The sequence below is a fragment of the Anas acuta genome, chromosome 3, assembly GCF_963932015.1.
Source record: "Anas acuta chromosome 3, bAnaAcu1.1, whole genome shotgun sequence".
NCBI lineage: Eukaryota > Metazoa > Chordata > Aves > Anseriformes > Anatidae > Anas > Anas acuta.
Window position 1 is genome coordinate 79,807,182 of NC_088981.1, and position 547,993 is coordinate 80,355,174.

General features: G+C 43.2%; 9 protein-coding genes and 1 long non-coding RNA gene across 37 annotated transcripts; 7 read left to right on the forward strand and 3 right to left on the reverse strand.

The window, feature by feature from the left end:
- The first annotated feature begins 14,336 nt into the window (after positions 1–14,336).
- LOC137854483 (uncharacterized) lies at positions 14,337–20,178 on the forward strand. 2 transcript variants are annotated; one of them, XR_011095191.1, is made up of 3 exons: positions 14,570–15,008; positions 15,878–16,154; positions 19,870–20,178. It is a non-coding gene; the product is annotated as an uncharacterized lncRNA (long non-coding RNA). The 2 variants fall into 2 exon arrangements; XR_011095190.1 differs by lacking the exon at positions 19,870–20,178 and having other exon boundaries at positions 14,337–15,008; positions 15,878–19,357.
- A 17,531-nt stretch (positions 20,179–37,709) lies between these two features.
- BACH2 (BTB domain and CNC homolog 2) lies at positions 37,710–226,126 on the forward strand. Of its 13 annotated transcripts, none has more exons than XM_068677942.1 (8): positions 37,710–37,732; positions 79,257–79,343; positions 122,570–122,678; positions 141,314–141,465; positions 178,073–178,327; positions 205,761–207,305; positions 215,068–215,274; positions 219,184–226,126. In XM_068677942.1, exons 5-8 carry the CDS (start codon positions 178,085–178,087, stop codon positions 219,664–219,666), a joined length of 2,478 nt encoding a protein of 825 aa, XP_068534043.1. In that variant the 5' UTR covers positions 37,710–37,732; positions 79,257–79,343; positions 122,570–122,678; positions 141,314–141,465; positions 178,073–178,084; the 3' UTR covers positions 219,667–226,126. The 13 variants fall into 13 exon arrangements, with proteins under 13 accessions (XP_068534043.1, XP_068534041.1, XP_068534045.1 ...); XM_068677940.1 differs by lacking the exon at positions 37,710–37,732 and adding an exon at positions 37,880–38,602; XM_068677944.1 differs by lacking the exon at positions 37,710–37,732 and adding an exon at positions 37,880–38,602 and having other exon boundaries at positions 122,570–122,674.
- A 6,373-nt stretch (positions 226,127–232,499) lies between these two features.
- On the reverse strand, positions 232,500–233,952 carry GJA10 (gap junction protein alpha 10). The gene has a single exon (XM_068677951.1). The coding sequence runs from the start codon at positions 233,950–233,952 to the stop codon at positions 232,615–232,617; it is 1,338 nt and encodes a 445-aa protein (XP_068534052.1). The 3' UTR covers positions 232,500–232,614.
- A 7,078-nt stretch (positions 233,953–241,030) lies between these two features.
- Positions 241,031–262,213, reverse strand: CASP8AP2 (caspase 8 associated protein 2). The gene is made up of 9 exons (XM_068677952.1): positions 261,941–262,213; positions 261,596–261,676; positions 259,644–259,744; positions 258,412–258,486; positions 257,155–257,270; positions 252,201–254,725; positions 246,799–249,757; positions 245,034–245,133; positions 241,031–244,010 (listed from the first exon to the last, which is right to left on the reverse strand). The coding sequence occupies exons 1-9, from the start codon at positions 261,978–261,980 to the stop codon at positions 243,954–243,956; spliced, it is 6,054 nt and encodes a 2,017-aa protein (XP_068534053.1). The 5' UTR covers positions 261,981–262,213; the 3' UTR covers positions 241,031–243,953.
- Positions 262,214–262,484: 271 nt separating this feature from the next.
- Positions 262,485–354,045, forward strand: MDN1 (midasin AAA ATPase 1). Its single transcript, XM_068677968.1, has 102 exons — positions 262,485–262,719; positions 266,166–266,392; positions 267,366–267,590; positions 268,704–268,811; positions 268,897–269,092; positions 270,950–271,159; positions 272,441–272,572; positions 274,062–274,165; positions 274,728–274,842; positions 275,554–275,747; positions 276,802–276,883; positions 278,983–279,078; positions 279,828–279,940; positions 280,485–280,633; positions 280,749–280,809; positions 281,334–281,542; positions 282,998–283,101; positions 284,092–284,236; positions 284,971–285,067; positions 285,955–286,068; positions 286,714–286,861; positions 287,046–287,156; positions 287,992–288,143; positions 288,803–288,981; positions 289,332–289,540; positions 290,071–290,217; positions 291,036–291,177; positions 291,309–291,443; positions 291,525–291,663; positions 292,598–292,736; positions 292,830–292,960; positions 294,505–294,649; positions 295,686–295,815; positions 296,373–296,606; positions 297,334–297,531; positions 298,907–299,115; positions 299,631–299,753; positions 300,772–300,969; positions 301,061–301,168; positions 302,381–302,569; positions 303,387–303,476; positions 303,586–303,846; positions 303,995–304,265; positions 304,621–304,780; positions 305,048–305,164; positions 306,276–306,484; positions 307,116–307,261; positions 309,007–309,209; positions 309,471–309,691; positions 310,667–310,780; positions 311,366–311,498; positions 312,492–312,601; positions 313,128–313,261; positions 313,972–314,132; positions 314,494–314,614; positions 315,723–315,933; positions 316,075–316,306; positions 316,973–317,099; positions 318,030–318,200; positions 318,334–318,548; positions 318,643–319,024; positions 319,165–319,274; positions 319,472–320,168; positions 320,662–320,823; positions 321,671–321,944; positions 323,001–323,236; positions 323,882–323,977; positions 324,227–324,321; positions 324,935–325,059; positions 326,161–326,307; positions 326,592–326,701; positions 327,128–327,201; positions 327,433–327,628; positions 328,789–328,948; positions 329,112–329,258; positions 329,817–329,943; positions 330,844–330,949; positions 332,124–332,239; positions 333,450–333,935; positions 334,393–334,619; positions 334,987–335,133; positions 335,347–335,519; positions 335,897–336,058; positions 336,201–336,342; positions 337,312–337,449; positions 338,340–338,515; positions 338,742–338,885; positions 339,568–339,706; positions 340,290–340,621; positions 340,849–341,010; positions 341,362–341,463; positions 341,660–341,861; positions 342,506–342,676; positions 343,908–344,065; positions 345,846–345,935; positions 346,942–347,057; positions 347,635–347,809; positions 348,463–348,536; positions 348,624–348,738; positions 349,691–349,754; positions 351,491–351,633; positions 353,070–354,045. Exons 1-102 carry the CDS (start codon positions 262,621–262,623, stop codon positions 353,256–353,258), a joined length of 16,740 nt encoding a protein of 5,579 aa, XP_068534069.1. The 5' UTR covers positions 262,485–262,620; the 3' UTR covers positions 353,259–354,045.
- A 1,041-nt stretch (positions 354,046–355,086) lies between these two features.
- Positions 355,087–356,947, forward strand: LYRM2 (LYR motif containing 2). Its single transcript, XM_068677967.1, has 3 exons — positions 355,087–355,243; positions 355,481–355,621; positions 356,554–356,947. Exons 1-3 carry the CDS (start codon positions 355,199–355,201, stop codon positions 356,632–356,634), a joined length of 267 nt encoding a protein of 88 aa, XP_068534068.1. The 5' UTR covers positions 355,087–355,198; the 3' UTR covers positions 356,635–356,947.
- Positions 356,948–358,928: 1,981 nt separating this feature from the next.
- Positions 358,929–458,698, reverse strand: ANKRD6 (ankyrin repeat domain 6). 12 transcript variants are annotated; one of them, XM_068677957.1, is made up of 18 exons: positions 458,552–458,697; positions 400,212–400,367; positions 396,504–396,678; positions 389,166–389,438; positions 381,716–381,814; positions 373,678–373,776; positions 373,070–373,168; positions 370,600–370,698; positions 369,586–369,684; positions 368,017–368,115; positions 367,731–367,808; positions 367,329–367,433; positions 366,928–367,065; positions 366,391–366,567; positions 364,704–364,856; positions 364,013–364,126; positions 361,969–362,308; positions 358,929–361,107 (listed from the first exon to the last, which is right to left on the reverse strand). In XM_068677957.1, the coding sequence occupies exons 4-18, from the start codon at positions 389,283–389,285 to the stop codon at positions 360,548–360,550; spliced, it is 2,379 nt and encodes a 792-aa protein (XP_068534058.1). In that variant the 5' UTR covers positions 389,286–389,438; positions 396,504–396,678; positions 400,212–400,367; positions 458,552–458,697; the 3' UTR covers positions 358,929–360,547. The 12 variants fall into 12 exon arrangements, with proteins under 12 accessions (XP_068534058.1, XP_068534056.1, XP_068534057.1 ...); XM_068677955.1 differs by lacking the exons at positions 389,166–389,438; positions 396,504–396,678 and adding an exon at positions 378,973–379,312 and having other exon boundaries at positions 361,984–362,308; positions 458,552–458,698; XM_068677956.1 differs by lacking the exon at positions 396,504–396,678.
- A 2,648-nt stretch (positions 458,699–461,346) lies between these two features.
- Positions 461,347–480,514, forward strand: RRAGD (Ras related GTP binding D). Its single transcript, XM_068677974.1, has 7 exons — positions 461,347–461,615; positions 466,463–466,758; positions 467,181–467,380; positions 468,400–468,514; positions 473,413–473,555; positions 475,196–475,344; positions 477,192–480,514. The coding sequence occupies exons 1-7, from the start codon at positions 461,441–461,443 to the stop codon at positions 477,341–477,343; spliced, it is 1,230 nt and encodes a 409-aa protein (XP_068534075.1). The 5' UTR covers positions 461,347–461,440; the 3' UTR covers positions 477,344–480,514.
- Positions 480,515–489,452: 8,938 nt separating this feature from the next.
- Positions 489,453–514,224, forward strand: UBE2J1 (ubiquitin conjugating enzyme E2 J1). The gene is made up of 8 exons (XM_068677973.1): positions 489,453–489,604; positions 498,261–498,334; positions 499,449–499,580; positions 500,258–500,342; positions 501,164–501,269; positions 503,550–503,679; positions 507,716–507,847; positions 512,655–514,224. Exons 1-8 carry the CDS (start codon positions 489,574–489,576, stop codon positions 512,922–512,924), a joined length of 960 nt encoding a protein of 319 aa, XP_068534074.1. The 5' UTR covers positions 489,453–489,573; the 3' UTR covers positions 512,925–514,224.
- Positions 514,225–515,302: 1,078 nt separating this feature from the next.
- Positions 515,303–541,605, forward strand: LOC137854491 (gamma-aminobutyric acid receptor subunit rho-2). Of its 4 annotated transcripts, XM_068677969.1 has the most exons (9): positions 515,303–515,890; positions 519,877–519,983; positions 527,279–527,346; positions 529,952–530,175; positions 532,296–532,378; positions 533,860–534,000; positions 534,281–534,433; positions 535,961–536,157; positions 537,923–541,605. In XM_068677969.1, exons 1-9 carry the CDS (start codon positions 515,706–515,708, stop codon positions 538,229–538,231), a joined length of 1,467 nt encoding a protein of 488 aa, XP_068534070.1. In that variant the 5' UTR covers positions 515,303–515,705; the 3' UTR covers positions 538,232–541,605. The 4 variants fall into 4 exon arrangements, with proteins under 4 accessions (XP_068534070.1, XP_068534072.1, XP_068534071.1 ...); XM_068677971.1 differs by lacking the exon at positions 527,279–527,346 and having other exon boundaries at positions 515,750–515,890; XM_068677970.1 differs by lacking the exons at positions 515,303–515,890; positions 519,877–519,983 and adding an exon at positions 526,740–527,177.
- The last annotated feature ends 6,388 nt before the right edge of the window (positions 541,606–547,993 follow it).

The following is a 547,993-nucleotide window of genomic DNA, read 5'->3' on the forward strand; positions in this document are numbered from 1 at the left end:
GGAGCTCTCCTGGGCTACATTCATCCAGAGGCATCGTATGGCACAGTTTTGCTTGCTCCTACGGTGAGTCACATAGCCCATCGACCTAAAAAGTTTGGGCACGGGTGTTTTACACAAGAAAGAGAAATCATAATCTCATCTGGCAGTTTCCCTCACAACACAAGCTGAGGCATCCAAAAGGGGTATGTGGCTGTTCCGATGTGATCTAGTTAAACATTCGGGTAGGCAAATAAATACCCGAATGAAAAACAAGCTTTTGTGACAGGTTTGGGATCTTTCAGTTATTTTTCCGTAGTTCGGGTATCTGAAATGAGTCAATGCAAAGTCACTGTTGCTTAATGCTAGGAGATTGATGGCAAAAAAAAAAAAAAACCTACAACAACAAAAAACAGTTGAGAGCTCTTCTGTTAGTCAGCATTTCCTTCCTGATCCCACGACAGGAACTGAGGTGTGTGTGACAGCACTGGGCTCAGCCCTCCCTGTGCACACTTACCTCCTGCCCACCAGGGAAGGAGAGGAGGAGAAAGCCTTCTTCACACCACCTGTACCTACGAGTGCTGCCCCCCAGCCATGGAAATGTCCTGACACTCTTCGTCTCTTCACAACATGCTCGGGCTTGCAGGATCCATCTCGCCTTTTCTTACCTCAGCTCTAAACCTGGTGTTGAATCAGAGGCTCAAGTACGGCAGTGTTTGTTGTTCAAAGCAAGATTAAAACACTACACAGGAAAAAAAAAAAAAAAAAAAAAAAGATCACTTCCATTTCCTCTTTTTTTTTTTTTTTTTTTTTCCCCATGCTGATCCCCTTTTACCAAGCTAATAATTTTGTTTGAGGGCATTCTTTGTTCTCTTTTATTTCACCTTCAACTTCAGACATCTGTATCCTTGTCAAGCACAAACATGACTGAACTCATGCATCACAGCACCACAGCTTTGCTCCACAGGGAACTATTAAGCCTGATGTAAGCCGCGCTGTTGTTTTCATTTAGCTTATAGGTGAGATATCGAGCAGATTGTGATCAGGGTGAATACATTTGGTCACTGAACCTGGGGTAGATTTTTTGTACATGGGTATTCTTTAGAGGACTTGAGCTCCTACAGGTACAGCAAGGCCAGTGTGTGTAGATAGCCACATCCTAAATCAGCCCAGAGATCTTCCCTGATACAATTAAACTGGTGGAGGTGTGGGTGTGGACAAACTCCCTCACTTCTAGCACAGTGCAGCTGACCTCTAGCAACAGCTTTTCCACAGAGTTAAGATCTGCATTGATAGGAACTATTTTCTAGAAAGAAGGAGCGTGGCTGCCCCAGCGAGCACTTCACAGACACTTTTGGGTTACACTTCACAGAATTCAGCTGGATGGCTGGGTCTCCTGAGCTCTTGGCCACAAGCATGTAGCAACAGTGACTGACAGGACCGAGGTCCATGTGGTGACCAAGGCGAGCAGGCCTCGTGACAGGGAAACCAAGGGTGAAGCTGCAGAGCACTTCACCCACCGTGTGGTGCTGTCATCTGGGCTACCTCTGTCACCTCTGCACCCTTGTCATGCCTGACTCACCCACCCCTCTTTGGGACGTTACCCTCCTCAGTTAGGAGTCGTGTATCATGACAGTGATTTTCTGATATCACAGAAGGCAGTCTCATAAGGGCAAAGATGTCCAAGGGCAAGGTACACCACCCTTGCTGTTACATGCAGTCTGAGCCTCTCTTAAACAGATGTAAATTATTCCAAATTCTAGATTAATTGCACGGCATAGGAGAACTGCCTGTGCTTATGACGAATTCACTTCTTTCATCCTTTTTCTCTTTGTTTCCCTCTGCCTTCCTGTACCTGTGACCTACTTCAGTAGGGAATGCAGCTCCTGTAAAATACAGCCCCTCACAATTCCTTTATCTGCCAGAGGGAGATAAACTAGAGCCACCTCCATCCTGCCATGGCCTCTGCATCCAACATCCAACTGCTTTAGCATCCCCAGAGACCCCTCACTTTTTTCTCTGATAGGAGATGTGGTGACTACCTGGGGCTAGCCAGTGGAGCAGGAGGAGTTCTTCTCCTGGGACGCTGTCTGCAAAAGCCAAAGGGCCATTTGCAGTAGCTCACAGAGGACCAAACGCACTAACTTTTGGAGTAAGCAGGTCTAAAACCTGCAGGAGGAGACCTAATGTCACCAGCAAGGCATGCTCATGCCTACTGATGAGGTGAAGTTACCTGGAGCTCCACATGCCAGGCACATCAGCTGAGTTTGCTGAGGGAAAAAGGCAAACAATAAAAACAAAAGCTGCAAACCACACACAGCAGATATTTTTATTTGCAAAAGACACTGGAGTGTTCAGGAAGGTGGATGAGTGTCTGCTTATCATCTAATATTTATACTTATTTTATTTGTATTTGTATTTATTTCATTCTTACAGGGTATCAGTTTATCAGAAGGATTTTGTTTAAATCATTCTATGGATGGGAATAATCAGACTTGTTCTTTTCTTGTGCTGAAGCAATTCTGTTTTTTTCTTAGCTTACTGTAAACTAGTTCCAGGACTGTACTGCTCTCCTTTTGTATTTAACCTTCCAGTCACTCTGGTTTTACCATGGTGGGGCTGAAAATCACCCACTTACAAGCCAACTGCAGAATGTCTGTTGTGCAATGTCCCTTGATTTTATTATTTAATCTTCTTCTCATCTTCCTCATGTACAATATCTATGGCTACATAAATTCAGCGCTGTTATGAAATATCATATCCCTCACTCTGCTTCCTGGGAAGAGGAGGAGAAAGGCAAGGGGAGATTTCATCTCTATCCCTTGGTATCATGCTCTGAATGTTATTCACTGTGCTAATAACTGTATCAGCATGTTTATAAGCTGATGTGCTTTTAATTGTTTCACTCACTCTCTCATACACATGAAGTAAGCACTCTAATGGGTTCTGTACCTTTCATCCTTTATTTTATTGCTAATGGTATCTCCAGTAATATAAAATGACAGATGAGTGCCGTCTGAGAAAAAACGAAAAATCAATGCATGTCCAGACTCTGTATTAGAGTGGGTGAGGAGCCGAGGCTGCCAGGCACTGCGATTCCTCCTGGGCCACACTGCAAGCACAGGACAGGAGCGAGGAGGAGGGCAAAGAAGGGCGCATTGGAGAGATGGCTCCTCCCGTGCCCACGGGCAATGGTGGAGGACAGCAGTGCTGCGGGCATTGCGCACCCTCTGCCCTGTGAGCCCACCTCCCATCGGAGCTGAGCCCCCGTTGCAAGGAGCCCCAGTTTCAAAGGTGGCTTTACCACGTGTCACCTACCGAAACACGCACAGAGCAGCTGCCAAACGTGTGGGCGTAGGATGTTTCCACCCTGCTCATGAGCACAGCACCCAAGCCACAGCTGGGGTCATGCACAATTTGGGCAGCGCGTGGGTGGAGTCCTCCAAGCGCAAAGCCACCCAGCAAGCTGGGTCATCTTCTTCCCAGGCTCTGCTCGTTGGGATCCAAAAGAGCCTTAAGCCATGATAGGAGCAATGGCAAGCTCCTTCCTTGACCCCAGAAACACCGGCGTCCACGTGCACGCGGGTGGTGGCCAGCAGCAGGTGTGGGCAGAGCCACGTGTGTGTGAGCAGCGCCACGTGTGTGTGAGCAGCTGTGTCTGGAGGCATGTGATGGGGTCAGATGGCATCAAGCACAGCAGCAGAGCAGCTCTCCCTGTCTTGTGAGGAACACCTGAGAGACCTCTTCGTGGCTAGAGGAGCGTGTTACACGCATTCCCCAAGAGCACAACACCCCTGTGGCTAAAATCACGTAGAGCCACTGGCCAACAATACTGTTAATAATGCACAGGAGCAGCTACTTGCCATTTCCAGTTCTCTAGATATCTTTGTTTTTTCCTACAGCAAAATATAGCTTCATCTTTAGCCATGAGGAAAAAAAAAAAAAAAAAAAACTTTGAAAAACTCATGACAATTAATACCTTCTTTTTAAAGCAACAGGAACTCAAAAAAAAGTATTAAGTACCTGCATTTTTTAATGCTTTTAGGGGAAGGAACCCAAAAGCAAGAAGTATTGTTTGTTTTAAAACAACCACCCCCCCCTTCACATCAGGGTCTAGCCTGATATCACAGTGCCAAGTTGCAGGAGCCTGTAATGGAAATGCTGACAGGCCTTCAGCACCACTGCAGTCACAGTTGCTCTATAAATAGCCTTTGCAAAATGCCTGGCATGCGAGATGGGTTCAAGTAGCCACTTGACAGAACCTGGCAATTTAACCAATGATCATTTCAGAGAATAATCACCGATGAGATCTGTTTGTCTGTGTACTCACTCCTGCAGGTGGTTCGGGTGCGTATCTACCTTTTTTCCAGTGCCATATACCACGCGTTAGGGATGCTGTTCTGGCAGGTACAATGCTGCTTCCCAAACAAAGCTGTAATATGACCTACTTTGCTCAGTCTAGTACTATTCAATAATAAGTGGCCTCTATTGGGCTTCTACATGTAGACAACATCAAACACATTTCACTGAAGCGTTTAGATATTGATTTTACTCAGCCTGGAAACTTCAAAGTGGGCTCTTTCCATGTCATCTTGAAAATACATCCTCTTGCTCCCGAGGTATAGGCTCTCTGTTACAGCACGTGCACATATGACTCCCGCAGCTGCTAGGCATCCCTCTGCTATTTGTTTCTAAATTAAGGGCAATTGTTGTGTCCCTTTGTCCCCTAATGGTAATAACTATTGTGTATAGCAATGTAGGAGCTGTCTCCATTGCTTGGCTTCTGTAATGTCACCCAGCCGTGCCTAGAAACACAGCTTTTAACCAGATTGTGAAATAAAGCACCGATCTCAGGTAGAAGCACTGAGGACGCTGGAGGATTGTTTAAAATTTGTGAGCCTGCTGCTGCAGATCCAGGGTGTGCATCGAGTTTTTGCCATCACATCGTGTGTTCTGGGGATCCGTCTCTAGCTAACAGCTTCATGGAGATTTTTTGCTCTTCCTCCACCTGTTTGGGATGGTTTTGTTTTGCTGGTTTGTTTTGCTTTCTGTTCTCCTGTTTTGGGGAGCAGATCGGAAGTTAAGTTAGAGATCCAAATGGAACAGGCATTTTGTTAAGAGTTAACGAGGAACTAAAAGAATGGCACCAGCACCCTTACAGTAGGTGGTTTAAATGCAGTCAGATTTCCAAGCACAAAGTAAGACTTTTTCCTTGAGTTGCCCCAGTAGGAACTCTGCGTTCAGGTGGGGGCAGGTGTCCCTTCCCTGTCTCAGTTTGTTACATGACCTTTCCACACATCCTGACATTGCTCCTACAGTTCAGTCCAAAGCCAGCTGCATCCACGGGGAGCCTCACACTAGAAGTGGCTTAGGACTCTCAGTCTTGAAATATGGGTGTTTAAATGGGCTGTCTGCATCCTACATAACTCTACAGCAGGAAGGGCAACAAGCATCAGAGGCAATCCCTGACACCAAGCCCTATCCATGTTCTTACTGTGCAAGTGGGGCAAAAAAAAAAAAAAAAAAAAGTCATTGCCTGCCCAGAGTGACAAGGAGCTGGCATCCTCTGTACCCTGCCAGAGGGGCACAGAGCCAGGCCCTTGAGGTGGACCAGCATCTGTCCTTCATGCCTGTGGACCAACGCATAGGCCCCTGCCTCACACCTGCATTCAGAGAACCCCACTTAGAAGTTGAGTGCATGGTACATCATCAGGGAAAAACAAAAAAAAAAAAAAAAAAAAAAAAGAGTAAGTTTAATGTGATTTTTAGGGTCTCTTCTGATAGTCTTCATGCAATGCATTATTCCGGTGTGATGGATTTTTTGTCGTTATTATGTCTAGACCAGCACCACTATGTTGAATGGCAGCTATTTCCTTGTAGAAAATAATGAGTTAAGAGCTCCACAGCAGATGAAAACCAACAAGCACCTGAAGCAAATGAGCAGTAACACTATGTTGCAGAAGGTCAGCTCTCTTTCAAGCATGGCACTTCTGCTGTTTTGTTTGCACAAATGAGTGCTCTTGACCAAGTAGCCCTTCCTGATTGTTCACTCATCTCTCTTTCTAAAAAAATTTAAGGCAGATAGCACATCATTTTTATTCATAGCAATTATTTTCTGCAAATGTTTTTTTTTTATTTGAAAGGCAGAATACAGAAGCCGATGTGATATCCTTGTAATACTTGAGGAGATTTAAACGAAAGCAAGACTAATCGCATAGGGCACCCCACAGTGAGGAAAATGTTTCATCTGCAAAGCCCGGCCGAGGCTGACAGTGGTGGTGATGCTCATGAGAGCTCATTTGCAGCATGTATAGTTCAGGTGCTTCTGCTCAGCCTGTGGTACACAGTGTGGGATGCTGATCTTTCCAGGGATGTTGTTTTTGGTATTTCCATGCTTTGGTATAGCCAGACACTGCCTGCTCAGTGACCCCTGTGGCCACACATTCATTTCTTCACCAGGACTTTGCTGGCAGGAGATGGTTAATCAGCAAATAATGACAAAGGCAGAAAGGATAAGATCATTGTTTTAAGTAGGAATCTTTATGGGGGCTGTTAGAGCACTTTCAGCATGTATTACTAAAATAATAAAAATAGAGACGATAGGTAAATCAGCAAAATTTGATACTGCCAAAGTGAAAAGCTCCAGCTATTACATTACTGTATGCATAGTGTACACCAAATAACAATTGCATCTTTTTTTCTAAGGGGCACACTTGATCCACTGTGGTTTAAAGAACATGGAGAAAACTCTGATAGAGAATAATGATGAGATACAAAACATATAGTAAAAGGAATGCCTTAGTAGAGATTGCTCTTCCGCATCCTTCCTGCTTTCCCTGGAGATAAGAACAGTGCTGCACTTCACTCAGACACAGACCCTGCTCATTTTTTTTCAAGGTCCATCATCTTCAGTTTGATTCTTTGTATATTGCAATTGGGATTCTGTCCTGTGTGCTAAAATGTGGATATCAGCAAGCAGAATGATTCCCTTCCTGAGCATTGAGATAAAGTGATGGAGTCGGTCTACTTGATGAACGCTAAAAGGGAATGTGCAATGTACGGAAAACACTCAACTGACCTGCAAGGTTTGAAACTTGCCTATAAAGCTCCCATTTAGATGAGATGCTTTCAGAGTGGGTAGGCCAAACTATACTCTTCCTAAGTATCTGCTAATTACCTTAATGGAATGCAAAAGCAGGGAGAGGCACCAAAAGGGATTTGAAATTTGGGAGAGTGGGATGGGCAGGAATGCTGTTCTGTGTACAAGATCACACACACCGAATCCCACAGTCACTGAGGTAGGGACCTGTGGAGATAGATAGTCTCGTCCATATCTCAAAATGAAACACTTGAATCTGCACGTTCCCATATACTCAAAATGGCCCTAACAGGCACTAACAACCTAACAACATCCTTATCATTTGACCAAACCTCCTGAAGGAGCATTGTCAGGAAAAGAAGAGGTTGCAGTCATAGGGTGAGATGTGCAAACATGCCTAAGGGCGTTGGAGCACCCAGGGCTAAATCTCGAGGGTGACTCAGTTGCTCCATGACTTAGGGGTTCAGATCAGTAGGAAACATAGCCCCAGGGAAGAAACCCGCATTCTCCACAAGCTGCCTGCAGAGGATCAGAAGCTGAACAGTAGCATCTTGGAAATCTGGCAGTGAGAGGCGAGCGAGCTCCTGGCCATGTGAAATGGGGTTACCATCAGAGCTGAGAGCAGACTAGGCAAAGCCCCTCCAAAACAGCTAAGTCCTTTTGGGCTTCTTGCCTGGAGCTGGCTGCCAAAACTTGCCCAGGCATTTCTTACATGAGGCAAAGAGTTTTCCTGCTCCATCCCAGCTTTGTACACCCATTAGCATGTAAACAGTGCACCAGCTGGGGAGAGCAGCTGTGCTCACAGCCCCGCAGATCTGATGGGAGCAGCTTATGCATCCAGGACTCCCACTATGTACAGAGGCTGTCCTCGTTGCCAAACTATGACCACCTTGGATGAGTCTCTCTTAATCTCTTCCATTAGGGGTATTCCAGTTGTTGTGGCCCACAGGGAGGGGACTCTGGGGGATGCAAGCATTCAAAGTGATTTCTCCAAGTGAAGCAGCAATAGTAAAGCTTGGGCTGTGTGTGCCATGGTGAAATACTCTGAACTTGGTGGAACATGAACTTACAGCGCTGCTCCAAGAGTTTTGTCTGCACTGTTTACAGAGATATTAAGGTAGCAGTTTCTTTTGCCAGGGCTGGTGGGAATTTGGCACTGCAGCTCCTTTAGGGGGCTTGAGAAACCCCACCCAGAAAAAAAAAAGAGTACACCCAAAGGTCACAGTGAAGCCAAATAATGAATACAGAGGGTGAGACATGACCAAGGATATCCCAGAGGATTTGGAGCATGACAATTGCTGCCAGAATCTTCTGAGGGAGCAGGACTCTTCTGGTGTCTCAATAGTACTTGGGTGGAGGGAGAAGCAAAAAAAAAAAAATTGCATTTGGCTACAAAAACACCTTTGCTTGAGCACAGCCAAGCTTTGCAAAGGCAGAGAACAAAAGGCTGACTGGCAAAAAGGGGAAGAACGTGCTGGAAAGGAATTTATTTCTACAGGAAGATCAATGTCTTGCTGTAAAACAGACTACATTCTGTTAAATTCTGTTGTTTCCACGTTAAATCCTAAAAAGGGGCTGCTCCAGCAAGCAGCAGATCTTCTGGTGCAGAAACAGTGGTTTGAAAAGAACGAAAGGCAACTTGAGCTTCCCAGCTGGATTGGTAGTAAAAAACAAATAAATAAAAAATAACCAAGAGCAAGCTTTTTCCTTTTCTTCTCCTCCTTCCAGAAATTCTCTGGTTTCATCTTTTTGAGTCTTAGACATTCATATAATCCCAGGCTTGCTTTTAAGAAAAAAGAAAATGTGTATAAGGCCTTCTACGCCCCAAATCTATAGCAACAGTTCCAATTTTCATTACCAGAAATAGCAAGAGGAAATGAAAAGCAGGTGTGGGAAGGCTTTTCTGAATGATGCCAGGGCTGTGCTTTAACCTTTACTGGAGGGAAATACACATCTGTGCATGCCAGGCTATTGCCTTTCTGCATAGCTCCCTTCCAGCCACAGAAACCTGACAAAGGTAACTAAATATTCTCAAGATCTTCTAAGCATTTTTGCTGGCAGCCTGTGCCACTGGAATATTTCACTGACCTTCAACAAAGTCAGTAAGGGTGGCTTGCTAGGAAACAAAACAAACAAAAAAAAACAAAACCAAAATGAAAACAAAAATGGGGCATTGAAGATCTCAGAATTAAGCAAGTAAAAGTAAAGTAAAGTAAACAGTCATGTAAAAACAACTTGGGAGGCCAGTGGGAACAAAACCAAGCATCTTGTTTGTCTAACAATGACACTGTGTCCTTCCTGCTTTTTGCATACATTAGTAGCACTTTCTCTGAGTTATTCAAGATGACTGTGGTGAAGAAACTAGAAAGCAAGACTTATGTGGAGTGACTGAGGGAGCTGGGGTTGCTTACTCTGGAGGAGAGAAAGCTGAGGGGGAAACCTTATTGCTCTCTACCACTAGCCGGGTGTCATTTTCTCAAGTGGCAAGTGATAGAATACACAAGGAAATGTTCTCAAGTTGTGCCAGGCTGGGTATTAGGAGGAATTTCTTACAGAGAGAGTGGTCAAGCATTGTAACGGGCTGCTCAGGACAGTGGTGGAGTCACCATCCCTGGAGGTATTTAAGAGATGTGCGGACATGGCACTAAGGGGCATGGTTTAGTGATGGGACTCTGTAGGTCAGGCTGACGGTTGGACTTGATGATCCTGAAGGTCTTTTCCAGCCTAGATGATTTTGTGGTCCTGTGATCCTGCCAGCTGCTGAGTGACAGCCACTGCCAGACCCAGCAGTGCGGGAGCCTACGTCCAGCCCAGCGCAAACCCACACAAGCCAAGTCACTCTGTTTGTTTGCTCCATTTCTGGGGCCAAACTGCCAGATCCTGGAATTCACTCTTTCTCCTCCTACCCACCCTTCAACCAAGCAGGAATGAGTGCCCCGGAGCTAGCTGCACACTGCCAGCCTGAGCCTTTAAAACACCACAAAGTCCCAGCCCGGCCTGGACAGGGAAACGTAGGCCTGGGCCTGGCCCCATGGAGAGCAGCTGCTGGAAGGGTCCCGGGGCTGCTCCAGCCCAGCATTACCCGCGCACACAGGGACGGTGTATTTTCTTTATTGTCACTTCAGTGGAAAAGGGCGGAAAAATAATTCATTTGCGTATGCAGCCGTTTAGGCCCAGTCATGATTCCTTTAAAGCCCGTGCCAATGGATTTTAGTCATTCTCTGGCAAAGGTTTCTCTTTTAACCGCAAACGCTGAATAGTTATTGGGTGAGTCACCGCCTTAAGTAATCTAATTCCTTGACCAGTACATGCTTGCTTCCTGCACTTCAGAGTGGCTTTCTGCAGTCAGATATCTCACTGTACGCCTCCCCTGCTGCGTTTTTCTGTCCTGCAGTGTCCAGTGCAGCAGAGCCGCAGTGTCCATTTCTCAAGGTGATTCCCAATGCAAAACCCTGGTTGTTATGGGGCTGGGAAAGGTCCACTGCCCTCCCTCAGCTCAAAGCCAGTGTGTGCTGTCCTTGGGGAAGCAGCAAGCTCAGGGTTAGAAGGTAATTTTTCAGACAGCAAGCCTTTACTCAGCAAGTCCAGTCATATCTAGAGGGGAAGTGCGGATGTGCCACTTTACCAGCAAGTTGTAAAACAGCCAGACCTGCAATATTTGCCATGCAACAGCAGCTGAAGGGAAAGAAGTCTCCCAGCCAGCCCTTCGGAGAGGAGCAGCTGGTGCCCAAGAGCTGTGTTGGCCGCCTCCAGAAAGGCAGCACTAGCAGCCACCACCCACCAGCAGCACGGGACAGTGGCAAACCGCACCAAAACCCAGCCGTACCTGCTTTAGCAAGGCAATAGGACTAATCTCCCTTTTTCATATACTTGCTGTACAAGACAATGTACTGCTGAAAAATGATGGGGCTTAGAAGCACTAGAGAAGAATGATATTTTTTTTCCCTTTAGAATATGTATGTTTCAGGAACACTTAATCGTTTGAGGATTAAATGGTGGTGAACACTCAAAAACACCTTTTGAAGAATGTTATTAAAGTCTTTCATAGCCCCTTCTTTCATGATTGCAGCTTTCTGTTTCATTTCCTATTTATGGGGAACTGTGTTTTCCTTGAGGCATCTTCTGCCCACCACCTACTGCAAGCTCCTTTTCTTCAGGGGAAGAACAGAAAAAGAGAGGTAGCAAGTGGGGAGGGTTAAATTATACTCTGATATTTTCAAGCCAAGAAAAACAGACTATAATAAAAGTACTCTAATATAAATTTATGATCCTGATAGAAAAAATGTCTTTGTGCATTTACGTATATAGGTACTGCTGACAAACAAAGCAGATCCAACTGTGGATATGTCTAATAGCCTATATGGCTGATAGCAATTTTGGGTCCTCTCTTGACCTCATCTATATGCGCACCTATGATCAAAACACACACACACTTTGAACAGAGGAAAAAAATGTTTTATATGAATTGTTCAAAGAGGTGACCAATTCTGAAGTTGGTTACTGAGCAAATAGAGTGTTATTGTTAATTTTAATGCCTATTTTAATGCTTTTTGAATGATTATACCATGATGAAGTGTTTAGAAAACAAGTCTTACAAGGAGCGGCTGAAGGAATTGGGGTTGTTTAGCCTGGAGAAAAGGAAGCTCAGGGGAGACATTATCCCACTCTACAATTACCTTAAAGGAGGTTGTAGCGGGGTGGGGATTTGGCTCTTCTCCTAAGCACCCAGTGATAAGACAAGGGGAAATGGCCTCAAGTTGCGTCAGGGGAGATTTAGGTTGGGTATTAGGAGAAATTTCCTTACTGAAAGGGCTGTGCGGCCTTGGAATAGGTTGCCCAGGAAAGTGGTTGAGTCACCATTCCTGGAGGTATTCAAGAAATGTGTAGATTTGGAACTTTAGTAGCATGGTTTAGTGATGGATCTTAGTACTAAGTTAAAGGTTGGACTAGATGATCTTAGAGGTCCTTTCCAATCTGAATAATTCTATGATTCTATGATGCTTGTATGCAGTAATTCAAGTTTCTAATACTTGCCTTTTCTTTTCTAAAATTTGGTGTCGATAATTTAGCTATCTCAGGGACCTGCAAACAGGTAAGCACCTAAGGGCAAGGTGGGCAGTTCTGCATTTCTGCCACTGGTCCATGAAGGGCTTTGTAAAAGGTGGGCCTCGGGATCCTCATTCCTAAAGCCAGAAGTGGTCATATCTCCATTGGCTTTCTGACAGTAGTGGGATAAAGGCATATCACTCAGAAAGGCAACTGATTTCATCCTAAAGACACAAAGCAATGTCAAGCCCACCAGCACGCACTCATTTACCAGCACTGCCAGGAAGTTGGTTTTCTTTCAAGGTTGAATTCATTTAACTTGAGCTAATAGGTGTAAGATCTTGTTATGTTCTTATACATGACATTAAAACATTGCCCCAGATACCCTTCTTTTGGGTAAATATCTATAAACACAGATCAGGTCACCTCTCAGCCTGTGTAAGCCTTCTCTTTGGGGTTTGCTTTCCAGCTCTTGGGTCATTTTTGTAGCTCTCCTTTGAGTTCTCTGCAGTATTTCACATCTTTCTTGAAGCATGAAAGTGAGAAGTGGACAAAGTATCATAATAGCAGTCATTAATTCAAAATCACTTTCCTTCTTTTACTTCATATTCCCTTATTATTCTTCTATGTGTTGCATTGGCCAGTTTTTCCCACAGCATTGCATTAAGTGCTTGTGGTTGGGTAATTATTTGCAATGACCCCTGTGTCCTTCTGTTCAGTACCACTTTCGAAGAGTGTTCCTCATTCTGTGCAAATTTTTCAATCAAAAGGTAATGTGTTATTAAGTCAAATGGCTTTGAGAAGTGTAAGTGCATATATCGCTGCAGACCTGCAAGCAAGTAATCCTGTCAAAAAAAGGCAACAGGGTTGTGCGATGGGATGTACCATCCCTGAAACAACGCTGACTGACATTTCTTATAATTTTAGCTGTAGCTAGAGCTTAGTTTAGTCTTCATTGAGTCCTGAATTCAATGTTCTACTGTTGACCAAGATCTCCACCAGGGTCTTATACTTCCCTGAATTACACCATTCACTCTTTGACTAAGTATCCAAGATTGTTAAAGATCTGAGCACCCTGACTCTCTCCTTTCAGACTCTTGGCTATGAATAATCTGAATAGGTTCATTTGAAATTTCTGATCTTTTGCAGATGCTGCATTGTGCACATTTTTCTGTACATGAGGGGTTTCTGCTTCTGGTTATAACTTCATCTAAGCTAGCTGTATCCTCCTGCTCCACTCCACCAACTGCACAGAAATCCCTGAAAATGGCTGCCTTTTCTAGATCCTATTTACACATTTACCTTCTGAAAACAGCAGTGGGCCCTTACCTGACCAAGGACTTTTTGGTTTCTGTTATGACAAAAATACCTTCTTACTGCCTTTAGCTGTTAAATCCAAAGCTGTGTGAATGATTTCTCTTTAGCTCTCCACATCCCTGTACATTATTTGCAGTTGTTAGCTTCACTATCCTTCCATTCTTTTAGCCTGGAAATTTTTCCAGCAGCTCAACTTTTCCATGTGACTGCAGAAGCCAGGCTGAGGCACACCGGTAGGATAGCATTGAACAGTTCTCAGTTTGATGTAATGCTTCCCACATTACAAATCAGTTATGTCAGCAAAAAGATTGAGGTTTTGGAAAATTCTCCCTTTTGAAGTTCCAAATGCACACGATAGATGTTGGTACTTTCTTCACAAGGTCAGTGAAACTAGGCTGATTTCCCTGGTGTAGGGGCAGCTGCCAATTTTTAGGTCAGTGATGATCTCATCTTTGACAAGCAGAATGCGAACCAGTATGCGGAGTTGTCATATGTTCTACTGATACCCACACAGCTACTGCAGCATGGAGGTCAATACTAATTTAATCTGCTTTTGTGACTGCAGTAAAGCCACAGCACTTCTGCATTAAGAAATCATCCGTCATTTCTGGAAACTCGGGAAATGTTGCCATTGGCCAGAGAAGTCTAGCCAGTGCATCCCGAGAGAAAGGTGTACATGATAATAGAGTTTTACAGCACGTTGTATAGGAAGATTAAGGGCAAGTAAGATAAGATGCACTTTAACAAATGCTTGCCAACACCAACACCTCTTTAAGGCACCACTTGAAAGTGTAACCTATAACCTTTCAGAGAGCCTCATAATGATCTATAACTGCCTAGAAAGTAGCAATGCTCTTAATGTACAGTGCCTCGGGTGAAACTGATGTCATCAGCGTAGATCTCCACCAAATACGCCAGTCTGGGCTCCCGCACATGAGCGTCCTTATTTTCGATGCCCTTCAGCCCTGCTTCTGGAAAGCAGAGAACTGCTATAGGATCCACCGGTGCCTCCAAGAGCCTGATGCATTGCAGGCCCTTCCTGGTTGGCATTGCAGAGAGGACCATCTGCATCGTCTGTCTTGATGTGGACCAGCTGGGAGGCCCTTATGGGCTTTTCTGAGGTTTGCCTGGTTTTAGACGAGCTGCATTTCTCAGTTTCCTACTCCGCCACCTGTGCGTCTTCTCTTCCAGTTGGTTCTTGCAGGTTCCTTACTTCAGATGTCTGATTCAGCACCTGGTGGTGATTTGATACCTCCAGATGTGAAGATAACACTCCGGTTCTTCTACTTCTGGTCATGACAAATTGCCAGCCTCTTCCTTTGTTTCTCATGTTCCCTCAGCAACTTAACTCCACTGCCAAAGCTCAAAAGATCGGCCATAATGCTGGCAAATTAAGGAAATCTTTCACAAGAGCTTTCTTATTTGTGGCCTTTTAGAAGACAGTCAGCTTTCACTTAAGATGTTTGACTACCTTTGGTAAGAATTGTGGTGCTCCCGCCTCATGGAGACTCTCTGCGCTTTCCTTCAGCTAAGAAGCAAATACGGCGTGTGGTACAGGTCAAGGTAACTGGTAAGGCTCTTCCCATCCCAACTGCTGCATTTCTTGATGAGAGCTCTCAAACTTCCAGAAAAAAAAAATCTCCTGTATGAGATGTCTATGTGCAAACGTTATCCTTTTTCAAGAGTTATCAATTCAAATAATAAAACTAACTAAAGAGCTCTACTTTTCTAGGACAAGTGCTTCCACTTCTAAAAGATACACAAAACGACTTAACAGTGTTTGACAATGATATGGATACAGTGAGAAATTGATACTGTTAAGGTCCTAGTCCAACAAAGTTTTAAAAAGGATTAAATTATAATCAGCAGATAATTATAATAAGGATTAAGGGAAAAAATACTGGAATATTTTTTCTATGTTTTTATTCAGTGCTTAACTGTCCAGGAAAGAAGAAGGAGAAAAAAAAAAAAAAAGAGAGACAGAAAAAGAAAGAAAGAAATCTGACAAAAGATATTTATACTGCATATAAGCTTAGCTACGAAAAATATGCCTACCTTATTTTCATGGTATTTCATCTTTTGTTCTGTGGCTTTCAGTTTATTTTTTTAACTACAAAGACAAGCTTTCTATTGTTGTTTAGATGATTGTGGCTGAATGCTAGGACTTAAAATATACTCTAATTTATGTTGTTACAATCCACAAACTCAGATATTATTAGAGAATTGACAAAGCTGGGTCTTTGTCAGGAGCGTCACACTGTACAATAATTAGAAACTGTTGTGAGCATTGTTCTACCATTATGGTTTCATCAGTGCAGTAATAAGACCCAGCTCTGCTCCCATTCAATTCAACAGGATTTTTGTTATTGACTTTTATGAGAGTAGGATCATATTATATATTGCGTGGAATTAAATACCTGACAGATTTTTTTCTTAAAGGGCTAACTTCACACAGACTTGCTGGGAGCTGCAATGAACCAGGGGATGAGCTTCTTCAACCCTTCCTGGCTGTGCAACCTCTTTGATCTGGATTACCAAGGACCACTGAACAAGAACGGACCTTGAGGCTTGAAAACTAGCCCCAGAGTGGCCGTGAGCATTTCTTGCCCCACATCCCACCCACTTTCAGTCCATACAGCTGCCTGGCAAATAGCTTGCCCCTGGCCTGTTTGCATGCACCTGGGAGCATCCTAACCTACGAAGCAAGCTCAGGCAAGTGTGGTCCCTGCAGCTGCTGTTGCAGAGAGACAGGGGCTGCATTTACTTGCAGTATGGAAAGCAGTCAAGTCTGCTCTTGAGGGTGATGTTGGCATAGTTGATATTTATTCTCTCTAGAGATTTCTGGGGATCTCTGAACGCTCTCTGTGACCTGAATTTGTCTCTGTTGCACCATTGTTTGCCCCTAGCATTACCCTGATGTGGGTGGAAAGAAAAACATGTTGTCTGCCAGGTACAGCTGTGGGAAAGGGCTAGGTCCTCCTTGCGCTGAGCAGAGCATGCCCACATGCTCACAGGAGAAGCCATAAGGAGGAGAGCAGAGCTGGGGTGTGCAGAAATGAAGGGCAGAATCCACAGCTAGTGCAGATCAACAACACTAGAGATGCTAGCAACACTATCCTCACTTGTGCCTGCTGAGGATCTGGCTGATAGCATCCTTCTTGGCCATCAGAAAAGCACAAAATGCAAGGTAGCCACAAGCAAAAGAAGAATAACAAAGCACTTTGCTAGCAGCAAGGGTTAGAGAGCTGTATCAGTTTCTTCAATCGCTGCCGGAGTCCCTGCTGCTGGCCTCATCACCTGCCTGTTTCAGGCAATCTCTTCTCTAGGCTGCCTCAGCCATCTGGTAGGATTACAGACAGAACAAAGCAGCAGAAAAGGAGAAGCAGGAGTTAGGGGAGGAAAGCTTGTTCATCCTGCCCCCCCCTGCGCCTCCCTTTCATCCCCAGCATGTGTAAATCCTGGCTGTGGCCTGGCTCCGAACAAGCGTGTGTGCAGAGGTAGCCAAGGCCATTTGATTCAGCGCCATTGGAAATCTGATTTCTTGTTGGTCTTACACAAAGGTCTATTAATTAGGGCTGATAGAGCTTAGTAAAAAAATCTGCTTGGCTAGCAAGGGCAGTCTCGCTTGCTCACTCTTTTCTTAGATCTTGCCAAGATCTCAAAAAATAGAAGGAGCTTAATTACACTCAGTGGATTAATCTCCAAGGGAAAGAAATTGTAATTAGCTCTTTGTAATGTGCCACTTTTTTCTCTGCGCTTTCAGAGTTTGTCAGTGTGTCTGTCTGTCCTTCTATGTGACTAGAACAAATGTAATTCTGCACAGCTTTTATGCTTGCTTTTCATCCCAAGCCAGAGACGCAAATGGCAGCTTGACTTCATAAACATTTCCAGTTGATCTTGGAGGGACTGTTTTTTTCCTCAGTTTCTCTCTTAAACCCTGCTTGCTCACCACTTACTGTAGGGATATTCTTTTTAGCTTCACTCACCCATGATCCCACAGCCAAGTCTGCTCAGGCCTTCTGGTACCTCTCCAAACTCTTTTAGTCCTCCTGTTCATGGGACTAGCAAGTAAAATTTGGGGTCTGACAGTACCATTTTGAGCTCTTCACATAATGGCACGAGCTGAAACAGCTCATCAGTGGTCAACAGGAATGCGGTAAACCAAGTTCCATACCATATAGCATTTAGGTTTATGGTCAAATAAGTTTGAAGGTGAGCAGGAGTGTTAGGAAGAAAATCTAAAGCCAGAATGAGCCATTGCGAGAGATTTCAGTGAATTCCCATTTCTCACAAATGGGAGTTAGGCACAGGTTTAAAAATCACCTTGATAAATGAGAGTGTGTCCAGCAAAGACACACCGAGCGCTCTGATTTATAGCAGTCATTGGATGAAGTCATGTCCCTGATACATAGCACCTTTGCAGCTGAGTTTGCATATGCACTAGCTAATTTTGCAGGGATGTACACTGGGGTGCATCGCAGAGGGGCAGGCAAGATCAAGCCCTTCACGTGTACATCACGGCAGTGTATCAAGGAGAAGAATAAAAAAGAGGAAATGAAATACTCTCCTATGGGGGAGTGAGCATGGAGGGAGCCTTCAAGATGTATATCCCTTAATCCTTCTGTCTAGTATATCATCATTCCTCAACAGTGCAGTAAAGCTATCGCTTCATTAAGACTCTCAGTCCTAGGAAAGGTGACCCAAACTCCCCTTCCATCCATTTGAATCTTGCTCTGACAGCCAGTGACTTGTTAATTATTAATATGAAATATTTGATGGTAGATAGAGCAGCTGAACCCAGTTTAATGTATGCTCAGGGCGACTCTCTGAAGATGAAATCAGCCATTCCGATGCTTTGGATTTTTCTACTGAAGTTTTCCCTTTTGCTCCCTCTTTTACTTCCCTGCCTTTCTTTCTTGTGGCTTTGTGCCTTCATGCTGAGTGTCTTCTTTCATCTCGGCGATGAACTTACAGGTCTGCATTTCGATTCTCTTCCTTTACTGACTGTTCAGGCTTAATGGGAAAATAAGAAACAGGATACAACCCAACCCCTGGTTTCACCAGCCCTGGAAGCCCTATTTCATTCTCCCTTTGGAAAGGGTTAGTCTGTCCAGTGCCACACACTTTTAAACGCGGCTCATCCCTGCGTACCCCTGAAGTTTGAGCTGTGGCATTAGCTTCAACTGTAAGAGGAATCACATCACCCAGAGTTAAACATGTGCTACATGTGGTAAATACAGGCTTTGGAAGACTTATCTTCTGGCTTAGGGCACGCTTTTAAGATGCAAATCTCCTCTTGAGAATGATTTGCTTGCTATGAGATTATCATTTGCTACCTGCATGCTTTATCGACGCACACATACGTTATTGAGGCTTTAACCACCCCTTCACCCTGGGCACAGCCACTGTTACTTACGGAATCTGCTGCTTTACATTTGAAACAAAGGGATATCATTTGTTTCACTCCGAGCAAGTCCTTTAGCACTGGTATTCACAAGCACTTTTCCTGTCTGTGCAGGACGCATTTGGCGACAGCACCTTTTATTTGCAGAGCATCTCCTGGGCTGATCAAGAGAATCCACTGTAGTTAGCCCCCCATTTGCAGCTTCCTATTTTTGTTCACCTTGTTGCGTCTCACCCTTTGGAGAGCCATGTGCCGTGGTAATACCCAGGGGCTGTGCCAACATGGTCCCAGAATCCCAGCTTAGTCGCGGAGAAAATCTCCCAGCTGATTGGCAGGAGAGAGCCCCAAAGCACCCATGCTGTCATCTCCCAGGGGACACGAGAGCCAGCTCAGTTAAAGCCTCTTTGAAAACCTGGTCATCGGGCCATTCAGCAAAATCTGAAACAGCACGGCTATTTCTGCACGGGGCTAATATCAAGCACGGCAAAGATGCCAGGCTTTGGAAATTCCTGATTGTCTACTCTTGCTTGCTCACTGCCTTTACTCATTTTATGATCACCAGAGCATGCATGGTAGCGACATGCTACTTGTCATATATGTCCACCCCTCTCTAGGGAAATATGTGAGCACGTTTGACCAATTTTCTGTGGTGCTCTGTAACGCTTACACGTGAGGGACCTATCAAGCAATGCACAGCAGAAGCAACAAGCCCCATTCCCTGTTTCTCCCTGCTCATGTAACAGCTGCACTGACTTTCACTCGTTATGTTTTTCCTGAAGAATCTCTCTAAGCAGCTTCCATAAAACAGCAGTATTTGCAATGCGGAGGCAACCTTTGTTCTACTTAGCAGAAAGTAATACTCAGTATCTGTGCGTAAATGCAGAAGGGGAGGTGATTGGGAAAGCACTTTGGAGGAGTTTAGAAAGCAGGATTGAGATTTTATTATTATTATTATTGGAAATTTGAACATTTTCTATCACATTAACTGACTTTACAGCAATTTATTTTGCTGCTATCATAAAGGGAGGTAATGAACCATGAAGTTTCTTCAGGAAATTGTCAGCATCTGCCTGCAAATAATTTTCAACCACATGTGAGCCATGAAGGAAGAACACTGATTCAAAGGAAACTGCTTGTCCTTATCCTAAAGGAAGAGTGTCACTGGGGTTTGACACATTCTGGAGAAGGGCCTGTGTTAAAGACCTGTCACTAATACGCGACAATGGAAAATTTAGATGCATGCTACTCATCTCGCGGATAAGATTAACTTTTTTTTTGAAAGCATATGTTCCTGCAGATGGATAATCGTAATGAAAGGATAATCAATAAAATGAGATGAAATTCAACAACCTGCTTTTTATTCTCTAAGGGATTCCACTTTTTAAAACAATTATCTCCCTGCTCTCTGTGACACCTCCTTTGTTCCTCACAGTAGGTGCCTAACACTAAATCAAAATCAAAACCCATATCTAATCAAAGATAATAGAAAATTTAAAAGATTTCCTTATCAGTTCCAAACACATACAGCATCTCATAGGAGTTATCTGGGATTAGGAAGCTTTCTGGGTGTGATTCACTGATAGCATTTACATCATATCTCCATAGCTTTGGTGACGAACGTTGTACCAAAGAACAGAGCAACATCCTCAGGTTGGGATATGCTGGAAATGTATGAAAAAGGGACTCTCCATGCCTACTGCCTTGTGTGGCTGTTTATACAGGTGCAAGGGGACTGTAAAGTGCAACCAGCAAAATGTGAAGCATTTTATTCTCACTGTTCATGGGTGCAATTTACTGTGCAAGGTACATGGCAGTAAAAAGTCAAGCTCATACATGTTTTAATCTTTAAAAGTTTCCCAGTGATAGAAAAGCTGTACATTTCCTCTATCCAGGCTTTCATTTTCTGCAGTTAGGACATCTATCATTCCCTCTCTTGGGTCTTTTCTTCCTTGATGTAATAAGAAAAAAGGCTTTCTCATCTTTTTTTTTCTTTTTCCTTTTTTTTTTTTTTTTTTTTTTCTTTTTTTTTTTTAACGGACATATTATCATTAAAAGTGTCTCAGACCTCATTACAGCTCCCCACAAAACACTGGTCACTGATGTTTCTCTGACTAGGGGAAAGCCAGTGTTTGTCTTCATACCAGGTTCACTGGCCAGAGAAATGACTTGCTAAACTCATTGCAGGCAGAGAGTTAGAATTCATTGATTTACTCATTTTCCCCTGTGCTCATCACTCTAACAGCTGAGCATTTCATAACTTCTGAATGGATTTATCTCTGAAGTAGATCAGTGAAGTAAAGAAATTTTATTTACTTCCATTTTACTGGTGAAGAACTGAGGCAATGAGAGATTAAGTGACTTGTCACAGGTTGCAAAGGAATCCAATAATGCACCCAGGAATAAAGGCCAGATCTCTTTAGTATCAGACCAGTGCCTTAGCCACAAGAACATCTTTTTTCTCCTTCTGCCTTAATAACCTCTAACTCATTTCTTCCCTGGATTCTGTGTCTTGCAGCAGTCTCTGTCTCTGCTCACAGCTTGTTTGCTTTTACCGTAATCCCATCAAACTCTCCATCCTTATGGTGCCTTCAGAAACATTTTAGATTTGTTTCTGATATCAATACAAACAAATGATCGCAGTATTCTCAAAGTAGCATTACAGCAAACCCCACATGAAACAGATGGAGGAAATAAAATGAGGAGATGATGTGCCACTATAACAATAGCGAGAAGACAATATATTGCTAACAACACTCCCAGTCTGCTGCTTCTCCTCCGTGTGTGCAAAAAGCTTTGTTAACAGAAATCAGAGCTTGTTATTTACAAGTATTATGGTTAAGGTTTTCTTCTACTTGGTTTTCAATTGGGACAGGGACATAGCAATTATTCCCTGAGTACGTACCTGTAGCATAAAAATAGCAGAAATACCTGGTTTCAGTTTTGCATTCTGGCGGTATTTCCTTGGCTGGGAAGAAGAAAAGAGTGAGAGCTTGTGGTGCTTAGACAAGGAGGAGAAACACCGTGTTTTGGATACAGCTTTATAGACACCTATCCCATTTTTTACTCTCCCTACAAAAAGTAATAAAGCATAGTAGCCAGTGGGGTAAAAGGGGGGTGTCAGCCTGTCTGGGGTCAGTAAGTCTCAGGTGCAGTCACAACTCCCAAGTGAAATGGATGTAGCAGGGTCTCCAGTGGGCTGCTCCAAGTCAAGGCATTTCCCTGGTACATGGCTGGGACAAATCATTCGCATTTCAAAAATGACTTACACCCAATTTGCACTGGTATCTGTGAGTAAACCATGTGAAAAGCCATAAAGAATTCACCCCAAGAAAGTTAATCTTATCCAACTGAAGGCAGTATTTCTCCCTAACCGAACTGAGAGATTTTCAACCTGGTAGCCATAGGTCAGGAAAATGATCTGTCCTCTATCTAAGCTGGCCAGTTCTGGCTACCTCCCTAGAATCCTTACCGTGCTTATATTCAATTTGAATTTAGGTTGCTGAAGCTTACAAGTTCTGCATACCCTTCTAATAGCAGCCTTGGGGCCTTCCTAAGACACACCGTGCATCTTCTAATGCACCCAGCTCTGAGACTCAGCTTTGCTGCAGGGGCTCCTGGTTCAGGGAGAGGCTGCTGCATCATGCACAAAGATCAAGGATGTTCTCCTCACCAGGGCCAGTGCAGCCCTGAGCAGGCTCAGAAGAGGACCTTCACTTTGTGAAGTTCACAAGTGCACCCCTTCACTTTGGGTGGTTTCTATCTCACCATGACTTTCAGGGCAAATATCATGGTTCTTCAGCAAAATTTGCCCTCAACAGTAGCCTCCAGGACCCCGTTGAAATAAGGTACGGACTCATCTGGGCTATTTAGGATGAAATGGTTCTCACTTACCTTGCCTAGATTTACTGCACATGCCACGTTTCATTAAGTTTCAAATCAACCCGAGGTAAATTTTCGTTGTTGGTGTTCTAGCCTACACCTGTAACTTGTGTCTCAGCAGAGAGCATTTCAGTGCCTGCCCCCCAAAAGTTGCTGAAGGCAGTTTCATTCAGCTCCTTCAGCCCTACCCATGTAATTCCAGCAGGGCAAGGAATGGAGTAAGAAAATCTCCAGGATTTACAGAAGTGATTACTTGCCAGCTCAGTCGACCATTTTCATCCACACCTGGCATCCAGCAGGAATCAGCACAGGGAATGGGAAAGACAGACAAACTGCGGGAAGTACTGAAATGTCAGCCTTTTGTACCTGGCAGAAGGAGTCTCAAGGACCTCCAAATGACAGAAAATCCTAGAGCAAACACATTTTCTCCAGCCTTTTTCATGACAGATAAGTGGGTCCAGGACCAACAGTGGCAGCCACAGAAAGGATGAGCACCCCAGCAGCTCTGCAGCCACAACCACATCACAGGGCATGGGAGGGTGCTCGCACAGTGCCTCTGGAGGAGCAGCCAAGCTGGCAAGCCACCTCTCTTGGATGCTCTGTCAAAACCTCCAGGAGAAAACACGGTCCTTGACTTTGGAGAATGTATTTCCAGAGAATATTAGTTTCCTTGTTTCCAGAGAAAACGAATTTGCTCATTTGTCAGTCTGAGTTAGGAAACACTGGACAGTTACCCAAATACTCTGGTAAAGTCTGCTTTCAGTAAGTGCCTTAGGATTTTACAAGAAAAGTCTAGAAACAATAACCAAAATAAAATAAAATAAAAAATCCCACACAATTAGAAACCCTAGCATTGGGAGTGATTTTTCTTCCTCGTTATGCTATAAAACAGAGATACTCGCCTTTACATGAATTTCCAGTAACCTCTGCTTTTCTGTTTTATACATGCTGTCCTCATAATATTTTTATAGAATGCGACAAAGAAACTATTTCAATAAAGCTTTTCTTTCTTCATGTACTGAGGAGCTATAACTTTTCATTTAGCCTTGTAAGATATGACACATCTTTTGACACTTTCTGACTCCCAGTACAAGGCAGAGGCAACTTCTGAGCTTGTTGTTTTGGTTTTCTTTTTCTTTTTGATCTGTTCAGCTGAGCTCTTGTCAGCTGGGAGAGAATTTTTAACTCATACATCTCTGGATGCTGAAAAAATTACTTCTGCGTGCCACCAGATCATGAGGCATGTTCTTGCTTTTTTTTTTTTTATTAATTCAGTGCCTTTGCAAGATCCCACTTTCCTTTCTACATGGCTGATCCATGGAGGTGAAGAGCTCTGCTGCTGGGACTGTACTGCTTCATGGCCCTGAGAAAGCTGAGGTTACTTTCTCTTTGCTAGAAAACCCCCTTTTCATTAGGAGAAGTCTGTAACCACACAAACCTTCTCTTGAGCAGGGCAGTCCCTGCCCTGCCCCTGCCCACAAGGAGGGATAAGAGTGCAACTGGCCCTGCTGGAGACAGGGAAGGGAGGTGCTGGGTGTGATGGGACACCCTGAGGCTGTGGACACCTTCTTGGCGGCCTGGAGGACACTACATTAAGAGAGACAATCGGCATGGGACACAGGATGGCAAGCTAAACCCACATGGTTTCCATCCAGTGGGATGGTCTAGGAGAGGAAATCCCCAATGCAAAGTCTCAGTGATGTCTCACAACAGAGCCTACCTTCCCAGACAGACTTTTTTGGAGACAGAGAAAGGCAGGGAGACACTTTGCCCAGGACAACCCAGTTTTGTAGTCATTTTGGACAGCAATTCAGGCAAACAGAGCAGAGATGGCTAGGGCAGAGCTCTCTTCCACTACACAGGACTGTATTTTCTTTATCCTTTAGTCTTTCCTAGATATGTCCATAATGACCCACTTATCGAAGTTTTCCTATGATAAGCTCCCTTTAATAACTTTGTTATTTATCACTTTTTATGACCCCAGCTACTGGCATTAATCAATAGTATAATCTTTTCTGCACCAAAGATATCACTAGCTGCATAGTTAAATATAAATTTACTATTCATTCCTTCATTGGCCCTTTGTTACTCGCCTATCTACTTTAGAGCAAAACCCACAAACACCCATCGTTATTTTTTTTTCTCTGCTAACATTTCCATTGGCTATTTTGGATCTTGAAAACTGAAATACTGAAATTAAATTATCGTCATTTTTCATATGAATATGCTCCAGTAAAGGCTAGTAAGGAGTAGGCTAATTTGCATACTCAGCTAAGCAAATGAAGAATGAATCCTCACATGGATTTACAATAACACACACAACACTTTCTGCAATTAAGTCGGATTTCGATAGGTTCGTTTTTCCTTCTGGTTAACATCGAGACAACATTTTGCCCAGTCACGCCCACATTCATTTACAGAATTTAGCCCTAAGCCAATTCAGATATAATTATTATTATTTCCTCCTACTTCCCTTTAAAGTACTGTAGGCATAGTTTGCTTTGAAATGAGGTGGCTAATATTTTCCCATGAAGTACGTAAAATAATCCAGTACTTACAGCACTTACTTCTTTTTCTCTCTATTTTACACAGCACATGTGGTTCTTACGATGAGAGAAAAGAAGAGATTACTTTTCTCTCCTTTTTAATTAATCCATTTTGTACCAAGGCAATAAAAAGAAGACAAAGATAACCTCGTCAAAAGGTTTTTTCTCTCATGACTTCCTCTATGACAAGTTAAAATTAAAATTGCTTGGAATCAGAGGCTTGGTAAGATAGCGAACCAGTCTTGAACCTTTATGAGTTTGGCTCAGTTCTAGTTCACATCACACATATAAATTGATCTTCTGGTCTTGTTCTGATCCTCATTATTTGTACAAATCACAAGCTGCATGCTACAAGTTCCCGAAATGGGCAGCTGAGAGAGGCTGCTGGGTGTGGGTGCCTCGTTTGGGCTCTAGTCCTTGGGTCGGCAGGCCCTGGGTTGCCTGCAAACTCTTCACTGATGAAGGCTCTCACCTCCTCCTCACCTCCCAGCCAATATCCTAAATCCCCTGCTGCCCTTCTTAAAAAAAAATAAAGTAAAACAAAAACAATTTTTATAGATGAGCTTGACACAGTTCGTAAAAGAAACCATGTGCAATGGCTAAAACTGGGCATGGTATCTGACAACCCTAAGTTGCTCTCCTGGCTAATATCTTTGTTAATATTTAAAAAACACATGCCTCTGTGAATTGGAAGGTGTATTATTACGTTGGACTGAAGCAAGGGGAGCCTTTGTATGAAATTCCAGAGCCTTAAAGGATCTTGCAAGGCAGGAGTTTCTGTACTGACAGAAGAGCGCGGCGCTGTGAACTTCAGAGACATTGCCTCCAGGACAACACCAGAGGAGCTTTCACACAGACATGTTAGAAATTCTGCCCAAACCAGCTCCGCACAGGACGCGAGTAAACCGTAAATATATAGTAATTCAGAGGGAGGAGAGAGAGCAAATAGCCAAAGATATTAAGATAAACAATCCATAATTATTCAAATAGACTAAACATAAATAAAGCTGCGTGTGTGTCTCTGTAGGCCCTCCAGGTCACTAAGGAATTAAGGAGGCAATTAACAAGGATTAAGACATTTTCAAGAAGCTGAATTTATTATTTGCATTTGTCTTCACTGTAGTGGGGGATTTGGAAGTTTATGGAAATTATGAGTGTAATATTATAAAGATAAACATTTCTGAAGAAGAGGTATTGGAGAAAGTTGAGAAAACTGAGTTCATGAAGTTGAAAGAATCCCAGGGGTGTTCAGAAAAAGCTGAACTTCAGAACAGACCTACTGGCAAGAGCATGCAACACAACTGTAAAAAACAAGGGTGTTTCCCAAGACAAGAGAACTTCCCTGTTCCAAAATAGGAGTCAGAAATGAACGCAGGTAATGCAGACCTCAGGGCTGAGGATACACACTGTGTGCAACCAAGGACAAGTTAATCTTGGTGTGCAGAATCGAGCCAACGGGGCTCTGCAGCTGTGCTGCAGCTCTTTCCCCATAAACCTGCAAAAAGTCCCAGCAAATTAAGGAAGTGGTAAGTGTCAGTGGGTTTTCAAAGTGCTTTTGAGAAAGCTCCTGGTAGCAGAGCAATAGGTCAAATTACAAGTTGTGGATTAGTATCCTGTGTTATAAGTGGATTAAGCAATAGGAAACAAATAATCTCAGTACAGGGCTACATGACAAGGGTAAATGCTAAACCCCTGGCGAATTAAAGGTTAACCCTCATGCTTCCCCATTGCCATTATATCTGTTTGCTCACAGTGTGGCTTTGAAAAAAAAAAAAAAAAAGCTGCCTGAACAAAAGGGGGAACGTTTGCCTCCAGGAAAGCTGGGTTCTCCTGGATGCCACCACCCCCAGGACGCTACCACTGGGTTGAAAAGCTGTGCCAACTGCCAGCACGTTTCCTATTCTAATTTCTTGCTGGGAAGGATGGTCCTTCACACCTTGCTGACTGTGATTTCTCTTCTGCCATGTCATCCTGCCACCTGAGAGCCTGCTCTCTCAGCAGCAGAGCAGGTGAGATGCAGAATGCCCCAGGTCCAGAACTGCTCTTTGGGTGATCTTTCACAGTGATTTAGAGAGGAGTGACAATGCGCTGCTGAAGTTTATGCACGCTGCTAAGACTGAAGGGCAGCATAAATTATGGAAGATGGCAAGTGATTTGAGTAGATCATACGCATACACCCCAGGCATGTAAAATGTAGTCTGAGGAGTACAACATACCACGTGTGTGTAGGCAAAATCACTGCTTCTTCATATGAAATTGGCATTCTCTTCACGTAGTTGTTCCAAGAAAATTCATCGTTTTCATTGAAATAAAATTCGTTGAAGACATCCCTCTCACTATCCCAGTGGATGACACTTAGGCAAATAAAATAACATGAGCCACTCTAGATAATCAGATGGACACACTGCTCTGTCTCAGAGCTTTGTATTTGGCAGGCTCTGTCCTCTGTGCAGAGGTCACTGCAAAACAATGCCTCTCATTTGGGTTTTTGCTCTGTTGCTTGACACAGCTAGGGCTACAGTTGAAGAGATCCTGAGAAAGCTGATGCAAATAGAGGGATGAGTGACATTAGGTATGGTGAAAGTGTGAAAGGAAGCAGGCTGGTTCCAGTAAAACCTGCGTAAATGCCCATCCTTATTTCTCGCACAGGCTGCTTGCTCCCAGCCCTCGCTGTGCTCACAGCTCACTTGGTGCCTCTGCCTTGCACAGAAGGGGCTCACGGATCTCAAGATCTTCCTGTGGTGAACCACCAGACTCATCATTTCTTCTTCCAAGTCTGAGTGTGGCACACAGACCCCTTACCCTGCATCCTCCCTTCTCCACTCCACCCACCTGCTGCTCTTCCCCAAACCTGAAGCTTGACTCTTGCTAAAACACCCTGATGCTGCCGGCTCTCTGCCCCTCACCTGATGCTGGTGAGCCTCTGCTCTGAGGAACATCTAATGTGGAGAGCACCTTGTTGTGGGGTATCAGGCCAAGGAGTGCCTCCTGGCTGGACTCTTGAGGCTGTGGGTCCCTGCAAGTCCCAGTTGCCCTGCCCCATCCCCAGCCTTTTGTTCCCACTCCTTCCTCAGTACTAAACCTCGTCTCCTCTGATCTCCAGGGTCAGCTGGTTCAGGAAGTTAAGCTGGTAGAAAACTAATCCTACAAAGAAACGTGCAGCCTCTTTAGCTCCTGAACCAGCTTACTGCAAGGTCAAACAAACGCCAGTGCCTGCCCAAGGGGGGAGAGGCAGAAAAACACAGCCAGAGGTGAGGACGGGATTGCAGCAGGGCTGTTTTGAGCTGTCTTGGAAGCACACCCTTAGGCACCAGTCTGCTCAGCGCCGCCAAAACTGAGGCTGGTCTACACATGCACGCCAATGACAACATCTGGCCGCAAAGGAGAAGCTTGGAGATGAAAATCTCTCAGTCCTGTTGAGTTTGGGCACCTCTTTATTTAGGAGGCAACTCTGTTTAGGAGCCCAGGGTCACATCTTTAGGCCTAAACACTTAAGCCCATGGGGAGTATTTAAACCATTTTTTTGGATCTGCCCATCTGGTACTGCTGGTGAGGCCCTGTGCTGGACCTAAATAACCATTTTGAGATGTACACGGGAGAAACACATGCGCAGTGGGGAGAGCACAGAGAGGATTACCACTCCACTGCTATGGAGCCAGGATCAGCTGGCAGTGCCAAGCTCAAGGTCATGCAAGGTCTTCAAAGGGCAGATTTGGAAACGCCACCTGCATTCTGGCCTGGGACATCAGAAAATGCAGAGCAGGCTGTGAAGGAGAGGGAGTTTTATGGGCGTTGCATGTCTCCACACAGTGACCCAAATGGACCTGTGGCTACTTCATGAGGTAAAGGTGGAGGAGCAGAAACAAGGGGCTGGCGTTGCGGCTGCCTCCCTTGAGCTTCAAGGCCTGGCTCCTTGGCCTGTCCCAGCTGGGGGAGGCAGCAGGGCCAGGCCACAGCCTCTGCCCCCAGGCAGACCTCTCCTGCACCGAGGGGGGGATGCACAACCTGCCCAAAGCCTCTGGGACAGAAAGTGGGAGCCGCTTCCCCGTGCCGGTGAAGGAAACCCACCCAAAGGCTTGGCTTTGCAGGTGGGGGCCGGGGAAGAATGAACTGATTCAGTTATGGAGAACTCAAGGGGAAGGGAGTGGTAGCTCGGGTATTTTCATCGAGACAATTAGGGCTGATCCTCGGGGCTCTGGGTGTTAGGCCAAGGCTGGAAAACTTTCCTTAAAGTAGCAAAGCAAAAGGCTTCCATGCTCGGTGCGCTCAGCCCGAAGAACTTCCTGGTAACTCAGGTTATGGCGGCAGATTGTTGATTAGGATCCAAGAGAGGATTAGAAACTCTTTTAAGCATAAATCGTATTTGCAACTGTGTGAGTTAAGCAAACGGATACAAGGGAAATCAAACCTCACGCTTCGGGGCATAAACTGCTCTCTTGTGAGTCAGGATCAACCTTTTTTCCTCTACGCATAGCATCTCATAATTAGCTAGGTGCTTGCTGTGGTTTTGATTTGCTCTGAAGCATCAGTTACTGGACGCTGCCAGAGGCGGGATGCTGGACTAGATAGAGCCGTGATGTGTTTCTGTAGGGCAGCCCTTTTGTTCCCATATTGGCAAAGCTTTGTGGGAAAGCTTTAGTGATTCATGCCTTCTGCAGCTCCTGGTCTTGCTGAACATTTGCCTCTCATTTCCATAAGCACCAAAGTCACTCTGAATCGCTACAGAAATAAAAAGGGAAAGTTGCACGAAGTGTTATTTATTATCTACGTGGTGCAGACGGCATTTATTTACTACATGTAAAGATGCTCTTAGCATCTGCATGGGTCATTTTTGCTAGTAAGAAACTAATTATTCTCCGTATTCCACTTCAGTTGTGGAGAAATCACACAACTTCCAGAGGGTTTTGTATTTTGAAAAATATATATTACTACGTGCGAGTGTGTGTGTACACATCTATATGAATGTATATATATAAATATAAGTTGGTCCAATAAAAGGTTTTGAATTACTAGCATTTCCTTACAAATTAAAGGCAGGCAAGGACCAGTAATGCAGGTGACAGAGCATGCACTAACAAAGTCTGCCTCTCCATGCTGCTTCTTTGATGTACCTCATCTTTGCCCTGAAGGAATTTCATTATCCTATGGTGAGCCAGTAATGAAATCTGTACTCAGAATCAAGCCTTCACAGAAAACGATATCTTGACTCTTTGTTCTGCACAGACTAGCTGTGTGTGGTAGGAATATGTTTCTATTTGTGTGTGATCTGAGTGTACTTTGAATACTGATCTCAAGATAAAAAGGATAGAGATCTAATTTGACAAAATATTAAATTCCTCTATCTTGCTTTATCTAACAAAATTCTGATGCTTATTATTGTACTGAACGTTTTGGGTGATACTTGTAGTGTTAAGAACGTGTGAGAAAAATCTCTCCATGGAGAATCGAATGGAGTGTCAGAGACCCTGATTTATAAAGAGTGCAGAGGGCTCTTGACTACTATTTTTAGAATAATGCCGCAACAGATTTACACACAGAGAAAAAACCCTACTCTACAGTCACTTAGGAGCAAAGTAGCATTTCGCTGCATAATAATGAGGAATTAATTGCTCTTTGTCATCACTTTTTATGCAAATTGCCATAGAACATTTGCCCAATGTGCATTTTACCTTTTAACAAAGAAAGTAGTCATGACAAACTAGACCAAATTTCATAAGCTAAAGACAAAAGTAGGCTGTACCACACATAAATTGCAGCTAGCAAGTCTATTCCTTTGAGGAGCTCCGTCAACTTCCCATGAAAGTCCATAAAAAAAAAGAAAAAAGGTTTCTTGGCCTGTGCATCTAGTTAAATTAAATTGAGTTCAACTATTAGACAATTGAAATTTCTTCTCCTGGAATTTGCTTGTCACTCTTTGCAACTTTTGTTTGCTTTTTTTTTTCTTTTCTCTTGAGATAATCACCAAATATCACAATTTTGTTTGTTTGTTTGTTTCTGTGCAGACTGCCTTCAAGTTTTTACTGAAATCATTATCTGAATTTCAGACGTTGCAGGTTGCCATCTTTTATTTTTTTTTTAGGTAAAAAAAAAATATATATTATCAACCTTTGATGTATTTTCACAAGATTTAAATTTAGACTAAGCTGATAATTCTTCAAAGAACAGAACACCAGAACTTCAACAGCTGTGGACTATAATATTTCCTTACAGTGTATGAATGAGAAATATATAATAAATCATCTTTGTTCTCCATGGGGCTTTAATGTTTTAGTCATTCTGCAACTGACACTGAAAATTTGATGCAGAAATTACCTTGATGGAAGACTGGGTCAAAATGTAGACATCCTAATGGACTGCATTGTGTCAAAGCATTTTCTCCAGAAATATCTCAACATTTTTTTCTTCTTTTCTTTTTCCTTTTTTTTTTTTTGTTTTTTTTTGAGACATAGGAAGGGTATCAGTGTGCAAGTAGTTTCAGACTTGTCTGTGCAGTGAATTCAGTGAACTTGTGGGTCTTTTCAATCTCTGGTTTCTAGAAACTTAAACATAATAGAGAGTTCCAGCAGAGTCCCTTTTCTATTCACAGGCTATTCACAGCAGACCTTTGGAGTTCACAACTTCAAGTTAATACAGCAAAGAGCAGTTTTAAATCACTCACATAATCAGGGGTCGCAATTATTTTCCTCAGCTACAAAAAAAAAAAATCGCAGATACACTGCAAGCCGACGCACTCTGCATTCACCTCCAAGACAGAAAAATAACCGGGACTTGACCCCTGCCTTAAGTGCTAACACTTCAGCAACACTGTCCATTAATCAAAAAACATATGAATACAGCTTATAAATCCTTCTGCATGTAAAAAGCCATCTCCATCCTGTCAGAAATATATTTTCTGCCTCAGTCCTGTGCTTAAAGTGCAAGGATATCCCACAGACTTTTTTTGAAAACAGGCAAAAGCACTTGATGTGCCCCTGCTTCCCTGGTCCACCACAGCCCACCATGAGCGCTCCCAACCCCTCCATCAGTCCCGCTCACATTTCAGCATCATCATGGCTTGGCATTTTCTGCCATCTGCTCCATCCTGTGTGACTCATCACCAGGGCACAACAGGGACCCCTCCTCGTGCCAAGGCTTGCTCGGCAGAAAACCTCTCCTTCAACAGTTCAGGGAGCACAGAGCTGCCCCAAAGGTACCAAGGACCACAGGAGGAATCACAAGGGGCAGCAGGGCACCTAGTCAGGTGTTTCAATGCCCTTTCCAGTTCCGAAGAAACTCCTCGTGACATCCTTACGACGATGGCAACATGTCCTGCATTGTGGCTGCACAGTACAGCCTGAAAGGAAAGGAATTTATTTACATGGAGCCTCTGTTACAGTTATCCAGTGAAAGCAGAACTACACATGCTAAGGATTCAGTGCTGTTACTACTCCAATGTTTTTGTTTGTGAGCAACAATTACCTCAAGGCTTTTACTCTAATTAATGGATTCAGGTCTTCTCAGCCGCTGGTGCATGTGCATAAACTCTCATTGATGTTCAAAACTATGTAAAGTAAAAAACTCCTTAAAAATCATAATTTCTCACCAGGGATTTTTTTTTTTTTCTTACCCATTTTCTGTTCCTTCACAAAATCGTGACTTTGAATTAAGTCTTGCCAGACTACTGGTGTCTTGTGACATGTCACAGTTGGCACTGAGATTGATCAGAAATATCTCTGTGCTCTTGAATGAGGATCTGAACAAAAAAAGTCTCCTGCTTCATATTTGGTGTCAAGAGCACAAATGCAATTCTATCACATCTGGATAACCTCTGCATATCCTCCTCGTTCTCCAGTCCTAGAAGTTTTCCCTCTCTGAGTAGTGCTCAACAGAGAGGACCTTCTTCCCAGCCCTCTTGTGCATCCATTCCTTCATTTGCAACATGGTGGACTTGCCCCAGTCTGTGCTCTCAAGGTTTTCCTGCAGATCTTTTCATTTACTTTTCTGGATAATTATTAAGAAAGAGGAAACGTTGTTGGGAAGAAAAATAAATAAATAAATAAATAAATAAAATGTTTTTTAAGCCTTTTGAGCAAGTTCAGCTAAAACAAGGTTGAGCTTTGTCCACAATTGCTCTCAAATGGCTTTTGGAGCTGATTCACTGGTGTCAGTTCTTAGGTTTAAATGAACTGAGGTTTAAATATGTCATTACAGATGCCCCTGTTCTTAGAAGTAGACTCTGGGATCATCCAAACCTGCACAATCAGGGCATTTAAAAGGTTGGACCTCTGGAATGCTAAAATACAATGCGGTTTTATATTTGAAGATACAATCATAAAGGTAGATTATGAAATATCACAAAGAAACTAGGTAAAAAAAAAAAAAAGAGAGAGAGAGAGAGAGGAAAAAAAAAAGCAGTGTTAGGTCTAATAAAAATCTCAGAAGGCAGCACTGATTCAAAGATAAAATGGAAAAGGTTAAGCCTTAACCCCACTGGCTATCTCCAGGACTCACTGTGGGCTGTATTTGGACAGCTGATCACAGCATTTCAACCCAAGACAACAGAAGGCTGTTAGCATTGTGCTGCTCTGCAGCCGACAAATTCTGATCTCCTTTTGAAACAATAAAAGGAAGAATCTTTAAGCCGGTCATCCCATTTGTCTAACATAGATGTTGCAATTACTTTTCCCAAAAGTCTGGCAATTGTAGCAAGGAGGTGATCTGAGGTGTTTACTGCTCTTTTTTGATTAAGGAAAACACGAGAGAAGACCCTAACATTTGACTTAGTGGCCATACAAAGGGTTTTGGACATAACGCATCAACCTGAATGATTCTTGACCCTCAATTTCTTGACATGCGAAGTCACCAGCTCCTTAAAAGTCCCTTTATATTATGTTATCCACATCTATTTTTTAAAGGTCAGCGCCTGTCTTTTTTTCCTGCCTTGCCTCCTGACACTGAAATTTTAGTCTTGGCAACAATGCTTTGTTAATACTTCAATATATTTCAAATACGATATCTCACTGGCTCCTCCAAATATCAGACCAGAGATCTGATGCTCTGTGCATGGCAAATGTTCTTTTGTGGCGCTTTTGATGTTATGTCAAGCCATGCTGTGGAGACATTACATTGTGAATCTTTGATATCATGCACCACGACAATGTCTCCTTCTTAGCTGTCACAGCCACTGACTCAGTGTGTGCTGTTCGTACCGTCAGTGCTCCTGGAAATGCAATCTACCTGGGGTGTGTTAGAATCTGGTTGCGAAAAGACATATGGTGCCTGTAGCATAATCAGTAATCAACTGTGAATTTCTTAATCACCGCAAAGAGAATGATGCAATTTCATGAATTCTACCTGCATAACCCAGGAGAATATGTGCATAATTATGAATAATGACTTAGATCTGTGTGCAGGACCTGGGCTTATCCAGGAAAGCTCATCTTTTTCACCCAACTGCTGCAGGGTGATACACACTGTGGAAGGAAATGACAATTTCCTCAATTAAAAACCACAAAATCCGTCCTTATTTTCCTTTCTCACTCTTTCATTACCACTATAAAGATGGAGTTGCATAAGATTTTGAGCCTACTAATGTGTTGCTCATTCATAGAGTCTTCGGGTCACTGTGGTTGAAGATGAGACTGCAACAAAAGTTGTTCTGCGCTGCATCTTCATCTCTTCCTGTAGCACTTTAAATTAAGAATTACTTGTTACCAAGAAAAAGCAATTTCTTTTAAAAAACGTGATTGAAATATCTTGCAATACACAGAGCTCTCCAACAAGTGGCACTATTAAGACTACTCAAGTTACAAGACTGATATGCAAATGAGATCTCAGAAAGGGATGTTGGGACATGTTTTACAATATTGTATTCATTTAAAATCTTTTAAATAGACATATGAAACATGACTGAAATAGGCATCCATAATTTAAATATTCTGGAAAGTTTCGTGTTATCCACAAAGAAAATACTGGAAAGTAGGTCAAGTGCCACAAGCTCAGCCAGGCAGTCCTCTCTAAAGGGATGAGGTCATGGAGCTGTGGGGAAACCGCCTAATTAAGACATTGGTAAAGGTAATACATAGTAAGGAACTACATCCATAAAGCTGAGCTGAAGCCGGCTGTAAAATGTATCAAGGCAGCCTTTTCTTGAGGACGGCATTACGGCATTCTGGGTGAATTTTCCCTGAAGTCTTCCTGGGATAACTTCTACGTTGCACTTCTCCACATTTACTCTCACCTCATTTTGTCATCATTGCTCAACAAATTGGTGATCATTTTGAGAGATCATATAAGACATCTCTTCAAAAAACTCGTATTTGTCTGGAATATGTTTGGCTGTACTTCAAGAAAAATGGTCCAGAAATAGTTACATATACAAAAATTGAGGTGTGAAGATAGTTGATTGCAACTGAAACACGATCAGACTGGATGTGCTACTGGAATATAAGCAGTTTGGGGGTGTATTAGGAAGCAAATGCATGAAAACGTAACATGCAGGATATAAGAACAGCATTTTAAAATGGTAGGTCTTGCTCAGTTAGTGTAAAGTTCCTTTTATCTTTGAAAATCAACTCTGTCAGTACTACCTCAGTTCTCTCATGTAAAACCTACAGACCCAACAGACTGTATAATAAAATCATGATCTGAATGATGTACAGGAATCTGAACGGTGTCTTCCATTAAGAAATGGTCACAAAATTATTAACAGTGTTTATGTACCAAAAGCTAGTTACAGGTGCTTGGTGAGATTTCAAAATGCTGATCTGCCCAATTCCTATTTGGCTCTGGTTTTGATTCCTCTGTGCCGATTTCCATCCTGTAGCAGCCTGATCTGGTTCACACTGAAAACACTGGAAATTGTATCACAGAGTAAAAAGAACTGGAAGATCTAAAAGGGACAAGTTTCCACTTTAAGCTCATTTTAAGTCAAACAGTAACATTCATTTCAAAATGACAGCCGGGAAGATGAATGGCAATTACCGTGCTTTTCAGGAATGTGTGCTATGGGCAGAGGTTTATGCAATTTTTATTTATTTTTTGCTGAGTTTTCTGTTTGACCAGCTTTGACATACCTGGGGCTGGATCCTGTGTAGCGTGTTGTAAATACCAGAGCGTGTGCACTTTGAGTGCGGTGACATAATGGGCATGTAAAGCACTAGCTAAAGCATTACAAATGCTGCATGACTTATTTTTATCTGAGCCTTTCTGAATATAGTATTTTTATCTCTCATGCCAATACAAAGCTATTTTCGTGTCTCTAGGAAAAACAAGGCAACAAGGAGACTCAGACTTGCTAGTGCTCAAACACACGACAAGTACACTGTGGGGCTTTTCACGTGTCTCAACACTACATATGTCTGCAGAACCAGAACCGAAGTGGCTCTTGCGAGCAACGCTTTATACGAACGTCACTTGGAAGAGGACATTTATGTTTATGAGTCAAAGTCTGCAGCGGGGTGCTACTCTCCAGCCATGGGTAGCTATGAAAAGTGGGGGTAAAATGCTACCAAACGAGAAGGCTTTTCACTTTACACAAGCGGGCAGCCACATAAAGTGCAAGCCGGGGGAGACCTGTGCTTTTGAAAAGTGGCGATGTGTTTGACGGGACATATGAAGAGTTGATTTTGTGTTGACGCAGTCTTTGCATACTTTTGTGTAATTAGGCAGACTTTGAAGAACGCAGGTAGTCTTGGGCAGGTAGCTGCAATTTCAGGAGGCACTGGCACAACAAATGCCACAGGAACTGCTCCTCCCTCGGAGAGGATACAGAAAACATTCCGTGTCACCTGCCTGTGTATGAAAGGGGGGAATGGGATGCAAACACACGGCGAGAGCTGACACAAACACGGGAGAAAATAAGGTGTGCGGGTGTCAATTCCTGAGCAGCTCTCCATCACCCTTCACTGGCTGCAACTGCTGCTGCTTCTTCAAGACCCAGGCTAACGCAACCGTTCCGTTGCCCGACACCCTTTAAGGACAGATGTCTCCAGAGATGTTTTTTGTTGTGCACCACTTGTTTTTTGTTTGTTTGTTTGTTTTTAACCTCGCTGTTTAGCAGCAGCCCCCAGGGCTCCCTGCCCACCTCAGGCTCGGGGTGTCCCAGATCATTTTACACTGGGGGTCCTGCGGGCCCTGCTGCTGGGTAGGGGCTGTGGGGGGCACCCCAGACTGGCCGGGGTGGGTTTCGTGCCTTTTGGGCTTCGTTTCCCACCATGGGATTGCCCCTGAGAGGGGAGGGGGCCTCGCCAGACATGGCGGCGGACTACAACTCCCAGAGCCCCCCGCGGCAGCCCCCCGCGCGGGGTCCGGCGGCACACACACACACACACACACACACACACACACTGACAGGCAATGGGGGGGGGCAGAGCGCACCGCGCATGCGCCGCCGCACGGAGGAGGAGGCGGGGAGGGGAGGGGGGGGTGTTGAGGCGGGGCGTCCCCGCCGGCCGCTATTCGCGGAGCTCCCGCGCGCAGCCCGCGGTGCGTAGCGGCGGGGCAAGGAGCGGGGCGGGGCGGGGCGGGCGCTGCGCCGTTGGCGTAAGCCCCCTTGTTGTGAATGGGAGCAGCCGCGGCGGGGCGGGGCGGGGCGGCGGTGACGTCAGCCCGCGAATGTCAACAATGCGGCGATTGAGAGGGGCCGGGGCCGGGGCGGGGGCGGCGCCGGGACGGGGACGGGGACGGGGACGGGGAGCGCGCGGCGGCGGCGGCGGCGGCGGCAGCGGCAGCGGCGGGGCGCGGGCAGAGCGGGGCGGCAGCAGCAGCAGCGCCGCCTTCCTCCACCTCCTCCTCCTCCTCTTCATCCTCCTCCTCCTCCTCCTCACCGACAGCCTCCGCGCTGCCGCCGGTGCCTCTCCGGCAGCCGCTGCCGCCGCCGCCGCTGCTGCTCCCCCCCCTCCCCTCCCTCTCCTTCCCCTTCCCTCCCTCTCTCCCCCCCCCCCTTTTTTATTTTTCTCCGCACGGCTCCGCGAGCAGCTGGTTCAAAGCAATCGCCATGTGATGAGCGCCTGGCTCGGGGATTTTTTTTTTTTTTTTTTTTTTGCTCCCCCCTCCTTTTATTTTATTTTTATTTTATTTTATTTTATTTTTTTTGGGGGGTGGGAGGGAGGGAGGGTGGGGGGGGTTAGGCTGTAGCTCGGTGAGCGCACGGCAATATTAACCACAACCCCCGAAACGACAACAACAACAGCTGCAACAAACCCCCCCCTCCTTCCCCAGCCCGCCCCCCCAGCCACGACAGCCCCCTCTTTTCCTAAAACCCCCCTCCCCCTTTCCCTAAAATCCTCCTCCCCCCCCAAAATCACAAACCCGGCTGCGGCGAGCGGGGACCCCCGAAAGTTGCGCGGAGGCGAGGTGAGTGCGCCCGTCCCCGCCTGAAGGGAAAGGGGGGGGGAGGAAAGGGAGAAGGGGGTAAATTTGGGGGCAGGCTGCAAAAAGGGGGAGCAGGGGGGGCTGTGCGTGTGCCCCCCTCCCTTGGCTCTTCCTCCCCCCTTGCTCCTGGGGGGCTGCGGGGTGGGGAGCGCTGGGGTTGGGGAGAGGGGAAGGCGCGTTGCGTAACGGGCGGTACATGAGCGTGTGTGTGTTTGTGTGTGTGATCTGTGGGTATAGAGGTGCCTGGGTACGTATAGATGTGTGTGGGTACGTATATACACCTGTGGGTACCCGTGGGTGTCTTGTATGTGCGGGACACCCAGCCCCGTGGCTCCCTCCACCTGCAGCGCGGGGCACACGCGGAGCTGGGAGCGTGCCCCCCCCCCCCTCTTTTCCCCCCTTTTCCCCTTTTATTTTGTATTTTTTTTATAGGTTCAGGGAGAGAGATGTGAACTCCGCTAGCAGTTTCTTGGATCATTAAAGGCGTAGCGTGTAGGCAAGGCGGCGAGCTGCGAAGACGCTGGCTGTCGTGAGCGAGGCTAAGTGTGAAATCATGCCTCGCCTTTTGTGGAGCAGGCTATTTTTGTAAGGCGGCGGGTGCCGGGCTTCAGGCGCCGCCGGAGCGCTCTGCCCTTGCTGCCGGAGCTCCCGGAGTAAAGCCGCGTCTCTCCTCCTCCCAGGTGGCGATAAGAAACGTGGGGCAGGAGCCACATCGTATTAGAATTGCACTTCGGGATGTCGGGAAGGGTTGCGAAACTGCAGCGCTGCCGCCGTTGGCTCTAGTTGAAGATGTGTCGGTGTTTTCACGGCGAAATCCCGTTTTGCTGAGACTTTGGGACTGCCGCTGCGCTCGTGCGTGTTTTCATCCGGCGTTCGGAGCCTCGAGTGAGGGATTTTTTTTTCGGGCTGAGGTTCTGCCATCGCGGTGGCATGCTCGGCAGCTGGGAGAGGGTGGTGGTGCTCAGGGACGGGGGCTGCTCCAGGTACGCGAGTGCTGGAGTTTGAGGTGATTGTGATGGACGTGGTGGCTAGAGTGAAATGATAAGGTTGTGTGTTCAGCTGCTGTCTGCGGGGCTGTCGTGGCAACAGCCTTAAAGCAGTGCAGTACGAGCCTTGACATCTGACAGACAGAAATAAAATTCCCCCTCTGACACCCTCATGCACCCGCCTGGGGTCCGGGTGCTGGAGTAGGGAAGGGGACCGGCGCTCAGCCCCCTCATTTTTGGCCGTCCAGCTTCAGAGGCTGTTGGGAGGGCGCTCCGAGGCAAGAGGTGGAAGGAAAGCTGCAGGAGGACCAGCTGGGAGGACTGAAAATCGGGATTGCGGGTCTGGTTTCCCCGCGAGCAGGCGTGCTCAAAGAGAGGGCAGCCGTCGGGGTGGATGGTCGGAGCTGCCAGGCAGAAAGGCTGCACGGAGGGCGATGCTGGGCAGCTCGGCTGTGCGGCTGGTGCTCAGGCAGCCGCCTTTCGTGGAAACTTTCACGGTGGGGAGGGTCAGGTGGGAGAGGTGCAGGCAGCAGCTGCACGAGTGATGCACGCGTGCTGACGGATCCCGACGGGTCCATCAGCAGGTACCTCACGTCGGGATGGGAGTGCTGGGACAGGTATTGGCAGTCCTTTCTGGCCCGGAGGCACATCTGGAACATCTGTTGGCGTTAATGCCACGCAGGCTTGCAGGATGATGCGCTGGCGATGTGGGTGGGACGCCCTCCTCTCCTCCCTGCTTCGCTTTCGGGAGGTCGTTTTGCAGGATGAGGATCGGCAGCTCTCCCTCCTGAGCTGGGCACGGAGCGGGGCTAGCGATAGCACACGGGTGGCCAGCTCGGAGTGACAGCCCCAGCCCCGAGCAGTAGGTGCTGACCGCAGGCTCCCTGCGTGAGGAAGTTCTGGTAAGTCTTCGGCATCAAGAAGGCATCGGAGACTCACTGGAATTGATGAATTTAACAAAATCCCCATGCCGTCTAGGAATCTGGTGTATTGCTTTCTGTGTGCGTGCAATTAGCGACAAGGAGAGCTGAAAATAAAACTCCACATGGATGGTGTGTATTGCAGAGTGTGTGACAGAGCTTGCTCTGGTGTATTTTAAAACTTTCATTGTGTGATTTTTTCTGTTGTGAAGTGCAGAAGCTGTCTTACTTAGCAAGGCTGCAGTCTGATTGCCTGTTATTTTCCTGAAGGTGTTCTCTAGAAATAATTGCCAGCCATGGGGGAAAAAAATAAAAATCAACAATCGCATCTTTTTCATGGGAATTCTTGAAAGGTGTTTCCTCATTGTGCGCCTCGATGTCCTTTTTGGACAGGACTTTACACACGCTTAGATTAAATGAAAGAGACATCTCAGAGTGTAGCTAGTGAATGTCTGTGGCACGAAGCTGAAAAATGAGATGTGTAACCAGCATATGCAAAGGAATAATTTGGGTGCTAATGGCATTTTTGTGTAACAGGCAATATATTGGTGTAAGCTGAGTAGCATTTATTGCGTGACTTGTGAACAGCCCCTTGCAATCTCAGTTTTGGTCGTGTGAGCACAGGATTTATACTCAAATGAAAACCGATGTGCTTTTTTACTCCAAAGCTGAATGGCTTCTTAGTTTACAAGTGGCATGAACATACCTGCAGTGTTCAGCAGACCTGACTTAGGTTTGAAGGCATGCACGCTGCCCATCTTTCACCTCTGGGTCTGAATTTCCATCTCTGCTCGTTTGGGGTGCGATGGCTCTTTATTAGTGGTTTCTGGGCGGAAGCACGTTGGGAGAAATACACCAGTTGTTCCATTAATGTGTTGAAGGAGATCTGAATTCAAGCTGAAATCTCAGCTGTCAGTCCAGGTTACTCCTGCTGCTTTCAGGGCTCCTCCTGACTACAAACGCTTTAAGGGAATGTGGAGCAGAGCCTTTGTAGTGTCTGTCATTGTCCTTCTTTACTGACGTTTGAAGAGGCTCCTAAATGGTTTTGTTGTAGCGGCTGAATGGACAGTAGATTTCCACCCCCAATAATTTCCAAAGGTTTTCCAGAATAGCGCTCAAAATGCTTACTCGGCTCTTTACAAAAAAAATGGTCATCGTTTCTTTAAATTCAGCCAAAAGACATTAACCTTGGCAGCTGCCTGAATATTACGCATTCATTTGAAGCTCGCATCAAGAAGATGTAAAATGTATGAATACAGCCAGCTGAGTTGCAATGTGTTCATTTTGCTTTATAGTTAGGCAGAAACATCTTTGTAGTGTATTGAAAAGAGTGCTACTTACTGTGCCTCTGCTGGGCTATGAATTATAATTTTAAAGCAGGCAGGCAGTGGAATGCATACAAATTTCTTTGTGGCCGCTGATGGACTCGAAGCTCCCGAGTTAGCAGAAGTAATAATATTGATCAAAGAACAGCCGCGTGTCCAGAACAGGTAAATAAAAAGGATCAAGGGAATAAGTTCTGGAAAACCTTTGTGCTGTGAGTTTACATGCATGGCAGAACTTCCACCCGGCAAAAATCGGGCTTGGAAGCTGCTCGCATTGATCGTCGTGTGAGGAGAGACAGAGGCAGCCTGAAGAAGACCTGCTGTGCTGTCCTGGGGTCTCAGCTGATGATGTTAAGGGGATGGGGAGGGAGATGGTGGCAAGAGTCACCAGGACTCGAGGAGCGCTTTTCTTGGTCACCTTTCACAGGGAAAGGGTCAGCTCCTCTGAGGTTTGCTTCCAGAATTAGCCTAAAGCTTGAATGATAACCTTCCCTGCTGTTATGTCAACAGAAAAGATGCTCGAGGAGCTGGCGGGGACAGAAAAACTTGGGAATTTGCCCGTTTGCCCCTCGTGGGAGTTAAAACAGGAGCTGGAAGCTTGCTTTTTGGTCCTGAGGTTTGGAAACACGCAGGCAGGCTGGGATGGGCGGGTGGGTTTTGGTGCATGGGTTCAGGAGTCTCCCCTCTCAGAAGAACAGGAGCTGTTTGCTGCCTGTCACCGTGCGCTTCTTCCAGGCTGTAGGGCAGCAATTTTCCTTTCTGAAAAGAGACGAAGCAGTTATGTCTATTTAAATAAAAGCAGCTAAAGCAAAATGACCCCTGAGACTTCATCACTGCTACTTATTATAGCTGATACCATTGCGTGTTGTTGTTTTTTTTCCCCTCCTTCATTAGTGATGGCTTCAAAATTTAAGCCTGGACTAGGAAAACAGGAACTGTAAGTGTGGAGGTGTTCCTTTACCCCGATTTGCATGCAGCCTGTTTTTTATTTAGTGGGTAGGTGTGCTCAGTGTATGTGAGAGCAATTCAACATGTCAGCAGTTTCCTACGAGCTGCTCTTGCTGACTCACGTGTCTGGTGCAGCTTGGCGCTCCCCTCGCTGTAAACTATCCACAATAGGAGGCGCGGGCATGCAGGATGTCAGCGCCGATCCGTTGTTCAGAGGTTATTTTCAGTTCTCTGGTCACTGCTTTTGCTGTGGTTTCTTCCCCCGTAACACCAAAGCACGCCGGCAGTCGGGCAGGCTGCTGGTTTGCTGGGTGCACGCCATGGGGTGGAAACGCGTTGCGCCTCTGCGGAGGTTGCTCTTGAAGCCTGTCTGGGTGCTACCTGTGTTCAGCAGGACCGAACCTCTGGGTTTTGTTTCTTTTTTGGGGGAATGGGACATCTGATCTACCAAAAATAAAAAAAATCCCCTGGAACATTGTTCCCAGTTTTGATACATTGGATACAGTGAGTCCTGTACGCAAGTAGTATTCTCCCTTGGGATTTACTAGCCATGCAGTCTCCTGCCCTCCACCCCTTTTTGCGGCAGAAATCTTTAAATCCAGCAAAGAATTCTGATTAGACTTTAGAAACCTGATTTTAGCTGTCTGTAATTTGCAGAATTTTGCCGTGTCTCAGAGTCTAGCGCGTACCCCGTGCAGCAGTAACCCTGGCCACTAGCATGAAAGGATTCCTTCATTTGCATGGAGATGAAAACTTGCACTCTTGTACAACTGTTTCTTTATTTACAGACTCTGTTCCGATTACTCATAAGGATCCGAAAACGATAGCTTCTGCTGACTGAGGATTTTTAACTGATCTTCTTGTTGTGCTTTTTTTTTTTTTTCCTTCCCTCCTTTCTTTTCCTTTCTCAGTCTTATCACAAAAGCCCTTACAGAAGCGGAGCGAATTATCCTCCTGCAGTTCTGGATTTACTGAGTTTAAATCCTCAGTCATCGTTTGTGTTTTTCTTTTTTTTTTTTTTTTTTTAAGCAGGGCAAAATATAAGTGACTCTAAAAGTGTGATAAACAAAATCAGCTGGTACAAAGCAGGCTTTAATAGCAAAAAGGTGAGTTCTTGTCACTTGTTTTGTTTTTAGTCAACTGCTTTGACCAGTAATGAATAGAAAACCGCATTGAGAGCTTTTGTATCACATGAAGAAAATGGGTGTTCTTGGTTTCCGCCAATACAAATGACTCATCAGAATCAGTAGGGTTTCTACTTCTAATAATAAAAGTGTGGAAGACCTTTAAAACGTGTGGTTTTGGCCCCTGCTCTTAGTGAAAGGTTGGAAAATATTACCTCAAGCTTTTTTTAAAATAAAAAAAAATATGGAAGCTTTAATGATTTGCTGCACCACAGAAAGTGATCTCGTCCCCTCCAAAAAAACAAAAACCAAAAAACTAGCCGTACCACTGATTACGATGCGAAAATCTTCCCCTCTCCTGTCTCAGTGCTCTGCCTTCCACTGCGGTCGGTACCGCTGACATTTAGCCTCGATGTCAGAGATGTGCATCTGGAGAATATGATCTGTTCTTGTTGAGAGGGGGGCAGGCTTGGCACGGTACCTCGTCCTGCCGAGCTGTTGGTCTCCACCTCTCTTCATCAGGGTGGGATAGAGGATGGTAATACTGCTGGGTGACCCATGTTGCTGGTTAAACTGGGGTTACAGCATCTGGAGGGGAAGGTAAATAGAAAATAAGAGTTGAAGGATCAACAGTAACCTGCAGGATGCGCGCGTGTCATTACCTAGGAGGAAACACACATCTTCCAGTACTGAAAGTGATACTGAAAAAAGGGCGAATCAGAAAGTGATCTATTAAATTCTTCTTTTTTTTTTTTCCCCCCCCAAGTGATAGTTTTCATATGTGCTGGCATCCTTTTAGCTGTTTACCTGGAAGGCTGAAATCTTTTATGCTGCCTGTCCAGCGCAAAAAAGCAACCCCCTGCTGCACGTTGCACTTTGTTTGAAACTGGAGCTTGTAGAATGGCAGGTCAGTTTGTTCTCATACAAGGAGAGTGTGCCCTCCCTGCTGCTACGCTATATTAAATTTTGAATCTTTTATGCAAGGTATTCTACTTCTAGTTGTAGTCCGGTCGCTGTGTTCTGACCTGCTGCGTTAATTTATAGTGATGCTGCCTGCTTTCAAGTCATCTGCGTTGTTGCAAGATTTACAGATTGTGAGGGAGAGCTCACCTCTTCTTCCATATTAGTGAGAATTCCTGCATTTGTGAAAGCTCTATGTTTACTTTGTCTTCTGGTGCAATATTTATACTAGTAAGTTATTCCTTAAAAGGATGGGATGGTTCTTCATTTCTCACTCTATTTGAAAAGCAGGGCAAGCTTTTTAAAAAAAAATCCATGCTGGGGCAGATCCTCAGGAAATCTAGAGCTACCCCAGCTCCCACAGCATTGGCGGGCAGCTTTTACTACTTAATGTTTAAATACATTTATATACTTAACCTGGATTTTGCTGAAATGCCTCGGGTATGGTTGTTAGTTTCTTGTATAACCGGGGCTGAGATGGAGAATCTTTGGTTGCTTCTTACTGGGAAAAGCACACTAAAAATAGAGGTGCAGAAGCCTGTGGAAATATAACTTTGAAATATGTGAAAATCCAGTTGTTTGTTACATGGCAACAATAAGAGAGAGATTTTACTATTTTCAGATCAGTATAGAAGAAAAGGCCAACTTCCAACTTAAGGAGTTTATTTATGGACAGCTCTTACTGAAGTTCCCAGAATAACATTCTGTTAGGACTGCAAAATACGGTGTCGGTGGTTATTCAGAGTTCAAAAGGGCATTGATTTGGTGAACTGCTTTCAGAGTATCTTCAGAAAACCTTGCCATCAGACATGTTGTGAGGGTAGGGTTGTGGTGAATGAATAGTCCTTCTAAATCATGTCCATGTTCTCTACTTGGCTGACTTGGAAATGGGACCTGCATCTGAAATCAGTGATGGCTGGACCTGCAAAGGGGGGCAGATGCTGCCACTACCTGTATGTTGCAGCTGTGATTGTGCTCTGCATCATCTCCTCCTCTCCTTGTGCTCAGCCTGGCTCCTACCTCATCCTTCAGCGGGTCAGCTATATTAAGAGCTAAATTGGCAGAAGATTATTCATTTTGTGCATAGAATTAGTTTTCTGCTGGTTGAGTTTACTGTAGGGTCTGGCAGGGACATGAGGAAGGGAGGGAGTGGGACAGTTCCAAAAGAAACCCAAATCTGTTCAGCAGTCCTAGGGCTGCAGCAGAGTGCGCCGAGCATCGCAGTGTCATGTCCTGTCTCCTGAAGGTCACTGCTGTCGTGTTTTCGCAGTGTGTTGGTACTGCAGGAAACTGTGAGCCGCCTGTTCCCCATCTACCCTGCAGCTTGGTGGTAAGGGCTTGCTGCCAGGGCATGAGAGGCTTGGGTTCAGGCTCGGGCTGTTTAATTTTGGCTTTGCAACAGACAATTGCAAGGAATGTTAGATGAAAACAAAACTCAAGCAAGCCTTCCTCTCCCTTCTGCGTTAACAAAATGCAAAAGTGTACCACCTTTCACAAACACACACCTGACTTGTAACTGTCCCCTGATTCTGGTCCCTCCTGGCCTGATGTGGCCTGGTCGTGTCACCTGTCTGTGACAAGCTCTTGGGAATTCAGATTTTAAACTCAGGAGGTGAGAGGGGGCCTGGTGGCTGTTGGGATTGCTTGTTGGACCAAGTGGCTGCAACCCACCCCGAGCCCAGCTCCCTCAGGTCTTCCTAAAACCTGTCTACCACTGTGGGCACGATGGCAAGTGTGTGCCCTTGGAGGCATTGAGGAAGGGGTCCAAGAGATGATCAAAGCAGCCCTGGTTGGTTTCTGTTCCCTCAGGTGAAGGAGGGAGTCAAACCCCATCCTTCATGGCGAGATGGTGCAGTCAGCAGCTGGGTAAGGCCCGGGGAGCAGGGCTGCGGCCTTTGGAGAGCAGCGATCAGCCTGGCTCTGCTCAAGCATGTGGCCTGGCCGTCGGTCGGCTGCCATCCCTGTGTCCTTGAACAAAAGCAGTGGTGGCTGTTTGAAAATCTGGGTGCTGCCCGTGAGCATTAGGTAAATGTACTCTGAGAGCTCCACGAGTAAAACTGCAAGTGCATGCAGACCTTGGGGCAGGTTCTGCACTCGAACTGCAAAACCTAAATTGTGTTTCGGCTCAGCTGCAGGCATCTGAGGTACGCATTGAGCCTGTAACCCAACAAGAGCTTCTGGCTCCACCTGGGGGTTCAACTTCACTCCCAAGCCCCTCATTGATTCCCACAGCTGTTCCTATACGTGGTGCTCGGTGCCTCATGTGGAAACCCCGGTGAGCTGACAGCACGAAGCGGTGGTGGAAGACGTCAGTGAGCTCACCTGAGTGTAAAACTGGTGGTAAATGATAAAATTGTTACGCAGTTTGTCATAGCTGGAAGTTCACAGGCGGTGCAAATATAAGCACTAGGCAAGGAAATTTTTTGTTTGTCTTTTTCCCCTTCTTGTTCCTCTTCATTTGTCTTATTATTAGGCTAAAAGTAGAGTCGGTGATTCATTCAGTAATCTGTTTCTTGGACAGTTAGTCATCTGCCAATTTGTGTTAACTTTCCACTTTGTTCATAAAGTGAGTAATGCTTAATGCACTAACCACCAAATTCCAAGCTTAAAAAGCTGTGAACATCATTCAAATCATCTCCAAACTTTCTCTTTAACATTTTTTTCTTTTTACTATTCTGTAAGATCAAAGCGAGGAAGACCTGGCGTGCTGTGTGGTGTAGCTACAGCCTTATTTTTGTGTCTAGCCCTGCTTGTTAAAGTAAAACTGAAGGTTGCAAATGTACTGGGCCAGTTCTGTTGTACACCAGCCTGTGTATGACTTCAGTTTCTTAATCAGTGTTTTTCTTCTTGTTTTCCTTTGCAGCTCCTACTTTCAGCAGATAAATAATGCCTCTGTATTTCCCTCCTCCACTGACTGCCCCGACTCTCTTAATTTATGTTGTTCCCTGCCTCAACAAACTGTGATGCTATCAAGGCTAATTTAGTGACAGTAGCTTGGTCTTGCAAGGAAGACTGGGACTGGTATTAGCTGTCTGCTGCAAATATTTCTGTTGCTTTTCATCTTCCTTTTTTGTGTGGAGAAAAATGATGGTGCTGTTGAAATGTTAACTATACAGAACTCGAAGCTATAAAGCCTTCCTATAGAGATCGGGTAGATATTTTGATCTCAAGGTGATGTCAGTCATTTCTGAAGATGAACACAGTACTTGTTTGAATCACTTGCAGAATTTAACTATTTTTTTTTTCTCTTTCTCATGGAAACTGGAGTAGTGTAAAGAGTAACAAGGTCAGTAACGTCACAGGAGAACTTTATAGGAACAAAGTCTTTACAGTCTGCTCTAAAATAACATGAAAGGTCCGGCTGCAGCGCTTAGCAGCAGAGGGATTCAAAGCGAAGGAGACTTTCATCCCGCGGGGGAGCGGCGTGAGCTGGGGGTGGTAAACACTGATACCAGAGGTGCTCTGCCTGGCCAGACACTTCCTTTGTTTCTTTGGCAGGCACCTATTTATTCCCCACCCAACTTCACTCCATTTCTGGCAGGGATGTCATCCGTCTGTGTGACGTCTTCATACCCCTCAATAATCACTGGGTGGTGCAGCCCTTTGGTGTGATGTCCCCGCTTTTTGACGATGCAGTCCTGTAAGGAGAGGATGCAGAAGCAGGCAGGTAGTAAGGAGAGGATGCAGAAGCAGGATGTAAGGAGCAGCCTTTCTTTGCAGGCTCTGGTGAGCCCTTGCCACCTTCTGTCTTGGGTTGGTGGTGTCACAGCAGAAATACGTTGTGCTCTGTTGCTGCCGCAGTAAGCAGAAAACAGATTTGGTCTCGAGGGAAGGGTAGGGAAAGATGCATTTCCTCACTTCTAGACTCAAATTCCAGCTTGTGTAAACACCTGAAACATCTGGATACCCACCTTCACTTGCAGCGTGAAGGATCACAGCTTTTGAAAGATTTCCTTTCCGTCTGACATTGCGCACCAGTGAGTTTGAGTAGCTCGGTTAAGCTTTGGGCAAACAGCCATTTTGGGGATGCTTATTTGAACACCAGCCATGGAGATCCTGACCATCCTGATTACCTGCAGATTTTCCAGCAGCGGTGGTGGTGTTTAATGCACTTGTCTCTCTAGACTGATTGCAAGTATCATGTTTCAAAAGTAACTCGTTTCTGGTTCAGGCTTCTTTTCAGCTTTACTTTTGCTGGAGCTTTACTTTTCAGGGCTGATGCTGGGCTAGAATTTGGACCTTTTTTGACTGCCTGTTTCCTTCTGAGCTGCATTTGTCGGAAAGGCATACAGGAGCCAACCTGCACGGGTGCCTTATTTCAGACAAAAAAATGGGATGGGATTGCACATGGAGGGACCCAAAAGCTGTACCAGAACTGCCCAAGAATCCCCATAGGATGAGAAATTAATGAATTTGCTGGCAGCTGTGCTTCAGCCCATGCAGAGGGCAGAGCAGGGAGGGAAGGGAGCTGCAGTGGGCGCTCTGTTGCCAAATCCCACACCAGCCTTGCTTTTAGGTTTCTGATTTAAACCTTCAGGGCATTACTCAGAAACTTGTCTTTGCTATTTTGGGGTGGGGGACATGAACAAAGGCTGATGTCTGTGCTGCAGCTATCAGTTTGATTCAGCATGCTCTGTGTGTGACTCAGGTGATGGTTGATTCACCACCATAATTTAGCTTTTTTTTTTTCTCATTAAGGCGGTAATTTGTAATTTTGAGAAGTTTGTGTCATTTCATTGGATTATGAACCAGAGCACAATAAAACTGCGAGGAACACCTTTGTTTCCAGTCCTTTCCTTGTGAGCCTCAGTGGTTTGCGCTGGGTTAGGGAATAGAAATGGGGGTGTGAGACACTTTTTGCGGGAGCATACGGTGCTTTGAGGATTGCTTTATTTCCATCTCCAGCACTGCTGCTCTCAGGTCACCCAGAGGTGGCAGGGTGGCCGTGTGGCTTACAGCACGGGTATGTGCTTGGTCAAGAGGCTGTGGGGTAAGCTGGTGGTGACCAAGCACCTAAGACCTTGCATTTGTTGAAACTGTCGAAATACCAAGGTAAGGGCAGTGACTGAGCGGCAGCTGTTGTAAGGCTGAAATCATACTCAACGCGTTCTCCTGGAGGAAGAAAAATACATTCTCTCCACCCCCTACCTTCCATTTGCTCCCACACCCTGAAATTTGGGACATTCATTCCTGTGAGGATGAGTACATCAGCATCCTCCTCCCGAGGCGATCGAGCAGGGGCAGCCTTGCGAGGGCTCTCCCCTGTATTTATAGAGCAGGTGTCTCCCTCACTGGCTTGCTCTGCAGGTGCACTCCCTGTTCGGTTGAAGAAACCACGAGTTGAAGCGAGGCAGTTTACAAATAGCTTTTCAGTGTTTGTTTTTATTTTTAACTCTTTCCCCACCCACAGGCCCCTCCCCCTTGAAGCAGCTCAGGGAGGGGAAAATCGTTGTTGCAGAAGATGCAAATCAGGCAAATAGTTTCCAGAGGACCCTCAGAAAGTTGCCTGCAGCGTGACAGTGGTGATCCCTTGCCTGAGCTCCAGCAAATAAATGTTCCCTGCAACTTTTTTTTTTTCAATAATTTGGGATTTATCCCAATTATTTTGTCTGTGGCTGCTGTTTTCGGAGGGTTTCGCTGTTTTTTAAGGGCTGATGCAGTGATGTACCTAAAGGCTGCAGAGGTGAGGTGTCCTCCTGATGTCCAAGGAGAGCACCTGTACCAGGTCCAGCTGCTGGCAACCCCCCTGGTGGGCACCTCCAGCCCTTGATGTATGGCCTTTTCCCCAGGGTTTAGTTTATCGCAGAGAAGTTATCTCAGCCGTACTGTGCCATCTGAGCACGAGAGGAAACACAGACATTTCTCTTTTTATTTATTTCCCCCCCCCCCCCCTAACTCGTGTTCAATCACTAATGGAAAATTCTGGTCGAAAGGGCAAAACTTCTTTTGCTACGTGTTCAATCTCAAAACCACAGCTCCCGGCGCCCAGGACGCCGCCGCGGCGATGCCCTGCTTACGGGCTTTTTCCAGCGCTGCGTGGGTGCAGTAGGGGCGCACGCGTGGGGGAGAAAGGGAAAGGGCAGGGGAAAGGACAGGACAGAGGTGTGTGTTCTCTCTTTAAATTAAAAACGAGAGAAAAAGAAAGCCCAGCCAGCTTCAAAGTAGGTTAATCGTTGCCAAAAGTCTCGACGCCGGTACTCCGCACGCACGGATGTATTTTTACACATGCCGCAAGCCCAGGGTAGCTGGAAAGTATGTGGGAGCCCCTCGGCTTCCTCTGAGACACCTACAGGTGGTCAGACACAGGAGGGGGATGGAGGAGGAGAGGCGGGGGGCGAGGTGGGACGCCCACTTCCTCGGGCGGATATATCGCGTGGTGCCGGGACCCGCTGCTGGCGGCGGTGGCGTGCGCGCGGCCGCTCGCCCCGGCCCTCGCTGATTTGCTGCTGCGAGGTTTATGACTAAGGTTGTGGTTTAATATGCCCTTTTTAGGCGTTGCAAAGTGTTTTAAAATTATCTAGTGTTGCATTTCTTCCCTTTTTTTTTTTTTTTTTCTTTTCTCCTGCCATTGCCTGTTCTACCTTTTAGAAATTTCCGCGGCTTTTAGAAGCCTAGAAGTATAACGTTATTTAAAAAGAAAGAAGATGTTTTCCCTGGTCTTTATTGGTCAGCTACAATTAGGGATTGTTTGCCTCTGAGAGAGTTTGAGATTAAAAAACAACCCTTAAGGTTTAAATATCCAATGCAAAGTGTCGGTGAACCTTGAAGCTAAATAAAAAGGAAGCTTAAATACCCAAGCGTTGTGCAGAGCCTGTCTTTTTTTCCAGATGAGATGCCTTTCTTCTGCAGCTGTACCCCAAGAAGCTTCGTGTTAGCGTTTGCAAGTACGGATTTGTTTCCTTGCCATTTTTCAGCCTTTACTTGAGCGCCTGTAATTTGTCTTAACTCTTCCCGTGCTGTTTAATGCCTCGGATATTTGTTGGGTGTACTGCACGTGTGCTCGTGTTCAAGTACACTTCAGATGAAGTGTTACAGCCTCATGGGCCATGCTGCTGTTGTGTTAATGATGAAGAAAAACTTGCACATGCCAGCTTGAGGAGGAGGTGGGAGGGAAGGGAGTGGACATATGGCTATGCATAGATCTGATTGTTGTAATACCCATCCTTTGCAGCAGGTTGTACAGCTTTGGTTCCTATTGGTGATGTTTTCTTTTGGTTCATGTCTTCTTCTGCTTAAAAACAGTGTAGAATTGGCCTGCTCCTCTTCCTGGGAAAGAAGAGGGTGTTTTCACCACGATAAAGGAGCCTTGAATACCTGGCGTCAGCTCATGGTGGACACCAGTTCCGAATGCTCTGCTTCAGGGGATCCCATGCAAGTTGAGCTGTCAAACGTAGTTATTGAGCACAGAGCAGAGGTGTAGAGTGTTCCTTCTGATACTTTTTCCACCTTTGTCTTGGAATTAATTGGGACTTCAAGAAAAGGGCCCACCAGTCCTGCTGGATAGTGTGTTTGACACTTGAAAATGCTGACATGCAACTATTGTGGAATTGTTAAAGCATGATACACACTTCAAAAAGGAATAACTGCAGGGAAGTCTAATGCCCCACGAAGATGTAGCAAGATATGCTAATCATTAGCAGAGTAATATGGAATTAAAGTAATTTAATTGGGGAAATGGTGTTGAAAGTCTTGCAGCTCTTTGGCTCGAGTTCATCTGCAGAAAGACTGCCTTGCTTTTATTTCTCATGCATCATTTGCTCTTGACCTGAGGTGGCCAGTCCTCAACCTGCAAGCCCTGCAGCTTGCTCTCCAAAATCCTCCTCTAGGTTTGATCTTCCAGGTGCTCCTCCTTGAGTGCCACAGCTCGAGCCTCTCCCCTGAGGCTGTCTATGGGAACTACTGTGAATTGCTCAGGAAACAAAGACTGGCCACCCTCTGGTTTAATGACTGTTTGGAGGAAAAAAAAAAAAAAAAGAAAAAGATGGGGTGCAGCTGAAATAACCGTAAATGTTCCGTGCAGCTGCCAAATTTGAGTCGTTGGATGGGAAAACGAGGGAGAAGGTGGTGCAAAGCCAAGAAGTAGCAGGGAAAAAATCAGAAATTACACAAAGAGAAAAAAATGGGAAGAAAATCAAAGCCCTGTCCTCTGTGACATTGGAAAGGGGGAACATGTAATTAAAACTCCTATGTCGAAGTAGGTGATGTAAGAATTAAAACACATACCTGCTCCAAGTTGCTGCTTTCTCTGCAGCCTCATTTCAAAATTAACTCTACCCCAAAAAAGAGCTGCTTGCATACAGGAAACTATGTTTTTGACAAGAACATACAGTAAAAAGACAGGGTGGGGCATACGTGTCCTTTACTGTATGAAAGCAAAAAGAGAGGGGATGCTGCAGGGGATCGTAAGTGAATATGTGTTACTCCTCTCCTTTTTTTCGAAATGGGTTCAGAAGGTATCGTGCTCCCCAGGTATGACAGTGAGGCTTGGGTAGTTGGTATGACAGCTACAGCGTGCCATTTAAACTCTGCCATTTTGCCATCCATTTGTTTAAAAGAAAGCAGAAAAAGGACCTAATGGTGGTAGGAAGTTGTAAAACATGTAAATCCCCAAAGCACCGCACGTATTTAGTCCAGCACACGGAACTTGCATTTGGATCAGAGGCACATAGCAAATACGCTTCTAATTTATTTGTTTTGTGTTTTAGAGACCCTACTTGTAGACATAAATTAAGCAGATCGAGATCTCACCGTGGTTGCAAGCTGTGGCAGAAAAATTAGCACCACACTTTCCAGTGGAAGCAGAACAAAAATGTAAAGTCTGCCAATTAAATTGGAAACAGCTTTTAATTTCCCCTCTCCTCCTCCCCCGAAGGATGAATGGCTTACTCTTCTGGATGGAACTTTGTGTAATGACTCATAGTTTTATATGGATTAGTGTGAATATGTAGGTGAGGGAGACACTGGTATCTGAGAAACTATATATAGTGTCTAGGAGAAGTGTCCTGGAACACAGAATATATGAATGTTTGATCTATTTCTCTTGATGAATTAATGGAAACATAAATGCAGAATATCTTCCTCTCTTTACTTCCTCCCCGCCCAGTTGGGCTGGGCAAATACAGAGCTCTATGATACATGTACATCATGTACGTATCAATAACCAAGGTAGTCACTGAAATAATAGTTAACCCCTTTGCCCTGCCTGACACAGGGTGCCTCAAGCCAGAAGCATAACAGCTCAGACATATGCAGCGAGCAAGCAGTTTCCATGTTACCATTCACTAGGTCATTATTGGGTGGTGATGATGCTTGCTGGATTGCGGGGTCTGAGCTCTCCTGGCAGCTTAGGATCTTTGCCTCTTTGGTCAGGCAAAGCTGGTCCCAGCCTTACTGTGGGCAGCAGCCAGGGGTACAAGCATCATATGCCCTGCTCTTCTAGTGACACCTTTATATGCCTTGTGTTGGTGGGTCCTTGTTGTACTTGCTACTGCCGTGGGAAGGGCAGTCGTGTTTGTGCTGGATAAACCAAAATCTAATGGCTCTGCAGTTACCTGTATCTGGTAACTTAAGCTGAGAGTGTGGGTTGGTGTGGGACTTCTGCAGTAGACTGAGATGTTTTCCACTTCCAGGCTCTTGTTTCATCCTCTCCTCTCTGCAGCCATTTACGATGCATTGACTTGCACCAGCATAGCCGTTAATGAAACCCCTATCAAGGAAACTGGTTTAAAAAAAGAAACCTTTTTTAAAACTTGTTTCAGACTTAGTCATTTCACTGTGTTGCTCCTAAGAAAGTCCACAGAGATTTCAAGTGGAAAAACTAAAGGGTCAGTAAATTGTGGTGGAGGATAAATGGGATCAAGCAAGGGAAAATGGAGATGTGCTGAAGTGGTATTGCTGCAGGTAGATCCAGTAGGGCCTGTACCCGTAGGTGTTGTTTTCTCTTTCTAGACCACAGCACCTGATGAAAATAGTCTTCTACATGGAGTCTCCATTAAGGAGAAAAGCAAGAGGGAAAATCTTTTAATGTCCTTTTTTGATGGTTGTACCTTAAAGTTAGGCTTTAGGTAAGGATCTGCCCACCTTGAGCAGTCAGCCAAAAACCTTAGATAGTTAGGGCCTCCTTTTTAGATTTTTATCACAGCTTTAGCTTTTAATTGTATGGACCTTATTTTTTGTATCTCAGGCTTGCAGATCTTTATTGTACTTGCACAGAAGTTGTTATTAGGTAGGAGGGCTGAAAATCCTGAGGTCGGTCCTGAGCTGCTAGGGTCTGTGCTTCCCTGGGAGCATGTTGCTGATCTTCCCTGGGACCCTGGCAGTAGATTCTCCTCCTCCTCAGTTCCCTTTAGGAACTTTTTTTTTTTTTTTTCCATTCAAGCAAGGCTTACTCTCAGGGTGTCGTGATACCCTGGGAACATTTTCTGGAGAAGGGGAAATGCATTTACATTAAAAACACAACCAACAACAACAACAACAAGAAGCAGCCGCTTCTCATATAAGTTGGAGGGGGGGAATCCCACAGCGTCTTCAGAGAAATAGACTTATTTGGAAATGTGCATGTCTCTCAGACCTCCCACCATCTGATGTTGAGGAGGGCTGACTTCCATTTTAAAACCAGTACCTGGCATAGGATAGAGTTATAATAAAGTCTTATTGCCTGGAAACCCAAACATGGAGAAATCAAGAATTCATGTCGTTTGGTTTAATTTCTTGAAAATAGATTAAAACTCCAGTGTTTATCTTGGATCCCCAATGCAAGGAGCTGGAGGGAGCAGTGAGGGTATTTTATGATTAATGAGCCTTTCTGCATATGTTTTTCATGCCTCTTGGCATTTAGTAGTCTCAGTGACCTAGCTTTGTATTTCATTTTTCTCTCATTGGCATTCTCATTAGTTGTCTCCTGAGATGCAAGAACTCATCCTCAACCAGGAGATCTCGGCCGTGAGGGTGTGAGCTGGTTTCTGTCCCTTTGACCCTGCCAGCCAAGTAGGGTTTCTGTCCTGTTTCCACCAGCGGATCTTTTTGTCCTCTGCTTTGGCGCAGAACAGTTCCTACAACACATAAAACCGTCATCCTCACCTTGAAAACAGGACCAGCTGAAGATGGGGAGCAGTATTACCCTGAAATGGCCAGCCTGACTGAAAACAGGTTACTTTGGGTACAGTAGGAGTGGAGTCACAGTGCCTGTAGCTTGGTGCAAATCAGGTTTGCAACCTCTGCTGGCTCCCGTGCTGGGTTCTCTGGTGGTCCTGGCTACCGAGGCTGCCCTGACAGCAGTGCAGATGTAGCCAAAGGAAAAATCAGGGCCATAGGAAGTGCTCCTCAGCCTTCTTTCTTCATTCTCAAAAAAAGAAAAAAAAAAAAAAAAAAGAAACCCAAGATTAGAACAAATGGTTCCTGGCACGCACCACATGTATGTGGAAGGCAGCAAGTGGGGGAAGAGTGCTGTAGGGAACCCAGGGGATCCCAGCATTGCCATCAGAGGGTTTTCTTCTCCTTTTGAACTGGTTTTATGGATCTGAGTGATTTTTATGGATAGGGCGGGGTTTGCCTTAGCACATGGGACCGATCCTTCATCCAGAACAAGGAGAGGAACATCTGATACTGAAGATAAGCGTTTTATCCCCTCAGATGGGAGCTGTCTCCACTGGTGGCAGGCCCTGTATGGCACATCAATAGATCTGCCTCCCTTGGGGTTTCTCCCCGCAGCTGCAGGCCATGTGCTCCTGTGTGCGCACTCACTGAGCGGGCAGAGGGGAGCAGTTAACCAGCTGCGAATCAGTGAATTGGTGTGGGGGAAAATATTTCCCTTGGGCAGAGAAACGCCATGCTAGAGCAGAGGCTTAGCTTGGCAGGCCCTCTGGCACGTCAGGGACGGTAGGGACTTGTGCCACGACTCTGCGGTCACCCACCTGAGCTGAAAGAGGGACGGACTCCCAGTTGGCAAGTCCTAATGTAGAAGTTTTAGGCGCTTTATGACTTTATTCACATCGCTACACAACCAGCTGTGCTGTGTCCTCTGCCACTTCGAACAGGGTGTGAAACGGTTGGGGAAGAAACATGGGGACAGAGAGTTGGAGCATGACCCAGTGTCTTTGCAGACCAACAGGGGGATTGGGAACAACTGGAAAACAGCGGTGTGCTGCAGATGGGCACAGCTAGCTGGGAGCTGGAGCGTGAGTAGGGCATGCTTTTGGCAGTAGGGCTTATGCCTCCTTGCCTGCCTCTCCCCTTACTTGGAGAATAGTCAAAACAGAGAGAAAAACAGAAGTCATCTGATCCACCTGCTGGAGGCCCTTCTTTGTACTTTCGCCTTGCTGAAGAGGCAACCGTAGAAGTTTTCCCATTCATTCCTAACTTGTTCGTTTTGTCTTTTGATGCCCGAGCAAGTTCAGTCTATACCAGTTTGTTTTCCTCATGTGCAGGCAGCCTATCTCTGCAGTAAATATTTTTTGTCTTTCTCTAACCCCTGGTTACAACACACCTGTTTTCTACAGTGATGCATGTCATTTAACTAATTGTGCTTCAATGGAGGAAGTCAGTGAGTAGATGGAGGGTTTTATTTCACTGAAGACGTTCAGGAAAAGCAGCTGCATCTGTGTTCTGCATACGTCCTTATTCCACCCCACGCTTGACTGGTTTGTGGAGCGCTGTGATGAGCACCTGACGTGGTGAGTTTCTCACGTGTGTGAGCGGCTAGGTGCTCATCACAGGGTCTGCAGAATGAAGCATGCCCTAACGTGGGGCATAGAAAGCAGCTCTGCTTAATTTTTGTGGAAAAAGCCTCAAAGGTTTGCATGAGCCTTGGCTAGTAACCCAAAGGAATGGGGCCTGCTAGAACCGAAGTTACTGGAGAAGGTCAATGACAGCCCTGTTGGCCATAAGCGACCTCCTAAAAAGTTGGTTTCCAGTAGTGAGGGGAGCAGAAAAGACAGCGTGGGGTAAGTTTTCCTCTGTTGGAACAGTATTAGATATTTTGTGCCCTACCCTGAAGCCTCTGTATAGCTCTGCTGCCTGAAGCTGATGATGGGGTGAACCGCAAGTGTGATCTGGAAAGGCATTTTCTTGTGTACAGAAAAAACCACCATCATGCAGTTGCAATTAAAAGTTGCCAGTGTTTCCTCTGGGTGATATATTTGGAAGTGATATAGAAAAGCATGTAAATCAAAGTGCCACTTTGTGGGGAGCGCTTATCTTCTACAGAAATCAAAATTAGCAAAACTAAAGGCGGGATATTACAACCAGCAGGCCACTAGGCTGCATGAAGTGAAATCAGAAAGGGGCTTGCCATCAAGGTGGTCGTGGATATACTGCATTGACCTATGCAGATTTGAAGACCCATCTTCTCCAAACAGATTAGGAGAGCTACAATAAACGTTAGCATAAAAGCTAACATATGGGAAAGCTAGGACCATGCTCTCAAACTCTGAACCAACTTCTGAAACAATTTTCAATGCATTTTTTCATAATTATTTTCCTTGCATGGGAACGGCGCTGTTTAAAAAACAGTTGCTCGTAAGTATGTAGTGAGGTCTTGGTGCTCTGAACAGCGTCGTACTGCTCTGAAAAACTTAAGGCAAAGTTGTTCCAGGACTGGATCCTGAATATGAGAAATAACAGGTAGAATGACATATCGGATGTAATGCTGTTGGTGAAAAGAAAGAGATAATTGGCCTAGCAATGTCAATGTAGAAAAATCAGCCATTCGGTGTAATGCTTTTTATAGGTCAAGGGGAAGGCAGAGAGATGGGGGCAGATCATAAGATGGAAGTGAAGTGTGAAAGTGGCCATTAGCTGTTGAATACAGCAAGGATTATACCATATGTTGTTTAGATGTGTGTTGTTTATATACATACTCTACTTTTCATTTCTCCCAGAAAAGATGTACTATTTTTAATGTACTGGACTTTTGTTTAGTACCTTTACTTAGGACCCTCTTATCTTTAGGGGAAAACCTGTACCTAATAGGATTATTTTAGTGGGCACAAATCCCTACTTGGGTTACAAGCACGTGTTTTGGACAGGACATGTGTTGGGCACTGTGCATGGAATTTTACATGGCAATTGTCTTCTTTGCTTTTGTGGGTAAATTTTCTAGCGCTAAAATATGGAGCTGCAAACACTGTGCTTCATTGTTAGACTCGCTGACCTTTGCCTTTAGTTGGAAAGGGGGCAGGAAATCTGTGTTTCCTAAAAGCTGCCTGAAGTCACAGAAGAAAGCCCTATCCCTTATACATGCAGAGTATGAAATGACCTCTCAGTGCAACCAGAAATAACTGTGGCCACATGAAAGCCGTACGGAGGCTCGGCTGTTGGAAGTCAGCGGTGATGAGAAGCAAATAAACAACAGGGAACAAGATGTTAATGTTGGTCGTGTCAGATACGTAAACTCGTGTGGATTGTAGTAGTTCTGCTGGTCGGGATCCACGACTCATTCCTTACCAGAGTAAGCATGAGCCCATGGAGCAGATGGGTACGCATTGTTTCAGAGGCCAGATCCAACGTGGACAAAAGAGAGTCTGGGACAAAATACATAGAAGGGAAATTGAAGCCGTTGCCTTTTCTCTGACTCTTGGACTCTGTTAGAAAACAAAAAGCAATCCAGAGTGGTGAACGTGAAACATCTCAGCCTGTCTTGCCAGTTGGAGAACTGCTAATAATGTTTATAGTCTTGGAACAAAAGGCAACAAAACAAGTTACTTAAGAAAAGAATCCATCATTCTGACAAAAATAGAGCTTTCAGCTATTTTTTTGTAGGAGCCTCTGTTTCTCCAGCCAATCAATCCTGTTACTGAATAAAACTCTGGAAATCAACTTAACAAGATTAATGTCTGTAAATATTTGTAAAACCTATGTGTTACACAGTCTCTTTAAATGAGATTATCTCGTGTTTATAATACTTACTCATATTTTGTGCCCAGTCTGGTCTAAAATTGAATAGTTTTGATTAATTTTTCTTGCTTGTTTAATTTCATGCTTAAACCAATAACTTACAAATCCGCATGACTGCCCACTTATTGTTACACTCAGAATAATTGCGTTGAGTCACTGTTCATGGACTCGGATTGCCATAGGGTGTTAATACTTGATATTTAAGCAGGCATGTTTATCTGAAAGCTGGCTCGTCAGCCTGCAGAATGCAGTGTGTACAACGGGAAGTTCAGCCTCGGATGACTATAGATAGGAAATACATTATGTGATCATTAATAATGTCTAGAATTCTTGTCTTTTCAAGGATGTTATGGAAATTATCTGCTAAATGTGAGAAAATGAATGCAGGCAAATGGATTTGCAAGTATGTTAGCAACTTTTGAGCTATCTGTAAAAAATAACATTGTATGGCATTTTCTAGGAAATATCATACCATAGTAGTCAGGCTTTGAGAAAAGGGTTTATATGTGCATTTAATACAGTCTCTTTAAAAGCTTCCTTTTTCTTTCTTTTGCTTCTTTGTCCCAGTATGTGTCTGTTTTTTGTCTATGTTCTGTCTTGAATGTCTTGTTTAACCAGAGGAGAATTTGGGAGTACACAAGCCAATAATCAATTCCCTTCATACACTGGAAGATTCGCTTTTTCCTGTCCAAGTTTATTTCCACTGTTTAGTCCAAGTGTTTAGTTCCAAACACTGAAGTGGAGTATTATTTTTTACATAGTGAAGTTTTCCTCTGTGGCAGAAGTAACCCCAGGGAAACTGACATTTTGAAATGGCATTTCACCTCCACTTATTATGCTGGTGTGTTTCCAGATTGTTAAAATGCTGAGAAATTTAGCGGCAGCATCACCTGCTAGAGTATGTTTTACAGAAGGAAAGCAAATAATGAAGGAGGGCGGTAGCTGTTAGTTTGTTTGCACCTTCTGCTGAAGGGTCCTTCATCACTACTAATGGAAGCAACTGATGCACTGCAAATCCACAGCACAGGTGAGAGCAGATTCCCTTTCTCAGCAGGTGGGAGGCTGCTCTGGTGTGTCTGCTGGGTAGAGCCTGCAGAGCTTTCTTTCTGAAGAAAAGGTGTGTGTTTTCATGTAGGGCTTTGTCAGAACTGATATTAAGGTTATAGCAGGAAAGCATAATTTCCTAAACTGCAGAGGGTCTGCAGTTCTCGCTTTTGGGATTACTAGCTACCTGTCAACAGCGAGCTGGATTTCATTTTTCACGGGAGACGCATCTGCACAGTTCTGCAGACCATGGTAAAGCAAACTTCAGATTGGAAATCAGATTAGTTTGTCAGACAGAATAAGTGTATTTTGGAGCTACAGCAAAGGAGTCAGATGGCACTTCGTTCTTTGCCAAAAACAAGAGAGAAAATTTCTATAAAGTGCCACTCTTTCATTGTCATATTATTTATTGCCTTTGAGCACAGTTGCTACCGAACAAGGTGATTTTGTTTGGTTAGCTTCCTGTTACTGCAGTTACTGGGAATACCCAGAGGAATCACTGTTACTCGGAGTCCAGATATAGCAGTTTAATAGTTTGTGTTTCAGGTGGTATTTGTGTGTCCATGTATCATATTTATAAGCAATGTTTGTTTCCTTTTTCAGCATATGTATTGCAATAAGAATACAGGGAAAAGAACTAGTTATAAATGTGCTTTCATTTATATTCTCATTTGATGATCTCTTGTTGATCTTTTACTATATATCCAAAGAATGTTTTATTAAACAATACCAATTTTATAAAGAATGTAGAGGAATGAGTATATGTCCAACAGAGGCTTACAGCTTTTTTTCCGAATGCATTAGACTTTTTTTTTTTTTAAGATTTTAAGTACTTCACATTATTCTGAACAGGGATAATTTATTGCGCATACTGAGATATATTATACACATATCGTTTGTTCTTGGGCACCAGGATAACATACGTGGGTGTCTACTGCATATCGCTGTGGTTTTTAACCAATTTATGATAGTTTTGTTCTGATGCGAAGCTTAAGTGTGCTAGAACCAGGATTGCCACCCACTTTCAATGTTGTTGTTAGCAGATAGCATTTATTTCAGTCACTTCAGAATCTTAGCATTCTGAAGTAGTTTTAAAAGGTTTGTGTCTTTTTAAAGTAACTTTTATATTCCATCTGGATAATATCTACTAGTGTTGGTACTGGAGATTATTCTCCTGCAACAGCAATGCGGGTGTAGTCAGCAATGTGTTAATTAATCGATTCCACTGAGCTGTCGGACCTCCTAGAAGTGCAGGGTCATCCCTGTTAAGCACCCAAACAGGATGTGGCCAAACGAGCAACAGCGTTCAGTCAAAGCTCTTGCTGATCCTCTGGATTAAGTCCAGGGAGCCCATCATTTCTAGGAATACACGTGTTGGATCATATGAGCTTACATAATGACCACGCGTGTTAAAAGCCCCAAGGGCAAGTAATCCATGGGATGTCCAGCGGTGACGCTGGCGATGGACTAGGGAGCTCGTGCCCAGGAGAGGTCTGGGCAAGGCAGTAGGGCTCTGCAGCCAGCTGCCTCTTGGCCACAAATGGTGTTCTCAAGCTTCTCTTCTCCTGCATTTTTTGTGTAGCAGTAAGGCTGAGAGGCTGTGAAGTGCGGCCCCATACGGTCCATGCAAACATTTCTAAAGGAAGCTAACAAGGCTGCATGTATTGCTTCTCTTGCCTCCAGTCAGTTCTTTGAAATGAATTTGGAGATTAGAGAATACAGCCACAAGCGTGCACACGCAAGCGTGCAGAGCAATGAACATACCAAGAGATATTGCCCAGAGTACATTTTTTGTGTGTCACATAAACAAATACATCATAAACATTCAGTGCCTGCTTGCTAGGTTTATTTGGTAGCTTACCCTGTATTGCCCAAGAGCATATGCAAAATGCTCACCAATGCTGGGCGCAATCTTTTGGGATCTCCTGAAAGAAACGGGCTGAACTTCTTTACCCCTTCTGTACGTGTGAATTGAGGATACAGGCCTTCCCGGGGCTTAGAAAGGTGTAGTTAGTTACCTGAAGGGCCAGGAGGGCCTGCGTGGGGCTGTGGAGGTGGAGGGAAGCCCAGCAGCAGCCACAGTGGCACAGGAGGCAGCGGGGTCTGTCTGGCTCTTTTGAGGCAGTTGCAGCCTGCTCCTAAAGGCACACAGAGCAAAACAGGCAGAGGTGAGGTACCCAGGGCATCTCAGTAAATGCGGGCAGTAACCTGTGGGCTTTAATCAGCTTACAAGAAATGAACTGCATCTGCGATCTGCACATGTCAGGCTTGCAGGGCGAGCACTGGTGTGGGTATACACACGGCTTCGTGTCCTCCCTTCAGTGCCCTGGTGGCACGGGCATCTTCTGAAAAGCCTGCCAGGAAGGGAAAGCCTCTCTGCTTAGTGTGATCAGCCCAAATTTTGTTAGTGCCTGCTTCTGGGTGAGTTCAAAACCTTGTTTGGGACAGATTATCATCACCTTGCAGAATTAGTAACATAAATGCTCCCCTGCCTCTTTCCACTTTGCTGAGCACATTTCTTTCCTCAAGGGCTTAGTTACCTTCCTGTTAGTCCTGGTCGCCTGCTTATTTTTTTATTTTTTTGACATTCCTCATCCCTCCAAAGAAGACGAAAGGCTGTAATATTAAAATATAATTTTGTAAGTCCAGGGAGAATACACTTTTTCTTTGTGCAAATTAAAATAATGTTCTGTAATAACTAGCATGTGGGAATTGATTTTCTACAAGTAACAAATTTGTGGGCTAGATATAATAAAATAATAGAGCTGTGCATGTTGTGTATAACCCGTGCGGTATTTCAGGGCTGCAATAGAAAAAGCCTTTATCATGCAAGAACAGCAATCACATTCCAACATTTTCAGGTCTCAAAGTGTGAATATCAAACACAAGAACAACGAAAGAAAAATGTGAAATTCATCAGCCACTTTCACTGGAGTTTGCCAGGTCCCCACACTAAGTGTGGAAGTACTTCAAAGCCCATGACAATTCATTAAAAAAAATAAATATAATTCTCTTGAAATATTAACATAGGAGAAAAACAAAGGAATAGGCTCTCAGCATCTACATCTGTGATGGTGCGGATGATGTCTTTGTCCCCTTGAAGCTGCACCTAAAGTTGAGACACAAAATCCTGGCATTTCATTATCATCAGGCTTCTTACTGTCTCCTTTGAAAGTGCTTGGCAAACTCCCTACTTTTTCCCCTTTTAGCAAAAACAGGGAATTTTCTCTCACTGTCTTTGAGAAGAGGCAGGGTTCTGGCCAGGGCACAGCTCTACTGGAAGAAGGTTGATGCCTTACAGCTAGGTAGACAACTGGGAGTTACTGTGAGGCTGCTAGGTCCAAGGATGTCGTAGCAGGGTCCTTGCTGATGGAAAGGACCCTTTTAACTGGAAGTCCTTTTGGGGAGAGAGTATTGGAAGCCAGGGTGACTGTATGTGTCTATAGGGAGTAATGCTGTTTCCTTCAGATGAATCAGAGCTGATGCACCTTTTAAGCTACCAATTTGGAGATAGTCTGGGAGAATGTGTCAGCAATTGGGTGAATCCAGAGAGGGACTGTGGGTGTGCTTCTGTAGCAAACAGGCTCCTTCAGGCCCAGGGCCTTGTTGCGGTGAGAAGTAGGGTGTGACGGTCAGGCAGCAATCCCTAGTGTAGAAGATAACCTCAGTTTTTCTGGACTGCTGGTGTCCAAGAGTTCCTACCATATCCTGGTCTGCATCAACTGAAAGGACAGAGTGTGTAGGCAACTGCTGTTTTGTCTGGCTACACATGTGTCTGGTACTTCCCCAAGTAAATTTTGGTTTCTAGAGCCCACATAAAACCTATCCATCCATCTGATTTGTTCCTGCATGCCGTGGTAGAAGTAACCTGGTGGACCTGGAATTCGGGCTGAATTCTGGCTGTGGGTGTGCCTTCTGGGAGCCTGAGAGGATGGTGCCAGTCTGGGGACAGAAGGGGACTGGACCACGATGCCCCATTTTGAAGTGTGCCAGATAGGAGGGTGACCTCGGGTTGCCAGGAGGAAGGCCGACGTTGGTGCCCACTTGGGACAAACCAAGCCTAAAGGGGTGAAGTTAGCTCCTCAGCACAACCGGGGTTTCCTGGTGAGCACTGGTGAGGCACTGGGATGCTGCTGGTCATGCAGATTGTGGCCCTCCTGGTTTTACCAAGAGGTGTTTCTTCAGGGGTGTTCCTTTAGGTGTCTGAAATAAGCCTGTTAGTACCAAGGCCCTAAGTACCCATCAGGCTGGCAGCAAGCAGATGTTCTTGCCTCCTGGTGAGATTCAAGGCCTGTGTGTAGCTGTTACCTCCTCTCCTGGTGGTGCAGGTGATGCACGGGCACCTGTGCCCTGTCCCCCCCATCTACACCAGCAGTGCTGCCGCTCTGCAAGCAGCTCCTCACAATACGGCGTTTCCAGCCTCCAGTGCTTGGATGTCTGAGTTTGAAATATCTTGTTGCTGATCATGCAAAATACCAGCTTTTCATCACCACATCCTTTTGTGTGAACTCTGTGTTGAATTTTCAGTATGGATTTAATTTATTTTTTTTTAATATTATATGTTAAGTGATTCCAATTTTCTCTTGGCCACTTTAGCTTAATTACTGTTATAGCTGCCCTTTTCTGAAATGTGTTGGGCCTGTTCTTATTTGTCTTCTCAGTTTCATTTAAATGCCTGGTAGCTTAAGTAAACCTTCTAGCCTTATATATTTTGCTTAGAACAACAGATTCCCATAAAATCAAATACAGGAGTTCGTTTAGCTTATAGGAAGACTGTACAGCACTACTCAGTGGAAAACATACTGTATTATAGCCCACAGCATTACACTGAGAATGCTTTATTTCTTGTTGTTTATTATATATATCAGGTTCTCAAAAATATTTATTATTACTCTTTATGCAGCATTTTCTCACAGCAGATGACCTGCCCCATTCCCCTCGATCTTAGCCTTTGCAGAGGGGAAAAAAATCCTCTGTTTACTCAAGACGAATGAGGAGGTGCCCTTCAAAAGGCTAGTGAGTAAACCTGGAGCTCAGCAAGAAAAATGCATCGAGGTGATGAATTGCTTAAACCCAGACTCTGAAGTTTATGCAGACCTTCCTTCAGTGGAGCAGGAGGAGCTGATGGAGTCCTTCTGAAACACAGTGCTGGGTGTCCTTGTGTTCAAAAGAAAGCTCCTTCTGGAGGACAGAAGGGGAGTGACCCGTGAAAATTTAGAAGTTTTGAGGTCCTGGGAGGTTGGAGTGACAAGCATGAGGAGGCTGCATGGATGGCAGTGCATTGGGTCTAAGCCTTCAAAAAGAGCTTAAACCCCCCTGGGCTGTGTGAGTGACACCATGATGTTTCTTCTGGTCTCATCCTTCAGGAAGCAGAGGGTTGGAAAATTCTGCCTAGGAGGTGTGGGAGCCAGAGCAGGTGAAAGAAAAGATGGGAAGTGTCTCTGCTGAATTGTTGGCTGCTTGTTTTGGTTTTGAATAAGAAGTTTGTGCTCAAATAGAAGCGTACAGATGCTTCCACACAGCCTCAGACTACTTGTTCCCCGATTTGCTTTCTGTGAGAATCCAGATCCTGCTCTTTACCTTCCACGGGCGGTACTTGGCCATCGTGGGGATGATCCTATATAAAGCCTCGTGTGAGGAAACGTCAGATTTGTCAAAGATAGCACAAAGTTGGTTTTAAGGAGTCTTCAGTGCAGTATTTCATAATAGACCTTTGGAAAAGTATGAGAAGTATTTGCCTGGGTATCTTAACCACCTTCTGTGGGGAGGGAGCAGGCTCCTGCCCTGTGTCACACTGGGGACTTGGGCTCCACCAGAAGTCAGCTCCTCCAGCAACTTCCAGCCACCCGTACCCCTGGGTACGCATCTTGTGCGTGGCCCTGGAGGTTTTGTGTTTACCACTGGGGATGGGATGGTGTCTCTTGTAAATCATTGTTTTGAAAGGAAATGAACGGGCTTCGCTGGATACCCATGAATTGATCCAGGTGCTTGTTTCTAATGCAGACAATAGCTCATTCATGAGCGTAACCCAAAGAGGATGTAGTCAGTTGTATCTTTTTTTTTTTTTTTTAACCGAAAAAAGTATTTTTGTAAGTGATTTAAAAATGGCATCAAGTAAAAAAAAAAAAATCAAGCAGGTGTTATGTTAAAACGTGAAGTGCTTTTACAGCTTCACAGCATATCTTTTTTTTCCCTATGTATTATCATTCTCCACAATAGCAAATGGATTGAAGACACCAAGCAAACGGCTGATCATAATAGAGTTTCAGGTGCTGCATTATTGCTTGGGTTTGTGCTGCTTTGAGGTGGCTGTTGGTTGTGTGTCAACAGCAAAAGAATTTGATTATCTTAGTGACTGCCGAACAAAGACACGTAGGACTAGAAGCATGGGACACTGTTGAAATACTGTGTCCTAAAAACTGAATATAAATATCCAAAAAAAGTCTGAAATTTCCCTTCCTGTTTATCACTTCTTAAAATAAATGAAAACAGCCAACATTTTTAGAAATGTCTCGAAAACTCTGCAGTACCAGGATATGAGCATGACACTACCAGCCTACTGAGAGACCACATATAGAAGTGTTCCGCTGAGCGAAGAGACCAGTTTCTTTTGTTTTAGATTATAGGATATTATTTACAACTGGTCGCAGCTTGTTGTTTTAAAGCCAGTGATTTCCAGCCTCTGCACACACAGGGGCCACGAGGAGGGGAAGCGGAGAGCTGAGCTTCGGGGTGCGCATGCTGCGCTGCCGTGCCTCCTGCACTCCAGATGGTCCAGCCCTGCAGCTCGGGCACTGCTTATTCTCTCCCGTTTCCTAAATCTTGCTAATTTTCTCTTCCATAAATCAGCAGTTCCATTTCCTAGCAATTAATCATTTTGCTTATTTTTTCCTTCTATATTTAATCCTTCCCATTCATCAACTCTCTTGCATTTTAATCTTCCGATAATAGAAAAGTTGTACGTATTGCTATGCCGTTCAGATTCCTGCCCACATACCACAATTTCGTGTCTTTATTTTGGTGACCAGCAAAGAGATGCTCCAGAGGAAAGAGCAGTATTCCTGCCCCACCTTGAAGGGCAAATACAACATCCTTACAGTCTGTGGTGGTCTTGGCTTTCTCCCTTAATTATTGGGTGAAGCGTGAGGTGTTTTATGTTCTCTTCCAAAATTTTGCTGAGGTAGGAAACTCTAATCCAGGCCCTTTTTGAAGCCAACCGAACTCTTGGCCTCCGTGATAGAAAGTGGAATGTGTTACTAGTGGGTAATTTGCATGTTGTGTAGAAAGTATTTTCTTTTATGCACGTTGAATTTTTATTTGGTTTAGATTAATGTTCTGCCTGTGTTGTCACGAGACAGAAAAGCAGAATGTTTTTATCCTCCCCATGCATTTCCTAAAGCATACATTTTAAGGAGACCAACTAGAGCCCTGAGAATTCGAGAGGCACACACATGCTCAGGTGTTACCCAAAACTGGAGTGCACCATCCTCATGCTCAGGACCACCGATGCAAGGGGTTTGCTGCCTGCCCCTCATTTTTGGGACCCAGAGTTGGAGCTGGTTAGGAACAAGCCTGTCATCACAGGAGGGCAACCAAAGCCATCTGCACCAGTGGTGCAAGCTGTCACTCAAGTCAGCGAGGCTCTTGTCAAATGATTTAAAAGCCATCACTCTGTGCATGCGTTTCTTGTTTTTTGACAAAGCACCGGAGAGGTATCTATCAGATGAGCGATCTGATTGAATGATAGCTCCTTTGTTCCAAGATATACCTACAATGCATATGTATCATCGTTGCTGCTTTATTTTACTTTTATATATTAATTCTACAGAAAACTTTACAAAAGCTGCATTGTGTTTCTTAACTGATTCTTCAGACCAAACCCTGAGTTAAAAACACTTGGTGAGAATGCTGAGGGGGGATGTGTATTGTTGACACCTGCGATAGGAATGGAAAATGAGTCTTGTGGTACCGTTCACTAAGTGACAAAGCTGGCCCAGGGAGCCTACAAGAGGGGTCCAGCATCCAGGGGGTCCGTAGGTCTGCATTTGCATGGATGTATTACATGCCATCTCTTTGACAGCATCTGCTGCATGCATCTCCTGTCATTCCAGGACTTGCTCAGACATCTGAAGAACTTCCCACCTCTCAACTGCATGTTGATAGCGGTGCCCTTTGTGGACCCGTGTTGGTAAATTCGCTATAGTACATAACGCTGCTCTGCATTTAACATGTGTACGTAACTGCTCAGATAAAATAAATTCATTGTACCTCGCCGCAGCTGTCAGGGAAAGGAAATTGCGCGTTTTTCCCTTGAGTGTTGGGATAGTTTTTTTTCCAGTCTTTCTTTCTTTGAAAGCTCCAGTCGTCTGCTTCTTTTTAGATCTCTCTCTTTCTTCACAGAAGAAAAATCTCTTTCTGCTTTTCTTGTATTCAGAATTATGCAAAACAGTTGCAGAACATAAACATGCAACAGTAAATACCATAGAAATGTATTCTAAAAAGATTCCACCGTTAACCACACCAAAGAAAACAAAAATGCAAGGTTCTTCAAATCAATGTAACATGCAGGAAGTGACATTTAAATTCTTACTCATTTGAAATTAAGATGTTTTACCATTTTCCTCTAAGTGTTGAAGATTTTCCATTAGTTAAAGGGGTTGTCTTGCAACCCTTCAAGAATAAGTTTTTCCATTTTTTTAAGAGGCTTAAGCTATTGGGCTTTTTTAAGATGATGGTGTGCACTTGAGTAGAAAAGCTTAATGAGCACTGCATACATTTAATTGGCTATTTGAGAACCTGTGCGAGAGGGCTGACCTCAGAAGCATTAGGAAATGGTAGTCCCAGTGCTTATCTTTACACTTCATAAAAACCATTGTTTAATTCTTGGAAGAAGAGGGTGTTTCAGTCTCGCTCAGCTTTCTTCTTTGTTCTGGTTTGCTTTGCTTCTGTTGGTGTTTTTCCTGGTTCCCTTCAGTGCAGGAATATAGTATTGAAACAACTGTGTGGTTTATGGCTTTTACTCGCATGTTTTTCATTTTTTTTCCTCATGTGGAAGCCTCGTGTCGAGCCTCCAGTAAACAGATTTTCTCGAATCCAAACCGAAAGTGAGAGCTGCTACAGGGAACCGCTTCTGGCTGCAAAATCAGGGTCAGTGTCACCCATGCACATCCAGTCCCAGAGGCTCTGAGCTCGGGCTTGCACGAGTGTTGGTCTTCTGAGCTCACGGCCAAACTCGTGGCAGTCAGGAGTCATCGGGGCAGCAGGCTGAGCTGTCAGTCCGCAGCACCACCTGAGTTGTCTGAACACAAGTTTTCTCCTTCCCCTTTGAAGGAGCGTGCTTGAGCAAACATCTGTACCCCCTTTTGGTGTGAATTTGCTGATCTTTCGCGTGCCGGGGACTCTGAAATGAATAAAACTGTTGATACTCTTTTGAAGCATGAAAGGACAATGCATGTGTTTCGTTTCTCAGGCATCTGCCAGAAGTGCTTGATATCGTTGAAGTGTCAAGATGTTATCTCGATCACTTAAATTCCACATGTTAGCATTTCTCTATTGGTTGGGCTTAAAAATAAATGAAAAAAACTTGAGGTATGAACTGTTTTTCAAATGGAATATAACATTTAATGTATTTTTAGCTAGTAAAATTATCGGAGTTGCTAATTGGTATAATTTTTATCATTATTCTTGAATCTTCTTTATTAGAATACAATTCTGTTTCTTTTATCTACAACTTCTGCACAGCATCGTAGTAAAATAAGTCCTTATTCCCTGTGCATCTCCTGTATATTATTCTGTCAACCAGAAGTGTCTCTGGTATTCTGGAAGTACTGGAAGATTTTAAAATACAGTCTATTAAGGAAAAAAAAAAGATATTCTTAAAAAAAAAAGAAAACCACACTAAAACCCTGATAAATAATTAAGATGCTTTGGGTTTTATCAGGATTGACAGTGTTCTTGCCATAATATACATATGCAAAAACTGTAAGAAGTTTAATATTTTATAGCAAGGATAACTCCAAAACCTAAATCTGCTGGCTTGTTTCTATGGTAACAAATATTGAAATATGTCTAGCCAACACTGTGGGTCCCCCCCACCCCCATTTAATTCCCGTCTATGGGTTCTAGGAATTCATTAAAACTATAGAATCCTTTTTAAATTGGTATGTTCTGTTGTAAAATTCCTTAAGATTAATGTTGAACATAACTTTAAATTTTAACATAAACATTTCTTTGAGAGATTCCTTCACAAGTGACAGATTAGAGTTATATTTCTAGGACTGTGTGCACATTGATCTGGTATTTTTGTTCTTCATTGGTGAGTTGTTGTTTTTTTTTCCTTGCATGACTATACTTAAAAAATGGAGTTTCAGTCTATGGATTCTGCTGGAAATATTAAAGACGTCTTAGCTGGAACGGGCTGGCTGGAAGATAACAATGGCATGAAGTCAGTGCCTGCATGATTAAATTCAGTGGCCAGGACTTCTTGGTCAGGGCTATTTCTTAGAGAGCTTGCTCTTAAGATTAAAAAGGTAATTATTATTATTTCATTTTATTTTTTACTGGGGAGCAGCCTTTATTTCAATTAATTTCACTTAATTCTTTGCTTAGTACAGAGTGTTTTCTTGGTGTCCAATTTAAGCCATTTCTTGTCTACGTCTTCTTCTGGTTGTTTTTCTTTTGAGGGCAGCCCAGCAGAGTTGGGAAGCAATCTCAGGTGTTGGCTGTGAGTTTCTATTTCCCCAGTGGTAATCCAAACCACAAGCACCTAGTCCTAGAAGTAAGAGAAAATTGTTGAGACTTTGAAGTGAAATGTCAGGTCGGTGCAACATCTTGCATCTGGTTGACTAGCCAGCGTTAAATGCAGCTGGAAGCGTGAAGACTACACCTGTGGGGACTCCGGTTTCTACTGGGATGTAGTGAAGATCATGAGGCAACAAAAGGAAAATTTCAGAAACTGAGATTTGTGCCTAACAGCTGTGTTTCAGGAGCCCTTGCGTATGGACTAAATGCATGTTTTCTCATAGGGCTAATAGCATCCAAACATTTGTCCTTGAAGACACTGATAGCCGGGGACTTGGAGATCAGACCCAGCAGTCTTAACTGATGGCTCAAAGGGAAGGGAGGTGCAGCTGGACCAGTGACTGAAGGACTCGTAGGAGGCAGGAGGTGGTACTTGGAAGATGTGAGGTCCATGGGTTGGTGTCCTCCCAGAGCAGTAAGGAAGAAAGCGTGTGCTTAATGGCAAAGGATGATTTTTCACGGTCCCATGCAGGAGTGCCTAATGTCGGTGCAGATCTTGAGACTGGCTGAAAGAAGGGTGTGCACAAGTAAATGCTTAAAATAAAAAGATATAAATACTAGTCAACCGGATTGTGAGCTACATGTCCTGTCACCTTTCATGCCCCAGTTAAATCTCCAAGTTTTCCTTTTATGATTGAAAATGCTATGTAGAAAAAGAAGTGAGTCAACGCTCAGTGAAGAACTTGCTTCAGGTTGGATGTGGGAGACGTGCGAGACACGAGCTCTCGGCTTGCTCCTCCGGAGTGTGGATGTACTTGTCCCTGGCCCGGGATGCTCCTTTTCCTTTCACGCGCATCCCGTGGTGTTCTTTGAACCAGCATGGCTTATGGAAATAGGAGCTAAAGTGTCGTGAACAGGATCGTTACCAAAGTCTTGCTCCTCCTTACACGGTTCCTATCGCTGCAGGGTCTGAAAGCTCCCATGGGTGTATGCCATCAGACGGGGCTGTGTGGCTAATGCAGGCGTCCTCCCTTCATGCACCCACATGCCCCGATGTCAGGGACATCAGTGTCCACCTTTTGCAATATTTTGAACTCTCCAGAGTTCATCCAGAGGCCATGGAAAGACTTCAGCTCTCTGTGTCGAGCTTCACCCAAGGGGCCACAGTAACAGATACATGCATATTCCTGTTCCTGAGAAACAGCACTGTTCTTATTTATTTTTTTTCTTTATGATAACTTTGGCCTTTTTTTTTTCTTTAAGAAAAGCAAACAATCTCCAGTCTCCAGTATTGTAATGACAAGATGAAAATTGGCTTTTCAAGACAGAGATCTGACGTCTTCATATGTACTTGTACTGCAGGGAAGGCAGTGACTGAGGGCTCTGTGAGCTGAGGTGAAAGCTGCTTTTTTCTTAATCCAAACACAAATTCTGAAAAAAAATAAAATCTGAATGAAACTGACTCAAGACTTGCTACGAAAACAACTGAAAAAATGCTTTCATTTCCTTGGTTCAGTGTGGAACTTGGTAAAACCACAGATCAGCTCCAGCCCAAACTTGCTTCTTTAAAATAATCCATTTGTCTTAAATAGTCCCAAGAATATAGTTAATGAAATGGGCTCTGTTTTGAGGATTTCTCGCATCATACAGACAGAGCTGTCAAATTTATTTTCGGGAAAACCGAGCAGGATTGAGAGCAGGATTATATGTCTGCATAAAAGCTGTGACTATTCCCGTTCCATTAGGCTTTTAATCTTTCATAGGCAAAGCTAGGCTGCGCGCTAAGGCACAGCCAGTTGGTAGCTGTCAGGAAGCTTTCACCATGGACAAATGTGTCCGCACCAGTTTTTCCACCTTACTTTAAAACATCTGGTATATATCAGGGTCCTGCACACCCTCTTTGACTCTAGGAGCTGTGAAATGAAAAAGCAACTTGTATGCTTGTCTGATCAGCTCTCACATTCTCATATGGTGTCTGTATAATCAGATGCATCAAATAATACTTTGATTTACTCCTACGGCTCGAAAAATATGTACAGTCGGTTTTAGATTAATTGCTTAAATCCTGCAGAGAGTGAGAGCAAGTTTAGGGGACGGGTGTGAGGGCTGGGAAAGGCAGCAGTTACACTGTCTGCTCCGCGCAAGGCAAAGGTTCAAGCCACAGTCGCTGCTATTACCCCGTCGTGGTGTTTTTGCAGAATACGAGTCGGTGTTTTCCTTAACGTGAGCAATCCCATAGGAAGATGCATGCCAGATGATTAAAATATAATGGGCGGTGTGAGTGCATGCATAGAAAATGAGCTGCGATATGGGAGCGACCGCTTCCTTTTCAGAGGAGAGACCAGGATTTGTAGAGCTGGATTTGTTTTAAATCTCAGGGAGCGCTGCTTCTGGCAGTGGGGGAAGTTTTGTTGTGGTAGCTTTTTTGGGACCTGCGGCGTGGAGTACAGGTTGGATGGTACGGCTCCACGGTGACTTGTGAGGGATGTTCCCAACCATAGCTACTGACAGCCAGCTGCCGTGCCCCAGTTCCCCACTGCTTCACTTTCTCATATTTGAGTCTTCTGGAGGCGAAATTTGGAGGGGTCAGGAGTGGCACCACTGCAGCTTCTTGTCAGTCCTCAATTCCCCACCCTTATGGCAGGGAGTTTTCCTTTCCTCTCTGTAGGCTCTCCTGCCCTGGCGTTTAAAGACAGAAAACATACTGTCGTGTTCCTTAGCCCCGCGGCAGCTCAAAACTTGTGCCGGATTAATTAAAAAGCAGAGCTGTGCCCTCTGCAGAGGCAGAGCAGCGCAGGGCGGGAGCGACGGGAGGCGAGCCGTGTGCTTGGGGCAGGAGGACTCATCCTGCCTCTCATCCTGCCTGCAAAAAGGGCTGAAAACTCCTGACGTCAGTGGGAGATGTGAGGGGAGCGGGTATCAACAGCGAGATCTGCACGGCTCTGCGAGCCAAGTGCTGCCCGAAGCGCTCCTGTTACAAGGGAGCCATCCCACCTCTGGAGTGTGTTATTTTCTAAAGGGCTGTCAGGCCCCTTTTCCATCCTGAATGTTTTGCAAAAATTAAAAAAAAAAAAAGCCTTTTGGAGGAGCGGATAGGTGGCGAAGCTGAATTTCTCCTCCATGTCATGTGCTTTGTACAATTTAAAAGCCTCGTTCTGCCTTTCATCTTGTGAACTGTTTTCTGCAGATATTTCCTAACTTTTCCCATGACGTTTCAGCCTGTTTCTTTAGAAGATTGTATGGACTGAAAGAGACTATTGTTTCTGCAAGAGTGCAAGCATGTGCACATTTGCTGATCTGGTTGGTACAGGATTTCAAGAGTGGGTGTTTGACTGAGGAGCAGGATTTGGACGTGTGTGTGTGTACGAATTCTTGCTAGCGGCGGGCTCTCTGATTTCGTAAATAATATCACATTTCACTTTCTAGGTTCTTCAGTTGTCTTGCTCCAAAAGCTGAACTCTGGTATCATGAGACATAAACAAGGAAACGGCATAAAGATTACAGATCACAGAAACTTCAGTTAGCAGAGATTTGAAGGCTGTTTTGGTTTTCAGTTCTGTTCCTGGATAGGTATCAACTACCAGATTGCGTAGAGGCTCAGCACAGCTATTGTTCGCAAATATCATAGGCTTAAAAACTAATAACTCATTGTCATTCATGCTTGCTTTCTTGTTCCGTGTCTGGGTTTTCATTGTTGAAGCAGGGGATAGGCCAACAAGTACTTGCAGCCTGGCATTCAGGAGGTAGACTTTGGCAGCTGAGCTGGACTTCCCAGCTCTTCAGAGGCTGCAACCTGAGTATTTACAACAAACTCTTCTCGCAAAGTGGTTTACATCGTGCAGGGTGTTTTTCAGTCGGATGATATCGCCAGGGAGCAAAGAAACCGCCAGGGGTTGTTTTCGTTTCACACCCAGGATCTCATCGGAGGCAACCTCGCCGCAGATTTGCTTCCCCTTTTGGGAACGTTACCTCGAAGATCGTGCTGGGATAACTCCAGCTTCCTCGTCTACGGCGGGGTGACCCAGATCTCTGCTGGCGCCGAGATCGCATCTCCTTTGGGTACGGAGTGAGAACAGCGGCAGCCCCGATGGCTGCTCTGCGGGCAGGTTGCCCTGCCGCGCTCCTGTCTTGGCAGCGAGGTGGCCCGCAGGGGTCTTGCTCCATGTTTTGTTTCGTGCCTTTCTCATCAGAGGGTGCGAGGGAACTGTAGGGTCTTATTTACGTTCTGTTTGCTGCACATGTGAAAAAAAAAATCCCTAAAAGTTGCTGTAGCAACAACAGTTACTGCCCCATTTTAATAGGGTTTCACTCAGGAATAGTTGCTGTTGGTGAATGAGTCCTTGGTAGTAGTGGATGAAGGCTGGGACTTGCTCGTGATTTAAGAGTTGGTGAGGACTGGTCCCATAGATTGTTGATGGAGTTTGCCCACCTGAAATGCTTTTTGGTGTATGAATGCACAGAAATTCCCAGGTGTTGACAAAAGCAGTTGACGATGGCCAATTTTGTATGAGGACGGGGAGGAGAGGCTGTGGAGTGAGGAGGAGTTGGGGGTTTGTCTGGTATCTTTAACCTAATTAATACCAAATTTAGCAAAGAGCTTACAGCCTCACCCTTAGTCACCTGTGTTTTTAGCACCTCTAGACCAAACTGCTATGTTGGCTATCCTTGCAGGGCTTTTTTGGTGCTTCAGTGGGATAGTAGCACGGGTCAACTACGTGGCTTCGCAGGCCACCTCACTGCTTGCCCGAGCGATGGTTCTTAACTCGCACCTCCTTTTCTCCAGTTCTCGGACACACTACAGAGCACGGAAACCGATCTGCGTAGCCGCCTTTTCCCAGCCGAGATTCCTTTTGTTTGAGAGCGAGCGAGCCCTTGTTGCTACAGCCAGGAATATTTGAGGCATGTGTTTGCTGACGGTGTCTGCTCTGCACTCCCGAGGATTGCATGTAGGGCAGTTCGGAGGGCTCCGAGCAGTGCAGCTCCCTGTTTGCAGTCGGCAAGTTCATTAGAGCCCTAAATTATTTACCTTAAAGAATTCAAGCCCTGAATTATTTACCTTTAAGAACTGTCCTCCTGCATTGTGCATTGGGTTGACTGTAGAGCTACAGGCTGTGAATGCCTAACCCAGCATAATATCTAGGGCCACTTCGGCTATCTGCTGTGCATTTTATTTTCATACACAAACACATGGAAATATTACAAGTAAGGTCACGGTGTGAATCACCCAGATATAAAAATGATTTGCGCGGCCCTGGTGCATGCCTCGGGAACGCACGGTCAGCCTGTGACTTTGTGATCACGTCCCTCTCTCCTTGCTGAACGCGGAGCTCTCGGCACGCAGCGAGCGAGCTCTTCAGCGTCGTGGCTTCTTCCTGCTGTTCCGCCTTTGGCCCCTGGCTTTATTTATTGCACACCACTCCAATCCTACTGAAGGAGTTAGTAATTTCCTCACCAACTTTCCCGTTTATCGCTGTCACGCTCGAGGGTTTGACAAATGGCTTGGGAAGCGTTGCTGCTATTTTTTTTTTTACGGGAAGAGCTAAAATAGAGGACAAAGGATCTTGAGGATCTCACAGCCTGGCCACGGAGACGTCTGAGTGCCACATAATATTTCACATACTGGAAATACACTTCACTTTTGCTTTTGCTGTGAGAGTTCATTAGTTTTACTTGAGAGAAGCCAGGGTTTCAGGTTGGTTAGGAGCTCGCCATTAGCGGCCACTTGGGAGATGCTGGGTTGAGATGACTCGAGTGCCCTGCACTGCGGCCACGTGGCAGCTCTCTGGGGCTCAGCTCATCTGCCCAAGCAGGCAGAGGGACAGCAGGGAGCTGAGGGGTGGCTGCCACATTCAGTCCCAGCAAATGCCAGCATTTTCCTGTGCTTTTATACCACGGCACTGATGCACGGCTCAGGTACATCCAGTGCACCGAGCACGGCAGGGGATGCACGAAGGGAGATGCTGCAAGCAGCAGCAACCCATAACACTTCTTTTCAGTGCTTCCACCCATCAGTGTTTCTTCTCACAACCTACCTTTGCTACACCAAAGAAAAACCACAAGAAGCAAACACGAGTGGCAAATGGCATCAGTTGGCATTGTATCGACGCAAACAGGATTCATAGCCACCGCATGACATCCTGCAGCCCTCTGCACCTAACCAGCTTGTCGCTCTCTCCCCATCCAACCTCCAATTTCCCATCCCTGTCCAGTGAAGTTTCTTGCTCTGGTGTATTTTTCTCCTCCTTCCCCTGGCCCAGCTTTTGGCTGCTCTGCCTTTAGCTTCAGTGGCTCCAGGCTGCCGGGGCCGTGGCAGGGAGGTCGCCTGGAGCGAGCACAGGGGTCAGCCCTGACCTCGCTCGGGAAGTTGCAAATCTTTTCACACTTACGGTTGTTCCTTTTTTTGTTTGTTTGCTTTGTTTTTTGCTTTCTTTTGTTTTTTGGAAAGCTTGCAAATTGGCCAGATTCAGGCAGATTTTTGTCGTGGACACTAAAGTTCACTTTCCATGGAAAAGCCCAGTTCCTCTCAGTGCTAGTCCCAGGGTTAAAATCTCTGTTGCAGCGGTTGCCAGAACGTGTTGAGTTTTTCCAGACACTGTGCTTTGTTTTTTTTTTGAAATGGCTCAATCGGACCGCTGTGACCAAAACCTTGCAACAAAGCTCTCTCTGGCAGACATCCATGTCGCCCATGGACAGAATATGCCAAACACTCGAGCCCCCCGATATGGCAGGAGGGGTATCACAACTGTATCCTGCCTGTGCTGTGTGGCTGTGTCTACTTCATTTGTCCTTGTGGAGGTAGGCAAGGGATCAAGTGCAGATGGTTGAGTTGCATTTCCTGAAGTGAAGGCATTTGTTTTGTTTGCTTTCAGAGAAAGCAATGAAATATTGACGTTAATGGCATTTCCAGCACCGAAAATCCAGTCGCATTTTTTCTTCACGTATGATGTGTCTTCAGGCGACTCAGAGAGGCCGGTAGTTTTTTTATGAGGCTGTATCTTGCTTTGGGTTTCTACCATATGGCCTTTTTTCTCCCTTGTTTAAGCATGGAAATTTCTTAAGTGTCCATTACGGTTCATCGGTGTATTGGTGGGAGGGTTTGACGCTGAAACACAAAGCTAGTAATCTGTGAAGCAGGGAGCAAGCACAGGCACAAAAAGACCCTTTTGAGAATTTTAAGCCAAGTCACTACCTAGATAATGTTGTAGGTGCACAGTTCAGGGAAACCGTACAGTTAAGTAATTTACTGTTGATGTAATTTTGCAAGTAGTATTTTTACTTTGCTGCTGTGGTTATTAGTGGCATGTATTTACTGCTGAAACTGAAAGAAATGTAGAAGCAGCTCCCTCTTCCCCCATATGTCTGCTTTTGGTGGTACCGAGTGTCTGCTGGGCTTTCATCCTGGGGTGCAGGATTCAGGCTCAGGGAGCTGAGTTCCCTTGCACAGCTCTGCAAGCAATCTGCTGGCCTTTCTAGGCTGCCCCCTCCAAGCTGCTCTCTGCTGCTGGTCGGTCAATGAGGAATTTTGGAGAAAGGACTTTTTCTTGTTTAATGTCTTCATGACACTCAGCAGGAAAAAAAAAAAAAAAAAAAAAGAGAGAGACCTAAATGTCTGCTGGGAAGTCTAACTGCTTTAATACAAATAATAGATGATCTTCTGCAGTTAATCAATTTTCTCTTTTGTGTTGGTTTTCACACAGAGCGATGAGGCAAGAGAGAAGTTTTTAAAAACAGGAAAATGTGATTGCAGAAACATCATTGTTGGCTGGAGGACTCGGTGGATTCAGGTAATAACATGACACCGCTTTTTATTATGCTTTAAAAACTGGCTAGATTTCAGGTTGACAGTGGCCCTTTGTCAGAGACTGAACGGTACAGGAAGGTGACGAGGTATAGCGAGACCCGGTGGCCCGCTCCTAAATTAATTCCGACCACGCAAGCGCGTACGAGTGTTCTGGCAGCAAGGGTGATTGGTGAATAGGACGGTGTTGCTGGGGCATCTTCCTTCGTTATGTCAGGCTGTTAAAACTGAGCTTGTTCTTTTTATTTTTCTGTGTTAGTATTTTGCTTTGTTTTGGTTTGTTTTTTTTTTTTTTTTTTACCCTGAGAGAGAGGCTCTTATTCAGCCACTTACAACTGCGTGGAAGTAGAAGGGAAGCTCCAGGCCTGTATTTATGGAAGAAGGTCAAATGATTATCTGTCCCTTCAGACTGTAAAATGTTGAATCTATGACTGTCCCCTTTGAATTCCCCATTTTAAAAGGTTTCGGGATCAGAGCAGATCGTTACCTGCTGAAGTACCCATACCTAGATCATTGCTATAGAGGACTACCACTATTTATTTTGTGTGAATGGAGACAATTTCTTGTTGAAGAATTGTAGGAATCCCAATGTGTGATGTTTAAATAACGCTACTGATACATTCAGACCTGGTTTTATCAAAAATGTAAGTTGCTGGCTAAAATGCATCTTATGTTTTTAATCACGTAATTATTTTCCTAAGGGACAGGGGAAGCTGGAGAGGGGGGCATTTACAGTGCTGATTGCGATGGAGTTGATGACTGGGGCCAGATCAGAAAATCACAGAAATCATAGGGGTTGGAAGGGACCTCTGGAGATCGAGTCCAAACCCCTGCTAAAAGCAGGTTCCCTACAGTAGGCTGAGCAGGAAAGCATCCAGGCGGATCCTACTCTCACACTTCTTAGGCAGTCCTGGTGAAGTCATCAGCCTTTTCACAAGCAGAAGGGTTTTCCCCATGTGTATTTGATTCCAGGATAAGGGTTTACAGTGGCTCTTTCATGCACTGATTTCTCACAGGTATGAGGAGATGGAAAACCATGCATCTGTGTTGATGTAGGCTTTTAGTTTTCAGCACAAACTGAAGAAGTGCTGCACTATTTTATCAAGGAGCAGGTCAGCAGAGGTGGTTGCCTTATACTGAACTATTTTTAACTGATGATTCCTTTTTCTTCGTTAGGTGCTAGGTGGGAAAGAAATGCAATTGCGGCTTTGCGTTGCCGTATTTGTGACCAAGACATTTAAATAGTGTGTGAATGGGTGTGGATTTGATATTTCCTCGAGCCAGCTTCTTTTTAATATTAAATTGCATACTCCAGGAAGATAGTTGCTGTATCAACATCAGTATAATGACACATTATTGAAAAATCAATATCCAGTCATAGAAATGAGTCCTGGCGTAAGCAGTTGTGTGCTTACAGCTGCGATGTGTATGTGTTCGCAAATGTAATGGACTTTTTTTCTCCTGTAGCACTGGTTACTTGGATAAACACTGTATGTGTGACTCATTGCAGAGTATAAACTTATTTTAAAGGAGCAAGTGTGGGATTTGCTGAATATCCTATTGCTTGCATCCCTGAATGCTTGCATTAGGTCATGATTAATCTTAAATTGGCCAACCTGGGAGGAAAATTACTGCTGATCTCCCATAGGTGACTTCAGAAATAAACAGAAGGATGGAAGTGCTTTAAAAACATAAATAGTAGTTAGAATTCATAGAATCATAAAGCAAACATATGGTACAAGGTCCTCTAAAACACAACACTTGAAAGCTTTTTTATAGTTAGAGAAAAAGCTTGTTTAGTTACCAGAGGGAAAGTAAATATTTTCATTCCTTTTTCTTCAGTTCTTTCTCATTCCATTCCTTTCTTTTTTTTTTCATTTTTTCTTTTTTTTTCTGGATTTGGTGGGCTGGGGGACCGAAACCAGATGGGCCTAGAAAGCCGTATTTCGGGGCAAGAGACAGGTTGCTAATGTCCTCTACTCTATGGGCTCACTCTTGATGTCCACCTGCAGTGTTGGGTTAAGGTCGATGTCGCCCAAACTGAGCGGTGTGTGCATGCGAGATGCGATGAGCGCCATGCTCCAGGGTGTGCCATTTTGTAACATGGCACATCAGGCGTCAACGCTGGGCGATGCCATCCCAGTGTGTGTGCTTGGGGCACACGTAGGGCCGTACGCTGTGGTGTTCCCACTCTTCGGATGCATTTTTGATGGGGCCATGTGTGGTTTAGAGCGCCCGGGCCAGGGTGGCATGGCGGGAGGCGAGGCTGACGCTGAGATGGGCAAAGGAGGAAGATGGGGAGCGGGGGGCCTGGTGGAGAGGGAGGAGGGAGAGGGGCAGCCGGGAGGAACATGCGGCTCCGGGGGGAAATGCTGTGTGCTTTGCAGTTGCCTGTGTGGATAGAAACCAGATGGTGCGCTGGAACACCCGCTCGCTCGGGTGGCGGCGGAGCCAAACATATGGTTAATGGTTAGGAGGAATAGCTCGCAGAGCCAGGGCTTTGCTGACTGCCTCGCATTACAGATTGTTACAGTGTGTCATTACATTGCCAAACTAAGTGCTTAATACCCACTGCGGGCGCTGGGCACGCATCCGCGCAGATGACTTTCCGCGCGGCGCTGGCGCGGCCGGCAGGCTGACATCATACGTGGCTCCGCCGCGTCCCCCCACCACAGCCCCCAGACCCCGCTCGCCGTGGAAACGCCGTAAATCTGGCATTTTACAAGCCTAAAACCTACAGCAGGCAGCTTTCCTGTTCTGCGTGCGTGCCTTTAATCCAGTTATTTCCAGCGGCGTACGGTTGGGTTTTGCTTTTCTCCCCGCAGCGGCCAAGTTCACCTCAGCTGCGGCCCTGCGCTTACATGCCCGGCATTTGAAGTTCCTGCGCCGGGAGCTTTGGGCAACACCGGGCCCATGTTATCTAAGGAACTGCTGAGCTCATTCATCTCCTTTTCACGGCCCGCTTCCTTTTATTTTTAGCCAAATCCGTCAGGCCTGACAGGCGGGTAATTTGAGCCAGAGAAAGGGCAAAGCTCCAGGTCCTTTCCACAAAGCAATTCTTCTCCTCCCTCCTGGGAAGGCTCCAAACTCGGCCTGCTCCAGGCAGATGGATTTGTTGAGTCATGTGAGATCATTTACACAAAAACACAGTGAGGCGGTGAAGAAAAAAAAAAAAAAAAAAAAGGGAAAGAAAAAGAAAACGACAGAGGGGGAAGGGGTGGGGGAGCGTGTGCTGCTGTTGGTTGGGCTGCGAGGGTAGGAAATGTGCTGCACGGCAGCGAGACGGAGGAATGCAGCGGATTCATTCTTGTATAAGGTAATGTCTAGTTTACAGTGCAGGGTGGAGCCAGCGTGGAGAAATCACTCGAAAACAGATTACTCATTTAAAACTCGAATTCTCCTTGAAATAAAACAACCAAGACCCAAAACAACCAGCAAGCCGTGCGCGCACACAACAAAGGGCACGCTGTTGACAGCGCTGGGCTGCAGGATCGGGGGGCTCCCAGCGGGGGGGTTGCTGGAAAAACAGTTTGCCCCCCGCTACCACAGGCGCTGGCCCTGCCAGGGGACCCGGTGACAGCACCAGTGCGTGTCCCCTGGCCTGCCCAGGGACATTTTGTGGTGCTGGGGGGGGGACACAGCGGGCAGGCTGCCTCCTGGCATGGTGCATGGCCGCAGCAGGGGGCTGTGGCATGATCTGCGCTGCACTGGGGAGTAAACTGCTTGTAGGCCCAGGGACTGAATGCCGATCTTGTTGCCGTTTGCAACCTAAACTAACCCCAGCGTGTTTTGGTTTGTTTTGTTTATTCAAGTGGGTGGTAAGAGAGAACATCAGGCTTAGGGTTGTTTAGATCTTCTTGCATCCCAGGGAATTAGGTTGGGTTAATTTATGCCGTTTTCTAATGATATGTATTCAAACTTTAAATAGGCATGTACTGCATTTAAATATTATTAATATGACTTCCAGTTACTCTAGATTTCTTAACAAGGCAATATCTAAGTGCCAGTGTATTGTTCTGGTGATGACTTCTACCGGGAGCAGAAACTGCAATGGGAAATGGGTAGAGCAAATATGCAATAGTATGCAATAACTTGCAAAAAGCAACTTTAACACAAAGCTTCTTCTTAAATTCTTAGCTGCAGTGAAGAAATTCGTAGGACTGTGCAAGTGCGTGGTTTTGTATTTTAACTTGACCCTCTCTCCCACAGAGCAGCATCTTCTGCAGGCTGCACAGTGGCGTCCGTCAAGGTGCTTTCCTTTTGGGAGGGGATTGTTTGCTTGCAGCCTGCCCTGGTCTGCTTGACCTTTTCTTCCCTTTTTCTCCTCCCACTTCTTTTTTTCTTCTTTTTTTTTTCCCACTTTTGTCTGAAAGAACACTGGATCTGACAGTCTGCTCCCTGTGCCGCGATGTGCCATTGAGCACGTTTGGCGTGGGGAGAGCCTTCTCGGCTAGACTGGCTTTCTGCTTAAGAGTTTTCTCGCTTGGAGGAAACCCTTTGTCTTCTGTCTCTTTATCGGCCTCCCTCGTTAATTATGGAGAAGGAGCACTTGGCAGCACCCTGAGTCCCGTCTGGGTCCCACACTGGCTGCTGCACAAACCCACAACAGGGTCCTTGCCCCTCAGCTGAGGTCTGGGATGAAAAGCAGCAAGGGGATAAGACTGTAAGGCATAGATGTGCGGTCAGATTGCAGACCCGGGCTGTGTGATAAGCCATGGCCACATAATGAGGAATGGCTGTATACTGAGCTGAGATCCTCCAGAAGGTCCCAGAGAAGGACAGCATTGTTAGTTATTCTGTTTACATAGTTTCTGTAATGTTCTTTTACCCCCTTCCCAAAATACTTCATTATCCTACATCTTCTCTTGCTGTGAGCAACATTTCCCATAGCTTACACAGAGCTGCAATTCCCGTTAAATTCCCACTTTATAAAGTCAAACTTGTACCAGTGACAGTAAGACATCCAACACAAACGAAGGTTGCGAAAAAACAAGGTTTTTTTGTTTTGTTTTTAAGATTTTGTCTGAGTTAACAGACAAAATTATGGAGAGATTGTTGCCTTTTCAAATTCATTGTTCGTTGAAAGGTCTATAACTTCATCTCTATTTATTGCACTTAGAAGACTTGTAGGTTGTTTTTTTAGTACCCTGTTCCTCAATATCTTCTCTTGTCAATGCTCTGAGGTTGCCACATGTTTTTTTGCTTCTGATATCGGACATCCAGCCAGACTAGACAGGTTCTGGGAACTGTTCATGACCTGACTATCAGGAAAATCAGCCTTACTCTTCCTTCCCTCTCTTTCACAGCTGTTCAACTTCCCCTCTTTCTTCTAAAAATTGTGTTGTCTGTAAGATGCTATCAGCTCCATGATTCTTTTATCTCGCTTCTCATATCACTTCCATTCTTCTGGTCATACTGTTGCTTCCTCTATCTCACGATTAGACCAGGAATTTCTCTGCTGCTGGCATCTTCCCTTGTTGCACGTACCGTGGCGCTGCCTCCTTTGGGATCCAAGGAAGGATTCATTTGGAGTGCTTACGTGTTATGTCATGTCCCGCACTTGGCCTCAGTTTGCGCAGTGTGCATCAGGTAGAGGGCATCTCAAGTAATTTTTCTTTCATTGCAACCAGCTCTCTTCTCAGAGTTGAGCTGCCAGTGCTAGCACTTCAGAAGGTAAATTCCTTGGCAGGTGTGTGTTGGGTCTTAAAGAATCGGCTGTTGCGGCAGCCTCTCTCTAAGTTATTTTCTGCCCGCACTGTTCGCCTCCCACCTACAGCCACTTGCGTTAGATTGTCTCTTCTGTTTCTCAAGTTATTTCCACCCAGGGATTCTATGTTATTTTCTTTATTGCTGTCTTTTCCGACAGCAGCTGAATACAGAAAGCCTCCAAAGCTGAGAGCTGCAACTGCTCTCATACCTGTAAGAGACAGACTCGTTTCCCAGCTCCAAAGCTAGGTCCTAACTGGGATTAGGAAGGGCTGCCACCGCACCTATCCAGGTCAGAGGATGAGCAGGATCCTTGGTGCCTCACTACCCAGAGCAGCAAGGTATGTGGGTCTTGCTCTGAGGTTTGACCTAGTTGCTCTTTGCAAAGTGGCACAACTCGTAGCTGGTTCCTGGAATTCACCCTGCCAAGGCACACCAAAGCACTTGTTATTTCAGAAGAGAGGCAGTTTTTCTTTCTTTTCTTCAGGCTTGAGAGAACTTCATTTCCTTCCAAAGACCTTATTCTGTGCCGTAATTGTATAACCTTCCTCAATCTGAAGTTGTGCCAAGGAGAGCTGCTCTCCCTGTGAGCAAGGTAACCCTGTACTTTGAGCTCCAATTATACCCCTAGAAAGGATCAAATAGCAATTCCCTCCCACAGAAAACTTGAGCAAACTTTATAATCCTCTGTGGAGGGATCAGCGGGCTGATGAGAGGTGATTTCTAAGATGAGTGGGGCAGTGACCTCCTCATATCTCAGTGTTCATTTACGGCGTTTACAAGCATGCATCTACCTTAAATAAATCTCTGGACTGACAGGTTCTCCCTACAGAAAATCACGGAAACTATGGTGTAGTGCTGGCAAATTCACCTTGGCAATGAGGAGACATTTCTTCTCAGAAAGAGCAGTCAGGCATTGAAACAGGTTGCCCAGGATGGTGGTGGTGTCACCGTCCCTGGGGGTGTTTAAGGAAAGGTTGGACGTGGTGCTTAGGGACATGGTCAGTGGGTGACATTGGTGGTAGGGGGATGGTTGGACCAGATAGTTTTGGAGGTCTCTTCCAGCCTTAATGATTCTATGATGTTCCTCTATTTAATGTGTGCATCTACAGGGCAAACCAGAGATGAGGCAAGATTTTTCTAATCATGCATTAATCTAAATTTCCATGGAGCTTTTTAAGACATTAAATATACACAGATTTTTCTCATCCAGCAATGAACTGGTGCAATGGGGAAGTGCAAGAGTGTTCATAATGTATTCTGAAACGTAGCTGTTTCTGGTTGTGGCCAAATCCCATTAACTGTGATTTCCCTGCTTCCTCTTCCTCCTGTTGAGCCTTCTGGATACTGGCTTTTCTGAACAGCTTGCATGGAGAATCTGCTCTGAAAATCTCCCAACCACTTCATTCCTCTCAGAGCAAGCAAAACTCTGGGAGCAGCTTATCACCCACTCATCAGCAAACTTCAACCAACTCCTGCTAGAAAGCCTCCGTCCGCTGTAGACCAAACAAGCTTATATTTCTTTCCCTTCCATTTGGTTGAGCACAGCAGAGGTAGAAGTCCTTCCAGAGATTTAACATTGCCTGTTGGCTTAGTGAGATATCAGTCCCAACAGGCAGCACAGGATGTATAAAATTGGCTTACTTATTCCCTTGTAGCATCCTTGGAGATATTTTAGAATTTATTAGGAGTTTCTAGTGAGGGTAGAATCACCCCCTGATACTGCCACTGTAGCGATGAGCTTTTATTTTTATTTTTTTGCCTTAATCCCATTATAAATTAAATTGGTGTCAGCAAATGCTGTTTCTGATCATGCACTGTAAAGAGATCCCTTTTTACCTACGTTGCAGGCCTCTCACTTGTTTGCAGCCATTGTGTAATTAACGGGAACGTGCTATTACTCCCTGATACATTTATTCATGTATAATAGATATTTGTGGGCCATATTTGGCATTAAGTGGATGTATCACTGCTCTTGAGGCATTTGGGTGGCTAAATAGCTGGTATTATACCCTCTGGTTACTCATTTTGATAGTTTCCCTGTGTCCATACAAAAGTGTGTGTGCTACACAAATACTTTTAGTTGTAGCCTTGTCAGATTTGTTTTAGGAACCGAAATGGCCTCATTTTTCAAAGATGCTTATCTGTGAGTGAGTGGAATTATATTAATTTTTTTTTTCTCAGTTGATCAAATTCTAAGTGCTGAGATGAAAGGCCCACTATTACGTTAGTACTCCTCTTGCAAAAGCAAGACTGTTTGCAGGAGCAGACCAATTTATCTTCTGTATCCGCTTCTCTCGTTGCAGCCTGAAAAGACCCTAAAGCATCCTGCTAGTAAAAGATCTCTTTTTGCAGACCAGTGTAAAATCAGGTTTAAAATGCATTTTAACTGGTGCTCAGTTCCACATTAACTACTTCTTGATTACTGTGGTCACAGCATAAATAAATGAATTTGATAGCTTGCTTGATCATGCTAATGTTGAATGTCTTTCTCCTTCATCAAAATATTCCTTTCATCAAAGATAGCTGCTGTCACATAGCTCCAAAGACGTTGCTTGTTGATTAACTAAAAGGGAGCATCATATATGGAAAATAAACCAGCACTTGCAAGTTTTCTTCTTACTCAAAAATAATGAGAATATTTTATGAATTGCAACTTGTTATTTTCTTTTTGAATACTTCCCCGAAATAAATAATGAAGTGCTAGAAAGTGAAATTGTCATGCCATCGCCTTCTGGGAGGATGGCATAAATAATTAACAAGGGCTATCTGTTTAGTCATTTTGGGGTTGATTACTTATTGGTTTCCACATCATACTGTGGATGGGTTTGAAGCTCCTGCAGAGTGCTTGGACTGTGCTGGACCAGCTCAAACTTGTTGCTGCCCTTCTCTATGTTGCCTACTTTGATTACTTGCTTCAAAGTTTGGATTGATGTCAGAACCCAGATGGTAATGATCAAGTAGCCTTTTTTCCCTTGGATGTACCACTTGGGTGCAAGCAGCGGTGTGATTTTGAAGCCCCTTCTGTAGTCCATGGAATCAGAGCCAGAGGGACCGTGTAGAGGCCATCTCACACGGGTCGCATGGTGCTGCAGTAGGCTGGCAAGGCACAGCCGAGCTTGCTCAGATGAGCATTTAGAAAGAGAAAAGGTAAAAGGCCAGCATAAACCATGGACTGAAGCAGACTCTTGCACCTGATGGTTCTGTTCATGGGTGACACTGATTTGGTTCTGCAGCTCAAGTGCGTAACCATGAGTTTCAACCCTAACCACGGGCTACCAGTCACACACCCAATGGGAAGTTGTTTTTCTGCTGGGTTTTGCACCTTGTGAGTGTTGTCATTGGAAATAACTGCAAGTAAAGGGCCAGAGGTTTACGGGGTATTGTTCGATGTCACTATTTAAAATAAATCTGTGATTAATACTTTGTGGGTTAAAGAGGAAAATAGTTCATAACCTAAACTGTGGTGAAATTGTAGTTACTAACAGTAATTTTAACCATGAAGCATCAATGAGTTAGGTATCATTCAAAACACTTCACTTGGCCTTCATCAAGAAGTACTGACAGCATTACTGCAGCCGCTGCTTCAGCAGGGGCTTCCCACATGCAAACAGTGGTACTTCTAGAAGAACTAAGGTTGGTATTTCCAAACAGAAGTGGAGACACAACGCGAGTTGGTGACACATATTTTGATTTTCAGTACAGTAGGTGGCAGGAGAGACAAAGTGACAGCTCGGCTGAGGTAGCCATAATGAATGCCGCAATAATTAGCGAAGGCCGCACCATGTCTATACCCAGTACGCTGAAAATAAAGAGTGAAGTTGCATGGCCAGGTGATGTCTGTCACCTGGTGTGATAGACACAGAGACATAAGATGGGAACAGTAGGGACGTGTATTGCGATGCCCATGTTAAATACAGCGCTGCACACAGTATCTTGTATTTCTGTAATGTCTTCTGGTAGGCATCAGGGACTAAAGGGCAGCCTAAGGCGGTCCCAGGTACAGCTGCGGCCACTTGTCCTCTTTGTCTCTCCACTGTGTCCTTTGCCCAGACTTCCTCCCCTCCTTGCACGAGCATTGACTCTTACGAGGCCATGCCATGAACTGCCCCATGGGATGAATCCAGCCAACAGGTGACTGAACTAAGGACGTGGATGGTTTTGGGGCAGCTCAGTAGGGCCATCTTGTGAAACTAGTTTTGAGGCAAAGGAGCAAGAGATAAGAGCAAGACCTTGGTGGCTTCAGGTTGTAGAAGAACTGACCCCTTGGCTTACCACCTCGTCAAACAGGATAGAAGAGGAACTTCTCTAATGGATAGTAAAATGGGTGCTGGATACTCTTCTATTCCAACATCTGATATGCTTGGACTTTTGATCTGCACTGGGATAAAATAACCTTTAAAGCCTGAAAAACATGTCCTTTCTATAAGCATACAGGAGTCTTTCCTAACATAGAGACAACCTGAAGAAGTGAAATTAATAGTGTTCTTCCTTTTATCTCCTTTTTAAAGGTGAAAGGGTTGCTCTTCCTCTCATTTCACTTAGGGTGAACAGATTGTTTCCTTTCTTGTTTATGGGAGATTTGGCCTCATTGCAAACAAGGACAAAATGTGGTGCATGTGTAACTCTAGAAAAGTCAGTGAGGTTGTTTCATTTGTAAAACAGCAAAGGTAATTTGGCCCAGGCTTTGTAACTGGAGAAAGGAAACACTTTTGTCCATCAATTTATAAGGAATTAGCATGTGGCTAAAATAGGTCCACCTGTTTGCTCTGTTTGTTTTTTTTTTCCAAGGTTTGTTCTCTGGAGGACTTTTGCTTGTGATGGAAGCTGTTTTATTGTCTAGGCCTGCCGGAGGGCACTGAATTTACCTTAGAGCCAAAAAATGGGCTGTATTTGTTTCATACTTGTCAGAGGATCTCATACTGTGTGAACTGGCTAACAGTGATGATGTTTGTCCTCCATTTATCCGTATTTGCACATAAACTTTGGATTCTGGCAAAGCAAAACAAGTCAGTCATACGATGGCCTAAATTCTACATATTCATTTGATGAGTAGTGCTGTTGAGCAACGCCTCTTTATTACTTATTTTCTGTTTTTGAGCCCATTGGTTTCATAAAATTGTCTGCATTTTTCAGATATATTAGTGTTGTTTTTGCAGTTGAAGTTAACTGAGAATTGAATTGGTGTTGGAGTTATAAAACTGTCGGTATGATGTAGTGGCAAGGACAAGACATCTGTTTAGGTGCTTGCTCAGTTGTCTTTGCTGAAGAGCCTGACTGCCCCATAGATAGAGCCTGAGCGCTTCTGGGCATTTAAAAGAGGATGAAATATCACCCTCATACTGGTGAGAAATGGAGGCAGGGACGTGGTGATTTATTGAAGGTCACGGAGGAAATCTGAAAGGTTGGGATCGAGGTCTCCACCATCCCTCCCCAGGAACTTAATCCTGTAACTTCTAGTACGATGAAGTTTGCTTCCTCTGCCCTGAGAAACACGAGACTCTTCCAATTGGAACAATGTCTGTGCCCATCACAGGAGAAGCAGGAACAGTTCTAAAATTTTGGAATCAAGTTTAAGGCTCCTTGCCGTGAAAACTGGCACATTTAGAGAGTAGCTGTAGCTTGTGGTATTTCAAGGGGAAGTGGTCTGAGGGGCTCAAAACAAAAGTTAGTAGCTGTTCTGTTGTTGCTTTACCTACAATTCAGACTCTGGTAGCTGGAACAGAGTAGAGACCCAGGTGTATGTTGAGTTGGAGCAGCTTTGAGGTCACTCCATCCATGAAGCCTTATTGTCTCACCCAATGACAGGTGTTTCCTCATAGGAAAGCCATTTATAAAGAATGGGACCTAATCTGCCTTAAAAAGCCTGTTATCTTTCAGGTGTTAACACAGTGAAATAAATTGTATGGCTGCAAATAGTTAATTGTTTTTGTAACTAGGTTTACCTGTGGAGTGCTGTGCTTGGTGAAGAAGATTGGGAAGAGCTCCCGGCATGTAAAAGCAGAACCTGTCTGATGCTAATTATGAAAAACAGGTCGAAATAGTCATTTTGTAGTGAATTTCCATAAGGAGCTTGTAGAAAGGCTTATGATGTCGGGAAGAACAGCGTCTGACTGCACTTTAAAGTAGATACCTGGTCTGGTGATTAGGAAAAGATTGTTAAACAACTGGAATTTAAATACCGGTACAGCTTCATTGTAATAATTTCCCAAAAGGCACGCTGGTAATTCTGCTAAATAGAGAGTTTAATAGACTTTAGTACTGTGTACTTTGGAGACCCTATACACAAAGGAATTATGCATAAAACATTCATTATGGTAAACTGCTACCTTTTCCTGTAAGTAGGAATCTGTTGAAACAAAACCGGCGCGTTCTGTGAGGCAACATGTTGTTGGGTGTTAACAGAATTATCACCACCTTGCCTGTCACTTCACCCGCTTTGATTAAAGTTCAACCCTCGTTATTTTACCCAGCAATAAACGCACTTGCGGACACAGATGCCGGTTCGTTTTTGAGGAATTCTTTGTCCGCGGGAGCGTTGTTAACACGGAGCGCAGCTGTTGCTCGATCACGCTTCCCTAACTAGAACCAGCGCTTGGCTTTGTTTGCCTTTGATGTGTCCGTTCAGTGTGGTAAGAAGAAATAAATACCTGGTACGAAACAAGGAGCAACCCGGTTCTTTTTTAAAGCGATAATAAAGAAAGAAAGCAATAACAAAACAAACAAAAAAAGCAATGCTAGGAAGCCGCTCTAAGCAAATTTTGCATCGGATTTGGATTTGATTTCAATATGCTTCTGCAGAGGGCCCTGCTGGAGAACAGGCGAGAAAGAGGAAGGAGCAGATGCTTTTGGTAGAACAGTAGGGCATTTATCTCTTTTAATGAGGTAACATCATTAGTGCTGACAAAGTGCTGCAAATCAATACATGTAATGGACTGCTGCTGTCTTTCAATAGCGCGCAGATTGCTGTTACCTCTGAGCATTCGAATCTGCTGAATCACAGGTTAGGCGTTATCTCGAGTGCGATGCTTTCTTTAAAAAAAATCGTTTTTGTTTTTTTTTTCCCTTCCCTAATCTTTGCCTTTGATCTGAGAGAACTGGAGCACACCACAAGGATATGTGTCAGGGCAGGAGAGGTGCCCTGATTTTACGAGCAGGGCAGCGCATCTAAACACCGCGTACGCCTGTTGTGGAGCGAGGACCTTCTTTTTAACCGGGAAACGTGAGGTTGCAAATGTCTCTTTGAGCCCGATTCCTTCTGCCTAAAATGGCTGCAGGTTCAGTTGTTGTTGTTTTTTGTCCCCTGCCCTCTGCCTGCTTCCTTCAGAGCAGTGGTGCGATGTCGGCGGCACTAATCATGTCAGCCGCTGACACCGCTGACCCTGACGCGCAGCAACAAAGAGCTGCAGGGGAGCGGCGAGCACAGGGTGGCCAGGGCGATGGACGAGGAAGAGCAGTGGGTAGGGGGAAAGATGCGGCTCAGAGCATTCCTCCATGCAAAATCATAGGTGGAGGTGTAAAAATCATAGACACCGGTGTGTGCAAGGTGACCGAGGGAAAAAAAAAAGGAGTTGGATTTCAATGGAGATCTTCCCTTTATTCCTCACTTTTCAGATCGTAAACAGCAGCGCGTGACTGTAATAGTATCAAAATAATAATCGTAAAACACAAAATGAACCTAAATTTGAAAAACGCACAGAGATTTTAATTATATCTCTGTTAAAAATGATTTGGTTCCCCCAGAACTGCCACCAAAATCGTGTCATCCGTCACCAAAACCAGGTAATGTAACCCAAACGTGTGAGGTGCGCGGCCAGCTGATCAGAGGGCTGGCGGGTGATACCAGGGCATCAGCGCTGATTCCAGGAAAAGGGGCTGTCGGTAAGAAAGATTCATCTGAACAGATCACACATGTAAAAAAAAAAAAAAAAAAAAAGTGGTTCCTCTTTCTTTTTTTATCTGCATGCCCCTCCCAGCCTGGGCTTCCCAACACCTGCTTGTGGTGAAAGAATATAAACAGAATCACAAGATTCCTCAACGTTAACTGTTGCCTGGCAGCTCAGGCGAAGCAGTGCAAGGCCATCCAGTTTTGCTTTTTTAATTGGTCTTCCTTGCTCCCTGCCACACGTCTGGCAAGCCTGTGACCCCTCCCAAGGTGGTGCCATTGCCATCGCTGGCAGAAAATCTTGCCACGTCTTTGCCCTGCCGTGATCGGGAAGGTGGAAATGGAGCAGAGAGGTCTGGGGTTGGGATTACAGTAACCTTACGCACATCTGCCCCTCCTCTCACTGCAGGCAGTCCAGTCCAATAAATAAATACTTGGCTGAGTTTTCTTGCCCTTTACCCAGTTAACTAGAAACAAATGCCTTCTACTTTGTTAAAGACAAGTCATGCCTACTTCTGTTGCTCCAGCCAGCAACATTTCTCAACCAGCTTGGCCTCCGAGGGACCAATTCCCTTTTACTGATTCCAAAACAGTTACCAAAACTTTCTGTGATCAACCTATGAAAAAAAATAACATGGAAGTGAGCTCTAAGGGGAGGAAATAGCAGGTCATAGCCTTTCCCAAGACTAAGGCTTACCCAACTTTGCTCTCCTCCAGTAAAGCGGAGGCAAAAGTATTGTGATGGAGGGCAAAGGGACAGGGGATGAAAGGGTCTGAGAAGTGAAGAGCTGCTCATATTGCAGAATGTTCCTGTGTTAAGCTTGCCCACTTTTTTTTTTATCACGGAGGGGTTATTCACTCTATTTTAGCACCGTACCCGTGCTTGGGATCACTTTGTCGAGAAGAAAACGCGGCACTGCTCGTTCACGTTGTTTCAGAGCCCGTGCAGCCCGCTGGCAGGTTCGGAGGTGAGCCCTGGCTGCAGCCTGGGCCAGCCATAAGGTTACGTCTCATAGCAAATGTAATGTAAAGTGTTGATGGAGAAGGGCTGCTAGCAGGAGATTGCAACACTGGTGGGCCAAGGCGTGTTTGCCTTACTTTCCTGGGTGGTCGCCTGGCTTTTACGCAGCACATGGAAATAGATCTGCTGGAATGCGAAACCGTGCCTTGTACGTTTCTCCCACAAGTATTTTATAGTTTTGACTGGCATGCGCTAAGGAAATAGAGAATAATAGAAGAAAAAAAAAAAAAAAGAGTATAAACCTTCAGCTGTGCTTCCTTTCCATACCAAGGTCTTGCATTTAAAGTAAAAAGACCGATCTGTGTCACTGTGCTAGTCATTCTTTAAAGTTTAGCGATGAGGTTTTTGGCACATGAGTGAAGGAGTATTTTTTTAAACTCTTCTTCAGTTTAAGTAGTGGATTTCTTTACTCAGGGAAACAGAATTGATGTGGGTTTAGTGACTGGGTGAACTGATTCATCAAAATTCAAAAGATCTCTCAGTCCAAGATAGATTTATTTGATTCCTGGTTCTACAGAAACATCTGTTGAAGGGAGTTTGAGTGTTTGGGATTTTTGTTGTTCTTTTTAAAATGATGATGTCATAAGCCATTAAGAATTCAAGTTTTTGTAAGTCTCATATGTGAGTGCTGTATGTGAGACAGAGAGAAGAAGGTATGACCAGCATATCTTTCCTTGTTTTCTCAATGGGGGTGCCATGTACTCATTAGCTCTGCGATCGCGGTCCTTACATTTGGTGTCAGATAGAAGCAGTGCAGCTTTTCAGTCCCTTCCCAGAGAGAAAAGACCCTTCTTTGCCAGCAGAACGCCTTTCTTCTACAGGTTCAGCTGCACAGCATGGAAAAGGCAGCCCACACATGTAAGGAGTTGTCCTTCAGAGCATCTGGAGGGGACCCAGCTTTGGTCCATTTGTGAATCAGCCACTTGAGGCTCAGTATCCCTGGCACCAGCAGAAAAGCTGCCACCCCACGGCAGTAGGATCTTTGCCTGGAAGGAGAGAACTTGAAAAAAGACACATTTAGAAGGTGCATTGCAGCTATGATGGTACATGGATTTACAGCAATACAGAAGTATAGGAGAGTAGGGGGGTGATGGGCAGTTTGAATGGGTGTGTGCCAGTGAGAAAGAAAATGCGTGCTTTTCCCCCAGCTCTGTCCTTGGAGGTAGCCTCATTTCCCAGGGACATGGTCCTGGTTTTGTGAGGGATTCCTGAGTGCTCAAGTCACTTAGTTTCTGTGCTTTGCAGATTTGGAGATAATTGTTTCACTGTTTGCAGGGTGCCTAGCAGACCTCTACTGGGAACATGTAAAAAGCATCCTTGTAAAAAGTACCACTGACTTTGCAGCGGCTTTCAAACTAAATATATTTTGTTTCGTTAACACGAAGGCTCCCTAGCCTGCTTTGTCAGCAGCTTGCTGAGATGCTTCCCAGTGGTTTACAGCTCTTGGTTTCATCTGGTGAGAGCAATCTGTAATCCAGAAGTGTACAGGTAAGGGAGCTCTTCAAAGGCTTACAGAAGAGTAATGATGCATTCGTCTTGATACTTACAGAAGGTGAATATTCTGACAGTTTCCCACTGTGTCGCGCTATTCAGTTTCGAAAATTGCGGATTGCATTTATCCTTTCAGTAGCAAGAGGCACTCCTCTCAGGCTGCTGGAGGAGACCAAGAAGTGTACACTTAATTGCTTTGTGAGTGATGTGAAGTCTTGGAATGCAATCTAGCCATTGCTCATTAACTAGCTGAACCTATTAAACCTGGACAGCAAGCAGGACTGAGTCAGCCGCCCTTGATTGCAGGCAGCTAATGGAGCTCTGGGAGCAAGCTGTGACTGCAGAGTGGAATTGGCAGTAGACTCCCATCAACCTTCTCTGTTTTGAACTCACTGTACACTCCATTTAGACTTCTGGCTTGAAGACAGATGATTTCAGAGCAGCGAGAAGGGGGGAAGGCGGAGGGAAGAAAGCATTGTCTTCCCAGCTCTGTTAGCTTTGATCTGAAGTTAAAAGCAAACCAGGATTCTAATGGCACTGGTAATTTGACATTTAAACCTACAGAAGCAGAGAGATTTGTCATCTGGCTGGGGCTCGTTTTGAGTATCGATTGGGTTTTGTGCAGATGGTTCCGCTACACAGTGCTAAAACAAAAAGAAATGCCCAAATAATATGCCTTGGCATCTCCTTGGTGTTTTTTTTGTCTCTGAGGGAATCAGCTGCTCTTACAAAGCACACACATATAGGTGTTTTGCTACCAATAAAGGGTGTCCTGTCTTGCAAAAGAGCATGGAAGCACTCTCTTACGTCTTCGTGCCTCACTAGCAGCATGGATGAAAACAGAAGTCTCTAAATGCTAACTGAATTATTGAGGTTAATTTTTTTTTTTCAGTGGCTTGAGGGAAAAACAGCAGAATTGGAATTTGCCCAGGAAACTGGAAGTGTTTAACCTTTTTAATATGAGGGCCTCAACTGGAGGTAGATACAGCTCTGGCTACGTAGCATTTACCTCCGGAGTACTCTTGGCATCGTGCTGGAGCATTGTTTGAGAGCAGTGTGTGCTGCCTGCTGAATTGCCAACATCTCATCCTTCAGCGTTCTCATGCCTCCCATCCAGTTGCGCTTTGTGCCCAACCTTATTTACCTTATGGGCTTTGCCAGGATCACAGCTTGGTTGTGTGGCTTCGGGCCCAATCTGACAGTCTGTCAAGGAGAAGGGGAGAAACAGTGCTTTTGACATGCTGCCTAAAGAAGGGGATGCCCAAATATGCTTTGAAATCTTTGTTCCACTTTCTTATTCAAGAGTTTTAAGCTGCTGCACATCATTATTTTTTTTCCTGTTGTTTTGCTTTAATTTCACTATTGTGGAGAGATCGTTTCACTTCTAGTCTGGATTCCTACATTTTGTTTGTGCTGCTGGCAGATCCTATCAACACCCACTTTTCTGTGATATTTAAACTTTAAAAGATAAAATAAAAATCTTTGGTGTCACAGAACACTGACTTGCTTGTAAAATAGTTTCATATACCAGAGATGCTATTTAAAAATATTGTAGGAGTCTAGTAATACATTAGCATTTTATGCATTTCTCTCTGAGCAGTCTCAAAGTACTAAAAGTGCAGTGCATGTGTGCGGTACCACTGAGGTACAGTCCCTCGGACGGAGGCTGTAAAACCAGTGTAGCATTTACTGAGGGTGTGAGGAACGATGGATGCAAGCAGCCTGAAACAAAGAGGCCAGAGCAGATTGCCTTCTGGAGGAAAAACGCTGTGAACATCCTCAGCCTTAACGTCCGGCAGCCAGGGCTCTGCTGACATCCCATGGAAACATGGGCATCCTCAAGAAATCCGTAACAGGGCTTTCCTTTCAGCATGATGGCAAACAGTGACACATTTTGCATTACCGGGAGCTCAGGTTGGGGTTCATCTCACGATGTATTAGGAGGTGCCCACCTTGGTATCATTAAGCCATGTGTGGATGCTCATCGTGCGCCCCCAGCCTGAGCTGCCCAGGGCTTTGCTGCAGCTGGGATCCCTACGGTCCCTACCTGCACTTGTCTGTGGGGAGGTGGCCATTGAATGAGTGTCTTTGGGCTCTGTGATAGTAGCTTGTTGTCCTCAGTAGCATGCGTTAGAAGCGAGTGGCCCTGCTTTAGCTGCAGGCTAGGCTGAGCTGAGCTGGCTCGCAGTGGCTGTGCACCCAGGGCAGCGTGTTACAGGACTGCAGCGGGGCTGTGTGCTGACACATGCAAAGCGTCTGTCTCTGCATCATCCTAGGGATCCTTCAGCCCACTTTGTATTTGTGTCCCTTAAAACCAAACCCACGTAGGAGTTGCTCTCAGATCAGCCATTTCATAAGTGTCTCAGTGTGGGGGGATGCAGAGCTTTAGCACGAGGATAACAGAACTGCTTTTATTCATATTACTTCATTCTGGGAAATTCAGCATTACAGCACCTAATGTAAAACTAAAATTCAAGTTTTTATAATGTTTAGCAGAACTAATACCACAGTGTGTTTTTTCATTATCATTTCAAAACCTCGGTGACATTTTATCTGAGTGTTCCCATACAGCGTTAAAAATACAGACGCTGTTGTTGTTCATGTGTGAGAATCTCAGGAGCAGTTAGGTGGAAGAAAAACCCACCAACCTCACTGGTTATAATGGGACTTCATCTCCTAGGAATTATGTCATGGTCAGCCGCAGTGGCATAGCTCAGTGCTCAGTGAGCCGGGAGATCTCTCCTATTCCTGTTTTTCTATCCAAGCAGCATGGCGGCCTCTGCTCCTTTTTCACTCTTTTAAAGAAAATGAGGTGCTTAATTCTTTCAGTTTTAAAATATATCATGACTTCAAGAGAAGGAAATAAAAAGAGAACTATTTTATTTTCATTTGACATGACTCTGTTAGGCAGAAAGAGTCTTCCGATACATTGAGTTAGGAAGTAATTAGTGTTGGGAGTGTGAGATGGGTCATAATCTTAATGTCATTTTACCATTACTAAAATAGGCTAATTTTGTCGTTAGTTAATCCATGCAAATCCCATTGATTTAACAGTTTTATATGGATGGAAATAAGAAATGCAGCTGGCCTATATTTTGGTGTCTTCATGTCTATTGTAAAAGCTTACAGAACATGTTGTTCAGTGAAGTGGTCCTCCCTCCTGTGTGTTGGAGCACTGCTATCAAAATGCTAGCACAAGCTGGTGGATTATGTGTTGTGTGCAACTGTTGATGTTATAGAGCTAACAGGTGAAGCACAAAACCTTTCTTTTCTCTATATGCTAAGAGCAGAAAGCATTTCTAGAGGTTCTGAAATCTGCTTTAAATGAAATGCAAGGCTTTAAAAGCTTACACAGATCTTCGAAACACAAAGCACTGGCCTGAATGTTGCCCTTTCAGTCAAATTTAGAACCTTCACCTACTTAAACAGGATCACATTTAGGTCAATGCTTTGTGCTTTGCAAAATTGTCTCTCCCTAATCTCCTTCAGAGCGTTTATGACTATGATTTCAGTGAAGGGGGAGGGAGATGTTTCCAGCCTGAGACTTGTTACTAGGTTGGCATACGGAGTTAATTTGCTGAAAGACTTAAGTTTTGTACATAGATGTGCATCAGATTCTGAAACCTGCTCTTTATCGGCAAATGTACTTGCACGTAGGTGCTAACTATTTGAAAGCATTTTACCATGGTGTCCAGAAAGTTTTGGTTTTAAACCATTTCCCTAAAATGTGGAAGAAAATCATAGTTACCTGGGTTGATCTTGTTTTGCTTGTGCATTTCAGCAAGATTGAGAGGGGTTGTGTCATATAATCTTTTATATGTGCAGTTTCTCACATTCATCAAATAAGTGGAGCAGAAATAAACTTTCCTCCTTTCTCCACCCACTTTTTTATTTAATGAAATGGGAAACGCTGAAGCTACTGGAAACCTTGATGTGACATTTCTTGATGCATTGATGCTGTCTCTTAGACTAGGGTCCTGAAAGCAACTTGAAGACATCAAAAGCTCCTGTATCTCTGGTGTTCTTAGTGCTGTTGTTTTATGAAGTTGGTAAGAAAAAAGTAATCAGGCTAAAATATCAGACTAATACATATTTTAAAAGATGTAATGAAAGTACTTCCTTAGCAGATGATAGTAGTGGTAAAACAGTTGGTAGAGCTCTCCATTAGCATGATGGATCCTGAATTTGATTTTGTAGTCAGAGGACTTGAGGTGCAGTTGGGATTTAGGATATATTTAACCAGCATCCTGCCAGCACAGGCTCCAACAAGATTGTTTCTGGTGCAGTTGTGATTGCAGAGTGAATGTGGGTGTCACACAAGTGAGACTGAGCCTCCTGGGAATGAACATTGGTGCTCTGTCTTCCACAAAACCTGCATGTGCTCACCCACATCAGTATATATGGCTGTCGCCCACCCAGTGATGAAGAATGAAATAAAAATGTTCTGCAAGCAAATCTTCACTTGGCATTCATCCCCCAAGTGTTTCTTGTTCTGTCTGCACAGTTCCACAGCTCTTCTCCTCAGGACTGGGTCTCTGCCTCTCTTTAACAGAGTATGAGGCACTTCGTGAACAGCTGGTAGTTCTGTACATCCTGATGCAAGCTTTTGTGCCTGTGTGGTGGTGATGCACGTGCTGTAATGGCAGGTGACAAAGCTGCAAAAGTGGACCAGTTAAAGTATCTCAAGTGATTGCTTTTGTGAGCAGGGATTGGGGCCAAGTCCTATCTGGGCAGATGCTTCTTGCCCTTCAGTGTCTGCACACTTTTTCTCAAGCAATAAAATCAAAAGCTGTGACAACAAATATGATCTTTATGGAGCATTTCAGTGATATCCCAACTTATCTGGACATACAGATAATATTAAACATTTCTCTGTCAAAGAGGGCTAGCTGTCAAGATGTAAAAACGAAACTGCTGCAGAGTTATGTACAGATTTGTTGTCTAGCCATTATGAGGCCAAGCAAAGAAAGGTAGGTATCACAAAATTAAAATTCATAATCAAAGCAAATGAAGCAGTATTGTAATTACTTTGAGTAAGAGAAGCTAAATGTTCTCTTGTGAATCCGAAATAGTCATTTCAGTCTTCCTTAAACTTCCTCTTTTCTTAATTTGAGACTTAATAGCTACAGATTTTTTTGACACCTGTATTTACTCAGACACCTGCTCTTTGCCAGAAAAAAAAAAGTACATCGAAAGCTCTCTCATTGAGTCTTCATAGGGAGTTAGCACAGACAGGTATCAGCTGTAGTGTGTATCCTCTTGCTAATCTCTCTTTCTCAATGGCAAGTAACTCCATAAAGCAATGATCCATGCTTCAGAAAATCTAAGAGGTTGCTTATGGCATTTTAAAGTCTTGATATGAATCAGTAGATTCACCGGTGTGTTTCAGTTTCAGAAACAGAGGGTGCATTTTATGCTCTTTGTACATAGCTGTATTTTCTAGGGAGGAATGGTAGATCCAAAAACCACAAATGGCAAAATTACATAAGTCTTCTCAGAGTTTTACCTGTACAATACTTTGACCACCAAATTTTAGTTAGGTTTATCTTACAGACACCTGTTTCACAACTTCTACATGTGTGTAAACTAAGGCACAAAGAAGTTGTGCAGGATTATACAAGTGGGTATTGAGGATTTTAACACAACCCAGGTCCCTTGTTTTTTTTTAGCCTTTACATGAATATTCGTGTGTTAACAAGATGAGTTGAAATTAGGATGGTTTGGCTTTTTTAAGGCAAGCTGCACATTGGCTACACCTGCTCAGTCTGTAGTTGTGCTGCTAAAGAGCTGGCTACCCATGAACCCATGAATACCATTCAGTCATCTCAATTTTTGTGTTCTCCTGAATGTCTCCTCTTTGCCTTCCATGTTTGTATCTTCTGTATTGATTTGATGAGATTAAAAGGGTGACAATTATTTCAGAATCTCTCAGGTAATAGCACTTTGTATCTAATTTTTTTAACTAGAAGACCCTTTTTTAACTCTGAACTCTAATTTTTCCTTCTTCCCTCTTCCCACCTTGTCTCCTACCCCATTCAGTGATTTGACCGGTGGCAAGGATCACAACCCCAGTGTAGATAATGCCGCACCTTTTGTTTTCAAATCCTTGTTCCTATTAGCGTTTATTTTGGCTATAGAGGTGGAATCACAGAACCATAGAGTATCCTGAGATGGAAGAGACCCCCAAGGACTATTAAGTCCAACCCCTGGCTCCACACAGGGCCACCCAAAAAGCAGACCACATGGCTGAGAGCATTGTCCAAACGCTTCTTGAACTCCATCAGGCTCGGTGCTGTGCCCACTGCCCTGGGGAGCCTGTCCCAGTGCCCGACCACCCTCTGGGTGCAGCACCTTACCCTAACCCCCAGCCCGACCCTCCCCTGTCCCAGCTCCATGCCGTTCCCTCGGGTCCTGTCGCTGTCCCCAGAGAGCAGAGCTCAGCGCCTGCCCCTCTGCTCCCCTCCTGAGGGAGCTGCAGGCCGCCATCAGGCCTCCCCTCAGCCTGCTCTGCTCGGGGCTGAACAAACCAAGGGACCTCAGCTGCTCCTCATGCATCTTCCCTCCATACCCTTCACTGTCTTTGTAGCCCTCCTTTGGACACTCTCTAATAGTTGTATGTCCTTATACTGTGGTGCCCAAATCTGCACACAGTGCTCAAGGTGAGGTGCAGCAGTGTAGAGCAGAGCTGGACAGTCCTTCCCCCGACCTGCTAGCAATGCCATGCTGGATGCACCCAGGGTACGGTTGCCCCTTTTGGCTGCCAGGGCACACTGATGGCTCATATTCCACTTGATTTCAGCCAGATCCCCCCAGGTCCCTTTCTGCAGGGCTGCTCTCCAACCTCTTGTCCCACAGTTCATACATATAGCCAGGGTTGCCCTTTCCCAGGTGCAGAATCTGGCACTTGCTCTTGTTAAATTTCATGCAGGTGGAGATTGCCCAGCTCTCTAATTTGTCAAGATCTCTCTGCCCTCAAGGGAGTCAACAGCTCCTCCCAGATCAGGTATCTTCTGCAGATTTACTTAGAGTGCATTCAAGTCCAGCATCCATGTAATTTATTAAAACATTGAAGAGAACTGGCCCTAGAAGGGAGCCCTGCAGAACCCCACTAGTTACTGGTCGCCAGCCTGATGTTAACCCCATTTGCTGTAACCCTTTTGAGCCTGATCCGCCAGCCAACTGTTCACCCATTGTATCGTGTACTTGCCTAGCTGTATGCTGGGCGTTTTGTCCAGAAGGACACTGTGACAGACAGTGGAGCCTGTGCCAGTTCAGTTCCTCTGACTAATACAGTAGAAGGAGTGAGCTGCAGGAGTTCTTTGCTCTGTAAAAATGTTTTGAACAGAAGCCAGAAGGATGGCTTGTTTGTACCCCCAAATTTTCACTTGTCACACGGACTGGACTGGATTTTTCAAGCACTGACCTAGTCTGTTGGCTATCCTGCAGATTTACATAGCAGTTCATTACCATCCTAATTTGGTCTAGCTCCTAAATCTCATTTGGTCAATCTGTACCCTCCACCATTTTATTCCAAAAAAGCAAGTTAAAAAGTACTGGTAGTCTGGGTTAAATTTCTCCCCTCTATGGAGTCTGTCTCTCTAAAGGACTGGTCTTTTTGCACCGAGGAACTACTATGCTTTTCACCACTGCTAGCCCATTTGAGCTCCTTCTTGAACACTGATATTTGAATGTTAATACTTCAGGTCTCTGTTTTGACCATCCCGTGCAAAGTCTGCTCTTCTCTTACATTTTATCCACCGTCAAGTTCAGAACAACTTTGTCACATGGGACCTAAGCATAGATAACATCTTTCACGTGAGGTAGTATAAATTTTTGGCAAAAGGGACCTTCCTTTTCATTCTCCATCTGCTGAACCAAATAACACCATAAGTATAGAAGAATATGAGCTAGTTCAGTAGCCAAAAAAAATGTCTTAATTTTTTCTCCCAGCTCTGGCAGGTGTTAAGTTTCTGTGTTTCGTTTTATTTAGGGAGTCCTAATGTGAACCTGCATAAAATTTGAGTGATAATAACTACTAACTTGTTAGTGTGGAAGGAACAAGGGAGGGACACATACAAAATGTCGTGCTGAAGAATACACAAAAAATACACAGCAGCTCTGGAAACAGAACGCAGCTGTTTTGAGATATAAGATGTGGTTTCTTTTTTAAGCCAGGTACTGAAATGGCTGCTGTTACTACTGTAAAATGTGAGTACTCTGCAGTCTTCTGATCTTGCAGCATTCTTATCAACTAGTATGTAGGTGACAGGAAAACTGCTGTGTTTCCTTAGCAGTTGGCAGTGCATGGGTATTACCTAAACCAAGGTTGCAACCTAACCCAGTAGGGTGAGGTTGCGTAGCCTCATGACCCAAACCAAACTGGCCAAATGACATGGTTGAGATGAAAATCAATAATAGACATTCTGTGTTTGGGGTTCAGCTACAGGCAAAAATCTGTCGTTGGAAAACAGGCAAATTATAGGAAGATGGCAAGATAGCTGTTCCAGCAAAGCATGTGCCAGGGAAGTAACAGATTCTGTCTCGGGTGAAATGAAACGACCTGCTTTGGTGAAAACTGTGAGCCAGGCAAGCATCTGAGAGGTTCTTCAGGGAAAGTTTAAAAAAAAAAAAAAAAAAGGAAAGAAAGTAGGTTTCTGGAACACTAGAACAAAAGCCGCAGCAACAAATGAGGTGCAGGTGAAAGAGATGGCCGAATACATTAAGTAAAATCCTTTGAGTAAGCGAAATGTCTGTGACCAGGAATTGATAAAGAGCAATCTAAGAATGAAAACAAAGCTATAATATATTCATGAAGCAAGATGATTATAACTCAGAGGGAGTAGCATTAATTATGACTTCCAAGGCAGAAAAATAGCTTATAGACTGGGAACCAATTAGCAGTCGATTGCTCTGAACTAGATTTCAAACACAGTACATGAAATGACAATTATACAGTGTTACCAACAGACAACTACTATGATGAGATAAGAGCTGTCAGCAGATTTGGACCAAATTCCTCAGCCTGACATCTGCTTACTAATGGGGAGACTTCCTCGTCGGGGTTAGGGATGATGATAGAACGGAGGAATTGATGGCCAAGCATCATCTTCTGTCTCTAAAGCAATAAAATGGGATCTGGCAGAACTCTGCCTGCTATCAAGGCTCTTCTTGGTGCGTGGGCATTGCTATGTACAGATGTCCCTAAAGCAATCGGTGGAATTGTTGTGGTTTGAATGTATTAGAGGAAAACTTGGCTCATATCTTCAGCAGATCTGAGCATGCAGTAGAAGTGATTGTTATTTTTTTGACAGGACCAAAAAGAAAAAAAAAATCATTTTCTTTTGTTGTTACTACCAAGTGAACAAAGCTTAGATTGCTAAAAATGTAACTGGTTTTCCGCTAAGCAAACCCAAATAGTGAATAAGCAAGTGTATTTCAAAGGGTGGGAATGTCAAAGCCAACAGCAGGCGTTTGAATACAGCCAGCAAAAGCAGCAGGAAAGTCAATTTCGGAACAAGAATAGAGGGCCACAAGAGAAATAAAACGGATAGCCTTGCCCAAGAAGCTGACCTAGTTGCTGAAAAAGCTGTCTCCTTCATTGTTGTCTGCGTGAGCTCAACAGGTAAGTTGCCACCACCCAATGGGCCTGTCTGAGGTTAACAAGGAGAAACTCTTTAGCGACAGCAAAAAAGGGACAACGACAGAAGGAGTGCCCGTGACTGCTAAAGGAACTGAAAATGCAGAATTAGAGATGCACACAGTGTACCGACAGATAGGAGAAACAGAAAATTTGGAGGAGCTGCAGGTAGAGGCCAGCTTACAGAAAAACGATTGAAGGAGTAGCTGCTGAATTCTTCAAGAAATGTGGGAATATGGAAAAAAGAAAAGATGGTAAAATTGCATTCCAGTTAAAAAAAGAAGGGTGTCATAAGCAATTTCAACAGTTGAAGAGAAGTTCTGTTGCTTTCAGTGGTACCGTCGTGGAAAAAAAAAAAATCTAATTTTTTCTCTTTTAGCTTCAGCTCAGCCATTTCAATCCAGGAGATAAAAGAATGGCCACATTTCTCCAGTTATTTGGCTTGTGGCAGGTTATCTGCCAGTATGATGCAGTTGTTTGTGGTCTTTTTTTAGGGGTGGTGGTGCCCATATTTTTATCACCTTTTTCAGGAGATCAATCTACTCTTTTCAAGTATGCATTTATAATAATTGCTAAGTCTTGACAAACTCAACCATTGAAATAAGTGGAGAGCCAGTGAATCATTCGTTTTGGATAACACAATGTAAAAAAGATAAAACATGTAAAAAAGATACACAGTCTGTCACCTCTTTACGATTGTTGTTGACTTGGTGTTGACATGACCAAGTCACCATGAAAAAACACACAGCTAGATGTAATACAGTGAAGTTGGTTAGATACAGCAACCTGAGCATGTCATGCTTAAGTGGCAATTCAGAAAACATGTAAATAAAGACCAAAAGACTGTCTAGCATTGCAGGACTAGTAATTACTTACAAAAACAAATCTCAGGAGAACTTCTGCAAATCCCAACTGAAGCATATATAAAAAGGCAAAAGAATACAAGGAATGAGTCGATTTACATGACTTGGCAGAAGCACGCGAACCAGTGGGGAAGTCCAAAAGGAAATGTCACCAACTGGCAAGGCAACAGCTGCGTTTACCAACTTAAACAAAATTAGTCATTGAAAATATAAATTTAAAGACCAAACTATGAGTCTTCAACTCAGATGTTATTTCCATTTTAACATGTGGATGTGAGCGTTGGAAACTCACCAAAGGAAGGCAGACACCTCGTGCCTCCAGGAGTAAATACCTGGGCAAAATCCTGGGTAGCAGACAGAGCGGATTTGTCACAGATCTGTCATTTCAGCAGCACTGTGCTCCCCGAGCTCCCCAGGGTAAGCGATGGAAACACTTGGGTCATGTGCTGAGCACGAAGCCAGGAAGCCTGTCCGAGCAGATGGGCTCTTGAGCAGCTGGAGGAACACACAAATGGTCAGACCAGATATTCCTTGGAGTGTGAAAACTTACTGGCAGCCAGTGATACAGAAAAACTGCGGACTGGCTAAAGATAGGCACAGGCGGAGGAGCCGTCTTTGGTTCCAGAGCAACATCTGCAGCTGCAAGGATTTGGAAAAAAGTTACTCCTGGTTCACTTGAGCGGACAGGACTTATGTGGTGTTTTCTGCTTTGCAAATGTAGAGTGTTTAATGTTACTGGAGCTTCCCAGTGACTGCTTTCCTGGCCACAGTGGCAGTGTGCTGCATCGCACGCACCAGCCAGAAGATCCGTCATCTCTGGGCTCTTGTGCTTTTCGTCTGCCCTTGAGCAAATTACATGACCCCACTGATTCTCTGGACCTCTCTGACCACAAGACTGTGGGATTTTAATTAGGAACAGTGGACAGCACACTACTTCTTCTGGTTTCACAGCTGTCTGCAGGGACTAGGAGGTGAAGCAAGTTGCTGTGGAAATAGGAAGAAAGCCCGTGCTCCACGGGCTGCCGTGGGAGCAAAGCAGTTGCTTGTAGCTTTATTTAAAGGTGACCTTAGATGATGTGGCTGTAGCTACAGACCGTCTTCGGACGTGAAAGCTAAACCTTATCTTCCTCAGTTATGGGGCGCTTGCGTGTTCGACAAGGCAGTTTTGTGTTTTTTAGCTTGGTGTTTCAAGTGCTGGCAGTTACTACAGTAACAAAACACGGTCTAGGTTAGCGAGTTTTAGATTGCTTTGTAGAACGTGGGGATGAAAATAAAACGCTCTTATTTAGACTTTCTTCATTTGTACAAATAGCACTTCAGCTGTTCAACCTTTTTAACTGTTTCTTTTATGTAAGCTCTGCTTTCATAGAAATGCTACCAGCCCCTGTTTGCTCTCTGTGCTTCTGTCAGTGCAGCTCTGCACCTTGTGGTGTATCACAACCAAAGTGGTTTGCACTCCTCTTTCCGGGCCAATTGTGCAAGCTCACCCCTGCTGCTCTTCCTTTGACACCTACGCTAGTGTACAAGCAGCCATAATTTCCATTCCTACTGGCAGTGTCGCTGGCTTGCTGGATGACGAGCAGATTTTTCCAGGTGAGAAATTTAAGACAGAGAAGGTTCATTTAATTTTCTGCTTGTGCTCTGCCCACCAGCCTTTTCACCCAGCCTGGTTTTCCAGGGTTGAGGTGAGGCGATCCCAGCCCCAGTCCAGTGCCTAAACCCGACTTCCCTGGCATGGGGTTGTTCCCAGTAAGAATCCCAACATCTTCCTGCTGAATTTCATCCTCCTGGCCTAGTTGCACATGCCTCAAGGGCATTTACGACCACTCACACCTGGTCTGTGGCATAGCCCTCCTTGTTCTCCAGGGGTCTTTCTCTGTAGCCCTGTGACTTCTGGTCTGTGCAGAGCAGCCCCACGCAATTAACCTGTAGCCATCCTTCATGCCTAGAGCTGCCGGGTGGCAAAGTAAGCTCTTTTCTTTGTCAGCCAAGATCTGAGTTCAAGGTTATGCGTTTTCCCTGCAAGAAGCGATAAGCATCACGAGCAGCTAAATAAAAGCGCAGCATTTTCCTGCGTCGTCATAGGTGTGAGTTACGCTGCCTTCCCTCGCAAGGGGAGTTCAGAAACCAGAGTACGAGCTTGGGAGTGTGATAAGGGAGTCCCTTTCCAACCACAGTGAAGAGCAGTCTTATCTAAAACGATTCTGCGCTCTCTTTAAACTCGCCTGCTGAACGGGGCTTCAGATAGTCAGGGCAGCCGCTGCACACATTACCCATGCCAAGGAGCTCATCTGGATTGCATTTAGGAGGGAGTTTGGGATGAGAAGAGGAACACAGGAGCTGACATCAGATCAGGGGTTGGTGCTGAGCCCTGCAGGTAGGGAGGGATACGGCACAGGCCTGCTGCAAGACCCCAGGGCTTGCTCGGAGGCTGCTCCAGATGCCTGGGGGCTTCCCCGGCTCCACAGAGGCACAGCAGCATCTGGCGAGGCGGCTTCTGCAGGGAGCTCGGCTTGCAGGATCCCAGCTGGAAGCCCTGTTAGCTGGTAGCCAGCCGCCTCGAGACCGCTGCTGGCCCCCGTGACCCGGCACAGAGGCAAGCGGCTCTGCCGGCACCGCTCGGCTCAGTCACGTCACTCGGGCCCTTCGCAGAAGCGGTTTCAGATACATCCCCGAAACCACACCATAATGTAAATTGATGGTGGCAGCAGGGATGGAGTTCAGCAGGAGTTAGCCTTTGGGGTGTTTTGTCAAATTTCTGAAGCATGAACTATTGGTAAACCAGAGCTAGCAGGGCAGATTCGTAATGTGTGCCGATAAGCAGTGTGAAGCGGTGTTAGATTTCTGCTGGCCTTCCCCTGCAGGCTGGCTGCTGCCGCCACCATCCTGCCCTGGGGCTCAGGGTGCACCAAGAAGCCTGCTCCAGCTGGAGCTGGCCAAGCTGCTGAACCACTGTTGTGGGCAACCAGGATTCAGGAGACCGAACCCAACTCTACTCTCTCCTTCCCTCGCTTCACCCCACACTGCTGTAGCACTAGAGCGGGATTTATCCAGGTACACGCAGCCCCAGCACAGCAGTTCAGCCTTTCTGTAGGCAGGGAAGGGGTTCGTTCCCCTCCTCTAAGATGGGCACCTGAAATGGCTGTGAAGTGTGCCCTGGAAGGGACTGTCACTTCGCATCGCCTGTGAAGGAGATCTGGAGAGATGGTTGTCTTGGCCGTAAGTCACTGCATCACCGCATCTGAATCACATGAGATTAATCCTGTCGGAAACTGCTGGAGCGACAGGGTCACCGAATTAGCTAGATAAGTAGTGAATGGCTAATTATCTAATATTTTAGGTTACTCTGCAAAATGCACTGTGTATGTGAGTATACTGATGAGCTGAAGCAGAGAGATGGGGTGAAAGGCACAGTAATCCTGAGAGTCTTTTCTCTTTAAGTTGTGGTGCTTGATAATATTTTTTTATTAACCAGCAGCAGATTTAAGTATTCTATGATAGTCTTGCACATTTTGACAGGAAAAAAGTTTTAAAAATAAACATGTATGTTTTCTAAAAATACATTAATTTCTGCAGGAGCACCTTCAGTAGCTTTCTGTTTGTACCAAGCTGTTTTCAGGATTGGATCAACAATAACTGGTATCCTCCATTTGGCCCCAAGTCCAGACTTTTTTAATTTGAAGACAGCTTTTATAAACCTAAAACAAAGGGGTTTATCTCCTTTTTCTTCTCTTAAATCTTGCGGGAAATGTTTTTAAACAAAAATAATACAAGTAGCCATTGCAGCATTTCAGAGCACTGGTGTGATTTTCATACATCGGTTTGCTTATTTCTTGTGTTCTTCTTGATCAGGACAGGAGAAAGAGCTTGAAGATATTTTCATTCATATTAAGTGGTATCTCTGTTACAGATAAGATTGTAAGCACTTCTCGGTTTCATTTGACTTCCACGTTCTTCAAAATCCTCCAGCTCCACGTGTCTTTTTGGATTGTCTCAAAGTGATTAGATGCAAAATTAAAAGTTTAGTTTGCAATTACAAGAAGTACTGAAAACTGTCAAATTCTTTGACTGCGTTGCTTTCAGGAGGCAGTGGGTGGGAAAGAATAAAAGCATACCTTAATTATACAGTCTATCTGTTTATTTTCACAGCTGTAGCACTGCTGAAATGTGCAGCAGACATCATAATTCCACAGAACATGGTCCCTGGGTGCTGCACCTGCCAGTCCCGCCATCTCAGTGCCAGTTGGGGATGTATGTGTGTTGGAACAATGCGGGAAGACTACAAGAGGTTTATCCCATTAGAAATAAATTACAGTGTAGTGTAGCATGAAAATGATGTGTCAGTGAATACAGAACACAGGATTACCTTCTGTCTCTTTTCTTTATCATAGATAACAGGAGCAGTATGGGAAAGAGATTTATATTGCACTCATTTGAAGCTGACCAAGCAATTTAGATGAGATGAAATACGGATTTTATTTCTGGAGAGAAGAATGTGTTCCTGCTAAAATGCCATTAATTGCTTTATTATTTAAGGCACAAATTATATCCAGCAATTTGTTGGTCTCCTATTTTTTCCAGTGGAAATAATTCACTGTGGAAAGATTATTCTGTCAGAAAATGATGCTGAACCTGCTAACAAATTTATTTGAAAGAAGCTGAACTTTCATTTCATGTTCTTTTTTACTCCCTCTCTCCAAGCACCGTGTGCGTGCGTGTGAATTTCATTAAAACCAGTAGTGGCTTTGCTAGGTGTGAAAATCTTAACAAGGATCATGGCAAATACCCCTACAACAGCAGAAATATGGGCATCCTTTTAGGGGTTGGCTGTCACACCATGGTTGTGGTGGCTCCATGCACCTGCTGCAAGCAGAGCGATGTTTTCCTGGGTGCAAATAGAGAAGCTCCTGGGCTCTCCTGGAGGCTAACAGAGGCGCTCACTGGACTTTGCTTTAAAATGTCCAAATACTCTGTAGTATGAGTGAGCTTCCTCTGCGAGCACTCTCCATCTGCCACGCTTCCCCCCTTTTGCTTTTGCTTTTTCTTTTTAATCAGTCTCTGCTAACTGTCTTTGTTCTTGTTGGTGCATTTTTGCTTTCCTTTCTGAGGTTGCCTGTCACCCTGCCACCAGTGCAATGCTTTTCTACTAAAAGCAGGGCCCGGTTATAAGCAAATATGGAAGCATCCATCCTTATCTTTAATGTCCTACTTAGAGAACTTTTTTTCAAGGGATGTGTAAATTGTACTTTGTTTGTTGCTACCCTCTTCTTTCTACTACTGCTAGCTGAGCAGTGGTCATGGTAAATTAGATCTGCCCTCTCTTAATGGACTCCAAGTGTTTTTTTTCTGGAAAGAGGTGATAATTATGTTTTGCTTTCGGAAATAATAGTTGTTCCATGGGGCAAGAGCTTTGAGGTTACCTCTTGTATTTTTCAATTCTTCAGAAATAGAAATGATTCCAAGAATAACAGCTTTATATTAAGAAAAAAAAATATGAAAGAAAAAGCGAAAAGTTCCATTATTGCTGTTTTCCTTGTGAGACAGAGCATTACTCTCTGTCTTGGTCGGTGTTTAAAGCTGCAGCAAGACCCCCGAATTGCTGGTGACTCTATATCATTTGTGTCACCATTGATAGGGAAGAAGAATAGCTTTTAGAAAAACTATTTTTGTTACAGATGTGTAGATGTGAATTTATAGCTTCAATCACGCATCCAGGAGAGGATCTGCAAAAGTGAGATAGTCAGAAAGCTGCATGAAAAAGCTGGCAGAAGGAGTAAAACGTAGGGAGGGTCGACAGAAGGGAATAATACCTGCAAAAAATCCATCAGAAGCAGAGAAGCTGAGGGAAGCGTTCAGCCATTAAACCTGACCGGTCCGTGACCAACTGCTGGCTTCTTGCCTGCTCTTTTAGGTTTTGATTCAGCATTGCCTGGTGTATTTATTCCCACCCTTATTTACAGCAAGCATTTTTATGAGCCTTGGAAGTCGGCGCTTTTTCCAATTCTCTGCTTTTCATGCGTGCTGGAACATCTGTACGCACATACTTCTCATTTCCCTGTCTAAAGATAGCTTTAGTTATTGTGCCCAAAATACAGCATCAGGGTTCAGTTTGTTGTTGTCTTAGTAAGCACAGAAATATTTTTGAACATTATGTCACTCTGGTTATGTATCTCAGCTGCTGCAGTCTGTCTGTGTCCGGTTTGCGTGGAGCAGCCTCGCTTCCTGGGATTTGTTGTTTTCCATAAGCTCAGCCCAGGGTCGCGTAGGCTGACCAAGCGAGTGTGTTGCTCTTTCTCTGTAGGACAGCCACTCTTGCCCTGGGTGATAGTGCAGGCAGAAGTTTTCTTAGGAAGGACATGACCTCCACCTCATCTTCTGCCAGCAAAGCTATGTGAGCAGTGTTCCTGCCCGTCCCCCTCACCCCCCTGCACGTGGCTGTCCCCAGAGGCCTTGCTGTGGTTGTGCAAAACAAAACCTCTTCCCCTCCTCCTGCAGTGCCATCTCCACATAAAATTCTCCTGCTTTTTGTTTCCAAGTTGTGTTACTTGACCTCCTTCCCTCCCTCCCTCCAACGCAGATGCACTACACCACTCCTTTCTCATGATGTTCCTGTGGTGCGCATTGGAAAAATGGAATTTAATTCTTGCAGACCTCTCCTTAAACACTAAGTTTAATGCATTCTAGCCTGTGCTGTGTGGTATGAGGCTTCACCTTGTCCTCCGACCACACATCCTCAGGTAGGAAGCTGAGATGGGAGCTTTGTGTTGCCTCAGGGCCTTCTCAATGGCAAGTTGTGCTCCCACAAAATTTGGGGTGTGCTGGCATTTGTGTCTCTGGGGGCTGGTGCAGAAGTGGCCAGGATCAGAAAATGGTAGCAAATGGATATCACAGTCCACATGCCTGGGTTGGGATGTTCATTTTTGTTGAAAAATGGAAAAATACGCAAGATGTTTTTATACTTCAGAAGGGTCATGATTACGTGCAGTTGTAAAAGCTGTTTTACCGCCTGAAGTTTGGAAAGGTGAAGTGACAAAGTGGATGAGTTACGGGGGGCCACCTCAAGCGAGCGCCTATGAAAAAGGACTTTGCAGCTCATTACTAGGTATTCTCTAACACTCGTTTTAAGGAAGGGGAACTTCTTGAACTTGGAAGAGTCTAGGTTTTATCGGTGATACTCTTCCTCTGTCCGAGGAGCTGTGTGGACGGGCTCTGGGCCTCAGGAACCCCGTGCACGTTGTCTGGGTGGCGGAGGAGGTGTCGGCACCTCCCTTACAGAGCCAGCAGCTGTCCCGACATGCTGCTGGCCAGCAGTTGCTTTCAGAAAAACGCTGGAAGGCATCCTGGTTACAGCTTTTGGTAGCTGCCAAAATTAGTTTAAAATAGCTTTTACTCATAGAGCGATGTTACAGATCCTTGTTTGAGCTGCCTGGACTTCACCAGGGGTTGGAAAATGAGATTCTAAGCAGCGCAGCTTGCTGGGTTTCTTTTTGCTACAGACTTTCGTGTCACGCAGTTTTTGTCACACAAATTTCTGTTTTGAGCTGTGGGCCACCAGGTGTTCAGCCTAAAGCATGCTGTTGTTCCAGGACTGAGTGTTTGCCCTTCTTTGGCATTTGGGTTATCGCCCTTCGCATTGCAGCGTTGCCCAGAGGCCGAGTGGGCCGTGCTGCCTCAACGTAGGGCGACGGCCCCTACCCACAGAGCCAGTGGCCTCCTTCGCTGCTGGGAGTCAAAGCAGCAGGAGTGTCGGCCACCAGGCCACAGCTTTCTGGGGATGGGTGAAGCAGGAAGAAGTCCCATCCCCATCCCTGAAGGTGCTCAAGGCCAAGCTGGATGGGGCTCTGAGCAACCTGTTCTGGTGGGAGGTGTCCCTGCCCATGGCGGGGGAGTTGGATTTAGATAGCCTGTAAGGTCCCTTCCAACCCAAACCATTTTGGGATTCTATGAAGTCAGGGGAAGCAGCCAAATGTGCATTGTAAATGGAGTTTATAGTGAGGACATCAGCACCACCTTCACCTGAGTCAGCAGATTCCTATTGTTATGTATTGCAAAGCCTTATAATAAATGCTCCTCAAGCGTACTGGACTGCTTCACTTACCCTTGCCCTACTGTAACACCAATTGTGGTAGGACCAGTGTGAAAGCAAGGTGTTAAAACACCAAATAGAGAGATGTGCCCAATTTGGCACCCCTCAGGCGTGTCCTTCCTGGTCTTGGTGCACAGCAGCCCTGGGTGCGGGACAGGGAATGGGGACCCTGGTTCAGCAAGGAAGTTGAGCCGTAGTGGGGAAGTGCTGGAAAAATTTTCCATATTTATAGTATATCTTTGAGGTGTGTGCAGATGGACTTCTTTGTGGTTGCAAGTTTGAAAAGAAAATGCAAGAAAATGACTGAAAATTCTCAAGTATGTGTCAAAGCTGACTGGGTGTTACTGGTAACATAATAAATGACACTCTGGTATGGTTCCTATGGCATGTGGTTCCAATGACCTAGATGAAACAGTTGTGCCCTTGCCACTTCTGACAAGTTGCAGTCTTTGTGAGCTCATGTAGGTAAAGCCCGATATCCCACCTCACCAGGTAGTTCTCCGAAGTCGTGTGTGTGCTGTGTGCAGCACCAGTGTGGGTACAAGCTGAAGGAAAACTTCATTATGTTTGACAGTGCCTTTTTAGCTAAAGTACTACCATGATTTGCATGACAGCAGTGAATCCCAAAATTGGTTGATTGCCAAGAGAGACTTTAAACTGTGGAGGCAGACATGAGAGAGAAAAAAGAATTAAATGCTTAATTAATGAATTTATACTTCCTGTTTCTTGGAGCATGACTATTTTTCTCTCTCTTCCCTTTTGTTTATTTTCTGGTGCCATGCGTTCAACTGGAATCTGTATAGAAATTTAGTAAAGAAACCTGCACAGGAAGATGAAGAGGGTTCTGAATCAAATGACGTCTTAGTCAAATATTGGACCTTTTTAATAGGAAAATGTTTTGAGGTACCAACCTATAGAAGTTATTTGGCCAATGTTCTGAATCCCAGTGATGGTGTCTATACAGTCATGCAATTGCTCTTTCACCTAGGGACTAAAATGAATCTGTTGCCTTAGCTTTAACTTTTCTTGGGAGAGTCTCCTCCACTTTCATGGATTTCTTACAACATTTTTCCTTAGAATTATAGTTGTGAACTTCGACATTTCTCTGGTATCTCCTTCTGTTAGTTCCTTGCTTCCCACTTGCTGTTTTATGTGAAGAGCTTAGTGAGTTGCTTCAGAGGAGTAAAACTCTTCATGGTAATGGAGATGCTAACGTGTGACAGTTCTTATCCACCCAAAATGGCAGCAATTGACTTGTAGTTCTTCATATAAACTGATCTTTCACTCAGAAAAGTTTTCACTTAAAGAAGGTAGCTATTAATTACTTATCTCTCCATGTTTCAATATGCCACCGTCTCGTTAAATAGCTCCCTTGTCTATTTCTTTCTGAAACTATAAAGTACTCTTTTCCGCAGAACAAGCTCGATGACATCTTGACACTTCCCTAATGTTTTCAAATCCTGGTGGGTTTGAGTGAATTATTGGATTTATTTGAACTTCAGATTTGGGGCTTGTAAATATGCAGAGATGAAAGCTAAAAAGGTTGACAGAAATGCACTTGAAGTTGGAGGTGCTAGTTTTAGCATAGTTATCTTTGGCAACATCAGCCTCATCAAGTCCAAAAACTCGAGTGATCATAAATCTGTTTTGATACTAGCAATTGTCTGGTAGTCAGTACTACCTCCCTTATTGTTATATTGGACCCTGGGGAAATGTAAAGTGCAAGTCTCTACCCTAGTGTCTCAGCACTAACCAAGCCAAGCATTTGGGGGAGATCCTTATCTTCACATTGCAGGTGGAAGATGGAGAAGTATGAGAACAGGTTGCCTGAGAGGCCTGATGCAGGTGTTAGTTGTAATGCCATCAGATCTGTGTCCGTGTAGCCATTAAGCAAATCATGCAGGTAGATGCCACCTCTTTTGCTCCTACTTCTGCCACTTCACTTTCTGAGTATAATGCTGTCGTGTAAGAGCTCCTGACGGACCACTGTCTCCCAGTGAGTGCAGATGTTTGCTGTGTGGCTCTGTGCAGGGGATGATCGGATCAACAGGTATTTAGTTTATAAGTTTCGCCTACTCATTTTGTTTCCTATTAATAACCTTGTGTTTTAATCCTATAAATATGCCATGTCATGCATCTGTCTATTTGGGGAGCTAATCCTGTTGCAGTAGGCATCTATTTCAGGAGCAGCCCGGACAAAGAACAGCATTATTTGAGTGCCGTCCTCCGTTATTGTCTGTAATAGGTTATATCGCAATCATTTGAGTATTAGTGTAGTGTAAGAGTTCAAAAAGGACAGACATTATTTGTTGTGTCAACTCATTAAAAATATTCTGTATGGATTTTTCCAAAAGGATAAGCAGACCAAGCATAGTGGGCCCTATGCCAGGGAGCATAATGTCCTTGCACGCCATTAGGTGAAGCTCCAAGCTGGTTTAAAAAGCAACTTCTAAATAATTTGTTGAGTATCCCTTTAAAAAAAAAAAAAAAAAAAGGTTTGTGTACAGAAGTAGCAAATTAATTCAGTTCTATCAGAAAGTAGGTCAGTGACTGACCTCCCGATAGCATGAGGCAGCAGTTTCTAGCAGAAGTGACAGCTCAGCAGCATGAACCCTCACTGTCTCCAGGAAACTTGTTTTGACAAATGTAAACACATTATATCCTGTATTCCTCTTACTTATTTATTTTCTTGCTGCTGCATTAGAAACCACAGACTGTCACTCTCCATCCCCTTTCTTCACCCTTTCTGGTCCCCAAAGGGAAATGCCTTGTAACATAGCTAATAATTTTTGCAAGGCTGCGTAATGAGTAAGGCGTTCCAGCAGGGGTTTTTTTTTAACAGCTGAATTTGAGAACTGTAAACCAGACTTGACTAAAATCCAAACCAAAGCATTTCTGATGGTGAGGGAAGCCATTGGGAAGACAGGAACTGGAGTGATTTAGGATTGAGTGAAACCTTCACATATACCCACACGCCTCTTCAACATTTGTTGTTGAACACGAGCAGCCGTGTTGCTGGTCTGACAGTACGTTGAACATGTCCTCACTGCAGGCCAGCAACTCCTGAAATTGGGATTCTTTTGTATTTCGGGGTAAGTGCCAGAGGTTTTCCCTGCAGTGTCCCACCACTTTGCTCCTTGAGCACACCTGAGAGGACATGGGGCATATGCTCTTCTTTTCATTGAGTTGTCTTTATCAGCAGGGGTAGAAGATGAATCATATGCTACCAGTTAACTTCTTTGGTAGCTTTCCTGCAATGTTTTCTCCTGTGGGAGTCGCTGGGGATGGAAAGGTCAGGAAAAGCTTCCAGCTGCAGAGCTGTATTTTGGCAGGTGAGACCAATCTCTGATCTCTGGAGTTGGTTCCTTCTCTTGGCTCGTAATCAGGTTGCATATGCAAGGCAGCACCACATGACGTAGATCTGAGGATTTCAGTATGTACTAACCAAAATGGTCTGATTTAAACACTTTTGCTAAAGGTCTCACAAAACCCTATATCTCTAGGTTTTCTTTGTTATCTAGTTATTTTTCTGGCATGAGGTGGCTCAAAAACATCCAGAGAATCCTACTGTCAGTTCTACAAAAGCAGTACAAAGAGTGATGTTTGCTCCTGTGATAGCTAAGCCTCCAGAGTCCCTCAGCTGAGTGTTGTCATTTAACTGAATTTTAAAGTTCATTTGTTTGTAAGCATTGCGTTACAATAAAAGTTGTATGACATTGTCTAAGCCAGAAGCAGAGTCTTGACTTGGGAGCAGCCATGGGAATATATTCGTTAGAAACAAAATGCTTCTAGCTTTGGTAAAGGTTTGATCACAGTAGATTCAAGTCAAGCAGGGAAGCAGATGGATTTATTTAACATAGCCAAAAATGGCTATGAGGAGTTGGGGAAGAAGAGAGTCCTATTTCAATGAATTACATGTTTTGCTTCTTTGCTAATGCTATAGATAATGCTGGCATTGATTGTTACGCAGCATACAACAGATGTAATGCTAAGAAAGTTGTGAAAAAATACAGTAATGTATGCAGTTAGAAAAAGGCTTAAAGTGAGAGGGAGAGGAGAGGGAGGCCCGTGTGCATGTGTCTGGGTACATTTCTGTGCAGGGGGCAGACAGTTCCCACTCGGCCTCCCGAGGGGTGCTTGCCTCTTTGATGGAGCCCACAAAAGGGGAACCGTGGATGCTGGTTTTCCCGTGATTAAACTCTTCACAGAGCCACCAGGTTCCTTCTGCTTGAGAGGTCTGGAAGCTTAAGGTGTGCTCCAGAGAGGCACGAAGGAAGATCTGATCCTGTTCCCCACCACTTCATGCTTACAGAGCTGTCGCTTCCCAGAGCTCCCTCTCCCACACTGGGAGGGAGAGTCAGAAAGGGAATGATGTCTCTGGGCTTTGCTGAGCAGAGCTGGTGTAGGCTGAGATCCTTTCAGTTCAAGGTAATTTGAGCATCTCAGTCCCTTCTTAAGAACTGGAGCTATTTTTGAAGCCCCCACACTGTAGAAAGCTGCAAGGTTTTTTCCCCTTCACCCAAGTGCTTGCAGGAGGTCCTGCCAGGCTGCCCAGATAAGCTGCTTCCCTGCCTGCTGGTGGGCGGCAGGCCTCGGTGTAACAGATATGACGCGGTGACCTTTGCAGCGATGTACAGATGGGTGCAGAGCAGAGACAGGAAAATTACCCACGTCGTAGTCACTGACATCTCTTGCTTTGGGAGAGGAGGGGCCGTCTTAAACCCCAGCATTGCCCTCGCTGGCTGGAACAGTGGTGCCCAGGGAACAAGGCAGCTGCACCTCTCCTTTTTTTCCTTTCTAGGCAGAGATGTGGTGTCACTCAGTCTGCACCACATGCAGGCAGTGCCAATACAACTCAGTTCTCAGTTTATTTATTGCACTTTTTTTTTTTTATTGCACCCCTTCGGCAACATTTGTGCATCATTGAGTCATAGAGTCATTTAGGTTGGAAAAGACCTCTAAGATCATCAAGTCCAACCATTACTCATCAAGAGAGCAGGACAGATTCATATGTTCCCTTCTACTTTAGAAATCTTGGTGAGGGCTTGCGGGGCTGAACGTCATCTTTGTGGCTTTCTTCTAACACCATGCAAATAGCAATGGGTTGTAGACTGACCAAGACACTGCCATCCATTCTCCCTGTGCCAAAACCTGAAGGGCAGCACAAAGGTGTGGATTAGGGGGGCCACAAGAGTGTCCCTGTCTGCATCGCCCAGTTGCTGAACCCTTCTTGATTTTCTTGCACTGGCCCTGCCTTGGTTAAAGCAGGCATGTGCTCCTGCATGAGATTTTGCAAGATTTTATCGATGGGGGACAGGAGGTGCCTCTTGATTGCTTTTCTAAATGTACATCAATCTAAGCTAATTAATCATGGATGATATCATTCCAATCAGCAGCACGAGATAATGTCCATCCTGAGTGCAATGACGTAAATGTCTCTGCTTCCATTAGATGTACCAGAGAGCAATCTGTGTCGTTTTTCAGAGTAACATCTCAGGTCATAAAGAAACTCTGTACTGGGACATGTGCTGCTTTTCTGCTAGCCCGAGTAGGTCCATGGGGAGCTACCAGTTTTCTACATGTGTGTTGTGCAAAAATCGCTGTGTTAGTCCACCGCTAACACGAAACCAAGGTCTCAAAAGCAAGTTCACACAGTATTGGTTTCACTGGCAATAAAGCCAGTCGAATAGTGCGGTGTGAGATTTCTGCATTTTAGCAGAAAAAAAAAAAAGTTCAGAGAAGGTGTGTGAGGTGTGAGCAAGCGAGGAGTCTGTATGAAATTTCATCCGCTTAATGTATTGCAGGAGCTCCTTTTGGTTGAGATTATGCACCTCAGGTTTTGTGGAGAAATTACAGGCATCGCTGCTTGCACTGCTGCAGGCGCAGGCTAGGGTGAGTGGATCACCTCCGCCAAGGTACAGAGTTGCCTTTCTTCAGGGGTCAGGAACCACTCAAAGCATCTCCCCTTTGTATGAATGTTGTGGGGAGGGGGGTGAGGAAAATGAATTCCTTGTATTGCAAAGTTAATTTCCTGAATGAATTTCCTTCGCATTCTTGCTCAGTGTGGGCTCCAGAAGGTGGTGGAGTTGAATGAGAGCTGTCAGTGTTGGAAGGATAGATTGCTGGTGGAAAACGTGGCTCTTCGGTGCTCCCCATGAAGCCCACTTGACTGACAGTCTTTCTCTGTGCTGTGTCGTGCTGCCCGAAATATTTCTAGTGTTCCAACTCCTGCCTGATGTAGGGCCCAGCTTATCTCCCTTTCTTCTTTCTTCCACTGGCAGTCTTCACGTCCTGCTCGTTACTGACGTCGGAGTACGTCAGCTTGGCTTCACATGGATGGCTCTCAGAAGTGCCGGGCAGCTTAAAGATAAACTCTAGGAGAAAAGAAAGATGAAGATAACTTCAGGTCATTTTACCTTGACCAAGTGGATGCCTGGCTTATCTCCCGTTGCTTTGGTTCTCCCCAGCCGTAGCCTTGTTTCTGAGCCGTGATTTAGTCCAGGGTGCGGCTAACATTTTACGTTAGCACGGTACTATTGAAACACTTCTCCTTTCAGCCAAAACTGCCTTTGTGTCCATTACCGATTCTGCTGTGTAAACAAGACAGGTTATTTATCCTGCCCTGACCAAGAAAAGGAGGAGTTAAAATTTAAGAGCCGCCGCGGGCACAAGTGCTGACTAATGGTTACTATCTTGAGTACACGGAAATCGAATTGGACCTCGTCTGATGAACACCACTGCTCTTTTTTTTTTTTCTTATAGAGCAATACAGAAGAATTGAGAAATAAATGCGTTCACTTAAGATAACATTGTGTGACAGCTGAGAACAATTAAAACTCTTACTTGCAGCTATATATTTTTTTTCCTTTCTACAGTAGGTGGGTGGTGTCTGCAGCTCTGAGTAGCTGGGTATTTGTCACGGGTCTGATCTTATCATTCACATGGGAAGAACAACTATCGTGCAGGGTTATTTATTTTACAGCCTTTTCTCCTGGTTTTGCACAACACACAGATCTTGGTAGATGAGAAAGGATATTTTTTTTTCTTACTAGAGTCTTTTTAGCAACAAACACACGCCTAACTGTAAGAGAAAAAAGTTTCACAACCTAGCTTGTTTTGTGAAGCCCAAACATTTGTGAAGCTTACAAACCCTCAAACTTTGCATAATGTGCCCATCCCTGATCTCAAACATGAGGTGGCAGAAGAGGGAAGTGTTACTTTTTTTAACCAACAACTTATGACTGTGTCAACACATGACAATTTGTCAAAGCTTTCTGTAGTGGTGCTGTAAATTAATTTTTAGCATCAGTTGTGAGTGGTAAACACTTTGTGCGGTGTGAACAGCTCTTAGTACAGTGTGAGTTGTCAGCAGCTTGCTATCTACCCTGAAAGAAAAAAAAAATGAAGGAGGGAAGGATGAAAACTCATTTACTAGTACAAAATGGATCTGAGTCTGCAAAAATTAGACATGTCGTGGTATTTTTTTCTTCTTCCATACCAGTCAGCTCAACCTTGAAATTTGGTGCTTGCTTTTTCCACTGATAAGAACCTGCCTTCCAGTCTATGGTTTGGGAAATCACAACTTTCCATCCTGTGCACGGAAATAGTGCCTGATAGTGAACAGGTTCCTCTGTTCACTAGGTAGCTGGATGAAGTCAAGCCCTCTCTTTGCTGTTGGGTTTTGCTCTTGGTTGCTTGCTCTGAAAGTAGAACATGGCCTGCAAATGTGAGTGTGCTCCTTTGTCGAGAAGTCTCATATAAGCGACATAAAATGCTTGGAGAAAAGAAGATGGCAGCCCAAAGAGAAGGAACAGGGGCTGAGCTCCATCTCTTCCTCGGCTGTCCCTGTGGTGTTTCTCCTTGCCCATCCCAGCCGTTGTGGCGGAGTTCACAGTGATGGTTCACACAATAGGGGTTGACGTGATGGAAGAAAATGATTTGGTACAAAAAGTCAGGGAATATGTATTGTGGAAAACAACTTTTCAGATACAAACCTATTTTAATCTGTCACTGTAACAGAACAAGCAGTAATAACCTCCCAGCCTAACAATGACTGTTAAGTTGAACATTAATTCGTTCAGTCATTGAATTGCTAACATGTCTAAAACTTACAAGTGAACACCCACTCAAGAGAGAAAAAGAAGTTGGTGCCTGGAGTTCTTGGCCCTGCTGAAATCACCTAGGTTTCTGACACTAACGCCAGTATTTCATTTTGCGTTTCCTGAGAATGCTTCAAGTAGAACTAGATGAGAAAAACAGCTGCGCCAGGTTGTTCGCTGCTTTGATACGTTCAGCATGTTTTTGTTCTCAAAGCACGGTTGCTCTCAGCTCCAGCCTCCTAGGTCGGCTTTGACTGTGCTTCAGTGCTTGTTCCTGTAAATGGACAACACACTTGAAGCTTGGCATGAGAATTACATATAGTCCTGCTAAAGCTGGTTTTAACCTGATTATGGTTTTAGAAAGAAAAATGACTTTATTTGCGTATTTGCTCACAAAGAATTTTGGTTTTATTTCCTTTTCCAGATATAACTGTAGGTGCTTCTTATATGAAAGAGCTGAGCCACACCATCCAGTAAACTGTCTAAAGCAGCAGTTGGCTTGCTTGGAAATCACTTCCAGAACTGTGTTGTAAGTAAGTATTTTTTCAAAAGCAGCATAAAATGGTTTCATTATTTTAGGGGCATTTTCTGGATGTTTTGACTGTTCCTTATAATTTCATAGTTTTACTAATATCTACTAGACAGTAGCAGTGCCCATGAGAACATGAGCTTCAGACTGCCATGTCTGAAGCATTTAGCGAAAATCCTTTAAAGGCTTTTTGGTGACTTACTTAAAAACTGCACAGCACAGTACCTAAACATTTCCAAGAATAGACAGCTACTTACAAGTCTAGAAACAAATCTGGCAAAGTACATATTGATCTATTTTGTCATTTGCCGGTGCAGTATTTCACTCTGTGACATACATGGGTTTTTTAGTGTTCATCCCTGCCTGCGTTTGTGTGCTTCAGCATTTTAGCTTTGGGGCATAAACTGTGATCTGCCTATCTGAATTCAAAATACGTCATGGATAGGTGCCCTAACTGATCTGAAAAGAGCACTGGGTTGTGTCTACCAACATGCTGTCGGTATGGGTAGGGAACTTCAGTGTACAGGGAATGGCAGAAAATTTGGTCAGCTGTCTGTCTCCATAATGAGCGTATGTCAATGAACAAGACCCAGTTTCAGATTAAGAACCACTTGCATTGAGTGCATCTACATGGCATTGGGAACATGGTTACTCAAAGTTAGTAACATCGTCCTAGAAAACTTCAAGAAGTACACCAAGAAAACCTCATCATGCCATTTTATACAGTTACTTTTGAAAGTATAATCTATTTAGGTGTGTTTGTGACATGAAATTTTACACCATTTTATTTCTTTTTATATTGCCTTTGTTTTTCTGCTGCTGATGAGGCAGGTTATCCTGATACGAGAGGTATTTACGACTTAAGTGTATTTCCCTTGAAATGGCCCCTGATAATACAGGCACTTCAGAGAAAAAGGGCAGGAGCATGAATGATTCAGGGCTCAAGTCACTTACAGTTAGGGACATTATACAGGTTGCTCAAACTGCTTAGCACCTTGCAAAATATTCCCTACAGGTTACATTTGCTTTACATAAACCTGTTTAAAAAGAAAGAAAAAAAAAAGTGCTAATTCCAACATTGAGTCCTTGAAACCAAATGGTAAAGCAATTGAGAGCTTTTTAGCAATTGAGAGCTTTTTTTGGAATAGGTTTTATTTCTGGATTTCTGTTCAGTGTAGTCAACTGGCACACCTGGATCCTTCCCAGGTGAGGTTGTGTGTGACAAAAATTCTTGACTCAGTTCTGCCAGGTGCCCTGACTGCCATTTCATCATCGCTCTATACCTACCAGGCAACTGCTCGGCTTGATTCAACATGGGTGGACGTGAACAAGAGTTAGAAAGGGCATGGTTGCTGCCAGGGGTGCGACGCCTCAGATGTGGCTAGTGGACACTTAGTCAGGGAGTTGCTTGGGGAAAATTCTGCGGAAATTTGGTTTTGGCTGGCATTCTGCCTGCACATGGTCTGTCTGCTTCTGCAATGTAAGCCCCAACCCAAGCTGGTGGTGTTTCCAGCAGGGGAGGCAGGTGCCTGGCACCTCTGGGTGTCACAAGAGCTTCTGGTCTTCTGGAAGCTTCTGGAAACCCCACTGTGACCAGGCCCCGTTGTCAGCGATGTGGCCATTTTGAGGGGAGCCTCATTTTATTGCTGTTACCACTGTGTTTTCTTTCATCGTGTGTCACGGTGTTTGAATCCCTGTGGCACCGGGAGCTGGAGCTCTGCATTTATTTAATTTACCCTGAGGTAGTCATAGGCTGGGTTCAGACCTGGTGTCCCAGGGTGCATGCTACTGAGGTAGTTGTGCAGTCTCAGTTATACCAAGTCCCTGAAGGATTCCCTACTCCACTGTGGCTTTCTGCTTCACATCCCTCAAATTCAACCGCTTTAGTCTGTTTCGTGGTGCCAGAAAGCCACATATTGTCTCTCTGTGAAGCCTCAAACAGCAGATGCATGCTTTTAAACGGTTAAAAAAAATGTTAATTATGATTCAGGAATAGTTTTTCCCCATCTATTAAGTAATATCAAGCACTGAATTTTTCAATCAGTAATTGTTTTTCCAGCTGCTGAGTGGGACTAAGTATTAAATATTTTTAGAGGGTTATTTTTGCAGCTGCTAAGCTGCTTTAAGTATAAAAGTCTTAGGTTATTTTGTAGGGTTTGACAGAGTTGGGTGCATAATGGGCAAAAGGTAATGACACTGTGGTGGAAGTGGAATGATGACATTCTTCTGATGCACCTTGGTTAGTTGTAGATAGTTTGGGCTGCATCCACATGAGCTGAAAATAGCATTCTGGGCACTTTTGAAAGTTCGTGGTTTTGCAGCATTTTCTCACAAATGTCTGTCGTCTTTTTTTCTTTCTTACTATGTTGGTTATTACACACAAGTGGAAATTTGATATTTTTTTCTTCTCCATGTCTTGAAACTTCTTGTGTTTCACCCAGTGTGAATTATTTCATGAAATAATGGTTTGACTTGTTGCAAATACTGTAATACCACAGAATTTTGTCTTCGAAATGTATGTTACCTGCCTTTCACTGGAAGATCTTTAGAGGTTTTCAAATATCAATTAAACCACAGATCACGATGACAATGGAAGAGACACTGTTCTCACCCATCAGAGAGACTAGTTAGCTGCAGTACCCTGACTGTAAGAACATTGCTCACATGTACACAGTGATTCATTAGCCTAACTGCTAAAACATTCTAGGCAGTCTCATGCGTTGGCTTACTGGTAGCTTTTCTTCAGCTGATTGCTCATTTCGATGTAACTCCTAGCAGCATTGGAGCATTTACTTTGGAACTTACCTTTTTTGTGCATCTCCTTGCTCTGGTTTTCCCACCAGGTCTGGTCTGTTGCCTCACAACACTGCTGTTCGCAGTAAGCATTTGCTGTAATTCTTTGAAACTGTGAATAAGAAACCACCTTTCGAAAATCACTGATACATTTTGATCAAGCCATAATTATGAGCACAGGGTGCACAAACAAAGGACACTGAATACTGAGACCTAGAGAGAGACCGATGTTGGTGGGGAGAAAACCAAATAGTGAAGTTTAAATTCTGTTTAATTTTCACTTGTGGGTTTTTTAAAGGCAAAATAAAAAAGAAGCAGAATAAAAAACTTCCACAAAGCAGAAGTGTGAGTGAAATGAAACGTAGTGGCTAGACAAATGACACATTAATTAAAAAACACACCAAACTTAAATTTCAAAGCCCCGGTAGAAAAGGTGGTCTGTTGGCCACCCAGCTTGGACGGGGCACCCAACTGGAACTCATGGTCTGGGTTCAGTTCCCCGCCTCAGTCACAGGTTTCCTGTGTGTTCTCAGGCAACCTCTTTCATCTGCCCCATGACCAACTTCCTCATTTTTAAAACAGAGATCATCCTCCTCCCTTCCAGAGGTGTGTCAGGAAGGTGAAGCCGACTGGTGCTTCTGAAAGACGTGGATGTTGCAATGGGGAGGGCCAGCCTGGGGACTTGCGTGAGTGGGATGAGCTTCCTGACAGAGAAGAATTACCCATGCTTTTTGCATTTTGTTTGTTTCGGAGTAGAGAAAGTGATTTCCATATCTAGGAAGGTGTTGTTTGCTTTTTTCCCCTTTTTTTGGGTCTTTCAGACATGTTTCTCATGGATTTTGGCTCTCCCTGTGCAGCGGCAGGCAGTTGGAATATTCCCTGTCTCTCGCCTTTCTCCTCACGGTCTGCCTCTTCATAGTTTGAGTCATTCCTATCTACTTGACACACACGACCCACACAAACCCAACTGGATCATAAACGCAGCTTCTGTCATCTCCTGAATTACACAGAGATCTCTTGACATTTAAATATAGTTGTGTGTAAGAAAGAAACTGGAGAACACTTGAGCCTGTTCAGGAGGTTGCCGGAGGAGACCCTGCGCAGTTGAGGAAGGCAGTGCAAGGGAGCTGGCCATCACCTTCTTGGCCACCTTGCAAGGTTTATGTTGTATCTGCTGAGGGTGTCCCATGAGCCCAGCACTACAGCTGGCCTTCAGTCTCTCTGTTCCTCCACTCAGCCCCTGATAGGCAATATTCATTTAAGAGATTTTGATATGAATCTCACATGGTGCCGATACTAATTCTGAGTAAGGAATCAGAAATGACAAGTCACATGCCTTTTGATGTGTCCTTTTTATCTCTTGTGGGTTGATAGTTAAACTTTTCTCAGCATTTACAGGAATTATTTTTCTCTGGGAAGAGGGCGTGGAGCCCTGTACACTGTTTTTCTTCTCCTCTTACTAATGCTCTTCTCCAGCCGTTGATGAGATCTTGAAAGTACACATTCAGACCATATTCACTTTTTGTTTTCTCTTTACAGCTCTTTATGTTTCCTGTGCTCCCATCTTCTTACTGCCTTCCCATTTTTTTTGTCCCTGTTTTCTTAAATCCTCCTTTGACTTGATCCTCGCCTTTCTCTGAGTTGCCAGGGTTAATAAGAGATCCTTCTCATTGGGACCTGCGTTGTCCTCCCATCCCTGCCATATTTCAGTCCTTCTGTGGCCACAGAAACATCTCCCCAGCCTTCCTGTCAGACCCATACTCACCCAGATGTCTTTCTGCTACCAGTTTTCTCTATCCTGGTCCTTTCATGAGATGTCATGACTCTGTCATGACTCGCATCTGGTAGGATGCAGAAGTGGCCCAATGTGCACTCTTCCCTCCTCCGTCTCCCAGGTCCGCCCTTCTCCATTTGTTCCTTACTCCGGAACGGCAGTCAGTCTTTGTCTTGGGCAGGTGGCCTTTTCTTCAGGTGTCATCACCTTGCTTTCCTGTTTGTTTTCCCCACCATTTCACTGCCTCTAGTTTTCCCCGTCTTGTGGAGTGATCCATGAGCAACCCTGTTGATTTTGGTCGAGGTACTCCCATTTTAGATGAATAAAGAACCAGCTCAGGGTTGGCTGCTGCATCTAACCTAAGCCTCTGAGTGTGAGGATCTTCAATTACAGAAAAAGTGATGTCTTGTCCCTTCTCAGACTGGTCAGCTCAGAGTCCCCAACCCCAAGAGAACACGGCCATGTTTGAGACGTGGTGGTGCTGTCAGTGGATGTCCCCTCTCTGCTTGTCATGCTTATCCCTTCTCCAGCTGGTAAGCCCAGGGATTTGGTCTGCTCACAGCTCGGGATGCCGGAAAGCGTGGCAAACTGCTTGGTTGTCCACTGCTGTTTCAACACCATGCCCAAGCGGCATGTAACTAGTTGCTGAACTAACATGATCTTATACCGAAGAAGCGATTTCCCGAAGAAGCAAATCAGGAAGCCTGCCATTTAACATGCTGTAATTGACTTCAGCTGTAAGATTCAATATACTTATCTAGGATTACGGTTCAATAAAATCTGATTGTGCCTAGAGCAAAAGGACTTGTAGAAACACCTAGGGACTGTCGTCTGCCTTTCCTGCAGACGAGCTGAATCTCACATCTTCTGATCTTTCTGGTTTGGGTTACGCTGCTGCTTGACCTGCTCAGCCTGGTGGCGCGTTGGCAGGAGCAGCTTCCAGTGGCACCGTTTCAGGCGGGGATGGAGCCAAGTGGCTGACATGTTGCATAGCGTTCTTAGCTCAGTTTTACATGACTAACTCTCAATTCAGCGTGCCGTCCCGGTGTCGGGGTGGGGGAACGGGAAGTAAACTCTGTCTGGTTTCATTATGATGGTGGTGATCATACAATCCACAATGTATGTGAGATTAAAAGCCCTGTAACCTTACAGACCAAACTGTGCACAAAGAGCAAAATCTGAAATGAGTTCAGCGTATAAACATCCTTTTGTCTTGTCTCGCCCAGTGTAGAAATAAATACGGGAAAACAAATATTTATTCAGAACTTCCTCTCACTACCAAGTAGGAAGCTTTGTTGGGCCAGTTTCTGCAGAGAAATATTCACCAGCCATCATACATTGGCTTTTATGACCGTGTGCTATAATTGCAGAGAGAGAGCCTTTTGCCCAAGTATTCATTAATGAATTTTTCATTAGCCACTCTGAACAAATGGGAAAGCATTTGATTTAATTTTTCTCTCGCAGATCTTCAGGGAAAAGCAGACTTTTTCAGTGTGACAAGGACACTGGCACAGGTAATTAGTAATTTGGGATGATGGCCGAACAGATAGTATGCCAAGTACCCTTGTCACACGCTGAGAACACGAGCATTGTTATTCTCTCTTCCCGGAGATGTGTCCCACAGCACAGCACTTGATCCAAACATGATCTTACGTTATTAGGAGTTCTTGCCTACCGCCATGCTCCTTTTCTCAGTTATTTCTGCCAAGATTACACTGTTGCAAGCAGGAGAGGAAAAATATGCTTTCAGACCCAAATAATTGATTTTGTTGGTTCTGGCATACCAACTTTGTATGCAATAAAATATATAACATTGCTCAGTGCAGCATTTGCTGTACTAGTCATTCTTTATGCAACTGCCTATTTTCAACAAAATTTCAAACAAATGCCAGGGCTACAGATAGTAATAAAATAAGATAATCAAGGCAGAATGGGCAAGCTTTGTGATATGAGTCAAAAAAAAAATATCTCCCAAAGCCATGAGAATTGGAGAGAGGGGCTCTTTTACATGGCAAAGTTAAGTTATAGTTGCTGGGAGCAGAGAACATTTTCATTACAGGAATGAGCTGTGAGTGTGGCTCATGCCCAAGATCCCTGGAGCAGATATAGCTGGAGTTGAAGAGCAGAGAAGGGAGCTTGGAGCTTGCAAAAAGAATTATTCTGTGTAGTGGTTATGGAATTGGCTTTGATTCTGGATTAGCGCATGTTGGTTCGTACTGCTTCTTGGAGTGATAAGACTTAACTGGGATGGTGAATATACTGATATATACTAAGCTTTCATTTTCAGAGGGCATGAAACTGGAGAAAAAAATAAATGTAGTGTCCAAGTTTTCTGTTTGAGTTAAGCTGATAGAGAGAACTAGACAGATACTTAACATACGGTATTTGCTAATTTAGTTACCTTTCTTTTCGAAGCTCTGACTTCTGTTCTGCCTTGTCTCCCCCTGCCTTTTTTTTTTTTATCCTGACATTCAGGAGATGGTGCAAAATGAACTGAAAAGCTACCATGGCAGATACAAGTGGCGCTTCAAACTTTGCCCATTTAGCTTGTGTCAAAACACTAGTGCAGGTTTGTACGCTACCTACTGGCATGTAGTGCCAGACGACAAATGTTTTGTTAGTATTGGCAGTGCTCTCCTGAAGCTAAATAGGATTCTTTCCCTGGCTTGCTTGAGAGTGCAAAGTGCTTTTAATTCCCATTCAGTCTTTCACTGCTTCCTCCGAGTATTGCCACCCTTGTACCTTGGAATGATAAAACTTCAAAGAGTTGATAAAAGTTGTGGTTGAAAGCATGTGTAATTCTAGGTCAGACAGATAAAAAACAGTGCTAGCTAAGTGCAGTCTTCTCAAATCTTGCCAAAATAGTATGTCTCCTCACGTTTTGGGAGTGTGTGTTTCTATTTCTTTCTGAAGTAGCTGACGCAGGTGAAAGTGTTGTTCAGAAAGATACGAGATTCTCCAAATATGTTGCAAGGTTGATGATACTCCTTGGTCTCTGTACTGAATACGGCTAAAACTATATGCTTATCAACATCATTTCTAAATCACAGTTGATACTGTGTCTTGTTTAGCATTCTCATAGTTTTGTTTCATAAATGTAGCTATGTAGTAATTTCTTAGCTCAGAAGAGCTGTGCAAATTGCTTGCATTAAGATTATTTTGTCATTGAAAAGCAAGACTTTTATTTAAATCCACTTCTGCCCCATCCTCATTCAAAGGAGAGAGAGTACAATATTTTGCAAATTTTGTTAGTTTCAAGTCCAACTGTATCCCACAATTAAGGAAATAAAACCTAACGTCATCTCCAGCCAGTAAATCACTTTCCTTTCCCTTTTTATCAATTTGTTTAATCATTTTCCTCCAGCACAACTTTGGATTTTTCCATCTTCTTCTTTTAAAATCTGCCATTGTATTATTCTCAATACTCTTTGTTTAGATGGATCCTCCGTCTTCTCCAAAGTGTATTGAGGTTCTCCCATCTCCATGCCTTGTTTTTCAGAATTAGTAGCATGCTTTGTAATCCATGAGATACTGGGTTGGCCCATATCAGCTTTTATAGCTAATAAAAGCTGAAAGTCGTGCTCTAGCAGTGCTGTTGATGTGATCCAGCTGCTGTTGGGCACTCAGTCTACTGCACCAGGCTGGAATTACTTCAGGGCAAAGCACAAAAATTGGGCATCACATCAGCTCCATAGTACTGGTGGTTTCAGTCTACAAAGGCTAATATAGACATGGCCATCCATTTATCACCTATCCAAGGATATATTTCTAATAAGATCATAAGATCATGCATCTGCTGTTAAATTTTTCAAATAAAGCAGTCCCCATAATCTAAAATTACTGGCCCATATAACAGCGGTCTGTGTTTAGTCCCATCTGTAACACCTGAGTGGTACCCAGTGAGCCTCCAGCCCTTGTTGTTTCTTCTCCATTTTCATGCTGATGGTGTAGCCTAATCCTGTGTTTTGTGTTTTTTTTTTTGTTGTTTGTTTGTTTGTTTGTGTGTGTCTCACTCCTCTTTCTCCATTTGTTTACTTTGTTGTTTTTTGTTGCTGTTTCTAATGATTTTGCTGTTCCAGGGCAGATTAAATGGCAGTGACACACAGTATGGCTGTCTGGCATCATGTGTATCCAGGTAGAAGCACCCACCCTGTTTTATGTCACCTTTTCTTTAGAAAACACCACTAGAGGCAGTTGCGCTCTCATTTGATCTTTGCCCGTTTAGAAGATGCAAAAATAAATAATAATTAATGGACTATTTGGGGGAGGTGTGATCTGAGGAATGCAGACACACGACAGCATTTGTTGGAAGCATCAGAAGGGGAATCACCCTGTTATCCAGGTACCCGTGTCAGAAGGTGGGAAATCAGCATGCTCTGAAACTTCATTGCACTTTGATTCTTCTCGTATCTGTCTCTTCCTATATGATACTGCCTTTCAGAAAAGTGCAGGGAGAAGGGAAAAGAGAAGCTCTTAAATTCCCAGGACTTTCTTTTGGGGGAGAAATCCCACAGGGAAAGGAAGGAACTATTCTAATCATCTTCGCAGCATTTAATGCCAAAAAAATGCAGTAAAATCGGTGCTTCCACTGAGAGTTGGCAGCCTATTCTTTCCGTAACAAGACCTGTTTTTGGTTTCTTTGTAGTACAGTCTGTTTCAGACTGTACTGAGTTGACTGGAGAGAGTGAAATCTGTTTTTGACAGATGTTTCCCGTGATCTGGCACACGTAAACACTTCTGCAAAATGACAGGCAGCTTGTTTACATAGGAAATCTATTAAAAAAAAAAAGAAAACAAAAACAACAACAACAAAAAAACACACACAAACACAGAGCAACATTCGGATCAGTCATTCTGATCAAGGCAGTGTCAATTATTAGGCTATAAAGGGAACTGATGACTCAACTTAGGCACAGCACTGCAGCGGTCTCCGATTTTCGGTTTCGTAACAGATTCTTTTCAGGAATGATTTTCATTCATACCTGATCTTCAGGCATGTTTCTGGAAGCGTGTGTCATTCTGCGATCGCAATCCCGGGGACCAGCGTCAACGTGTGCCGAGTGCTCGTGCGGAGCGGGGAACACGTCCCCGTGCCCCCGGTGGGATGTCGGGCGCCCGCTGAGAGAGGGCTTCCCTGAGCGATCGCGGTGTGCGCCCGGACCGTAGCCACACGCCACCAGGTTGTCACTCACCACGTTACGTTCGTAGATCCGCGCGCATCAGTAGAATTGAAAAGAACTTTGATTCAGAAAGCAAAATATTTTGATCAGATCCCGTGCTTAGTAATTCCAGCAAGCGCACTTGTTAAAGCGGGTGACTCAGAAATTGAAATGCAAAGCGTTTCTCTGAACGGTGGCCGGAAATTAGCTCTGAAAACTGAAACAAAGCCCAGACCGCAGTTTTATCTATTTACTTATTAATTTTAGATATGCGAAAATCCCTTTGTCTTTGGGAGACATTTTGATTCCTTTCTTGTAGTGTCTGCCAGCGGGATCCTTAGGCTGTATGATCAACCATGTCAGGACTGCCTGACATGTCTAATTTTTGGTTTAAAACACTGAGTTCCCCGTGAATGGTTTCATTGCCTGTAGTGCTGTCTGATTCTGTCACGGCATTCAGTAGAAGTTGGTAGGAGTATTAGGTAGGACAGGATGTTGGAATATTTGAGGCCATGTATTATTGAGGAAGAAATGCACACTCGTGGAATTGGATGGAGCAACTCAGCTTCTTATTGCCTAATGCATAAGTTATATATAAAGGATTCGGGCATATCTCCCCTCTCCAACATGAATAAAGCAAAATGTTTCCATCAGTCAAATGCTGCCCTGTCTTCTCACAGCTGGTTGCATTTTGATGCTGGATACTTACCCTATTAGAGGCTGCGGTGCTGCCAGCCCCTCAGTTTTCCAGGACATACTCCCTCTGTACCTCTCCACAGACAGTGCGGAGGGGTCACTGTCAGCATTTTGGTGTTAATAAAGGTTGCCATGCTGAAAAAAAAAAAAAACAAAAAAAAAACAAACATTAAAAATCAGTGTATTGGGTTATGGATATCCCAAGAGTGTGACGAAGGGAGAGCTGTGGTTATACCGTAGGAAGGACGGAGCCTGTATCTGCATTCTTGTTCTCATTCTGCACCTCAAATGCTGCTGCTTTCTTCTCTGCCAGCATCTGGGCACCTGCTGCTCATCCTTGAGAGTGAGTCTGGATGCTCTGGACGCACTGCATGGCCTTAGATAACGTAGGGGCTGTTTCCCTGGCTGCTGTTATGTGTTCTGAGACTCTCAAATGAAAATCACAGCGGAGGAGGACAAAGTGATATATGTGTTTAAGGGACTTGCAATTCCCATGGCAAGGCTGGGGAAGCAGTGTTCATTTCTAAGAGAAGACAGTCTGGGTGATTTTTCTTAATTACTGTTTACCTAAATAAATAAATAATGCATATTCATGGCTTCAGCTAAAGTAACTTGTGTTGAATTGTTTACCTCTCCAGAGGATAATTATTAGGGTGGGGCGGGGGGTGTAGCAATTAATAATAAAACATTTAGACAAGATTACAGAATGTTCTGATTAGAATAGTAAACATTATGCTAGAAATAAAAGCAAATACATGCAACTGTCTTGAATTGAGGAAAAAAAAAAACACACCACACTGTTAACCAAAGAAACCTGCTGAGCAGCAGCAGTTCAATTGAAGGGGCTGTTGTCTTGGAGCTATTCTACATCACAAGGAGGTTGTTTCAATGTAAAGTTAGATTCATTGGGAGATTTTCCCTCAATTCCCATCTGGAAAAAAAATGACACGAATACTGGCATTCACACAGATTTGTGTGGCAGCTGTAATACCCATCAGCAGTGCTTTGAGTGCGCTGTGCGTTGATCCTTAAACCCAGTGACAGAGAGTGTTTCAGCTGTTTATATCAGTAGTAAACAAAACCTTTGTTTGTGTTGTGAGCCTCCCCCTTCCCCCTTTGTACAGTTCTTTGAATGAAATTCTTTGCTCAGCTGAGAGTTTTAAATTTGGACCCATCTTTTCATGGCTTTTGGCTATGGTTCCTTATCTAAATAATCAGCTCAAAGAGAGCCAGTGATATGTTGAAAGAAAACCGTGGCAGCTGCATACCATTAGGCTGAGGGATTAAAAGAAAAAAAAAAAAAAAAAGATAATTGTAGTTTAACGCAGTAAATACAGACCGGTCTGCTGGTTTAACATACGGTAGCAAGAGAACCAAGCCTTGTACAGGAGAGCTGTTAATCAGTCCCATGCAGATGAAGCTTGTGGGGTGGTGGAGCTGTTCTGCCCCATAGCCTTACTGGTCTCCAGCTCTTCTGAACCAGCAGAGAAGCGTGACCAAGCAGTGTGCTGTATCTGCAAAGGGCGTGGGGGAAAAATGAGTGAAGAAGATAGGCAGGAAAATCTGATCATGATGCAGAAGGGGTGGGTTGTCCCTGCTCTGATGTGTGTCTCACAGCCAGTCTTAGAGGAGCAAGTTGCTGTCCTCTGTGTTCCCTTCTCTAACGTGGGCCCCACAGGGATGTCCCTTGAGGATGGATGCTCCCAGACCTCCTCTAGACCAAGCTGGTTCCTTCAGAGGTAGTGTCAGGAGTGCCTGGGGTGCTCGCCGGCAAGTAGCTGCTGGCACATCTTCTCATCTAGAAACTGAAAAGAGGCTCTTCTTCAACTGGAAGTAGGGCCTGACTGTGAGAAGTGGTGGAGTTTTCTCTCATGTCTGCCATTAGTGGAAGTGCCTGGCTATACTCTGAGAAGCAGAACGAGATATCGAGGAACGAAAGCTGGTGGAGGGGCGTGACGGGCTGCCTCATCCCCACCAGAGGTGGCGCGAAGGCCTTGGTGACTTCAGTCCTTGTGAGACCCCTCCACGCCTTCTTCTGGCTCACGAATTTCCTCATGCATGCCTGATTTTTCTGCTGTGGTGGGTTAACCTTTACCCTGACCAACCTGCCTGCTCCACAGTGTCCATGACCATGCCAACCCCAGAGACCAGGATGTCAATGGTGGGGTGAGGTCCTCTGTCTGCATCCTCTTAATCCACATCCTACATGGCAGAGCGGCCAGCATTGTAAGTGTAGGTCATTTTCCCTGCAGAAAACCCATTTCTGTGTCCCCCACAAAACAATTTTTGTGGAGCAGAAATACCCACCTTCACTGAGCCTTGTTTTTTTTTTTAACATGGCTGGGAGTTTTGGGCGTGTGTCTCCTGGCAAAGCCAGCAGCAGCCAAAACCTCAGGCGGTGCTTTGGGCACTGAGGAGGTGGCGTGCTGCTGGTGCTACGTGTGCCATGTGCGTGGCACAGTAAACCTGATATCAACTTGCAACCAATTATCTGGGTATAAAAATTCCCCTGCTCATCATTTTGCCGTTAGAGACTCGCTGGTAAGATTTATGACTCTGGCGAACATGAAATACCATTTCCTTTTTCTCAGCATTACTGTGCGTGGCCTTGCTGGCTTTTCTTGTTAAACAGACTTGAGTTCACACGAGAGGGAATGTATTTTTGAACCTCTTTCCCATATGATTCTGCCTTTCTCCTTTCTGTTTGTAACGGCAAGTGAAAATAACCCACAAAACATTTTAATTCCTCTCGACTTTCCCCTGCTTGATGTGAACATGAAGATGGGGAAGCTAAGAGGCAGGCCCTTGACATGAGGCACCACATTGTCCTGTGCTTCATCTAATGTCTTCCACAGGCTCACGGAGATTTGCCTTCATCAGCACAGGGGTGTGTGAAGTGCTTGTGGCCCACTCTGCATGCTGCAGCCCCTTTTGCTTCTGGTTGCCTCTACAGGAGAGAGAAAAGCAGTATTTGCCCTCTGCTTGGTGGGGTTGGTGACCAGAAAGGGAGTCTTTTGGCTTTTTGTAGCACCTGTCTGCTCACATGAAGTGGTCACTGCTGGAGCTTGAAAACTGGGCACCTTCTACCTGACAGTTTGATGTGCAGTTGTTTTGTTCAGCATTTCCATGAGCTAAAATATAACCCCTTCACTCCAAACAAGCCTGTGGGGGACCACATGTACATCTTGGAGAAAGGCTCTCCTTATTTCTCCTGACCTCACATTAAGTACATCTGTCTTCATTTCACTCCCTAATGGGTTCAGACCACTGCCTGAACTTTCTGAGTTGACATATGCTCCTCCGGCTTCACCTGAAAATCAGTTTGCCTGAAGTTGTGAGATGGTGTTTTTTTTTTCCTGAGTACAAAGAGGAAAGGAAGCAATGTTGAGCTGCTGCCATGTTTCCCAGTCACAGTCAGACATGGTTATTTTTGTATTAGAGCTCAGAGGAAAACCGGTGGAGATGCCAGATAAACCTTCCCAAAAAAAACATTTGTGTTAATACTTAAATATTGTTCATCTTTCACAGCGTTTACTTATCTGTTTCCCACATGGTGAACCTTATGGGGAGTTTTTGTGGTTGACTGTGGCCCGTTCTTTCATTCTGCATGTTAACTGTTTTCTCATTTTGCATTTTTAAAAAGAAATTAGCAGTAAAAGTCTGACTGTGAAAATTGTTCAGAGCACGGAGCGGGAGCATCCTTTCAGCAGGGCAGGCATAAATTCTTGTGGTTCACGTGCTTTGGGGCATAAATCCAGTGAACTGCGTCATTTACTGCTGCCACAGGAAGCATCCTTACCCGAGAGACTCAGCACTGGCACATCCAGTATCATTTTCAGAGATTCCAGCCTCCGTGACAGCAATTTTATTCTCATGGCTGAACTCTCCCATTTTATCATCCAGTTTGCGTGTTTGCTAGCCAAACTCTTTAAGGAGAAATATGCCAGATACCCACATTTTCATCAGATTTGATCAAAAGCTGACTTTTATTATGTGTTGGTTTACTTTATGTTTGTTTGGTTTTTTAGTACTTTGCTGTGTGAGGCATAAATAATCAGCTTGTGCCATTTGGTAACGCGTTTATTGTTTGCGGGAGGCCTCACAGAATACATTAACTTCCTTTTACATCTAGCTGGGTCATACTCCCCAGGTGACATGTTTTCAATCGTGGCTTTATTTTAAGTCAAGTATATTCCAGCGATGAAGTCAGACAGATTTTACATAAAAAGGCTTAAAAGTTCGTGCTTTGCCACCCGTGAACCACCGTCTCCCACCTCTCCTAGCGCAGCCTGGCTGATGTGTCACAGAGATAACAGCAACCAGAAGACAGGAGGGGGTGGAAAATTTCCCCCCCACACACATCCCCCAGGCCCTCTGAGGGTTTTCCATTTAAGCCCAGTTGGTGCTGCTAAGTGCAGCTGGGGAAAACCAGCCTGCAGAGTGTGGAGGGATTCCTTACCGTGTGGGGTAGCAGAAGCTGCCTTCACCTTCATCCAGTCAGCAGCAATTGTCGTGCTGCGCCTTCTGACGAGTTCGGTCGTGGTTTCTTGCCAGCCTGACTTCTGCAGTTTTGCCGTTGTCTGAACAAACAACTCGATCCTGTCTCCACTGACTGGTGACACAGGCAGCCCAGGTTTGGGGACAGCACGCTCGGTGGGTGCCTGCCCGCTCCCACCACTTCGGTCAGCGTTGTGCATGTGAAGCGATGGATGAGCATGCTGCTTCTCTCTGGAAGAACCACCTGGGCTGTGAGGAAATCAAATGCACTGATAGGTGAAGCAGGTTGTGTGTCTTCCCTGACATAGGTATTAAGATCATCGTGGGTTTAATTTACAGATTACAGGGGAGATCCTGCGCTCGATGTCAGGAGGCCTGCGAGTGCCTTCTTGGCCTCAGGCAATCCTTCAAGCAGTTGCAAACTACAAACGTTGCGATGAAGCTGTCTCAACCAGAAAGAAACATCCTTCAGCTTCACTTGAAAACACACAAAATGTGAAGAAAGCATGTTTGCTAATCTCTCGTAGCACTGTGTGTAAGACCAGGCTCCTTGCTTGACGTTACTGGAACTGATTTCCACACGCTTTTGTGTAGCAAACATTGCGCCCCATCAAGTGCGGCATAACTTTAGAAAACACGGGCTCTGTTTACACATTTGTGCTTTCTTCTTCCTGTTCTCTGGTGTGCAGCCTTCCTTAAATACTTTTTTCTCCTGCCTGTAAGAAGCACACCAGCACATCTTGTCACGTGGGTTCACTTCGCTTAGCCCTAATTTTATCCTGTGTTGTGAGCGTGCGTGTGTGCGCTAACCCAGCTGTGTGTTTGGTGCTCCCCTCCCTCGTTGTCTGCCCAACTTTGCTGGCTTTCGTGAGAGTGATTGCATTATTTTCTGGGTTTGAAAAAACTTTCCTGCTAACCAGAGTAATAACCCAGGTACATTCATCTCATTCTTCTCAAATCATCTTTCTTGGTTTGCTTATTGCAAACCAAAGAACTTATCAGTTTTCTTCCTCCTAAGCATCAAAGCTCTTGTTATTTTACATTAACAACAACCTCTCTTTGAAACACACCCCCTGTATAAGACAAATCCAGGCTGGACAGTGTTTTCTTGCAGTAAAGAGTCCTTCAGCCTCCTGCATCCTTCTGCCAGCCGTGGTTGTCTGGTGCATCTTGCTTTACGTTTGCATTCTTCGGTGCTAACTTGAGTCCCCAGGCCCTCAAAAAAGAAAGGGGGAAAAAAGGTGACAATGTTCAAAAATATGCAAGAGGTTGTTATAAAAAAAAAAAAAAAAAGTCTGGTTTGAGTGTAGAGTGCATCTTTGTCCCTGAGCAGCATCTATCTCTTCCTGTGCTGCGTGCCTGGCCAGCCAGCAACTGAAAATGCTGAAACCTCCCTTCGTTGGATGCACTGCTGGCTCTTCATTCCATATAAGCTTGGTTTTCATGTATTCTTTTTATGCTTTTAGTAATTGGCTTGTTTCAGAAAGGAAATGCTTTTATGAAATGGAAAGCATGAAGCAGCCTTCATGTCGAGCGTAGGCAGGGGCTTAGGTTTCATTCTACCCTAAGCTGACCCCTCGGCCGAGAGATTCCTGCTTTCATGTTTTAGATCATGTGTAAAACCTGATGCTGTCTGGATCATCCTGTGCAGGGCAAGGATATCTGGGGAGCATGGGGAGAGATACGGAGCGAGACATTTGCAGAGGGGAATGAAATGTTTGGGATGCAGCCTCATGCTTTCTTACAGCAGTGGACATCAATCACACCTTCTCAGAAAAGCGTGGCACTGAATCTTCCTCCTCCCCTCCTTTTATTTTGTTTCCCTCTTCCCCACTTCTCTTTATTCTCCTGCTCTTCTAATACACCACAGCAAGCGCAATTTTAGCTCAGAAAATAACTTGTCCTTGAAAAAGCAGACACTTGCCTGGTTTTATTCCTTTGGCTATTGAGTAAACAGCAGTTATTTTTGTTCTAGGAGTGATTTATGACTGAACAGATTTGCAGTTTATATTTTTAGTTTTATAGGCAATTTAGATAATGTATATTTGTGACAGTAAATATTTTGTCCTCTTACAGTCTGTCAATGAATGTTATGCCCAGTTATATATAAACAGAAAAGATGCAAGCGTTGTTTTCGTAGAGTAGCCTTATGATTCTTTTCAAGTGCCCTTACAGGTGATGCTTAAATGTAGCACAATTTTGAGCATCTGCTGTAAATCACCTAGAGGGGTGCCATCCAGAAGAAATAACCTGCTTTTCCTAAGAGATCCAGTCCTCTACAAGGCTTGGAGTAGAATGCTGTCACATCAGCATTCAGAAAGTATTGAAGTTTTTTATCAAGAACTGTATACTTAGAAAAAAACAAACCCTTTAATTTTGCAGTTTGTGTTATTTTTTGACTTGATTGTGGAGTCAGTAAATATTCAAGAAACTAGAAGTCTTTACTGAAAAGTTCATTTTGCAAATTGCAGAAAAAATGGTAGTAGTTTAATAAAAAGTCTAAGCCATTTTTTTTTTTATTTGTTTTCTCCTCACCTCCTCCCCCTTTTATCTAGCCAGAGTTGGTGGTAATTCTGCAGATACAGCCCTTAGGGTGATCTTGGGAAGATGCATACATGCCACTGCTTGTTCTGCTACTGTCCCCTTCTGTTCAAAAGCAAATTGTCTTCCTTTTCACTCCCAGTCAGCACCTTCAGTCAAATAAATACTATTTGAGCATTCCAGCATTTTTTTCCAAGAAAGCAGCAAAGCGTTGGGCACCGTCGCTGGTGCAACTTCAGCTTGAAAATCCCTGTAACTTAAAACCAATTACTTCTCCTTCCACAAGTATTTCCTTCCCAGCCTCCTCCCCAACCACTTCAGAGCACGACCGCTTCCTTGGTAAACGAGGGAAGCCTTTTGTGGAGCGTTTGGGATTGGGCGGTGCGTGGGATTTGGGCTGGGCGCCGATGCTGAGGCTCGGGCACTGGGTGCTTGCACCTCTTCCAGCCCCAGCGCTGCTCCCTGCGGGCCTCCCCAAACACGAGGGCTTCTTCCCCGGGGTCTGAGCCCTTGTGCATTGGCAACAGCACGCTGAATTGCCTGCAGGAATGTGAACCTTGTTCTCCCTCTCCACTTGTTTTGATGCTGCCTTGCAGTAGCATTCCCACAGGGTGGCTGGAGGAACACGGCACGCGTTGCATTAACCTGGGGGTGCCAAACTGCACCGGTGGCGTTTCTTTTCTGAAGATACCCACTATAAAGTAGAAACCGAGAGACAATTGCGATGTTAATGACTTAAATTCCTTGATAAAACCAAAGCTTTGACAAAAGCCAGTATTAGTCTGAAGTCTGTTAGATCATCTTGCTCGTTTTGTTGGAACTCCATGCTGGTGTGATGTGCAGAGCTTTGGTAGTTTGTGTGCACAAGCATGCGCATACCTATGGTACAATCTGCTAGATTAATCTCAGAAGTATCTATTTTATAATTCTCGGGGGGCTCATTTGGCTTGGTGCTACACCAACGCAAGAAAAACAAAGTCTCTGTTATAAGGCATCTGCAGCCTAAAGGTAAGAGGTACATTATGGGCGTAATGTAATTGTCATCTTTGACATAAAGACCTTCTATGTTAAAAAAATGCCCCCACACTAACTGTGTTTAGAACTGGAAGGAAAAACCAGAGGAGTTTTGTGAGGAGTCAATGCTTGAATTTTTTAATGGGTGCCTTTATTTTATTTTAGGTTGATACCGACTGAGTTTCCAGAACATTGCCCTGCAAAGCTTTGGAGGGCCACTTCTTAATGGATTGCTGTAGCCTCTTAATTTCTCCATTGATCCTGTTCCCTGCATCGTGAGAACATTTTAGCCAGCGCCGAACCTAGAAAAGTTACATGTAAGTCATGACTCAAATTCCTTTCTATTTAAAGAAGAAAAAAAAGAGTTTTGGGAGGCAAGGTGGAGGCAGTAAACATCATACTTCAGAAAAAATACTGTAAAAGCTGTAATTCAACAGCAAACATTAGCTGGTGAATAAATTGTTATTGAAGTAGTTCCTTGCTTTTTTAACTTACATGGTGATTGTCATTTTGAAGGCTTTTCTAAGTGTTCTGCTGCCATAGTAAGCCTTAGCAAAAAGTACTTAAAATAGCTTCTCTTCACCCCATCCCCCTAATTACGTGTAGGTTTTCTCCACAACTGGATACGTTTGTGTGCATTTACTTTGCTGCGTTGGGCTGAAGGCACACGTGCTCCGTGTGAGTTTGGATGCCATCAGCGGGACTGTAGGCATCCCTGTATTTTTCCCATCATAAAATCGGTATCATCCTCTTTGCTGGGGTTTCCAGAACGGTTCCTTTGGAGGAGCCCTGGCTCTGTGCTGCTTCTCCTTTCAGACTGCTGCCCTGAAAGGCTCTGTACGCATCAGTAGTGTCTGCACTGCCAACTCCAGCTCCTTGCAGCGAGCTGCTTGTGTGGGGCACAGAGCTGGCTGCCCCGCCAAAAGCCAGGGCTGACACACAGCAGCAACAGACATCAAAAATGCTGCCCTGGTGGGGTGGTCATCCCGTCCAGGAGTGTTGTTTGGGAACCTGCAGGTTTGTTAGCAATTGTTGGTGAAATCCCACTGCCTGCCTTGCATGCTCATCACTCAGGAGGGGCAGGGCATGGACACGGCATGTTTGTACCTGCTTCTGAATGCAGACAGAAAATGTGACTGATGCAGGAAGAACTGTGCTTGGCTGCACAGGCTGTGGTGGGGTGGAGGAAGCTGTGCACGGATTTACTAGGGACAAAAGGGGGCTGAAGACCCCTTCCAACCTGCCCTGTGTGGGTATTTCCTGGTGTGTGTTATGTGCGTGGATGTTTCCTCCCAGGATGAGGAGCGGCTGTGGTGCCATGCACGCATTTACCCTCAGCGTGGTTAAATCTTCCTCTGAGGCTGCATGTAGTGTCCTTCTGGGAAGGGGTCAGTGGGCTGCTCTAGAGGGGAGCAATTGGCTTCACCCTTTTTTAAGCAGTCCTGGAGAGGGATCCATGGGGTGGAAGGAGCCTCTGGAGCATTGTGAGGATGGCATGGATGTGGTGGGCTGTGCAGTCCAGAGGATGGGACACCCCAGAGCCACCGAGCTGGGAAAAAGGCTGAAGTACAACTTCAATTTTATATATTTATATATAAATAAAAAGCAAATCCCATTGTGGCTGGGAGTTTTTTGTTTTCTGGCTGGTGGCATAGAGCAGCTTGGCAAAACACCATCTGAACCAGAGATGATTCAGAATTGTGGTTCACAGTGCTGTGCTGGCTAGCAGTTGCCAGCATCAGTTGTGTCGTAATCCAGGACTCTAAACAGAAGAGAAAACATGGAAGGGAGGAGAAATCGGACACAAAACCCATCACCCAGCTTCAGAGCCGGGGCTGCTCAGCTCACACCACACTGCCTTTCAGCAGCAGCGATGCTCCTTAATCTCGATGCATCTGAATCCTGCGTCGCCCGAGCTCTGCACTCCCGCCTGCCCGGGCAGAGGTGACAGCCGGCAGCTGGTTGGATAACGCCACCAGAAAAACCACAGGGGAATCCGGGGAATGAGCAGTCACGCTGGTGCGAGGCGCAGGACTCACCCCAGCCTCTATAAGGACATCTGCCGTCCAGTGACCGCGCAGATCTTAAATCTTGTCACGCTGCCTGTGGGGTCTGGATGTTTCTGAGCCGCAGCTACCGAGCGGCAACAGGACAGAAGTGGGAATTTCTTTAAAAACACTGGAAGATGGGGGAGGATACGGGGGATTGCAACTGGAAGTAAAAGAAGGAATGTTTTCTTCTTTTCATTTTTCTCCTGAAATAAGCACTGACGTGCTGGTCAGCAAGGCTGGCATCCTGCCCTTGTTTTTTCACCGCAGTAATAAATTCATGCTCTGCAGCTTAATGACTAATCGGGGCAGGAGAGTGAAGTCAACCACTCATTCTGGCCAGTTTTGCTTGAGTGCTTGCTGACACCATTCTTAATCTTAGGAACTAATTTGTAATATTGCTTCTCAAAAAAAGTTGTATTTTAGAAGCAAAGAATTTATGTTAGAAGTTTACCTCATGTGAGGTACTTTGTTTGCTTTTGTGACACTACAAGCAGCACTCAAAACTAAAACGAAATTCTATTGCAAAAGGAGTGCTGGATTTTTTAATGCTTATGGGAAGTTGATTTTTAAAGAGAATAGACAACATTTTCTGGTGTTATCAGCAGAAATAACAATGAAACTGTAGGCAGTGGAGAAAGGGAATTTGCTGTCAAAGAGACCTTAGAAGGTGTTGTGTTGATTTTGTTTGCTGGAAAAGGGAGAGTCTTGCCATTTCATTATGGGCTTGTCAGTAAATGGTGCAGCTATTAGACAAACCCCCAATAGCAGGCATCGTCTGACTGTGTGAGAATTTTGGATCTCACTTGAAACGTGTTTCTAGTGCCTGTCTTAAGGGAAGGAAACTTAAAAATACGAGTTGTAGCAGCTAGGCAGGCAGAAACAACCCTTTGTTCATTAGCCCTACTTAGCAGCATTGTCATGGGACTTGGAAGCCTTATTCACAATTTCGCAGGCTTTTCTCATGGATTCTGAAAAGCCTGTAATGAGGCATCTTGCAAATTCACTAATAAAAACCCTTTCAGAGGAACTAACCAAAAAAATGGCATCCTTCTTAGCAGATGTGAAGAAGCAGACAGAAACTGGGTAGTCATAAATGGAGAAAAACACCCGTTCCCTGTCCACAGCCAAAGCAAGCTGGTAGAAGTGCATAGGAAGTTTTGTCCTGCTGTTTCTCGTGCCGTGAATAATCGGAAATCTCCGTTTCCAAGAGTAAAGCCATGGCCGAGGACCAAATCAAGTTGAAAAGCAGAAGGATTTAGAAGCTGTCATAAGCTTTGTGCCTTCCTTATATATTTTTATTGTGTCTGCGCTCGAGATACACCAAACCTTTGGAACATGCCACGTGCTCTGACTCCTGGAGGTGCAGGTGTCACCTTGTAGGTCATCGGCTGGGGTTGCAGTGGTTGCACGAGCAGACCTGTGCTGGGGGAGCTGGGCGCAGGGCAAGCCGTCAGGTGCTCCCTTGGTTTCTCAGTGTTATTCACAAGCCCTCCGTCTGGCTTTTTGATAACAAATGCTGCTTGTAGCAATTACCTTGTTACAGCAATTCCAACAGAAAAAAAAAAAACACTGAATTTTCCCTTGTTAATTAGCCCTGTTGGAGAGAGCTTGACCTAGCTGTAACAGTCATATTGTTCTTGCTTTTCCCAGGGTGCAGTGTATTTAGTAAGCACGTACACCTTTCCCCTCTTCCATTGATTATTCCATTTTTATAATGCTAGTAGGATTCTGTTTGATGTGATCTCTGTAAAAATAATATCTCTTGATGTTTTAATTTGAAGCAGAAGTCTTCTCCCTTGTTCTGACAGAGCAGATTGCTAAACGCCGTTACAGTACGTGTGCGAAGATAAGAAAAAAAAAACACATTTCTCTTGGTCCCCTGGGAGTTAATCACGGCGAGGTTAGACCGTACGCATAATGAGGGAGTGCAGGAATTAAGGAGAAGCTGTGCTCTTGGCTGAGACACGGCTCCTGGGTCATGGTCGTGAGCGATCGCCAGCGGCACCGCACGTGCAGGGCCCTGCTCGGCTGCTCGGGCACTCGCGGTGCCTTCCTGCAGATGTGCAGAGCTGCTCACAGCGATTTCAACGCTACCCTCGCACTTCTCGCTTTGTTTTACCCAGCTTTCTTTTCCTTTACAAGCGGCAAAAATAACATACCAATCAATGGCATTCTGAGCGTAATAAATTGTCCTAATTGGGACTACTTACGCCGTGCTGAGAATTCAGTGAGGGCCTTTAAGTGCTTTGTTCAAAAAAAAAATCACAAACCCTAAACTCAAACTCAGAAAATCTCTACATGAAATTCACATTTGCTAGGTATGAGCTCTTCAGAATATTTCAATTTTTTTAAAAAAGATTTCTTGAAATTTGTCCTGCGACCATCTGTAGGCAGATGTAAATAATGTGAAGTTTGAAGATGCAGATTTTGGTGTCATCCGCCTACCACCAGGGACTGGGAAAATATGTTATCTTTTTTTAAATCCGCGCTAAAAGGTCAGGTAACTTTATTGAAATAAAAAGGAAATCAAATTTCTGAAGATGATGTCACATACTTGTGAAAGCCTACTCACCAAACAGTCGTAACTCTGGTTACCAAATCCCACCCAGCTGTTCCCAGGCAGAATGGCTGTGGCCGAGGACAGAGGTTTTCTTATCTTACTGAGCAGTCACCACCGGACTTTGGTGTGAGATGTGGTCATATCAGCCACAAAATGTCCTTTATAAAATAAAGGTCCCCTCTCCGCTGGTGTTTGTGTTTTTGTGTGGTAGCACGGAGCTTGGGCTTTCGTGGTCACTTTTTTGGGAGTGCCTACATCTGACTTGGAGCATAATGGAGATGGGGATGAGAGACACTCACTCAGTGCTGAACCTGGGCACTGCTGGTGTTCCCACACCACATCCAAGATCATTTTGGAAATGGGGCCTTTGTCCTGGCAGGGGCTGCCACACGTCCACGGGTTCATCTGTACGGATGGGCAGCTCCTCTTTGTGCTGAGCTCTGCTGCCGATGTCTTGAGGATTTTCCTGTTGACACGTGTCACTGTCGCACCAGGATGCTTTCTGTGCCACACTGGTGGCAGCAGTGATGTTACTACATGGGCATTGTGATTTTTATAGTCTGTTTTCTTGTTGGGGATTGGAATCTGCCTGTGGGCTTTCTGAGGGCTGGTTATGAAGTCCAAGAGTTGACACCAGTCAGCAAGAAATGCCATTTTTATGGCGGAGAAGGAGCTTTCTTACCTGTTTGATGGTGCTGGCATGGCAGGTGGTGGGTGGTGGGCTGTGCCTGCCAGCCCTGAGGCAGGGCTGGGTGCTGCCAGCACCGTCACTGGTGCAGGCACTGGGCACATCCCACCACAGGGGCCTCCACAGCCTCCCCAGCAACACCCTTGGGCTCTGTGCTCACAGCCAACAAAAAGCGTTTCCACAAAAGCACACAGAGTAGTGTGGGTTGGAAGGGACCTCAAAGATACCTAATTCCAACTCCCCTGCCATGGGCAGGGATATCTCCCACTAGACCAGGTCACCCAAAGCCCCATCCAGCCTGGCCTTGAGCACCTCCAGGGATGGGGCATCGACAGCTTCTCTGGGTAACCTGTGCCAGGGCCTCACCGCCCTCAGTGAAGAATTTCTTCCTAATATCTAATCTACATCTACCCTCTTTTAGCTTAAAACGTCATCCCTTGTCCTATCCTGACACCCCCTGACAAAGAGTCCCTCCCCAGCTTTCCTGTAGGCCCCCATTAGGTACTGGAGGGCCCCTATGAGGTCTCCCCGGAACTTTATCTTCTCCTGACTGAAAAACCCACAACTCCCTCAGCCTGTCTTCATAGGAGAGGTGCTCCAGCCCTCTGGACATACCTGTAGCCCTCCTCTGGATTCACTCCAACAGCCCATGTCCTTCTTGTGCTGGGGGCCCCAGAGCTGAACGCAGTGCTCCAGGGGGGTCACACGAATGCAGAGGAGAGGGGGAGAATCGCCTCCCTCACCCTGCTGGCCACCTGCTTTTGATTCAGCCCAAGGTACAGTTGGTTTTCCAGGCTGCAGGTGCACACTGACGGCTCATGTTCAGTTTTTCATCCTCCAACACCCCCAGGTCCTTTTCTGTGAGCCTGTTCTCCATCCATTCATCACTCACCCAGTGCTGCCATCCAGGAGAAAACTTCTTCTCAACTAATTAATCTGATTAATTAACCAGATTCTCCCGCTGCCTGCCTTTGAGAATGTGTAAAGCTGGTGACTGCTGCCACCACTGCGGCTGTCCCTTGGTGCAGCCAGATGCTCCTTGGCACTGCCAGCATCACTGGACCTGAGGCAGCCTGGACGTCCCACCTGGCCGACCAGAGGCTGCTTTTGATAAGCATTTGCTGCTAATACATCAGTTAATTTTCTATATATATAAAAAATTTATCTCCATATGCCGTCAGAAGATGAATTATTTTGGTGCTTGTCCCCGTTTGGCCCTCGATCACTTGCTGGTTGGTGGCTCCGGAGGTGGATGCGCCGTGTGGGCGTGCGGTGCCCTCCGCCTGTTGACTCGGCGTTGCGGCACGGTGGGGCCGGCTTTGTGCCGCCGCAGGTGACAGGCTGCGTGTGCGTGTACATTTGTGTGTACGTCTGGAGGTTTGTGTGTGTGTGTGTCAGCCCGAGGCACTGAGTCACAGCCCGCTGGCCCGGCACTTCCTCCTGCCGCAGGGGACACGACCCGCGGCCCCGGGGGCGGGCGGCAGCACCCTGCCTGCTCTCCTGCCACCCGCAGGACACCTCACCTGCCGCCGCCGAGCTTTTTTAATATAAAACACTGCGAGAGGGTGACGGTGAGCTCAACTTTCTCTCTAACCCAAACCGGTGAAAAGTAAAATCCATCTCACCGCATCAGTTTTGTTTTCACTGCTGTTTAAATCTCTCCTTTCCCTCTGGCAGAGCTCTGCACAGTCATTACGCGCCCGGCTTGGGGGTGGTGTGGTTGTTAGCTCAGTGGTGTATGACCCATTTATTTTCATAATACTTAGATACCTGCGCTTCTACGGCGCCCATCTCGCGTTCCTGCGCCCCGCGTCGTCGCCAGAAAGGCATTCACCTGATTTCGGCAGCGCCGCGTAAAGTGCCGGGCGCCCAGAGCCGCCGGCTGCCTGCGTGGCTCGGTGTCGGCCGCTGGAGGATGGTGGGCTGGAAGACATCCCTAGCTGGCCATCGGTGAGCAGGTGAAGGGCAGGTGAAGGGCAGGTGAAGGTGCGTTTCCCTGCAGCTGACACATTGCCTTAAAATACGAGGTTAAGTGCGTATTGCGAGCTCATGGGACGGGTTTCCTGTTGTCATTTGCAAAGAGCTCCGAAGCGCGAGTGTGGCAGTGTGGCTTTCCCGGCCACATCGCCGTGCATTTCCAGGGGCAGCGAGGTAATTAATGACAGCAGACTGTCAGCTCGCCCCATCTCCAGACGTGGCCTCACCAATGCTTGTATTTAGTCTGGTCTTAAGACAGACCTTTTCTCTTTATTTCTTTTTTACTCAGCTAATTGGGTTGGCTTTCTGCAGGTTTTCAGACGATAATTAGGTTCATACTTGTGTCGCCTTGCGGAGCTGGGTAAATGGAAGGAGTCAGGCATAGGAGAGGAGGGTAAACCAGCATTGTAGTGGATACAGGAGTTTCATGGATAAAATTAAAAAGTAATATGCAAAGCAACTTGAAGTAAAGTGGATTTAAACATAATGAAATCATCCTTGACAGCAATTTGTTTGAAGTTCTTCTACTATTATGAGTGTAAAGGGATTTTTTTTTTAATTGCCGGTTTCTGGGTAGAGTATTGAGCATAATTTCTCACAGGTAAGCGAAGCATTAACTCCTTGTGCATCATTAATTTGGGGCTGGGGTGTGGGGAGAAACTGAGAGTTCGAGAGAGGCATCTTCTCTATTTCCTCATTTGAAAATTGATTAGTGGTTAGCTAACTTCGAGAGGAACTCCATCGGATCACTGAGAGAAAGCAATTAATTACAAGCATGAAAATCCCATAGGATCCCTGACGTAGGAGATAGACGCTGTGTGTGAATATCTGCCGGTGATGGTTAACAGAATATCATGACACTCTACATACAAATTGGAAAAAAAGTAACAGCAATTAGCTAGTTTGCATCCCTTGTTCAGATGAGCCGTGAGTTCTGGGTTTTTTGCTTTTATATACTTTTGCTGTAGGTGTTGGAAGTGTGGGTGGCCAAGAAGAAGCAGTGGTTACAATAAGATTTTCCATTTATTGCCCTTTGTGTACAACTAAAAATAAGATTCAAATGCTTCAGAACTTGTAGAGCAAGCATAATCGTTCTGTTAGCTCTGATGACTGGCTTGCATGCAGCTTCATCTCTGTCTGGTGAGTCCTGTGCTTGAATACTTGTAAATGTGTCTGTTGGAATGAGAGAGGGAGTTTATTTGCAGTGTTGTCTAGCTGTGTTAATTCATCAGCTTCTTGTTTTTTTATTTAAAAAAAAAAAAAAAAGAGGAGTTGGGCTTAGTGCATAAGTAAGAGGTGGTGATGAAAGAATTTTGGAAGCGGAATTGTGCTGTGATCTGGAAAAAACAGCTTTAGAGAGGACTGAAAGATCTTTAAAATCAGCCCTCCAACACTTCTCTGGCGTAACTTGAACTGCTGATCCAGAACTTCATCTTCTGGGAAAAAAATAGAAAATAAAAAGGAAATCTGTACAAATCTGCTGAGCACCAAGAAACAAATTCTCAGTGTTAGCTTTTGACACGTAAAATCCTTTTGGTTTGGTTTTAGGGTGATGGTACTGAAATCTGCTGTCTCAGTGGCTTTTCCAGGTAGTTGCACCGGTTAGGAATTCGCTAAATTAGTTGAAATATATTGAGCTACTAAATCTGTTATGACCACATTAATTGATATGTCAGCTTGTGGCCAAGAGAAACATTAAAGGGAGACGTTGTCAGCATCTGCAGGGAAATTCATAACTTGGCGGTGTAAGGTTGGGTGCTGTCCCTGCCTCACTCGTTAAGCAGTTGTGGCATTTCCAGAGAATGAGTGTGCCTGTGCATCTCGGGCTTCTCGGTTTGATGTAATTCGTGTAATGGACGAGTAGAGAGAGCATCTACTCAAGAGCTACGGAACCGAAGGTAACGGAGGGAGGCTCAAAACTCGTTTTCAGTTGTGTGTCAGCCCGAGCATCGCAGCTTTCGTGGCGCTTCATGACGGTTCCAGGTTTTTCGGGCTTCACGGCGTGGCAGAAGTGTTCCTGTTTGACTTGAGAACTGGGCTAAATAAGACAATAGGTTTTCGCTCTGAGTAACGCCGCCTTGCACAGAGGATGTGGTGCGCTGGAGGCACTTAGAGGCACACGCGCTTGTTCCATGGAATATTGATGCTGTCGCTGGTGAGTCTTTTATTATGCAATACGAAATCCCTCTGAATTACCTTACCGCGAGCCTCCCCCCTCTCCTGAGCAGAGCAGGAGAGCGCCGTGCGTGTGGCGCGGCTGCTGCCTGCTCGCTGAAATGCGCCTCGCTCCTCTCGCGGCGGCGTGCGCCCGCCCGCTGGACCGGCTCCTGCCTTGATGCCAAGCACAAAAGGCACGAGAGCTCACGCGGTAATCAAGGGTTTAAATCTTTAATTCGGGGGGGGAGAGGGGGGAGTGGGGAAAAACTTGAGAAATAATGAGTTTCCGTGGTGGTGCTTTCTGCAGGGAATCACGTTACATCTGGTACCATTATCTGCACATCTCAATCCCGTAGGTGACCAGCTGCCGGCGAGTGGCGTAAGCGTTTGTTGTCATTTTTTCTGTGGAATTTTCCCTTTTTGACACAGATGTAGGGGTGGTTCCTTCCCCCCCCCCCCCCCCCCCCCCCCTACACACACATACACACACAGACAGACTCTGCTGCGATGAGCTCAGCTGTGATCGCTTGCGAAGATAAGGCCAGGAGAGTGTGTGTCATGCAGCCACGGCGCTCGTGCTCCGCTCCTTCGCTGCTTCGGCACTTTCCAGCGGGATGAGGCAGGCAGGGCTCGCCTCGGGGAGGCAGGGGGGGGATCGCCACGAGGCCTATTTTTAGCGGTGGCACCCGGGACGCCTCGTGCAACCATCAGCAGGCGCCGCGGGGCTGGTGATTTTTTCCCTTGTATGGCGTTGAGATGTTTTAAGGTGTTTACCTTTCTGCGAAGGAGACGGAGCGCGCCCTTTCTGACCGCGTCCAACCCAGCTGCGCGTCCGTGCTCTCCCTGTGGGCACGGGGTAGGGTTGGTGGCTGGTGGAGATCTCCAGCCGGGGAGCTCTCGCAACCTGTTGGCTTGCACGGCAGAGTGTCCTCCTCCTACCTCGGGAACCCCCGAGCTTGTTTTGCTCTTAACTTTCCCACAGCAGCCAGCCTGCCCTCAGCCTCCCCTGCCGCCGTCGCAAGCCCTTTGTAGGGCTGTGGCACGGCGTGCCCCGCTCTCCCAGCGCACAAAGGCTGCCTCGAAGCAGCCACCCCGGCTCCGCTTCACCCCATGACGTGCGGGCACGGGCAACAGCCTGGGTAACAAGACAAAAAAAAACAAAACATGCTGGCGAGGGAGATTTACCATAATGGCGCTTTTTAAGTGCATCTCCGCAACGCCGGTTTCACTTTTAATGTGCTCGGTTGAAGGAATGCCGGGGAGGTTGCTGCTAATGGATGGATCCTCCGGAAAAAGTGGGATTTTCAAAAAAAAAAAAAAAAAAAAAAAGATTGACGTTTGGAGCGAGGAATACAAATCTAATGAGAGCGCTTCAGCAGAGGTTTGTAATTAGGAATGAATGGAGTAAATTTGTGCGCGCAGTCTGCAAAAGGGCACAATGGAAGGTGAAATTGCACGCTCCGCGCTGAATGAGGGATGAAAGCCAATGTGTCAGTGTCATGGCATGACAGTGTAGAGTATAAATGATACTGTCACTGAGTGCTGCAGAAGGTACCGAGGGAATTCCACTCCAGTAAATTACATTACTTAGACAGACCTGAAGGCATTGTGTCTGAATGATTGGAGGGAAAAAAGGTTGTCAGCACAAAGCAGGAGATATTACAGAACAACTGGCTGCAGGGTTGGAAGGCAGTGTTTTTCTGATGTTTACCATGCAAAGCTCTTCAGCTGCTTTTTAAATTTTGTGGTTGAATTACAAATGTATTGATGAAGCAATAGTATTTGTCTAGCTGTTGTTCGGAGCAGATGCCAGCCTGCAGCAAGGAGTCAGCACATGCGGCTCCTGCTGTTGGGGCAGGAATTGGGACTCTTCCAGACCTGGGAAAAAGCTAGTCATGTATTCCTAGCTCAGGCAGTGATCTCCCTGCATTTCTTCATTTGGCAGAGGACTTGCTTTCTGAGCTGCAGTTTGGTTATGAGGTAACTTTGGCACAGGTTTGTGGAGGGAGGAAGGTTGTTCCCATCCTCACTAGCAGTGCCAGGGGCTCTGCAGCTCCAGCTGGATTGTGGTGGGCAGCAACAGCTCACAGGATGCAAGCTTTATGGTCTCATTTAGAGGCACTCGGACACACAGCAAGGTCAGTGATGCCAACAGCTAGGAACACAACGTCACGGTGACAGCAGCAATCCAGAGACATCATCCATGTCGGCCTGCGCGCCCATGCGCTGGTGGTCATACACGTGTGTTCCTCACTCTGTTTTGTTCGTCACGCACCCTTTCCCACGTGAAACCCACCGTGAACACCACCTTGCTTCCCCCAGATGTTGGGTGGAATTGTTATTGCTCACTTTTTTATTTTGCAGTGACCTCGCAAGGGCAGTAGCCCGGAGATCAGGCTTACCTGCTCCTTACGCTGCTGACCTTACACGCAGACATTACCTAAAAGTTCCTGTCATTCTGTAGTTTTATCATGGATGAGACAGTGCAGCTCCCATGGTCTCTAAAAATGCCACTTCTTTTGGGGACTCAATGATAAAACAGCTTCTATCTAAAGAGGCTACATTTCATTCCTGCAGCACAAAATAATCCCTGCCTGCCTCGGGGCTTCTTGTAAAGTGCAGCAGACTTTGTACTGCTTGAAAGCTTCCTTTTCCACTTAGCTATTCATGAAAACTACCACTGAATGTGCATGATAATGGAGCATGCTTCCTTTCTCCTCTCCAAAACTCTTAGGAGCAGAGAGCTTCTGATTTGCAGCAAACCCTGCAGATGGCAGGATGAAGGACAAGCAGTCCAGCTCAACTTGCAGGCAACAGTGTAGGCTTTCTCACCTGTAAATATTGTTTCAAGATGTGTTGACCAAGAAATATGGTCAAACTAAAGTGTACATCCCCTGGGAAGGCTGCAGTTCACACAGGAACCTTGGGAAAAAGTAATAGGTGTTCAGTTTAATTGTGTCCTTTCTTTGAGTGGTACAGAAATGGCTGTAGAGTAGTTTATAACCTGGTCCAAATGAGAATTCATGATTGGGAAAGAAAAAAAAAAAAAGAAAAAACAACCAGAGATTCCACAGGTTGTCTGTCCTAGCATTATTTAACCATTTGATGTATAAACAGCCTAAGGAGCAAGTTCACCATCTGTATTCCAGTAACCTGCATTAGCATCCATGGAAGTGGCCCATCTTCCTTAGGGTATGGGATCCAGTCTTTGCAGCCTATATCTAGAAACCATGGCATCGAGTGTATGGGCAGTGTGAAAAAGCAGTGAGGCATCCATGGAAAAGAAGGTGCCCTATGTGGGATGGGATTCAGCTGCAGAGCAATTCCTCGGTGGGCCCTGATCATAGCAAAAGATGAGTGGGAGGAGGCAAAGTGTAATTCGTGCCTGGAGTGAGTACTTCCCACATTAGAACTGGGCTGGGGTGGCGTAGGGTGCAGCACTACGTCTGTCTGTCTGTCTGGACAGAAAGTATTCAGATTGAAGAGGTGTAATTTGTCATGCCTGTGTCCCCAGACCGTCATTGCCATGGGATATTCTGCGCCTGGTGAAGCACCCATCCATAGTGCTTGTAGCCAGGCAGGCTGCTTCTTTCTGCATTGGTCCATGTGTATTTTTTTAAAAAAATTGCCATTGCTCACTTCTGCTGTGGTATCTTAACTCCAACAAGCACCTCTGAAGTCTCTGGGGTCGCTCGTGAGCAGCGGGTGCAGGACTGGACTTCAGACACTGCTGTTGCAAGGATGGGGTGGAAGAAAGAAAGCCCAACCTCTGCACCTTGGGGAAAACTTGAGAAAGCAGCTAGCCAGTGTTGCTCTAACAGAGGGAGATATTGAGCATGTTCAGACAGATCTGTATCCCCTGGCAAATTTATTTTGCTCTGTAAATGGCTCCCTGCTGTCCCAGAAGGCTATCGCTATCTCCTCCTATCTTGCACAATGGATTTCTAAATAATCAATCTTTGTGCTAGGAAGTTGTGGTTCAGTAACCCCAGCTTGGTAAGAAGTCAATAGTTTAGTCTTAATGCTCGTTGCTAACACTTGATAACACAAGACTGTAAAGTTTGGCATAGCAGAGACTCCTCTGCAAACTCTGATTTGCGTGCCAAAAAGCCAGCCCATTACCGTTAATTCCCCTCTTATCATTAGTGTTATTAAACTGACGATTGATGTGTAAAAACTGCCATTTGCATGAAGTTCCCAAAACTGCAGTAAAAGAGACTTTTGTTCTGACTTGGGGGGGGGGGGGGGGGAGAACGCAAAATAACACTACTTCTAACAGCAGAGATGTTCATATAAAGACATGTTCTGAACAATAAGGTCATTTATCCACGTATGACATAAATACATAGGAATTTAAATAATGAGAGATCTTGTGAAATGCAGCAAAATGCACGCCACTGGCATTGTGAAGTTTTTTCCCTTCTCTAAAGCCCTATTCTCGAGGAAAAGCAGCTTTACTCCTGCTTTGAAAATCCATTATCATAAGCCATTTTTTAAAACACTTGTCTGCAATATTAAAGCAATTTTATACCCTAAGAGCAGCTCTTTCGTAAGGTAAAGTGCAGTCTCGTGTGTGTGTGTGTAATTGCGGTTTATAATACTTCTCACAATCATAATTTCCCCAAAATTAAGAAAACCACTCACTCTTTCAGGCTTCCCTTTTCCTAATTATTTTTTTCCTCTCTATGTTTTTCTTCCCCAAAAAAAACCTCCTATAAAAATCCCTTTTTAGCCAAAAAAAAAAAAAAGAAAGAAAAAATAATAAAAAAAAAAAGCACAGAACACTTTCTGGATTCATTGCAAAACACTGTTTGAAGGAAACATTTTAAGAGTTTAGGTTAAAAAGTTTCTGCCTTCTTCAATGCATGGGTGACATTACTATTTTGGGAGGCAGTGCCATCTGCTTGTGCAACCAAAAAGCGGGGAAGATATTCCTAGTTCTAGCAGAGCTTTTTGGGCTGTTTCCACGTAAAACTCCCGACTGATCTCGGCTTGTGCTTGCCACCTACCTCGGCGCTCCCAGGGGACAGCGTCCCCGTCACGGGACGCCATGCAAGAGTAGCCGAGGTTGTTGGCCACGGGCACGGGCTGCTGTGGGGTGTGACGGACACAACTCTTCCCCAGGGGTGTTCACGGTCCTAAGAGGAGAAAAACAGAGCGTGGTAGAGCCCAACGCCTGACCTGCTGCAGGGGGAGAAGGAGAGAGGGTGTGAGGGAGTGGTTGGTGGGGGCTTTGGTTGTTGAGTTTCGGTGGAGGAGTGAGGGGTTTAGGGGTTTGCTTGCTTTTGAATGAGGGAGGACAAGGTCTGTGGGGTTTTGCTTGCTTCTATTTTTTCATTTTAAAATCAAGGTTTCCAGCTCGATCAGGTAGAAGGACCAAGGGACAATAAGAATAGGTGAGGAGGGCTTGTAGGGACTGCAGGGGCACTGGGGGAGGAGGTCAGGCTGCTGAAAATGGGGGCAGCAAGGTGTGTGGTGGGTGCTGTGAGCCCCTGGAAGTAGTGCAGGGGAGCCTGGCCATGCGAGGGGAGGTGCCTGCAGCCCACTGTAAGGGGTGAAGACTTTTCTCCGAGGTACCAGAGATGTTCGCCCGTGTTATCGTGCTGTAAGTATTTGCAAATACATATGTATCATCGTTACAGTCTCTTCATGACTGAAGAAATGTTTCACCCCATCTCTGTTGACAGAAAAGATTGCCTACTGATAATTGCTTTGCTTAAGTGTCTGATAATATGCCAGGAATGAGAGCATTCCATGTTAGGTCAGCTTTAATTATGCATGTACCACCTGTCAGCTTTAAATCTGGCAAAGAAGAGCTTTCTCATTGGATTCGGAGTAGGGAAAAGAAGAGATCTTTCAACGGGAATAGGCTGTTGCAAACAGCGTGCCTATGGGGGAGTTTCAGAAGCATTCTCCTAATCTTCCCTAGTCATGAATAACACTATTGGCACACGCGGAAATAGTTGAAATATTGCCTAATCTAGCTGCAGCCACGATGGTTTTCGGAGGAAGAGGATGTCAGGCCATCTGTTGCGTTTCCTAGTTTTCCTTTTCGCCATCTCAAAGGCAGAGGGAGCGTTGTGGTGGGGAAGGACACGTGGAAGGTGGCTGCCTTGGCAGAGCTGGGGAAATCCACCCCGAAACCCTCGTGGCCGGGCTCTTTGCTGACCACCAGTTACAGCACGCAACGAAACCAGCCAGTCCGACGAAGGCACGCCTATCTGAAAGGAAATCAAGGGCTCGAAAGTCTGAAAAATGATGTGGGTGCTTTGTGGAAAACCTCAACAGGGAGAGATGGTAAAGGTCTCTGGGGATATAAAATTAACGGGGTTGCCATTACGAGACCGACTTAGGATTTGTAAAATTACCTTGGAGAGGAAATTTATCTTTGTATGGGGAGGGGAGACTAATTCTTTGGGAACAGTGGAAGAGCTTTTCAGTTCATGGGAGAACATTAGCTGTTTATTTGGTACAGAAATAGATTTTAGGGATCTCCTGGGCTTTATGGTCGTGTTTGCTCTGAGGCCAGTCTGGAGAGCAGGGAAAGGATGGCTGAAACACACCACTTGTACTTGAAAACAAAAATGGTCTTTGTTACGAGCAGCCAAACTCCTCATCTGCTTTTGGAAGAAGCGAACATTGCTTTCGCTGTCAAATATTTGTCCTGCTGCTTGTTGCCGCTGTATCTGAGTGGGCTTTCACGCTGGAGATGGGGCTTTCCAGCACGCGCTGCTGTCAGTGGCCTGCATGCAGCTTTCACAGTCAAATCCAGGCTTCCCCCTCCCTGGGATTTTGCTTTTCCAGCTTCTGTGATCACGCCATTAGACTCCTGGAAATAATTCCTCAGTGACACCGAGTAGCTGGCGCCGATCGTTGTTCCTGGTACTACCTTCAGCCTTCGGAAATCTGCAATTTGGAACAGTAGGTCAGGTTGGGAAACAACACGAACGAGCAAACACGGACAGATGGCCTCAGATGTGAGAGCATCTTTCTGTGCATCTCACACTTGGCTTTTTCTGATGCTTCATCGTTGCACAAGCATTCGAGGCTGCCATTTGACATAGGGTAGGTGCCCGTTGCTCCTTTGCTGCACATTTTGGCTGATGCCGGTGTGTGTCCTGCCTCCATACCCATAGGCTACCAGGCAGCTCCCTCCCCAGAAGCTGGCAGTGTTTACCCCCTGAGGGCACAGGAAGGTTTTGTGAGACCAGTGGGAAACTACGATTTTGTCGTGTTATGGCTAAGAAATCTGGCTGTGTTTTTCCTGACCTTTCCTCCCAGTGACTGTGCTGGATCATTCCTCTGCTCAGAAGGAGGCTGCCAGCCTCACCTTTCTTTGTTATTCCTGTGGTAAATGCGGTGACTTGTCCTTTCTGTGTTGTGCCGTGGGACTTTGCTCGATTCGTGGACAGGAGCTGGTTGATTCCTACTTGACTGATTCTCTGTCTGACTGGGGCTTCCAGTAGCATCACCTGGATGTGGCTGACCTTTACTCATCTCAGATGGAAAAGTGTGGGGGCGTTCCGCAGCTTTTCTGCTCCCTCATGATTCATTCAGCTGTTCTTTCCACCATCCTATCTCATGCTGAAGGATTTTCCAGCCCAACAGTGGTCACTGGAAGACATTTCTTTCCTACAGACTGCGTTGTTAAATACAAGAGCACATGCATCTCAGTGGCCCTGTGTTGCTGCTGAGCTCTCCAGCAACCCTGGGCACTGCTGGAGACGTCCCGGCCTCCAGTGGGAAGGGCAAATACACTTAAGCAAACGGAGTACTGTTGTCTCTGAAAAACTGGGCACACAGATGAGCTTTAAGGATACATTTAAGGATTAAAGAAATATTTCCTAAAAACAGACTTGAAATAATGAAGCAAAAGAAAAAAACAAGTCTTTCGTGCCCTCTATGTTACACATAGTTGCTGAAGAAATGGAGCAGTTGTTTTAGAAAGCCTCTCTGTTCTCTAACCCAAGGTGGCATCAACTTCCTTGTCCTCTCTTACAGTCACCAGTCCCTTTTCTCTCTGTGTCCCTTCATTGGAGATTGCCCACTGTCTAGATCATAGGGGGAGATGAAGCTATTTTCTCCATTTCCTTGTGGAGACACTAGTTTGACATTTTTACTGGTGTGTTTCTGGTTTTAGGCTTTATGCTCTTTCTCTCCCATCTCACTCTCTCAAAAACACTGCAACAAAACGTGTCAGATTTAATGTCTGTCATAGCAGAGGATTCTTACAGGAGTCAAACTTCTTCCATAGTGAGGCAAAGGGCTAAGCAAAGCCAGGAGTGAAGCCGGTGAAATTCAGAGCGATGTGTTTACAGTGAGCTATCCTACTGTTTACATTGCTAATTTTAAGAGGAAGGGGAACCCTTCTTGGGGTAATTAGTTTTGCCATATTTATAGATACGACCTCTTGCTAAAGCATGTTTTTCCTGACTCCAAGCCGGCTGCTGACAGCCGGTATTACAAGAGTTCATTATGAGTTTCATGGTCCATGTGTGCTTATGTATACATAGCACAGGCAAGATGAAGCCAGGGAGAGATAACGAAGGCAGCGATGATAAACCCTGTGTGAGGGGCCAGTAGAGTGAGGCATTTGAACAATCAGCCTGGGCCAAATTCCAGCTCCTGTCTCGGCCATAACCATAATGAAAATTGCCGTGTCCTTTAACTGATTGCACCAGTTCTCTACTCCACACGTTATTTGTCACTCGAGAGAATCTTTAGAAATGGTAAAACTACGTATTTACATTTTTATGCTAGTAGTTTCAAGTGATTTTATGCTTATGGAAACTGACGCTTTAAAAATAAATAGCTGGGCTTATCCTTCCCCTCCGTTTCTCACAATTTTTCAGAGTGGGGATTGCCTCATTGGAAATCTTGACTTGTAGCCAGGAGCAGATTGCAGGCCAAGGTAGCCCGCTCCCTATTACCAGCAGCTCTGGCAGTGGCAGCACAAGCCCCTAAATCAGGTATTTTGGGTACAGCCCCCAGGCTTGTCTGCAAAATGGGGGTAACGCCGTGCCTCCCGATGTGCCCTGCTGGGGCTGAGCCGCTTGTCGTCTCCTCGCAGCAAGTCAGCTGTCGCCGCGGTGCTGCAGATCGATGGTAAATAAATGCAACCTTCTCGAAAAGTTCAAGTGGGCAATCAGAGCTGGAAAAGTGGCTTCTTTTACACTTGGGTTGCAGTGCGTTTGTGGAGGGATTTCAAGGAAACCTCTCAGGAGCAGGAAGCTGCTGATGGGCAGGCGGCGCGGTTGTGCTCAGCGCCTGGAGCCCCCAAAACCCCGGCTGCTCACCGGGTACCTGAGTGTGGCCCTTGCCAGCCCTCCTCAGCTTCTGTCGCCTGCACTGAGGTGCTGGTATTTCACCCTGCACCTCCTGAGAAGAGAAAGCTGGATATGACTTGTTCGCCTTCCCTTAAGTAGGCCTGAGATGGCCTTAAGTAGGCCTGAAGATGGCCAACAGCACTCCAAGGCAGCGACAGCAGACATTTGATTGAAGGTGGCCGGAGCCTCCCCTGAGACGTCATGTCAGGGTGTTCACACCAAAAATAACTTGCCTTTGCCCACCCGTTTGCAGAACAGACATCGCTACCCCAAACCCTGCTTTAGCAAGCTGCAGTTACACATGCACGCATGTGGAGAAAGACTTCTTTGACTCAGCACCACAGAGCGGCTTGGGTTGGAAGGGGCCTTAAAGATCTCCAAGTCAGCCCCTTACATGGCCCCAGGGGCCGCACGGCTCAAGGGTGTCCCTCTGACCACCCCAGCGTTGGGCCAGGTCAACCATGAGGTATCTGCTGCGCTGCACAGGAGCACCAGAGGGCTTTGTGCACTCCGGGAGCTTCAATCCCTCTGGGCTGCTGCGATGAATATTACAGAAACCTCGCAGGGCGGTGGGAGGCGTCGTGCCTGCACGTGCGAGCAGTTGCCAGTCTGAATCACGTCTGCTGCGCTGCAGAGGTGACTGCTGCTCCGCTTGCAGCGAGTTAGGGGAGTGCTAGCAAGTCGCATTTGTAAGGGTCCCGGGCTTCAGTCTCATCCGATCTGTCACCAGGAGAAGGAATCGACTCTGACAAATTCTGCAAGTGCCGTTTTCACTCTGCTGTTGTCATTGTTCCACAGCCATGCCCTTTGTTTCTGAAATGCTGTTTGTGTACCACAGTTCTTTATTTTTTTATTTTTTGTGCAAATCGATTAGCTTTAATTTCTTTCTCAACTACCTGATTTTTACCACATTGCTTCAACGGCATCCTGTTGTTAATTCACATGATCTATGATAATGTGATGTGATATCCCTCCCTAGTTAGCAAAATGTTAGAAAAGCTGTTGGCAGCTTCTGGAAGAATAATTAGCAAGTGGAATGACTCAAAGATGTGCACGCTAGCCTAAGTAGGCATTTTCCAGCTGTCTGCAAGTTCAAAAACTGGTAGGGACTTTTCAGACTCACGCAAGATTAATTACTTGCTACTAGAAAATAACATCTACAAAAACACTCACCGTGCAGTCAGGGTGCTGTGTTTTGTTTCTTAATCTGGAAATCAGCTTCTTTGTTACAAATAACGTAATTTTTGTGTTATTCGGTAGGTATTTTCCTAAGGAGGTGAGCTTTTTTGTTACAAGGGGATGTCGAACTTAAACTCGTTGAAGAAAGCTCTTAGGGCTTCTTTTGCATCTGTCCTCACAGTGCTGGGTGTAGCGGTGCCTTGTGTGGGGATAATACAGTGCAGATGCCCCTGTGCTGGCTGATAGAGCGAGGACCCTGAGCTCCTTGTCAAGCCCAGGACATTGCCATTTCCCTCCAGCGATGTGCAGGAGTTGCTGTCCATGCTGCTTTCTCTAGAAAGCCATTTGCAGCGCTGTGCCGCTGCTCTGCCTGGAGAAGCCGCCATCCATCACACACAGCCACGCAGCTGTGCTAAAAGCTTCCTTTTTGTCCACGGACAGCTATTGTCGGCTAGCTCTTCTCTCCCCTCTTCCCTGGGCTGCTGGATCTCTTCGTGCCCTGTGTAACACCGCCTGTCCCCGCTAGCACAGCAGAGAGGGAGCAGGCAGAGGGGACGCGAGCTGCCTGCACGCTCAGGCTGCTCGGCTGTCAGCTCTGCTTTACACTTAGGCTCTTACTGCCACCTCCGTAGCCTCTTCTGCTCTCTGCCTTTCGCTTGACATCTCTTGTGCCTAATTCTCTAATCAGCAGGATTATCATCTCTTGGCACGGCGTCCTCACCCACTCTTCAGCCTCTCACCGGCAAATTACCTCTCCCCTCTCATCATTTCTCTGACACGTTCCCTCTTCGCCTCTCTCAGTGCCTGAGGTTTCCCTTCCCCTCCCCTCCCTTGTCCCGTATCCCTCTGGAGGAGAGGAAATTTCCAGCAATGTTCTTCTCCGTCTCGTTCCCATCCCCACCTCTCTTTCAACCCCCTTGGCAGCCGTTCCCCCTGTTCTGGGCAGCGCGGCCTCTCTCCGGCCTGCCCTTTTCTGCTTCCTCCCAGCATCCGTACGTACTCACTGTAGCATGCATTATCTTTATCTCCGGCCTCTTGAGTTTCTTTCTGCTCAGTGAAAACACTGAAAATAGCTGCCCTTTCCCACGGTCTGCTCCACTCTCCATCCTCACCTCTGCCCCTCCGGCCTCCCGGCGGCAGCGGGGCAGGACTGGGCTCCTGCCATCCTCAGCCCCTGCTGCCCTCCCTTCTCCCTTGAAACGTCTCCAGCCAGCCCTTCTCCACGTTTCCTTCGGTGAAAGCCCCCAGTCTCCCCTCCCTCTGAGGCAGACTTGCTTCTTTTCCTTTCTTCTCTCTCGGACCCTTCCACTCCTCCATAATAACACAGTTTTTAGCATCCTGGTGGATGTTGCTCCTGGCTCTTCCCCATCCCTTCAGCTTCTAATTGCCTCTGGACTAGTCCTAATCAGAAGCTTTTTTCACACACCTCTTCCCCTTTATTATTACTGAAAACATTCACACAAGTATCTCTTTCAAGATTTTAATTTCTCCTCTGGCTTATGCTCCTTTTGGAAAAATTCTTGCCACATGCAGAGGAGAGGAGCGCGTGTGCATATGTACTTCAGGCAACAAATGCCGTAACAGCTACAAAAAATAATGAGCCACCTAATTTGCACAGAGTCTAAGGAGTATTTCCTAATGGTATGAATCTGGGTAGCTGGCCCAAGGACCCTTTTAGTAGAGCTAATTTCGTTTGTTAATGCTTGGAAAGTTCATACCAGACAAAATGAACTTTACTAGAAACACTCAGTGACAATAATACACATTATCTGAGAGATATTAGTTAAATACAGGGCTTAGGTGTGCACGTGGATGCACACATGTGCCTGTATAAACACACACAAGTATATGCACATGTACATACACATCTGTTTTTATGACACTGTACTGGAGCTCAGTATGCAGTGATGAAAAAGCATCATATCATTCATAACAAAGTAGTGGTTATCCCAAATTTCATCAAGCAGCAAGTATTTTATTTGAAAAAGTGCTCTTCCTTTGGGTATATAACTGAGGTATGTCTTTCTGGGACTTAAATTCTTCCAAGTAATGGCATGAATCTATAGATACACCTACCCAATCTTGACTTCTGATAGTTATAAATGAACTGACCCAGTTTCTACGAAACTTGAATTGTGCTAATGGCAAAATTTTCATTTAGTCTGACCGTGGAAAATTATCTCATTCTTTCATGAAGTTACATCACCCATGTGGTCAAGTTCATCTATAAATATTGGATTTGGTCCCGCCTAACAGTGTTTTCATTCTTCTGACAGCCCAAGAAACACAGTACGTGGATGTAGTTGGAGGATTTGTGGGGTGACTTTTTCATCATTTATTTTTTACTACAGCCTGCAATATAGGTTAGGTACAATTAGGGTAAAGTTGAGGGGGGAGAAGCAAGAAAAAAATATGCTTGATGTTAGGTTGCAGGTTTTTCCCTTGTAGATATAGATGGGGAGACAAACGCACTGTCAGGCACATGAGTTTGCAGTCCAGCTTATTCCCATGTCTAGCATGAAAATTGCTGTAGGGGGTTGCAAACACTGAGAAGTATTGATTGTTTCCTAGCTCGCTATTTGTATTATATATTTTACCTAATAATAAGTAATGCTTTTAGATTAGCTTCATTTGAAATACAAATCAATGGGCTTTATAGATTCCCCACTTTATACATAAACATGTCAGTCTCCAGTGGAGCGAAATACTTTTATCCCAGATTGTTTATACCGTATAATTATTAATCTGTAGTTTAATCTCCTTGTCTTCATGCGTTTACGGATTGATCCTGCTTGTTGAGGAGCTCCCTCAAATCTCATTAAAGGTACTCGACACCTTGCCAAATAACTGCTGGAATGTGCCAGCTGAGTCCTGTTGCCTGTGCACCTCCCAGTGCATTGTGCTCTGTGTGTGCACTGCAAGTAGCAGTGCCTGCCTTCTATCATGCCACTGTTGTTAGAAGCTTCCTTCCACAGAGCCATGTTTTGAACCACAATAAATTTGCCAGACTTTGGGCGCACAGGGTTACAGTTTTCTCGCTCTGATGTTCTCTCAGACTGTCGCTGGAAAATCCCAACCAAAGTGTTTCGGGCAAGTGAATAGGGAAATAAAGCTGAAAAGTAAGTGTTGCTTTTGCCAATGTTTTAAATTTTTTGATCTCTCCTAAAGCTCTGGTGCCCCCATGCTGTAGAGCAAAGACATGAAATCGCAGCTGGAGGGTGGGTTTGGAGCCCCAGGTACAGCTGTGGCTGTATCCATGGATGGATGGATTCCCATGGAAATCCATCCAACCAGCCACGTTACAAACTGCTGAAAAGAAAGCCTAGTGCCACTGGTGGCTTCTGCCTATCGCTGCCTCTGAGGTCTGGTTTCTGACAAACCAGGGGAACCTACAGAGCCATGCTCTGCTCTCTCTACCCGTATTTAGTGGGATGTTGCAGACTGCTTGGCTGTTGATGTAACAGGACAGTGATGGTCAGCCAGCTGCCATTTGGGAAGCAGAAACCTCATGGTTCCCATCTTTCTCCTGATCTCCGTCAGGGTCAGGTTACACAATGGCATGTTTAGTTTGTTTAAGGTAAGGAAATTATGCACAGGAGCTGTTAAAAGAATATTTAGATTGTCAAGTTAAGAGAGAAATGTTGAAACATAGCCTGCTCAGCCTTCACTGGGATCCTATGCTCATGCAGATTTGACAGGCTTTAATTGCATGTCTCCAAGATCTATAGAGAATATATAGCTTCTCAGTTCACATCAGAAAAAGGCACACAGGCTTTTTCCTCTCAGAAAAAAACCCTGTTTGTATTTCAAATACTGTTATCTCTTACAGATTGTCCAGACTGTAGGTATGAGGTAGATTTCATCAGCCAGGCAAAGCTTCCGTAGGTCACAGCTGCTGGAAGCTTGGCCCTGAGCAAGGCTGCCCTGGTCCTGCACGTGGTGTGGCAGTGGTGGTTGCCACCACGGGGTCAAAGTCATCCCTGATTTGTTTTAAGTTACCCTCAGATATGAGACAGGTGTCCCAGAGCATCTGTCCCCTTGTGAAAGGAGAGAGAAGATGGAAGGTAGGAGCAGGTTGCTGTCACCCTGTTGCTAAATGTGGAGAATGAATGGCTTTGGATTTTGTGGGTCTGCAGAGTATGTGTGGGATGTCTGCTTTGGGGGACCTGTCTTTCTCTGCCCATAGTACATTCTACCTGAAGATAAATGAGCAAAGGTAAGCAGGCTGTAAACTTACTATAAAGTAACCGTATAAACCAGCCTTACGGTGCTTTTGGTATATATGTCTAAACCATGAGGGCTGTACAAGAATCAGTTTGACTTTTTATTAGCGTTATGTGAGAGGCATCAGAGAGGGTGACATATGAGCAGAAATGCAAACGAATTTTAATGCTTATGTAAGAGCAGACTGGAAATTAAATATTTACAACTTGTTGCATGAGAGAGAACAGGGAAAATGAAGAGAGTAGGAAAGCAGCTTGTCAGACACTATTATTTGTTAACAGGCTTCAATAATTTGGATCACATGGCTTAAAATCCCTTAGACTGACCTTGCACAACCAGAGGACAGCACCTACCAGTAGATTATAAATGTCTGTATGCACTGTACTCAGAACCAAAAAAAAAAGATGTTTTCCAAAGTTAGGAACTGTTGTGTTGGCATAACATTACATTTAAAGTAAAAAGTGTTGAACGCACTGGGAATTGTTGAAGAATTTTCTGCCAGCTGCTCAAAAACTATGATTTTATACTGTCATCAATAACAAAAAACGTTACTGTAATGAGAAGCCTTTCTGATTAAATGAAGAAATAGAAGAAGTGATGAAACGTTAATTAATCCAATATCAAAAAAAAGAGAAAACAGAAAAGGCAGGAATGTTCCCTGGATTGTTTTTGTATTTGAAACAATGGAAGAGGATGTATTCATCCTGTACGGTGAGGTGGACAGAAGTTTGCTGTTTACAGCAAAGGAGGATCTGACACAGGCAGGAACGTCTGAAATTAAACATTTTGACATCAGCATGCCCTAGTAACTTTTATATCCAGGAATCTTAAAGGAGGTAGCTGAAAAGCTCTCCTACGTGGCTGTTAATCTGTAATAAATCTTAGGAAACAAAGGCAATTCCACAAAATCGGAGAGCTGCCAACTGTATTTCCGATATTTCAAAAAGATAAAAGGGATGTCCCAGGGAACCGTAGGCTGGATTATCTTGACGTCGGCCCAGGGTAACAATGGCAGAACTGCTATTTCAGGATCTCTCTTGAGAGAATTTGGTTGCTAAAACTGCGGATACTGCCCTTAGCAGGCTAGAAGAGGTGGGCATTTCTGCCTTTTAGATTTGTGAACCAGAGAAGGAATACCCTGAGATTAAAACTCCCATGATAGAGTGTGCTAATTCAAATAGAAATAATCAAGCCACTCTGCTTCTCTGGGTTACAGGGTGGCTTGGTTTGGGGTTTTGTATGTTAATCTCTGATCTGATTTGATTTGATGGCTTTTGCAGCGTTCAGTATGTTGAGTTCATTGTAGTTCTGTGGGGACAGAGAAACCAAATAACCTTCAAAAAGTTGCATTGAAAAGCTCAGTAAATAATCTAAGTATTCTCAAATGAAAAAAAAAATAAAAAAAATCCAAGTTCCCCTTATAGCACTGTTTGCAGCTTTAGTCACCCAGTTTCTACAACGGCAGATAAGTTTTGTAAGCTCCTCATCATCTTACAGAAGTAAAACTTGTCTTCACCTTCTGGTGTCTTCACAGTCGTCGACCAGACCACAGGTGCAGGTACTGCGTTAACTGTTTATATGCTCAGAACCAGCACTCCAATGCATCAAATCTTTCCTTTCTGCACAGGCTTCTTCAGGCTGCAGTTACTTTTAGTCAAAGTGCCCATTTCCATCTCACATCCTCTCCGCTTACCCCGCTTGCCTGTTAGGTGTTGGCAGCATAAGTGATTGTTTCCGTGTGCCTTTCTCTGTCGGATGATTTGTTGTCTGCAACAGGAAAGGCAGTTCAGTTCCAGAATAAGGGCTGGAGCATGGATAAATGGAATTTAAACAGGAATCTAGGCTTATGCCAGACTGTGAAGATGCTGGGAATACTTGCAACTCCTGCTTAAAACCTTCTGATAATAAAACAGTAATTCTCAGATTCTTGCAGGATCAGAAACGTTCTAGGAATCTCTTGGTGTAGTCCTGCTATCCTCTCGGCTCTGAAAGTTTGTAAATGGTCATTTCACTAAACTTCTGATCATTTGATGGTTATAAAGGACATCTGAAAGTTGTTATTTGCATATGTTGATAGGCCTTCCAGGGTTCAGAAGGATGCTGTAAATCTGAGGATCCTACTGCAGTAGTCAGTAGATTTTTTATTATTATGTTTAGATTAGTAAAAATCTATGATTTATGGATAAGGAAACTCTTCTCCTTCAGTGCATATGCCACCAAAGGGAACATAATTGCTGGTATCCGTTCGGTTATGGAAAATACTGCATGAGCAGATAGTGGCCCAGACTCCAAGGAGAACACACCACCTGTATTCTTCCCAGGAGCAGAAGCTGTGAAGTTATACCCAGAGAAATTCTGTCCCACGTTTAACCCAGTGACCTACTGCATGTGTTTCTGCTCCTCACACATTAATCACAACAGGCATGTTCCAAAGGACATGCTGCTTTGTGTCCCAAGGAAATATGAAGGGTATTCTAAACACCTGCTAAGTTGCAGCAAAGATGAAGAGCTTGCATTTTACGGGGAAAAAAACAAGATCAGATTTTTCCTATAACAAGTATGTAATACAACAGGAGAAAATAGGCTTTTGTAATTTGTGCAACCATTGCAATTTGAGTAGTTGAAGATTTTAGCAGTGGGTTTGACCATAGTTTCCCATGCAGATGAAACCTCTTCAGCCAGTTCTGCAGATAGACTGGAAAAACAGTAATTAGTACACCTTCAGAAGTAAGGAAAAAAATTAACTGGGAAATGTAAGTCTGAGAGAGAAATTTTCTGTTCTCCTCTGGAGAAATTTCACAACAAATGCTCGCTTTAGGCACTCTTCAACTGTAAGTATTGATAGCAACCAAAAGTTTCAAGTACAAAGCTTCAGCATTGAACTGTACTAGAGTTTTGAAAGGATGTGCTTCCTTGAGATTAAAACGTAAGGAAAATGGCTAGCTTTTGCCCAGATAACTTGTTGTCATATCCCATGAAGAGGCTGCAAAAAGGAGCAGAACAGCACTGTTTGTAATTTCTAGCTTCCAAACAATGGGAGTATTGGTTCAATATCGGCGTGACCTTCATTTTCATAGTCATATTAGCAAAAGAGACTTAAAGGAGAAGCATTTGCTTTACTACCTTAAAGTATTATATCATACAGGCAAGTGGCCCTGATACTTGACCAACCATTTATGCATCAGCACTTTGGAATATTATGTGTGCTTCAAGTCTCCACAATCTAAAAAGGATGTTAAGGTACCTGAATGCATCCAGGGGAGGGCAACAAAGCAGGTAGAAGTGCTGGAAGGCATGTCCTATTAGGAGAGGCTGGGGACACCGTGTTTGTCAAATTTGGCAAAAAGGAAATTGAGGGATGATCTCGTTGCTCTCTACAAGGTACTGAGCAGGATAATGCTCTTAATGATACGTTTTCACTTAGGATCAGCTGTAAAGAAGTCTTATAGTTGGACTCAATGGTCTTCATAGGTCCCTTCCAACTGAAATTCTTCTGTTGTGTTTGTGTAGATGCAGCCCTAAAGGACATGGTTTTAGTGATGGGACTTGGTAGGTCAGGTTGAGGATTGGACTTGGTGATCTTGAAGGTCTTTTCCAACACAGGGGATTCTGTGATTCTGTTCTACTTCATCGTCTCAGTCAGCTTCGTGGTAAAAATGCCACATACACATGTGTGCACATATGGCCATGGGGGTACATGTAAATAATTTAAACGATTAAGAAAAGGAGTAAAAACACTGCTTAACACTCCTTAACAAAAACTCCAAAGTACTCATTTAAAGCAACGGAGGCAGGACATAAATCTGATGGGCTCTTGCCAGAATCTCTAGCCTCCCTTTGTGCGAGGAAACTTTCAGTCCCTTCAGCCTTTTCAGAGAGTTCACCAAGCTGGAGGGAAAGATAAAAATAAATAACTATTTCATTTTTCCCCTCATTTTTGCCTGATTCTTTAATCTGGCAAGCCAGATTAACCAAGAGTAACCCAAAAGGTTGTGTCCTTTCCCCAAGGTCTTGAAGGCTTTGACCACTTCAGAAAAACATAATATGGTGTTTGTTTTTTGTAGTGGTTTCCTGGCACTGTTTCAGCGTTGGGCATTCCCCATTCTGCTTTGAATAAGCTATTTTGAGTAGCACACTTGGTTCCAGTCCCCTTCCACCATAGCCAGCTACTGTAAAGAGCCATGTGGAAGCTGTGAGAAGAGCCTGTATCAGGGAAGAGTTATTCTGTGTTTCTCACTTTCCACGTACATATATGTTCGTTGAGTGTCTTCTGAAAAAATGACAATAGAAGATGATTCTTCTGTTGTTCCTTCTGTTTTCTTACCCGCTATATATCTGGGAAGATATACACCATATACGACCCCATTTACTATGCTCCTCTTATGACAATATCATCATTTATATTTCAAGAACGCTGAAAATGTGTGTTAAACTAAGCCTGACCTATTGAGCCTAGGACAATTATTGGCATGATTTTATTATTTTTTCTGAGTTGTAAAAAGCTGCATATGGATACTTTGCTTAGTAAGCCTGTCTAGAACAGAACACACACACACACACACACATATATGCATGTACCATGTGTAACATTATTTGAATGTTAGCTAAAGTCCCTAAAGACCACAAGCTATCATTACTTTATTCAGCTGGGTTACTCTCTCAAAAAACAATAACAACACAACTCTCTGAAGTCGAGAAACAGGTTTTATCTCTATGTGGAACATAAATCTATTTGGACTCTTCAAAGTAGCCTCCACTGGGAATCCCTGCTTCTTTATGGTACCAATCTCTGAACAACCCGAAGCACAATTTCCTTAGAGTAGGCACGAGGGGTTTAAATAAACATTAATCACAGAGTCTATGGGCATCCTGACACTTATTTAAAAAAAAAAAAAAGGCAAACAAGCAAAAAACAAGAAAGTTGTTTTGTGGCACAACTGAAGCCGTAGTACATTTCTGCTTGTGTGCAATCTTCCGATAGTGAAATCATTGTAAGTAACCAAAATGCTACATGCAGAAGTTATGCTCAGCACTTCTTTGTAGAAGTGTAGCATCAGCATTCCTCCTATTTTCCTTGTCACTGTCCAGTTGTGCTGTAGGATCTAGGGGCAGCAAAACAAAGCCAGAAACTGACTTCCACATTGGGTCGTGCTTTCTATATCAGAGCCTCTGTGCTGTGGCAATGTATGGCCATGCAAAGCAGCTGTTGCACAGCCTGGAGGAGGCATCCCTGCTCCTGTCGGTGTAAGCTCAGGAATGAATTCTCAATATTCTTGTCACAGCTTCGAAAATTCATGAAGCTTGCCATAAAGAGGCAAGAGCTCATGCCGGAGCTCTGCAGTCAGCCCAGGCGCTGCCCTGGTGTAGCTCACAGAGTGGAGCTCAGTTTGTGGCCTTGAACTATACTCAGCTCCCCAGGCCATGAACACTTGATGTGACTCGTCTTGGAGCCACACAGCCTCCTCAGCAATGTGAGTTCTTGCCTTTTGGAGGCCAGAGTAACCAAATGCTTGACACGACAAGGGGGAATGGGCTTAAGTTGCGCCAGGGGAGTTTTAGGTTAGATGTTAGGAAGAATTTCTTTACTGAAAGGGTTGTTAGGCACTGGAACAGGCTGCCCAGGGAGGTGGTGGAGTCACCATCCCTGGAAGTCTTCAAAAGACGTTTAGATGTAGAGCTTAGGGATATGGTTTAGTGGGGACTGTTAGTGTTAGGTTAGAGGTTGGACTCGATGATCTTGACGTCTCTTCCAACCTAGAAATTCTGTGATTCTGTCCTGCGGTGTGCCCAGCCAAACCTGCGTCCACAGAAGTCCCAAGGTGAAATCCCCTCTCGCATTTCCCTTAGCTGCCTCCCTCCCCACTCCTGGTCAAATGAAGATTTTGCTTTGGGGGGGTAGGCTCGGAAGCACCAGCCATCACCAGCAGCATCAGCTGCCCAGCCAAGAGTGCTTTATAATGCCTTTTCCTCTTGGCTGTATATCTTCCGCTTTAGAGCAGACGTTTCTTGAACAATGCGAAAATCTCATTTTGGAAGATGTTCGTGCTAATGGGCCTGGCACCCGCAGTATGCTTGGCAGTAGGCAAGCCCGTGTAGCCTTGCGGTCCGCTAGTCTATTTTCAATTATCTGGGGTGCTGAGAGAAGGAGGCATTAATATTGCTGAGGATGACATAGCAAATTACTACTGCTCCCTAACCTTTTTAAATTGCTAACACTGTTGTAATCTGTAATTACAGAAATCAGTGTGAGAATTGTGGCACAGTATAATTATCTTTCCTGATACTTTATTGCTGTATGAATTATTAATCAAAATCAGTCTTGTATAGTATTTGCAGCAACTAAGAAGAATAATGTATAATTAAATTTCATTATTTCTATTTTTGTGCTGGTGTTTTATGATGTTGTAATTGATAATTAATTGGTTAAAAATTCACACAATTCTTGGGAGTTTCATATGACTATGACTGCTTGGTATTCAGCATTTATTAATTGAATAATGGGCTCACTGAAGAGACCTTTGTATATAGTCTTCTGTCATTACAGTGAGCTCTCAAAAATGGTGAATTAATCATTAGGCCTTTCAATAGTTTCTTTTTAAAGGAAAGCAGTGACAATATAATCATATCCTTTGTTGTTATATCTATAATTGAGAGATCGTAATAACCAATTATAAAGATGGTCATTTTAGGAGCTCTGAAGTGTCACTTATTGATAAATTTCTTTAAAACCAAGGTGTTGATTGCAAAAAATGAGTCTTTTCAGAGAAAAAAAATATTAGATGAGGAAGGAAGCCCTGGAAAATTATTTTCCTCCCACTTGCCACTTAAAAACAGTGCGTGTTTATCACTAAAAGCTGTCAAATCTGATGTGCTTTTGCTGCCGTTTGTCAGAAGTACGCGTTCCACTCAACTTTTTCATTATTTTGTCAGCATTTTCCCCATTTTTTTCCTAGTGCCTTTTGCTCAGTTATTGGAAAAGAGTAATTGAAAACCTCAGAACAAAAGGGTATTTTTTCACACTCTGTGCATCCTATTGAAAAGAAATACCTACAGACATTTACAAGCAAATCAGCTTTGCAGACTGTCCAGCCACCTCTGACCAAGAGCCTTAGATGTGGTCAAGCTGACTGCTGCTAGATAGCCCTAAGTGTCCTTTTTTTTTTTTTTACTGTTATTGAAGTGCAACTAAAAATAGCCACAGTTCAGTATTGATCCTCTCTTAACATGATCAGGAGGAAGCTGCAAGTCACCTTGTATAACAGGATACAGCACGAGCTCCAGCCTGTGCTTCCAAGCGAAACCCGAGCTGGGCACATAACAAAATCTGTTGGTTTCTCATGTCCTAAACCCACCAGGAGCAGGAGGCCCTGGTGTCAGGGGCACCTACCACATGTAGCCTTTGGATGTGTGCTCTCTGCTACTTGGCCTCAACAGCTTGGTCCCGTGCCTGTCCGAGGGAGCAGAGCACGACAGCATGCCCATCACCATCAGCTGGGGTTGGGGCCGGAGAGGGTGAGTGGTTTAGGAGATACATATGGAGGTGCCAGCTTTGGGTTTACATCTGTGTTGCCATCCGACAAATAATTTCTGTCTGTGACAGTGCTTGGTAGGTCGGGAAGCAGGGATAATACAGGCACAGTCCTCTCTCCCCAGGCAGTTTGTTGTTGGCCAGTGCACTGCAATGTGAACTTTCATCCTATGTAAGCTTGAATGCAGAAGATGGCCCCAGATATTTTTATTGGGTCTAACTAATCCTTTTTTGTATCCAGTGAGTTCGCTGCCCAGTAACATGCAGCAGTGGCCAATTGCACAGGAGGTTTATTGCAGTTGTAGTGGAATTTGGAAGAACACAACAAGCATCCTCCTAAAGAGTATGAGGTGCAATTTCAGTTCATGTCTGTGATCAAGAATCAGAGCTTTCCTTTTTGCAAATTCTACATTTCCCTTGCTTCTTTTGGTTGAGTGTCCTCTTGTATTTGCAACATCAGAAGCAATAAAGAGCAGTTCTGCCTTGACCTTTTATCTTTTTTTGTTTGTTTGTTTCATTTGTATAGTGTTTATCAGATGGATCATGTATTTTCATTTGAGGAGGGCCACTTGCTTCTTCTTTTCCCATAATATTTTCCATTGTCCTCCAGAGGATTTCTTTTCTCCCTCTTTCAACATCAGCAATGAGATGCAGACATCACAGTACATCACAACAGCAGTGACTAGAAAATGTGTCATTTCCTTATTAAAATGTCTCTTTCCTAACACTACCTTTTCATCTAGCTTTCTTGGGTAACCTTAAAGGTACCTCTAGGTAATGACAGTCTGTATGTCTCCAGTCTGTCTTTTCCCTGAGAAACTCCAAATTGGAATAGATATTGCAGATCAAATAGTGTTTGATTTACAGTGAAGGTGATCAAACTCTGCAACAGGTTGACCAGATAGGTTGTGGAGTGCCCCACCTTGTTGATGCTCACAACCCAACTGGACGTAGTTCTGAGCATGATCCTAGTCTTGCTCTAGGTCACCCTGCTTTGAGCAGGGACATCGGACTAGGCAATCTCCAGAGGCCCCTTCCAACCTCTACCATTCTATGAAAATACATTTTTCCCTCTAATTGCCACTTGTGTGTGAGTGCCCTGGATTTAGTGCATCACCTTCCTTGTGTCTATTTCTTTTTTATATTGTCTTTCTGCAGTTCCCAATATTATTGGTATAACCTTTGACACTTGAACTAATTTTACGCATTTCGGTTTCCCTGCCATGATCTGTGGACTTCTAGGTCACTCATCAATGTAGGATCATCAGGTAAATAATTCATGTTGGAGAGGAGCTCAGGACGTTTCCAGCACAAAGTTTTGCTCAGTGAAGGTCAGCTCTGAGACCAGACCAAGCTATACCCAGTCTGGTCTTGAAGATCTCCAAGGATGGAGACGATGAGCTTTGGAGATCAGATGAGCTCAGGCATGTTGCAGGTGGCGTGGCCATAGGCAGATGTGAGCTGGTGCCAATGCTGTATCATTTCTGGAGATAGTGCACTGATAACCTGCTGAAAATTGCCTGTGTATCTGTTCTCTGTTTAATACAGTTTAACCTAAGTCATTTCCAGTCTGATGCAACTTCTCACCTTATGACAATTGAGCTTCTCCAGCAGCCTTTTGTAAAGGTTTTATCAAAGGATTTCTGAAAGTCAACACTAATTACACATACCAGTGTTCCTCACTGCTAATTTGACACACTTCAGGAATACTAATAGAGCAGATCAGAGACATGACTTCCCCGCGCAGAAGCCATGCTGCTTTGTCACGATGGTAATTTGCTTGGTTAAGTGTTCTGTACCTTTGCCATGATCTAGACGTACATTTTCATCTCATTAGCCCAGTTCTGATGCAGAACTTTCTGGTCTGTCAAGATTTTCTCTCCCCTAACATTTCCCTTTAAAAACAGGCACGGCGTTGCCTGCCCTCTACTCTTGTGCGACTGGAGCTGGTTTTCATGCTAGACAATGTATTTTTGGGAGCGGCTCAGGCAGCTCGTTCATACGTTCCTGGAGAGTTTGGGGCGAGTACCAGCCAGAACAGACACCATGCTGCAAACCAGAGGGATTTGGATGTTGGATGTTCCACGAGTGACTTCTTCACACTCCAGAGGTCTCCTTTGCCCCCTCCTTGCTGCCCCTGCAGCAGGGCTTGGTGCCATCTCCCACTAGGCACTACATAAGTGCAGTGTAGGCAAAGTTCCAGTTTTCTTCACTGAGGTTGCAACTCTTTTTTTTTTTTTTTTTGTCTCTCTGGTGAGGTTTCAATGGTGCTTTCCTTGCCCACAATAGTTCTTGCTGTTTGCTGGAAACTTTTGTTTCAAAGAGGCTTTTTCTGGCAGCAGGGTGACCTATATGCAAACAAATGCGCAGCGTGTTCTTTTGAGCCGGAGAGAGGCTTGCTAAGTCATTCTCTCTTTAGAATGGAGGAATACCAAGTGTGTGACAATGATTTCCATGAAGAAGGCTCTGCAAACTCAGCACAATACTGAATTCAGCTAAAAATTACGCATTTTGAATTAACAGTGTATGAACGGGTTCCAGCCCTGCTTGCTGCAGGCTTCAGAGCCTGAGTCCCTCTTTTCTCTTCCAAGGAGAGGAAGAAAAAAAAATAGGTGAACTCTGCTAATTTCCTTGCTACTACATGCCAAAACCCTAAGGTGACCTTCTCCCTTTGCACTCTAAGCCTTTCTCTGTGAAAATAAGCAACGCACTTCCCAGGATGGGGGTCCTTCCTGCAAGCATAGCTGGGGACCCCGTGGAGCAGAGGCTGTGGTGTGCAGCCCCAGCATCGCAGTAGCACATCGGTCGGGTTTCCTAGCACAGGAGGCACGCTCCCTCGACAGTGGGGAAATACACCACGGTATTTTCAGCACTTCACAGGGCACGCAACTAATTTAAGAAAAAAAGAAAAAAAAAAAAAAAAAAAAAAGCACTTGATGAGAGCTGTAGTTAAAAAGTAGGAAATTACTAATTAGTAACCAAGTAATTCAGGGTTTGATTCACACAAATTGCACTGTTACCGTAAAAAAAGGATCGCGATTTCAGGCAAACAGTGTTTTTTATTAAAAAAAAAAAAAAAAAGGCACTGAAAGTGTAATTGGTGTTCTGTTCATTACCTGCCAGGTTTCAAGTTTCGTGTGCATTTCGTCACCATCTGAGACTTACAGGCAGAGGACGTGCCTGGAAAAAAAATTTAAAGCTTTCCCCGTCGCATTGTCATTTGCAACTCTCAGGTTTTCCCACTAGATTGTTCTTGTAAACTCCTCTTGCATTTCATAGCACGCAAGAGTGACCACTTAGAACATCGTTATAACGCTATCGTTAGCATCAGAGCTCAGTTACACAGAACACTATGAGTGGGATGAGCCAAGTATCATTTTCTCTGTACCTTAACGTAGTACTAATAAAACGATTGCTGTCAATTCTTCTCGGTAGTGCCACTGGATGAGAAAAAAATAATAGTAAAAAAAGGATATTCTTTTGGTTAAGAAATCCGACCTGTAGCATAGAAAAACAAAAAATGTCTCCCTCCCCTACCTGTACGCAGACAAATAAGTGGATTTGTGTCTTTCCTCTAGATATGAAGTCAGTGAAAGGATGATGGGTACCGAGTTGTTTGTTTGTTTTTCTGTTAGTGTAGGCATTTCGGCTGCATACTCAGAAACGTAGCGTGAGTCAGCGGTAAACGTTGCAAATACCAGCTACAGAGAAGCTGCAGGCTTCTAAGAATTCCAGTATTCGAGTTCTGTAATGTTGGCAAAAATACCTGTTTTGTAGAAAGCGCCATCAGGGCGGCTGACTTACAAATCCTGTAAACTTGGGAGGATGGCGTTTTCATTGAGAAATGTAGTATATATTTACAGGCAGCACACGTGTCTTCTTAAGTCCGTTCTTGCCTAGATTATCGGTATCTTTTGAGCAACGCCTTAGGAAAATGATGTCCTGGTTTGAGTGCATGGCAAGAGAAGCAGTTTGAAGTCATTTTGTGTCTACTTCTGTGCCTGTATTTTGCACTAGCAAAGGAAAATGCTGCAAAGATCCACTTTAAAAAAGTGACATGGGAGGAATTTTTCTTCCACTTTCTCCAGGAGTTGCATATTTGCAGTGCAGCAGAATTATACCAAAACACCCTGCTCTGTCACCTCGATGCTGTGTGCCTCCCAGGAGGCAAATGTTTGCAACAAGGAGAATAAGTAATTCCTTAAAATACTTGAAGTTTGCATGTTTGCACTAATTTACCTTTGGCAGCAGCTAAACTAATAATCATAATAAATAATCATATAAACAAATAATCCCTTTTCCTTCGTAAGCCTTGAAACAAGCGTTCAGTTTGTTTTGGGGTACCGAGGGTGTTCGGATACAGCGCAGGGTTTTCGCTTTCTTAGTCAGAAGAACTGAAACAGGAAAACACTGCAAAGAGCATCCAGTCTGGTGCTCAGCAGAAAATTTTGCGTAAGAGAAAAATGACTTCAGCGTGTCCGAGTGCTAACGGGGCTCGCGTGGTGTCGGGCGGTGGGGAACCCGAACCCCTCAGCACCACCACAAGCCTGATCCCTGTGTTCAGAGGCGTTGAGAGCCCGACGTGAGTCAGAAATCGCAGAGCGACAGACAGGGAACTTCCTAATTCACACGCTGGTACCGCGTGTCGTGCGTCCTACCAGCGTCTGCTCTGTTGTCAGCACGGGGAGAGGTGTCAGCGGGCAGGAGCAGCCCCGGCGCCCACGTGCTGCCCGGCTGCCCGTAGCTGGAGCTCCGCAGAGGCCAGGGGATTTTCCTGTGCCTGTGGGTCTGGAATTCAGAAACTGCTCTTTTCTGTAAATGACATTAAACCACAAGTGAATGTGTGAAAACCTGGAAATGGATTTCTTCTAAAGCCACTAAATATCTCCCTCTCCCTTAAAGCTTAAAATCTGCCTGAGAAACGAGGTCACCACAGGCAGCAGCTTGTCCCCATCAGATACAGCCTCACCTTGCCTTTCACTTGAGTGGAGGTCTTTGGTGTAGCCATGCGGCGCTCTCTGTCCGCCTGAGAGCAGGCTGGGGTTTTGCGGGTTTTTTCCCTCATTATAAAAATAACAGAAACAGGACAAAACCCCTTTTTTTCACTATTAGAAGACACAACAGTCATTCTCGCCATTTTTGCTAAAATCTTCTGAAATCCCCCATGCAATGTTGTTGCGTTGACTAAATCGAGCGCGGCTCCTCACTGCCTCGTTGTGTTTTCTCCGCTCCAGGGTGTGAACGGCATGTCTGTGGATGAGAAGACTGACTCCCCCATGTATGTGTATGAGTCAACGGTGCACTGTACCAATATTCTCCTCTGCTTAAATGACCAGCGCAAGCAGGATATTCTCTGCGACGTGACGCTCATCGTGGAGGGGAAGGAGTTCCGCGCCCACCGGGCTGTGCTGGCCGCCTGCAGCGAGTACTTCTTGCAGGCCTTGGTAGGGCAGACGGAAAATGACCTGGTTGTCAGCCTGCCAGATGAGGTACAGTACTGCCGCCGTCCCTCAGCACGAACAGAGCACGCACCCGCTCTTCACCGCCCAGGGATGAGGCGGGCGGGTGCGGGTTTTGGGGTTGCGGCTGTCGTTTTGGGGTTGGGGTGGGCTGAGGATGAACGTGTTCACACAACCTTCCTCGCTTGAGAGGGCAAACCTCACCCGCATGCCTCACACTTCCAGCAGCAGAGCTTTAAAACACTTCATCTGAAAGAGCCCTGCCCAACCAGAGGGCGCTTAATTACTATCGGTTCATTCAGCGCGTTATCAGTACCCAACTATTCTTCTGCTCTTCCAGACAGGAAATTTGAAAGGGGTCACTTAGCCGCTGTTAGACAGCAGGTTATTGTTGAGAAATGATGTGAACTGTCACATTGTTTGGAGTCTCATCGCTCATCGTGGAACCGCCTCTCCGGCAGTTCATATCCCTGTTCTCCTCTTCCCCCTTCCCTGTGTCCCGTTCAGCCTTGTTCCCTGTCTCCTCCAGTCACAAGCAGTGTGGGATTTAACTGCTTCGGGCCTTGTGTTTTCCACGAAGAGAGCACCAACACATTCTGCCCCAGAGCAGGGTTTTTCTCATGCACCACGGCTTACACGTCAGGAAGCCAAGGGACGTAGAAAATATGTACCTCACTGGAAAGTTCACTTTATTTTACCACAAAATCTCACTGGCTGGCTTCCACCCCCACTGTAATTTCCTCACAGCCCCACGGCTGCGATGTCACAGCTACCATAGGGCACGCCGGTGGCTTTGCTGTGACAAGCAGGGAGATGCTTTCCTGACAGCAAAGGGCTGCCATCCCCCACCGCCGTGGCACTGCCTGCCCCGTGACCCCCTGGTGCAGGTGGCACAGGGGGTGGCGATGTCCCCTGGGGATGGGAAGGCAGTCACTCGGTGAGGAGGTATGGTGGTGTACGGCATGAGGCAGAGGGTTTTCTGGCATCATTTGCTTAACACCCATGAAGAAGTATGGGACCTTTTAAAGTGATGACAGGTTCTGAAGTGTCACACACCGTTTTTCCCCCCTCTGGTTTAGCTCTCTGGAGACCTCAGTGGCATCGTGATGTCGTCACGACGCAAGGTGGAGAGCATTAGAAGAAGTAGGTCATCGGGCATGACTTCATGAGTCCTGACACTGAATATTACTCACGAAGAAATTTCAGGCCAGACACTTTGCATAGGAGTTCAGATATATCACAGAGGACACGCTAGGATGCACACTATCGTTCGGCGCTGTCCACTAATAATTTCCAGTGGAAGAATCGTGTCTCAGGCAGTGTTGCATAGCTTTCACACTGCAAAGCAAGGGTGGTACAGAGAGCATCAGAGCTCTTCTACAAAGCCTTGGCGAGACCTCTTGGATACCATGTGTGATTTCTTAGACTGAGATGTTTAGAAGAAGGACATGGGCTTAAAGGAGGAGAAAAGACCATGGCAGGTTCACCCTGCCGGAGTGATGGCTGCAGGGAGGTACAGGTCCTTGCATTGCTCTGTACCAGCTGGCTTTTAGTAAAACTAGATTGGAAATTAGCAGATTTTTAATCACAGCAGCAGTGAGGTGCTGAACCACTAGCCAGCGGGAGGAGTAGGGCGATATAGAGGGATTGTGCTGCATCCGCCTTTGAGACCAGAGGACAGGACTTCATAACACAGTCCTGTGTTCTTGTGGTGCTAAGGATTTAAAACACAAAGATTTGTCTTTATGCGTGTTTTATGTGGCATGCTATATAAAAAACATTCTTCCAGCCCAACCACAAATTATTTCTATTTAAGTGAATCCCATTTGGATAAATGAAGTATCGGGGTTTTACATTTTAGAATGTATCTCAGTGAAAGATTGAAAAGCCTTAGTGAGTTAGGGTTACAGCTCAGTTGCTGTTTACAGCCTCAGCAAAGACCGTGGATTCGCAGAAGCAATGAATCCAGGTCCTAAGGTTTTTTCATTACTTCAAAATCGTCATGCTCCACCTGAGAACAATAGGGATTTTTTTGCCACATGCATCAATCAGTTGCAGAGCACCAAGGCTTTACCTTTTTCATGCTGGAAGAGAATGCTCCTGGGCTATCAAAAAGGATACGTACAGTTACTAATGCCTAATTGTACAGATATTTTCCATGTGAAAATTAATTGCTGATAACCCCGCAGAGTCTCTTTTGCTCAGCGACTAATTTATTAGAATAGCTATGTGTGAGGTGGCCAGTTAAATAATTTCCTCACAGATGTTAGTCGCTGAGGGTGAGGAGAGCTGCCAAATGCAGATTGTTTCTTCTCAACGATTCCTTGGGTAAGGAGCATGCCTCTGCCTCCGGTGTTGCTCTGCTTCAGAGCGTGCAGTTGGGTAGATGCCTGTGCTTGGATATGTGAAGTGCCTCCGACAAAGAACAGTGTCAGAGCTGCTCACAAAAGGAACTGAAACACTCATGTTTTTAAGAGCTGATAGAGCAGAGGGAAGAACCACCTTATTTATATTACATTAAAAGAAGTTAGCAGGGTCTTTTTCAGTTCACAAGCTAATGGCTTTTCCTAGGGCTGTTGTTTTTTAGTCCATGGTCTGCAGAGCTGTGGGAGCCCATGAATTATTTCTAAAGGTATCTGTGAAAAGTGACTTAATTTGTCACGTAGGGGCTTATACCGCCAGTGGAAAAATTTCAGACAAAAGTTAAACTTTGTGTCCTGAGCCAATGCATTGTTCGTGCTTAGAGACAACTTACGTTGGCATGCAGTTCTTTTAGAAAAACAGAGATTGCAAATCATTTTTTAAATACAGTCTTTGCCGTTCAAATCCTTCCAAAAGGTGACAATCACCCCTCAATGAACAAAGATGTATTAAAGTCAAACATACAAACATTGCATTGTAAGCTCTGGTGTGGTTTGAAAACTGCTAAAGTACGCAATTTTGGGGAATGAGCGTTTATTATTATTTATCCAAGGTTTCATGTTGGCGCTGGACAAAGCTTCATATGTAAAGCTTTTGCACTCGTGTAGTGTTGGCATGAGGGAGCTAAACATGAAAACAAAAGAACTTCTTTTTGATTATTCAAGGCAGTAAATCTGCCTCTGAAGACTGGATTGCAGACCTTTTTTTTCACTTCATAGCACATTGGGGTCTTTTTGTTAATCTGGCATCCAGACATTGTTAACTGTTGTCTAGCAATGCAGTGAACAGATGTTTTTTTACATTATTTCTTGTTTATATCCAATTATTAGTCTTTATGATATGCCCGTCATTTCAGTGGTGGGACCTTGCACACATGAGGAATTGTGACTACTTGAACTTACCGTGTTTCAAACCAATGTAAAACCTTGTGTCAGACATTTCATGTCAGTTCAAGCGTGACTGAACATGCCTCAGTTCAAACCTTTTCCTGATCAGCTTATTCAAACTAAGTCAGTATGGAGCTAATTTTGCACTGATTGAAGAGTTTCCATAAACCCTTTCATGCCGACATCAGTAATTCGATTTCGTACTACACCTCTTTTTAAAGCAACATATTTTAGTGTGTAGATAAGCGCTTGGAAAAACAGCCACGTAATAACAAGCGCTCAGATGTGGCTGTGGCGTGTGAAGTGTCAGGACTCAGAGCAGAGTCAGGGATGGAGTGTGTCAGCTGCAGCTGTGTACAGCTAATAAAAAAGGACCCTGTTAGCTCTTAACATCTACTCTTTCCTCTTCATCTGCAGTTTTGGTAAACAACTAGAACCTCGTGTGCTTTTCATCCTTGGTATTTTTCAGCAATCGTGCAGTTTTCATGCAGCAGCTGCTGTTAAATGCAACCTAAAATTAATATTTTCCAAGACCCGAGTTTGAAGCTGTAAAGTTACTCATTCAATCCATACCCCTAACTGTTGTTTTGTTTTATTTAATCACAAAAACTGGTCTTCCTTCCTTTAACAAGGCACTTAATTAAGCTTTTAATTCATGATAAGAAGTTAAATGGCACTTATGAGGCTTTTTTAATGGTTTCCACTTCCCATCCAGATTACAAAAAAAGGTGTGATAGAGAGGCATACACGGCTGTCAGCCAAGGGTATTGTAGGTCATGCCAATATTAGCTGGCAGCGGGCCATTATCCAATTAACATTGCTTCATCGCTGCAAGTAATAGCTCTTGAGTAGATGATTGAGTCATTCATGCTGTAGTGGTACTCTGCTTTACTTGAGCAAGAGCCAGTGCTCCACAGAATAGGCTTTTTATTCGCTATTATTACCTGCATCGCTTCGCTAATAGGAGCGCGGGGGGAACAAGGCTGGCTGGCCGAGCTGAGAGCCAGAGGCTGGACAGAGGAGCACCACGTCCACAAGCACCATCCGTACTCGCCTTGCTTTCCGAAAGCTGAGGCTGCCATGAAATGATGACAGCACAGGGGTGGAAACACCAAATAAAGCCCCGCAGTTGTGTGGGATTCCTGCAGCTTGCAGATGAGATTGCTGACCTTGCTTGGATTTTCATGACTTTGGGGTGTACGTTTGGAAACAACCTTCACCTGGTTAGTCCAGCACCAAACGCCTTTCTCTCCAGTGACGTTAAACACGGGTCTTCTGAAGGAGCAGACCGAGCTTTCGGTGACACTGGTCCTATACTGTATTATAAAAGCTATAAAAGCAGCTTGCTTCTCGAGTGGCTTGGTTAATTTTACATGTAACCCTCTGATTTCTTCAGTCTGTTTCAAAGAGTGGCTACTGGTCAGTGCAATGAAGTGTCTGCTAGGAATGATGCCTTCCTTAGTATTAAATTGAGTTGTCTGTGGCTTAGCAGCCTTCCAAGGGGCAAAGGGAAGCAGCAACTCTTTAGGAAGGGGGTGTGTGATGTGCTTGTGGAGCCTTTTCATTTACCTGCACAGCTCTTCCCTGTGATTAGCAGAATGATGTTCACAGTAGAGGTATGCACCACGTGCCAAGCTGCTCCGCATCCTTTCTGTCCTGCCGCTCACCCAAGGCTGCTGTGAAGCCTGCCGTTTCCCCACGAGGTCCAGCCCTGTGAAATCTGTCATCTCTTTCTTCGTTTTAGAGGGGCTAACTCCCTCACACGGTTAATCTTCGCGAGAGAGAGGCAGGAGGGGAGATAGGTTCAGGTTCAAGGCTGGCAAAAGCTGCGGGCGTTGGATGGCGAAGGCACGCAGCACCCTGGGTGGGACGGAGCCAGGCATCTAACATTAGCATCGCTCGCCGCTGACAGGGAGGAGAAATACTGGCAGCTGTTACCCATCCATGCCAACCCGCCAGCCTGAGGAAAAAAAAAAAAAAAAAAAAAGCTGGGAATTAGCCAACAGAAGATGATTGGGTTCAGGGGAAAATCAAAGGCAGGATGCAGGAGGTCAGCTATTACATACCCCGCTGGCTAACGGCAATTACTATTCCTTTTTATCTCTCTAAGAAATAAACAATATTCTCTTACTTTGTCTCTTTCCTCTCTCAGTGCATGAGTACAAGTGTAGTATCAGCAAGGAACGCGGCGACCAAGCTGGGAGTGCTCTGCACAGGAGCGCGGAGTGAAGGAGGTGATAAATGTGGGAAAGGGGAGCAAGGGGGCAAGGAGCAACTGGCTGCCTGCAGCTCCGTTTCCCAGCTGGAGGGATGGTGTTAGCAGCAGGGAACTAGGAAAGACCCTTTTTCTCTGGGACCCTGTTATTATTAGCAATATCTAAGGCTCGTTCCCAGCAAAGGGCTTTCTCCTTACATGCCTGCATCAGCCAGCGATGTTGCTCGCAGATGGCCAGGATTGCTTCTGCTTTGGCTCAGGAGGCGGCAATGACCCGAAAGCCTTCTGCTGCCATCCCCACCTCTGTCTGCAGGGCTTTTTGTAGATCAGAGACAAAAATTCGTGTCCGTCAGGCCTCAAACTCGTTCACGCTTCAGCCTCACCCCAGCTATGCCACTTCAGTGAGTCCATATGGATGGAAGTTGGGTCTTTGGTTGCCTGAATTCCTCCTAGGGGACGCGTTATGTTTCCCGTCGATTCACAGTGCTGACACCACACAGAGTGACTGGAGGCTGTGGGTCTGTATTAAGGGTAAAGCCACGCACTCTGGTTCTTTTTGAGGTCGTAAGTGACGTGATATTAATGCACAGGAAACCATGAGACAGAAACGTGTGTTGTTTTGGTTGTGCTGCATATACAGCACGGTACGAGACACAAATGGCGTATTTTGTTTCTAGCAGTTGAGCAGTAAAGCAGAAATGAGACCGTCACGATGTAATGCGAAATTCCATCCGTGTCATGCTGCAAGGGCTCCCAGTGCTGCCCGATTTTTCATGCCTCAGGTACGATGAGGAAACCAGCCTCATTCTGCATGGTGTAACTCCCGTTATTTTCTTATGAGACATGTCTCACTGTGGATAATTCCCTGATCCTTTTCAGCGGAGGAGAGTAAAATGCATCTCTGTTGTGTTGCGGGGCTTAAAAAACAAAAGAAAAAAAAAGTCACATATATGCCTGTTAAGCAATAGCTCTTTTCCCTCCATTTGCTTTGAGTTGTACTATTCATTTATTTATCAAAGTAAGCACATAAAAATGTACTGTAAATGGGGATATTGAGATTAATGCACAGAATGAAAGTCACAAATTCACCACAGCGCTAAGTGGGCTCCGTTTCGCTGCCTTTGTTAGACCTGTGCCTGTTGCTTGGTGTAAGCCTGCCTGGTTGACTGGCTGTGGATCAAAAAAAGTCCCAAAAAGTGGATCATAGAGGCAGAAGCAATAAGCACGCATTGTGGCGTATTAACGGGAGGTGTGTCCTGCTGTACTGAAGTATGTATTTAGGCAGGAATGAAACTGAGGTGTCTTAACCATGGCTGTGAGTTATTCCTCAGCGCTGGCTGTGCTCTGGGCCTGTGGTCTGAAAGATTTCCTCCCGTCCTCCCTGCTCCACCTTTGGTTCTCTTACCTTTTATCCCTCCAAAAAAAAGCTTGGATTTCCTTAAAGGTTGGAAAACCAAGTGTCTGCTCTTTTGAGAGTCCAGAAATACCGAGTGTTTGCCATTTGAAAAACAGGCAGATAAGCCCGGATAAGACACCCCTCAGCATCACCACTTCTGAGACCACATGTAAGGTACTTTCTGATCCCAGTACCAAGTTCTGCTTCATTAGTGTTCCCAAGACCCACAGACGATAAGGTTTTATCTCTGTACAGCACTTTCTGACAAGGATTCCCCGGTGAGTAATGTTACACGGGCTGTTTTTCTCAGCTACCAGTGAAATTGAGCACGCTACGAGGCGGAATATGGCATCTATTCAAATGATGCATTGCAGCAGTCAACAAACACGAAGACCAGGAAGTATGGTTCAATTTGGAAGTGAAATACAGACTTTAGGTGAGCAGAAGGCAATTGAACCTTGCTAGGATTTGGGAACGACATGCTCTTTGTGAATTTTATAGGCAGGCTGTTGGTGTTTTTTACAGGAATAGGTAGACACTCGCTGTTACGTGTACGATGCAAGCTTTGAATAGAGAAAAGGCTGATTTATTCCAGTTCAGGTCTTTTGTGCAGCACTGAATTTTCATCTGTACCACTTTATGGGAGCCCGCCAGCAAGCAGCTCCAAGTCCCAGCTCAGTCTAACACTACTCAAAGCGGTGTCCTTGGGCACTTTATTTACCTTACAGAAGTTAAAAAACGAAAAAAAGAAAAAAGGGGGAGGGGGTGGGGAGCAGCTGTACTTGGTCAAGCTACAGATCCTTCTAGCCCAGTCTTGGACAGTTTTAAAAATGAGATTTAAATTGTCTTATAGCTTGAGAGGAGGCTTGAGTGGTTGTTTAAAGACTTGAATAAAAAGAAGGCATCACGCATATCTCGAGGAAGAATGCTTTAATCTACTGGAGAAGGCTATCATGAGAGCCACTGGCAGCTGTTCTGAGGCCAGATGAAATTCAACTGAAAATCCAGCATGTTTTTTTAGCAACAAACTGCTCGGTGATGTGTGAGACTCCACATCTTTTCCTAACAGTAGGGTCAATTGCCTTTGCTAGGGACGTGCTTTATGCACTTGAAGATGAAGTTTGGTGCTCAGTGCAGATGTAGCTGAGTGGAATTTAAGGTCCTAAGATAACACAGATCACAGTCGGTAATAAACCTCTCTGTCCTTCGCTTTGCCTAATCTGACTTCAGAAGTCCTTACGGGTAGTTGTCTGTTCCCTGCACACAGGAGTAGCTGGAATCTTTTCTTCTTTAATTTTTGTTTTGATTTTTTTTTCCCTTAAAGTTGTCATGGTGCATCTTTTGGATGACCGGAGAGGCAGTGACGGAGGCTTTAGTGTCACAATTATGAATTAACCTCTATGGAGGTTAATTAACCTCTATGGAGGTTAATTCATAATTGAAATGGCAGCGGGATTTTCCTGCTGTGACCCAGGGACTGCCACTAGCCTGGAGCCCACAGCTGAAATGGCCATAGCTGGTCTGAGGAAGGCAGAGAATCTCAGTACGAGCACTTTCAGTCAAAGCATTAAATAAACAAGGTGTCACCGAGCAGCTGGAATCGAGAGCTATCGGCTCTGAAGTTAAATAGTGGTAAGATAAAACCTTCAGCAGTAGGTTTTTGAGGTCTCTTGTGAACGAGTAAAACACTGTCATCACCTCTCTGCGAATGCTGTGGTGGAGGCTGATACATCAGACAGGAATTACAGCACAGGTCTGTGCATCAGGTCAGTGATGATCACATCACCTTGTGTGAACCGCTCAGATGTGTTTACCTCTCTCTAAGCTCTCTGTTCATGCTCCCTCACATGGAGGTGAACGGGCTGACCCACAGCTGGCAGAGCTGCTGAACCCAGACCTTCCAGGTTATCGCTCCTCAGACAGGATTTCTGCCGTATTTTCTTCCCTCTGTATCTTTTAAGCGTGCGGGAAGCATTGAGGAGATTTTCTGACTAGAAGACGAGTTGCAGCATTTCTCAGTAAGGATGGGGTAAGGTGGAGCTGCTGCTTATCTGTCTGGTTGGTCCTGGGGGATGGATGGGCTCAGTCCTGGTAGATGGGAGCTGTGGCTTTTCGAGACCCCCAAAACACCAGGCATCTTTCTTTTGGTGCTGAAGCAACCATATTTGAGCAACTTGACCTGGCGCAAGGTATTCCTGCCCTTGGCCAAGGGGGCTGGAACTGGATGGTTTTTAAGGTCCCGTCCAGCCCAAACCATTCTGTGATTCTGTATTTAGTTGCGTACGCATTTGGGTTTGGTAAGACACCTCGTCCACATCGTTCCCTGCAGCAGCTCCTCATTGTTTGAGAAGAAGACCTCAGGTTGGTCCCTTCGGTTTGAGAGCTCTCCATTTCCTTGCACCTCACCTTACAAACTTCAGCTTTAGGTAGAAGCTTCTTGAAGCTGTTGTTCTGTGTAAGAACAGGTCCTTGGAAATTTTTCTTCCCCTCGACAGCATTTGGGAGGCGCAGTTAGCTGGAGCCAGAGACTAAGTCAGGGAAATCAAAGCGTACGGATTTACTGGAAGGAGTACAGAGCGGCTTGGCAGGTGTGACCCGGGATCGATTCAACAGCGGTTTTGTATTCTTGGTGCTTCCTTCTGCTCCCACGGTGTCAGATATACTTGCTGAAGGCAGTGGGCTCACCGGGGTAGTAAAATAAAAAGGAGACCGTCCAAATAAATGGATCGAGCCAGCAGCGGGGCTGAGCAGTGCCGGTGGGTGAAAGGGGTGAAGGCATGCAGTGTGTTGTGCATCAAACACCTTGCAACACTCCACTTGCACGACTGCTTGCTTTTGAGTCGTGATAGGGCCAAATTCCCTGCTTTATGCATATACCCCCAGAGCGGGTGGGGGTATATGAATAAAGCATTAGCGTTTCAAGGTAAAAAGACTACATTTAAAGAAAAAAATGTCCACACAAACGTTGCCAGGATGGTTCTCAGTTTCCGCGAAAAATGCTTTTGATGAAGCAGCCTGGGATTTTTGTCAGGCTGTGAGCTAGCAGGCTGAGGCCACACTTTTGCCTGTATAAAGCTTTTGCCCGTGCTTGTGGTAAGTGTGTTTTTCTTCCTTTAAAAGTGAAACGTGTGGTCCTCTGTTTCAAGGGCCTGCAGCTAATAAGAAGCAAGTCTTAAACAACTCTAAAAGCAAAATATCTTTCCATCTCTGACCACACAGCTGTAGTACACCGTGCCTAGCCACCTCTCTCTCCGCATGCACAGGCAGCCTTCAGAGAAAATTTCCCTGTCAGGGGATTCTTGTTCAAGTAAAACAGAATAAGCTCAAGTTATTTCCTGTTTCTTTCAAAGGACAGGGTTGGAGCCAGTAACCTTTCAAGACAGGAAAAAGCTGGGTAAAGACAAATTCTGACAACTTCCCTTCTGCTTTCCACAGAGGACTAGTGCTCATTTCTACTTCCACTAGGGGAAGCTGGACTTAAGCTGGATGCGTCTCTCCTGTCATTCCATCTGCACGTTGAATTGAGCAATGTTTTTCAGCTTGTTTTCAGATGACCGCAAATTTCCATGTTCCACACTGTATGCAATATGGCATTTTTTTCTGGACACGAAGCAGTTTTTGTCTATTCCTTGAGCTTTTCAGGTTTCAGGAGACTGGACGCATCAAGCCAAGGCTCTGTTTTAAATGCACATGAAATCCACATCACAGCTTCTCCTTCCTTTTCAAAGATGAGCCTCGTCCTCCTCTTACAAGATTTATTTCACCTTTATGCATGAACTTCCCAATTGAAAACCTCCGTTGAGAGGGCACAGGCAAGCAAATTGTTGAAGACAAGCATTCGGTCGCATTCTGACCTCTTCCTTTGGCTGCTGCAGAGCTGAGGTGACCCCAGCAGGAACCACCAACATGACTGCTCTTCTGGACCTCCTCCAAGCAGGTCTGGAGAGCAGACCGATGCTGTACACCGTGAGCTGCTCTTCACAGCACACTCAAAGGGTTTTGAGTCGTTCCCAGCCTTGGGGACCCGGACTGTTTGCATCATCTGCCCTCGGACCCGTAGCGTTGTTCTCACATACAGTTTTACTCTGAGTTTTTTGGTGAGCTTACGCTCTGGTTCTGAAACTTTCTGAAGAGAAATCGCCATAGCTAAAGGAGTGGGAGAGTTCAGTCATTTCTTGTAATTGTGCTGTCTACCTCTTGTTTGCCTCATTTATGCAGTACTAAAGACCTCTAAATACTCACTTAGGGGAATGGGTGTTTTCCTCTGACTGGGCTTTCCCTTTCCCAAAGTGCTCTGATTGCAGGTAGAGGAAGGGGAAGGGTCAGGTGTCACACATGTTCTTGAGGCTTTAAAGGTGCCTTTGGTATTTTAAAGAGTGGAAATAATCAACATTGTTATTACTGTTTGACCAAATTGTTTCCCTCCTGATATTAAAATTCCTTACAGCAGAGGTTTTCATGAGACCTTTTTGTAGTTAATTGTCTGTGCTGTTTTTTTTTATATTTTATTATTTTATTTAAGGGAAGGATGAAAGTTGATCCATATTCAGGTTGCAACCCTTGCCTGTCTGTCATCTGGATATGTATTTACAGGAGTCAATTACTGTCTGTTTCTACCTTCTCCCCTTAGACAAAGTGTGCACCATCGTTGCCTTCAGAACATTTTTGGACCAGCTTGCTTTTGTGTCCGTGCCGTTTTCTGGTACCAGTCTCATCTTGTTGTGACTTTAGTAGTGCTTGAAAGAACTGAAAGTTGTTTTGAGGTCTGGAGACAGACAGACCTTATTCACATGGCTAAAACCAAAGTCTCCAGGGGGGTCTTTGAGTGGGGTTTGGGCTCTGCATTGTGCAGGGAGCCAGCTACCCCTGTGCTGGGACTCCTGTCCTGCTGCCTTTGAACACGGGGTCCCTGCAGCACCAAATGTGGGGAGGGCTTGAAGTCTCCTCGCTCTTCAGGAAAGCAGCAACCCCACGGCAGGCTGGCATTTGCCCACCTCTGTATGCACGTAGCATTGGCACTTGGATACCCTTGCTCAATGCCATCAGCTGCATATCGTTCTATTCTGGGGAGGATGAGAGCAGTGCTGGGAATTACGCGACTCCTAAAGGTATCAGCTTCACTCCTTTTACCCCCAAGAGTTAGTCCTCACCTTAGGAAGCTATCGGTAAGGGTATCAAGGGAGAAGAGTCACTTTTTAACAAATCCAGACAGCAACAAGAAGTGCTGTGGCTGTGCATCGAGTGACCGTATTTGTCGTTTGGTGTTCCCGTGGCTGACCAGGTCTCCGCACTTCCCCAGTGGTCGGATGTGCCAGGTTCTTTTAAAGGTCGCTGGGAAGCCTTTATGGCAAGTGGAGTAACCCTGGCAAGGTCCTGCATTGCTCTGTGCCCTGCCCAGCATTCCTGTCGTTCTTGCCATTTCCTGCCTCTGACAACACGGCTGTGGCTTGGGGCAGCAAGTGCACGTTGTACTTCCCAAATGAGCGATGTTAAAGACGTCCTTGCTTGTAAGGGGTTTTACTGGATGCTGTGGATTTGCACTGGGGCGAGGGGATTTCTGCTTTGTGTGACTACGGGCTGTTTTCTGGGTCTGTTTTATTTCTGCTTTCATCCTCCTGCCGCCCCTATTTACAGAAACACAGCATGGCTGAGATAGGAAGGGACCTCTGGAGGCCATCTGGTGCCACCCCCCTGCTCAAGCAGGGCCACCCAGGACCCTGTCTCTTCTACCTGCAACACTGAATTAAATATAACACAGCAATACGTTTAGACAGAGGCAGCACTTGGCCGTGCCAGTTCCCCAGTGGCTTTACACTGCTGGCTGCAACACTGCAAACAAATTCAGAACTGGCTTGGCCAGCAGTTCCCCCCAGCTATCTGCATGTTAGCTCTCCAGGCTTTATTTTAACTATGCTATTGGAGACTGTGGAGTCACAGTCTCTGTCTAATTGTTATGCATGAATGGGAAATATTCCTGTACTTATTTGCATTCATTAGCTGTTGGTAGTTCCTCTGTTGAGGTCTCTAGCCTTGTTTTTACAGTGCTTTTGGCAGTGTTTCTGCACTTGGTGTGTGAATTTTTATGATCTGTTGCATGTTATTCATGCAATTTCCTGCCCTGTAATGGTATCAGTTTTCCAGACACAGAGGAATACAAACTAAAACCCAGGAGCCTGCATTAGCATAAAATGTCCCAGTTCTGTCAGTTTGATTAATTTGTCTCTTTGTCTCCACTCTATATGATAAGTGCTATTAATGGTTGCAACACTTCATATGTCAAAGTCTTTCTTCCTAATGACTTGAAAATGTGGTTTATTTCCCTCTTTTTTGTATTATTTTTCTCATTTAGCATTCCACTCAAGTATAGATTTATGCCATGCTCTTTCATTATCTTACTGGTTGCAGCACTGGAGTGATTACATATGGTGTAGGGTATGAGCAAAGATGCAATCCCAGGGGCAGCAGCTGCTGATGCAAGCTGAAAATAGATCCAGCGTATGCTCAGCACTTTTCCCAGAGGTCTTTTATTTATTAGTAACAGTCTTGGTACAGGACAGCTTGGACCCTCATTTAGCAAGATGACTTTTTGCCTTTCAAGAACAGTGCAATGACTTTGCTCTATTTACTGACTGCTGTGTAATTTTTTTTTCGCTGCCTCCTATCGAAGTAGTGACTTAGCCTAACATAAATTGTAATATAATCCTGATTTATAATGGAGTCAAGAAACAACAGGCTCCATTTGAAGGAATGGAACTTGACAGATCTAAGGTTTAAATTAAATAATCCTATTTGTAAGACAGTAGTTGTACATGGTACACTGATTTAAAATGAACTTCAGTTCTTCTTCAGCAATCCCTTTACCATTCCCAGTGTTTTCGCTTCCACAGGGGCTTCTTGGGGAGCAGAATTCATTTCTGCTCACCTTTGTAAACACGTGTGGAACCGTGCATCGTTTTCTCTTTCCCTTGACAAAGAAGCTCTCATGAATTGTTTCACAGAAGTACTCCTTAATTAAAGAGGAAAAATTAATGTAGGTGACTTATTCAGGGCAAGCCACGTCTAACCTGCTTAGGCGGCCAGAAGAGGCCAACTGCTGCGAAGGAGGAGAGGGAGGACGCTGCGGGGGAAATGTGGAGGAATGCTGCAGCTCGGCTCTTCCCCGCTGAGGAGCGGAGGTTCATCCGAGCCCTGATTTTCACGGAGGGGGCAGATCGCCTCCTTCGAGGTTTCCTTCCCCTGCAGCTGACAGATGGGGGCAGGCGAGGCTGCCTGCAAGCTTCCTTCTGCCTCCGGTGTACGGATGGGGATGGCGAGAGCGCCTGCATCCCCATAAGAGAGTGAAATGTGGCTCTTTGGGGCCAGGAGGAAGGCGACGTGCTGAAGGTGGGGTTAGGTGAATAAAAGGCTTATAAACAGGTAGCAGAGACCAGACGGGAATATGAGATGCTGGTGAGATGGGGATACGGAAAAAGGGCTGTGGAATAAAAACACTGAAGGCACGGCGCAGTGTGTTTCTGGCACAGGGAAGCTGTTGTAGAAAATCCCCTTTCAGTGATCTCTCAGCATTGTTTTTGTATATTCCTAGTTAGATTTTGTTGCTGCTGTCCTTGTCTTTTTATTTTATCTTCATTTTCTTCTTACCCGGCTGGTGGCCCTTTCCCAGGAGCCTGACCCACACCCTCACCCAGGGCCAGGCCTGCACGCTCAGAAACAGCAGAGCTTGATAACATGGCTCCCGCTCACCATGTTTCCCTGCTGTCACCCTGAATCATCAGCTTCCCTGCCATCCCTGATGGAGAAAATGTCCGTTTTGGATCCATTGTGTTCAGGCATCACTGGTTTTCCGCAAAGCGAAGGGGTCGGTCCTGCACCGCAGCAGGAGTCTGCCCAGAGGGTGTCAGTGCCAGCCATCATTGTTGTCCCTCCCTGGTGGTGGTCAGGTATGGTTGTGGCAGCCCAGTACACAGGAGCTGAACAAAATAGGGTTCTTGCCTGGCTTTTTCATGGGAAGACATCTTTGACTGGGACTGGAGAGTGACGGATCCACAGGGCTAGGCCCAGGGAGGGAAACCTCTCCTGAACCAGGGCAGCATCCCTGTGAGAACGGGATTCCCAAAATGGAGTTTCAACGCGACTGCCCCACAGTGAGCAGCTTCAGGCCCTTATTTCTCTTCATTTTAATGAGCTCCGCTAATGAACAGATGATGACACCCTAAATCAACCCCCACAAGAAGCAAAGGGGTGAAGGCTGCCCCTGACCGCTGAGGAAGGTGTTGCTGAGGGAACAAGCCAGGGGCTCCCCTCCCCACCCTGCAGGCATTCTTCTGCTCTCCGAGTCATTAAGAACTCTCTCCCTCCTTCCTTGCAGGGAAATAACAACTTCTGTTAATTAAAAAATGATCCCAAGTTCCCCACTGATGGCACTGAAGAGCAGACCTTGGGAGTATCACTGGGTACTTGAGGAGAAATGAGCACAGAAAGCTAAAGTGCGGCAGGTCGGAGGAGGTTTCCTTCAGCAGACAGCATGTGCTTCAGCTGGGATGTTCCCCGTGTAGATAGAAAAAGCAATGAGGCTCGAGAATAAAGGTCTGCAGGAAGGTTTTAGAGTTTCTGCCCACGTACAAAGGCAGGTTTGACTTCTGCGACTCCACTGCTGGTGGCTTCCACCTGCCTCAGGCAGAAGCGTGTGGTGGTCAGCGACGGGTTTCTGCTCTGGGAGTTAGTGGGACTGCATGCAACAGGGCAAGGTGGCAGAGTACATCCCATTCTGCAAACCTAGGGCTTCAGCCTGTGCTGCCTGGAAGACACTAATTCAAAGCGTCTTTATAAAAATAAATAAACAAAACAGAAAGAACCAATTCCAGGGTGATTCAGTATGCAAATAAACTGTTTTTCATTACTCACAGCACACATAAATGCGCACTGGTGACTGAGACAGCAGAATAACACTTTACTGTTCATTATTTTATCAGACAGTGATAATTGTAGTTAATATTTTCTTAGTAGTGTCTCTGAGAGTTTATTTATGCTGTTAATAATCTGAGCAGCTGTAATGATGTTGGCTGCCAGAACTGTAGCCTTTTAGAGGCACTCTAGTGTGGCAATAACACAACGGTAATAGAAATCCAAGGAGAAAATGATCTTTTCAGAGCAGATGGGACTAATTCACTCCCTTTCATACACGTTCACCTTCTCTTGCCTCTTTCTCGCAGTATCCTGCGTGGGTGCCTGTGGGCATATATCAACACACACAAGCACAAATAGCGTTGAAGTCCTGACTCCTACCCTCCCAGGACAGGAAAGCTGCAAGTCAGGCTGGAAATGACGTCCCTGTTCCATTTGGAGAATGTTTCTAAGGGTCTTAGGGCAGGCGACATTTTCTATGCCTCACTTTCTGTGTAGGTCTTCGAAACCTATGTATGAAGCGGGGAGGAGGGAACCGGGTTCTGGGGACAGTACAAGGTTGTGGCACTGTGGGGATGCCATGGCCACATCAATACACTGAATTTTTGCAGGTGTGAGTGCCTCTAGGAAGTGCAAGGTGGCCGAGGTGGCCCTCCTCCCTCCAAACACCCTGAGCCAGCAGCAGATGCTGGAGGCCCAACCTGCTGCGCTCCTCGCAGAGATAAATCTCAGCAAAAAGGCAAGCACCTCCGATTTTTTTTTTTTCTGGTGAGATTTATGGAGCCCAGCTAGCCTTTCAGGCCGCCGCAGGAGGAATTAGCTGCTCCATGTGGAGGAGAAGAGGGGACCAACATTGCCAGCTCAGCAGCGGCTGTTCTCCTTACAAACCCGCTGAGCCGAGCTGAGCGGGCGTCGCTGATGAAACGGGAACACCAGGCAAGGGAACAAAAGCCATCGTAATCCTCAGCTCTGTCAGCAGCAGTGCAAGAACAAAAACGAGGTGAACACGGAAAAATCGCCTGTCCGAATACCGGAAATTAAAAAGCTTGGGGGGAGGAGGGGAAGGAAAACTGGAGCAAACGCAGCATTTGGCAGTTTTTGTTTTAGAAATGCAGTGCCTGCAGGAAGCAGGGATATTTACCCAGGGTTTGAGTCTGCCAGCTAATAACTGTAATTGCGTAGCTACGTCGGAATAGCAAAGCCCTTGACGTTACGTTCCTCCCACAGCCCAGCAAAAGCCTCTCTGGCTTCGGAGCATTACGGGATGTGCTGGGCTCTGCTCCCTGCACGAGGAAGCCCAGGGTTTTGTGCGCTGTGCCATGCTGGCGTGCGCTCGTGGGAAGTGCTGGAAGCGCTGCCTTCCTCAGCAGCGGCTCCCAGCTCTCGCCAGCCCCGGGGGAAGCACGGCACAGCATCCATGAACTGCAGCGGGTGTTACCCGGCCCCGTATCCTCAGCCTGCTGCTGCCCCAGCTCCTTTGTCTGCTGTCTCAGATCCCTTCCTTAGAGTGCAACCTGGTGCTTTTCCAAATGACGCACCGGGCTGCCTGTGTCTTCCTCCCCTACGCTGTGCAAAGTGTAGCAGTAGGGCTTGTGGGGAGATGCCTTGCTGTGAAAATAATTGCTGTGTATTTAGTACGCTGTACTGTGTAGCTTATTCACATAAATAAAATCTGCCAGGCTTGGGAAAGAGGAGTATTTGTGTCATTTGCAGGTCTTTGTAATTTCTCTGTATTGTTGTGTCTGTGCGTGTATTAATTGCAGCTTCAGAAACTCTGAACCACTCCTCCAAGCACCCCCTGAATTAACAAATTTCTGCATTTGACTTCATTTCCTTCCTATTTTGATATTTGCTGATGCAACTTGCAGGCTTCTAGAATTTCTCTTTTCATTCTAGAAGTTCTCAAACTGCCTTTTGTTTTCCCTTTTCCTCCCCAGTTTGGCTCATGAGATGAACCTAAACAGATCTTTCACAGACTTTTCTGTCACAATTTATATTCTGTGAAAGCTTTCCCACTCCTTCCTTCGCCCTCCTCACTGCTCAACACTTTCTCTTTTTTTTTTTTTCTTTTTTAATCTGGGGGTCAGTTTAGTTTTCCCTTTGCAAAAATATGGCACTGATTTAAATTTTAAATCGCAGCTTCGCTTTATTTCTGATGATGCTCTCGGGTTAAAATCTGTTCTGTTTCTTCCCCGCTGGTTTCAGCGTGGATGGTGTGTGCATCCAGGGAGCATTTCTGCCGAGCAGTTCACCTGTGCCTTCCTTTGTTACTGCATCCACGTCTCTCAAGGTGCAAGTTGTGTTGGAAAAACAAATGTACAGCAAACCACCAGGCATCAGAGCCGTATCGTCCTTTGCTTTGTCTTCCACTTCATGCCTGAGTGTTTTAACTGCTCGTTAGTGCCACTGGTTTTAATGTGTTCTTTGTTGATTCAGGCGTGTCAGAGCTGAGCTGGTCCTTCGGAGGAAGTTATCTGAAACATCACTGTCGCTGGTTTTCTTCCTAACGTGCAGCCTAGACGTTCACCTCCAGGCTTTCTCGCCTCTTCCTGCCTGCAGGTGCTCTCCTGGCTGTACTTGCCGCATTTTCTGTGTTCTCCAGCTACGCCCTGGGCAGCCTCTAGCATCAGCAACACGCACCAAACTATGTAATTAGTTAGGAAAATCTCGCCTCCTTCCACTGGTGTTCATTAAGGTGAAAACAGGCTGTTTTCTCCAAGCACCAGCACTTCAGCTGCCATTCCTCCAGCTCGTCTTGCAGGCACTATTCTCTTCATCGTTCAACGCATCAGTGTGTGACTGTAATATGAGTTACAGAGCGAGGTTTTTGCAATAAAATCTGCTGGGATGTGACTCGGAGGAGCACCCATGTCGGCAAATATCCCCTGTGCCACACATGCCACGGGGCCAGCAGTGCTCAGCTGTGACCAGTCAAACCCAGAGCCCTTGGGCTGGGTGTGCCAGGGGCCATCTGCCAGGGACTGACGGATGCTTTGAACAGGTGTGATGCCGGCGGTGCTCCCCTGCTGTGGAAAAGCGCCTCATCTTCCAGTCCTGTAGCATTTTGGTTTTGCAAGTGTGTTCTTCTGTGTGCTCTGTAGAGAGGCTTCCTGTTACCTGAGCAGAAGCGTGTCAGCAGCGATGTGTTCATGCTTCTGCGTGGTGATTTCTACCTTTCCTGTCAATAAACCACGTGTGTTCTGGAAAGCGGGATTTGGGAAGACAAATTCAAACATGGCAAATTCAACAAATGAATTTTTCCCGGAAAATTTTGGTGGATGGGGAGAGTGCTGACCATCCCGGAGGGTACGGGCAGGATTTCCAAAAGCTCTTGCACGCCCTCCCTGAGTCGCACATCGGCGAGCGCTAACCTAACCACTAACGCGAGCATCGATCCCCTTGCTGCTAACGCCATCCTTGCTCTTGGCAATCAATTCTGCCCCGCTTGCCCCGCTGCCAGCGCTGACGCACTTCTCGCAGCGCCGTCGACGCAGTTTGCAATCGGTGGTTTCTGCCCCCGGGGCATGTCTGCAGCGGGCGACCTCTCCTTCCTCCCCGGCTCACATTGCTGTGTCACCACCGAGGATCACCTACTCTCCCAAACTTGTGCTCCGAGACCCAGTGAGCTCCTAGTGATGGCACAAATGGTCACGAGGGGTTGGCCTTGTGTGTGTTCATCATGCCAGAGAGAGGAAGACAAGAAGTCATCTGCTTTCCTTTCTTTCCTCCTGTTTTTGTGTGCTCTCACTGAGGCAAACATCTGGTGTAAGCTCCTCGTCTGGCCAAAATAATAAAGCTGGGCTTTATTTTTTTTCAAAAGCACAAAACTGGAAGTTGGGTGAGTGCTTCCAGTTTGGCATCTTCCATAAAAGTACCATTAAAGGGAGTTAAGTAATGCCTTGAAGCTCTCTGGCTTCTCCACAGCTTCCCAGGTGGCTACTTCTTCATCGAGACATTTTGCTAAAAAAAAAAAAGAAGAAAGGTAAAGCAGCCTCTCAAAACAAGGAGCTGTGTCTGTGATCTCCCTTCCCCTGGTGTACGTCCATGCCCTGAGGTGCCCCAGCCTCCCACCCCAGTGATGGGATGTGGTGGGGGAGATGCCAGACTTCACACCCCTGTCCTCCCCAAATCTGTACGCACTGCCTGAGGTGGCAGCCTGTCAGACTTGGGCCAGCAGGATATCTGCTCAATTTTAAAAGTGTTTTTAAAGTGGAAACAAAGCCCTCTCTTTGTCAGTCTTCTCCATCAGCAACTTTTAAATTCCTCTCTTATTTATGAGCCCGGATGCTACGAATGCCTGCATCCGATGCTTCTTGCCCAAGTTGATGTTTTAAGAGTGATTACTCATTTTAGGAGCTTCCCAGTTTTATGAGTGGATAGGGAAAACGCATCTGGACGCTGCTGGTGAGAGCACGTTTGAGCGCTGTTAAGCTGAAGAGGGGAGAAAGGCAGAGAAATCCTGCCGTGGCACTGCTGTAGGAAAGTTTCTGTGTTCCCACAGTGTGTAAAGGATCACGGTTTCCAAACAATTTCTTACTGTGAGCATACAGAGAGACAAATAGGGACGTCTAGCACCGTGTATTTTGCACATGCAACCAACCTGGCCACGTATTTACATCTTTCAAGCAGTTCTCCGAAACCAAGTAACCCTAAGCTAGGAAAAACAGGCCCTGCCAGGTTCCACCATCCCGAGTAAAAATAACCAAGTAAATAACTAGGAAGTCTCTTAACTCTTAATGGAATAACAGCTTGGTGACTGATTCTAGTTATCAGATTACACGCTGAAAATAACTTATGTGCTATACTTGCAATTGGCCGCAAAAGAAAAAAAAAAAAAAAAAAAAGAATATAGCGTGCGCTAATTTTAGCAAATAAGATTAGAGTTAATGTTTAATCCCTGAGACCTTCTTCAGGCTGTGGAACGAAAAATAGCAGCAGTGAACTGTCACTAATCTTATCTCCTATTTCTAGCATGTGTTTGGTTATATAAGTTGTAGTGTTAGGAACACGCTGGCCGAGTGAGACAGCTCGTAGTTTGTTTTCTGCGTCCTCGGGCTTACGAGTCAAACTTGAGGGCTGAGGTGGGTTTAAGCGGTTCACACAGATGCCTTCAGACTGCACTAGTGATGGTAAATCCTCAACAAAATGGGCACCACGACAGGCCTGCTACAAAGCACCGTGCGACTGATGGATCGCTTGCTGCTTCCACGAGAAATGGTCGCGTTTCTCGTATGTTTCCATCCAATTGTTTTAAATTAATATTCAGTTTGGGATTTGATATTCAGCATGTGAGGTTTGATTCAATTTTCGTTTCTTCCTTCCCCACGAAATGGCTTAATAATTAAATCGATGTCTGGAGATTCAAGATGAGAGCTTTCTAACTGTTTTTAGGTGCCTGATGATAAATTTAACCTGAAAATCAAAATACTGAGAATGTAATCCATAATCCTACAAGCAGCTCGCGTGCTTCGCAGAAAGCCCATCAGCACTCCTATTGATTGCAACAAGACGACTGAAATGCACAGAGATGATAATCTGTGCGCGTGCTGCTGTCAGGGCTCGTGCGTTCTCAGTGCAGCTGAAGCTCTGACCATCCAATTCACCCCAATCTGGTGGGATTGAGCAACGCATTTTCTGCAGATCTCATCATATCCCGGAGGGGTGAGGAGAACTCTACCCTCCCGCCCCACCACCAATGGGCCTGTTCTTTGAAAGCGCCCCAAATATTCTTTACTTTAAAAGGAGCAATTTTAACTTTTTTGCTGTTCAACTTTGATGCTGTTTTCTAGAAGATCACTGGCAGTATGCCCTCGCGAACACAGAAACTAGTGCTGGGAAAGGCATACCGAATTGTGAAAGCCCACCTCACAAGAACAAGGCTGTGCTTTGTTAGCTTTGCTTTGCTTTTACTCAGTCGTAAAGAATCCATCCTCTTTCCTGGAAAGCATTCCAAGATCCCACTGAATTCACTGGAAGGTTTCGAGTCAGGGAAAGATCCCGACATTTCCACTTCTTCATTTGCTTCTCACTGCAGTCAGCAATGCCATCCCGGAGCAAACCAGACAGCTCTCTGTTCTCGATGTTAGTGTGCATCAGATTACTGTAAACATTATCGTGCTCCATTTCAGATATTGTCTTGCCAAGTTGTACATTCCTACGTGTTTACAGTGATCTTTCCTTGCCCTTAATCACTTTTCCCCTCTTTAAATTGAACTCAGATTTGCTGGCATTTTGCTGGGGTTGACCTTCCCCGATCCAGATGTAGCATTTCATACAAATGCCCTTCAGAGCAGAGTTACCAGACATCCATGTTTCTCTTGGAAGCAACCTTTTTTTCTCCCCCCTCCCCATCAGAAATGTTGTCTGTGCAGAATTGGAGGGTTTTGTCTGTTTGTCTGGGATTTTGAGACATCTGGCAGTCTGGGCAGTCGGCTAATGAGCATGCACTAATGAACTCTGCAGCACACAGCAAGTCCAGCCCATTCGCAGAAATGTCAGAGCCCTGCATGCGCTCCGAGGCCGTGTCCCATGTGTTCAAAACAAGGCGGAGGCTTTCACGGCGTGTTCCATCGGCAGTCATCTAGGAGACTTGGGTGCAAGGGGGAGCCCGAGAGGGTTCACGTGCAGTGCGGCTCTCACGTGGCGAGCGTGGGTGTGCATGCATACAACCGCTCTTAAAAAAAGAATTCCTGTCCTAGAAATCCCTTGCAAAAAAATATGACATTCCTAACGTAGAAGTGAGCTAACCGTCCTCCTAATTTTAGAACAGTACATGCCCAGTACTAGGAAAATGCTGTGCAAAAAGTGCTCTATATTTGTATCTGCAATGCCGACATCCTTACTAGTGTTTCTTATTGCTGACTGCCATCCAAGCATCCTATTCTGTGTGACAGTGATCGGTATTATTTTCCTTGAATTAGGCAGTTTTTCTTAAACTATTTAATACCAAGCAAAGAAGAAGGGAAAGCAAGAAGTGTAACAGCTCTGCAAGTTTTTCCCCAGAAAGAAGAAGCATTACCCGGAATGCATAAAGGACATATAATGAGAAGTGATGGAGGAAAATAAGGGAAGGAAGATTTCCTCACAGGGAGGTTTTAAGTAGGGTCTGGCAATAATCTCCCAAAGGAAGTAGTGGAAGTCTGGTCGCTTAAATCGATTAGAACTAAACAGAGCATCACACTCCACAGGACTCTGTAAGGAGAAAGCAGTGTCAGACTGAACTAAACCAGGTTTTGTATGCTTGTTTTCTACGAGGCTGCTGTCTGGATTTTGCCGGTAAATTCAATATGGCTAATGCTGATTAACCACTCTCTTGATGGTGATTATATCACTGCATTATTTCCATCCCGTTTCTCAGTATCATGAGCTCATGAGGGTACGGACATAGGAAACGCATCCCCTGGCTCATCTAGCACAGTCTGCAAGACAACTGGCAGATAAAGGGCTGGAGAGCTTGGCATGGTCTTGTCCTTCACCTCACCCAGGTGAAGCGCTAATCTGAGTAATTGTGTCCCCCGGGCACTAGGTGTACAGGGCCAATGGATACAAGACCAGCTAGTGGCAAGTGCAAAACAAAATAAAATGATGCCTTCTTAGGCTTAACTTTTTTGGGGAGGGGGCATGCTTCAAGTGCACAGGAGAAGTCCTCTCCTGGCTCGACTTGAAAGATAAGGGAAGCAAGCCTCTGAAGAGCTAAGATGTTTTCTGATCTCTTCTTGTCTGTGGGGCATTGCTTTCTGTGTATATGTTATCTTTTCTCTGTCTGGTTTTCCTGTAGCCAGTCAGTTTCATATAAGAGCTGCCATAGAAATGGGTTGAGATAGGAATAATGAAAATGGTCAGGGGCAGGGAAGGGAGGACTCAACATACAAGCTTGGGCAAGGTGCGCAGCAGAGGTTCCCACAAATTGACCTGTCTACTTAAGCATTAATATACATGGAAAAGAAGGCTCAAAAGCAAATAAACACTGGACATTTGTCATTTTATTTATCGTAGGGGGAAAAAAAAAAAACAAACAAATTCTTGCAGGCACGTGTTTTACCCATCCAGCAAAGGCCTCTTTCATATGTAAATGGAGACATGTATCAGAGAAATAACCTGTTTCCTTTTTAAAACACAGATCAACTTGCTTTCGCTGACTGTTTTCACTGGGATGCTTCAGTTGGGTCAAATCATCTTAAAAGCCCGCTCTTACCTCATCCTTCGGAGATGGGTGTGCGGCTGTAAGGCACCCAGCTCTGAAGCCTCCTCGCTCAAAATGCGAGGTGGCCATGGCCACACAGCTGCGCCTCCACCGCCACTTTCCTGTCAGGAGGGATGGGGTGTGGGCAGCCCACCACACAGGCCAAATCACTACTTAGTCAGCTTCAGGCTACAGAGGGTTGCTCTGGCTTTAGCACTTGCCAGTAACCTGTGCCATCAAAGCTGTCCTTTGGGTAATTTCAAGCATTGGCACTTAAGAGATTCCCTCCCGAGGGCAAGGACGAGTGCTGGTGCTTGAAGAGAAGCTTTCCTCCCCGGGACCTGCCTGTTGTGAGAGGGAGGAGAGCTGTGTCGCCACATTCGATCTCATCAGCCGTAATGAAGCAAAGGTGCACCTTGGTGTTTTCATCCTCCTCCTCTTGAGGCATCTGCCGGGCATCGCGGGGAAGCCCCTGCACGGTCCCGTGCTCCATCACCACCAGGCCCAGCGCAGAGCAGCTGTGAGAGAGGTCTCGCTGCTGTTTGTTGCCATTTTGGCTTACTGGGAGTGAAAACCCGCGTCAGCGTGGGAGCCAGCCCTGCTGTGAGTCACCCTCTGCAGCGTGGGGCCTGGGGAGGCAGGTGGAAGAAACCCTGGCCCAGCGCAGAAAATGCTTTTAATGCGCTTCGCAGTCCTTCCACCTAGTGGCTAAGGGACACCACTGCCAGGAGAGCTGGGTTTGTGCTCGAGCCCCTGCCAGGGACCCAAAAACCCCAGCCAGTATCTGTGGCTGCTCCTAGGGACCCGCGCTGCTGCTGAGCTCCCGAGATGTGTAGTAACGTGTGAGCCCCCACGCTGAAGATCTTATCAAAGAAAAACATCAGCCTGTGCGTAGCTCATTAAGTTTCCAAGCAATTTTGTTAATCATGCTGCATAGATGAAATGCAGATAGGCTTTAGTGAGCTGATAATCTAACAAATAGGCAAAAAGTGTAACACTGATAAAGCAGAGATCGGTTTAATAACCGGCTGTAAATCCAGGCAGTTCTGTACCAGAGGCATATTGTAAAACAGGAGCGGGCGAGTGTGTGTGTGCATGAAAAGGCACTGTTCCTTAAAATAGCAGATCGAGCGATATTATGGGTGGAAAAGCTATTGGGAGCGATTCTAGAGGTGTTCTAAAATATTTTTCTCCCCATCAAAGTCTGCACCACTTGTGGTATCTTCATAATTCAGCATCACAAGTACAGATGTATGAATAACAAAGGCACGTTTCTGGAAGTCGGGATTTTCTGTAAAGATCTATGATCTCTACCACTGGTCCTGAGGCAGTGTAAGGAATTTATAGGCTTTTCACTGGGACGAAGCAAATTATTCACTCAGATTTATGCTGCTTATGAATAAGACCATCACAAATGCATGCCCTGATGTCTCACTGAGCTCTCCAACAGGCTGTATGTACCAAGCCCTGTCACACATCTCCTGTGGGAAGGAGGTGGACCTCGGGGAGAGATGGTGGTTCAGCTCAGGCTGGGCACGAGCTCTGGCACAACTGGGCTCAAGGCTCTCCTCTGCTGCTCCTCCTGAAGTCCTTTTGCAGGAGGAAATGCAGATCTTTGGGTGGCAGAGCAGTCCTGGAGCATACTGATTATTATTTTCAAGCGAGAGGGGGGAATATGATATTCAAGTCTGCGTGTGTTTTGCATTAAATAGCATTTAGGAGCAGTGAGTAGAAGCTCAAGTGTCTCCTTTCAAGTGGCTCTAGCGGTGACTGAACAGCACCTTTCTCTCTCTCTACATTGCTCCTTGCTCAGTGGTGTCAATTCATCTGGAAGGACAAGGAAAAGCAGCTCACTTTCAGGCTATCCCATACCTGCTGGATAGGATATCCTTCTGAGGAGCTGGGAAATGTGACTTTGAATCCCCACAGCTTGAGGAAAGGACCTTATCTCCTACTTTCTGGGTCCACATTCTGATCTTTTACAAAAAGGGAGCAGCAGTGTGTGTCATCTTGTTTGTTTTAAAAGAATAAATGGAGCTGGGATCACTTCCCAGAGACACTTGCAACCAGAAGTAGGTTGCAGCCTGTGCCACCCAACCTCAGGTGGGCGTGCAGGTACACACGTTGGTGCCAGACATGGATGCTGCTGCCTGGTTTAGCTGTCTGGCTGCTCCAAACCCCATCTCGATGCCTTTCCTTGCTGTGCAAGCCACAGGAAACCCAGGGTTGTGAATTCCACTTGCAAGCAAGGCAAGAAGGTGCCTTGGTGAACTGAAGTGACTTGCCTGGATCATGTGGAAGGTGTTTGGTGCAATAGGAAAATGATTTGTGTCCCAGATCTCAGCTTAGTGGCCAAACCACTGCATCTCCTCCTCCTTGTGGAGAAACCTTAATCCTTGACTGTGAGCCCTGTTTTTTAAGTAGCCTCTCACTGCTTCATGAGGAATAAGAGTTCTTCTAGTACCTTTGTCTCCTGCCCATTGAGAAAAAAATGCAACAAAATTCAGTGTCAATGCGTAGTTGGTATAAATTGACAGTACATATAGTTTACTACGTGGCGTAGCACGTTATTTGGCAATTATGTGTGAAGATACCATTGTAAAAAATCTGAAGGGAGAAAGTGCACATTTCTTTATATATGATATTGCGTGAATGTAAATGTAGTGTAGATGGTATAATTACAAAAGGGGACAAGTAAAGGTGCATGACTCAGACCCATACACTCCTGGAAACAGTTGTTACTCTTTCTACAAAAAAATGATGGAAAATTATGTACTGAAGTGGGACGCAGAGTGATTGCATTACTTGAATTATGACTATGGGTTTCTTTTCTGTCAGCTGTACCTTAGACTCACTAAAAAATCAGAAACAATATGAGAAGCAAAAAATCTCCATGGGATAGAGAAAAGAGCAATGCAGTCAGTATTTAGCTGTTATTTATTAAGTCGTGGCTTGCAAAAATGTGGATGAAAAGAAAGGCATTTTTCTGTAATATTAAATGCTTCCTTCACAAAACACCTTTGGGACTTGAATGGTAACGTAAGTTTGAAACTGTTGCTCACCAGGGCTTCCATCAGAGCGGAAGAATCAAATCTGAATTGCTACTTTGATGATAATGTGCTGCATCACAGCGAAAGTAAGGTCAATCCAAAAGTTAGCAGCTTACACACTAGCCTGCTTTCTCAGTCTTTTATTACAGCAGAGGCTTAGTTCATAGGTCTTCAAGTTATTTAGGCAAAACAATGATTAACCTTCACAATGATGTACAGAAGCAAAATAAAGGGGATTGTGTTTGTTACTGCATGTAGCATCATTGCTGACCTGACAGAGAATAGGTGGTACCGTGAGGTATTTATTTCCAGATGACATTAGGTTATCTAACTACGCAGAGGAGGACTTGGGATGAGAGCAAGAGCTGATAGTAATACTGGCAATTTCTCTCTCTTTTTTTTTTGCAGGTCACTGTCAGGGGATTTGGTCCATTGCTACAGTTTGCCTACACTGCTAAGCTGTTACTCAGCAGAGAAAACATCCAGGAGGTCATCCACTGCGCTGAGTTCCTGCGCATGCACAACCTGGAGGACTCCTGCTTCAGCTTCCTTCAGACACAGCTGCTGAACAACGAAGATGGCCTGTTCCTCTGCAAGAAAGATACCACCTGTCAGCGCATGCACGATGAAGAGAACTCAGACGGAGACGAGGAGGAGACAATGGAATCGGAGACGTCAAAAATATCTTGCCCAAGAGAGAGAATGCACCAGGAGTCCTTCAATTTTGAAGCCACTGTTGCTGGAGCAGACAAAGGAGAAGGGATGCTGCCTGACCCTGACATGCTGAGAGATAGCAAGGACAATTTGGACAAAGATGCAGTAACACGGTACCCCAGATACAAGAAATACCAGCTTGCTTGTACCAAGAATGTCTACAACACATCACACATCAGTACCTCAGGTTTTGCAAGCACATTCAGCGAAGAGAGCTCTGGAAATGGCCTCAAATCAGGACTTGCTATGGGGCAGATAAAAAGCGAGCCTCAGAATGAAGAGAACGATGAAGAAAGCATCACGCTTTGCCTGTCTGGAGATGAACCTGACATCAGGGATAAAGAAGGGGATGTTGAAATGGACAGGAAACAGCCAAGCCCCACTTGTGTCGACAGGCCGAAAAGTGGGTCCTCTCCTTCTTGCTTGCGGTCTTTCTTCAACAGAACAAAAAGCATAGATTTGGTTGGCTTCCCCAGCACTTCCCAGCAGCACTTTGGCAGGAGTCCAGCGTGCCCTTTTGAAAAAGGGACAACTCAGGGTGACCACAAAACTGATTACGTCCCTTTCACGGGGAACTATGGGCAGTCCCATGCCATGCAGAAGGATGCTTCCAACTTCACAGTGGGATCGCCACTCAGGGGGCCCGGCTTTGAAACTCTCTGTAAGCAAGAAGGGGAACTGGACAGGAGGAGCGTTATATTCTCTTCAAACGCTTGTGACCAAGTAAACACTTCGGTGCATTCATATTCTGGTGTGAGCAGCTTGGACAAAGACCTCACTGAGACTGTGCCAAAGGGTCTGTGGGCTGGTGGCAGCCAGTCTCTGCCCAGCTCTCAGACCTACTCCCACAGCGGACTGACAGCTGATCACTTGTCGGGAAGGATGCGGCCGAACACCAGCTGTCCAGTGCCAATTAAAGTTTGCCCTCGCTCGCCTCCTTTGGAAACCAGAACCAGGACCTCCAGCTCGTGCTCTTCCTACTCGTACGCAGAGGACGGCAGCGGCGGCTCTCCCTGCAGCCTGCGTCTCTGTGAGCTCTCCTCTTCCCCCTGCTCCCAAGGCCCCCGATTCCTGGCGCCCGAGCACCAGGAGCCCGGCGTGGTGGGAGATGGATTGTACAACCCGGTCCGAGCCCAGATTAAATGTGAGCCATCCTATGGAACAAACTCCAGCGATGAGTCTGGGTCATTCTCAGAAGCAGACAGTGAATCATGTCCTGTGCAAGACAGAGGGCATGAGGTAGGGATTTAAGATAAGTACATTTATGACAGTCGTTGTGACCCAATTAATTGCTCTTTCATTCCCTCAAATGTCTTGGCGTTTTCCCAGCACTTTCTTTGTTTATAGAGGCAAAGAGTAACTTCTATTTATTCCCACATCAGCTGAACCCACGTGGTTAACTTCCCGTAAATACGCCTGTTTGACCTCCGAGATGTTTGGTGCTTATCAGCATCGCAGCATTGGGCAATCCCAAACTGCTGAATGATGAGAGTGAGTTTGTGTGCAGGGAAGCTCTGGCAGTGTCCTGTTCTCCCTCCCTTAGCCACGTGCATGACACAGAGCACTGTTCTTCATCCTCGGCGTTTGCCAAGGTGGTTCCAGCTCTGCTTGTCACGGGGGTTGTGTTTTAGCAGCCTAAAGCTGTGCCCTCGTTGCCGCTGAGGGCTGGGCAGCCTGCCATGACCACGCTTTGGTTGCAAGCTCCACAAACTGTTGCATCAGTGGTTCCTAAGGGAGGTTATCCTTGACATTACAGGGCTGTTAGAATAGGAGGGAGACAGTCCAGGACACTTCTTTGTCCCTATATGCTGAGCTAGGGACATGCAGAAGAGAGAGGAGTCTACTTGGAAGACTGTCCGGGATATTCTGCGTAGGACCTCACTCGGGAGGCCCTGCAGCAGCCATGCAGAACTGTTCTGCTTGGAAATACCAAGGTTATTTGCAGTCTGGCACTCCCTGAAGTGCTGCGTTTATGAGGGGTGAAAAAGAGCAGGGGGTGGGATTGAGGAAGGCATTGGATTTCCACCCATGTGTGCTGCTTGCTCAGCAGGGGCTAATGCACAGCAGGGTACAGTACAGAGGGCGGGAGGTTAGCCTTTTGGGCTTTGATGACTAATTAGCTGTCATAATTGGCTAATTGTGTGGAGATGCTGCAGCAGCAGTGACCCCAGAAGAGTCAAATGAGAAGGATATAGGGGACTGTGGGTGGTTCCCCAAAGTGGTGTGCATACGTGAGCAGGAGAGCATGGAAAAAAGAGGAACAATCACAAAAGGAGCAAATGAGTGGGCTGCAGGAGTCAGACTCAGTGTGCCATGGCAGGCAGATGTATTGGGCTAGGAGAGGGTTGCTCCACTTTTTTTTGCCTTTTTTTTTCTTGCTTTTGCATTTTGATTGGGATTGCTACGAGTTAAAATATGGTGAGGAAAATAATACTCTCTGCATTACCCAGAGCAAGCCAAAAGCAAGCGTACCACACTAATGCTTCCGTTCAGATTTTGTCTGAATTTGTCTGAACTTCTAAAGGTTGTTACCAATATGGGAAAGGACATCACAGCCTCATTAAACACTGTTGGGGTATAGAGCAACTCGGGGTGTGTGTCCTGTGATCCTGCCACATCCACTGCTGTGGGATCCTCAGCAAAGGAAATGTTAAACCATATAGTACAAAATACAGAAGTAGAAAATATATCTTGTGGAAGTTGTTGGATATGTCACTCTACTTAGCTTAACATCTTGGTTGCCATTAAAACATGAGGACACACAGTGTGCTCTGAAACACGCTGCTTTCTGTGCTTCACCTCCCTTTAAAAGCTGCATGTGAATCTCCACTCGCAAAGTCGTTGGTTTGACCTTGCTGTCCTGACTGCTCCCCAGACTGCTCCCTTGTCCCTTGCTGTATGCACGTGCAGTGTTTGCTGGGTTTTTCTTGAAAAAGCACCTGATAAGATAGGTGGGAGCGACGTGCGGGCTTACTGCTACAGGTGGGCTTTCGTTTTGGTGGGACAGCTTGGTGGGAGCAGCCCTGCTGGACTCTGACCCTGGGTTATCTCACCAAGCTGCTAAGTTCCCCTGGAGTTTGGACCTTGTTGGTCTTGGTTTGGGTCCCAAAGTGCTGCCAGTGCCGGAATTAATGTCACAAAACATCGTCTGCTGGTATATTGACTGTATGAGAAGTAAGTGAAAGGTCTCTGCTGTTTAGGGCAATCTGCTTTCCTGCAGACCAGTGCCATGGAGGAGCACGTGCCCAAGGCATTCAGTGCCAAAATGGGCTTTGGAGAGGGATGCTAGGGCTCGGTGTGACTTCAACATGGGTGAAGGTGACCCAGCTGTGCAGATGGACCCATATGGGGCTGCAGACCACAGTCACAAGTATCAGAGGGGGTGGCAGCCCCTGTAACACCTCTGGTAAATCCTCTCCTGGATGGCTTTGCCTTTTATTTTTCTTCCCATTAAAGAAGGCACTCAGAGGGTTCTGATATTTCTCTTCCTGAGCACTTTGTGATAGAAGAAGCAAGCAAGTGCAACTCGAAGTGTCCCAATCCCAAAGTTACAGGGGTGCAGGACCAGAGCTGTTACTTGAGCTGCTGGGACCTTACAGAAATGCTTTAAGAGCTTGTCTTGCTCTTTTCACCCAGCTTTTTCAGGCCTCCAGTGGCTGTTAAAAAAAACAAGTACTGGGTACTTTAACAGGTACTGGGTACTTTAGTACACTAAAAAGAAGACCTAGGCTCTGTGCTCTGCAAACAGGTTCTGACAACCCTGCTGAAAATAGCAACAAGAAAACAATAAGTCCTGAAATAATGAATTGTTGAGAAGGAAGTAGTCTGTCAATCTGTTAACCTAGTTAGGGACAGAAATTTCAGCACTACCTATTTTTCTTGGTATTCATTTTCCTCAAGTATCTCTGTTTGTTTGTTTCTTATTTTTTTCCTGTTGGAAAACTTGTAAAAAATAGCATACTACCAAAACAGTCAAAAAAAAAAACCATCCCAGCTCAGTCTAATTTGATGAGTGAGTTTTCTTAGGGAAAGAATAAACAAGGGTAGGACAGGGTAAGAGACTTGAGTTTTCTAAAAAGTATTGCTGCCTAGAGGATTGCATTCAATGTGTCTTTCATTTATATTTCAAAAGAATTTCCCGCCTGGGTTCGTGACTCACTTTTCAAAGGAAATTTTTGTGAAGGCAGAGCTAATGCAGTTGAACCTCTGAGGATACGGTAGGCAAATAACCTTCAGTGGGAGTCCAAAGCCGTCCATGTTAAGTGACTGGCAGCCGCCCTTTCTCTGTCTGGTGATGGTTAGCAGAGCTCTGTAAGCCAGGACCACAGAGAAGGAGGGGTAAACTAAGTGTAAACCAACGTTGCTGTACCAGAAACCTACCCGAGCAGTGCTGAGCTGCCTGTGCTGTGTCTGGTGGATGCTCTCCTGCCCAGGACCCCCAGCAGCAACAGCAGAGCCCTGGGACTGTGTTTGGCAACATCTGGCTCAGTGCAGTCTTGTCAAACATCAGTCTTGCAAGGTAAACTTGACAGCAGTTTTGTTTCTTTCCTTCTTTTCAGCAGGAGTGGTATCCATGCAGGCAGAATTACTGCGCTACAACAGCGAGAGTTTTTGATTACTCACCCAAAATTGCAGGAAGGTCCTTTTCAACACTGTCAGCTCCCCGTATTGTTTCATCGCAGCCTAAAATCAATTCTGTTATGACCTGAGCTGAAGCCCTTGCTGGAGCTCTTGAAGCGCTCTTTGCATTGATTTTTTTTTCCTGCAAAAGCAGATTTTTCAGAGAAGTACTGCACTTTTTCTCCCTTCAATTCACTGCTCTGCCCTTCTCAGGTGTACCGGTGGCTTCTGTCAGGGGTCTGTACTACTACCCCTGATCCCAGAAGGGCAGGAGGCTGTGTTGTCCTACCCTTTGTAGGGACAAGGCTGAGGACACTGTGTGCAGGGACCGGGAAGGGGCCAGCACAGCGCTTTAAGCACCAGCAGTTTGGGATCTGAATGGAAGCCCAAGTGGCCCCCAACCGTGCCGTGCCAAGCAGGGCAGGCTGTTGGCGCGGTGACCCCAAGGACCTGCCGACTGAGGCATTTTCAGGCCTGGTTTGTCAACACAATGCTAGCACCTCGCTGCCTGGGCTCACCATTTTCCTCTTGCAGTCCTCTGCCATCCCGGTGTGCCTGACACCTGAGGAGATGGGCTTTGAAGGCTTCACCTATGTCCGTCAGCAGCAGGGTGAGGAAGCTGGTGGGAGTACATCCTGGCCCCACACAAATTGGGGCCCACTGCCTTGTGCTGCCTGGGTAGCCTCCACCCAAGTTTTATCAGCTACGGGCCCTTTCCTCTGGGCCCACAAATGGTGCCTCAAGCAGTGTGCAGGCAGCCAAGCCCCTCAGACACAGGAGGACACACCTCAGATCCTGTCTTGGGCTGAATTTCTTCCTGGGGTTTGTGGAAGCACGGCTTGCATGCCAAGGAAGGAACGAGGGAAAACAGCAGTACGTGTTGGGCTCTTCTCTGTGGAGCAGATTGCCCCTTTTATGTCAAAAAAGCATTACTATGATTCAGCCCCCGTGTCCGATTGCTTGGGTGGGCCCTGAGAGCTTTCCAAGGGCTGGGCAAGTTTTAGTGCCAGAGCTCTGACTCTCAATGCACAAGCATTAAGGCACAGCTTTGTTTCCTACAGCTCTAGAGCAAATGGCCAAGATTTTGAACCATTCATAAAGGTCTCGTTGGTCTCACTCAATTCTGCCCTCAGGTCTGCCGTGTCCAATGCATGATGATTATCTTTTCTCATGCATGTTGTGTGAATCCTTTTATTTACTGTGATGTCAAGCCAGGCTTGGGAAGTTCAGTCTCTCCACTAGCACTTGGCAGCTGACGGAAGACGATGTTGAAATTTAGATATCAAGAAATAGTGAAAAAAGCTAATGTAACTCGTGAGATAAGGAAATTCCTGACACTTGACATTCGTATCTTAATGAGAGTGAATCCGGGGCCTTGGTCCTTTATTCCAAACTAAAAGAGAGGGGGAAGGACAGCAGCAGGGACTGCTACGCTGAGGGAAAATGCCACAAAATCATAAGCAAGTTACAAGGTACTGGTGTAAAAAATCAGAGAAAGTGTAACTGTGTCAATAGTGGAGATTTAAGAGCTCTATTCTCCATGTGGTTAGCTCTGGCTGGAGAAACTGGTGAAAGGAGTGGGGATCCTGATTACTTTTCTCATTTTTAAATAGTCCAAACCCAAGTACACAGATATTTCCTGGAAATAATTCAGTTATTAAAAAACAGTTTACAGGGAAACATTGCTGAGTTTTTCTTCCACAGCTTAGAATAGCCTGAGTATCCTTTTCAGGACAGCCCAGGTAAGCCTTCTCTCATCTCCCTCAGACACCAGAAGTGGGAGCATCTTTTTAAGCCTCACCTCCCCTCCCTCTGTGGCCAGGGAGAAGGAGAAGCCAGGCAGGACCCATTGCTCTCCAAGGGGCTCTGTCTGCCCGTGATGCCAGCAGCAGGGGCTGGGACACGAGCAGGTCTGAGCCCCTCATTTTAGCCAGCTCTCAGCCAAATCCCACCCGTGGCTCAGCCATCAGCTCTTATAAACTGACTTGTGGCTCTGCTGCGATAGATGCCGGCTGAGCAGTGCCCTGCATCAGCGTTAAAGCCGATAGCCTCTCACCGCAGCAATACCACCGTGGAGTCATTGTGTCCATGCCAAAGAGTGGCTTTATTATTTTTTTTTTTTTCCAGTTGACAGCTAATTGAGGAGAGGGAGACAGGCAATAAAAATTATGTGGATGGTGAAGGAAATGAGTCTGACTCACTTCCACTCTCCCTTTCACTTTTTTAATCCTGTGCAGTGCTGCATATGACAGGAGTGGGATTATGCTGGCTGTACTGATAGCAGCCTCTGCCCTGCTCTGTAGATATTTTTATTTTCAGTCTACTTTTTCTTGTTTTGAACGTGTTTCTCTCTGTTTTCCCATTTCCCTTCAGCAACTTCTACCCAGCAGATTTAAGCCGATCCCATTTCATTCCCGTTCAGACTGCAGGCACGTTTCCTGCTTGCAGATAAATATGTTTGGAAAGGGAGAGGGAGGGAAGAATAAAGTTTAACATCACTTTCAGCTTGGGACTTGAGCAAATGAGGGAAACCTCTGAACGTGAAAGGAGCGTTTTTGCAGGGAGACTGTGGTGCCTTTCAGTGGCTGTTTTTATTTTCAGACCCCGGGTGAAGCTTGAGAGAAAAGCAGCTGACGCCGAGCTTGTGTTTACCGTCCAAAGGGTAGGAAGGGGAAATCGAAGAGGTTTCATGGCGGTAGGCAGCAGTCTGTAAACAAGGCATCCACATCACCATGTCTAAGGTCAACTTCTGTGTACAAGCAGGCGTGGGGGGGATGCTGGCAGGGCCACAAGCTGACCTGCAAAGTGACGCGCTGCGAAGCGGTGACTGAGCCCCAGTTTCACAGGTGGGGACAGAGGGGCAATGTTCAGGGCATGAAACCGTGTGAAAGGATACTGCGGGTGTTTGCGCCGGGTTTCACGTGGCCCAGGCTTGGAGAAACACAAAGCAACAACAGGGGAGCCCTGGAAAGTGCAAGCTGATAAACAAGGCAGGGAGCTGGCTGCTGCCAGAGGTGCTGGGGTGGGTGGGTGGATGGGTGGGTGGGTGGACGTCCTTTGCAAACTGCAGAGACTTCTAAGCTGTGCTGCTATTTATCTCCACATGACCGAAGTGCACCATTTGAGGACGATAACCACGTTTTAAATATCAAAGGAAGCTTTTCAACCAGAGTCTTTTGCTTGGCTGGAGAAACTTCAATCTATTTTCTTTGGTGGCGTGTCTAAAGAATGGTCCCCTTGTTTGAAAGAGGTTGGAGCGAACCAAACGAGGACAGAAATGTAAATATTTACTGCCATCTTTTGGTCAGTGTGGGTATGACTTTAAAAGAAAAGGTCAATCCAGTTACTCAAGTTGTCATCTCCTTCAGCTTTGTCAACTCAGTCTTATTTGATCACCAAATACAGCAGCGCATCTCGAAACATTGGGTTTTGCATAGTTGTATTATCAATCTCAAACAACGAGTCTGTCTTTAGTTTTCTGTCCTTAATTTGAGCAAGCTGATAGGTTTGTGAAGAAAATCTATCAGAAGTCAATGAGCACATCTGCCTTTCTCCAGGTTCACTGAGAGTTTGAGAGAGGGTTGGAATAGCTGAAGTCACCACCTGTAGCTCCTGCCGCTGGTCTGTGGTTCAAACAGAACGATAGATTGTGGACAGAAGGACAAATATTTAAGGCAAATAACTGAGGTTTTGGACTGTTGGATTTTTTTTTCCCAAGAAATGCAGTTTGAGTACTCTTCACTCTATTAGAATTTTCAAAAATAATGATTTCTTTAAAAATGTGTATGTTTTAGGAAGGTAGGATACGTTTCATCGTACTTCTCTGGTCTTTTCTTCTTCTGTACTGTAGTGCTCGTTTGAAATGCTGCTTATACAACCTGTCTGAATTGTGGTATGGCATTTGTCATCCACTTGAGGTGTCCAGTTGCATTTTTAACCTCACACCTAATCAAAGTTTCAGTCCTGCAGACCATGCAGGGACAGGTTTCCTGCTGCAGTAACAGCCTGTTCCCTGAAACTGGTTTGAAATTAATAATGGTGAGGCACTCCACTGTTTCCAAAAGGCCATGTCTCATAGTGAAAGGAGACTTTTTTAATGCAAGGAGTTTGGTTATTAGGGCTTTCTTAAAGGGTAAAATTTTTATGTGGGATTCATCAATACTGCTGATCTCAGTAACATCATAGCCTGATCCTTACTAGCTGGACCTCTCAAATGTGCCACAAGGGAGTGTTAAAAACTTGCTCGTTGTAACACTTTCTGTGTTGTTTATTTAAGGGGTGGGAGCATTGCTAATAGTCCTTCTGCTTCAGTGTTCAGCTTGCACTCAGCAAGCAAAATATGACTCTTTGTCCGCTTTTGTCTCACATTTGTTCATTTTAGGTGAAACTTCCTTTTCCTGTTGATCAAATCACAGATCTTCCAAGGAATGATTTCCAGATGATGATAAAGATGCACAAGCTAACCTCAGAGCAGCTCGAGTTCATCCACGATGTTCGCCGGCGCAGCAAGAACCGAATTGCAGCTCAGCGCTGCCGCAAGAGAAAACTGGACTGTATTCAGAACCTCGAATGTGAAATCCGCAAGTTGGTGAGTGGCACGCGCTCACCGCAGCACCCTGCACCCTCACCCTGCACCGTGCAGGGTACCGACAGCTGTTCCCACCCAGAGTTTAGTTGGTTCAGTCAGTGTGTGAGGTTGTGTGCAAGTAAGTGAAGCCACCAGCACGACAATTTAATATAGAAAATTTTATTAGGATGTATGTGTATTATTATAGTACACATGGAAAACACAAAACACTGGTGAAATTAGACCTAAATATATACATATATTTTATATATCTCAAAAGTAAGTTGTTGATTGAGTTGGAAGGGGAGAGAAGTCTGTATCACAGCTCCCTTCTTGCAGTTTCACTTACTCTCAGTACTTACAGTGCATCCACAGAGGCATTTCCTCATTCAAGCCCCACATTTATGCTTCACCGTCTTAGCAAGCATATTGGACATGGATTCGTAGTATGCTCGAAAGGGTTAGGGTGTGGAGGGACCACAGAGCTGTACACGCATGTAGAGTGTACAGTGCTGACACGTTTTAGTGTAAGAAGGCGAGGTGACTGGGACAACACTAAATGGCTGCTCAGGAAATTCCTCTCTCTCTCAGTCATGGCGTGGATGCCTCGGGTGTGGTTTAGGAGGCTAAACACAGGTGCCTGCCCTACAGACACCCACACTGGAGTTAGTTGTCCTGTTTTCCTTTATCATCGGTGAAGGGAAATAGATACCTGTCAAGTCTGTTTTGTCTCATCCTGCATCAGAGGAGGTGAGGTGCAGCCCAGAAGTGACTTTTTCTATCCATGACTCAACAAGATCACCTGGAGAGCTATGTCAGATACAGACGTTTCAGCTGTAGGAGCCTTAACGAAAAAAACTCTCATCCATTTTGACAGTGCCCCTGTGGGCTACTTTTCTTCCCCTGCCCTTCTGCCTATTGAGAAAGCAAGCAGATACCGGACAAAAATAAAAAGCTTAAGACAAGATCAGGGAGGAAGACGTGTCTACAGGGTATCACTCAGTGGGAGGAATGCAACATTAACTTCAAAATGGGTTAGCACCTCCTGATCGGCTTAAAAGTCCTAAAAGCTCTCTGAGATGTCAAAAGCAGGGTAAGGGTCTCAGCTGAGCCATTATGAGAAGCAGCGTGTGTAGCATGAAGGACCGGACAGTTTGATTTCATTTTGCAGCAGAGATTTAGAAGTCCGACATTAAACTTTGAATATCCAAGGCTTTGAGTGCTAAATTAATTCATTCACATAAATAAAACAAAAGGAGCTGAAGCTGATTTCCCTTCAGAGTTCCCTGTGTACCCAGTTTCCATTAAAATTAAAGGTTATTTAGTGTTTTTGGTTTAAATGCCTGTGCGCACATTCGAAATATGCTCAGCTGTAGGTTGAACTCAGGGGGTCTGGGAAATCGGGTGCTTCTTGTTCTGATGGTAACAGGTTGCGTGCTGAAGGTGGCCTTTAGCGTACTCCATTCTCTGCACAAGCTGTAGCAAGCATGGTGTGAAAGAGGCAGGGATCTGTTGGAGGAAGCTGAGTTATCGCCACCCTACAAATGGCACAAAGCCGCAGTGCTTTGGGTTAGTCACTTACTGCCTGAGCGTGCCTGCTTCCCATCTGTAAGACGGAGGTGCCACTGACCCTACAAGCTGGTGGGGAGGCTTAAATCATCAAGGCTGGTGAAGCCTTCAAATGCCACGCTGCTGAAGCCCTGGCGGGGGAAAAAAAAAGTAAAAATGTTTTTATAAGAGTAGAGCTTGACTGGTACAAAACAAACAAAACATCAAAGATAAACAAAATACTGAGCAACCGCTTCCTTCACCGAGCGTAATCCACGGTGCACGCGGATGAGTCAGAGGTTCTGCAGGGCGAGAAGGAGGTGAGCAATCTAGGTTGTCAGGAGAGGCAGGCTCCCTCTTCGCTGCACACACTCGTCCCTCTACGCCGAGCTGGTGGTGGAGAGGGGTCCACGTCTCTAGCAGTGAGCACCTGGGGCGGTGCTGTAAGGGCTGGACTAGCACCAAGAGCGGCTTGGGTTTGATACCTGTAGCCTTCACTTGGAAATTAATTCGGGTTCATTGGGGTTTATGCAAACTTTGAAATATTTATTTAGCAAACTGTACTCAGTCCAGGTAGCAAATGGGCTCGGGTGCATCATTTTGAAAAAGATCCATCACAACAAAGACAATCATGAGGTGTGCAAAGTGGCAAAGGTAAACAAACTCGTGCAACCTTATGATCGCCTCTCCAGCACTCCTGTCCTCTCCCTGTACACCTGCAGTCCAAGCAAATTGTCTGCTTTGAGACCGTACTTTTAGGAAAACCAGCAGTGAAACTCCAATTGACTTGACACAATACGTGGTCACTGGAAATTCTTTTGTCATCTTCTGTCCGCTTTGTGACCGGTAATTTCCAGCCTCCTTAATTAGGTAGTGATACTAGGGTTTGAGGGGTTTTCACTTGGCTGCTGTTTTGTTTTGTGTTGTTTTTCTTTTTGTTTTTAAATGAAAGACCCTTTCTTCCCACTGCATATACTTCCTGTAAGTCACCCATCTCCTTGACACAGATGGTTTCACATTAGACAGTGAATGACATGGTTGCATCTTCTGAGTTTGATAGGTAGGGTTTTTTTTGCCTGCTTTCCTTCGCTCATCCATTTACCAGCTCACTTTTTTTTCTCCCTGCAAACTCACAGCATATTCTCTTCCATAATTCATTATCTCAAGATGTACTTGAGCATCTGTTTATTTTTTTATTATTTTTATGTTTTCTTGATAGATTTATCAATATTTTAGCAGTTGGTTCTTTTCATGTACACTGCTCTCATTCTCATTCTCACAGCTGCACACTTCCAGTGTGGGCTTTGGACCCCGTGTAATATTATCAGCTGTAGCAAGCACCCGTAGCTGGATTATCAGAGTGAGGGGGTTTCACACCTCAGATGCCGAGGCAGCTTGGGTTTAGCAGTGTTAGTAGGTGGGGTACACAGTGGGCTGCTGTCAGGGCCAGCTGAGCGCTGGAAATAGCTCTTGTACTCCTCAAAATCTGATCTACTCCCTCGAGGTGTGTGCCTGCCTTCCTGGGTGGTGGGACTGCACTGCAGCTGGATCATCCCTGTTATTGTGCACTGGGTCAACACCAGCTTTTAGTGGTGTATCCCCAGGTTGTAGAGCCTGACCCTTCCTCATTTGCCTCCCAAGCATGTGAATTAGAAAGAATCATGGAATCATTAGGGTTGGAAAAGACCTCCAAGACCACTTGGTCCAACCATCACCCTACCACCAATGTCACCCACTAAACCATGTCCCTAAGCACCAGGCCCAACCTTTCCTCAAGCCTACTTTTAGGGTTTTCACACAGGTCTTTGTAAAAATATCTTGATTAGGTCCAACCCAAATCAGTAAGCACCAGGACATACAAAAATGAGCCGTGGTACAGGCTGCAGAGCCCTCCCTGGCCCCGATCATCTCCTCTGAATACTGTACCTTGCAGTGGGAACTGGTGCTCAGCTGGGACGTGAGCCTGACCTGACTGACTGCCCCAGCATCTAGGGGTGGTCTGCAACACATCTTCATCAACTAGACCCTGATTTCTTCTTGGCTGGATGGATAATGGCTTTTCTCCGTCAGAGCGTTTCTGTCAGAGTTTTTTATACCATACATCCAGCAGCCGTAGTCTATTAAGGTAACTCATTATTAAGGGAATCATTTATGACTCTATCCTCTTCCATCTCAGATGTTTTTCTCGAGCTGTTTCCCAAACTGCAGTCCACACAGGCCTCACGGTGGTCAAATATCTGATGGCTTTGTGGCTTTTCCTCTACCCCATGAAAATAACCGTGATGTGTTTGAGTTCTCCTTGGGTGCTGCGGGATGCGTGCCTGGGCTGGGCTGCCAGCGGATGGCCCGTCACCAAACTAAAGCGTCTTCTTTCTTTTCCAGGTGTGTGAGAAAGAGAAACTGCTCTCTGAAAGGAACCAGCTGAAAGCAAGCATGGGAGAATTGCTAGACAACTTCTCGTGTCTTTCCCAGGAGGTGTGCAGAGACATGCAGAGCCCGGAACAGATCCAAGCCCTCCACCGATACTGCCCCGTTCTCAGGCCCATGGATCTGCAGACAGCCCCCACCATCAGCCCCTCCCCGGCCGGCGTGGAGCAGAGCCTGGTGCCGTCGCAGTGCGTCGGGGAAAGCATGCAGTGCTGCTCGGAGCAAGGCTCGGTGCAGCTGGGAGCTCCCTGGCTGCCCAACAACGTCTCGGAGAATTGCTCGGCCGGCGGCGGGGGGTTGGATGGAGCTGAGCCAGGTACTTACCCCGAGAGAGAGCTTCCGCGAGAGCAGAGTAGCCAAACGGTCACGGTAGACTTCTGTCAGGAAATGACTGATAAATGTACAACAGATGAACAGCCTAGGAAAGATTACACCTAGTGACTTGTAACCTTAACGTTACACCTGGTCAGGTGTTCTTCAGTCAGCCGGTGGCAGTGTTCATTTGTTGTCTAGAAGAACGTATTTGGTGCACACTACAGTGGTCTTAGCAGCAATACTGTTTTTAAGTATTCCCTCCTCTCTACAAGCAGGAGTTATCTTCACAATGGTGCTATCCCTTGCTCAGGCAGGGAACTAAACAGTGGCAACACTGTCTGTTTTTGTATGTTGATTTCAATCTTAACAGGGATGGACATAACACCTCTGAGGACCCAACCGCAGCTTTTTTCTCAGTGGCCCATGTCACAAAACCCTAACTCAGGAATTTCCTCTGAATGTTCAATTTTTCATTGAAGACAGCTTCTTTACACATCAAAGTTTTATAGCTAAACTGTACATACTATATATAATATATATAAAATATATATATCCATATGCAAAAGTCCCTGCATGCCTCAATTTTTCTCATCCTACAAACTGGAAGCTTTCATTTACATTGTATAAACAAGTTCCAACATTCCTTTTTGTCTTCGATGCTAGAACTAGTTTGGTAACTTGTTACACGATTTTTTTTTTCTCGGTTCTCAGTTCAGCAATATCATTCAATTTGTACTTATTTATAAAATTTTAATGTTGGAAGCTTATTTGAGATTTTATTATAGACAATTTTTTTTGGCACAGCCATTTCGTGCCACTTGAGCAATGTGGATTTATTTTATTTTCTTGCAGATACTGTACAGTAATGGTCAACTTTGCCACTTGCACTGAGTTTCTGGTCAAACCTCTTTTCATAAATGAAGTCGTGACTTCAGTATAACTTGAGTATATGGTTTTCTTTGCTTTATGGCTTAAAGAAAATAGAAAAGTTTTAGCTAATAGACAAACACTCAGGAGCTCATTACGTAGTAAAAAACGGTCTTGCCAAATACTGAATTCACTATACAATTTGTAAAGAGAATCTGCTTGAATTATTTTTATATTCAGACTTCTTTCTGTTTCACAAACCAAGCTTAAGTGCTGTTAATGATGCTTTTGGATTCTTATAGGGTAAAGTATATTTCACTCTTTAGAGAAAAACGTATTTGACAACTGGATCTGTTCATCATACGTTCCACGAAGTAAAGTAAACGGAGATCACATCAATACACTTCGGGGGGCTTCTTTTCCAGCCCCGGTCTGCATCCTTTACTCATGGAAGCAACTGCTGCTCCGAGTAGTCCCTGTAGCCTCACCTCAGCTTTCCTCAGACATTACCTGTTTTTTCCTTCGCCAGACCCGAGCTGCAGAGGTGGGTCTGGCGAAGTCCGAGATCCTGCCTGGGTAGGAAGAGATGCAGGATCAGACCCCTAACCGTTGACTTTGGTTTCCCTACAGAAGTCGAGTTAGCACTGTATCCTCTAAGAGCAAATCACACGTCTGTCGACACCCGCTCGGGTCGCTTACCCTTCCAGGTCTTGTGTTCCAGGATCCTCTCGTCCCGCAGCGTTGCCCTCAGCACAAACCGCAGCTAAAAGAGCCCGGTCTCAAAGGAGACTGCTCAGTGAATTGGCTTAGTTGTAACTGTATTGGATTTGTATCTGAAGCGATGTTGACTCGTGTTATGACTGTGTGAGACAGCAGCTTTCCGAGCATAACAGCTGTATGTACAGTGTAGACAGAAGAACGTCCTCCTAATGCTTTTTTAATAATTATTATTACTCGAAGTGTACCGAGTTTTTCTTTTGTGGTTCTTTGCCCTGCGTGTGCCAGGTTGCGTGGCTTTCTCCTGGGCGACGACTGTCATGTGCTTTACTGGCTGATATTGTTTGTTCTTGCTGAAAAAATCGACCAGCTGTTCACACCTGTTCAAAAAAAAAAAAAAAAAGATGAAAAGAGTGGGGGGATAGCGGCTTCTTAGAAGCACTGGGCGATCATGTGGTCTTCTGCACTAACGTTTACACTCGAGGTGTGCGCTGGTGCTTTTTTTGAGGCACCCAGTAGATCAGCATCCTTACCTTGGAGGAGGAATCAGCTCCCTCCCTCCCCTTCTTCCATCTTCAGACTGTGCTCGTGGACCGTCGCGCGCTTGCCACAAGGTCTTGCTTTTACCCTCTGCACCCACACTATTGTAGCTGAGCTACCGAGGAGGAAATGCATATAGCATGTGCCATGTTTGTTGAAAATACTTCTTTTCCCCGCATGTACAAAGAAAATCTAGTATATAATGTAGGAGAATATTTATGTTTAAGTATTAATCATTACTGTACAAAATCCTTACCTTTAGATGTTCAAAAGTATACGAATGCCATAAACTCCTAGTTCACACGGTTGAAAAAGGGGGAGGAGTCATCCTTTCTTTTTACAAGAGCGTAAGCTAAAAAGATTTGAACCCCCCCCCCCTCCTCCCGGCCACCTTTTGCAGGTAACTGAGTGAGAAGCTCTTGCGGGGGGATTGGGTTTTCCTTTGGATTCATTGACGTTGCAAAGCAGTTCTGTGCTTCGCAGAGAAGTTTTGTTTCTATGAGACCATGGTGAAAGCTAGAATTTTAAAACTAAATGTGAATCACATTATAGACTCATAGCTACTTGGGGGGGCTGGGGCGGAGGGAGGGGAGGGTCGACTGACACAGTATTTTAAAGATGTTTTTTCTGTTGCCTTTTTTTTTTTTTTTTAATTTTTAAGTGACCTCCTATATATATCAATAGGTAGAATGTTTTATGAGCGTAAAACCAAGTTTTAACTTGCTTCCTGACATGAAGATTTACTCTACTAACAACTCATGTGCAACTGGTACTCTTGACCTCATTCCAACGGTTTATAAACCCACCCACACAACCCATTGCGCTGCAGCTCTTAGGTTTGACCTGGCTTCATACTGGTGCTGGGTCTCTTGATTTCCTCTACCTTGGGAACTGGTGTTTAAAACCACTGCTCAAATAAGTGTCTCTTCCTCAACCTTTTCTCTCCTCTCGCTCTCTTTCCCTCCCCCGTGAGCTTTTCTGGATGTTTGATTTCATTCTCGCCCATTAGAAGTGGCTGATTTTGTGTCATTGCTTCCTATATTTACATGTATCATGGTTTTTCAGTGGGTTGTTTTTTTTGGTGGTGGTGGTGGTTGTTTTTTGTTTCTATTTCGTTTTGAGGTTTTTTTTGCTACTCTGAACCACGTGGCTCTCAAAACTGTTACCGGGCTAACTTTAAAGGAAGGCATTGGGAGAATTAGCTTCAGACCTGGACGTCAGGTAGCATCCCCAGCTGCTCTTGTCATGAGGTCAAAACAGCTGACCACAAGGACACCGTTAGAAAGAATTAAAAGAAACAAAAAAAAAATACTGACTGCAGTATTGATGAGTGTGAAGAGTTTGGCCAATGGTCACCGTGATCTTAAGTGGGAATCTCTTTGCATTTGTCAAAGAGGACACATGCAGCACTTGTCCTGCCAGGCAGTGCTTGGGAAAGGTGTGACGAGCCCCCGTCTCCCCACTGGGTGCTGTCCCACTCTTGTGGGCACGTGAGTCCTCGAAGCTTTGTCCAGGCTGTACCTAGTCCTCCTCTTCCTTTGCCATTGCTATCCTTGTATCGCCAGGAAACCTCATTTCATTTAGGCTCGTTATGCTTTGTCAGGTGAGTACTACACTATATAATGTGTTTGTTTCTCTGCGTTCTCTGGGGGTGCCTTGAACACAATTAAAGCTCATTGCAAGCTGATTCTGGAACAAAAAGGTAGTGCAAAAAAAAAAAAAAAATTAATTAAAAAAGAAAAAAAATAGAAACAGAGAGAGAGAAAACAAAACAGAAAACATGCAAAATGCAAAAGCAAAATGTTGGCTGTGTTATCAGGAGATCCCAGTATTTATATCACAAACTTCCTAACATATGATGACTCAGGCGTCAGAGTTTGATGCTGCAGTATAAAACTATTATTTTATATATTGTACAAGTAATTTATTAAATGTCTTTCTAAGGGTATATGCTGCTTTTAAGATGCACTATATTTTTGGATCTAATCCTTGTATTATTTTTTCCCAAGGAAGTAAAATGTGCTGCAAAGGCAAGCCACGGTGATTAGTATGCTAACTGCTACTTCTCTTTAAAAAGGAGAGTGGGAACTAGATAAGTAACTTTGCTAAATGGATTAACTGCTGCCAGAGAAATGATTAATGCTGATAGCGTGGTTGTTAATCTGGAGTTCAACACTTCGTCAAGTCTGTATTCTAAAGAGCGCTTAAATAGAAGTTAAAATGCCTAGATAGATAGTTAGGTTTTTTAAGATGTATGTTTATGATTGCCTAAGGAAAGAAAAACAAATCTGCATGCTGGAATCACTATAATCTTGTAATAAAATAAAATCTGATCCACTAGGAGAAAGCATGATGAAGCACTGTACTGCCAGGCTCACTTGTGTCATGTAATCCACTACGGTGGTTGTTGAAGAGGAGAGGGATGGGTTTCCAGAGTAGACCTGTAGTGAATTTTGCAGTGAGACAAAGTGAACGTTTGCCAGGTTTACTCGAGCTCACGTGTTGTCCTCTGCCGTTGCAACGAGGAGCACTGCTTTCACCTTTTTTTCTGATCCGAATGCATTTGGAGGTGTCTTCGGGTGAACGTTGTAGCCCAAGTTTGCAGCATTTTTAAAAGTCTACATTTTAGGTCTGTGTAGAGGAGGTTTAGCTTCGGTGTGAGCAGCGGAGCTGACGGCCTTGCATACGGAGGGATCTGCTAAGTACGGGGTGGCTCATTTTTGTTGGAAGTGAGGTGAAACTAAAACCATTTCCGCAAAGAACTTGTGCTCTCTTTCCTGCTAGAAATTTCCTCAACGGGAGTTTTTACTTCATTTCAGTTTTGTCTCTGCCAACACAGTCCAAGTTAATTTTATATACCTATCTATAATACGTGTATGTATGTATACATACAGCTATAATTCTAGTCAGTGTGTGTTTGTGTATTTTCCTGTTTATAATACCTATGTGTATATTTATAATACTCCTTGGAGTATTTCATGACTCAGGCATCAGATCTGATGCTGCAGAATCCAATATATGTGTATATGCATATGTTCAAATACTGTGTGTATATTTAAAAGATCTATTGTTGGTGGTCTGTAGAATAATTATTCTCCTTACTCTCAAAATTTTAATGGCATTACTTGCAAGGACTAAGTGTATAGTATTTTCCTACACTCCACCAGGATAGGTGTTATTTATATCAAAGTCAAATACTGATATGCATTTTAAGGTGTTACACATACAACGTTGCCATTTTTGCAAATAAAACCACTTTTTGGCAGGAAGGAATCCTAAGAATACCTTTTTGTAAGGGAATTACCCCAGACAAACGACTGCTGAAAACCCAGTTAGATGACTCCTGTTCTCATATGAATTGTACTTGCTGTGGGACGAGCCCTTTACGGAGGCGAAACGACGCGCGCGGTGCCGCCCTTGTCCCGTTCGGCTCATTGAGGGCCCGCGGAGAGAACCTAGCATCCCAAAACAGAAATGGCAGCTGGCAGCGTTTGCTCTCACTGACTGCTTAGAAGCAGAGGTGGTCCCAGGCTACGGACCCAAACAGCCCCTGGGACTGGGGTGGCTGTCAGGGCTCGGCCCCGTAGCCGGAGGAACCGCAGCCTCCGGGGCGCGATCGCACGGGACGGAGCTGCCTCGTGTTTGCGGTATGGCTGAGAGAAACGTGCGTGCTCTAGATCCTGTTCCCACTACTACTTGTGCTCTGACCCAAGCTATCTGGATCCCGCAGGCTGGCAGGAATTATACTAAACACTTTGGTGATATTTGATGCGTGTTTGTTTACCATTGATTTCAAGCATCGCCTTTGATTTCAAGGGTGGGGATGCCCTAAGAGTTTGTTCCAGAACCAGTTGGTTACAAGTGCACCTCTTATATATGCCTTACAAACTTCAGAGGCCATATTCAAAACAGGGTTTTATCAGTGTATGCAAGGGGGTGCAACCCCTCTTCTCTTCCTCCCCAGGTCAAACAGTATGGACAGTTTTCACACATATCTACCTGTATAACCCTCTGTACCTCTCATAACTGGTCAATGACTGTAACAGGTTACATCAGGTGTTTTTTCTACATACTTTTTACACAAATTCTATGCGATTAATGTAACTTAATTCAATGCATCATTTTATTGTACTAGTTCTTAAGCTTGTCTTTATTTTTTTTCTAGGTGACTGTGGTTTCTTGTGATTTTTATTGTATAAATAAATGAGGTGGCTGTTGATGCTTACTCTCTGTTACTAAGAATTTTTACCTTTTTGGAAGAAAGCATTGCTATGAACTAATGAATTTAAAATGTCATTTACTCATTGTAAATACAGTATTGTGCAAAAAACAAAAATGAAAAAAAAAAAAAAACACCCGACTCTCTTCATTCATTTGAATTGCTAGTGTTAACTGAATTTTGTCTAGACACCATTTCTGTTGATGAAATAAAGACATATCATTATGTATTGTAAATCGACTTCTCTCGACTCCGAACTTGATGTCTCAGGCTGTGGCAGGTGCGGGGCCGTAGCTGGGGCACGGGATGGGAGGGAGATGGGCAGGGCAGGGCAGGGCAGGGCAGATGCTGCCTGGTGAAGCTCTGGCCTGATGACGAGCCCTCTGCTCGCGCGGTCCCATTCCTAATTCATTAGTCGGCTTTGATCCGGGGATCCGGTTATCTTTGATCTGCTGCAGGAGCAGCCGAGGGTATTTCGTTGCAGAGATGAAATAAGTTGGTTTGGAAGATCAAATGCGCTGTATCTGTACCCATTCCCCCAGTGCTTGACTTTAGGCAGTTCTGCTAAGTCTTTGTTTTGGTCTTGTAAAGCATCAGTGTACCGAGATGTAGGGAGGCAAGGGGAGAGGTTGGGGTTTGTTTCCCTTTTACAGAAGACCCGAGAGACATTGAAAGATATTTCTGTATAAACAACAACCAAAAAGCTGATTTTTTTTGCGTGTAACCCAAATGTCTCTTTCTGAAGCAGGAACTTGTGCCATTGACCACTAACCTCCCTCAAACCGCAAAAAAAAAAAAGGGGTGTGCAAGCTGCCAGAGGGAGCTGGGTGTCTGGCCACCCAATGGGGAACACAGGCGCGAGGTCGGGTGCCCTGGGCCACTGCCCTCGAGGATGTCAGCTGTGTCCTCCTCCGCCAGCAGCAGTCAGTGTTGCCCCTGGATTTTCAACCTGAAAATCCTCATGGAGGAAGAGCAGAAATACCACTTCCCAGCGCTTCCCAGATCTTCCTGTTGAGCTCACACGAAGGAAGCTTCCCACCCGTTCAGACCTGTGACGATGCAGAGCCCACTGCATCTCCTCACGGCCCAGCAGTAGAGCATGTTCTGTAGCAGAAGCACTTCTCCACCCCGACCAGTCATTCCTGACACGAAATGGCTACCATCCTAGGCATTTCCCTTTTTTTTTTGCTTTAACACATCAAATAAATGCAGAGGCAAAGTGTCAGTGAGGCTGTAGTGACTTAAATGCAAGTCATGCACACTGGAACAAAGACGCTGCAATCTCAAGCAATCTTTATGCTTCAGTCCTTTTTTTTTTTCTTTTTTTTTCATATTTTTTTCTCCTACTATTCCGCTTCTCTGAGAGTTGTCAAGTCAAAGAGAACTTTTATGATTAAGGAAGCTGGCAGAGCAAACAAGCTTGTTCTTGCCGTCGAAGTGACTTGAGGGAAACACAAGCTGTGAGAAACCTGACAAATAAAAGTGGCCAAGAGCAAGCAGCCAGAAACAGGCTCGTGGCTAGCCAGAGCGCTCTGCTTGCTGGATACACAGCTGCAAGGGCTGCTGTCCTGGGCTGCTTACAACCCAGAAATCCAACCTCCCAGAGCGCATCTATCTCAGCAAACTCACAGTGAGATTTTTTGGGTGTTGCTTGTCCTTCAGTTAATCTGCATGAACGGATGAGACGGTAAGATCTTTGTGATCCTGAGCTGATGCCTTGCAGTTCTTCCTGAAGAGCAAACTGAAGAAAAGCACAGACGTTTTGCACTGAAAATTAATTGCCCGGCTTTACTTAGTTTCAATTTTGAAGCCAGAAGTACAAAGAGGCGACATGAGCACAGAAAGTCTCTAGCAGAGCTTGAGGATTACATTAGCACAGGCAGACGAGCAGCAGAATATTCTTCAGCTGGGGTTTTCTCTGTTAAATTCTCTGCCCCTTCAGACTCCTTGTGTGTTTGATCCATCTTTTATTCATTGGCTGCTGAAGCCTGGGGAGATAAAGGCCACGTAGCCTTCCAGGTTGCTTTAAAATCAAAATAAACCTTCCCTGCAGGTGTCTTGGGCTTTCCACTACCTTTCCGGTCTGTGTATCAGGCTGGTTGCTGATATGAACGCTACTCGCATGCACAACAAGTTGTACATCCCGAAATGCCCTCCCAAAGACACTGGGCTATTTCTGCCCTGACCAGCTCCAGCTCAGTGTATTTGAGAAAAACCGTGAGTTGTGGTGCAAGCTGCTCACCAACACCTGCAGTCAGCGTGCGCTGCTGCTGGAAGTGCCATAACATTGAGGAATAAAACAAGCATTTGCTTTCTTACACCGTATTACGAATTCAGCATGATCAGGGAAGGAGGGAGAGGGAGACACCAGCAGTTAATCGGCTTTTTATCTTTCTGCTGAAGGTGGTTTGTGCTCAGTCCCCCGGTTTATCTCTTGTCCTCAGAACGCCATTACTTTTTCATGATAGATGATAGTTCTAGGAGCATGCTCTGAAAGATAACGAGAGAGAGAAAGCATGAAGCTGAACTGGCTTCAAGGGGAGAAAGAAATGTTATCATAGCCATTAACCCAGCCTCCACCACGTGCGCAGCTGGGAAGGTGGGAAGCTGACAGCACACTTACCTTGGCTTTGTTCAGTGCTAAGGGGAGGCTGAGGGGAGGGGAAGCACCTTGCTTTTAAACCAAATAAATTAATCCCTGAAGTAATTTGCTTGAAATCGGTGACCGCCATGCTACAGCCCTTGCTTTACATGTTAAGGGTCTTGTACATCTTTCAGTTGCCTTAAAACCATACAAAGATGGGCTCAGGCGAGCTCCCCTTTCAGAAACCCAGCCTGCTTGGTGCTACACACATCCTCTGAGAGGGTCCTTATTTGCCCACCACTGCCGATCCCCAAGGTTTGGCATTTTCCTAATTTCTGTGTTGGTGAACGGGTACCTGCAGGTGATTCAGTAGGTTTCGCAGGATTACTGGCAGTCACCTTCTTGAATTTTTCCTGAGTGCACCAGGACAAAATGTAACATGTAGAACTACTGTGGAGTGTTTTTTAAGAGATATTTGAGTAGGAAAGCTGTACAAAGGCCGCATCAGGTGCTAGCAGGCGAACACCTGCAAGGCATCTCAAGCATCCTAGTGGGACGACGCAGGGCTTTACCCGTGCCTTGTTCCACCTGTAGGTTTTCTGGTGGAGCTCAGCTGTCAGAATAACTCTTCTGTGGCTATCAGACTTGTTATTTCGATGCGCACTGACTCTTACCAAACTGTTCCCAGCCCAAGGAGCGAGAGCAGAGCGGGTGGGCAGCTAGTTAAACGAGTGGGTATTTATTCCTCAAGTGTCGTTGAAAGGCTGAGTAAACATGCCTGGTTCTGGAGAAGACGGCAGGCATTCAGGCTGAATAGCAGCTCTCTCTTTCATAGCCTTCTCACTGCTGACAGTTTTCCCACTGGGTAAAAGGCTCAAAGCTGAATGGAGAATTGAGAAGCAGCAAAAAATCTGAACAGCACAGAGGGATGAAAAAGCAGCGTAGTGAAGGAAACCAGACCCAGTGAATAGCAAAATTTCCCCAGCTTCAGCAGAACCAGGATTTCAGCCCCAGAGACTTTTCTGCGAATGAATAAAATCAGCAGCCCTATCTGAATCTGCTTCTGTGAGCTGAGAGCATCAGCTTTATCAGCCGCTTGCTTAATTATCAGCTTTATCCCCCTCGCTCACCATGAGGAGGGGGGCCCTACTTTTAAAGTCACGTTGATTTCTTTGGAGCCAAGGACAGAGACGGGAAGAAATGACACTGAAAGCACAGGACTCTCCGGAGGAAAGGGTCTTAGCTCAAGAACACAACAGGACTGGTAGATATGTCATGCGTCCACACCTCCTTGGGATATCCTTGGGTGCTCTAGCAGGAGGACTGTTACTCTTTCCCAGTAGTTCCCTCAATGCAGATTTAGCTTGGGGCACAAATGTGATGATTCAGATCCAAGTCTTCTGGAAGACTGTGCCCTTGTGGCAAGAGTTAGTAGTTTAAGGTCATTGTGTCCAATCTCACTCAACCAAATTAAAACTCATGGGTTTCAGAGCACACCTTAGGATTTGTTAGAAAACTGTTATATGCAGGCCAAAGAAAAGGTGATGCTGGACAGACATATTGCTGGGCAGGCAATAATTTTTAGTGAAGTGCTCCAACAACAAAAACCCTAAATGCTCTGTAATTCCTGCCCTCATTTTGGGGGAACAAGGATTCTATCTCTAGCAGCTCTACACTGACCTTTGTCTGCCTCAGGCTGTGCTTTTTATTAGACTTTAACTGTATCATACAGGGGCTTGATCTTGCAAAGTTGCTGTTTTTTCTTTCCTCATGATGCAAAAATCCTATGAATACCAACATAGCTCCCACATGCCCTTGTGCACCTCACTCCCAGCTGTCACTTGTGAGGGTATTTGCACCAAATTCAGCATGGCCCTTTTCCCTGAGCTGGGTGTGCTGAGACACTTGAGGTCCCCTTGCCCAAGGGAGACAAGGCTTGGGCCACGCAGAAGGTGCCCCTTGATTCCATGGCTGTATCTTCCCTGGAATAAAAAAGTTAAAACAGAGCTGGAGATGCAAAACTGAGGGCAGAGCTATGTGTGTACCTGCTGCATATCTTGTTCTGGTGGTCCGTCCTCTGAACATTTTGGATCTGAAGTCTGACCAGAAATGGTTAAAGGAAAAATATTTTTTTTTTCCAATGGATCAAAATCTTGTGAATCCGTCAGCCTAATGACATTTTTCAAGACTTGTGCTTCTCTCATTTTTTGCTTCCCAATTTGAATAATGGACAACCTTTGACAGTGCAATGAGCGAGAATCTGAATAGAGCATGATGAGTGATCGCTCTGGCTGTAAAACTAATCAGCTGTAAAGGAAATATTTTCCAACTTTTATGCCATAGTTGGGCATGAAGCACAGAAATGGCTCTTTGCCTCCGCCAGTTCTGGAGAGGGGAGTTTTGAATAGCCTTGAGTGTCTGCGTTGTGGCCAAACAGTGGTTAGTCTGAATCCTACCAGGGGAAAGGCATTTCTTTTATAGGTATATAGCCGGTTTGATTTCAATTCAAGTCTGAAAAGTTGAGGACTCTTCCTGCCAAACATACATTTTGTGTTCAATTTCCTATCCAGCCCTATATTCTTGCAGGTTTGCAGTGGAGGACTGAATGCATTTCCCTTAAAGTAACCTTTCCTCTGAAGAGGAAGTTCCAAGTGGAATTTCCTTGTTCTCTTTGTACAGGTTTTATTGCCCAGGTGCAACACCTCTGTGCTGCACCAGCATACACATGTATTGAAATTAGTGTCATTAAATACCACAGAAATACTGGTAGCAGAGTACACTAGCCACAGCAGTGACTGAATGATATACAGAAGTGCCTTTACTTCCGAATATCTTGAGTCACTTTTAAAAATGCTAGTACCAGTCCCATGTGTAATGATCCATAAAGGCAGCATGCCAGAAAAGTGTTCCTTTCAGGAATAACGGCACTGCTTTGCAAACTGAGGATATTTCTCAGCAAGCTCTCACCTGCAAGGTAGCTTCATTGTCGTTAAACATTAACAGCTGCCAAGTACCTTCTAGGACTTCTCACCAGGTGCCTTGCTCAGTACCTCCTGCACTCAGCCTTTTTAAATAGCCTTCTCGTCTGGGTATCAAAACACAGCAGATGGGCAACAGACTGGGCTCTCGGCCATCTCCCCAAATTCAAAAAAGCAAAGTGGAAAGTAATTAAATAGCACCAAAGTGGCGATTTAACATGGCTTATGCCCGCTATTTATATGCTGTAGAAATTATAGCTCCATGAAAAATGGAGCTCACAGGCAGTTTGGTGGGGAACAATGTGTGAGAGCATTTTCTGCTTCTCACCACAGAAGATTTTGGGGTTTTATGTGTTTGTTATGCTTCAAATTTAATAAAAGCATGCATTTTTAGGAAGAGAGAGGAAAAATTAAGCAGAACTGATAACTTTGAGTATTGTGTGAAGTAATCTTCTGTTCCTTACATGCTCTGTCAAAAGATATTTAAGGGCTTGCTCCTGCAAGAATTTGTGAAGAAGTTGGGGGGGTTTGTTCTCAGGGGATAAATCCCGTGATCCAGGCAGTCAGAAGTCAAATTCATTTAAAAAAAAATAAAAATAAAAATCTACTTGGTGCTTGAAGGCAAGCACAAGACCTTATTAACACTGAGTGTAAGCAAGTTTGGACCAGCCAAAGAACAGGAACAGCTTCTCAGAATGTTTTTCTGTAGCTGTTGGTGGTGAGATCATGATAATTTGGTGTTTTATATGCAGAGGCTTTGGTTTCCCCTCTGGGCAGCTACCCAGCCCACTGGCCAGCCTGGGGAGCCACCCCTGGAGCTGAAAGAAGCCAGCCCATCGGATGGTGGTGGCCTTCTGGCTGTTAGGGCATCAAGAAGGCTGGAGCTGACTGAGGGATGGATGGCAGCCCTGGGGTGATGCGATGAGTGAAAAGGAGACACCTTTGGTGACTTGGAGACCCTCGGGGGTGCCCTGGTGATGCTTTGGGAGTTGTTGAATCCCTCAGGGATGCTTTGGCTCTCACCGCACTGAGGGACAAATGTGCTGGGGGCAGCCTTCACCCAGCACAACCCACCATGCCAGGGCCATGCCAGGAAGCCTGGAGACACCTCCCAGACCCCCGCCTCACCCTCTTCTCCCCAGGACTGATCCCCAAGAGCCTCCCGTTCACCCCAATCCCCCCATTTTCCCCAGTTGCCCACCCGCCATCTGCCCCTTGGGCGGTGGGGTGCTACTTGCCATGGACACCCGTCGTCCCGTGGCGGAGGCGGGTGGTGGGGGACTGCCTGTTGGGCTGCCCTCCTGGCTCCGCTGCCCCTCGCAGCCCGATGGGGAGCCAGCCCCGGAGCTGGTGTCGGAGCCCCCCGGGGAGGCAGAGCTCCGGTTGCCGCTGCCCTCGGGGCTGGCGGGCAGCACCCTGGAGAGGAAGCTGGACTTGCGGGTGCCGGGGCAGTGCCCGCTGTCAGGGGACTCGCCGCGCTCCTCCTCCACGTCCCTGCAGGCGCTCACCCGGCTGTGTTTGCGGGGCAGCCGGCGGGACATCCCTGTCCCTGTCCCTATCCCCGCTGTCCCCACTGTGCCTGGCGGAGCCTCCTCGCTGCTGGAGGACGCCGGTGGCCTCTGTCTGCGGTGCTGCCCCAAGCCCCCAATGGCCGAGGAGGAGGAGGGAGGTGGTGGCGGGGAGGCCGAAGGGCGAGGAGGCATCACCGAGCTGCTGGGGGGGTGGCAGGGGACGGCTTGGTCATCAGCCCGGCCCGCCGGCCTCCGCGGCAGGCCCACCAGGGTCTTGTGGATCCTGTTGAGGCCCAGGTGGGCGATCTCGAGGATGTTGAGGAAGAGGGAGACGGCGGCGATGCTGTGCATGAAAAGCATGAAGATGGTCTTCTCCGTGGGCCGGGACACGAAGCAATCCACCGTGTTCGGGCAGGGGGGGCGGGTGCACTTGTAAAGGGGGGGCATGTGGAAGCCGTAGAGCAGATACTGACCCACCATAAAGCCCACCTCGACCACTGAGCGGGTCAGGATATGTAGCACATAGGTGCGCAGCAGGGACCCCCTCAGGGGTGCCTTGTTCACCTTCTTCTGTTCCTCCAGCTTCCGCAGCTCCCTCTCTACCCTCTTGTGTTCCTCGGGCAAGGGCTCCAGGTCCTCCAGCTGAGCCCGCAGGTGGGCTTTCCTCTTCTGCCTCTCCTTCTCTAGAGCCCTTAACCTGTAGAGCGCGTGGCCCATGTAGACTAGAGAGGGAGACGAGACAAATATGATCTGCAACACCCAGTATCTGATCAAAGAGATGGGGAAGGCTTTGTCGTAGCAGATGTTGCTGCAGCCGGGCTGCTCCGTGTTGCAGATGAACTCCGACTGCTCGTCATCCCAGACGTCTTCGGCAGCCACTCCCAGCACCAGCATCCGGAATATGAACAGGATCGTGAGCCAGATCTTGCCAACGATGGTGGAGTGGATGTGGACTTCCTCAAGGATGCTGCCCAACAAGTTCCAGTCCCCCATGGTCAGAAGTTCATGTCTGAAATGCAAAAAGTGATCTTATTTTAATACACAGCTGGATTTATTTTCAAAATGGTCCTTTTTTAAATATCTTTTAAAAAATAATGATGCTTCATGTATAGTCTTCTGATAGCAGGAGAGCTTAGAAATTCATCCTTATTTTCCATGTAATGGGCTGTTAAATTAATGCCGACATGATTACTGGTGAAAGATTCAGATGTGAGATTATTTTAAGCTTAAGGGAGACTGCGTTCACCTATAAGCCACAATACTTCTTAACTGTCTGCAGTTTTACAGCATTTTCTTCCCACTGGGAAAGAAGATTTTTTTCTCCCCTACTTTGCAAATCCACTGCCAACAATAGATTAATTCTACACCCACTCTATGCCTGTCTGTGGCTATGCCACAGCTTTGGGTGAAAAACAACTGGAATAATATATCAGGCTCATTACTTTCATTTCATTGACAAAGTTTTGAGACATATCCTAAAACTGTGACCAAGAAGAATTTAATTTGGTACTCCAAGGTAATAGCATTATTAATGCCATCCATCCAATATTATCCTATCTACCAGTGTAACGGTCCACAAGTTTCTGCCTTGGAGTCCAAAACTACAAGTACATAGCTAATTTACACATAAATGTACATGTATAAATAGTCTCAGTTCTAGGATATCATTCATAAAGTCAGAGTGTTTCTAGGATTTCTATCTTGAATGTAATCCTTTGTCTTGATAATAAATTTAAACATATGAAATGAATAAAGCAGGAAATATGTAATGGAGTGTTGGGAAGGTTTTTAGCTGTGAGCATGAGATCATCTTTTTAACTGCCTCTTTCCCAGAAGCAATCTGATTCATCAGCAAACTGATCTATGTTCTGCTGCAGGATGTTTGATTCCAAGCCACTTCTCTAGAAGCTGTTCAGGAGCTCCAGGTATTGTGGGGAATTGAAATGTAAGGTATTTGTGTATTTATGAATACATCACACATTCTATGTAGTATTCCTGGAATTCTTCCTGCTAACATAGCAATAAAATATTGAAAGCAACTATGGTCATATTCACTTAAGGGTTCTCACTTAAATTTTGTATGCTACTGCACTTTCAGAGCTTCCCAAATTCCACTAAACTACAACCTTTTGTAAAGTGCCATTTATAAGCTTCTGAAGAGTGGCTGACTGCAATATCTAAAATCTTCCATGATCTTGATTGATTGCAAAGCTGAGTGATATCATTGTTATCAATATATCTTGGCTGTGATTTATGATATGATCCTGCAGAGCAAGAATCTGCTTGGAGGTTGTATTCATCCACACTGCAAGTAAAGATTTTTGGTTGTAACCAACAGCACAGCTTGAAAGTACATGTACAGAAGAGTCTGTATTGCATAATTCACCTTCAGTATGGTGAGAAGTAGAGGTTTATGCAGAGCAAGATCCCAACCCAGACACTCAAGAGGACAAGTACTAGTGGGTAATCCTTGCTGACTTGTTAGGTACAGCTTTCCCTGAAAGGTGGCTGACTGACAGCAGGACACAGCGGCTGAACAAAAGAGCATTGAGCAAGATGCTAAAATGTAAGTGCAGGAAATGAGACATGTTTTAGTCCTAGAGACGAAGAGAGATCATTCTTCTAGCACTAGGAATTGTCAATGTCCATTTTGGAACAGAAAGTTAATGTCTTTCAGGGTGAGGACAAGAAGAGGAGTATAAACTGTGTCTCTATGCAAGCGTTTGTTTCTTTGTTGTTGCTATCAGTATCTAAACAACACTGTCCTTGACTTTCCTTTACAACAGCTGACAGGGCAGGATAATTATAGGAATGGTCTAACTAATTCTTTAAGTAAGCTTACTATACCAAGACACTTTCCCATAAAATCTGCACTGATAGAACCACAGTATGAATATTTACATGGTAAATGTTCTGTAATAACATAATAATAAAAATAAAAAGGTAACCTATATCCACGAAAGCCATAGTTTCAAAGATGTCAGTCAAAACTACTTCATAGCCTTCTGTTTACAATTTATCCATCTTTCCTTCCCCCCCCCCCCCCAGTCTTACTTGAGCCCAGTGTAACAGAGTAATTTCAGTTTACTGTAAGAGAGTAATCTAAAATATCAGAGATATCATTATTCCTAGTCTGACAAAATACACAGTTCTAGATTGTACAGATGCGGGACATTTCTCCTTATACAATCTGACTAATCTTCATGTCTGTCCAAATATTTTTATATGACAATTTTAAGCATTAACCATTCATGCATGTAATAGTTAGAATCAGATGGAAGTTTCCCCTTTCTAATGGAGCACATTTCTTAATTTATTGTTTTTGTTACTTCTTTACTTCTTCTAAAGTTCATTTAATAATTTTCCACAATTCAAATCACTTTTGCCTTAAATATGTGCCAATATTGCCTCAGAAGTGATTTGCAGAGATAAACCTTAAATTTTATCACATGTAAACTAAAACAGAACTGGAACGGATGGTCAAAATGAAGTACGGCACTGTCTGAATTCTCCTTTTGTCCTGCAGCCATTACACTTCAAAGGTAGCAATATATACATTTGGCATCCTGAGAACGGCCAGTCTGATAACACCTGTGCACAGGCTCAATCAATCCACTGGTTATAGCTCGTATTAGGAAGTGAGTAATAACCCACAACTAAACTGCAAAAAGACCATTTTTCATCAATTTCTAGCTTCACTGAAAAACTTCTTTTCTAAAAAGATTAAATATTAAGATATAAATACTCCTAGTTTTTAATTTGAATTGCTATCAGTCTGATGGGTATCTACTTGCTCAGAACTTCCCTAGGAAGATTTTTTTTTTATTCTGCTTACCTTAGGAGAAAGCCTTTGGTTATTCTTTGTTAGGGCATTGCAGAAGGAGCACGTAGCGTTGCTGAATGCTGTAGAGCAGAAAATTTCTTCCAAAGTGCTAGAACATCTGTTTTTTTGTTTTTTGTTTTTTTTTTTCTTTTTCTTTTTTTCAAGAGCCAAAGCATAAACGTGGTACTTGGAGCAGACTTCTCAGTTATTTGTATTTGGATGTTTAGATCATTCAATCTAAACTCTATGTGCATGGTTTCAAACCATCAGATGATGGGATGGTGCCGCTAGCCAAAATTATCATGCAATTATTTTAGTCAGTGGCATCTATCAAAGCCATTCCCTCGAGGCTCAGTCTGCACAGCAATCATTTCTAATGTCCCTATGCATTGTTATATTCACTTCTTCAAACATTGTGTCTCCACCCAGATCCTAAGTTAATTTTTATTTTGTAAGAGGGATAAATAACCACCCTTTGCAGCCCTACAGGTTCTTACATTTTCTTTACATTCCATTAGTTTCGCTTTGAATCAAAGCCAAGGGATCGATCGGTCACGTCCGATTTCATACTCTGCTGCCTGCTGAGTTAATTTGGTCTGTGGAAGACTGGTGATCTCGAAATGGAGGCAGCACTAGCCCAGACTCGAGGCCTCGGTTAGAAACACCAGGCCTTCGACACAGGAACCCTGCCTCAGCTGGGTCACAGCCACCCCCAAAGGCAGATCAGAATTTGTATCTGTGAGAAACAAGATCCAAAATAAAAAATAAATAAATAAATAAATAAATAAGTGAGTTCCTAAAATAGGAATTTATGAGAAATCAGGGCCACTAGAGCTGAGGCTCCGATGCTAGAAACGTCTCCCCCAACAGCATGAGGCATTTGTCCTTTGCCCATGCTTGAAACCTAAGAGTAAGTTACAGCACATACACTTCAGTCCTATAAGGAGCACGACTGATTCCCACTTCAGTCTCTTCCCCCTACAGGTTTCCCACTAACCAGTGGCCAGCTCTCAAAAGACACCAGACCCATTTCTTGGGGATTAGCTCAGATTTCCATGGTGGTGCATCCTTCTCTCCAGCACAGGCCGTACTCCCTGAAAGTCACGTTTGAGTCCAGAGCCTTTCCTTGCAGTAAATGGGGTGGCTACAGCATCTTTTCTTCAGCCTCAGTATAATGCAGATGCACAGTTTGTGTATGTTTCAGATGCTTTCTACACTTTTTACTCCTGAGAGACATGTTAACAGCCATCCAAAACAGCCAGACCCCCTGGGCCTTTCTCATCCATATGTTTCTGCTCTCACTTGTCTCTCGAGGCAATGTACTCTCACACACCTGTCACTGGTGTTTTATTTTCACATGTCTTCTTCCACACTTGCTCACAAAGTCTCCAAGGCTTTATTTGGTTGCTTCAGTGGTCTCATAGCTTTGACTCAGGCCTGGGTGTCCTCTTCTCCAGATGCTTCCTCACCTGCTGGGTGCTTCTCAGGAGCACCCTCCTTAGCTCTGTTCAGTGAAGAAACTTGAAAACTGAGCAAGCATTGCATTGGCTGTGACTTATCCGGTTGGGGAACTTGCTTTGCTGATCACAGCAGAAGCAGCTTGTTTGTGGACTGGCACGTTTCTGTGCCACCTCTTCTCCCTCTCACCAGGTGACAGCAGCAGGACAGCCTCCATCCCTCAGACCGCGAAAGGCATTTGCTTTTCCAGGGGGTAGGGAGGTGACAGCAGGCTGCTTTGGGACAATTTGCCATGTTTCTGCACGGTAACTGGTGTTGTTAAAGGACTGTGCATATGCGAGCTCATTAATGGACTGTAGAATTAATTGTACGTGAAAGGGATGTGGGGCCATGATGTGGGGAAACGCAGCAAAGAACAGAAGTGCAGGTAGGCCTTTGCCTTTGGATGTGAGCAAGAATTTGTGGTGGCTGAAGAAACTTCCTTGCTATAAGCATCTGTTTTAGGTGAAAACAGCTTACACTGTGAATGCTAACACGCAGCAGATCTTATATGTGTGTACACGCACAAATCACTGAAGCTGAACTGTTGAACTCTCAGGCACAAACATGCCACTTGCCTGCTGCCACTTGTCAAGCTGGCAAAGCAGAAGCAGCAGCAGCAGGTCTGAAACTTCCAGGAGATGCAAGACAGAAGCACCACCAAGGAGACTGGTCCCCCATTGTGCTTCTGCACCTGACTATTAGAATTAGGAAAGGTAAGGGTTTGGGTGTCGGAAAGTGTGCCGAAAAGATAGGTTCCTAAAAAGTAGTTTTGGAAAGATGAGAGCCTGGAAAGAAGTTAGGAGAGTGTGGTTGGAGGAAAGATAATGGAGGTGAGAGACATGTGTGGTGACAAATGCTGGAGGATGCCTCAGGATCTTGGCCAGTGACGCCTGAGATGGGAAACTGCGAGCAGTGGTACAGCAGGAGCCAGGGCCTCCCTGCCTGGAAGTGGGGACCCAGTGAGCATAAATGCAGGAACGTGAGGTAGCCAAGTAGGGTGGAAGCTGTGATCTTGTTGGTTCTGCCACGAAGCCCGGTGTTCAAATCCAGAATGGAGAGTTTGCTTTGTCTTACCCATGACAGCACCTAAATCACTGGTGGCAGCTATTAAAAATAAATAAATCAACAAACCTCAAAATATACCTCAAAATGTTAGGTCCAAATACACTTCTTACAGCATTGCAGCTTTTGATATGTGTGTAGGAACTGACTTTAATCTTCTTATAACACAGACTGCGTTTTCTTGTACTAATATACTGCTGTGAAATTGAGCCTGAGAAGAAGGAGGGCGTGGAGGGAATGTGGGTTTAGTTTTGTTTTTATATCTTACTACCCAGTTGTCACTAATGAGCAATAAATTAATCTTCTCCAAGGCAAGTCCGTTTTGCCCAACACAGAAATTCACCAGCAATGTCCATGTTTTTATCTTGACCTTTCTTCATCGTCTTTCCCCTATCCAGCTGAGGAGGGCAGTGAGAGAGTGTGGGCGGCACCTGGTGGCCAGCAGTGGTCAACCCACCACAACACTACAAGCAAAGCATAACCCCGAGTTAGAAAACCTTGGGTTCATGTAACAGTCACCTCACTTAAACTTGAATATTTTTTCCATTTTACTACAGACAAGCATTTACCAGCAGTAGACTTGTTCCTTTTGGGGCAAGTTACCTGTTACCATGCAAAATAAAGCAGGCCATTGATATCTTTCCAGCCCTCAGAACTGGCAGGTCTAAACTCAGCCTCCATGCCAGACAGTTTTAAGGACACTTATGTTCCAGTTCTTAGATTCAAACCATGGACCTCTTTATTTTAACAAGAACTATGCATCGCCCTTTCTGTTAAGGTATTCACCCGTTTTGTTTTGTGTATTATCTCTTGTGACTTAAATGGGTTTGCTTTTGGTGGCATACCACAGTATGGTTAAAATTCTGATGGCAGATGAAGTGTCAGCCACCCCAGAAAATTCATCCATCTTTCACAGAAAGCCAACTTTGCTCCTGAAACAGCTCTTGATTGATTCCATAGATTCCTCTAGGAAAGCTCAGAATTCCTTAAACCTGTTTCTTAATGTGCTTTAGCATTGCAGCCTTACTTCATGAAGACAAATTGGTAAGGATTATTCTCCAGGTGCCTTTAGAATGAAGACAATGAGTACAAAATGAGTGCAAAAGCAACATAAACAGCTATCAGTTGCTGGATTGGCAACTAAATGACTTCTCTGGAGCCCAAAGAAATGACTTTTCTCCAGTTTACAATTAACCTGTATGGATGGTTAATAGGCAACAGACTACGCCTTAGAAAGAATCCCTCAAAATTCAATACCTGATCCCCATGATTTCACTGATGATGTAGATCTGTGACTCCTCCATAAACCCTGCTTTCTGAATTGCCACGTTGGAGAATTTTCCAATACCTGTGCCAATTAGGATTTTTTAAACCAAGTCCTGTAAAAATTTGCATGTTGGCTAAAAGCAAACATATGCCTCAATAGCGAAGTGCAGAGGGACTCTCAAAGGGCTGTCAGCTACCCTTCCATTAAAAAACCTTGGAAACAAAAGTGTCTTTGCCTTTGTGATGGTTCACTCAACAAATAAATAATGTTTTGGGGAAAAGAGAATCAGTGAAGAATGTAATTCATAAATAGAGGATGGTTTTATATAGTTGGTTAAATTGTTCAGTTTCTGATCCAGTCACGTTCCCTAAAAAATAAGCAGTCTGCAATAGGAGCAGTAATTGTATCAGAGCAGCAGCTGATTGCTTCCATGTTTATTGGCCAGGACATCAACAGAGCTACTAATTCATACAATCTAACAGAAGTCAATTTTAATGCTGCTTCACAGCATTTGTAGTTGTCAAGCCATTAGAAAACAGTTCTGGAAAATGTTTTCATTTACCTGAGGTTTCACAAATAAAACTGTAGATTTACATACAGTACTTTTTGCATATATGTACCAAAACTCTTACTGAAGAAATAAATTACAAACAATGGTACAAAAGCACTCCAAGCCAACTTTTGTTCAACAAGAACATAACTGTGGGGATTTTACAGATTTATTTTTTGCATTACTCTTACAGTAAGCAAACTATTCAGTTTATACAAAATAATCCTGGAGTTTTATATAGTTAAAAAAATCATCTTTGGCTAAACAAAGCTCTATATTTATACATATATTTATATATATATATATATACACACATCAGATATTTTACATGACCACGTAGGAACCTGTACAAATACTTACAGTAGACAGAACATTAAAAAAAAGTTTCATAATTTACAAAATAGGAATCCAGGTCAGAACCAAAACAGTCCCATCCCCCCCAACCTGTACAGATAGGAAAGTAAATAAACACAGACCAGGATTAAACAATTTCATAATAAAATACTGTCTGCTTTTCTGAGACAGAGAGGAAGCACTTAAGTAGTGAGGCTACTTCCCTCAGTGCCTTCGATATTGTGCACTTTTTGATCTATAAGGATATGATTAAAAAAATACTTTGTAGAGTCTGATTTTTCCACAAACATAAATGCTGCTCTGCCAGCTGACTATTCTGAGAACAAATTTGGTTAGATCTAAATCTCAAGTAAGTAAACAACTGTCACAAATTTTTGTTAAGAACAACCATGGATAGGTACAGAAATCCCCAGCGATATCACTAGGCCTTGTCCATGTAGCTCATCCGATCATCAAAAGCAAATGTTATAGAAGTATATGTGATGGAAGACTGCCAGAACAGGCATCATAACTTACTCAAGTAATTCCTTTTAACAGTTTCCAAAGCGCTGCCTAAAATGAGACTATACACTGTCTGGCAGCACGACAGTCGGTTCCACCGGTCATGTTTACAGTATTCCAGAGGTGTCAGTGGCAACGTCACTGATGAATTATCTGATGGTTTATTAGAGTGAAAAGTCGGTCCCGTTAGTTACTACGTCTCAGGAAGGGAGCCAAAAGTCATTACACTGAAACTGAAGAAGTGTTCATTGGGTTCTGGAAAATATAATTTAAGCCAAGTTCAGAGGCAGTGCATTTAAGTGAGCTAATCTCAGCAGCTGCCCTGACTGAATAAAGACTACAGCAGTTCTGATCCTCAGCACTGACTAAAACCTCAAACATCAATGAATCCATAATGAAAGCATGACCTGTGCAACCCTAGAGGGGTGGAAAAAGAAAGCTTTTTAGAAATTTGGGAAAACCAGCAACATGTATATGACGTGTGTGTTTGTGCATATAGATACACAAACACACTTTCAGTATGTGCTGGTGAAACTGGAAGCATTTATAAGAGTCCTTTAGAAACAAAAAATACCACAAATTTCCAAACAATTTGTAATGATAGATACAACCGCTGTCAAAACATGTCAAATTGTCAAGCTTTTGAAATTGCCTGTTTTTACAAAAAAGTTTTTCTCCCAATTAATTACTATAAAGTAATATTTTGTGGGACTGTAAAAGTCTGTTTCTAAATTAGTAATAATATATATATATATATATAAACAGAACAGAATGTTCATTATGCAGAAGACCTATGAACCTAAATTAGTTTAACTTAAACACCTTTCCCAGATGTAGTCTGGAGAAGATAAATCAGCCTTTTCCAGATCAAAAAAAAAAGAAAAAAAAAATCCTTTATTTTTTTTTCTGAAAGAAAAAAATAATAATCTGCTATACAAAATTTAATGCTAAGTCTTTTTGAGTATCAGCAGAACTGCAAAGTCTTTTAAGTCTTCAAGATGGTTCTTGATAAATGAACATTCATCAGTCTATTTCACACTTTAAAAGAAACTGAAGAACTGGTCACTGCATTAATGACTGGCTTCATCGTCTCCCAGCAGCTGGGACTCATTTTATTTGACTTCAAAAACCCAAATGTTAGGAGTCTAATCTAAGCCAACTGTCTAGACTTTCTCCACTGTCAATGGAGACAGATGGGCACCCTCAAGGAGAAATTCATTCATCTCTTTCTGTTGAACAGGAGACAGTAAGAAGCGGCTTACAGAACATGCTTGAAGTTGAAGGCAAACCCTACACTCTGGTAGATGCTTCCCTTGAAACCCACTAATGAACAACTGACAAACAGTAAAGAACCACCTAATCTTACCATCAGAATCTGATTACTGAATAAGCAGCTTCTGGAATTACTGAATTGTTGGAATCAGTGCCTTGACTTGTTTTAAAAAGAAAAAGGCCTAACTTCTTGAAGTACCACTTCTTGTGCTTCAACATAACCGTAGCCTATCAGTCCCCAGGATTACCTACCAACTGGACTCCAAAGAACTCTTAACTTTTTAAAATCATGTTTTGGTATCACCATATGCAGTACTTCTGCCAAGATAAGCAAGAGCCACCATTTCTATTTGACTGCATTTGCCTACGGAACACATTGAACCAACAGATGTCACGCCCTTGAAGTGATATTGCTCCACTTGTACGTGCGCGTTCTTTCTCAGCAGTTTGTTCCTGATGTTTCCTCTGCATTACTCTGTTGCTCTGACAAAACATTTCAGAGGAAACACGGACAGGGAGGTAATAATTAACAGTGCATCAGATTTACCAAACTTTGTACTCTGACTTGGATACCTCCCGCTAATCCCACCACACGAACGCAGTGGCTATGGTCCATCACTGCTGGTAACAGCTACCTGCAACCACAAAGCAGTTGGATGGTACGTTTACTTGCACTTGGATTTCTTGAACAGCTTCATTAACTGCTTGAATCTTTCTGAAACCTAGTGGAGGACAAAAAAAGCACATTATTAAGGCCCTGGATTTTCATACCAAGACAGACTGATCTCACAGTGTAAGGTTAAAAAACAAACAAACAAGAAAACAAAAAAGAAAACTTATTTTGTGCTTCTTGTTAGCTTCTATTAAGTTTTAAGGGGAGAATTTTCAGAGTACCACACCCACATTAACTGGATTTGTACTCCAAAGGATTTAGGAAGTCTTCCTGCATGCACCTTTGACATCTGAAATAGCCTCCAGGTTCATCCCAGAGGCCTCTAGTGAGTGGTTTAACACACATTTCTTTCTTACCAGTGAGAGGGTTTGAAAGGCAAAAGACAAAGGCTTCAAATCAATTAGACCTGAATTTTGCTTACTCACTTAACTATAGGATTCAAATGAAAAAAAAAAAAAAAACAACAACCAAACAACCAAACAAAAACCAAAAAAATACAAAAAAAAAAAAACATTTTGTGCTACACAAAAAGCACACCTTATTGGCTATTTTCTATTGTAGAACTGTTGTTTCAGGTATTTACAGCCCATGGTGGTGCAATTTGCCTCCCAAAAATTTTACAAAACTGGTCTGCAGGTGAGAATCCAACATTTCTGAAGAATGCCATAAACACACAGACATCACTGTTTTACATACGCCAACCATCCACCTCAACAATTTCTAAATCCCTCAAAGCCATGTCAAGGCTATTGGTTTCTCCAAATTACTTTTCTTTATCTTAGTGCTGCTTCAAAACCAGTGATAGGCCCCTAGCCTATCACTGAATGCAGCAGTATCAAGGTGCCAATCAAACAGATACTGATGAATCCCAGGACCATAATACCCTGTTAATGTGTATTTTTAAAAAGCGACATCTGGGAGAATCAGAGATTGATTTTTCAAGAATTCCCCAACAAAAGACATGAGGAAAAAACAACTCCAAATTAACACAGATCTCCAGAGGTCTTTGTTCAACCGCAATCAAAAAAATATCAACGTAGTTGTTATCAAGGAGAAGAATGGTAATACCTACCTGATTGGGGCTTTTGTTCAGCCTGGTGGCTAAGGAAATAAAGGTTTTACTTGATGGTCCTTTTCTCTGACATTCCAGTAAAATTTCTCGGTCGTCATTTCTACAGCAAAGATGGATTTTTAAAGTTTTAAGACAGATTTGCACATGTGCACAAACAACAAAAAAAAACAACCTACATGAATATATAAAATTCTGAATACTTCCAAACTACAGGGCATGAATTCAAATAGCAGCAATGAACTGATGGAGGACTCCCCCCCCTACTGGCACAGAACAAGAGTCAGTGCAAACAAGAAAGTGGCGGTAAGATTACATTATCCTGTCAGGAAGGGCAGGATTATTAAAGGAGTTAGCCCCAAACCAGCATGAGACCAAACCAGCGTGAGACTTTCACGCTTCTAAAGCAGAAACTTAAAGTTCAGTTGTAAGGAACTCCTGAATTTGACAGGGGCCAGTAGTTTGAGGCAGACTTGTCTCAGTTTGGATGGCGAGGCAGCACCTTTCACAAAAGGCCCATGGAAGTTCAGAGACTAAACAGAGAGATGTCTGCCCCCCATCTGTGGCCTCATACAACAAACACACAGAGTGCATCTCCAGTTCAAATGAGAAAAACAGGACCAGGAGTCTATTCAGAAATGTGTCAATGATTTGCTGTTTGCCCTGTTTATCAGTTCAGGTATTTGTAAAATGTGTACAGACACTACTGTTATACAGTAGCTACCACGGATCTTTTGATGAAACATGCCACATTCAATAAAATGTATTTAATTTCCTCCATTTCGCAGAAAAACATAATGGTTAGCCTAAAAAAAAAAAAAGTCTATTTAAATAACATTGTTCAAAGATGGACAAAGACTGAGACAGAGAAACTGTGGTCATATCCACAAGGGAAATTTTAACAGTATCATCCTCCCTCACTGGTTTGCATGTTAAAAATCATATTGGCTTTTAGAGTCTTTTTTTCCTGAACGATTTTATTTAAAAATGCTACCTCAAAACTTACTACACATCTGAAGTTTACTTCAGAAAAACGTCTGTCCTGAATCTTTTCAGAGCCTCTATATACGCTGTATGTACAGCACGTGTACCCACACAGGTCTGGGCCGAATGGCTGACACTCCACAAACGGAGCAGCAGAGACCCCAAAGCAGTAAACTGTTGGCTCTTATCAGTGGGGGAAATCTTCAGTGACTGTCCTTTGTCCAGTCACCAGCGCTCCCAGGCCTTGCAGGAACATCAAAGGCTTCCAGCCCTGCAGAGGCTGGGTGCAATTTTGGGGCAGGAGAGCCAAAAATTACAGACAGTACAATATAGTAAAGGTCTTGCTACTTCAGCATATCAACTTCAAAAACAAAAGCAGAAAATACCCATGCTTTGGTAGATCTGGGTAAGTGAAGGAATTACTTATGACGTATGGAAGTCTGACTCTTTTTATGGCAAATCCGATTTAACCTACCAAAGAAGTATGAAAGATCCTTCTCTTCCAAAGGCTGCTACATGAAGTAAATTCTTTTCTTAAATTTGTTTTCCGCTGGACAACAAGGGTGAAACAGACCATGGTACCTTTCAATGGTATTCTACGGGAAGAAATCATTTCCACAAAGCCATCCTGCACAGACAGAAACTGCTACACTGCTATTTGGAGGATACAGAGCTGAATAACTTCAGCTGTCAGCTAAATATCCTCTTTTTCCCACTTTCCAGTGTTTTACATAGCTTAAAAAACAAAAGGAAAGAAGAAACAGATCAAATAGGAAATTATTACCTTGTCCAGGAAACTACTACTTCTCCCTTTTTTTTAATGATGTTTTTGGCATACAGACTAGGCGATGTCGCACACGAAGCCACAGGAGAAGACTCTTTGTTTTGCTGCAACTCATTGTTCTTAGCATAACATTGTTTGTGTCCCAAATTTATCTCTTCAGATTTCGTGTCACTTCCCTCGCTCTCTTCGCCCACTTCTTCTGTCTCTTTTCGTTGCCTTTTTGAGTTGGAATTCTCTCTGACAGCCTCCTTTTTACGTTTTTTATTACTTTTGTCATCTATACTTATCTGGGAACCCACATCAGAATTCAGAGCGGGTTTTTCTTCAAGACTACATTCACCTGTGACAGTCTCGTTGGAAAGCTCTTCTGTTAAGTCTATGAATCCATCAGAGCACTCTTCCAGTTCTTCTTTCCTATCACAGATTTCTGAGTTTCCTGTAGGAGCTTGCTGACTCGTGTTCTCTGCAGCAGATTCCGCTACAAAACATGAAGTTTCTTTAACAGCATCGTCTGTTAAGTCTATGCACAACTCTGCACTGCACCCAACAGGAAACAAAGCTTGGGATTCAACACCTGCTTCATTTAAGTTTTCAGATACTTCCAATTTGTGTGTCTGAGACTGCTCAGAGCCTTCATTTGAGCTTTCAACGTTGCAGTTATCTGCGTTTGAAGGTTTACTACAGGGCCCAAGCAAGACAGGAGTTGTTTCCTTTCCAGTGCTACTGTGAGACTCCTTTGGAGGCTGAGGCAAAGCAGGGTTTTGCTCTTGTCCAGTGCTGCCGTAAGGCACATGATCCACCTTAATCAGATTGGGTTTGACAGTTTCCAGCACAGTGGCAGCTATGGCACCCTGCCTGCCCCTTTCTTTTTCACCACTTCTCACCTCTTTTTCACTCTTGGCTGAGGATGCCCGTGCCTCCTTCACTGAAGCCACCTGCTCAGAGGCTGCTGTGACGGAGGGCACTGCGCGCCTGATCTTCACGATGAAGTGATCGTTGGATTTCTCCATGATCACCGCTTGCATCGGCAGGCTGGGGCGGCACTGAAAGCCAGGAACAATCGGCCGGCTGGTCCACGATGAAGAACAACTCGACCTACTGCTCGAGTTATCAGATTCTAAGGCCAGGTGAATGTCTTGTTCCGTGGCATCCTCCTCCTCAAGAAGCGCATCCTCGCTGTAATGTGCGCTGAGGACACCCTCGGGAGTTGAGCCAGAATTACTCTCAGGCTTCAGGAAGCTCAGGTGAGCATCTGATTTCAAAGGTGACGGGATAGTCAGGGAAACAGCCAGGTCCTCGAGGAGGATGGAGGAAACAAACGATTTGCTCTTTTGTAAACTGCATTCATCTTCTTTGCATGAAGTGGCGTCTGTAGGAACCTCAAACATGCAGCTTTCATCCAGCACGTCTGGATCGACAGACATCTGAAGCCTCGTGGTTAAAGAAGGAGCTCTCATGGGTGAAACAACAGGCCAGCTGATATCCTCCACCGATCGAGACTCCACAGCAGCCTCCTTCGGAGCAGCCTCTTGCACTAGCTCAGCAGCATTGCTTCGGCACTTCTGGCTATCTGGAAACTGTTTTTCTGGTGTCCTGAACTCCCACTCGTGTCTGTCAATGTTGCTACCGACGTTTTTTTCCAAGAGATCAGAACCTTGCAACAAGCTTTTGAAAATCTCGCCCATCTGAGCATCACTTACAAGATTAAACGTAAGACTGGATGCTTGCTGTTCCGTGAGCAGCTCGTAACTCAGATCAGACTTGTTAGCATCTCTGGATAGCTGGAATCCTTCTTTGTCATGTTTTACACCCTTCAAGGGAGTGACAGCACCTTGCAAATTATTCTCTTTAGAGGGCTGCACTTTGGTTAGGGAATTCCTTGTGTTATCAATGGAGTTGAGACATTTTGTAAAGGCGGTTTTTGCTGCATCTGTTTTATTCTTCTCGTGGTGACCCTTAGCTCGGTGATAATCCACAATGTGCTTCGAAAGGATAAATTCTTCAGGTTTTTGAGATCTGGCTTTCAGAGACTTTTTTCTAGATCTTTGTACATCATTTTTATGGCCGATTTTGTGCTTTTGTTTTCCTGTTCTTTCATGCTTCCCTTCCTCACTCTCATTCCCCACCTTTACCATGTCACACTGTTTTACAATGATTCTCTTTATCTTGTCAAATAAGTAGTCGAGCTGTTCGTCTACAAATTTCCATAACTGTTTTTTCATATCTGATACCTGTTGTTCAAAGAGACGGTCCACTATGGCATTCTTTTTAACTTGCTTAAGTTTTGCCTCTATAGTATCACATACGTTCAATTTTAACGTCTCGCCTGATGTAGACATTTTGGAAAAGTTCAGGTATTTTATTAACGACGTAAAATTTATGATAGCAGATTCGATAATTCTGTGAAAATGCTGAACTGGGAAGTGTACCTTGAACTTCATGTAATTCTTCCTCATCTGCTTTCGTATAGCTCTTAGCATCTGCATGACTTCTTGCACGCTCGAAGGTTCAACTATAACTTGAACTATTTTTTCAAGACAAGTGATGCTCACTGTTTTAGTTTTCTTCATATCCTTTGAGGATCTGAAAGCCTGGTTTTTATGCCTCTCTCCGTTCTTCTTTGTACTTACTTTCACAGAAACAAATTTTCCATTATCTTCGCTGCAGCACACAGCTTTGTTCTTTTGATTCTGCGGACTGCTGGTCAAATTCCGTGTTTCAGGAGTTTTTGGTCTTGAAATTTTGGGATTTTCAGAGCTTCTTTCTGGTTTAGATTTTCCTTCATCTTCATCACTACTTATGATTTCTCCTTCTTCTATTTCATCCGAAGAGATACTCAGCTGGGACTCCATCTCTAGGTGCTCATCAGACATGCTAACTGGCTTTTGATTTTCTTTATTTACCTCCTTTGACAAATTCTTTGAGGGGCAAACAGCAACTGCGCCTTCAGGAATTAAATCTAGAAAAAGAAAACAGTTTGCTAATCACCAGCAAGAACGCAATTATAAATAGATATTTTGAGAAAAACAGGATCCTATTCTGTAAAGTGACTCTGTCAGAGTTGTTAGATTGAAATCGCCACTGACAACTCAGGAAGCTTCAAAGGGCAAATAAGGACTTGCCATTTCACCAGAGACACACGATCTACCTTACAAACATATCCATTGAGAAGAGAACAATCTGTAAGTTTTCATCAGTTTTGAACTTCTTTCCACTCCCTTTAACAAGTTTTATGAGCACTGCACAAGCTGAATTAACGTTGACATCATTAGGGATTAACATTTGCATACAATACTTGGTTTTCTCTGAACAGTTTCACAATGAAAACAAAATGAGCAGTATGAATACCCTTTTAGAGTCAGCATTCAGCTAACTTCTCCCCCACTGACAAAAAGATCTACTTAACCCTGCAAGTCTTCCAATGCACTAACCTACTAAACAAAAATTGAGGATCATTACATAGTAGGTGCTGTACACACGACGAATTCCTGTCGCAGTTTTTGATGCATTTAAGATTGCCAGCACCAAAAAGAAGCAAAGTTTTTGTTTGTTTGTTTGTTTAAATTAGGAGAAAGCCTCAAGCTCAGGTTCCTGAATGACAGAAATCGGGAGTGAGATATGTGAAAGGAAAAGCTGATAGTTCTGCCAAAGGTAGAACGCCTTCCTGTAAGCTTATGTCCCACCTATAAGTTTATTACTTTATATTTTTGAGATTGTTAAATATGCATTTAATAATAATTTAAAATTCAAAACACTTTTGTTAAGAAAACTAAGCAATTGCAGTTAGCTACAAAGCAGCATATTGCCAAAGAAGAAAAGGCAAGCTAATTGCCAGTGTACAAAAAATCCACTGAAATGCCTATGTACTGGTTAATGAGTTTTGCAGCTAATTACAGGCTTGTCGGACACTCTAGTTAATAAAACTCCTGTGTTCAATCTCACATAGATTAGACTGCTTAACAACTTCTAAAAAATATTTCATCTTTTAATGATCCTATCTGAATTTCTTCCCATAAAAAAATGAACTTGTGATTAACGCTTTCAAGCAATATTTGAAAATGTTTACACAGCTTCTATGGGCGCAAAAACGTATTTCTTTACTGCCTCCAATCCAGTCTCACAAGGATCGACACCTTCCCAAACTCATCAATGTGATGCTTTGACAAACTAAAGCACAAAATGAAGGTGGTCAAAAGGCACTATGAAATGTCCCCCTTCCTGCTCAACAGTAGAGATGGGAGTGCTGAATAGCAATGCCAAGAGAAGCCAGAACCTCCCGTCAATTCAGCAGATGCAGAACATTTGACAGGCATATTGCTAGTTAGATCACAAAGGAAACGAGGCATCTGACTTCACAGATGGAATCACTGCTCTGTGATACCCTAACAAGTTGTGGACAGGACTGGCTCCTCTAATAAGCGACCCAGGGAAACGGCACAATATGAGAAAAATACTTTGATGTGATGTTCAACTGCTCTGCTCCCACATCGCCCCAGCCAGTTCATAGAATACAAACCACTGCATGAATGAAACCAACCACTACAGCAGCTCACACTTGAGAGAGCAGCCTTCTGAAGTACGAGGGAGAGAATTTGAGACTAACCCACACTAAGATTCACAAAACAAAGCAAAGCAAAACAAAGTTTATGACCTGAAACATAAGAAAAAGGCTTTCAGTGTAGCTCTCCCATTCCTCTTCTACTTGAAAGTCAAAACTTCCAAGAAAACTTTTTACTGGTTGCAGAGCAATACAGGAAGCTTTAAGAATCACACAAGGAAAAGATTTAAATGTTGAGTTCAGCATTTTCTCTTCCTTTTTGTGCTGCCACCATATTTTATCTCTTTGACATCATGTTTAGGAGTCAGCTCTTAATGGTGTATCCTAGTGTTCTCTGATTTGTTCTACTTTTTGCCCCTGATTGTCTCACAGTTATAAAATATACCTTAAAATTCACAGTGAAATTCACCCAAATGGAGAGTTCTCCTAGCTGACAGTCTCAGGTTCTCTTTCCAGTTTTCACACAAATAAATACTTGAAAGAATAGGATCCTAATTAACTTTTGCCTCTAAAATTTCAGAGAAATACCTGATGAGATATAGCCAGAAGTGACCACAATTAAGAAACATACATAGATGATTTTTGAGAAGTTTGTAAATGGTTGAAACTTATTTCAACCATTCAGTGTTAAGCAGTAACTCCAGTTTTGCTTGCCCTACAGCTCCATTGGCTACAACCCTGACTGTAGCGTTAATTGGTTCCATATAAACAAAAGGACTTACACAGCTAAAGGAGCAATCTGTACTTCTGAGAAAGCAGTTAAAAAAAGTAATTTCTCCTTTCCATGAATGCCTCTTTTAAGGCTTTATGGCCAAAACAAATTAGAGCACATATGTGTGAATACCTTTGTTATAACTCTTCCCGAGACCTTTGCAGGGACTCTCCATCCTAAGTGCTTTTGCCAGAGGGCGCATCGGGCTGTTGAGCGGGCTGATAGCTTTCGGAATGTACCTCAAGTGATTGAGATCGATGCTCAGTATTGAACTGTCATCATCAACAGGTACCGGGTTGGTTTCTCTCTCTTTAGTTCTAGGGTTCACCTCACTGCTCAGAGATGTTGTTGGACTGATTTCAGTGAAGCCCGGCCCCAGAGCACAGGGATTCTGGTCGAGCAATGGTGCATCTGGATCAGTTCCTGCAGTTCTGTCAGGTGACTGAGACGTGCTCATGCTCATTTCACAGACAGTCTTCTCCTCAACAGGAGGCTCCAGATTTTCTGCAGCCAAGCGATCGCCATCCTTCACTACTTCCATTAAAGAGTCTGGTTTTGTTTCACTGATGTCACCTGCAGCCTCCTCACAGGACTCCAAGTCACCAGAACTTTGGGCTTCCAAGTCCCCTAAGCCAAGGTTTTGAGAGCCATGGTGGTCTGCTGAGTTTTCCATGTCAGCAGCTAGCCATGTTTTATCTTCCTCTTCTTTCTCTGTTGCTGACTCAGGAAGGGCTCCCGGACTTTCACTGCCCGGTTCGGACTGCGCCACTTCTGCTGCTGGCACGTTATCGTCCTCCATCACCTCCACTGCCACGGGCAAGTTCTCACATGGTGCCACGCTCCCTGCCGCCTCCAGGGAGGGAGCTTCAGGGTGATCCAGATCCATCACGGCCACTGCTGAGGCTTCTGATTCAACCGGACCACAAGCCTCTGCTGCTGCTGACAAGGTTTCAGCCAGCATCTCCTCAGGAACCAGGACTTCTGCTGCTCCTGGCAAGGCCGGGGACTCTATCTGGCTCGCTACCGGTTCTGGTGAGGTTTCTGAGCTCACTTCATCAGTTGTCACCGCTGGCGGTGCTTCAGGCTGTGCTGGATCTGCTGCTGCTCCTTTCAAGGCTTCATTTTCAGAACTGACAGAAGCAGGCACTGCTGGTTCCACGCTGATTTCAGCTGTGCTGTCCTGAACTTGTAGTGTTGAATTAGCCTGCTCTGCAGGAGCACAGTTAACAGGGTGGGCAGTGTCTACCATTTCTGCCTGCAGAGTGAGCTCTGCAGTTCCCTCATCTGTGGCCTTTTGGGAAGATGTTTTAAGTCCATCAGGTGGCGAAAGGCATTGTTTTTTTGCAGGCGACAGAGTTAAATTCAGCTTTTCCATAAAGCTAAGTTTTAAGTCCTTGCTTTTTGTCACAGTGTGATCTTTAGTTTTGGAAAATTTATGGTCTTTTAAACCATCTGCTACTCTTGATGTTTCTTCTGACTTAGAGGACTTGTTTCGTTCACTTTTTGCAATGTCTGTACCCTTCCTGAATTCCTTTGTGTACTGGTGAGAAATCTCTTTTGTAACTTTTCTTTCATTCCTAGAATGCCGATTTTCATCCTGATTGTCCCTCTCTCTTTTCCTTTTTTCTTCGGTTCTGTGCTTCTCTGATTTGGAATGTGCTGTTTCCCATTCATACCTGCTACTGTTTTCCTTGAAGCGTGCATGTTTATGCTCTCTGCTGCTGGAATTAGAAGGTGAGGACCTCCCTTCTCGAAAGCTGTGATCATTTGCTCCTCTGTCTCTCTTGCAGTCACTGTCTCTTCCTTTTCTAGACTCCTCCACGCGACATTTACGTGATTCATGAAGAGTCTTTGAATGTTCACTCTTTGAGTGTGGACTGCTCCCTCGACCAGACCTTCTTGTCTGCTCCTGCAGCTTCTCATTTAGTTTAATTTTTTGACCAGAGGTTTTTTCATCTTTATCATGTGTTTTAATGTCTTTTTTAATCGCATTTGGTGATCTCTCATCTGCATACAATTCTCTTGTTAGACATCTGTCTTTACCAGTAGCTTGTTTCTCCCAAGAAGAAACGCCCCTTTCTATTCTTCTTTCTACAGCTGGGCTGCTTTTGAGTTTTATGCTCTGACTTTTTTGTTGCAACTCATTTTTACTAACCTTCTCCGGAAGGGTCTGCAGCTTTTGATGAGGATCTGAATTCCCCTCTTCACTTTCAACACCGTTAGAGTTACCACTGTTACCAGTGCTCTGATGTACTTCTCTTCTGTACTTGGTGACAGTTCCCCTACTGTATTGCTCATCACTTTTCATTTCTTTTTTCTCCTTTCTGTTATCCTTGTTGCAACTATGGTCATGGTTTGGTACACATAAATGAGCACCATCACCGCAGAGCTCTTCAGGAGGGTATCTCAGTACATATGGAGTGTTTCTTTTTTCAGAGCTAAACTTCCCGTTGTCCCCATTGTGAGAAGAGTAACTGTGGTACATATCCTTTGAGCAGTCATTTTTCACTCTATGTTCCGTCTTTACGTTGTCACCTAAGTCAGAAGGTCTGAATTTGGATTCTTTAGCTTTACACATCTCCGAACACCGTCCGTTGGTTGATCCAGGAAGATATGCTCTGGTGAAGCTACTTCGATGATTGGGAAATTCCGATAGCCTGTTTATACAAAGAAAAAACACACCTCATGTTAGTTTTGAAATGTATTGAAAAATAACTAAAACCAAATTACAATGGCCAAAAGCCAAATTACAGTATCTCTCTGCAAGCTTGTCATCCTTTCTTCCAGCTCCAAGTTGAAGAAAACATGGGATAAAAGGGAAGTTAAATAATTTCTACTAATACACAGTAAAATAATATAATTTGTACACATATACCCCAAATAATATTTGTGTAAGGAAAAAGCAAGATCTGTGGAAAAATACTGTATTAGGTCTAATCAACGCTTTTAATATTTTAAATTAATATTTCACTATCCAGCAAGAAAAAGAGTCTTTTGTTAGGAAAAAGTTGTTCTTTACATACCCATGGTTTGCAGTATCAGTGATTAAAAACAAAAAAAGAGCAATTCAATAGTTTGCTCTCTAGTTTGCTGGCAGCCCAAAGAATACGCACACAACCGTGCTTACTCTACCCACCAAGAAAACAAACTACTGAGGTTGAAACTTGCTGCAAGCTATGGGAAGCAAGTAGTAAACTACAATAATCAAGCCTCATCAAGGCCACGTGCTACTGCTGCAAGGTCATCGCAAGAAAAAAATACAAAATTAAAAAGGCACACGTAATCTGTATAGCCTGAACTCTTACTCACTACTGCAAGTACTCATTAAAGTTACCTCACCAGAACAAAAAACGAGACATTCCTGACAGGTTCAACAAACTGCTTCGTAACAAGGACATGATTAAAGGCAGTGGTGACTTTCTTAAACACCTTCTACTATTCTCAGAAGAATCATAGATTTAGTCCATGCAGAAGCAAACAGAAGTAGAAGCGATACCAATAAATGATGGCAGCAAACCACCTTTTAATTTAGTCAAGCATAACGTAGCAGTGTCCAATTGTAAGAAAGCAGTTCTTTACCTCCACTACATAATAGTATTGGTTTTGCTTTTTAAGACAGCACACTCCTTTTGGAATGAAACAGTAAATTTAAATGTGTAACAATCAGCTTATACAACTGGCTATATTCCAAAACTGTGCAATTACATGATGAGAACTGAGCTTCACATTGAATAACGCTGCTCCTGTTGTAATCCAAAGCCCTTTCCTATATTTTTGTTTAATTTTGAACTGTACTGCCAAGATTTTGCCACTAAATCTGTATTCATGAGCGCTGAATGTAATTGTATATTTCTTTTTGAGATAAACACTAACAATTTTCCTGAAAGATACCATCTTTGAAGCAGCCTTCACAGACAGCTGCTGAAGGTGAGCTCATTTATTATAGACCATGCAACAGGCAAGGCGTATGTCTAAGACCTCCATGTGCCACTGTCCTCATTATTTTCCACGACAGATGCCTGCAAAATAGCTAGGTCAAGTATCTCATTCAAGAGTTTTCACCACTATCAGAAGGTACTGCAACAGAGTCTGAAAAATCTTTAGTGACAGTGAGTATTCATAAAAAGAATATACTTTAAAAAATGTAATTTGGAACACTAAATACTATGCTCAAGGTGTGAAAGTGATGGTTATTGTTTCACAACCAATCAACCGAAAGAATCACATAAGGTAAAACCTCTTGGCTTCAATCTGGTAACTTCTCATTTTATTGATTTGGAAAAAAAAATGGCAGAGTTAACACACATACAGCCTCTAGGCAGGATATTAGCAAATAAACCTTTTTTTACGACACTTTTGGTGCAAGAAAGTGTCAAACTGAAACAGAAACAAACTGATGATGTGGCTGACATCACACAAGTGACAAGCAGGTGACCTTGCAATAAGCTAGGGGTCCTACATTGTGGACTATTACTGTGGTTTCAAGCAGTCTAAAAACCTTACACTCAATTACTGCATACTTAAATATTTCCAAACCTTCCTTACGGTAAGATTAGTAATACACAGAAATAACCAAAAACCCAAAAATCTTCTAGCTGCTGTCCTCCACCACCGGGAAAGAGGATTTTCACATCTTGCTTTAAAAACATTATATAGTTTCCTTATGTCTGTTCATTGACTATTTGAGAAATTTCAAGGAATTTATCTGTCTGTGACTATAAAATAGAGCAGTTCCAAAGCTGAACCATGCAAAATATCCACTTTGAAACATGCAAGGTTGTTAGATAACCCAACACGAATGGGTGATTAAACAAATCAAACTAACAAAAAAAAAAAAAAAAAAAAAAAAAGAAGTGACTTACAAGGCAGTCACCCTTTGCATTCCTCCTTGTTTTTTTAATCAGAAACCAAAGATCTCACCAAGCAAAAAAAATAAATACCTGCTTTCTCAGACACACTATTGCAAAACTACTGTTATTTACTAGCTAATGATTTTACTTAGAATATACACAAAGTTTGTAAGAAGTATATCAAGGTGATGACACAAAAAGCATGTTTGAAGTTCCACTGAAGTTCCTAGCTGTACCTTTGATGGAGATTACTGATTTCTTCATCCTTCCGGTTAATTTCCACTCTTGCTGTTTTGATAAGTGCTGAAATATTCTTTTTAAGAGCTTGGTTCTCATTCTGTAGAATGATGTTCTGTTTTTTAAATAAATACAAAAAGAAAGTGAGAGGGGTAGGGAGAGAAGGAAAGAGAGAAAATGAGAATTAATTTAGGAATCCAAATACATAACAAAACAGTGCAAGATAATTGTTAGAAAAAGTCTTACCATATGTACACTGACAAGAGAACATTAAAAAAAATGTTTGTAGTAGTCAGAATTACTGAGATTCAAAGGATTTTTTAAATTATTATTACTTTTTAAACATCACTCATATTTCTGCTCCCATTTATGTTCCAGGTAGTTACTTAGAAAAAAAAAAAAAGAAAAAAAAAACTGCAATGCTCCCTTTTGCTTCATTCTTTTACTCAATTTATTGCTTTCATGGTCACTGCATCGAATGACAGATGTAGCTTTTAACAGCTTTCAAGAGATTGAGGGAGGGTATCAAACACAACTTTGGGTGCTCTATCGTTTTCATATTTCTAGACACTTTGCTCCAGAAGCCTGTCTGTCAATTCCAGAGACAGCCCTTCTTTTAATAACTGTCCCCAGCAAAGCCAGCTCAGAGCAGCATACAGATTTTGCAGGAAACAATACAGAAGCGCCATAGAGCAGAAACTGCTTACTATTTCAAAGCATAGAATATTTGGGACTTATCTGTAACACACAGTAGAGCACGTAGCAGAATTGCCCAAGGTAATCGAATTATATGGGATGGCACAGCACAGGGACACCAGCTCAAGCTGAAGATACGTTCAGCCTTATCAAAATGGCACTACTGAACGCAGCCATCCTCTCCCAGTTCTAATGACAGCTCAGGTTCCTTGCAACCTGCTTCCTACTGCATTACAGACAGATTTTTATCAACCAGAAAACCATGGATTTTTCTGATAAACAGTTATTTAACATGCTTATTTTTTAATCAAGGAGACAGAAGGTAACTTTTTAAGCAATTCAAGTCTTACCGCATGCAACTCTGTAAAACAAGTCAAGTTACCTGGTGATTTTGTCACACGATATCCTAACAACTCTCCTGGCACCTACAGAGCTGTTTTACAATCCATCCGTGTAATGAATTAATTCTAGAGAGAATATGAAATGAACTCTCTCTTTCTAAGCAATATTCAGTTTGCTTTACATAAATCTTAACAATGTTGCCCTTTGAACTACAGTACCTGTGCCTGTATTTCCTTAAATTTCTTCATCAACTCTTTAATTTGCTGTTGACATTTCCCATACTCTGCCTGCAACTGTCAAAGAGAGAAGAATTCACAATACAGAAGTGGACTTAATCACATAAAAAAGCGACTCCTCTAGACTTACTATTTGCTAACAGCAATTTATGTTACAAAGCTCTGTTTTTCCAAAAATACATTTCCAAAGCCATATTAAAACAAAAAGCTTCAATACACTCCAACAGGCATAAAATTCACTAAAACGTCACAGACATTCAGATAAGAGGGAACCTGTATGTGCTTGCCCAACACTCAGGCTAGAGAGTAACAGGAAGTCAAAGTATTGTGAAATTAAAGACAAGATTATTGGGAAGCAGGAACTCTCTGAGCCCTACAGATGGGAACGTGTTTGTCAGATTATCTATAATACAAAATAGGTAAGGAAAAATATGACACAGAGTTAACTAAAAAACAGACTGCCAAGGACACGCTCTTGTCGAGATCACAACATTAAGTAAAAAGCATTTAGTGTGAGCCCTTCTTTAAAATTAGATAGCTATAAAACTTTCACACAAGAAGCGACGACTTCCTTATTTGCTGTTTTTGACAGTCAATTGTTTTCAAACTTCTGAAGTGGCATTTTCATCATTTAGCAGCTTACTGGATGTTTTGCTCCTGCTTCTCCTCTAGTGTGTATCTGTGGACTCTTTTCCCTTTTATTCTGAATATTGAGTTTATAGTTAAAATGTGTCTTATTGACCAAGACGCGTGATGCTGCATGAGCAAGTGTTCTGCTCATTTGCTAGAAGCAGTTATCTACTGCATAGTTGTCTCTAGTCTTGAGTACATGAGTTCGATTCATGCCCTATTTGCGTTAGGCTGCTAAAGTTTCTTGGGTGAAACATCAAGACCAGCCTTGTATCAGAAGGCTGAACAAACATTTACTTAGGAAGAAACCCTGGTAAATTTCTCTGTCACATAACTGATACAACTTGCATGCAAAAGGATGCTAAATGAGGACAGACCATGCCACAGAGACAGCGAAAGATTTACTGATTCTGATAAACTTGCTGACAACAGCTTTATGAACAAACTCTTGGTTTTATTCCTTTATTTAAAAACAGTTTCCCTGTTTTCCCAACAACATGAGCATACTGACAAACATTTTTGCAAGTTAAAAATGAAAAATGGGAAAAAAAAACAGAAACACTAGAATTACTTTTGTCACCCACCTCATTGTAAGATGCTTCCTTTGCAGTTCCTTCTTCAATCAAGATCTCATCAAACAAGTTTAAACTGTTTCCAGCTGGTGTAGAATTTGGAGCAGAGTTGTCTGTAGAAAGAAAAATAAATTACACAAAGGAATTTTCCCAGCTAGACTGCACTGTGTCACGGAGGAGAAGACGTGACATTATTATCTGAAGAAATTCCCATCCTGAATTTCAGCATTTCTGTTAGTTTTATCGGAATTATGTGATCCAATTTACATCAACATAAGAAGTAATGACGAAAATTAAAGTTCGACTGAAACCACCGTGTTAGAACAATTACAGATTTACAGAATACCCAACAACAAAGATGGGTGCGTTTTGTGACTCACTGATAAGTTGTTTTGAGTCAAAGGAGAGCTACCTCGCAGTAAAACTACCTCATTTACACAGCATGAAGGGCTACACCTAAGCAGTGATGCAAGGTTCCACAATTCTAGAGCTACCACGTAGCAGAAAGCTAGAATAAATATGTACATGCTGCAAGTTGTTCAGCTTTTGGCCAGACTTGTCTTTGAAATATTTGCAGTTAAAAAGCATTTTTGAGAAAAAGAAAACTCAGTTGCCAACAACCTACACATTCACAAACACAAATTAGTTGTTCAGAATAAAATGGGAGGAAGAAAGAAGGAAAAGAGCTACTGTGGAGTTGGTGTGGGGTTGAATACCATGCTGCTTCTGCTGAATAAACGTTCTGTGCTGCTTTATGGTCCCTCACAATGTAAATTCCCTTGTTTTAGTTCAAAAGACATTAAAAGAAAAACAAAAAATACACCCAAATTATTTAGATGACAGTGCTCTTTCCTCAGTGAGCCTGTGTGCTCTGTTCACCTAGCACACATTACTGACAGGACCTGATTTACAACACCTCTGAAACACGGATCAATTTACAGCCAAATTAACGAAGTAAGCTATCAAACCTGCGCTTCAATCTTTGGATGATACTGTAATGCAAGAAGTATTAACGCAGTGCAAGAAGATGTGCAAACATGACGTGCTGTCATGTAGCAAAAATCTCACCCATCTTCTTTTTAAATTAAAAAAAAAAACCTCAGAACTAGACTGTATCAAATAATTTGTACCGTGGGAAATGTCTGCATTTTGTTACCTCACTGCTCCCTGCACCTTTTATTTTTACAGAACAATGTATTTCAGTACCTGAAATATGGACTTATGCATCTTAAACGTGCTAACAAATATAAAATGGAAACTGATGTACAGATGCCTTATGGCTACAGGACGCAGCATAGTCCTTCCACAAGAATTAAAGGAACTCACAGAATAAGGTCATCAGAGAAACACTTGTTCAAATACTAGAAACTGCATTTAATGAAACTGGACTTTAAGACTCCTAAAAAAGAACACGTTATGGGCCCATTTCTTTCTTACCTTAAATGAAATTATGGTGACACATAAAAGAGGAAAACAACCTACATTAGCACGTGAAATTACTGAGAATGTAGTAAAAGATCAAAAGGACCTACTGAATGTACTCTATCACACAGAAAGTATGTTTTGGAGCTCTTACTGCTGATTTAGCGATCACTGACTGTTGGCTCTGGTCCTGAAGCTATTTAGAAATCACAAAAGGAAGGTGCTTTTTCCACAGTCGTGTGTCTTGTAGCGAGGCACAGAGTTGAGGTTTCTCTGCACCCTTCTATATGCCCCAGGTCTCTTTCAATAACCAGCATCACGTGAAAACTACCCCATAATTTAGCTAAAACATTTAAGAATTCTCAGCTGTATTTACACAGAGCATAACGTGGACGTCTTCAATTTAAACAAGTAGAACTGAAGCATATGCCAGCCCAGCTAAACCTAAACCTGCTGCTAACTGCTGCCTCGCTTGAAACCAGCCTGGAAAGCGCGGTGGCTCCGATTCTTGGAGCCAGCTGGCGAGATGTGTCCGTACCCACCAGGAACCACCAAGCCGTTGTCCAAGCCATCGTAAATATCCACTGAGCTCTCATCGCCTTCCTTAAAGGGGGAAGCTTCAGCTAAAGAGAAAAAAAAAAAGGATAAGAAAATAAACAAGACAGCGTAAACATTTAATAAATTCAGGCCTCTAACTTTGTTGTAGTTATAGCCGTGACCCTGTAAGCGCGCCAGCAGCAGTTGCTATGGAGAAAAAGGCGAAACCTCAGCCCCTTGCTCCCGGCCGGCCGTTGGCGACCCCCCCCCCCCTCACAAACCCCTCACAGGCAGCGCCCCCCCCCCCCACCCCCTCCCCGTCCCTTCCCCTCCCTCCCCTCTGCCCTCACCGTCGCAGCGGCTGCCCGGCCCGCCCTGCCCCGCCGCCATGGCCCGGCCCGGCCTCCCTACGGCCTCGCCATGGGCACGGAGCCGCCTCAGCAGCCCCCGCGGCTCCGACACCGGCGCCCGGCACCCGGCAGGGACCTGAGGGGACCGGGGAGGGGACCGGGGAGGGGACGGAGGGGTGGGAGGGGAGGGGGGGGGGGGGGCGCTGCCCGCCCGCTCCCAGCGCTCCGCCGCCGCCGCCGCCGCTCCGCAGGCCGGGCGCTGAGGGGCGGGGAGCGGGGGGGGGGTGGGGGGGGGGGCAGCCAACGGCGGCGGCCGACGTCACGCGGCCCGCCCCCAGCCCCGAGCGCTTGGCGCCAAAGCGGGGCCAAGCGGAGCGGGTGGGGGGGGAGCGCCTACATTTCCCAGCGTGCAGCGCGCTGTTGGGATCGCTGATTACAGGCGGCGGCGCGGCGCGGGGCGTGCTGGGAGTTGTAGTTCGCAGCGCGGCGGTGGGCGGGGCTGCCCCCACTCCCTCCCTCCGTTTCCCGGCACGTGACGGCGCGGCCGGGTGACGCCAGCGGGCGGCGGAAGCGCGCGCGGCTCCGCGCCGCACGTGGCTGCCGCCGGGACCCCCCCCCCCCCCCCCGTGCCGTTACCGTTAGCCGTTAATTACCGTTACCCCCCCCCCCGCACCGAGAAGATGGCGGCGCTGCGGCTCCCCCTGGCCCAGCCCCTGCAGCTGCTGGCGGCCAGGAGCGACCGGAGCGGCGCCGAGCTCGGCGGCTTCCTGGCCAAGCCGGTGAGCGCCGCCCTGACCCCCCCGCGGCCCCGTTTCCCTCATTATTTCCCCCGTTTTTCCCCTCGCGACCCCTTTTTCACCCCCCCCATCCCGTCCCCGCCGCCATTTCGCGGCAGCGGCTCTCCCAGCCCGGCAGCCCCCAGGAGGAGGAATTTGGGGAGGGGGTGGGGGGGGGAAGGGGGGAGCTGCTGAGGGTTTGGACCCTTCTGGCTATTGCGTTTGAGGGCTGAAAAGCGAAGTTAGCTTATTTTTCCGGAATATTGACGTTTTCACCCCAAATCGCCGCCTCCCGGTTCCAGCTGGGGAAAACTTCGATATAGCTAATCGCTATTCTCCGTCGGCAGGCAGGTGGCTTTGCCCTTTTTCCCCCCAAATCATGGGATCGGAGTAGAATTGACTCAAACATTTCTTCATGCCTGTATGTGAGAGCTTGTGCTGGGTGTGAAAGGGGCAGAGCCCTCTGGCATCAGCTGGCAGGGAGGCGCTTGGGGTTTAAATGTCCCCACAGCTGGAAATTGGTGCAGGCTGGTTACCTGCACAGCTTCCAGAACAACAACATATTCTTTCAGAAACCAAATCGCTGTTTCCAAGCTTTGAAGCTACATATTTAGTTGTACGTCAATCTTGTTTTGCTGCTAAACAGCTAGAGCCCACAACCAAATCCTTTGAGATTTGTGCTAAGATGCTCTTTGTGTGGTAATAGAAGATTATCCTATAGTATGTAGCCTTTTACTTAGGATATTAATATGCCACTAACTCTGCAAAGGTACAGTAAATTTCTGTGTTCTTAGTGAGGAAAATGGGACAAAAAGTTATCTAGAACAGCCTTAATTTGCTGGCTTTCTGTCTTGGGATAATTTAAGCAAACTGTCCAAACAGTAGGTTTTGTAGGATTTGTATGCAGCAGTTTTTCAGAAATAGAACTGCAATTTCTGTAGATACCAGTGGTTTATTCACACATATTGAAACCGCCCCAGTAACTACATATTGTGCTACATCTCTTCAAAAGCTTGTAAGTAAACTTCCAAACAAAAAAAAAGTCACACTGTTAATTTTTTTTTACATGTGATCTGTTCCATTAGCACAGCTGCAGTAATGGTTCAGTATTTTACTGTGGCAGATGTCCATATGCCACTATAAATTTCTGTAGCAACTAGAAAAACTGTTGGAAATGACTGTGTTTTTGACTCTGTGTGGTACCAGAGATCTAACAGATGTTTTTTTATATTAAAAAAAAAAAAAAAGGGATGTAGCTGCCCAGTTACTCACTGGTTGTCAGAAAAGTGTCCTGGTGTTCTGACAGCTAAGGCAGCCTGGTTCTGTTTTTTCCTAAAATGTGGCTTCAGCTTTTTGTTTGAAAGTTTAAATAAGCTTTAAGATGTAACTCTTTTAAGACGTAGCTTTATAAGTAAGGCAAGATACATTGCATTTGTCGCAGAGTGTATTCTCATGTCCTGTTTCTAATTTTTGAAGAGCTTTTTTTTTTTTTCTGAGGCAATCTGCTAATAAGCACGCTGATGCAAAAGCCTCAGAACATTTTTGCTGTCCTTGGCAATCTGTGCAACTGTGCTGACTGCGCAGTGCTGGAGGAGGTGTAGGAAGTTCTCTTTGGTTTTGCAGATGGCTAAAGTTATCACCACTTTCTCCTTGTGAGGCTGTATTCCACCTGCCTTTTCTTTCTTTCTTTCTTTCTTTATTTATTTATTTTTCTTGAGGCTTGTGGGTTCAAGAGGAGTGCAGGTTCCAGTTTTCCTTTATCTTGCCGACCTGGAGAGCTGCCAAAATAAGTGGTCCAGCTCTGTTTTCTCTTGGTCTATATCCACATCTCTCTGTTGCTGCTCTTATCCTGGATCTAGCGAGTGTGCTAATGTGGAAAATCCCTTCAGTTTTCCCTCCCAGTGGAAGACTTTGGGAGGGGGATTAGGTTGGATCCTCTTGCCAAATGGACTGCTAGACCTGATCTGAGGGAACGTGGCTTCTCTGTATTGCCTCTTTGGGTAATAAGACATGACACGTGCATTTGTTGGGCATTTGGAGGGTCAGGCCTTTGCGATGCTTTCTTAAATCAGCTGCTTGGAACTGTGGGCACAGATCCTGGACTTGAACACTGACATTAAACACTTTCTAATCAGCTGTCCTTTCTTGCTCACTAAAAGTTGTGTATTTCAGGAAATCACTGGTAGTTAAAATTCCTCTCTGACAGTATTACTCTCTTCCAAAAAGTTTTGATTTAAATTCTGACAGGCTGTGAAATCCAACAGACCGTCTCTTTATAGAATGAGAATTTTGCCACTGTGATCGTTTTTTTTTATCAGTTTTACTTGTCCTAAGGGTGCTGTACAGAATGATTAAAAATTGCTTGCTCTCCCAAAATTCCTAATGGATTCTGTGCCCGGTAGTCATGTAACTACAGAATGTTTCTGAATCAGACTGGCTCATTTACGTTTATTTACTGTGTTACTGTGATTTGTTCGTTTTATTTTGATGTGGGAAGCTCTGGTTAATAAATTAAGCACCCTGTTGTGTGCTGAATGAAGGATTGTTTCTTTTCGAATTCAGGAGTAGATGCAAAAGAACTTGAACAAGCACGTACATGCTCTAAAAGATGTCAGTGGTGGTATAACCTTAGGAGGGCACCTTTGAAAAATGGTGTGAAGGACCTCTAGTAACAAGGAAACCATCCCTGTACACCTGCAGGTTTTAAACAGATAGCAAAAGTCTGGGCAAGGCAGAAATTGACAGCACATCTAGCTAAAATGTCACCACATGAATTGTGGAATGTTTCTGTAGGAGTTCAGTAAGTGACTATTTTGTTTGGAAAGCTACCTTGTCTGGTTGTATTTACTGCTGTTTGCCAGGAAACACAAAAATCTTCTTGATGGGATGAGCACTTGCTTGGTCAGTGAGGAAGGGGAGAGTGGAGGGTCAAAGTTAGGAGCAAAACATGGAGTTCAGATCTTTAATCCTTATTTTTCACAAATCAGAATTACTTGCACTGAACGTCATGCGAGTGGAACAGTGCTTACATAATAACATGAGGTCAAAGACCAAAGACAAGAGCATAAAGGTACAAAAAATATAGAAAAGTAAGAAGAATTAAAAAAAAAAATCTCAACTTCAAAACTGTAAATACATGCTTCTTGTCATTATTCACCATAATTGCATCTGATATGGAAGTAACAGCTCCCCTTTTTTGACAACTTGAATTTATAATTCTTTGTAATTCCTATGTACTGACATTGTTCATATCATATGTTCTGTTTCCCTTGTTTCTTAAACTATGGAGAGCTGTATTGAGTAAATACTTTCACTGTGAATTTTGCCCCTTCCCCTTTTTTGCTTTTCTGGAAGATTTGTTCCTGTAAAATTCACCGTGAATCCTGTACAAATAATTGAGCGTGGAATTATTTAGACTTTTAACTTGTTCCTACCTTCCTTTCCTCTAGACTTGGACTCAGCATGACCGGCAATGCATCCTGGATACTTTAGCACAGTTATTACTGGATAAAGAATGTACTGTATTAATTGGCCGTCAGCTTCGACCGATCTTGTTGGATTTGCTGGAACGAAATGCAGAAGCCATTAAAGCTGGCGGCCAAATCAACCATGATCGGCATGAAAGGCTGTGTGTAGCCATGAGCAAGCTGCTGGCTGACCACCCGGATGTTTTGCCGTAAGTAGCGCAGAGCCGCCTTGTGTGGTGTTTGAATGTACGGGGTGTGTGCACGTCAGTGTTTGCTGGTGAGGAGGTGGTGTGACAGGGCTTTGGGTTGTCTCCCACAGTAGCAAAGGTCACAGAATCACAGAATTTCTAGGTTGGAAGAGACCTCAAGATCATCAAGTCCAACCTCTGACCTAACACTAACAGTCCCCACTAAACCATATCCCTAAGCTCTACATCTAAACGTCTTTTAAAGACTTCCAGGGATGGTGACTCCACCACCTCCCTGGGCAGCCTGTTCCAGTGCCTAACAACCCTTTCAGTAAAGAAGTTCTTCCTAACATCTAACCTAAAACTCCCCTGGCGCAACTTAAGCACATTCCCCCTCGTCCTGTCACCAGTTATGTGGGAGAACAGGCCAACCCCCACCTCTCTACAGCCTCCTTTAAGGTATCTGTAGAGAGCAAAGGCCTTTTCAATTGAAAGAATTACCTAGAAAGCAGAAGTCTTAAACACAGCTTATTTAAACTGTTTGGTAATACCTGATGTTATTTTCATCATTATTCGATTAGAATGAGAGCAAAACAGAACAGCTGACTTGAAAACTGCCAACAATCAAAATGTCTGTATCTTATATTAGACCTGTAGGCCAGTAGAATACAAAGTTGCCTAAGTGGAAATTAGTATTACTTTCTCAGTAAACAAGAGAAATCAAAAAGATTTCACCAAAAAAAATGGTTCTCCTTGCTAATCAAATAATGATCTCTAATAAGGTAAAGTATCTGTTGACAGCTGATTGCTAAACTGGTCATCTTTCCTAGGCATGGACAAAGTTAAATACAAACCTCAGTTCAAGCTATAACGTCAGTTAGTGTTTCAGGACCTCTGAAATAAAGCATCAGTGACTATTTTCTTTTGCTCTGGCTTAAATGTCCATATTCCATCTCTCTCTCTCTCTCTCTCTCTCTTTCTCTTTCATATGAAGATTTGCCTTAAGATATTTTAAGAACACATCACCAGTTTTCCAGAGGCTTTTCCTGGAGAGCTCAGATACAAGCACAGTCCGATACGGGCGCAGACGAATGAAGTTACGCGACCTCATGGAAGCAGCATATAGGTTTTTACAAAAGGAACAGTCAGTTTTCCGGGAATTATGGGACTGGAGCGTGTGTATCCCACTCCTAAGGAGTCATGACACTTTAGTCCGTTGGTAAGTTTAAAAAACCCAGATCATTTACAAGGAAAAGACATAACGGTATCTTGAATTGTACTGAAGTGTTTATGTGCAAAGAGAAAAGATCCAGACAAAACCAGAAAAATCTGTGACAATGGTATCTTTTTACAATTTGAATTATCCTTTAAAATAACTCCAGTTTACCAAAGTTGGATTCATGAGAGGTGGTGAATTTGGTGAAACATACTTCAGCACTGCTGGAAGAACAAAATATTGCATTAGTAACTCATTATTTTAAATTAAGATACTTAATTTAGGAAGGATAGAATGAAGATTGTCAAGTATATCAGCCAGGATAACGTGAATTTAGATATTCTTAGAAAAAGAAATAGAATGACTAATTTGGCTGGAAAGGATTTCCCTGGTATTCAGGTAATAATCTGAAGTGAATGAGCAGACTTTTGTCCTGAACCGATCTTCTGGGAACGCTCTACCACCCTGCCCCTCTTCCCTCTAACCCTGCCCCTCTTCCCTCTAACCCTCCCAAGCTCATTGAAAGCTTTGTTCTTGGAAGGTAAAAGCAGTGGTATAATAAATGAAAAGTGTATTTATGATCTCTATTAAATTTTCTCGTATTGCGAGACAGCTAGGCTCTATGAAGCCAAGACTTGGGATTTGTTTGCTTCTTTTGGCACTGAGTCTTGAGATCAGTGTATTAAGGTTATTTTAGAAATATCATGAAATAGCAAATACAAAGAGAAAATGGCAGGAGAAAAATCAGGCAAAGAAAACTTGGTTTTCACTGTCTTATACATTTACTTCCATTTGTTTGGGAAAGTGCTGGTTTTTTTACTGTATTTCTGTTGAATGTTCAGTCATTCAAAGGAAAGCTAGCTAGTTGGTGTGTTAATAACAATACAGTATGCCATGATATAATTGCTTTTATCTGGAAAAATGTATCAGAAAAATCTTTTTATAAAAAAAAAAATAAATAAAGATTAATACCACTAACTTTAAGCATACCAATTTCTGCAGAGAAAGTTTTCTGTGTGTTTTTCCCAAACTGGTGTTTTGATTTGCAAGTGACAGTTGTCAAACTGAAATTCTTAAGATTGTTTTGACATGTTTTGTTCCAAATAAAATTTTTAGGTATACTGCGAATTGTCTTGCTCTGGTTACATGCATGAATGATGAACATAAATTGTCTTTCCTGAAGAAGATCTTCAATCCTGAGGAGCTGATGCATTTCAGGCTGAAGTAAGAACTCTGTAAATATTGAACACTACTTGTTTTTGTGGATGGTTTTCAGCTGAATTAATAAACATGGATATGGATTTGACAGGCTACTGGAAGAATCTCAAGCACAGAATGTGGAACAAGCCCTTGTTTTGGCCAATCCAGACTCCTCATTTTGGCAAAAGGAGAAAGAAGTGCAATATAAACAAGGACATGTTGTATCAGATGACCTGTCTGCAAATGTAGTAGCTGTATGTGGTATTGTGCTGCCTAGACTACAGCTTGTTTCTGAAGAGCAGCAGGTATGTAACCCAGAGTTAAGCCTGTACCTTTTTTTTTTGTAAGGATTCCTAAATGCTGTGAGCTGACTTTATCTTTATTCCTGCTTAAATGATACTGAGATGGGTGATTTGTATCTCCTTTAATGTGTGTTGTAGTCTAGTGATGTATAATATAATATTGGCACAACGTACAAGTTGGAGCGGCAGCGGAATGAAGCAGTGAATATATAGTCCTGGTCATTTAATTTTGATCATAACCGTTCTTGAAAACATGCTATAAGAGAATAGTCGGTCTTGTATAGTGTCTCCATTCCAAGTTAGGGTGTTACTTCCACAACTGAGTAAAGCAAGGATCTGACGCGGTTTTTACACGTGTGAGGTAGTGTTTTGTGCTACAAGGGGATCTTATCAACAGCCTTTCTCCAAAGTTCACTTCTTAAAACACAGGAAAATGAGGCTGCTGCTTACTCTTCTAGAAGGCAGAAAACAGGTGAAGAGGTAAGCAGGAACTTACTTTCTCTGCTTCAGTGGAGTGAAGTGTAACACAGAATGTAGTGCCTTATGGTTTTAGTAAGTCGATCAAGTGTATAAATATGTTTCAGTAAGTAGCTTTTTTTTAACCTCTTTTCTCTTGAGATGCTATTCACCTCAAACTGTTCGGGTTCGTCTTTGTAGCTGCAGTCAGTGTTCTTCACTGGTTTCCTCGCTTAGGCAAACTTCTAGCTCTTAATTAGCTAGTGTATTGCTATCTATTTTTGCAACACATCTACAAATGAATGACAAAGATGGATGAAAACTACCTAATATTGATGGATGAAAACTACTAATATTGAGAATTTCTTGAGTAGCAGAAGAATGAGAGCAGTTTCCTCCCAATTTTTCCATTTCCCCCCCCAGCTTGAGTAATTTATTTTTTTTAACCTATAGCATTGACAACATGGTTTGGAATTCATTGCAGCAAGGGAAACTGAGCTGTTTAGCAAGGTTTTTATTTACATGATAGTGTCACTGCTGCTGCAATTGTGCTGTCAAGAAAGATAGGTACTCCTAAAAACTAGCATTTGTTACAGGAGAAATATAGTTTCATGTATTTGAAATGAAGATCAAATGATCAAATTCAAAATACAAGAGATTGAATTTGGTTTCAGTGCAGGATATATTTGGATTTCTTCTTTGTGCCTTTTGGCAAGAAAGCACTAGTTTTTGTGCCATATGCTGATATTTTTACTCTCCTACAGTCACTAATATCTTTGAGGCATGTCTGTCATATTGATAAATTACTGTTCGATAAAATGTATTCAGTAGAATTTTTGCTTTATTCACATTGCAATGAACTTGTCTCCCCTGCCCTCTATATATTGAGTTTAATGATCTCACTCTTTGGCCTGTGCAGAAAGAAAGAAATACAACATTAGAGTATTCATAAGTGCATCATTTCAGTCTAATTGCTGTTTGATTATTTTTCTCTGTGATTGAGATTCATTCTGACTTAATTTCATTTATAATGTGAATTGTATTTGACTGATGTGAATGCAATGATTGAATAGTTACTATGTCTGTACTGTCATTATAGTGTGAATTCCCTTTGGGAACAAACTGAACGTATACTATATTAAGTGTTTCACCTATAATAGGTTTTTGATAAAAATCTATTTTAATACCTGTTGTTAAATACATTCTTTATAGTCCACAGCTCTAGCATTCTTTATTTTATTTGATGTGTGTTGACAGATCTGCAGGCCAAAATTTTGAAGTCATCTTACTCACTTTCCTAATTGTTCTGTGTTATAAAACATATATATATATATATATATAAAATAAATAAATAAAGGAATTCAGTGTAGTAACTCAAATTTTATGAATTTTATGTTTCAACAGGAAAGCACCAGCCATTTTGTTCTGGTTGAATCTGCCTGCACAAATCTTCAAAACCTTGCAATTGCTGTAGCATTTCAAAGTCCTGTTTTATTAGAAGGACCAATAGGATGTGGCAAAACTTCTTTAATTGAATATTTAGCAGCTGCTACAGGAAGAACAAAGCCTCCTCATATTTTAAAAGTCCAACTTGGGGATCAAACTGATAGTAAGGTAAGTGACAAAATTGTTTTATGGTCCAATGATCAGGCGTGATTACTTGAAGTATGGACTTGCTTTTCTAATAATATGGAATTTAACTCTTCCCTGAAGGAGCTCGCAACCCTCAATTCTTTGTAGTACTGCTCTGGCTATTGATAAGAATAATGAAGCTTAACTGATTTTTCTTCAAGTGTATGATGTAAATTCTGCACGTAATTGTGCTGTATCTGATCCGTTTTAAGATACATTTCCTCAGTGTTTCTCCTGTGTGGAAGAGCTCTGCTGATTTTGTATTAAAAAAAAAAAAAAGCTTTACAAAAATTGATTTGAAAATGATGGAAGCTGCTGCCAAAGACTGTATGGACACTTTAATTTCCATGTTTAAATGGGTCATTGTCAGTTTAATCTGATCCCAGTTACTTTTTGGTGAAGATAAAATGAAGAAAGACCCTTTGAGGATGCTTGCAGTTACAGAATAGGGATCTAGATTTACCTGTAGAAATATCTTCACTTCTGGTGTTAGATTCACGTTCTTCTGGATTTGCATACTGAGCTTGTGAGTTTGAGTTTATTAATAATGTTTGTCTCAATTTATACTTAGTTTTCTGAGGTCGTTAACAGAAGTGCTCTCTGAAGGTTTTTATTAGCTATACAAAATCACCTCCTTTATTTGCATAGAGCAGCTTACTTCACCATCTAACAGCTATTCTCCACAGGAGTATCTTTTCATATACATGTACATGAGCGAGACTGTCATTTTAAGAAAAAGTGATAAAAGTTCAAGGTACAAAATGTGAAATAGTGAAACCATAAACTTAATTATTTAAGGAATGCTGAAATGTGAAAGCTACCACTTCACAAAATGTAAAACTTGATTGGTTTTGTGTCTTTGAAAAACTTCCTCGAGAACTCCTCTTACGTTAGCAGCTCCGTCAGAGCTGGTTAAAATGCAAGATACAGTGCAGTGCAACTCCAGGCAGTTTAGTGTGCTGTGCTGTTGATTTTTGTTCATTATTTACAGAGCTGTACTGCCATAACTACTATTCCAATGATATAGTTCATTTCAGTTACTGTGCTTTGGTTAGGTTATATATTTGGAGGGGTGAAACTTAAAAATAAATAAACAAAATGCTGGGCACATATTACTGGGATTATCAGATAAGCTGTTTAGTAATGTGCAGGCTGTGTAAGTCTTTATGTACCAACTTTGGTCATTTTCATAAGGTTTTTACTCCTGAGTTATGAAATCATGTAATGAACAAGTCTCTCGTTTACTGATTGTTTCTGTCACAGACGCTGCTTGGTATGTATCGTTGTACAGATGTCCCAGGGGAGTTTGTATGGCAGCCTGGAACCTTGACGCAAGCTGTTACCAAAGGGCATTGGATACTTCTGGAGGATATTGATTATGCTCCTCTGGATGTGGTATGTAGGTTATTGTTTGCTATAGAGTATTTGTCTTAAGAGCCGTACTATACTAGCAATTTTTGGAGTCCAATCACCGCGAGTTCTGCAGCAATGTGCTGAAAATACTACCCCTGTAACAGTGAGTTAAAAAGATTTAACGTGTCTTTGTTCAGAGACAGTTACACTGCATTTGTTGTTGTCATTGTTTTAGAGCAGTCATGGCACTGGCTCTGATGCCAGACCTCAGTATGAGGATTTGAAGTGACTCTGGTAATGAGCTATGTGTCTTTTAAATCATGTTTCAATATTTGAAAACAAATGTGGCCACAGACGCTGCGGAATACTAAGTTACTGTATTACAGCAGTGTTGATGATAAGATCTTCTAATGATTTTTTTTTGTCATTTAGAAAAAAAAATATTTCTTCTGTATTGGATATCAAAAATGTGTTGTTGTATTAAGTCATTATATAGGTTATAGCTGATTTCCTGTATTGAGCTCCAGAACTAGTGCTTGTTAGATTTATTTTGAAGTGATGGCTGCTGAAAGAACATCTCCACCAAGAACGATGTCATAGAGATGTCTTTCTGTATAAGCCTGCTGGACATTCTGCAGAGTTTTCTTTCATATCTGTTTTGTAAAGCATTCTTTTCTGTGACTGACAAACCTTGACAGTTTGTTTATGGGATTCCACACTTCCAAAGTACAGGGAGTTTGCAAGAAAGCCAAGAAACATTGCCTGTGTGGACTGGACAGTTTTTCATTGCCAGAGGGTTATGCAGTTGTTCGCTTCTGTGGACTCTGTTTGTTGCACTCATCATAAGCATGCCCCTAGTAGTATCCTGCATTCATCTCACCTTTCCTTCAGGTCTCCCCTGCAGGCATCCCATATTCTTTCTTCATATCCAGGTCTCCATGCTTGCCTTCCTCTGTGCCAAGGGAGTGTTGTGGACCTCCCTCCCTGTTCTCATTCCACCATTTTTACCATCCTTCTGTGTGGAGGGATAGATTCTGTAAATCCATACCTAATTCTGCTAGGGTGTAGCAGGCTATATGATGAACAATGATAATGTTTTCAAATGAAGTCTTCTGGGTGGGTATTATCTTTGTTAAGGTAGAAGGAAAACAAACCTTCCATCTCTGCTGAGAACAACGTGGTAATTTGTTTGACAGCTCAAACACAATAGTGTTAGATTGGACTTACAGTGTAAAGACTCATTTCCATTTTCTTATTAAATCTGAATGTAGGAGAAAGTAGGGAAATGTTATACCTGCAACTTTCATTGCTGAATAAAATTAACTGTGAGTCTACAATTCCTGTTAGTTTCACTTGAAAATACAGTCTGCAGGAACAGTAGTTGATGAAAATGTGGTTCTCAGTGGGTGTGCTCTAGCATCATGAGCGTGGATGGGTAAGATGTTGGTTTCACACACGCAAGAAGAGTTTTACGTTTTTCTTTTTTTTTTCCATTATTAATCTTTATTAATTTTTCATTATTAATCTCCAGATCTCTGTGCTGATCCCTCTTTTGGAAAAAAGGGAGTTGCTAATTCCTGGCCGTGGTGATTGCTTGAAAGTAGCACCAGGATTCCAGTTTTTTGCGACCAGGAGGTAGGCATATAAAATTAAATGAGCTTAATAGCACAGATTGTTTGATTTTTAAGTCAAAGACAGGAAGGGCAAAGTACTTGGTCATGAGTATTCTAGCAATTTCCAACTGACAAGCAGTAGAAGCTATGGAAGTTATGAAAGGACCTTTTTACATTTTAAAGCAATTTTATATTAATTACTACTGGGTGGAACTAGTCTTTGAACAGAAAAGTTACTTCACTGAGCTTAAAAGCTTGAGGTATGAAGCTTGGGGCAGGGGGCATACCTACTGAACCAGCCCTCCACCAAAACAAAATACCGCTCCTAGCAGTTGTTTGAGAAGAAGGTTTATGATCAATATTCACAAGGTGTCTTGATTTCTGCATGGTGTTTCTGATAGGCTTAACTTGTCAGTCATCTTTCTGCAAGTGTCTCTGAGGAGATTTTGCACTAGAGGGGGGAAAACACTGATAAAAGAGCAAATGATTTGGAAAGCAGAGAAAAGCAAGGTAGGGTATCTGACAGTACTGAATTCTTCAGTAAGATAACAATATGTATGTTTATTTGTGTTATTTTAATTTAGAGTATTCAGTTGTGGTGGAGGTTGGTACAGACAGCAAAGCAGCCATGCCTCTCTTTTGGACAAGTATTGGACCAAAATACATCTGGATAACATGAGCAAAGCAGAACTCAAGGAGGTATGGTGTTTATTGCTCTATTGTGGTATGTGAATAATTATTTCAATTATGGGTAATAGATGGTTTTCAGTAATAAATTTGATCCTTATTTTTCTTCTCAAGTTCAGCAGTATACCCTTACCACTTCAGGTCTTGAAAATAAATGTTCTGGCTAATCATAAAAGTCAGTTTAGCAGGATAGTATCAGTAGTGGTTCCTGGCCTGTATCTGTGAAAATCTGATTTTGGTCAGCAAGCTTTAGCAGAAGGTTGAGCTGTAAGGAAAGGAAATCATAGAAGAAAAATTAGCCTTGTATGTGTCTTAGCATGGTATATAGGCAGCCTGAGTGCTCTAAAAAGCCCTTACAAAGAGGGATAGGAAGCAAGAACTTTTGTAGTTAGTTACATCATCATGATTTGTGTTCAGATTGATTTTAGTTTTGAGTTTAATTTAGGGTTGAATTTGCTTTTTGTTCTTCCTGTTTGTATTTGTGCAAAGGTATTAAATTGGAGTAAAGTTGAGTTGGGAAAACTCTCCTTTGGCATCGTATCAACATCATACAAGTCTCAATCACTTTTATTTGCTTCAGAAGAGAAATGACGAGGCTGGTTTTGTGCGGCTTGCTAGCTTGAGTGTCTGTTTCTGTTGAAGTGTATCCTGTTGAAATTTGGGAGGCCAATGCTTTCATTTCAGTGATGAAATTTTTTTTTTTTTTTCCTTCCCCATTTTCAGGTTCTTCAGAGCAAATACCCCAACCTTGCTCGTGTAACTGATCACTTGCTAGACATTTTCATTCACCTTACGGGTGACAAGTATCAGGCATCAGAAAACAGTGCTTCTGGCTCCAGCAGTGTGTCAGAAGATGCATCAGAATCAAGATCAGAAAATAAGAAACCAAATCTGGAAGGACGAGAACTATCTCTAAGGTTGTCTTTTCTTATATGTTTATTAGAAAGAAATTTTGTCAGTTAGCTGTAGAGAGCAGGAGATGTTACCTTTTTCATTTTCCTTTTCATTTTCATTCAATATTTTAAATATTGTAAAAAGTTTGAATATTTATGCTGGAATTTAGTAAAAATTGGAGGTTTCCATTTTTAATGTTTAAATCATGTTTAATGCATCTTAAAACTCAATGTGAATTATTTGGGGCATATATGCTGTACTTCTGCACTTAAGTTTTTTGAGAAAAAAGTATGTGTTTCAGATGCAGTGCTGAGAAATACGTTGGTATGAAGATGTGGATTACTTTTCAATTTATTTTAACACAAAATATTCTAGTTAAAAAAAATGACAGAAATGTATTGTGAAAACATTATACAGTATTAGCATAGATAACTTTTCAGTGATTGTATATATTTGCTCATCTAGATAATTTCATATTAGACATTCACTTGTAGCATTCTAACTTACAGATGGCTCTGAATACTCAGGCCCTGCAAAGTACTATTGATTTCAGAATTTTTGTAATGAAATGCAGCTTGGTATTGAATTACTTCTTCCTCACTTCTCATACTGCATGTCAGTTCTGCTCACATGGACTTATTATAACCAGTAGTGCTTTTTGAGTGTCAGCAAACACTAGCTATGCCTAGTAGCTCATATTTTTGTGAAGCATAGCAAAGCCACTTATTTCAAAACAGTTGCTATTTTCCGAATATCAGATGTTTCTCTTTTCTCACCTTTCCAAAGATCTTGTTGAGGAAGAACTGGTATCCTGTAAAATAGTTACTTGTACGTTTCTGGATTAAAAGCATGCTGGTTTTCCAAGCAACCTATCAGAAAGCAACCCTGTGGGTCTGTGTGTATTCATCCAGTCTTTTAAATATAGCATCCTTCTTATATGTGGCTTTCCATGTACAATGTAAATAACAACTAGGTGTATAATTACCAAAAGATGACATAATGAACTAAGCTGAACATGAGAGAAGATGCTGTACAACTTGGCTTCATTGTACCAAATCTTTTTGTTTTTCTTTTTAGAGATTTATTGAATTGGTGCAGCAGGATTGCGTACAACTTTGACAGTTCTTCATCAACCACAGCAGTGAATATTTTTCAGGAGGTGCAGTAAGACTTAATTTGGAAATTGCTTACCTGAAATCTGTTATTGTGTCACGTATCTTAAAATACACTATTTGGGAGTGTGAGATAGGATTTTATATTTAGTTTTATCTGAAGCAGCTGAACTGTAGTTGGAATGTTTGTTATGTATGTATTAGTCTCTTTCCTTCGTAGAAGGAAAGCTATTTGCAATAATGTGCTGAAAGCCAATCTAGACTTACTACTGGCATACAAAAAGTATGCTGCAGCACAGTTTTGACTGATGTGAGCTGGGATTGTGTGTGATTGGGGAAGAGTAAAAATTTATGAAATGAATACAATTTGACAAACGTGCTTATCATTTAAGCATTCATTTCATTCACTTGCATTGCACATTTTATATGCAGGGCCCTATGTTTAGTTGAGTCTTTAAAATACTAGATGTACTTGGTGTTTGCTGCTTGTTACTCAGGAGCTGTATTTACTATCAAACCTTACTGTGGATATCTCAAAAAGAGGGAAAAGTAAAAAGTATTTATCAGAAGTGTTTCCAGAATTAGAAGGATCAGCTGTCCTGGCTGTTCCCTCACAGCTTCTTTCTTGTCCATGCACAGCCTCCTTGCTGGTGTGAAGGTCTTGGCTCTGTGTGAGCACTGCTCTCCAACAACTTAAAAATACTGGTCTATTATCACCAATACTTTTGTCAAAAATCCCAAACACAGCATTGTATGAGCCCCTGTGAAGAATCACAGAATCACAGAATTTCTAGGTTGGAAGAGACCTCAAGATCATCGAGTCCAACCTCTAACCTAACACTAACAGTCCCCACTAATCCATATCCCTAAGCTCTACATCTAAATGTCTTTTAAAGACTTCCAGGGATGGTGACTCCACCACCTCCCTGGGCAGCCTGTTCCAGTGCCTAACAACCCTTTCAGTAAAGAAGTTCTTCCTAACATCTAACCTAAAACTCCCCTGGCGCAACTTTAGCCCATTCCCCCTCGTCCTGTCACCAGGCACCTTCCTCAAAGGGAAAGGGGGAAAAATATGATGACAGGGGCTCAAGGGTTCAGATGAGGACAGGGAGATCACTCATGGACAAAACAGACTCAGCATAGGGAGAGTACAGTAATTTATTACTTATCACTAACAAGCTAGAGTAGTAAGAAACTAAAAAAACAACAACAACAAAAAACTAAAAACACCTTCACTGTTTAGTAATGAGGCACTAGTACGCTGCTGCTGAATATCTCTTAGGTAATGGGGATAGTGGGGAGCACATCACTTAGTGATGTCCAAAGGCATAGAGTTGGTATCTGAGTCTATTCACAGCATTGGAGCCACATTTATTTGATGATACAGCTAATGCTGAATCCATGGTATGCACTTCATAATGCATGCATCCATACAGTGCGTGTGTGTTAGGTGTTTTATATGTTAAGTGTCTGAATTTAGTGAATACTAAGAGGTATTCACTTCCTCCCTCTGAGGTTAGTAGTGGCTGGTGTGCTGTGTTTTGTGACATTCACACAGCTCAGTGGTGGAGCTTCTTGGCTGTTCATGTTTCAGTCAAAGCTGTATCCTAGTGATAGCTGTCTGCTCTGTTCTCTTTAGTCTTGTGTCTTTTGTGAAACAGTATCTGAATCCCTCAGTAGAATTAGATATTTAAATTTGCAGGATAATGTTAAGGTACTCCCTTTTTGTTGAAATAAGGGACATCTTTGCTACTTTTTTTGCTATACAGGAACTTAAGCTCTAAGTTTGGATTTTTTTATTTTTTTTTTATTTTTTAAGTGTGCATCAATCAGGTCATTTTTAAGGTTGTGAGATCTTGGAACATCACTTCCTTCATTTTGCTCCAGTCATCTGAAAATAGCTTCTGTGACTGGCTGTGAAAAACTTTTTATAGGGTGGGTTCAGTATAAACCCACTACATTACAGAGTTCAGAACTTCCTATTTCATCTCTTTTGAACTTCATTGCTTGACTTGATCCAACAACGATGAAATAATTGTATTTACCTTTGTTGGATTGGGTTCAGCCTCATAAAAATAAAGATAGTGCTTCTCAAATAATATATTCAGTACAAATCTTATAAGTTGTTTTGTTTTCCCCTTGACAGGCATTGGACTGTTTCACAGGTATGCTGTCCAACCAAGGAAGCAGACAGAAAATGGCAAAAGTTATTGGAAGCAAACTAAATATTTCCAAGAACAAGGTATGTTAAGACATAATTAACATGACGTTTATTGGTAATATTACATAAGTAGATTTTTTTTTTCTTGTGATTCATTTATATGTACTATGTTCTAATATTTTTCTTTAAAAATATGCTCATCTCTCTACTCTTTGCAAACTTCTTCTGTTCTTGCTCTGCAATTCTGGAGTCTGCTTTTCATTCTGTTATATTTTCAGGTGTGTTTTATTTTCCCTGACAGTTGCAGTGAGCATATTTCAAATGGCTTCATGCAAAAGAAGCATGCCACAGCTGAAACTTTGTGGTTTCTGAAGCACGTGACACTGCTAGATTCACGGAGTAGTAAAAATGTAAAAGGTTGTCTTCCCCTTCCACCCTGTGTGGTCCCCCCTGCCCCAGTTGTTATTTAATCACTTAAATGAGGAGTCCAAAAACAAATCTGTCTATGACTTTTTTGGTAATAATCACTTCCAAAGCTGTAGAGCTCATCTGTATACTGATATTGTGTGATATAAATAGCTGAGTTAAACTGAATGGTTATGTCAGTTATTTCTGACCATAAAAGTTTGACTATGAAGAAATGTCTTCCTTTGGTACTTCAGGACGGAAAAACTTCCCATCTCAAGGGACAGATGGATCCCTGAAACTCCTGTTTGTCCTTCTTCTTTCCCTTATTTCATTACAGAAATGTATTCTCTTCTGCCAAGGGTGTTCTCAGTGTGATGTTGCAGACAACATTGGTATTGGTAATGTTGATGCTTTCTTCGCAGGTGGAGTTCTTTTGTGAACTGTACAAACCAGAGATTTTATTAAGGGACCAAGAAGTTTCTGTGGGAAGAGTGTGCCTTGAAAAGAAACAAACCCTGGCTCTTACTGTAAAAAGGTAGACTATCTTGTGGTTTCCATTTGAATTGAAACATTTTGTGTTGGAATAGAACAAACTGGAAGTAACACAATTAAAAAATGCAGATCAAATAATCTCAACTCAAATGTGATGAGTTCTTTCTCTTGTGGTCTGAGTTTTACATTGTGCATCTTTAAGGCTGTCTGCATCATAGTTCTTCTGGCAGCCAAAGCATAGGGATTTGCAGGTTCTTTTGTCCTAGAGTTCTTCAAAGCAGTTTGGATCTGCAGGTGTTGTAATAAGATTTTGACCGTCTTTGTAGTATGTGGGAGTAATTCCACTGGCCAGGAACTTCTTTGAGAATCCTGAATTCCTAGGTTGTATGTTGAACAAAGTAAGTGTCTTATATAATGCTTACAAGGGTGTTTCAGAAGTATTTTTCAAAGCTTTATTTTTAATAAAAATAGTAATAATAAAAACAAATCCTCAATTCAACTACATCTCTAAGAAAACCAATAAGGGTAAAATTGAAACGAGCTCTTGGATAAATTTTGGCTTTTAATAGCTTCCTTTATTTTGTCAGAGCAAAGCAGACCTTTGCTGCCACACGGCCGTCAGCAGTATTGATAGAGCAGCTTGCAGTTTGTGTTGTCAAAGGAGAGCCTGTGCTCTTGGTTGGTGAAACAGGAACTGGCAAAACTTCAACTGTTCAGTACCTCGCTCATATTACAGGTAAATGAAATGTGAAGACTTCTTTGTACAAAGATGATAAAAATCAAAAAAAAAAGCAACGACAGCAGCACAAAATGCATAAACAAGTTGATGTGCTTTCTATTTCTTTTTCAAGGACACCATCTGAGGGTTATCAACATGAACCAACAAAGTGACACTGCTGATCTGCTAGGAGGGTAAGTCAGTGACTGCTGTTTGGTCTGTTTTGTGTAACAAATTGGCAGTATAAGAACAAGCTACTATTTAAAAGCATTGTTGTGTTGTCAAATAATTGTTTTTAGATGCAGGCCTGTTTCATAGTAGTGTAAATGTCTTAGCTTCGTACCTTTACGTACAGAAATCTTGCTCTCCTTGCTGAAGAACACATGCAGTTTCACTGAAATGTATAAATGTATTGAGTGTATGTGGTGAAGAGATTTAAAAGCAGAACCCAGTGCTGCTTTAAAAATGGCTAAGCGGTTCAGTATAATTCCAATGTAATACTCACTAGACATACTAGTGAGTAGAAGCAAAGCTACTTCACTTATTGAGGCAGTCTGGATGTAGTAGTTTAAATATGTGCAAAAAAACCTTTGGAAACTTGTTCCATAATGCACGATACTGTTTCCATTTCAAAATCCTTTTGTTTATACACAAATGTTAGTTCCTGTTCCTCTGTGACAATGACAAACAAATAATTACTCTTTTTGCTTCTCTTCAGTTACAAGCCTGTGGATAACAAGCTGATCTGGTTACCTCTGCGAGAGTCTTTTGAAGAACTCTTCTATCAAACGTTTTCTAGAAAGAAAAATCAAACATTTCTGGGACATATTCAGACCTGCTACAGACAGAAACGTTGGCACGATCTGCTGAAACTAATGCAACATATTCATAAATCTGCTGTTAATAAGGAAACAAAAAATGCATCTGGTGAGAATTCAGATGAACACAAACGAACCATTGCAGAAAGTAGACAAGTAGTGGTGAATTATTGTTCATTGGTTGTCTTTTCTGTTCTTACATTCACCCCCCTTTATTACATATCGTTTCTTCTTGTTTTAAAAAATGCAGCCTTGGTCAACAGCCAGGCATTCAAAATAGTGTTAGAATGGTCTTTTTTTTCTAACTGATCACTGCTGTTTGTTTGCTTTGTCTGACAGAATTAAGTTTGGCTTGTCTGACCTATGATGCCCTTGACATCCCGTCTCCACTCACTGTGTTGCTTGTTTGCAGTGTTGCTGAATAGTCTTAGTTGCTTGTGTCAATATTGCATGTGAATCATTTATAATTTCTTTCAGACCTGGAACCTCATTAGGTCTCAGCAAATATCACCTATTGTAAAAGCTAAGCAAAACAAAATAGGAGGAAAGAAAAAAAAAAGTAATAATTTGCTTAGGGTAGTAATGACTTTAAAAACTTGATAAGAGCTTTCTGGTGATTTGGTTTCAGCGTTGGTGATGCTGACTTGACCAGTGCCTTGTTGTGATTTGCTGTCTTTTGTTTCCGAGTAACAGTTTTTCTTGTTTTATACTTCACTACCTACTTGGGACAGATGAAATACTGATACTGTGCCTTGCATGGAGTGGTTTCTGGTCCTAGACCTGCTAAACAAATGCAGTTGTAGCTTTCATGCAGTATGGGCCAAGTAAACTTAAGAACCTCTTCTTCCCCTTTCTTTTGACTGATTCCTCTGAATATGCAGATATAAAAACAAATACGCACAAATGTCAAAAAAAAAAAAAAAGATGAAGCATTAAAGAGCACTTACTGCAATTATCGACTATGCTAAAATAAATAGAGAAAAGCTGAAATCTGCTGTAACTTGCAAAGCTGGCAGTTTAAGTCATGATGCTGCAGATGCATCAAGCTGTGACTTTAAGCAAGTAACTGGAATAAGTACAACAGTAAACAACTATAACTGATAAGCAACAGAATTTTTACTGATACTGAACTGTTCATTGTTAATCTGTTCTGTTGTAAGGCTTGTAAATTTGCTTTTATTTTCTGAAATGACTCTCTATGTCCTTGGGAATTAGAGTGATGTTGATTCAAGTGAACTGCCAGCATAAATGTTTGTTCTAAGCTAGGATACTTTACAATGAATAGCAAATTACCTATATGTCAATAGTGTTGTCTTCTGTAGAACTTGAATGTTTTTGGTGCTCAGCCAAGTTTAGCCTTGTCTATCAAGCTGTTTCAAGGACCAAAACGTTTGGATATTGATATGGTTTAGTGACGGGACTTGGTAGGTCAGGTTGGCAGTTGGACTTGATCTTGAAGGCCTTTTCCAACTTAAATGATGCTATGATTCTATAAAATACTGTTTTTAAGTATTTGTGTGCTATTGTTGTGTTGGTGCAAACTCAAATTTTGTTTTGATTACAGGTTCACCACTGAAGGAGAAGTGGGAGGCATTTGGTCTTAAACTGAATCATGCTCATCAACAGATGAGAATGACGGAAAATGCTCTTCTCTTCGCATTTGTGGAGGTATTTAGAGTTTTGCATTTTGATGCTGGGAAGAATGAGGAGGAACATTTATAAGATGTTGAAAACAATATTATATAAATAAAATCCTGGCAAAAATCTCTTGCTGCAAAGTAGAAATAGTTTCATGATAACTATGTGAAACAACTTGAAGGGGAGGAAAGGAGAAAAAGAATGTTGGTGGTAACATGGTAAATGAATGCTGTATAGTAAAGGTTAAGGCTGGTATGATAAAAGAATATCAGCAGTATGGCATATAATCTTTTTAAATGTATGAGATTATAAATACATCTTGACCAGTCTGCAGTAGGACATACTCATGCCTAGGGGTTCATGTGAAGTATTTAATAATAAGAATCTGTACTGTGTTTCTGGAAGTAAACTTTTTTTGAAACAGTTCAAACCCATGGTATAATGGTTTAGTGGCATTGCATGCGATGGGGAAACGATAATGTTCTGCGCATGGCTATTCCCTGTCATCCTGGTAGTCTGAACACATGCTGTTAAATTTTATATAAATGACCAGCCCTCTTCCTGAAAATGACTATATAAATTGTTGGAGAACCTTTGACCTGAGTATAGTTTTAATTTATAAAGTAGCTCACTGAGAAATGCAATACTGTGTTAGACATTGTTTGATTTTTCTTTAGATAAACCATCTTATTCTTAGTGTTGTCAGTGAAGCTTGTGCACCACAGTAATAGATATCAGTGACAAGCAACATTGTACAAACCAGAAAGGTTAATTCTGTTATAAATGTGCAAATCTAAATGGTAGTTGATAAGTGTGATAACTGTCTGGCTTTTATGACTTACAAAGTAATTGCTGTCATTGAGGGAGAGCAGAAAAACTGCTATTGCTGTAAAAAAAAAAAAAAAAAAAAGCTAAGACTTCCATTCATCAACCCATAGACTGCAATACAAGTATTTCCAATATGCTGATGCTTTAGATGAGATTACTGCTAGTGATACGATTAACAAATCTTCTTTTTAGGGTACTCTGGCGCAAGCAGTAAAAAAAGGAGAGTGGATTTTGTTGGACGAGATTAACTTGGCTGCAGCAGAGACTTTAGAGTGTCTGAGTGGTTTATTGGAAGGATCATCTGGGTCACTGGTGTTATTAGACAGAGGAGACACAGGTACTATTTCTATATTCAAAAATCCCCATCCCTTCTTCCTCTCTTCCAGTTCATATTGCTGAACACGATGTTTTTTATGCCTTTGGCCCATTTGGGACAGCTGCCCTAGCTGTGTCACTTCTCAGCTTTGCTCATCCCCAAGCCACTTGATGAGATGTGGGGGGGAATAACATAAGGCTGTGCAAGCACAATTCAGCAGCAGGCAAAACCTCAGTGTGTTATTAGCAGTGTTTTAGCCCCAAATACAAAACGCAGCACCATGGGGACTGCTATGAAGAAAGATAACTCCATCACAGCCAGACCCAGTACAGATTGAAAGGTGAAAAATGCAACTGCTAAATAGTATTTTCTAGAGCTGCAACTAGAGACAAACGTTCTGTGAGCTTCTGAGGCTGTCCTTTCTTTCTAACTGACAGAAATGTTGCCCATTGTTCTGAAAGACACAAAAGGAGTTCCTCGTGTTAGGGTTTGTATAATTTATGAAATATCCAGTGTTGTAAAAACATGCTGCTATGCACAAATCGTAGTAAAGGTTCCACTTCCTATGGCTGTTGTAAAGATGCAGTAATACTTCTATGAAATTCTATGGTGTTACTCTCTAGAGACATACCACCTTGGCGTTTCAAGAAAACATTGTAATGCAGTAATAGAAAAACGGTTTAGAAGAAATTTACTTAATGTAGTAAGTATCCTGTGTCTAACTAATCCTTTGTTGCATGCCTATTTTCCTTTAGAGCCTCTTGTACGTCACCCTGATTTTCGCTTGTTTGCATGCATGAATCCAGCTACAGATGTTGGAAAGAGAAATCTCCCTCCAGGAATAAGAAACAGGTAGGAAAAAAAAATGATAAAATACGTAAACTCTGAAAAAGACCATGACTTTAACTAGCTTTATGAATTGACCCAGCAAAGAATGCCTTATTTGAAGCCTCAGGATAAGTCTGAAATCTAGCTTCCTGTGGCAGGTGAATTTCACATCATGGTGAAGTTTTTTTATGGAATAGTATCAGGAAAATACATACGTAAAGCTGCTGAACATGAACAAAGGGTCTAGCAGTAGTGTAGAGTGTTGTGACTGGGGACAGGTTGAATGATTTTTTTTACAATTAAAATGTCAGTGCCTGGGAGTGCTTCTGCAGCAGTTCATATGCCTACTGGAGATAATAAAGGCAAATGCTTCATGTGTCTTCAGCAGCCTTACACGTGCCAACTTGTAAGTGCTGATGATCCTTGCAAAAATCTGTGTATTAAACCTTGTTCACTCGGAAGAAATGTGGATTACATGGTAGAACAGATGCACGATATTTAGAATACTGGAATTTAAGCTGTGGCTGGGAAAACTGGAGTTGTGGCAAATTCATTCCTCGGTACTGTTCACGAATGCAGAGATCTTCCACTTGTATTTGATACAGTTTTTCCAGAAGTTGCACATGTAGTCTTTCATCAGTTTCACGAACACTGTGTGAAAGTATAATTATGCACTTACTACATGCAACCAATCATTTGCAGTTATTAGCGAGAAAGTAAGTTTTAATTGCTACTACCTCCCTGGGGTTAATAATAGAAAAAAATGTGATGCAGAACAATGAAGCTGAAATACTCTGTGTGGCTTGTTAAGTTCAAATGAATTTATATTTGCATTTGTCAAAAAGAACTTTCCGAATTTTTTCTTATGTTGTCAGATGTCTAAATGTTATGGATTGATTTGACTCTTACAGGTTTACTGAACTTTATGTAGAAGAATTGAGAAATGAAGGAGACTTGCAAGTTCTTATTATGGATTACCTTAGAGGCTTGAACGTGAGCAAAAACACAGTGCAAGGAATTGTGAAGTAAGTTGGTTGTAATATCTTGAAATCCTTGATGCAGTAAAGCACAAAAAGGAAGTACACAACTAATCTGTGGTTAGACTGCTTAAGGAAACACAATAGTGCTCCATACATAGCAATTCTCACAGCCTTAGAAAGCAGGCATCCTCTTCATTCTGAACGTTTCTGTACTTATGGGGAGGAGATTCGCTTTCTCTATTTCAGAAACGCTTTCTTGGTGACACCAGTTAAAAAACACTGTCGTTGCAACTTTATTTTCCGTCTTAGAGATGTAAAACAAAAATGTTTTTTTTTTCTCTAGGTTACATTAGTTAAAATCTTGTATGTTTAACAAGTAACCTTTGTTTCCCATAGAATAAGGCATGTAATCTCACTGAAGAACTGTTAAGTGCTTAGAATACTTCTAGTTTATAGTTATTCTCTGTGTATCAAGCTCTCTCAAAAATAAGGCCCTGAAATGTTCTATTGCTTTGTTTCACTGACTACTGACAGCAGAGTGTGTCATGGTTTTCCCAGCCTAGAGCTTCTAAAGAAAGCAGCAGTTGGAGATAAGTTTGTGTTCAATCTTTGGGACTACTTCCTTAGAGCAATGCTCTAATCAGTAAAAACACTATGTAACTGGAACTGGTTTCACTCTTATTTTTGCAGCTTTTACTTAGCTGTGAGAAAGGAAGCAGAAACAAAGCTGGTGGATGGAACTGGCCACAGACCTCACTATAGTCTCCGTACGCTTTGCAGAGCGTTGAGATTTGCAGCATCTAATCCATGTAGCAGCATACCACGCTCACTGTATGAGGTGATTACCTATGTTGGGCTTTATTTCTGTTTGTATTCACTACGGACTCTGTTTGGGTAAAGGAAAATCCTCTTCTGGGTACAGTGTTGAAGTCAAATGATTCTTTTAATTATTTGTTTTTGTTTGTTTGTTTTTCCTCCTAATCATTTTTCATTTATTCACTGACAATCACTTTTTTTCTTAGGGCTTCTGTTTGAGCTTTCTGACGCAGCTTGACAGAACTTCTCATCCAATAGTTCAAAAGCTCATTTGCCAGCATATAGTCTCTGGCAATATCAAAAGTCTTCTCAAGCAGGTACGTAACAAAGCCTACTTTGAGCTGATTGGAATTCAGAGTAGAATTTATTTTAAGTAGCCTTCTGTGCCTTTTCTCCCACATTTCCTTCACACAACCACAGTCATGTTTTTTTTTCTGTATGAAAGAACTTTTTTTTTCTTCAAAGTGCAGTTCCTTAGTAATTTTCTCTCTGTATGAAATGCCTATATGTTAGCTGGTTTATTTGTTTAAAAAAAAAAAAAAAAGAGGACTGGTGATTTTGTCAAGTGTAGGCAGCTTACTATAATAGTGACTCCAATTGTAAAGCTTACAGGTTTTTGAGGAGCTTTCACAGGCTTTTCATTTTTAGATTCCAAATGCTGAACATATGGATGTGAAGCAAACATCTTTGGTTTGTCTCTAGTGGGAAAGGAAGAACTTTACTAGTTCTGAGAGCCCAGAATGCGTTTGCATGGCTGAGTGGGCAGCTGGGGTAGGGAAGCCAGTTGTAAGAGATGCGTATTTGTTTCAGAATAAAAACCATCATGGCAGCAACTATTACGAATACGAAAAGTTACACTTCCAAATGACAAATTGTTTTTTATTTCAAAATGTGTTGGGAGAATGTCTTGGGAAACTTATTTTTTCATGGTGCCGGCAAAGACTCCTGCTTCGTGACCTTGAAATAATCTGCTCTGGCTTTTCGTGTAATTTGCATTCTGTGACAAGGGGACAGTGCTTACTGCAGGAGTGCTCAGGGAGTAATTTAAAATGACTTCTTAGAGAATGTTACAGTGGTATAACAGTAGTTGTCTTCATAAGCAAATTTAAACTCACTTGTATAATCTTTACTTACACTGTCATCTCTCCTCAGCAAATACCAAAACCCCAAGGAGAAAAATTTATAAATATAGAAGGATATTGGATTTCAGCTGGGGATAAAGAACCTACGGTAGATGAGACGTATGTGCTAACCCCTTCAGTTAAGCTTAATCTGAAAGACATTGTCAGAGTTGTGTCTGCAGGGTATGTATGTGTTTTTTTCTCTGTCAGCATAAAGTTAAATATTATTGTGTCACCTAGTCTTTGTTGTTTAGCCTTAGTAATGTCCATTTTCCATTTATAGTTAACTTTTCATTATACACTGATTTGAATTTATATAGCTATTTTCTTCTTAAACCGTTTTATTGCTATAATGAATTTTATTTAAGTGATAATCTAGAAATTAGCAGTTAGAATAACCTGCTTATTTCACACTGTCATTAAAAAACTTAGAGAATCACAGAATGGTTTGGATTGGAAGGGACCTTAAAGATCATCCAATTCCACCCCATCCTGCCATGGGCAGGGACACCTCCCACCAGACCGGGTTGCCCAAAGCCCCATCCAGCCTGGCCTTGAGCACCTCCAGGGATGGGGCATCCACAGCTTCTCTGGGCAGCCTGTGCCAGGGCCTCAATACCCTCGCAATAAACTTTGTGGGTAGCAGTTAGCACTTGGGGGTTAAGTTACTTATGTTACCATTTTAGTATATGATCTTAGAAATTCAAAATGAGTTAAATCATGGTATTTTGGTAATGCTGTTACAAAAGGATCGATGGAAATTTTGAATTAAAATAATGCTGTTACCTTGCATATGAGGAAGATATATGCTTTTAAATTGCTGTTTTGGTTGTACCTTTTAGGTCTCATCCAGTACTGATTCAAGGAGAGACTTCTGTTGGTAAAACCAGTTTAATTCGCTGGTTGGCTGCTGCTACTGGGAACCATTGTGTCAGGATTAACAATCATGAGCATACTGACATCCAGGAATATATTGGCTGTTACACATCAGATGCCTCTGGAAAGTTGGTGTTTAAGGAAGGTGAGTGGGGATATTACATTCATTTCAAATTCATGTCTCATTTCAGTGTTTGCTTTCTTTTCTGCCCAATGTGCCTGTTTTATCACAATGGAGAGAGGACCTTCTATAAAGTTACTAGTATTTGCCTATGATAGTCATGTGAATTTCAGTGAATTTTTGAGTTCACATTTATCTCATTGCTACTTGTCCTACTGCATATAACAAAGAAAATAATCAGATGACTTAATACTGTTGCTTTCCTCTCTGAATTAATATTTATACCGAGTCAAAACTCATTGCTAAAACTGTCTCAATGCTTGCTCTGGTTTAGTTTGTTAGAAGTTAACTAGAATACTTCGTTCCCTCTTAAGGCATCCTCATAGATGCAATGAGAAAAGGTTACTGGATTGTACTAGATGAACTGAATTTGGCACCCACTGATGTTCTGGAAGCTCTCAACCGATTGTTGGATGATAACAGGGAGCTGTTCATTACCGAGACTCAGGAAGTTGTCAAAGCTGCTCCTCGCTTCATGCTGTTTGCTACACAGAATCCTCCAGGTCTCTATGGTGGCAGGAAGGTCTGTATAATCGTTTCCTTTGGGTAACTCCAACTCTAGGCCTTTGAGTAACTCCAACTCTAGAGAAATGAGTCCTTAAATGTAGAAGTATAACGTGAAAACTTTCTGATGGATAGTACAGAATTAATATGAAAGTCTCAAGAGGTACAGGGTTGAGGTGTTTGTGGAATGACTTCCAGTACAACTGGATTCTGCTCGGGTTAGATGCTTGTTCTGTAGATACTAAATCTAATTCATTTTGAATAGCTGAGATTTAAGTGCTTTACTGAACGAGGAGTTCAAATATGTTGTATTTGATGCCACATTTCTTGTTCAAGAGTGCTGGAGAAGAGACTTGACTTAAATTATTGCCTGGTTTTAAGGTCTTGTCCTTACCTAGACTGTCTCTCATGCTTTCTTCCTACATTTATGTGTGTATGCTAATTTGCATACTATGGGGCTAACCATATTCCTTAGGATATATAGGAAGAGGTATGTAACATAAGCAATATTGAAGGAAAAGTTGAAGCAATAACATTTTCTCATTTTAGGTTTTGTCTAGAGCCTTTAGAAATCGTTTTGTGGAACTGCATTTTGATGAACTGCCAAGTGCTGAACTGGAAACCATCCTGCACAAGCGATGCAGTTTGCCACCTTCTTATTGCAGCAAGCTTGTCAAAGTCATGTTAGACCTGCAAGTATGAGTCTTTCTTCTTTTTGTAGAAAGCGTTTCTCAGGCCTTTTGTAGAAAGTGTATTTTGGCACTAAGTACAGATCCCTTGTGGGATCTGTGAACTTGCGGTCTTGTGAACTGGCAGATATAACACCACAACTGAGTGAAGATAATCCACAACTAAAGTAATTAATTCAGTGGTTAGGATAAAGAAGCAAGGAAGGTGATAGTGGATTTGGGAGAAGGCTAGCAGCAACAACAGTGACAAGAAAATTAATAACTGAAGGCCTTGTGATTTAAAGTATAAAATCATTCTTTGACCTGAGTGGAAAGTGTAATAATAGATTTGTAGCAGTTGTTCGGCCATGCTAAATTTGGTACTATTTTTAAGTAACAATTTGGGCTGTGTTCTGATACTCCTACAAACACTTAAAACTTAGTAACTAGCTGAAACTATCTCATATTTTAAAGCAATTGCAGCAGCACAAATCAGAGCACGCTTTTTCTGTAGCTTTCTAGACTGGGTGTTCTTAGTTTATTTTTCTCTATTGAAGTAAAGTAAAACTTAGAAGTGCTAACATCCATTTTGGTATAGAACCTAATCTTTTGCCTGGATCTTGTTTTAATCCATGTACTTATTTTCTTATTTTTAGTTATTACTTAATTATATTATTTTGTTCCTGAGTACCTAGCAAATTGCCTACATATAAGTAATTTGGGTCTGTGGGTTGGGATTTTTTTTTTTTTTGCATACAGCTCGTTTGAATGAATGTCATATTAATCTTGCTTAAAGCGGTCAGACAAGTTCCTGAAAATATGTCTCATGTGTTGCTATTATGACAGTCTTACCGCAGAGGTTCAACAGTTTTTGCTGGGAAGCATGGGTTCATTACCTTGCGGGATCTATTCCGTTGGGGTGAAAGGTACAGACTGGCAGAACAGCTGGAAAAGGATTACGACTGGCTTCAGCACTTAGCAAATGATGGTGAGCTATGCTACTTTCTTCAGGTTTTTTTAAAGTGTCTCTGCAGAATTGCTTTCTAGCCCCAATTATTAAGTGTATGTATATATTTAGTTGCTGGTAATAATTGATTTTTCTCTTCCCCTGTTTTATAGGTTTTATGCTTCTGGCAGGCAGAGTTAGGAAAGAAGAGGAGGTGGATGTTATAAAGAGAGTCCTTGAAAAGCATTTCAAGAAAAAAATATATCCTGAGTCTCTCTTCTCGGGGGAAAGTGTCAAAAAGCTGCTGGGTGAGTTTCCTAGGAAAAAAAAAAAGTATTTGTAGTCCTCTAGATGTGCCTGAAGCTGACAGATTGCTTTGTTTTGTGCAGCTAAATTCTCCACACAGATGTCAGTGATGGGCAGAGACTTTAACCACGTTGTCTGGACACAAGGGATGAGGAGACTTGCCATTTTGGTGGGAAGAGCCCTGGAGTTTGGTGAACCAGTACTGCTGGTGGGAGACACTGGGTAACCGTGCTTTTTTTTGATGTAGTTTTTTTGTAGGGCAGCGACTGAGTCAGATGCAAAATAGTTAAGTAGGCTTCAGTGCTTCTTTGATCTGGGATATTTAAGCCTCTGACATGGCAGAATTGCATCTGCTGTTTTCCACAGTTCCTTTTGAGGGGTGGCAATCACATCTTTCAGCCTAAGTCTTTAACAGGATTGTCTTCATTGTGTATAACTACAAAGAAATTATATAGAAAGTAGTAAAATTAAAAGGGACTGTCTTTTGTTTTTGCTTTCTACAAGTTGCCCTATAGAATCTTACTGTGTGTCACTGGCAAAGCCATTTGGGGGAATTCTGGCAGTTTGCTGTTTGAGAGCACATGCATGTTGCATGTCTTAAGGCGGGGAGAGAATATAGGTGTGGTAGAGGTTTCTTTATTTTCCACCACTCCTGTGTGCTCTCAAGGAGGTCATAAAAATAGGTGCTGTCTGCTACTGTGCTGGTATTAAATTTGGAGACTAGATTTTTATGGGAGAGAAAGGAAGAAAGACACTGGAAAAGGGAAAAGTAGTATCTTATGCAAAATGGGAACTTTGGGTACTCAGCAGTTTATTTCTTCAGACTTACGCATGATCCAGACAGATAGTATCTCCAGTTCACTTGAAATGTTCAGACTGCTTCGTAGGGGCAGGCTGGAATAATTTACTTTTGAGCCTGTAGAAATCCATCAGTGCAGATATCGATTTAAATTTTAATTAAATGTATCTTGTGCAAGTCAGCAACAGTTGTGCCAATAATGGCCTCACCTTCCATGCGTTTATCTCAAAGAAAGGAACAGAAGGGAATTTGCATGCTGAGGGCCTTACCTCATAGATCTTCAAGGAAAGTATTAATCCTGCCCAAAATGAGCTTTGTTTTTCATTCTTGCCCTTTCAATTAAATGACTTTTTGCAGGTGTGGTAAAACTACCATTTGTCAGATCTTTGCAGCGTTAACAAATCAGAAGCTATACTCAGTGAACTGCCATTTGCACATGGAGACATCAGACTTCCTGGGAGGACTGCGACCAGTCAGACAGAGGTCAAATGACCAGGTTTGTCTCGCATCAGTAATAGTTGGTGTTGTGACCATGGAAGCAAGAAGTAACAGTTATTAATAACTTTTCATTTTCTTTTCCATTTCGTAGGAGGAATCTGATAATTCTAGACTGTTTGAGTGGTGTGATGGACCTCTTGTTTTAGCAATGAAACAAGAAGGTTTTTTTCTGCTTGATGAGATTTCTTTAGCTGATGATTCTGTTCTAGAGAGACTTAACAGGTATGTTGGTGTGTCTTAAATGTGCGTAGTATTAAGTATCCTCAGTGAAGCATCATACAAGCTTGAGCAGGGTAAATATAGCTTTTTAGGCACGCTTGTTTCTTGGCCCAGGTGAACTGCTCTCTTAATGTAGTTCTTGCTGAAAGGAAGAATAACACAAATAATTCTAGACATGTTCATCTTTCAACTTCTGTGCCAGTTTTCTTTTTATTTATTTATTTATTCATCCATCTGTTAGAGGTGCTAGTTTTTATCATAGTAATTCTTAGACAGTTTTTGCTGTTTGAAATTATCACTAAGGTAAAAGATACTAATGTAAGATAAGATGGAACTGCCTTGTCATGCTGAAGTCTTGAAAGTCTTATTCTACATAGAAAAATAAAAGATAATTTGATTGAAAAGCAGATATATGTAGGTTTGCTTGATGTGTCGGTACTAGTTATGTTTGTTTTGAATGCTTTAGTTAAAGCTTTTGCTTTTCATTTGGCTTTATGGTGCTGTTACAGACTGATCTGCACACTAATTGTTGTCTTTGTTATATGGACAAAGATAAGATGATGAGAGGCTATAGTTACTCTATATAGAGAGGCTATAGTTATTCTGTAGCTCATGTCCCTAGATAAAGAAATGAACAATATAAAATATAGTTCAACAAAAACAGTTTGAACAGTATCTAAAAACAGTATACAATATGAGGCAAGCTGGAAAATAAAACTACAAGCAAAATCCCTAGTTTACAATATTAATTTTTGAAATTGACAGTGAGTTCTTGAAAATGATGCATCTTCTCAAATACTAGAATCTAGCTTTCTCTCTGCTTTTTTTGCTAAGAAATCTTAAAATGCACATTCGTGTCTGCTTGCAGAAGTATTTCTCATTTTTAGTCTTTTTCCGTTATCCTTTATGTTGAGTTAATTAGCAGGTGTTTTCTCCACCATATCCAAACTCTGTTACTAGATTTATTCTTTCGTTTTTTTCTTTTTTTCCATTGTATCGTTGCAGCTATCCTTTCTTCATAAAGTTCACTTATCTTCATGTTGTGGTTTAACACAAGTAGGTAGCCAAGCACCACACACTCACACTCTTACTCCACCTCCTCAGCCAAACGAGAAGATATGATGAAAAAAAGGTTGTGGGTTGAGATAAGGACAAGGAGATGACTTGCTAGTTACTGTCACAGTCAAAACAGATTCAGCATAGGGAGATCTAGATCACTGCAGATTTCTTGATCTATCCTGTGAACATGCATTTTGCCATTGTTTTTGGAAACTGGAGAGCTGTGAGTTACATACATTAGATAAGTCTATTTGAGAAATCACTTCAGCTGAACCTTATCAATGAAGTTGGGTAAAATTTCCTTTTGACTGAAAAAAAAAAAGTTTGCAATTAAGAAAAAGAAACAGACTGTATTGCTTTTTAAATACAATTTCTGGACCAATGAATGTTTAATCTGGCCAATTCTTGTGACTTTCATTCTTAAGTAATTTCAAATGAAGTATGAAAAAATTAAATTGATTTTTTTTTTTTTAAAACCTTCCCTTTAGTGTTCTTGAAGCTGAGAAGACATTGGTACTTGCTGAAAAAGGTGGTCAAGATGATGAGGATAATGAAGTAGAGCTGTTGGTTGCAGGAAAGAAATTTCGTATCGTTGCGACCATGAACCCAGGAGGTGACTTTGGGAAAAAAGAGGTGAATGTCAAAGCGACTGGAAGTATAATATACATCTTCTGGTCATATTAACTGTTTAGTGATAGAGGTGCAATATAAAAATGCATTATCCCAGTTCTGTCATTTAGTGCTTTCTGGTTGGAGTCTGCCTCACAGCTCTAAAGGAAGATTAGGATACATCTGTTCTCCATCACTTCTGTGTACTATTAATTTTACAATAGTGAGTCAATACTGAGCAGAATGTCGAAGAAAACTTAAGGCTTCTAAATACCCTAGGTAGGCTTGACATCAGAATATTGCAAGTATGAGAAATGTGGCTCATAAAGCAAGCAAATCTATCTCTAACATGAGTCTCGAGTAGTGTGAAGTTGCATAGCAGATTGTTCTGTTTAATACCTCTCAGAAAGAGTCAGCTAGAAGTCATCTTTTCATTTTCAGCGAATATGAATATATTCGTGAGGACCTTTCTCAATAAGTGGAAAAAAAAAAAAATCAGTTTATGAAGTTCTGCTTTAAGTCATTTAGAAGCCAGGGTCAAAAACACCAAAACAACAAAAACGCCTTTAAGGGATACTGTGACTTAGGACTAAGAAATGAGCTTTATTTTACTTAAAAGAAGATAGGCAGTCTATTAAGATGGTTTCTACAGTACAAAATAATTCCTTGTAAAACAATGAAAATGATTTATTTCTGCATTGCATTTGTGCTAATGTATTTGCTTCACTAATTCAGGCAGAGTAAGAGGAATTACAAAAAGTTGTAATTGAAGGTAAATTTCTATGTTAGTTTATTCCTGTAAGCAAAGGGACAAGAGAGCTTACATAGCCATTGTTTGATGCATCACATCCTGAAATGAAATGGAGCTTTGGTGCTTGCAAACCAGCTTGTTTTTCTTCCATACTCTTTTTGAATTTTCATATTTACCAGCTGATCCTGGATTGATGCCACTACTAGACATTTTAAAAATCGCCACACTCAAAATTTTTATCTAAAAAGTAGCACTGTAAAATGGGATGTAGTGTGAAATGAATTGCTATGTGGTTCTTCTTGTTTGCAGCTTTCTCCTGCATTGCGCAATAGATTTACGGAGATATGGTGTCCACAAAGCAATGGCCGTGATGATTTGATACAGATTGTAAAACACAATCTTCATCCAGGATTGTCTCTGACTGGAATGAAGTGTCAAGGTAGGTATTTCTTGTGTGTTGGACTTCAAACATTATTAAGGAAAAAAAAAAAGATTTACTGCTGTTAAACCTCTCAGAATTTACACAGATGTGTACCTTTTATTGAAAGTACACTTCTCTCTGGGGACAGTTACAAAATCTTACGGACTCTGCGCTTCCTTCATAGCGTATGTTCTGCAACCAGCCAGAAGTGAGATCAAGACAGTATTTATTTAATTCACCAACTAGGGGCTGGGGATAAGTCAGCTACCTCAGTGCCAAATTTTAGTCTCAATGTAAGGTTATTGAAAGAACTGGCATTTTGTTTTCTGCCAGAAGCTTCACTGTTAATATTCACTTGACTCTGTCTTTGTACTTGAATTTAAAAGAATCTGTAACATAGCACAGGCATAAATTTTCTTTGGTTATCATGTCTGTTAGGGAATGGAGTACCTACCCACATTCATGCATTACAGTTGTGTGTACGTTACAACAATTCTTATTATTAGACAATGTAGTAGATTTGACCAGTAAAATTCTTTTGATAATTGCATTATTTTTTAACTTTTTTTTTTCAGGGGCAGACATAGCAGAGCTCATGATGGACTTTGTTGAATGGCTGACTAATCAAGAGTTTGGTCGCCAGTGTATTCTCAGCGTGCGAGACATCTTGTCATGGGTTAATTTTATGAATGTCATGGTAAAAGGTGAAGGGATGGATTCTGCCAACGAACATAATCTTCTTTATATTTCTCCAATGATGTCTTTTGTCCATGCTGCGTGTTTGGTGTACATTGATGGAATAGGATCAGGTAAGTCTTTCAGCACTGATTTGGTAACAAAAAAATAAGTTATTTGTATTAATATGTTTGGAATGCAGACAAAATTCTTTTTGGGTAACACTTAGGGTAGACGTTTTCACTTTCATTTGACAATATCCTGTTATTTTTTGTTTTAGTAGTGAGATTGTATAATACAGCAAGCTTAAGTAAATTGCAGGTAGTAGCACTATCTCAAAGGTAAACACATAAGCAAAGCAAGCGTGTGTTTTTTATCAAGTTTTCTGAAGTGATCTATGATGATACAGTACTTAACTGCATTACCATGCATTATTCTCTCTCCCCCAGCCCGGAGGCTAGTATGGTCCTACTAGCCAGTATTATGGGCGCAGCTCAGAACTCATCTCTGTATGTTTTCCACTGGTCCAGTTGGTAAATAGGAGAGAGGGGAAGAGGAAGGAGAAGTGAAAAGCCACAAGAAATGCAGGGGAAGGTTTGGGAAACTGTAACAAGGGATCAGGATGATAGTGATAGCAGAAGAAAGACTTTTTGAAATAAAATGTCCTTACTGCTGTTGCTCATGGAACAGTTTCCCTGTTACAGTGCTTTTGCTTGCTGGTGCTTTCAGTACTAGCACCAAATATGTACCTGAAACAACTCTGTGCAAAATGGGTATCTGTGAAGGAATTCAGTCTCGTTAGTCATTAGATGAATGTGCCTAGTTATGGTTCTGAAGAACACTTAACTTTCCTAATTATAGGTACCACATCCTGCTCAGCTGATACAGCTTTATTAGCTCGTGAAAAATGCCTGACATTCTTATGTGAGAAAATGAGTCAATTCCTGGAGCTGACTGGTTATCAGAAGAACGAACTAAAGATTTATGACAGAACAAAGGAGAAGGAGTTTGTGTGGATGGACGACTTCATGGGAATTGACCCATTTTTCATTCCAAGAGGCAAGAGACTGTGGGAGTGGGTGGACATTTCTTCTGTGCTTTTTTTTTAAATCCCTATAGTTCTGCTGGTAACTACATCTAAGTAGGATGCTTAAACTGTTACAGAACAGTTGGTAGTTTGTTCTAAAGTTTAGGAAAATGGATTTTCTGACTCCAAGTTTGATAATTGCAGTTAAGGTGTCTGTTAATTGCTTCCTTTGACTTCGTAAGATGACTAGTTAGTAGCCTAGTTTTAGTGAACTTTTTTTTTGGTGTAATGAAGCATCTTTAATTCTGAGCTATAGTTTTCTGTCACTTTGCATGATCAGAACATCCACTAACTTCAGCCTAAAGCTACAGCTCATTGCGTTCCAAGGTACGATTCTAACCAGAACTCCAATGTTCTGCCTTGCTATATCCTCTCAAAGATTGGCTGTGATTTTTACAAAGTTACTTAACATCTGCATTTCAGTTTCTCACATGTCAGCACAAGAAGAACTATCCAAATACTGTTTTCTGCTCCTAAAATACAGTGAGGGGACCAAAAAGTGCTAGAAATTCAGCTGTGAACTTTCGAAAGTTCACCTGCCTGATTTCTGGTAATACTGAGCTATGTAGTGTGTGTTCCTAGTGCTGTGTTTGTCATTCATCATTGAACATTTTGATACTATGGATTGTGTTAGTCATTTATAAAATTGTACAAGGTAATGCTCTTTAGAAATTTCTTAGTTTCCTCTGGGTCACTAGGGATCAGAGAAGGAAGGTTCTATTTCATACCAAACAGGTTTAAAGATCTGTAAAATGAATAGGTGACTAATATCATTTATAACCTGAGCAATGCTGTATTACAGCATTTGGGGGAGTGGTGTCCCAGTGCATTATACTGGTTGTAATTTGACAGACGAGAAGCTCAGTACTCTCTCATTATAAGTCCTAATGAAATGAAAGAAAAGATGTGCTTAGTAGCATACTTCAGTTAAAGTACTCTTTCGCAGAACTGACAGCGTATTGAACAGATTAATATGTTGTTTTATAACATGTCTGAATTGTATCCTTCAGTGCCAAATTTTGAAAAGCTGCTTTTGATTTTTAGATTCATGGTGTCTGAAGTGCAAGAACAGAATTCTTCAGTACTAAATTTTCATATTTTTGTTTGAAAACTACTACGTAAACAAGTGGATGTGGGCACATAGTCCCACAGTCACTGCTGTGGGTCAAATAGAAAGTATATGTGCCTCATCTTTGAGAATAATTTACAAGCTTGATCTTTCATTGCTTACTGTATTAAGATCAGCAGTTAACAGACAGAATGACCTCTTTCAGAAGCACATTGTCAACGGCTCCAGTAAAAATATTCTGGCTTAATTGTTCCTGGTTTTCTTTTCCTTTGTTTTAGGCCCTGTTCTTCAAAGGAATAGCATTACGGATTATGCTCTAAATGCTGGGACTACAGCAGTGAATGCTCAGCGACTGTTGAGAGCACTACAGCTTAACAAACCTATTTTGTTGGAAGGGTCACCAGGTGTGGGCAAGACCAGTCTAGTAGCTGCCCTGGCAAAGGCCTCAGGAAACTGTCTTGTTCGAATCAACCTGTCTGAGCAGACGGTAGAATAAAATACTATCTTTGTAACTTAGTGTTTATGGTGGGGGAGGTTTTGTTTTACTTAAAAAGCACAGTTCTTTCAACTGTGGCACTGAATCTGAAATGGCAGTGTTTTTTTCTTGGCCAAAGGGTTAAAGGGGAAGGGGGAAATAAGGAAGAACAGCTTATGTGAGTGAATACTAATTCCCAAATTTTTGTGTTCTTTGCAAGTGAAAATGTGTATCTTTGCCTCCTATGTTTTGCTTGGATTCTGCAAAGTTACTTGAAAGCAACTTTAAGGTGCTTTTTTGCTCTTTTTAGTTTTTTTTGTTGTTCCAGTTGAATTTTCTGTTGCTAAACATAGTAACTTTTAGCATCTTGCAAATACTGCTTTTATTTATTAATTATTTATTCTTTTTTTGTACTTCTGCAGTATTTAAAGCAGAGGGATAAAATGTGAGGTAAAGATAACAATGCTTGGTTTTGAACTTGTTTGCAGTTTTGTAATTGTTTCTTTTGCCATTCTTTACTTCCAAAGGATGTGACAGACTTGTTTGGGACAGACTTGCCTGTTGAAGGTGGGAGGGGAGGAGAATTTGCCTGGCGAGATGGACCACTACTAGCAGCATTAAAGGCTGGACACTGGATTGTATTAGATGAGGTAAATTAAAGCGTTGTGCACAAATGAATATTCCAAGAGAGCAAAAGTCTTGATTTTTGACATGTAGGGTATATTCCGCCATGTAGGACCCCAAATACCTGGGAGGGTTGGAGTCTGAAATTAATTTTGCTTGATTTTAGTTATTTGCATCTTGTGCCTGGTTGGAGGTGATCTCTACACTTAAAAGGTGATGAATCTCCTTCTTGGAGTCCCTCTATCCATAGGCCTTCCATGTAGGAAGTGCAGAAGATCAGCTTTAACTGGACCTCTAACTTTTAGACAGCAGGATGAGGATTGAATCTCAGCCTAAATTACTGCAGAAAACCAACACTTCTGATACTTTTTTGGGGGGTGGGAAGGAGGAAGGGCGGGAAGTAATCCACACCAGTTCTGGGACATGTTCTCTTCCATGATTATAATTTCACTGAGATAGAAGGCCTTTTGCTGGGATTAATACACTGTGGTGGGTACTGATTGATACCGAGAAGAGGTTCATTTTGGCAGTGTTAACTGTGCTGCCACGAGGCAGGTTTCACATGCCTAGTGCTTTCTAGTGTAGTGTGCACTTCAATTATCGCCAAGTGTAAAATCTCAAATTTTTAAATGTTTGCTTACCTTCTGTCGTGGTTCCACTTTCATGTTGTGAAGAACACCTCTTTTAAACAACCATGAAGTTTAAATAATCCAGACTGCAGAGGGAGAGAGATTTTTGTACGTCATAAATGTATGAACATAAGTTCAGAAGAAACATCTTGAAAATGCAGATTTTACAATGGAGAATTGTTTTGTTATTGTGGTGAAAACACAGAAATAACATATGCAAATAAGGAAAGCGTTAGATGCAGTTTAGGTGCTCCAGTGTAATAACAACCTAGCTGGAAGTTAATAATAACATGTGGCAGCACTGGAACAGCAAGGAAATTTAACTTTATGTTCAGTGTATCTCAGCCTGTTGTCTAAAGATTATGAGAAAGTGTTCTGTGGAGCATTAATACTGTATCTTTATTTCTTTCCTCAGTTGAACCTGGCTTCTCAGTCTGTATTAGAGGGGCTAAATGCATGCTTTGACCACAGAGCAGAGATTTATGTTCCCGAATTGGGAATGAATTTTCACGTTCAGCACAAGAAGACCAAGATTTTTGGATGCCAGAATCCATACAGACAAGGAGGTGGAAGAAAGGGTCTGCCCAAGTCCTTTCTTAATAGATTTACTCAGGCAAGCTTATTTGTTTGATTCAAACTTTACCATGAGCTAGTCTTGTAGTTTTCTGGCTGTATCAACACACTGCATGTTCTTGATTCTGTAGGTGTACGTTGATCCGCTGTCAGCAGCAGATACGGAGTTTATTGGGAACACACTGTTTCCTGCCATTGATAAGAGTATTATTGCTAAAATGGTTGCTTTCAATAACAAGGTAAATATACATTTTAATTTTATGTAAGAGTAAGCAGAATACAATAAGACTTAAAAAAAAATAGCCTAACGTTATGTTTCCCAGCACTTCTATAGAGAAGTGTGTGGGTGAAAGAGGAATGGATATACATGCAGAAGAAAGTTAAGAACACTACTAAATACCATGTGAATTCTTTTACCACTGCAATCAGACATGATTACTTGCTTGGTAACTGAAGAGGCATTTATTTTTTCACAGAAGATGTATATTGTTAATGTATACATACATATATATAACATATATATATATATATATATTTTTTTTTTTTAGATATATTTTTTAAAACTTTGTTTTATGAAATTTTGGACATAGTTATGGTTCGGTATCTTGAAGTAAGTTGAGAAAAGTTTTGCGTGCATAATGGTTATTCTTAAAGCAAACACAAAATGAGCTCTCCCTTTAATAAGAACTAACATGTATATTTCTGTTTCTGGTCTGAATTTCTAATCTGCTTTTTATTATGGGCTGTTGTTAGAGTAATTAGGATCAAGTGAAAGCAGCATCTGACCTTCTTAGAAGCAGAAGCTTTGAAGGATATGTAGCGTTTTTCTCAAACACTGAGACTAATAAAGGCAAAATCTTTCCTGATAGGATTTGTCTATGGTAAAGGATTCAGAGATTCTTAGATCTAAAATTGTTCTAATTTTAAAAGGTTTTCAACAAGCATTAACTACAATAGATCAACTTACTAGCTAATTTTTGGCTTAAAGTTTGTGCAAAGTGCAGGATTTAAAATTCACAGCGTGTTTTTTATGCTTATGCTTCTGAAATTGCATTTAATCGTAATTAATCTTCATGTCATGAAACAAAAAAAGTGTAGTAATGTTAAGAGAAAGTAGCATTCTATGGCCTTATATAAAATACTTTATGGCAGCATCTTACCATTCATTTATAGTACTGGGGTGTGGGGGTGAATTCAGAATTTAGCTTTGACTAGCATGATAGAGAAATAGTACATGGGGAAACAAACTAAATCAAGATTTAGTTCATGACATCTTCAGGAAAGCGTCTAAGTGGTGCCAAAGGCAGAAGTTCGGTTGAATTTTTATTTATTTTTTAATATTTGGAGACCAGTACATGGATGGTATAAAATACATACATATATATAATATATAATTATGAATTACATTATATATATATATATTTATAATTTTTTATTACCTTTTTTTTCAGATTGACAAAGAAGTAATGGCTGAAAAAAAGTGGGGACAGAAAGGAGGACCTTGGGAGTTCAACTTACGTGATCTTTTCCGCTGGTGCCAGCTTATGCTTGTTGACCAATCACCAGGTTGTTATGATCCAGGCCAGCATGTATTTTTGGTATATGGAGAAAGAATGAGAACCAGGGAGGACAAAGAAAAGGTAAGATGTGTTCTCTTTCCTGGCTGTTCAGGTTGCCAAGAAGTATTTCCAGAAACTGAAATGTTAATTTGAAAGTGCCTTGCAATTCATTTGTAGAGAGTGCCTCATTCAGAAGAAAAATAGATTTGTTTTGACTTCTTTGTTTTAATATCCACATCAGTTCCAATTGTCCTTTAAAATACCAATTTAATTATCTATTGGCATAAAATCAGAAAGCTGATGTAAATAAAGGCAAGTAGAATAACAAAGAACTTTAAACAAGAGCAAAACACTATATCATTCTGTGATTCAGTGTTAAATAATAACATTCTTACAGAAATGTTATGGTTTGCCTGCAGTTTTTGGGGGGGGTAGAACAGAAGAGAAATAGCCCTTCGCCAACTACTTATCCCTCTGTTGCCTGTTTTTTAATTTCACACTTCAGTTGTATTTAACTAAATGTCCAACTGTGAGATTGAAAAACAAATGTGACTGGATATTTTTCTCATGGGTTTACATTCCTTCTCCAGTGGTATTGTCTTTTTTTCATGTGTTATCAAAGGATTTACTTATGGAGTCATTTCTTCACTAGTGTTTTGTTAGAGTAACGTTACTTAGAGTATTTCAAATTGCTGGAAGTATGGTAAATGAAGGAGTTGCTGTTGGCAGCTCACAGCCACTTTATTTTCTGCACGTTGAATGGAATGACGCTTGTGACTAAGCTGTGTTAGTTAATATGACACTACTGTGAAGTCAAGAAGGGAAGGCTACTTGTGATGCAAGCCTTTAAAACAATGGATAAGTTTATTAGTCACATCTGCTCTTTCAACTGTTTTAGGTTATATCTGTATTTAAAGACACTTTTGGCCAAGAGGCTGATGTATATACAGGAACAAGAGATTTTCACATCACTCCATATAACATTCAGGTAAGTTGTTGATAAGACAAATGAGTGGTGAGACAAGGAGACAATTTGTGCACCTGAGCACACATTTTCCTTTCTTTGTACTCACCTATGTGGCTCTCATCCCTTCCAGATTGGTTATTCAGTTCTTTCTCGTGGCAACTATATTCCTCGTCCTGGCAGAAATCTGTCACTTCTGCATCATTCGCTGCAGTCTCTTGAGTCCATAATGAAATGTGTGCACATGAGCTGGATGGTGATCCTGGTGGGCCCTGCAGCTGTCGGCAAAACCAGTCTTGTTGAGCTACTGGCCCATCTGACTGGCCATCGACTGAAAATCATGGCAATGAACAGTGCGATGGACACAACAGAACTCCTAGGTGGATTTGAACAGGTAAGTACCTTCTTGGCAATAAGGCACTGTTTTCACTTCCTACCTAACAGTGGCCAGTCCACTGTAATCTTAGTGTTTAACCAGCAAGTGAAGCCTTAAGCACTGCAGTGTTCTAAATGAACTAACTCTTCCATTGGCATGTTTACAGGTTGATATTAATAGGCCATGGCAGCGCCTGTTGGAAAAAGTGGAGAATGTTGTGAGTACACTAGTAAGGGACAGTCTTCTCCTCACAGAACTTTGTGCAGATGATGCTGAACTTGTGCTGCGTGCTTGGAGCAGTTTCATCCTGAATTACAAACCCAAATCTCTGGGTGAAGGAGGTAGAAGTGTGACAGCTGAATTAGTGAGCAAACTGGAGGGAATACTTGTACTTACCCAGCGACTGAACAACAAAATAAGTTCTTTCTCAAAGGCAGGTATGTATGATTATGTGACGTAAGTCTGTATGTTGCTCTGAATAAAATGAGAAAGACCTATGAACCTGCATTGAAAGGTTGAGAAAACTGTTTATCGTAAGTTCTTTTTAACTGGAGAGAAGGGTTGAAGAAAGGTATCTGTCCGGTTTGTATTTCTGTGTTCGCAAAACCCTTGCATCCCTATGGGTTTTGCCCATGGGTGACTACTTTTAGAGTCAGAGCCTCTGCTGTTATGTTCTCCTAAAAGGTAGGAAGCGTAGGTGTTTATTAGCAAGATTTTTAGCAATTTTTCTTGAAAGGAACAGGAGACTGTGTCAGTAATACATGTCTTGATGTAAGTTATGCTTTCTTGCAGAGTTTGCTCACTTGGTAGAAGAGTTCCGGCGTTTCAAGTTGCAGCAGGCCCAGGCAGCTGACTGTAAAAGCCATGGCACTTTTGAGTGGGTGGATGGGATGTTGGTTCAGGCCCTGCAGTGTGGAGACTGGCTGTTGATGGACAACGTTAACTTTTGCAAGTAAGAGATTTTTATGAACTTTTTTTCACTGCATAAATTTCTTGACCTCCCTAATTTACTTAACCTCTTAGTGAATATGTTTACGATGGAACATTTTTGCATTTCGTAGCAATACATGGGGTAAGTAACTTTCGTTCTCTGGAAGAGTATTTTCCTTCTTAAAGTGTTTAGCAGTTGATATTTTTCCTGTTACCTTAAAATTGTTTGGATCGGGAGGGGGTTGAACTGTTACCTCTTTCTAATGATAAATTTTTCTTTTGAATGTAGCCCCTCTGTGCTGGACCGCTTAAATGCCTTACTTGAACCAGGAGGTGTTCTTACCATGAGTGAGAGAGGTGTGATAGATGGCACAGTTCCTACAATAACTCCTCATCCAAACTTCAGGTGCTTTGCTTTTTCTGCTTTTTTTAATTCTTTTTTTTTTTCCAAATGAGTGGTAGGTATAGGAAAAAATGTCATCTGTGAGCCAGTCTTCAGTTATTTTGAATACTACTCATATTTCAGTGTACTGCACTGGCACTGTCTGCCTGGCAAGGAAGAACGTGAACAGGGTGATGAACATATGATACAGATCTTAAGAGGCTTGGCTTTTTATTGCTGTTCCACTGCAGACTATTACATTGGAAAATTCGTAGCAGTCTAACTCTGTCTTAATTTTTCTAGGAATGAAATCCTCATTTCTAGTTGAGGATTTCAGCACTTCCCTGTCTTACTGTAAATAGAGTTTAGGATGCAAATGTTAAAGATGGTGAGCTATTCATATGTGTTGGTAATAAAAACTGGTCTGTCAACGTAATACTTATTTTTCCATCTTTTTCCTGTTTTTCCAAATTCATGTTTCCTGCAGTGACAGAATTTAAAAAACAAAACATAAACACAACCAGTTTGTCTGTCTTGATTCTCTCAGAATTGAAGTAATCTTAATCTCTGTGGGAGATGGGAGGATGGAAGGAGAACATACAGAGTATTCTGTATAATTTCTACCTTTTTGAAATTTATGGAAAGAATATAGGCACTGATATGCCCAGGTTCATCTGAATTGGAAACAAGACTTTCAGAAACTTGTTTTTGCTGTGTTTTATCTCACAAATCTTTTCCTTTCTTGTTTGTAAGAGTTTGCTGATAGTACTAAGCATGTGGAAGTTACTTTGGTTTTTAAATAGCACAGATTAAACTGAAGCAATTGCTAAGAACTGAAAGACTTCTTGATAGCTCAGAGGCACAGCTTAATTTCTATTTTTTTAAGCTGGCAAATGATAAAGTAGGCATAGCTCAGATGTAGCTAAGGAAAAAATAATGCACTATCTCTGTGGCTAATTTCAAAATTTAATTATATACATCTCTCATTTAAATTCAGTGCGCGTCTCTGGCTTTCTAGATATCAGTGTTGCCATTTTTATAGAGATGAATTTACTTTATGGACAGGGAGATTTGGTGGTTCCAGAGTAATAGTTTAAAGCCCTAACTTCACAAATATCTTGTAAATATTTGACAGGCTTTTCCTCTCCATGGATCCTGTTCATGGAGAAATATCCAGAGCAATGCGGAATCGTGGGATTGAAATTTACATTCCTGGAGAAAATGATGGAAATACATTGGACAATCTGGATTTAAAGTTACTGCTGCATGGCTTGGGGTTAGTGGGAGATAGCATCTGTGAAGCCCTTCTGGCTGTGCATTCAGAAACCAAGACAGCAATACCAGGTAAGAAAAGTCTGTTTGGTATTTTTACTAATGCCAGCCTGGGCTCCTTACACGTATTTGTATTAATTATTTAATGTTAAAGCTTGGTTATTACATTGTGCAACATGTAAAGACAAACATATAATTAATTTCTTTTGAGGGCTGTGGGTGGTTGATTTATTTTCTTTTTTGTTTGCTTTTTTGTGTTCTCTGGAAGTAGGCCCAAATCATTTTAAAAAAAAAAAAAAAGGGGGGGGGAGAGAGGGAAGGGGGACAGGGAGGAACTGATGTACTTTGTCAGGAGGCATCAGACACTGGCATGATATATGTATTGTCTGTTGCTGTAAGAAAGGCAATATATTCTAAGCAAAATGCAGCAATACAGAGGGTTTGCACAAGGCCTGCTCAAGCTGTTCTTTTCAGCAAGATGATAGTTCCATTCATCACTTCAGCTGCTTGATGTTTTATTTTGAGCTGGTCACTTGTAATTTTACAGTCTTGTCAGATTTTCTTAACCTTGCGAAGAACCCATTCAAATCTAAAGACCTGTTAGGATCTTCAGGGACTATAACCCTCTGAGGACAATCACTACTCTTAAAGGGCTGCCATTTACTTAATATTCATTTTACCCTAAATGTTGTGTGTCTTCCAGGTTCTGTGTCATCTCTGTCACCTTTGCTTCAAGCTGCTGTGTTAATTGTGCAGCAGATAAAAAGAGGATTTGGATTAGCAAAGTCATTTTACAGAGCTTGTTGGGAAGTCTATGGCCGCTCACAACAGTTGCAGATTAATCAAAAGGTAAAAGTCCTGTATTTGAAAAATCTAATATGAAAAATATCATGAAGCATCACATTTCATAAAGCTAGAGTTTGAGTTCCTGTTTCCAAAGAGCCCAAGCAAGGGATTGATGAAGATATGGTGCTCTTGGAGATACGAAACAAGCAACTTAAATACTCTTTCAAGGTGTCTGTCAGGTGGTGAAGAAGATGGATTAAAAGGCGTTGGGTTATTTTCTGTACATCCTAGACTGAACCTTTTTTGTCTCCAGAGTAAGCACTACAGTTCTGCACGTATCTTACTCCAGCAGATCAGTTGCAGCTCCAGAAGTAGTTTACTGGTGTTGAATAGTAAAGAGCAGTGAATTTCAGCTGTTGCTTGTCCTTTCATGACTTATTTGATACCAAGCTGAGTTACGTGGTTGACAAGCAGGAGGGAAGGGCTGCCATCCAGAGGGACCTGGACAGGCCTGAGAGATGGGCCTGTAAGAACCTAATGAGGTTCAACAAGGCCAAGTGCAAGGTCCTACACCTGGGTCAGGGCAATTCCAAGCACAAATATAGGCTGGACAATGAGTGCATAGAGAGCAGTCCTGTGGAATAGGACTTAAAGGTAGGTGTTGGTGGAAAAGAAATTGAATATTAGTCAGCAATGTGTGCCTGCATTCTAGAAGGCCAACTGCGTCCTGGGCTGCATCAAAAGCAGCGTGGCCAGCAGGGTGAGACCCCACTTGGAGCACTGTATTCAGCTCTGGGGCCCCAAGTATAAGAGAGATCATGGTCCTGTTGGGGTGAGTCCAGAGGAGGGCCATGAAGATAACCAGGGGGATGGATCACTTCTCCTGTGAAGACATGCTGAGCGAGTCGGGGTCCTTTAGCCTGGAAAGGAGAAGGCTCAGAGGAGATTGGAACGTTGTTTTACAATAGGGGGCCTACAGGAAAGCTGTGGAGGGACTCTTTGTCAGGGAGTGGAGTGACAGGGTGAGAGGCAATGGCTTTAAGCTGGAAGAGGGTAGGCTTAGATTAGAATTTGTAAAGAACTTCTTCCTTTGAGGGTGGAGAGGCACTGGAAAAGGTTGCCCAGAGAGTTGTGGATGCCCCAACTCTCTTGCCCCAACTTGCTTTGAGCAACCTGGTCTAGTGGAAGGTGTCCCTACCCATGTCAGGGGGAGTGGAGCTAGATCGCAATCACAGAATCGTCTAGGTTGGAAGAGACCCCCAAGATGATCCCTTCCAACTCAAACCATTCTATGATTCTGTTTTCTCAGCCTGGTGATATGCTACTAGAAAAAGAGGTGAGGTGAGAGTTGCATGAAAACTGTCTATCTGGAATTTGCTTATTGAGATATTCCCCCAGGGGATAAATACGGTTTGTTCACCACTTTGTAGACAGTGGCTTGCTCTTGCAACATAAGGGAGCCAGAGTGTATCCCAATTGAATTATGAGTCTTGCCCTTCTTTAATAGCTTCAGTTGAGAGTTTGGGCTATTGACACTGATTAAACTCCAGCCTGAAACAATATGCACACTGTCATCTGGAGACAGCAATATTCACTTCGTATTTTAAATGTACAGTATGTTATTGCAGTTATGGTTGAAGTTTTATGGTACTTCATCATGTAGGTTATGTAGTGTTTGTAGATCCCTTGGTTTAGAATGATTTCTTAGTAAATACATTTAATTATAGCTCCCTGAGATACTGTACTTGAATGTGTGTTTGAGTATGATTTTTATAATTGCTTTTTGTTTTTCTGTTTTGTTGTTGTAGCTTGTGTTAGAATTGGTTACGAAGCATGTTTCATCTCTGGCTTCCCATGAAATCTGTGGTGACTCCCTGCTAGCAATGGGGCTGTGGCCGGACTCCCTACCTATGAGTCTGTTTACAGCTGAGGACTCACTTCTTTCAACTGTCCGAAGTGATGGACAGGTCCTAATGTATTGTCTGAACAGACTAAACCTTAAAAACGACAGGTAGGCAAGTCTTTTTTTTTTCTTTAATCTAATAAACTTATATGAAACATGTCAGCGGTACTACTCACATACATATTGTCATTGTTCCCTGCAAAACTTGATCTGAAGTTAGAAATTGGCTTTGGAGCTCAAGAAGGGAAAGGAGAAATTATTGTATCGTTATCTTCCTGCCTAAAGACAGTTGCATGGCAAGCACTTCGCAAAGTCAAAGTGATAGTTTGAGCCGTTGATTGCTGGTCTTCACTCCTTTTTGTGTTTCAGGACACTACCACTGACTCTGCAAGATCTTCAGAAAATTATGCAGTCCGCTAATCCTGAGAATCTCAGATTCAGTGCTGTTGAGATAGATGCAGACTGGATGGATAAAATGGAAGTCCTCCAGGCTTCAGTGAAATTTTTCATAGAAAAGGCAACCAATCAAGATTGGACATTGAGAGTTAAATGGCTTAACTACTTAGCCAAAAATCTGCCACAGGGACTAGGTATGTAATTATTTAACTTTCTTTTTTGCATCCAGGCTGATTCATTGTATATTCACAAATCATAAGTCTTAAATGAAAACATCCAGACCTTTCAAATGATCTAGTATGGAAGTTCTCAGCATACTAAATCAAAGGTTTGAGGCTCCAGGGAGAGACAGAAACTGGTTGTGCATGTTAGGGACAGGAGGAGATTTTGGCTTAAACATTGCCTTTTGTTAGTTGAGCATGCATATAACTTGTACTACTTCTAAAATGCAGTTATTCTTGGATGCCTCTTGGTTTATATAAGAAAATATGATACTCTCTTCACTTTTTTTTTGGTAGTGATAGTAAAAACAGTAAAATGCCTTCTGTTTATTTGGTGTTAAAATGCAAATGGTTAGAAAGTCAAGGAACTGCTGAACTGAGGTTTCCTGAAGCTGTGTTGCCTGAATATTCAGGATAGCAGCTGAGGTGAGGTCTTCATTGCTTATTATTAATCGTATTAAACTTGTGGAGAAGTTAGGTATTAGTACAAGTAATTCACACAGACAACTGTCTTATGTTCCATGAAATCTCAGACTGTGTTGTCCCCACATGATCAAGACAGAGCTGTCTTTCCAGACAGGTGTGTCTGTATAATAATAAAAAAAAAAATGTAGAAGGTTACTTTAATGATAAGTATGCTCTTACAGATTTTTAATTAAAAAAAAAAAATACACTGAGAGGAAGATTTGAAGGTAACATTTTACGGTTTTCCGCAAACCATATTTTTAATAACATTATCACCATTTTAACTAGAACTCTTTACTGGATTTGTCTGTTTGGCTGTGATATTTCGACTGCTTTTGAGGACTCTTAGAGCTAATTGAAAATACTAGCTCAACTGGCATATGTCCAGGGTTCAGGCTGCTTGTGCAGGCTCAGTTGAAGTTAATTTTATTTATTTGAACTAAATGCTCTCTTAGATGTATGCACTCTGTTCTTCATCTGCAGATCTAGTGCGGACTCAGGTGGAAGCGGGTGCTGTAGCCCTTGGTAGTTTCTATGCCAGTTCCCTCTCATCCGGAATCAGTAACATGATCAAGTTGCTACAGCCAAGTATGACAGGTACTTCTGAAAAAAAAAATTATGATAAAAGACATCGGTGCTTCCTTTCTTTGTTTTCTGAACACACTGCATCCCTACGTAGGAAATATGCGTAATAAAACAGGCTCAATTCTAACTGCACATCGCTATTGTTGGGGAAAACTAATCCAAGAACAAAGCTATTCTTACTGTCAAGAACTGTAAATATGTCATTTAAATGCATTTATCCAATGCAAATTAGATGAGGGTGCTACAACAAGGAATCCTGACTGTGTATCTTGTGACTTCGGTGTAGTCCTACAGTTCCGATTTTAGGAAGCAACGTTCTTAAGAGTGTTGCATGTGTCTACCGCTGTTCTGACTGAATAGTTGAGGCCTTCTGGTTTTTTCCTAATACTTAGCATGCTGACCTATCTCAAACCTATACCAAGGCTTGTGATTTACAAGGAACTGATGCCCGTGGTTTCCTTTCCAAGCTTGTTAAGTTTGTGAAATCTCTTAGGATTCCATCTTTCTCTTTCTAAAGTTCATGTAGAGACAGGGGATTGAGGAAAGTCTTTCACCCAATAATGTTGTCAATGCGTCTTGTCTTGTCTGCCTTTCCAGACGAGCATGTGATGCCTCTTGACCCAAGGTGGAATATGCAATTTCTGGATATTATTAGGAATTCAGTGAACTTTGATACAGAAACAGAACACACAGATCAGCTTCTAATCCTTTTGAAGTCTGTATCAAACCGGTGAGTTACCAAAAAAAAAAAAAAAAAATCTTGTAAAGACTCTCTTGTCCTGGTTTCGGCTAGGATAAAGTTAATTTTCCTCCTAGTAGCTGGTAGCTGGTATGGCCACTGACTGTACTCAATATTTTGTAAACAGTTGTGGTATCTGTCAAGTATGTCTTTAGGTTTCAACAGATGTTATCTAAAATACCTGGCAGAGGTTTTATATGGATATTTAAATTCTTTGCTCCTGCTTTATGTAGCTGTGGACTTTAAAACAATCACTTGATACAAGGAAGCAGAATTCCCAATATTCTTTGTAGGTTGGAGCATCATAGAATCATCTAAGGGCTTGGGCTGGAAGGGACCTTGGTCTAGTTCCACTCCTCTTGCCATGGGCAGGGACACCTCCCACCAGAGCAGGTTGTCCAGGGCCTCATCCAACCTGGCACTGAACACCTCCAGGGTTGAGGCATCCACAGCTTCTCAGGGCAACCTGTTCCAGTGCCTCTGAGTGAAGAATTTCCTCATAACATCTAATCTAAATCTCCTATTTAAGGATTTAAATCTCCGTTGTCCTGTCATCATCTGCCTGTGTAAAAAGTTGCTCTCCATTCCTAGGACAAACCAGAATTGCAGAGCAAAGCATAAAAATGGGGGAGCAGCAGTTTGAAATGTCTGATATTTTGGACAAACTTTCCTAATAAGAAAAAGTACTGGCACACAAACTTTATATTTACAGTATAAGGAACCAGCTGCTCACTTACCCTACAAGTGTTAGCATTGCATCTGCTTAGTATCCTGCTGCTTTTTCCTTTGGTGAAGTAATGAGTCTGCTTTTTGTGAAGTGTACTTCTGCTGAAGCCATATTCAGGCAATTAGTTACGCTGCATTTGATAGTTGTTTCATGATATAGCGTAATACCTAATGTCACATTGTAGTTCGTCACTCTAATAAGGCAAAGGCTTTAAGTTAACGATGCTGGATTTCTAATAACTTTTATTTTTAATTCAGGGCAGTATTATTTCTTGACCGAGAAAGAAGGAGGTACACTGAGAAGACTTTGATTACTAGCAAGAAGCCAAGAACTAGTGCCTTAAGAATGTCTCTAGATTTCCGTAAAGGTGGATTGATTTCTTTTTTCACTGTTTCTTTTGGTTCTATAGCCAATTTGAAATACAGTTAATTTGCACTGTTATGAAATGGGCACTTTAAATACGGTGTATCCTGATTGTGTGAATGTGAAGCTGTCAGATGAGGACTAAAATGATATATAACACATTATTCTTAAATTAGATACACCTTATGCTGCAGCATTCCTGTCCAGCCTCTACTACAAGATGAGTGCATGTCTTTCTCTTAATTATCTAAACTTCATGAAGATAGTAGAGAGAAATTGGATTTGTGTTCTGTCTTTGGCTAATCTGAATAGCAGAGTTCTTTTTACTATATTAAATGCATAGAGGCAATAGACAATTGTGCAAATAGCAAAGGAATATTTTGTTACTTTGAATCTTAGATCTTTTTCATTTTCTGTTTGTTTTTAACACCAAGAATACCTAGTGATTCTTAAAATCACCCATTAAGTTGACATTTCATGTGGATGGGTTATTCAGTCTCTCCGTTCTTTCCCTCTTCTCCAAACTTCAGATCCAGGAAGTTACAACTCCCTTCCTCATGCGATTGTGGTCAACCTTGCTGTTTTCTTTGAACTTTGGGATGTGTTTACACTTCACTGGGTGAAGTCTACTCAGGTGGCCTTGAGTGATGATGACATGCACGATGTGAGTAGAGTTTTCGTACTACATTAGTAGAAGTAATGTGAAATCAATCTGCAGAACACTTTCTAGTTTTCAGGGACCATGAAATAAACTACAGTGCTTTTATTGGTATTCAGAATATGCCTGAAATGAGGCAAATAATTATGGGGTACTCAGTTTATTTCAGTAGCTGTATTTCTGCTCTGTCTTCTCACTGCTTCTGTATGGAATGTAGGTTATCAGCCTGCAAATACTTTGTGTAGGAGCTTTCCTTCCTCGAATGTAGATATCCATTGCTGAACTTTATCGTCTGGCCTTCTTTGCTTAGGATGGTATGACTTGTGCCATAGAAGTGCCTGTTTCTCTCCACTGATGATAAAGGGAGTATCCACATCCAGGTCGGATACAGCTGTCTTAACCTGGACAGCAGACATGCAGGTCACAGGGGTTGTTCACTTCTGCTCCCTTTTCACACCATGAGGATAATTTTTCTAAAATCTAACAGCAGCATTGTAAACTTGGTCCAGAGATTGTTTCACTTGTGTAGTTCCTGCAGCAGAGCCACACAGCTTTTTTAGAGAACATAGTGTTGAGTTGTAGTTGTGAATAAAGCATTGCATGATTCTGAAATGTTAACAGAAGTGGCAGTGATTTTTAATTTTCTCTTGCTTGAGGTGTGAAGTACTCTGTTACATGCAGGGCTCAGCACATTACTAACCTTTCTGTCCCATCAGATTTTGTATTGCTTGCTGTGGCGTGACCGGTTCTGGGCAGTCTCTGACACCGTAACAGTGGATTCACCGGGGCTGTCTCTCCTGTCTTTGCACTGGCACTGGGTTATGAAACATCTCATTGACAGAATTCCTCAGATGCTTATCGGATCAGACCAGCACAAGTGAGTGGCTTTGATCTCTAGTTGTGTTAAATGATAGTGTAAATTACCCTTCCTCTCTCCCTCCCTTTTTTTTTTTTCTTAAGTATTATAGTTAATTAGTGTTTGCTGTTGGTGTACAAATTATGTTCTGTTAGTAATGAAAGTACAATGTCTTATATAGCTGTTCAGTATTAAATTTCAGATTTTTAAGCATTGGGATTCTCCTTGGCCATATGATCATCTAGAATTTCTACTCGTTTTCTGTACTTGTAGTGGAAAGATTAAAAAAAAATAAAATAAAATTCTCATATGCATCCTTTTTTTTTACTCAAACTTTTACTCAAACTTCTGAGGTGGTTTTTTTTTTTGTTTTTCCTCCAAGGGTTTCCAAGGAAATCCAGTCTGTTTCACAGCAGATTCAGAACTGTTTGGCTGATCCTGCTGGTATTTCTGCCAATATGAAGCTATTACAAAAGTCGCTAGGAAGACCTCTTCCTTTTAAGGTATTGATATTCTGCTTGCAAAAGATAAGAATTTCCAGTGATGTCCAAATACCTTTGAAACGATCCTTAGTCCTTACAAAAGGAAAGCACTTCCTTTCCAGGCCAGCAAAAAGGCATTCCTTTTGGACTTGATAGAATGGTTAAAAAAGCAATTTCAGTGTATGTTAACATACATCTTTTTTGTGACATATATCAATTATCCAGGTAGCGTTTCTACTGTTAACTATGCTTTTGTATAGATAGCAGTTATTTTCATACTTGCATCACTACATTAAATATTACTGCTTGCTCAGATCTGGAGACTTGTGAATATCAGCGTGCCACTTGCTTACTTAGTGAACGTATGGGTGTATGGAATAGACCGTGTATTTCCTTTTACACGACATAAGATAGGACTGCCTTATGACTTAAGCCAAAGCCACTTAAATTTGACAGTTTTTTCTCTAACTTTAGTAATTGGTCTCATCAAAAAAAAAACTCGCAGTAAATTTTTCCAAAGATTGTAAGTCCCTATTTAAAACAGGGCACAAGGAGACATGTAGATTACTCGTTCTGGTGATTAGTATTAGATCTAGGTTTTTACAGCCTTATTGTTCAGAGATACTGAGCTGTTCAAAAATACAGTTACTTCATGAGACTTTCAAGAATATTCAGTGCTTACTGAGAGCTTTAGGAATTTTTTTTCTAGGTATCCAAATGTATTTAATTGCAGGTGTCAAGTGACAATTTATTTTAAGTGACAATTAAAATAATTCTTCTGGCAATTTTGATTTATATATTTATTGCTCTTAGTTTAGGTAAATTGCCATGTTGAGGCATGGTTGGTCTGCATAACATATATGTAGTATTTTCATGAAGGAAAAAGAAAACAAAAAAATCGTAAGGTGCAATAGTGGCCTCCTATTTCAATTTCCATCTCTAGTGTATTGAATAAGGCTGCAAAAGAATTGTTAAGCTGTATATGTAGTTGCAAGTTGGCTTACGTGTACTTCAGTTGCATGCTTATGTATTTGAAATCTTCAAGTTCTGACTGTAGTCACGGATTTTATTCTGTTAGCATTGCTGGAACAAATCACCTCTTGTTCAAACGACTTTTTCCATATTTCAGGATACACTGGGCATGGATTGTTTTTCTCAGTTAAAAGTTATCAGCAAGCCACTTAACATCTTAGAGTCAAAATTGGCCTTTGGAGAAAGTAGATTGCAGGAAAAAATGTGCTGTCTGAAAACTGCTGCCTCTGGATGGAAGGTGAAGAAAGCATTGCTGCAAGCTGATGGCCTGATACTTAGAGCTAATCACTTAGAAGATGTTAGTCTGGGTAGGTAACACTTCTGAAGAACCTAACAAGATGGTTCTGCTGTCAGCATCATATTTATATAGAAACAGAAAGGATGTAAAGTGTTCTCCGGCAAGAAGCATAGTACATGCATTTATGTGCCTTTTACACTCTGTCAAACAGGTCAACTAAAGATTTTTTTGAAAGCTGTACATTCACAACTGAGAGCAGAGGGACTTAAATACAGTCATTCAGAAGAAATGTTCACTGAAGATACTGTCTCCAACCAGTTAGACTCTGCCACGTTAGTCCAGCTCTGCAGTCGGGTTCAGCTGTGGCCTGCAATGGAGCACATGGGTGTGCTCTGGCAGTACAAACTGACAGCTGACTACGTGGCTAAGGCTTGTGCAAGAAGGTAAGGAGGAGAGTGGAAAAAGTTCTGTGCTCCTTTCAGGAGAGTCTGAATCCCTAGCTAAAGGCTGCAACTTCAGTGTTTTAGATTTGCATGTAAATTTGAGGTTTTGTACATATAACTGCGTATATGCATATATATATCTGAATGTGTGCATACGCGCTTGTATTTATGTGTATAAATACACATATGCTCCTTGTCTGCATGCAGCTGTAAGATATGACATTGAAAGAGTTGTTTAGTGTTCTACTGAGAAAGTATTTTTAACTGATTTTCATAATTGCAAATAGGGGAATGCTGATGTCCAAGCCCATTGGTGTAAAAACATTTAACTCCAGCAATAGCTTCATCAGTAGTAGAATGGATTATAAATGATTGAAAAATAAAAACTTTTATGTAAGAGTCTGGTAGCAGTTTTGTATGTTTTGCTGAAGATTGTTTAGTTGTGAATTTGGATTTTTCTAGCTTTTGCAAGGGGTGCGAGTGTTTTGGGTATTTACTAGAGGCTTGTTCATCTCCAATACTTTAAATACTATGATTTTAACCTTCCAGGCAGTCTTAGTTTATTCTTGTGGCCTTGTCTGTTGTTCTGAGTTTGTTTCATTATATAAATGATTTGTGTGTCCTGCTTTGGCATTAATTATGTTGTATTTCTTTTATCTCCTACAGGAAGAACTTCAGTCAAGAATTAGGCACGTGTTCAGATTTAGTTCAGCTTATAGCTTTTGCTCTGAAATTGACACCAGCTGCCTCCCACCAGCTGTCTGGACTGTGGCACTTGGTACACCTTAGTGAAGTAAGAAAAGTTTTAGTTTAAATTAGTTTTGCAGAAGTTTTCAACAGACTTTTCAAACTAAGTATCTCTAAGATTTTGACATGCAGTTTTTCCATCTGTACCTGACAGTAGTTGTTGCCTTTTTTAATAAGAGTAGAAAAGGTTATTCACTGTGAACCTGCCAAAAAAAAAAAAAAAAAAAAAAAAAAAAAAAAAAACAACAACAAAACAACAAAAAACACGTGATTATTTTAGATTTTGATGTGCTTATTTTTAATTTTATAATGCCATTCTGTATGATCTACATTGATATTCAGTTGATACTCGTTCCATTTATCCATCTACGACCTAGTAGAAAACAGGAAATTGAGTGGTAGGTGCCATCTTGGTTATACTGATGTACTCAAAATAATTTTATGCTGGAAAGTATTTGCCTGTATTCCTATGCCTCTAAACTTCTTGGGTTTTGTTGCAAAACAAATAGACTGAGAAGGTTATTTGATTTATTTCCTGTAGAGTGAAATTCTGGTCAATTAATATTTAGCAATAATACAGTGATGGCTGCATTCCTGCAATTTTCAGTAAACTAGCAAGCTCTTAAATGCTTTGAAGTAGAAAATGGGGTAGCTTTACTTATCTTGTGTTTATGCAACGTTGCGTATCATATTAAAAGGTTGCAGAGTTAGACTGGTGGCTGTATTCTGAAAACTTTCTCTTTAAACACAAGAGTACTTTGCAGACAGAAACGGGTTGAGCCAGTGCAGGCCTCACGAAGTTTTTTCTTGTTGAGAAGAGATTTGAGTGAACCTTTGCAAATTTGAAACAGACCTTAAAGAATATCTTGTACTATCTCTACTAGAGAAGTGTCATGCTCTTTTTTTTTTTGTCCTGCTTGATTCTCTTTCACTACCTGTAAATTATCCTCAACTCCAGGTTTTTCTTTCTCTTTAGGTGTCACCTGAAGAAATGTCTATTCTGTCATCTCAACTGGTTCATGCTGCACTAGAATCCTTTTGGAACAGTACTTTCACCACAGATCCAGACTATTGGTTGACTTGGAGACCACTGCCTGCAACAGAGGAAAAGATCCCTTCTAAATCCTATCTGAATTGTTCTATGAAGGTTCGTTTCTTCTTTCCTAATCAAGCAAGACCACTTTACTAATTTAACAGCTTTCTCAAACAATGTTATAAATTTTAGCGTACTCAGTGCAAGTTGCATCTGAACAATCTTAACTCTTCATCTCTTAATTTAGGGCCCAGGTATTTTAACCCGAGCAGTTTTCTCAAAGTGCTTCTTTGAAACTCTAACTAGCAGCAGTAAGATAAGCCAGTGGGATGTGAGTGGACATCCTGTTCTGTCTTCATCCCATGTGACACTGGGAGAATGGATGGAGAGAGCACAGCAACTTAATGAAGTCAGCACAGCACTGTGGACCAACCTGGCTGTTGCTTCAACAGCAGACTTCAGGTATTAACATACGTATGGAAGATCTTATTTAAATCAGGCATATTGCAGAAGCATGCTTGCTATGTGTGAACTTTTTCCATTCCTTTGTCTCCAGATACACAGATTCTAGACTACAAGGAATAATGCTGTGCAGACAACTCTCCAGCCTGGTAGATCTGGTTCCAGCAGATCTTCAAGAGGAATTTTTGGAGTACTGTGAGAAGCTCATCCTCAAGGATCTTGTTGCATATGAGTACCTTCTCAAGATACTTAGAAGCATCGCTGATCAGGAGCTACTTCCTAAAGAATTCATGTTTCTCCTGCTGACTTGCTTGAAGCAGTTCTTTAGGGAAGGGCTTAAGGAGTTACCAGAAACAGCTTGGCGAGGAAGCCTCTGGGTGAACATTGGTTTAGTGCAGATCCAGTTGTGGCTTCCACAGACCCGGTTTGATCCAGCTATTAAAAGAGAATACAAGCTCAAGTATGCCAAAGAAGAGGTAAGCGTGGAGCTGGCCAATTCTCGGTCATGATTTTTGAACTCTGGGATTATAACTTCTTTTAGTGTCCAAGATGATGCTGTACGTACTTGGTTACCAAAATCAGAACCTCAGAGAAAGCTTTATTCTTGTCTTTTTAGTTAGACCAGCTGGAGTGTGAATGGAAAACATATGATTTGTCATCCCAGCTGCATACAGGAAAAAGTATTGAAGACAAAGCAGTCAGCAACTATATTCATCCCCATCTCAGGTAACAGCTCAGGCACTTAACTCGTTTAGGCTGGAAACTTTCTTTTGTTGCTCAGGTTCAGTTTTCCTCACAGCTTTACAATCTGTGTTGATTTGTTGATTGTTGATTTGAAAGTAGCGATTTGTATATTGAGGTGGTAAAGAGAAATTTACATTTACATGTACATTGCTGAGCTGGTAACTGTTATTTCTTAACAGACTGTTGCAGGAAAGAATGCAAAGGCTGAATGAGCAAATAAGCAGTCTCTCCAGAAAAAAGGCCTTCAGGCCTCCAGCTCCACTCTACGACTGCTTGTACCAGGAGGCTCACCAGTACATCAACAGCATAGCAAGGGTTTCTGCAGTCCAAGATCTTCTAGCCCGCCTTCTGCAGTTCCTTGGTGGGGAAAGACCAAAATCACTCCAGGCAATAAAAAAATTGTTAAATGAAGAAACATCCTGGCAACAATCTCACCATCACTTCAGAAAACACTTGGCAGAGGAGTATGCTGCTTTCCCTGATGCCATCATTCCACTGCAAGCTGCCATCTTGCAGTTACAACACGGCATGCGATTAGTGGCTTCTGAAGTTTATGCCACGCTCAACAGTTTTGTTCGTCCAGCTGATCTCAACAACCTCCTTACTTCTCTGTTGACATTTCCATCTGTTGGTCATGCTTTTCCCACGTACTTGGCTCGTGCAGAAATTTTATGCTCAGTGAATTCAGTTGAGGTCCTTCATGGACTTAAAAAGTTTTCTCAGAAGCACTCTGAAGGAGAATCTGAGGAAGTACAGAAGCCTTGCCCAACCCTGGAGCAGCTCCTGGTGAACGCGTTGTTACATCTTCAATGTCATGTACTGTCCAGAGGAGAGATGGACCAGAAATCTCTGCGACTTTTTAGACATCTATGTCAGGTAACATCTAGCGCTAGTGGCCAGGATTCTTGCACTGATACTCATCAGTATCATGTTCTTAAACTTTTTCCATACATGAAGTAATTCAACATTTTTATGCTAGCTTATTTGGATTTAGTGAGGTGTGAACTCAAAGCCTGTAATGTTTACGGGCTTTAAATGTTACAGGCTTTGATAACGGTTACAGGATTTTGATAAAAAGCAACAACGACAAAACAAATTTTAAAAAATACACAAAACTTTGTGGAAAAGTTCTCTATGAAATGGTTAAGACAGGCTATAACTTGGCCAAGCACTCTCTTGCACAGTTTTAGTCTGTTGTGAGAGGAGTTTACAAATCTTCATTCAGATTAGATGGTGTTGCTGTATACTGATGCAGACTGCAGAGGGGGGAAAGAGCCAAGCACAATAGATGCTGCCTTATCAAAATATGAGGCATTGAGGTGATTTTAAACATAATATTTTATAATAATATGTTACTTTGTTTTTCCAGTCAATTATAAATGAATGGGATGAACAGGAACGCCGTGCCCAAGAACAGGAAGCAATGGAAAACAGTCTGTACAGATACAGAAGTAAAAATCATGGGAAAGAAAAAAGTGAGGAAGAGGAGGAGGAGGAAGAATTTAGGAGGCGATTTCCTTTTCATGAAAAGGTAACAACAGAAACTCTATAATGAAGAAACACAAAATTTATGTCCGAAGTAGCTCCTGAAAATGCATGTTACAAGTAAAATGAGATGAAGAATGAAACATCTTCTTAAGCCAAAACAGAAATGTGTGTTAGATTTTAGGATGGATAGATATTAAGTACTGTGTTTTTTCATTTATTTTCCTTTTAGCTAAATTATCCTAAGTTACACAGCTGAGTCAAAATATGATTACTAATGGTAACATTCTGGAATGTGATTCAATTAACAAGTAGGGTCTGCTGAGGTTTTGTTGCCTGTGAAAAACTTAAATCTCCTTTATTAAATATTTGTGTTGAAGCTGTGAGGTTTGTTTTTTTTTGTTTTTTTTTTGTTTTTAAGTTTAACTGGTCTGAACAATTTTTGAAGTGACTTCACCAGGCAGTGTTGTGCAGTGCACAAAGCTGTGAGCCAGTTCTGTGCATCAACATGTAGCCAGGAGGTTGAGAAGTAATAGTTCAGATTTCCAAGTGATCAAACAGCATTGAAGTGGTTTATCAGCAGGTATGACTGCTAAAGCTTGTTCTGGAAGAGGTTGTGTTTGGTTGTAGCTTGGAGCTCACTGTACTGCACTCTTCTGCCTGCTGTGGTTTATGCCCTTAATTGTTCTATTTGCCTGTGTTCTGTTTCAGACTGACCTCTGGTTTGTGAGGCAGGTCGTGTACCTATATGAATGCCAACTCCAAATCATTAGTGTTAGCACATTGTTGCAGTGCCAGAGAGTACAAAAAAAAAAAAAGGGTACAGGGGAGGAGAGGAGGGGCATTAAAGGAAGAAACTATAATTGATCTCTTAATTATAATGCAATTTGTAGGATTTTGAAGATATCACAGCTGAGGCAAGTCTAGAAGAAAACATGGAAACTGAAGATCCATTGGAAGACCAGCTGGAAGTAGACAGAGCCCTTTTGTCCAAGAGCTCGATGCAAACTGTAATGATGGTTCATCAGCAGTTGTGCTTAAACTTCGCTCGATCTCTGTGGTATCAAAAGAGTCTGCCTTCGCATCAAGCTAAAAATTATTTCACTGCATTTATTTCCTGCTATCAGACTGGCGCATTTCTGGTGTCACAGTACTATCCTTTAATTGGTAAGATTGCTAGCAACATTTCAGATGTACAAGTTCAGCTTTGTAATGATTTGTTACAAATAAATTGTATTGCAAATCATAAAATAGACCTATATTATAGGCTGTGTGCAAAAATAGTTTCCTTTTTCCAAATAATTTGTCCCATTTTCAGAACTGTCAAGCAAGGCTTTGTTTTGTTCTTTTGAATTTTTTTCATTTGTTAATGGAACACGGTTTAAGAGTAAAGTGAACCTACTTCATATTCAGAAATGTTGATCACTTACATCTGCATAATTCTGTGGAAGATTATGCACTTGCAGAAATTTCCCAGAGGTAAAATTTAAAATGAAGTTCATAAAGAAATTGATTTCAGTGGAGCTTCTATAATTTAAATCAAACAAATGAACAAAAACAAGTGATGCATTTGTTTTGAATTTTGGCACAATTGATGTGAAAATCATAACAATGTGTGTGCAAGACGTCAGAATAATATTTTTCATCACTTCTCAAAGCAGAACTGTATTTCAGTTCTATTAAAGGTGTATGCATGCAGTTAGGAAGCAGATAGTGCAAGAGGACTGCTATTTCTACAATAATATATTTTTGTGTTTATACCTGAGGTGTAATGTATGTGAGTGTGGTTTGTTTTTTTTTTTCGTTAGTTCATTTTTGTTGGATTACTTTTTTCACAGTCTTGCTAATAATTTGGTAGTAAATATCCCCTCCATGTGAACTTAGGAATGGAGGAACTGTGGTTTTCTGCTTGGACTGCAGAATTAGATTTATTTTTTTATCAATAGATAAAATTTTTAATAAAAATAAAAATAAAAGATTTTTTTATCAATAGATAAAAAAAATAGATTTTAGATTTATTTTTTTATCAATAAAACAGAAGATGCAAACTTCAAATTTGCCTCTTTTCCTCTAATCTCACCTTATTGCTTATGCATGTTAAAATCTTACCTTTTTAATACATAACACGCTAAGGTTTGGAATGCAGGAACCAAATTAACTTTTCCTGTTAAATTGGGGAAGAAAAAAAAAAACACAAGATGTCTTTATTTCTTGACTTCCTAGGTGCTGAAATGAATGATAGTCTTTTGGGAAGCCAACTTCTACTTAGCACACTTCTTCAAAATACCTTTTTTGAGGAACTAACGTCAGATCTTGTGCTACAGCAAGATGGCCCCTATGATTTTTACCAACATCCTAATATTCAGCAAGTCCGGCTGTGCCAACCTGTGCTTGATAATTTTGCTAAAGAAGTAAACAGGTTACTGCAGGAATGGCCAGAGCATCCAGTGCTACTGCAGGTAAGGATAACTCAACAAAAGTTTAGGAAAAACAAAAATATTTTAGCATTGTTTTTGTGTGTAAATACATGGAAAGATATGCATAGGACCTGTGCATGCATATGCTTACTCAGATGTTAGTATTACTTACGCAGATGTTTTGAAGTCATACCTGTTTATTAGGTGAATTTAAGGACTGCTAGCAGTTCAGTTTTACTTAAAATTTACAAGATGGTAAGTGATGTTCACTGTGTAGTCTGTTCTTACAGCTTTAATTGGTCTTCAATCTGCAGTACTTCAGAGATTCTTGATGTCTTCTGCTGTTTGGGCTTCCTTTTTTTTCCACAATGCTTTTTTTCCATAGTGCTTTAAAATGGGTATCTTCGGCACCACTAAGGGGGGGCTGCGTGAATCTTACTTCTTGAAGACTAATGCAGAAATATATAATCAGTTGGAGCTCTTAACATTACTAGGTCTGCTTGTTTCCTTCAGAATGCTTTATTGAACTACTAGTGAGCTAATACTAAAATGAAGAAGCAGTTGAAAAAAAAAATGTTCTTACCTCTTTTCAGGGTAGAGTTATACTAATAAAATCAGCTTAGCTTCATGGCTGCTTTTGTTGAAGATCAAATGCTGTAGGTTGAACACTCGTTTTTCATTCTGCAGCTCTTGGTTGTGATGGACAGAATCCAGAGTTTTCCACTATCTAGTCCTCTCTCAAAGTTCTTGAATGGCTTAGAAATTCTTCTTGCAAAGGCACAGGTAAGAAGAGAGCTAAGGGAAATTATTTTCTCATTCATGCTGCTTTAGTTGTATTGGTACCATGATTTAAAAATAAATAAATAAATAAAATCTGAGTGCTTGCCAGGGTTTGGGGAAGTGAATTGCTCCATGCTGTGAGTTTAAGGAGTGAATAATGGTATTACAGTGCTATTCAGACACTGATTTCTGGCTTTGTATAAAGATAAACATTTTTTGTTGTGTTTTTTGTTTGTTTTATTTTTCTGCCAGGACTGGGAGGAAAACGCTAGTCGAGCTTTGTCCTTGCGGAAGCATCTTGATTTGGTCACTCAGTTGATTATTCAGTGGCGGAGATTGGAGTTGAAGTAAGAACTGTCCTTCCCTATTGCTATTTCTTAGAACTAAGCTTCTGTCTCAATATGGAGACATGTTGCAATGCATTATTGCTTTAATCGTGAAACGTTTCCTTTCTTTGTGTGTGTAGCTGCCCTTGTACAGGTATAAAACCAAACAAATAAGGTAGTTGTACTGGCACAGAACATGTCCAGCCCCATATTGTCTTTCATGGTGACCATATGTGTACATATGTGTATGCCTCAGGAGGGAGAGAAACAGGACACAACTGGAGTACTTCATTCTGTTTTCCCAGCCTACTACTGTTTTTAATCCTGGGATCAGGAATCCACAATCAGGAATTCCAAAAGTCTACCTCACATCTTGTGAAAGAAAACTCTTTTGAAACCTGGCTCTGACTGGTTTTATTTGACAGTTGTAGTTCCTTCATTTCTTATCTCATATTTATTACTGTCAAAGTAATGATCTTCAGTAGTTGAATGTGTGTATATTAAGGATATTTGCAGATTGTTTCATCCTCTAAAATCTTCCTTTAGTGTAGCAGAAACAGAATAAGTTTGCGTTGTTTTGGAGCCCAGATGACTCATGAGCTTGTTTTTTTTTTTCTTTTCTCACTGTTTTCAGTTGCTGGTCAGTAAGTCTGGACAATGTTATGAAGCAGCATGTAGAGAAATCCACAAAGCGTTGGTTCTCAGTCTATCAGATGATTGAGAAGTATGTGCAAGAACACACCGAGGCAAACATGGAAGGCAAGTGCTATCCTTATATAAACATGTGGCAGAGTTGCAGCAATTACTAAGGATGCATAATTAAGCTCTCAAATGACCAAGTTTAACTATGCACTTGAAGGTGGAGTTATTGTCCCCTTTGCTCTGCAATAAATTCCATGCCTCTATAAGGTCTTTCATATAGAGTGGTATTTTTTTCTGAAAACGTGTGTGTAGTTCATAGGACTAACATTGTGGGGGTGTAAAAGAGAGATGCTTGTGAAAGGCATCTAAAAGAAAGTAGAGTGGTAGTAATCATGTCAGGGACATACGAACATCGTAAACTGAGGTTTGGAAGCCTTCACCTGCAGCTGGAAAAGGCATCTCACTTCTTAACTGCACAAAGCACAATTCATATTCTAACTGAGCTGCTTGAGTATTCTGTATAAAGCATAAAAAATTCTTACAGTAAGTGTGCTTTAGGTATGCACTGTGCCTAGCAAATCTGTCCACAGGTGTTCAAATTATGTAAAATAAGAAAAAATACTGCTTTCAGTCCCTAGCCCTCCCAGATTTTCTGAAATTGTGAAGATGAAAATAACGTTCTTTGGAATGAGGCAAAGCTCTTCCAATCTCCTGACTAATTAACGTCCTTGACAAATTAAGATCCTTGGGTTCTTTTTACATCTTCCAGTATTTTCTCCCATAGGCAGTGCTCTAAAGACACTACTCTCTACTAGATTTTTCCAAGATTCGTTTCTGTCTTGATTTTGAGGTGTTAAGGAATTGGCAGCAACTAATTTGTAGCATATAGTTTTTCATCATGGCTGAAAAAGTTTGTAAAGAATATCAAGTTTTCTCTATATGCTTAGTGTTCACTCAAATTGGGCGTATAGCTGGCCTCCTCAGTGCTATCTTACTACTGTCTCTTTTGTCCTGCCTCCTCTTTTATGCAGTGTATTCTTTGCTGGTTTTACTTACTAAATTAGAATTTCTCCCTCCTTTTTTTTTCCTAGTTTGTTTTGAAACTTCCTCAATAGAAACCTGATACTTAATTACAAGGTCACAAAGACCAGTCAACAATTTTCATGTAAAGTTTTATTTTGTTTTCTCACCCTTTTATATTTTTGGTGCAATGTTCAGAAACTGAGCAGATGAGCCTAAAAATGCTGGTCAGCACACTACAAGCTTTCATCGAAGGATCTACGCTGGGAGAATTTCATGCACGACTACAAATGCTACTGGATTTCCACTGCCACGTCTTACTGATGCCTCAGGTACCAGAAAAGGGTAAGTTATCAGTGTAATGTGTGTTGGAGTCGTCTTAAAAACCACCTTGTCATTATATTCCAGGCTTTCTGGGCAGATGACTAAGAGCTCAAACAGAATGCAAGCCTATGATGCATTTCTTCATTTTCATGAAGAATACTGTTGGTCTGTTAACCCCTTCCTTTGATATTGCTAAGCGTCACAATTACAAAACAAACAAAAAAACCCACTAGGCTACATTTCTGCTGTTGGTACTGAAGAATATCCTGTTTTGAAAGAAGCTCCTCATTGTTTGTCCCTTACAGACATCCTGTGCAGCATCCTATGGAATTTATACAATTATTATAAGCAGTTTTCAGAGTGTGTTGAGACCAGAATCACTGAACTTCGTCAACCTATAGAAAAGGAACTTAAGGTAAAAGAAAATTTTGCTCAATCTGATTATACATCGGAACAGTAGAGCAGTTATTTGAATTTATGTGTAATAGCTCTGTTGGCCATGGAAATCCCTGCTATACTTCATATTTTTCTTTGTCAAGAAGATATTTTTTAGGCAAGGAGTTGGTGAAAGTCTTTAGTGTTTGGTTGGTCCCATTTAGCCATGGAGGTATCTACCAAGCCCCTTTGTGAAGCCCCTTTGGATTTCACATTTGGCTACGCAGCAGTTTTAGCATAAACAAGTAATTATTAGAACAAGACAACTATGCAATTATTGGTGCATGCTCTAAAATGTAATGCATTGTTTCATCACAGATGATCAGCTTTAAAGACCATCTTTTGTATGCAAACACTTCGTTATATTAGTAAAAGTAAGCCCACCGTTTATTTCTTTTCTTAATAGGAATTTGTGAAAATTTCGAAGTGGAATGACGTCAGCTTCTGGGCCATTAAACAATCGGTTGAAAAAACACGCAGGTAACTCATACCTTTGAATTAAGGAGCCAGTTATGGACTGATGATAATAAATAGCAGTATTTGTATGTATGACTGTATTTCAAACCTTCTTTCTAAATTTCTCTGATTTTAAACTTGAATGCAGGAATGTTCCTTGTACCCTTAACACAGTGGAAACACTTATTTCCAGGAGCTGAGAGATTTCCTGGGCTAGAACACCCAGTAACTGTTTTGCTTTCCTTTTGTAATTAGGACTCTCTTTAAATTCATGAAGAAATTTGAAGTTGTTCTAAATGAGCCATGTCGGCCTGCCTTGGTGGAAATTGGTAAGGAAGAGCAGCTGGACTGTTTGCAAAAGCAGGAGGAATCTGAGAACAAAGAGACTAAAATTCAGAGGCTAAGCAACGCATTAAGAAAAATTCTGTCTTCTAGAACAGATATTGACAAGGTGACTGTATTCTTTGTTTTAAGTGTGGGAAGGATATTTTCAATATTTTCATCTGTGTGTTTTTCACTGATTTATGCAGAAAAATCTTACATAAATGTCAAGTCTCTTGAATATATTTTCGACTTTTTGGTCTTTTTTGTGTTGAGTGTTATGAAACACCGCAGGTGGGTGGGAATACAGCCTGGAAAGACAAGTACGTTCAGTATTAGTTTGGCACAATATCTACAGTCTAACATAGAGGCGATAGCAGTTACACATTTCATCTCTAAGTTACTCTTTATATTGTCTGCAGCAATTTGTTACTTCCCTGCTGGTACAGTGGCACTGACTGGGACTAACATTTAATACTGCCCTGCTTCATGTGGGGGGATATTCAGTTACTCTCATTTCCAAGGCTTTAGCTTTCTTTGGAGCAGGAGGGTGACTGATTCTGCTTTTGTCATCTGACAGTCAGGAAGATGATGGATAAGGAAAAATAAATCTGAGACAAAATCTAGTGTGGGTTTGGTTTTGGGACAGGGAGGTGCATTTTTTTTTCAAGCCTGTCACTGATCATTAACAGGGTTGCTGCTGGTTTCACATGTTTAAGAAATGAAGACTTCATGAAACCGCAGGGACATGCATGCAAACTTAAATATCCTAGCTATTTCCTGAAGAATAGCTTTTGACATGCTGGGGGATCACTTCTGTAATTTAATTATTTGTATTTGTGTACCATTTTCATTGTTTCCCTAGCAGTGCAGTTAAATTTGTGTTTAGTGGAAAGTAAGAGGTGGCGTTCTTATCTAATGCCTTAAGGGCATTAGTTATATAGGATAAGATGACTGCCTACCTTTGAACTTGGAAGGCTGAGGAAGTTGACCTAAATGCAGTAGTCTCTATGAAAAAGAGGCCGTGACAAACAGCTAAAAAAGTAGGGCCACAACATCTTTGATTTCTTTGGCTTTTTTCAGAGTTAATACATGCTTGACATACAGATATTGCGATTTTCCTCAAATGCTTGGGCTGAACTGTTCAGAGGACTGCATGAGCAAGTTGTTGGGTTTGAGGTGAATGCAGAACTTACACCTTTTTTGCAGCAGTTTACTCTGACTTAGTGGACAGATAATACATGCATAATTTAGGCTGTCTAATTGGACTGTTTCTTTCATTTTTCTCAGCAGACACTAACGGAAGAATGTCAGGATGACATTACATTTCCTACAGAATCTCTTCAGTACCGCCTGCCCAAGCTTACTAAAAGAATGAAGAAAATGTGTGCAACAGTTACAGAAAAGAATCCATTCTTAAGTCTTCTGGAAAGTCTTGACCAGTTCACAGGTTAGTTATTCTTGTGATTTTTGTGTTTTAATTGACCTTTATAACATGAGTGGAATCAGGAAAAAATGCAGATGCACGATTCCTTTCCTAGACTATATTCCTATGGCTGGTTTGTGTTCATTGGCGTTTCATATTTTAACTTTCCCTGCTGTCTTCCTTGCAGGTGATATCATTGGTTCTGTAGTGGAACTGCAGAGTTTAACATTTGATCAGACAGCAGATAAGGAGAAGCAGAAGTCAGAGGCCAAGCATATTCAGATGCAGAAGCAACGGGCTTTGTCAGATCTCTTTAAAACCCTTGCTAAAACAGGTGAGCTTTGAATTGAAATGTGCTTGTTTTAAAAGTTCTTAAGCATCTTACATTTTTGCCAGTACATGTAAATACATGATAATATTATGTCCTTGAAGTCATTGAGCCATTAATACATAGAGGCATTTAAGTCTTTTTCCCTTCTTGGAAATGAAGTTTTTTTTTCCTTGGGAAATGAAAATGCTTCATCCAATTTTAAAAATAACTGCAATACAAGTGTGAAGACTGAATTTAAAAAGTATTTATCTGTAACTTTTTCCTCATTGGTTTTATTTCATGCTATAGCATGCCTTAGAGGTTCAAGGCTTTTTGTTTTTTTCTCTTGGCTGTCACCACCAACTTTTTATACAAGCAGGTCTATGTCTTATTTCAGCTGAAGATAGCTTAGCTATGGTGTGTTATGTTAGAAAACTTGGAAAATGTTCAAAAGCTTGTCAAGATTAGCAAGCGTGAGGAAAAAAAATCCTACATTGGAGGCTTTGTATCTTAATAAGTCACATTTCTTTCCATATAAAAGAATGAGGGCATAAAAAGATACGTGTTCAAATGTCATTCCAGGTCTGTCATACCGAAAAGGTCTGTCTTGGTCCCGCTCAGAAGGCTATAATGAAGTAGTCCGCCTATATCCGCTGGACTTGCGTACTGCGTTAACTGTAGTGAGTTGTACGAATGAACTGGATGCCACGTACGTATACAGCATTTTTAACCCTTAGATTGTATGAGTTGCTGCTCTAGTTCTTAAATTTTATTGCAGGTGGATTCAGATTGGAATTTCTGGACTTTAATGCGTTTTGGGTTTTAGATTCACTCCTATCTGTTTTCTATGTTTGAAAATCCTGTACATACTGTACTGGTACATAAAACAGAAGTTTTTTAAACTTTTTATTTTTAAATTTGCACTTCTGATAACTTTACAACTGGTTTCATTGGTTCTCTGAATTCATTTAACCCTTTGCCGTTCAGCTTTGTTTGGGACATTTTGAATATCCTTAGAAGGTAGACTAGACTGGTAATGATTTATTAAAGATTAGTTGCAGTTTACAGAGATTACTTAGTCGATTGTTTTGTCTTCATCAATGGCTAATAGCATATTTAGATTTCAAAGTGGGCATTTCTTAAAAAAAAAAAAAAAAAAAAAAATTGCTGTGGAAGATGTTCTTTCAAATGTTTCTCTGCAACAATTGATTTTGTCATTGGAAGATGCTGGTTACTGTCCCCCTCAGATGTACGGGCTTTAATGCATAACATCTTCCATGCAACATAATAGCTTCCTTATCAAGCTTGATTCAGCAGCATTAAAAAAAAAAATAAATCAAAAATCACTGCTTCAGCATGAACTGATTTTCAGAGATGGAGATTTTATTGTTGCGCTAGGTTTTCCTAGGGCTTATTTAAAAAAAAATAAATGATTTCTTATGACTTCTATATTGGTGAGGAAAAATAAAGAATTGAAAGTTCAATGCATTTGCAAAATATCAATGTGTAATCAGATTTTTTAGGTTGAAGAGCTGACCTGGTGGTTCTAGTATTCTGAAATACTGGAATTATTTACCTTTCTAATATCAAACTTCTTGTGCTTTGTCAGGTTACTCACAGAGGTTTCTTCTGCCTGGGATGGCTGCCAGAAGTACTTCTATCGTTCACTTGCACGCCACTCTAGACTTCAGACAGCATTGTTAGCACCTGCCAAGGTAAAAACACAAAATCCAACCAGGAATCCTACTTCTGCTAATTTTAGATTACCAACTTGAACCTTGAACTGGAATTTTCTAGTAGTAAAAGGGCAAAGTGAAAACACTGTGTTCTCTAGTATGATAAAATATATATATTTTTTTTTATCATACTATATATATATATATTACCATACTCTCTCTCTCTATATATATATATTTGGGGGATGAATATTAAATATAGCACTTCAAAACCTGTCATTCTATGAATGAACACTAGAACGAGTAAATTACTTAGTGAAGTTAGTAATCTGTACGTTGTACAGTATCCCTCATCCCAGCTAATCCCGAATTGCTACTTTTTGTGCCTGAAGGAATCTTCTGAAATGCTGGATTAAAGCTTGTTAGGAGAACAAAATCAGGTTTAGTAGTGCTCATGAAGAATCCGTTCAGATTTATAAATGGCCATAACTGTGTTTAATACAGAAGGTTACAAAACATTTCCTTGCTTAGAAATCGGTCTAAAATCATTAGGAGGAACAAATGAGTTCTGACAAATCATCACTACCTTTTCAATATTCCAGGAAACAGGGATCTCTTCCAGATGTTCTTCTTCTCACTGTGTTTCACCCCTAGTTTTTATTACAATATAATCTTGTCAAATGGCACAGCTGGTAATGGAATAAATAGTGGAACCTGAGATCAATTTTGCTTTTTATTGTGAACATTCATTCTGGACTTTAATTCAGGATTTGTTCATCTGTTAAAAAGAGAAAGTAGTTGTCAGTAAATCAGGTAAAATGAATTGTGGAAGTGGTTTTAGCAGTGGTCATGGATTTAAAACTTTAAGCTGGTATCTCCTCTTTGGATTTTACTTACTTATGCCAGGTGACTAATTCTGGAACTAAATTCCTGTTAGGAGTCACTGCACTGGAAGTGCAACTTAATATGTCTGTGTTTGCAGAAACTATTTTTAAGTTGTATAGTGGATATATGAAAGATGCAGATGAATGAAGAGAGCTGAAACTAGTAACTATACTTTGTGCGCATTTTAATACTTGTTCACTTAAACCATAACCTTTCAGTCTTCTGAGTGAAGTGGAATGGAGACACAGTCAATGTTGTTGCTTAGTCTGCTTATTCATCTAACTGTTCTCTCCTTTCCCTCCCACTTCTCCGCACTTATTTTCTTCAGGATCTTGGATTAGGTAGTATTGAGCGATGCAAAGGATTCGCGGCACACCTCCTGCAGTTGCTTGTCAGACAAAGACAGTCTCTTACTGCATTGACAGAACAGTGGATTACACTGAGGTATTTTGCTTTACACCATTAGTTTTATTTAAATGTTCAGCACAGAATTATTGACAGTAAGCAATTCAGTTTAAGAAAGATGGAAAATGATAAGGTAGAATACAGTCAAATTCTCTCTACTTCCCTATCTCTCCCATCCCCTCAGTTATGCCTAGATAGAAAAGCTTTTTTTTTTTTTTTTTTAAAAAAAAAGGTGGTGAGCAGAAAATAAATAATGCTTATCCTGTCTTTTCAGCCAGCATTTTGGAATCAAAATAATTGGGGAAAAACAAGTTAGGCATGCACAAAGCCTATGAAATCCTGTATTTAATTACACTGTTGAATCTACAGATTGTTAAACCTCTCTCATTTAAACCTTTCCTTTTTTGGTATAGTCCTAAATTAATTTTGGCTGCATTCAAGTTGTTTTGATTTGGAGAAAATAAGTAATCTGGATGGCCCCTTGGCCCAAAATGAAGAAACCTCAACAACCAAAGATGAAAAATTCTAGAAAGAATTAATACTGTGTTAAACACAACATAACTGATGTTGTGTTGAAATGCTGAAAGGGAAAGGTGTATAGGAAATCTTTCTTACTTGATGGGATTTATCCCTTACAAGTTTTGCTGCAAACTCCACTGTTCTGTAGGTTTGTGATCATCACTGATGTAATCTATAAGACTTTTTGAATTTGTGTCAAAGACTATTTCCTTTGTAAAAATAAATAAATAAATAATAAAATAAAAATAAAAATCATCACCCCAGCTTTATATTTGCAGGAATAGTAAAATTTCTAAAAAGCTAATCTTTAAGATTCTCATTGCAGAACAGATTAATCATTTGTTAGGAACTGTGCCTCTTATACCCTGAGAGAATAAAGGTGTGCTAGAGTCCAGTTTGCTTGTATACTGGAGGAAAAATAACAACGTTTAAGTGTTAGATCAGGAATCTAAGGGTTACTGAAATGGGTGATACAATTCTGAGAAATCTCACAAAGCCCGGTTTCCAGGAAGACTTAAACATTCAATGGAGAGAAAAAATGGGTAGCTACACTTTTTTTTTTTTAAGATTATCATTTTAGTTTTTCCAAGAAGTTTGACTTATCTGGGTTCATATTATCTGGAGTTTTTATGAACTTAGTTGGAAGGTTGAACCCTTAAAAGGGGAAGCATACCATAAAACTCAGTTGTGGGGTTAAAGTAATTTTCTTTCCTTTTTTCTTCCTAACCAGGAGCCTCCTGAGCAGCATGCAAGAGATGGACTCTAGGCTGAGTGCTGACAGAGAATATAATGTAGCATTTCCTCCTCAAGGCAGAGTTCAAGACTGGACTGACAAACTGCAGCACCTTTCCATGCAGTGTGTGATGGTTCTTGAGGAGATGCATTGGTTTATACAATGCTGTCCAAAAGAAGAGCTGATGAAGTGCAGTGACAGTGAAAGGACAGATGTCAAAGCAAACATTTCTCAGGGTTCAGGACCTGAACAGATGTTTGGAAATGTTCTTACGGGAATACCTGACCGAATTCCCTCAGAGCTAAAATACCTGTCTCCAGTAACAGTTGAGCAACTGCCTCCTGGATGCAGGATGAGAAATAAGGATCAGGTATGGTTGCAGCTCCAGGCACAGTTGACAACAATGCTGACCCGTGTAAAGGAAATGAAAACAGAAGTGGACAAAATAAGACAACAATCACATGAGAACTTGTTTTATTCCTGGTGAGTTCTACATCTTCATAAACTGAATCTCTCTGTGTTGTATATTTATATGAGATGTGTAGTGTCATCTTAAAAGTGTTTGCCTTTACATAGTTTAAAAAGTATGTTTCAGATGCTCTTGAAGCTTGTTTTTATACACTTTTTTTTTAACTGTGGTGTCTGACTTTTTAAACAAGTTTATGTGTCTTGCCTCACTCCCCTGACCAAAAATGGGTTCATCTTAGCTTCTAAGCTTGTCTTTGGTCTCTTGGGATTTCATCTGATCTGTAGTTAGCTAATGATGTGAATTTCAAATCCAAATTTATAGAAGAAAAATTTATTTAAAAAGAGGCCTGTAGGCTGCCTATTAAAACAAAAAAAAAAAAACGTAGACATAAAATGAAAGAGGAAAAAAAAGGTTTAATCTTAATCTGAGATGTTTTTTCTTCTATCAGTATTATGGTGTATCTTGTTGCAGGAGAGATTTTGAAGTTTGCACTTCAACTATGAGCTGTCTACGGGAAGTCTCAGCTCAGTTACAAGACATAGAGTCCCTCTTTCATCCAAATGGGGAGGGCAGACAAGCTGCAAATCAGATGGCCCTAATCAAGAGTCTAAAGTATATACAAGAGGAAGTTAATAATGCATCTGCAGACTTCACAACTTGGAGGACACAGCTTCTTGCTTCCATGTCAGACCACAACGGTAAGGACAATCCCCAGCTGATTTTGTAATATAGTTAAGGATAAAAGAATTCATTGGTTTGGTTATTGTAGAAGATTGCTTATTTGTTGCTCCTTGCCATGTTCATTTGGATATCTAGAAACACTTAACGAAAGTCAAATTCAGAAAATACAGTCTAAATTTACATTGTGCAATGATGTTTTTCCCCTTTAGTCACTGTTGCTGTGACAGATCTTACATCATAGTAAGTCAAGATTAGTAAGGACATATTATTAAAACTATGTAGCAAAAACTGCATAGTGCTTGTTGTTTTCTTGCATAAAGGAAATATATGAACCAGTAATGAAATGCATTTCTATGTAAAACCGTCTGTGTTATGGTTCAAAAGGAAATAAAGAGTCCAATGAAGAGTTTGTGGAGCACTTCTCAGCACAAGTGGAAACTGTTATCCATGTTGTTCTGTATGCCATCCAGTGTTTGGTAGAGAGAAAACCAAAAGTTGGAGAAGAGGAAGAAAAATCTCCAGAGGAAAATGGTAAGTTTGTTAACTTACTCAAGGGAAGGTAAGAGGGTTTACACTCCACAAACCTAAAAATTCTGGAGCTATATGTCTACCAGAGGTGTCAAGGAAATCATCATTTTAATAGTTAACCGTATTAACAGATAGGATGGATATTTCTAGATTGTTTAGTGTGACACTTCAGAATGTCAGATTTTATTTCCATCTTTTTTCTTTTGTTTTTCAAAGAGGATGCAGCTTCATTTGACGTGATTAAAAAAGGACATTTAACTAAGCTTTTGGATGAAGATATCTCTGCTGATGTGGATTCTTTGCATGTGCAGAAAGTAATTTTAACAGTTTCAGAACTCATGAAGAGTCTGAAATCTTACGGGGAAGATTACACCTCAGATAAACATAAGGTAAATTCTTTTTCTCAGGAGCTCTTGGCTTAAGGGTCTCAGTAATTGGGAGTTGTCAACTTTGCTGATCAAATGTGCATTACTTCTTATTGCCCAATACCTTAGAGCTAGAAGCATGAGAGAGATCATAGCCAAATGTAGTTTTCTTTTGTAGTGCAAAAGCCAGATGTTCCTTAAGTAAGAAGGGAAAGTTTTCGTTTCTGTGAAATGTAAAAGCCGGAAAAGCTCTGGGAACTTTATAGCTCGTATTTAAATGTGCTTACTGATACTTCTGGTTTGAGCATCTGTTTTAAGAATCTATTGTCACCCTCTCTGAGGTGTATCTCAGTATGTATGTAACCATGTTTGACAGCTGTTCTTTGTTTTTTTAACTGCAGTTCTTCAACCAGTCCTGCTATTTGCTGGTGCGTCTGAAGCCCATGCTTTGCAAATATTCAGAGCTTATCCTGTTCTACCTCACTGTTTCACTGGCTTCTCACCGGAGTACTGGAAAATTGCTTTCTGTTCTAACTAGCATTTTTACAGAGCTTGCCCAAAAGGTAAGTTTTTAGAGATAACTGTATATATATATTGTAAGCATATATTTAATTTATACACAAGTCTTGAAATATCAACTAAGTCTAACGATGTCTAAGTCTAAAACTACTACAGAATGACTTGAGTTTCTGTTTGCCTTTGTAGGGGTTTTGTCTGCCAAAAGAATTACTTGAAGATGAAGCTGGAGAGGGAGCAACACAGTTTCACGACTATGAGGAGGGTGGCATTGGAGATGGGGAAGGCAAGAAGGATGTGAGCGACAAAATAGAAAGCGAAGATCAGGCAAGTTTTTTGGTGGAGGGGGAAATAGGGAGGGGAGAGTAAGTAAAATTGCGACTAAATCAAATATATGCTAAACAAAGGCTGTTTCCATTTACTTGCAAATATTTGTTTTGTTTCGCTAGCATTTCTTTCTTGAGCAACATTCTTAACTGCTCCACAGTTAAGGAATAAACAGTAGTTCATATCGGTTTTACATGTATGTCAATACTGGAGACTGGTTTGGGCATACTACTGAATATATTGTTGTAGGTCTGAGTGATTTTGGGGAGGAATGTGTAGAGTAATGGAAAAAAATGCAAAGCTTTAACTCATCTGTGACTTGATTGGAAACAATGACATGCTTGCTTGGAGAGACAGCTGACTTGCAGAAGCTGTACAGTGGGGTTAATATGAGTTTACCTGGACCTTCAGGATGAAAAGGTCTGTTTAGAGTTACTGAAACATTCTGTGTTGGCTTTCTGTGAAGTCATGCTGAATTTAGAATGCTGATAAGGGGCACAAGATGGTTGACCTGTCTGGCTCCAAGCTGAACTTTAGAGGCTTAATTCACTTTGCACATATTATGCTTTACTTTTAATACTAGTAATTTCATACAAGAAATGAAGAGCTGGCTCTAAAATGACCAGAATGTAGTTCAGATAACCTAACACGAGGTTATAGTTAGTCAGAACCCCTTAAAAATATCAACTGGTAGCCTAATGATATAGTTCCTTCTCTTGAACAGATGGGTTGAAGTAAAAATTATCCTAGCTTTAATGAACACAGAAAAAAAAATAATACTTGAGATCCATGTTAAGAAACAATGGAATGCATTAGATACTTTAAGTAAAGAAACATGAAATTGCTTTTAGTCTCCCATTTATGTTGGCTTTTATGTTTGTATATCAACTTAAAAATATTGTTGTGGTGCTTTAAGATTTAATATATAGGCAAGGTCTGTTGTAACTTCTGGTTTTACCAACAATTCAGATAGAAGACTCTTTTCAAAAGGACAAGGAGAAGGATAAAGAGGATCAAGATTCTAAGCCAGACATTGAAGGAGAAGACAATGCAATTGAAATGTCAGAGGACTTTGAAGGAAAAATGCATGATGGAGAACAGGAGAAAAAAGGTTTGGTTCTTACACAAAGGCAAACTTACAAGAAATGTAATAGATGAATCCAATAATGGTTGATACTTTCATATATTGAAGCATATGCTGAAAAGTCAGTGTTCAACAAAAATCAGTAGTGTCATTTATATATGAATCCTAAGAAGTTTACAAATTAAATATTTTCTCTCCTCTGTCACTCTGGTGGTTCTGGAACAAAGGGAGTTGGTTCCTTCTTCCTGTTGTAAGGTGATCCATAGATACATTTAAAAAAAAAAATTAGTCACTGACTTTGTGGAGCTGTTGAAGATCAACAGAACACTTACGAAAGAAAATGTGGCTGTAGTTAACTTCAAAATGTGACTAAGAAAACTATTACTAACTTACAAGCAGTGGAAAAAAAAAAAACAAAACTTTACCAAATGCTATTTTTTCAACTTGCTATTCATGCAAGTTCTGTCGCTTCAGAAGGTAACACTTGGAACATCTGAAACTAATGTGACTTGCAAATTACAGTAGCATTAACCTACTCAGAAAACTCTTGACCAAGTGCCAAGAATAAGGTCATCAGGAAAGAACAGACATTATAAAACTAATAGAATGGATCTTTCCTCTCCCAGTAATGCCACACATTTGGAAAATGGAGGAGGAAGAAGATAAGGATTGCAGAGATTAAATCATTCATATTTAACTCCTGACACTTGCTAGTTTGAGGGAGAGACTGGTGGTGTCTGCCTGTCCAAAAGAGCACCCTGAACTGTGTAACTAGGCCCCTGCTCTTCTGGGTGTTGGTGCATGTGTTTCTTTTTCTGCATCGCTAAATGCATAGGTTGATGAATTTAAGGTGTTAAGTGTGGCTGTTTGTTAGCTTTATCTTCTCTGAACTGAGACACATTCTGAACTGTACACAGAAAACGATGAAAAATCTGATGAGGAGGAAGAGGAGGAGCTGGATAAGCAAATGGGAAATCTTGGTGATGCTGAAGCTGATGAGAAGCTGGATGAGAGGCTCTGGGGAGATGAAGATGATGATGACGATGATGATGCCAGTAGTAAAACAGAAGAAACTGGACCAGGAATGGATGAGGTAAAGAGAAAAGGGAGAAGAAAAATAACAAAGGAATTAAATTCTTGGGATGACATAAACTAGGAACTCCCTTACATACCAGACTCTGGTCTTGGAAGGGCATAATTTGAGTATATCCTAAATTGCTTAGTGTTTAGTGTCTTTTTTCTTGTAGGAGTTGTCTTGTTATTCAGACTCTGAGAAGCAGGTAGCATAATGAATTTCTTCTGGATTTGTTGGTTAATAGGAGGATTCTGAACTTGTTGCAAAAGATGACAATCTGGGTACAGGAACAAAAGACAATAAAAAACAGCCTCCCAAGGATGAAGAAAAAGAGGATCAAGCAGAGGACAATGAAAATAAAGAGAAAATCCATGAACAAATTGATGAGGTAAAAATGGCTACATAGAATGTCTTGCTGATAAGTTGTATTCTGTTGCTCATGTCGTGCATTCTTGAGAATTCGAAATGTTTTTTATGTAACAGTGAAGACACTTAATACATTCAGAAAAGTTAGTTCATTTTGGAGTAAAAAAATAATTCATTATATGTATATTTTCTGATGGATAACTCAAAAGAATTTTTGTTTGAACTATTCAGAATGTGTAATGGCTTTTAAGAAAGGCTTTACACTGAACTGATATTTTGATGGACAAAGCTAGAAAGTCCTTTTTCTGTTGTGTAGCGACAGAAGCATCTGAAGTCAGTGGGACTCATCCCAAAAACCTGACTGTAGTATGTCTGAAGATTCTCCATAGTGTGCAAGAGTGCATTTTCCATGTGCAAGAGTGTAGATTTTGTTTAGTCTTTCATCTAGGAAAATACTATGAACACATGATGCTGTTTTGAAGAAGTACCAGTATATGTAGATGCAGTTGCAAAAATTAGTCTTTTCTGCTATTTATACGTGTGGATGTGTATCATCGAAAATTCATTTTTAATTGATCAAAATGTAATACTGTATTTGGTATTTTTGTGTACTAAAGAATTCACTTGTGGCTTATTTCTCATCTTTGCCTTTCCTCCCACTTACCATATACCTGCTATTTTTTTCCTCATTCTTTTGGTTACAGCGTGAGTATGATGAGAATGAAGTAGATCCTTATCATGGCCAGCAAGAAAAGCAGCCTGAAGTTGAACCTTTGGACCTTCCTGATGACTTGAACCTGGAGAATGATGAGAAGAGTGATGATGAGGAGAAAGAAGGTGAAGGTACAGCTGAAAATCTCTCTACAGATTCCCAGATGAAAGCCAAGTGGAAATAACGGAGGAAGAGTCAGATGATGAGCTTTTCTTCTCTATAAAGAGAAGAGATGGTGGTAGAATTCTATATTAACAAGAAACTGCAATTTCAGCTCCGCATATCAAAATATTAGGCTAGAAATCAACATTACAGCATTTTTCTTTACTTGTCTTCAATGCACACTGCGGAGCATATTTTCAGATGTTAGCCAAGTGATACATCCTAACTTATTCTAGAAGCTCCTTGTTTCTTTGGTTGTTTTTGGTTTTGTTTTTTTTTTTCCTGATACTTAGAAGAATTTGCACTTAAAATCAATTGACCATCAAATATGTTAGATTAAAATGTGTTGTCAGCTACAAACTAATTGCGACACTTAAATTACCTGCTATAGAAAACCATAGATTACAGAATTCTCAGTATTTTTTCTATAAGATTTTTCTGTTACATTGCGTAGGTTTGTTCTGTTTATATCATTAATATTCACTGTCCCTGTATTTCCCTGAAAGCTTTTTATATGTTTCTGACTTCTTGTTTTCTGACTTTTTAATGCAGAAGAAGAGAATACTTTTGAAATAGATGACAAACCTGCTGACTTAAATGAGGCAGAGAATACAGAAGATCAGAATGAAGAGGATGCCGGTGAAGCAGAAAAAGAAGGAGATCAAAATGCAGAACATGCTGAAGAAGGCATTTCTGAAGATAAAGATAAAGAGGAAAAGGAAGATGAAGGGGAGAAAGATGCTGATGATCAAGAAGGAAATACTGAGAACACTGAGGAAGCAGAAGAGGAAGAGTCACAACCACCTGATGAGGAAAAAAATGAATCTGCTGAAGAGGAGAAAGAGAAGGGAATCCCTGCTGGTGACCGAGGCCTTCAACCTCAGGTACAGAGTATTAAATAAGTCTGTATTTTTTTTTTCCCCTGAGACTTGTCCTCTGTTACTTTGAGACAAACTTGATATTGTGGTGGGATGTTAGTAAGAATTTTTATGAAGATGGCAGATTTTCTTACTGTTTATCTGGTGTATTTCTACCTGTATTCCAGTTACTTCCTCGGCCTTCTGCTTCCCCATGCTTTTTAGAATGTTAAAATAAACTGATCTTATTTCAGGCAGAGGAGGACAAAGATAATCCAGAGACAGATGAGCAGATTCCTGAGTCTGAGGAAAGAATGGAGCATGAAACACAAGGGCAGACTGGGCAAGAAAACCTGCAGAGTGACAGTGCTGTAGAACTAGCTGGGGAGGCTTCAGAAAAAGACCAATCTAAAGAGGTAAGCTATGTGGAAGTGTCTGATTAGGAAATGCTGGACCTGTGGGTTTTTAAGCTACAATTAAAGAACTGCTGCCATATTTTAAGATGTGTCTAAGATGCAATTTTAGAACAGCGTTTAGAAATTCACCTAAAAAAATGAAGATATCTTCCTAGCAGTGAAGTGTGTGGTAGGTTTAGGCTAATTCTTGGTCTGCAGGACTGTCTTGTCTGCCAGTATTTGCAGTTCTGAGCCATTCTTCATTAGCACAAGAAGGTTGCACAGCATTTCAATTTAATTTCTAAAATTTGTCTACAGTGGTTGCTAAATACCTTTTCAGTTACAGTTTCATTTTTTTTGTGTGTGCCTCAGGAATATGGAAGTGGAGCTGCAAGTGCAAATCAATCAGAAGGCCATGAATCCACGCGCATGGCCCGGATGGCATCTGAAAAGCAAAGCAGAAAGAATACACAGGTTCATCTTGTTCTTTTTAAATCATTTTCTCTTTTTTCTTTTTTGTTTATTTTAAAGTTTTGTACCTAATTTGAATGAGTTGATATTAACCAGCAAATACGCAGGTCTGTTTCTCTTTCTTAGAACACATGTTCTAATTAGTGTTTTGTCTGCACCTCACTTGAGGTTCATGGTGTTAATTTTTTTTTTTCTTCAGAGTTTCAAGAGGAAACCTGGTCAGGCAGACAACGAGCGCTCCATGGGAGATCACAATGAACATATCCACAAGCGACTGAGAACCATAGAATCCAGCAGTGAAGCAAAGCAGAATACAACTCAACCTAAACAAAACGTGGAGGAAGCTGATGCATTTGAACATATTAAAGAAGGCTCTGAATACTATGATGCACAGACCTATGGTATGGTGATATTTGAGTGTAAAGAGTTGTCATTCTAGAATCAAATCCCAAAGCTCCTATTTACTGTAGTTTTTTGGGTGGTTTTGTTTTTTTTGATGGTCACGTTTAACATTCTCTGCTTTGCAAGACATAGCACTATTTTCGTTACAATGAATGCTGTCTTTGGTAATCAGGTACAGGCTAATGATAACATGTTTGAAAATACTGCATTCACTCATAAAAATGGGATTTTAGTTTGTTAAACCTATTTAAAATCTTTTGTTTCTCTCATATTTCATTTATTTTGAGGCCCACATTGCTACCACGTGTTCAAAATATATAGATTAATGCAACAGGTTCTTTATTCTGTATCAAATTGGTGACTCTTCAAAAGTATTCCTCTAAACTGACCTTAAATTGTTTTTTATTAAAGTAATTTGTCTTAATCTTCGGATTTTTCAGAGCAATAGCTCATTGACACAACATGGCACAGCACAGTGAAAGATGAAACAAATGTTTTGAGACAATAGCTCAGCTCTGTTGTGAAGTTCAGTAAAACTTAAATGCAATGGCCTCAAAGTGCAGTAGTTTATTTGTCTCTTTTCTTTGTCACTCTCCTTTTTCCTTCCTCTCCCTCCTTAATGAATCGTGTTGCCTTTGTATAGATGTGGCTAGCAAGGAGCAGGAGAAACCTATAATGCCTGTAAACGAAAACGAAGAGGGAGATTCTGAAGATGCAGCTATGGAAACAGAAATGCAGAACAATGAGGATCTCACAGCAGTAGACACAGAGGAGCTGAAGCCAGAAATGAAGTCTACTGCTTCTAAAAATCCTGGTATGTTAACCTAAAACCATTATAAACACAAGTGTAGATGTCTATATATGTGTGTAGGTACTTACGTTTGCATGTAGTGGATACATTCTATAAGATTAAAACATCAATTGTTTTTTCTGCAACAGTATTTTTACTCTGGTCTGGTAACCAGCATTAGCCTTTTTTCTAAATCAGTTAAGTGACAGAGTGGTTTGTTGCTTTCTTTCAAGTTAAAGGTCCCTAATCTTTATGAACTTCTTTGAAGAAGTGAAAACCAAGCATTTTTCCTCAGTCTTAACCACAATTAATGGGCATATAGCAATAGATTGCAGTGACACCAGCATCAGCACCATGTAAATCAACTTTTTTTAATTTGTAACTTTGGATAAAACATCAGGAAATTGAGGACTGAACAATATTGGGTGACATAGCACTGTAGTGTCATTGTCTCACTACTTTTATAAATGGAAAATGAAATAAAAGTGACTGCCTCACACAAGTTTAATTTTGGTGAATTTAAGTAAACGACACTGCAGCCTGGAAGTTTGGATGGTTTTCATACCAAACAACAGAAAAGCTGACTGGAGAGAGAAGATGAGTTTTACTAGCCTGAATTTGCCTTTTCTTCTACTCTCTTCAGGTTTAATCTCTTCACTTAAATGTAATAGATTCATGGTACAGGCATATGTGTAAGCAGTTTATTTTTCTTTTCCATGTAATTCTCACTTTGTTCTTAGAACAATTCTTTAAAAGTAAATAAAAAATAGTTGTTTAACAGTGTAGTATAATAGAAACAAGAATAAAAGAAAACCTTTAGTCCAGTCCTTTATTTGTAAATTGAATTCTGATTTAGAGGAAACTTTTTCCATTACTGAAGTAGAGAGTAAAAGATGAGATAAGAAAAGATTGCTGTTATCTTTTAAATGATCACTTTGTGAATGTTCTCAAATTTGTTTTTTTCTTCCTGTCACTTGCTCAGAGAGGCTGTGTAGGTTGAAAAATGTACGTCACTGATGGAGTTTTTAAACATTAAAGATTTGTTCACTAGTACTTGGTTTGTTTTGCAAAATGGTTTATGTTGTTTGAGTTGCAAGGTCTTGTATTCACTCTGTTCCTAGAACTGTCTTAACATTTGTGCGCTTCTCTTGAAAAATAATGCCTGAGCATTATGAAACGTTGTGAGAGACTTTGAAAAGAGTCGAGATGGAATACTGATTGCTGTATTGTGTGATTCACAATTTTGTGATTGTAGGACCAGGTGAAGTGGAGCCAGAGATCCAGAAGTTTGACTCTGAAGATGCCAATGACTCTACAATGGAAAAGTCACCAAAAGCGGCTGAAGAGAAGCCAGAGAGAAGCAAGGACTCTACCATACATACAGCCCATCAGTTTTTGACGGATACTTCCCAGGTATGATACTTAATGCATCTTCTTAATAGTACAGAAACTGTCTGTTTTCATTGACCTGAGTTAATGACGCTCTGTGAACGCCGAAGTTTAGAATTACATTGATTCAGACAACTCATCAGCGTGCTTTTCTTTAATAGCAAATGAAAAGTAACACAATACCAACTGTTGTATATGCAGCTGAATGATGCATTTAAAATGGAAATTCTTCCACATCCTTAGTAGTAAGATCCCATCCTCACTCCTGAAAAGAAACCTTTTCTTTGTAACTGTTGAGAACTGTTTTGCCCAGCTGAATCTCCTGATAAAATGTTTGAGTGGAGCAGAAAGCAATAGGTGAGGGTGTGTGACCTTAAGATAAAAAAGGGTTCAGAATGATGAGACAGCTATGTGTCAATGACCCTAAAATACCACTTTGGAGAAGAAAATTACCTTCAGTTTCATCATTGCAACACACTGCTTCCTTAAAGCTAACTGCAAACATTCTGGAACACTTGCAAGCCTTTTATGAGCTTTGCAATTACAAATTATACTGTTACAGCCAAGATCTTCTTCCTAGATCTTTATACAGCACAGTTTTCCAATTGTTATTGGTAGCTGTAAAAAGCGCATTTTATCATAGGGTTATGGCGTAGAAGCAGTGGGCAGTTTATACCCAGTTGATGAAGAATTAATACTTCTAGTGTCTGTTTTTTTGAAGTACAGAACGTCCACACTCATAATAGTGTGTCCAGAGTATGTACTTCAAGGGAAGCATCTTACTGTTTCTACACACGCCATAGAAAGGTGTTCCTATACGTATCATGTGTTCAGCTACACCTGATATTTCTACCTCAGTGCTAAATGTGAAATGCTAGCCCTTTGGGAAGAGGCTGCTGAAGGCAAGTGTGTTCTGCTTCTGTCAGAATAGATAGGTGCTTTTTTTCATTTGATACGCAAAGCCTGAAACAGGAGAGGGAGCTGTTGCAGCATCACTTAAAGAGTAAAGGAGAAACTTTGTTGAAGTGCAAATCTCATCTTTCAGCAGGTGAGGGAGAGGGAAGAAGCCCCCTGCACATACATTCTTCTTCCCTTCCTTAAACCTGCAGTAGGTGACAAGCGGGATTGTTGCTGCTTCTGAAGGATTTAAGTTATTGATACTGTTATCACAGGCTTATTTTTCTTAACCCAGTAAACCTGTGGGTTATGCAGACCATACATGTCTGCTTGTCTAAGTTACGGTGTTACAAGTAAGGAACAGAAGTCGCTGAAATTACAATAAAAGGTGAAGAAATGTAATACAGCTTAGGTATCCTTCAACAGAGTGGTTTATCAAACAGTATGTGCTGACATGTGAAGAGGAAGGTGTCATTCAATCCTTTTGAAGTGGTTTGAATGATGATTTTTTAAAAAAATGTAATTAACTGAAGAATATTTTATTTTGGAAGATAACAGCCATGTAATATTAGTTTGATCTCCATTATACTGACACTAGATCTGGTGTTTGGCAGGATAGTTCATTCAGATTGTCTTGTGGTTCTGTACTTGATTATTTTCAATGTCTGTATAGAAGTGCCTAGCTTTGTTTATAGGTAGGTATTTGGGGGGGGTATTTGTACTTCGTGTACATGGAAGCTAACAAAAAAAGAGATTTAAAATGAAATCTTCAAATCTTTCAGGTGTTTTGTGTCTAAAGGAATAAGAACAGTGCCCTTTTCCTGTTTTATAGTTTGCTAAGGTTTGGGGACTGGCAGATATATGAACTTATTTTACTGTCTCATAAATCTTGTAACTACACTTCTAGCACATCGTTAGAGATCCTGAAGAGCTAAGAAAGGAACTTGAAAGGCAGTTGGAAGCTTGGCAAACACAGCAGCCTGGAACTCCAGAGGAGGTTAGTGACCTCATTTTAGTGTCAACTCTATCTTACGAACCCTACAATTCATTATTTTATATTGTTTCACTGCTGAAGCATTGAGGAAGTCAAGCAGGCTGGAATCTAAACGTTCAAAATTGTGTGATTTAAATGCTGGGTTTTGTTACATTTAACTTAGCTAATAAAACAAACAAAACAACAGTATTCTTAAAGCAGGGTAATGTTTCAGATCTTGTTTTGAACATGCTATCTGCAGAAAGTTACTCTGTTGATAACTTCTAAAACTTACATCATTTAAAAAAAAAACATTTTTCTTGGCCCTGCCAAGCTCCTTCCATTTTGAATTATCACCTGTAGTTAAGCGCTGGATGCAGCTTTCACAAAATTATGATTAACACGAGCTGCCTTCTTCAGTTGCAGCGGTGGAGTTTGAGTAAGAGAACCAGAATCTGGTGGTAGATACTTGCTCTGACTGTCCTAGTCATGAATAATAAGCCATGTTTGGAAGTCATTCCTGAATGAAATTGCCAGTGTAGAGACTTCATCATTTTGCTGAATTATAATTAATGTAAGTAATGTTATTTGTGAGGGCTGAGAGAGAACCTTTATTGTAGAATCATTTAGGTAGGAAAAGACCCATATGATCATCACTCCAGCCATCATGTAACAGTACCAAGTCTACCACTAAAGCATGTCCCCAAGCACCCCATGCCCATGGCTTGCCTTCATGCAATGTGAACTACCAGATGGTAGCCACTGCAAGATTTGCCTGTATCAGCAGCAATGCCCAAGTTCCTAGAGGAACAATCATTGTGCGTTGCAGTTTTGTATCAGCAGGGGACGTTCTTATTCAAAAGCAAATTGTTGTCCTTATGTTTGTAGAGTGCTTACAAGACCCCTGTATAGTTTCAGCTGATATTACCTCCTCCTTGGTACGCAGACGTTTGTTTTTCTTTCAGGCGGTGCTTCCCAGCTTTTTACATAATTCACTTTTTATTTTTTTCTGTGATGTACGATGTTTTAGGAGAAGGAGGCAGCCCAGTTGTGGCAGAGGTATTTAGTACTGACAGCTCCTCTGTCACAGCAGCTTTGTGAACAGCTACGGCTCATATTGGAACCCACGCAGGCAGCCAAGCTGAAGTAAGTTGAGTCTTTCTAAAGTTTCTTTAAACGCCTGTTTTGGCGTATTTGGCGTATTTTATATCTCTACAGTTAAAGTTCTTACTTTGTAGCAATTATTCCTATTCTCAAATGCGTTAATTTTACTTATGTATTGGAACTTCAGGTTATTTTATGAAACACAAATGTGATGTAGTGGTATGTACTTATCCTGAGGATACTGCCTCCTATATTTTTTTTCTCCTGTGCAGCTGCTGATCAAACCAACTTAAACCTGTGAAATGCTGTTGAGTCACAGACGTTGTTAAATGTCAGAATGTAAATTGTATTGTTGCAAAGTGTGGAGGGGTCTAAATGCAACATCTTCCCTTTTAGGTACCTAGAAATAGAAATACGGGCATTTTGTTTTGTTTTGTTTTATTTTTATTTATACCTAAATACAGCTATTCAGAAATAGTAATTCTTATTTGCTTATTTTACTTAATTTCCTAAAATATCGTAAGCATTTTGCTACGTATGCTGCATAGGTCAAGATCTCTGGAATGAGGTATTTATTGATAAGCCCTGTAACTGTGTATTTTTCTTTCTTAACTTTCAGAGGAGACTACAGAACAGGGAAAAGATTGAACATGCGCAAAGTGATCCCTTATATTGCCAGCCAGTTCCGGAAGGATAAGATCTGGTTGCGAAGGACCAAGCCCAGTAAACGACAGTACCAGATTTGCTTGGCGATTGATGATTCCTCTAGTATGATAGACAATCACTCTAAACAGGTAAAAACAAACAAACAACAAAAAACACTTTGGAAGGACTATGAGGAGACTATCCCTGGCTGATGCATATGTCAGCAGCTCACCTATTTCATGCAGAAGTGGTGGCTGTTGGAAAGCTGGCTGGTGGTTCTAGGGCAGTTATTTGTCTGATCCATGGGCTCGAATTCTTGTGACTTCATGCCTAAGAGACTTGTTGCTAAAAGGTCAGTGAAATTTAACTGAAAGAAGAAGATAATAAACTCATTAGACAGAGGTCTACATATCCACTGGAAAATTATTTTTGTAGTTTTCTTAGTTGTCATAGCTATGTAGTTCATTGGGGGAATTAAATGTTAGTTCATCACAGCTCTCATGCAGGTCTTCATGAAAAATGCACGTTTCCTTCAAAATAGTTACTTCAGTCTTTATTTCCCTAGCCTGTCTAAAGTGGTACCACTGTCTAAATCAGTCAGCAGAAGTCTTCAAGTAGAACTAGTGTATTTTTGTGTCAATGACTATCTCACATAAACATAACAGGGAAAAAGATGAGCAGCCCCTTCATTTATTTTACTAGATATCAAAAAAAATAGTTTCAGTAAGGTTTTTTGTATTGAATACTGAACTGAGAAAAACTTGCAGTACCCTATTTTTCATTTAACTTCCTTCTTTCACAGCTTGCGTATGAATCCCTGGCAGTTATTGGGAATGCACTGACTCTTCTAGAAGTGGGACAAATTGCTGTGTATAGGTGAGTTTATTTAAAATATAGACACTTCTCTAAGATTTTTAGAGCAGAATGCATACTGATTTCACACTACAACTTTTTTCTCTAAAGCTTTGGCGAGACTGTTCAGCTGCTGCACCCCTTCCACGAACAGTTCAGCGACCAGTCGGGGACACGGATATTGCGCCTTTGCAAATTTCAGCAGAAGAAAACAAAAATAGCTCAGGTACGCAAGAATGCCTCCAGGACACCAGGTTTGCAAATTCTCTCCAGGCCAAGGCATCAGCAGCTTGGTGGTTTCATGATTGCTGTAACTTGTACTGGTTGTTGATATTTAAGTGTGTAATAACTCATTAGGTAACAACGAGTTATCACATGATCTTGTGAAAGTAGATTTTTTTCTCACTCATACTTCTGATTTATGTCACCATCATCTTTCTCTGTGCCAGATCTCAAACATTTCTGGGTATAAGCTCTCAGTCTTACTCTTGTCTGCGCCCCCGTGACAAACCACCTAAGTTTCTGGGAGCTTGAAGATTTATGTCCTGGATTCCAGGAAGAACTACAGCTTTGTTTGTCAGGCTGCATGTTTGTCAGACTTGGCTGTTTTCTGAAGAAAATAACTTTCTTTAGTATTACTTCCTGGACTTCTGCAAAGTTTTCCGCTTCTAGGAAGGTTTTTGTACTCTTACCTTTCCAAATTTGAAGATGATGTTCTGTTAATGCTAAATGAAAAAGTAGAGACCAAAATAGCTCAAATGTAATCTTAGAAATAGCAAAAATTGGGAGTATTTGACAGCTGATGTCTTATGAATGGAGAATATATGGCTAGATACATTTGTTTCAAGTCAAAGCCAAAGTAGTTCAGCCTAGAAATAGGGTGTATTTTTTTAATGATGTCATTAATCACTTAAGCAGTTTACTGAAGTTTTGATGGCCTTATTAGCAATGGAAATTTTTAAATCCAGATTGAAGGATTTTCTAAAGATTCTCTAATTCAAAGGCATGTACTAAATTCGAACAGGAGTTAATGCAAGAAAATGCCAAGGAATGCATCTGTGTAGGTGGTCAAGCTAAACTATCTCAGCATTTAAAATACAGCAATGTGTTATTTAAAATACTATCATTCCTATGTTTAGTATTTTATAAGGTAACTTTATCTTATGTTTCTTCTGCAGTTTCTAGAATCATCGTCAAGTATGTTTGCTGCAGCACAGCAGCTGTCTCAAAATATTAATCCAGGTGAGTGTTTTTATTAGTATGTTTGCTGCCGAGGCAGCACAATGTCCCAGAGTCACTACAGCCCTAGAGTAATACCTTTGCAGAAAGACTGGGATGACACAGATGTCACTTGCCTTAGGGCTGCTTTGGGTTTTGCTTTGTCAAAAGGAATGTTTGGTTAAAGTTTAGCTCAGACCCCAGAAGACACCTACCTCGTATCAGCCAGTAGTTCACTGAAATTTTGTTTAAAACTTTTTTAAAAGGTGTGCTTTGCCATACCCTGTTGGGTCATGTTTCCAGATCATGTTTAAGCCCTAGACAGTGCCTGCTTTCTGGCATCATCCAGCCTCCCAGCAGCCTGAACTCCCTTGACATTTCTGGTCTTGACCTCAGCACTTTGTGAGCAAGAGCTTGACTCCCATAGGTATCCAGAAGCATGCTTCTGAGGAGGGTACGGGTTTGCCTCCTTCATGTCTTTCACTGTGATGCAGACTTTGGTCATCAGCTGCTTGAGTTTCCAGGAAAAGCTGGGAGGCTTCTTACCTCATGCCTGACCCACAGTTAGAGTAGTTACCACTTCATGGCTGACCCACAATTAGCCTAAGAGACTGCCTTGTGCTCGTTAGAAGCTTATCATGGTGACAGCCATATTTTCAAAAGTTTTTTTTGTTAAAGTACTCCAAGAAGTGGGCAGTCCAGGATTTATAATCCGCAGCAGCAAGCCCCAGAATCAGGGAGCTAGCAGAAAGGCAGTGGAATATATCACCCCTCTTCGTAAAAAGAGCAAGCACTGTCACATTTGGGGCTTGTCTGCAGAAAAGGAGGAAGTGTTCTGCATCTCTCCCTAGGTATTATGCTTAGGGGGATGAGAGAGAGGGGCTGTGACTGTAGTTACTGTAATTGCCGTTGTCATTAAAAGATAGTAGGCATATAACTCAGGTAGAATACCTCTTTAGAGGGATATATCTCTGGCTCTGGGGGCAACTTGAGCAAGTAACATGTCCCCAGCAAAATGATTTGTGTTGAGGAACCCAGCATTTGTGCTGGGTATGTGTCAGGGGGTTTATTTCAGACTAGCTCGTCTGGTCCCAAGTCCTGAATGCCTGGTAGTGGTTGCCTTGGCTGTGCCTCCAGAGCCTGTCTTCTGGTTTAGTTTTATCCAAAAGTAATCCCTTCTGTGTGCTCCAGTATTGCTTTGTGAGGTGAGCCAAGCCTGGTAAAGAGAGGACAGTATGGAAACCTGTCTCAAAGGCATAGTCTCACTGTGCTGTGTTCCAAAATGAAACACTAATATAGGTGCGTCCATAGGTTCCTGATATTGGAGGAGTGGATTTGGACTCTTCCCATTTCATTGCAGCAGCTGCAACTTCACCAAGGCTGGACTCTTAAAATCCAGCCAGGATTGAACTCCTAGGCACCTACCGGCATGAAAGAGAAGCCTATGACTCAATTCCTTATGCATATTTCATGCATTTTTGTCTTTCCTTGTGATGGACAGTTATGTTTTTTGTTGTTTTTTTTACCATTTGATCTCAATGGTTTCATACAGTGGAAAAAAACCAACGGATTTCTTTGACCCACCTGTAACTGCAACTTAATGTTAACTCATAGAATTCTACTTGATAAAGACTTAAGGAAGTTAAGAAAGCTCTGAGGATTTTCCCATTATAGCCACAAAGCTAACAAAAAATAGTCTATTTGCCTTCTAAATGCCTTACTCTAATTTACTGGATTTTTATTTTTTTTCTGTGCTCAAGAAACAGCACAGCTGCTTTTGATTGTATCTGATGGAAGAGGGCTCTTCTTGGAAGGCAAGGAACGAGTGACAGCAGCAGTCCAAGCAGCTCAGAATGCCAATATCTTTGTTATTTTCGTAGTGCTGGACAATCCTAATTCCCGGGTAAGTCAGTGAACAAGGGAATAGTGTTCGAGTGCTATGTGAAAACCAGTGCAAATCTTTTTCTTGTCTTTGTAGTGCTTTAGAGCTATTTCATCTTTTGCAGAGGTCAAAGGTATTTAGGTCAGCTTCAGTTTTTCATGTGTGAAATATTGTAGGATTTCTTCCTATTTCTATGTTTATCCTCTTTCGTGTTTAAAAACACACACAAAAAAAGCTTCCATGTCACAAAATCTAAATAGGAACTCCTATCTTAAAGTATAATGGCTGTAGATTTTGTTCTCCAGAGAAGTAGCTAGCAGGCTGGTAAAATCAAAGTTTGAGTGACCATGGAATCACAGAATGGTTTGGGTTGGAAGGGACCTTAAAGATCACCTAGTTCCAGCCCCCTTTAGGTACTGGCAGGCTGCTGTAAGGTCTCCCCGGAGCCTCTCTTCTCCAGGCTGAACAACCCCAGCTCTCGCAGCCTGTCTTCACAGGAGAGGTGCTCGAGCCCCTTGATCATCTTCGTGACCCTCCTCTGGACTTGTTCTATATCTGTGACCTCCTTGTGCTGGGGACCCTAAGTGAAGCATTCTTCTGCCTCAATTTTGATAGAACACAATCTTTTCTGACAGCAGTTTCCACTTGATATGACAGCAGGAGCCAGTATGAGATTAAACAAGGGACAGAAAAGAGTGTGTGAGAGTAGTGCCTGAGTTGAGAAAACTGGATAGAATATTTAGTAGCTGGAAAAGAAGTGTTTCTGGGAGCTTTTCAGGGAGACTCTAATAAGTGAACAAAGTTGAGTTTTACTCTGAATTATGTGGTGAAGATTCTAATTTTGTAGTTCAAATTTGATTTTTATACCTTTTTTCATAGAAAACCTATCTGCTATCTTTCTGATAAGCTGTTATAATGCTCTGATTATACCTAACCTAGTTACTCTGGCAAGCTAAAATTCTGGGCAGTGAAGTGCCCTTTTCACAAAGATTATTACTTTTCTGAGCTGCTACACTTGAGCAACTAAGAAGTTCCTTTACAAGAAGAATGTGATTTTTTTTTTAATGTTGAAATTAAAAACATTGTTAAAGATTCTTATTGCATTCAATCACTGCATAAATGCAAATTGAATTTTTAGCCTTAAAATGCTTACAGATGACAGTGTTGGGAGGGCACCAAATGCATAAGGAAAGCGATAACAGTAAGATAAAGTTATAAAATACTAAGGAAAGCAGGATTTCTTTGTGGAAATTGATATTGCAGAAGATTAAAGCTCTTGTTTAAAAGGACAAAAATATTTAAGAGCTTTGTGTTCAGCTTTTGATTTAACTTTGAATACTTGTGCTTTTCAGTATTAAAACTTTATTAACCTTTTAACAGACGAGGAATTATAAAAATTTGAAAAACAGAATAATTGATGCGTGTAGCTGTGTAGTCACATCAGTTCTTTCTTACAGGATTCCATCTTGGACATTAAAGTTCCTATATTCAAAGGACCTGGAGAATTGCCTGAAATCAGATCTTACATGGAAGAATTTCCATTCCCATTCTACATGATCCTTAGGGATGTGAACGCGCTTCCAGAAACTCTCAGTGACGCACTCAGACAGTGGTTTGAACTGGTGACTGCCTCGGACACTTTGTAGACTTTGTAGACAAAACGAATACCTTATTGCTGCTAAACTGCTGAAATACATGAAACGACATTTCACCGGAGGGTTCCTGAGGTCTCTTTAAGTAGGATTAACGTACAAGAGCTGCCCTCTGGCAGCCAGACAGCCTGAGAACAAAATGATTTAGGTGTATTCTCCCATGTTTGTCAGAGGAGGTTATGCAATGGTGAGACGGTGTTTTTTCATTGCTTATTACGTAAATGATGTAAAACTTTCTTCAGTTTCTCTTGTATTACATTTTTTTTTCTTTTAAGTAATAAGTTATTTGTAATGTTCAAAGAGGTAAAGTTATTCCTACTCCTCTCTATTGCAATAAGAAAAATCAGTCTTGCTTCTTGGAAGGCATTTCTGTGTTAGAAGTACTTGAGCTGTCTTGCAAAAAAGTTCTCGTTAGCTTCACCCGGATGGTTGGCCACCTCTTTGGGAAGAGGTTGGGGAGGAAATGGGTGAAGCAGATGGTTTTAAGCAACCAAAAAAATTAAGTACTTGAATACTTGAAACTGTTCTGCAGTTAAACGCATTCAATTGAATTGTTGCTGATTTTTGGCTGATAATATCATCAGGGAGTTTGATGAATAATGCCATATAGTAATCCCTGTGTTACCAGTTTACACTGTGAAGTTTGCCCCAGTGTCCAAGGCAGACATTGAGGATATGTTTCATTAAGGAGATGTCTTAAAGCATGGACATGATTTTTCATTGCAGAAGCTATGCATCTTATATAGTTGGTTCCAATAAAAAGAGGTACCACTGTTTGTAATTATGCTGTCTGTCTTTTTTGTTAATTTATTCAAGCTTTGATCAACTGGATTTTCCACATGGAAGCAGGCAGCATTCTCTAGCAGTGCACAAATCTGCATTTTCGTGTGAAAATGTATCCTGGTTTATGTAACTTCAACATCTCTTATGAGGATATGTCAGCATGGAGCTTTGATTGGTGGTGGTCTTGTCTTTTGACTCCTCCCTGGTCTGTTTAGACAGTGAAAATGTGCAGGAAACTTGTTTAAATACGTCTACTCTACATCTTTTATATACAGAAATTGAAGGTGTCTAATCCAAAGCGTGGTGCAGGAGTTGATCAGAAAATAGATGGAACATGGATGTGTTACCAAGGATGTGATTTGTTCTCTTTGCTGTACAGATAGAAGAATCTCAACCAAAGTATCACAGTTGCTGTTTTGAGATGCAGCTGTGCCAAGCCCCTGAGGTGTGAGATGGGTCAGGAGTTTTCTCACCTTTCCTTTTCAACTGGTACCACAGCTTTGCCCCACTAATACACGATGAGCAAATTTCACAACAGAAAACTTATCAGGGGAGCGGTGTCCCCTCAGAATTTAAATGTCAGGTAGTATACAATATCCCTGCAAGGTTATGTAGGTCTCTTTTATACAAATATGTAATGTACACAAATGTACAAATAGTTTGGGAAATTTAACTGTGGAAATAGGTATTTTTAGATCATTAGGAAATTGTCTGGAATGTATTGTCACTTCAGGGGTATCCTGTGTAGTTGTAGTAGGGAACTCGAGGAAAATATACTGGGAAGGGAAACAAAATAAAAAAATAATAATAAATAATAATAAAAAACCACACACTTTTCTTGAAGAGGGCAAGGACATTGACTGTAAGCTGTAGTTTCTCAAGGGCTTATCTTCTGCACAGATGACTGCAGCCTGAGCCACACTTTGATCAACAATGCTCAGAGCACAGTCAAATCTTTATTTCTCCGTACTTAGCACAGGGTTTGCACTGAACTCGGTACAAGCAAGCACGAAGCTACCTCAGGCAGCCGCCCCCTCAGCGCTTTCGCTCTTTTCGCCCGCCCCCGGCCGGCGGCAGCAAATGGCGGCCGCGGGGCCCCTCCCGGCGGGGCGGGCCGGGCGCTGAGGGCGCTGGAGGCGGAGCCGCGCAAGATGGCGGCCGGGCGGCTGCCCCCCGGGGCGCTCACCCTTAAACAGGTGCGGGCGGGCGGCGCGGGCAAAACGGCAGCGCCTGAGGGGGAATTTCCCTCCTCACCCGGGGCTGGGTGGCGGGGCACGCAGCAGGGAACCAGCGCTTGGCGTGTTACGGAGGGAGGTGCGGGGCGTTGCGGTTATTTCCCCGGGCAGGACGGAGCCGCTGGCAGCTCGGCTCCTGGTGGCGGGGCCGGGGCCGTGGCGGCGGGCTGAGGGCGGGCTGACGGCTCCGTGTTGCAGTTCCTGAGGCGGCAGCAGGTCCTGCAGCTCTACAGGAGCATCCTCAGGGCCCTGCGGGACGTCCCCGCCGAGGCAGATCGCCGCTACCTGCAGGAGTGGGCCAGGGAGGAGTTCAGAAGAAATAAGGATGCTACGGAAGAGGTGAGGAGGGGAAATAAATGGGCGATCCCAAAAACACTGCCTGTGAAGCGATGCGTGCTGTGCTTGGCCACCTGGTTTTGTTCTGGGAGTGTCACAGCAAGGCTTGTAAGGAGTCTGCTGTGACTAATTTCTCTTAAGGGGCATTTGTGTGGAGAAATACTTCAGCATCTCTGAATATCATCCCTTCTGTTTCTTCATGGGGGTAATAGTGCTCTGACTTCCAGGTAACATTCTGGGATTAAGAAGGTAAAAGCCAAACAAGTCCTGCTTGCCTAAACCAGAAAAATTGCATTGAATAGCATGATAACTAATCTTACTTCATTATCGCTCAGGCTTTTTTAGAGCTTATTTTTTTTAATCTTTAGTTTCATCTATATTTCAGCCAAAGAAAATGAAATTGTATTTCTGTACATATGAGCCTGAATTGCAGAAACCTTCCTATTTCTCCTGTCTTTTGCCCTTTGCTTTCTAGTTTGTTTCTTTTTCTAACCACTGCTCAGGGAACTGGTGGGTGAATTATGCAGACAAAGCATAACAATACTTAGAAAATAACGTTGACGGAAATATCTCCTTGTTCTGTTAAACATCTGTCTTCGTAACGCCAATATGCAGTTGTCACTATGTACCTGTAAAGGCAGTAGACACAGGCATAAAAAAAAAATACTACCAGGAGTTTGAATCCAGTCCAAATCTGAGTTTTAAAGCAAAGATGTAACCAGCCCCCAAACACGTTGGTAAGGAATTGGATAAAATTAATTACTTGGTGTTTTTTTTTTAACCATGGCAGTAACTATAGTGCTACTTTACATGCTAGAAATAGATCACAACAGTGCTGGTAAGAAGCTACGTATACTTCAGTGTGTTAAAATATGTGCAGTTGTGTAAAACCTGTGTGCATGTGTTTGTTCAGTAGCCTCAACTTTGTTTTACAGGATGCAATTAGGATGATGATCACTCAAGGCAATATGCAACTTCAGGAACTTCAAAGAACACTTAAGCTGGCAAAATCCTGAGTGTCATTTTTTTGACAGCTGGACTTTCATCTGCTGAAAACCAGAATTTGGTTACAATAGCAGGCTTTGATGACATCCTGGTAATGTTTGAAGATAGATAGAATCTACCACAGTGGGGTTTTGGTGTGTTGTTTTTTTTTCTTCCCTTTCTTCTTGGCTTGGTTATTCTTCCACGTGGGAATCACTCAGACACAAAAGACCCCGAAAAACTGAATGGATGATGTAGCAGGTGCTGCAGGAAAAGCAGAAAGCCCCCCAGATTACAACAGCAGTGTGTTGCTAGGGAAATGGAAAATAAATATAAAACAGATTATTTTGTCTGGTTCCTACTGTGGTGCGTCTAAGTGGTAACACTTGGCACGGTAGAGGAACGGCTGTTACCACCACAAGGATTTTTTTTCCTGAATTTAGAAAGAAGCAGCATTTGGGATAAATAATTGTGTCTAAGAAAATAAAACGTTACATTAAAAAAAAAAAGTTTTTAATGTAGATGTTGATTTTCAGTTACAGCTGAATAAAACTTAAAAAGCCATGTCTGTATGTATGACAATGAATGAGAGATTTTTAGCCCTGGGAATGGTTATTCTCATGTTAATAGGAAGTATCTTGAAGGTAGTATCAAAAAATCAATTTAAGGCGGAATTACAAATAGGAAATAACTACTTTTAGTTTGTGTAGTTTGAAAATGCCTTTACCTCCCTGAATTGCAGCGTATCTTTTATTTTCCTCATATAATTTACTAATGAAAATGCCAAGGTGCAGCTGGGATTTTCTCGACAGAAGTAGCTGGACAGCAGTAGATACTCCTCAGTAGCTGCACGCATTTCAGGTCATGCTTTCAGAGTTTAGCCAGTGTTTTCTAGTAGAAAGGGCTGACCAAGCTCCATGAGTGAGGAGGGATTATTTTTCAGGTTTGCAGTGTTCTGATCATTCTGTTTCATTTTCCTTGCTGTTAATGCTCCAAAAGCGAGCACCAACAAGCCCTGGGCACGCTGCTTGCTCTGCAGCTTCAGTTCCTGAGCCTGGACGGTGCTGGACTGGAGCTGGTGCTGCACGAGCAGGGCTGGGGCTGCTGTCGCCATTCTGGGTTCATCTACAACAGCCACGGCCCTTTGCTTCTGTGGGACATCAAATTCAAACGAATGAAAATAAGGTAAGGTAATGGGAAAAACAAGTTGGCTTTGGTTTTCTGCAGCTGATACTTGCGGGAGAAAAAAGCTGTGGGTGGAAACGAGCGTTTTGTTTGTGAAGGTGGTGTCTGGATCTGTGTTAGCCATAATCCTGCAATCCTTGTCGTTACTGAGGTAGGTCTCTCTGAAACCTGAGCAGGACAATTTCAAATAATTAAGGTGCTAGAGCGTAAGATTCCAGAGTCACGCTTTGCACTGCTCTGAGGGAGGGAAGAGCAGGAGCGGGTGGAGAAAAAAGCAGGAGTCATTGCTTTTAGCAGGCATGTAGATTTCACAAGGTAAGGAAACCATAGAGGCAGTTGTCAAAAGAAAAAAAAAAAAAACATTTATATATATAAAAATAAAACTAGTGTCAGGTTCTTATCCTAGCTGTTGACAAAGATGGTTGATGGCATTGGCTGGGCCCCTGAAGTTGCTGTGTTGAACAAAGCTGTCGATGTCAGTTTGTTTTCACAAACTTTTCTCCTTGGTGGTTTATTTCCATCCCTGCCAGCCGCGGCTCTTTCGCAGGGGACGCAAGGCTCTGCGCTCCTCCTGTGGCCCCGGTTGCAGTCGCGCAGGCCGGGAGTATATATGGTAGATAATACGTTATCTACTGGTAGATAATACGGCTGGTTTTTTGTTGTTTTTATTTTAAAAAGTTCTTCAACTCCAGTAGTTTTGAATGAGGGAGGAACTGCAGAGGAGTAGGAATGAATTTTAGGGAAAAGTCCCCCCTTAGAGTAAGTACACTTGTTAGCTTCATAAAACCTCTAAAATCAGTAACTCCGCAGCCAAGTTACTGCCTGAAATCCCTGCTGCAAGGCTTGTACAGGTGTGCATGTTCAGGAGGTTTGCTAAAACCACAGCCTTTGTGTTTCCCTCACATGTGGGAGAGGTTAGGAGCACGCGAGTGCCAGCATCATGCAGCAGCCTCCGCAGTGCCATGTAACGGCAGCGCTCAGTCCCTGCAGCCTCACCCCGTGATAGCTGGCACACCTGGCTTCTCTGTTTTATAGCAAAGACACAAAATAACAAAAGCTTAGACTCTGCAGTCCAATTTTCTCCTTTCCCTTCTGATTTTGTCTGTTTTTCTCTGGATAGAAGACATGGCAACGCAAGGACTCTGAGCAACACGTATTTTAATTACTTGGCAAAACAAGTCACTTTATCAAGGGGATATAAAACTTAAATAGCATGCTTCTGCATTCCTACAGTCGCTTAAACAAAATTGTAAACATACGAAAGTGTCTATATGCCTATGGAAGTCAGAGCAATAAAACTAGTGTTGCCGTAGCTGCACGCACACTTCCTGCTTCGATAGTGCATTAATAGGAATTTTTAAAAATAGTTATATAGTACAATTCTTCTTCGCTTTATACAGCTGCTAAGAGCACAAAAAGCTTAATTGCTAGTTCGTTAATGGTGTCTTCAATACTGGAAAGTGTTTTGTATTAATTTTAGGGCTCCGCGGTATAGAAAAAATAAATCTTTCTCCTTGGCATCTGCTGCCACCTTGTATTTGAATTGGTTTTGTACAAGAGTTCTGTCAGGGTTCGTTCAGCACAGTGACTTGTAGCAAGGGGATCTCGAGGAGCCTTCCCAGAGGAGCACGGAGGGAACCCTACAGGGATGCAGGAACAAGTTACGGTGCCCCTCGTGCACGCAGCGCGCCAGGACCCAAACGTGGCTGATGAATTTGGGTGTTACTGCTGGAACAAACACAAGTGGAAATGTGACCCTCTGTGAATTACGGTGTGGTGCCTGTCAGAAAGTCACTGCAAGCTGTGATTTTTATTGCAAACCATCCATAACAGTGTGAAAATGTTGCTGAGCTCTGTTTTGCGGGGCTGGAGATCAGTCCTGAGACCTGGAGAGTCACCAGGGCCCAGTCCCTCTCTTTAGAGACACGTGGGGGAAAACAGCGGAATTGTTCAGGGGAATGAAGGAAGGCAGTCCAGACAAAGGCAGCTGGGAGGAAAGCCTGACCCTACAGAAAAATAAACGTCTGCATAGAGGGAACCAAGCTTTCACTTCCTTACAGGACTGCGTCCTAGCTTCTTCAGCGAATTCAGCTGTTTGCTGCTTGAAGGAGACGAGATTTCCATAAAAATTGCACTCAGCAAGTGGAGCGTGGTCGTGGTAAAATACTCGCCATCTGTGCCCTAAACAGAACTCCTCAGCCAGATCACTCGATACGGCCCCCACAACTGCGTAACCACGAGGCGCTTTGCCACCAGGACACCGTAAAAAAGCCTGATTTAGCATTTCCTTTAATAATGTAAACCCAAAGAAAAGCAATGTGGCAACAGAAGCCCCTGTACCTAACAGGGCAGCTCACCTCGGCAGGAGCCACAGGCTCTCCAACACCCAAACAGGGATTTATGTCAGTCTGGGCATCAGGTTTACGTGTGGAACCCCCTCGCCACACCTGCCTGTCGTGGAAATGAGAAAATTCCCTTCTCGGCGCGCGGTTTTGGTTCTTAACACAATTTGTTTTCAAGCAGCACCTGAAAGTTGAGAGTGCAAAATGTCACGGGTGGTGGGAAATAAGGAGGAAGGGGTCGATCTGCAGCATCTGGTGGTCGGGACACTCTGCATACGAAGCTCCTGGGTTCTGGAGTGTCCCAAGTTATTTCTACTCCTGAAAAAAGAGCGTTTTGTTTGGACGGGCCAGGCACCACAAGGATGTGTCCACACCTAGCCCAGATTCCTGCTGCTGGCCTCGCCCCGCCTGGTGCCCGCTAGCTTTCCTTCTGCACCTTGGTCCTTAGCTTACTGAGCTCCTCCTCCAAGCTCCTGATGTGCTCCTTGAGCGCAGCTTTGTCTTGCTGAGCCTTCTGGTTGGCCTGGCAGCGGGCTTCCTCAATCTTGCGTTCGTACCACTTCTCCATCTGGGTAGAAACGGCCTCGAAGAAATACTGGGTGAGCTCCAGGGCCTGCGAGGTGTCTCTGAGCGCCGGGGCCGGCGCCTGCCCCGCGGGCGGCTCCTGGCTCTGGTGGGCCCCGGCGTGGTGCGGCGCCTTGTGCCTCGGCTGCGCGCCCTTGCTGGATTTCTTCGTCTGAGTTCCTCTGTCGACGAAGCAGCCGCCTGGCGGCTCGGCCTTGGCAGGCTCGGCCAGGGGCTGCAGGGCCGCCTGAACCTTCACGTGGCGCAGTTTGGAGCCCACGAGCTCGGTGGAGGGCAACTCGGGCTGGAACCGCTGGAAGGTGCCGGCGCCGCCGGTTTTGTCCTTCGGCCTCACGTCGGGAGCAGGGGCTGAAGCAGCAGCGGGTCCAGCAGCCATCAGCTGCTGCTCTGCACCTGCAGAATAAAAATACAGGGTTAGAAAAGCCAGGGGCGTGCACGTCAGCCTTCAAAAATCCTTGCTATATGAAGTGTGCTGAATGATGGAGTGTCCCACATACCATTCAGAGTGTGTTGTAGGGGCTTCTGTTACTTTTCCTGTAGGGATATGTACAGGGATAGATTTTACAGAAGCCCAGGGTGCTTTCCTTGGATGCAGAGACCCCGGGCTCTAATTGTGTTCTGACTGGTTGATTTTACTCAGAAGCTTCCTTGGTCAAGCACAGAGAAGTGGCCTGAACCAAGGTCTTCTCTATCCTCAGGTGCCCAAAATCCCTGAATGGGCTTCAGTGTTTTCAGCTGTTTTTTTTTTTTTTTTTCCCCATTCCATAATGAACTAATAACTAAAAAGAAAAGTGGAAAAAGTGGAAGATTTTTTTCTATATCCCTGTATTATAAATATTAACAAGGGAAATGAGTATTTCAGGTTCACATCCTTGCCCCCTGCCATTACAGTATCCATACATCTGAAAAGCTCTTAAGACAGGATCCTTTCTTCACTGGATTTTGGATAATATGTGCACGCTCCTGACAGTCAGGGCTGAAGTTACTCTGACTGGGAAGCTGGAGAAATTGCAGTAAATATTCAGAGCATCAAAGGTCTGGTCTTCAAAGACACAGTGGCAATGTTAGGAAGATCCAGAGCAATCCCAGCCAAGTGAAAATAAAATTTACATATTCCTGGTGGCTGCCTTGAAGCATGTTCCAAGACCCAATGGTAGGAAAAAGCACACAGAGAGAGTAAGTGCTGGTGGTGTGAACACAAGCATCCCCCCGTTATGTAAAGAGCTTGCTTTTGGATGAGTGTGGGGTAAGTACCTGACAGGGGCATACCCGAGGCGCCGTCCTGCTGCATGCAGAACTGCCCAAAGCCCTGCTCTGGCCCGGGGCCTCTGCTCCTTCCCCCGTCTTCCGAGAGGCTGTTGGGCAGCGTGGCACAGGAGTGCTGGTGGGAGCCCTCCGACGGCAGCAGGGGCTGGGGGGCTTTGCCGTCCTTGGTGCTGTGGGGGTTGTTCTCCGTGTCCAGGGTCTCAGCCAGGGACTCGCAGGTGGACAGCGTTGATTTTGGCCTCGATGACCTGGAATCGCCAGAAAGCTTCAGCTCCAGGTTCTGAATCTTCAGCATGCACCAGGTCTTTAGCTCATCCACCAGGGACATCTGTGAGGAAGAGGATGCACGTTAGAGGATCCTGGCTTCACAGCCTGCTGGGCTGCTGAGGATGGGCAGCAAGGACAAAGAGAGCTAAGCCTGGTGGGTTTAGCTGCCCAGACAGATACATACACTGCAACAGGGAACATTTAGAGTGCTGCAAATCAGAAACGATGAGGAAATACACGTTAGCTAAGGAAAGGCACCACTTTAGTCCAAACTAGCACCTGTTCTAGTTGAATCTCTGCTTTTTCTAATGCAACTCGAAGCCTTCTGATCAGGGCCGACTTACTTAATCATAAAATACCAGGCACTTTCCAAGTGCAATGCTTCCATCATGTGCTCAGTGCTGCCATTGAAATTCAATTGAATTCAAGTGAAATTCAATTCAAGACACTTCTGGGACACAGCCTTGTACCAACCTCTGCTCTTCTGTTCATTCAGTGATAAAGATGAGCCCAACCCATGATAAATTGCTAACAGCTTTTAAATTACAAAAGTGCTTAATAAGTGTCAACTGCAGGGGCAGTTGCCAGTGATCATTTTGAAAATGAGCAGCTCTTCTCCCTGGTACACACATGGCGTCGTGAGTTTAGGTCAGACCCTCTTATGAGCTTGAACACTTCGTCCATGCATTTAGAAAAGGCCAACTCATTTTTTTTTCAGTAGTTTCAGCTGGACTCAGCAGCACACGGACAGCTGATACCACTCAATGGCAATTTCGAGTCCTGTGGGAGCACAAGCCTAAGACATCACAGAAGCCAATATGTATGATATTGGCCTCTTACTGATATGCCTCTTACTGTGAAAAAAAACTAAAGCTTTTTGAGTTTAAGTACTTTTATTTGGAGAAAACTGTTTTGTGGGTGTGAGTAGTTTACACTGGGATTATCACAGCAGCCAGCCTTTTAGCATAGATTTGGAACTGTCTTACAAAAAGTCATAACCTTTTACTAGAACAAAGAGTATTCATTTCTTCATTCTCAGAAGAACCCCAGCAGTGAGAAAACAAATTGTGTTTTAAGCTTACTGTGAGTGGAGAAATACGGTTTTCTTATTATGTTTTAATGGTGAGTTTGTGCAGAAGCCAGAGGAGCAAGAGCTGGCTCTGTTGGAACAGTTCCTCTTGTAATGGTGGTTAAAAAGCCTATAAAAGAACTTGCCTACTGGCAGCAGTACACAGCCTGGAGGTGGCGTGCTGTTGCCAAAGTCAGGGTGAAGAACAGCAGCCTTGAATTTGTGGGGAAAAAAAAGATGAGACTGAGAAGGGGAAGATTTCCGGGGCACACAACCAAATGAATGAGAAACTAAAGGACCAACGGGGACATTATGCCTTTGTGACTCTGCAGATGTTACTAGAGACATCCTATAACTAAGGGAACGCTAAAGCACAACTGGTGCAAATTCAATTGTAGGAATTTGTACAAAGCACTACGTTAGAAAAAAAGATACCTTTGTTAGAGATCCCACCTCCGGGCCCACCAAATGAAATTGCAACAGTCAGACTGGATTTCACACTGCCTGTTTCTAATGCAACAGCTTTACACTTTTGGTCTAGAGATTCAGGTGGTGAACAGGACTCATTTGTTCCCTGAAGTCCCTTTGCCTGTTCCAGCAGCTCAGGTAACTCCCCGCTGTTCTCTCTGCTCGCTGGAACAAAACCGCTGTGCGGATCCACCTGAGCTGCAAGGGAGGAGCCGTTTCAAGCCCTACCTGCCGCTTCTCTCCCTCGTTTTTTTCCAGCTCAGCGTGCTGCTGCAGGCGGTGAAGGCACTCAGTTCTCTCTGCGGACAGCCGCTCTGCCATCAGCTTGTCTAAAACACGGAGCTGGGGAAAAAAAAACAACAAAAAAACCACGATTTAGCCAAGGCGATCATGTTAAAAAAACAAAACTCCCATCTGCAGACCTTGCAAGTCAAAGTACGCTGTGTCTTTCAGTCTTCATGTCCAGGAACGGTGCCAACTACAATTTGGTGTAGCTTGCAAAAAGGTCCGATTGCAAAATTATTTAATGACAAAAAAAAAAAAAAAAACATTAAAAATAATTTAAACAATCTCAAACATCAGTGTAAAGAGAATTCAGCAAAAGGGGTTTTTACAATTACAAGCTACCAGCTGCAGGACAGCATTCTCTCCCTAAGTTTCCCTCAAGCAGTTTAGCTTTATTGTCTAAAGAAGCACCTGAAGCCACTTGCACATTAGATGTGTTTTTCTCAAGCCCCCAGCTTGCAACATTAGCTCCCCGTGGAATGTCACAGTTCCCTGGTCTCGAGTATTAGCTTTCAGGTTCATTTTTACAAGGCAAGAAGCAATAAACGAACCATGACAATGAAAACACTCGTTATGCTTAGGATATGCTTCTAATAATCTTGCAGGCGAACAGACCTCCAGGTCATATTCTTACTTGATGTTGAGTTTTGCTTTCCATCTGGCCCAGCTTAACATTCATCTTATCTTGTACTGTCCCAAACTCAGCTTTTATCTCCTCCACGGTTGCCTCCAGCTGATTCTCCAGTTTATTTATCAGGGGCTCACAGCGACATCCATTGATCGGCGCCTGAAAAGAGTCAAACATTCGCTTGCTGCATCCTGCTGGCCTCTTAGTGCACTTGGAACATTATCACAGCTTCTTACAGTCACTATTGAGCTCTTCTGTACCACGTACCATAGCTCACCCTCCTAATATTACCTGACAGCTCAGCAAACATACATTAATTGGAAAAATGGCATAGAAATGGACTAATCTCATTTATATGGACAACTCCCAACGCTGGGGCTACGAGCAGCAGCGGGGTTAGCTCATACATGCTGGGGTACTGACTGTGTGCCACAGGAGAGGGCAGCGTCTGGCAGACCTGCACCCTCGTCTCAGTGCTGTAATTCTGAGTTGTACGGTCTGATTTTTGTGGCTGTGTATGCATTTGTTTTTTTTAACCTAATGCCAATCATGTACTCACTTTTCATACTGCAAGGCAAGGTCTCACTTCTCCTGCCTCCCGTCACCCTGCAGGCATCTGGCTGACCTTCCAGCTGCCTGCCTTTGAGCTGCGTGACACTGCCCTGTATTTTCAGGAAATGCTGGAAGGGAGTCTGTCTGCATTAAGCTAATCTTTGTTTATCGATCAGATTTGTTTACAGATCCTACCTGCTCCCTACACCTTTCTTCCTGCTCCCTACATCTTCCCTACCTGCCCATCAGATAGGGACATACTCATTTTAACATCTGAGCAGTCCTTCTCCTTTCCTCCCTATCCTATTAGGATAATGCCATAATGCCCCTGCCTGGAAATTTCCCCCGTGTCACACAGTGGGATGTTGGAGAACAAGGCGTATAAAGCCTCTGAAGTCTGACTTGAGTGATCTCCTGAATTTCTTTCCAGCAAGGGAACAAGGATAGCTGCAGGGGGATGTGAAAAGTTAATGAAATGAAAGGATCGATCTCCCAGAGGTGCAGGAAGGCAACACTAAGAAAACAACGGTGCAGATGTTTGCAGTGTCTACGGGGTAATTTGCTGGCTGATTTCATGCTGTTATAGAAATGTGAACTGGTAAATACTAGCAGAATAAAATAAACTGAGTGGAGTAAAATAACCATTTCTTAACTGAAATAAATGTAGAGGAGCTGCTACTCCCAGTCTGTAAACCAATTTCTCTACAGCTCCTGCCTCCAGTAATCCCAGAATCCCCAAAGACTTGCTGCAATAAACAAAGAGTTGAAACAGACTGTACTGAGTGGACTGGAGGATGGGGTTTAAGGAGTAAGCGTCAGTGCTCACACAACTTTCATTTATTTTCATTGGAAAATTTCTTTTGCCTTCCTTATCAGAAATCTCAGTATTTCAACATGTATCCTTTAAGTTCCAGTGCCATTCCCAGCCACTGGTCACACCTTGCCTCCAAAAAGTTACTACTTCCTAGAGCAAAACTCCTTACCCATTCCTCAGCGTACATAACACCACCCAAGCAAGGAAAATAAATCTGCAGTCATTACTTCATACCCATGACGTGGAGTTGAGTGAGAGCATTTTCTGTCTGACCTGCCAGGAGTGCTGCTCAGCGTGCCTCCCCCCACGAGGCAGCAGCTCGCTCACCTGCATCACCTTCCCATCCTTCCCTCGGTAGAGGGTGTAGAGCTGGTAGGCCCGGACCTCGTGGGGAGGCGGCGGGGAGGAGCAGTGGTGTTTACTTCTGCGTTTTGGCAGGTTCTGCTGGGGCCGAGGGAGTGTCTGCTGGTCAGCCGGGGAAATGGGGTCGGAGAGTGCTGAAACCTGCAGAAAGCACGAGCCACGTTTTACCTGCTGATGAGCCCTCAGTAAACTATTCCCGGCGTGAAACCCTTTTATGAAAAATCCTGATTGATAATTACTGCAAAAAACTGATTAAAACGCAAATCCAGCTGCATTACTCACCACAATCGTGGTTTTTGTCAGCACAAAAAACAGATTTATGCACAAACCCAGCCTATGTGGCCCTCAACAGGAGAATTTCCCCACCAGAAACCAGTTTTGTCCAAAGGCTGCCTCTGCCCCGTGAGCAGAGCAGAGCTGGTGCCCTGGCTCACTGCCACGCCAGAGGGACACCCGTACTCAACAACAATCCCTTCTCTGCTGTTTTAAACCCACTGATACCTTCTCCTTTGGCTTTTTCTTTTTGCTCTTCTTCCCTTTGGGATCCGGAGAAGTGGACCGGGGCTCATCCTTCAGATCTGTTTTCCTCTGGGGCGGCTGGTCGCTGCTCTGGGTGTCGTCAGCAGCCGAGACGCTGCCCTGCGTGGAGCAGACACAGGGGGCTCAGAGCAGTCGGGGAGACATTAGGGAAAAGGAGTTTTCTCCCATTTCCTAGTCCTGAGCTGCTCTGCACACCCGGGTGGGCACCCAGCAGCAGAACACACCCGGCCTCCCCTGGCTGGCCCATGCAGGGAGCTGCTGCTGTCACAGCCAGGTGACAGATCCAGGCAGATTGAGCCCCAGTGGCTTTTGGTCACGCTCCCTCTGTGGCAGCAGGAGGAGTTGGTAACGCCAGGCTGTACCTTGCTCTGTACCACCTCATCCCGTGGCACCGACTGAGCTCGCCTCTCCTCCTTCAGCCTCTCCCTCTTCTTCCTCAGGCTTCTGCCGCGATTGAAGCGTGAGACCTGGAGGCAGAGGGCACTGTTACTCAGGGATGCCGTGCTCCTTCCCCATACAGAAGCCAAGAAATAAAGCAGACAAGCTTTCACCTCTCCTAAAAGGCAATATAGAAAGGAGAGAACACCCCCAGATGCGATAGGCCAAGCAGAGCAGGCATTAAAGCAACACCCAGCAGAAATGTAGGCACCTTTCATTGCAGAAGGCTAAGACTACGGCGTTGTGGCCCCGTGGGGATAACCAGTCTCAGCCCCACCTGTGTCAGGGCCAGAGTTTGCTGCCAACAGAAGACATTTGCGACATACCTGGGATGCTTTAGTGAGCAGAAGCGCAACCTCGGGGTTGTTGTGCTGTCTGGCAACCTCTAGAGGGGTCTGACCTGCCTGAGAGGAAAAAGACAACAGCATTTCCTTCAGAACACTGGAAATGGAGGATTTCTCCCCCGGAGGTTAGTACGTGCCCCGTGCAAAAGAGCAAAAGTGACTAACTGCTTCCTCGTACCCAGATTTAATTCAACACCCAAATATTTTCTGGAGCGTCGAAGAGCCTGCACGAACACAAACTCCCAGAGGAGCTCCACGTCCTACTTACGTTGTTGACAACTGCCGTATCGGCCCCGGCCTCCAGCAGCAGCTTCACCACCTTCCTATGATTCAGGGCAGCAGCCACGTGGAGCGCCGTGTCTCCCGCCTGCAAGGCACAAAGCAGAAAGCAGCTGTGTAAAACGCGGCCTCGGGTCTCGCCCGACAGAAATCTCAGCTTCTTGTGGGGTGCTGAGAGGCCAGAAGACCTGTGCTTAAAATGCTGCAACAACCCAGCTTCAGTGAGGCTCGCTCCACAAAAACGCAGAGCCGGGCAGAAGGGGACAGGAGGTGCAAAGAGCTACTCCGGCCTCGTTTTGAGGAATGCAAACAAGGTGCTGGTGAGGGGCTTTGATTAAATGAAGTGACACACAGCACAGCTGGAGGCAGCCCAGCTCCCCTCCAGCCAGTGGATACAACACCTGAGGGCAGGACGGGTTTGCCCGCTGCAAGCTTTTCTTTGCTGCACCTTTGACTCCTTGGTGTGCAGGTGGTCGTGTATCGCGTTAGTCAGAAATTATCTGATAATTAGCAGCAGCGAGATGGTCGGTTTTCTCTTCATGAGATTCCCCAGGAGAAAAAAAACAAAACAAAACAAAACAAAAAAAAACCAACAAAACAGCTTCTGGAATAAAGCCAGGAGGCGGTATGGGTCTGGCACTCAAACACTGCCTGGCCCTTGTTCCTGGGTACTGAGGTGAAGACTGCTGGGATCGGGTTCAGGGGCTGGTCACGGAGCCAGCAGCTCTCCGAGGGACACTGCACCCATATATAATGCCCTCCTGGCCCCTTTGCCCTGCAAAAGAAGCCACATTTCTTTTTGTCTACATAAAATGCTAGAGGCACGTCCCCTCTAGGCAAATGGAAACCTTATTGCTTGCTACTTGGATGAGGCATGTCCACTACTAAAACCATGAGATGTGCAAATATGGAGCACCTTTGGGTGGTACTGGGGAAAAAAAGAGGGAAAGTGGTGCCCCCCTGTGCAAAAAGATGTTTTACTGCACTAAATCCATTCCACAAAATTAGGCTGTGCCACAGGCACAGTGAGCAATCTCTTCCCTATATAACAACCACAGATGATTAATCCTAGGTTAAACTGATCGTTGCTTTGAATTTAAAGCATATTTTTTCTTATTTTTCTGTATTTTTATTCCCACTACTGCAAAATGCAGGATTCCAGAGAAATTTGCACTTCTGCAGCATCTGAGCATGAGTGAGCCCTGCATCACAGTGCCCCTGTGATATCGTTACCACCCAGTGATGGAGGAGAAAACAGGCCCCATAAAATGACCAAGCCTCTCTCCCAGACCCATTGCTCTCTCCCCAGACCCCTTTGTGCACCAACACAGCTTTGCAGCACCTCATAAATAGGAAATGTTTTAAAGAAAAGATGCAAATGTGATGGCAAAATAATAAACCACTGATATGCCATGGCTTTAAAGCTACCCTGGGAAGCCGAGGCACTTGGCAGCACAGTGAGCCACGCAGGGAAATGGGGTTGCTGGGTGGGAACCTCTCTTTCCAACGAGAAAATCGTGTGAGGGGCGCAGAGTCGCAATGAGGTTCATGCACTGACCTGGTTCTTTTCATGGACAGAACAGAAAGCACTGAGCAGCACCCTAACGATGGGCAAGTGATTATAACGAGCAGCCACATGCAGACAGGTATCTCCTGCCTGCAAACAGAAACAAAGCTCTGAGCGCGTCATTGCAGTAGGGAAGCTTGCACTCGTCATGGTGTTCAAGGATGCAATAATCCTGTTAAACCAAAAAGAGCAGCAAACGTCACACCCCCCGCCCCCGCCAACCAGCAATGCTGTCTTCCCTTTGGTACAAAGCTGAGCAATAGCTGGGGTAGGGGAGGGAGGGGGCACCAATTCTTCAACCACTGATGGAAAACGATGTGATTAGAAAGCCCTGCACTCATATTTTTGCATTACATCTGTCCTCCTGCCCCCCAAAAAACAGTGTGATTTGGAAAATCACGCACGCTGAAGAACAGATGAGGAGTGGGGCCTGAGCTGAGCTCCCAGGAGGGGCAGCACAGGGGCAGCTCGGGCTGAGCTGGGAGCAGAGCCCCCACGTTTCCATTTCAGTGTGCTTCTGCCCCGGGTTATTCAGCAGGACAAAGACATCTGGCTTCCACTTGTAGGTTTGGTTTGGTTTTGGTTTTTTGCCTTTGTCATGCCAGATCCGTTACAAAACAGGAGGAAAGCTGTGAAGTCACCTTGAATCTACCTCACGTGAGGAACCAGCACGCAGTATGCACGATCTGGCTGCGAGGGCAGGCCTGAAGGCTTTCACCGTGCTGGCATAAAACCCCTGTAAGATTCCCACCTTATTGAAAGAGGAGCCCCACTGCAGAATTACACGACCCCAAAAGGCTCCTTCCAGCCCCACTCAGGAGCCGGGTGCAAGCAACGCCTCACCCAGCCCTACTGCAAGCATTCCTCTGTGCAACATTTATAAACATTTGTTAGTGGTTTGTTTTGAATTTTTGACAAAAATCATGGTTTAAAACCTGAGTACTTCCACGAGTTAAAGCAGTATGGCTAAAACGAAAATGAACACGTGTCCTTTTCCAAACTCACATTGTTTTTGAGGTCTGCTCGGGATCCTCCAAGTAACAAAACACGAGTGCTCTGGGAATGGCTGTTCTGGCAAGCCAGGTGCAGAGGGGTGTTACCTGCCTTAGAGAAACACAGGAAAACACAGAAGTCGTATTTAGAAGTTGGACAGGAGCTTTACAAAGCCAAACCTCGCAGGTCTCCCCACAAGAAGATCCACCCAGGGCTGGGAAACTTGCTTCTTCCCAACATGCAGTTTTGTACTGGAAGAAATAAAATAAAATAAAATAATAAAAAAAGACTTTGCCTGTGTATTGCTTTTTTAACCCTGTGAAGCATTTTGCTGGTCTGACAAGTTTTTCTGACAGCATTTGGCTTTTGCTGGCCTGAAAATGTTTTGGGTTTTGAAAATAAACTGAGAATAAACTGTGTATTCAGGGTGATTGCTGGGCAGGAGGAATACGGGTACCCAGGTGCTTTCCCCACGTGTTGTCCCATTCCTCAAATGCCACCTGACTTGCCTTTAAAATCCCTGGTGTCCTGTGTGGCCTCTGCATTTCAGTTGTTACAGAAACTGTCTTCAGTTGCATTGCTCTTTTAAATCCTGTGCTCAGGATGCCGTGCTGCAAGAAGTGTGTATGCACAAGTGTCCCCCAGGCAGTCCAAGGAGAAATTAACCAGGAGGTACAGCAAAAACACACCAAAATCCTCCCGTCCCCTGCTGCTTGGCAGGATCTGACAAATCCAGCAGCCCGTTCCTGTCCCTCTCACAAGGCAGTGAGAGCCGTTCAGCCAAAGCCTCGAGATGCCCAGGCATAAGCCACGGGACTGCAAGGTGCTCCTGCACACAGCTCTTAGTCCTGGCTGCCAGGAAAGCTGTCAGAAAAAGTATGCCTTGTCATCAGTATCACTGCAAGTTGAGAGACCAGGAAACCATTTTGGGATTAAGCAGAATTAAGCTCTTCATTTTTTCTTGAAAGCAGAAAGGGTCAAAGTGCAAGCATGCACCAGTTCCCTTGTTTTTCAGCAGCTCCTGAGAAAAGGCCCCGTCCATTAAAAAGCATCAAATGATCAAATGCAAAGGGAGAGGACTGCACAGGTAAGACATCAAAGGATCAGCACAGAAGGAGCTCAGGCAGTACTCCGGTCATGTCTCAGATGCTAACACTGCTAAGCCATTCTGTACGTGTGCTTTTTAGGAGAGGTTGTCTCCAAACAGCTGACAGATGCTGTATTACAAGCTAAATTTTCTAACACCCTAAGGCATCCGAGCATGCAGGATAACACGACTTGCCTCTTAAGCACACACCTTTGTACATAGATACACATATATAGAGACAAGCACATCCAGGGACAGCAGTTACATGGTTCAGCAGCCTATAAAGTCAGGTACTATCGTCTGTTATGTGTAAGCATGGGAAGTGGTCTCAAGTACCTTTGAAGCAAATCGAGATGAACACCACAGGAAAAAAAATGGAAGTTGGAACAATATAAAAGAAGGAATACACATAAAATAATATCAAAGATGATGTAACGACATACAAGTGACCACAATTGTACAAATATATGCATACACACACATGGAAAGACAGAGAACCGTGCCAAGGCAATGCTGAGGCTTTCTTATTCAAAATCTTAAGACTTTCACCACATCTCCCTTTTCGCCTTTCTTCCCTGGCACTTTGTGTTGTAATTTACCAAAATATCATGTCATTTGCTTGAAAAAATGCTCAGAGATCCCATAAAAACATCCCAAAACCCTTTGTTACCTGTAACAAAGGACACGGTGCCACCCATGCAACCTGACCAACCCACTGGCACTGTGAGCCCTAACTCAGCTCATACCATGGGCTGCTACTGCTATTTCCTTCACCTTTGAATTAGTGAACCGAAGACAAGTCTCCCACAAATATCACAGTTAGTGTGGAATTAAAATGCCTTGCTCTGTTATTCTTTCCTCTGACATGCTCTCAAGATATTATAAATACCAAAAGAAGGGTAATCCAGGTTCATTACAAGCTTTTGGTAAGAGCCTACACTTATGTATCAGGAAGAGCTTTCTCACAAAAGATACACAACTACTTTTTCCCTCCGTGGCTTACATTCATTTGGCTGTTCATTTTCTGAAAATGGATTCTGAATGCCACATTCCAATTAATACAACTCATATTCATTTTAAACCACACCAATCACCACAAATACACTCCATATAAATTAGAGCACTGTGGGGATTTCCACAGGACTTGCAGTGTTCCTCTGCTCTAACTGATGTATCAAAGTGCAATTGAGTTCCTCCAGCATCATCTGTCAAAATAAGAATTTCCTCATGCCTGTGGCGGGACCATCCAAGCATAACAGATGCAAAAGAAGAGGAAAAATGTCCCATGAGGAGCTGGTCTCCAACCTCCTGAGAAATGCCATGACCAAAAGTCTCCAGCGATGAGAATCAGCCACCTTACACTAGAAATTAAAGCTCCTTCTGTATGTGTCTCACCTTGTTCTTGGCAAGCACGTTAGCTCCTGCCTTAACGAGCACTTTGGCAGACTGACTGAATCCATGCCAACAAGCTTCATGAAGAGCGGTATTCCCGTCCTGAAGAGCACACACACAAGAGGAGAAGATTAGTGCACTGGGTCCTCACACCGAGTAATGTTACATTCAGACTGCAGCAGCTGCATGTGTCACCTGGTCACTTGAGAAATAAATCTTCTTTCCTTTCCTGCTAGCTAATTTTCTATTTATTTTTAGAAGATGCAGATATATCCCAGACTAAAACTTAAAGTAACTTCCACAAACACCTTAGGTACATCTTCCTTTCTATTCTTCCTATCTTCAACATCCTACTGCCTTCACCTTCCACTTCTTCCCCACTTACCCTTGCAAGCAGAGTATAGCCCAAAAGCTTTTGTTGGGAACATGGACTTATCTTTATTTACAAACTAGATTTACAGCCTGGGATTCTCAGCTTCTGGGATAATCGAGGGAAACTGTGCAGTGTCTTGGGTAGGGCATAGTATGGTTGTGATTTCTCCGTCAATGAGATCTTAATATTACTGGTTGGCAAAGCTGCCACCCCACAGGGCTTTGCTTTTGCCTGTTACCTTGTCTTGTCTGTCCAAAGCACAACCTTCTTGAATGAGAGTTGCAATGACATCGGTGTTCCCTACGACAGCAGCCCGGTGCAATGCTGTCTGATCGCCCTGCGAAAAGAAGCACATCTTTAATCCGTATTATTGCCACCCAATTTTGACTTAATAAAAACACAGTCAACACACACACACAGCACACACACAGGCTGCATCTTCAACACGTGCTGTTTAAATCCAAGCTGCCTTTGAAAACAGTTCCCATAAACAGCTATCATTAAAGTTTCCAAGATTAATGAAGTTAAAAAGCATCAGAGACCTATAAAACAATTATTTTCCGAAGTTTTCAACTCATCACAATTCCATACACAGCACTGAAGTCTTCTAAAAATACGGCAGTATTACAAGGCAGGGAATCTAACACATTTGGCACTATGTACCTAATAACCAACAATATCTCTAAAGGCAATTACAGGCTGTCATAATTCATCACAATGATCCTCCACTACTTACACTAACAGGATGAGGCTCTCCCATTTGGGCTCTGACTGCTCCATCAGCCCTGCTTAGGATAAGGAGCATGAGATGAGATTGGTGTCTTCAGCACCTCTGATGGATTTACCAATTAGTGCTAAGAGTGGAGGCAATTTTATGATGAGGATCACAACTGCAAGATATTCAGCTTATTTCATTCAAACAACCGAGTGATCTTAAGGTCCGAATGACTTTCCCTTCTCATGGACCTGCCACATTGCAGCAACAAGCAAGTTTCTTATATCCATTTATTTCTTTTATGGCTAAGTTTCCAAAAGAAACGATGCTGATGCATCTCACCTGACCACCCATCTATCTCCCCTCTAACTGTTGAACTTATTTGCTGAGCTAGAGAGGCCAAGATCTCTCACCCTGCTCTGCCCATCTGGGCTATCGACATTATTTTTATGTGCATTTTTGTGAGATGGTGAGGAAAGGGGGGAAATCGGAGGATTTATGCAGCAGCATGTAGGGATGTAAGGCACCGATCAATGGGAAACCAAGCTGCAGTGTCTCCTGTGCTCCCCCGACAACCTGTCGTGTTTCTTCTTTGAAGTTGCTTTGAACCTGCAGTGCTGAAGCACAGCCTGGGAGTGCAGGCACAAAGACTAGCTTCAAAGCTGCACACAGCCTTTTTTGGGGGATGAATAAACAAGAGAGTGGGAGCCCAATCTGCTACTGCTTATCTAGACAATGTCCACCAAAAATACACAAAGGAGAGAGAGATGCAGTGTACCCTGCAGAAGAAAAAAAAATAAAAATAAAAAATAAAATAATAATAATAATAATAATAATAATAATAAAAAAAGAATAAAATAAAGGCTTGCAGGAAGCTAGTCCTAAAGAGATATAAAGATTTGTAGTAGAGAAATTTTATCATCCGGTATTACCTGATATTAAATACTAAAACTAAAGGGATTTCCATATTTTCTATCCCACAGCCTACAATTACTTAAATAACTGGATAATTTGAATAATCTGTTCTCAAAGGCAATTAGCAGCTGACTTAAAAATTGCTCTCAGTGGGGCTCTTTTATGCTAATGACAGCAAAACAGTTATCAATCCACAGGGGCAAAATGAGCATTGCCAACCCTAGCCTCTCAGTAACCCCTGCAATGCTAACTCCCAACACCAGCAAATCATTAAATTGGCTTATTTTCATAAAGCTGACTTAAAAAACTACACTGAGGTGTGTTGTTTTTTTTCTTTTGCTATTTGTGTTTTATCTGTAGAAGTGACATATGCTTACATTTCTTATTGCCCTACTAAGACTCCCACTGTATTTGACGAGAGTTAAAACAAACACAAGAATAGTCCCAGGAACCTGGATTTTTAGAAAAACGCGAACTATGGCAAAACTGACAGCACTGCAAGGTCCCTGAAGTTGTGTATTTATTCTACATTGAAAGATAACCAAAATGTTATGGAAATCTTCCAAAATATACCATCTCACATGTGCAAGTGTCAGATAGCTTCCAGTAACTATTCCTGCACAGGAATCTGCTCTCTAACAAGCCAGGGCAGAACTTAACACCCTACTGCAGAGCAACGGGTAATGTGAACGGTGCAAAGGCCATCTCACCTCCCGACCACAACCTGGAATGTAATCCATCAACTTATCCTGCCAACCTGTAGTTGCTACCCCAGCAAAACTCCAGAGGACATTACAACCAGGAGGAAAACAAGATGACACCTGCCGTGGGGACGGACGGAGCTTTGACAATGAGTAGCTGCTTACCGCTTCTTTGCAGGCTGGAAAACTGATCGTGGAGATAAGACTGGGGACAGAAATGGATTGTATGGGATTTAGTTTGTAATTAAGGATCCCCTCGCTGAGTACACCTGAAGTCAAGGCTGCTGTTGTCATTCACCCAGCCTCACGACAGTAATTGCAGTGAGGTCAAAGGACATTCAGCTTTGGGGGGGGTTTGTGGATATGGCAGCTACTTCTGACAGGATCTTAGTTAAATTCAAACCAAACACATCTGAAAGCACCTCCCTGCTGCAGGAGCAGGTCTCCCTCAGGGCCTGCTGCGCCCAGAGCAGCCCAGCCCGGGCCTGGGCAGCTCCTCCTGAAGATGTGGGGTGGCACCAGGAGCCATGCCCAGGTTTGCTCCCGGGCAATATTCTGGTCCTCAGGCAGCCTCCTGAGCGGGTCAATGAATGGACAAGGTCCTGACCTTGTTCACATACCAGGGAGTGTCAAAGTACATCTCCGGTCCTGCCTTGCTGGGCTGAGGCACCTCCCAGGGAAGAGCAGGAAGATCCTGATTTTCTGGTGACGGTCCCTACAACCCCAGCCCCCAGGGCAGGGTTTGGTGGGCCATTCCCTCACACCTCAGCACACACGTTGGCTGCACACCACAGAAACTGAGCCCAGAGCCCACCATTCCCTCTGTGCTGTGAGCTACTGAGCAGCCCAGGCACATCACATAACCCAGCTATAAGTAATATGAAGGGCATCACAATATTTTTAACCCATCTGCCCTGCCCACTAGTAGAGGAGCAAACCAGGAACTTGCCTTTATGGAGCCACGTATAACAGATGAGCTATATTTCTTTCAGAGTGTGCGTTTTCACACAGTGCAATCACTGACTCATGCATCTTTTTATTAATTGCTAAAATAACTGCCTCTGAAAGCGTTCATCAGAGTTCTGCCTTCAGCAAAGCATTAAGGGACCAGTCTAGAGAGTCGGAGAAAAAATCCACCTGAAAGTGCACATTAACTGCCCAGACTATTATGCTGGGCACAATTTATGATCCTATTTGTAAGTGATTTACGCCTTAGGAACAGACTGCAAACCAGGAACAATGAAGAGCGATAACTCCGGTGTCACACAAATGTGACCTTGACAGAAACAACAGAAGCGAGCTTGCCTAAATGCAGACGTGGGCCCGAAGCCAAAAGGACGCTCAGGTGCTTAAGAGAGACCCGGTAGAAGTAAGGCAGCTAAGCCTACAGCAGTGCCTCTCAAATCCCCTACGTTAGCTGCCTAGCCCTGAAAGTAACTAAGACAGGGGCATTTCCACCCAAACACTGAGGACATCTCAGCTTGTCCAGCACCACAAGGCACCAGCGCGGTGATGGAACCCAAGATGGGACCCAAGGGGAACCCGAGGTGTCCCTCACACCGAGCTGTGCCACAGCCCACTGTGTAGGTGTCTGCCCTCCACCTCCCAGCACGCTTGCTGGAACCAGTGCCACACAGACCCCACAAGGCCCACCACCCCACAAGGTCCACCACCCCACAAGGCCCACCACGGTTAGCATCCCCTTGGGCAGAGTATAAGGCACTGGACATCCCGAGTGCTCTACATACAGCAGAGCTATTGCATAAAAAGGCCCAGGTAGGTTTCCAGTGCCTAAAACCATGCTCCTGACAGAGCTTAAATGCTTGCTTTCAGCAGAGAACTGCAGGCCATGAACTCTGAAGAAAGGCACATACCTAAATCCCGACCTTCTCCACAGATTTTAGCATTACTCTTTCTTTTATCATTTTTGTGCTGGCAAAGCAAGGTGGCGTTTGCTCAGCATCCTGGTGCTTGTGATTACTTTCTAGGCTCCTCAAGTTTCTTCATTTGCTGACTAACTTAAAGCAGTGAATGCAACCACTGGGACCAGACACCTGTCTATTTCGTATCTGAAGTTCACTCCAAGGACAAGAAAATAACATGATCAAGAGTTTCGGGTACCTCTTAGTACTTCTCACAGCCATCCTGCCTCTGTCACGGTACAGGACTAACACAGAGGTATTTGAGTCTCTAATCCCAAAGACTCTAACTCCCAAATTTAATGAGATCTACTTTACACTGGCTTGTAATACATGTTACTTTTTCCCTTCTATGTTTTAAAAGATGTTATAACCACTGTATTTTGTTTTCCTACACACTCCTCCAGAGCCTCCATCAGTTCCATGGTCTCCTTTAAAGCCCCTTCCAGCATCATGCTTTGCCTCATCACTGTCTTTTCATGTTTGCAGAAATTGCCAAACTGGCTTGATACTGAACTGCATCAAAATCAACAGCAAAAAATCATGCCTTCAATTCCTGATACAAAGAGCTGGATGGCACTTGTGAAATCTCATACTTTGAAATCAAATCACTGAATGCATAGCATAACGTTCTCGAAAAACATTCAAAAGTGAAAATATAATCAAGTGTAAAATACTCCAAAGAACATCTAAGCATATTTGAATATTCTGAAGCCTTTGTACACAAAGGCAACTGGATGTGCCCTAGTGCTTCTCAATGCCAGTGTCCTCCTCCTTTGCCGAAGAAAGTCATTCATCACAAATACACAGTGAGCAGAATTTCACTCTGAACAATAAATGATGATGCATGGCCAGCAGAAGTGATCAAGGCGTGAAAAAATAAACACAAATGAAAGAAATTACAGCTTAAATGACACTAAACGAGACTTAAATGGGAGCATAAGAATAAGCCACTTTACATATTTACATTCAACTAGAAATGATTTTGACCTCTGGATTATTGTTCCATTTGAAATTAATTTTCTGCTTCTTAAGGTGGAACTTCCAGAAGAGAAATTTCAGGGCCTTTTCAGGGTTTTAAAGTTTATGTTTTTTTTTTCCCTGTTAGATTTGCAGAAAGCGCATACAGGGCAGGAAACTACGCGGAGCACCCAGCACAAAGCTCGCCATGCAGTCATGCACCTCCAAGAGCTGTCATGCCAGGCTGCCAGTCCAAGAGTTTGCAGCATGCAGCCATGGGAGAAGTGAAGCTCAAGGCAGGATCGACGCACGAGATTTCTAACCTCCTTCTCTCTCTCTGATCTTCTAGGTTCCTTCCTAGCCTTTCTCTTCTGGTTTTTCTTATCTTTCTCTTCCTTGATTTCCTTCACCGGGACAACTTTCTCCTTGACTATTTCTGAGGTGTGTGCTGTATGAATACTCATTGACCAGTCAGAGATTGCATTGGGATCCCAGTAAGAGTTTTCAGGATTGCCAGGGAGGAGGAAAGAATTAGCTCCCGGGGTTGCGTACTCTACAGAGCTGGACTCCACCGGTTGAAATTCATAATAATCCCACTCCAGGCCACTGGAGGTCATTCTTCAACTAATTCTCACGGCTCTTGCCGTGTTCTAAAGAATGTATCTGTAGAACATGAAGTTAGTGTTTGAATCTCTCCAAAACATTTAGCAGTTTTTAAGTTTCTGCTTATCATGTTAGCAGATGAAAAGTTAGTATTGCATTTATTAGCTACAGTCAACTCCAAAATAAAATGTTGAGTTCTCTTGTTATTTTAAAAAAAATAAAATATGCATATTTTTTAGAACCTGAAGACTTCTTTCTGTTATCATAATTCTGCAGACAAAAATCAAGTAATTTAATTTTCAATAAAATACGATACTCCCCACTCTCATGAGCAATTTAATTTCTGAACCTAAATCAGTATTCCTGAAATGAAATGCAATGATGTTAATCAACACTTGATGCTAAAGTGCCTTCACTGCCAAATAAGCACAGGATAAGAGTGACTGAAGGCATAATCAATAGATTGCAATTAAAAAAGAATATGAACATTTCTGTATGGCATAAATAAAGTGTAAAAATGAATTATACAAGGAGAAAACATAAATAGAGAACCTTCTTGATGACCTATGCAAAAGGAAAGCAGAAATATTTTAGTTAATACCTTTCACAAGCAAAAATCCTCACGTGGAGTTTAGCCTTCCACCTACTCCTTCGAGTCAAACCCAGACCCACCCTCTGAGTCTCAGCAATTCCTGAGGTTCTCCTTAGCCCAAACCAGATGACTAGCACTAAATACAGAGCCAAAATCAAACTGTGCTTTTAAGAAACAGCATCTGTAAATCAAGCATGCACCTGTTCTGTTCAGGTCAGTCACCACATTAAGAAGAGGTATCCAGTTGTTGTGAACAAAGCCCCGGAGAAGCTTGCCAGGCAAGTGAAATAAGGCCTTTTATGAGCTGGATATTTCTGCAGTGCAAGACTCCTCGCTAAATCAAAATACTGCTAAACACCAACCTACTCTTCTTCCATTATGGCAAATGAATCACGTTTACACATAAGTAGTCTAGATTTTATGACTGGAGGATTAAAAAAAAAAAAGACACTTACTCAAAAAGCAGCTTTCACAGAAACCCAATTTGAGCAAATCAGTGGAAGCTCTTGCAGTCTTACTTGCAATTCTCGGGAACACTGACTGTACTTGTAAAGTGCCTGCAATTTTGTCTTAAATATCTGATGAATCATTTCTGCTTTTATGCATTTTTGCATTTATGTCTAAAAACATATTCAGGATATATCTGATTAAACTGATATTGCCATTACACTTGCAAATCTGCTCCTTTTTACAGAAGGGCAAAGCGAAAGCATAAAGAGTGCAAGAAGGAAATTTTCCTCCTAGAAAAACAAGTTCCCCAGTAGAAAGTCGGCTGCACTAATACCACAGTTTTACAGGCGTGCACTTGCCTGACTGCTTGCACCTCATGGGGATGCAGCTGCTCATGTGGAGAAGAAAACCAGTTTTCCAGTTTCTACAGATATTTAAGATCCTTTGCATGCAAACAAATGCCTAAATGGCTTTTCAAAAGGCACCTAGACATCTTCTTTGTCCTTATAATAGTCATACAGGTGCCTCTACTAGCAACCTTTGGGCCTCCAGGTCCCATAAGAATCTTACTTATTAGAGAGGGAAACGAAGCAACCATTCCTCAAATTTGTGCCAGTGTGACATCAGAAGTTAGCAACGAACTGAAGGGAAGTCATAACTATTCAACTGCTGTTGCACATTTCAGCCTGCGTTTTTGTTCATCAGAGTGAGGTAGCTAAAACTGTTACCTGTCATTCCAACGTGCCTTAAAGCCTGATGCAAGATTAGAAATTTTTATGGAAAGTCAGGAAGTTAATGGAAAACGAGGAAGTTCCAACAACCTACATATTTGACCGAATGAAAACAAGCTACCATTTACTAACCTCGAAGCTGTTTGCATTGTGCTGATGCTTACCACCCAACAGCCTGACAGATGCGACCTCCCCGCATCAACCACGGCAGCCACCAGGATCACTTCTTGGTAATTCCCCACTGCAGTTGCCCAGTATGCTGTGCCATGCACCTACACAAAAGCATCTGCCACTTCAGGCAAAACGGATCACATCCTCCACCTGACGTCCTCCAGCGGGTTCTTGCCCAGTGTAACGAGCTCTAATTTACTTTCTGTACCCAAGGGCAGCCAACGGCTCTCATTGCTACCCACACCAGCCCTGCACAATCACAGCTCCCACAAAGCTCTGCAGCTGGAGCGTAAGGACTGAGCAACTCATCGAGAAACACCACGTTTTACTTTGTCTCTCATGCAAATTTGGCGTCTCCAAATTAGAGGCTGCATCTCCAAATTAGAAAAAAACAGAGACAGATTTTGCTTTCTTTTAATCCTGCATCAAAGAAGCGAAGACCTATGCTTATTTGCAAATTACTGATGGAACAACAGCCCTTTTCCCTCCACCCCAAACAGGGAAGCTGTATCTACTTACATCATCCTGAATATCCAGGTCACAACCTGCTTTCAACAAAATCTGGACAACATGGAGGTGACCCTTGTGGGCAGCAAGATGCAGGGGGGTCCGGCCATGCTATGAATGAGAAGAAAATAAAAAAAAATTTAAGGTGAGTTTTTATGCGTAATAGTTTACCAGAATTTTATCCTTTTCCTCCTTCTTCTGTATATACCCCTCTCTTTGAAGTCTGCAGTAGCAGCAGTTGACATACTTTAGTGTACAAAAGGCTTTCCCTTATTTTGTATATGCATAAAACTCCTCCTCCCCGTTCTGCAACATTTCAGTTTATCCTGATGCTAATCTACAAAGGGGATATTCTACCTATGTAAGGATCATCCTTACAAACTCGGAGCCAGCTTTGTGTCCATGCCTGGAGAGAATCCTTGACCTTTTTATTTCTGTCCCTCTGGAGCAAAGATTTGTCAGCCACTTCCAACGCTACTCGGTAAAACAAAGGTGCTAAAACAGGCAAAATCAAATATTGTGTTGGGTAGCATTTTTGCAAAAGAAACAAGAACTTTTGGACTGTTTTGTACAACAGGTGCCGTCCCCTTAAAATGAATGGAAGATTTGTAAGTCCCTCCAGGTGACACTGTGTGTGAAAACCAACCTCATTTTGCCAAAGATCTGTCAGGTGTTTTTAGACAACACTTACTTGTAAACATTACCGAGCTCTAGCCCATATAAAAACAGAATATAAAATATTCACAAGAAAATCAATCTACAGTGTAACCAAGATCAGTTATTAATGAGCAGAAGGACAGAAATGCTTTAATTTGAGAGATGGATAAATGACGTATGGTTTTAGAAGAAAAAAATAGATTGAAATTTGACAGTAAAATCAAATTACTAGAAAAAGTAAAACCCCAACAAATGTCTTACAAAAATCTAAGTGAAATGACATGGGGAAAACAATATTTACATATGACTGCGCTCCATTTGATCATCCCGTGGCACAATTTACAGTGAAGCATTTCAGAAAAAGGGAAATAGGCTGCTTCTCCTATAAGGGGCACAAGAATCTATGTTAAAAAGAGGCTCAAAGAATGAAGAGGTTGGACAACAGAGGAAAAGTAGAGCAAGCGATTCCCTGAAAATCTAACCCATATAACCTCAAAAAGAAAACTCACAAGGGGAGGGCCAAGAATTAACTTCTGTTCTAAGAAGCATGTGTATATACGTATATATGTATACATACACACGTGTCTCCCAATATAGACCTCAAAGCATCGCCTTATGAACTGTTAAACAGGAACAAACCTAAAAACGTTGATTGAAAATTATATTTAATCACAAAGAAGAAAACAGGGTTCCTGTCTTTTTTAAGATGCCAAATTATCTTCACAGTGTCTCCCCCAGGCATTTTCTGAGATGAAGAAGTGTCACACTACTCTTCGGCTCTATGTCTATTTCTTCATCACTGCTGCTCCCAGCAATTCCCATCCCTTCCTGGCTGGTAAAGTCTTGGGAATTCAGCCTCTTCAGAACAAAGAAGGTGTGGGAAGGGCTTGCTTCATGCTGTCCCCACCGGCCTCTCCGTGCCAGCTGAGTGGCTGCACTGGTCCATCGGTGGCAGCCGTGGAGCAAAGGGCTGCCCCGGCCCCGCAGAGCACAGCCTCCTGGAGGACAGCCAGGGCTCAGTTTCAGGTAACTCAGTGGCAGGAGGCATAAAAGTCTCCAGGCAACGTGAGAAAGAGAAAACGAACCTGAGGGAAGGCTGACAAATCATTCCCGGCTCCGAACAATACGCGTGGATTACGGAAATGTGCTCCAGCACGTCCAGGCTTACGGGTTCTGAGCTTCTGCATTACCTAACTGCGATAAATAAATCACCTAATCGGCGTGTCTCACTTCCCAGCAGGCTGCTAGCATATCACAAAACCAACTTGTTGTTATCTGTACACGGAGCAGGAAAAAAAAAACAAGAACAGAAACAAACCCAGGCTGAAGGCAGCTCGTGTGCTGTGAAACGAGAGCGCTGCCAACCTCGTGGATATATTCCAGCAGGGAAATTTTCTGATAAGATAACCATCTCTAACTCCTGGAAAAAAAAAAAAAAAAACAAACCACCGAGGTGCAGCCAAAGGTCCTTTGTTAAAAATACACTCTGGAAGAAGAGTATGTGTTTATTTTTAATACGAGGAATGTGTTTTCCTCACCCAGCACACCTCATGTAGACAGGCACCCCATAACAAGTGCACGGGAATGGGGAAATCCTCCTGGAGGCAGGCATCCAAGCCACGTGCTTCACAAGGAAAAATTGCAAGCCAGTCCAGATCCAGCTCTCACCGGGCACGCCACCCTCACCTGTCCATGCAGTGCCTCAGGGCACATACAAACACTGGCCATCTCCCAATTAATCGTAACGCTGCGAGAACCGACGAGGCCAGGTTTTCTTTTCCTTCCCAGTAATATCAGAACAAGAGGAGAGAGAGGCAGGACTCGTACAGGGCTCCTCCGGTGCAGGCAGTGCAAGCAGTGGAAGGATCACCGACTTAAAGGCTTGTGGGCATTTCCAAACATCGGCTGTAATGGTTTTGAGGTTATCACAGGCAGCAATAGAAACACAAATGAGAGGCTCCTACAACTCAGATTAATGAACCAATAAAGCAGTCACTCACATAAAAAGGATGCAATTTGGGCATTCGTTCAAATGCGAATAATTGCTTCAGCAGGCCACAAATCGCACAAATCCCCCCCGTGTCACTGGCTTATTAAAAATAAATGGGATCTCTTGTGCTAAAGCTGCCACCTCCAAGAGCTGTGACACAGAGCTCTGGCTGTGGGGTGTCTCAGGCTGCAGCCCAGCACAGTAAACATCCAGATGAATTTCAGCAGGATTTTTTTTATTATTAATATTTGTATTTAACCTGTATTCTAACTTCCAAACGCCGACAGGCAACTGTCAATATGTACACTTTAAAAGCAGAATTTTTGTGGAGGAGCTACTCCAGGCGTGCGCTCTGCCACCAAGAGCACACAGGCAGGCTTTGCACCACGACCTGCAGGATCTTCCCTCGTCTTTATTATATTTGTGGATGCTTTTCCACAAGCACGTCCAGTTTTCCACCCCACCCCAGCGTCGTGCTGCACGAGCACCGTTGTTTATTCATCCACTCTGCATTTGTGCAAAAACATGCCTGGCCACATTTTATGGAAAGCCTGAAAATGCAAACAGCCTTGTCCCATTCTTCACACTGATGATTTGTTATGCTCTTCCCCATGAATAAGCTGAAAGTCAGCAGAAAGCTTCCCATTGGCCTCAGCAGGCACTGAGCAAGTCCCTCAATGTCTGCTATTTCCCTTTTGTTTGTTTTCATTTACTGCTTAAAACAGCCACTTAAGACAATAAGGAGTTCTTCAAGCTGAAGTAGCACAGAAATGTGAAAGCACCAAAACAGATTTCTTTTTTTTTTTTTTTTTCACTTGGGAAGAAAATATTTGTTTTCAAGAACTCTGCATCCTCTCAAGTTGAAACCTCGATGACGAGTCGACGAGTACCCCGGCACTGCGATGTGCTGCCAGATGGCAGGGGCACGGCACGACTAGTCCAAAGCCCAAATGGAAGAAACAAACGGATAAACAAACAGAACTGCTGAATCAAAACAGCAGCACTTGCATTTTTCCCCAAACGCTCATCCTTTCCTGGCAGAATTCAATTTTAGAGCTATGTTCTGAACGCTGCGCTCTGCAGCAAAGCTGTGTTCTGCCTTCCTTTGAAAAAAAAAATCCATAAAACCCAACGCAAACAGCATTAAAACTGCCTGTACCACGTTATTACTTCCTATGGCAATCTTCTTCATGCTTAGCAGACCAGTGGCACACCCCCACCTGATACCCAGCTTTTTTGGGCAGCATTAATTCTGTGCCCCAGTGAAACCCACCACCAAGTAACGCGCTGGTTTGGTGAGCTCTAACACGGGCTCAGAGCTGGATTTTCATCTCCAGGCGTGAAGCAAGCCCACAGCAAGGGCTGCAGTTCCTGGCATGCTACAGTTCAAGGCTGGGAGGTGAAATGAAGCTTTAACCCCCCTCCTCTGGCACCATGCTGGGGACAAGGTCGAGAGAACAGCTGGTCTTACCCGATGCATCACTACCTCCCTTTCCCCTCTGCCCCTTCTGGTGGTCCTCAGCCCTCCCCCTGCCCTATCTCAGCTCACAACATAAAAAGGAAAATAACCTGGGATAAGGAAAACGACATTCTGGGAGGACAGCAAGACAGAGCAGCTCAGCAGAAGTCCCAGCACTTACATTTCAAAGACGAAGCTGTCAACAAGTTTACTGAAAGAAAGCTCTCCTACAAAAGCACTGAAAGATGGGACAAGCTTTATAGATTGGAAGAATAAACTTAATCATAGCAGGATCTGTTCTTAATCTTCCAGTTTTGGCAGCACATCCACCAAAATACCTCCTAAAGGAACCTGCGTGTTGGAATCCCACCTGTCTCTCGCTGATCCTGGTGTCAGGAAAGATGCTGAAACACACACTTCAACGCTGACTTCATCTGGAAATGAGGGCTGGACTTGCTCTTCGTGCTGTCAGAGTGAACCAAATCCATCCTAGAGGAAACTTAGGCACCATTTTGCAGCTGGATTACTGTTTACTGAAGCAGCGATTAACCAGCTCGCATGACTTTCCAAATTTAAGATAAAATTAGAACCGGACGAGCTTGCCAGCTATCCAGCATTTAATAGTCCTTGGTTTGTTATGGAAAACGGGCTTCATTTTCCTTAAGCCACGCTCAATTAACCTGGTTGGAATAAAGCACAGCGTATAGGTCTAGACCTCAGTCCCTTCAAGCTGGGGCTCAGCGTGGTGTTGTTCCACAAGGACTGGTCTGCGCTCACAGATGCATATCAGAAACTCATTTCAAGTCTAAAGTGGTGAGGGAACATTTTCTCCAAACAACTTTGCTTTGGCATGTCTTTTTGCAATAGAGCTCTGATAGAAGTCAGAGGGAATTTTGGCTGAGAGGTACAGAAGTCATTTCTTTCTTTGGACCAAACCCCTAGAATTTAAAATTAATTTGACAGAACAAACAGAAGACTGCAAATAAAAGCAGAAGATATATGAGTAAAAGAGAACTAAGGCATGTGAATAAATTTATAAATTTATGTTTAGGCTTCATTTTGCAATTAATTTTATCTTGGAGAGGGAAGAAGGCACTTCATCTGAGAGCTTAATCAATAATTCCTTGCTTTGACAAGCGTGCCATCTAATTTCCAACCTAACACTTGCAACCTGTAATTTAAAAGTAGTTATTTTGGGGGTCTGCTCCACTTACCGAAAGAGCACAGAAGAACCTGGCTGCTCTGATGGCTGAAAAATCCCCTAAAATTTCCAGTTTAAATATATTTGAGGTGAATTTACACATGCTTGCTCTTCTGCCAGCCCCGTCCTGGACTCTGAATGGCTCTTTCTCCTCCCAGCCCCTGTGTCACTGGATCAGCGAGCCAAGCTCTTCCAAGGTATGCATGTTCACAAAGCCTTTCACAGGCAAATACACAAGTTTTCTCTCCGTGCAGCTGGCTGGCTGGGTGAGAGCCAGCTGCAGAATAGATGCTCGGCAGACCTGCGTGGGACATTTCTGAGCCTGAAGTGATGGGCTGGGACAAGGGCAGCACTTTGGTGTCAAGCCTTTTGATTTACGCTGAGCTCTCCTCTACCTGGCTCACTACGTGGGTGGGATAAGTGCGTGAGTGCCACCCAAACACCACCCAAATGTAAGAGCAAGAAACAAGAAGCCACTTACATTGTGCAGGAAATATTTTTTTTCCAACTCTTGCAAATCTGCATTGATCAAATGAACCTGATTTTCTGTTTGAAAGTTGCATTTACACAATTTGCCTTTACTCTTATTGTAATTAACAGGCATTGATAATTACATAATGAGCAATCTTAGCAAAAAGAAAGCGTCAGCTTTGTGTTAGTATTACGGATTATGGCAACCTGATTCTGTGGAACAGTTCAATCAATGGCAGGATTATTCAGGTAACCACGACAAGGGACACCACATTTTATGGTTCAATGTGGAAGCTGGATTCAAAATTACTTTAATGCACAAATTTATACAAAGTACGCGGCACCCTTTCAGTACTTGGTGTATTTTCAGGTAGGTCCCTCGATAACCTCAAAGCTCAGTATCTTAAAAAAACAACCAAACAAAAACCATCACACAAAACAAGAAAAAAAAACAACACCTACCACTCAAATTTAATTATTTATATTCCTGACCACCTCCAATAGCTGTTGATCAGCTACAGAGATGCATGGACAACAGAGCCACACAGGTATCTTTATGGGACCATTCACATTTTTTTATCTGTATATATTATCTACCAGCAAAACACCGCTTAGTTTTGGCGTGCAAAACTCACTAAAATTGGTTGCCCTTGGATCACTCCACCTTTCAAAATAAATGCTGTCCACAGCCCAAACACCACAAAGGAATTGCAACCGACTGTCATGGACAGATAAGAACAGAAAAAATAGATTACTTATCTGATGGACTCACATTTGCTTTCTGTCTGTGAATATTAGCTCCCATACATACAGGGTTCAAAACCAATATGGAAATAGAAATAGGACGAGGTAGGATAGAAAACAGTAGCTTGTCAAAACAGGACATCCCAGATTTTATGTTGCAGCTCTGAAGATCTAACTTACCTAATTCTGTTTAGGGCTTCTTGCTGAGTGAACTATCTCTGCAACAGCCACTTCTGCCTCATCTTTTATTTGCTAATATTATTTATATTGTTATTACTATTACATTACTATTTATAATATTATTGAGAGAGAGCAGTAGGTGAGTATCAGTTTGGACATTTAGAATCTAAGCAGAAACCCTTTGCTACTGACTCTGCCTCCAAGGTAGAGGACCACAGTTTGCAAACCCCAAGCCTGGAACTGAATGGGGGCTGCACAGCAGGAATCAGTGCAGATGTCAGATACAAGCGAGGCCACTGTACCGACAGCCTTTAATGGCAAGAAATGCTTTCTGCATCCCCTTATCCTACCACAACAGGTGGCACTCCCCCAGCCCCTCAGTCAGAAGGACCAGAGCTCTGGAGCAGCTTCCCCCGCCAGTGATGAATTGCTCCATCCATCACTCTGCACATTGTCCCAAAGTCAATGCAGGTTTTGAAAAACGTCGCAGCCCCTCCGTCAGCACAGCACGTTTTGAAAGACTCAGCGTGCACGACAGCTGTGCATGCGTGTGCGGGAAGCGTCTAACTACACGACATGCACTATTTTGTAAATTTACACGAGCTAGTAAGCCTAAACTCCAAGGAAATCCCAACACTGTAATCCACCGCTAACCTCAATTACATTCAGAATTGCCAAGCTGCAAGGGCATTTTCACAGACAATGGTTTAGGAGTTATGTTAGTTCCCAGGGATTTTGTAAAGCGTTTTTCTCTTGTTACCTTGGTAACTGCTACCTTGGCACCCTTGTTGATAAGCTGCACCACATTATCCACTTGGCCTTTGTACGCAGCTATGAGAAGCCGTTCTGAAAGCACAGCGACCACATCCTGCTGGCTCATGAATTAGGAGAGAAAGGTTTTCAAGGCAAGCAGTGCGCAGGTTTCTTCAGTCCAAAAACAAAGGCTTCAGGTCCGTTCAAGCAGCATGCACGGAGGTGAGAAAGGACCCCAGCTCCCTGGAAGGCGACGCTGTTCCTATGCCATCTTCTGGACCTGTGGATCAGAAAACAACACTGCCATCAGCGACGTGTCAGAGACTGGAGCACTGCAGCAGCTCCTCCCCGAGTGCTCATCTGCTCATTGGTTTGGGAGAGGGGTCACACACCAACAGCAAAACAACCCTCTGAGCCTCCTGGAAAGGATCACTGCAAGGCAGAGGGAATGCACGCAGAAGCACATTCTCAGTGCCCCCTCCTTCCCCTAACGTGGGACAAAAATCCCTAAACTTTCTGAAAGCACGACTCCCTTTTGTATTTGCGTGGCCCCCTGTCATTCTGTCTTTCTCCCTCTCCCAGACTTTACATTAGCTGAGCACGAGTCACCTACCTCGCCTGCTCACAGCACCGTTTCGGCCGAGGGAACGAGGATACGGTGCGGTTATGGGCTGGGGATAGAAATACACAAATCTGCACTGGCAGGCCCGAGAGCAGCCAGCAATTAAAGGCAGCTGACTGCTCCCTCACTGGTACAAAACGCTTCACAGCCTCCTCTGAGCCATCCCAAGGACACCTGTGGGAGGGATCTCAACCTGCAACGGGGAAACACTGATCTTTTTTGCTGTCGTCGAGAAATTGCGTTCCCGGGGAGGTGCTGGCGTTGTGGCACGCCGGCCCCGGGAACAGTTCAGATTTAGCACTCCTCATGCAAACCAGGCGAGTGGCCGTGAGCGAGGCCTTCCCTGGCTGCAACAACCTGTCCAGTGCACCAGCAGAGCTGAGAAGTGATGCTCCCCGAAAATTTAGCCACTTGGAGCTTTAGGATCCTCCCAGTCTGGGAGGATTGCAGCTTTACCTTTACTTCTGTAGTATTTCACACCTTGGTATTTGACTGTTTCAGCAGAGCAAAAACATTTTCCAGATAGCAGGTGTGTGTGCACAGATCTTTCTCTCAAAATATCACTGCACTGCTCTTTATCAGCTCATCGCATTACAGACTTCACTTCATTTGAGGGTAAGAGGTACAGGGACTAGATGAGGGTGGAGATGCGCAGTACAGGGTCTTTCACACCTCTGTTCTCCTTTTGGATCCATCCCAAAGCAGCAATAATGACAAGCTAGCGCTCCTGCCTGGCTTGGCTGGCCCCCTGAATGGATTTGGTCGCCTCCCCCATAATCCCACCACTCACAGCACGGATGTTTGGCTTCCAGTTTCAGCAGGGAGAGCCTCGCTAGGGCAGAAGGCTCAATTTCCATCCTCATGCTAGGAAGACAGATTTTTGGCCAACAGCTCACCCCTGTTAAAACCACGTGGGTTAATTTGTGGATGATAGCAGCAGAATTAGCCCACACTCCTATAACAATCTGTATTACCGAATCTTGATGAGACTTTTCTGAGCATTAATTCCTGTAACACCCTTTGAGGTGAGCATTGTGCTCACAAACATTACACCCATTTTAGAAAAAGTACCCTTCTTAGAAAAGTTGCTGTTTTCTCCAACGTTAATAGAAAAGTTATGTCAAAGCCAGGAAACAACTCCAGATAATTGCCCCTTGATGTGCAAGGACGAGCACAAGGTTATGCAGTCTCCAGGGCAAGGATTCAGGTCAGCTTTTCTTTACCGTGTTAGGTGCCAGCATGCCTGTAGCAACATGGAAATAGCCGCAGATTTATTCAGCAAATGGACGTGGTTTGGACACCCTGGCCACACGGCAAGGATGGAAGGGAAGAAGAAAGCCCTCGTGCCTGCCTGTGCCGTGGTGGCTTCTGACTGACCCGTGCTTGTCCCCACCCTCACACCCAGCCTGGCCGCTCGGATGCCAGGCACCAGGTTGCTCTTCCCACCCCTTGCATTAACAACAACCAAACCAGTACCATCGCTGACACCGACAGGTTCTTAGCATTCACTGCAGAAGGCTCAACGTTAACATTTTCCTGACCCGCTGACATTTCTGCTCAGATTTCTGATGCTCATTACCTCCTACCAGCAACCCCAAAGCTAGGCTAACACCCAGACAACTTGCGACCGCGCAAAGTTCAATGCTGCCAGGAAAGGGTCACGTCCACAGGCACGCAAAGGCAGGTGCTGGAAACTGTACTCACTTCCCAGTTCGATTTTTCTCTCTCTTGCTCCTTCCCGATCGCTGCCGTGAATTCTCTCCCGGAGGCGATCAGCCTGTCGTGCCCTGCGGGTCCGGAGGGGCTGCCTGGGAGAGCTCTGCTCCGTGATGTATTCTGCCTCCGTGCCTCTTCCACCGATCAGACCACACATAAAAGCATATTAAGGAATCGATTCAGCTACCAGTCCGACACGGATTCCCATCATGTTGCTTGAGCCTCCTGCAGCCGTGGGTCTCCTTTGCAGCAGGGCAGCCGCCTTGCAAGCCACGTCCCCGATCCTGGCTGGTTCACAGACGGATATTCACGCAGCAGCTCACGTTCCCGACTCCGGCTGCTTTGCATTTCCTCAGCTGCACGCACTTTCGATTCTTTGCAACTCAGGAAAGCGTGGCTGATCAGGACAGGAAGCCCAGACAACCCAGAGAGCAACTTTCCTTCTCTCCTGAGCTGCTGAGGAAAGGGGATGGGTGACGGTGGCAGCGGGAGGGGGATGACTTTCTCTCTCCTGACCCGTGACCCTCTCCCCGTGCAGGGTTTAACTCTCCACATGCCTCCGACACACAGAGCATCTCTTCTCGAATGCATCTGCCCAGGCAGCACCAGGCAGAAGGTAACAGATGCCCACGTACTGCCAACAAAAGCTTGGCTGCCCTTTCACACCCAGACAGTGCAAAATGAAGCGACAGCGCGCTCACAGGCGCCGCACCACGTCCCTGCTGCCAGCGCCTAATGCCCGGGATTAAATCCCTCATTATCACCCCAAATCACTGCTGCTTGTGCCGAGTGGCAGCCCACGGTCTTTGCCGTGCCAGGGATGCCAGCTGCCCTCCTGCCCCCCGGCCTCTTGGGAAGCACAGAGCACGGGGACACTCAGACCTTCTGCCAAGGAACTGAGGAAGGGAAAAAAAAAAAAGGAAAAAAAAGAAAAAAAGGATTTTGTTTTAAGGTACTTTAAAATAAGAAGCTGCCCTCTCTGTGCTTCTTTGTTGAGGATCAGATGCTTACCTGGGGCAGGTAGGGGAAGCAGAGCCTGTCCCCTGCGGGGACGCCAGCCAGGTGCGATGCCCACAGCGGTGCCACCCGACAGCACCATGGTTCCTACTCAGCGGGGCGCGACGGAGGACGCCAGGGCTGACATGGCAGATCAGTATTGCAGACCCACAGCGATGAGGCAACGTCTCCGGAGAGCGGGCTCCGGCCGTGTGTCCCCGGATCTCAGCGGCTCGATGAGTCAGGCGGCGCTACGGACGCTCCAGGAAACGTGTGGCTGCGAGCTGCACAACGCTCGGTGGTGGGGGCGTAAAGCTCCAGCATCCCTCATCTGTGAGGCAGGGGGAGAACACGCAACCTGCGTGCACCGGCTGCTGAGCAGCTGCACGGGGCACCAAAAGTGCAGGAGCGGTGCTCCCAAAGGCTGTGGGGAGGGCCGGCACGCAGCAAGCATCGCAGGCACGGGCAGGCTGGAGGACAGCCTCTCCTGGAGTCATGGGAAGGGTGAAAAGGTTCCCCGCGCAGGAAGGAGGGGAAAAAAGAAAGCTGAAAACCTCTGAAAGGCTTCAGGCAGAAGCTGATCGACTTCATAAATTCCCCTGGGCTAAATGGAAGTCACACTGAGCGACCCGTGTGCTGGCACTGTAAGGTCACCGAGTTCAACCAGTACCCGAATAAAGGAACACTGGGGCAGCTAACAAAAACCTTCTGGTTGTATCCACTAGCACTGTACCAAGGCACCGGATGAAATAATAATAATAATAATAAAAAAAAGTCTCCCTTTTTCTGCAAGGGATGCCAAATTCGCTCTTGCAGTTGGTCACCAGAAATTATGCTGAGTATTTCAACCCAAACTCCCATCGCCTTGCAGCTTCATGTCGTGCAATACAAATAACATTCATTCTAAAGTATTTCAGAATAGCCCAGCCTAAGTTACAGAGTCTGATCATTTTTTTAATGGGATGATAAGTAATAGCTACTGCCTTATAATAATCAGAAGTCTTGGGAAGAAAGCTAAGAAAACTTCCTGCATCGAATACTGCCCACGTCTTCCTTGCGCTGCTCAAGAATAAAGCGTGTTTCTCTGCTTATTAGTACATAACGGTGTGTCACAATCCATAAAATGCTCTTTTTCTTGTCCACCTTTTCTGTGAAGTAGCTTGCTGTATTTAACATGACATAAGCATAAATCCTGTACTCAGGATAACAGCGTTAGCAGGGTGGATTACTGCCTTAAAAGAACGAGCTTCCAGGAATCCAGCTCACTCTTTCACTTACTGCGAGATGCAGATAAAGCCTTCGCTTCTCCCTATTGACTTTCAGAGGTCTTTTCCAAGACCTGCGGCACTGCTTTCCTTTAAGTGATTTTTCTCCAACTCTCCCATGAATCCTGTCTAAACAGATCAGGAAAAACATATTTATTTCGCTAAAGGAAAGACTCTGCCTCCGACCCCCTCCTGCCTCAAAAGAAAGTTAAAAACGAGTCCAAGGCGTCATTACAAAAACTGCAATAGCAGCAGCTACATCTGGAATACAGGGAAAAGCTACCAACTTAGGAAAAAAAATACTTTTGATTCATCCTTTCAAGTACCTCCTCCATCCTCAGCATGACTGAGTGAGGTCCCTCAGCTGCTGGGAAGCTCTCAGGCGATGCCTTGATACTGCCCAAAGCAGCCGGCTGCGCAGAGTGCGCTTGGAGACGCACGGGGACCAGCGATGAGGGTCACAGAGGCGGCTGCAAGTCATCGGCTGTACATCACCGAACTCCTTGTGTGAAGGCAATTGTTCTCCTTCCCCCTCATTATCTCGCTTCCATGCAGCCCCGACCTTCGTTATCCGTCAGGCAGGTTGCATACTCCGCACTTCCTGCGGCTCCTAACGTGACAGCATTTCATTCTGCTTATCCCACTCCAGCTTCACAACTTTGTCGTTCTCCCCACCCTCTCTTTCAACACACACACACGCCAAAAACATTCATTAAAGGCCAGCCCAGCTCCCAGCAAGCATCCCCCGGTATTTACATGACAAAACAATACCTATTGTTTGCTGCCACGCAGTGTCTGCCCGCAACACACATGGCAGAGGCGCCAGGGTGGCATTTGCATAAAAGCACTGAGGAGGTCTTTCCAGCTCACTGCTGCTTAACAGAAGTGCTGGGGCTGACCCTTGGGAACGGCGCAGGCCACAGCTGTGCCCGTGGGAGAGCGGGGTTTTATATTATGCTCGTGCACAGTGGGACTTCTGGATGGGAGAACGGTTCCTCGCCACCTCCTGCAGCAGGGGAGCCACCTGGCAATCAATTAAAATGCCAGACAAATCCCACCAAAGCCCACCGCAAACCAGAGAGATGGTTTTAGAGGCATCACGGCCCAAATCAGCCATAGCAGAGGCAGCACTGGTCATTCAGTTTGGGGCCACCGCTGCCCTCAGGCTGGCATGGCACTGCAAAGGTCTCCTCCGTGGGTTTGCTCTGGACGCTCCTCCTGGCACCACGGGTGACCCTACACTCCCTCAGACAGCATGTAAAGGAAACCCAGGTAAATTTTGCACAAAGACACGCTGGAAAGTTTAGAGAAAAAAAAGTGATTGCTACGTTTACAGGCTTTTCCAGGCCAGAAGGCACCATTATGTTAATTTAATGTGTGGGTAGAAGGGCTGTGTGTCTCCACTGTAGCCCACGGAGCAGTGTTTGCACCTGTTGTGGTGCACTCTCACCATCAATAGAAGATGACTTGTCCAGCCACATCCCACCACGGGGTACCAGGACAGCACGAGGAAGTTGAGGGAGCTGGCACAGCCCGGAAAATGGGCGAGAGAAAAGGAACGCCGGCAGGGAAGTGCAAGCGGAGGTCACGCACTGCTGCACGGGGCAGGGCACAGCTCGGCGAGTCAGCACAGCTCCTGCTGCAGCTCCCGCTGCCAAAGCCACGAGCTGATTCTCCAGCGCCTCTCTGCCAAGAAGCTGTCTGCAACACCTGAGGAAAAGCGCTGTGGATGGGTTAAAAGCAGCTGCACACAACTCAAGGGAAGCTCTGCTTCGGGGTAGACAGCAGGCCTGCTGAACGTGCCAGAAGGGCTCTTTTCTCTAGCCTAAGAAGGGTTCGAAAGAGGCCTGGAAACAGTCACCACATACTGGGAAGTGAATTAAAGCCACCTCTGATGAGATCCTGATAGGAGAGTGTCTTTAGTGACTGTAAAACCTACTGAAAAAGCGTGGGTTTTCGGGACTTTATCCTACCTTTTCAAACTTGTATGTTGGAGTCAAAGGTAGCAAATAGTCTCTCATTTTGTGAATGAAGCTGGCGTGCTGTGCCCTCCTCACGGTGCTCGGTATTTTGGGTTACACTGCAGCACCAGAAGGGGATGAAGCTTTCCTCTTTGGCCCACAAGCTCATTCCCATGCCAGGTTTGCAGCTGCTGAGAGCCAGCTAGCCAGAACTGCTGCTTCATCACTGTGCAGGATGCTCGGTGACGCCAACGGAAGGGCTCTGGTTCTGATTCCAGTGCAAAGACGTTCATAGATGACAGATAATTGCAATGTACAGTAAATGAAACATTTGTCAGCAGACTCACCAGATAGATTGGACTGCCATATAATTTTTAAAACGTGGAAATGTGTAATGGCACAGAAACAAGGGCAATAACGATGCATGGAAGATCACTGCTCGTGGATGGGAGTCCCTAGTCCTCTCTCATCTTTCATTTCCTTCACTACTTTTTATTCTAGATTAAAACACGGCAAAGTTATTTTGTCCTTTCCTTCTAGACCACTTTTTCCAGCTCTCTGCTATGTTTGCTCTGAGGCTTTTTACTCAAAACCACACACAGGATTTGCAGAGGACTCTCTGGTTAATAACTCCCCTGGCATCTTCCACAGTACCATTTCCGCATCCCAGAGTCCCAAAGCCAGGCTTGCCTCTTCTTGCAGCTGCATCACACAGATCAAATTCACTTCCCAGCCCACTCCAAACTCTCCGACCTTCTTCTGCAGCCAAATCAGTCATTCCCTACCTTGTAGGAAGCAGAGATCACTTTTTACAGCCACACGAGCACCCAACCCTGCAGAAGTTCACCCCCTTGATACGAGAAGAAGCGAGGCCAAATCCCTGCAGATGTCCTCTCCTCCTGAAGTACCTGCTCCACCCTCCTGCACAGCTGAAGGCTAGCTTCTCTTCCACCACCCAACCTGTGAACGAACAGGTAAACACTGCTTCTATTTTTCAGAAAGAGGAGGCACTGAGAAAAACAAGTTTAATTAACTGTGAGGAGCCTGATGGCCCGATGTCAAGGCCCATTTCTGGGTAGTTGCGCAAGCAGGAGGGACAGGAGCAGTAATAACTTGCAAAGCCAAAACCCACAACAGATTATCTACTTGGAACACACACACCCTTTTTTTATTTTTTGTATGTGTGTGCAAAAAAAAACAAGACTGGTTCATAAACACTAGGGTTTTAGAAAATAATGCAATTTGGAAAGGGTTACTTGCATCACAGCAGGTTTTTTTGCTGCCTTCCTCTATGCTGCTATTAACTCTAAGATCTCTTAATGCTAATGGCATCAATGATCTCGTTTTGGTTTGCAAAGGTGGTGGGAGGCAGCTGTGCAGGGGTTGTCTTGCTGGAAAACCTCCGGCAAGGCCACAAGTTGCACTGGCAGTCACAGGTTAGAGACGGAGGCTTTACTGGGAGAAAGACTCCTTAGACACTGAGAGTTTACCTTGCAGGTACCATCCTCTCTCAAGTTAAGGTCTGAAGGAAGCTCTGTAACCTACCACGGGGAAATCTTCCTCTGCTGGGGGTGTACTTCACATTTTCAGGCACCAACAAATGTGTTTGTGTTGTGGGTGAACAGAGAGAATATTTTATTCATGCAGACATCATCCTATCTCCACACACAGTACCCCTGATTTTAACGTTCATGTCAGCAAAATGAGTACTAAATATCCTCAGGGTTTGACCCTTTCATGTATAACATCCATCAAGGGCGGTATATACAGAACAAATGGTGAAGGATAGGCCAGTGTTATTTGCTTCATAAATCTCTTCACGAATTGTGAAAAATCAATCACTATGGGCTAAAAATATTTTCCTCCAAGAGGGTCATAAATCAATTCAGAAGTTTTCGGCAGATGTCTTGATTTCTCATCCAGCTGCTACACCTGAAGGGGCTGCCGTGGAGGTTAATGTTGCTGCTTTGAATGTTGGGTACTCTCTTGAACAGGTCCAGAAAATTGCATCATTGTCAGTATCTTTTAAACAAACCACAGCTACCACACTATGAACCACCTCCAGAACGTCCACGTTAGCCTCAGCTAATCCTGCTTTGTAAAATCTGGTAACCAAAATCCCAAAATCCCAGTAGGAAACACAGTAGGGGAAGGTCAGTGTTACCCAGATGAAGCCTCACCACCAAGAGGAAACACATTCTGTAACAACAGCTGAACTGCACTATTAATTCTTCGTATAAAACACTGATGCCAATGAGCACTGCATCATTCCTGTTGCAATTAATGTAATAGATCTTACAGACCTGCTCTGCTTCGCTGATAATTAGTGTAAGTAGGGCCATTACAAATCTTATGAATCAGGTGCCCTGACTGCTTATATGATCTATCAAAGGCAGTTTTAACTGCCTTCACAGCCTAACCCAATGTGGTAACGCAGAAATGTCACCAGGATAATACTGTTTCCTAATCACCTCGCCACGTTCTCACTGTTTTCTGGGGATTTGCTCTTGAGCAGATGTTTAGTACTACCTAATTTACCCATAGCCACTTGAAGCCATCGAAGCAAATCACATGCTTAAAATTGTACACATGCTTATCGTGTTAAGGCTTACACCACAAGAAAAAGAAATTACTTCTTCATATGAAGAGGAAAATATATAAAATAGCAGGGCACACACCACACACGGAATAGTTTGCACAGCAAACAGACTAATTCATTAAGCCTGCACTTCAAATGGTTTCTCTTGGAACGAGATCAGGGAAGTTCGAGATTTTCACCACAGAGGCTCAAACAGCAGGACAGCATCTCCAGTGTGAGCACACTCCTGCAGTACATCACCCTGGAGCACACTCAAGTTTTTTTCTCAGCATTATCGGCATTCTTCTCTGTGATTTCCTTGCTACCTTCTTTGTTGTCTTCTGTTTCTTTTCACACGTACAGAGCTCCAAAATCAATATCCAGACCATGCCCACCACCCACCTAGGCAGTCTGGGTCACTCTCATACTTCCTTTCTTCCATCACCTCTTCTAAAAAAGAAGGTTTCTCCAAATAGATGTAAGAAACAATCAGGTCTGCTCCAGCTTCAGTGAAATTTGAAAAATTTTCACAAAAAGATTAAAAGCCAGAAACGTTCCGACTCCTCTGTCATCCATCCAAAAAACAGAGTCACATTTTTGTAAATTCTTATTTTATAGGTCGTATGGCATGGACTATACTTTTAAGACAGAAGCTCACGTGCCAGTTTTGCCATAGAGCTAAAATTTGTGTTTCAAAAATTCAGAAAGTTCAAAATTTATCACTTCCATTATATTAAATAATCTTCCTCCAGAGACAGCCATAGATGACTGCAGCTGAATCTCAGATTCATGACAACAGAAGAAAATAAAAAGACTGAGGAGCTTTTTATCACCACCTCTGTCTGTTTTGATCACAGACAATTGAATACAAATTTTCAAGCTTCCCCAAAACTCAGAGGCACTCTAGACAGCACTACAACACCAAACTCAGAGAAAAGGGTTCACTGGGCAGACACCTACCACTGACTTTTCCAACTTCAGGCCAACGAGAGGCATAATTCATACCATCCTAAAGTATATTTCAACTGTCAGATGAATCACGTTCTAAAATTACTTACCTCATTAAACATCATCTTGGATACAGCACTATAAACATCTCAAGCTAGATTAGATGAGCCCTCCCCACAATATCTGTGAGAAGCACTCAGCTTTCTGCAATTTGCTAGAGGACTGCGCCTGCCCGACTGCACCATGACACCTCCTGTCAACAGTAAATCACTGTGATTTATTTAGAATTAAAGCACTCATATTGGAATAAAACGTAAAAAACAACTGATGCAGAAAGTCTCAGCAAATCTCTGTAATGACTTGTCTTCTGCATGGGCGTTAGCAGTCGCACCACGCTCTCAATATTTCATTTGTTGAACCCTACGATACTTTCTGTCTTTCTGCCATTGGAAACTTTGGTTGTTTGCCTGTGTCCTGGAGAAGGCAGCTCAGGTGTCTTCTAGCAGCACAGCTTCCCTACTGGAGCAGTAAACATGGCCCACTGAATATGACATCTCCTTTCCTGATACAGCTGCCCGGTTATTGTCCCATGGAGCCTTCCTATCAGCCCCAGAGCTGCTCCCTCCCAGCTGATCTTTTCCCTGACAAACCACATTTTCTTAGGTGCCAGCCTCTTGCTTAGGGAAATCCCATTTTGGTACAACACTGGCCACTTTATTTCACTAACGTTGAGCCTCAGACATGCAGTAGCAGGGATGTAAACAGACAGCAGAGGTGGCAGCAAGGACAGCATGCTTCAAACAACAGAGCAATGTGATGTAAAAACAGTAACTTGGCTCCTCAAGTAAAACTCAGAGCTCTTCTCATTCTGTTATTTACCCAGGAATTGGAGTGCATTTCAAAGTATATTTCTGCATTTTAGCCAAAAAAAAAAAAAAAAAAAGGGAAAAAAGGCTTTTTTACTCACTCTCGGGGATCTGTCATTCAGTTTTTTCTGATGAACATTTTACAGCTGTGCCTTTCAGGGCAGCCTCTGGCTGGGGATAAGAGAGATGCCAACTTCAGTCTTTTCCTGCGCTGACAGCAACAGTGAGTCTCTGCACCACGGTACGGCACTCTGCTTCTGCATGAGGAGAAACACATAATAAATGGAGCATCAAAGCAGAAAACTTAAAGAAACTTAACCCCAGTGCTTTCTGCAACATGCGGCTGCCTGAATCCACCTGGGCAAAAGCAGTCATTTCCTCCTGAAGCTTTCACAGGCACTTCCCACTACAAACAAGCCAGGTTCAAACCATGGCGTGCCAGGTTGGTTCCCACTGACTGATCTTTGAAAAGGCCGAGCAGTGAGAGCTGCGTGGTTACGCAAGCGAGGAAAATGAGACAGACACCTTCGTAACTTCCCAGAAAGTGCATGACAAATGAAATCGGGAAAAGGACTCGCTCTGCTTTCCTTCCTCTCGTACCATTCTCCATGACATGTTGCTGTCACCCCAGTTCGGATATCCCCTTTCAGCCAGGGCACCGAGATGGACGTGACTGAGCAGACTTTTCGCTGGCTGCAGGAACTCATCAGGGGCATCCGCTGAGGTTTCCATTTTCAGCCTGTGATCCTTCCCTTGTTCTCTTTACATAAATACTTTTACTAGCTCCCCTTTCTTGCTGCTTCTTCTGGTTTCTTTGTTGTTATACCTGTCATTGCATCCTTTCTGAAGTCTAACCTCCAGAGAGACTACCTTTTTAGCAGTGTTTGTGAGCTGCTGGGAAAAAGAACAGATGAGAAAACTTCCAGGCCTACACTGCCAAAGCAAACAGGTCTCAACTATCCCTAGGTGTAGGGGTTTACGTGGAAAGGGCTTGGTAGTGGGGGGCTGCAGGGATGGCCTCTGTGAGCAGAGCCCAGCAGCTGCCCCATGTCAGATCAGAGTCTGCTCCAGCCAGCTCCAAAAGGGACCTTCTGCTGGACAGAGAGCGACACTTGGTGGGCCTCTGGGAGAGCAGAAGGGAAAATATTGCTGTGTGGCAGCAGCTGGGAAAGGGAAGTAAGAAAATGTGTGAGCACCAGCCCTGCAGCCCCCAAGGTCGGTGCAGCAGGAGGGCAGGAGGTGCTCCAGGCAGGCAGCAGCAGTTCCCCTGCGGCCTGTGGAGAGGCCCCTGGTGGAGCAGGCTGTCCCCCTGCAGCCCATGGGTCCCACATGGAGCAGATCTCCACGCTGCAGCCCCCCCATGGGTGGAGGAGCCCCCGGTGGAGCAGGTGGATGTGGCCTGGAGGAGGCTGCGGCCCATGGAGAGCCCCCGCAGGAGCAGGCCCCGGGCCGGAGCTGCAGCCCTTGGAGAGGAGCCGATGCAGGAGCAGGGGGGCTGGGGGGAGCTGCCCCCACCCGTGGGGGACCCGCTATCCCAAAAGCAAAAAAATGCATACATTCAGTCACAACCTAAGTTTGTGCTTCATAAAAATTTTGTAAGAAGGAAAACAATAGATGATCATTTGCAAGACACTGAGGCAGCCAGAACTAAACCTAAGTAAACCACATCTTTGTGCAGATACACTGAATACGAGGAACTACATGTATGTTATAGCCCTGATCTCACTAAGATTGAGAAGCATCGCCCGCTATTCCAAGTTATTGCAGCCTTATGCACAGAATGCTTTATTTATTATTATTATTTTTGCTGTAGGGCTGTAATACTGGAGCTGAAACAAAGTGGGAAGGAACTGCTACTCTGAAATTCAAGGAGCAAGAGCTTCTTGCTGTCTCAGACACTACACCCCCGTCATAAGCTGGGGTAAGAAACAGTTACCCTGGAGTACCTGCAGCTCTCTCGGGAATACTGCTTATTTATCAGGCTAATTACAGGAGTGCATGCACTCGTGACATCTTCATTTTGAGAATCCACACATGCCCTGACAAGCATAAAGAGGGCTGCTCCCCTGCCTCTTCTCACCAGTTTGCTTTCTATACAGAAAGCTGAAGCTGGGCACTGAAATAGCAAGGATCGGTGATACACGTAACACATTTTTTTGGGGGAAAAAAAGCCTCAAAAACCACCAAAAACACTAAATTACTTATCTGAGGGCTTGTTTTTCCTCACCCACTTGCTCTTGGCAACTCTGAAAGAGTAATTGCTTTTCAATAGCTGGGGATTAAGAGTCTTAGTAGCAACTGCAGGAGAACTTTGCTAAAGCTGGCATCAAATCTGGACGTGATTAGAGCAGCACAGTACAGAGCAGCTTACCGGTGTGCCCTTTTACAGCAGGGTGAAGGATTGGGAAGTACTCCATCAACAGGAGGGTGAAGAGCCCTCCTGGATGATGCCTCACTGAGGCATTGCCGCTGGATGATGCCTCACTGAGATCACCAGAAACCCCAAGTCCCCCATTTGCAGCAGACGGAGCAACTAGCTGGTATGTGATGGGTGGAAAGAGGCAAGCAGCCCTGACATCCAACATGCTTATTTGGGAGTGGTCAGGATGTACATTTGATGGTGGATGATACCTGTTTGTGGGATGTTTAAATGACCAGCTTCTACTGAACAGGATGCTCATCTTCTCGGACTGCAGAGAACAACCAGTCTTGGACTACATGGCCACCACACATCGCCTAGCATCTGCCATAATTTTGGCTTTTCTATCACTGACAAAAGTAATCAGCTGCATCCCTTCTTCGGGTACGTGAGTCTGAGAAGCAAGACCCAAAAGACCTGGCTGCCCAAGGTTTGCTGCCCATCAGGGGATATGAAGGACCAAGTCAGTGCTCACATGTCAAGTACCAAACAACAGCTTGAAATAGGGACTCGGTGTCCCTATTTCTGTTGTGCTCAGCAAAGGCATCTGTCTGTAACCAAGAGGGAGAGTCATATGCTAAGAAGAATAGAAACCTTTGGTAGTATATTTCTGTAAGTGACAGTAGCCCATGAGCTATCCACATAAACAGTGCAAACATTAGGGAGAGCACTATTTAAAGTTTCTATATCAAAGGCTGCTATCTTTTGTGACAAAAAACGTTGTGAGGCGGACTGTCTAGTGCAGGCAGCTCATCTTCAGCACCCCTCTGTCACTGAAGACCCAAGAGGTTTCAGTGTCTGAGACCTCAGCTTTGCCCTTTCTTCCAAATGTCTCTGACCTTATTGGAGGTGGAAGGTCAAGGTTTTACTACCAGAAAAACACCATGTTAAGTAAAAATATTTTTCAAGAAAATCTTCTTGGATTTATTTGCTGCAGATATTAGAAAACAGTAAAAAGGAAGAATGAGAAAAATAATTTTTTCCATGCTTGACCAATTCTTGCACTCTTCACTACATATCTACTTCAGGCCACTACTGGGAGCTGGTCTTTTGGACTAGCCAGGTCTCACTGCTGTCACATACAGGTGAAAGAAAGGCTGCAAAAGAGCGTATGACCTCAACACTAGACATATGTTTCAGAAAACTCACCTGCATATTATGAAAAAAGTCACTGTCTGTGTAACATGTTTTTGTTGTTGTTTTGAAAGAGTGATGTATTTTCAAATAAACCTTTTTGTTAAGCAAAACTGACGCAGTGGTCACTCCCTCCCCTTCGAGTTAGAAAGGAGACCAAATAGCCTGCACGGGAGTTGGTGGCTTCACAGGCTGGAAATGAACCCTTGGGGCTCTGTACACTTCCACTGCTTTTTCAGCAGTGTTTGCAAATGATCGAAGTCACTTGGCCTGCTTGAATTTCCGAGAGCTGCAGACAGAACACTGCTAAGGATAAATAATCTCTCTTGATCTCTGAAGCAGAAATCATTGCTGAAATGCCAGTTCTGTGACTTCAATTAGAAAATGCTGTTGTAAGACCTCACTGTCCCTCTTTCCTACTAATTAACATCTCTACATAATTCAGCTGCTTTGCCTCTCCTTTTCTTCCCCAATATATTCAGATCAGATGGGATTATGTAGAAAAACACGGTAATACAGAAAGATGTCAGAAAACAAACCATTAGTTATGTCTGTGTCTTGACCTTTTTCTACTGTTTTGCTGACTGTGTTATAATTGCTTTTTCATTTGTCTATCACGAGAAACTGGCTGGAAAATGGGAAGTGGCAACAGTAATTTCTGTAAGAATAACTTTAAGTTATTGTAAAGTTCAAAGAGAAGCAGAATTAATTTATGGCAAGTATAACTATTCTCCACTTAAAAATGCTATTTATGTTTTTGGAAGGCTTTTTGACTCTCTTTTTTAACAGATGGAGAGAAAACTCACAGACAAAAAGAAAAGTGTCTGAATGGCATAGAGGTTTAAACATTTCTATTTTAAATAATATGAAAACACATTCAAATATCAGCAGGAGAAAAATATTACACTTGCCAGGCACTTAAGAGAAGTTCAAAGCTTTTTTTTACCCCAGCAATCCAAATCAAGATGCAATAAGCTACCTAAAAGCAAAGTATATTACAAGGTAGGATCTCAGCTGAAGCAGCATAGTGCCTACCTCTCAGACTACAGAGCTGACCTTCACCTCAGGCCAGTTTCAGTAGTTGTGTAGGTACCAACAGTATTTTTGATCATCTTATTCATGTTTCTTTTTATTCTTCTAATTTTATTTTCATGAACTCACTATTTGCTTCTCTATCCAGAGTTATAACGAATTCACTGTTCTACAAGTTAATTTATTCTGTGTTCTTCAGTTTCACATGGTTTCTATTTTTATATTTGTTATGAAAACATAGTATAGATTCAAATTGCAAATCAAACACTTACACTTAAGGAAAAGCCACCTCCCTTCAGAGGAACCCTTGGAGTTCAGACATTCCCCAAAGCAGCAGTGAGGGCTGGAGAGGCAGGCATAAAGCAGGCTGCAGACAACCAGTTGCACCAGCACTGCTTGCTCAAGAGTCCTCATTCCAAAGCAAGAACGTTGAGATACGCAAGTCATTTTATTCCAGTCTCACAAATTTTTCATTACAATTAAAAATGTTGAGATTTAAAGAACTAAATTAATAAATTGTGTCTGAACTACAGCTAGAATATAATAGCCATCCGTGTTCATGATTATGTACAGAAAGATGTAGCCTAAAGTTAGGCTTAAAGAAATGGATATCTGGGAGAGACCTCCAGAGCTCATCTCATCTCTTTTTAGAGCTGTTGCCATAGGTGCACCTACCACAACTTATCTGTTTGTTTGTTTGCTTGTTTTCTGGTCTCACACTGCATCAAAGGCAAAAGTTTAAACTTTTTTCTTTGGAAACCATTCTTCCTTTCTCAAAATCCTTGTGAATCTCATGGGATATTAATACTGCTACCCCTACATTTGTTGAAATTAAGCTTCTGTGTCTTAAGTCTTTGTCCCACTGCTTCCACTCCTTCCTTTTCTAAAAATCACAAATGCTCTTTTTCTCTTGTTAAACCAAAAAAAAAAATAGGGAAAAAAAAAAAAAGCAGTATTGCTTAAAGTAGAATAAAACAGCTATACATCTCTCCTTCCCTTCTGCATATCCCCCTCTTGAACAAAAACCTTTTCCCAGTGCCCTTCAAGATGCATTTTGGGCAATTGTAAGGAAATGCAGAAGTCCTCTTTGAATATCAAGAAACTTCACTATCAATAACAAAGTCAGGTTATGGTTGTTATGATCGACTGACTTTTCTTTCCTTTTTAAGGTAGAGTGAAGACCCATCAGCTGCTTAAAGTATCCACTGTGAGTTAGATGTCATGCTTTAAAGTCCTTGTTCATGTTTCTTCAGCTCTTATTTCTGTAAGCAAGGCAGAGCATGGACTCTGACCCTCTAGCAGTCACTTAAATAAGTACAAAAACTACTAGGTGCTGATAATCAGGCAATAGCAGAAGAACCACAGTCATGGAACCATGTTCAAGTCCCAAAGGCCTACTGCAAACATCAAGGTCGCTTCATTGACGTTCAGGACAGTCCTAACCCAAGTAAAGCAGCAACACTTGGGGTTGCTGGGCCCAAAGGTGCTTGCAGCAAGCCCCAAGCTCTCCAGCTTCTGCTTCGACACATCCAGTCTTCACACCAGGAAGCTCTTGGTGTGAGAGGCTGCACAGCGGGAAAACCCCAACACCGCCACAGCTGAAGAAGGAAACTCGAGTCCTGGGCCGCGTCTGGGCAGCAGGGCTCTCCAGCAAGACCTTGCCCCGCTGTGTTTCCCTACAGCCTGTCCGGGAATGAAGTCAGGAGCTAAGAGCTGTGAGCTTCATGACCAGTTCACAGGGTCTGACAGGGCAAAACACAAACATTTTATCCTGCATGTTCTCCTCGTTAGCACAGACGCGCTGCTGGATGCGCAGACCTGCACCGCCTGAGGGGTCAGGCTGACCCTCAGCATGTCTGAGGAAAAGCGAGTTTGGCTGAACAAAACAGAATAAAGTTTGGTTTTGTTTTTTTAATCCAAACACCACACTGATCCTAATTCAAGCTACAATATAACAAAAATTGTTCAAACTGTCTTTTTTTCTCCTCACAGCATAAACCTGGATTTTCTTTTACGGTGTGTTCCACCCGAACATTAACCACTGACAATACGAAATGGAGAAATGGCGAACCTAAAGTGTAACCCAGTTCACAGACCGCATAAGAAGATTAACTTAACAAGACCCGTGTTCAGTTCCTTTTATCCTTGCTGTAAAAGTTAAGTCATCACTAATTAGTCACACTTTTAAGGAACTCTTGCAACAAACACAAACGCTGGCTGTTATGTTCCTGTTCACACAAAGCTTCAAGATGGAAATCATGTCTTGGTTCCTTCACCAAACTGTACAAATGTGTGGATTAACTTACTGCCATTGCAATAAGTGATGGAAACAAAATATGGGCTGTTTTCACAAATCATTTGTAGTTATTTATTTATTCCAGCTGCTTTATAGTATAGCCCATGTCTCTAGGGCTACATATTTTACCTTAACACGAACTGATGCTGGTACTTAGCAAGTTGAAAAGATAAATCAAACCATTCAAGTCACAGAATTAAACTCTGGTATCTGATTTTTGGTGCCCAGTTTCAAAAATTGTAATTTCTATGCTGTGCAGGTCTGCTCATATGCTTTGCTGGACGGCTGCTCCTCTCCAAACTGCAGTACTGTACAGCAACAGCAAAAGGAAGAGCAGAGAACTCCTTAGTTCGTTCACGAACGGAGAAGACAACCTATTGATAGATAATTCATCCTACTGGCCAAATACTGACAGCCTGAGGTACTCAATATGTGTGTTGTTTTTTTTCCTTCAGTGTTCATAGAAGAAGCCTGCTGCCAGGCCCCTGTAAGTACCTGTGCATTTGGGAAGGACAGCAACAAAGAAAAGGGCAAAGGCCACTGAGAGAAGCTAGATGCATTCATATCCTTGGGGTTGGATGGGAATCACCTATGGGTCCTGAAAGAATTGGTTGATCACTTCTCTATTATCCGAGAAAATCGTTGTGATATGGAAGAAGTCCCTTGTAATTGGAAAAAGTCTAATGTCACACAACTTCAGATGGGACAGATGGGAAGGAATACCCAGGAAAGTACAGGCCAGTTAGGTCCCTGCAGTCCCTTGGGAGATCAAGGAGCAGATCAGGTACATCAGGAACACAGCTAGCATGATTTCACTTCAGTATCTTACTTATTATCTGTAATTCCTGGAAACTCTATGTTGTCCTCTGCCTAACAGAAGTAACTTTACATCTATACAAATATTCACCTGGCGATTAGTATCTAGAACGTGAACTGCAATTTATGAAAACACCACAACATGCTGGTAGCTTCCACATTATTTGTTACAGTACTTACAATATGAAACGGTCCAGAGAGCACAACAGGTCTTGATGAGTCTATTTTAGACTTGCTTAATTTAAAAATAAAGTAACATAAAATAATAATTTAAAAAATGGAACGCAAAGGGCAAAATTTTCTCCTTTATTCTTCCACTATGACCTATGTTTTTTCAGTGCCTTTACTGAGAACAACGTTTGTCCTCACTGTGGCATCTCCACTGACAAATATGCTACGGATGCACACACCGGGACAGTTTTTAGAGTACCCCATTGTAGCTGGGAGCTCCATTCATTCCTGTCAGCAAAGTATGACTCTAATGCCAGAAAGACGCCAGCTCTCCAGGATGAAAAGGATGGTACCTTCCCAATGTTTTCAGCATACTGCTGCACATTAAAATAAGCTCAACTCTATTTTTAGAAGAAATATCTATCTTTTCAGCTCTCCAGCGGTAACTGCTGAACAAAAGTATTGGGAAGAGGCACATTGATTAAAAGGGGATAATCAGTGACACTAATAAGGTGCAAGATCTTAACTGTATGAAATGAGCCCTCAGCGTTGTCAGCTCTGAAGGGAGCTTACACAGGTACATAGAAAATTAAAACAAGTAATTGGCAATTAGTATCTTAATGTCCTCTGTGGGACAGTTTAACAAATGTAGAATAAAAGCTAATCTGCAGATCACCTTTGAGCCTGACTCCTACATGGACAGTTTTCTTCCTTTTTTTTCCCCTTAAGCAGTTCACTGGTTTTCTCAGAGAAGCTCTGGGCTTAAGTCACTGCCACGAATTCAGATACACAGACACATGACCTTTACTTATAGATAAATCTAACAGAGAAATATTGCCACCGGTCTTGCTGAGGCCCGTTAACGCGCTTCCCAAGGATGAGCAAAGCGTCAGCAACTCATTAGTAACTGGTACGCTCCTTGCTCAGTAAATCACTTCTTAATGCTGATCGTCTTGGCACCTCTCTCTGCCTCTAACCTCGGGCTGCAGGAAGGTTATTGTGGAGGTGAGGCTGGAGCAGGCCAGCAGCACCAGGCAGCCCCAGATTCACTTCAACACATACACGATGCTGAGACACCGCAATGGAAATGAAAAGGCACAAATGCTCAGGTATCTCTGCCTGCTGTCTTTCCTTTTAAAAAAAAAAATATTGTTCATATTCCACAGAGAAGAAATCAGATTCAGCCTCCCTCTTCCACACTTAGGAATCTCAATTGGGAACGCATGAGCTGAATTGCTCTTTATTCACACTTCATCTTCCACTGCGATGGAGTTTTGAGGCAATGATGGTGAAACTAATTTTCTTACTGTGAAGTAATTCTTTTACATTTGAATAAATATAGTTTTATCTTTATAAGTGAGGCAGTCTTCATCATTAAATTTATAAGACACATGAAGAGGCAGCCATAGTAGATCCTGTTTGTCTCTCAGGCTACAAACTGAGGTGTTAACACTTAGAATAAAAGCAAAGGTTAAAAATTAATTAAAAACATGAAATAAATAAACTGAAAAGGATCTCAGTTGTCATTTTTAAGTGACTACTGTCTCTCTGGGATGTTCTTTTTCTTCCCTCTGTTCTGCTTTTATCTTCATGCCTCCAAAGCCCATATCCTGCCAGTCAGTGCACTTAGTCTGCCTGCTAATGCAATACCTCATCCCTCCTTTGTGCTACAGTGCCTAAGCTCCTCACAGTCCATTCACTGGGTTGATGCAGATCAGCACCTTTTATGGAGCCTCAGTTCAACTGAGTGGCTCATACAAACCATTTCCCTCTTTTATCACTTCATCTACACATGGCTAAATGCTTCTCCAATGTACAATTAGTTTATAATGCACCTACAAGTGGTCGCTGCAAACTGCTGGAGTAAACGCATTTACTTTGGATCCATCAGTGGAAACCTGGTGGAAAACTGCGTGCTGCCAGAAGGCAAAACACCAGTTCCCCACCTAATGCCCACAAAAGGCAGTTAGAAAAGCAACTAAAGATGGGTAAAAATGGAAGGAAAAAGTCTTAAAGAGTATAAATTTTTTAAAAAAAAGAATAGTTTAGCTCAGGTTCAGTTCTGGCTGTGTGCTGAAATACCTGTTTCTAGTACGATCAGAGTAATCCCTTCTGTGTTTCATATGTACTATCAAAATGTGTATTTTCCTGCAAAAATTAGTCTGAATCAGGCTGTGAATCAGTTCTGGAAAATTACAACTGGTCTGATTCAGCCTCATCTGCTGCCTTCACCACAGCATACCCAGAATCTTCCCCTAAATTTTTTTTTTTTTTTAACTGTTTCACTGCTTTCCCCCATGTTTTCTGTTCTGATGCCATCTCCCAACCAACAGCAACTGAGCAGAACTTAGGGCATATCTGAGAAGAAATACAGATAGCTCCCCTGTGAAATGAAGCCAACAGACATAAAAGCTCATTTATGTTAGGGACAGAATTGCCATGTGATGCTTGATTGTCATCTGTAGAGCAGGTTTACTGACCACTGAAGACAATATTTTATAAGTAAATTGCTAAAATCAGCAATAACAAACTTCAAGAAGAAGAAGAAGAAAAAAAAACGTTTAGTTATTGCTGCTCCTCCAGCCCAGCACGCAGCTGTTGAGGTGGGTATCACTGCCACGACAGCTCAACCTCTCTGAAAACCACCACTGAGATGAGGTTTCGTGGCATTGTGCCACTGTCCAGACCCTCCGCAGTGACCACACAAACACAGAAGAGGATGGAAATCGAGCTCCGAGCACCAGATGGAAGAGGAACAGTCACGAGGGGTATTCCAGAGCAGCAGGAGGGTAAAATCCTAACATTACTGGCATCAGTGAAGCATGTCACAGTACCAGATGTGCAGGGTTTGATAAATAAGTTACAGATGCAGATTTGACAGTACAGAAACATACCAAAGAGATGCATGCAGAAGAATTTGGCAAGGTTTAGGTACGGTGTGGTCACAATTACGTGAAGGACCCCTGAACTAAAGATTTCCTTGTTGGGAATCTGAGTGGCTAGAAAGGATGACAATGTTGTTGAAGTAATCAAAAATAAGGAATTGCTGGTTATGGTTTGGAAAAGGGACAAGTCAGAGGTTATGGAATAGGAAAATACCAGCTGACATCTCCACGTCCCCTGGGAAGCAAGAGAGAGATTTCTGGCCCATGCAGAAGGGGCCAGAAATTGGCTGCAACATGGACAAGACTTCAGAAAGAAGCTGAGTTACAGTTTATCTCAAGGTAATCTTGTCCCGAAGGTGCAGAAAACACAGACAAACAACCAAGGGCACAGCCACACAGAACAAATACCAAAAAGCTGGCTGGGGGAGGATCCTGCAAGCAAGTTGCTGGGGTGGCAGAAACGCTCCAAGAGGACAGGAGCACAAAAGCGTGGGCAGGATTTCAAAAACAACCCCAGGGAATACACTGAAGACAGCTGACAGTAAGAGCATGTTGTAAACCTTGATGAGGAAGAGGTCAGTGCCCAGAATAAAGTGTGCAAAGCTGGCATGGAAAAGGCACAGGGCACATTAGGGAGAGGTATGCACCAAGAGCTCTTGACAATAACTTTAGCAATGAAAAGAGAGTTGCAGAAGGTACCTAGAGGTGCAAATGTGATGGCCTGGCCTTCTTCCTGCAGCTGGAAGGGAATCAAATGAGCTTATGATGCTAGTAAAAGAGAAGGAGCAAGAGGTGAGGCTGGACAGTAAGAGAAGAGAGGTAAAAGCAACAGAAAGAGAAGACAGATGGCTCATGACCAGCAAGGCAAGTGGAAGGGAAAGCAAAGATGGTGAAGAAGTTTTGCCTGTGCTGGAAACCAGAAGAGCTGTAAGGAGGGAGACAAGAGTACAAGCAATGAAAAAATGCCTGGTGCCAATTTTCTTTTCAGAGCAATTGCTGAGTTCCTAGCCAGACAGAGAACTGGGAGAGGAGAGGGAATCCCCCAGGGACAAGCCCAAGCTGGCAAAAAGCTAACTGGGGCCGCGGATGCCGACTGGCGTTAAGCTGAAGGGCTGGCAGCACTACCCATCGACCAGAACCATGGGAAACCAGCCAGGCAGCACGAAGCCAGCCTAGCAGCACCTCGCAGGGATGTCAGAGCACAGTCGTGTCTTATTCCAGCATGGAGACAGAAGGCACACTAGAAAAAAAATCACATATCCTTAAACATCCTTAAAATACCAGAATGATGCTTGGAATAAGGTAAAGAAGCAAGCGGGGCCCCAAAGAGCCAATGGTATAGATTACATAATGTGTACATGTGTGTGCATTGCCTTGCTCACAAGTTGTTAAGGATTTCCAGTTTGTAAGTTACACCCTTCATGACTTGTTAAGGCCTCCTGGGAGACCCGAACATTTCACTTGACAAAGGTTTATCCAACATAACGAGAGCTAAAAGGTGCAAGAATCATTTGGCAGACTGCCATTATTAGGCTAACTGTTCAGAAGCTTCCCATGTTTCCCATTTTTGCCACTTTATACAAAAGCCTAGGGTACATATAAGAATCAGTAAGAGAAATATCATACCTCAGTGATTGCTGAGAGATTTCCAGATATGAAAATTGCACAGAGTAAGTTTAGTTCAGAGAAAAAATACCTAGCATGGTTACCATGTTCTTGCCTTGGAAAGAAAGAAAAAAATCCTGCTTTATAGAGTGACCAAATATCTCATTTGCTTCAAAGTTCTGCTAATATTTGCCTTGTTTTTTCTTCCTTTGAAAGCTAGACAAGACAATAATCCAGCAGAGAAAATAGAAGATACAGTGAAATGCTTCCTGAAAGTCTGATGTGCAATTGTTGCAGTCTACTCATCTTTGCATTTGGCTTCTGAAAACTATCCAGGCCACACTTAAGTAAATACATAAATATATAACAAATTACTACACCCTTATAAACTGTCAGGTTTGCCTAGTGCATATGGTTTGAGAAACACATGGGTGTTTCCTACACTGAAAAATGCATGCCAGTCCTTTCAGGGGGAGGTATTTCTGATTGTCTTGAGCAAGGAAAATGAGATTACATCCTGCTGGCTTTTGTCTTAGGCTTTCAAGTCTTCTTATAGAAGTTTAATAACACTCTTTTTCTTTTTGCATTTTATTTTTTAGTAGTAAAACTGGGAAACTGTTTAAGTCTGACAACATTTGTAGATTTCCACAGAATTCTTGTGTACTGCGATACTTGAAACGCTGTCTTCTGGAGCAGAACCTCACCTCACTCTTGATTTACTTTTTAAAAATACAATAATAGGAATAATTTCCTGCCTGTGTGGCTGCACCGGGAGCCACGCGGGGGGCCCTGTGCTCACAGCATCCCTCCCGCCGAGGGGCAGCAGCCCATGCCGGTGCAGACCAGCACCAGCTCTGGCCCATTTAGCAGCAGATGGGGAAAGCCAGCTGCTCCTTCACCTGGGGAAAGGAGAGACTCCCCACAAATAGCGGGGACTTGTCTTGTCGATCCTGGTTCACATCCTTGACTTCATCAGAGGCGCTGTAATTCCTGCCCAGGGCACACCGCTGCGGTCACGCCGTGCCTCCAGGGCTTTCCAAGCGAGCAACGTGGCTGGTGCTGACTGCAGTCCAAACTGACGGAGCAAAAAGGAGTTTTTGGGCTACCAGTAACTTTCCACTGCAAAGTTAAAAGCAGTCCTAGCTGCACGCTGATGTACCGATACCGCAGAGGAAAAAGCCTATCTGTTTCTGCTTCCACAGGAGCTCCGAATGACTCAAAAGTGATTAGTAATATTTTTGAGCTCACTGATTGCATAATTCAATTTCTGAATGCATTTCTGGGAATGTGTTATGAAGTCTCTCCTATTCATTTTTCCTGAAAGCAGACTTTTATGAAGAAACTGTCAGTGAATGAATTACGGACCTTTCAACATCGGAGCATCTTCATCTAAAAAACCTTCACGCTTTTGATGTATGCACTAATCAGTTAAAAACCAACAACTCCACAACTGTGATATATGCAAGGGAGCAAATTCTAATCGTTGGGGATCAACAACAAGATTTTCATACACCAAAGCAGGGCAAAAACTTAAATTTAAGAAAATATGACTCTAAAATACAGTTCAACTTTGAACTGCTGCTATCAGTGTCATACATTTGAGCTGAGGTTAAATATAGCATGCATCTGATATACGCAGAGCTCATTTGTACTCTGTGTGCACATAGAAAAGCATACAAACTAATTTGTACAAATCCATTTTCAGCCAAAACCAATCCTTGTTATGCACCATATATATATTTTAGCAGCATAAATGTTAGCTATTACATTATATAAGAGCAGTATTGTTTCTCTGTAGAGCTGCCAGTTAAATACATTCATATAGCTACATTCAGTGAATAGAATGCAAAGCATCTATGTCACCACCTTGGTGATATAGATGTAGGAGCTAAAGTTGTACCAGGGGAGTTTTAGATTGGGTATCAGGAAGAACTTCTTTGCTGAAAGGGTTGTGAGGCACTGGAACGGGCTGCCCAGGGAAGTGGTGGAGTCACCATCCCTGGAGGTCTTTAAAAGAGGTTTAGATGTAGAGCTTAGGGATATGGTTTAGTGGAGGACTGGTTAATGTTAGGTCAGAGGTTGGACTCAGTGATCTTGGAGGTCTCTTCCAACCTAGATGATTCTGTGATTCTGTGTTAAGCTCCACCACTCACCTGGTGTATCTGGCAAAGTGAGCGACGTCAGAAAATACAATGACTTATACAGCCAAGACTGGTAAGGTTAGACAACGGTGGTACTGCTGCCATAACTCTTATTTAGTCTTTACCTTCTAACCCCAGGGGACGCGTGCTTATTTTATGTTTAGCAACTGACTGACCTTAGCAAATCAGCTATTCACAGAAAGGTGATGTGCTTATCCTCAGTAAAACTGAGCAAGGTGGAGGGGATGCTTTCTCACAAACAACCACCATCTTTGATAAAAATCTCGAGTGGTAAAGCCCCATAACCCCTCCTGAGACACATCTCTTTTACTTGCTAATGATCAGACTTTGGTCTGCCATGCTACAGAATTGGAAAACGCACAACACCTCTGAAAAAAGAGCACGGAGAGGTGAGGTACAATGTCAGCATCGCGCACAGCAGCCACAAAAACCAGACAGGACATACACAGCACATGCAGCAGCGATGTATTTTTTAACTGAAAGTTGGATTGATGGCAAAATCTTCTCTCAAGCCAGGGCAGGGTGGCAAACTGAGATCCCACACCACGGCCACAGCTCCCACCTGCTTTCATGCAGCAGCGCCCACAGGGGGAGGTGGCAATTTGGTCTCTGCGTTCATCCCCTTCTTAATTTCTTTGTTCAGACTGACCACAGGGGAGACCATTACTGTCAGCCCTGCTTGGACTTTCTGCTATTAAGGCTACTTAAGCTTTTCCAAGTAAATTGCACGTGTCAAACCAACATCACAGAGCGATGGCCAAAAGCCTTTACACGACTGCTCTCCCCTCCCATTGATCCACCCAGGGGCAAGGGGGAAGGGAAGAGACACAACCCAGGAGCCTTCAGCGAGCTCTCGGCAGGTCCTCATTCCTCCCACTCACTAGGTTGCTGTTTTACACCATTATGGGCAGTACATCGGTCATTCCCTCAAATTCATTCACTAAAGACTAATTGGAGGTTAATGACTGCGTGTTTGCATCTCTGCCAGAGCCTCGTGATAGTCGCTCTGCTGGATATACCTCATCTAACTTAGACTTTATAAAGGATTTGATTCAAAGGACTTTAATTTCCTTCCACAGTCAATGGGGAAAGAGAAGTGGATGTAACACAGCCACAGGAAGTGTGTCCCAGGTTCCTCCTGACCCCTGCTCTGACCACAGAGGGAGCTCACCTGCAGTTTTACACACCTCTGCCTTGATGGTGTGAACCCCATGCATAACATTGAACTGGCCACCCATGAAAGAGAGGGCTTCTCTATATCCATCGTCTTACAGGAAGAGCTAGAAATTGTCTGTAGACTGTCCTCTGTGCTTTAACTACAGCCCTGAGTAGAGCCCCTCTCTGAACAATTGTGAATATTGTCCATCTCCAGCCATCTGTAGTACAACACACCTGACAATTTCTTCTGCTGGTCCTAATGTCTGCTGCTCAAACACTGCCCACATTCCTTCACGTGATCAGGACCACCAGTCTGTGGCAGAACTACAGAATGTGACTTTTTAAAAAAAAATAACTTCTCAATTCAAAAATGCATTGAAGTGAAATACACAATTACACCATTTCTCCACTGTGCCTTCCTTCCCTCTATTTTGTCAGTGTTCGTGCTCCTTTTCAGAAGGAAAAACAAATGAGGAAAGGCAAAATACCATATGAGAAGTTTAAGCACACAGAAGTTAAGCAACTCAAAGTTACGGCTGCCAAAGGAACGTGAATTCAGCCAAGTGCACGTTCACTGCAAGGCACACAGGTTAAAACCACATACTGCAACAGACTACAATGCACAGACACTAAAGAAGTGTTACAGCTTTTAAGGGAAAACATATCTTTACATCTGTCAACTTGCTGGCTTAGTTTATCCTTTGTTTAAGTTCTTTGTGCTGAATGTAACTAGCTGTGTCACCGTTTCATTAAGTACTCTGACATTTCAGCTGGATGTTTCCAGGAGATTTATGCTCCTCCATCCAAAAGGGGCAAAAAAGAGAGGCAAAGAGGAACAAAAGGCTACAGAGCAGTACGAGCGTGGGAATGAGGAGCCCTCCACATTAAAATAGCAAAGCTCTTTAGGTAACGACACAAAGGCTAACCCATCAAATGTCACTTATTCAGGCCCCTCTAAAATACGTGGCGTTTTAGGAGCACCAGGTACAGGAATTCACTCAAATCAACAAGCTGTCAAATTCCCTATCCCACCCCATCTATGTCCCACAGCTCAAGAATTTGACGTTCATGTTACCCCACTTCTCTCCCTCAGATCCATACTGAAACAAACAAAAAACCACCCATGGGATAGAGAAGGGAAGGCAATTCCTACCACCCAACCACGGGGGTCTTCACTGACTGCAGAGCAAACTTATGGAGACAGACGCTGAGGTTCCTTCAGAAAGCAGCCCAGATCAGATACCAAGTATGGGGATTTTGTATGGCCCTCTGAAGGAACTACACCTCCATCCTCTGGATGGGGGACATGTTGGCTGAGAGTGGTGTCCAAATTTGACTAGCCCACTCTTACAGCAACGCCCCAAAAACTCAAAGAGAGATTGCTCAAAATGACCTTTCTCATGTGTATTCAAAATTGCTGTATTTAAAGTATTTTAGAAAATACAGGAATTACTCTTCCTAGTCTAAATATAATCTAAAATGAATACTCTCAATACACTTATCTCAGTGCATTAGAGTAGCCCCATTCCTGCTTTGGATATTGAGGCTCAAATCTGGGATTCAGCCTTACTGCTGGTTCACGCTGTACTGCCACTACTGAGTCGTCTCCAGCTTTTACACACGAGATGCAGCTCAGAGAGGATGCTCAGATGAGCCTGGACAGGCAGGCAGACCTCTCTGACAGCACACTTGCTATGCTTGTGGGTGCTGTGTCCAGCACGTCTCCTGCTTCCCATCTGCAGTAGGAATAAAAAGGGAAAAAGGTTCAAAATCCAGTAACATAACTTCATAGCTACTTTCCAGGAATAGTTGAAAAACACCTCCAAAAGCCCAAACAAACAAAAAAGAAGCAACAAAGGTTTTCTGCTTCATTTGTTCTCTTGAGAGTAAGCAATAAAAAAAAAAAAAAATGTTATTTCAAGGTTAGCCTGTCAGATCTTGGTAAAAAGAATATATGTGATGATGAAAATAGTGAGTGAAAAAGTCTTCTTTTTGAAACAATATTGTTGTCAGCGCCAATAAAAACACCACCAAAAAAAAAAAAAGTCAAGAGCTGAAAACACTCAAATGGAAAAAAAAAGTAATTTCAAGTCTCTCAGTGGGTTTTTATGCACACATATTATTTTACAGGCTTTTATAAATTATGTATGCTCTGAGCATATATTTCTGTAAATATAGCCAACAGTCGTTTTTTTTTTAAGTCATTCATGCACCTGAAAGAAAATTGGGAAACCCATGCAGCTGTTTGACATGGAGGTCTTCCACCACAGAAGTTGTCAAAGTTTTTACTCCTAAAAATGTTTAAGCTTAACTGAGATGTTGACGGATACCTGTACTATGCTTATCTGCACGGCAGGGCAGTTTCCCCATAGCGTGTGGACAAGGATGAAGTCTCTACTGATAGTCCCTTGGATATAGTTTTTTGCACAATGAAAGAGAAAGAAGAAAATTAAGCAACTCTGCAGTTACTAGTACTGATTCGAGTTAAGTCTAATGATTTTAGATACATACAAAAATAGAGCAGAGAAAAAAATACATGGATTAAAGAAGCCAGGTACTGATAAGGTCTCTCCTGCTTTTTCCCACCTACGCAGATCTTAAGGTTTTCTGATTTGCAGCTCTGAAAGGGGATGTAGTTCAGGCATGTAGTGGTTAATAAAAACAATCTGATTCAGCTGTAACATAAAACTACAAATAGGTATCAAGTACTAACTAAACTAAAATTTCCTTGCCAAAGATAACAGAAGGGGATTTCTGAAAAACAAAACCAATCATTCAGTAACACGCATAGAAGTCACAAAAATAATTTAAATGGCCATATCTTTTTCACAACTTGAGACACACAAAAAAAGATTGGTCATCTTGCTTGTACCAGGAACAGGAAAAAATATTTAATAGGAGTATTATGCAAGGTTATCCTCTATCACCTCAAAAGAAGGAACGAGGGGCAGCAGTCAGCAACCTCTCAGGTACCAAGGCTGTCTACAGCTGTAGTGCGTGGCAGAAAAACCCAAATGTGCTTGGGGTGAAGAAAAACACTCATAAAGCTGACCCCAACTGTAAGGCAAATCATTCTAAACATCTAATCAATACCAGCCACATAACTGCATTTCAATTTTTCCTCTCTGCTCACCTAAAACGTGGCAGACCTGTTTTAAAGAATAAAAGAAGGACTGTTTATCTGCCGAACTTCCATGTGCAAGCAAGAAAAAGAAGAAAAGGAAGGTTCAACAGATGTCAGGGAACTGAAAAAGATTTTTCCAAGTTGAATGGAATGTCAACATTTGTGACCCTCCGTCAGTTCAAAAAAAGGAGCTGTGACATAAAATATTATCAGAATTAGATGTATCTCCTGAAGGAAAGCCAGATACGTTTACACTTTTGATCAGTCTGCCCTGAAGTTATTTTTCAACAAGTTAATTCCATGGGAAGGACTTAAAATTAGGGTGTGCTAAGATCAGAGGCAACTTCGTTGTGCTTTTATTAGTAAAAGGATGCCAAACCACCATGCTGGTTTGGAGAGAATGGCTTTTCACAGAAACAGGGCAGATTTTGTCCATCCTGACCTACACTGCAGCTACGCTGCAACCCACGGAAGGGCATCGCGGGTCATGGGCCTTCCATGGGTTTTTTGTTTGTTTTAAGGAGGAGAACCTCTGCAGGGCGTAAATATTTGACTGGTTTTATCTGTATTATATATGCCAAAGAGCAGCTGGCATAACTCAACGGGGGGGAGGACACAGGAGGCTGTGGATCTGGAAGGCACCCACACAGAGGAGTTCCTCCTCCTCCATTTCGTGCACCACCTCGACAGGCAGCTGCCCCAGCTGCAAGGGAAACAACTACATCTCACTCTGCTTTAGACCTCACGAGGAAACCCAGCCCACCTGGAGCTTTTAGGTCCAAAACCAGGATTCCTTAGAGATCTTTGAACAGCGGGCGCAGAGGCACTGGAGGAACCGATGTCGTTTAGTGAACTCCTTTTGTATGTGATTTAAGAAAGGTGAAATTGCAGCATCTGGTGACAATGAAGGCACAGCAATTTGCAACAAAATCTACACTTTAGAGTAAAGTTAGAGATATCTATTTTAACATATTAGATTTTCATAAAAGTGTATTCAGTAGAAAGTATTAGGAAATAGTGAAATGTTGGGTATATTCTTTGACATAACACAATCACTACTACTCGTGATTGTGCAGAGGTGTTTTTAGAGGTATATGACATTTCAATTACAATGTTGAAATATGGTGGTTTTAAATAGTTTTATTCATTATTTCAACACCACTTTAAAGATTGGTTGGCTCCTCCTTGAATTAGCTTCTCCATTCTGGATTACTTGGCTATGAAACTGAACTAAGCTAAACAAACTTAAAGAGTCCATCCATGTATCTGCAGGAAAGAATATAGTTTCCTGAAGCTCATTCCTTTTACGTCAGCATCCATATCTATAGTCTCCAATTTTCACCACTCATGGCCTGTCTTTAAAACTTCAGCAGCAATTTGACATTGCTTCAACATTTATACTTGAATTGTCATTACCAAATTACAAGAAATTCAGGTTTTAAAACAGATTGCAAATCCACATTGACCTATATTTATTCTTCTGAAATTATAACCAAATTTTAGAAATACTGACTTTTAATAAACAAGTAAGATTCAGCTACCCTGTGAAGGATAACTCCTCTTTTCCTAACTAATATACTTTTTCCTGAAGGAGTCCTTGTGGAGCTGAGACATTTTGCCACAAGCACTGAGTGAACCTGGGGAAGATCATTGCTGGGGCTGTCAGGGTGCTCTACACAGCACACCCACTTCTATTTGATCAGTTATCCTTCTTGTAAAAATGGCTAAGTCCAACATCAGCCGAATCCCCAAGTAAAAGTGATTTCGTGAAATGAATCAAAACCATATATATAAACTGACCAAAATCTTCCATACCCTGATTAATCAATATTTTTTTTTGACTGCACTAGAAACATCAAAAGTACTAGTAGAAAAAGTAGTGAAAAACCAATGAGGCCTTTGAAGTGCCTTTTTTTTTTTTTTTTTTTTCCCTTAAAGGTTATATTTTGCTTTGAGTTTTTTTGAGTTTTGGTGTGTTTTAGGTGGACTGGTAGTTTACTTTTAACTGTGAGTACCCCCCTGCATGTCAAAGTACCCTGTGAAAAAACGCGGTACCAGCTCCATTTTGCCACGCTGTCTTTGAAACGCAAGCCCAGCTTATAAGGTTTGAAGCCTTTTTTTCCCACACAGTAGCTTCTGACACACTAAACAAAAAAACATTCTTATTAAACAGAGCGGACACATACTAACATCAGAGCTGTTAACATCAGAGATCAGAGGGCAGGTATCATGCCCTCTAATAATTACCTACTATGGAGCAAAACCATCTTCTCACCAGAAAAAAGGAAAAAAATATATAAATGTATATATTTATGTATATAAATGCATACATATCTGTTCCACTAGATAGGCTGCCCAAAGGCCCATCCTACCTGGCCCTGGACACTGCCAGGGAAGAGATATCCACAGCTTCTCTGGGCAGCTTCCCTTGGGGAGCCTGGGAGCAGTGGGAGCTCTGTTCTTCACTCCTGGGAGGTTTCATGCCTCTCTGTCTTCCATTTGATTTCCAAACAGGTCTGTAATGCCTCCATATTTCTCCATCCTGCAACCCAGGCGAGGGCAGGAGGGGGAAGGAACCCTTTTTGTGGGATTGTAGAGGATTATATTTAGACACGAGAGCCCCAGTTTGATCCTATTGTTGGGAATTTGGGTTAAAAAAAAGCTTCAGCCCTGCTGGGGGCAGGGAAGAAGGGAGCATCTCCCAGTGTGTCCAATTCTGTTCTAAGTAAACCAAGTAATCCCCTTCTGTACTATTTTAGGCCCTCAGAGCAATTATTTTAGATGCTGGGCTAAGACATCAGCCAGTCTTTATTTTGACTCTGGGGGGAGGAAGGCAAAGGCAAACAAACACCTACCGACTGCTTACACCTCAATACGTGTGCTCTCGGACATATTCAGCAGGCTCTTGGATAAACTCTCGTATTTCTTTCATGTCCTCACTGATACCACTAATGTGCAGGGTCACCTCTAAGTGAATCTCCATATGAATATAAAATTGGTAATGGTCCAGAAGGCCTAACCTTGTCATTTATGCCATGACACTGACAGGGAGAAGGAGAATTACAGGGTAACAACACAATATAAAGGGCATTAGGGGCTCCTGATAAACCTAAGGCAACTTAGGAGCCCAGAGGCAAGAGATGTACACTGCTCAGCTTGTCAAAACCTATGGTACAGCCAAGATTGTCAAAAGGCAGATGAGAAATCGGGTTAGAGCTGCGAGTCCACCCACGGTGCATCGCCTACCCCTGCTCTCATTCCCAAAAGAGCAAGGAAAGAGGTGACAAAAAAGCCCTACTGGGTCACTCCATCTGGCCAAAGCACAGTGGAGTAAGCTAAAGACAAAGTTCAAAACCCAACTTACATTTTGTTTTCTAAATTCAGACTTTTCTCATAAAACAATTCAGCTGCCAAAAGCTTGCCTCATTAGCTGGAGTTTGTTTGCCTTACATTTCTTTAATTCCTTTCTCTTTGCAAGACAATCGGCTATGAAATACCCCTTTCCTCAAGAAAAGCACTCAGGCAGAATAAGTAGAACAACTAATATAAACTGGCAGCTGTAAATTAATCTATATAGTAGGCAGTCCGGAAGGCTTTGTTCATCCTGACGGCTTTGTTGGCTACAAACCAGAGGAAACAAAAACAACCCGAAATATTCTCTCACATCCGCAAATGAAACATTCGTGCTGCTCATTAAACAGCAGCGCTAATGCTTAATCTCACCAGATGCTGGCATGGAACAGGCATTATGGTCTCAGTGCACCAAACTGCTCCAGTGCCAGCCCAGTGTCACTGCCACAGCCGTAGGACAAACACACATACAAGCAGGCAAAGTAAAACAGTTCTTCAGTCACTGCTTCAGTCATTTCATTCCAAGTCTCTCATGCTTCTTAAACTGGCATCACTTGAGCCAGTTACACACAGATCCCAGGCTAAATTTATCTTCTATTTCTCCAAATACACCTAATTCACGCTCTTGGGTTCTTAATGCAGAAATCTTAAGGGTTTATACATATTTTTGTCAAATTTATGTTCATGTTCTTGTAAATGTAAGTAAAGTTGAACACACAAAAAAAAAAAAGAAGCGGGTTTGCACAGTACACCACCTTAATTTATAACCTCTCCACTATGTAAAGCAAAAATACAGCTGTTCTGTAATGGCTAGTACAGCACTCTGTTATTAAGTGCTTTGTATTCAAGCCTACCTCAAACACATTATTACACCTTAATTACTCAGAAACCTAGAGGAAAAAATGTTTATCAAAAGCTCTGATGAAGAGTTTTATAACTACTTCTTTATCACAGAGCTGGGAATGAGAATAAAAACAAAGAAGGCTTATTCTAAGCATTTCCTATATTGAGGTGGCATAGATATATTACCCAACACAAAAATATATTGTTCTACTCAAAGATAATAATGCACTCATTTGGAGCATCCAGATCTAAGCTCCTCCTGGGCTCTTCAGAGAAGAAGGTGATGTTACTAAGATAACTTTTTTTTTTTTTTTTAAACCTCCCTCTTGATTTATGGTGTCATATGAAGAAAACAACCCATTATAAATAGCTGCTCATCTTACATACGGCAGGATGCAAATATCATGGGGATAAACGAACAAAATAAATCACAGTCCTCTCCTTCACTGCAGTTTAAATGTATCTCATCCAGGAAAGTAACCTCTAGCTGATTACTTGCGGTATCATCATGAGTAAGAGCATGCCACAGCTCATTTGGCAAAGCTGCAAGAATTTAGCTCATCCTATGCTGGAGGTCTATCTCCCTAAATAAAGGGAAGCAGCACTCATGCAAATACCCTCTCTCTGAGGTCTGACTTTTTTCTTGATCCACAGCATCACTGCCAAAGAAAGATCCCAGTTTCAGATAGCCATAGAGTTTAAAGCATTAAAAATAAATAAATCTTGAAATGGACTTGTAATTCCTAACCACACCAATTCATAAAGCAGTAGTGTAAGTTTTGCTGGGAGATGCTGGGATGATAAGAGCTCGCATTACCATGCTTAAGAATTAAAACAGAAGTAAGATGAACTGAAAGGTAAAGGCAGGCATTTATAGCCACTGCTACCTTGTGATTTGGGGTGAAACCTGTACATTTTGAAGGCAGTGCAATGCCAAGGCAGCGGACACACAGGTGCCTTTCACGAAGAAAGCAATCGCATGTAAGCTGTTCTTCAAGTACATGTCCTCTTACTCAGATTCTTCATGTCACCTGCGTTGATCTTCAGCCAGAGGATCTTTTTCTTTATCCTTGCTTCTGTCAGACACTTGATTCACAAAAGCAAAAGTCTGTCGAGGCTAAGCAAGAAGGAAATGCAGAACCACAGCCAGCGCAGCTACGCTCAGAACAGGCATTAGGCAGGAGCCAGCTCCAGCCACGCTGCACGGGACTGAGCATTCGAGTCCCTGACATCTGTGCAGGCTGATGAGGTACGTGGCAGCTCAAAGTATTTCTGGATGTTTCTTAAGAAGATTCTGTTTTGTATTTTTAAGGAATGAACTAAAATCAGAAAAACCTATTTCCGCAGTGCAGCTCGCAGTTCAGAAAGTCCCTGATACAATCACTTGTCTAAACAGGTGTATTTTGCTGTCGCGGCTTTTCTAAGGAAATGTTGGTGCTCATGCTGAATTGGTTAAGCCATGAAAAACACTCTGATTTTTTAGCAAGTTTCAGACACAGAGTTTGGCAGGGATTCAGCATCAAGGTTTGTTTCTGTGCCAACACAGACCAAAGGCCTGCCGTAGCTGACGATCCACCAACTGTGTCAGGTGAAGAGCACAGGCTTCTGGTGCCAGCACTGCACACCGAAGGGAAGTGGTTACCACCTCACAGATGCTTGAAATCTGTGATCACACTTTCTGCCAGTGAGGAAGGTGACAAGAAAAAGCTGCCTCAGCTCCATGAGGAGATGGTTTGGGAGATGAAGGAAAGGCAGCCAGCGCGGCCTGGTGAAACCTGTGCAAACGGTGCTTCTATCTGATGAGAGGAAGCAAAATCTTCTACAACGTCTGGACAGTTAAATGGAAGGAAAATGTTTTACACTCCCCTAGGACTTCCCACTAGAAGATGTGAAGGCACCACATAAAGCCAGGGTTTATATTCTCCACAGAACATCCAAAGAACATCAAGACATCTGCTTACCTGCATCCTCAGCCCCTCTACTTCAAGGGCCACAAGAGCTTTTCCCAGGAAAGCCCATCCCTAACCCCAACACCTTGCCCTGGGGCAAGATAAGCCCACCACCAGGGCACATAACTACCTCATCATAGAATAAAAAAAGCTTCTGCTCCCCATCAGCTCACAGCTGGACCCAAGTTGTCTCTCCTCAGAGCGACTTCCACCTCAGCAGTCCACCTGTGCTACCCTGCACAGGATCTGCACGTGTTCAAGACAGCTTATTTGCTTGGGCTTTCCACCACACCTCACATGATTGTCCTCCCTCCCAGCGAGGTGCAGTTCGACTGAAGGGAGTTCCAGAAAGCACCAAACGCCAGCTCTGGCATGGCCACCAGCAGGTCAGCAGGGAGGGGACATCAGGACTGTCCTCTACAAGCTCTAAGCCTAGGACAACCACTGCAAATACTCTGTGTCTGGAAGGATTCAATCACAAAAAAAAAAGCAGAGAAAACTCTGGATAAACATTTCTGAGGCTTGACGAGCAACTCTGTTATCTAACAGCAGTGGCAAGCAGTTATCTCCTTAAAGACATCAGGAAAAATTGTCAAAAATTGCTTAGTGATGAAGTCAGCACAGAATGTTCCATTTTAGTACAGAACATTCATATCAAATTAGTTTGCATGACCAAACTGAAGTGAGAAACATTCATTTGTCACCACCTTGCCTATGTGAAGTACAGCTGACTACCTGATACCCTTTCCCTTTCTAACCAGGCTTCTCTGATGGACTCCATCTCCTAGAAAAAGCACAGCTTCCCCCTTTTCTGACTTAGTACCACCTAAATGTATGATGAGAACTATGTTCTAACTAAGAATTTAGTTATGGTTGAAGATAGGAAATTATATTAAATGAGAAAATACATTTGGCATCATGAAGATGATGAACAAACCATCTAAAACAAAACTCCCAAAGACACGCTGGCAACTCAGAACTAGTTCAGTATCTGATCAAAAAATCAGGAGGATTTTGACTGCATCTGACAAATTAAAAGGCATCTTCCTGGTTGAGTCTTCTTTATATGAAATGGCCTCAAGTTGCACCAGAGGAGATTTAGGCTGGATATTAGGAAAAATTTCCTCACTGAAGGGGTTGTGAGGCACTGGAACAGGCTGCCCAGGGAAGCGGTTGAGTCACCATCCTGAGGTCTTCAAAATACGTGTAGATGTGGTGCTGAGGGACCTGGTTTAGTGGTGGACATGGCAGTGCTAGGTTAACGGCTGGACTTTATGACCACAGAGGTCTTTTCCAACCTAAATGATTCTGTGTTTTTATGGTTCTAACGGTTACAGCACACTACCAGCATACCCACGTCTAACTGAGTAAATTGTGCAATTTCCTACAGCAAGGATTGTGTCTCGAGGGCATCACGCCCTGGCCAAAAAACACCTACACACATTTCCTTGCACTGCTTCTTCCCTGGACAAACCACGGCGAAAAAATACTCTCTCTGCTGACAGTGTGCTGTCAATGTGCTAGTGGAAACGCTCTGTAGCTCTTCACAGCAAAACCATTCAAACCTTCAAAGGGCAAAAAAAAATAATTGCAGACTGCCGTGTGACTTTACCAAAACACAGAAACAAAACAAAATTATACACAAACAGCAACCACAACCAGTTATTCTGCGCTCATGTGTACATGCACACGTGCATATATATTTCACTGCTGTCTGTCAAAGGCTTCCCGGAGCAGCTGCAGAAGGCAAATACATAGCCTGCTTAATCCCCCCTCCACGTGGGAAAATAGCTCATTTTACCAGCTGAATGCATGCTCTACATTTTATTTATCTGTGTACACGTCTGCTGCAGCATTAGGCATTCTTTTCTCAGTGTCATGAATGAATCGGTGAAGAGTCACTGGTTTTTAATGGGGAGGAGCAGAAAGGCAGAATGACAATGAATTGGCCCTGTATTAAGCAGACGTCCAGCCCAGACAACTCTGCTGAGACCTTAATCTCCGTCGGCAAGACGTGTTGGTTGAAGCTTTCACTCAGAAGAGAGAGATTTCACGTAGCAGGTGTTCCACTTGCTGTTGAAGTGAAAAACTCTGTTATCTCAGGCACTGGGCGAGTGTTAGGAAAGAAAGAGCAAAAAGTAAAAAGGGAACAATACAGACAGCAGCCTCAATACAGAAGGAAGGGGGAGGAGAAAGGATCTCGCTAAATTCTCGCATTTTTATACATTAACAAATTTAAAAGAGACTAAATAACACGATGGGCCAAAACACCTGTTCCTCGCCTGTAAGCAAATCAGATGAGGCAGCTACAGAAATAGGTCTGGCAGACTTATCCTAGCCTCTGAGTGAAGCTTTGTCTGCCGTGTTGCATTTTGGCACTGCTTTCCAGAATCGTGTTGTCAATGCTGGCACAAAACTCTTATTTTTGCAGCTCATATCATCTGGAAGAGCCTTCGTGCATCTCTCTACGTCGTTGAGTTTCCAAGTCATTTTAAACCCCAGGTGAAAATGTATCTTTCTTGCCTGAGCTTTTTAATTTCTCTGTTATTAATTATCTCTGCGACACTATTAGTAAAGTCACTGAAGCATTTTGGCACAATTATGTGAAAGACTCTCAAAAATGACCTGCTACAAAAAAAAAAATATCCTGTGACTCTATCATATTAATATATATATTTAGGTAAGGAAAGGAAAAATTCCTGTTGATTATTTACACTAGAAATTCAGTCTTGTCTCCGTCACTCTTTTAGGATGTCCCATGAAAGACAGGCAATGCCATATCAGAGTAATAAGCATCACTGCAAAAGCGGCAAAGGAAAGGAAAAATCCATCCTGCTATTTCTTTTGTTTTTGGATAACGTTCAGGAAGATGCACCACTTTGGTGCAATTGCACATTGCACTCCTTGCATTATTGCAGCTTGCAGTCTAGAACTGGGTAAACTCCCACCCTAACCATGCTGGTCCTCTCCATGGGGACCTCCAACGCAGGCAGAAAATACAAGCTTTGGCATTTGAAATACTACTATGGCAGACAGCAAAGCAGCCAGGATAAACAGCAGAGCCTTTGGGGCTTATTGCATGCATCACTGCCACAAAATACATATTTTTTTTCCCTTCACAGAGTAAGTGAAGCGGCACGATTCCTAGAGCTGCTGAGTACTTCACAGAGCCTAACTTTCCCAGTCACCAGTTTCACCTGCTTTATAAAAGCACAGAAGCAACGCTGACATTTACATCTCGCAGCCTCATCTCTAAGACCTGTACAAACACACAGCTCTCTCCTCAGCACACAGCGCCGTGCCTTCAGTGCTGTCACACAGCTCTTCTGAGCGTGCACACCGTGCCTTGCACTTCTTCCCTTCCACCCGAATCTGTCACCCCTCTGTCATCACTCTTCCCTAAAAGCTGTCTATTAACCACGGCTCATTTGAAATATAAGCAGTGCTCCTTAACCATTTTACATATGTTCATATCCCCAAAATAATGTTTCAGTCATTCAGTTCACATACAATATATAAGTGTTTGCATTGGCTCTCTAGGCCGGATACACTTCCAAAATAATGCCACAGTTTGTAAGAAAAAATATGATCCACAGCTACAGCACTGGGAGGGTCACAAAAGGAAGACCACAAGCAGGTTCTGCTGGAGACATAAACAATTGTGTGAATATAGCCTGACAAAATATTCAGCATCAACTACACTGCAGCAAAAGAACTGGTTCACCTTAAGAAATTAACACAAACATCTGCTTGTGAAAATTTAGGAAACAGAGACTAGGCTATTGCTGATTGTTCTTTTGGCCAGTTCCCATCACCATGTGCAGTCCAGTGCCCAGGGACAACTCATGTACGGCTGAGGCTGTGCACGAGCAGAAGTTGTGGATGTGGAGGGAGGAAGGCAAGGGCAGGAGGGTGTCTCCCAGAGCTCTGTTTCGAGGACAGAAGGGTAATATCTAATGATTAAACACCTCTCTGGCCAGCAGTGGTCCTTGAGGTGCAAATGTGTTTAGCCAGACAGCCATCGATTTCAACTGCCAAGTGCTTTTTCATTCTCCAGACCCTAAAAGCTGAAGAAAAGCATGCAAAAGGCATTGGGGACAAGTTGCAGGCAGCCCACCCCTCCGGAGCTCGGGATGGCCCTCTCTGCCCGGGGCCAGGCTAAAGCCACATTTTAAGATTTCCATCCAGCGAGTAGGGCACAAAGCTTTCAGGAAACCTGAAGTGAAAGAGAAGCCAGCTGGGTGAACGTGATAACAAAACGACAGGACTCGCAGTGCTAGGAAATCAGAGTGACAGCCAAACCCTGCAAGTACATACTTCAAATCCTGCGTGCAGCACCGGGCTCCCCACCCAAAGGAGAGACAGCAGCTCCCATACACCGAGAGCCTAAATGAGCCAGAGCTCCCCAGAAAGGGACGGAGGAAACTTTGCAGGGAGCTGACAGCTCAGTGTAAGTGGCACATGGATGAACTGTTCACTATGCCCTTTCTGACGTAAATAAAATAAATAAGTAATGAGAGGAAGCTGGGAGAAGCCTGTTTTAAAAGCAAACAAGAAGAGGGTGAGACCTTTGCAACTCTTTGACTATGGACACTGAAAGATTATATGGGGACAAGGAAGAGAGGTCAAGTACGAGGAAAATAAATCTACTGAGGGATGACAAATACACAAAACCACGTGCCTCTCTGAAAGTCCCTGAACTGATAATATTCTGGAGAGAGTTAGGAGGAAATAACATTTCTGCTGTTCTTTCTTCTTTCTCTTTCTCTTCCCCAGCCATCCACTTCTGGTCACTGTCTGAGACAAGGTAAGAGGAGAATAAATGCAGTGGTTACTGAAAGCAGCCCTATTTATTAACGTAACGCCAAACCCATCCTGACAGGTACAGAAGGCACGAAGCAGAAATGAACTTTCAGGATCTCTGTAGATGGAAATCAGAAATGAATCATACGAAATACAAAGACAAGGACAAGTACAGTCACGCTGGGATAAAAATCAGACAAGGATCAAGTTCAGAAGGGGCTCAAAAAACAAGTATCGAATCAATGCTTTAGAACTAAGAGGAGGAAGTACAACACGAGATGATGCAAGCAGGCCCATACAATGTCATGCCTTATTCACTAACATCTGTAGAGTATCAACTGCAACCAAAGACTTAACAATTAATTCAGGTAAGAATTACCCATAGGGAACAGCAAAGATAAAGAATAGGTCCAAGAATAAGTAACTTTACTACACACTACTACATTGGCAGGGCTTAATGAAATCCACCTTAATATACCTACCAAACATCCCACTCAGAGGAACTCGCTGACAAGAGGGGAAACAAAGTCTACAAAGGTAGGTTGGTGCTGTCACTGAGAACGTGGAAAAAGAAAAACTGAAAGAATTACAATTTGCCATCCTACCTTAACTGACCACAAAAAATTACTGAGCAGCTGCAATGTGAATACAGAAGTGGCAGTGAGGTAACAAAAACCGAACTGCACAGGAGTTGTCAAAAGATTAAGCCTGATCTAATGCTCTCCTTTGACAGGGTAATCTGACAGGAGGCAAGAATAAAAGCAGTGTCTGTATCCTGACAGTTAAACTTTTGACACTGACACATGAACTAAGGAAATAAAACGTATACACGCAAGATAGGTACACAAGTGGTTTAGAAAATCTGTACTTGGTAGCTATCAGTGCTTCCTTATCAAGCTGTCTGGCCATTTCTAACAGGGTCCCGCATGCATCACATCTGTTCTGGGTTGAGTTTTCTTCAGTAGTCCCATTTGTGACCTAGGGAACAGAAATCACACTTCTAAACTCTGTGGGTGACACTGGAATCGGCAAGGTTTCAACTCCTTTGGAAAGAGACAGGATCCACAATTCAGAGTAATTTCAAATTGCAGAACTGGTCTGAAATAGAGGATGCAGTCAATGAAGTGCAAAGTTCCGTATTTAGACGGGGATAATCAACGGTACAAATGCAAAAATAGGAAAGAACTGAGTAAGCGGCACGACCGGAGGCAACTAGCAGTCGGGCACAGTGAATCACAAACAAAATGCAAATAAAGAATACAAAGCTGAATGATAAAATATACCTTTCAGGCTGGGACACGTTACCAGTGGATAGAGGACTGTGGATTTTAGTAGGCAAAGCAAAAAAATACAGAGGCTCGTTTTTGTGAACAAGATATGCCGGTATGACTTAGGCTGTGATTTAAAACCCCTTAATTAAGTTGATGCACAAAGTAAAGCGCTGCTATTGTAAAGTAGGCCATGTTTAATTCATTTAGCATAGCTTGATAGAGAAACCTTAGGCTACTTATTCAAGTTACTCATGTTCCTCCAGATCTCTCCACCTCAACAGGGGACAAAGTGACACATGAACACTGATATTTGTATTTTCAATTTAAATAACTTTGCATATGATCACGAGAATTAAATTACAGTAAACCTCAGCAGGGTATTTCTCCTCTAAGAGAAGTAGCTACTACATCACCCCATTTCAGGTAACCAAATTACTTTACAAATAAGCATTAAAAACTGAGCATTTGCAGCTGCTTTTCAAATCCTTTCAGCTGTCTGTAGAGGACTAGTAGAGAAGTACGGCAATTTACATCAGAAAATGTTTGTTAACATAAATATAAAAATCTGTATCAACAACCCTGCATGAAAAAGCAATGTTTTTCTCCAGCACCTACCCATGCTGGCTCTACTCCACATAATCACAAAATCACAGAACTGTAGGGGTCGGAAAGGACTTCCAGAGATTATCGGGTCCAACCCCCCTGCCAAAGCAGGTTCCTGAGAGCAGGCTGCCCAGGTAGGCATCCAGACAGGCCTTGAATATCTCCAGAGAAGGAGACTCCACAACCTCCCTGGGCAGCCTGTCCCAGTGCTCCATCACCCTCACCGTGAAGAAGTTCTTCCGCATGTTGGTGCGGAACTTCCTGGGCTCCATCTTGTGGCCATTGCCCCTTGTCCTGTCCCCACAAACCGCTGAAAGGAGGTTGGCCAAATCTCTGGATGCACCTGCTCCTTCTGCAGGCACGGGATTACAGCTCCCAAAACATCAGCACCTTCTTGAAGAAAGGCAAGAGCTGAATTTTGCCACGGAGATAGGTGATGCCTGAATTCACTGTCAAGCCCACCAGAACTGGAGCGAAGAGAAACAGCCTCAGACAAGTACTGAACCTCTCCTGCGTCTGCTCCAAAACAGCACAGGTCTCACCGCTTTCAGAAGAGCTGAATAAACATTTTTATTTCTGGGAGAAATTGTGACCATCTTTACCAGAGAAAACTGGGATTGGTGCGCTTTTTGTCTTATAATTAGAAGCATTCAGCACACACAATTATTATATTTATTACTGACCATGAAAACTTTAAGTTAATCCCTTTGGCTAAGGGATTATCAACATGAGGGAATTTGCAACAAAATGCCAAAAACACTACTTCAAGAAACATTAATTCTCTAAATAGCGCCCATAATTCTTCCTACAAATCGGAAACAATCCCAAAACTCCTATTCTTCATGGTCAATAATAGATCTGTGTTCTGTAATCTTCCTTAATAGGTATTTTGTCTAAAATCACACTGTATTATTATAGAGCATATTTATGCTATCAGAAAAAAAAAGCACAAGACAGCATCCTGCCTATGTTATTACCACCATGGAAAGCATCACGGAGAGCCAAGTGAAGAGGCTCTTCTGTGCATACCTCCAAGCAATTGCAGAGTGCCCAGGCCTGAAGCAACCTTTATTGAGCTCAAATTAGGAAAAGAAAAAGGACAAAAAGCTGAAAAGGTCAGACAGAGAAATAAAGCAGTAATTAGACACAGAGGTCGCAGGGTCCAGTGATGTGACCAGAATACCTGTATTCCATTCTTAGGCTCGATGGCGACTTTCTCTGTGCTGTTAAGAAATTAATTTAATTTCTTTATGCTTCTGTTTTACAAGCTATAAAGATTCCGGCTCCAGATTTACTGTGACATACAATGGCACTTTGACAGGTAATTTGGTACTGTTTGCACCTAGCCATGGTTCTTAAAAGGAAATATAAAAGATGAAAGTATAGAGTCAGTAGCTTAAAGAACAAAAAAAGGACAAAATGAAGAAGAGCAGAAGAAAAAATGGAAACAAGGACAGAAGTTTGAAATTGACTCTTTAACTCAAGCTTAAAATAATGAAAAAATATTAATGTTTCTGAAATACAGACATATTTGGTATGTGTAACATTATAGCCTAGGGCAAAAGCTCTGAAACCTAGGGCAAAGCAAACTGCCCTCTTTGTACAGGCTATACAAACAAATATGTAAAAACACAGAGTGTTTAAGTTATATTCTACAGGATCCTTGTACTGACTGATCACAATGAGTCAGGACTCATGTTCTAGGAAAAGAGTGTATTGAAAAAAAAATAATCAAATAAACTAAAGGCAGTACAAAAATTGCTGATTTGCTTTTTGAAGATTTATTTAGGATACATTATCAAATTAGCCCTGTGGCAAAGATTTCTCCTTGCCATAAGACATCTCCACTCCCCCAAACTTCAGGCGTATTTTCAGGAAGAAGGAACACCGTGTGAATGTCCTGAAAATGGGCCTCGCTGGCGCAGTCTTCTACCCTGAACGGAGCAAAGGCTCCTACAGGAAATAATATCAGAAATGACTAATGCTACTCACAGTAGCATATGCCTCTATTTTTACACTGTCCTCTGTTGTTCTGCCAGATGCTTCTTTTTGTTCATCTCCTTAATGAAGCTCAGCTACTTAGCCCCGGTGCTTTGATTTTAGAAAATGACGTAAGAAAATACACTGTCATTTTTATTAAGACCGATGGCCTCAATGGAAAAAAAAAAATATAAATTAAAAAAAGGAAGAAGGAAAAAGAAAACAAACAAAAAAAAACAACCTAAGTAACATTGAATTTTTCTGTTCAAAGACTTGCCAATACCCCAGCCTCCAGAGGCTGAAACCAGCAGCAAATCTCCAGAATTAAAACCAGCACAGGTTACTTACTCGTTCCAGATATGATCATATGCATAGGAGCGTGCACGATGTTTTGTCTCCATTTGGGTGGGGTCTTCTGCACTGGCCAAGAAATGGTGGAGCAATATGTACAATGAAATCTGCTGCTGGTCTATATCTGGAATCCCACTAAGGCTAGCAAATGTCAGCCTGTTATTTCATTCACTGTTCACAAATGGCTATCGTAAGACCCCCTGAAACCTCTCATTTTGTTTTTATGCTCCCTCACACACGATGAATTTATATTGCTAACTTGCACGACCTTATCCTATACACTTTTATGCGACTGATTTTTAATTTGCTTTATGGTTGGACTTGATCTTAAAGGGCTTTTCCAACCTAAAGGATTCTACGATTCCAGCTGAAACAGAGGAAGGAATACAAAAATTAAAAAGCAATATAAAGTCAGCATATCAAGCTCATATTTATCACTCTCAAGGGTGACATCCATTTATCCTGAAGAAGCCAGAAAAGGTTGGAAGTTCTCATTTGGGTATTTCCTGGCATAGTGAGGAACGCTTTGATAAAAACAGAGCACGGCAGCCACCAGAAGCTGTCCTGCTTTGGGTACAGGAGCAGGAGGCACGGAGCAGATGCAGTTTGCATAAGGAATCCTCCCAGCCACCAGCTCTCTCTTCAAGAAGAGGCTACCAGCACTTCCACGAGGGAAGAGGCAGGGCTGGAAGTAACCCACAGCTGTAGCCGCTCAGGATTCGGATCCAGCAGCTGCAGTTACCCCTGTGGGGTTGGAAAAAACAGACCGAAACTGGACCCAGTGCCCACCTCATGGCTGAAATCCCTAGGACCACACAACAGCTCAGGTCTGACACTGTCTTCTAATGCACTGAGCCTGGCTTTTTTTACTGACAGCTGGGATCATAAAGACAAGCTAAGCTTCTTGTATACAATAACACAGGTAAGAGAAACGAGGTCCCTGAGGGCAGCAGGGAGCAGAAATCGCACACCTCTCCAGACGCTGCTCAGTGTCAGTCTGTTTACTTTATGTTTAATAAACCATGGAGTAGCCAGCAACTCTGGCAACACTTAATACTTCCACCCAGCACATACCTGAAACAGAAATAGCACGGGGAACAGGTTTACTCCCAAGGTCAATCTAACAAGGGGAAAAAAAAGTTAGGCATGCGTTTGCATTGCTCTGGTCGGGGTGTAGCACAGAGCTGGGCCTGCACGAATGGTGCCTGCGCAGATGTGCCCAGAGGGGCAGCTAGCAGGTGCTACAAAGGCCAGAAAAAAAAATAAATTAATAAAGAGCCTGCTAACAGGAGGCTGTGGGAGAGGTTTCACAGCACGCAGTGACCTTCCTTCCTGCCACTCCTTCCGCTGCCCAGCTGGATGTCGGGAACAGGCACGAACAGAAAAAGCGCCGTGCAGGACACCGAGCAAAAACTGCAGAAGGCAGTAATGCCTTTCTGGTCTGTTGGCTAAATATGGGAATTCAGCAATTTGTTTTCAAGAGGAATCTGTTTTGAATACCTCATAACGTCTGTACTGCAGATAAAGGGTATTGCAAGAAGTCCCCTTAGCATGTGGGAATTCACCAGGGCTCTTCCCCTCTCACTCAAGGCTAATGCAAAGGTTCCCTAATCCCAATCCACAGACTGCTTCCAATTCATGTCTAAAAGCAAATAATCTCAAGCACTTGCCTTGAGGGTCTGTAAAATACCTCAGACTATTACAGTTATTATTTCAGCTCTCACATGCCCACGGTGGTGTTTACCATGGGACCGTGCAGCTCTCTTCACTGGCCACATGGATTCAAAGCATCTCTCCTCTGCTGGTTCCAAATGAACTTACATACAGTAGGCAAAAAGATACACAGGACAGGCTGCAAAATCATTAATGAAGTAAAAACAACCAAGATTAACACCCCTAGTTACACATATGAGCACAGGTGTGCTGACGAGCCCGTTTTTTGGGCCTGCACCTCCTGCTAGTCCTGAGCAAGTCAAGTTTGTGATTTACCACCCCAAGCTTTCTGGTCCTGGAGAAAGGAACACAGAGCAAGCTGTGGTTGTGAGACTGCACCAACCTTTTCCTTTAAAGGGCACGGAAGGAGAACGGGAATCCTAGATTTAACCCCCTTACAGCTTGAGGGAGTGGAAATGTACACTTTCTACACTAGCCTTCAGGATGCTGGCGTTGAGAACTCATGAAATAAAACATGTAAGCACTGACAGAAGCTCTTGTGTGAAAAGTCTGGGTATGGCTGGCACCCCGCCTGTCACCCTACTCCTCTCACCAAATTTATGCTTCACCATCCCAATAATTTTTTTCCTTAAAAAATATTAGGAAAAGAATTCGCACCGCCTTGCCAATGTACAAATGGAAAGTGAGAAATTTCAAGCTGGATAACTGTACTACTGATCTGCACTTGTGTCTGTGCCATGATTTAAAGATAAGCTGTTGGTCTGGTGTCTGATATATGCCCTGAGCCCGTAACTTGGCAAGGTTGCCTTAAGCCCTCACAATCCTTTGAGGGCTTACTTCTTAACAGCACGACCATTAGTGATCTGACAGACAGCAAAGCAACTAACACGAGACAGGAGGGAAGCCCTACAGTGACCTGAGATTCACACACAGTTTCAAGCACAAATGTCTCATAGATTTGCTTCACCTGTGAAGCTGAATCCACAACATCAACCTTTTGGTGCAAGCATCCCTGCTGCCTCCTTCCGAACAGTTACATTTCCACTGCTCTCATCACCTTCACCAGATGCTCAGCGCTCCAAAGCTCGATCAAGGGTTACAGACAAAGAAAGGACAATGATGTGAGGGTAGCTCTGAAATTATTACTGGACACGAAATCAATAGTGGCGTGTTACTATGTGGGGATCAGCAGTGCATTTGAAAGCTTCTGAACCAAAAGTGGTTTCCCCTTCAATCAGCACAGCACAGCGTACGAGGATGTAGTTCCCTCCAGGTATTTAATGTGCTGTTCTGATATGCGGCGTGCAGCCTCCTCAGATCTCCAGAGGTCCCTCCCAAACTCAACTACTCTGTGAAAGAATGAGGTTAGAGAATATTAATAAGCGTGTATGTCAGTAGATTATGAGAAAAGAGCCACTTTTTAAATAAATTAATTTGTACTACGAATGTAGCAAGAATTCAGTTCTGAGACTTGAGTCGCATATCATCTTCCTGACAGAAGAAACACAAGATACCAGTGAGCCAGAGGCTGGTTTCATATGGGAATATGATTACATCCAATGATGGTGGAATCCTTCTTCAGCAGGGGAATATTTGGAATAAATCTTTATAAATATACCTACATACCATTTGACAGAAGAAGAAAGCCACACAGATGTCTTTCTCTGAGAGAACTGTACGCTGAGACTGCTAACTCATTTTGAGAAAGCTTTCCAAATCCCAACTCCTTAAGTGGCTTAACTGTTCAAGGCAACCACTGGCAGCGCCTTATTTTAATCATATTTTTGGAGAGGAGCTCCGAGATGAAACCAATCTTTAAAGACAGGAGAATGAAGCTACTTTTCCCCGTGTTATGCAAGTGTTTGTCAGACTTTCCCTGTGCATTAAAACATGCTTTACTTCCAAAGAACAACATGTGCTTCACAAGCCACGCTTCCAAAAATGCAGACAACATGTTCTGGTTATCGAATTTTCCCACAAAATGATGGATGTGTCTTCCATGAGGCAGCTATGAAGAAATAATTAGATCAGTCCTGCTTTATTTGTCCATCCACCACAAAAGACAAGGCTGTAATCAGTTCAGGCTCACTTTGTGTAAAACAGAGGCGAAATAAAGCCAGCAGGAGCACCCACATCAGATGACCTGACCAGCAAACTAAAAGCCCATGCTACAGTAAAACCTTACCTTCCACCTTCCTAAGGGGTCAAAGACAAAATGGCCCCAATTATTTTATACAGCAAGAGACCTGTCAACATCATTTTTCCTCATGAAAAAAAAAAAAAAAGTGGTCATAAATTGGGTCTAGAGGTTCTTTATGAGATTTCTTATCTAGACGGTTGGTCAAATCGACTTGTTGTGAGACCCAGCTCCATGTGCAGCTATGTGTGAGCATCAGGCATCACTCCTCCCCAGGAGGTTTGGAAGAACATTTCTCATAGCACCTGTCCCATCCACTTGTGGTCCCTGGGAAGGCACGTGGCTGCACGTCCAGACTTAAAAACACACAAAGCTTTAGCTTGGACAGAAAATTCCTCCCCTCTGCACTGCAGAAACTGCAGCTTGGGGCTGTAACCTTTCCTGGGCAGCCGCACGCTGATTTTCACAACATTTGGTATTTTTTGACTTGAAGGAATACTTTCTACAATTCCATAATAAACAAGGGCAAGGTCTGAAGGGAACTGAAGATGCCACCTCCTCCACCCTGCCTGGAGATCAGAGGGTCCGTTTTACAGTAATGTTATCGATTTAATTCAGATTGAAGGAGTCTCCTCACTGGGAGGAGAGCAAGTCCCCTGCTGGCACAGGAGAAGAGGATACCTCAGCACACCTGTGGGGAACCACCTGTGTCCACAGCTCCTTTTTCTGCAACCATCTGTGGTCTGCTTCTTCCCTAAAAGTCGGTGCTGTGCTCCCCAGCTAGAGGAGTGGGCATTGCAGTGGATTCTCTGAAGTGAGAAAGAGCAGCAATGCTGGTTCGTGACACATTATTCATTCCCTTCAAAGCGTTTTATCCCTGCACCCTGCAGTATCAGCTTCAGTAGGGCAGAGGACAAACCAAGCCATGGAAAGTGTCCTGAGGAGAGGAGCCATCATCTCCCCTCAGCAGGAGAGGAGGCTGCTTTGCCTCTGAATCCTTTCACATCCACTTCTGGTTTCTCTCCTTTCTTGCTTGGGAAGCAAGAAAGGTCTCACCTAGCCAGCCCACAGACCTTGCTAAACTCCCCAGCAAGCCCCTTGCCAGGGCAGGTTCCTCCAGGACTGAAAAATAATGAGAGATTTGCCTGTTGAGTGTGTTACTGGGTCTCCCCCTGAGATCTGAAGGGCTGTCAGCTGCTGCAGCCGGTCAGAAGAACAAACGGCACAGAGGGGCAAACCTCCCAGCCAAATCCCTCACACATCACAAAGTCAAACGCTGAACTTGGACGCAGGACGGAAAGAAGCAGCCTAATTGCCGAGTGAGACATTTTGTCCAAAAAAAATTTTAATAGGAAATATGGGTTAGAGCCTTCTGAAAAGCTCTCCCAGGTGAGAGCGACTGCCAAGCAAACACGCCAGCAGCCAACACAGAAAGCTGGCAGCAGCCTGTGGAGGCAGGGCAGCCCCCTCGAAGCAAGGGACTGGCAGATGCTGCAGTGTTTGCTGTAACGGAGCTGCAGAATTTCACTTAAAATGATGGAAACATCACACCATAGAAGGTCTTGCATTGCTTGTAGGGCCAGAAGTACTGAACTATTAAGAAAGGGAACTTCTTCCTTTATGTGTTTAACACCACAGGAATTCCATTTGATGGATTAATATCCTTGTCAGCATTATTCCCCAAGAGATATTATGCATGACAACAGGTCATACCTAATGAAAAACTGAAGTTTACAGACAACTTTATGAGGCTTATTCTGCTAACTGCAAGCTTTCACAAGCAAGGACTCCTACAACAAGCAAACCACAGGCAGCTCCTTCACACAGTTCCTCCACTGCATCAAGTTCCCCGGTGTATTCTGGAAGTTACAACCCCCATGTCTGTGTGTGTGTGTGTTAATTATTACCTATTAGTAATCAGCTGTTATTATTTAAAGTGTGATGGATCATTTTCCCAAGGTGTACGTGTGGGACACAGCACAGCTCCCCAGCCTTTACCACGCACCCCTTATCGCCTTGTTCTCTGGGAACTGCCAGGGTTGTTCTCCAGTTGTAATTACCAGGAAGACTGTAAGAAATGTGCTGTCTTCAGCAGGGGGAGATTGTATTTTTGGGGTTCTGACAGCCTAGATAAAAATACACATGCAATCCAAATTCACCATGGAGAAAGCTCCAAGTTGATGTACTAACAAAACAAATCTTCAAACAACATTGTTGGGAAATAGCTTACTAGCGGAAAAACAAACAAACAAACAAACAAAAAATGCTCAGTTTCAAGAGATTTATTCCAAGGGACTGGGAGTCAGCAGGACCTGAATGTCTATTAAATAACAATTTTAAAACTGAAGGTTTTCTTTATCATCTCTTAGCCCAGATCAATATAGATCAAAGTTTCAATGTAAATTTAAATTTCCCAAACCAGGTAGTTTTAATAGTGAAGTAATACCACTGATGTATCTACAGATTTAAAACAAACAAACAAAACCAGAGTGAATCAACCTCCTCTGCGTTTTCCCCCATTCTCCCCCCAGCCCCAGTCAAAACAACCCATCCCTCCGGCAGTTCAGGTAGGCTAGAGGCAAGTGTCACAGGACAACACTGAGCATCTCCTCCTCTCCCCTCTGGTTCAAAAGAAGGCAACAAAGGACTCAGTAATGGAGATTCGCTCTCTGAATGAAAAGGTCCAATTTTACAAGATTCATTACAAAGCCTTTTATTCATCAGCAGCCTTGGCATGCTTTTTCTTCTCCCTTGCACAGACATTTCTGGAATGTGTTTCAGGCTACTGAAAAAAATGGGTAGTTCAGCAGGAAGCAGCTAAGGCTATATAGAAATGCAGAACCTAAACCCAATCCTACCCAGTCTTACGGAACAGAATTTCTGCCAGAACCACCCAGCAGACTGTACCCTTAATGAGCAGTTTTCTTTCTACTTTGATATACACAGTAATATTGAAAAGCTACTTATAGAAGAGAAGGGTGTTTGTGGTTTTAAATCATCAGGCTTGTAGATCTTCTCTTAGGCATTTGTGATTTTACGTTAAACAGATTTGGGGACTGAGACCTACTAATCTGTATTTTCATCTCCTTAGGAAAAGTTCTGCTTGCAAAGCTTTCTCCTTGCCAGAACACATGCTGGTTTAATAACAGGCCCGATATGATGAGGACAAACAGAAATTCGCTTCAGAAGTTTCAGAAGGTTTTACTGTCATTATGATGAGAAGGATGTTGCTCTTGCTTGTGCTGATTCAAAGCTCACAAAAATCAATTAAGAGATTGAAACGAAGTCTGCAGAGCTAACAGAAGCAAGAAACTCCTTAATCAAGTATTGGACTTGGCACGTTGGCAACTCTTGTGGAAGAGCACCGGTCTCTTCTCAAAGAATACCTTCTCTGCACTTCCAGAGGACACTTCTGTTCAGTTTCAGACGAGGGACGCTATCTGGTTATTATTCCATTCTCCTGATTTAAATTGATGTGAATTGACTATCATTAGTCTTGCCCCCCAAAATTTCCCCAGTCATCTAACCTCTCTGTTGTGGTAGTTATTAAAATGAGAAAATTTAAGAAAATTTTAAGAAAGTAAAAAAAAAATTAAAAAAAAATCCAGATTTATGTGATATAGATTCATGCAATAGAAAAAGAAAAGGGCGAGCAGAAAATTATTCTGATCTTGGTGGATTTGTTGGCTTAGAACTGCAACAAGAAACCAATGGAAATGCTTGCCCTGAAGGAGTTAATAAGACACCAAAGTTGAAAAGCAAATCATAGGCCAGGAACTACCCCAATTAGTCATCCATTGTTTCTAAGGGTGCCAGCTTGCTCTTGGGTTCCAGTTCACGGCTTCTGCACAAAAACACATTCCTACCTCTCCAGAGCTCTGCCCCATTCAGTTTATCCTGTACACACACAAGGCAGGCCTCCCACTGAGCGACATGTAGATGATCATGTCTTGAAGATTTGCTCCACACCATTCTTTTCTTAGTTTTTCACGTTTAATTTCCTTTTTAAATAAAAGCCAAGTATCCAGCAGCACCCCATGCCTCCACGTTCTCTCTTGCTGCTTGCCTATGCTAATAATCCACAGGGTTTGTATTGGGAAATTTAAAACCACAGTACACACCTCCTCCACTACTTGAATTACAGGGGTAAGTGCTAGAAGAAATAAGCATACAAGACAGGAGAAGTGGACTGGCCAGTGGTGAGGAACACAATAAGCTTCTTGCCAAGGTACACAGGTATTTGCAAGACATGAGAGGAATGTTGGGAGTCAAGGTTTTTTTTTGGAGGGAGGGAGGAGAGAGGGAGGTGCTATCGAACAGTGAGAAATGTCTGCTGGCTGGGTTGAGCGTAAATGAGAACAGGTTTGGCACTTTCTGGAAGGCAACGTAGATGCAGATAAGACTTAGGGCACCTGGTGTAATTGGTGTCCTCAGCACAGGCTGGAGTGGCTTTTGATATCAATAAACTGCAGAAAGGTAGCACATGGAGTGGCTGGCGTTCGATATCCAGAAAGACAGCACAGGCAGCGCTTCTGTGGCTGTAATACAAAGTCTAGCTCAAAAATGGAACCAAAAAAAAATGAAATTCATACATTAATACAGGGTTGAGAAATGGGGACTGAAAGCGAAGACCTGTTACCTTGATCTTCCTGCTTTGTGAAAGTTACAAAAACGAAGGAGTGAAGCAAACTGCTCAAAACATTTTCAGTGTTACTTCTGACAGATAAGTTACAGGAAAAGTTTACAGAAGACATCCAATGCTGAAGTCCTGGCTGCTTATTTCTTCCAAAATTTAAAACAAAGACCTCTAATCCTATAGCTTTCCACTTCTCTCTCTCTGGAACTGTAAAGAAAGAGTCTACACTTGTAAGCAGAAAACAGGCAAGCATTTGGCTGTTCAATTTGCATCTGCCAAAGTTAAGCAGATATCACCATTAAGTAGAACGCAAACACTTTAATAGGTAAGAGGATACTGTCTCTGTGATACATATATTTTTCTCTTTCCTTCATCAATCAAGCCAGGAATTCTGAAGCTGTTCTCATTAAAAATGCCCCTCGGGTTCTCCGAAGACATGTGCTGACACGACAGGAGGATTTTTACAATTGCAGACTTCGGGGGGGGAAAGGAGGGGTTATGCTTGAGAAAGTTGTTGGCTGGGACAGAATGCACAACAACAGCAGCAGGTTTTTGGTACGAGATCTTGTCTTCATCGAAATGTACTGGGCTGAGTATATTAGCAAGAAACATTTGCTGACTCAGACGTTACAAGCTGGGAGTCTAGGAATGACTTCAGTTTATGCATTACATGCTGATTTCTGAAGCCAGTCCCAAGGCGTGGGTGAATAATCCTGTTGACAGAGGTCTTTAGACCCACCTGCAAAAGCCCTTAGGCTGCACTGACCTGCATCACACCACGCTGCCCCTGCTACACTTTCAGAATAGGATCAGCAAAGCTTTAAGTGTTTGCCAAGGTCCCAGTCCTTTCAAACTCCTTAACACTCACATACTTTAGATACCAAGCATTAAGCAACATCCTAAACCCCCAAAACACACACAGTGTGTAGTCATTTCTTGAGACACTCTCCCCCATGCCCTCCAGCCCCATTCTTCTCAGCCATACTTAGGAACCCACCTTTTAAATCAAACCATCTGCGTACCCATTAGCTGCAGTATTTACAGACTGTACAGTACCAAAATTGACATACGATCTTGCCTAATGGACCACTGTTTATTGCAAAAACTTGCCATGATCTTTCATCCAAAAAGATGTTAAAATATACTTCTTAAGCACTATAAAACCTTGAGATATGGGTACCTGGATTCCTTTAAAGATGCAGAACATTGAAACATTTAGATATATAACCCCAGTGTAAAACACAGAGAAGAAACTGAGGCTGCTGGGCAGCCTGCTCTGGGCGGCCCTGCTTGAGCAGGGCCCTGGACAAGATGGCCTCCAGCGGTCCCTTCCGACCTCAGCTGTCCTCCTCCATCCTCAATACATCCAGTGATTTACACAGTACAGATTCATGATTTTTAGTTAAGCATATCAAAACGAATAAAATGTGTAGCTATGTCAGAAATCAGAGATTTGCAAAAATATATTCAAACCTTTATTCTTGTGACAAAACAAAGACAGTCACCAGGTAAATAAAGACCAGTCCAAAGAGTCCCACACAGGTAACCTGAGCCATTTAACTCCCTCAATTCATTCTGATTTAACTATTGATGGAGAAACAGTACAAAACTGGATGAAAATGTTCTGTTATTTTGGGTGAAGTTCTTTTGTTTGGCGACTGAAGAAGACCACAAGCCTTTAAATGACTGCTTAGTTAACTAACAGACAAGCAGGTCCACACACATTTATTGACGTTCCCATAAGCAGGTTGTGTTGGGTCAGTTTGCCTTTGACAAAGGAGAAATATACACACTGAAAACATCTCCAAGTGTTTTTATGTGTTTCCACCTCCCTGCTGAAGGCCACAATACAGTCAGGTGGCAGCATCAATGGTCTCTTCGAAGCACACACCCCACCTGTCCCAGAGCAAGGCAATCTCCTTGCAGCAAACACAACCGAATCAATAATTTGAGTAGGCATAAAGTTTATTTTCCTCATGAACTGTTCTTACGCCAGGATGCAACACCGTGATGCTTAGGTCTGTGTCACACAGGGTTTTTGGTGGTGCTTTACAAGACAAAAAAAAACACAGGGAGGTCAGAACAGCGGAACTGGTCTATGACTTTGCTCTGCTTATACATTCGTTTTGTGAGGTTTCCAAAGCGTCAGCCTAAGGGACCTAGGAATGAATGACACGACTGCAGTAGGTATAAAAGGGTTACATTTGCCTTTGTAATTCCTAACGGATTTGTTACTGAAACAAAGAGGTAGCACAAGTAATGCAAAGAAGCAGAAGACTGAAACTGAAAGGGGATTTATCCTTAAGCTGCAAGGGCAGACTACCACCATGGGCATTATCCTATGCTCAGAGATAAACTTTGCAATTACTACCTGAAATATCAGTTCTGATTTTTTAAGTTGGTGGATAACTTGCTTTGGTGTAGCAAATCACCTATCAGGGTGGTTGTAATGATCCAGTAAAAACATACCCTTTCAGAAAGTCTGACAAAGCACATGGATGAGACATGCAAATTACAGAGAGGGAACGCATGCCTGTTCTTTATGTCCTGTATCAGTCTGAGGGTATTCTGAAGCCTTTCTCACTGAATGCTTCAAACAGAAAAGAACAGCTTAACTTTACCTCTAGGTAATTACAGAGTATTGGGGAAGGCAGATGTCTGAAGTAATTAAAAAATGGGGAAGGATCAACCAGGTTGACAAGTCCGGGTACTTGACTGGAGACTTGATTCCTGAGAGAAGCAAGATTTTAGTGCTTGATGTGCTCACCATTATCAACAAACAGTCAGGGACAGGAAGAGTGAGATGCCACAGACACTGACATGCTCCAAGGTCTTCCAGAATGAAGACTACTATAAAGAAATATTACCTGCAAAAAGCACTTTTAATCCTCCTGTGAAGCTGTAACGCTATAAAACATCTGATGCTTATCAATAGAGTTCTTTTTTTTCATCTTTTCTGATGGATGGTCAAGCTGCCCTCCACAGCAGTATCTGCAGAGATGAGGTTTGTGAGTAATCTCTGTGGTGCTGGTCATGATATGCAATCCTTTGGAAATCCTGACCCTGCTGCTCGATCCCATGGCAGACACAGAGCTGAAAGAGCTCTCGGTGGGCCGTGGACATGCTCTCTGCTTACTTTAATACTTGGTAAATTCTCTGGAAGCACTGCGGAAGACTTCTCCCCACACCACACTGGAGTCCAGTCGTGGGAATCTCAGTCTGGTAACTGGGCCCAACTTATGGCCACCAGCCCCGGGGCTCTTTTCTTCCAACCCACTAACTAACTTAGTTCCCAAAACATCCTTCCTCATTTGTTCTGGCAGTCTAAGGCCACACAGAGCAACAGCCTGCTGCTCAACATCTGAATCATTAGGAATGCCTCCGCACCACGCTCAAGATAAACTAAATCATATATGCGTCTGTTCTGTTCTACTTATGTTGCAAACTAGGATCTCAATTAATTAATTTTAAAAAGCTGTGTGTTGATAACAGGCACTTTTAGGCAAAGTAACTGAAATTAGTATTACATAACCTCTCTCAATGCAGGCTACAGCTCAATTAAACACAACTCACCTTAAATACCACGTTGCTCTTACATGTACCTATCGACAGTCTTGCCAGCTGTACAAATATACAAGTAACAGAAGAAGATAGCTATCCCAAAAGCTTGGATCTCGCATTAGGTGACTATAATGAGCATTGCACAAGGGTGTATTTCAGGTGATGCTACAAAAGACCAAGGAAAATGCCGATGGTTCAGGGTGTACTCTCACTGTGTTTACCCTTACACCAAAAGCCATTTGTCAGACCCATGCCATCTGCTGCACGGATATGTGATACCCAGTCAGGAGAAACAAAAATCCCCTGTAGCAGAGGCTCTTAGCACACACAAAAAGTAAAACCAAAAGAGTAACAGAAAAGCTGTTTCAGGTGCCTGAAGAGACTTTGTGACAGAGATGACTTCTTTTGGAAGCTGCTCCTCCTTGCAGGACAGAATCACAGCTCCTGCTGAAGACTCTGTCCGAATGGCTACACACAAATGACAGGTTCCTCAAGCAGGCAGAAACTAGAAATATTTGTATCAAATAAGGGAAGCTGATAGGGCAGAGAGCAAAGCTTCGCTGTGCAGGCCAGGCACTGCACCTTTGTAAAGTCGGGACCTCCCTACAGCAAACCCCTCCTCGGTCAGCCACTGGCAGCAACTGTGGAGGACACGGCTGCTGCACATGCTTCAATCTCCTTATGTTTCTAATTTGTCTACAGCCAAAACCAGATGTGATGGCCTTACTTTGAGTACTGGAAGGGATCACGCAGCACGGCATACCTGCTTTATAGTTAATAATTATTTTGAAATTTCAGCATTTTTTCCTTTTGTACTACCACAAGGAACCAGGTTGTGCAATAGCGTTACCACATGGAGAATATCCAAACCGTCTGTCCACAAAGACTGCCCACGTCCTGGATGGAAACATACAGGAAAAAAAGAAAAGGTGGAATTATGGAGAAGGGCAGGCCCACGTTACTGGGATTTCATGTGCCTGGACTTCGTTCCCAGAACCAGGCAGGATTTTCCTTTTGGCCTTCTGCTTCCCTGCCCTCATGAAGCTCAGCACACGCATCTCTCATATTCCAAAAGACACTTCCCAGATGGATCCCATTTTCATTCTTATCACATATGGGGGAGAAAATACTGAGGGAGGCGGCTCCTGTCTGATAGGATAGCAAGAGATACTCCTTTACCTGTGACTCCTATGAAGGAGCAAAGCAGACCAGCATTATCATTAAACCACTGCATTGCCAGAAGCCTAACAAAGCTAGATCAACCACCAGCAAAGCCTATGAGCCATTATGTTGCAAGAGGCAGAGTTAAAAATAGTCTGAGATGGAAAAGCGTGCCCCGAGACCTGTATATACTAAGGTTGAAATGAAAGCAGGAAAAAAAAAAAAAAAACACACAACAAAACAGATTGTAAATTAAGAACGATAGCATAGAAGAGAGGGTGAGGAGGAAAATCCTGAACGTGGAGGTAGCTGGCCTTTAACAAGTCTCAGAGCAAGTCATACAACCACTGTGCTGAAGAGCACCTGTAAGAGCTTGAGAGAGATGGATCCTTTCTTGTTTCCTCACAAATTTTTTTGTAAAGGTTTGTTAAACCACCTCATGTTCTCTTCGTGACCGTCTGGGTTCAAAGCTGTGACTCAGCAGTCAGCAACCGCTGTAGGGAACACGACTAGCAAAAGAGAAGGAGATTTGTAAGGGAGCAGATCAAAGACGACCAGACAAGTCTTAGATCAAGGATGAGAGAGTACGTCTAGGACAAAAGAGGGGAGAAGAAAAAAAGGTGAAGAACAATACAGAGAAACTCTTGGAAGTGGCAAGAGATGAAGAGGAATTTGGTATGGGAAAATGAGACAGCACCACAACAGAGAAAACATCGAGGGGCATCTTCATTACCTTGAAACCATGACTGAGGCCTAATATGGCTAAAACACACTTTGGCATTTCAGCACAGACAACTTCAAACTAAATTCCTGAACTAGGCCAATCCATCTTTGGACTCGTGGCTGCTCAACGTGATTAAGGAGGAGTTGCGGCACAGTTTTGATCTCACGGCACTACAGGAACCATACCTTATCAAGGCTGGCGTGCTGCCACACAGCCAGCAGCCTCTCGATGCGTAACACGGAGAGGAAACCACAGAGAAGGAGGACTGACTTTGGTGCCTTTTTCTTTTTCACGCAGTTAGGCTGCCCATTTATCTTCAGCTCAATACAGGGAGGCAGAAAGCAGGGGAAAAAATAAGATGGATGTATTATATATTTGTATTCTCTTTCTTCCAGTCCCACCATAAGGCCAGTTTTGTAAACAGAAAGAAAGCTGATTTTTTTATTTTTTTTTTATCATGTTAACTACTCCCGTGATTGTGACATATCATACAGTCCACAAGCATTTATCTACTGCACATTTTCCACTGAGAAAGTGTATCAGCTTTTGCGACACGTGTCATTTTAGTCAGGCTATCTGCACCCTAAAACACTCAGTCTATTGTTTCAGCAGCAGCACAGACCTGCACGTTGAGTTACAGAAATCGCCCAATATCATATCATCTTGGCCACAGATTTAATGTCATGGAATGTGAGACTTCACTGAAGATCCTTATACTATGAGACAAGGAAACCCAAGCTGTGGCTTCCTTCTTTTTTTTTTTTTTTTTTTTTTGTATGTGTGTTTTGTGTTTTCTTTTTAATATTGAGTGCAAGTCCATTACATCTCCTTCTGGGAAGATGTTTCTCATACTAAGCCAAATTCCTTGAGTATTACTCACGTGGACATAATCACTGAATTAAATGAGATTGGTCACACCAGGGGGTAAATCAGGTTTTGATCTGATATGGCAAAAATAGAAAATATGGCATAACATTTCATTTTAAAGAGGCCCGCGATAATACACATACATCTTTAAGCCATCTCATCATGCAAAGTCTAGCTGAAAGTTTTGTTTTTCAGGTCTGAGTTTTAATACAGTAAACTAATTATAACTCTACTACACACAAGTTGTTGATAATTACCTATCTATGGGCAATAATATTATTCATGCATAAACTCGTGCAATTTTTTTAGAGTAATTATTTTACTATCATTTTATTCTTAAGTTTTAATCAAATTAAATGAAATTTAATTTAAAAAATGAAAATGAAAATTCAAGTTATAGAGCATAAGAAGTGTTGCTTTTTTAACAGTACGTGGTGAAATCTGCTAACTTTTGCATTGCAAAAGCTTTTGTGCTATCCTGTTTTACTTGAAAGACCATGTATATTTGGAGAACTAGTAGGTTTAAGATACATAGACCAGAGAAACTGCTCTGTTGGCAGAGAGGAAGGAATATTAATGTATATTGCTTCAAAATCCAAAGCGTGAGAACTAGTAAACTGAGGGTTCATTTGTTTCTTTGTTTTTTAAGTAAAAAACACTGACATGCCACAGATACTTGCCTGTGCTATTAAAAATCACAGTGCCTGTGCTAGGTTATCAAAACAATCAGACTGAGACGCTACCTGTACACTTTTCAAAACCTTACTGTTTTGGGGAGGATGACAGCATACAGCTCCAGAGAATTACAAGGCAATCCATTATCTTAACATAAAACACTCTAGCACGTGTTCTAATCACGTGCCAAGAAATTCCTCTACAGTACCACTCTGCTCTGCTAACCCTTCCTGGCTTAGCTTACTTGAAAAGTATATTTTATTTTTTTATTTTTTTTTCCAAAGTAGAGTAAACATATGTTTCACAAGCACTGCAGACGTACAAAAGACACAGATTTCCATTTCACTGACGCTTTGCTCCATCTCTGGGAAACACAGAGGCCAGATCCCAGATTAAACTGGCTCTTTACACGGCAACCTAAGACTTCACTATACACATGCTTCAGCTTAGTCAAGGGGAGAGGTTCTTCCTTTCAAATCATGAGGGGAACAAATAAACATTTAAGATGTTTTATTTAAAGTGCTGCACTCAGTTCTATTGAATGCACCACTACCTGTTTTCCCGATTTGTCTGTGTGCTACCAAAATCAGCTTATCCCATGCAATTATACTCAGACACTTGCTGGATGTGCAAAACCCACGTACGATCTATAAGCAAATTCATTCTAATACAGTATTTCAAAAAAAATAATTATTCTTAAAAGCTGGAAACACATGCATCCAAATTCTAGATGCTAGGTTTTGAATAAAATATGCTTCTAGCTTCCATGCCAAGTACTCTACTTTGAGGATTAAAAACAAAAAGAAGAAAAACCCGACATAATTCTAATAACTGAAGCAGGAGCATCCTCATTTGTGTGTCTGCAGAGTTACTAGACATTAAAGGATAAATTCTATGAAAGAGTAATGGGGTGTGGAAGCTAGAAATTTCAGACTTCCCAAGCACATGTGTTGGTAGACTAGAATAAAGGGAAACTGAGAAGAGTCAAAAAAAAAAAAAAAGGTTTTTTTTTTTTTTTAACTTAATTTACACCTGTAGGCACACAATGAATCTGGGAATATATATAGAGAGAGAATATTTTCTTTTCAGTTAAGAAACTCCCTCAAAGACTGCATAGCAGAGTTTCTAACTGCAAATTCAGTTTCTATCTACTGCTGTGGCATGCTATGCAGTGCAAACATTCATTCTAATTTTTTTAATCCTGCCATTCACTTTTCCTGCCAGGTCCCATCTTGCTTCCAAATAAATGAAGTGCAACATTCTCCTTGAGAACAGGATTTGATACCTTTCTGAGCAAGCAAGAGAGGCCCATATTTAGAAATGGTAAACTCAGTCTGAAAAGTAGAAGGAACAAGGATTGGAAGTGATTTAAAGAATTATATTTGTATATTTGTATTTTACATTTTATAAACTTCATAAAATTTGTATTTTATATTATCACATATATTATTATATTATATTATTATATATTATTAAATAATTTCACCAAGGGAATTTGGAATAGAATTTGAGGAAATTCAGTTTTGACCAAAACTAAACCCCAAAATAGCTGGGATGTAGTTGCAATGTTGGACTTGTTACAGCTGAATGCTGATTGTTTGGACACAAGAAAGATGTTTTAAGTAAGCTAATTCATATTACAGTGAGTGTGCTACCTTCAGTGGCGTAAAGCTGTTCCTCAAGCCATGGTAACTCACGTCCAACCCCCAAATACACATGCTAAGAGCAGCCCCAAGGGGCATGGTCCGTTCCAGCATTAAGCAGCTCTCCCATGTGCTTGGAAAAAAAATCACCTCCTCTCTGCTTTCACCTGTAGCTATGCCATTCTCCAAGAGGGTGAGGAAAAAAGCCAGGCACTGAAGGCTGGAAACACCACTGCAGTCTCTGAAGCTAAGCAGATGAACAACGTCCATTTCACTTATTTCCCGTTTGGAAATTTGTCCCCTTAAAGGCTTTAGATCAAAGTTAAAAAAATAAAAAAATCAGTATCATAAAAACTAGGCAGCTATGGAATAATAGGAAAAGTCCTCATCTGTATAAAAAAACAACAACTAGAAGACACAAAATAAACAGTACAAAGAAAGAGCACTCAATCAGTCATCATAGTGGAGGGCATGCAGCCCTATAGCCATCTGCATCATGAACACTGTGTTCAATATCCTTGTGAATGAATCCCAACAGGGAGACAGAGAAACATTGGAGCAGTTAAGTGACAAAATTCACTGGTAATACTAAGTTATGCAGAATAAAGGCAAGTGCTGATTGCAGAGAGATACAGAAGGACTTAATGACACCAAATAACCAGCTGGTAAAAACACAGGCAAAAATCAGTACAATCTAAACACGGACTGATGTTCAGAGGTTCACAGCAGGAAAAAAACAGCACCTCAATTTGCTACGCATAGGGATGGGCTCTAAATGATTCAGGAATGAGATCTCAGATTTAAAACATTATTCTAGAAAAGTATCAGCACAGTCAAAAAGCAGAGAGTGCACTAGAAATTATTACAGCAGAGATCAAAATCAAACCCACCTTTATTCAGTACTGTAAAACATTCAACTGCATCCTGGAAGTTGTAATCAGCTCACACTCCCTCAGAAAAAAAATAAGCAAAACTAGAAAAATTTCAAGGAAGTAGAACAGAGACAACCAAAGGCCAGACAATTTCCATTTGAGGAACAATTAAGTAGAGGAAAATCAGCTTGAAAAATACTAGAAAGCATCAGGCATTTGTCAGGCTCAAAGCAGGTGAGAAGAAATGGCTCTATTTCTCATACTCTAATTCCCTCTAAAGGTTTGTTCTTGCCGATGTTGAGCCTAGCAGTGACCAAGACATCTGACTTCAAGGCCCTGTCTTGCCTGGGCTGTGCCCCAAACCCAGCCCTGCTTTCCCAGCCTGCTGGTAGCCCTCCTGTCAGCGTGCAGACGCATCCTTGCTTACCGTCAGGGCGTCGGAGAAAGCGAAGTGGATTACAACCTCAGCCAGTGCTCGCCAGGTCGGCATTTCATAAAGCTGGGCTCCTCCGAGCTGGTGAAGTGGAGCAAAAGGACCCGACTTAGCAGCTGATTATTCACTCATAAAACACGGTACTTAAAATTCACACCTCAGCTTACTCCAGGCTAGAGTCTCCTGGTTGTATCTACCAATAGCCTTGAGCTGTAGCTGCACTGATGCCGGGCGTTCAAGCGCACTGAGCAGCTGTCCCTGGAAGAAATGCACACATCTCGAGAAGAAATCATCACACGTTAGAGCTGAGGTACCTCCTCCCACGCTGAAGCAAGTTTAAATCTGCTCCAAGGGCCGTGACACGATCCTCCATGACCTCTTTTCTGGGGGACGTCTGACATAACCCTGGTAAGTCCAGAGGTGAGATTTCAGACAGCCTAAACCCATGGAAGAAGTGGAAATTGTAGGTAGTGTAATGCCAGGGTGGGAAGAAAAAAGCCTTCCAGTTACTTCTTGCCTCAGAGCTTTTTCCACACCACCAAGTGTTTTGGGCCGACGCTCTCCCATGTGCCTGCAGGGCACCACATGACAGCCCATAAAAATGATAACGTGATACACACCAAAGCAAAACATTTATTATTATGTTTCCTAACTACCTCCAGACTCCAGAATGAAAAAAAAACATAGCAGCTGCCACGATGCCCGCCTGCAACACTTCCTTGCAAGGATTCAGAAGCTGCTACCAGGTCTGGAAAAGACAAAATGATTAGAAAGCGCTGTACTTTTTTCAAAATCTGGATTTAAACCAGGACAATAATGTCAATAGAAGGCTGCAGATGGCAGGTGGATAATTCCACATCCCCCGGCCCCCAGCCCTAATCCTCTTCAGCCAGACACAGCCTTCTAGCAAAAGCGGTCAGAAAGAAAATGAAGGGAAATTACTCATATGGAGGATTTCAAGCAGGCTGCAATTTCTGCAGGTGGGTTCATCTTAAAACAAACACAAAGCTGGAACAGTCACCTTCCTCAGTGACTGACCCATAGGAGAAGACTGAAGGCATTTTGACTCGTAAGAGGTCAGCACAATATAAATGGACTGGCAACAGGTCTTGCTAAGATGTCACGCTGCAGGTGCTGATAAAACCAACAGAAAACACTCTCGACTCTGGCTTAAACTAATTGGCAGCTCAACCTGGAAAAGAAAACGAGCCCACTGCAATGCGGACACAGCGATCCGCACCCTTATAGAATTAATTTCCATCAAATCCAAATGTATTTTCCATAATGCAGATGAAAGTGCTTTCATCCTTCTCCTTGCCAGGTCACGCACCCAAAAATGTTACCTTCAGTGGCTCTCTTCACAGGAGCAGATGGTGCTTAGACGAGGAGGAAGGCAAGTCATGGGAGAGAAAGGGAAAGTAAGAAACAAACTCTTTGGAGAAGCTTGGTTTAAATAAGATTTAATGATTTGAAGAGCACTTAAAAACACTTTTAACCACATGATAATTTTAAAAAGCCTTGCCTTTCATGCCTTTTTTCCCCAGGATTATGGCAGACCCACATTAAGCACATCATGCCCCCGCCAGCCTCTGCCCTGAAGGCCACCAACCACTGCTCTGAACTTCCATCCATCACTTGCCCAAACCCCATCCCCAACCACAGCCTGATTCCCTCATGGGCAAGTTTCCCCTGCAGGGTCAGAGAGCTCAAGATTCAACCCTTTGGTAGCCTGAGATGCACTTAGGGCTTGGAGAACAGGCAGAGGGCCTGAGGAATAAGAAGAAGGGAGCCACAGAGGAGCAGCAGCAGGGCAGGAGTGCTGGCAGTCGGACAGAGCCTCCCTGTTGCTTCCAAGGACCTTGCATTTCTAGCAACGTGTGGCAGAAACGCTGACAAAGAGCTAGGAAAACATTTGGTTGTTCATCCAGGTTGTTCAGCCTGGAGAGGAGAAGGCTCCACAGAGACCTTACAGCGGCCTGCCAGCCCTGAAGGGGCCTACAGGAAAGCTGGGGAGGGACTCCGTGCCAGGGAGGGTAGGGATAGGACAAGGGGGAATGGCTTTAAGCTAAAAAATGTTAGATTTAGATTTAGATTAGCTATTAGGAAGAAGTTCTTCACTGTGAGGGCAGTGAGGCCCTGGCACAGGCTGCCCAAAGAAGCTGTGGATGCCCCATCCCTGGAGGTGCTCAAGGCCAGGCTGGATGGGGCTTTGGGAAAGCTGGGCTGGTGGGAGGTGTCCCTGCCCATGGCAGGGGGTGGAACTGGGTGGGCTTTGGGGTCCCTTCCAACCCAAAGCATTGGGTTTGCAACCCACATCCTCCAGGGAAGCAGTGCTCCAAGAACATCCTGACATGCGTGCATTTGAAAGCTATGCAACAAATAAGGCAGGAATTCACACGTGTTTATTCTGGCTCTTCCTAACTTTTGAACACCTGCCTTCACAGGCCCAGTACTCTGTTGGATGACAGCATGAGATAAACCAAATACGGACAAGAGGAGAAAAAAAAAAAAAAAAGTTTAGAAAGAAGCCACAACATGCAGCTCAGCCAGACTTTCCGCCCCCTCACGCTCTTGCTAGTTGGAAAATGATCTGGATTTGTAGGTTTAATATCACTTAAAGAATCAAACTTTAAACTGAAATATTCACAAGCTGTATTCAGAACATAATCATGGTTGGGTAAGCACAGGTGACAAAATTTAAACAGCCCTTTTCATCATCCTATACCAAAACATACAGAGCAAGCAGACACAATGTAGGTTCAAGAATCGAGAGCCAGAGCTTCCATGGCATCACCAGAGCTAGAAGCTCCCAGACTGAACTGAGTTTTAAAGCAATACTTTTATTACTGTAAGGCCTATGGCAATTGGCCCACATGTAATTATTTGTTTGAGCTCAAATAGGCAGAAATTAAAGTATTTTTCTGATTGAAGCATTAGGACCAAAAGAGCCTTTAGTTCAAGTGCAACAAAATATCTAGATTAAATTTCTCAGCAAGATGCTAAGCTCACGTTTGCTTAAAAAATATTTATTTCTTACTAAATGGGTGGCTGATTTTTTTTTCCAAAGCAATACACTTTTGGAGGGTAAACTGTGAATGCGGTCAGAACATGATGCTCTACAATATGCTGATGAGAGTTTTTCACCACTAATAGTTTTTGTCTCTTCCAATCCTCAGAAATATTATGCCTTTGAGCACCAAAGTAGTAAAAACAAAACCTCAGCAAACATCCCTTTAGTCTACTACCACCAATACTTTACAGTTTTCTCAGTCTCCTTCACAGCATCTTAAGAATTAAACGCTAGGAGCAAGTGCACCTGGCAGACATACTGAAATTTCGTCTCTACTTTGCCTCATGTAATTACTCATCCAGACGATAATCTGAGTTTTGATTAGAAAGTCGGTTTTGTTTTTTTTTTTCCCTGAGTAGCACAAAAAAATTAGAGACGAATTTAAATCCATAAAATCCTAGTACAAAATTTAAGCCACCCGTAATTGCATAACAAGTAAGGCTGCACTACATTTGTCCTTGGTACTAAAGGAATTTACACCTTCTACAGATTCAACTATGTACGACACAGATTTCTGCAAACCTGTCAATAATTTTATACAGCATACACACCGTATTTTTCTAGGAGTATATCCACCTTACATGCAACTCTGTTGAGAAAAGACTTCAGAGTAATTTCTGAGTAAAATAATAGCAAATATTCTTGCATACCATTGCTAAATCGTGGACCATTTAGGAACAGCTCAGTTACTTCTTGACTATTCCACTCCCTGTTAGCTGGTACTGCTGAAGGACAGTTTGTTATAATAAGGTTATATCATCCATACATATATACTATACACATATATGAAATGCTGAAGAGAATGGAGGTGAGACCTGGTTGCTGGACACAAGGCAGGGAAGGTAATTACCCCCTTGCTACACACTATCAGTGCTTGAGGTCTCTCCAAAGTGCAACTCTACACCTTCTATTTTTGGTTGGACCATTTTTAAAGTCACATGTTTCCATTCCTTAATAAACAATGAGATAAAACAACTTAGTTCCCCCACCCCAAGCAACTACAATTCATTATTGTCTCCTACAAATATCTCCCTAGGCCAATCTTGCAAGTGAAATATGGTACCTCATTTGTTGTTTTAAATAAAATACTGCCTTTAGTGACGTGCTGCACTGATGTATCACTAAGAAAAGGTACAACTGTGAGCTCTCTGGAAGTTTATCTTAAGTCCTAACTGCTGAATGACAAATCCCAAACTAATGAGAGTAAATAAATAAAACACCGTTGTCAGATGGCGTAATTAATTTAAGAACCTAAAGTGCTTTACAAACATTCTTTGTTATGCCATCCATCCAAACAGATAAATATTGTTAGTCCTACGGCACGAAGTTAGCAAGGAAGGGGCAACAAGGTTCCTTCTTACATCACAACATGACTCACTGGCAAAGTGCAAAGGTGAAGCTGAAGATAAATGAAGAAATACCACTTGGGGCTTAATCACTACTACCATGCCCCACAGGTGCCTCATTCCTTAAGATATCATTCATCTAATCAAGTGCAAGAACATCATATGATTGACATCGTGATCTCCAGCACGCGCCACCTGGGACAGGGCACGATCCCAAGCCAGGTGCTGCAACTACAGCATATTGACTTACACCAACATCCCCACTGCTTCTGCTCCCCCAGAAAAGAAAAAAAGAGCTCTGCAAAAAGCTTGCAGAAAAGATCCTGGATGAAGAGGAGGCTGATCACTTTATTTTTACTGAGCCCTTACGGATTGTTTTATTTCTAGTGCTCAAAGTCAGTCTCTAACATGAGGTCAAAAGCGCGGTGTGGGTAAATATCAAGAAGTAGGGGAAAGCAAAAACCTTTCCCAAGGGAATACCACCACAAAGTCACTTTTGAATTTGATTAAAGTTTCTTTTCCAACAAACAACAAGGAGAGAAGCAGTGAGAGCACTTCTGTTCCAGAATTCCCATCCCCTCCTGCCAGGCTAACGGGGCCTCACCAGCACAAACCAGCACGCACCACCTCAACACCGGGCACCTAAACATGGGCTTCACAGACCTTCTGTCCCACCAAAATCTAAAGGCAGGTGCCCAATATGTTCTGCAGCTAGTGAATGGTACGTTTGGTACATTCAGGGGACGTAACTTTTCTGCTCAGAACTTGTTGTTAAGCTCTGCATTAAGCCATTACGCTACGTCTTCCTGCCTGCGCTGCAGCTGACGATCGGAAACGTGATCGTGCATCTCCAGAAACAGCACGTTTTCCGAGTCTCCAGAGAACGCAGATTACCAAATACCTGGAACTTGAGCCTGCCAAAATAAGTTGTTACAAGAGTAGCTGCACACCTGGACGTGTCACCTGGAGAGCAAGCAAGTTAAGTAAATAACACTCTCTTCCTCAAAACAAGCCATGAACTCAGACAGTGCTACTAGGGGGTCTGCACCATGCCCAGCTAACGCTGCGTGTTTAGTTTTTGGTAGATTTTCACGTGTTTGATTTATAGATAGATTTGTAGATGTTCCTGGCAGATGCTGGCATTAATGTTGGTCGATCATTTTAAGATAATGTGGACAGGCGGTGGGGGGAAGCTCACCCACCCACCCTCCTGCCACTGTCTGTGCCTCCAGGTCTTCTCCTCCAGCACGAGGGTGCAGACAACCCGTCCTTTGGGACACGTACGCTCTCCAAACCCCGAACACAACCCCAAAGAAACACAAACCCAAGAGCAGGCGGGTTTCTGAGGAGCCACAGGGCAGCCCCGGGCTCTCGGTGCTGCACCCCAGCCCGGGGGCTCCTGGCACCTTGGCGATGCCGGGTCCAGGCCCCGCTCAGCGGGGAGCCCCCCGGCACGGCGGGGCCGCTTCCAGCGGAGTTTTGGGGTGCTGCCAACAGCGGGGACACCACCCTACAACTTGGCAGCAGGGCGCTGCGGCTCCCCAAACCCGACGAGGACCCGCACGGGCGGGCAGGCAGCGCCCTGACCCCCCCGGGCTCCCCTTCCGCGGGGCCCCCGCCCCCTTCCCGGGGCCGCAGCCCCCTCCCCGGCCCCGCTTCCCCTCCGAGCAGCCCCGGGACGAGCCCTACCGTCTCCTCCGGAGCCTCCACCGCCGGGCTGGGCTCCCCCGGGCCGCCGGCCCCGGAGGTGGTGGCGGTGGCGGCGCCGGGGCCGTGCCCGCTGCGAGGGCGACACCCAGCGGCAGCACCACGGCGGGCCCGGGGCTTGCAGCGGGGAAGGGGGGCAAGGGGGTGGCCCCCAGGTGAGAGGCTGGGGGGACCCAGCCCTCTCCTTGCTGCAGGTGCAATGAGAGCAACCCGTGAGATTTGTGTTAAAGGAGTCCCACCTACAGGACTGCTTTGTGTTTGGTCATTACGGCTGAGAAACAAGAAGTTAACACGTAGAGGAAGACAAGGTTTCCTTGGCATTGATCTGCAAGCAATCTAACAGAGGTTTTCTTCTTTAGCAGAAGCTCGAGGAGATGCTTTTGTGATCCTACAAACCCAGATGTGGCTGGGCTCCCTCACTTATGTGAGTGTCAGTGGGACCTTACCCATGCTCGATTACTGTAAACTTGTTTAATCCAGACAGCCACTTTTGTATTATTTTTTTTCCTGTTAAGAAGAGGAATTCATGAATTCCCTCAGTTGCCTGAGACAGAAAGTTTTTGTTTTGTCTGTGAAACACAGCTCCTTTCTGACAGAGTCCAAGCACATGCAATGTTATGCACCGTGTATGTGCAAAGACTCAGCCCCGTGTCTACCTGCCCTTACTGCCAGTCCCGTGACTGAAGGCATGGCGCAGTTTCATTATGTGCTACAGGCTGTGAAGTTAAATGATGAAAGATTTAAAAAAATAAATAAATAATTAAAAAAAAAAAAGGAAGACAAGAAGAGAAAGAAAAAAAAAAAGAGAGAAAAGGAGAAAAAAGAAAGAGAAAAAGCCAAGTGCAGCAGGGACACAGAACAACTTGGTGGCACAGAGACAGAGGAGGAGTAATTCCTGAAGTTGATGCAGAGCCCAGGTCAGATTACATTGCCGAGGGGTTGGCAGAAATGCTTCAGCCCTACTCAAAAAACCTATCTGGAGTTGAGCCTGGAGTCTGAGTGGCTCTGAACCTGCAGCCGTAGCCAAGCAGGCAGTCGCTGGCATTAGATTTGTGGGAAGAACTGCATCGTAATCAGCCCTGTCATTCCTGAGCTTCTACACCCTAATTTAGCATTTTAATATCTCCAAATTATTCTCAGCGACTGGTGATGTTTCATAGCTCTTTGTACGAAAGAAACCTAATACCGTCAGTCAGGTTTGTGGGCAAGGCTCACTTCCCCTCGCCAGCCTTGAAACCTAACAGCCCTTTCGGTGCAGATGCGATCAGCCGGTACCGGAGTGAGACAGACGGCCCTTTATGACAGACCTGGAAACTTGTCTCCGCTTTCAGTCAGGAGTTTTCAACAGACTCATGTCCCGCTGGGCCGTCCCAGGCCAGAATGCTAAAAACTTCACTGGTAAAAGCTCTCGGTCCCAATTCCTGATAGCACACTTAACTTTGAAACACTTCACACAGCCTTTTGGGACACTGTAAATCTGTTCAGGCAAAACTTCCAAGCTGGTGGATGAACTGAGGAGAAAGAAAGGCATTTCAACACATTTGCATATGGGTAATTTGTCATGGCATGGCATAAAAAGAGATTTCTCCCCTCCTTCCCCTATGAAAAAAAATGCTCCTCCATTATCTCAAGTGGATTAGGGCAGCCTGGAAAGCCTCCTGATAACAGCGGCACGAAGGGGATAGAAACAGGAAAACATGGAGCTGGAGCATGGCGAGCCCAGCTCCCAGTGCTACCTTCTCCAGTCCTGTCACCATGGGGTGATGGCTCCAGTGCCCCAGGTGGAGCAAGACATTGGGAGCAGCACCAGGAGCTCCCGAAGCAGGAGCCTCACTGAGGGCAGCGGCTGTGATCTGCCTGTAGCCCTGGTCTGAGGGAGCCATGGCAGGCAGCTGGCTGCAGCTCAGCCTCCTGGGCGCTGAAAAATCCCATCCTCCCGTGGAATTTTTACTACTACAGCTTCTCTGAGTTGTCCTGCATAACATGCCTGAATGTGAGCCGGCAGTGTGGCCAGGTGGCCAAGAAGGCCAATGGCACCCTGGCTTGTCAGGAATGGTGCAGCCAGCAAGAGCAGGGGGGTGATCGACCCCCTGTACTCAGCTCTGGTGAGGCTGCACCTCGAGTGCTGGGTTCAGCTTTGGGCCCCTCACTACAAGGACATTGAGGTGCTGGAGTGTGTCCAGAGCAGGGCTGCGAAGCTGGTGAGGGGTCTGGAGCACAAGTCCTGTGAGGAGCGGCTGAGGGAGCTGGGGGTGTTTGGTCTGGGGAAGAGGAGGCTCAGGGGAGACCTCATGGGTCTCTATAGGTACTTGAAACGGAGGTGTGGGGAGCTGGGGGTCATCCTCTGCTCACAGATAACCTAAGGGGGAATGGCCAGGGGAGATTTAGGTTGGCAATGAGGAGACATTTCTCCTCAGGAAGAGCAGCCAGGCACTGGGACGGGTCGCCCAGGGAGGTGGCAGCATCACCATCCCTGGGGGTGTTGAAGGCGAGGCTGGACGCGGTGCTTGGGGACACGCTCAGTGGGTGACGGTGGCGGTAGGGGGATGGTGGGACCAGGGGGACCTCACAGGTCTCCTCCACCCCTAACGGCCGTGTTTCTGCCTCACAGGACTGCCTTGGTGTGTGTGTGGGGGGGATTGGGAGGAGAGCTCGGGCGCCCTCCACCACTCGGCGGCGGGGCCGCGCGTGCGCGCTCGCGCTCGCCGCGTGCCCGCGCGCTGAGGCCGGGCCGGGCCGGGCCGCGCCGCGCCGCGCTCCGCCCAGCGGCGGGGCCGTGAGGGGCCGCCAGGGGCCGGGAGGGGAGCGGCGGCCGCGCCGCACCCGGGTCCCCCCCGCAGGCAGAGGGGGAGCGGCGGGAGCGCGGCCGGCATGAGCCAGGCGCCGAGGAAGCTGCCGGAGGAGGAGGAGGAGGAGGAGGAGGAAGAAGGGGACGAGGAGGAGGAGGAGGAAGAGGAGGAGGAGGAGATCGCGGGCTTGGCCGGCTACGCCGACGGGGCCGGCTCGTTCTCGGACGGGGACGCGGAGAGCGGCGGCGATGAGGCGTGTGAGTGCCCGCGGCCTGCCGGGGGACGGGCCCGCAGCTGCGGCTGTCACTCGGCGGGGCCCTGCCAGGCCCTGTCCCGGGGCAGCTCCCCGCTAACAGAAAATTAAACAAAAATGGCTAAAAAATGGGGGTGGTTCGCCATAGTGACGCTGTGAATGTTGAACCCCATAGGAACAGCCCTGTGCCTGTGCGTCCCGGCTAGCTGTAGGCAGCCCGTGCAGGATTAAGGCGAGGCTTATTTTAACCCTCCGGCTCCCCTGGCCTTCTGTTAGCTCCGGATCTGGGGAAAGAGGGGTAAAAAAAGCAGCGTGAGATTTGGATCATTTAATTTTATTTTGATTTTTTGTACCTAACCGGGCTGCAGGGCTCTGGGGCTTTCCTTTTCCCAGTTTCTGCCCTACCCCTTCCCAGGGCTGTACGGTGAGCAGTCCCACATCCAGCGTCACAGCCTCGCAGTTCAGCGTTTCTCTTCCATTTCAGAGGAGTAATGGAAAGGGCAGTGCGAGGAGGACAGCCTCCATGCGTGGCTGTTGAAAGTGAAGGGGGAAGCCAGAGCTGAAAGTAAAAATGTAATCTGTGCTTGTGGGCACACTGGAAAATTCAGAGCTTCATGTTGGCCATCTCCCACCTTGTGCTGGTTTCTTGTCTCTGACCTGAGCTGAAATGACTGCTTCGTCTTTTGACTTTATACATGGGTTTGTATTCAAAGACCTTAAAGGCTTGGTTCACGTAAAGCCCAGTCATCTTTTTGATGTGCTCCACTAAAACGTATTTGCAAGCAAGGAAACCTCAAAGGTTACTTCCTCAGACACTCCGCAAGTCATACCCTTGCTGAGTGCCACACTTGTGGCAGGGGAGAGCCAGGTCTTCTGGTTCCGAGTTTTTCTTTGGCCGCAAGAATTTCCTTCCACCAGGCATTTCTGCAATGTTCATAAACCCACAGGAGCTGTACAGCATGGGTGATTGCATATAAGCTTTTTCTGTTAACTCCTTAGGCTAAGGGCCATCTTTAATGCTGAAGATGTCCAGTGTATGAATGCATGTGTTTCATAAGTTTTGACAGCATGCTGCAAGCGTCACAGCTGCAGACAGTAGCACTGGAAATGCCATGAGATGAATGGGCCTTGTAGGCACAGGAGTGGGAAGTATGGGACTGGTCGTTCTCCTCTGTGCAGAAAGGGTGAAAACTTCAGAATAGCATAATTGAATTGCGTTAGTGGGCAAAAATACAACCCTACCATAAATCATTATTAGCTCTATGAGTTGAAACTAGACTCAGGCTTGTTATCTTGTGCATGATAAAATGAGCAAAAACTTCTCTTTTGGTCTGGCATAGCCTGAGCAGGTGAGCTGAGAACTAGAGCCTTGATACTGGTGAGATCTCAGAGTACACCTGCCACCACAGCATCCCCTTCACGTACAGCTGTGAAGCACTGATAGCCACAGGCTTCTGAAAAGTAACTGAAATTGATAGGAAATTTGGGACAGGTTTCCAAAAAATCAGTGAACATCTTGAATAATGTGAAGGAGATGTTGGATTATTGATACTGTCTGTGTCGTGGTGAAACAGGTCGGGACTGCTTCGTGCAGCTCTCGATTCTTCAGAGCTGGGCTCTTCTGCGTGTTGCAATACACACGAATTGCGCTCCGTAAGCAAGGACATCACCCAATTCCTGGCCAGATTACTGTAACTGCAGTCCTTTTGTGTTGGGAAAGTGCTTTGAGGTTTGTTAAAATTAATTTGTGAATACTTCAAAGGCTCTGGCCTCCAACCAGCAGTTAGAACTGAAGAGTTAGAACCAGCAGCAAGACTTCTGTTCTTAATGGCCGCTTAGAAAAGTTGAAATGTGAAGGGCTGCTGGTAAGTGTTAGAAACTGCCATTTTATGACATTTTATTCTATGCAAAAGTGAATGAAGCAGGAAATGTGTTTCATCTAATGAGATGGAAAATTATCTTACCCATTATGGGATAGAGCACAGTTCAGTGTTTCTCTTACGCCCATTATAATCTCACTCAGTAACCTAGTCTGGGGAGTTGCAAGGCTACATCTACTGGCATTTCTATGGCAAATTAAAGAAGGAGTTGTCATGCACTCAGGAAAGGAATGTGGGCAGGCAGTGCATCATCCAATTCCTTTACATATAAGGTAATCTCTTAACTCTCTCTCCAAGGAAAGTGCTACAGCAGCACTGCTATCTAGTCAGGTTTGGATAATATTAATTTACATTTCTCTGTCTTCAGCTGGCAGAATTTCAAAGGCTAAGTAACAGGCTTACTAGCAGAGGAGATGGCATTCTGCTTGCTAGTAACTGTGTGCACTTGCAGCTTTGCTTCTTTACAATGGTTTTGGGATAAAGCAATTCCTTTCTAGTAAGGATTATGATCGATAAAAATGTATCTGCCTGGAAAAATGTAATACAGCAACAATATAAAGCCCCAAGTTATTTTAAATATATTTTTTTAGATACACTTGAGTTCTTAGCTTATCCCTTAAAGGAAAGGGAATGATTTATAGCTGGCTTCTCTTCTACTGGTCTCATGACCTGTCAGCACTTTGGAAACTACTGACCACCTTCACCAGAATTTGAAGGCAAGAAGCCTCAAAGATGATAAAGTTCATGCAAGTTTGATGAAAACTAGCTCTCAGAAGAGAGGAGAGACCCCAGTGAAAGCGTCCTCAGAGAGACAGGCAAGCAGATGCACACGTTTGCTGCGGCAGCACTTGGCTGAGCGGAGCACACGCGCGTTGTGCCGAGCCAGTCAGCGCGTGTCTAGCTGCAGGTCGGCCACAGCACGCCGTATCTGTTACTTGGAGGATGTGTCATAAGACATGCAGGGGAAGTTGGTGTCGTAGTGGCAAGAGGAAAGGGAAACAGAGTACAAATCCATGGCAAACTGGGCTTCGTAAGTTCTGGTGTGGGCAGAGCAAATTGGAGTTTCTTCATTCTTTGAAACGTGCAATAAAGCATTGACCCAAAGGCTGGTTTTCTTATATGCCTTTATAAAGAATTTTCTTCAAACCAGGTCTTGTAAAGCTTGAATAAATATTTTCCTTCCTGACAGTCAAGGTGCAAATTTCAGGATGTATGGATATATGAAAGTTAATGAAATATTGGCTATAGTTTTGGCAGCTGTAGAGAATTTGTGGGGTGAAGAAGAGAGTAGGGTGAAAGAAACTGTTAAATCCTGTGACTGGTTTGCTTCCTTGACAAGCCTGTGCCCTGCGGAACATAAAACACTGTCAGATTGTCCTATTTTTATCCCTGTTATTATTCCTCTGTAAGCGTGAATTATTGTAGGCACATGCTTCTTGCAGTCCCAGAAAGATGATATTGGTGGTGATGATATTGCAGTGTGCTGTCTGGAGTTTATTACTTCCTAAATGCCGCTGCCTGTGGATCAGCAGGACCTGTCCATTGCTGCCTTACCAACACCCTGCTGCTGTTTTGCTTCAAGGCTTTCATCTGTGCACTGCTGCATCCGTAGGTGGCAATTGACAGGAGCACAGTAAGTGGTAAGACCTGGCAAGGCCTTTCAAATGTATTTAAAACGCACAGGATCTTACAGATAATTAGTTCTGTCCTAATTGCCTGTGCTCTCCGTCACTGGGGTGCCCTGGGCTCACGCTGAGTGGCGTGGCTGCTCCTGAGCCAGCAGGTGGTGCCAGGGGGATGGATGTTGTGCACACACTGCCAGCCAGTTGTGAAGCCCAGTTCCTGGATAACAAACGCTCAGGAGGCACAAAGGGACACAAACAAGATTCCGGACATTCCTGGTGGGCACATCCTGCTTGGCTTTCACGTGAGAACAGATTAGAACAGATTTGATAACTGCGTGTGGGCGTAAACTGTTCTCCTGGGCAAAAGACCCTTCCAAGCTTTCTGCGTTTTTCAGTCCGCAGGGCTATGTGATAAATGGGCAGCCTCACACTGCTGCTTCTGTGCTGCTGCTTCTGGATTTCGGTACTCTTGGAGTAAAAATGATCCCTTGGAAGTGTGCAGGGCATATGTATGAAGGATGTTTGTTTGAACAAATGTGTTTCTCTTTTCCTGCAACTCAAAATTCACCTTAGCAGAAGAAGAGTGAGAAACACAATTACACAGTGCCCTGAGTTACATTGGATAGTCTGTTATGTGGTAGGTGGGAGAAGGCCTGCCTGACAGCTACTGTGTTCAGCCTGCCCCAGCACTCGGGAATGTTCTGCTTCAGTCACACCAGTTTCAAATTAGGGCAGGTAACACAACTGAACCACTTCGTTCCCAAGCATTTGTTTTACACGTAGGTGAGGGATATGCTGTAAGCTTACAGTCTGTAAGATGCTGTTATCTGATAAGTAACACAAATTATTCAACTGTGGGTGAAATCTTTACCTTACAAATGAGCTCAGTGCTATTTTGAGTTCCCATAGAGGAAATGTCTGCCTGCTGAGTTGTCTTCTTCCTATAGCTCCTGGGATGTGTGATTTCCTTTTTTTAAAGGAAGGAAACCTTCACGTAGCTTTTTGAAGTCACACAAACATAACTAACACAAACATGCTCCTTGCTTTCATGACCTAGCTATCAGTTGACAAGGATAGCTGGAAAGGATATTCTTTTCTCAATAGAAACTGAGCTATCATACCTTCTGCAGTCTCTGTTACAGGTGAGAAGTAGGTTTTATGATGGTGTGTATGGAGGGGCAAAGAATCCAAGTTAAAATGTCTGCAGGACCACTCCCTAAGTTTAAAAATTGGCAATATTTGCATAAATCCAATAAAAATGGCCAAAAAAAAAGTTCAATACATATGGTCCGGCAGTCACTAATTATGTTGTTATATTACTCTTCTTCTTGCATGATTTTATTCAGTTTTGGATTTCAACGATCCCTTCAGTACCGAAGTTAAGCCAAGGATCCTGCTCATGGGCTTGAGAAGAAGTGGGAAGTCTTCCATTCAGAAAGTTGTCTTTCACAAAATGTCACCGAATGAGACCCTCTTCCTGGAGAGCACAAACAAGATCTGCAGAGAGGACGTGTCCAACAGCTCCTTCGTCAACTTTCAGATATGGGATTTTCCTGGGCAAATTGACTTCTTTGACCCTACGTTTGACTATGAGATGATTTTCAGAGGCACTGGAGCACTGATATTTGTTATTGACTCTCAGGTAAGAAGAAAAAGGGGAGGGGGGTGCATTTAAACTACTTTTGTCTCTTCTTCCTTCAGCAACAGGCAGATAGATTGGAACGTGTAGATTTTTCCAAAGGAAATAAATAACTTATGGTTACAAACACACATTAAAAAAAAAAAGTCGTTAAAACTTGAAAAGCTGCTAGGTTATTTTTAAGTCTGTCTCCCTTTGCAAGATGTTTGAAACAGTTAACTAGGTTGCTTTAGCGTTTGAAGGTTCTTGTTCAGACTCCCAAATGCTGACAGCGAGAAATTGGTGCACTTGCTAGATATAGGCTGCTGTCTGTCATAAGAAATAAAATACTCATTGTTGAGCTGTAGCATTTTCTAAAAGTAATTATTGTAAAATTTCAGTTGTTTTAAAGAACTTTCCTAGGTTTTCTATTTTTCCTTCATTAGGATGATTACATGGAAGCATTAGCTCGGCTGCATCTTACTGTGACCAGAGCCTATAAAGTGAATCCAGACATCAACTTTGAAATCTTTATCCATAAAGTGGATGGTTTATCTGATGATCACAAGATTGAAACGCAAAGAGATATTCACCAGAGGGCAAATGATGACCTTGCAGATGCTGGATTGGAGAAAATTCACCTCAGGTGAGAAAAGCTGCTGTACAAAGAGCCTTAAGTTGAAGAAAAGCAGTTTATTTAACAAGATATTATTTTGCATTCTCTTGAAGTAGTGGGAAACGAGATTTTGACATATGGAGGAAAAAATTAGTCACAGATACTGTATTTGACCTGAGCCAAACAAAGTATTTTATTTTTGAGTGTTGCCTTGGAAGGCAAGATAAGGAGGGAAAGTGCCTAAAAGCACAACAAATATGCCGAAGTCCTACCAGTATTTTTGCTGCAGCTGCTGTCTTGATGTAAGAACCATGGGCAGTGGAACCAGCTGGTAGTGTATACACTGTCTACATCACTTTTGTCTCCTTCAAACCCCTCCTCTGCCTCACAGCCCCCTCCCAACCACTAGTCCTCACTGCTTTGGCCTTCTCAGAGCCACGTGGGAAAACAGGTGTTCTCTCTTTTCCTTGTGTCTGGTGTTAAAGCAGATTATTGGAGCAAGTAGTTAAAAACAAGGGACTGATGCAGACTGGGATACTAGGCAACATGAAGTTTTCATGTCATCCTTAGCCCTTAAAGCCAAGTAAAAATACTCATGTAAGCAGAGAGACCTGTTTTGCTGACATGCCGCCTCATGCGCTCATAAAAAATGGTGTTGTTGCATTGTTAAATTGGACCACAGCTTTCAAAAAGTGAGTCACAACAGGCTTATTCAGTAATGTTCCTCTCCTGCAATTTGAAAAATATTTTCCTAAGGTTACCAAGGTGGGAGTTGCTTCATGAAGTTCTCCATCAGGTGCTAATTTGCAGTGTCTAGTTTTTTTTGGTCATGTAGAGATGCGTAGACCCATGCCAAGCATAATCCTGAGAATTTAGTTTCTGTATGAAGTCCTGTGCTTCAATCATAACATGTGACTTTATCACAAGGGGTAATTGTGTAATTGCAGGCACTTGCTGTTTGACAATATTTCATTTCACTCATAGTATGAAAGGTACATCGTGTTCACAGTATGTGGCTAAAAGGAAAATGTGGTGACGTTTTTTTCCAGCTTTTATCTGACAAGCATATATGATCATTCTATATTTGAAGCATTTAGCAAAGTGGTACAGAAACTGATTCCACAGCTCCCAACACTGGAAAATCTGCTTAACATCTTTATTTCAGTAAGTACTTGTTACATACTTTGTCTGTAGACCTAGCTATGTCCAACATTGCATGTTCAGCTGTTCTGTTCACTGCCTGCTGAGAGATTGTGAACATTGTGAGCTTTCAGAGAAATGATCAAAGCTTAGATGGAAGGCACCCACCTGCAGCTAGGCCTCACCTCCCTGTTTGTCTAACAGTGCTGCTGAGACCTAGTATTTCCTGAGGGAAAATGACAGTGGGTTAGCAGCCACCACTTCTCTGCTCATGTATCCAGGTGAATGTTGCAAAGGTCTGTGCTGCATGCATTGCTTAAGTGCTACTTGGAATTTGTGCAGATAAATTCTTAAAGGAGCATCATCTAGTCTGACCTCTTACATAGAGTTGGCTATGGTACATCCTAGAATTAATTCTACTTTGAAGTTTACCTCTCAAGAAAATCTTCTTATCCTAATGTTTTTAGAGGTAGAGGCCATGACAGCGTTCAGAGCTTCCACAGTTACTCCTAGGTCAGTTAGGGAGCTTTGTGTAATGGCTTGTTACCACTGTGGAGGTAATTGCTTGTTCCACTGTTCCTGGCCGTGTGCTCCCTTTACCTTTTTGTGCTGGTTGTGACACATGCCTGTTCCCTTCTGGAGTCACTCTGACACATGCTCACACAGCAGAAGGCCGTCCGGTTCTTCTGATGGTTTAATTTAGTCAAAAGCTTTTAATGGAAGAGTCCAACACGCTCCTGTTTGGGCACAAGATAAGAGGTAGGGACATGTGGCCATGAGCAAAGGCGAACACAGTCAGTAGTTCGTGAGAAAGGGGAACTCCTTCTGGTGGTCATGGATCCAGCTCCAAAAATTGCACCTTTTCTTCTCACAGCATTATGATTTTGCACCTTGCATCTGGCATTAATTTGTCAAACTTCAGTGTCCAAGCAAGGCGTTTTGTTTTGCCTTTTTGTGATTCTGAAGTAATGAAACTTACTTAATAGCATTCAACAGCCTGCAAGATAAAATTAGACTTCACAGTTTCTCAGTGTGGGGTGTGAAAATTGAGGGAGAGGGAGTTGGATGTGCTGCTGACATGGGGGAGCTAGGAATGTCTTTCCAAAGCTTATTCTCTTACTATTAGGCAATCGATGATGACATTTCATATCGAAGGTTTTATTACAAAGATCTGGTTCCACCAAAATGGCCGGACTGTACGCCAGTTATCATCCAGCCACTTAGGATAGAAAAATAATGAAAGGAGGATGATTATAGCTCTGGAGCAATTCGATAGTATTCTGAATATGCTGCACAGTATTAACGAGGGGGCTGTCTGAATGGTAATTGTCCTGGTGCTAGAGCCACCTCAGTCACTCGTACTGTAAGTCTGATCTCTTTATGGGGTCTCCTCACTGTTTGTACCAAACCACCACATGAACTGAGCACGAGCAGTTTTCTGGATGATGGCAGTTGCTTGTGCGTCTGGGACACCCTTGAGGAAGGTCCCATAACACGTAGAATATGAGGTGTAATTGGTAAGGAGGAGCCACTCTTTCAAATGAATGGGAAGTTCAGAGAAGTGCTTCTGAGAGAGATATTTCCCCTACATGGTAGGGGCAGGAGTCTCAGACTGTGTTTGTATGCTCCAAATAGAGCATAATCCAGTTTGGTAGTGGTGTAGAGCAAGACATCGCCACATCGCTGTGTCCTCAGTGTGCTTGCCTTCTGTTTTTAAGAGCATCTTGTGTCTGTAGACAGGAGACTTGGAATGACTCGATTTAATAAGAAGTTTAGGAAGACTAAACATCATCCTCCAGCGTAGAATTAGTGGGCGCCTCTTTACTTTAGCAACTTACTGACAACAAGTCAGGTTAGGAATCCTGACACAGATTTTGGTCATGCCTTGCCTCAGGAAGCCAGTGTGTCGGGTGTCAGTGTGGGCGTGTTGGTGTTCCTGTGCGAGTTGTAGCAACATTCATGAGGATGTGCTTTCATTTATGCCACGAACACTTCCAACACAAAAGCTGGTGACTACAGAAATAGATCTACGATCACCCCTGAGTTCACCTCAGGTTTTTACACCACTTTTACAGTGGCACAGTGTGTTAGCTTGTACAGCTTGTATATTTGAGCATCCATCAGCATGCTAATACTGCTTCTACATTTTTTTTTGTCTTAACTGTCTGTACAGTGTGAAGTAATAGCTGGTTTGGCATTCAGAACCCATGTAAATCTTGGCTAACATTCTACCGGCTTCTTAGAGAGGAAAGGCTGTTTATTTATTTATTTTTTTTTTATTCCTACGGCCTTAGCAAGCAGTCAAGTTGTGTGCCATGGGAATGTGGATTTTTCTTTTTAAGTGCTGTTAAAAACAGTAAGCTATCACAGTGAATATAAAATTAAGTATAATTTTGTTTAACAATTTAATAATCTATAAATTAAGCTATAGTACACAAAATCTTCTGTTTCCACAAAAGCTGTTTAACTGTCCAAAATTCATTTCTCTCTACAAATGACTAGTGATATCCTTGAAGTTCATTTCAAAACAACATATTAGGGCCAAAGAAGGAAAGGGATAGGCTTGTTTACCCAACCTAACAGTTGCTTTCATACTGTTATTTTCCCTAACTGATTCTTAATGATATAATGTCTCTTTGAATAGTGTTTTTAGGGGTTTTTTATTCAGTGTTTCCTGACTTCTTATGACTTCATAATCACTGTTTGTACTGGTATCTTTTTTTCTTGAGAAATTTCCTCACAAACATTCTGGCAAATTCTTTGCTTTTGTAGTTAGAGGCATAATATAAACCCTGACAAACGAAATCAGTGAGGTCACGTGGGTACAGTTCAGTGGTCACTAATACTGCCAGCCCGTCCTACCCTTTCACAGAGGTTTCTGTCACCATACAGAGTTTGACAGAAGCAAATGCGTGCCGGTTTCTCAGCAAATCCCACCACAATGTATTAGTTTCAGCTAAAGACAATGATGGTTTAAGTTAGGATGCCGAGCTACCAGCACGTGTAACTGCTGGCATGGCAGACTTCTCAAGATACAAACCTTTTAAACTGTCACTGCAAGTGCACACAAGCTGCAGCTGCTAGAGCTCTGAGATGGGTATGCCACTTCTCCTTGTTAGATGCTACAATATTGTCACTTCAGTACTATTGTACTTAGAGCAGGTTGGATATGGCTGGGTCCTGTTCAGCTTTTTTTTTTTATCTGTATGTCCAAGGATGGAAGCTCCACAACCTCTCAGGTTGTCATGCTTCTAGTGCTTGATGCCAAAAACCATTTTTTTTGTCTTGTATCAAGTCCGAATTCAGCTCTTTTGCCTCTTGTCCTTCAACACCGTAGCTTGGAGAAGAGATGTGCTGCCTTCCACACACCCTCCCATTAGGTATGAGCCTTCTCTTCCTCAGGGTGAACAAACCCAGTTCTCTCAGAGTCTCCTTGTACATTGTGTGCTTCAGCTCCTGGACATAAGATATCCAGAGGGTGTACTTGGTCTTGAAAAGTTATTTTTTTTATTAATGAATTACAGAAATGGGCCATACATGAAGTTCCATAAAGAACTGCAAGAATTTAATCTGTTACTGCTATTGATTTATTGATGGGTGTTTCCAATCTTAGTTGTGTGTCCAGCAGTAGAAGAATTAAACTTTAAAATGAAAATATCCAAAGTACTGCTGCCTTTGTACTCCGTACAATGGCATACCAGGGGCTGGAATCTTTCTGCTTATTTCAGAGGAATTGGAAAGTGTGAGGGTTACTTTTTAGTCTCTTAATTAGGTGTTAAATTGCTCACTTAGAAAAGAAAGAATAAGGAAAAGAAAATTTCTGTAACTACAAAGGAAACAGTAACTAATAAAACTTGTTATGGCTTTTCAGAGTGTTTTTGACAGTTACAAAACTGCTGTGGCAGCAGTCCCAAACCATACTGAAAGGGAAGCCCATATATGGGAAAAAAATATTGTTTGATGGGAGAAAGAGGATTCTTTTCCTGTGTATTTGGATGATGAAGCATGTTTGTCAGCTTGAGCTTTAGCAATACTGGGAAATTGTCCTTTGTGTTCATCCTGGGACAGCTGCCCAGGTGCAAACCCTTGATATGAGCAAGCAAAGCTGCGGCTTTCAGTTAAACAGTACACATTTTCCTTTTTTTTTATCCCTCCAGGAAAGAGAGGTTTATGATAGTTTACCTTATCTGCACAAAGGGTATGAGCTGAAACTGAGCTAGCATTCCTGCCTAGCCTCTGAGAGCTGCAAATACGATACTGCTTCAGCATGGAGAGAGTCTTGATCAACTTGGCAGGATGACAGGAGCGTAGATGTTGTAGTACTAGCAAGCCTTGACATCATAAAAATAACTTTAACCACCAGTTCCACATGAAAAATGAGAGTGCTATCGAAACAGTGGTCTTTCTTCTATGATCCTAAAAGATCTAAGGAACAAGGCAGTAGAACAGCTACAGGCCCTGATGAGACTGCTTCTCATTTTCTTTGAGGAATTAGTTCCTGATTCCTACTGCCTCTTTTGTCCTCAACTTTTCCTCTTCATCATTTCCATCAGCTTACATGTTCAGTTCTTTTTACGTCCATTGTCACAATCAGAATCAGGACACCAAAATCTTAATCTTGGAATTTTTCCTCGCATTTTCCACTGAAAATAAATGTAATTTATCCAGATGCTTTCCAGAGAGGAAGCTGGGGAGTCTGACTTGGCTCAGAGGCAGAGACATTGAAAGATCTTCAGCCATTACAGCTTGCTACAAATACTTCAGTGCTCTAAAGTTCTTTGAAAATGAGCTTGATTGCAAATTAACTCCCGCTTACTCAGCCTAACTTTTTGTATAGTAGGCAAGTAGGGGAACAAAAAAAAAAGCTTGGTAGTAATTTGTAGACGTGGCTTACATTTTCTTTTTCTTTTTTCTTTTAATAGAATTCTGGGATCGAAAAAGCATTTCTATTTGATGTAGTCAGTAAGATCTACATTGCAACGGATAGCACTCCAGTGGATATGCAAACTTACGAGCTCTGCTGTGATATGATAGATGTTGTGATTGACATTTCGTGTATATACGGGTAAGTAAATTGTTAACGTCTTTCATGGAATCTGATCTCAAAATTGGAATGATGTGGGTGTAAACAATAACGAGGAGGAGTAATTTATCAGGGCAGGGGAGAAGGAGGAAATGGCAGGCCTCTGAGGTGCAGATCAACTGCCAGCAACAAACTGTTCCCTGTTCAGCCTCTCATGTGAGGACCTTCCTCTTTCTATGTATTTTTTATTTTTTTTGTAGGAAGGAGTGGTGAGTAGTTTTATAGTAGTTTTGTTTACTTTAATAGCTAGTGGCCTCTGCTGCAGGGAGCTGCTTCACTCTTCCTTCAATTGTTTGCCCTCTCTTCCCTGTGTTATGTTGGTATTTTTTCAGCTTCCCCTCTGTGTCCTTTAGCAACTGGGGAACTTCTGGAGTAGCTTGCTCCTTTCCTTGCAAGTTATATTGGTGTTTATGGCTTGCTCCAGTGCAATGCCAGCTGCTCCTGAAGCAGGCGGGGGCACACTAAGAATTAGTGCATTACTTGGGGGCTAATCCACAGTATGCTTATAAAAGCGTGGTAGTCCTTGTTAGTCTGGGATTCCTACCAGTTTTTTGTTGCAGTCTTGGAGAAAGTATGAGGTGGAGGTGCACAATAAACATCAGAACTTGAACAACAAATTGTTCAATACCTCTGTAAAACTTTTTAAGTTGTGTATCTTTCAGATACTGGATTTGGTCACCTCAGTAACTCTACAAGAACTTGTGTTTTCAAGAGGTGTGCAGTCAAGGATTCTGATTCTGTAGCTTTTTTATTTTTGTACAAAGATAAAGCTGTGTAGTTCAAATGACTGCATTTAATTATTATCTGCACAACATCACCTGGGGGGCATTATAATCCCAAAATGTCTCTCTGCCACTGACTTCGTTTGATCATGTAGCATTTGCCACCAGAAATCTGTCACGTTTTTTAGGTATAGACTGAAGATATGACACTAGAATTAATTTCTTGTTTTTCATTCCTGGAGCATCTCTGGGTTTTGCTATTTTAATATATTATTAACGCTAGTTATTCTGGGAGACTGATGATAACTTCCCATTTAACAAGATCTGTGTGTGCATTCAGGAATGAAGGTAAAATTACAAGGTCCAAAGCTAATACAGTGATCATGATGAGGCATCATCTGTGAAAGAGAAATCTCTTCATGATATGATGCTGCAAAAGCCAACGTGTCTCATGAGGAAGGTCTCATGATGGCTTAAATTATCACTCAGCTGCCACTGCTTAAGCAAGGTTGTTGGATTTGGAATTATCAGTACAGATTTAGTGGTTCACGTGTTTTAGATGAAGTTGTAATGCAGTGCATTGAATAAAAGAAGGCAGACAGCCTTGTGGTAAATGGTTTGCAAAAAATAGGGCTCCAGTTCACATACTTGGCAATCTGATTTCTAGCCCCAGATCTAAGATCTGTTGTGTGTTTGGATAAATTATTTAATCTCTATGTCTATGTAGTTTACATAGGTTTTTACATAGTGGGTTGCTTAGAAAAGAGTTTCCCTGATAGATTAAAAAAAAAAAAAAGTCTTAAAATTTGAGATTATTGGGTGAAAGAACAAATATGGAAATACATTTGTTAATACACCTGGTGTTTTACCTTGTTTGTTTGTTTGAATATTGCCCTTTAGGCTTAAAGATGATGGCAGTGGAACTCCTTATGACAAAGAATCAATGGCAATCATAAAACTGAACAATACAACTGTCCTTTATTTAAAAGAGGTGACAAAATTCCTTGCTCTTGTTTGCTTCGTCAGAGAAGAAAGCTTTGAGAGAAAAGGTATTTTTCCATTTTCTGATACTGCATTGCACTTACTTTATACTAATGAATTAATGCATAACTGTGTGATTGTCATTAGCTGATAAAGTCTCTATCTGTATGGCAAATATTGAAGGTAAGTACAACTTGATAGAGCTTACATAATGTGTTTGAAAGCACGAGGTATTTGTGCTGACATTAAGATAAGATGAAATCATAAACGTATTTGACAGCTTTCTAGTATGAAAGCACACAGTTTACATCCAGTGCAATAAAGCTTCCATCTGCAACAGGAGAATGTGTCAATTTATCTTGGCTAACGTTGCTTTGTACCTATCGGTACCAGCATATGCATTTGGAACAGCTTGAGTGCCATAACCAAGGGAACTTTACTGAAACTGGCTGATAGAAATATGTTCTTGCTTTTTCTTTGAAAGAAGGCTTTTAAAAAGCAGCATATTTGGGAAGCATGTTTCGTGTTTTTCTATTTCATATTTTGCAGTTAAAAGTGTGTAACATTTCTTGGTTGTATTGATGTGACCCTGGGCAAGGTCAATACTGAACGCTTAGTTCATTATCACTCTGCTGACTGTCGTGGTCACTGAGTTGCTGGCCTCTGTCACATGTCCTGAGACTGAAACTGAACAGTGGAAGAATGAGCCGTCATTTTGGCCTGTGACCTCCCCCTCCTTGTGAGATTAATTCACCAGTTGGTGTGTTTGTGAATGCAATACTCCTCTCATCTCTGCACTAAGAAATGTTATTTTAGCATACCCACTGACAGGGCTGCTTCAGAAAATACACCTTGATGAGCAAACGCTCATTAGGCTTTGTCCACAGTTGTCAGATTGTTTTATTTACATAGTTTGGGACTCTTCATGCAGTAGTCAGTACTCCTTAACAGTATAGTTGTAGTATTATAATGCAGATTAACTTTGGTGTCTGGAAACTTCCACATAATATTTTGTCTGAACTTAAGGGAGAGGGAAAACAAATCCTGGGGAAAAAAAAAAAAAAAGTAAATCTGCATGACATAGTGGATTTAAACCATTTCAAATATGGATTATCTCCTGTTAAGGAAATTTAGGTGGAAAACGCTATGGTATTTGATTTAAGAAAGCTTGATTAAGAAGGCAATTACCTTGTACGAGGTCCTAAGCTCAGTACCAAAATTCTAAAACTTTGCTGTATTAGACATTTTGTAGCACCCGGCAAGTCTTTGGAGTGACTACCAATATGGCTTTACAGCTTTTCTGTGGGATCACATTCAACCCACTCACACGGTTAATATTAACTGCCTACTATGGATGTATGTATAACAACATAGCTATCGTGTTATTTTTCAATTACAGTGTAAAACGAAGTGTAACTGGCTGCTATTTGGGAACACGGCTATGGAGTATCCATTTCAAAGCCTGTGCATTATCAAAATGAAAACTCTTTGACTACTAGGTGCTACTTATTTTTATCACAGTTCCTATGTAACGCAAAGTCACAAAATGACACCATAATTTGGGAAATAATTTTTATTGTAGTATGCTGAACACTTCTCCAATGCTCTTAAGTAATTTAAAGCTTTGTAATCTGCCAAGGCACTTCTTCTGTGTATCTTCTCTTAAGACTAATATGTGTATTTAATACAGGATACAGCATGGAACTGTAATGCTCACTGAATTGCTTGTATTTATCAAATATACTTTTGCTTAGCATAGAAAAAATTGCTTAGAAAATTCACGGACTGTGACTTCGAGAAAGAGGAGTGTGGTATTTCAGTAAATGTAGAATATAAACAAATCTGTCATTACATGATTTGTGTAAAATTTGTACAAATGTCTTTATTAATATGGAAAACGTTTTTGTCTCTGTAGGATTAATAGACTACAATTTTCATTGTTTTCGGAAAGCCATACAAGAAGTATTTGAAGTGAGAATGAAAGTAGTAAGATCTCGAAAACATCAAAGCCACATGCAAAAAAACAAGAGACCCGCTCCCAATGGGACACCAAGAATGCCACTGTAACTGAGGTTTTGTAGACTGTGGCAAGCAAAACTTTCATGAAGTTGATGTGACTTCTGCATCTCATTGCACTGCGTGGAGAGGAAAACCAGTGGGACTGATGTATTATATGAATTTTCCCTGAATGTTCAGAAAGCACTGTTTAAATATTTTTATCCAATCAGTTTTTTTAATATAGTGAGCACTTTGAGCAAAATGTTGTATATATAAGCATTGAGGTGAACACTTGTAAGAATTTTCTTAATATATGCTGTAAACCTTTTTCATGCCATATTAAGAAAAAACAGCTGTGACAGAAATACTGGGTACATAATTTGCACTTTTTCATGTTTTCCTTGTGGAGTTGGACTTTGATAAACTTAGTTTTTATGGTGATTTTGATGCATGGTGTCAGGTAAAATGTATGCTGTAGTTTATTTACCTGCTACAATCGAATTGGTTAGTAAACAATTAAGAAAACTTGGTACAAGGCCTTTTAAAATTTGTGACAGCTAATACCTAACATTCATACAGATCTAACTTCATATATTTTTTGATTTATAATCTGAAGAATAATTTTGAAGTATTACAGCAATAAGTACCTTACCAGGGATCATAACTGGTAGGTAAATATTAGCTTTTATAAAACAGGTTTCTGGCCAAATTTCATCTAGAGTTCTCCATAACACTGGTAATGCCCTCTGGGTCTATTTATATTATTTACCTCAGCACATTTACCAGTTAAATACCTTTCTATAAAGACAACTGTTTTGTAAAATGGCTCTATGTTGCACTGGTATTTTTATAAGGCTTCGGAGGAGGGTGGTGTATCTGAAAGGTCGAATTTACATTACTAAATTTGTTTTGAGAGCCTGCACATCTGCAGCTGGTGCAGTGAAGAATCTGTGCGTATTTCCTTTCCACCCTGCTATTCAGTTCCTAGTTGGAAGAAGAGCTTTTTTTTTTTCCCCAGTCACACTGCAAACCAATTGCACATGTGTTCCAGAGGTGTTGCTCTTGGGAGTGGGAAGAGCCTGACTTGCATGGAGGGCAGCTTGCAGCACACCAAAAATGGGTAAGGGGAGCTATGCTTTACTCAGTCCTACAATAATCTGCCCCTAGCTGATAGTTTGGGAGACAGAATTTGAAAGTTTTGGCTTAGCTAAGGCAAGGCATAACGCTGCATGTCTAGCAAGCAAAGAGCTCCCAGTGTTTGCTGGCTTTTGTTGAGAAAGGAAGGGTTTAACCTGCGGTAAGCAAGGCTAAATTTAGTGGTGGTTTGAATGCAAATGCAAAGTTTCTGTATGCTATATATGACACATGGACAGACCTTGAGGCTCTAATACTGCACTGAATATAGGAACTAGGAGGGCTCTTTGGCACTGAATGCAATGGCTCTCTGCACAAACACCTGCCAAAAGAAAAAAACAGTAGTTTCCAAGCCCTTTACTGCTGCCTGGTACACGTGACTTGCTTATCTTTCTGGAACAAGTTGGCCATTTTGGCATGAGGCTATTGAGTATACGTGGAGTTCTTGGAAATAGCTGTTAGTCAATAGAGGGATCTAGGCTGCATAATGTACCATTTGATCAGGAACGCAGTTCTGAGTGCTGAGGAAGGTGAGAAGTGTTGAGAGTAGTCAGAAGTATTGGTCCTGGTGGCAGCGTGAAGAATAATGACTGTAGCTGTAATGAAAGCAGAACACTTCAAAAATACGGAGTTCGGTTTTGGTCCTGTCACCACCTGTTGTCGTAGGTGAGTGTGGCTTCTCTGACCGTGCCCCTAAGTTAAAGTAAAGCTCTTTTCAGAGTTCACCCCAGAAATGGTGGGTAAGAGCTGCCTTTTCACAACTCTCCAGTCCACAGGACTTCTATTGACGGACAGAATTTTCCACCACACGTTTGTCTTTCGTTTTGTTGAGACCCACCATTGTGACCCAATCTCTGTTTTTCTCCCTTCCCTCCATTCAGGTTTATGTGAGATGAAGAACAGCTACCAGCGTGCATCATTTGTTGGACGAGACATTTAAAAAGTGTCTTATACTGGCTGTGGTATGAATGCTACCTAAAGAATGGAGTTTTCTCATGTTTGCCCTGAGATCTATACAGTCATGCATACCCATGTACCTAGAGAGACTATCAACTTAATTAAGCCTTTCATTTACCATTAAGTTCCCTTAAGAATTTGACATTGACTACGTTGTATAATTTAGTGGAGGTGGCTTTAGCTAATACAAATCTTCTAATTGGATATTGTCAGAGTAAGAATGATTTTCTTCAGATTTGTGTTTCAAACATGTTCAATTATGAAGTTGAAAGAATGTGAAAAAACATTAATTTTACTCTAACTTTGGTGTTTTTCAGTTTAGGCAATGACTCGTGTGTTTCACTTTTGAGTAATTTTCTGTTTAGTGACTCAGATTTTCATGTACTAGTTGAAGTGATTGAGCACTGAGGCATGCAAGGGTTTGTTTTGTTTGTCTTTTAAAGAACTTTTTTCTCATTTTCTCATTCTCTTCCTCTTTCTTTCTAAATTTTATTGAGGTTTTAGTTTTAAAGGGATGAAATACCCCATGTGCTTTAAGAGCTAATTCTGACAAATCAATGTAGAGAGACCTTTTTTTTTTTTTTTTTTTTTTTAATTAGAATTCATGCAAGAAGTAAAGAGTTCCTGAGTCGTGTGATACTTCCAAAATGTGTGAGCTGTGAGTCTCCATTTTTGAGTGTCATCTGAGTTGCCTAAACGCGGGGAGGCATTACTAACCTAGCCATGATTCTTTTAAACACTTTTTTAGAATAAACCCAAACCAATTTAGTATCTCACAAACACTTTGAAGTCAGGAGCTGGATAACTAAAACATTGATTCAAACAACTTGTGGTTGAGGATGTCTCTAAGTAATTCTATAGGTAGCAGCCCTGAGTAGTGAATGACATGGGTTCTCTGAAGAGTTAAAATGCATCCCAGAACGTGCAGTGGGAAGTGGTTATTTAAAATGCTGCAGTACTGAAGCATCTTTTTAAAATTCTGTGGACATGAACATACTGTGCATTAGCATGGAAGTGTAATCAACAGGAGAAAACTACTCTGATAAAGCAGAATTCAAGTGCATCATTTGAGATCTCATGTTTTGTGCTGGAACTTTTTTTTTCCTCATTAAAACTAAAATTCTGTGTTTTCTTGCGTGTGAAACTGCAGTACTGTGGTGAAGTCTCAGTTCATTCTGACTGCAGCGGTTTCTTTTCTTTGAAGAAATTATTCAAATGGTATATTTCCAAAATTGCTGACCTATAGCCTCCTTCCAATTTCACACATCAGTTTAAGTTGAAGAATTAAAGCAAATAAGCCCAAACAGGTCATGGCACACAGTAGCAAGTGTTTGCTTTAACAACACATGTACTGTCCCTTTGATTTGCAGTAGTCATGGCAGAATATTTTTGTCTTCAATTGAATGTTGGGGTATTTTGTCTTAAATGGGATGTCGGCATTTGCCTACTGAATGATATGCATGACATTATTATAGTGATTTTTGATGCTGCTGCTTTATCTATGTCCTATTATTTAGGGAAATCAGATTGTTGACAGCAAAATCTTGTTTGGATTCTAAATGTTTATTGATAGAGACATCTGAATTTACTCAATTACAGACAAACACATCAACTTTACCCATTTCAGCCGTGTTGGAAATGAGAAATAACCCAGCTTTGTCTGGGGAATTCTTGTAGGCTCCTCTGATTCTTTATGGTGACATCTGTTTGACATCCCACTTGGTTTTCCTTTGTATTAATATTTGCACATTAGGTCCTGTACTTTATCCTCAAACGGCTGATTTCAATACTTTTGTTTCTGGTTCTTTTTTGGAAATGGTAGGGGACAAAAAAAAAAGACTCAAACAGATTGCTTGTTTTCATTTGCTTTCTCCCTGATAGTTTCTGCAATTTCTTTTCTGATTTTGTTATCTCTGTGATGTATGTTGATGTTTCATTGTAGGCAGGTCAGACAACCAGTCTCCTTGGTCTATTTTCTTTGGTTTATAAGCATTAGGAGCTACGAGCTAGGTCTTGAGCAAAAATCTACTGAAAAAATAGTGAGTACTAAAAATCTAAGTTGCATACAATCCATTAAATGCTACTAACATCCTTAAAACATATGCTTATGAAATCTGGGTGCGTTTGTACACCACACAAATACAGGTTCATACTTAAATTATAGTTTATCCTGGCAGTCACATCTTAAGCATTTCCTAATTGGCTCTAGAACATCTATAAAAAGAAAAGATTCATATAGATAAAGATGTCTAAGGAAAAAAAAAATTCTAATGTTGTCTCTTGGATAAAGCTAACATTTTTGATAACATAACAGATTTTCTGGAGACTCGTCAGGGGAAATACTCTGAATATTTTCCCTGATGGTGATACCAGGAGCTGCTATCAGAAGGATTATTTCTTTCAGAATTGCTGAGTACCAGTAGGTAGTGAAAAAAAGACAGTAGTGAAAAAAGGTGATGCCATACCTGCTCCCCCCTTTTTTTACCTTGAGACTAAACATGCTCTAGCCTAAATAGTGAAGGGTTGGGATTCCTGCTGATGGGTACCTTATAGGTTGGTACAATCATGCCCAAACAAACCAACTACCACCACCAACAACAAAAAGACTGGCTTACCTGCAGTATGTAAGCCAAGACACTTAATGGTATATTCCAAGATGCCTTCTTTCACAAAATGCTGGCCAAAACAAAAAACAACAAAAAAAAAAGACCATGGGTTTACCACAGTAGGATGCACGTTAAACTATGTGGAGGTGGGCTGGGTGAGCTCAGTCGCACCATACGGTCCTCAAAGGTCCACATAGCTGTATCCCAAAAGTAACAGAACAGTATCAGAGCTGCCTTCATTATTATAACAGGATTTATTCTTTGTGTAGGTTTTACTGTCTACTTGGTGTGGACTAAAATCCTTTCTGGACTCTTCTGAACTAAAATGTAGTGTAGGTACAAATACAAGAGAAAAAATCGGGTATGAGCACGCAGAGTGGAAATCCATTCCCAAATCCAGAGAGCTGTGATGTTCTGGAGCCTCTGCTCAGCGTAGGGAGAGCAAACAGCCTGGCTGCTTCCAAGAGGAACCTCAGTTTGTTGATGAAAAACTTTTGAGTTGTGAGGACTGTATCAATTCCCTGAGAGCACAGACATTGGGGGTGCTGTAGTCCCAGCTCACTTCCTTAGTCCTTGATAAATACTGCTCTAGTCCTTCCTCAGCTTTCTGTTATTCCACGTTACCCATACACCGTTGGGTGGTTGTTTGTGCTTCCAGTGAGTATTGACTGATTGGAGTTGTGGATGTCCTAGCAATAACATAAAAGTTTTTCACCAGAAACTCCTAGGGTTTCTAGGAGCCACACCATCTACTTCGCACTGGTATCTCTCAGGAACCCTAGGACCTGTGCTACATTCCCTACTTTGCAGGGGTTAGATCAGCTCTACTTTCATTTCCCAGTGTTGCTCATGCCCATCCACATCACTTCTGTGGACTACTGTGCTGATAACCAGACGCATCTGAGTGGAGGAAACATCTGTTCCAGCTGCTTTTGCAAAACAGCATATGGAGAGAACAGGAATGGGCCTTCGGGGTGATCCAGCAGAGCCGAATCAGAAGGAAGTCACCCAGTCCCAGGGGCTACCATCATCTCTAAATCGTGCGCGGGGGTGCCACCGTACTCTGCTTCACTGCAGTGCCCTTTTCAAGGATTGAATCATCCTCTGGTGAGTCAAATCTGATACACAAATTGTGTCTTCTCCAATACTCCCTTCACAGCTGCTTGAACTTCTGCCAGCTGTCAGTATGCCATTCATCAAACTCCTCTCTCACAGCGTAAGTGCTGAACGCAAGCGCTCTGCAGCAGGGACACACGAGTCAGCTCAACCCCTCCAGTCCCATTCCTTCAGTAATTTCATATTTCAGTTCCACGTTTGTGTACCTGTAGACCAGCAGGCATCGTACTAACTTGTGCAGTTTGTCATAAAGCCCATAATGCAAAAACTTGGGCATTGGCTTTAAATTCAGTGTTCTCTTGACAGCTTATGTATCCCTTACCTGCTTTTCTCAGTGCACCCCCGCCCCTAAAAGCTTCCCGCTGCTATGAACTGAGGGCATCCTTAAAGGTTCCTCAAGGTGGGAGAAGTTCATTCCCCTTCCCTCCCTCCCCTTGATATTGCTACCAGTAGTAGTCCCCGTAAAATCCAAGCTATAAATCTCAAATTTCAAAAGTTACAACAACACCAGACTGCGTAATTGTTTTCAGCTTTTGATATTCTGCTTCCAGAGTAACAAAATCCCCCTGCTGTCTGCATCCTCTGCCAGTCTGCACTCTCCCAACTCACAGTGGTAGGCGTGCAAGAGAACACCACCTCTGCAAGTGTGTACACACGATTTAAAAGTGTAATCATGTCATGGTTAACGCGGATAGCTAGAAGTTACTAGGCTAAGCGTTAACATGCTCACCTCCCCTTGCAACAGACTGTATGAGACCTCAATACCCAGCATCACCAGACTGACCTCTGACTCTTTTTTTTGGTCTAGTGGCTTGTAACTTTTTATTGGTGTTATCTTTCCGAACCTCATCACAACCACCTGAACAGCAGGAACTGCAGCCTGATAGTAGTAGTCAGTCTAGTAAATAGTCACGTTAATGCAGTCGTTTGGAGCCCTGAGAGAAGTTGAATTGGCCAGGTGGTAGAAATCGACATTTGGGCAGCAGAGCCTCTCTCTAGGCTCTCTTGACCTTTGTGATCAGGGATTTAGTCCAGCTGCCTCTACAGGTCCCTCATGCCATTTCCAGTGCTTTATGGCCTTCAGCTACTGCCTCCTTCAGGGCAGCACCAGTATCCTCTAAGTTTCCCAAATCATACCTCTCTGCTTACGTGGATGTCTTGCATACCGTGGGGTTCCTCATGTGACATCAGATGCTTGTGTGTGCAATGGAATCAAGCCCTGGGTTTCCACCGCCCACCTGAGAAACTCCTGGGTGTCCCAGATACCTGGATGGGGTTGGCAGACATCTGATAACTAAATATATCTTGGTTAATGACATAGTAAGCTTTAATCATCCTTAATACTGGTTGTAAAACACTTTTTGAGGAGTTTTTAATTAAGCACCTCCTTGTAAATCCTTTACTGGCATTGCTGAGTCAGTAGTGGCTGTATGCAAGTGCTTGTGTGCGGGCAGATACGTGCAAGGAGTTCATGTTAGAGTCCCAAGGAGCATTTCTGGAATGGATGGGATAGAAGGACTGCTTGATGGCAGTCCACCAGAGGTAATCCTGATTGTTTGCTTTCTGGCTGCTTTGTAAATACAGATGTTCCCTTCCCAGAAGGAGGCTTATGGGAGTCACTTAAAGCGAAGAGGCATGGGGAGCAATTCGCATAATGAACACGTGGCGAAAAGGAAAAGTAACTCTCTGCTTGTGCTTGGGCCTGAAGAGGGGAGATCACGAAAAACTGGCTGTGTGGAAGGAGTCAAGAGCTGCGCCTGTCATTTTGTCCCTTAGCAGTGGCATAGGAACAAAATAATTTTAGATTGGAGCAGTTCACATCTACTTGCCAGCTATCCATCTCTCTCTGCAATTTGCAGGGTAGAGAATATGTACCAGAGAAAATTTCTGCCATTACCTGTAGTTACTGAAGCTAATAGGTAGATTGGTGAAGCCAGGAGTCGTGCACAGCTGTCGCTCGGCAGCTTTAGCTTTGACATACGCCTTTGCAGGTTTATTTTGAACCAGGAAACAATCTGAACTATTACAACTATGGTGCCAGTGGGGAGCGAGTGAAGTGACAGGTGTGATACATCTCGTTCTTCAGGGGAACAAAAAGGTGATAACGCAATCAGCGTGCCTTTATTTTGATGTCTCATCTTCATTTTGATGTCTCTGGCTACTGTAAGATACTCCACAAACTTGTCACTGATGATCCTCATCAGGCATTTGCTTGCCTGAGTGCTTACAGTGATCTGGTAAATTCTCCCCTCATTCTCTTTGTTCCGTTTCTGAAATAACGCTAATTAAAAATCAGTTGGCAAAGCCACCAGTTTTGTGAGATAGTTGTTTTAGAACTAGGCTCGATGAAAAGGCAGTAATTGCTTTCCTGAGAAGTTCAGTGCATCTGTGCAATTATTACAGGGCACTTTGTTACACAACGCTACGCTCGTTTTATCAGCGAGGAGGAGGTGCGCTGGTATCCCGATTTACCAGGTCCGAATTCATGGAAAGGATTTAAAAGCTAAGGCTGTATTAGTCATCAAGGAGCACAATGATGATTTCTCCTCCAAGTGAGTCATAGCGGTTCCCACTGTTAAGGCAGACACAGGAATATTATATTCCTTAATTCCATTAGCGTTTGATTCTGCAGCCAACTGTCTGCATCGAAGGGGTAGCATTATAAATGAAGCAAACTAGTCTACATTTTGAGTTTGTGAAAGAAGGGTATGAATGCTTCACACAAAGGACTATTGTATTTTCCTCTGTGATCTCAGGCTTTCTTTAGAAGAAATGATTTGTAGCTGAATTTATGAGGTAGCATACAAAGCATATAAAAACCACTACGAACTGGCTTTAAACATTCAATTAATGTGCAGTATACGCCTTTGAAATATAGCTTACCTCACACAGTTACATGGCCTGCACAGATAAATAAATAATAGTTTAATGCCATATTAGCCAGTTAATTCCCTAAGATCTACAAGAATATTCAATAGAGAGAGACGTCAGGAGTAACTCACACTTCTTGGAGTCCATCTTCCCCCAACTCTGCATGCAGAACTTCGTGATCCCCATCCCAGGTTGCTGAACTCCCTTCTTGGCCCTTTAACGTTAGTTCAGCAGGAGTCCTACTGTTAAAAATAAGTTAAATGTTTGTAATTCTTCTAAACCGAAGGGAAATGCATTTGTATCAGATATAGGGAGCTATATATATATATCATATACAGCTATGCATACATGTGAAAATACCTAACTATCTATAGCATTAGGCTGCCTAAGCCCCCTTTGTATAATGCAAAGAACCCCGGTTCCATTAACTTTTAACGTGTTACTCACTGGATCAACATCTAACATCTGTTTCTGGTCGGATTAACTGAGCTATAGATGTTCCTGGTTCTCTCCACTGTCCATTCAACGAGCCTCTGGTAGTCTCAGAAATGTTCATCCATCATCTGCAGTTGTCCAGGTTGATTCTGCCCACATTTACGCTCTTTCTTTCAGGGTAAGAATGGGTGCATTTGAAGAACTATGCCTTTTATCATGTGTTATGATTGTCGTTAATGCTGTAGCATCTTTTGCAACAGAAGGGTATGTTCCTTTGCTCTGAAGCTAGGTGGCCATCTCAGCATCTTTCATCCAAAAGAAAAACAGTTCAGCACTTCACAGCTGCAGAAAAGTACTTAGAAACATGAGCGAAAACATTTTTCTTAGAAACTAGAAATTAAATACATCTTAGAAATTAGTGGTGGTTCTTTTGTCAAACTGAGGGCGTGCCTCACTGTAAGGATTTACTGAAGCCAAGCAGTTTTTAATATATTGACTTGTCAAAGCTGATTATTCTAGCTGTTCTGCAACCAGTTTGGTGAGGGTTGTATAAAATCTGTCTGCAAGGATTTAGCGCAGTATTAAATATGGAAATATTTGTCGTAGCAGTGGTCAGGCAAACTTTCAGTTTCCATACGCTTCAGCTGAGCATGTTTAATTTTTCACCAAGTTAGATCATCTGACAGGATATACAAGCTGCCTTATGCGAAGTGCTGTTAGCGCGTGGGATTCGACTGCAGTTTTGCTACTATATTTGGCGTTTTGTTTTAAGAAAAAATGTTCCAGAACAAAATGGCCCCTCCAAGCAAAAGCCTAAACAAAAGGGAGGTGAAAACACAAACCCAAACCGAGACAGGGCATTGGTGGTCACATGAAGGAAGAGGAGGGAAGCTGACTCTGCGTTGGCAACACTGAGTGTGCCAGAGCCCTGCACTGCTTGCTCCCAGTCTGTCACCAGCAGCTGGGGAGCTAAGCCCCAGATTTCTGTCCGTGCACTGAGTTACAACACCGCCTCGCAGGTATCGGGGATTTCAAAACCGTGGCACCTGGCAGCATTCATTGTCTGTCATTCCAGACTGCTAGCTGTGTAATACGTCTGGAAATAAAAGCAGTCTCCTGCTGCTGGCTCTGTGGGATTTCACGTGATTGCCCAGCGCCAGAACAGGCCGTGATGTCGCTTAATTAAATGGAAAAAACACACAACTCGTCAGTGAATTTCTGTTACTTCACGTTTGTCTATTCAGCTTATTTTCAATAGTGTTTAGCTGCTATGTAGTCACAGTGACTGTGTTTCTATTTTTGGCTAAAAAACCCTGTTTCATGTTAGCTACAGGTGCTTCCTCTTCGAAATATATAAAATTACATCGCTGCCAGGTTCAAAACCAGAGCCCAGGAGAGAAAGCTGAACTCTGTATTGCTCTAGTATATATCTCTATAATCTCTATATATTGTTCTAGGATGTATCACTCCTCGATTGATGCCATTATTCACATTATTGTGCCATTATTTGAAATACCTCCTATCAAAGTAGATCCTGAATTCTTTTTACATAGAATTCCAGATTTCTGAGTGCAAAATACTACTGCTGCTTTGAGGCAGGGCAAGATTTAGTCACAGAGAGTCCCAGAGTCCCTGCTGCACAGCAAGGTGGCTCGGACAAGTGAGGAAAGACGGGACGTAACAGCTAGAAATGATCAAAATGGTTCCCAAACGTGACACCCAGGGCATTCAGCTCACTGTCTCAGGAAGTTGTGTCAGCTGTTGTTAATGAGAAAAGCTGAGATGTCATCGAGACTTGTTGGCTGTTAAATATCCTATGGGGTGCTTTTGGAGTACAAGGGAATCCCAAAACCATTCCTTCCCTTCTGCTACACGTCATTTTCTCGTTATTTGTAGAGTTTTCCCCTGTAAAAAGGAAGTTCACATTTCCCTTTTGAAAATGCACTTACTCAGTAAGATGGAGTCAGGTTACTTTTTTTTTAATTTTTTGCTCTTACCACAATGTCACTGCACAATAGAACAGGAAAGGGAAGTGTAACACCTTATTTTGCAATGCTGAGAACATGAGGAGGTGTGCAACTGTGTATTATTCTCTGCATCATCTGTATGCAACTTTTTTTTTTTTGTTTACAACTGCTTTTTGTTGCTGCTCAAGCAAAGAAGGAAATGGGAAAAGAGAACTAAGACATCAAAATGCACCAAAAATTAGTTTCACGTGGAAGAAAGGGATATAAAAGTGGCCTAGACAAAATTAAGGAGAATTTCTGAACTAGAAACAAGGGTGTCAAGCTCATGTTGTTGAAGACAAGCATGTAAGAGCTCAGACATGTTTCTTCATTCACAGTGAATTAAAGTGAAACTGAGACTGCTGAGAACACGAACTCTTTAATTTGGTATGCATTTCCTTAGCTGTAAGTTGTTACAAGTGCTATCCCAAGTGGATTGTGGCTGTTACCAAGCAGCAGAGAGACCAAAATTGTAGATGCAAATAAAAAAATTCCTCTGGCCCTGTGACATGGGAAGGGGGATCTGCCCATCAGGCCCAGCTTTGCTTTGGCTGGTAATTCTTGCCTAAACTAATTGGTGCGTGGCACTGTTTTAGCCTTGCGTGATAAGCAAGAAAACGTTGTGCTAGTAAATCTTACAGCTAAATCTTTTTGGATGAGGCGTTGGTGGGGCCTGTGAGGGCTGGAAGTGTTTTTTAAACCACTCTGCTCTTGCTATGAGGTCCTTGGGCTCCTTACAGCCATTAGGGTCGGAGGAGACCTCTGATATCCCCTGCTCCACCACCAGTGTCACCCACTGACCGTGTCCCCAAGCACCACGTCCAGCCTCTCCTTCAACACCCCTGTGCCACCTCAGGGATGCCACCTCAGGGATGCCACCTCCCTCTCCCTTCCTTCCAGAGGAATAAAAACAAAAACAAAACAACAAAAACAAAACAAACACCAGGCGCTATGGCCGCAGCCCGGGGGCGGTGCTGCTGAGGCAGGTGCCTCCCTCCGCGGCCACGGCGGGGCCGCTGCCACGTCAGGGGAGTTTCCCGGGGCCGGGCTCTGCCTTCCTCCTCCTCCTCCTCCTCCTCCCGTCCCTCCTTCTCCTCCTCCTCCTCCTCCTCCTCCTCCTCCTCCTCCTCCTCGTCGCTCGTCCCCCGCTGCCGGCGCCGCGCTGCCCGCCGCCATGGAGGGCCGCTACAACCTCAAGAACCCCGGTAAGGCCGCGGGCAGCGCAGCAGGGACCGCCCGAAGGGCTTGGGGGGGAGCCGGGGCCGTGCCGCAGCCGCCTCTTCGCCTTTATCTCCTCTCCTTTATCTCCTCTCCCGGCTCGGCTCGGCTCGGCCCAGCAGCCCGGTGCTGTGGGGCCGGGCTCTGCCCGTGCTCCCCCTGCCCGCTGCAGGTGCTGGCGGCTCCGTCCCGCAGCCCTGCCGCCGCGCTGCGAGGCGGGGAGGGGCTCGGCCGGTGTCAATGGCAGGCTTGCTGGCACAGCAAGCTCCCGGGTGGCCGACCTGTTGCTAAAGTGTGTCTTCTGCCCCCTCCCTCTTCCTCCTCCTCCTCCTCTTCCTCCTCGTCCTCACGCCCAGGTTGCATAACCGGGCGATGGGGAGCGCAGAGCGAGCGGTGCTCTCCTCGCGTTTATCCAGCACTGCACTGTGCCCAGGGGAAGGCTCGGTGCCCCCTTCCCTGCCTCCCACATGCTGGGCATGTTGGCTGTGGGAGCTGCCAAGGCCACCCAAACACCCTCACCACCCCTGGTGTGCCACGTCACTGGGGACGGTGGCGGTGACCTGCACGGTGCGCCCATGGGAGCTGGGCACAACCCACGCGTGGGTTCCTTGGGGAGAGTTTTTCCCCTCCCCTGGTACCAGCTCCTCTGGTTTTCAAGGCAAAAATCCCTTTGCTGAAATTGATTTTTGCCACCTGTGCAGCTCCACAGCAAACAAACCTCACTTGGGACAGGCAAATGATTCATACAGTGGGTCAATATCACTTCCCCGAGTCAGATGTGCTCTGTGGCATATGGACGGTGAAGGTCTACATGAAGTCTATACAAAGTTTGTTTTGTAAAACACTTCAATATTCACTTAATATGTTGGAGTCTTTCATTAAAAATACAGGAAAAAGGTATTCAATACCCAAAAGATTCAGAATAAATCTTGTTTCTTCAACTGTTGTTGGCCTTTAAAATGAGTTTACTGGGTTGTACACAGTCATTGCCCTTAGCCTACCACTTCTTTTTGCTAACCAGGTAGATACGCGTATGCAGTTACTTAATGTTTCTATCTGTTTTACAGATTTGTTATGGTTAAATGTGCATTTTAATATCCATTTTTATACTTGCCCATTCAACCGAAGGCTGAAGATAGAAATGTAGAATGCCCTAATCTTATGGTGGCTTTAATTAATGTAAACATACTGAAATACTTAATAACAAATCCACCCTGTTTACCATTTCAAACAGTGACAGAAAGTAACTGCTCTGTACCTGCAGGAGAGGCTTTGCCTGTTGAAATCTTCTGGACTTGAGCAAACTCTGATTCCAGATGGTGACTTGTGCCTGCTCAGTAGTTCTAAAGAGAGCAAATACCACCTACAATGTTCAGCATTTAGTATGGTACTTTAACAATTTTTTAAAAAATTGAGTACAATTAGAGAAAAACAGTTTAAATAGGAAAACTTTGTTAGCAGAAACCTGTGCTTTTGCTGATCTTCTGAAGCCAGATTCTGCTGTAAAGCTGTGACACGAGCCGAAGTTCGTCAGTGATGATACGTGGCTGTGTGGGCACCTCTTCTGCGAGTAGGTGTGCTAGACTGGGTTTGTGAACAAATATGCTTCCAGATAGACTACATTAAGAGCACCGTTGCTACGCAGCTTTGTCCTGCTGCTGGCTGCTGCTAGGCCATATATTCATCTCCTTCCTTATCAGGGTTTCTCCAGTAGATGTTAGCTCATCCCAGTGCATCTACAAGATGGTGTCTCTCCACGAGGCAAATTGAGTTGTTCCCCACCTGCTGCCCCTCTGCCGAGCACTGTGGCTGCTCTGGCACTTCTGCGTTATCCAGAGTCGTGTGGTGTGACCGCTGAGGGTCTGGGTTTGGGATGCTGGCTTCTCTCAGTCACCCTGTTAGGGCAAGGGGGTACAGAGACATTCACCTGAAACTCTCCTCCCACCATTAATTTTTTGGAAGAGGAAGAATTTCACATGCTCTACTTCTGGGGTCTTTGTATTGCTTCAGCAAGGCAAAGCTTTTTAAGGTTTTGCTTCATATTTTTATTTCTATTCTTGGCACTTCTAAAAGGGCAAGCTGTTTTCTGTCTTTAGGATTCCGCAATGGATTAGTCAGTGTATACGGCCTGCTACCGTATGGCCAATAAACCCCTCCTAGCAGTATTAAAGCTCGGCTGACTACAGCACAGACTTCATCCTTGCCATGCTTCAGGAACAGCCCTGTTGCTGAAATTTATAAGACACCTACTTGGAATAAGCGCTTGGCTTTTTTCAAACGCTGTGACCCTCAGGCTGCCACAAGGCAGACCCCAAATCTTGTAGTCGTGCTTTTGTAGTGACAGGATTCCTTGGCCTCCATTTTCATGTGGGATGTTACCAGGCGTCTTAGCAGGTATTAGCACTGAGATGTGTGAGGAATTATGAACAGCTACTCACACAGAGCCTACAAAGAACAGAGATATTTTGTTTTCAGTGTGTTTTTATTTGTTTTTAGCAGACTTCTTTATCTCAAGGCTGCCTGGTGGGGCTGCGGAGAGCAAATGGGGCGTATGTACGTCCTGCGTTTGCCCAGGGACAGTGCCTGTGCATCCCGGGCATGCAGGGAACACAGCGTGCCTAGATTGTGATCCTCTTAGCCATCATCTGTATTGTGCTTGCTGCAGGGTAAATAAATGCTTTTCCTATGAATTGTACTTTTCTCTCCAGTCTATATTTTTGACAAGTAAGGAGTATTCCCCGCCGCCAAGCATGCATCAGTTCTTTGTGCATAACAACCAGTCAATAGGAAATAGCCGGTGGGTGCTGTGCTGCTAAGCGTCTTCTGTGAATGAAATAAAGATTGATTTTTAGAAAAACAGAAGGTTTAATGGACATTAAAATTTGATTAAACTTGAAGATGTTGTTTGATCTTAGTGTGTTCAACCAGCACTTTAAATTTGATAGACTTTATCCTGTTCTGTGTTAAGTTGACCGAACAGTTTTGAAATGTAGCTGCAGAAAAAGTGCTGTACCAGGGAGACAAAGAAAAAAGGTCCGTCCTTCCTGAGAATGAGAGCAAGGAGAGAATAGTTTAGTCAAAAGTACTCCTTTTTCTTTCCTTTTAAATACTTTGTATGAGTGCAGGAACCTTGTGGGCCTTGGGAAGGATGTATCCGAGGGCCTGAAGACGTACAGCAGCCGGCTGGCTTCTTGGCAAATGGTGTTTCTTGGCAAGTGGTGCTTCCGTTTGTTATTGTAGCAAAAGTTAAAGCAGCTGTCAAACTGGGTTTTAAAATAAAAGCAGTTTGGGAACCTGTGTCTCCTCCAGACAATTATAATAGTTCTGCAATTGTACATTTCAGTTTTCTGATACCTTTCTGTATTATCTCAAAAGATCAGCATGAAATGGGAACTTCTGTAACAGGGAACGTAGCAGAAGCAGCACATGATGCAAGCAGACCTGATTGTCTCTGTTTGCTTTTATTTAGACAGAGGAGCGTGACTTCTGTAATACAGAGTTAGAGACATTGTTTTCTGTAGATTAAGATGTTTAGAGTAATGTTGAAACTGTAGTAGGCTTCAGTTAGAGATGACTGTGAAACGGTGATGCAGTTTGCTTGAGACCAGCTTTTTAATTTCTTCTTCATTTTGACCATTCCTCCATCGCTGGAGGATGAAGGTTTGATAAGGTGGTCACTGGTGCCATGGGAAGAGTTGTTAGCGTTATGGGTTGCTTCTGTTGTTGGCTTTCTAATTTTATAAGACTCAAAATCTGGAAATCCTTGTATGTAAATGAGCTTTGGGCTGATGCAAGGGCCTCCTGTTGTTGAGTTTTCAGAGTCCGCTGTCCCATCATAGACTGAGGCAGCAGGAAATTTTGGAGAATCTTTGGAGAAGAGCATTAAAGAAACAGAATACGTAGTATATTCTCCTCATCTGTGGTTTAAGGACTTGGCCACCTGTTTTCCAGGAATTTGATTTTTGGATGATGTGAGAAAAGCACACGTGTCCCTGTCACAAAGAAGTTCCATGTAGCTTAGTGTTTAGGAAACTTTAAATGTGGTCTTGATTAAAGGCTACGTGCCTATATAAACTGCTATGCAAATTTTACGTGTAAAGTGGTGTTTTTGTGAAATGACATACAAAAATATTTACAGGAGCTCAAAAACCTAGTTGAAGACAGGTGTGAACTCAGAAGGGATAAGAAAAACGGGAGGGAAATGAATAGGGACAAAGAATGTAGAGGTGGAGGACAAAAGAGTAAGTAATGTGCAGTTTTATTTCTAGAGTAGATGCTGTTTGGCACTATTCTGCACAAGGAGAATAAATTTTATTTCAGGGTACTCTGTCTCCTGTGCCTTTTTCCCCTTTTATTGTATTTTAATTCACTATGATCACATATCATTCGCATATTTTGAGGTGTCCAGGAAAATGATGTCTGTAAGGGAGCAGGTAGCACGCAGTTACCTGGTGACACTGTGCAGGTAGCTGGTGGGAGCCTCTTGCTGTCTCCTTATGTGTAGTTGTAATAAGCCAGCTTCTAGAGAGTACAAACACTAAAAACTATGATTAAAAGTGTGATTGTCCATATTAAACAGCTGTCATAGAAGTATTTCATAGCTATCCAGCCTGGAAAGCCGGATATAAGAGTCAAATATGACTCTTTGCTTTAAATGCTTTCTTGGTGCTTGTTTGTTGACCACACCACTTAGTGATCTTTTATTTTTGTAGCTTAAAATGTGAAAGCTCATTGAGTGTTGTTGTCTTACAAGAAATCCTGTGTACTTAACAAACACACACAAATTTGGATCGTGCAGTAAAAAATGAGCCAGGATTCGTGTTTGTGCGGTGGAACCGCCAACTGACCTCACTGATATTTTTCCATTTAGCTGAAATTCAGCTTGCCTTTAGCAACTTGGCTTCTCTTTTCCCTACAAATACAGAACGGTCCCTGGCCATGGGACAGGGTGTGACGTAGGGGGGAAAAGCAGCTGGTTTTCAAAGGACTTTCCCAAAGCGTCATCCATCTAAAGTTCATCAAGCAATTTTGTTGAAATATGCTCTTTCGTTCTGCTAATGCTATTTTCTTTTATTATTTTCTAATGGTATTTTTCTCCTTGTAGGTAGTGGTGGTGTTAATAGACACACAGGAATGAAAATGGCCTGCGTTTTGCTAACAGGTTAAGTGGGCTCTAGGTAGTAGTTCTAAAACCCTTCATCCCAGAGATATTTTATGGGACTTTTATTAATAAAAATTAATTGGAAAACTTGGATTTGATAAGTAAATTACACCTTGCCTGTCTTGGTCAGCAGAGCCATTGAAAACCAAAGGTTGCTTTTCCTGTATTTCTCCTGCATAGACCTCTAAATCTCATTAAAAATGGAAAAAATATTTATAGCTGCCATAAGACAAAAACAAAACAGAAAAAGCAGGCAGCACTTCCTGAAGCAGTAGAAGCTATTAGATTGTTTTATTTCTCCTTTTCCAGATCAGGTAAGTCAACTTGAAAGACTGAGCTCCCTAGCTTTATGCCAGCTATTTTTGGGTCCTTGCTTTATTTGTCTCTGTACATTTTTTTTCCTTCCCCAAACAGAAGAACTGAAAATGGGTAGAATTAACTGGTTCCTATCCATTGGAGGAAGATACTGTCACATGTGAGCCTGATCTCAAACACAGACTTGTTTCACTGACAATCCAAGTGTTAGAGGCAGTTGGAACTGAATTGCTTGGATCACATTTTCTGGACTTTCAGTGAGGAGAAGTGTGCCAACTTTGTTATGTGAAAATACAACTTTTTGCGCTGTTATGTATTATTTCCATTAATATCACACGGTGATCTTGATCAACTCAATTTGATTGCCCTACATAGCCTTCACTGATAATGTAAAAATGAGCTAAAATTCCACCTCGTTAGATACAGAGCTTTGTTAGTATGCTGCTAAAAGGCTAGATGGAATTGCTTTATTTTATGGCTGTGTTTTCACAATAGCAGTGGAATATTACACCTTATTTTTACAAATCTAAGATGAACACCACAGATGTTCGAATCCCATCCTTTCTTTAAGCAGTAATATTTATGTTTAGGAAGGCTGATCATTTGATTATTTTTATTATTTTTTTTTTTGTACAGAGTATTTTTTTGGACTGTCGGGTGCCGACTATTCTAAATGGGCAAAACATCAGGAGTACATGAATGTGACTTCAGGGCAGGTTCAGGAGAAGCTGTTGTATGGAAGAGGAGTTGTGGGATGGCTTAAACATCCCAGGAAGCAGGATTTGACCAGGACACATCTTTTGATAGAAATAAATCTGCAAGTCATCAAGTTTTACATGTGTACATCACATAAATTCTGCTTGTTAACTGTGTTATCCCCCCCAAAAAAAACAACTGAGGCTTTTTGACTTGATGACAGTTTGCAATTTTTATTTTGAATGGGGCCAAAATGTTCTCATTTTTCAGAATTGCCACTGCCAAACTTTTCCTTGGATGACTCAGTGTGATTTCAAGTGGGCTGAAATGCCGCGTTTTGCATCACAATTCTTTTTAATGAAGCCTGGATGAGTGTCGGGTACTTGTTGCAGGCAGACTTTTGGAAATGATTTTCATTTTTTCCACTGTGGTTTCCATTAGCCAAAGGAGGGCTGTGTTTGTGAATACAGCAACTTGTATTTAACGAATTTAGTGGGTTTGAAAAGTATTATGTTCCATGTTTTCAGCGTGAATCCTTGGTGATCAAGCCAGATCTGGGCAACTTGCGTTGACATTTCTCAACCACGTGGAAATCCACGTGCTGCTTTTTCGTAAGGCGTGTTCGGTTGTTTAATATTGAAAACTTCATACGAGCATAGTATCTCTATGGTGTACAAAAGCTAAATGATGTATTTTGGAGTATTTCATGTTCAAAGAGTAGAGCAGTATTTCAGGTTCTTTCTTATATGTTCTACACAGGCTCATTAAAATAGAATAGCTGTAGCCTGGCTTCTGTTTTCAAAACAAACAAACCAAACCATGCTTTAAACTGCTTATGGTTTTGAATCCTGCCTACCAGGAGCCCAGCTGCTTGCAGCCCACACCTGGCAGCTGTCTTGGTCTTCTGATGGTTTTTCTTGATGGGATTTGCTCCGTCTCCCACTTTTCTTTCTTCGGCTTGTGAAGGGAAGTATCCAGACAGACCTTTTCTTGTCTAGGCTGACTTTTTCCTTATTCCTCACTAATGGACTGGTAAACCTCATTGCAGATGAAGGAGCCAAGTTGTTCTTGGTGGATCCCAGCCACTGCTGCCTGCGGCGGGACCTGGTGGGTTCTGCAGGGCTATGGACACCTCCTGGAGGCCGTGGCAGGAGGAGGACGGCTGGCAGCAGCCAGTTCCCGTGCAGTCTGTTTGCTTTTTTGGGCTGTAAGAAGTGAAGTTTTCAAACTTCATGCTGTTGTTTATACCTGTCAGGTAGTGCAAATAAATAAAAGGACTCTTCACAGCGAATTGAAATTCAAATTACTCTGTGGGAAGGTTAGAGTAGCTTCACACATAGCATCAGGAATGTGAGTAAATCCATGGAGCTGGATTGTAAATCAGAGTTATGGTTCATTCGCAGTGTTACCAAACACTGTTGTTAAAAGGGACTTTGGGCTGTCTTTCTCCTTCTTTGTATACAGGTAATTACACAAGTGAGAGGGACATCCATGGTTTGAATTGAACATGGGTGATGGAGTAAGGGTTCCTGCTCCCATTATAGCTTCTTAAAGAGGTGACAGATATTTTAATTTCTTTTTTCAGTAATTAGGGATAGTAAGGGCGTTCTACCTAACCTCATTCATGGGGTGACATCCTTCATTTTCTTATCTGTGATTGCTGTGTTTAATTTGCTTTCTGATTTGGCTGAGTTTATTAGGAGTTAATGCACGATGCTCATGAGAGCGCCTGGCTGGACAAGTGATGGGACAAAACTTAGTGAAGGGAAAGGAAAAAGGTGATGCAGAAAATACAGATGATGATGTTGGTTCTGAAGTGGAAGGTTGGAAAGGGTAGCTGAAGACTAGCCTAAATTTAGGACAGAAAAATACCTTTGTGTCCTACCTCAGTAGCAGGTTCACATTACAAAGACCTGGGTCGGTTTTTTTCTAGCTGGGCATGTGCGTTATCAAACGTAGTATAAAACCACATCTCCTTCTGCTACTGATGTGATGGTTTTTCTCAAGTCTTACTGTCACCCTTTTTGGATTAATTAAGGGACTAGTCATGTAACAGTCAGCGAGAGGTGTCAGGAAAAAGCTTGTTATGATAAAATATTAGGTTTGGTGGTCGTGTACATCTTCTATTTAAATACTGAAGCTCTGTCAATGACATTTGGTTTTCCTTCAGTCTGTGGTGCAATTACTAACACAATGCTGCTTTAGCCACAGTGTTAAGGGTTTCTTTTGAGAAACTTGGAGACCACGCAGCATATTTTTCATAACTCTGTGCTACATGACTCATTTAAAAGATTTATTCGGTGTGAGTAATCGATATTGTGTCTCGGATTATTAACTCCAGTGAAGAAGCTGCGGTGAGTTGAAAAAACTTAGCTGAAGGGAGCTCTTCAGGAAATGTTTACGCATTTTTGTGTGCAGTATGCATTAATTTTCTTCTGTCTTTTTCATGTTCTGTGCTTTCTCTTTTTCAGCCGTCAAACGTTTGATGAAGGAGGCTGCAGAACTGAAGGATCCTACAGATCATTATCATGCACAGCCCCTGGAGGTTTGTCTCTCCATGTGTTTACAGGCGCTTGTAATGAGGCAGTGTGGTGTATACTATATGTTCTCCGTATGCAAATGTATTTAAAATCTGACATTTGGATACATGCTTGAAGCTGGTAGCATGTTTCTAGGTGCTATAAAATATATGTTATTAATGACTAGCTTTTGTTATTATTGACTAGTTTTGCTCTGTAACTTGCTTTCCACTTTCAGAGGTGAAACTTAAGGTCTAGTTCATGCTACTGTCATTTAAATGAAAGTCTTATTTTTGGGGGTTAGAACAGTGACTTACTGGGAAGAGAATAGTGACAGATGATGGGAAATGCTGGAAATGTCGACATTTCCTTTCCATCCTTGAAAAAGTTACAGCTAGATGGGCAGTCACAGCCATGTGATACCAATGTTCAGCATTAGTTATGAGATCTCGTTCACCAGCAGCAAGCTTCATTGGACTCATGTGGTAACAGTAGGAGTTGTTCTGTTCGTAAATATTCAGGGAGTTGTGAGCATCCCAAGATCTGATGCACAAAACCAAACACAGAACGCCCAAGAAATAATACTTGAGGAAAAGTTATTTACATGCCCAACAAAAGTGTTCCAAACTCTGCCTGTTGCAGTAAGGCAAGGTAGATGTTACAAAAGTCTTTGTGGAGAAACAAACGAGGATGGAAGTTCTTTGGGACTTGAGTTGCCTTGGGCACAGAAGGGACCTTGACAGGGGAGGCTGTTAGTGTCCTTGCTTGGAGTGGGCCTCTTCTCAGTTCTGTAGAAACTACTATTCAATGGGGCAAAGACCAAGTTTTCCTTCATTTGTCTTGGAATATTCCATCTGTCAGGGAGTAAAACTCATGTCATAACTGGTGCAAAGTAGTATGAAGACCTTGAATAATGAATTTGAATTTACCAACAAAGCCCTTTTGTAAGAAAACTACCAGGAAGCTAAACCATTTATCCTTTTAGGCAAAATCTTTGTATACTGTTGGTTGTCTTACTCTCCATTTGATTCTATTTTCCTAAAACTCCCTCTTTGCTTCTTCTTTAGCCTGTCCGTGTTGCAAGAAAACGGTGATTAGATGTCTACTTCTTTGACATGTTTCTTTTTGTGGTCATTTTAGGATAATCTTTTTGAATGGCACTTTACTGTTAGAGGCCCTCCAGATTCAGATTTTGATGGAGGAATTTATCACGGGCGAATAGTATTACCACCTGAGTATCCCATGAAACCACCAAGCATTATTTTGCTGACGGTAAGAATGTTTACTAGTTTTTCTTTTTTACGTTATTCATTGGTTTTACCTTGGGTATCAAAGAGAGGTTCCTGTACTTAAGGAACTTACTTATTTTTGTAAGAAAGAACTTATTTTTGTAAGAAAGGTGACATAGTACAGTTAATGCTGCCAATTTAATATCAGAAGTCTTTCAAGGTGTTCAAGAATTTAAAAGTCTTCCAAGACTTTGGTGTTCTGTCATTATATGAAAGTTGGCACCTAGTCTTCCCCAGTTGTAATCCCAATTGCTGATGTGGTTGTCGAAACTTTCTGTTGCCTGCGTGGGCCCTCTTGGTGTCTCTTGGCTTGTGTAAAGAAGACCTATGGTATCAGTGAAGGCCCATATTTCTGTCTAGTTTCACAGACCTATGGCTTTGCAGGCTCTCCAGATTTGTACGGATTAAAGGAGTAACAGGAAAGCCATTGTGTTGAATTGGGACATATGAGATATCAGTTAAGGGTCTCTTCATGCATGAATAGAGGCAAATGGCAAACTTCTGTGTTCAAAAAGCCAAATGCCATTTTTGTGAGGTTGGCAGTGATACAATTGTCAAGTATTGTTTGTATATAGACTTATTTGATGATCATTGTTATAACTTGTGCTTGATTGTGTTTTTTTTTGTACATTTTATGATATCCTTATTCTTCCTTTAAAGGCCAATGGCAGGTTTGAAGTGGGGAAGAAAATTTGTTTAAGCATCTCAGGGCATCATCCTGAAACATGGCAGCCTTCATGGAGTAGTAAGTAATGAATTATTTGGAAAATGTTACCCGCACTGAGCAACTAGATTTTTAAACTGAAAAATTATACTGCAATACTACTTCACCAACAGTTCATCAAGAAAACTAATTCTTAGTGATGTAAAGCAGAACTCCTGTGTGCCTACCTGAATTCTAAGAAACCCTGGAATTACTGTACTTCTGGTCTTCACCGAGGAGTAGAAGTAATAACACGTTGTGCTTTTGCATGCGTTAATTGATTTATTTGCATAGATTTATTTGACAAAGCCCAACTGAATTACAAGCTACTGATTCTACTGTCAGGATTTTTTTATTATTACGGTATTAGAAGAATAAATGGAAGTGACATCGACACTGCAAATCTTAGAGGAGAACTGAAAGATTATCACCCTCACGTTGAGTATGAATGTAGGATAAGAATATAGGGTGCAATTTCTATTGCTGGTGCTCCACCACATGCACACTTATATTAATATCTGTCTACCCATTTTTATTTGGAGCCCATTTTTGAAGGTTTGGACTCTAATCTTTATGCAGCATTGTTGTAACAACTTAGCTTTCCTTCTCTGTGTCGGCTGATGGGAGTATAAGGCCTTAACTTTCATTTGTAATTTGAAGCTCAAAAAAAGAGAATTTTTGTTCCGTATAAAATAAAACAAACAAAAAAGCCAACAGTGCTGCTTGTATGAAATTCAGACTGCTTTTTTGGACAAAGTGAAGTTTTGTGGGCAGAACTGCAACTTTTTCTTAGTGAGTGAAGAGTAAGATGAAGTAACCATTGTTTCTGCAACCTTATTTATATCTCTGTTTCCCAATTTTAGTAAGAACAGCTTTACTAGCCATTATTGGATTTATGCCAACCAAAGGTGAAGGTGCAATAGGATCTCTAGATTATACACCAGAAGAAAGAAGAGCTCTTGCAAAGAAGTAAGCACTAATTTTGTTACTGTGGGTACATACATATGTATTCTCTTTTACAGTAAGGCATTGAGTAAATAGGAAAAGTCACTTCAAGACTGTTCTCTCACATTCATTTTAAATTAAAAGACAAAACAAAAGCTTTATGCCTTGTATCTGTATTCTTTTCCTGAATATTGTGCAAGCTCAGAACTTACAGTCAAATGAAATACTTTGAGAGGGCTGTGTTCCTGCCAACATTGTGTGGTCAAATTAGAGGTTCATCTCTAATTCATTCTTTAGAGATATAATTAATATTATGATATGGTGGTAATTGTGCTGCGGAAGGAAAATAAATGTGATGGAGGTGATAGTTAGTGTGAGTGATGGAGAAAACAAACATAATAATGAGGCCTCGTTTCCCTCAAGTACATAATGAAACAGCAACAACAAAAAATCTGAAGTAACAGCTTCTGAATAATTTTAGGAAATTAATCACAAGTCTAATTTTAAGTTACAATGAAACGATTAGCTTGGTGGACAAAGGAAGAGCAGCAGATGTTGTCAGTCTTGACTACAGCAAGGCTTTTGGTGCTTAATTCCTTAATATCCTCATAGAGAAATGTCACGAAGCACAGCCTGGGTCAGTGCACAGTGAGGTGGGTTGAGAACTGACTGATCCGCGTGGCTCAGAGGACTGTGATCGGGTGTGTAAAGTCCAGCTGGAGGCCAGTGGCTGCTGGTGTACCCAGGGGTTGATACTGGGCCCTGTGCTATTCAGCATCGTTAATGACCTGTGTGATGGGTCAGAGTACACTCTCGGCAAGTCTGCAGACAGTACAAAACTGGGAGGAGTGTCTGATACTGCAGGGGGTTGTGCTGCCATCCAGAGGGACCTGGGCAGGCTGGAGGAGTGAGCTGAGGGGAATCTCATGAAGTTCAACATACAGAAAGGTGAAGTCCTGCTCCTGGGGAGGAATAACCCCGTGTTCTAGTATGTGCTGTGGGCCAACTGATGGGAAAGCAGCTTGGCAGGAAAATAATTTCAGGTCATGGTGGACATCAAGTTGACCACGAGATAGCCAAGTGCCCTTGCAGCAAAGAAGGCTGGCAGCCTTCTGGGTTGGATTAGGATGATCATTGCCAGCAGGGTGAGGGAGGTGATCCTTTCTCTCTACTCAGTGCTGGTGAGGCTAACTTGGAGCACAGGGTCCAGGCTGGGGCTGTGTCCAGTTCAGGATCCAAGATAGGTACAGAATTACTGGATTGGGTTCAGTGGCAGGCTGTGAAGATGACTGAGGGGCCGGAATATGTTTCGTATGAAGAGACTGAGAGAGCTGAAACTGTTCAGCCTGGAGAAGAAAAGGCTTAGTGGGATGTTAGCAATGTGCACAAATATCTGAAGAGTGTAAAGAAGGTATAGCCAGGCTCTATTCAGTGGTGCCCAGAAGAAGCAGTGGGCAGAAGCAGAGAACCATGAAATTCAGTTTGAATGCCAAGAAAACACTATTCTGTTGTAAGGGTGGACAGACACTGGCGCAGGTTGTCCAGAGAGGTTGTGGAGTCCTTATCAAACTTAGAGGTATTCAAAACATGACTGGAAATGGACTTGGGCAAGTAGTTTTACTTGACCTTATTTCTAGCCAGGAAGCTGAACTAAATGATCAGCAGGACTCTAGTGCCTTATTTTGCAGTCAGATGCAAGCTTTTTCTACTATACTCTGAGCTAATCAGAAGCTGCAGCACAGCACTGTGTCAAAGCTTATAAACCCTGCGTAGGCTTTATAAACTTGTAGGGTTTATTGGGTCGGTCCAGGTAGTATAATAACAAGTGTATTTCTGGTCAGCATGAAGAGCTGCCTTCAGTATGCCCTGTAGACAAATCTGTGTGCAAGCATAAAGGTAATGCTCTTGCAGAAGCTGAAACTCCTGGACTTGAGGTGCAGACTCCTGAGTATCATTTAGTATTTGTAATAATAGTTAACTTTTTATAATGTACACTTTTAATTTGCTTTGTATCTAAAATAAGTTTTAATATAGTTAAAATTTATTGATATAGTACTAGGTAGTTGTAATATGTACGTAAGCTAATATTTTCCTAAATGTTGGAGGGAATATGTATTTATGATATAGACTATTCTTAATACAGTTTTTCAAGGTAATGCATTTTTTGGGGGGAAAAGGTATTTTTAAGCTACTGGTCTTGAAACTACTTACCTTTCTGTGGATTGTTTTGCAAATAGTTTGCTTAAACAAGCACATGAGAACATTGAGAACATCTCATTCTGAGCTATGTCATTCTGTGGCCAGGTCACAAGACTTCTGTTGTGAAATGTGCGGCACATCGATGAAGACAGCCCTCTTACCACTAACATCAGGAAGTGGGTCAAGCCAGGCGGACAAGGAGGCTAAAGAACTTGCCAGACAAATTAGCTTCAAGGTGTAGTAACTGTTTAAACTTTTTTTCTTTGCTGTACAGAATATGAAAAAAAAAAAAAAAGTGGATGAAAAATTTGTAAATTGAGGGAAATACGTTATTTTATAAACCTTCACAAATCACTGGGTGAAAACCTGTTTTTTTAGGAGAGACTGAAAGAGAAAAATGAGAGTAGATCTCTGTGAATGTGACAATAAATAAACTCTGCATCTCAAGCAGTGATTGACTAGTTATAATTTCAGAGGTGAACACTATGGTAAAAACGGTGTATGTTAGTTTTAGTTCCATGTTTTTAATCACTAATAAGATGATTAAATTCTTCAGACTTAGTTTTATCATAAATATATTAGGAAAGTTTGGGCAAAGCTAACCTAATTTTTTTTTTCCTTTGTGATTTTTTTTTGCTTTTGGCTTATGAAAGGAATAAAACATATTCCTACTGAAAAATGGTTGCAAATGCTTTTGAGCTACTCTGCAGATGAAGATACTGAAAGTTGAACTCTGGTATGAAAGTGACTCTTACCCAAAAACGTGTTCTCTAGCTTGTGTTTCAGTAAAAGTAAGGTTTGTTTAGCCAAATATGTGCCGTAGAAAATTGCATGTCTTGCATGTACAGGTTTTTTTTGGGGGGTTTCCACTAAACTCATCATTCTTCCACTAAGGAAGAGTGCTGTGCATGAAGGCAGGCATCTACAGTGAAATACAATATGGCAGTGTGGCATTGGTGCAGGATGCATCCTTGCTCAGGGTGGGAGCGCTAGTATGTCCCTTTCATTGCCAATGTTTTTCTAACACTGTTCCAAAAACTGTGGTTTTTGTGTTCCCTGAGAATGAAGATTGCCCGCTAGTGAGCATCACTGCCAATTTTGCAGGATCTGCGTGTTCCTTTTTGATCTCACATCTACACATGTTGATGTGGTTGAGTCTGTGTGTACTACTGCTTATGATAAAAACACTTCAAAATATTTTTACAAGGATGAGGAACTACAGACACAAAGTTTTCAAGCTGAGCTACCCAGAGAAACAATTGGCACTTAGCTGCTCTTGGCTTCTTTACAATATATAAGGGCTAAAAGTGTAGGATTGGTTTTTGATTAAGCACTGTTAATCTTTATGACAGAAATATTAGAAATATCTAAGTGTAATTTCTTTTTTTAAGAAAACTTAGCTTATGCTAAGTTTTCATTTTCATTTTTTCATTTTTAACCTTAACAACTTAAGGGCATCAGTCTCTAAAAAATATTGATGCATTCTATATATCCACATGTTTAACTCCATCTCCTAAGAGAAAGCATTCGATGAGGGAATAATGAACAAAAATTCAGGTTTCTACAGTCTTTTTGTAATTTTTCATTCTGTTTTGTTTTAATACAAGGCAAATTAGTCCTCTTCTCTGGGTGCTCTTTCCCTCCTTTTCTCAAGTCATTTTTTTTAAGCTTCCTACTGGCTCTGCTTTGCTTGGCTTTGTGATATTTTGTGATGTTTAACATTTATGTGATGTTAGACCGAGATATACAACTTACGAATTTGTAGTAAAATAATAGTATGAATAAGTACCAAGGAATACAAAAGTTTTCAGTAATTTGGACATATTCCTTATCAATTTATGGGGTAAAATTTTCACGTTGAATTGCCGGTTGGACGCATAATTGGGTGAGCTTCTCTACTAGCAACATATTGGCAATGTCTGCATTATCTTCACCCATACAGAAGAGGTTCCCTAACTTTTTCTAGATGATCCTGGGATTATAAGAAATCCTTTCATACCAGCCTTAAACAAAATTATGACTTTTTTTTAAGTGCTTGTGATTCGTATTGGGAAAGGAATGTGAAATTCAGGGGGGCGGAGGGGAAAGGCATTTCCTAATTAGTTTTTCTGCTTCTTTGAGCTTCCACGTTTGTTTCTCTGTTTTAATAGAGAATTACATTTTTTTTAATCAGAATTGCATTGACTTGCAAAATGTTTTCTGCATTCTTTGTGCATTTTAGATGCTATATACCAGAAATTCTAGTCCGCTGGAAGAAAAAAAAAAAAAAGATATGACTAATAGCATTTATATTTCTATAAAACAGAAAAAATGGTATATCTACATGGTGCCATCACAAGGCATACTCTAGTACAATTTGTTCTCCACCCACCCTAATTATTATGTTTAAATATGTTGATATTTCCTTGAGGTCTGTATTCTCTCTAGCTTTTTCAGAAGCAGAGGTAAGAGGATCCAGCAAAGAATGGAAAAAAGTTTGGAAATGGAAAAAACTAGTTTGGAAAAAAAAAATACTCAATTTGGGAAACTTTGAAGTACCTTTTTAAAATGTATTTATTTAAAAAAAATATATATGTTTTTAATTTTAGTATTACTATATTTAGCATACTAGAAATCCTTTCATAAACTAATAAATCAAATGTACACTTCAGTGTACATGCTTCATAGAGATTAACAGAAAAGATTAAAGGAACTCTTCTTGGAAAAAGCAGAAGTATTAAAAAGAGTGGTCACAAGTTTGAGGAAGGGAAGTACCAGCTGGATATAGGAAAAGAATATTCACCATGTGGGTTGTCAAATGCTGGAGCATGTGGCCTGGAGTTGCTGTGATGTCTCCAGATTTGGAGATGCTCCAAACTCGAGTGGACATGACCCTATGTTGAGGAGGGAATTGGACCAGGTGATGCCCAGAGATCCCTTCCAGCCTAAATTATTCTATGATTCTGTGTTAATTCAGCTTAGCTCACATTTGAGTCATAACTTGCACTATCCTAATACTAGAGTTTATAGTAGATCAGTGCAAAAGGAAGTATTTTTAAATCTTTAAACCATCTTCAGATCGTTTCAGTGACATAGTATTTCAGGAAAATGAGAAATTGTATATCGAGAAACAGGGAATTTAATCCCCTCTCTCCTCCCCCCAGATAGTAAAGCAGAAGAATATTATCCTGTGATCTTATTAGCTTATCTACATAATTGGTTTGTTTCTAATATACTGTTTGTATTTCTTAGTAGCATTACTCACATCTGTATTTGAAGAGAGGTACTAGTTCTTAGATTTGGAATTGTAATTTTTGCAAAAAAAAAATAAATCCAGATAAGGTGATCAGAGAGGTGTAACACTACTCCTGAGGGAGAAAGACTGGCTTGGTGGTTAAAAACTGACCTGGTCCTGTGCCCCTCCTCCTCTTTTTTTAATTAAATTTGGATATGTATATGTTGTAAAGTGTTTCGGTTCAGGACTATGATGTGATGTTCTCCATTCCAAAGGGATTATTGCAAGCACGTGTATTGTTTTAGCAAGAGTCTTGTTAATGATCCTCGATGTGTCACTATAGACCTACCAATGTCTCAAATTTCCAAAAGCATGAGGCCTAACCTCTGGGAATTGGTGCTTATTAGACATTTTCTAAATCATATAATACGGTATTATTAAGACTGGTATTTTTACTTTTGCTCTTGTGCTGAAACTTAAATACTGAAAGCTGAGTTATGGCTGCCTGACACAGAATCAGGCCATGCACGTGCACCCATTTTGACTCTGAGGCAATTTTGGGATTAGAACCACTATAGATTAACATTAACATAGCACGCACCTGAGACTAATTACCCCTGCTGAGAAACAGGCTATATTTGTCCACATGTGACAGCATTAGTCAGCCCTTACTTAAGGATCATGAGAAACAGAAGTTTTAATAAGGTTGTTATTTATGGCATAATTTTGGCCTGGATCTTCTGAATATTTTTTTTAGCTCCATTCATTTGTGTTTTTTTAATGTTACACCCATTATTATGTACAAACAAATAGAACAACAAATGCAAAATAGAACTGGGATATTGTCTGAACTGATGTTTATTCATCTATAGTCTTTTTTCTTAAGAGTTAGTTTTTCTTAAACCTGATGATGAGTTGAAATGCAGTTGACGTTTTGATCACTTCAGTAAATCTTACATTCAGAACACCCTAGAATGGGCATTCCAAGAAGAGCCAAGTCTGTTTGGAGTAATTTTGATCTTGCCTCTGAAGTGTAATTATGTACTATTCCTTGTAGGCAGAAGTCAATTCATCGAGGAAGTCAGATGCTGAGCCTTCAAACTCATCAGGATCGAACCGCTCTGCCACTTCGCCTGAGCCCCAGCAGGATGGTGCAGCTCGAGCATTCCAGGATCCAGCCAGTGCAATGGTATGGTCCATGTTTGAGCTTTATCAACGTGCATAGTCTGAACACGAAATCTGTACTATTAGCTGATAGGAGGCTTCATCCCGAGCACGGAGTCCATATGTTTCTTGTAAAATTTCTGCATCCCTATAAAAACTTCAGCAAATAGGATGCTGCTTTTGAAAATAAAGATCTTTTGTTTTCACTTCCTTCTTTTAAAAAACAAACTCCAACTAGCTTTCTTTTATCCATTCACATTCCCAGTAGATCCTTTAATGTATGGGGTAACACTTCATTAAAGTATCACAGTGTCTTAGGTACTACTTACCCTCCGCATAATAGATCACAGATGTTTTTCAACAGAATTCTTAGCTAGAGGCAAAAGCTGCTGCAGTGATAATTTGTAGCCTTTAAATACTAAGAATATCTTCCTGCTTTTATGGTCTAAGTAAATTTGACTAAAATATTCTTACTGTTTGAAGTAAATGATATGAGATTCAAGTCTTAATGCCGGTAGGTGTAGGGTTTACATAATAGATTCGGAAGTGACCGAGGCCTGGTAGTGGGCCAAGGCAGCTGCTGTTCCGACTGTGGCAAATGCAATCTAAATTCACTGATAAATTGCAGACAAATCCCAGCTAAGCTGTGTTTTTTAGAGAGGATGGGGCTGCAGATTGGTTAAAAAAACTAAAACACGTCAAATAACGTCAGACCATCTGTTGCATGTTTGCAACATATTTTCAAGCTATGTAGAAATATAAACATGCTAATAGCATACGTTTTTTTCCATGAGAAGGATTTTTCCAGATTGTTCAGGATTTAATAAACCATTTTGTTTTATTCTTCTCAATACAAATCCTGGCTAATATAGTAAAACTAGCCAAAATACCAGAGCATCAGTAGCATTTTCTTGAGGGAGGGGGGAAAAAAGAGACTTCAGAAAAGGCTGATTTTGATTACTCCCATTTCTGAGAACAGTTTCATTCAATTATGCTGGTCTAATGAGTGATGATGAACTTAACTTACAGCAGAGCAGTCCTATGTGAAATGAAAGCTTTAAACGTCATAGTAATGTGTATTAAATGTTTATATGTCACAGACTGTAAACGATGAGGAAGTGGATTAATGTTTTAAGGGAGCAGAATGTCACTGTTTCATAAGCATTCCTTGAGCTCAAAGAAATACCTGTTTCTCTGAGTTGCCACCTTTTGGATGCTATGAATTTTCTGGGGCCGTTATTCATGCGAAAACATACAGAAATCTTCACACAGTGCGCACAGGCCAGAGGCCTAGATGTGCTAATAGGCACGAAAGTGTCCGTGCAAATCTCAGGTTCTTTCTGCTCAGCTGGGCTTCTTGAACGTATAAATTTCTTTTAAGTTGGTGGTTCTTGTGGAAAGGCCTAATTATGCCTTGTTAAGTTGAAAGTCACAGATGGGACAACATCAAAACTATTTTTTTCTCTTTTTGGATAAAATGTTTACCCCTTATTTCACAAGTGCATGTTTAATTAAAAGCTATTGGAGAAAAAATGCTGTTGTGAACTTGAAATTTATGCACTTAGATAATAAAAAGAGTGGAGGCAGACCCAGTGCTAAATCCTTGAATTAGCTTGGGTAATTTTTTGTAAAATAGTAGATGTAATATGTGTGACTCTGAAGTCATGGGACCTTATGTCCTGTTACACACTATGGAAGAGAAAAAGTAGCGGTAATCAAGCAGGAAGAATGGAGTATATTGCCTGTGTCGTGTTATCTTTCTTCTGGTCTCGGGACACTTAGAACAAATAGATGCTAAGGAAAGGGTCTAACTGTAGCTGAAGAGGTGAAAATCAGCAGGCTAGGTTTTACACTAGAAAAGCAATCTCCTACAGACTGCTTCATGGGTGAGTTTGTTCTTTTCTGCAGCAGTTGTCCTGTGATTTGTACCATTAAGCTACTTGAGTGGACGGAGGGTTTTGCAATGAATTAATAGCATGGCATTTGCGAGCACGGTAATGCTTCTTCTGGGGTAGGTTTAGCTGAGTTCTTGCATGAAAGAGCACTCCGAAGTGGTGCAGGTCGCTGGCATGGGCACTGCTTTGAGTCTGTTCTGCGTGGGGCTCTTATTGCTGAAGAATTTCTCATCCCATTAGAAGAAAAGATACTTTGAACTTACTTTCCCTTCTGTCAGCTATCACTGTCAGGAATACAGCTTACTAATGAGCCACCAAGACTTGAAATATTTCATAGTTAACCACGGTTTTTATGTCAAATTGAGTTTTAAAACCAAGTACTTTTGTTTTAGCAATGGCAATTATTTATATTAATGGCAACACTAGTACATCTCTCCTGTGTGTGTGTGTTATTTTGCCATACCAATAGCCAGTGTTTTGATGCCACACTTAAAATTACTACCCTGTCCTCTTTGTCCTGTTCTCCAGCTGTAAATGAAATACATTCCCAGTGCAATATTGAGTGTATGTTTCCTGAGCTCTTGTCATTTAAAAAGCAGATGGAGGGATAGAGGTGGTCTCTCCAGTGCAACACATGGTGATGAAGATGGCTTTTCACCTAGTACTGTGTACTTGTGAGGAGCGTGAAGCCAATGCAGAATGGTCTGACAAAGTGCCTCTGACTAGGCTACTCCAGAAAAAGTGCATGTTTTTTTTATTTTATTTTTAATTTTCAGTAGTTATTGATATCTCCTCAGGGCAAAGTAATGGTAGATTACTCCCATTTGAGTTTTCAGATTGCAAGCAAGGTCCTGCTGGAAGTTGACGTGTTGAAAGTACTTGCCCTTTTCATTAAGAAACTGGATTCTACCACATCTGACAGAAGAATGATTTTGAGTTAAGGTATAGTAGATAGCTCAGACTCAGCTACAGATGGCCACCTGCCATCCCAGTGACCACCTAAAAGTGTCCATGCTCTTATTGTGGTCTGTGGGACTGCTTGATGCAGGCTGGAGTGGCAAAGGCTGGGTCCTAACCTGAGAGAGGGATATCCCAGACCCTGTGAGGTCATGCTAAGAAATAAAACCCGGGGAAGTGGACGGATGAAAAAGTTATGTTGTTATGAAAGGGTTGAGGTCCTGCTTCCCAAGACATGGGTGAGCATTGCTTGCTGATAGGAAGCAGAGAATAACTGTCTTCTCCTTTTGCTTCTGTGTGGCCTTTGCTTTTTCTCTTTTCCTTTAATTAAACTGCTCCTTATCTCAACCCACAAGCTTTTCTCTTTTTTTTTTTTTTTTTTGTTGTGTTTTCTCCCCTCTCCCTCTGAGGAATGAGAGGGGGAGAGCAGTGTGGTGGAGCCCGTCGATTATTAAACCACCACAGCTGCTTGTGAAGTTCTTGGCTGTCTCTGCTGATAAAACCCCAGGTGGAAATGAATCCATATAAAAATATTTTTCTTTGAAGCAACACAGGCTGCTTGCTTGCTTGAGAAACCTATGTAAACAGGCAGGCTGTCAAATGTGGCAAGGAATTACATCGGTACGTTATTGCTGATAATACACAGGGGGAAATACTAGTGATGGGTAGGGAGGAAAGGAAGGTCTCTTCCCTGGGCTAGTTAAATCACTCACCAGGTGACAGTTTGAAGATTTTTTCCCCCCAGATACAGAATATGTGGCCAAAGAGTCATGGGACTTTGTGGGCTTACTGTCCTGTGCATCACCAAACTTGATACTCAGCTGAGGATGTTCCCTCTCTGCCAGGTGTGGGAAGGATATCTTTTGTGGTTATAGCAGCTCACGTGCCAGAACAGTGCTTAAGGTTATGGAAACTGTGTCATTAAAAAGCTTTTGTTTGGAAGCAAACAAACCCTCCTGAATTCCCTTTTTGCCTGCTGTAATGATAACCTCTTTTATTGGGGGGGAAGCTAGCTTTGCAAGTAGCTGCAGGTTGGATTACAAGGAAGTACCTGCAATCTGCTCTGAGAAGTGAAAAGAAGACTTTATATATATGCAAAAGTCATGTCAGCTGCTTTTCTGTTTTAAGAATTAAACATCTTGACAGAGTTCAATTTTAATTTCCAACAGCAGTGCCGTGTCACTGTTTTAACACTGTAATGTTGCAAGTTTGAGCCTTTCAGCATCAGAAGCAGGATCAGGCCAGTGGAATACCAGAGCCCGTGGCTTCGACCTTACAAACTGAAGGATGATTCTGCTTTAGGATGCCACCCTCCTGAGCTGCATAACAGCTGCTGTCGCTTTCTTTGTCACTGCCTGTGGTGGCAGCCCAACCTGTGACCAGCAGAGGGCAATGGGTGTGTGCGTGCGTACGTACAGAGCTCAGGGACTGGTGCAGAAATCTGTGTCCAGGGATTTTGATTTGTGTTTTGCTTCCCCAGTGGTGGTGATGAGAGCAGAACCCAGCTGTCCACGGGAAGCAGTGCTTAATTACAGGCCTCTGGACTTCTTTCCTTCTTATATTGTCCTCCCCAACTTGCTTCCTCTTCAGTGTAGGTGACGTTACGAATCTTCAGAGACTCTACGGTCTGGAGGATTACTGAATGGCAAGGAGTTAAGCAGGTTCTAGACAAAGATATTTGACGTATCTTGATCTGAAACTAATCTAGAATTCAAATATTGTTTGACAGGCTTTCTTCAGGCTTCTCATGTCCGTAGAACTGCTAATTAGGAGCTTGAAATAGACTTCTCAAGGTTGTTACATAAATCAGTTTTGTCCTTATGCTAACAGTAATAGTAGTTATCTCAGAACTACTAATGACATTTTTATCAGACTTTCAAGTATTAAGAACTATCTGGAGAGTACATTTTAGTTCTGATGATTTTATTAATCGCTAATTTTGTGTTGTCTTGCTTCAACTCTTTGTGTTTCCTTTTTCAGTCCGAAACTCAGAACAGCAGCGCAGCGTCCAGCCAGGAGCGTGCTCCATCGGTGTCCACTAATACGTCCCTGAGTCCTCGGCAGCGCCGTGCCCAGCAGCAGAGTCAGAGACGGGCCCCGTCTTCAACCGACTTCAATCGGGTGCAGCAGCCAAGAGTCAACGCCAACCACACCGGGTCAACTGTTCTGATTGTCCTGCTGACTTTTGCGCTGGCAGCTCTTATATTCCGAAGAATATGTTTGGCTAACGAGTATATATTTGAGTTATAAGGCTGTTTCTCTCATAAAAACCCGTGACTTGAAGGCTTCGCTGAACATTCTGTATTGGGTTCGACATAAGAACTGTTTACAAAAATTACTTTTGTATTTACGCGTTAAGTCCTTACAAATATTAATGTACCTACAGGTACATTACTTGTAAGAAAAGAAAAGTCTGTTTAACTACAGCAAGTGTTAATTTAGTGCCCACTATATCCTTGGAGAAACAGTGTGGTGGAATAGTAAGGTTAAGGCATGTGTGAGGGGAGTCAGTTTCAGTAATTTATTAACTAGAAAAAGACAGTTTTAAAAAGTGGTTGATTCACTTTTTTTTTTTTTTTTTTTTGTTAATAGAACATAAATGCAGTTAATGACCCAATCTAAGTTAGTATAATATCTAACCTTGGAGACAGAATTAAGAAGTGAAACACTACGATGTGTTTGGGCCCCAGTAAGCTCTTAATTTAGAGTGGATACAGTTTTGTAACCACGTTTGTTTACCATGACGCATTTCTAGTTGGGTGGGAACACATAAATTGGTTGAAATTCTGGTTTGCATGTGTGAAAGGGGGAAAGGAGTAGGGGAGGTGAGAAGGGGCCAGAAAAATATTTGCATTATTTTGATTTTTATTTTTTTGGGAAATAAGATTGGATAATCTTATTTGCAAGATTTGAATGTCCTCTTCTAATACTCTCAAATGTATATCTTGCTTTTTTTTTTTAAATTTGAAGATTATATAAACATGTCTATTCTTGCAATAGTTATAAATATGTAATATAATTATTTACCCAGAGCTATTGTCTTTTAATTATTCCAGAAATATACATAAGGCATTAAACTGAATGTTTCATATGTGGTTTTATTTCTTAGAGAAAATTTAAACATTATTATACTTAAACTCTCATATATGTGAACTTGCTTAAGAAGAAATATTTATTAAAACCTTGGTAGTAATAAACTGTTTCAAGCCAACCTTTGGTTATGTTTCAACTATCACAGGGGTTTTATTTGTTTTGTTTCAGTGGTTTGTAACCTGGAATCAGTATTGGACCCAGAGGCTTTTTCTGTATTATTGGTTTATTAAAAATAAATAACGGTTAAGATATTCATGGATGCTGTGAAATCATACATTTGGGGGGTAGACTGAAAACTGTTAAGGTTTTAAGAGGGTTTGTTTGTGGAATCGTAAGTATTGCAGTGAAGTAGAGGAAAGCAATCAGTGGAATAATTTTCCACCTGTGTTCTGATGTGAATGCACTCTAGAATGTTTATTTAAAAGACAGTGGAATTCAGCTGATCTTTTGTTGTTGTTGTAAATAACACTGAGTTAAGTTAGGTTTTCATCGTGGTTCTAAGCCAGTATTTATTAAGGTACCTACAGCTCTCCTGACTTTCATTAAATGTAGTGTGTATTAGTGTTTTGAAACATTAAAGTAGCTATAACAACTTCTAAAATAAGTAAAGCCCATTCTGTGTTTAAGAGGGGGGTTATTGAAATCTAAAATGAAAAACAACAACTTTTTTTTTGACACTTGTGGATTGTTGATAGTCCTGTTTGTGGAACAAAGATTAAAAAAAGAAAGGTTTTATTAAACAGTTCACATTCCACTGCAGAACAGCTTGGTGTCCTCTGTGTAAGTGATGTGTTTCCTATTTGTATATTTATTTTGTTAGAAATGTTTTTCTAAACAAAATCACAGGTCCCGTAGCCTCTTAAAATAAAAGTACTGTATTTCCCAGTTGGTTTCTTGTTCGAGTACCTGCTCCATTCAAGAATGGCAAACCTGGGCTCGCAGGGAAGCGTTGTGAAAGGGGTTGGGCACACAGAACAGCAGAGATGGGTTTTGGCCTTCCTGCTCCTTGGGAAGCTTTGCTTTGAATGCACGTTTCTTTTCCTTTTTTTTTTTTTTTTTTTTTCCTAGAGCCACGCTGCTGTTCCAGTCAGACTTCTGCTCTTGTACCCGTTCGTCACCCCTCTCGTGACCAGGGCAGATAAGTCCTCTGCAGAGAGGCCGTCTCTGGAGGTGCTGTTAGGAAAAAAACTTACAATGGTTTCTGAAAACTGCTTCTCTGTTGTGATTAATAAAAGAGCTGCTTCGGAGCTTTTCAGGTTTATTTCAAATTTTCATTTCAAACAAAACACCTCACTGTACCACTGTTTGTTTGGAAAAATAAATGGTAGCTGTTAATTTATGTGAAGAATTTATTGCATGTGTAGGTACTTGGAGGCTTCTGTTTTTTCATCTTTCTCTAAAAGTTAACAATAAATAAAACCATTTTCAGTGGAAATAGCTCATCTTTTATCTTCAACAGCATAAAGAGCCAGGCTGACTAAACTGGAAAATAAAAACCTCAACTGGTGTAAAACCACGGCACTATGTATGCCACTGTGAAACGTACTTAGTTGAAACACGATGGCACAGTCGCTTCCCGGTTGAAAAAGTCACCATGTGAACGAACAGAAAAGCTGGAAAGCCTGATGAAAAGGGACAGCACGGTTTTACACAGTCTGGCAGAAGGATAGCACCGTCCTGAGATTAGGGGATTGAGCAAAAAGCCGGCGTGCCGAATTGCGGTTTTTATGTAATGGCTTTAGCAAATATCCTCTAGGACCCAGCGGGAATGTTTGGCGAGGCAAACTTTGGGAGCGATGGCCAATCGTTAGGCGGTGGCGAGGGGAAAGCTCGGAGGGAGAAGCCCTTGAAAGCCTGTCTGAAGTACGAAATCGGGAGCGCAGCGCTGCTGCTGCCGATGGCTGGCAGCCAGGCGATGCTGGAATTAGCGGTGCCCCGATGCTCGCAGCCGGGGGGACTCGTGCCGCGGTGGGTTATGGCAGCACGGCGTGTCTAGCCGCTTCCAGCAGCATGCCTTATTTCACAAAGCTCCTTTTATTCATCTTCTGCTTGGTTCTTCTTGTGGAAAGCAGAAAGCACAGGAGGAGGAGGTGGACGAGCCAGCCGGAGGTGCAGAAAGCCAGGTACGGGTTATTGTAATACCTACGTTTCTCTTCCTGCGGTGTGTAAGTACAGTATTGCACAGTCCTAAAACCTGCCCTGTCAGCGTGTCTGTGTCTACAGCGAGAACAGCTTCACAAATCACATTTTTAATATTTTCTGATACCATATTCGCTTTTAACTGTGTAAGGATGCGGTACACCAGGCGGGTTTTGTAGCCTCCTTGACAACTTCTGCATGCTCTGTGCTAAAGGTGTTCTTAGCCGTGTGTGAACAGCCCAGCTGCAGAGAGAATTCGGGGATGTTGAATGTGAACACTGAACAGAGGTGTTCAAATCTACCTGTTCCTCAGTGTCAGACCAACGCAAGTGTTTCCAGAGGAGGCTGTTTGCTCTGTTGGACTGTCTGAGCTGCTTTTTGTTCACTTGTGCTATCACCAAACAACCTGGGGTGTTGCTTTGCATGCACGGCATTAACAACACACAGAAAATTACCCAGGAATTGTGAAATTCTAAATGTATTTTGGAAAAAAAAAAAAAAGTGGAAATTAAAAATATATATATATATTAAAGTCAAGCAAATGCACAGGAAAGAGTTAAAGGTCTTGGTAAACTTTATTAGATTTAACGCTGCTGAGATTTGACCAGAGGTTTACATTAGAAAAGATAATCTTCCAAACCTGCCAGACAGCCCAAAGGATGTTATCCTTTTTTGTGGTTATGTCATCCAGGGGCAATTATATCTTACAAGATTGTTCATTGTTCCAAGGGCTCAAAAATAAAATGGGGTTAATCCTTATTAAATGGCTTCTCTATGTCTGTAAAGCTTCATCTTTTTACTTATTTTGGCGTGTTTTTTTTTTTTTTTCTCTATTGCACTGAACTTTTTTATTTTAGAGGGTGTGTTGTTACTTGCACACGTTGTGAAGAAATGTTGTGATACAACTGAAAGCAGAGAGTCCCCAATGTGTTCTTAGATTTACACAGCTTTTTTGAAAAATACAGTAGCCTATGTGCTTTCAGTGACATAAATGTTATTAAGCTGAAACAGCTAGGGCCTGATCCTGAAATCTGAAAGCCATCTGCAGTTTTGCCAATGATTTCAACAGAATCTCAATTATTGAATGAAATCTTTCGTTTAACTCTGAAAATTTTTCTATTTCTGGGGCATTCGAGATTAGCGTTTTCTTGCAAACCATTCACATATGGTAAAGATCATCTACTTTGGAGTAACAAAATAGTACATATCCTTTTAAACAGCAAGCAACGTACTTATTTAAAAGTATAAAATAATCATATATTTGGAAGTGTCGGATATGAATGACATTTTAAATACAGAGAATTCTGCTATACTACCAAACCGAGTGTATGAAGCAGTGACAGATAGCTTAAATTTCCAGTTACCTATAAAAAATAAAGTGTCTAAATCAGCTATGAACAGTGGCCTGCTCTAGTAAAAGCAAATTACAACCTGTTCCCATGCTGGCTTTCTAATCGTGTAAGAGAAATGAGAACAGCATCCTTATTTAGTAACTGCATCACATCTTCTGCTTCGTATTTCTCTTGATGATTTACCGTGAGGAATATAGCAGATTTATTTTACAGCAGTGACTTAGCCAAGAAGATTTATTCCTGTGTTTGGGAGCCTACGTTTGAGAAGTTTGATATTTTCTGCCTTTTAATGTGATACATCAACCTGATCTGAAGCTCTTTATGGTGTTTTGAGCATCTTGCTTGAGTTGCGTGAGTGCAGGCCTCCCCTTCGCTGCTTGAACACTGTAGAGGTTCTTGCCAGGGATTTGTGAGTGCTTGGCTTCACTGCTCCTTCAGGCTCTGGGACAGGTCTCCACTAAGTGTGTATGGAGAAGCTGTTGAGCCTGTGCCTCCACGGGAGAGGAACACGCTGTGGCAGAGTTAGGGCTGTGAAGTTTGGAACCAAATTAAGAAATGCCAGCTGAACAGTTGCCTCTGCATCTTAATCTCTTCTTTTGCTTGGTGTTACATTCTGCAATGTGTTATTTTTCCCCGTGGGAAGGGAACCTCGTTCACCATGCTGAGTGGGTAACGCTTGCTCAAGGAGAAGCTGCTCCCCTGACTTTCCCTTACTCCCGTACCCCCGCCTCACATTCCAGCCAGCAGAAACGCTGTGTTTGAGCCAGAAGTTGCTTTCAACTTCTGTTAGCTAAAGACCTCCTACCAAGATTTTTGGAAGCAGGTAGCGATTTGGAGGATTTCAGTAAATTTTCTGGTCGTGCTACGCCACCGGCCTTGGGCTGGGTCCCAGAAGCAGAAGACAACCACCAGGGCACAGCAGCACAAAGCTCGCTCCAAGCAAACTAAAAACATGAACAGCAATAGAACAGATTTTTTTTTTTTTTTTTTTTATTTTTATTACTTATTTATGGTTAAAAGACATTCTTCTAATTGCCAAGCAAAAATGGAGAGTCAAGTGCGAAGAAGGTGGGTGGCTTTAAATGAACAGTCGTACACTGCAGAAAGCACATGAAGAAAGCAGAAAGAAACCCTGGCAAACCTATAATCAGATATATTAAAGACAGCGAGCACCTGATTTACTCTATGAAAAATCTTTGTAAAAGGTTGAAATGGATTCATAATTAGACAACAGACCTCTGCATCTGTAGATTTTGAATCATCCGGGATGTGCAGGGCAGGGATGGGGAGGACCTGATGATTGTGTGGTGGCTGGTAAACACCACCCCTTTCTCAGCAAGCTCCTGAATATCTCCACCTTCCCCCTAAACCATTGCCAGAGTCCCCAGCCCCTCTGCCCCCCGAGTTTTCTTTGCTACCCCTGTGTGCCCTTTGATGGTTTTAAATGAGTTGATGGGAGCTTGGTGCTGCCAGGAGGCTGTGCCATCGATTTACACGATGGCCTTATGATGCTGTCAGGGTTTTTCGTACAGCATGTGAGCCAAAGTTTTATCGGAGTGTTTCCTGCTTTATTACTGTTGTTGTTGACTTTTCACCCTTTGGACAGAGAGGTTGCCCTGAGCAGTGTCTCACCACTATTGGGTCTTTCCACAGGGGTTAAAGTTGAGCAGAAGCAGTAAGATCATTCTTCAATGACAGTTTGCAGGAGAGGTAGGGTGGAGTGCTTTGTCAGCAGCCCTGCGTTTTCCAAAAAAATGCATCATGATTTGTATTTTAATGACTCCTGAGCACATACACAGGCTTTCCACAGCCATGCTTATAAGAGTGGAGGTTGTTTTGTAAGCTCTGAATTTTTTGATCAAGATTTGAATCCTAATTTACTCTCACTTTTTGTACCTACTAGAGTAATCCCTTTATTTTTGTCTCCAAGATGTTTGTTCTTTACCAGCCAGCAATATTCCTCCCACACAGGCGAATGCATCTTAACCCTTTTGTATGTAGTTCTTTTTATTTATTGTTTAAAATAAATAAAAGCCACTTTTACTAAGTGGCTGACACGTGGTATATTATATATTGTGTCAACATTTCCAGCTGTGTCAGAACTTACGCCTCGAGCAAAGGGGTTGAGGAATTTGATGGTTCAAGCCCTCCTTCCTGCACCACTGGGGCACAGCCAGGGCTGCTGAGTGGGGTTTTCTGAAAGTGCTTACTTATCCACTTCTGCCACTCCAGTGGCTTTCATCAGGGGCTTGCTTTCATCCTTATTCTATTGTCCTCAGATAATCCCCGATCTTCAAATAAAGAGTTGATTATTTTATACCTCCCCCTAAATATTCAGAAAAGTGAAGTGTATCTTGCTGACTTCTTTATTACAAAAACTCTCTTTTCCTGCTGCTGTGGATGGAAATGAGTGACTTTGTCACTGTTTAGAGCCAGAAGACAGAGCTCTGTGTCTGCACCAGCAGCTGATCCTCATGGGGCAGACAGCCCCAGAATAACGTATGACATTGTGTGACCCCTCCCAAAAATCATCCATCTCATGGTACTGTAGCACTGACAGCCTTAGCAGGGCCCATGAATCCTGGCAGGTGGCAATCAGCCGCTGCTCTCTCTTGCAGCCACATCTACAAGAAGAACCACGACGTGACCAAAACTCGGAAAGGGAAGACGGAGCAGCTTCTCAGAGTCGATGACCATGACTTCACCATGCGGCCGGCCTTTGGAGGTGAGAACAAAAAAATGGTTCTGTTAATTTTGTGCTCATTTATTTAAAAAAAATAATAACCATGCCTCTAGCCAGATGTCTCTCCCTTACACCAGTGTGAAGGGGGAGGATGTGTATGGTTTCAGGAGATACCTCAAGGTGCTTCAGAGAGGCCCTGTTGCCTTCTGCGCTCTGTGCAGCTGCACTCCTTCCTGCTGCTAATGCCAGCTCCTTTGTGCTAGTGTTCCCCGGAGTCTGACTGAGCTTCCTGGCAGGTATTTCTCTCTTTTGGGAAGACGCCCAAGCTGCAGGTTGTAATGTCCACTTGTAGCTGTGAAGTCACAAAAAGCTTCTCAGTTGACTTGGTTGAGCTGCACAGTAACAAGCTCGTTAGGTGGGTCTCATTGCTAGGAAAAAATGAAGTATTTTTGTCCAGAGGAAATCTTGTCTCAGACAAGATCAACCACAAGAGCAACCACAAGATCAATAGGGATCTCCTTGGAGATCTTCAAAAGCCTCCTGGATGTGGTCCTGGGCAGCCTGCTCTGGGTGTCCCTGCTGGAGCAGGGGCATGTTGAAGATGACCCCCAGAGGTCCCTTCCAACCTCAGCCATGCTGAGGCCCTAGGGAAATACGAGGGGTTTAGTTCAGCTGTGCTGATGGCGCAGGTTTTGATGTCCAGTGTCATCACTGCACAGTATTTCTGCAGACATCTCATTTTTACTGTTTTTCAGTGTCACGGAGCCCATGAGGATTATCTCTGTGCCTAGCTGACACCAAGCAGACATAAACAGTTACACGGGGTGTTTTGCTATGCACTGTGAGTTCCTTCAGCTTTTGCTGCAGTAATGCCAGTCAAACTGAAGCAGTCTGACCTGCATGTAGTAAGAAGGCTGTTTTACTGCTGAAGCAGTGTAGAAGAGCCACTGGGATGTGTGTGACCGCAACTGGTCACTGCCCTGAGACATTTTCTGCTCTCTGAGGGCAGCTCAGGGGCAGCGGCCTAATGGAGAGTCTGTCCCTGTGACAGTGTGCTGGGACTGGGATGTTATGTTCCAACCACATCACAAGGAAATTGTGAATATGTTACTTTATTAAAAAAAAAAAATCCAATACTGTAAATGCGATGGTTCTGAAGCTTAGTGAAATAATGTGCTCAGTGAAATAATGTACTGTTTTGAAGGCTGTTAGCCTTCAAAATGTTTGGTGGACCAGCCTACAACTTAATGAATGAGCTATAAAAAGGGGATGGAGCCTGTAGCTGCTTTATCATGCCTACGGTGATGTTTGCTGGTCTGCAGAGGGCAGCCAGCAAGCCGCCAGCCCAGCACAGCTGTGACCAGGCTGTGCAAGATGAAACAGAAGAAAAACATTGCAGGAAAGAGAAAGGATTTTCAAGAACAAGTATATTTTGTGAAGAGCAAACGAACAGGCGAGTGTTGTGTAAGTTGTGCTGTTAACAGCCCAGTGAGCACCGCTGTCCCGCCTGCTCTCAGCCCATTAGAGACAGGCTATTGGGTACAGTGGTAAATGACAAAGATTTTTGCTTTGCTGGTGCCCAAAGGAGTGTCCACAGCCTAAAATAAACTGTGTTTGGTTTGACCCTTGGGGAGTTATCTCCATGTCAGTGACCTTGTACGAGCTAGCAGATGTTCAGGTATTATTTACTAATATTAATATTTAAAGATTATGTAAATGTTTGTTTTGCTGCCTTCCTTGAACATCCATTTTAAGCATTTCATCTATGACATCTCGTATTTTACAGGGAGCTTGTGAATAAGCAGCTTTAGATGATACTTAAAATAGCCGTATCTTCTTTGCCTAGGAACAGCCCCGTGCTGTACTTTTATCACATTTCTTCGTAGCCTGATAGCCTGCCACCGCCCTGTCCTCGCTGCCCTCCGTGGGCAGTATTTCTGTCAGGGTGGACGAGTGGTGGGATGAATGAAGCATCAGCCGTTCACTTGGGGTTTGTGTCACAAATACTGACACAATAGGGCTGGAATAAAACTCACCTCTCCCTCAATGCCAGGCCATTGGTGAGTTTGTGGCAGCTGCTGAGTGCATGAAGGCCCCAGACATAACACACACACACACGTGTGTGTGTTATGTATACACAAACACACAGGAACCCTGAAGGCTTTTACAGCCTGGGGATCTCTTAGGAACATTTACAAGACTTCAGGCATTTGCAAAATCCCTGGCAGCAGAAAAAAGTCTCAGACCTGCTTGTTTCACATGTAGATATTTGTATCTTGGGGCCTAAGTCTGCCTCAGTCCTTTAGAGATGGAGGAGGGGATGGAGAGACCGACTCAGAGAAACACACCAAGCCTTTGAAAACACTGCCAAAGAGATAAATGAAAGAGATGTCACGAAGCTTTAGTCTCAGGACAGGAATGGAAAACTGTCTGAAGGCATTTTCACGGTGGTTGGCACGTTTCCCCCAATCTTCCAAAACCATTTTTTTTAACAGCATTAAAAAAAGAATAAACATTGTGTTTGTGGCCAGTGCCTGCTTCTGCTGTGTGGGGAACTGAGTGTACTTTTGCAGTGTTCTTGCTGCTCCTCAGTGGGTGGTTTTAGAGGCCGAGATGGTGGGATGTGACAGGCTTTAACATTAGGCACCTTCTGAAGTTGTTCCTCAGCTGGACTTGTGGAAACTTTCTGTGCTCCCTTGAGAGGTTACCTAGCCCCAGACTGGACGTCCTGTGTACCCTGGGACAGAGTTAGACATTCAAATGGAGTTTTTGCAAGGTGAATCAAGCCACAAAGTCACCTTGGTGTGAGGACCCACACAAAATGGTGGCTTGTTGTGTCTGAGCGTTGGGTTGCTCTGTTCTCCTCATCTGACCACTGAGTGCAGGTGCAAAGTGAATCTTGTGTTAAAGGCCTTCTGTATCGGGTCTTTGCTATGGGCAGCACCTAAGCTGAATGTTTAGTGGCTTTTGATGAAGAGCAGGTAACGAAACTCAGCACCTTTCAGCAGAGGGAAGAGAAATGTGGGAGTGCTCTCACCACTGGTCCTCAGGATATCAGGTCGTGAGCTTTGCAAAGGAATAAAGGCCTCTAGAGCCACAAATGCCTTGAAAGGCTGGCTCCTCCGTGTCCTCCTAACACCCAAGTTTGGTATGAGGCAAAGACACTGTCACAAGGGAATTTAGAGAAATAAGATGTTACTGGAGCAGTTTTGGAAGGTGTACGTCTACAGTGATGGGATGTAATGGTGCTCTGTAATATCACAGAATCACAGAACAGTTTGAATGGAAACAGACCTTACAGACCTTCTAATTCCAGCCCCTGCCATGGGCAGGGACACCTCCCACCAGCCCAGGTTGCCCAAAGCCCCATCCAGCCTGGCCTTGAGCACCTCCAGGGATGGGGCATCCACAGCTTCTCTGGGCAGCCTGTGCCAGGGCCTCACCACCCCCTGAGTAAAGAACTTCTTCACTCCACTCCCTGACAGAGTCCCTCCCTATTCCTCCTGCAGTGCCCTTTAGGCACTGGAAGGCCGCTGTAAGGTCTCCCTGGAGTCTTCTCTTCTCTAGGCTGAACAACCCCAGCTCCCTCAGCCTGTCTTCACAGGAGAAGACATATTGCAAGTAAATCCTAAGTGCTCTCATCAGCCTCAGATTGTGCTGCAGATCGCTTAAATCCCCTCTCAACAGGCAAATGTAAATATCTTCTTCAAAAAGATGATCTCCAGTTTTCAATTTTCGATGATAATATTGTCAAATTTGCTAATGACTTGCACAAGTGTCTTGAGGTTGCTTAGAAGCAGTCATTGTGCTGTGTTTGAGATGCTAGGGGAATAGTTTATAGATGGATATAGACTAGTTCATTTCTGTATTGTAAGTAGGAGTCTGACTTTTTTTTTTTTACTTTTTTTTTTTTTTTTTTTTTTCCCCTTTCTGGCTGTGTCAGTCCTGCTGAATTAGGATTTGTGTTATGCAAGATGTTGCTGTGGACAGTGATGGAGATGACTGATGTTGATATGTTTGCTGTTTCTGGAAGAAATGTCAAGGTTATACAATTTATCTCTAGACCTTGATCTATAAATACTTGAGCTCATGTTTAATTTGAATAACTCCATGAATTTGGGTGACGCTTCTCAGAGACCCTTCAGCATGATCTGCAAACCTTGCTGGGCTGCAGGCTTTGAGCAAAGCAGCCTTGCTTCCTCTCTTTGGCTAAATCCACCACTTTTGCAATCCATTTAGCTTCCTATCAGTTGTGCTAGAGAGGAGCCTGATCTTTGAGATGCCTCCAATGTTACAGTGTCTAGGTCTTTTCCTGCTTGTGATCTCCAAGCTGACCCCTTTGTATTTCCCATCTCTGAAGAGTAAAAAAAAAAAAAAGAGGAAAAAAAAATATTGACAAAATATTGTGTATGAGAAGTAAACGCTAGGTGATGAAGACTTTTTTCCTTCTGGTGCCAGTTACTTGTCCCCTGTATACCTGCTCGCTGTGCCAGGTGCAATCTCAGCTTTTTTTTCCCTTCCCATTCACACCTTCCTCATCCTCTGCTCCCTTCCAGTAAAGAGATTTTGTCAGTTTAGTCATCCCTGGTGGCATTTGGCGATGAATTTGGGGAAGAACTTGGAGCCCCAGTGGTTGAACAATTTAGTTTGCAGAAAGACAGGATTAAAAGTCCTCCCAGGATCTCACAAAGCATCTCATTTTCACACCTTGCTTTCTCAGTCTGTACAAGCATGGGTGATGTCTCTGTGCACATCCCTTGCATACCACGTGTCCTTGCCTGAAGTTTTGTCTCTCACTCACCCCTCTTTGCCTACACAAGTTAGCTCGTGCTGCACACTGCTCTATTTGCACAGTGGTTTGTGCTGCCTGCTCACCTTCACCAAGCACCAGCATCTTCCTCCTGTCACCCTTGCAGTAACACTGACAGCAATTAGCATTAATCATCATTTGAATTAGTCATCATTATTAGTTATAGCCATCACCTGGTGAAGGGACTTGCTGATTTGTCCTTCATCCTGCCCAACCCAGCCTCTTGTTGCAGCTTCCTCCTTAGGGTCTCGGTGTCTTAGCATCCCCTCGTTCCTGTTCACATGCTTTCTCATCACCTCGGCCCCACATGCTGAAAGAGGGGCAGGGAGAAGAGAAAACCAATAGTTTCTCCTGCTGCTTGTAGTAGGAGTGTGCTAAAGAAAGGCAGAGTAAATATTTCCACTGATCAGTAAGTTCTACAGTGTCATCTTTGTACTGAGTTAAGGATTTCATGTCTGAACACAGAGTTCAGAAAATTTTTCCATCTCTGTTCTTCTCCTTGTTTTATCATCCATCAAATTAATAATTAATTGCAGGGAAGAAAAAAACTACTTTCACTGATGTACAACACAGCCTCAAGTTTCTTCTTTCTAGGGCCTTCCAGACTGTCCAACTTCACACTGGATACACTTCATTTTAACAAACTGTAAATAATAAATTGTCACGGCAGCTTCAGGATGAACCTTGGGCTTTTCTCTTGCAATGAGGTAACTGCTGCTTATCTAGGAGCTGAGCTGAGCGTTTGTTGCAGGAACATGAAAAAAGAGAATTGTCTCTTCTGAACATGGACATGGTCTTTTATCTTCAAGTGCAGATAGGGAAGGAATAGAAGAGAGGGACAAGCACCAACGTGGCAGGGTTCTTCTGTTGTTGGTGTTCTTTCTGGTTTTAAGTCTATGATTAGTGCTCAGTCAAGCGCGGAAATTGCAGCAGTAAATAGACTTTGGATGGCTGGCAATTTCCTGAAAGACGGCTAAATTAAGCACCCGCATGCAGAAAGTGCCTCTTGCAGTCTGGAAGCTGTGGGGTGTAAGATAGGCAGGGTTTGTAGTGAGATGTAACATCACTTCTTAGGTGAACTGAAAGGACTAGAATTAACCAACAGACTCCTTAAAAACAGCACTCAAAGAACTCATTTGCTTGTTAAGGCTTATCTCCCTCCACAACTACTCGACTGAAGAGGACAAGGCTATTGGCACGGTATTTCCACTTAATAAAGCCACTGCTATCTCCTGCCACACCAGGAGATGACGAATTCATGGTGTGGCAGAAGGGCCAGGTGCTGGTCGTTGTCTGCGGGATGGCACGTTGGGAATGACACAGCTGCAGGGGACCTAAGCCATTTCTCCGCCCAATGCAAGGGGCAAGTCAGGAGGACTCGTGACAAGGGTGCCAAGGAAAAGATCTCTCTGATTTGGCTGTGGATTTGCCTCTCTCTGATGAGTTATGATGTTGGTTATGTGGGAGAAAGAGAACCGAACACCAACAGGGAGACAATTTCCTCAGCCTCCAGTGATTCCTTGGAGTGGATAAGCAGCTAAAATAGAGCCAGGGAAAGTGCACGGCAGTGTGTCTGACTGTGGCATGCAGGCATTTGTAAGTGTTTAGGAACTGTCTGAAGGTGCTGGGCTGGCTGTGTTTCAGCTTCACTGCTGGGGGCAGCAGTCACTTAAACTGGGACTGGTGGTGCTGAGGAGCCGGGGCCTGCTCCACAGGGCCTGCTGCAGGCCGCCTGCACCCAGCCCAGCACCGATGGCCTGCGTGGATGCAACAGGTGCAAATATTGATCGAGATCCACTGTACTGTGGTCCCTCTTACTTATCATGTAGCTTCTGGTCAGGTTCAACATTTAAGTCCTAAAAATCCTTGCAAACCTTCGTGAAGGCCACCACAGTTCTGAGATGCCTCGTTTCTGCTGGGCAAGTCCCACACGTCTGCAGAGCTGCAGCAGTCTACAGTGAAATTTTGATGCAAGGTTTCTAGGAGCAGAGGATTTTCCCTCTATTATGGGATGTTTTCTGCTAATTTACTCTTTGTGAATTTCCTGGTTGCTAACTTTAGAACAGCTGTGAAAAACCCTTAACATCATCAGTGGGTCATACAAATGAAAATGGTGATGGGCTCTTGAGGGATTAATGTAGCACGTGTTGTTAAGAAATGAGAAACCCACAAGGAAGAGCACATTGCTTGCACCTTTTCCCTCTCAGCTCCCTGTTCTTGGGGCTAAATTGGCTCGTATAAAGATGTAAAATTTACAATGAGCTGGCTCAGCTTTTAAGAACAAATGCAGATGTTTTATCCAAGCTGGACAGAGTGCATGCTAAGGGGAAGAGAATCGAGCATTTCACAAGGGCCTCGCACTGCTGTCATTCACTGACTCTGCTCCCTGCCCCCCTGTTCAAGGATCATGGGCAGGAAAGCATACCGTAAGCTCAGAAATGTTCTGCACGCTACCTTGTAGTGCTAATTAAATGCAGCTGATATAAAATAACAGTTATTTACATATATAAATCTCGTTCTCCTACAGGCCCTGCAATTCCTGTTGGGGTGGATGTGCAAGTTGAAAGTTTGGACAGTATTTCTGAGGTTGACATGGTACGTAATCCTCTTTTAAGGCTCGATTATTCCTGGCCACAAAAAGTCCCTCCCACCTGAAATTCAACGGGTTTCAAATTATCGGTCACATTAAAGTGATGGCAGTGTTTGGCAAATACAAAGAGACTTGCTAAAACCAGATGGTGATTAAAGGCTTATCTCTGTACCTTCAGATGAAGATTAAAACTACAAAGGAAAAAGGGACCATAAATAGGAGAATAAGCAGTGCTATGAAGACTCTATCACAGCTAAAAAATTAAACATCTGCACATGAATGTTTGAAAGTATATGGTCAGGTTCATGTAAGCCACGTTATTTGCAAGAGCTTTCTTCCTTAGGGAACCTTTGTGTTCATTTGCCTCAAATGCATGATATGAGGAGGTGTGTTAGAAAAATAAATTGGTATCATAGATGATAATGAGCTGCCTCTGCGTCTTCATCACTAGGAGTAACCTTGCTGGGACACGTGGCTGGGAACTGTAAGGGGGGAGCTGAACCACTTCTGCCAACTGGAATTTGGTGGTGGGGAATTACTCTTCAGTCACTGTCCCTGTTCAAGAAATTTGCACTGAATTCAGCTGTGATTTAGTATCTTTGTTTTTTATTACTTAAGAAAAGGAAATGGTATAGGCAGTTTAACCCTCAACTGGTTTCAAGGTGTTTTTAGTGAAAGGGGCAAGCATTTTCCTTCTGTTTGGCTGGTTTGGGATATAGGAAGTGGAATAAAAAGACTGAAAGTGAAGTGGGAAGGGGAACATAGAGGAGAAGAGGAAGCTTCTTGGTTCCTTCCTCCTCCTGCTCTTTCCTCCTCATTCTTGGGCACCATATCTGGAGGTGTTTAGGCAAAATATGAAGAGCTCAGGGAAGAGCTTTAGGTTGCTATTGCAATGCAATTACATCTTCACAAGAATGGGGCTTGCCTGCCTGACTATTGAAAGAGAGGGTTTGGGGGATGCATGCAATGAAGCATGTGAGGGAGCTGTAAGCACAGGAAAAGGCTGTTGCAAGATTTGGAGCATTCATATATCGGGACAATGTCACAGCTGCACAGAGACCGATGTAGCACAAGTAAATAGCTTTCAATATTTTCTCTGAGGAGCGTCTGATTTCAGCAGAAATCTCACCCATCAGTAAGTTGTGAGGCTAGCTCTCTTTCCCTTAGCTATCTACAATAACTCTGCATCCCAGTTTCCCAGCACAGGACAAGCACTTCCCACAGCAGCTGCTGACTTGAATTTGGGGTGGAAGGATGCCCTGCAAGGTCGGCCTGGGTTACCTTAGTTTATTTTTTCTAGTGGTCTGTCCCGGAAGGTGAGTGGGTGTTTGTGGAGAGGACAACAGCATGCCAAGGAAAGCAGCTACGGCTGTTTAAAGCATGTGGTCTTAAAAATGGTACTGGTCCATCCAGCACCGATGTGGGATAGCGGGGGATGCTCTCAAGGCTGCCCAGAGCATGGCACAAACACAAAATGTGCTGCCAGATGCAGGGCGTGTACTTCTCTATGCTTGCTGTGCCTCCAGCAGGTATTTATTGTTCTCCTGGTTCTCTGCAAAACTTGTTTCCTAAGGGACTTTCCTACGCAGGGGCTGTGACATAACCCCCTTGTTTCAGTTTTTAACGAGCATGGGTGCTGGTCAGAAGGGAACAAGCTGCCAGTGCACATGGACGAGCAGAGGTGACTCTCTGGTGGGTCTCCACTGTGGTCAGAGAGGAAGCTGGGGTGTCCTCCAGCTTTGCAAATGTGTACATATATTGATATATTTGATATATTCCTGAAAAACCCACAGGCAGTGTGAGACTGTTGCCAGAGGAGCCCTCTGAAATGGAAAGCCGGGTTAGATGATGGCTTGTCGTCAGCGAAAGGAGGAGGTGGTGGTGGTTTTAAAATGCATTTGCTGAGTGGGTAGGAAGAGATCTGAGCCTGGGCTGCTGCTTGCCCAGGACTGACAGCTACAGCTCCCGTAACCACTTGCTTAATTGGGAATATAAAGAAAAAAGTGTATTTGATCTCTCGGCATAACGGAGTAGATGCAGCTCTGAACGCAGCAGCTGCCAGGTTGGGATCAGCAAGCAGATGTTTTCCTCCGTGTGGCTGCAGCTCCTGCCCCCTCGATGAGCTTAGCAGAGAGCTTTATTTATACGCTTGTTTGGTAGGGAAAACACTTCCCCCGCTTGGCTGCTGCTTGCAACAGTTCAGTTCTTTTAGGAGTGAGTTATGTAGTGTTTAGCCTGACCATTAAGCTTATTTCAAAAGCTTTTCCTCTCCAACATACTCCCAGGGCCATAGTCCTTGAGGATAATTTTGCTGGGATTGAAGAATCCTCCCAGCAGAGCAGTGCCTCTCTCGGGGCATGTTCGTATCTCCTTCAGGACCGCCTTACTGGGCACTACAATCCACTGTTTGTGGATTTATGCCTTGTTTTGGCTGAAATTATTTTGTCCGCACTATCAATTCACACCGAGCATTGCCCCAGAAAATAAACAGAAGTCCAGAGGGGATGGATTTCATCTGCCTGCTGGGAGTGAGTTTTCTTTCTGGTGTGTTTTAGATGTGAAAAGCAGCTCTGACAGCCCTTTCTCTGGCTCTCTCCCTTTTTCCTGAAGGACTTCACCATGACTCTGTACCTGAGGCACTACTGGAAGGACGAGCGCCTCTCATTCCCCAGCACCACCAACAAGAGCATGACCTTCGACGGCAGGCTGGTGAAGAAGATCTGGGTCCCAGACGTCTTCTTCGTGCACTCCAAAAGGTCCTTCATTCACGACACGACCACGGACAACATCATGCTGCGAGTCTTCCCCGACGGGCACGTCCTCTACAGCATGAGGTAAGGGCACGGCCCCGTGCTTCCTGGATGCTCCCTGGGGCTTTGCTGTCAGTTCTGCTCCTGATGTGGTTATGGTGACCACCAAAACTGCTGCTGCTGACTCTGCTGCTCCCACAGCTGATGCAGAGCCCCATTTCCAGCATCTCCAGTACCAGATGCTTTGCAGGACGCTGCGAGGGACCACGTTGTGGGCAGTAACAGGATAATCTCCCCGAGGGAAGCATTCCCCTAAGTCTGTGCAGTCAGAGGAAGGCTTAGTCAAGCAGGGATGTTCATCCTGGGGTCAGTGTGTGATTAAACTGGAAGCTGCAGATGTACCAGATGGTGACCTCTATAATTATCCTATTCTGCTTCCTGTTTGTCTGGAAAAAGGTTGTTTTTGTTTGTTTGTTTGTTTCATTTTTATGTTGATGTAAAGGTTTAAGTTTACTGAAGCTGAAACAGCAGTACTAAAGAAACACTGGAGTCCCCAGTTTTCTACCAGATTTGTTGGCTGGAAGAATCTGGAGGCACAGCCCAGCTGATTGCATTTCCTTCAGATGAATGCAAAAAAGGACTCAAAGAAAAATACACTGCCAGAGGAGAAAAAATAAAGAACCCAGACAAAAGGACATTCCCCAGGACAGGAAAATTGCCCTCAATGTACAGTGACCTTTTCATGTTTCATGGCACAAGGATTTCCTTTCTAGGACCTTTCTGGAACTTACTCACTTTAGTTATGCTAAAATATTTCTCAAAAGCTATGAAAGTGGTTTTATTTATTTATTTATTTATTTATTCAATTCAGGCAGGGAGCTATTTCTTTTGAAAGAATTAGCATAGTGTATGATATCTTCCTAAGTAGGACAATATCCCACCAAACCAGGGTGCCCTAAAGTTCACTGGATCCAAAGTATTCCATATACAGTTCTAATTTATTTGAAAAACCCTCGACAAATTATTAAAACCACAAAGAAACGCGTGTAAGAAAGAGAGACGTACTATAAGGGCACTCCATTTTGCCCGGTCCTACTGAACTACAAAATCCCATCTTGTCCAAACATCTAGGAACACTTTCCCTCTTTTGAAGCCATTTGTTGCATGAAAGGTCTGCCTGCTCACAACTCAACTAAGCACCTAAAGACGTTAAAGATACTTTATTGGAACTGGAAAGGACAAAGGTCCACACAGAAGTTTTAAAGTTTGGCTCACATGGCAAAACTCTGCTCTAGTTTATAGTTAAAAGAAACAGCATGTGCTTTCCTGGGGTGATGAATACATAGGTTTTGGATCACAGTCCCTTGAACAAAAGAACAGCTGTTTATAGACATCTGCAATGAATCTAGAAAATGGTCACAGCCAAAAGAAGTCAGCTTCTGTAATGATGACTCACAGCTGACTTGCCCCTACTGAACTGGGAGCTCCTCTGCAAAACCATCCACGAGAGCAAGTTCACCGACCCACTGAAAAACCTGTTACGCAATCTTCTGCACAAGTGGACTCATTTAAAAACTGGAGCTGTGATTTTTGCAGCTCTTTAACTAAGATGTGAACTTAACAGATGCAAATCTCATGCCTTGAAATACAGCTGCACCCATCTTACACCCCCTGCCACAGAAACGCACTGCACAGATATAAAGAATCGGTCTGAGGACAGAAATAAACTATTTTTGCCTTAATAATATCTATACTGGAGGAATTTTTTGTCTTGCAGTAAGGCTGGTCATGCTTCTCAGGTTTGGGTTATTGTTGGTGTGACTAGAGAGGAGAGTGATCAAAGGGAAAATGAGGAAACCTTAAGCAAACTGGACATTAGAAGACCTTGAAACACAAATGGTGAAGATATTCTTTTGTTTTTGCCTTCTAGGGAAATAGTTGGATATAAAACATGGTGGAAATATCCGTATTGACATTAGTATTACTGTAATGTCCAAGACAGCACTTTAGTTCCTTGACAGGTATTGAAATTAGTTTCCACTGGAGTTTCTGCGTATAATCCATCTCCCTACTACTTGAGGAATTTCTAGGCATTTTCTTGGGGATTTTTGCTGGCTTTAAAGACGTAAAATTGCCTGTGTGTCTTAATGTTCTCCCTTCGCTGCTCCTCACGGAAAACAACCTTTCTTATTTTTGCCTCCTAGGATCACAGTGACAGCCATGTGCAACATGGACTTCAGCCGCTTCCCCCTGGACTCTCAGACGTGTTCTCTGGAGCTGGAAAGCTGTACGTTGCATCTGTGTTTCTAGCTAGGCCTGCTCCAGAGCTGCTGCACTCACATCAACTGGACATGTTTCAGAATACAGTCTGTGTTAAAGCCTGAAAAAAAAACTCACCAAAGTCCCTGATAGTCTTTGTATTGACTTATTGGTTTGTACATCTGGGCCTTATGCTGCAAGACAGGGGAATTGGCACAGAAAGCATTCTTGTATGAATTTTGGTAGATGGCACTTTCAAAACAAAACAAAACAAAAAAAAAACAAAATCAATAGAAGTGTTCAACATATACTGGTTCTCAGCAGCTTGCTGATGAGAAATTTTGGGGGAGAAGTTGAGTTCTGTTCATTGTTGCTGACTGGCAGCTGGTGCCTTCAAGTGTCACAGCACAAAGTAGAGTATAATGATCATTGATTTTCTCTAAATTTCATCAGCCACGTGGCTAATGTATGATAATTGTGATCCTGCAAACTCTGTGGCTTGGGGTCAGCTTCTTTGGGAAGGAGTTGTTCTGTGGAGAAAATGAACAGTAAAATTTTCATGGCTGTTCTGTAAACTTTCTCCAGGTTGGGCCAAGACTTATGTCTAACTGTTTTGAAGTCCTCTCAGCCATTTAATTGAAATTTTCCTTTAGAACTAATAGAATCACAGAATTATGCAATTATTTATATCAATTTTTAGGTTGATAATGAGACCAACTGGTCAAACATGGTCAAAGCAGGGAGAACTTCAGAGTGGCTTTCTGAGGGTTGTGTCTCAGTGGGTTTTAAACATCTGCAAGGTAATAGGGGCTCCACAGCCTCTCTGTGCTACATATTCAAATGTTTGACTGCCCTCATCATGAAAAAGTTGCCTTTTACTTGCTTGGGAAGAATCCTTTGATGCAGCTTTGGATTTTGTGTAACCCCCCTACACCTTGTGCTCCAGCACCCAGCCACCTTGACAACCCCTTCATTCCCCATTCCTGCCACCAAATATATCAAATAACTCCTTAAGATTTTCACTTACAGTCTTCAAACATTTCTAGATTTTTGCTTCAAATCACACTTGTTGTTTTTGCCATTGTCACTCCAAGACAGCTTGAGGTATCTGCATTTCCCCGTTCCTCTAAATTCAGCCATTTTACGCATAGCTATTTCCTGAATTATTCTCATGAGTTAGCAATACTTTGATCTTTGATATGTGATGCTCAGAAAAGTATCATATTTTCCTGTAGTTTTACCAATATAGAGTAAAAAAGACGATGTGTTTCCCTGAATCAGGATGCCATGTTGTTTTGTTTTTGTTGCCCTGCTATATCATATGGTAAGATCATTTTCACTCGCTGTTATTAGAAAACTTTTTTGTGGTATTGCTTCACATTAAAGACCACTTTCTGTTTGTTAATCTGTTGTCTGCTGTTCTCTGGATCTATTAATCCTTTTTCTTTTTTTTTTTTTTCCCCCCTCCAAGCTAAAACCACACTACATTGTGTTTTTTCTTTCCCTAAGATGCCTACACTGATGAAGATCTGATGCTGTATTGGAAAAATGGGAATGAATCTCTGAAAACGGATGAGAAGATTTCTTTGTCTCAGTTTTTGATACAAAAATTCCACACCACATCAAGACTAGCTTTCTACAGTAGCACAGGTATTGGACTTTTCTGATTTGCTGCTGTTGCTAAAGCTACTGCTAATGCTATGCTGACTGCTAGTGAGAGGGCTCTTGTCCAACTCCTTCTTGCACTTGTCTCCTGTAGGATTGTGTGACACTGAAATGCAGCCTCCACTGTACGGACAACTCATGTTTTGAAGGATCTGTGTGCCTTTTCTCTACCCTCTAGAAACAAAGATCAAAAGGAAGATCTTGCCTAGCTGCACCTGCCATTTGGGCTGTTCTCACTGATTCTGCCTTTCCTCCTTTCTCACAGGTTGGTACAATCGCCTCTACATCAACTTCACCTTGCGCCGACACATCTTCTTCTTCTTGCTCCAGACCTACTTCCCCGCCACTCTGATGGTCATGTTGTCCTGGGTGTCCTTCTGGATTGACCGCCGAGCAGTTCCTGCCAGAGTCTCTTTGGGTAAGAGCAATCCCGACTGTGTGAGAATCTTTGAATGTGAAAGTTTTGGCAGGAAAGGGAACTGTTAAAGTTTTTGGGGAAGCAACTGTCTCTTATCTGATGATTAATATCTTGCAAAACTTGCAGTTTGTCCGTCATTGCCAAGCAATCCTCTATATTTAGTTCAGGACAAAGAGAGCTGTGGTTTAAAAAAGAAAAGTGGGCAGAGAAGAGAGGTTTCATAATTCATGCGTCAGTGAACCAAGATTTCATCCCATTGCCCAGTCCTGTAGTGCTGAGACGCGTGCTGCTGTCAGTGAGGGTCACATTTTACAGTTTAAGCACCTGAACAGAGGTTAAGGCTTCTGTTACAGCTTTCATCAGTGCCTAGAGTTGGATCCAGAGCAGGATCCTGCCCAGGTGTGTGTCTTCTCAACCAAGTGTGCCTTGTGTTGAGGATCCAGGGGTTCTGGAGTGGGGATGTCTCTCATTTGAAGGAGTGGGAAGGAGAAGGTTTGAAAATCCTGCACACACCACTTTGCATCTTTGGACATCTGAAGACCCATCAGGAGGAGCTTTGTCTGTGCCAGAGCTGGAGGAAATGCTTTCATCTGAGAATAGAAATAAATGATTTGTTTATTACTCCGTACAAAGATCAGAGAAAGAAAAATCTCTGAATTTTGATATGTAAGGTTTCAAATACTAAAAACATTAAACAGTATTTTAGCCCCACACTTTGTCTCAATTAGAAAGCTGTGTGCTGCAGCAAACATATGAGAAGAGGCAGCCAAGAACCTACTCCACTGAAAGAAGTCTGTTCAGTGGATATAAAAAAAAAAAAAAAGGAAGAAATAAAAGAGAAAATGATGATAAAATGAACAACACTAACTGTATTTGCAGAGGTCGCTACTTTGAAAAGGTTGAAGTAGCTGTCAATGCCTTTTGGCTACATTTCTCTACTTAAGTGGCTTTGACAATTTGTAAATATTTTTGTCTCCATGACTACTCAAAGTAAGCATATACTATTTTGCAGGGTTTTATCTATATCTATTTAAATATATATACATACACACACACATATATATTTACATACAAATAGCTACACATGCACACATCTATATAGGTAGCATGGGGGTGGTTTTCAAAACTTTTTAATTCCCACTGCTCAAACTGCAAAGTATTAGAGGTAAAAACATCATGCCATTCTTTTGCACTCTTTAATATAAAACCTTTCTACCACACAATTAAAAGTATTAATTTTATCTTCATTGCACACCTGTTATAGTGCCCGTGACTGAGATCAAATCCTCTTTTGCTGTGACCAGAGGTCAGGTTGCTTTCTGAGTTTCCTTGAAACTCAGCCCTTCATATGCACAAAGTGCAGGTGGTAAAGCAGTGTTGCATCACCAGAAGAGATACTTATCAACAAATACTTCACATCTATTATCTGCCAGAACATTCTGTAGAGCATAATTCTATTTTTTCTTGAGGCAAAAGCCCTATCGACTGGATCAGCTAGTAACATTTATTTCTCTTGGTTCTTTCCAGGGATCACCACCGTGCTGACCATGTCGACGATCATCACGGGGGTGAACGCCTCCATGCCCCGTGTTTCCTACATCAAGGCAGTGGACATTTACCTGTGGGTCAGTTTTGTGTTCGTCTTCCTCTCGGTGCTGGAATACGCGGCCGTGAATTACCTGACCACTGTGCAAGAGCGGAAGGAGAGGAAACTCCGGGAAAAGGTGAGGAAAACTGATCTTGTTTAACCATTTATTTATTTATTCATTTATATTTAAAGCTGATCTGGTCTTCCTGTTGCATTCAGTATGTGTATTACCAGAGTTGTTCTGTGAGACCAAGCATACTCTAACAGCCAAGTTTATGCTCACAATTTTTAAAGTGCCCAGCTAATTCCCAAACCAAACACAGGAGTGTTTTGGAGCTTGTTGGCCTGGATAAAATTGAGGCCAGAGACCTTTCTGACACTTCAGTAGTGTTGTCAGTTAAGCTCCCATGCCTAGGGACACTCTTTGGCAGTATTTAATTTATTGATGTAGACAGAGACTAAAATTGCTGCAGGGTGAAATTATGCAGCGTCCTTCTGTGTGTATGTGTTTGTGGAGACAGGTATGATTTAAGACTGTGTGGAGGTGGCCTTCTAGTACATTAGGCTCCCTTGTCCACGTGGGTGACTGTCAGCACACAGCACATTACACCAAAGGAACTGCAACAAGGGAACTGGGGGCTAAAAGTACATCTGCAGAGTGTGCTTCTTTCTCTGTTAGGTCCTGCAACAATTAGCCTGCTGGTTTAACTGCTTTCCCTTCCACCCACCATCTCCCAGATCTGTCATCAGTTGATGATAAAGTGTCTAACATAATTCTTTCCTTTTTTTTTAGTTTGGTTTGGTTGTTTTTTTCTTTTTTTTTTTTCCTTTTTTTTTTTTTGTTTTGTTTGAGAGAGGAGGATAAAAGAGATACGATTTATCTTTGAAGAGAGATAAAACTAAGCTTATCTCTTTATGCAATAAAAAAACCCTCAAGTTGCATGTACACCTGCTTTGCATAAAGTATGTCTTAAAACCCAGTTATTCAACTGTACACATGAAGTGCTCCAAAAAGTTCCCAGAGTGATAGGACTAACATGTTAGAGCAAACGGGCTACAAACTTGTCACATTTTCTTTCTTAACACCATCTGCTGCTATCAAAGCATTTGGTTATGACTGTAACACAGAAAACAGTTCATAAATCATTTTCCAGGCTTTCAGTAAGCAACACGAGCTGTTGGTTAAATTGAGGAGCAAGCCTTCAGTGTGGAGTTTTCCAACAGCATCCTGAATATACTGTATTTGTGTGTATATATCCTTTACTACATTAGTTGAACTTATATAAACAATTCCTTGAATAATCCAACCATCAAAGCTGGCAGAAGAGGGAACTGGGGGCAAAGTGTTACTGGGTGAGGAAAGCACAGAGCAATCTGTGGGGAGTCAGAGGCAGCAACTCCTCACAGAAAGGAGGTTTTGGAATCCATTTTTATTTCATATAAATATATAATCCATGTTGCTGAGAAAGAAAACATACAGATTTTATCTGTGAGAATATAGTATTTGCTATTCAAAATTCTACCTGTATTCACTGTGGGATGCACTTTGGCGCTGCTGAAATCAATGTGAGTTTTGACATTGACTTAAACAGAGCTGGGATTTTACACTGGACTTCTAACTGAATCTTGCCTTCATTTAAAACTAGTTTTACACAGGAAATGCATTTATCTGTGAAACAGAACTTGGCTCTTTTTCCATAACATGTACTGAATAACCCACTGACACAGATAAACTGTATCTTGCCTTTGAATGTTTGTAAGCACAAAGAATGCAAAACAAGGAATCTCAAGATAGCAAGGCTGAACAGAACTAGCTGAGAAAACTGTTAAAAGAAAGACACCATTTCTGTTGTTAACGTGCTCTTCCAGTGTTCAGCTGTGTTTCTTGTTTGTGTTCCTAGTTTCCATGTACATGTGGAATACCTCATTCAAAAACTATGATGCTGGATGGAAACTACAGTGAATCTGATGCCAACAGCCTGGCAGGATATACAAGAAGCCAGATGGTCCCAGAGGAAGAAAAACAAGAAAAGATGGTTGTGCACTTAGCCATGAGCAACGCATCTAATTCATCAAGGAAGAGAGGCCTGAAGGGCCATGTGGGCTTACGCATCATCCAGAACACTCATGCAATTGATAAATACTCCAGATTAATATTTCCAGGCACCTATATATTTTTTAATTTGATATATTGGTCTGTCTTTAGCTAGGCACGACTGCACAGCAGTGACTGAAGCAAAAGATATTTACAAAACTCTCTTGGTTGGTTCTTTTTTAAGTTCAGTTTGGATGCAAAGACAGAAATCTGAACATTTTACAGCTGTTTTGGCGGGTAAAGTGAAGGACACGTGCCAGTGGGCAACTTCATGCACATCATGGAGAAACCTGCTGTGCCAGTTGCTTTCCAACCCACTCCCCAGCTCCCGTTTGCTTTGTGATACATGCTGTTTCTCATACTTGAAAATATATGCTCACTGTTTGCTCAAAAGGTGCTGTATGTATCTTTGGGGCTGGCAACACTGGAGCTGCCTGCTGTGCAATGGACAACCAGAGAGTGCGTTGACACAGGCTGTCCTGGGGAATTTGACATATGCAACTTGCAAAGAGCGGCCTGGGCAGTCCATCTCCTGAAAGGGGTCTGAATGAGGTCTCTCCTTTCAAAAATCTCTCTTTGACCAACGACTTTTATTTGGCTTATGAATACCATGTTTCTTTCCATTGACTTATGAGCCAAACATCCATTTAGGGTCGAAATTGTGTTCTCTCTGGACAGGACCTACTTCGATACCAGCAAGACTGTTGGTTGTTGAGGATCCACAGGGCTGGTTACAGAGTGCAGGTGGTATGTTTGAGTGAGTGGATAAAACAGAACAATGAATTCATAGCCCATGAATTCACAGCAGATGGCTCCCAGGGTATGTGCATAATGAAAACAGGGAGGTTTAGGCATGTGTTTCCATATAAGCTAAGTGCAGCACGTGATACGTAGCACCTCACCTCTAAAATGAGAAGGAAAACTTGTGAGGAGCATGCACAGTCGCTGCATGGGAATGGGCATCATCTCTGGGACCATCATTTTCTTCAGAAGTAGAAAACATTGTTGAGAGAAGCACAGGTAACTATCAAAGATTTTCCTCACCCCTGTGAGGAAAGCACAGCCCACAGAGAAACAGTATATCCTGACATGCCTCTCCAAATCAACACATTGCCCTTCTGATTAGGGATTTTGGATCAAGTGGGAGAGATGCCTGTCAGAACTTCTTTCCACAGAAATATAGACATGTCAGAGACTGAAGTAGCAAGGATAATACTGTGGGATTCAGTGAAACCCTGTCTGGCCTCTGGCTACAAGGTCAATGTAAGTCCTTTGAAGCTGTTGGAAAGCATTGTAAAAAATTACAGAGCTTGGCATTTCATTTTCCATCCAGTGATATCTGCCCTTCCTTTGCTAACAGCACGGACAACAAAACCCAAATGTTTCTACACAATAGCAGCAAGACAATGATGGACTAATTTGCATGCCTTTTATTTAAAAAAAAAACACACCATGGCTTTTTGGCTGTGGAGGAGATTATATTCATCAAAGCATTTGGTTGCCAAGCTGAAATTCAGCAGGATGGGCAGAGCCTGAAGATCTGGGACTGAAGTTAGAAAGCAATTCAATGATAAGATTCAATTACACATCTGACTAGGGTTGGGCCAGGAAGATTCATCTAAATCACATTAATACAGGAGAAACAAACAAGCAAATAATAAAACTGTAACTCTTTGTTGGTGTGTGAATTTTCCTGCTTACTGTCGCCGTAAATCTTACATCTTAAATCTGAAGAGATGTAGAAGTGGGCTGGAAATTGTCAACTCCGGGCTGTCAACAACACCCAGAATTTTCCTTGTGCCTCAGATATTGCTGCCTAAGTCACACCGATGGTCACGCTGGTATACTGGAAACAAAATTGATCAGAGGAATTAAATTAAGAACGGTGTACCCCTTTCATCAGCCATGTTAATAACTGTCCTTTATGGAGTCCTGTGTGGTCATGAAAGCAAGAAAACACAGTCCTGAAATCACTATAGAGAAGGGAAGCGATGGGAGGACAGTGTCTGAGAGGAAGCCTTGTCCTCTCCCCCAGCCTGACATTTCTCTCTTGGAGCCATCAGCATTTACCACACCCTACTGGACAGTTCTGTCATCACAAGTGGGGATAACCACATTGAAGAGGCAAAAACTATTAAAAAAAGAGAGCCTAGTCAACTTTTGAGATGTTAAAGCAGGATGTGTCCCAGCACTGTGATGGGGCAGGGGAGCAGGGCAGGCAGGGGCCTTTGCCGGGGCCATGCGCTGCAGGAGGCTGGCAGGCCTGCACCACCAGGCCCGGTGCTGCCATTCAACTTCCCGGTGCTTCGGCTTCTCCATCTGGAAGATGGGGGGCAATGACATTTACCTACCTCAGGAGGGGCTGAAAGGCTTAGCTAGCATGTGTGTGGAGCACAGTAATGGTTCCTGAACCTTGCTGTTACTGTACACGCCTGTGTACGTGACTGACAGATTGGTGTGTGGTGAAACATCCACATCTGTTTCTACCAGACACAATTATACAGCCTGCAACGTCATCAAGAGGAGTATTTTTCCATTAAAGGAAAAAAAAAAATCTCTGTCGTGGGCACTGCTTATAATTATTACTCATTAAAACAACAGATTAAAAATATAGTTGTGAATAAAACCAAGACATTTGCTTCAGGCAGCTTATGAAATGTGTTTTTCTGCTTATTAGGAGGAATATGGCTAGGCACGAAGCTAAAGCAAATATTAAAGTATGATATTGAGAATGTATTTCACTTTTCATCTCTCCCCGTTTCCAAGAGACTTCACGGGCAGTAATGTACAATCACAAGATCCATCCAACCAATATTTTGAAAAATAGTGCCTGAAGCCAGGCTCTGACCACTGGATGGATGCAACCCAGTTCTGTGATGCACTGAGCATCTGGACAATTAACCTACTGAAGGACAGGATTTTCAGAAGTGTACAAGGGATTTGGGCAAATAAAGCCCATAAGTACACCATCTCTGAGTAACCTGGTCCAACCACGAAGAGACAAAATGTCGGCTCCAATCATTCTGCATCTGCCTGCATTATATTCTTACTACTGTCTAATCATATAATGTCTTTGAATAAAAAACAACAGCTATATATATACACACATATATATGTACACATATGTATAATGTATATACAGGTAGCATATAACAAAGGAAGACACTGGGATGTGTACCTATGTCAAATAGTGTACATATGTGAAATTGTAACATATACTATGTAAATTAATATTTATTATGCCCAAGAAAATTTACAGATTATGCTGATTTGAAGAAAGTCTTTTATTGACAGCCAAGGGCCATGAAATGAGGCATTCGCAAGTTATTCCATAAATAAAAGTTATGGGTTCTCTCACGTTTTCCTTCTGAAAAAGGACATGTTGAGAAAGCTTGTGAGGAATGCTGGTGCTAAACCTGTTGTACAAGGGGTACAAACCACTGTGCTGATCACTGTAATCAAACCTGTTAATAAAACAGAAAATGGAAAGGATGGGAATGAGTTCGCTTCATGGTGTGAGCTTTAAAGTGTGATTTAAATTCTGTTTGGAGATCTGCTAGCTACAAGTTAATGCCCAGTGGTAGAGGATTTGAATAAACACCTCATTTGTAATTGATTTTAAATAAAAAGCATTTCAAAAGGTGGAAGAAATGCAGTGGAAGCATTCAAGTACTTTGAAATACGCAAAGCTCCTTGGAAAAACTGAGCCATTAATTACAGCTATAAGCTACAGAGACCTTTTGTGAAAACTGCAGCCCACAGCTGAAGAAATGTTAATAATTACTTTAAATTTCAGGGCACGTTTTTCAGGGCAGGTAGATTTCTCAATCTCCATTTGACTATAAATGAGAGCTTTACATATAATTCATCCTTTGTGTCTTGAAAAGATTCTCTCCACACTTAGTAATGGAAGATAAAACTGCCTGTAGTTCCCAGCTGCCCAATCTTTGTTATTATCCCTAACACAGACAATACAACTGAAAAGAAATGTGCACGGGCTAAACTGATACCAGGACCACTGAATAATGGCTATTGTCTGTCAAATTTCCACACTGAAAGGATTAGAGTAAAGCATGGTCTAACTAAGTGAGATGCTGCCCTCCTGAAATTTAAAGAACTGCAAAATGCATTTACAAACAGCAAGACTTTAGCACTATAAAAATTAAAATGTAATCCAGTATCACAGTAAGCTGATTAATTCCTTTACGAAAAAAAAGACATTTGAAATAACGCATTGGGGTCATTATTCTCCTGGTTAGAGGAATTACTGTTTCAGATGAAGTGAGAACAGTGGGGAGAGACACCAGACATGAGCAGGATGAGTTGCTGCTCATTGTGTCCAGTTCTTGTGGCCATATGGGGTGACGACAGACGAGGAGGGGAGGACCCAGCTTTCCCAAGGCAGCTGGTGCCTGGATATCACACATCATCATGTGGCATGCATTGATTTGGGCTAGAAGAAGCCATCCTCTGCTGTGTGGGACAAGTCCTTCAGCTGGCTCCCTTTAGTCAGGCTCTACTCCACAAGCCGACCAAGGCCCTAGACAGTAAATGCCCTCAATAACTTCCCAAAGCACTCAGCAGAAAAGCTCCAGGCTCTTGGTTCCTAAGAGATGCTCAAGGTCAGCCATGGCTGTCCATACAATGTTCTCCAAATAAACCATGCCTTATGCCACCAGCTTTTGACGCTAACCTTCATTGTCTCTATAGAAGAAGACTTCACCTGCCCATGTATATCAGCTGTGGGGTCACAGGTAGCAAGCAGCACAGCTGGAAGCCCTGCTGTGCTATGCTGGGATTGCTGTGGGCACGATGTGGTGGGGCCCAGCCAGTGACTGATTTCCAAGCAGATTTGATGGCCTGTGTATGGCTGGCAGCAGCAGGACCCAGCCCTGAAGTGGGGGGATCCCCACAAGCAATGGGGCAGTGGAGTGGGGTGGTGGTGCGTGGTGATGTAGCTGTTTTCGCAAAAGGTTTGGATTCAGTTCCAGCCACCTGTGTTATTAGCTGGTCCTTAGCCAGCCTTTCACGGGGCACTCACATGACATTGATGTGCCATGAAGGGTATTCCCCATGCCTGCCTTCGGAGACCCCCTAACCAGGGCAGCCTCGTGTTGCCTGTTCCTCAGAGCAAATAGAAAGCCCTTAGAAGATGACTAGAAGATTGATTTCTGCCTTTTAGTAAACATACATGACTCATCTTAGCCAGGTGTCCAAATGGGATTGCTCCCACAAGACTTTCGGGGTGCTCTGAATGTTGATATGTGCCCTTGCAACCAAAGAAATTAGCTTAGGAAATGTGCCTGGCAACCCAATCCGTGGAAAATGCATATAAATGATGTGGAAAAAAAAAATAAAGATTTTACTGCTCTACTTGTCACACAGATTTATAGAAGAAAATTGTGTGTTTAGCTTAGAGGGAATTCAGAGAGGGAAATGAAAGAACAAGTTAATTGTAACGACAGTTTGAATTACTTGAACAAATATATTTTGGGAAATGGGACAGAACTCTACCCTCCTGGCTCTTTCCATTTTATCTGGATTTTTATTACGGTCCAAATTCATTTCAACCATAAAATTTTAAACCTTTCTTATATAGGTGCATAATAAACACATATTAAAGGTAGGGCTGGGAGGAGACCTTCAGTGCCTCAAGCTGACTGTAATCGCAATGGCCTCCAAGTAAATATGTGCATTTTTGTCATCTACAGTTTCAGCTATGTTGTTCCACAAAATAGGAAAGGCAGAATTAATCAGCCCAGAGGTGGGGAGACAAGACACTTTCCAAGGAGCTGGACAAGAGAAAGACCACATCACTGCAGCAAGAAGTAGCCTTGGCACCTCACACACGTTGCTGGGTGCTCAATGTGGTGCTGAGGAAGACTTTGTAAGACTATGTGGGGTGGGAAGCTCTGGTCAAGCTGGGTCTGGAGACTGTAAGCAGCTCAGACGGTCACCCCCAGCTGTGAGCATGAAATGGCTGCAAACTGCCACCCCGGGGGTGGTAACAAAGAACATTTCCTCAACCCATGGTCCCACACGCTGTGCCCCTGCGGGCACCCTTTCTTTGTGGGGTTGGTGTTGCCAGATGGCTCTGATCTGCCTCAAGGATGGAGGGTGGAAAGAAAGGTTTCTCTTCCTCACAGGGCAGGGTGGGAGGCTCTGTATTTGTGTTCTGTCCATGAAGGAGATCGTGTGGGTCTGCAGATGTGATGGGTGTTTGCAGGATTTTGCTGCCAGATTCCTGGCACATCAGAGCTCCCTTTCCTCATGTTGATGGCCCTGGGAGGAGGAGGAGGAGCCCTTGCTTCACAAGGCTGGCTAGTTTGGAGAGGGGCAGGTGTACGGCACAGAAAGCAAGGACAGGATCGAAATGGGAGGCCTTGCTGATTACGTGGGGCCAAATGGTCTGCCCCAGGCTCTCAGGCACTCTGTGCCCTAAATGACCAAGGAAGTGAAAACTGTAACTCAATTAGGAACTGAGCTGTTAGTTGGAAATGGCACTTGCCGAGCTGCCCGGAGCCCGCCCCAGCATTCATACAGCATGAGGCTGGGGCACGAGCTTGGTGTGTGTTGTTCAGATGCTCCTGGTGCCTGGCATGATGCTGCCCAGGGCAGATGCTGCCCCTGGCTTGCCCTTCCCCAAGCTCAGCCTCCCACAGAAGGGCTCTCCCACCTCCTGCCCACCCTCATGCAGGCACAGCCTTGCAGGGTTTAGCAGAACATGGCTTCCTTAAAAAAAATAAAAATAAAAATAAAAAAATCGTGGCTGTAATGTTTATGCTTTCTCTCCTTTAGTCCTCTGGGAGCTGACATAAATGCTGCAGCGTGTCAATACTCTTCCCACGTCACAGCTGGTGACGAAAGTCATCCATCAAAATGTGTGACTAACAGCTCCAGTGCTCTGCCAGAGGAAGAGATCACCGAGGCTGCTTTTCAAGTACAAACCCCACCCGCAAGGCTACTTCCTTACCACATCCATCTAGTCAACCAGTTGGTTTAACCAGGCTAATTGGTAGGAGATAAAACGACTTTGTACAGACAAACAAACAAAATATTATGTCTGAGGCACTTGAAGTCCAGAATTTCATGCCTGAGACTCTCAAGTGTGTGGATGCTGCAGTACAGCCCGGTGTCGACACAGCTTTATGTGCCACCCTCTCTCCACATGTTTCAGAGGGCCAATTCAGGCTTGTAGATCCTGGTTGTCTAGTTATACTCGGCACTGGGGTGTCTGCACTGCCTTTTGTGCCAGCTCCCATCTCTCTCCCTGAGCCTGGATGTGCCTGAACACCGTGAGCACTTTGCCCATGCCCTCCCCTCTTCCTGCTTTCAGGTAACCAGCTCAGCGGGGAGGACTTCACACTTTGCTGCCAAGCAGCCTCCCCTCCAGCCATCTTCTGCTGTCTGCCACGCCCCTTGTTTCTGCCCAACACAAATTTGATTATTTATTTATCTATTTTTTCGGTGTATGGGTTTTTAAACTATTTCATTAAGCGCTTCGTTACGCTGCATGGAGGTGACCACTCATCCATGAGCAGCATCCCTCATCTCTCCCGTAACACCTGCTAACCTCTCCTGGCAGCCCAGAAGTGACAAGTTGCTGAACATTTACAAAATTACTACAGGGGAGACCAAATCCCAATCCTGACTTGAATAAACTCTCACACAGAAGTGCCTCATCCCACAGCCAGGCAGCACAGCGGAGGGCAGAGGGCCGGGCCCTGCCCTCACCCCCTGCAGCACTGCTTGCGTGGGCAGGCAGGCTGCGAGCTGGGCCTCTGAACGCCTGGGATATGTATAAGTGCATTTTCATATTACATCTAACGTAATAAGTCAGCTAAATGCCCCTAGTCTGGGGAGAGTGGCATGTTAATAAACCCTCGTTACCAACAGTTGACAGTTGGTTAGCACAGATTAATCCTTAATGAAGAAAAAACCTCTTTATGTAATGTAATGCTTCTGGACCGTGGATCAGGGGTTGCAATCATCCACCCACACCTGACCTCTAAATCCGGCTTTGTTCCACCACAGGAAAAATAGACCCCAAAAATATGTACTTGGAGCTCAGGCAGCATCGCTTGGACCCAAACTCCACAATATGCTACAGAACAGCACAGGGAGGCAGGAGGGGACCTGGACACACCGGGGTGACACCAGCTCCCTGGCCATGACCACACACATGTGAAACAGCCTGCAGAAAGCAGGAGGCCACAGACCGTGGGGTTTGGCAGGGGACACTGTGGGGCACCCTGCAGGGCGAGGGTCCAAGGCATTCTCCCGGAGCTGTGGGATGAAAAACAAACCCAACCGGAGAACCAAACCCCTTGAAATGTCTTTAAATAATGCCCATAATAACTCTGGTTGTGAAGAAGTAAAGTCTCTATGGTTATCCCAAGGGTACTGATACAATTAAAGTGATTCACGCACAAGAAAGGGAAAAAGTTACACCTGTGAGTGCTGGCTTTTACTGCTCTTTCATCTTACTCATCACCTGGTAGCAGCCGGCCTACCGGTTTTCTGATGGTCTCACAGAAAATAAGTGGAAGGAAGGTTGTAACTGGAGTATAAAGCAAGAATTACTCTATTTTACTTCACCGTTCTGTATTTTTCAATGCTTTGACTTACACAAAATGAATGCTCCTAAGGTGGGAACCCCCCCAAGGTGTGCCATGTAAATAGGCGAGGACAGATGAGACTCATCTCTCCTGAGCAGGTGAAATGGGAAGAGACAGGGACGGCTGGGGTGTCTCAGATTATGTCTGTGTGTTTTTTCTTCTTTCCCTTTCTCCTCGCATTCCTGCAGTGATGCCAGGCTGCAGAGAGTGGATTAAACCTGGAGGAGGTGTGAGAACAAAGCCAGCCCTGTGCAGGCGAGGACTTCAAACAGCCAGAAGGGCTGGCGCGGGGATGCTGTCACGGCAGAGACTTCCAGAGAGGTGCAGCGGGTGATTAACACTGCCGCTAATTGCTGCTGCCACAGAGAGGCCGAGTGCTGCATGTCTCTGAGACACTGGGTCGAGCTCTTTCCATTTGCCTACATTTGTGGGAAGGGGCCCTGAATGGTGGCAGCACACAGCACAATCCAGCTCCTTTTTGCCTGCACGTGATGTAGTGGAGATTGCAGGCCTCGCTAAAAACCATCAGCAAATCACACACAGAACCACAGAATTTCTAGGTTGGAAGAGACCTCAAGATCATCGAGTCCAACTTCTGACTTAATGTTGTGATGCTGACACAAGGTGAGCAGTGAGACGTAAAACACTGGGTTATTGACATCAGGGATGGAACAGCTCCACTAGATCATCTTAATCATCTCTCAGAAATGCTGGATTTCTTCTAATTTGGGGCCTATGAAAGATGTTGCTGTTAGCGGGCTGCCAGCCTGGGGACTGTGAAGGGCTTTGTGGGCCTGGCACACTGGCCAGTGTCTGTAATGCTACATGGAAAGGGGAGATCCTCTAAGGAGCTGCAGAAGCCATGTGCAAAAAGCATGCACAAATTAATAAAAGACATTTTTAAAATTTTCTCTGGCACTAGAGGAAGACAAAAAAGCACAGACAACATTTGGCAGAAATGCCAATGTCTTCTTGGGCTTTGGGGTTTTAAAAGAATCAGGTCAACAGGAGCACATCCCAGGCATCTTGGTAACGCTTGGAAAGTGCACTTTTGGAAAAAATGTACAGTTCCATTTTCTACGGTGACTGCAGGCATATAATACAGGAAAAAGAGTGATCATATTTCCATTTTTGAACAACTTTTTTTTTTTCCGTCTCAGAGAAAAAAAAACTCTCTCAGAGTTTTCCCACACTACCCCCAGTTTTATGGGCCTTTAGCATGTTTCCTCTCCTCTGCCTTCCCCAGAGGGCACCAGGAA

What these genes read in the sequence shown, in the direction of transcription:
- BACH2 (XM_068677937.1), top strand. Translation starts at nt 165,094, where the DNA reads ATGAGACAGGTGTCCCAGAGCATCTGTCCCCTTGTGAAAGGAGAGAGA. An exon ending in AAGGAGAGAGAAGATGGAAG is followed by an intron (nt 165,151 to 178,072) that starts GTAGGAGCAGGT and finishes TCTCCGCTCCAG; the next exon opens with GGTGTGAACGGCATGTCTGT. An exon ending in AATGTGAAATCCGCAAGTTG is followed by an intron (nt 215,275 to 219,183) that starts GTGAGTGGCACG and finishes TTTCTTTTCCAG; the next exon opens with GTGTGTGAGAAAGAGAAACT.
- GJA10 (XM_068677951.1), bottom strand. Translation starts at nt 233,952, where the DNA reads ATGGGGGACTGGAACTTGTTGGGCAGCATCCTTGAGGAAGTCCACATC.
- CASP8AP2 (XM_068677952.1), bottom strand. Translation starts at nt 261,980, where the DNA reads ATGGCGGCGGGGCAGGGCGGGCCGGGCAGCCGCTGCGACG. An exon ending in ATCAGTAATCTCCATCAAAG is followed by an intron (nt 254,726 to 257,154) that starts GTACAGCTAGGA and finishes TTGTATAAACAG; the next exon opens with GCTATCGGAATTTCCCAATC. An exon ending in CGGGAAGAGTTATAACAAAG is followed by an intron (nt 249,758 to 252,200) that starts GTATTCACACAT and finishes TTCTTTTTCTAG; the next exon opens with ATTTAATTCCTGAAGGCGCA.
- MDN1 (XM_068677968.1), top strand. Translation starts at nt 262,621, where the DNA reads ATGGCGGCGCTGCGGCTCCCCCTGGCCCAGCCCCTGCAGCTGCTGGCG. An exon ending in GCGGCTTCCTGGCCAAGCCG is followed by an intron (nt 262,720 to 266,165) that starts GTGAGCGCCGCC and finishes CCTTTCCTCTAG; the next exon opens with ACTTGGACTCAGCATGACCG. An exon ending in GAAGACCTCTTCCTTTTAAG is followed by an intron (nt 314,615 to 315,722) that starts GTATTGATATTC and finishes TCCATATTTCAG; the next exon opens with GATACACTGGGCATGGATTG.
- LYRM2 (XM_068677967.1), top strand. Translation starts at nt 355,199, where the DNA reads ATGGCGGCCGGGCGGCTGCCCCCCGGGGCGCTCACCCTTAAACAG. An exon ending in GGGCGCTCACCCTTAAACAG is followed by an intron (nt 355,244 to 355,480) that starts GTGCGGGCGGGC and finishes TCCGTGTTGCAG; the next exon opens with TTCCTGAGGCGGCAGCAGGT. An exon ending in ATAAGGATGCTACGGAAGAG is followed by an intron (nt 355,622 to 356,553) that starts GTGAGGAGGGGA and finishes TTTGTTTTACAG; the next exon opens with GATGCAATTAGGATGATGAT.
- ANKRD6 (XM_068677954.1), bottom strand. Translation starts at nt 379,266, where the DNA reads ATGACCTCCAGTGGCCTGGAGTGGGATTATTATGAATTTCAACCGGTG. An exon ending in ATACGGCAGTTGTCAACAAC is followed by an intron (nt 367,809 to 368,016) that starts GTAAGTAGGACG and finishes TTTTCCTCTCAG; the next exon opens with GCAGGTCAGACCCCTCTAGA. An exon ending in ACGAGGGAGAGAAGCGGCAG is followed by an intron (nt 362,309 to 364,012) that starts GTAGGGCTTGAA and finishes TCTTCCTCACAG; the next exon opens with ATGTCCCTGGTGGATGAGCT.
- RRAGD (XM_068677974.1), top strand. Translation starts at nt 461,441, where the DNA reads ATGAGCCAGGCGCCGAGGAAGCTGCCGGAGGAGGAGGAGGAGGAGGAG. An exon ending in TATTTGTTATTGACTCTCAG is followed by an intron (nt 466,759 to 467,180) that starts GTAAGAAGAAAA and finishes TTCCTTCATTAG; the next exon opens with GATGATTACATGGAAGCATT. An exon ending in GACATTTCGTGTATATACGG is followed by an intron (nt 473,556 to 475,195) that starts GTAAGTAAATTG and finishes ATTGCCCTTTAG; the next exon opens with GCTTAAAGATGATGGCAGTG.
- UBE2J1 (XM_068677973.1), top strand. Translation starts at nt 489,574, where the DNA reads ATGGAGGGCCGCTACAACCTCAAGAACCCCG. An exon ending in CCAGACAAATTAGCTTCAAG is followed by an intron (nt 503,680 to 507,715) that starts GTGTAGTAACTG and finishes TATTCCTTGTAG; the next exon opens with GCAGAAGTCAATTCATCGAG. An exon ending in AGGATCCAGCCAGTGCAATG is followed by an intron (nt 507,848 to 512,654) that starts GTATGGTCCATG and finishes TTCCTTTTTCAG; the next exon opens with TCCGAAACTCAGAACAGCAG.
- LOC137854491 (XM_068677969.1), top strand. Translation starts at nt 515,706, where the DNA reads ATGCTCGCAGCCGGGGGGACTCGTGCCGCGGTGGGTTATGGCAGCACG. An exon ending in CATGCGGCCGGCCTTTGGAG is followed by an intron (nt 519,984 to 527,278) that starts GTGAGAACAAAA and finishes GTTCTCCTACAG; the next exon opens with GCCCTGCAATTCCTGTTGGG. An exon ending in TCCTGCCAGAGTCTCTTTGG is followed by an intron (nt 534,434 to 535,960) that starts GTAAGAGCAATC and finishes GGTTCTTTCCAG; the next exon opens with GGATCACCACCGTGCTGACC.